This window comes from Poecilia reticulata, chromosome 7, assembly GCF_904066995.2.
Source record: "Poecilia reticulata chromosome 7, P_reticulata-male-v2, whole genome shotgun sequence".
Classification (NCBI taxonomy): Eukaryota; Metazoa; Chordata; class Actinopteri; order Cyprinodontiformes; family Poeciliidae; genus Poecilia; species Poecilia reticulata.
In genome coordinates, this window is record NC_088836.1 from 14310964 (window position 1) to 14887679 (window position 576716).

The window sequence follows — 576716 nt, forward strand, 5'->3', positions numbered from 1 at the left end:
AAATATCACGGAAAACCTTAGGATTATCGAGTGACAACACAGAAAGTGTGACCTTGCACCGGTGTCAGATGGTGAAGATGCTCAAAATAAAAAGTAAACATAATAACAGATTTGAGAAGCATGCAGCATTAATTGAACTGAGAACAGAAAACCGATTCACGACGCTCAAATTCACTGCTTAACTAACCTACTTCATCTTACGTAGAGTTGCTTCTTCAGATCAGCTTTTCTTGTAGAAGCCTGTAATATGCCTGGATCGTTAAAATGAAGCTACTTCTGCCAACTCTCATTTTTATTTATCGAGACATGAAACTTCTCAGGGGTCCTGAAGGGAGTTCGACTCTCCGAAGTTGGAATTTGTGGAATTTAATTTCAGAAAACGTTTCAGGGGATGCAGACTCTGGGCCTTGAGAGTAATATTTTCCTGCACACATGGAGATACATCACAAGTGGAAAAAGGGGGGAATTTAAGGATAAAATTGTTAAAAATTAGGCAAGAGTCTTTTTGGAAAAGCTTGAATTTTGGCATTTCACAGCCATCCATCTGGTGGTAGTACTAAAAAGCACTACAGAAAACTCATCCAAAGTGTGTTTTACTAATTGCCCACCAGACAGTGTTTTTGGACGAAGAAACCACAACAGCCCATCTTTTAATACATTCTGAGACTGAGGTTTTAAAACATTTTATTTTTTATTTTTGACTGTATCTGAACCTGTATGCACAGGTAAAACTATCTTCTGTTCCAGAGATTTACCCAAGAACTCCAGGTAAATTTTCTTCAAAAATCCTTTTAAAAGTGAAACAGTGGGACCAGCAGTCCTCCATCTCCTGAATTTTAGAGTTGGCAAGCAGGCAGCGTAACATTAAACCAGAGGGGAGGAGGAGGACTGCGAGAGAGGGAGGGAGGGTTATGCTGTCGTGTCGGCGCCCTTGGCCTCCCCCAGTGGATCTGGGGGGTCAGGCGGCTGTCTCTGATCCCACACAGCGGCTCTTCCACATGGGATTTATTTTCTTGCTGGATGGGCAGGCAGGCGGCCCAGGAGGATTCTCATTTTAGACCAGCGTCTGTAGCTGTCAACGCCAGCCGACAGAGGCGAGCGGACACCCGACCCCGAGTATCCTCCCTCAACACTCCCCTTTGGACTCCCTCCCCTCCTCCTTTTATTCCCTGTGCACGCACACACTGAGAATAAACATTTTTTACAGTTTCCCATCTTGTCTAAATGAAACTTTCACTTATTACAGCTCAGTTTAAAATAACTCGATTAAAAATTGAACATCATTGTTTACTCCGTTTTGTTTTTAAACCCCCGGTGCAGTTCAGGAGTCCTTATCTTTGGTTGTAAAGCTCCGTGGCGAACTTCAGGCTTCAACAAGCAATGAGCCAAGTCTATCGAGAGAAAAAAAAACAAAAAAAAATGCACAGCGTCTCCCCTTCCTCCCAAGCGCCGTTAATAATTTGTGCAGTAAAAGATAGCGTGCCTCTCTGAGTTTGTGGGAGTTATTGGCACAGTATTCCCCACCATATTTGTGCGAGGCAGTGATAGGAACATAAATTATTTCTTATCTCTTCCGCAATCCATTTTTCAAAGGGCTCTCTCTGTGTTTGAAGGGTAGCAGCGCCAGCAGCCAAAGCCCAGATAGTGGGCTACATTAGCCTCCAAGAGATCCGGCTTTCTGATTCCAAACAAAGCTATATGCACAGAACTCATTGATATGTGCAGGGCCATTTAGGTCCACAGTTTAATAAATAATTAGGCCTCTGGAAGGTAAAACCCCAAAATATGAGCAACAACTACAACAACAAATGCAAAAAAAAAATAGAAGAACATCAGGTTGGAGCAAAAGCAAATTAGGATTATTGTTGCTAAGCTTCGACTGTGCAGATCCTACAAAGGCTACAGACAGACAAAAGCTGTTCATCCAAACATGAACCGAAACAAATTCAGAAGTGGGTAGTGAAATAAGAGCATCGCACTGGTTTCAAAACAGAAATCTGAAAAGTGTGGTGCACATCTACACTAGTATTTTTGTGCAGTTTCTAGCACAAATATCTTAGTAACCTTGAAATTAGACAAGCCTAGAGCAGAAGTAATTTTTCAGCAAAATATAGGAACTTGTTTTAAGTAAATAACTCCTTAATATTGATGAAAAAGTGCTAGTTCCATTGGCAGATTATTTCACTTATAACATGGGAAAAATGTCTAGTTTTCATCTGAATTTATCTGCCAGTAGAACTAGTACTTTTCCATCAATATTAAAGAATTAATTATTTAAAACAAGCTCCTATACCTTGCTGAAAAGTTGCTAGTAAGTTAGTTTTTCTTACTTCAAGTGAACTGAGATATTTGCACTACAAACTACACAAAAAAAACACTTGGCAAGATTTTGTATTTTTGCAGTATAAAGACTTCAGTTTTCTGCCCATTCCTCTTTGTACAACAAAGAAATTTATTCACATTGGACGGAGAACATTCGGGAACATCGATGTTCAAATCTTACCACAATTATATTTATGTCTGGACTTTGACTGGGCCATTCCGTTTTATTGTTCTGCTGGAACAGAAACCTCCACCACAGCCTCAAGTCTTCTGCAGCTTCCATCAGATCTTCTTCCAGAATTTCCCTGTAATTAGTCTCATTTATCTTCCTATCAACTTTGTCCAGCTTCAATCAGTCAGTTTTTATTTTAGTTTTCAATATACAGAACGACAAAAATAGAACGAAATAAGCTAAACGAGGCTGAGGAAAATAAATTGTAGAGATATTCGATGGTGATGTTGGTTTTAAGGGTGTGCTTGTCTTTGCTAACGCATCCCACAGCATTATGGTGCCACCAACATGTTTAAACGTGGGGATAATATGATTAATTTTCCTCCACAAATGCAATCCAAGAAGCTACATTTTGGTCTCATCTGACCAGAGCACCTTCTTCCTTTCAACAATGGCTTTTTTTCTGGCCAGCCACTCAAACCTCAGTTTTGTTCACAAACAATAGTCGCTCCGTCGACACTTTCTCCCACCTGAGCTGTGGACATGTGCAGCTCCTCCATTGTTGCCATTGGCCTCTTGTCTACTTCTCTAATTAATGTTCAGCTAAGGAAGACAGTCACCTTTTTCTCTACCTTTGCAGTTGTTATGCTCCATCCATTTTCAGATAAGGGCTTCACGGTAAATATGGATTATGCTAAATGCTTTATTATGTCTCTTCACGTAAACCAGATGGGTCAAAAACAACTTTTAATCCATATTTTTTTAAAAAGAAACAAAGTTTTAGCTAAAACTTAAGAAACAACTCAATGTTGTGAGTTTTCTCAACACCAGATTTCCTGACTTAAAACATTTTATGAACCTCTTCCTAATCAGTCATTAAAGTTCGGAAGTAATCTCCACTTCTGGCTGATCCGTGGAGACAAAATGACAGATGATAAATATTACACTCTCCTCTGCAAAAGCATTAATGTCTTCTTGCAAAGAATAAACCCGAGTTGTTCCAGCTACTATTGATTTTTTTTTCTTCCCCTCCCTGTGTGATGTGAAACCAGCAATCAGCACTGCGGTTCGAAATAGCCCTGAAACTGGAGCCGAGACGTCAATGAGTCGCCAACACATTTCAATTAGCAAGCCGCCCGGGCCGATCTCTCCCTCGGGGCACAAAGCACACACGGGGTCGACAACACCTAGCCCAAGTCCACATATGGTCGTGTATTGGCTCAAATGAATCTGATAAGGCAGCGAGGGGAGGACTCAAACATGCCACAGCTGGCTTGTCGGTTGCCGTTTCTGGATGCAAAAATGCAGAAGATGAACTCATTTGTTGGCAGGTTAAATCAGCAAAATGAATGAGGGCCAAACAATGTGGCAAAAATTCTTGCGCTGCTGCATACAGCTGCATCCTAATTGTGCTAAGAAGTCAGACATGGATCCTGTCCGGATCCATGACACAGAAGTCCAAATTCTTCAATATTTATTATAGCTGACACATAAATACACCTCAGTGAAGTTTGTAGATATAAACTATTTATAAGTGCTTTTGATCATTTGAATAGCATCAAACCAGATGCACACATAGCATAGTGTAACCTTTACTGTTTGAAAACATAAATTATAGAAGAACACTTTGTCATTGGCTTGTATTTCCATCAGTAATTAGCATCACAACAGGGAAAAATCCCAGTGGCTTTCCAGTTTGTGAACAGAACGCTCTCGTCCTGGATGCGAGATCCAAAACCTCCTGACCTCCGAGGTCAATTCAAGGCAGCAGAAGACACGAGGACCGCAACCAACAAATTTTAGCTTTACAGATGCATCAGTGTGTGAAACTTACTTTGTTTCCCTTTAATACTGCTGCATTATCAGAAGGTAAATCTTAAATAATCAGAATATAATAATTGATGAAAAGACTCGAAGTACACAAACATATCAGGTGTTTACTCCTGTTCACAGGACCAACAGAAAGAAAGGGATTTTTACCCTACTGTAAAGCATGTCCATGTACTTTACTGTATATGATCAATCCTTGGTTTGGGCTCCTTTTGCATGAATTACTGCATCAGTGCAGCATGGCACGGACTTGATTAGCCTTTGGTTCTGTTGAGGTGTGATGACAACCAGCAGGTCATCTGCAATGCAGTGTCTGGGGTTTGTAGTCTTCCTCTTCACAGCAGGTCACAGATTTTCTACAGGGTTCAGGTCATAGTTTGCTAAGAGCAGTAACACCACTGAATCAGTTTTTTGGATGGATACCACGTCCTGTTGGAAAATAAAAACAGCGTCTCCATAGAGTTTTTCACCAGTAGAAAGCATGAAGTGTCCTAAATGTTCTGGCAGACACCTGCTCTGATGCTGGATTTGATAAACACACAGTGGACCATCAGTGAATTTCCCTGCATGTCTTTAATGGGGTTTGCTTCATCGTGGTCTCAAAGCTTCTTTTACCTCTGGTCTATGCCGTTTTTCCAACAAAACTTTCTCCTTCCACTCAACTTTCCATAAGTATGATGGACACAGTAGATAGCTTCTTTAGGAATTTCTTTTTGTCCTTTAACCTCCTTGTAGAGTGTCTCACTACTGTCTGCTGGACAACCGATAAGACAACAATCTTTGTCCTGATTGTTGGCCATGATATTACAATTCTGTATTTAAAGTTCTTTCTTATTGTGTAATGTTCAAATGTTCTGACGTATAAGCTCCCGGCCCCGGTCTTTCTGCATGGAGTTTGCATGTTCTCCCTGTGCATGCGTGGGTTTTCTCCGGGTACTCCAGTTTCCTCCCACAGTCCAAAGACATGACTGTCAGGTTAATTGGCCTCTCCAAATTGCCCCTAGGTGTGAGTGTGTGTGTGTGTGCATGGTTGTTTGTCCTGTGTGTCTATGTGTTGCCCTGCGACAGACTGACGACCTGTCCAGGGTGAACCCGCCTCTCGCCTGAAACGTTAGCTGGAGATGGGCACCAGCAACCCTCCCGACCCCACTGAGGGACAATGGTGAAAGAAAATGGATGGATGGATGGATGGATGGATGGATGGACGTATAAGCTATAATTATCAAAATTATCACCTACAAGCCCTTGAAATATGAAAATCTGAGTAATGATTATTTAGAAATGTTCACATTTGTATTGGATTACTAAAAGAAATTAGCTTTTAAGGTGTCCATTACCTTTACAGTGCAAAATATAATAAAAGTGCAACATGTTAATAGGAATGGGATATGTCCTATTAATGAACACACCTTTGCTGTTTAGATATAGTCACCAAATGGAAAACTTAAACTAAAATAGAATAAACAGTATACATACACTAATTTGTTCAAATCAGATTTTTAGTTGATTAAAATTGTTCTAAATATCTAAAATGAAACTATATCCTCCTATTTTCTCTTAGTAACACATCCTAACAAATCACTTAAAGTAAGGAAGAAGTATTATATCTAGCCAAGTAATAAAAAAGTTTAAATAACTCTCAGTCCAAAGTGTGAGACAAGATAACTGGATGTTTCTGTGTGTTTGTCAACCCCATGTCTCTTGCTTGCAGCCATGTTGTTTCATTCTCTGACAGTTCTCATCAACAGCAGCAGACTAGCGCTGGAAATGTGTGCAGGCGTGTGTGTGCAGGCGTGTGCGCGTGTGTGTGCTGTACATTCTCCACGAGAGGCCAGGGGGTTACGGTGGAACCACGGGGCCACTGCGACAACTCGCCGCCCTCCCCTTCGCAGCCCCCATGCCCTTCTAGCCTTTTGCTCTTCGCCTGGCTGGCAGCCCTGCATCAGACAGATGCACAGTCACAGGCTCTGCTGCAAACCCCCCTGCATCAGAGTCCATACACACACACACACACATAAGGCTTCTCCACCACCACCACCACCACCCCCCGCTCTGGGTCGATCGATACAACTCTTCGCCTTTCATCTGACCAGAGCTTTGGAGGAGCTGCGCTTCCTAAAGAAAACCCAATACACCACTCCCTCTCCGGGTAGCTTATTCTGTATGTGTGAAGCCTGCCTTCATGTTCATCCGTTTGTCAATGAGAACGTGTGGGGGCGAGCGGCAGAGAAGGAAAGGATTCATGTGCTGCAATACAGCTGCTAAAAACGGCAGATAAATATAAGCTGTTTGATTAGACTGGTGTTGCTAGGGAAGATATGCTCTGAATAAAACATGTAAACATATCTAAAGCGATGCTGCCAGGATCAGATAATTCTTCCGTCCAAGCATACATCTCCTTGTTTTGATAAAAAAAAAGTCAACTCACTAAACTTAATGTTCCAACCATGAATACCTTAAATCTCCAGTGAGTGAAATTTGTTTTATGCAGGAGCGCTCTCAAGCCAGTACGAGAAAAGTTCAGTCCTGGTGGAAGATCCTCATAAATACTTTAAAGCAAAGCGAGGCAATATTTGTTTCTCACAATCTGCCCTAAACTTATCCATCACCTTCTAGAGTTGCTAAAGTATTGTGAGTTTTAGCTGCTCGTTCAACAGATTCCCTCTGCCCTGCTTTGTGGACGAGGAAACATCACTTCCTGTGTGGAAGATGAGCCCAAGCATCCAGGTGTTAAAATATGCTGTTGAGGTCTTAGAGAGGTCAGGTAAGAAGCATCCCTTCCCAGAACAAAGTCATACCAGATGCAGACAGCTGTGGACATCTGGAACATCGCACCAGGTGGGTTTAACACTAGAAGTGTAGAATCGTACAGCACGAGTTGGGGATTACGGGACAAATTTAAACTGATGCAACTGGGAAGTTACTGGTGTAGGCTGACATTAAAGAGGAAGAGGATGCCACTTACTGATGTGCCACCTCCAGTGGGCTGTGGATATTTTGTTTCTGTCATTGCAAAATGAGCATTTTCTCATTTTATTGTACGTAGCAATACAGTGGTGGTTAATGTTTATACTGAAGAGCTGGTGATGTGCTCCAAGAAAGAGACAAAGGAACTTGGTTTCAGAGATCTAAATTGTAGTCACCGTTTGGTGATGGCTCAACTGTGTCTGCAGTTCATTTTCCACAACAGCGCAACAGAACTAAACAGAAGCCTTGAAAGATGTGGTCAGCTCATTGAGGCACATCGTCTTGCAACGGTACAATGAACGTTTCCACATGCCGTTAGTTAAAACCACGCTCCGTCTGTTGGTGAGGACTCGGTAAAAACTTTGTTGTACTTTTGTGTCTATGGTAACACATTTGAATTGATTTAAAATTAAAGGTTCATTAGCACCCATCTGCAGAATCTGATGATATGCTGAGGGTGTAATGAAGCCTCGTGAATCACCCGTGTTGCAGAAGATGCATATCTAAGCCATCCAGGTCACAGGCACTTTAGGACCAGAGTTAACATGAAAATGTTTCGGTCTGCAGCTGCGTGTTTAGGGTTGCTGTCCAACTGGAAGGCCAATCATCAGTCTCAACTCTTAACAGGTTTTATTTGTAGCATTGCATTTAGCATCATCTATTTCCCCCCATAAACTATGATCATTGTCCCTGTCCCAGCTGAGGAAAACGAGATTTTTCTCTGTGTCATTATTTGTTCATTACATGGGAAGCAAAATCAGAAAAAAAAAAACACCAACACAAAACACAGTTTATGTGGTTATGATCAAAGTTAGCATAGCGCGAAGAAATATAATTTTACATTTTTAGACATAGATTTAGCAAAGTATTTAGAAAAGCATTATATAATCTGAGTATTATATTTAAATCAATAACAATAGATACTGTGTTAAGACACGTAATCAGTATGTATCGATATTGATTACGTCACTGGGAATGTGGGAAGAGGAAAGATGGTCAGCTAAGCAAGGAAAGGTCGGACCACCAATTTAGCAGTGTTTTAGATGTTTAAAACAAAAAATGGTAAATAATTATTGCAACTGACCAATATTAAATTATAACATCATGATGCATTTTTCTTATCATCCAGCCCTACACACCAGGTACAAAAAGGCTAAAAACTGTCACGTTGCAAAATCAGTGATAGCATCATTTCAGCTCCATAAGACAAATCTACAACTATTCTGACTCCAGCTCAGAATGTGGCAGTGATTAATCGTCCCTCAATTTCCATTTATTACCACATCACTTACCTTTTCATGTATTTCAGCGACGTGTCCAGGTCAGCTTACAGAGGGGACTTGCTGAGGGTTAAAGTGTAAGAAAATAAGAACTTGTGCATTTGTCACTACCTGAACTTTCATTTCAGTTTTTACAAATTAATGCTACAGTTACAGATCTTTTTTTTTAATTCAGATACTTCTAAATGCAAACCACTCAGCCACCTTAGAAATGCCAATCAGTAAGTTGTGAGGACAGATGTTTTGTCTGTCCAAAATAGCTCTCCGTCTTCTGTTTTAATTGGCACGATGAGTCAAAGGCTCGACTCAAGAGGTACCATCGCTGGCTAGACTAAAGTGACACCCTTGCTTTACCGCCACCCCCAACGCACTCCACACAAACATCCAGCAGACCTTAAAGGTACGACGTGAACGGCTGAACAACAGTGGAACGAAGCAAGCCGTTGCCACATCCATGGAGCTGTGGCTGGCGCAGCGTAAACAAAGGTGAGCATTGCCACATGGAACTGGGACATTATCCCAGTGGAAATATCTGGCTCTGGATGACTCAGACGCACAATGGGACTGGAGAGACTATTTCCAGACTATCCAAAACAGGCTAATCCCAGACTGATGCTAACCAGATTTCAAGTGAAGAATAAGCATGTTTTGTCAGTTACAGCAATTCCCCTGTCAAGGCAGAGCGCTTCAACACCTGGCCTGTATTCTGGCCTGTAGCACATGTCAAGCAGGTTCAAAAATGTGAAACACATGTTCATCCTGCTGTTAACGTATTATCAGGTGATTAGATGGGGGTTTTTTTCTCATGCATTTCCTGCATGTTCAGTGCTGTGGCGAATTATTTGCCCCCTTAAAAGTCAAGAATTGATGTCCGATATTCTCCTTCAGGATTTTTGCAGCAAAGTAGTATCAGATCATCGCGACCACATTTGACTGTTTGCCCAATGTGGACTAACGCCAGGTGTAACGGGAAACACACCTCAGAAAGAGCTCCACTATTGTCTTATCAAATTACAGAATAAGGTACTGTACTTCTTCGCAAATGTGAAACAGGCCTTTGCCTTTCCATGGGTGATATTTTTGTCCAGTCTGTCTTTCTTAATGTTGAATCATTAACACTGGCCTTAAAGGTAAAGGAGGTAACTTCTATAAAGTGACAGTTTTGAGACAGATAATTTGAGCAGCATATACGCAAGCTTAACTGACAGCGCTAAGACACTCTTCCTTGTTCTGGTTAGTTGTTTTTCACCAGGAGCATTTCTGTAGTTGGTAGTAGGACCAGAGGGAGGAGGTTGAGGAGCTAAATTTTTTCACAGCTTTTCCATCTCATATATTGTTACAAAAGAGACTATTTTAACAAATATGTATAAAACATTTTTGTAAAAGTCACCTAATGCAGCTTTAACTGAGACATGTGAGGCCTACAGAGCCTTATGTGTTGTTTTAGTTTCTTTTGTGACCTCCTGGATGAGTCGTTGATTCACACTTGTAGTAATTTTGGTAAGAGAAACAATGTTCAATGTTGCACTAAATCTCCATTTGTGAAGAATCCCAAAGCCGTATAAATTACTTGTCCTTTACACACTGATAGATGTCAAGAACGCTGCTAAGGACCCCACCAGTTCTCCACAATCAGGCCTAAGAAAAGCAGGAGAGCGAGAAGAGAACGAAGCAGACGCTACGGTGAGGCAACTGACATAGCAGGTGGATGAACGGAGGCTCAACCAGTCAGACAAGAAGGTGATTAATGCGAGAGGGAAGAGAGGAAAGGAAAACAAGGCTATAAATCAGTCGCCAGGCCTCCATGCCAATTGTGATTGAAATGAATTTGTCTGACCCACAGCACAAGGAGTTGTGTTTTCTACTGACCAACAGAATCACTTTGTCCAAGAGAAACAAAACAAGGTTGGCAGAGAAAAGGATCACTACATACTCTGCAAATAAAGTTTGGCCAATACAAAATGGAAATATGTGATTCTACAAACAGATTTGTCCAATCAGTCCTATTAATAACTATTCATATTCTTGAAATGTAGAAACCATGCCAGTGGCGTAACCATTTGGGTAACACTTTATTTGACGGGGTGTGCATAAGACTGACACAGCACTGTCATAAACATGACATAACATTTGTTATTAATATGAAGGAGTCTTTATCAATGACTCTTGTCAAAAAGCGTCATTCAGTAAATAATGACAGTTTTAATGCAAAGGTGGCATTTTTAATGGACTTAAGGCAACTTTTAGAGCAACTTTGCATTAAAAAGTGTTATTTACCGAATGACACTTCATGACAACTATCATTCATAAAGATTCCTTCATGTTTATGACAGTGTCATGTCAGTCTTATGCACACCCCATCAAATAAAGTGTTACCACTATGGGTAATCATAAAATTTGATTTTTCACTTTTACTTGCAGATATTTCATTGTTTTTCAATCTAATTATAAGGTTTTACTGGTAAACTGTTTTGTAGTTAAATGGAAACTTTGTCCATTGTTTGAGCTGATGTAGTTTAATCTCATTTTACTGCTGGAGACAAAGTTTCAATCATTCATAAGTTTTAATTATGCATAGATCCTAAGGATCAAAATTATTCATACAGACTGTTATATACAGTATCTCAACCCACATACATGTTTGGTTAATGTCTAACAGCAAAACTATACACTTTCTAATGATCAAAAAGCTTTGCCACAATTCAGGGTCGCTATTTGTGTGTATATACTGTATATATAAAAAATATATATACACGCTGGTACACAATTTCATTTATATATTTTCTGTATAACAAGATCACTTGTGAAAATAACGTATTTGACTGAAAACAAAGGAAAAAGTAACTTTGGACAAGAAAATGTGTGTGAACTAGCTGAGCATTCAATGCTCTGGTCTCAAAGGGATTTTCTCTCTGTGTTTTGGTCCAATATTGTGGCCCCAAGAGGCTGCAGACAGCATCCCAAATTTGCTCCAGGAGGATAACATACAAAACACAGAGAAATACAGTATTTCATAACACACAATCATCAGCTTGTATTTAGATTAAACAAATATAGGCCATTTATTTTTTACTTCTGTACTGGATAATTAAAAGCAAGAATGAAGACGACATTAGCCGGATCTGGAGAGTGTTGATAAATGCATAGCCTACTGTAAGGGGTGATTATCAGAGGTGCTGAAGATTTTACATCCTCTGACGAAAACGACGCATCAATCACCTCCACATCTTATTGTTCTTTGAACCCTGTAGGTACAACAAACAATAGCAGCGTTGCCTTTCAATTGGGTGAGACAGTGTGCACTGCTCAGCACAGCCGGCCTTCGCTATAACTATCGGGGTTGTGTTTGCTAAATGAGCCAGAGCAACACTGCAGAGCTGATACGACCAGGGGCTTTTCTCTGCCTGCACACACTCTGCTCCCCCCGCCATCCTTCCCCTCCGTCAGAAATCTATATTTCATAAGTGAGCTGTGGAGCTCCAGTGCCCAATTATCAGCAGATAAGGCACAGGAAGCCCTGAAGCGCCGGCACGGCTATTTAGGCGGGGAGGGGGGAAGGAGCTGGAGAACGAAAAGCAGGCAGGCAGGGACCCAACCCCCCAGGGGCACTTCGCCCTCACTGCGTTATTTTTTCCCCCCTTTTCTTTCTCCTGCTGACAGCCTCCTCCTCCTCCTCCTTCTCCACCTCCTCCTCCTCCGCTCCCTTACCTTCGCGGCAGGGTTCAATTAATGCCGGCGGCGGCCAGCACCAGTAGCCTTGCTGAGCCTGGGAGCTGGAGCCTCTATCAGCACACAGCAACACGCAAGGCTGAGTCTAACTAGCAAACTGACGTCAAGGCAAGTTGGATTCAGAAATGCAGGCGCAGGCAGGCACACGTGCACACAAACTGAGGGGCTTTCAGTGTCTCAACAATAAGCGCGATTTGGTCAGTCATGCAAGGTCTCAAATAAAACTAAACGTTTTACTTTGAAGCCAGGAAAACGGGGGGAAAGCATGCCGTTACTGCGAGCTTTAACCCCGTCTCATCTGGCAGAGTTCCCACATATCCATGTGAAAATTCCACATTTTTTGGGAACGAAAATTTCCACAGTTCTTAATTTCTTTGTAGCCAGTTGTAATGGATGGATGGATGGATGGATGGATGGATGGATGGATGGATGGATGGATGGATGGATGGATGGATGGATGGATGGATGGATGGATGGATGGATGGATGGATGAATGGATGGATGGATGGATGGATGGATGAGTAGACTATAAAATTAAGATATTTTTTCCCCCTATTATTTATCCAGATCTGGAAAATTCCTAAATAAAATGCTAAGCTCTTCCAGATTGCGAGGAACTGTGGAATGCCGTCTTTAAATAACGTTCTCTTTGCAAAAGAAAATGTCATTATTCGGTTTAATATAAAACTGAACGTGAATGCGATTCAAAATCCCCACCAACTACACATTTTTTTCATGTTATTTTCAGCCGCCTCCTCGGACTGTCACTTTTAAGTGAGGACTGTTCGCACTCCTCAGTAACCCCAGTCCTTTTTTAGTCATGGGGCAAAACTCATTGTGCCTCTCACGTTTTCAGACCCCAACGAAAAACAAACTCTTAACTGCCAACGCCGAGCAAGGTCGGCCAGGGGTCAGGCACAGCTCACGGATACGAGACGGATATCGATTCACTGGGACAGGCCATTGCGCGCACGCACACACACACACACACACACATTCTTTATTATTTCCCCTCCTCTTTTTCTCTCCCTCACTCTACAGTCACAGGGCAGGCATCAGCCAATAGATCAGCCAGGGGCAGGAAACGGACAGGGTCAGAGGGGACATCACTTGTGTGCGTGCGCGCGCGTGTGTGTACATATGATGATAAGACTAACGGCCTGCTGAAAGCAGCTCTTACCCAGGGCTATGCAGGACCTGCGGGCTCTGACAATTCACCTCCAAGCGGCCATGAAAACAGCTCTGGCCAAACGCTAACGGAGTATTTATAAACTGATGGTCATAAACTTGCATCCAGACGCACAAGTGTTTGTGTTTATGAGATTGTCTGGTTTCAGAGTGCCGCACCTTGATATTTATCATTGAAAAACGATATCCCGGGACACTTGTCACCGCAGGACATTCAGTGTGTGGACTGCGTTGAGCAATCCACCAGTGGCAAACGACTGGGCTACGGCCAAAGTTGGGCTTCAGCGAGTCTGGGCAGACTGGAGGCTCAGCTGGACTGTGCAGCCTCAGCAGTGCACGCGTGATCATATATATTTATGTGCCGTGCATGCGAAAACAACTCTGTGTGTGTGTGTGTGCGTGTGCATGTGTGTGTATACACACTAAATGCACATTTGTACAGTATGTGAGAGAAAAATCGAGGATGGGGTGGAAGAGGGCATGCAATGCTCCCAGGCAGAAAAAAGAGGCCAACTCCATCGCCCAGTATGAGGAGAGACGCCAGTATACGAAGACAGGAAACCAAGCAGAGCTGCTTCAGTACTTGGTATGTTCAATTAACACAAAAACAACAAACCCAACACAATCAGGGAGATAAAAATCGTTACAAAGCCTTAAAAAAAAAATGCATTTATACCCTTCCAACCTTTTTCAAACTCTGCCACTTCAGGGATTTTATATGATAACACAAAGCAGAACATAATTGGAAAGTGGGAGGAAAAGGATTCTATGGTAGTCAAATGTATTTCAACAAACGAAAAAAGAATCTTTAAATAAACTATGGTGTGCATATTCAGCCTACTTAGATGTGATATCCCGAAATAAAATCCAGTTCAACTAATTGCTTTCCCCTAAGTCTTAAACAGAGTCAAACTGCTTTTAATTTAATCTCGGTATAAATCTAGCTGTTCCGTGAAGGCCTCAGATGTTTGTTGGAGAACATTAAAGAACAAACGGCTTCACGAGGACCAAGGAACACAGCAGACAGGTCGGGGAGAAGCTTGAAGAATTTAAGGATGAATTAGGTTATAAAATAAACCAAGCTTTGAACATTTCACTGTTAAGATGAAAATATTACATAGGAAGAGAATGTAAAACAGACTGCAAAGACGTGGAAATCCACCTAAAACAGCAGGTTTAATGAAAGAGTGAAAGGGAAAAAAAGGGATTACTAATGGAAAGCTGATTTTAGACACCTTTCACCTCCAATTGTCCGTTGTTTTTAGCATTTAAGTAAAAAGGCTATGTGTGGCAGAAAACTAACACCACACCCTGAACACACTGTCTCCATGGTGACGCATGTTGGAGGCAGCATCATGCTGGCAAAGGGAAGCTGGTCAGATTTAACATGGAGAAGGATAATGCTGAATGAAAGGCAGTCTTGGAAGAAGACCTTAGAAGAGTAATGGCTGAAAGTTTTAATGTCTATCAATCAATCAACTTGTTTTTGTAGCACATTTCACCTCCTGGAAACTAACAAAAGGTGTTTCTACAAATGATTTAAGAAGGGCTTGATCGCTATAATGCTAAAACAGATTTGTGTATCGATTATTAGAAGGGTTAAAATAATTGTTTTCATAAATTTTAATCAATTTAAAGTAGCTATTTTTGTCCAAAATTGACACTTATGTTTTATCATTTGAAACAAACTTCCCGGTTGAAAAAACCTGATTTTAATTGGAAATGTAACATAGGTATGAATAATTTTTGGCTCAGTTGCGCCAATTTCTCTGTGTAGGTTATCAAGGGTTTCCCTTTTCTGGCTGCGCAGTATTGTAGTTTGCTAGTAAAATATACGAAACCAAGCCAAAGAGAGAGAGAGAAAAAAAACAACGAAGAAAAAAAAAACAAATGCATAGCCAAGACAGAGAGACAGTCAGGGGAAGTGAACTTCCCCCGCTGACGCTCTTGTTCCACAATGAGAATCCCCCGGCCGGTAGCCTCAGACATCTGGTTCCAGTTAGCTCTCTGCGCTTTGACGCGTTTCCTGTGCTGCTGCTGCTGCTCCACGCAACCACGGGTGCGACACAGCCCTCCCAAGGCCATGACAGCTCTGCTCCGTCGAGAAGATATACTTTAACTCCTAACACACCCGAATACCCAGTTAATCATCCGCTGTTTGTATTCAAACAAACACAACAGGGCTGTGGCTGTACCTCGCCCTGTAACGCAGTCAGGTGCAGATGAAAGGCGTTTCACTGAAATTCAGTTCGTAAAACTGAAAGTGAGAGCTTCATTAAATAATCTGTGTTGCTCTGATGCCATCACACATCAATAAAAGCAGCGATAATCAGTAGATTGGCTGATTCTCATTGGCTTTTAAGTGTAATAGGCGGCAATTGTACTGCCATGAAAGGTAACAGCTGCACATAAAGCGGCGCTGTTCACATCTGTTACCCGAGCCACACGAGGCAGTCGCCTGTTAGTTACTGTGATAAGACAGTAAAGAGATTCTGACGCACTCAAGCAATCACACCCCTAAACTTCACACATTTTGTCATTTTATAAGTTGTCGTTTACTGAGATTTTTAGACGGGTTTGAATATCACTTTGGAATAAAAGTCAGAATTTGTGTTCAGACTTTGATGGTTGACCTGGTTAGAACTTCTCCGCTTTAGCCTTGGTTTAAAGGTAATGCGACAAAAAGTGAAAATTTTCAGGGATATAAATTCTTTAAGACTTTGAAAGTGTTGCATTTGGGAACTCTTGGTACGGCCTCTTTTGTCACCCATTCTTTGGAAGTCGGATGTTTCAGTGCAACCACCGATTTAGTCAAAACGCCTCTTGGTGAGGTGATTCCTTGTGTGGGGGAGTGGAAAAGGGTGACCCCAGAATGGAGAGACAGATATCAGAGATGCAAAAAAAAAAAAAAAAAAAGAAACAAGCGCCCACTCAGAAATGCTTCCCTGCAATATAACATAGTAAGCTTGTACGCGACATCGGGGATTACGAGTAGTGAAAGTGAGAACGAGGGGGAGAGAGGAAGAAACAAAAGTGCATTGAGGGGGAGGTAAAGAGACAGGAAGGAGCTTCTCAAAGGCTTTCCTGCGTTGGAGGGACTCCCTGCACCTGCACAAATTCTCTGTAAACAATTTCTCTGAAATCTTAGCAAGACTGGAAATTTGCCGACCTCACCTCTTTTTAAAAAAAACTAACAAAAAAAAAAAGTCAGGCTCATTTCTTTCTAAGTTTACCAAAGACATTATGCAGAGACACCGTAAATCAAGAGGCAACAGCTACATCCCAATTACATTTGAACATGTTTTCTTCAAAAGAAAAAGTAGCCCTTTAATTGAATTCAATTGGAGGTGAATGCGAGCAAAACGAGGCCAAATGAAAGTTTAAGGAGGCCGTATTGATCTGTGTGGAGGTTAGGGGTAGGTCACCCCTATCAGAGAATCAACAAACAGCCGCCAGCGCCCTCCTCAGCTAATCCAACCACCTTCTGACCTGCCCCACCGTTTCCATGGCGAATGACCCTGAACCGCACAGACCATACACTCAGCTCATTTCTGAGTGAAAGCAGCTCTACAAAGATGCTGGAACTACAAAAAATGCTTCACACACAGTTTTCATTGTTTTTTCCAATACAGTTTGGTGACTATTCAGAAATGTTACCTTAGCTGTTTTGTTTTACGAGATTTGTAGTAATTTTTCCCACTGTAATCAAACATTCATGTAGCTTTGATTGGTATAATATGTGAAACCTCATTTAGATGAGTGATACAAGTTGCAGATTTTTTTTTTCTATGCAGCTTAAGATGCAGAAATTGTTGCACTGCTTAAACTTTCTAGGACCAAAGACGTTAATTTGTGCTTTAACATACATTAATAACACTGAACTGTGCCAAGGATGAACTTAATTCACCAAAAAAAACAATTGCTGTGTCCTTTATGTCAAAAGATAGTTTAACTTCTAACAGATCAATTAGTGTCTTGCAAATAATGTCAAAAGAATTAGAGAAACGTCAGTCATTTTAAAACATGTTTAATTTCTGCTTCCAGTGCAGGAACAGGTCTATGTTACTTCATAGGAACAAGTTGAGGGTTAAAAGGTTAAAGTTGGGGTCATATAAACTGTCTTCCTTGACCTACGAATATTTGACCTATTTAACTCCAATACTCTCCTGGAACAATGATCTGGTTTAGTGGTTTTAACTCTTTTATAGTTTGTCAATTTTCCAAATCTCTCCTTTTGTCTTCTACCCAAACTGAAATAGTAAATTCAATTCCCCACATTTATCAGCTGGTGTTCCACATGGGTCTGTGCTGGGTCCAGTTTTCAGTATGAATGATAACAATCTACCTTTACATATGTCATTATATGTCAATGACACTGTTATTTTTGAGAAAACCACATAAGTTGCGAGCAGGTGTTTCAGTAAAGATTGCTAAAATGTTATTCTCTAAAATTAACTGCAGACTGATTATTTTTTTCAGTGGATGAATGACTTCCATTTGTCTCACCATATAAAGATTTAGTTTTGTGTTTAAATTCAAAAGTTAAATTCAACATTCACATAAATAAGGTCTGTTCCAATCCACATTACAAACCAAAGTATTTATGAATTAAATTAATTCATTTGACATGTTGGTCGAACACAAACCCTATTGTTAAACTTTAAATGGTATGTTTTAGATTTACACAGCTTGTTTTTATAGTTTCCATCACTGCAATAATTTAAGGAAATGAACCTTGTTTGATAATGTTTTTAAAAGTACAGAAATTATTCTTAGTTGCTGTATGGTGTGGCTTCTGCTCCTCTGCAGTGTCAGTCTTGATTCTTTCTTTACTTCTTATAAAATGTAAAGCTATGTGTTTTTGAGCGGTCTGCATTAGAGTCATCTGTTTTAACTTGATTAACCACGTGTCCATTATATTTATAATATTGTCTTAGACAACAAGCTGGAAGCCTATTAACATCACACATGTAACGTGGGTACATTTACATGCAACTTTTTTTTTTGCTTATTTATTAATGTAAGAAGTTCCTTTTTCAATCCTGAAACAGAGTTTGACAGCCATGCCCTTCAAATAACATTTTTTGGTCTGAGAAATCCCAGATTCTAGCCTTTCCTCACTGTTTCCAAATCACCCTCCCTTCATCCTTCTCTCCTGCTCACACCCCTCCCTCCCTCCAAGGCAGGCAGGCGGTGGTGGTAACCAAGCCTCTGGCAGTGTGTTCCTATCCTGCAGGAGCCCTCAGGTTCCAACCTGTCAATATCCCAGGCAGCATCTTGGCTCTGCTGTGGCTCAGTTAACCTCCTCGCCCACTGCAACCGCACGAAGGGCTCCTGTCCCTCCGCCAGTCCAAAGAAAAGCACGTCACCCCTAAGCCATCTTCTCCTCCAAAAAAAAAAAAAAAATTTGCTCCAAACCACACACAGTGCAAATTACATCTGCAAAGGGCAGCATTCTGGCAGGAGCAGCGAGCAATATGGCAGCTGACAGCAGCTTTCTGCTCGGATGTTTTGGATGACGGTCGCACTGGAAGCTTATGATGGTGAAGAGGGAAGAGATGAAGCCCTGAGGAGAGAAAGGCGCAGTAAGTAAATGACATAGGTTACTCCGTCTCATAATTATTAATTTCAGAGTGAGAAAGTGCTACTTAAATTACCAAAGCAAGGTATTAAAACGGATTTCAGGACAAGTTGAGGACAGACTCAAGATGGTGGTCTTGGAGAGCGTTTTTGATCGTTACGTGTATATAAATCCAGTCCCAAGTGTGGTAGCAAACATGTGGCAGCATGTCACTAATCCCATATGAAACACACACACACACATACACACACACACACTCTTTCTCCTCCGTGCCTGACTGCGAGGCACCGCGGCTGTCTGCCCGGATCTCAGGTTACGGCCCGACCAGACTTTGTGGAAGCTTCTCTCCCACACCCTCTCTCCCCCTCCGCAGGCTCCGGAGGACATATCGGGTTGCCGGTTCAGCGCCGGCCAGGCTTGGCGCTGGCGGCAGCTTGTGATCTTGGGTGCCGGTGTGTGTTTTTATCTCCCACTCTTTGTATCGGCACAGACTCCTAATGTCTCTGCAGGTGTGTAGGTGTGATTACCAATACAGTCCCTTGAACACATGAACCTCAGCTTCAAACCTCAAATTAATATACGGTGTTACAGGGAATTTTTAACCCAAACAATACCCTCAACCCTCACCTGCAAACATGTGGTGCTACTAAGGTGTGTGCACCAGTGAATATAAGTTTGCTTTTAGGTTTATTCGTCTAAACAAAGAATACTTTATCCATATCTGAGCAGCTCGCTGTAGCCCGCTTGTTAGAAGCAGCTGCAGGGAAGCAAGACCCACAGGTCAACATGCAGCATATCTTCTATAGGAGAGGACTTTGTGATGGTTCTACTGCTAGCTCGCTTGCTTCCTAGCCCGGCATGGAACGGCACTCATGAATTATGCATAGAGACATCTGCCACCTCTGAATTATAGATCTGTAGAGGGCCCAGCATATGGGAACAGCCCAGCAAGTGCTAATGGCTAACTCCCAGAGACAAAATATGGGTTAGAGACGCATGAATGATAGTTAGGTCATGAAACCTTCCAGTCATTTGGGTGTGAGGTGGAATGTAAATGTGATTATTAACGTGTCTGTTTTTGTTTGTGGCTGTGCTTGTTCATACTCAGGCTATAGAGCAGAGAGAGGTTGTACTTTTTGAGAAGAAACAGGCAATCTTAAGACTTTCACTTTGCTCCCAGCCGTGGGGCGGTATGAGATGCCTATGGACGAAATGTTGACAAAAAAAAAAAGTCTGGTATAATCTAAAACAGCAAACAGCTTTTATCTACGACATCAAGAATTACCCTGACTGATGCTCAGTGGTAGTTCTGGCATGAATGTCGCCCTGGGCAAGAACCGGTACAACACAATGACCCCACCCCAATCAATCATGCAAATAAGACAAAAACTCATTCAGGAAGAAACTGTGTGATAACAAAAGACGGCCTTCTGCTAGTGCCTAGTGCTCATGGTGGCATGTTAATCTGAAACCGCCACTGCTAATGCACTTAGCATGTCGCTTCAGTCAAAATACCAATGAGTTGATTCTGATACGCAGATTTAAGCATAAATATCGAATAAAGTCCTCCTCAGTTTTGTAGTTTTTAAGTGCTTATGGGTAAAAACTGTTTGTGCTTTATAGAGAGTATTACAAGAATAACAAGTTGATATCTTCTGGTTAACAGCTTAGCAGTCTCAAAACAGCTACCTGTTTATTTTATTCAATCAAAAGCACTAGTAGTAATGTTACAGAGCCAGCAATTAAAACCGTCTTATAATTGTGTTTTCTGTAACACTGTTCATCTTTCGCAGTCATTGACTTCTTTCGCTTACATGTGAAGTTTAATGGAAACAGAATCAGGACAACGTGAGACAGATGTGCAAAAAATTAGCTAATTAAAAACTGATCCAGTGTTTCTATGGGTTCCAACACAGGGTTTGCATGTGCAACGTTTACTTCCTAGTCACCGTTTTTAATAACTTCTGGATATCCAAACAACAGCCATGTGTTACAAAAAGAGGCTTTTAAAAATGTCCGCGTTGAAAAGTGCTTTTAAAAATCTATGTGAAGAGGGTTGAGAGGGGGATTTAACAAGACTGATTCACGAGGATCCTTTAGTTTCCGCTGCCTATTTTCATGATCAAAGACTCATTGAAACAGATACATTTTCCCTTTTTTGAGGGAATAGCATATTAGAATTCTTTCAACCAGCTGACTAGCAGTGTGCAGCAATAGATAAATCTCCATACAGACAGGAAAGCTTTGTCAAGCCGGTATGTCATAAAAAGATCTTCAAACCAGGAACAATGTGATGGAAATGCACATTTACAGCTTTCACACTCTTTGTAAACCGTAACACCAGGAAATGACATGTGTGTGTATACCACACATGACAGAGGTATGAACATCTATGACTAACGAAACTTTCAAGCATGGGCAAGCTACTAAACAATGTCAGTAGAGTGAAGCGTCGTGCTACGGTACATCAGCTTTTTAAAGCCTATTTCAGCCAAAGCGGTGGATAGAAATGAACAAAAACAGAAACCACGAATCTAACAAGTGATGACTGGTATCTCTGAGCCTTTTATGTAGGTTTCCTCCGACTGAAGAGCAGCCTGCCTGAATATTCTATAACCTGATTGCAGGCCCCGCTCTTTAAAGGAGCACAGCGAGGATGGCGGGGGGGCTGTATTTTCTTCCGGCCCAGTCAAGCAGGAGGCCTGGTCTATCCGGGACCACTTCGATCGCTGCTTTTTTTTTCTCTCTCTCTCTCTCTCTCTCTCTCTCTCTCTCTCTCTCTCTCTCTCTCCAGGATTATCCTCTTATCAGCACTGCAAAAGCCAGGCTGCGAAGCGCCAGTAATTAGCCTATCTTTAATTAACGAGCACTCTGCTTCAAAACCACCCACGGCCGGCGTAGGCTCCCACTTGGAAGGCAGTCGGCGCAGCGCAAGGATGAGCAGACTTAATCTTGTTTTTGTCTGGGTGAGGGAGAGTGAACGCGTAGAAAAGGGCAAAGTTCATCTTCAAGTAGTTGGGGAGCCGAGCTGAGCAGAACATCCCTCATGCATGCTCGCTTGCAAACAACAAGGGAATCCTGCCACCCACAACTGTTCCACTTCACTGTACGTATGTGTTCGGGCGTTCATTTGAGGCTGTACGCTGGTGTGTGTGGATGAATTGCTGCACATAAATCATACTGCCTCCTCACTCTCATTAACAAACCTAAATTTACAGGTTTACTTAAGCCTCCTTCAGATCTGCTGCGGAAACTCAGGTGGGAGGATATGAGGGACAGAAGTCACTTTAATGAGCCTTACTCAAGTTTACAAGACTCACAACTTTGCTTGTGAATACTTTTCAGAACTTGGAGTAAAAGAATGGAGTAAATGTTAATGCAAACCTCAGAACCTTTGGTCAGGTGAGTGTAATGGCTGTAGATCAAAGAGGACTGGGACAGGCCAGGGCGGTGGGAGTGACAAGAAAGATCTGGATGAAACCTGAACAGGGAAAGCGGACGATGCCTGAGATCGGCCTGGTCCGGGACTGTAGAGCAGGAGAGGCGACGGCGGCCCCAGCATGCATACATTAGTGGTGCTTAGGCTCACTAATTGCTTCTCACTTAGACAAATCTCCTGCAAATCACGGCTGCGCCGCCAGCACTGGCCGGGCCCCCCGGGAAGCAGAGACGGCAGGCAGGCGGACAGAGCGAGAGACAGGAGGAGGGGAGGAGGAGGAGGAGGAAAGGCAAGTGGAGCGTGTGTACCAGAGGCGCTTTGGAGCAGTATGGAGGAGGAAGGAGGGTAGGTGGAGGGGTGAGGTGGGGGCAGAGGGAGGGAGGGAGAGAGGATGCTCCCATGAGAATGGACAGAAACGAAAAGAGAGCGAGAGAGAAAAGCAGCACTTCAAGTGTGGCTCTCTTTCTGCTCATCCATAGTCCGGACCGAGAATGCCCCCCTCCCAACCTCTCACACCCCCTTCACTCACAAGCCCCACCGCTGCTCTGTTCCTCCATCCACCCCCCACCGTCTCTTCTACAAGCTCTCAGATCTCTGCTCTGCCCCCTCACCGGCCCCTCCTCGCTCTCTCCATCGCTCCACGGAAAAGTGAAGGAAAGATGAAACTCTACAAAAAGGGGTGGGGGGAAAAAAAAATCAATAACACAGATGGATAGCTGGATAACAGGGTCCGGCATGCTTCGGCAGTGAGGCAATCCAGAGGGTGCCCACACAACTTCCACACAGGCGCAGAGAGATGGGCAAAAACAAGACGCGGGAAGAAGGTGGTGATTAGCCTCAGGAAGTAAGCATCGCCCGCAACACACAAGCACGCACTTGTTCATGTCCTGCATGCGCTACAACATATGGGATGCACCCATACACGAAAAAATAATGCACAAGGCCAAACATGCAAAACTAAACAACCGCAACAAAAACACCTGGAACTTTCAACCGGGCCTTAATTTTTAACTGGGTGAGAGGCAGCAAAACAGTGAGATGTATGATGTAACTTGAGGTAGGAGAACACGCTCCACCTTAACAACAGAATAACTCTGATGATCAATATTATTTTCTGATATTAACCGGCTGAAGGCAACAATTTTAGGAGGTTTTTTTAGGAACTCCATCAGGATAACTGTGTACAACAGGGTGTGTTGGAGTGGATGAATATACATGTAAATATATTTTTACATCTGTGTGAATGTGTATGTGTGAAAGCCAAACCAGAGACTAAATTACTTTAGCTCTAAACACATCAGATGTAGACGCTTCTCTGTTGCTATGGTTGTCTTCATCGTCCTTGTTAAATAAATAAAATATCCTGCAAAACCACTCAACCTGGGGCTGAGAACATTCAATACCGTGAACAGGTTTGAACCCTTAACTCTCATGAAGAAGCCTGCGTCCTCATGAACACATTCACTTACATGCAAGAGTTTTGAAGGTGACAGTTAAGGGGTTAAACATGTTTATTAAAAATCTACTGCATTAATTTCACTGTGGCTGTAAATCACCTGCTTTATCCATTTGCTTGTTTGCCAGTTTCACAAAGTATGTCACAATACAATTTTGATTCAGTACACAAATATATGACAAATATGATGTCATATGCCTAGATAACACAATCATTTATATCTACATGAACTCACAAAAACAACTAAAAATACAATTTGATAATTTTCTTTCCAAGCTTTTACAGACATCAGGCATTGAAATAAAAATGTAAAAATAAATACAAATCTTAAGTTGGATTGGTAATTACAATTTGGATTGATGTAATTGGATTGTTAATCATTTAATTGAAATATTGATATAGATTATTGTTACACTCCCAAAATGTCACTCAGGATATCCTTAACACTTGCCAGCAAAAATAAGTAGTAACACCCAGAATTTATGGATTTTTTTGGTTCTCTGAATAAAGAAAAATATTAATGTTTAAAAGATTTAACCAAACCAATTAACTCCAGTCCAACAGATTTCTGAGCCATTAAAAAAAAACACATATTTGAAAAAGTAACATTACTGTTTCTTGTTTTAAACCATTTTGGCGATGTGGGTTGAGATTATCTAGCTCTGAACCACTTTGAGGTTCCAGCTTGGCTGATGCTGGAAGATAAATGATATACTATTATCTATGTTTTTCTTCTAATCATCTCTGAATCACAGTTCAACTCAAACAAAAAAGCAACACCACTGAGTTACAGTTAATGCACCACAAGATTAAGGTTAGCGGAGACATAAAAAAAAACACAAGAGAAACTGTGATAATGTGCACAGTGAGCTGGAAGCTAGAAGTCACTGTAGAGGTTTAAAACCACCTGAGTATAAATGGATGTGTCATGGCAGCATTGGATGACAGATTATGAAAAACAAGAAGATAAGTTTCAATGAATCCTATGAACTTTACATCATCCTACCACACACAAATAGCAAAATTGTTGCGCTGTGCTAACTTAAGCAGAACATCGCTGGTTAGGCTTTCTTGGAGGAATACGTTCATTAAGTAAACGTGGCAAATTAAATACCTTACGTAGGTTATTTGATTATTTCAAGTCTAAAGAGAAAAACATCTTATTCAAAATAGGCCTGAATGCAGTTTTTTGTTAATACCTTTATTTCATTCATTTTGTCACTATTTACAGATACAGAATAATAAAACAGGATCAAGAGCTGAGATCTATATTTAAGGCTCTCTTTGCACCCTGAGCTTTCTCATTGCCAACACCACCAACATGTCCAGGGACCAAACAAAAAATATTTAAATTCTGACATTTCAGAAGTTCTAGTTTCTCTAAAACACAGACAATCATGGGAATATCTCACTTTAAGCAGAAAACGTGATGTACTTCTCATATGCAAATATGTGTTGCTCACTAAAAAGACCTTAAAGCTCCAAGTTTGTGTGGTTTTCGTGTTGATTGTGACCAAATATAGTATAACATAATAATTTTATTCCTATAGGTGTAAAATTATTAATTCCCTTTGGATAGTTTCCAAATTATTTTCATGCCACCAAGAAGTTTGCTCTTATAAGAAATAAGGCAGGTAAAGCAATGAAAAGGTACCATCAGTTAAAGAATTATTATATATTTATACACATTATATTTTAAAATGACATTAAGAAAATTATTTAAACCCTTCTTCAACGGACGCATATTCATAGTGGTTCCAGAAATCAAACCTGTGAGCTTTCTACTTGTGTCTGCTGGTATTTGGATGATTTATCTTTGGTGCAAGGCCTCACAGCCATCACCCTCATCTTTATTTCCCTCCGCAGATTGCCAATTAGATTTGAGTCCAGACTCTAGCTGGTCCACTTCAAAACATTAATATTAACTCCAGCCAGAAGAGGCACTCTGGTCAATTTAAAAGCTTTCTTTAAACCTCAACTTGTAGAGGTGTATGAATAATTTTAGAATAATCTAACTGTCTGTAAAAGGAAACATCAAGCACAGTAAATTGTATGCATTGTTTATGGTTGTCAACACATTTTATATTATCCACCACGTCATCAGGCTTCAAAACTGTCCCACAGCATGCTTTCTCCACCTCTGTACGTAGGAGTTTATACAGCTGAGTTTTAAATATTTTCACCATAAATACACCGGCAGGGCATCATTATGGTTAAGTAACTATTTTTGTCTGTTTTTTCCTTGTTCGTGTAGTAAAACTTAAACTCATTTTTACCATCCATCTGTTAATCTCTCTGTAAATAGTAAAACTTTAATAGATGTAGCAGCAACAGTATCCTGGTAGGTTTCCATATTTCTCAGTTCTGAGTCTTAATGTCTGAGCTCATGATCCGAGTCTAATTCTGAACAAAGCAAACTTTATTCACTTATCAAAGACCGGTAATTGCATCCAAATGTTTTCACTGAAAATGTCGCAACCTGCAGTTGTTCATAAATTACAGTAAAGCAAGTCTGACTTTTTGAAATCTACGATGCTGTGAGATATTTCCAGTGTGTTTGTCGTTCCAAGGGGAGCCGTCACATAAACCGTTCTCATGTTGGCACGGAGATGTTAACAGCTGCAGTCAATCATGATTACTAACGGGAAGTGAAGCGGTCCTGGCAAGTAAAAAAAAAAAACACACATTTTGGAGCTCTTAGTTTTGCTAAATTAATAATCTATGTGGGCGTAAAGACACTTTGGAATCTGTCAGTATAATTTGTACTATGTAGATTTCTGTAAAACCCTCAATAAATTCAAACTTGTGCTGTGAATTTATGGACATTTTTTTTCTCTGCTAAAGATCAAACAATAAGCTCCAGAAAAACAACATTTAAAGAGCTGACAGGACGCGCAATTTTGCAATAATATTATTGTCTCTACTGAACAACTGTTTATAGTGTTGCATGCTGTACCTTATGAAAAGCCTCATTTGTGGGGGAAAAAAAAAAAAGCTCAAGGGCTGGCAGCAGCTTGTGGACTTTCTCAATTTTGGTATTAACATCCTGAAACAAAAACAGTATATTGTAAAAGAAAAAAAAAATCTGAGATAATTCAGCAATAAAAGTTAAAGTTAATACAAACAGACATTATGGAGGCATGTTTACATTAGAGGTGACCTGAAAATGTGAATATCCAAATTAGCAAGGCAGTTTAAGGTATCATGTTCATTCAGTCACTTTTTGGACTTTGAAGGTCTTGTTTTAGCTCAAGAGGGTCTTCAGGGTTCAATTACAGGCAAACACGTGAAGCACAGATTTTTGTGAAATACTTCACAGTGAGATTGGCAGTGCATGCAGAAGGTGTGGCCAATTACATACCACAAGAAAATTCAACAATGCAGACACTTATGTCTAATGTAAACTGCAGGAGATGTCAGCACGTAACATTAAGGTTTTTCAAAAAAGTTTTTAAAAAATTTGATTCAAATTGCTCGTAAGAAAAAACATCAATTTGCTTCAATAGTCAGAACTTTGCTGCATTTCTGAGGCAAAATGAACGGCCACATATGTTGACAAATAGATGTGGGCAACTGTTGATCGGTTTACCCAAGAAAGAAACAAAGGAGCCACTGAACTAGGCGTACTTTCTATGGGAAAGAAAATGGCAAACAATGCCTGAAAGGAGAGTAGTAGGAGAAAATAGCAGAGAATGAATATTATCAGGGTCTCCTCCAGCTCTGTACACACCAAAGCCACTCTAATGGTAACTAACCAGTTAATATTCACATAATAATACAAGTTCAAAGGTTAAATGTTTAATAGTTATGAAAGAAGCAGTTAGCACACCGAGTGAACGTTTACTTTGGTTATGTTGAGGTACTTTATGTCAGTATTCCTCCATGTAAAACCCTGATCTGAACTCTGTTGTCAACCTGTGGATTATAGAGATCTTCATATTCTTTCCTCCGACTGAAACCCGTACACACTGGTCACAATGCTTTTAGCAACAACGGTAAAGGTGAAAGGTCAAAGACTTTGTAATAATGATGATGACCCCAGTCTTCCATGCACATATTACATATACAAGCACACACTCACACACGTAAACAGGCACGTATTTCACCCCTCTTGCCTCCCACAGTCCAGTCTGTGTAGAAATCACTATAATTACCTCGTGGCCTTTTTAAGGTGATATTTTCTGTTTCAGTAAAAAGCCATAAGACTGCAAGACAGCCATTAACCTTAAGAGACTATAAAGATGTTATACACAATGTGGCAAATGCAAACTTGTTTCCTCAGATTAAACACAATGACTTGCAAAAAATTATCGTTGAAATTTCAGAAAATGACAGATTTTAAATGACGCATTAATTTTAAGCTTATGAAACTAATAACTTGCCAGTTTCCTCCCACCGTTCATAATGTAGTAAAATATTGACATTATTGACATATTTAATCGCACAAGTTTAACTAATTAACACAAGCATTAAACTAGTTAAATATTTACACTTATTCAAAGCTGAACCTCTCAAAAATTGTATGTCTTTTAAACGAATCAGCAGCACCCCCTGCTGGTACAACTGGTACCTCGACGTTCCACAATCACAACAGGCCGGAGAAACTCCTAAACCAGAGGAAAATAAATGCACTGGCTCCATCCTGTGGAGACAAACACATCTTGTATTTTGTGTTAATCACGTTTTACTTATTTTGATTGAAAGTAACCTCAAAACCAAATAATTTACACATCAGAAACAACACATAATGTAGGAGTGGCAGCTCAAAATTATCGAATTAGTGATTAATTACAGCAAAGGTACATATCCTACAAAACTTTAGTCTGACTGCTAATTAATTTGCTAACAAAGTCAGAGTAAAGTGTCTTTCATGTGCATTTGAGGACACAACTTATGAAAACAACTGAAAACATTTTATGGAGAGAAAAAACAAGCAGATTATGTTTTTTTGTAAGAAAAATAACGCAGAGAAATAATAGAGAAAAAATAGTGACAGTAACAAACACAACAGAAACATTGAGATGCAAGAGTGATGATCAAAAAAAGTTTATTTTGCATTAATTTGAAGACATTTATGTAAAAGAGAGTTTTGACTTGAAAACTGTTACAAGAAAATATTTTTTTATGTAGTCAAGATACCAGCTGTATCTGTTTTTAATCAAATAAGCTCCTAAGAGAAAGTGTGAACATTGCATGTTCATATGACTAATCCAGCATAGTTTCAGTTCTGTGAAGATAACCCGGTATGTGCTAAAACAATAAACTACAATAAATATATTCTTTCTAAAGGCCAGCAGATGGCGACCACTGTGGCTCCATAAAGAAGTGGGGCGGCACGTGACCAAATTCATCAAGCTCTTACCTGATTTACTGTCTCGGGATTTTCATATTAACTTTCAGTAATCCGTTTTCTGTGGAAAAATGTTGATTCATAGCATAATTTCCACATTTAGGATATAACTATATGCCAACACAGGAGAAAAAAGATTTATCCGAGATTGCAGCTCACAGGTGGATTTATTAGTTTCACAAAGAGGGATTATTTCACCGTTTTTATTTATGAGCTACAGTGTATATAACTGTAGCTCAGTATGAATCAGCTGTTACAAAGGCCCTCCACTATAAACATTATAATGCAAAGAACAGAGACATTGCTAGGCTGAAAGAGCAAATTACGGCATTTAAAGGAAACGGATATACCTGCCTAACAAGCATCATTTATTATCCTGAGTAGCAGACTGAACACCAAATTAGAGGGGCAGAAGTAAACAAAGGACTGCAATACAAACCGCCATTTCAAAATGTAATTGATGCTTTGCATCGGATACACATGTAAAGCATCGATTACTATCAAAAACCACTTAATGTCCCATTCAATCACTCATGGATATTCAAAACTGATTTGTTGAGTTTAACCAGCTGATTCCTCGTGCGTGTTCTGCTCTTTGAGCGTTTCATTTCTGCCTTTCTGCAGCAGAAGTTTTGACAGTGCTTTGTTTAAAGTCAGCCCCCTTGTGGTCAAACTAACATTATTCCAGTGAAGCAGCTTGCAGGGATATCCACAGTCAGTCCTCAAGGGCCGGCTTTCTTTTAGTTCTTTCCCTGGTTCAACATGCCTGGATCAAATTAAGGTTCATCAGCAGAAGTTTGACAGGGAGGTAGTTGGATCAGTTGAATCAGAATCATCTAAAACTAGCAGGACACTAGCAGACTGGAGCTGGACACCCAAGTAAAGACTACCTCTCTAGAATTGATGTTCTTCTTGTGACTTCTGGAAGAGTCTTCAATGAAGCCTTGGAGTTATTTTTGGTAAGCTGGCCACTCCTGGAAGGTTCACTGAGTGGCCATGTTTCTCCCTGTGTAGATATTGGCTTTCACTGTGTTTTTTTTTTTATCCCCAAGCATTACGATTAATCTGTTCTTGAATATTTTTTCATCTGCACATGATGTTTTGCTATTTAAGACCTCTTCATTTGGTCAGACAGGTTCTTTTTAAAAGTGCTCGACTCTATAGATCTGGTTGTGATCAAGCCTGGATGTGAATAGTTCAAATAATGTTAAAAATTGATTAATAAGTTAATTTAAGATTCAACAACAAAGACGACTACATTTTTAAAATGGATTTGCATAACTTTTTGTTCCCTTACGACCACCATTTGAAAGCTGCATTTTGTTTTTACTCAAGCTTTGGACTATTTATAAAAAACAAAAAGAGAAGGAACTTGCAAGAAACCAATATTATTTTCTCTCACTGCATATTTATTTTTTTAAAAGTCAGAATATTTACATCTCGTCCTGATCTTTAAGCCAGTACGCGACCTCCCAGAGTTTGATGTTACATATTACAGTCCAGTCGGTTTCTGGAGCTAACAGATTGTCACAGTTTTACTCTTTGAATATGTTAAATACCATTTCACATTTACTTTTAAAATTAAAATGGAAGTTAAGCTACTTATTTTTCACTTGAAGTTGTGGCTAATTCCAAGTGTAATAACTTGACTTCTCTAAGTTTTCTTTTACAGACGCTGCGCCTGGCCTCGTGTTTCGATGTGTTGCATCTCCTTCCTGGAAGAGGCTGTTGATTGATTAACTATATTCCATAATTTTATGGTTACTCTGTTCTTTTTACTTTGAAGACACAATAAAATAGAAATCAAAGGAGCCTGACTTGATGCAATTATCTGTCTGCAGTTATAACTTGCTTTCTCATGAGGACGGATTGATGCAAAGTCTATAACGATGCATTTGGCTACAGATCCTTATCTACATCACTTTTGACCGGTTGGCATTATAATAAGAGACAGTCCTGCTTTACATTTAGGTTCAGACGGGACGGTTTTTATTTTTTGTGTATTAATAGATAAATGGAAACAAATTGGACTTTGTGTACTTCCAAAGTTACTTGAGTTGAGATTTTGCATGAATTAGAAAACTAAAGTAAACCAAATTGAATTTTTGGTAGGTTTGTTGCTACTCTATATAATGTACTGAAATAATTTATGCAACTAGTATATTTCCATTCATGCAAATACCTGCAATGTATCAGTGCGCAAACTTGACACCTCTGAGACAACTGAGTAGGAATCAGGTTCATGAACAATGACTTTGAATATGGGCAGTTCCTGTGGATTGTTTATGAACAATTTTAAGTCCAAAGCACTTATGTTCTAAATTATATACGTTTTAATGTTTTGGTGTACCCCCCCTCCCCCCCTCCAACCCCATGTACTAAACGTATATAACAAACTTAAAACTTTGGAAACACAAAGGTTAACATTTCAAACATTTCAAAATGAGCTCCATGAATATTTAAAGCAAATATATCCTTAAAAACATCTGTGAGCATTTGCACATCTTTGTTAGTGACAGCTTCCTACACTTCAAAGAAATCTGGTTAAAACAGCAGCACTGTTGGATAATATCTGCAACTCAAAACATGAAGCTGTTGGTAAAATGGAGAGCTCCTGCAGTGAGCGACTGCTGCCAGCCTCCGAGAATCACAAAGGAGCATTATCACATGTCCTTCCTCCCAGCAGCTGTTGTACTTTAGAACCGTCACTACTCCCAAGAGCCTCAGTCTCAATTAGTGTTTACATCCCTGCTTATATTTAGCACATTTATTTAATTTATTGTAAATAGCTATTGCTGTTTTCTATTAAAATTATGGACTCTACTCATTTTAACATTTCTTTTTATCTTAGTAAGCTATTTTCTGTGCAGTCTCTTATTGTTACTAGATTTCCATTAACCCTTAACCTGCTTCTGTTACACCACAGTTTTTCCAATGTGGAACCACAAAGGATATTTCTATTCTCTCTTTTCTGTCAAAATTCTGAGAAAAAGTCCAGCCAGGCTTCACTTCTCTAAATGTATCGTCGTTGTTGCTTGTTTAAGTTACGTTTTAAACTCCCTTTATATTCTCCTAAAAACAAAAGGACGTTTACTAATAAGCATGTCCTTTCGGTTAAAAGTCGTTTTATTAGTTACTCACCGAAAAGAGACAAACTGCAAACAATTTCTAGATGTGCGGAAAGGAAGCAGCCATTGTAATTAACTCATCAGCAGGCGCAGGCCGGTAGGTGATAATGAGGCTTGTCCATAGACATAATATAAGAGTAGACCCCGCATTGGCTGCTCCGGCGCAGGAAATACGGCGGCCATCTTGGAGCGGTATACCCTCCTACTTTGCTCAATCAAAACAGCAGAAAATGTCTCAGCACTGAGGGATATTGTTGTTCGGATCTATGGATTATTGATGTGAGGGCTCCACAAACAACATTTCATAAGTAAGATGGACATATTATTGTGTATATATTGTGATTAGAATATTACTTTACTGTATTAATTTCCAAAGGCGAGATACCAGCTAATATTAGCTACAGTGCTTGGTGTAATACGGGTTCAGTCCCGCTATGAAGGCTAACTGAATCTAAATCTAAAAAAAATTATTATTCTCCAACATTGACTTAAATTATCTGACACAAGAGCCTATATTAGAAATGAAACAATATAACACATATTATAAAACTTATATTATGTGTTATAACATTCACCAGCAAAGTTTACACAGGTGGTAAATTTATATGTAATCCTTTCACTAGTAAGATACATCCTAAATCTTCCGTTTTTGTTTTGAAAGTTTTATAAAGACACGATGTTAGGAAGAAGAGGGAGATATGTATAAAGAGAGACGGATTCACTGCAGCACGGATGAATCTCATATCAGATTTTGGACTCAGTCTCAGCTGCTGAATCTCTGAAGCTAGAACTCGTCGGCTGAAAAAAATTAAATATATATATTTGCATACATACATGTATCCAATATATATTATTCAGTATTAATCATTATTTATTTGTGCCATTATTAATCCGTATTTGTGTTTGTATAGTTATATAAATATGTATTGATATTACTAAATGATTTATTAAATATTACAAAGTACACAGCTTATTACAAAGCTGTGTACTTTGTAATATGCTCATCATACATCAATATCAGAATATTCCATTCCTATTCTATTGTTATAGCCATAGCATATTTAAATATGCTGAACTATGTATTAAAAACATACTTAAATAATACAATTGTTTATAAATGTAGCTTTGATAGATGTTTGAATCTGGTTTCCAGTAACAAAAAAGCGCGTTATGATCGATTAAATGCGCTGATACGTCATTGTGCCTGCTAAACACATAAGCTGAGTGGGGTGGTGGACCGCTCCAAGATGGCCGCCCTAAATCGGGTCAGCGACAATAACAATAAGCGAGAGCGGTCCATGAGGCGTCTATCCTTATATTATGCTGGTGTCGCAGAGATGCTGTTTGAAAATATGAATTGTTGTTTACATATCATACTCTAAAAAAGCTTATTTTACAACAAAAAGGTTTATTCCAAAAAGGTTTATTCCGAGTATGCAAAATCTTTCATTTTGCATACTTACTTGAGTAAATCAAAGCTGTGGTCCAAATTTCAAAGGCCGCATCCTTCATCCAAACCGGAAGTGAGCGGCTGTAGATTTGGACGGTCTTACCCAGACTGATTAGATGTCGCTAAGTTTTTAGGTTTTCACATACCATAATAGATGAAATCATCATTTAAAAACTACTTTTTTATCCAAATTAGCTTTGTCTGTTATTAAAATGTGCTTGATTATGTAAAATCTTTAGGGATAAAAAAGAGGATATCTGCAAGAAGGGATAAAACTTTGACTGACTGCACCATCAATGTAGTGTCATAGTGGCGGTCTGGCGCCCCCTTTTGGTTCCATATTTAATAAACAAATTAAACATATTTAGCTGTAAATGATGAGAGGTAGAAGAAAACATGAGAAATCATACTTAAGATGACATGGAAAGGCAGAAAAAAACCTTTAAATTTGTCTCACCTCATGTGTCTTTGGATCATTTAAAACCATAATAATTTTTTTCTAAATATTGTAACAAAATAAAAGATATAGACCACATCAAGGAAACTCAAGATAAAATGAGTAGCAAATATTTAAATATGCCTGCGTAGAGCAAAGAATAGATGTTTTTTTGTAATGTTTTTACTTTTCTCATTTAACTTTAGACAAATTGAAGAACTTCAGTGTGATGCTTTGTGTCCTCTTTTGTCATTTTTCTATATCTAACTATATAAAATAATCCTCTATAGCATCAAAAATGAAACTACACCCTTTATGAATGTAATATTTAACTAACTGTGCCTCTAGTTTTCTCCACTGTTTTAATTAACCTACCAGAAGCCTATAAAGTCACAATATTCTTGTCTGGACTTACCTCAATTGTTTAAAGGCAGAAAAATATCTCTCAGTGGCATAATGAAATGTTTAATTAATATACTTCATTCTAGTTATTGTATGTTTTTCATGTCAAATTCATTGTATTAAAAATTGTTCACTAGGCCAACTTGTGGATCCTAGACGTCAAGAAGCAACTTGTAATTGCACCAGTTTCTGCAGGAATTGGATGGGATTGAGCCAAATTAAAACATATATACTCCGAGACCTGATCACTTCACCCTGATGCTGGGTTTTTTGCTGCACTTCTCTGTATTCAAAGCCATGAAAGTTGGGTTTGGTCAGCAGTTTCAAGGTTTCAGAACCAGAGTCATGACTGATCAGGAGGAGCAAAGTCTCAAAACGATCAAATTATGTCAGACACCCTGTTTGTAAATGCATGTTTTTTACAATACGAGATAAAACTGGTGATCATTAATGTGGAAATTTAGAACGATGGTTGTTGAGGCTGTTTGTGTTTAAGGGGCTAAGTAGAAATGTTTGTTTACTTCCGCTAGCAGAATACAAACTACAACTGTGCTGCTCTTCTTGTCTAGGTCTGCAGATTAAACCGTTGAGAGTTACTGGGTCATTTCAAGGTCCGTCTCTGTATTACCTCTGTACGTTAAGAACCACCACACAAACAGCATCTAGAAACGCTCCTCCAGCAGTCCTCACCAGGTTGAAGGCAGCACCTTAAGCCAATAGGTGCTTGAAAGTACTTGAGACTGATGTTGTGGTGGAACTGGGAATTGTCCAATCCTGACAATCAAGATGCTGTTACCGGGCAGAAGCAGTCTTTGAAAACACAATATGAGCATGAAGTGATCCATCTTGATGTCTGTGTAAAATGAACAACTTGGATTTACCAACCATGTTAGAAAAAAAAAAAAAACAGACTAATCTTGATAATCTCGCACAGTCTGTTCCTCCAAAGCTTTTATCTTTTATTTTCTCAAAACGAGATCAACAAGGATTTACGGGGATTAGTAACAATATTGCACTTTTTCCCAGTTATATTTTACCCACTCCTTGCTCCTGTTACTTCACTTCATCCCACCACCTGCCCACAGCACTCTCACTCTGTATGCGCGCACACTATCAGTGCAGCTTTCTTTATACAACGAATGATCTTGTTTTGAGGCGTTATTTTTCTGTGTTCCTGGTTTGTGCCTAGCTGCTCTTCATGAGGTTGCAATCCAGAAATTAGTGAAGCGAGCACAAAGCAGAGCTGGTTGGTCTGCTGATGTGTGTGTGTGCGTGTGTGTGCGTGGTGGTGGGGGGGGTAAGACAAACGGGGTGTGACGGGTCCGCTCAGCCAAGTCGGAACAGAGGGTCAAGCTTGTAGCAGTGCTCCAGACAAGGTCAGCCATGAAGAGACAGACAAGCAACGCTGGTGGAGATTACACACAATAAGCCGCCCAGGCTCGCGTTTCCCTCCCCGGCCTTCTCATATCTCTCGCCGTTTGCTCCACTGAGAGCCATTTTGTTTGTTCAAACCAAACCATGCCTCCCTCAGCTGAGCGAGGGTGTTTCTTTCCTTTAACGAGGCCAAAGAGTCCTGTGTTTGCAGGAGGCCGGCTCCGCAGTCTGCTTTCATTCAGAGACGTCGCAAGGAAGAAGCAGCTTCTAGACTTCGAGACGCTGTGCCGTAATACAACGTGCGCCGACAACAAACCTGCCACACTTTACTCCCACACAGTGTCTGAGCTGCTTCTGTCAGCGGTCGGCGGGAGAGTGCGACTCTGCGGAGTATTTGCAGACATACAGACTCTGCGCAAACACGACCTTATCAGTGTTTACACATATTGCCTGTTGAAGCTCATGTATGCACAGAGTAGCTGTGCAAACTGCAATAAAACTTACCTCAGCCTCAGTCTGTTTGGTCTGCAGCAGCTGGTTAATAATCCAGGAGGGGGAGAAAAGGGGGTGACAATTTGTTCAGTCTGCCAGATTTTAATGTGCATGTGCAAAATGTTTCAAACTGAAATAACAGCAGCAGGGAGACGATTTCTGCCTCACTTTTCTTGTACTTGCAAAATTTTATACGTTTTCAGTTGGTAGACAATCAGAGCAACGGCAAGAAGTGCATCACTGTGTGGGAAGACAATTAGATGTTTGCAAAGGATTTTAGCTGACTTCAGACATAAAACTTTGAAAAGTTTGGCTCGGATTTGTATCCAGTCCTCTTTATTCTGATACCCCTAAGTAAAACACCCTGATTCAGAAGCATTCTAATTAGTGCTTCGACTCATTTTGAGTGCAATTCAGAGAGTGTGGCATAAAATGAGCATGCAGCAACAAGATTTGGTCGTCAACCTAAGGCTTAGTAATTGAAGCATTAATTAGGGAAGGAACCAATAGGACTTTGGGAGAGCTGCAGAGAGTCACAGCTCAGGAGGGAAAATGTGTGAACAGGACAACCATTGGCTGTACATTTACATAAGAGTGCCAGGAACAGGAAGCCATGAGAAGCCTCATTTAGACATTGACATAAGCCATGAAAAAGACAAACCAAACATGAGGAAGAAGCTCAGATGAGACCCAAACTGAGGTTTTTGTCCCTCGTGCAAAACACGACATGTAGCAGAAAACCAACACTGCAAATTCCCTCGAATACATCGCCCCAACATGGGATACTTTTCTTTAACAGAGTTAGAAAAACTGTCCAGAGTCGATATACGGAGCTAAATAGATGGAAAATATAGCCTAGAGACTCAGGCGAAGGTTTGCCTTCCAGCAGAACAACGACATATTAGTCAGAGAACCTCAAATCAAAGTATACAGACCTGAATTCAACTGGGAATCTGTGACAAGACATGAAAATAAGTTTTCACAGACAACCTGGCTATTTTGTAAGGCAAAAGAAAATACAGTTTTTTGTTTCCAATCAAAAGACTTGATTGGAAACAAAAGTAGGCTAAACATTTCAGACTTTTATTTGCAAAACATGTTGAACAATGTCTTTTGTTTTCTTTACATTTCACAAATGCACTCATTTATAGTGAGCTCTAAAAAAATATGGATGTTTTTGGTTGTAATTTGATCAAACGTGACAAAATGTTCTGAATACAGTGGTTTGCAAATATTCATTTAAACTAGGCTTATGAGAGCCAGATAGATAGAAAAAACTCTAAATATGAGGAAATATTTAGAGTTGAGGAAATTATAGTTCTGGAGTGGAATACTTTTTTTTTTTTTTTTAATTGCAGGTAAACCTATATAACCTAAAGCAAACGCAGTCATTTTTGCGTGCTCCACTAGAGGGCTCTGCACACCACTTTCAGTCCAAATTTAAAGCACACTGAAGAGCAGATGTGTTTGGAGGATTATGGCGTAACCTGAAGAGGGCAGCCTTGTTAAGTGCCTTTAAATATACTGTTATATCTGCTGCTGCTTCATAATTTAACAACCAACACCAAGCACACTGACACATGGGGGAATAAAAAGTAAATACTGGCACAATGTTGTCAAAGAGCAAATACAGCTCATTTCTTTCTGCTCGGCGGATGAGGAAAAAACTCTCATAAGAGCACAGCAAACCCAGAGTCTGGAGTAAAAAAATAAATAAATGTTTAAAAAAAAAAGGGGGGGGAGGGGGTTATCTAATAAACGGAACGAGCACAAGCTGTAAAACAGTTTTAATGGCAGACTCCAGGGCCCTGTGGCTGCACCCAGTTCGGGCTCAGGCAGTCGCAGCTTGTGCCGCGGTGTTCGCTGCTCTTTGTTCTAACCAGAGCATATGCCACAAGCCCTCGCTGCTTTTCCTCAGCAGCTGCTAAACCCATTAAATCTGCAGCCAGCCACCGGAGTGGAGGGAGCAGGAGGGGCGAGGGGCGAGGGGAGGGGGGGGGCTCCACTCAGCCCCGCACGCACGGCGCTCCATCGTAACCCCTGGGGGGGGGGCTGCCACCGCGGAAACGGGTCCAACGTGGACGTGGATCACCAGGAGGAGAGCGCCGTGCGTCCCGTTTTGTGACGTGTGTTTGCAAGGATGTGATCGCGGAGCTGTTGATGCGAGGCGATATTGTCGAATTCACTTTAGGTCCTTATTATTGCTCGTCTAATGTAATTCGCTCCAAGTGGCGCTCGCCTGCGAAGTGAGGCGCTGCAGAGGAAACGCATTGTTGAGCCTCGCTGCTCCACAAGGCGAGTGTTTAAAGGAGCCTCGTTGAGCGGTGTGGTAATAATCCAACATCCATTCTGCATCATTACATGAACCAACACTCCGGCTGTTTGCTCTGCGGTGCAGATTTGTGCCTCCAGGCCTTGAAGCTCAATGATTCCCAGTGCTTCTATTTGCTGTTGCTGCAGGACATCACGGCGCTGCTCATTTCCAGGCTTCACATCACCTCATTAAACTGACCTGTCCCCCTGCACGCTATTAAAAACTGCTTTATGTGGACTTTACTTTCTCCCCCCTCCACCCCCCCTCAAAGAATGGAGAAGAAAATTAGTGCAGTTGAATATCTGTCTCATTTGGAGGCTCGGTGTTTGTTCTGAGGGTTCTTCAGCCGGTCCGGACCCACTCAGCTCCACACTGCAGGGATTAGGAACATCTTCTGATTAGCGGCCCACCATGGCGCCTAAAGCAGAAACTTACACACAAATTAGAAACTCTTTCCTGATCCCTTTGCATCTTTCACTTTTGCAGCTTGTTGCAGTGGGATTCTACGCGAAGGGCAAAGACGTTCGTCACGGAGCTCCAGCTCAGTCAACTGGACCAGGAGTGTCTGTGGGCAATCATTTCCAAATATTGCTGCAGATTCTCAATTAGATTTAGATCTGGACTTTGACTGGACCATTCTAACTCATCATTTAAACCTTTCCATTAGAGCTCTGGGTGTTATCTTTAGGGCTGCTGCTCTGCTGGCTTCCATAAAGGACAGATTTGTTTATTGCACTTAATATTAGTCGTCCTCTCCCCTGAGCTGCTTTTCTCTGCAGCTCCTCCAGAGTCATGTTGAGCTTTCTGTCATCTTCTCCGATCAATGCTTCCTTTATTTGCCCTTCCTCTTGGTTTAGACGGACAGCCGCGGCTTGTGTCACACTCCCTTCATTCTCAGCTGAAAGGTTGAGCCGTGCTTTGCAGTAGTGAGACGATCAAAGCTTGAGATTGTCACAATCTAAGATCCAAAAGTGCAGGTTTAAAAAGACGCTTAAGTTTTGATAAAGAAGGTGAAACCATAGCGGATGTTACCCATTTAAAACACGACTGGCAAAGCAAAAAAAAACTCAACCACAAAAAGAAGGGAACGTGGAGAAGACAAGGATAACAGCTTGAAAACAAGAGAAGATGCAGCAATGAGCGACTGAGACGTGGAGGAATGTGTGCAGAGTGATAACTGAAAAGAGAAAGAGGTGTGAATAATTACCTGAATGGGACCTGCTGAGAGAGAAACCAGGAGATTGAGTCTACTGGGGGAAGGTCTGAGCAAAAGCAAACACAGGAAGCAGAAAGATGTTCCTCAGAAACCCAACAGGACGAGCATGGAGCCTGGTGCCCGAAGGAAAACAGATTCACAAAATAAAGCAGGAAATGAAGTTTGATGGGAAACCATTAAGATTAGTCTAAGAAAAGTGTAAATATAAAATACAGTAGCAAGGATAAAATGAACACAACCACAATCCAAAGCAAGCTACTTGTGACCCTTTGACTGATTTGTCTCTACAGGACGGGTGGTTGATGCAGATCATGGAGACGTTTTATTTTGAAGATTTTACCAACAAACTGAACCGTTCTCACAGCAATACCACACTAAGTAGATGACTGTTATTCCAATCGTGTGCACAGATCTGCTTTAATGTAATCTGTTAAACTTTCCTGAACATGTCAAGAACAGAAAGATTCATCCAAACTCTGTTCTTATCAATGGGAATACCTACTACTTCTTTTTTGTTTTGTTTTTTTGTTTTTTAATCAAGCTGGAAAAGTAGACAGGAGTGCAAAAAAAAAACATTTTATACAGCCCTTTCCTACAAAACAGTCTGACTACTTTGTTTAAAATAGTTTGTTGTTAAGAGAAATAAAACAAATTAGGCGAAAAAACAAAACAAGTTAAAAGTTGTAATTTCAACCCTAACCCCTGATTTTTATTAATATCAAATTGCAAACAGTTATGTCAGTAACTGGTGAACGTGTGCCCACTATGAAAGCTCCTATAGAGAAGATTTAAAGTGTTTTCTTTTAGGAAAACGCGTGAACCGGATTATGATTAATATGGTTAAAAAAATAAATAAATAAATCCAGCTGCACTCTTTCGAGGTCTTTCCGAATCCCAAAGCTACTCTGTGTGATGTGGCCAGGTTTGGGGTTTTCATGCTCACACCACGTTGACACAGAACATAAAACAGCGAAAGCGCAGAAATATCCGTTTGCTTTAAGCCATTTTAGCCCACAGCCTTATTATCCTGTGAAATGGAGCAGAAAACGTGCGCTGCAGCTGAGGCTATAGGCAGACAGAAAGCAGGCCTCCGAGTAAAAAAAAAATAAAAAAAAAATATATATATATATATATATATATATATATATATATATATATATATGTATGTATGTGACGGCAGCGGCGCTTGAGACGCTCTATTACTGCTGAATCTTCCCGCAGAAGCTATTTCCATCCAAGATAAATTGTGCTCCTGAGCAGGGACAAATATTGTGCCTCACAGTCTTCTCCTTTTGATAACCAAGGTGAGGGCGGAGGGGGCATGCATTTAAACATCTTCTTTTCCCATCTTCTTGGTGGTGGTGGTGGTGGTGGTGGTGTAAAAAAGGAAAAAAAGAAAAGAAGGCTGGTCCTGCTCGCCCTGCTGGTGAGTTTTTATCTGCCAGCGGCCATATAGTCGCAGAGCACCTTCTTCCATGAAGTTGCATTGATGATTAATTTCACAGTGGATGGAAGGGGGGCCAGAAACAAAAGGTCGATCCATCTGAGTCAGGGCAAGTGGACAGCCCTGTGGCGCAGCAGGTGAACGCTCTGGCAGCGCCATCTATCACAGGAGCGGCCATTACAGCATCACAAGGTCAGGGCGCTGCGTGTCCGGCGGACCCCCGGCTGCAGCGGGGAGGGACCCGGTTTCTCAGGTCTTGCGGTGGCGCACAACCAGAATTTCTTTATGGTTTCTTGATGCGGAAAGTCAACACTGGGCTCTTCACCGGTGGCGTCATCACAGTCACAGAAGAGGAAGACGATGCTACGGTGGAGACTGAGAGAAACTATTGGTGAGCTGTGAGTTTACTTCTTTAGCAGCAGCAAAACAGGAAATGAAAATAAAAAATAAAAAGGGTTTAAGAAGCTGCAGGAATGAAAGGAGCGGTGGATCATTCCTGCTTGGTTCGAGGAGATGCTGACATCTGACCAGCTGATCGTCTCGTCTCCTTGATCTTATTAGAAAACGCAAACGTCGACTCGAGGAGAAAGTGGTCCACTCAGCAGTGCTGGATTAAAATACGTTTTAAATGGCTCCTTCAGATGGACAATGACTCCGAGTATTAACGACGCTGCGCTATTTCATCAGACTTTAACCCAGATGTAACCGCAGGGTTATGGTGTCACCGTGTTCCCCGTCTGTCTTCATGCCACTCTAATGGCAACCATTTACTTAAGGAGGGAAAATTGTTATTCAAAACCATAAGAAGAAAACGGAGCATAGTGCTGCGTGAAAACGCTGCATAAAAAGACACACACTCTCGTTTCCTGAATCCTTCTTGAGATTACAGACGGGGAACTCACGGCTCTTTGTCACTATAAACGGACGTCATGTTGTCTTCATGTCCACTTTAATAGGCTGAGGTTGTTGCTTTGAGACTCAGCAGAACTGTGAGGCATGCTGCTGTAAAAGCAGTAACAGCCTGTAAGCAATGGTTCCGTGCTGAAATATATTTTCAAGCTTTAAAAGGGCAAAAACAAAACCATAAAATGTTTAGCTGATTAGCTGTTTGCTGGATTCTTGTTGCACCCTGGGGGGGAGGAAGTGGGGGGTAAGATAATGACTCCTACTCCATCCAACCCCACTTCAAGTGAAATTTCTTCAACTGTTGATTTTTGTGATGCAAAAGTCAAATGTGAGCCACAATAAATCTTTTCAGAGTTTTTTTTTCCTTCTTAATTCTGTACTTCAAGCGTAAAATGAACCTTTAAAGGGGAAAATGTAAAACTAGACGATCCTACACTAAAACTCAAAGGACCTGTTGAGCTCATTTTTTTCAGTCCTGTGTCTTTGGTAGGAGTCCAGCCCTCATGTTGACTTGGTAATGTTTGCCCAATCTGCCTTGGAAAAGATCTCCAAATGTCTCAGTCAGCCAGGAAGTCTCTGTTGTTCAGAGCTACCAGGTTAGCCACCCTGTAGATTTTACACAACTTTTAAGCTTTGCTCTCTCTCAGCACACCTCCATCTTCTTCTGGTGAAAGCCCTCTGTCTTCTTTGTGGCTTCCACTGCCGTGTTTGGCTGTTTTTGGACACACTGTCCTTCTCGAAATGCATAACGTTGTTTTGGTGCTTTCCATAACACAAGGTTAAGAAAGCAGAAAATGATGATCAACAAAATCTGGGCTTTCTCAACAGGTCAGCATGGCACACTGAATCGAATTGCTCCCTTGGAAGGCCTCCCTACCATCACCCTAATCGTCAGATCCCTCCACAGGTTTCCTATCAAATTCAGCTCAGCACTATGGCTGAGACAGACTTTCCAGTCGAAAGAAAAACACGGCAAGACTAAAAGATGACTTTAAACTGGCGCATGAATCATTTTGAGTTGAACTGTGTACCTTTTTTTTTTTTTAATCAAGCCTTGCAGTGAGGAGTGCAGGATGACCTGGTGTTGTTGGAGAGGCGTCAACTTTTCAGAACAGATTTGGAGAGAAACTTTTCATCATTGCTTTTGGATTCCTCTGTTCTTTAATTTTTTTTTTTTTGCCTTTCTCTGAGCTTCTCCATCCGGTGTCAGGAAGCATAATGTCAACAGATTCCCCCATGAGCAAAGCAGAGGCCTTGTGTAACACACCGAGGAGCCGATCCAGTTAGTATCGTCTGACGGAACGGTACCGACTTGGCTCTCGTCCGCATGTAAACGTTACGACAGGGAAAAAAAAACACACACACAAAAAAATAAACCGTTTTATTCAAAGTTCCTGCTCGATTCCGCCCCGCTTTTCTCCGCACAATTCATAAAAAGGCGCACACACATCAAAACCCCGCACAGAGTCAAGCAGCTGCAGCTCTGCAACGCAGCGCGCTGAGTAATGAAGGAATTTGTTTGGAAAAAGCTCGGAGTAAAACAAATCTGTTTTTGAGTTGGACGGGGTTATGGAAGCCACATGACGGCATGTTAAAGGGGATAGGGTTAGCCACATGGCAGCGCGCAGACCGGTTCTGGGTTTCTCTGCCTATTAGGAAGAGGGGAAGTAAATCAGAACCCAGCCTGGAGTCTTATTTCCCCCCTAAGAAAATAAATTCATGACAGAGAGTGCTGCCAAAAGAACCAATTTTCCTCCACTGTCCCAATATTTTAAAATGACAGCAGAGGATGTTTGATTTTTTTTCCCCTTCTTCTTCTTCTTCTTCTTCTTCTTTGTATGCCCTTATTTTTCCAGATTTTCCACTGGCTGACTGATAAAATTGAGAGGCTGTGAGGAAGCTGAAATGTCAGGTCTCTTTGACTCTGACAGTGCCCAGACACGGCGGTGTAAGAGACATGTACGAGGACAGCGAGAGGGGGCAGCGCCCGGGCCTGACTGAGCAAAAGCGAAGTCTCTGCCAGCTCAGTGCTTTATGACAACACATTAAAGAGGAGCCAGGAAGTCTGGGGAGCGAGCTTTGCATTGTCTCTGCTCTGCCAGCAAGGACCCAAACCTCGCTCGCTTTATTGGACAAAGAGTTCCTGCGACTCCAGGCCGCTACTGCAAAATAAAACTCAGGACAAAGAGACAGAAATGAGGAAGGAGTGTGTGTGTGTGTGTGTGTGTGTGTGTGTGTGTGTGTGTGTGTGTGTGTGTGTGTGTGTGTGAGGGTTGTGGTAAGCGACAGCAGAGGTCTCCTGAGGTTGCTGGTGTGTGTGTGTGTGTGTGTGTGTGTGTGTGTGTGTGTGTGTGTTGAGATGGGTGAGGAATGCGCCCGCCGTGCCAGTGGCCGCACTGGGTTGATCCACTGGTGCAGAGAAGGGGGAAATCCAGATCAGCTATGACAGGAATGTGAGAGCAGATATCATTAGACGTGCAGGAGCCTCAAACTCACAGCAGGCAGCAACACAAACAGATAATATGACTCTCTCTCACACACGCACACACACACACACGTTTTAGATGGCTAGATCCTGAAACTGGGATGTGATGCGCATGCGGGCCAGGGGACACAGGAGGGATCCGCCGGTTCATCCGGTCGAAACAGATCCTCCTTTAAAATGTTCTGAAACTGGAAGACAAAACTTCCTTCGTGTTTTTCTCCATAGTTCTTGTGTGAGGCTCGCTGCAAAAGATCACAGTGTGCACGTTTAATCCAAGAGCAGCTGCTTGAAGTGTCACTCAGGTTGAACTTTTTTTTTTCTAAAATCCAGTGCAACCAAATGACCAAGAGTTATTCTTAGTCTACAAATGTAAGAGAATTAAGAACAATGTAGAAAGGCACAACAAAACTAATCAATATTTAATCTACAACAAAACTAATCAATATTTCGTCTACAACAAAACTAATCAATATTTCATCTAACCTGATATATAAAATGACATTATTTGAGCCTGCATTGTTGTTCTTCAGTTTAGACATTTAGGATCTAAGTTTTTGGGAAAAGAAAAAAAAAGGCAGAAATTTTCTTTGTCAGGGCAAGAAAGCAGTTCCCAAATTGTAATAAGTTCAAATGCCAGGGCTTTGGGCTTTTAGACTATCGTTTTAATACTTTCTCTACCAACTTATAGCACAAAATAATAAAAATAATGATTAAAAAAAATAAACAACATTAAACCGATTAAGAGGGAACCATAAAAATGACAACAAAAGATTCAGCAACCCATCTGCATGACAGAGCGTTAAACCTCTTCTGATAGAAAACCAAGCACAAGAAATCTCCAAGGAAGAAATACTTTTTTTTTTAAAGTAATGCACATCCAGCAGTTACATTTCACATCGAGCTTTTAGCACTGGTTCAAATAAATTATCTCCATTTCCTTCCATGTTTCCTCTCAGTGTTTTCCATGTGCTGAAGCCCAGGAAGGAAGCAACACGTTCGCGGAAGAGGAAGTGGTGATTAGAGCGGCATGAGAGAGAGGTCAGAGGTCAGTGGTCAGTAACCTGGAGCCCCTGATGGATGGATGTAGATGTAGTTGGGATTTCATTTTTTTTAAATGATGCCGTTTTGACAGATATAAATATTCAGGCTGCAGAAAGGTGGAGATGGAGCCCGTTTTAAATAAATCACACACGAACGAACGAATGCATATTTGGCTCATTTGCATTTTGGAGGCGTTTAATTACTTTAATCACATGCATCAAATTCTGACAGCTGCGCTCCATTTATCAAGTTTTTTTTTTTTTTTTTTTACATAAATACAGGTTTGCTTGGTTTGTAAAACGACTGAATGTTGGCCCAGATGTTGAACGAGCTAAGCGGGTTTCAGCCCAATAACGGACATACATATATGTATATATATATATATATATATATATATATATGTATACATACATACATACATATGTATCAGTGACATGCGGTGAAGTTCATAGCTCGTGAGGCACCGACTTAATTATAATCGGATTTACAAATCTAGACCTCCTGCATGTTGTTTACATAAGGAAATTTTGCGCATGCGTACAATGCTGGAGGGCAAAAAGACTATTCTTTAACATGTGATGCTTAGCCGCGCCGCAGAATAATTCCGTTATCTCAGTCAAACTTAGACATGTAGATATTATTCATTTCGTGCTGTGCTTAACAGCAAAGGGAGAAACCGTTAAAGTACAACTCAAAACCACGTCTTTCTCGCCATCTGTATCAGCGCAGCTACTGTATGGCTAACTCACTGTTACCGTCTCTTACTCTGCAGTTGTGGAGTCACAATGTCTGGGTTCATGAGCGCCCCCAGCGATGAGGCACGAGAACTGCCTGCCTCACCTCGAATCTTCTCTGCCGTTTCTGATCGCTCCTTAGCACACGAAAGACGTTACACACACAGTTGGTGACAGTAAAAACACAGTACATTAAATACATAAGCTAAATTATAGAAAATCAGTTCATACATTAAATGGTTTTAACCGTTTTATTGGCGACGTACAGACAGGAGGAGCATGCTCTCATAGAATGGCAACCGGTGCAGTTAGCGAGAGGTTGCGCAATCACAGGTGAGGCTCTGCCTCCCCTGACCGCACGTCACTGATATATATATAGCTATATATATATACATATATATATAGCTATATATATATGTATATATATATAGCTATATATGTATATATATATAGCTATATATATATACATATATATATAGCTATATATATATGTATATATATATAGCTATATATATATACATATATATATATAGCGGCTTTTATTTAGAGATAAACAAGAAAGCTGCCTTCCGACTGAAAGCACTAAAAGCTCAGGCTCGTCTCTGCAGCAGCAGCAGCAACAGCCAGGCCCGCTGGAGCGAAAGGAGAGACAGGAGGCTCTGTGGTCTGAGACCTGCTGCTGCTGCTGCACACATAACAGCACAAGACATATTGCTATTCAGACGGAGAGAGATGATTTTTTTTAAGGCCATGAATCCCTGTGTGCCTGCCGGAGGGGTACACACAGTATTATGAGGAGGATTTGAGCCGACACAAGTCACAGTCGCTCCATCGCTGGTGTGAAGGAGGACGAGGGGGAGGAGGGTATGAATTATTCAGGCAGCCGGATTTGAAGGGCTCTGACGTCTTTGTTGTTTTATTGTGGAGGTGAAACAAGCAGCCAGCAACAAGCCGCTCCCCCTCTCAAAGCGCCGTTACCTCACATCCACAGCTTCAAAAAAAAAAAAAAAAAAAAAAAAAAAAAAAAAAAAGCCACAAGGAAGCTCAATTTTACCCCAACCACCACCACAGGACAGGGGCATCATTTCAGAGGAGCAGCAGTGGAATAATGGCTCCCTCTCAAAATGACAACCATCGCTGCGGCGCAGCATCACAGATTGCAGGTCTATCACTCCCCACACGGTGAGGCGAAATGACAGCCGCGGCTCGCTGATAGCGGAGGCATCTCAAACCCGAGAGGAGGTGTTCCTCATGGCTTAGCCCGGCTTTCATGTTTTTAAAGCGCAGCAGAGCAAAAAATATTCAGCTCAGAGATTCACAAGCAACCTGCTGCTGGCTGCTGCCGCCGATCTCTCTCAAAAAGCCGTTTGTTGTGAAGCAGGAGAAAACCGAAGGCTGCAAGAAAACAAGCCGGAATGAAGAAGGGCTGGTCTTCCTGAGACGCAAGGAATTAAGAGCTTCTTTTTAAACTAATCAGACCTATTTAATCCAATAAAATTGGAAAAAGGGTTGAAGTGTTATTTGAGACGAACACGAGGGCGCATTCCAGAAGAAATCACACCAGTTGTTTTTAACAGTTTCTCGTGTTTCGACAAGCGGCTCCAGTGTGTTTTATTGGGATTTTATGGGACTAACCGACACACACACAGTTGAAAATGGGAGTAAAAAAAAAAAAAAGAAAAAAAAAGACAAACACATTTTTTCCCCCTCCCCACTCTCTCACCGTCAGAGGTTAAATCAGAACAAATCTCTCTTGTTTTAGAACTTGCAGAAACCTTGCAAAAACAAGCAGGTGGTGGTTTGGAGCAAATACCATTGACTGATTTATGTTTTGACTACATAAATCAGAGGAGAGAATCAATGCTCACAGATGCTCTCCGTCAAATCCCACCTAGATTGAGATGTTTTGCAAAGAAAAATGAGTAAAACAATATTTAAATGGGAGACTGATTGAAGCATACCAGAAATCACATAGTTGGAACTGTAGTCAAAGGTGGTTTTAGAGAAGCTGAATCCAAAACCATGCCACACTTTTCAGATTTTCACCTATGGAAATGTTGAAAGCCGCCACTTTTTATTGGTGCGCCACCTAAAGTCCAGAGAAATCAGCAAAAATAAATCCACGTCGGCGACTGAAGCAGAACGACGGCGTGGTCTGTGGTGTAACTCATTCGTTTATTTCAATTCCACAAATTTTTCAAAAAAATTACAAAATACTCAAATGGAGAGAGAACACAGGACTCACAATTTTTCTTATTATTTCTACTTTTTGTTTTACATTGTGTCATCCCATGGCGACTACTCGTATATACAATAAGCTTCAAGATACCAGTATATATATAAATCTTAGCAGTCAGAATTTACATTCTGCTATTGCCGCTTTGAAACAAGAAGCTAAACCATTGACAACACTTAACATCAAAGGCTTCGGCGACACAAAAAAGAGGGAATCAAAAGGCGAGGCGAGAGGATGACGACGATGTTGATGAAGATGAGGAGAGAGAGAGAGATGAGGAGGAGAAATGGGAAACGGTGAGATGGAGTGACAGGCAGTTGTCAGCGTTTCAAAGTCCTTTTGCGATAAGTTTGAATTTTGCCACTGTTTAGATAAAAATATAGTGCTCCATGGGAAAATGTGGTGCAGTTTCTTCAACTGGCTAGACTAAACAACAAAAAAAAAACACACATAAGAAAAAGCCACAGATGTTTTTTTGTTAACACGTCCATGACAAACAGTCTTAGTGCACGGGAAAATAGCAGAACGAATAAAAACTCGAGCTTGTGCACCGATACGACAGGTAACAGTCAGTGGCACACAAACGAGTCCCGAGCCGCAGGAAGCTGGGCGTGTCTTTAAAAAATAAAACAACCAACAACAACAACAACATAAAAACAAGGCATACAATGAGAATGTGAACAGAACGGTCCCTTCGCCTCCTGCTGGTCAGCAGAAAACCCAGGAGGCGGCACAAAGGGACTCCAGGCAGGTCCTGAACTTCTTAAGCTCATGTGTTGCTTCTTGACGTCTTTTGGCCTACTTCATGTTGTCAGGCAGATCCTATGTAAGTGGTTTCCTCATATAACATGTGCAGCGGGTCTTGCACTACTGTTTGAAGGTTGAAAACGTCCTCATAGGCTCCAAGATTGAGCAAAATTCAAATCCTGCTCGATTTGACACAAACAAATAAAAAAATCAAAAACAGAGAAAGCGCCTCTTATTTGGCCTAAAATTGGTCCATGTGCCGACTGAAATTAAAACCGTTCCACCACACACGGCGACGGTGCACCGCTCCCTCCTGCTGATGACTTGGACACAAATTAAAAAGGATGAGACCGTCTTAGCCGAGCTCCAGGACGCTCACTCAGTGCAAAGTTCTCCTTTTCCCGTCCGTCGCCTCTTCAAGTGTTTCAGATCAGTAACTCAACACGCCAACTCTGACAACCCCACTGCGCGTCACAGCCGATGGATGGATGGATGGATGTGTGGGCGGGTGGATGCGGAGGCGTGCGTAATGAGGGGGGGTAGGGGGAGGATCTTTGTTTACATACAACAAGCGTATGTGGGACTAAATCTAACACAGTGAGGTCACAACCGAACCGCAACTCTCAGAAACTGCTCGTATAATGCCATGGTGCTCCCCTCTGAAACAAGGGATAATGCTTCAAAACAAGTTATATTGGAGGCTGAAACGACTTGGAGTCCACACCTAGTAATAATAATAATAATTATTATAATTATATGTTTATATATACTATTTACAGACTGAAAAACGCCATGCTGTAGCTCTTCTTAAAATTATGAAAAACCTCCAACAATGTATTAAAATAAAGGTTGAATTTAAGATAGCACTTGTTATTTTTCCATAAATGGTCTGACAGGTCTTTATTTGTTTTTTGTTTTTTTTTCTCCGTTGTTTTTTTTTTTTTTTGATAAGCACAGTGTCTTGTTCTAGCACCTACAAAACATCAGGGAAGCTTGTCATGCAGGAGTCTTGAGGATGTTGTCACTACTGGTTATATACCAAAGAAAGTCAATGTCTTGGAAAAATAAAATAATAATAATAAAAAAAAAAGGAAATCAAAGGTCCTCGACGGGAACAGAAACTGAAGAAACTCAGACGATCCGCTCGGCCTGTTGCTGTTCTTCAAGACTGAAGGTGTTCAGAGGTTCGTGAGGAGCCTCCAAGACCGCTGCTTTTGTGACAACTTCCTGTGTCCTGCACTCGACGGTCGCCGCCTCCCTCCGGTTGGTTACAGCTGCTTGTCGCTCTCCTTCTTCAGTCGGCTGAAACACAGAGGGGAGTTTTAAAGACGCGAAACGCCGGGCTTTACGTTCCAGGCGTTTGGCGCTCATCTGACCTGTAGTAGTCCTCCTGACCAGGAAGCGGCCCGCCGTGCATGTGGTGGTGGCCGTGGAGCCACTGCTGCTCCATCGCCAGCCGCTGCAGTTCTGCCGACTGGGCGTGCATGGCCTGCAGCTGGTGGGCTGCGGACATCTGCGGCGGAAGACCCCCTGGTAGGTCCCGTGGGTACGGAGCACCTGGACGGACAATATGCGGTCAGGAGAGGAGCGCCGGAACACAGGGGTGATGGATTACGTTGACATGGAGGGGGAAGGTGTGGGGCGCTTACCGAAGACCGGGTGGCGCAGCATCTCGTGTTCATGCGGCGGCTGGCCCAGGAGAGGGTTGGGGATGGCGCCGGGCGGGTAGGGGAAGCGCGCCAGGTGAGGTCCAGCTGCCAGTGGGTCGACGGCCAGCGGGTGGGCCCCCGAGCCTGGAGGACAGACAAGACATTCACCACCACCTTCTGGGTGTCAGAGTCTTAGGGTCAAGGTACACTCATCACATTATAGTGCATCAGCAGCAGGTCATGCTCTGCTGCTGATGCACGGTTTCATACAGTGGCACTCCTCTCATGGAGCAAAGCAGCGGCTTGCAATCGTTTAGGTTAGCGCGGATATTTAATCATGTCGGCGATACGGACTTGAAGTTTTATCGTGGCATTTTCTGGTACTATTGTGATCACGATAAAAGTGACAATTATTTATCACTTCTTTTTCAGATGACTGTAGCTGTGACTGCATGACAGCAATCATATCCCTACAAACACAAATACTGCCCTCAAGAAAAATACGTAATCTGTAAGACACTTCACATAAAGAAGTGTGATTTCTGTCACCAACTGCATACAATTCATTTTCAAACTTATTTATATTTATTGATACTCTCGTTGAACAAACTGGAGAAAATAGTACAAACTAACAATCAAAACAATACCGACAGTTTTGGGGGTTTAATTGGGCTTCATTGTGACAATAAATCAAAATGCTAATCGTGATATGAAATTTATTACGGTACATGGTAAATGATACGATAAACGCCCGTCCAGTTTGGGGTAAATTGTTAAAGGTTGAACGGTGAAATTTCCCGGTTAGCCGCTGCTTACGGCGATGAGAGGAGTAAAACAAGAATTCACAAAACATCACAACTTCAATACAGAAAATATGACATATTAATTATCTGCTAATAAGGCCTGTAACTCCAGGCCTCCACTGTCCTGCAGCCTTTACAAGCATCCCTGCTCCAACACGCCTGAATCGAAAGGCTGAGATTGCAGCCGTTCATTTGGAGCAGAGAGGGACAGCGGCGGTGGAGGCCTGGAGTTGCAGATTCACGTCTTCAGAGCCTTGCAGAAGCATCGCCTTTCCTTAATCTTCTTCACATTTTGTCACAGACAACCACAAGCTCCAATAGATTTCATTTGGGGTTTTAGAGGATTGATTTTCAAACCTTTTCATGAATAAATAATAAACTCATAAAAATCACATTTTACTGCAAATACAGCAGCATGGGTGCACCTCTATCAGCTTTGCACAATCTACTCAAGTTCAGCTGAGCTGGATGTCTGTTAACGTCACTTTGCTGATCTTGCCACAGACTCTTAGTAAGATTTAGGCTTGGACTTTGACTAGGTTAATTCTTCTAATGCATAAAAAAAAGCAAAATTAACTATTCAGTTGCAACTCTGGCTATATAATAATAGTTTATCTTCCTTGAATGTAAATTTCAGCCAGAACAGCTGGTAAAACTATAATTACCAATTAGGACAAATAATGTACAATATACTATTCAGATTTTTAATTGTGAAATATTCTGTAAACTACATTTATTTTTCTTCTGCTTCACAGTTAAAAAGCCTAAAATAAACTGAAGCTTGTGGTTGTGATGTTACAAAAGATTTAAGGAGTGTATTATACTTTTGCAAGGCACTGTAAACTTATTACAGAATATAAATTGACCAAATAACACTGACAAGTTCAATGCATCTTACAAAACATCTAATATTTTATTTAATTACTTTAATAAATCTTTTAGATCAAACAGTTTTAACTTCATGGCAAATCAAAAAATCTTTGAGCTAAAACTACAGTATGCAACTTTTATAAAAAAAATATTTCATACATATTTGTTAAACTGTCGAGTACAGTATGAGATGCAATCTGTGGAAAAATTGAGTTCTTCTGCATTTTCCCTATAGTTCTACTGCCATCTACAGAAATACACTGCTCTGTCAGAAACAACCAATCAGAGCCTGGGGGAGGGTCTTAGTGCTGTCAATCATCCTTGTGTATGCGCTGCTGCTTGCTCGCTGCTATGCTACAGCTGGTCCACCACAACAGAGGCGAACTACTCAAGCTAGTTAGCATGACCATGACTGATAGCGGATATAAGGTTTTTCTGTAATGGTAAGTTGTTTCTTCACCATTAGCACATTGAGCAGCACGTACATGGTGTTGATTGACAGCGCTAAGATCCTCCTCCTGGCTCTGACTGGTAGTTTTGGACATAGAGGAGATCGATCTTTCCACAGATTATTTGTCTCATAGTAAAATGTCAAGACATGCTGACAGTTTTAACATATTTTTTATAAACGCCACATACTGTAGCTTTAAGCTACCTGAGCATGTTAAAACATCAAGTTACCTAAACTTTCCTGAACAAATGGTGTAACTATCACAGTAACATTGTTAAATATAAGCAGGGCTTTCGTTTACCTTGGTGGAGAGGGTCCTGCTGATGGAGGTGTAGGTGGGAGTGGATGTGCGAGTGCTGGTGGTGGTGCGGCGTGACGTTGAACATCTGCAGGCGGGCGATGGGGTCGTTGGCCACCGTGGCCATCCGCTCCGCATGGAGCCTCTCTGCTGCCAGCCGTTCTGGGTAGGTCATGTCCGGCCGCAGCTGGGGCCCCGGGAGGGCGAGCCGCTCACGCTCCAACGGGTTCAGGCCCGGGTGGAAGGAGGCGAACGGGTGAGGGCCGGCCATGGGGGGCAGGGTGAGCGCCCCATGCCGGGCGAAGTGCTCCATGGGGTTTGTGGAAGGGTGGAGCGAGTCCATCTCTGGGGGTTTGACTTCGAAGCCCGGTTTCATCCGTTCCCTCAGCTCGCGCTCGCGGATCTCCCTCTCCCGCATTTCCCGCTCCCGCAGCTCTCGTTCCCGCATGGCGGGGTCGGCGTTGTACAGGCTGGGCATGTGATAGGCCAGCAGCTGGTCGGCGGGGTTGAGCGAGACGAAGAACGGGTGGTTCCTGTTGGTGGGCGACATGACGTGGGGTCTGGCGTACTCGCTGAGGGTGCGCAGCGCGGGCGTGTCGGGGCCGATGTATGGAGGCACCGCTGCGATAGTGGTCGGGGGGCCGTCGTACGGGGGCCGCATGTGGGTGGGGCCGGCCATCTGGGGCTCCCCCATTCTGCTCTCGTGAGCAGAACTGGAAGCTTTCTGTGGGGAGAAACAAAACTTTTAGGTTAATGTTTTGTCGAACCTGACAAATGGGAGCTTTTTCTGTTCGTTTAGGAGAAGGCTCTTCTTCTATGGCTCCTTTGATTTGCAGTGTCCCTGAAGGCTCTAGTCTAGGTCTGCTACTTTTTAACCTTTACATTTTGCTTCTGGGTTTTTTTTTTATTTTTTTTTTTAGAAAACATAACATTCCCTTCCATTATTTTTGCAGCTGATATTCACATTTATCTGCCAACTAAGCAAAACAGTGTCAGTTGTCACACTATTCAAACTGCTTGACCGCCATTAAAATCTGTTTGAAAATTTGTTTCTTGAATTTAAAAGAAAATAGGACTGATGGTTTAGGTGGAAGTGCCACGAGGGTTATTATACATTTGGGAAATGTATAACCCTCAACAGTCTTAGCTGCTTTGCTTCATTCCTGCAGTCAGGAATTGTGTTTTATCTTTGATGCCGTTTTTAAACTAGATGGAGAGATAAATGTTGTTGTAAAGTCCAGTTTTTTCCAACTAGACGAATTGCCAAGGTGAAGTCATACCTCCCAGCAAAAGACCTTGAAAAAGTGATTATTGTCACGCTTTCTATGTTGGGCTGAACAAATCATGTCTGCATCGCCTACAAACCGTCCACAATGCAGCAGGTCGTCGTTTAACAGCTCTAAAAAACGAGAACGCACATCTCTGGTTCTGGCTTCTCTTCATTCACTTCCTGTTTATTTTAGGATTGATTTTAAGACTTCATTGATATTTTTAAAATGTAAAAAGCCCTTCATATCTTTAGTCGACCAACCAGTTTCTCTTACATGTTCATAGATCCTGGTTAAAATTCAGAGGTGATTTTGCAATTTGTACTCCTAAAATTCAGAAGGGTCAAAACTGTTGAGACTTTTCAACTCTGCTCAGCATCTATTTTTATTCTTTGGCGTTTGATTCAAACAGAGTTTGAGTTTCTTTTATAATAACATTTATGGATTATTTTGGGGTTTTGTTTTAACCTGACATTTTTCTATTTCTAGCTTCGTTTTATTGGGTTGTGCAGCACTTTGGTCAGCATCTGTTGTTTTTACATACTTTTTCAATAAATTGACATTGACAAATAAGATTAAAAACAAGGGAAAAACGAAGGAAGTACTCACCGCTGCACGCTCCACCTCCTTTTCCCGCTCCCGTTCTCTCTCTCGTTCTTTTTCCTTTTCCCTTTCCCGCTCTTTCTCTTCCCTCACTTTCTGCTCAGCTTCTCGCTTTGCTTTCTCCAGAGCTTCCTCTCTCTTCTTGGCCAGCTTAGACGAGGCCAGCGGAGTGAAGTAGAAATCTGTCCGAGCGCACGAGTTATAACCTCGGTCCAGGTACTTGTAGAACCTGTCAGAAACACAGGACATTTCCGGTTCGTCAATTCGGACCAATCAGAGGCGAGCTACATCTCAATTTTACACTCTGAATGCGACTCTAATGCCCTGTCGTGTATTACAACAGTCCATTATTCAACGAGGAAATAAACTCCCACTGCAGCCACTTTTGCTGCTACGCTGACTCTGAATTAAAATCCTCATTGCTATTCATTGGCAGCCTGAGAGTCACTTAAGCACAAGGCAACCACAGATAGTCATATTCAGAAGCCCGGGGTTTGCTCACGTCTCTCTGTAATTAATCTGCCTCAGCTCCGTCCTCTGTAATTCTAAACTATCTGCCACCTCCGGGCTAATTGCGGCCTTGGACCGACGTTCTGCTGACCACATCCAATCTGCTGCCTCAAAACGCGGAGCCAGCATTTTTGATTATGGAGCGAAGCAAACCTGTAACAACGCAGGTAAATATTAGCTTATGTCCGGGCTGCACCATATTGACTAAACACGCATCTGCTGTATTTTAACTGTAAAGATTAACCCACATTTCCTCACGCTGCTCTCTCATCATCGTGATGTCTCCAAAGCTCCGCATCGGTTCTAGGATTTGGGTCACTATAATCTGTCAGCTTTAGGAATCAAGGGCAGTTAAACTTCGTCTGACAAGTCAAATATATGGTGGACGAGCAAAGCATAAATGGGATTTAAAGTGACTGGCCTCTCCCAGCAGCCTCTGCAGTTCTGATATTGTAAGTTTTGATTGTGATTTGATTGTGGAGCTCCGGTTTGTAGGTTGTTTTCTTCCTCTGCAGCTCCAGGTCAATTAACCAGTTCATTTCATAGAGCCATGAATTCCCTAAACAAGTTTATTTTTCCTTCTACTAAAGTATTTTCAAGACTAATGAGAGGAAAGTAGTCATAAAAATCCCCAGTATAATTTCATATAAATGTGTAATTTTTTCTGATTGTTTTAGATCCTATTTTAATTTATTTTGATTCTGATCTCCATTAGAGCCGGTTGAGTTTCATTAGATCACTCTGAGAAACGTCCAGTTATACCAGTTAGCATGGCTGCTGGTGTCGAGGCATACGAGTGTTCATTAGTTTAGGTTTTTAAAACAGCTAAAGTATTCCAGCAGAGACCATAGATATATCTCTGCTCCCACATATATATTTTCCAAGCACATCGTGCCATTTTATAGCTCAATAGAGTAATTACATTACCATCAGTTGTTTTAAAAATGCTTTACATACCAAACATGACAAAAGAAATTTTGACTTGGTAATTTGACTCCTTGAAATTGAGCGCCTGTCTCTTTAAGATGCTCCAGCTCTTTCAGATACTCTGCCTTCAGCATTAAATTACAACAATGCTCCTCCAGGAGTTTGCTAATTGCTGCTGCCACTAGTCTGCAGGAGCTTGGCTGGAGCAGCAGCTTTAGATAAACAGGCAGCGCTTTGTGAGGTACCTCAATGTTTGGGGTACCTCAGCAGGGGTACCTGCTATGGGAGATTTAAAGATTTGGAATAAAGCCTTGCATGAATGAATCAAACAAACACTCCAGGTATGTTTATGGTGTGAGAATAATGTTATGAAAGGAAATAAAGCACAACCAAGATGATTTTACATAATACCTCCCTTTATCATACCGGCCTGAGGCTGATTTTTGGTATCAAACGAATCACTGCCAATACGAAACAACAATAACTGCAGAGGTATGAAATGAACACGACTCTCATCCCTCCAAACGTACCGTGCTGACTGGCTGGCGTGGCTGGGCGTATTGACAACAGTGGGCTCCGGGGAGGGGCTCCTCTGCGGGGGAGGCGGGCTCTCCGGCTCCTCCGACTCATCTGGCGGCTCCTCTTTGATGTGTATGGGCGGTACCACCTGGGCGGGCGGAGCGCAGCTGACCGAGGCAGGGAGTGGCATGGAGATGGAAGAGGACGGGGCGGAAGAGGAAGAGGGCGGCTGTAAGCCAGGCATAGAGTTCGATGAGGAAGGTGGTGGGCCGCTTGGAGGTAGAACTGTGCTGAAAGGATGTGAGGAGAACGGGGGCTGTTGTGGCGCCCCGCTGGGATGTGAGGCCGCTGCCGGAGGGGGCAGGGGCGGCGGCGGGGGAGGCTGGTGGCTGGCCGACGGCGGTAGACTTTGGGACTGGGTGAGAACTGGAGGTTGGGCTGGTGGAGGCTGGAGCTGTTGCCCCCCAGACATCAGCTGGAGGGGCGGGGGGTGTGCTGATGGAGGGTGGTGGTTGGATAAAGAGCTGAGGGGCTTCAGGGCAGGAGGAGGGGGCAGGTTTGAAGGCATCTGAGGGAATGGAGGGACAGAGCCGTGAGGGGGGTGTTTGTGAGACTGTGGGGTGGGCATTTGGGGGATGGGGGTTGTGGGAGGGGGCTTGATGTGAGGCATGGGCATGGGCGCAGGGGGCAGAGGTTGCTCTCTGGGAGGCTGGCCTCCGCTCTGAGAGGAAGGCTGAGGCTGAGGAGGAGGACTGTGGGACCTCTGCTGTGATTGGCCAGAGATGGGCAGGGGCGGGACCTGAGAGGCAGCCACAGGGAATCCCTGAGGGGTCATGGCGTGAGGATGCGGCAGGAGCGGAGGTCCTGGCTGTAGTGGATGTGGCATGGGGGGTATGGGGCCATGATGGGGGCTGGGTAACGACGGAGGCGGGCCAGGGGGCGGAGCCTGAGTCAGAGGCGAATGAGGAGACGGTAGCCTCTGGGGGTGAAGCGAAGCCCCGGCCTGGATGAGAGACATCGGGCTGGTCTGGGGCAGCGGCTGAGGAGGTAGAGAGGTGGAGGCGGCAGTGGGCGCCACCTGCGGAGGCAGAGAGGAGGCTGAGGTGGTGGGAGGAACAGGTGCTGAGGAGGCGACTGACGAGCCCGGTTGACACTGGATGACCGGCGGATGCTGGCTCTGCAGGAGCTGCTGCTGCTGGGCCGAGGAGTCCGAGTCGCTCTCATTGTCACGGGGACTGGGGATGCTGGGGGAGGAGCTGCGGTTGTCCTGGTCAATGTCTTTCGGATCGCTGCTGAGCTCCTCGTTGATGCTCCGCCCATCGGAGCTCTCGCCCTCCCCTTCTCCCTCCCCGTCACATTCAGAGGGCGAGTCCGGCCGGGTGAGCTCCTGTGAGACATAGAGGAGGATTGGATGAAGCTAATCATAAGAAGCTTCAAAAAGAAACAAATATTGAAGATCGAACAACTGAGTTTTTATGGCGGCAAAGCTGTGATGTGAAACTCAGAAGATTCGATTTTATTTTTAGAGATAAATCCACTCCTATGATAGATACACATTATCATTGTTTTATATTAAGTTTTAATTTTGTGTATTTTTCTTTCTTTGTATTTCTTACCATTTAATTCTTTTCATGATGAGCATGTGTATGATTTATGATGTTGACTAAATGTTTTGTAAAATAGGAATAAATTAGGACTAAATAAAAAAAAAGAAGAAGCCAATCACTACAGCACCAGACTCACCTGTGTCTTGGACTTTTTGGCACTGGCCCTTTCAGGTTCCTCTGTGTCCGAAGCTCCCTTCTCTCGTTGCCGTTTGGCGCTCTTAATAGGCGACGGCGCTTCCTCTTTAATCTTCTGCAAAGCAGTGGCACCATTAGAGGACACAGTGCAAGCAGTTGCAGAGCAAAAAGGCTTTTTTAATGCATCTATGTGATGTTTACCTTGCTTGTCTTCTTCATGGAGTCTGTCTTGCTGTCGGTGCTGTCAGTACTCGCTGCGCTCGGCGAAGTGCGGCCGCTAGAGCGCAGATCCTCGTTGGTAGGCGAGGCTCGGCCATCAGGACTGACTGTCTGCTTCTTACGACCACTGCGTAGCGTTGACATCTGTCATCAGTCGAGACAAAGGGTGTTAGGCATCCATGTACAACAACATCAAAAGTTGACTTCTTATATATTTTTATGTCCCAAACTCAAAATCACTCCAGACTCACACTAGCAGAGATAAACATTATAGTTCCCTACGAACATACAGATTTGTGTAAATTTCTACATAGAATGGACCTGTAAAAATCCAAGACTGTAAAGCTGAATTAATAAAATAATTGATGGATGCATGGATTGGTAGGAAAATGCCACCCTCAGACAGTGGAAAATGGAATAAAGTCTGAAAATACAAACAATTGCCCAAGCCTGCATTATTTTTTCTTATTTATCCATACTTAAACGTGACCTATTCCTTGAACATGTTAGGATATGCGCCATACAAAACATGTTCGTTACATTTTTCACTTCAAATTAAAATAAGCTGCTGGTAGCCGTTTACACTCACACGTGAAAATGGCTGCAAACAGATGCGCAGTTATACAACTGTACATCTTTGAAAAGCAGAAGTGGAGCCTCCTGCACAACCAACAAGAATGCAGCAAGTGGTTTCTGGATGGTAAGTCAACATCAAAACTGTTCTTTTCTAGCAGCCATTGGACAGAGAAAACAATGGTAAAAGTGGTTGCTAGGTGATGGGCGGGGCTCAGCTTGAGTTGCCAGCCAAGTGCCTGTCGTTTGTGACTCAACAACACAGAGGTTTCCATAACACCTAATTTTACAGACACCAAAAAGGCAACTTATTGTCAAAAACAGCTGGATTGCTTTTAAGCACTTTTTGCCATAAATGGGCAAAAAGTAAATTTAGCATAAGTCCCCTTTAAATTAATATCCATACATTTCCAGACTGCAGGGAACTCTGGATATAATAAAAAGCAATTTTCCTGTACTATTTATTTATTGTCAACAGGCCCTGTAGCCTAGCTACTCATTTCTCCAGGGGAAAAGTCATAGGATTTGTTTCGTGAAGGTGAGAATAGATGGATGGGTGTGGGGAGCGAGTGTTGGCGCACCGAGCCTCGGTTCCGTCGAGTCCTCATGCTATGCTTCCCGCCGAGGCCATCCTCTTCCTCTTTGACCGGTTTGAACATAAATGGTGGCGGGTCCACGGGCTTCTCGATGGGGGGCAGCTCCCCGTACTTCTTGAAGTGGATGCGGCAGTCGGTGCACAGCAAGATGTTCTCCCGGCCCCCGTGGTGCCAGTCCTTGGAGGCTGAGAAAAGCCATTTACAGTTGTGAAATAAGACACTCTTACTGGGGGTGGGGGGGGCGAAAGGAATAAACAACACACCGCAATAAACCGACAACTACAGAACACAAAGAAGCGCCTTGAGCAACGTCTGACTTTACATTTCCAGTGCTATACCCTGCACCTAAATTGTCAGTGATTTATTATTCTGTGTTAACAAGGTGAGGCGAGACGTATTAGCCACCCGTGTGATGGCAACCTTAGACTGTTCAGCTGGCAGCCCGGTTCTGGGAGCCAGCTGTGTGGAAAAAAAAAAAAAAAAAAAAAAGAGGGAAGGATAATGAGGTGGAGAGAGTGAACGAGCTGTGGGCTCATGTCTGATTTGATCAAATTAGTCCTGACATCCTCTGATGCCCATCTGTCACACGGCTCTGTGTTGGGGCGGGATCACACGGATCCCGGGACAGACCAGGAATAGCAAGCCGAGTCCAAATGATGAGCAGTGTGCCGAAGCGGTTTTGTGTGGTATGCTTACTGGTGGTGAAGCAGTGGCGGCAGGCGTAGCCCTTCAGCTCCTGTTCGCTGTCTTCACTGTCAAAGTCATCTTCGCTGGCGGAGCTCAGGTCCACTGGAAGAGAGACAAATGCACCACATTTTCGCACCGGATCATCCAGGACAGGCATTCGTCTCAATGTAATCTGCCACATTCAAAAGTATTCACACGCCTCGACGGCCACAATGCTTCAGTGTACGCAACTGTTAGTTTGTGAGATGCACAACCAACAAGTAGGGCATAATCGTGAAGTGAAAGGAAGAGGATGCTGTGGTGTGCGTTTGCATTTACCATGTAGATCCACCTCTAGCTGCCGTTTCAGCTGAAAGTCGTTTGGGGTATGTCTCTACAACCTCTGTGTGTTTACAGACTGGAATATTTTGCCGTTCTTCCTTGTAAGAGTTCCAGATTGCTTGGAGGCATCAGTCAATAGTAATGTTCATAGATGCTTTACAAAGATTCTCAATTGAATTTAGGTCTAAACTGACCACAACACAGGAATATGCTTAGATATAAAAACCACAACACGCCTGTTGGTGCTAAACAAACGTCTTCCCCACAGCTGGACTGTGAAACCATCAGAGTTGGGTATTAACTTGTTACATTTACTCAGTAACTTCTATTTGGGTAACTTGGTTTTTTTGGGGGGCGGGGGGATACTTTTAGGAATATATTTACTCTGCTTAATTATCTTTACTAATAGTTTCAACATATTCTTCCACCCAAGCTGTGAATCTCTGTACTTCCTCCAGAGTTTTAAAGTTGATTAAGTTGTAATTGTTTCGATTTAGAAGTTTTAAATACATTGTTCTATACCTATTTTTGATTATTCTATTTTATTTACTGTTGACCTAAACTTTTCATTTAAATCACCTGTTAAAAGTTCTTGTAGGTTTCGGCAGTTGTTTATTAGCCTTGGCTATAAACACTACAATGAAGGTGTAAGATCGTCTTGATGTACATTTCTTGTCCGTACCAAATAAGCAATAAAAAAAAATTAAATAAAGTGCCTCTTGACTGCTACTCTGATTATTTCTCCACCTCCTGACTTGTCAGTTTAGGAGGGCAGCAAATGTCTTGGCAGGTTTGCAGTCGTTTCATACTATTTTAATTTTTTTATTATGATAGAGCAACAATTTATACTGATAATAAATTACACAGGTTGGCTCTGTTTACTAATTAGGTGACTCATGCAGGCAATCAGCTGAAAATAATTTTATTTATGAGTTAGTAAAGGGTTAAGAGTAAAGTAAAAATCTGAACATAATTTTTGTGAAAAATAATTTTCTTCCTTCCGCTTTGGTCTACCCTTATCCACTTTGCCTGTCACATAAAATCCTAGACTGTGGCTCTGACCTGACAAACGAGCAAGATTTCAAAGGGGTGTGAATACTTTTGCGAGGGACAGTGAACTGGGGTGTGTGTATGTACGCACAGAACTCGCTTGAGGGCGGGCGTGAGGGGGTGTTGACAGGAGTCGAAGCAGTTCGTGTTTTGATGCGGCGGAAGACAGGCTGGCGGCGGTGTCTTCTGTGGGCTCGGCAGCTGGCTGCCTCCGGTGTCTTCTTCCAATAATAGTAGAAAGTAATCAACTCCCCCTGAAAAGAGAGCAGTTAATACCATCAAAAGAGTCGCTCAGGCATTGTGTGTTTTGGCTGCATAAAGGTGTCTGGATCAAAAAAAACGTTTTGAGTTGACTTGCTAAAGAATCTGCGTCAACTAAATCTGCGGTAAACACAGCGTTTGGGAGCGAAGGGCTGCGGCACAGGTCAGTCCATGTCGGGATTTGTAGGTGCCTGAGGCGTGTTTGTGCTGCAGCCCTGTCTGTCCCTGGATTAAGCAAGGAGGCTCGCTGAATGCAGGGATATTAGGATCAGTGCTTTGGTGGCTGCCTGGGTGGCAGGAGGTTGAATGGGAACAAAAGAACATGTCAGGCAGCGCTTTGGCGCTACAAATAGGGAGTGAAATGGCTCCTCGCCCCTTCGCTGGAAGAGTCAATTGAACTTTAATCAAACATTCGGTGGGGTGCACTTGCCAGCGAGCCAGGCGGATAAATCCCACGCACAAAAGGCCGCCAGGAAATCAATACCCGACTGAAACATTTACACATGCAATCATGGATCGGAAAGCACTTTGCTGCATATTAACATCTGCTTTGCAATATCGCAGTAACGCAGAACAAGCTTTGGAAAGTGCTGAGTGAAGTAGTTAAAGCAACCTTTCCTACCAGCCATAAACTAACTAGTGGAAATATCTGGATGACAAATTCATGAAGTCATGCTGTGTGATTGTTTAGTGAGCAGTAAGTCACCTGTAATCTTTAAAGCCCAGAGGGCGGCCATCTACAGGCGGCGGTCTGTTAAACTGCTGTTCGACAAAGCTCCCCGGGTTTAATGGCTATTGACTGTTTTCCTTCCCGCTTCAGCTGCAAAACTTGACATAAATTAGTCAGCCAGTTGCGCTCTGAAATGCATCAACAGCTTTTCAGCAATAGCGTCACGTCGTCTGTAAAAAATTTGCCAAAAACAAAGAGCTGGGAAAACCAGTTTGGTAAAAAATTTGTTTGTAAACGTATTTAACCGACACAAAGCCAGCTGTTCAGAAGCATTGTATGTTGGACTAAAAGGAAACAAAAGGGCTGCAGCTGCTTTAATTCCTTATCATCAAAGAAGTCTGCTTGAGGCGGGTAGTTGTTGGCTGTGAAAATACAAGCAAGCAGCTTTTTTTAATTTTTTTTATTTCAACAAGTCATTTAGGTTCAACATTAAGGAGCAAGCTTGGTTTTACTGAATTGCTGCTTTGATTGGTAGATGATGCTCAACTCAGTGGGATTTAGGCCAGTTAATGAGATCTCCCTTCATGTGGTTCTTAGGGGAAATTTATATCTACCAGAAACAGTAGGGACTCCCATTTTATCAGGCAAAGCAGCACTGGGAAGTATTTACTTAAGAGTGTTGGGGTCTAGAGGAACCTGCTCCAATTTCGGAGGAAATCACGGTGCTGCAAAACACATGCAAGAGTTTCCTTTACATCTCCACCAAACTCCAGACTGGTTCTCTATGCTGATGAGATATAAAGATGCTCTAGCAGATATTTAAACAGTGGCAGGACTGAGGCCGGTGCAATAAGCAATAAATCAATGATAAATTAAACAAGGTTGATCATTTCCATTTGGATGATTGGTGTTCTCATGTCTCTCTTCTTCTACCAAAGACTCGATGAGAAAAGGCTTCAGTGTAGTGCATTGGTCTCTACTAGCCCCTTTTTTTGAAAAGCAATTTTGTTTCCAGGGTCTTTAATATCAGTTTTATTTGTTTTTTTGTGGTATTTTGTTGATTTATTGTGGATATTTAAAATGTCTTCCAGTTCCAATGTGAAATTATTGATCTTTGAGAGTGTGTGTTTGCTTTATTAGGACACGACCACTACATTGCTTGAAAATGGTCTCAAAACAAAAATATCATCCTTTATCAAAAATAACTTCTGAGGCAATTTATCATTCAGCAAAATTTGTTATCTTGACAGGCTAAGAAGAACTATGACTTTAAAATCTACAAAAATGCCACTGGACAGATGCTTTGGATGGACGGACAACCACATGTTTTCATAAATAACTGGTTGAATGCATGGACACCTGATGAACAAACTGATGTACGCATTGCTGAATAATGGACAGATGGATGGACGGTTATGGACAAATGAATGGATAACAAATAAATGGATAGGCAGATGGATAGACAGACTGACGATGACAGATGGGTGGACAAATGGCTGGAGAAACAGATTAAACTTTCAGAATATCGGATAAGGAATAAGGTCTGGAAACACAAATATTTGTCCATCTTCGAGCTTCTGTCTCCGTAGTTGGATCAAATTCCACATTAGCTTATGTATGAAACCAGCTGAAGATGAAGGCCATCTTGAAAGGTTGGGCCAATTCTACTTGCAAAATTTGCCTGAATAAAAAAGAAACTACCTTGGATAAATAAAATGAACAGCCAACTCAAAACAACATTGACTTCCTGCTCTCACTCCATGAAAGCAGGGAAGCTAAAGATAATTCCCTGAAAGCCGTGCTGTTTGTGCATCCATTTCAGGCGGTTGCGGGGCGCGCGGGTCGTTTCCTGCGCGCCTCCCTCCTCAACCTGGCCTGGGCCAGCTGGAAAGGCAGGCCGCAGGTGCAAACTGAGGGAAAGCAGGCGTCCTGATGTGAAATCTAATTGAAATGTGCAGATCAAAAGTGTGGAGCGGTGCCGCGCGCTGGCTTTGCTCTGTGCTTAATGACTGTTCTCAGCGGTGCTCCGCTGCCTCCTCGCTGCGGGCTGACAACCACACGGCCTCAGCACCAGCTTGGCAGACACGGAGAAAGGTCACCCTGCCTCTCCATCACTTGCACTGTGTCAAGTACCATTACATTAGGGCGAGCCTAATGAAAACATTAACTCGGGCTTTTGAAAGAGAATTAACAGGTGCACTGATGAGCCGCTGCAGCCGGATGGAAATGAAAACCGAGCTACAAAGGCGGCGGATTAATAACGTCTTGATGAATTTAAGCAACCAAGAGCCGTTTCTGATGAGGAAGGACGGCTAAAGTGGAGTAAAAGCCAGAAAGATAATCCTCTCTGTGCGGTTCAAAAACAACCACTTCCAATGAGTCACTGTAAACAAAGGAGATTGATCGTGAGACATAACAGGTTCAACATGCAGCCAAGTTCTACAATATGCGAGATAAAAGCAGCTGAAGACGAACACGGCATTACTGCGGCTGAGTGAAGCTTTGCGCTGTAAATTAGTGTCAAAGGGAGACAGACAGATTACCTCTCAGGCTGCTTGCATGTCAAATTTAGGCCCTCTGAAGCCACATCAGTCGCGTCTCTCACTCCGACTGTGTGCTTTTCTCCGTCAAAGACACTTTGTCATGCTGCCGCAGGCCCCCAACAGCACTTTAACTTTCATTACCTTCTGTTTCTGTTCCCGTGATCGGACGTCTGGGCTGCCAGTTCGGCACTTAAAAGCGAAATTAGTACCAGAAAAGCTGAAAACTCCATGAACCACGTTCACGTGATTCTGGTTACCAAAATTACAAAGGTATTTGAGCGAAAACCTCGACAGGTCGTGGCTTTCGCTTAATAATTTTCTCAGACTCCGCCGAGTCGCTGTGCGACGGCACAGACCTTGCTGTTGCTGCACTGCAGAACATGAGATAGTGACAACATAAGCTCAGCATTATAAGGCCTTTTAGACTGCTTCCATCGGCAGGAGCTTTCTGGCTGCTGGATTATCCGACAAGCAAAGGGCTTACCCCTCTTATCACGACACTTGGAGCTTCCAGGGCAGTTATTGCCACTTAAAATAGGACGCTGCACACAAATACAAGAGTGTGAAATAGATTTAAAGTTGGAGACCATGTGCTGAAACATTTTATCAAAGTTCTGGGATGGCCAGGAAGCAGGTCTGGGCTTTTCAAATTATACAATTTCTCTGATATTAGCGAGGAAAATGTTTTCTTGAATTCAGAAATGGCCATCTATGACTTTTTCTGAAACATTTTTAACATGAACTACTTTCATTTAAAACTTTGAAACAATTATTTCAATTCTTACTAATGGACCTGATGGCTTAAAAGTGAAACTCTGCAGCTCACACGCCTCTCTTGTTGCACTCGGTCAGCTGCTATCCGTCAACTTGTCGACGCGGACATTTCCGGTCCCTCACAGACTTCCAAAAGAGTTTTAACACGTTTCCATGAGAGGTATAGGATGAAAGTTTGATTGCATGCAACAGAACAAAGATACACAAAACATCTGATATTTCAGTATTTATATTATAATACAACAGAGATTTTCTTTCAGGTTCTCCACATCGCTACCAGGAATCGATTTACGACTACTCGTATTATATTTCTCAACATATTCTTCAAATCAGGAATTTCCACATATAGATTTTTCTTTGCGGTCTATAACAAATTCAAGTCATTGGTCAGAAACAGAGCTGCAAACGGCTCTAAGTTTTCAAACAGCAACTCTCAATAATTGTTGTGTACAGGCATTATAAACGGCGCCGTTTTGTTCCATAAAACACAGATTTCAGCCTTGGGATTTGCAGTAAAACAAAAACCTGCCTTTGTGCCGCAGTCTCCACCAGTTGGACCGTATTTCACTGGTTTTATATTCCTGATGAGTTAACACATGTTGAATTCATGTGCTGCCATCTATGACAGCTGACATAATTAATGTAGACGCAGCGGCTCTGAAACGGCTTCAGCGATGCGCAGATGTACTGATATGCTAATTAGCCATGTGCTGCGGCTATAACCGATATACAACAGACCAGGAGCGGTCGTCAATGAACCACATGAACCAAAACTACCTTATACTTGATTAAAAATTAGGAGTTTTTTTTCTCTGAGTCAAATATCTGTCCTTATAAGGGTGCAAACACGGCAACATTTTATTAATAAAACATACAGATTAAGTTTGTTGCAAATATACAAAACTGCTTTTAACAACTAGCATTACAATACATTTCATGATGCAGAAACTGGGGTCAACAAGTTATAATGGATGATTCATCACCCTGACACGATTTAAATATAATTAACTATTGCAGTAATTTTGGCTGCAGGAGCTGGAGTCCGTGATCCTGTGCTGGTCTAGGTGGTCCAGTGTGCGCTGGCAGGGCGGAGGGCGAGGGCTAAACTCGTGTGTTTACACCCTCATCCGCTCTCAGGCCCAGGCCCGGACAGATGGTTTCTGTTTTTCCTGGCAGATTTGTGACAGAGCCACAAAAGGCCCCTGCTTTGACACGGAGCCAAACGGTTAAGGCTGTTGCTGGCAGGGGAAGGAGAAGTGTTCGGGGGAGGAGGCGACGAGGGGGAGGGCCGAGTCCGAAGCCGGGAAAAGACGAGGAGGAGGAACGAGCCAGTAGTGGATTACAATAGATGATCAAGGCCGAAAACCGAGCGGTTTTTACTTACTGAGGCTAATTCAGCAAGTAAAAATGCGTGATAAATATTTCAGGCGGTAGGAGGGAACGGAGAGCACTGGGATGTCATTTCTGGGTTCTGCTGGCTGATGGTGAGTTGTGTAAACATCCATTAGAGCAGCGTGAAGCGGAGCTCCTCCCGTTTCCTCCTCAGCCTTCACACGGAGGAGGGCAGATTGCTTCCTGATTCATTTCAGGCAGGTTAGGGGGAAGTATTTCCAAACTAAATCAAACCGCGGTTTATTATATATGCGCTTGACCCATGGACCTTGGATTCCTCAACAGCTACGGCAGCCGTACAGCGTTTGGTTTTGGGGGGCGCGCTGACTTCCATCACCTTCAAACTGACTGCTAATGTAGGAGGAACCGTGCTGCGTGCTTACAGAGTCGAGGAGGCAAGAATTTAACTCCGAGGCGATTACAGAAACATTTTAGTGGAGAGAAACCGATCAGCCTTTTCTTGGCTTACACCAATGTCTGGTTCTCTGGAAGTCTAACCTGCTGATTCTGGTTTTTGCTTGTTCTGAGGACAACGCACAAAAAAGAAGATGTGCAACAGATTTTCTGAGTTTTGAGTACAACAAAGAGTTCAGTTATCCCCTTTTATGCATCAAAGTATTATGCCCAAAAACCTTTGATTTCTATTAATCTTAAGGAAATACAGTTAAATAAGTAGGAAACATTAGTTTAGCTGCATTAATTAAAAAAAAAAAACAAAGAACAAAATCAGATTTGAAATTTTATCTGGCGATCATCAGATTCCATTAAGAGAAACTGAAAATGTGTATCTAACTACTATGTGAAAAATGTGCCAATGTGTCACAGGTGGAAACTAAAAAAACGGATCAACACTAATGACTTCACTACCACTGTTGGTCTATGAACACATGAACCAGCAGCATGTACTCTGATGCACTTTTCTTCATTAGATAAATACCAAATAATGGAGGATAATCTTGTGATTATTTAGTTTCCTGTAAAATTCAAAGCTGATTCAAAGCCAATTCTGGCTTCAGGCACATAGTGTCAGGACCAACTCGTTGCCATTTGGGGCTCTAGATTTTAAACAAACTCAAAGCAGAAAAACATCAACATCACAGACTTACTGGATTATTTTCACCTATATTTATCTAGATGAAATATGCATACAGACTCACCTCACTATTTGGCAGGAATCTGGTCTGTTTTTTTCTTTCTCAAAGTGTTTCCACATTAATTAAGCTATTTTTCAGCCATTTACAAGAGAAACCTTATTGTACAGAGGTCCCATAAATGTTCTCTTACAAATTGGATTGGGATTTTCCATTTTAATAATTTAACTTAGCACACAAACTAGTTAAAAAAAACATGTTATGAATCAATAAAAAAATTATAAACACCTTATAAAACGTGGTGGCTTTGGGTTAACTTTCACAAAATTGCTCAACTGCTCTTTAAATTGCCTTTATTTCTTGACAATAAAGAATTATTTTTAAAGAAAGGCTCAACATTTAGGGGCTAATTATGTGTAGAATCAGACAGAGACAGTGTTTAGTCATTAAAAAGTCTAAACAAATCAAAGCGATGAGGTCGAGCATGGAGGAGGATCTCTGCATGTGGAAACTGGTTAAACAGCCAGCGACGGCCCTGCTGCGCAGCGCCTTTCTGCAACGGGGCGACTGAATGAGCTCGGCTTTCACAGGTCAGGGATGCACAGGATGGATGCACAGGATGAAGAATCAGCACTCGTGTTTCTCCTGCTGTAAGCGCTTTTCCCAGTGAAAGAAGAGTGGAAGGCAGCAGCGCCTTTGCACTGGAAGCTGGCTCGGTCCGGCGTGTTCTGCTGATAAGCCAGTCTGCAAAACCCACACAACACGTAGCCTACCAAAGACTCAATTACACAGCCAGCGCCATCTATTAATCTGCCTACATTCAGCTGTGCCAAGCCGCCTGTTAAAAGAACATCAATATGTGCTGGTTGGGTTTTTCTCAGCTGAAAGCAACATTACTACCTAAACACACCAACCCACTGACCAAACACCGATCCTGTTCTCTCATCTGCTGTCAAACCCACCAGGCCACCGTAATTCTGCAGCAGCTTTAATTAATGTTTTAACCTAAATATTTATAATCACACCTATCCCCCCCGAGGTTGGGACCGCTGGGCTAAGGACAAGGCAATTTAATCAATTTGACGTTTGTACAGATTGTACCAGGGCAAACATCTGCTGTGAGGTTGTGTTGAGAGCGGCGCTCTCCTGTTGGCCGTCTTGCAGATGACAGCAGCTGGAGGGGACAGAGCGCCGCTTCTACACACAGAGACGAGAAGAAACGAGAGAGAGGCTCGGCACGTCACCTTCTGGTTGATCTGAGAGCTAAAAGATCAGGAGGAGGTAAAAAAATAAATAAAAATAATAAACATCACAAGCACAGGATAGGTCTGTGCTGAAAACCAAGACCGTAATGGCAACATTTCTGAATGCTAACAATCCACGCTGAAAGACGTAAAGATAAACTAGCGGAGGCTAATTCAATCACCTTCCTGTGCTGTAGAAACCAAAAGTGCTTTTTAGTTGCTTTTAATCTGATTGTGGCTTTACCAGTTGTCGGTTTGCACAGCTTTATGCTTTTTTTTTTTTTAACCTGGTAGGTGATAAAGCAAGAAACGCAATCCTTTTGTCGTAAAATTAACTGATTTAGCATAGTTTTACTCCCTTTAAAATAAAAATAATTATGTTAGGTTCATAATTTTGCATTTTTGTAAAACTAGAGAGAAAAAAAAACAATGGTAAGAGTAAGAAAACACAATGGTTTAAATAACTTTCAGATTTAATATTCAGCATCACTTTACTCGTTTGTGGTTTATATCAACTAAACACTAACAAGACATATCCAGCAAAAACTTTTAAGTTAGAGGACTTTTTATTTGTTTCTGCTGCCCATCTTTGTCTTGGAGGTATTTTGTTTAAGTAGCAAGCTAATGCTAACTTGCGTCTCGGTTTTGAAAGGTCTTGTTGATTCAATTTGTGGGGACGTCAACGTTCATCTCCTGCTGCCACTGGGTGACACCCCGAACGAATGGACTAATCCAAATGTTTGTGTTCAACTTCTGATTTTAGTTCATTGTAAAGCTTTGACCCCCTTCTCTTGGCTCTGATTTACCTTTGAGAACCAAAATATAGAAAATAATAGAATATATAAACAGGACTGAAAATATATTTTCCAAACATCCTGCTTGGTCATCTTCCACGGTGAGTCTTCTTTCCTCAGCAGCACCAACCCACACGCAGCAGGAATAATAATATAAAAGAACTAGTTGATAAAAATACAAACATACAGCTTTTGCCCTAAGCTTGTAAACATTTTATGCTACTTCACTGGGTTTATTAGATTATAGTTGCTCTCTGTTCTCTTGCTCATCAGGTTTACGGTCTATAAATAAACCTTATAATACACTTATGCGTGTATCAAGTTAATAAATTACTTGCGCTTTCATGCCGTTTAAAATCTCTCAGGACACAAAGAAAAACTGAGCACAGTTTCAAGCACGAGATGTTATTGCAATAGTATTTTTGATCAGCGAAGCGTATTTAACTTTCCAATTTCTGTGAGGTGAAAAGAAACGAGTGACTGAGCACTGAAAATTGTTTTATCTGTCACAAAACAGTAAGGTTAGAGATGCGTTTTTGTGTCCTAAATGTCTAAATAATTAATTTATATGTTTTTGTGTGTATGATTTATAGGATGTTGTTTTTTTTGTCCCTCTTTAATCTCTGGAAGTTTTGGCCTGTCCATTTCTGTGTTGAGCTGCACTGCAAACAAAGCTGAAGCTGATACAGCTCTGTTTAGCAAATACAGTCTGTTGACCCCCCTCTCTCCCTCCCTCCATCCCCAAACAACATTTTTCCTGAAAACCTCTCCAGTAACAAAAAATAAATAAATCAGCCGCAGAGTTGATCTCTAATCTGCCATTTTAGCATATCTGAGCTGTTCAAACAGTGGACTCGGCGAGCTCGTGCTCCATGACGTCCTCTCAGGAGTGAAGGAAATGGTGGCAGCAGACGGTCAGACGGCACACCCACTTCCCCCCGCTGGGCCTTGCTGTGACTTTATATAAGGCATTCCTCACTGCTAGTCAGGCCTGGTGTGTTTACACAGCGCTGGGCGCTTACCCCTGGCACTGGCTGTTCGAGCTGTGCTGCTTCAGGGGCAGAGCGGCTAATGCGAGCGAGGAGGAGAAGTGAGGGGCAGACACTCTGTACCGGACCTCTGTAGCCCTGGATATCCGCCCGAGGGCTTTAAGCTCTGCTCTACGCACCAGGATTTAGAGCGGGAGTAAGCAGGCATGTGAGACATACTGCTCTATTTATGAAACAAAATATGAGTAAAAACACGAGATCAGCCCCGACAGAAATCCATATCATCCTTCTGCAGTGACAGGCAGATATTAAACGCAGCGTTCCTTGAGGAATTGGCGCGCAATAATCGGAATCATGTAATGTTTTAAGTCCTCCATGTAGCAACCCCGGCATTTTTAGCATCTAAAACAAGCTGTATCCATTCTTCACATGTTACGACAGCCGTCCCCTTCAAATGTTTACAGGCCAGTTTATTTTTCGTGTGCATGAGGAAAATTAATCTCTCTCTGCTTTGTGGTGGCAGGCCTCCGATCCTGAGGTAAGGTCTATTACCTGCCAAGTAAACTCCCCCTCCAGGTTCGACTGCGTTAATACCTCCTTTATAGCTAATCAACAAGCCACATATTAAAAAATAAAACTCAAAATAACTGGAATGACATAAAGAATAAAAGGATTCAGCTTAAGTTTTTTATGTCAGAATAAAAAAGGAAAAATATCACCAATATATTTAATGTCAAATTGTTTAAAAATTACTGAGGAGCCTTTGTATAAAACAGAAACACAAGTTTTCAAAAATACTTTTAGAGTAATATCACATAAATTACTAGAGATTTTAAAAAGCTAAATAGATTTTGACCAGAAATTTAGTAACATTTAAGAGTCTATTGAGAAGAATATTCTTCCTGGTTTCATAAAATAACCCAAGTACAACAAGCTGATATCAGCTGGTCAGCTAGTCAGGCTATCTGCTCAGGTAGTAAGCCTGCAATCAGCTGCGTAACTGTAATTTTCTCTTGAAAGGAGCTACATCTGCTGGAGTTTCTCTGATGGGTGTATTTTTAAACAATAACATCTCCTGAAAAGATCTAGGATGCCTCTTTTAGCCAGCTAGCTCAAACTCGTCACTCCAGCATCTCTCATTCAGGCTTGAGGTAACAGAGCTGCTAATATTCTTCATCGCAAAATTGTTGTTGTTAAAATGAAAAAGCCATCATGACTGGAGCTTTCTTTGCAACACAGTGCTGTTCCTCCCCCACCTGTTGCTGCTCACTGCCAGTCAGCTGGCTGAAAGGAGGCTTATACACTTGCTACCAAAAAAATACAAATCTGATTGGTTGGAAATATTTTCGATATAAAGAAAAATTCCCATGAATGTGAAGCACAACTTCTTACTAGAAACTGGTCCATGCTTAAATCAGACGTCATCTTTTCAAAAGGCCTGAATAGGTCTTAAGAAATAAAAAGAAACCGTGACACAGAAGCACAGAGGAGTTCCTGAGTGTGTGAAAGTCGGTGTGTTTGACAGAGAGGTCTGCTGTACCCCCGCCCTGCAGCAGACGAGGAAATGAAGCAGATGAGAAGCATGACAAACAATTTGGGTTTTTTTGCTTTGATGTCTGTGTCAGCATTGTGCCGGCACACTTCCAGCGGGAGCAGCCGCACAAAACAACAAGGTCTGCAAGGTTCTCTGAATCGAGGCTTCTCTCAGAGAGAGTACTCCAGCAGCCAACTCAAAGATGTGAAGCTTTCTGTTGTAGGAAAATGCAGAATGCCGCTCTAAATTTCTCCTGTAGTAGAGTGGAAACTTAGCATTTTGTTGGCGGTGCGTTGCTTTGTAATCAATATTAAACTTCAGCAACGAGGACCAAAGTCAGGACAGTGTTTTATTTTTGTTTTGACTTCCAGTCAATAAAAGTTAGCAGTCGTTAATCATTATCTGGGCCGGGATTTGATCTTTTTCTGCACTGTGACAGAGGTCATGCACAGTTGTTCAGCGACGATTACCACAGTGACGTTTGCGTTCACCCAAACGCAGCGGAGGGAAATATTGCAACAGCAGCACCCCACGCTGCCAGTGCATGCAAATAACACAATTACAGGGTGTGAGAAAGATTAAATAACTGCCTCCACAAATCAAAAGCGCCGGCAGTGACATGGAAAACGCTCAGCTACAGGATAAAACAGCCGCCTCCACTGAGCCTCAAGTGTTCGGAAAGTTAAAAACAAATCTCATTTATTCATGTTTCTGGGTTTTGTTGCCCCCTTTTTTTTTTTTTTGCAACTTTGACACACAAGTATTCCATAAAACATTGAAAGTATTAGACAACTGATAGCTACTGTAAAGGTTGACACTAAACTGTTACAGTTACTGCACACATGCAAGACAATCGGGTTACGGTGTGCTGCAACTTTACAAGCAGCAATCATGTCTAGTCTTTGAAGCAGATTTTCAATTTTATGTTTCCTATTCCACGGAGTCTGTTAATGCAAGTCTTAGTAATTACAAAACAAGGCCTGTAGTTGGAAAGCAGCAGTGCTCAAAAGACGCACCTTGTTTTCTGTGCATCTGCATTTAAAACGAGCAAACTCTGGAAAAGTTCAAGCTGCACAAAAATCAAAATAGTAAAGATAAAAAAACATCTTACCGTTTCTTTGTTGGGTAGCAGCTCCTTTCGGATCCTGAAGAAGTTTTTGCCAAACTGTCTCAGCCCTTTAATGAAGCGCTTCTGCAATTTTTTTTTCAGAGGAAGAAAGAAAGAGAGAGAGAAAGAAAAAAGACAAGTTAGTATATGTGAAGTCAGCTAAACTGCGGCTGCAAGAAGTTACTGCTGAGTACCACAACAACAAGCAAGAAAAAAAAAAGGTTTTTCGTTTCTCTAGTCTGTGGTTGCAGAGGTTTGATGTGTGTTTGAGAAACCTCCGTAGCTCCGTTTAAACTCCGGAGCAAACACAGCCATGTCGGGGCAAAAACGAGAGAGGAAATGACTAGTAAGGCAGGGAGAGACTCTGAGATTAACCTAGTCGTTTCATGTGCTGTGAAAACACAGTTATCCAAACACTGCTGGATATAGAAACATTCACGATGTACGTGGCTGTTAATCTCAAAAGGGAAAGTTCAATGTCAAAACCTGAACTTGGGAGTTGACAAATCAAGAAAACGCCACTAATTTTAAAATCTTTAGAATCAACACAAATAATCTGGTAGGAGTCAGAAGAAATCAAGTACACCAACACAGCGGTTGCCACTTCATGACATTGGCTCTAATCTGAATATTTTTTAAAAAAAGCAAAGGTTAACAAGCCGCCTCACTTCACCGAGAGCAGAAACAAAACCAGAAATCCAAATTACCTAAAACGCATTCGTTCTCCTTTAAGAGCCACAGACTGCGAGCCATAAAAAGCGGCAGCCGAAAACATTCACATCCAGCGAAGCAGTCGACCAACAGATTTACTTTCTTGCTCCAGAGGCAAGCCCCGTTCTTCAGTGATCTCAGCCAACCATTTCCAACCAAGTAACTCCGGCAAAAAGCGGGGAAAAGTCCACAGGGAGCACCGCACGAACCTCCACGTCCAGCCGCAGTTAAAAGAGGGGGAAAACAAATAAATCAGGGGACAAATCCACAAGGTCTCCGACAGCACGGCGATTCTTTTTCTTAACAAGAAAGAAATAGCTTGTCACTCTGTGCTCCTCCACTACAAAGGGGAAGGCTTTACATGTGATCTTTCTGCAAGAGAGCCTCTGGTTTGCGGCAGGCTGGAAAACCTGAAGTGGACTCCTGTTGGGCGCAGCGCTCATTTCGGCTCGTTTCTGCCCCATCTAAATCAGCAGGCGCATGATCTTTTCCCACCAGAGAAAACACAGACAACTGTCTGCTAACAACAAATCAATAAAAGCTGCCTCTTTAACAGGAACCTACGCCGCTCCTTTAAATGGATTTACAGCTTAGGGTGAGCATACACGGAGGTAAAACGAGCTGCAAGCCTGAGAGGGGAGGAAAAGCAGGCAAGCCTGACAATTTGAGAGGAAAAAGCTCCTGGACATGATGGAAGGGAAAATGAGTGGGAAGTAAAACCAGACACGGAGCCTCTAATGAAGTTCACTTTCCAGCACAGTGAGTTATGTAACCGCAGATTGTTTACATATCCAGCTTTGGTGTGGAACAAAGGCCAAATTAACTGAAGTAAAAACAGCCAGCTGCAAAACACAACCGTTTCCCAGGGGGGTGAAAATACAGACATGCACAGGAGAAGAGCTCAGCATAACCAGGAGGGGCAAAACACTTGCATTTGAAGTCAGATATTAACACAAACAACATGCTCTCAGTTTTAGGGTGTAACTAAATTACTACTCAACAAAAACTACAGCAGTCTAAACAATCAAATGCTAAAAGGACTGATTAGAAACAACACGTGTTCTGCTGACATCTAAAACAAAAAAGGCCTGTCACATCAGTCTCTTGGGACATCAGATAATTTCCATGCATCAACCTAATGTTGATCAGCCAGTAGATGGAGCAATCTGTAACAAACCGTCTCCAGCCACTTAAGAGGTCAAGTGCAGATTACCATTTGGATCGTCACTAACTTCACTACTATCCAGAGGATCAATATTAAAGAACTCATAATATTAAGCCTAAAAAATGCAAACACTCGCTTTGTAAAAACATGTTGTGAGATTAAAATGCCACAGCATTTCTGACCACACTCTCTTGCAAATTTGTATCTACAATTAAAATAGAAAGTAGTTCTTACATTTCCCCTTACTGCTGATAGACAGAGCTATTGAATTTATAATGAAAAAAAAAAAAAAAAATCAGGCTGAGTGAAAACACTAAACACAAATTAAAAGGTTTTTAACACTTAAGTAATTTGTTTTGGGACTACATAAAAAATATTAATGAACCGATCGACTGCAAGTCTGTGAGGAATACCTCAACAAGCTAACTGTTAGCCACCAGCGATGCCAAAGTCAGCATCTGTTTCCCAAAGCTAATGAACTATTTCACTGTTTCCTAATAGGCCTAGACCGCACTTAATCATCTCTATGTGAAAATCAACTGTGACTGGCTAAGACCAGCGAGTGATGAATAAGTTAGCATTTGATTCATAGCTTATTATCCATTGTAAACTAAAGGGTTAAATTCACTGTTTTCAAGTGAGCACAGGAAACCTTTGATCCTATTAGGGCGTTTTAAAGTGAATTATGTCATAATGAGGCAGCGGTTAAGACTGATGTTGACCAGCTGCTGAGTTCCTCAGAGGATGGAGGATCTGAATTTGGACACAGCTGATGTCAACGCAAACACATAAACTATGACTGGCTAAGAGCTAGCCACTACTGATGCCAACATTAGCATCTGCTTACTAGCTTTCTATTGGTGATAAAATACAATGCCATTTCACATACCTTACACTAGATAGTAACTATCTGTATATCAAAATGTGAAATACTTACAGTGATCAAACACTGAGAGTATTGCTTATAGGGTTTCTGTTGCTGCTAACAATGCCAACACCGACATCTCCTTGAAAAATTCTTATTTATTTGGTTTAATTGCTTATGTGCAACTTAAAACCTAAACTGTGCATAAAATTACATACCAAGAATACTATACATTACTAAATGTTAGTCACTAACCACACTGAAGGTATCTATTTTGTCACTTCCTTCCAGTACTTAAATAAAGGGCTTCTGCTTTTATTTAGTCTACTTTGCAATTCATCATCTCTACTTCATAACCTAAAATACTTCACTGTTTAAGCCCTGAGAATACACTGACTGGTTTTAGTTAAAATATGAAATTTCACACCTAATTTATAGCCTTTCATCAATGATAAAATAAGGGATTACTTTACTATTTCTTTAAGGAGTCTAAATTGCAAATTATCATCTGTAGCTAAAAATCTAAACCAGTGATAGCGAGAGTGCCTCGACTACTGAACCACTAGTTACTAACCAGCACCTGGTTTATAGCTTCTGACAAACCCAAATAGAAAGAGCTGTTTGAGATATATTTTTAATAAGCCGAGACTGCATTTGATTATTTCTATGCCAACATTTAGTTTGGTTTGAAAAATAACGAACTGCATTTGTAGATACTACAAACAGAGGTTTTTTTTTTGTTGTTTTTTTTTACAAAAAAACAAACAAGTGGTTCTAATACGTTTCTGACATTTGAGCCTAAAAATCAGACAAGAATGAAAAATGCAATATTTGGACTAATTAAACTGTAACTACAGTGGCAGATTTACACCAAATTTACCAAATGAAAAAAACAACAACAGGGCAATAGTTCATTGTTTAATATATTAAGTCAAAGAGCTACTTCTGACTCCAAACTGCAGGTTATAAACACCTGATCTAGCCAACAAAGACTGTGACTTTATCTTAAAATGGCTGAAGCATAAAGTGGATCACAGTAAAACCATGACTGTAAAAAATTAATTGTTCCAAGGGGCCAAATAGTTACAATTTAAGAGACCATAAGACTTTGATTTAGCATCATTTCTGCAGTACAGGGAACAGGACCAGTTCTGCGGGGGCCCCTGGCCCCTGTCATCCCCGTCTAGAACCGCCAATGCTACAAATATTACAAAGCCTCGGAAAAACAGTTGTGGTATGTGGAACCTTAACTCGATTTGCAAAAACAAAAGGTGTGTGTTGTAAAATTTTTTAAAAGATATTGCTAAAATCTCACATCTTGTTACATTCTAGTTAATCCGATTTGGTGTTAAGCGAAACATTCAGGTCATGAGTCGAGACGACACACAAAACCTTAAAATATTGTTAGATCTTTTTTTTTTTTTTGTTGTTGCAAGGATTAATGCAAAATCCTTGCAAAATTTTGCAAACAAAATCCTTGTGTAGCCAACCTCACTGGCTACACAAGCCAGTGAAGCTTTTCTACTGAAAATCAATTAGACCTGCTCGTGTAGTCTGACCTAATCAGGTCATCTTAATTATGTCCCATAACTATACTTTTTACCCAGTCAAACCAATCATATCTTAATAGCTGGGCTTCGTGCATGCTTCCCCCCTCCCGCCTCCCTTCAGTTTTCTTTTTCTTGCTGGCTCCCTCCCTCCTCTCTACATGTCGGCTTCAGTTTAAGGCTCCATTTCAGCTGCCTAGGCTCACTGCTCTCCAGCCCAGCTAATAAATCATCCGCCAATCTGCTCCCTGAATCGTTCTGCCCCTGCTCCGACTGCTCCAGCCCTCGGTTGCTAGGGAACAAAGGCAGAGGAGGGGCTATGAGAGACGGAGAATCGAGGGTGGGAGGCGAGGGGGTTTTAGCTGGGTGGAAGTGCTACCAAATGGCCATCCGCTGAGCAGAAACAACAGGCTTCTCTCTCTGAGCGTGTTCCAGAGAGCTGGCGCTTTTTACCCTCCCCGAGTTTCCCCTCCGAGCCGAACAGTGCACCATTGTGAGGCTTGAGAGGAGACGTATGAAAGGAGGACGAGAAGCAGAAAAAAAAAAAAAAAAGGGAATATTTCAATGGCCCATTGTGTAAGCGTACGTCCTGCTCGAAGGCCGATTGTTCGGAGTTGTAAAACTGGTTAAGATAATGTAGACACAGGCACACAGATGGTATCGTGATGACAAACAGAGGGCAGGCTCACACATGGAACATAATTCTCACTAAATGTCATTCCCCGAAAACAGTGACGCAGGGCCGTCGGACGAAAAACAAAGCTACATTCACTCAATATGGAGTCATTATACTTGACTTGTTGTTAAAAGATGACCTTTACAGAGCCTGCTGTGCGCAAACTCAAAGGGCTGACACTCAGTAAAAGAGCCAAAAATAAAGAGAGAGAGAAAAAAAAAACCCAAACACTTTCTTCCATCAAGCGTCAAGCTTGTAGTAAGATTAGCCACGGTGTAAAAGGGAGGAAATCACAACACGTTTGGATAGGAATAACCACACTGACAGACACTTTACTACCCACATCCTCTTTGCATAGACACACAAAAAGATCTATGTTTAGATCTGTAAAAAGCCGTGCAGATGTTTAGGGAGGCATGGCCTTTTAGTGCGAATCTAAAAGAAAGATGGCTCTCTGTAGACCCGAGCTTCGTCCAGCAGGCCAAGTGTAAACGGTTTATATTTACCCCATAACAAATGTGGCAGCCCTCACAACACGACCTTTGGAAAGTGAAGTAACAACCTCTGCTTTTCTCTAGCATGAACTGACACAAAAGGTGACAGGAAATTCCAGTACACACCCATCCTGCCCGCTACATGGTTACAAAAAAAAAAAAAAACTTTGTTGGCCCTGTACTGTGAATGAGATACCATACACTGATCCAAACAGAGATGCTGGACAGGTTTTTTTTTTTTTTTTTTTTGCTGTGTTTTTGCGTCTCTGATTGTGAATGCTCGTTTTCTACCACTGGGGGCCTGCTGGTCCATCCTCTCTGTTGTCTTTTTTCCTTCTTTTTTTTTTAATACCCTCCCTCTTCCCTCCACCTCAGCACCTCAGTGCAGTCATCCATCAGCCACGGACACAGCCGGAGATAAGCCGCGGCACAGTGCAGCTGGCTGAGAAATAGACCTCCCGCCCTGCAGCAGTCATAGATCAACCCATGTCTCCGACGTGGCGGCACACAGCGAGACTGCGGCTGCTGCTGCTTGCTTCTGATTGTTTGTATGGCACCTCCTGTTGGCCGATGCAAGGTTAGCACCGCTTGGTAACAAGTGCTAGAGACGGCTGCCACAGGTGACGAGCCATCGTGTTGGTTTCCAGGAGCAAAAAGATCGGGATTGAAAATACTTTGTGTCTGGCAGACAGTGTTACTGTCAAGTTTTGATCACAAATTTCAGTGGGATTTAAGAACAATAGAGAGAGAGAGAGTGGGATGAATGTTTTGAAAAAGAATAATATAAAGACAAATCATTTGTATTCAGCTTCCCCGAATCAACTTACAGAACTCTGTTCAGCTATAGTTACAGCTACAAGTGTTTTGGGATGCGTTTTTACCAGTTTAGCACAAAACAGTTCTTATAAATAGCTTCTACACAAATATTCCCACAGCATGATGCTGTTACCACCATCATTAAAGTTTTTATAAATCACAAAATAAATATCAGCAGAACTGGATTTTCTGCTTTATGTGACGCTCGCACTCTAATATGGGCTGAGGCTAGCCATAAACTGGAACTGAAATGGATTTCATTACAGTTCTTTTCCTTTTAAAGACTAAAAACAAAATCAGAAGTTGTGCAGAGCGACATGGCAGCCAGCTGTGGTTTCACGCATAGCAAGCACAGATGAGCAGGCAGAACTTTGTTTGGAGGTAAAACATCGTTTCCTTTTTGCAACATCGCTGCAAGAATATAATGGCAACATATAACCAGAGACAACCTGTTTGCCTTTTATTTAATGTGCCCTCTGTTCCTGGGTTGGACTTGTTGGGTTCTGTAGATGAACCCAGACTATAATAAATAGGACAAGGTCTGAGGTGACGTCTTAAAAACAGACGATTGGCTTCATGTCTGACCGTCAGAAACAGCTTCCATCCAACCACAACAGATTACATTGTCTGCTCTTTTGCTGTGGCTAAATAAAACGGCACTCTGGCTTTAGCAGCCCACTGCAGAAACGTAACAGGGAGGGTTAGGCTACACACTTGATGTTTCTGATGAATTATTCATAGTTTTTATACGTTATCTATTTTATAATGCATGAGAGTTTTGTCTGGCGTAATCTACAAGTCGTCGCCGAACCCGCGGAAAGGCAACGTGACGGGTTTCCAGCTCGTCAAAAGGTGCTCCAGTAACATCAGAGCGACAAACTGCTGAGGGAACGACTGTCTCAAATGTTTCCTTCCCAAGTAGGAGACCAGTAAAGTGCTTTCCAGTGGTGTTTGTTTCTGCAGCGCGGTCTGAAAAGGCCTTTTAAATGAGCTATCTTTATGTGTTTGGTGAGATTAAATACATTAACAGTGCATTCAGAGATTAGACCAGGTTTAAACACTACACTTCCGGAGAGGGAAACTCGCAGACGTAGCTTAGGAGAAAGAAAAGACGTATGAGGGTGACAAGAGACCCTGCAGACAGGCTGATTCTGTCATTTCAGCGGCCCCGCTGTCACTTTTATTCACATCTGAAACCATCGGATGGGGTGAAAAAGCGCAGGTAGAAATAATTACGCCAGTCCTGGAGGAGAGACAGGAAGGGGGGATAGGAGCAGAGGAGAGGCAGAGCGAGGGTTGATAAATAAATGAAGAGCAGCAGGGCTTGGCTTCTGTCGGTGCGTCAAGGTTGGGGCTACATTTACACCTGTCCTTCAAGGCTCCGGCACTGAAAAGGCTTGAGTGGTGATCAGATCACTGCGAGCCTCAGTCCTCGACGGGTCGGTGTCGAGATGCTGCCTCCGCAGGAGCGCCAACAGCAGGCCGACTGCCTCCAGAAACAGACACAAACGCACCCGGGCCCTGAACGGGATCCAAAATACACTGGACACACTGACGACTCCTCGGCTGCCCTTATGTAACGGAGCAGACACACGAATACGTAAACAAGAATTAATGGACGAGTCTCGACATGCGTGATTCGACATGTATCCACACAGAAATGGAGCGTTATTATTCCAGTGCGTCTCTGTTTGATCTTTTAGTAGGGGGGGGGGGAAGTTCCCTGGCTTACTTCCACTGAATAATTAACAGAAAGTGGAAAAAAAGTTCAACGCATTTTAAATTGGATCAGGATTTTTTTTTTCTTACAGGCAGCTTTGTAAAGATTATTACAGTACCATGATTATTATAAGAATCTCTATTATAAGATGTGCAAAAAGAGGCAATGATGCCAAGCAGTACTCCAAGCAGATCCCCCTGGAAATGCAGGTTTCCACCGTCCTGCTGTCAACAAAATGCTAAACTTTCTGAGTTTAGCATTTTTTATAAAAGCTAACCTCAGAAAGTGCAATAGTTGTATCTGACTAAAACCTATGGTTTTGGTAAACATCTTAGTGGCAAATTGAAAACTCCATCCTAGGGGTGCACTGATTGCAGTTTTCTGGCCGATCACCGATCTTTAAAAAGCTTGACCTGCCAATTCCTTTTTTTTTTCTTTTTTTTTTTTTTTTTACAGCCGACACTCAGGTGTTAAGAGGTCACGATACACCTTCAATGTTCCAATCTTAATTAAAAAAACAAACATTGAATAATACCACAATACTACAAACTTATTTTAGCTGCACAAGCTAATGCTCTCAAATACAATTGAGAAATTTAAACTTGATCCGTCAGTCAAGTCCTATGTCACGGAAGAGCAAACAAGGACAGTGGCTGATCATCAGACCTTTGCAGCAGGTAAATAAAATCTGTGGATAAGATTGCATCGACCAATCACACAAAATTAAAGAAATCAGGGCCAACCAATCAGTCGGCTGATTGGTCTGCGCAACGCTGTTACATCCGTTTATGTATGTGACAGTAGGACAAATAAGACTTTTTACCATGCTGTTTTTTTCTTCTTCTCATGTTATAAATATAGACACATCTGCCTCATGTGAATGGCTTGTTCCCCTGTCTTTCCCATGTTGAATAGAGGCTAAGACCTCTTGCTCAGATCACCTTCATGCAGCTTTTAAAGCCCGGTGTCAGCAAGGAAAGAAATACAGGTAACCTCAAAAGTAACACGCAAAAGAAGAGCAGAGGTGATTTAATGTTGTCAAAGAGCTCCTGCTTAACTAAAATGTACCAGTCATGGGTGATTGAGACGTGCGTACTCATTAGCAGTATTTGTGAGCAGGCGAGGGAAAACAAAAATGCAACAAGAGAACATCTGAATTCAACAAAAACACACCAAAGTGGAAAATGAACAAACTGCCTGAAAGACGAATAAACTCAGAGACCAAGCCGTCTGAGATCTACAGTCAGATCAGGCAGCGGTGTTATCTTTAAAAAGCAGTGGGTATACAAACACGCAGCCCAGTGTGTCAAAACGCATGAAAGCCATAGCCGCAGTGCTCATTCGGTTTGACATGCTGTAATTCAGAGCTTTCATTTCCCTCCTTCCCACCCGTGAAGTGGTGTTTGATCAGCCATTTTCTGATTCCAGCCCTCCGGCAGCTGCGGTGAAACTCACTTCTAAATACAAATGGAGGCTAACATTACCAGCCCCCAATCTTTTCCCTTTCCAGACTTCCGTGCAAAAAGATTTATTTTGTGGGTGATAAACAGGACGCAGCTGCTCTTAAGCCGCGGAGGAGCTGGAAAACTAAAGAGTGTTTTTTGCTGAAGCCGCGTGAGGCCGGGCCAAGAGCTCCGTTACCTCTCAACAGCTCCCTCTAAAGACAAACACTGCACTGACCTGAAGATGCTATTAGTGGATAGATCAAGGAAACCGTGGCATTTGATGAATCTGCATAAAAAATAAAATAAAATAAAAAATACAAAAACAACTTCTCTTACCACTTCATCCTCAGACCAGCACTTCTCTATCAGTTTAGGTACCGGCTTCTTCACCAGACGCTGCAGAGCCTTGCCTGCATCGTAGCTGCTCTCATGAAGCTGAAAATAAACACCACAAAGAAAAAAAAGCATACAATTATATCAACAAGGCAACAAAATGCACAAAAATAAAGAAAAATGCTTTTATACTTTGTCACATTACAATTAATGTTTCAAATAGTGCATAATTGAAGTGGAAGCAAAAGGGTGCGTTGATGTCTTAACTAAATCTGGAAACGGTCAGCCTCTGAGTTTAAACTTTGTAGAACCAGACGGATATTGTTACCCTTTCTTCTTCACATAACAGGTCAGAATGGATGGAGTCTTTCTGCAAACATTTTAATGTTAGGTAGTCCCTCTCGACTGGTTTAGCGTCTAGACTTTGACTAGGCTATTTTAGCACAAAATATGCTGTTTTGCACGTAGAACAAAAAGTTCAATTCTGGTTTTATTTGATCAAAACATCCTTTGCATCTCCTACATGGCTTGAGGCAAAATGCAAACAGGACTTGAAGGTTGTCTTCCTATAGTGAGCTGTGAATCTCTGCAGCTCCCCCAGAGTTTCCATGAGCCTCACAGCTGTTTCTCTATGTGACCTGTGAGTTTAGATGTCTTGGTTTGCAGCAGGGCTTTATGACATGCTCAACGTTTGAGGAATGTTTTTATAGACTAACTTTCTTCCTGACCGGTCTACTGTGTTTTTTTTTATGTCCATTTTTCCACTAATATTCTCCAACAGCTGGATTCATACTGGGATTAAAATAAACAGAGGTGAGTATTAGGGTGAAGGAGAACAGATTACAAATGTGCGCAATACTTTTCAGAGTTTTATTTGTAAAAAAAAAAAAAGGAAAAAAAAGTGTGTATCGTGTTTCTTCCACTTCACAAGCATTCGCTACTTTGTTAGTCACGGAAACCTGGCTAATAGATGGTAATTGCAGGGCTCTAAAATGTGTCAAGGTTCCAGGAAACCTGCAGATGGATATTTGAGCTGTAACCAAATCACATGCGAACTTGATATGCAAGATAAGAAAAAAACAAAAAAAATATTCCACATCTAGGTGTGACTGGACTTGTCAGTACAAATCCTCCAGCATCAGAGGAAATGCCTGCCAAGACCTGAAAACCAGTCTGGGGATGAGGAGCAACAGTGAAAAGAGGCGATAGCTGTGGAGCTTTAAGCACTCTGTCACATTCAATTGGGTGAAACAGGCAGCGCCGGTGCTCTCCCTCTGAGAACAAACAAGCATTACTCATTGGAATTGCAAATGGAGCAGAAGGTCAAGAGACAATGACCTGTTCGCTATGCTAATTTTCTAGTTTATAGAGTCGGCATATAAATCCCCTGTTTATGATGATTCTAATCTCTTTGTTGTGCTTGATTCCTCTGCATTCATTGTCAACGTGACGGACAAATCTCTCATTATGTGCAATGTATTGTTAGGCTCTGAGGTTGGGTTCACAGACAGGAAAACGGGGAGAGTTTCCGCCGCCTCAGAGGTCTTGTCACTGCAGTGATACAACTAACTAAAACTGCAAAAACACTTTTAGCAACTATGGGATCTTTATTGTGCAACCATTTAGTTGCTGCTGCATGACGACTTACAGTGTTAAGTGCGTTTAAGGTAGTGTCATCTCGAGAGGCGGCTAGGCAGCCATCTTCTGTCGATCCTCCATCACACATCCCTGCAAAGGCAGCCATGCTTCTGCAGACAGACAAACAATACATAGTTTTAACATTAAAAAAGCAAAAAAATAATTATATATATATAAAAATACACAATTCTTTAACATGTCTGGCCTTCAACTTTGAATTTCACTCATCATAGTGAAAAACAAATAAGTATAGTGACCTTAATTGTGACCAATCCACACAGATCGAAAATGAACAACCAAATAAATGTACCGTCTGGGTTAAACTAGAAAACCATTTACTTTTTTCAGGTTTTTAAAATCATTCTGTTCAGCTTTTAAGTCAATAAAATTGTTACAAAAAAGCTTTTTACAAACAGGATGATTTGCTTTTTTCCCCCACAATGAAATGGAAACATAGAGCTAGAGGCGCACAATATATTGATACTAATCAATAGATATTAATCATTTTTCAACATATTGGCATTGGCCCGATGAATAAAACTAGGCCAGTATTAACAACCCATGTTTATTTTCATCTTGTTGCCGTTTGTTTCTGGAGGTTGGTCATGTGATGGTGATGCAGCAAAGTATTGTGGGGAATGTGTGGTTGTTCTTTTTCAAGGTGCTGAAATGGTAATATACCACTGGTAAATATTGATGTTAATATCGGATTGCGATATTTTCATATCGGTGTATCCTTACATAAAGAAATATATATGTGTGAGTTCATAACTGGCAATTATATAAGCTAGAGTTAAACAACAATATGTACAATATGTACAACACTGTAAACCAACATTATTAGTAGAGTACATTCCATGCATGATGATAGCACAAGGTGCCTCAAAATAGACCGGAAGTAATCAAAATAAACATGACATTACAGGTAGTGTTGGTTCATAATAATCTTCCTGCCTTCGATGACATTATCTGATATAGATGCTGAAGTTTAGGAAGAGTGAAGGTTAAATCATGAAGATGAGAAAGAAGTGTTATAAATGCCCGTTAGATGCAATTGTCAGAACTGAAATACCATTAGTGAATGCTTCCCTAGTATTATGATGACTTGCTGAACTGAATAAAAAAATTAAAGTAGTAAGTGACATCTTCACAACTTTGTCTTGAGGGTGGCAGACTGACTATACTGCAGTTCAACACCAGAAACACGTGAAGCTACATCGCCCCCATGATGACGTACTAATGAACTCCAACATCAATAAGTAGTTTTACAATGTCAATTATGAACTATGAGAAATCACAGATGTTGCACTTTCACGGATATTTAAGTCAGGCAGACATGTTGTAACATAAAATTATGCAAATGCTCTCAGATGTCAGCTTTGCAATGGCAGGATGACGTGGAATGACACTTTTAATCCTTCTTTAAAACCCCGCAGCGGATGTCTTTAGTGAGCTAAACGTAGAAGCTTAGATGCTCCAGACTTGTGCATTAGAGTGGATTTCTGCTTCTGCGGGCTCACCTTGCAGCTCTGAGGTACATAAGAAGGTCACAGTCGTTGACCCCTGGCATCCAGACCAGCTCCTCATTCTCGGTCACGGCCTGGCCACCAGGGGAGGGGAAAGGCTGCAGCTCTGGGAGCTTGGCCTAATTAGGTCCACAGAGAAGGAGAGACAGATGGTATCACACTACAAATAGCACACACAGGCTTGGAAAAGAAAAAAAAAAAGAAAAAGAAATATCAGTTTACAACCCGTTGTCCTCAACTTTTCACTTTGAGCCTGAGTGGTGGCAGTGGGGACGAGTTAGAGTCACAACGATTCACCATCACAACAGAGAAAGTCATTACCGAAAGACAACAAACAACTCTGAACTTCTGTTGTTTAAACAAAGATGCGAGTTTGCATAAATCCTCCAAATGAGGCAGTGGTGTTAAAAACTTGCTGATATTTCAAAGGGGATATTTAACACATTGTTTTTTTTGGACATGAAAACACCGGCTTCATCGAAGCACTTTACGCTTTTTGAAACTATGGAAACAAAACGAAATTAATTTTTAGTTCCTGTCTACAGCATTTTAATCAGGACAAAATTAATGAAGACGTAATTAATGAATGAGGCGTTTGGAAATTAATCTACAGAATAATCTTTTTTACAATGCTTCTGTAATTGAACTTATATTGACATGTATGTATAAAACTAAATTGCAACTACACAGCAACAGTTCCTAAAAATACTGTTTATCAACAAGCTCTAATATCCTTATTGGTAAACATCCGGCAACAAATGGTTTGAGTAAAAGAAACAGCCACTCTCATGTCAATCATGGCATCAATACAAAAATATTTAACATTGTCAAACTGTTTTTCCTTGAAAGACCAGAAACTAGTCTTCTTGTTGCTAAAATTGTATTTTTCTCATTGCGGTTATAATGATGTTACCAATGTTACTTATTTATTGTGATGATTTTGATCAACTTTAGCAAAAGTTCAGAATAGTGGCAATTTTCCCAATGATTGTTAGAATATTATAACCTTTTGCTGTTCTGAGTTTTATAGAATAACAAAAGCATATCATGCTGGTTAACTGACAGGTCCATTTACTCCTGGATGGAGAAACAGACATGCCCGTCTTAAAATAATATTAGCTTAACAACAGAAAAGGAAGAGACTGTTCGAGCTTTGGCACAAATACTTAAGCAAGGTAAAAGTGTGCCTGTCTGTTTTCAGGCAGCTGACTGGAAGTGAGCAGCAACAGGTGGGGGTCACACCGAAATGCTCTATAGGGCCAGAAAATCTCCACCAACAAATTAAAAGTACTTTAAATGATAGTACAGCACAATGGAGAGTTTGATATGTCCTGATACTCATAACTGGCCCAAGCGTGATTTCAATTTTTTACTGGGTGACGTTTACAAAGAGGTGAAATAAAGAAGGTCTTACAGCACTATGAGATACCTGTACATTTAATTAATAAAAATAAATTAGAAAAATTAATTTATTTTCAACCCATTACCTAAAAATTATACAATAATTATTATGGGACCATTACATTTATAAAATTAGGGTCTCATGGATAAATTGAGACTCCACTTTCCAGTGTTCAGTCCTTTACCTTCATTTCATAATCTAAAAAAATAAAGTTACCATGAAAGGTAGAAAGGAAGGAAGGACGAAGGGATTAAAGGATAAGGGAAGAAATAAGGAAGTGGGGAAGAAAACAGGAGAAAAGGAGGACAGAAGAAAGGATGCAAGGAAGAACTTAAAACAAAGAGAAGGGGATAAAGGACAGACCTTAGAAGGAAAGACAAAAGAAAGGACACAAACTGTAGACAGAAAGATAGAGAATAAAGTAAAATTAATTAATATTTTTGAGATCAAACTCCAAACTTTTTCCAGACTGAGAAGGAAACCCTGTGAGAATCTTTCTACTACAGAAGAGTTTTGCAGAGAGGACAGAGCTGTTTTGCTCTTAACTAGTAAATGTTGCCAGTTTGTTACACATCCTCCGAAAAGGTAAAAAAAAAACAACAAAAAAAAAACAACCAACACATTCAATTTGGATCTGAATTTTCCACATGAATGATAAGAGTGGTCTACTCTCAGCGTGATAACTGTGCAGTGAGCGGCAGCATCTCATCTCCATGCTGATGTGTGCTGTGCAACGACTTACCTGGTGACTCGGTCCCACTCGGATTTCCCCCTGTGTGCTGTTCAGTCGCCTGGGAAGACACAAGCGGAGGAGATTGAAACTAAATATTTATCCACTGACATTTATGTCACATGAAAAGTTTTGCTAATTAAATAAGGCTGGCACAACCCAACAAAAAACAAAAAAAACAAAACAGAGGTAGAAATTATAAATACCTAAAGCTAAAGGGGAGGATAAAAAGTAGTAATGTGAATTCATGACAAGGAGGAAGATTGCAGCAAAGAAGATAAAGATAAGTGTGTCCAAAGTGCAACAAGTACACAGTGTTTTATTCTGAGGAGCAAACACAGATTTCAGGAGAATATTCTCGACTCTGCTGCTCAGAGAAAATGTGCAGGCCTCGTATTATGGATGCAGCAATAAAAAAAAATAAAAAAAGCAGCAGGAGGAGGAGGGGAGGATGTGGAGTAGCTGGCTGTGGATGTGCAGAGCGAGGAGCCTCTGGAAGCGGCTGCTGGTACAAACGCTGGTAGCCATAGAAACTGCTGTTTAATAATAGTGTTCGGATTCTCCAGCTGCAGTGGATTAAAGAAAATGACAAGATGTTCCTTTTGAAAAGCCGTTCCCCCCCCCTGTTGCCAAGGCAACGGCTCTGATTTTCATACAAGCGAATGCGAGGCGGCCCAGAATCTGTCAGCGTGATTTGCACCCGGAGAAGCTTGCACTCCATCACCCGGACCTGGAGGAAACTCCAGAGGCCGAAACCCTCTGGTTCTCTTTACGATCCTCGCATCCACACAAAACCCTGTGGTACTCGGGGCTCGTTTCCCCCCCCCCTTCCCGACACGTCTCCTCCTACATGGTTTCTGTGTCAGGACCGGGTGATTAAAGGTGTAATGTGAGCTACGGCTGACAGGGCTGCTGGCACAGACGTAGATACAAGCGCAGCCACAAAAAAACACAAATACGTTCAGCTGCAGTGAGTGACCCTCGCCTTAACAGTGCATCGCTCCAGAGAATGTAGCAACGATCCGTTTTATTTTACAAGAAACATTAGCAGCAGTTATGAAAAACCAAATGTAATGCAATGAAATGAGAAGCATTAAAAAAAAAAAAAAAAAGGATGAACGCTGCAGATAAAACTACCAGAAGTGCACTAATTATTCGATACGAGATCGGTAACCTTGGTCGCCTCTCATCGCTGATCGATTGGTCAAAACAAATCATTTTATTTTCCTATGTATTAAATCCATTAAGTCAAAAAAACTCCCACCTTTTTTTCCTCTATAAAAACCAACCTACAGGAAGAACTTTAATTTTTAGTGAAACTTCGATAAAGGATAAGCATATATGCTTTGATGCACAAATTGGGCTAATCTGTTCACGTTTTGCAAGATTCAAAACAGTTGACCTTAGAAAAAGAACAAAAACATCTAAACTGGTCAGCATCAGAATCTGTTGATCACCACTTAAAGTAAACCAAAAAATATGCATCAGAATGAAAAGCCTGATTGGTGCATGTCTCTTTATTTTCAAACATTCAGAGCTGATGACGCAGAAAACCATCAGGGATGCACTAATCAGGTTTTTCTCTGGTTGACAGACGTTTTTTTTAATTTTCTGTGAATTAATGACCCTCCAAATTAGACTCAGAATATTTTTTTAAACTCTCACTAGTCTGAAAGACAAATGGTGTTATTGGGGTATTTTACACTTATTTCTTGTATAAGTGTTGCTTTTCTTGGACTATGCCACATATCGTGTTTCTCTGACATCTGACCAAATTATTTTGACTTCTGTCAATTTTTTAGGGGCTATGACACATAAAATAGAAAACTGCAACTTATTTTGTACAAATGATATATTTGAATCCATCAGAAAATAAAGAAATTACAAAATAACTCCTACTTATGCAACACAGCAAATGCTCCAGATCTTTAACTGGTTTAAAAAAAAAAACAAAAAAAAAAACAGCATTCATTAACAGCAAGCTTGATTAACTTATAAATTAAAATAGTGCCAGTTATTTATGTTTATGGATTGAATAAATCGAAATAAAATCAGTTTCCTAACAGTATTTAACCAGCTAGGGCCAAAAAAAAGGGATAAAATTGTCTGATTCCCATCTGAATGTTTTAAAACACAGTTTGTGAGGATAAATGTGAAACCCGTTTGCTTGGACTTGTATAAGAGAACAATAGCCTGCAACATAAGCATTAAATTATATCTGTTTGGGGTTTGCAGAGTAAAAATATAAACTAAGCATACTCTAGACTAATACGGCCTGTGTTCTTGACAACCAAAGTTGTGCAAATGCGTTTTTGACGATGTGCAGTTGGACAGGTCAACAGTACATTTGGCAGGAAGTTGTAAGGATGACAAATGAGGATCTACGGTCCAGGATAAAAACAGTATGTCTGAGGAAAATCGTGCTTTAATGCTGCAGACTGCAGCAGTAAGATCTGAGGAGTTTCCTTAAAGATGGAGATGCACCTAATTATTTATTTGATCAGCAGATCAGATACAAAACAAATCCTCTCATAATCCTTTTGATGTACTAAAAGGAACAATTTTCAGCCAATCATATAAAGGTATGGGACGTATGCTATGAAATTTAATGGGGATAATGGTTAAATTCATTTCATTTTATGCTGCGTTCAAAACAAATACCTCTATCCAGAATGCAGCACATTTTCGTCTTTTATGCATTATAATGCTCAGGGCAAAAAAACAAAAAAAAAAAACAAAAAAAAATCAGCAAAAGTAGAAACGTGATCGGTGCATCTCTAAACCGTAAAATAAGCAGTTTGATTAATGTAATACAGCTAGTGCTTTGTAAATGAATAAGACATATCAAATATATATTTATTGGGAAAGTTGTAATTAATTTTCTACACCAACTAATGATGTTTATATACGTGTCACCCCAATAATCCCCTAAAAGCCTGTTGCCGAGTGAGGTAAACAATGTTAAACCTGTCCCTTTATTCCTCACAAGTTCTGCTTAAAGTCAGCATTAGCACACAATCTTGTCAAGTAATTATAAGCTTATTTATAAAACCCAAACAACGTGACAGTCGGGGCAACCTAGCGTGTGTGTAATCAAGGAAAACCCCTCCCACTCCATCAATTTCAGCCAATCAGAGCGCCAGACTTGTGGCACACTGACATAATTGCAGTCCAGTTAAGACAGACCAACTTCAAGGTATTAGTATTAGTAAGCAGAGTCGGCTGAGTTTTGACTGCTCCTCAGCGGCGCTTTAACACGCCATGTCAGCCGGGTAGTAAACAGGAGCTGCAAAATGGAGCCCGTCTCATTCCGTTGCAATAACCCAGCTGGGAGCACATTTATCGGCTTGGTTGTCGAGGCAAGCCCCGCTGCAAACACACCGCGCATTCATCGGGACGATACAGGACATGGATTTAAGGCTCAGCGGTGCATTTTCTCCGCTACTGGCAGCGCAGACGGAATGCAAAGCTGCGGCGACACTCTTTTCTTCTCCCCGACACAAACACGGCCGCTCCGACGCAATGACAGCGATGCGGGCAGCTCGCAAACATCCCGGCTCAAATCAGTCAGCCCCGTGAAAATATGACGAGCCGACCCTGACGCTGCAGCTATTACCCCGGCGGAGCGAAGAAGAGGAGCGCAGACCTACCTCCGGGGGCTGAACAGGTCGTCCATTTCTGACATGGAGCCCCGAGGCTGGGTGGTGACACGGTGTGTGTGTGTGTGCGCGCCGCTCGCCGGATTGAACTCCCCCCCTTCTCACACCTATTCCTAGGCGCTCAAAATGGAGAAGCACGCATTCGCCTGCCTGCCACGGAGAGGTGCTCACTGAGCTTGTGCTGTGACCTCAGCCTGCACGCACAGCGTCAAGAGCTCCACTCGCTCCTCCGTGGGCTCTACTGAGCATGTGCCGCGACCTCACACACACACACGCACACACACACACACGGAGCCACATGCGGGAGGGATGTGGGATTCATCTCTGAGCCGTGATCATGCTGCAGACACCGCGCTCTGAATACCCAAGGAGGGGAGGGAGGAAGGATGAGGATGATGATGATGAGGGGGGTCTTTACAGTCACAGGCAACCCGGTGGCAATAACAAGGACTGCTGTCAGTGCATCATGAAAGATGCTCCCACCAGCACCAGCAGCAGACAGCTGCCAGCGGTTCTCCCATTGTGCACAAATACACCTCATCATCTAAAGTGAATTCCTTTACAGCCACATGACTTCTTCGCTGCTGTCTGAGTAGATACTGTACGGACACAACTATAAAGCCTCCAAATGCAGCACCTCAACACTGACTGTTCCAAAACACAGCTAAATTATAAAAATAAATAATTATACATGCTAACAACATTTTTTTGAGTTGCCCGGGCCAATAAAATAATGCTTACATTTAGAACATTTCCAGGATTAAAGAATGTCCAAAAGGGATTTTGAGAAACTCATGAGCTGAATTGGTCACAACAGAGACTTCACAAGTTTGCCAAACAGACAACTACATTCAGAACGCCCACATTCTCACTAAAACTAGATAAATGGTTAAAGTCCCTAAGCACTCATTTCCTATAGCTGAAAGAATAGACTTTAAAATACTTTTGCTACTTCATAAATCACCAAATGAACTATGATTTGCACCAAAACACATTAAAAAACTGTTTTTGTATCATTCCAGACCACTCAGGCATTCTGGTTCTAAGTCTGCTCTGCATTTCTAGAACCAGAACCAAACATGGAGAAGCAGCATCTGCAATAATTTGGAACAAACTTCCAAAAAACTGGAAAACAGCCAAAACTATCTTTAAATCTAGGATCAAAATCCACCTGTTAAGAGTTTCCTTCAATTAATAAATAAGTAGAACATCACTAATTGTAATCCGTCTTCCTACTCACTGTACCTTGCCACTGCAATATGTTTTTGTTTTTAAATCAAGTAAAGAACTTTGAACTGCCCTGTTGCTGAAATGGACTTTACCAATACTCTTGCCTTGCCTTCAAACTATACAAAGATTATGCACAAAGAGGTGATAAAAAAATATTGGATACCTCATTATTAAATAATTGCTTTCTTAAAAAGTGCTCACATATCCACGTCCACTGTATTTTATCTTTGAGAAAGAAAATTATTTAAATTGAGGTAAAGAACAAAAAGGCAAAAGTTTAGGACAATTACGCTTACACTTCGTTTCTACTTAACATAACGGCACAGACTATTTTGTCCGTTTTTGTGATAAAATTGTTCCATACAACCGACCCAACCCTGCACCATTCCTGGGCCTCCTCTGGTTGTAGGTCCATAGTACCGTGGCGTCTACTACTGGCGTCATGCAACATAATCCATTGATTGGGAGTCCGAAAAATGAGACCAATTAATGCAGTGGTGCCCAAAGTCGGTCCTGGACGGCCAGCATCCTGCACATTTTAGTTCACTCTCCCTGGTGGTGTTAACAACCTTTTCAGCATGAGAATGTTCCTCTTAGACCTTCTAACGAGCCATCATTGGATCCAGGTGCGTTAAACCAGGGAGAACTAAAACATGCAGGATGCCGGCCCTCCAGGACCAACTTTGGGCACCACTGAATTAATGCATTAGGCGTTTGGGTTAACTACACCTGCCAAGAGAAAATCCAACTGGAGACGCTCTCCTGAATAAGCCAGACCATAAGATGGCATACTATCCTAAAGTATGCTAAATCTTATGATGTCTGCAGCGACATGCTCCATACCACTTTGTGGACATGTAATAAACTTGTTAGTTCTTCTGGTCAAATACTTCGGGCGAAACACTTCTCATCTCTGACGTCAACCTCAGAGAAGTTTGCTTCATTCCTTAACTTTAGCTGTGAGATATATGAGCGGTTTCTTCCATATTCAGCCCTTTTCAAGCCACCCACAGCATCTCAAGCAGATCGAGATTTAGGGCTTTGATTCACCTCAGGACTTTTCGTGTCATAATTCTCAGCCGGTCTCTCGGTGGATTTACTAGAACGTTTTGGGTCATTGTCATGTGGAAGGGTCCAGTTCCAGTTTAAATTCCAATTTATTTACCGATGGTCTCAGATTTTCCTCATGCACCATCTGATACAAATCAGCTGCAAATTTAAAAGAGAGCAACACACGTAGAAAAAGCCTGGATTTTACCACTTGTGTCTGAAAAGGTTGGGCTGCTATTCAAACCACTCAGTAAATTTGATCTGCAGCTAGATGCCACATGTTTGGCAAAAGGACTGCACAATATATTAAGAATATTGTGCCATGGAAAAGTATCTGTTCCACTACCACTTACTTTTTATGATTCACTGAAATGTTTCAGATCAAACAAATTCTTAATGTCAGACAAAGACAATTACTGCGGGTGATTTTTTTTTGCCCACTCTTGAATTGTTGTCACACGGGAGGGTTTTCGAGCCCTGAATGCCATGCTACAGTACCTCAATTGTGTTTAAGTCCAGGCTTTGACTAGACCACTCAAAACCTTTTTGTTTTTCAAGGCTTTCAGAGATGGATTTGCTGGTGTGGTTTGGATTATCGTCCTGCTGCATAAACCAACTGCACCTGACCTTAAGGTTACAAACTGAGGGTCAATGATTCTCTTACAGATTTCTTTTTTTTAAAGCAGAATTCAGGGTTCAGTCAATTACAGTGGGACATTCAGGGCCCGAAGCAGCCCTAGATCTGTAGATTAATTTTCAAAAATGTTTATTTTACACCAAAGGTTTCTTGTTTTTTCCTCATCACACCACAGATTATTTTCCAAAAAGTCTTGGGAATCATTCACATTTTATTTTCCCCTATGTTTCTTTTTGGCAAATGTGAGATGGACCTTTTAATCCAATGTTTTGGTTTTTTTCCCCCATAAATCTCATGTGGAAGCAGATTTTTACCAGGTTGCTTTATGACATCCTGGATGAATTGCTAAAGAGCTTTCAGAGAGGCTTTGGGAGACTGAACTTGAATTCAACATTAAATGAGCTCCTTTTTCCAGTCTCACAGCAAGCAGCATTTTGGAAGTCGTTAGACTAATTTTTATATTTAAAAATATGACTACACTTTAAAAAGAGAAGAGAAAACAGAGGAAACACTTAAGACAATAAAATCCACAAAATTTATGTTTTCACCGCACGAAACCTGATGTAGGGAACGAATATGCAAAAAACAAAGATCCCAGCAATAAAAAAGACAATTCATCAGTATTTTATCTACTTTCATATTTTTTTCCCCTTTCCTTTTTTTTGTGTATTTTCTTGCTGTAATGTGACACAATGCGCTTTGAAAACAGAAGAAAAAGATTAGTGATTAAAACCTGGTGCATAATTTAACTAATCTAATCAATGCCAAAACAATTTAGAAGCCACAGGGGTTTCCCCAGATCATTTCCCATAATTACACTGCATGTGGATCAGTCTTTGTTTACTGATAAGATTATCAACGTAATGAGCAGAGGGTATCATTGGAGTATGTAACCACAGACGAATAAAGCGGAGGGACGTAAAATAAAAATGACTTCTAATGCCCTGAATGTATTGGAGGATTAGTAGCAGAACGTTGAAACAGTTTGTCCAACAGTTTGTGCAACCTGCTTTTTTTAATAAATACTGGAAACATGAGCCACTCTCCTTTCATTTTAGCTTAAGTCCATCAACTACAAGCATATAAGAAGTTATTTACATAAATGGAAAGTAAAGACGTAGTTTAGTAAAAGCCTCAATGTTTAAAAACATATTTAAAACTTCATTTATGACATTTTATTTTTATGTTAAACTAAATCTCATTGTTCTTGATTTACTTTCCCTTATCAATATTTTATAAAGAATTTCAAGTTTCTTTTTTATAAAAAACCATTTTAGCTTATAAATAGTATAAAATACCTCAATTGGCCAAGCAGAACCATTGGATGATTGTGTATGCAAAAACTATTTGTGGAAAAGTAAAAATAAACTCATTATGTTACATTTCTTTATTGTTTTGACATTTATTTTAAGAAGAAACATAAAACATTTAAGAAGGAAAACTTTCAGCTCATGTTGTCTTGATTTATTTGGGGTTTTTTTTAAAGCCAGAGTAAAATCTACCCAGTGCCTTATAAAAGTCCTTATACCTCTTAAACATTTTCCCACATTTTATCACAACATTACCACAAACTTTAGCGTGGAATTAAACCAACACAAAGCGGCGCATACATCGAAAGTGGAAAGAAAAGCATAAGTGGTATTTAGAATGTTTTACAAATAAAAAAAAAAAAAAGTTAAAAAAGCGCTCTGTGCACATCTGGAGTCTTAAAGTCTTGTTCATTCCTCTTTGCAAAAATAACCCAAACTCAGTCGGCACAGACACGCAGCGACTTTTCCAGTTCAGCCACACATTTTCAACTGGATTTAGGTCTGAGCTTTGAGTGGCTCATTCTAACAAGAACATGCTTTGATCCACGGTGTTCTGTTCCAGTTATGGATCTATTTTTATTGTAGCTGCCGAAGGGTGAAAGTCTGTCTCAGTCTGAAGTCTTTTGTGGCCTCTAAGAGGTTTTTCTTCCAGGACCGCCGTGTAATTTAGCTACATCAATCTTCACTAAAACTCAGCAGCTTTTTCGTCTCTGTCCCTTCTGAAGAAAAAGCATTCCGCATAGCATGATGCAGCCACCACCATACGTCATTGTGAAAACAAGTGTGTTCAGAAAAAGGTGCAGTGTCGGTTTACAGTCACATGTTTTTACAGGTTGGCCAAAGAAGTTCAGTTCTGAACCAGAACGATTGTCGTGTCCCCTACACTGCAAACAGGACTTAATATTATTATCTTCCACCAAAGGGTTTCTTCTTACCACTTTTCCAAATTGATCAGATTTGTCAAAATCCTCCAGAGTTACAATTTCATAACCTTAACATGCTACTTTTTGTCCATCTGTTAAGCAAATTCCCATTAAAGAGCTTGAAAAGTTAGCTTGGAGTTATAACATGACAGCATTTGAAATTGTTCAAGGGGCTTTTAAAGGTACTGGATGAGGAATCCATTCTAGCTCATCAGTCGGGGTAAACAGACGGCACCGGCAGCAGCTCACCTGGTCTCTGGGTTGTATCCCAGGATGTAGAAAAAGGAGTCGATCCGGGCTTTGAACTCCCGGGCAGCAAAAATGTCAGAGAAATGGGAAATGTTGCATTTCCCCCTGCAGGACAGAAGACAAAATTCTTAAGACACGAACAGTGACATGACAACAACAAGCCTGAGCAGAGGAATCTGGAATTAAAAGCTTTTGGGGTGTTTATTTATTTGAGGGAAAGAAAAAAAAAGAAAAAAAAAATCCAGGCAGCAGGTTTCTATTGTCATTCAGTGACTGCTGGCTTGTGATGAGGCATCAGGCTGCTCGCTGAAGCCGTAAACATCAGCTCAACATTTCTGCTTCAACCCACCGCCTGCTGCTGAGGTGTTGGAGACAGACGCCACAGAGATCTAGAGAGATTTTGAACCTGCCTGCATCCCCCCACCCCACAATGAGCAGGAGGAGCAGGAGGGGGGGGCTCTGACCACATCTTGATACCATTTCCCGTTTCCAGCACCCTGGTGTCTGACTCTATCAAAATAACAGACATCACACGCATGTGGGGCTCTGCTGCCACGCACAGAAACAGTATCTTCCTCTCCCCGAAAAGATTAAAGGGCGCTAAGACTTCGGAGAGCTGCGGCATTACAGCATCCCGCTGGAATTCCCTCCCGTTTATCTAAAGCCTGGAGAATAAGTCAAATCAAAGGGAGCTCTGTGTAGGAGAGGTTGCAGCTAATTTTCCCTGAAATCAGTGGTTTCTGGAAGACATGGCTTTACTGCTCACACATGGTTCTGGTTGGAGAGGAAAAGGGGTGGGGTGGGGGGGGAAGCGGGTAAAGGAAAGAAGGGGTGAAGAGACGGAGGCGGGGACAAAGAGTGTATTTAAAATAGTTTTTTTTACTGCGCCTGCACGCGTTGTTGCTGACGTTAAGGAGAGGCGGCCAATGCAGCGCCGCAGAGCAGCAGACAGGTGCGTCTCTGCGAGTTTGATGCTGAGGCACATTAAAAGGAGGAGTTATTGTGTCTATCTTCACACATCTTGTGAATTTAATAACCCTTTAAGTGGTAATTACATGGATTTTACCTGCTTAGTGTTGCAAACCAGCAGCATCATCATTTTACCGCTTGCAAAATAGAAATCTGGGTATTTATTACAGGACTGTGAACTGGAGAGGCCAAGGTTGTTCTCATCTTAAAATACAACTAATATAGTTCAGCTCTAATCAAGAAGTGGATTTTATTTTTGGATGCAAGTAGTTTTTCTCCCAAGATTATAATACATATGTGTGTGAAAATCTACCAAATTGTGTAACAATCACAGCATATCGACAAAATGAAGGAAAGCATCTGAACCTAATGGACACCAGAGGGCGCCATTAAAAAGTGCCTCAAATGTTTCTGTAAAACTGGCACAAGGCAAAACAAGGGAGCTAAATTTTCCAACATTTAAGATTATACATTTAGAGTATCCCACATCTGTTATTTAAAACGTCAGGCAGACGGCTGAGATTAAACACACCTCATACAGTTTAAACAAATCCAGAGAGCTGTGATTACAAAGCACTGCACTGTTTGTACCTGAGAGCAGCAGCATGATATGTGTCCACGTAGTCAGAGATGAAGAGCTCTCGACTCCTGACCACCGGGTCTGTGATGACCAGCTCGCGACCAGAATCTGCAGGAAGGGAGACATGAATGACATGAATCTTCTGTAAACCAGTCGCTTCACCACAAAGAAGCAACAAACACCGACTACTTCCATCTCTTTCGTCTCGTTCATGAGGTCATGAGCACAGGTTTCATGTAAGCAGCTCCACATTTCGCTGCCTCGATAGAGTCGACCTTCACGCTTGCTGAAGTGACCTTGGCGCAAGCCGACACAGATCTGTTCGAGAGCTGTGGCACGCTGGGGCCACCCCGCTCCAGCCTTGTGACTACATCTCTGAAAAATCCAGCGCTCCCGGCTGCAGGGACAGGCTGATAACAGCAGCGTGCTGTGCTGAGCTGAGGCAAAAGCAGAGATGCAGCTTTCAGAGTTTTTAATGGTCAATATTGATTTCAGGTTTTCTTTAAGGTCGGATTCTTAGTGGAGCTCCATTTTTTTTTTTAATTGCTGATTACATGGTCATATTATTGGTTCTTTGATAGTAACACTTTTTTATTCTGTTTTTATTAATGGTTATTATCTAGTTTATTGCATTTTTAAGCTACGCACATTTTTACTGCTTTACCTTGAATGACTGCTTCGCCAAGTTTTTAATTTTTTTTTCTGGCTTAATATTTTAATTTAGGATTTTCTGGTTCCTTGCATTCTGTTCCTTTGTTTTTAACTTCTACAAAACACATTGGCTTACATGTGAGGATAAAAACAGCTCTATGAATAAAATCTAACCAAACAATTAAATATATATATATATATATATATATATATACACACATATTCACCATTTTATCTGCTGATCTCAAGTCAGAGCCAATGACAGAGTTCCTATACATGTTTTCATTTAAAAATGTCCATTTCTTAGGCTAAAATGTTTAGATTTTTTTTAATAGTTTTTATTCTAGTGCAAACTATTCACTTTGAACTGCAGGGACACTAATCTTCCCTTAAGGTTTCAAGGCGAAACAGACAATGAAAACTGAACAATATATCACAAATAAATGTGAGTACGTGCAATATTCATACTTCTGGAGAATGCTTGGAATGCAGTATGTGTTGGCTAATATAATCGAAAGGTCAAGAGGTCACACCTTGAATGATGTTGCAATAGTCAGCCTGTTTAATGGGTTTCACAGCAGAAGATGCTCAGACCTGACACACAACAGTCCTCGGAGTGCTGAAGGCCGCAGAGAGGCCTGGGAGCACAGGTAGGTCAAAAACCACAACAACAACCAGTCAAGAGTTGTGTGAAGAAAATATCACAAACGTCATGTAAGTCAATGTTAAAGCCACTACATGTATTAAGAATTATTAGATACTGGTCCTTTAGAAAACTGTAGTTGAGAGAAAAAAAAGTAAAAAAAAAAAAAAAATTCTGACTGTATAGAAACTCTGTGATCAAGTGAAAAACTTTCCTTCGTTGATTGATTCATATTTGCACAGCAGCTTTAAATTTGTGATCAAGTCTGATCATATCTTAGATTGAAACATTGTTTGTATAATTTGCACAGTGAGGCAAACGGGGTGAGAACAGATGAGTTATTTTGTAATTTATTTTATTCTAAAGAAAGTTTAACAACAGACTTCAAATATAGTACAGTCTCATTATTGCAACGTGTTCTCATTTTGGGGCAGTGACAATAAAATGGGAATGGTTTACGGTTACAGCTAATGATGTTTAACTTAGCTGTGATATCTTTAAACACAGTTTAGCAATGTAAATGTGTTGTTAAGGTTTATCCACATATCCATGCTTCCTTCCAGTCCTCAGATTTGATACCGAGCAGCAAACTGTCCTTGACACGGCCCGTGTTCCTGTGGATGTGTATGTGTGAGAGCATGATGAGTCCTCTGGCGCTGACGGTGTCGAGAGTGCGTGTGCTCAAGGGCCACATGACACCGCGGGTTATTAACACTTGACAGTGCCGCTGTCTGGCCTGAGGGAGTGTTACCCGGGGAACAGCACGGATCCACGCCATCGGCTTGGCTGCCTGGGATAGTGTCATCTGGTTTCTGTTTGAGATGCAATTCACAGCCAGCTCTCATATCACCCAACAGACCGGGGGGAGCACAGACAAGCATGTGTGTGTGTGTGTGTGGCTGGCGATGCACGGAGATAAGGGTATCTATTTTTGTGCCTGGTGTGGATGTGTCGAAGAGCCCGCGACCCGCTCTCACCGTTCTCATTGTTGCGATCCTGCACCAGGTGCTGGTACACGGAGTCGGGCACCTCCGACTGGCGGTAGTACCATTTCACATTCATCAGCAGATGGTCCCGTTTACTCTGAAACACACAGAGAGAGAGAGAGAGAGTGAGCAGGAGACACAGAAAGCTTCCACAGCAAGATAAACAGACATCATTTTGTTTGATTACAACGTCACAGGCTGGCCTTTTTGGCAAGGGGCGACTCTGTGCAGATGCATTGTTCATGACTAACGCAGAGACGCCAAGAAGCCTGCAGAGACACAGAGTCAATTAAAAAGGGATTGCGGGGCATTTAGAGATTTAATTAGGTAAACAGTGGTGGAGGAAGGAAAAGGGCGAATCACAAATTTTTTTTCCTTTCACCTTATGATTAAAAAATAATTTTTTTACAATCTTTTGAGCTCATTCTTAGAGCATATGCTTTCTATAGTCTCCACTTCATTTTCTTATTGCTGCCACCAACTGGGCACTTCATTAAGTGCAAGTCAGAAAGTTACTGTAATCTATTATTTGGCCAGCAAGTGGCAGCACTAAGGCAATAAAGAGCCTTTTCAAGCCAAAGGGAATTAAAAAAAAAAAAAAAAGCAGAGACATGGTGAAGGAAAGAGAAGGGAGGGGGGGAAGAGTTTGCACAGAAATCATAAAATCCGAGGCCCATGCTGAGGTGAAGGATGAAAAGGGCAAAACACTGTTTTCATTTCATGAAATGAAACATTTATTGTGCCTTCATATTAAGCCTAAAAGAGCGTCATAGTTGCTTAAGAGAGCACCAGGAGAGGCTGCTCTCGACTGGGTGTAGGAATGCGACACAGTCCCGTTGGCCCGAGCCATCTTTATTACAGATTCGACTGCGGCGCATCGAGCAAATGCACCGAGACACCTGCACTACCTGCAGACAGAGGAGGAAAATATGCAGCGGGGTAAAAGGTTATGGTAATCAAAGCCAGACGCTTAACATCCACCCTCTCCACGTCCAAGTATGTGAGCGTGAGGTCAGAGCAAAGATATTTAAAGCCTACATTGTTATGCTCTGTCACCGAGGGAGGAGATGGAGAGTACATGCAGCCAAGCAAATCATCACCTCCCTGAAACCTCGAGCCCACCTCTGCTTTATCCGTACTCTCCTTTACTTTTCACTACAGCCTCCAACACATCTTCATTTTATTTCCTCCTGTTTTTTTTCTCCCACTCTCTGCAGTTCTTGAGCGGGGAGGGGAGCGAATAAGTGAGCCTGGACGTGTTAAACAGCAGCTGGCATGCAGTCAGTCAGCTGCATTTACTGCTCTGGATGATTACAGGAGCATGCACGCCACATTGTGCAGCCACACACAGACTCTTCTTGTGATTCAACAGAGACCCAAACTGATGGAGTGAGACAAGAAGCTCCCCCCACGTCCCCGCTGCACCCCCCTCCCCCCTCAAAGCACACAGGCACACTGTGTGAAGAAATCTGTGCAGTGACGTCATCTCCCAGCAGTCAGCCAGCCTCGTCTTATCCACACGGTTTTCGCCTTCTAGGACTAACAGCAGAACGAGTCGTTATCTGGAGCTTATGCATATTTAATGACTTAAAGAGACTGTAAATGCTACCTGAGCGACGTTCTCTGCTACGGAAATCAGAGCGCAAAGGCAGACTTCTTCTGTTTTTGCTTTTTTTTCTCCTTTTTTTTTGTCATCAAAGAACGCATTAAAAAAAAGTCAGACTAAAGACAACCCGGGGTGGAAAAATAAAAACAGCTTCCCAATGATGATTTCATTTATCAAGAATTGCGCTTCTCAGACTATCCAAACCAATCTGGTCCAAGCTGAAAATGTAATAGCCCATTAAACCTAATAACTAACAACAACAACTTCCATTAAGTGTTTGGACTAAACGGCAAGGAGTCTTTTTTTTGTTTTTGAGGAAATGTGGCGTGCTGTCCTTTGCAGAGTTGTTTTAGTTGAGCCAGAGGGCTCTGAGAATGAGTGGATGAATTAAGGTCCAGACTTTGAGACTAGGCAAGTAGTCCCAGTCTTTGTTATTCTAGCCCTGTACAACTACTTTAGATGCAATTTTAGTCTGGAGACTTTTATCTTGTCTAAGCATGAACTCTGACTTTCATTGAGGTCAGCGAGGCCTTTCGCACCCTCCTGGATGAGTCGTCTTTGTGATCTTGGAGTAATTTTGGTAGCAAGGTTCACCACCGTTACTCTCATTGTTGCTCACCAGAGTCTTGAAATATTAGAAATAGCTTCATAAGCTTTTATAGTTCTTCTGAGCGAAAGGGGATGTTTCTTTGGATCTGGACAGGATGTGTTGCTTTATGAACTGTTTTTTTTAACCCTACTTTGTTCTCAATAAGGTTCTATTTAAGGGATTTCTTCATTATGCATGTCAGTCAGTAATCAGGTCTGAGTGTAGGCAGTGAAGTTATGATTAATTACACTCAATCCATCATTTTACAAGGGAGGTAATTATATTTTCACATTGGGTCAGGTTGGCTAGGGGTTTTCCCCATAAAGAAAAAACGACGACGTTATCTTTGATGTTGAATTTGTTTGACATCTGAGTGTGACAAAAAAGAGCAAAAAACATGAGAACACCCTTTTTTGTGCCACTGTACGAGTAGAAACATGCAAGCACATTCACAGGGTTAATCTAAACTTACAAAAAGCAGATACCAAATGTTACTTCCACTATAATCAGCGTCTTTGTCACTGCAAGAGTAGCTGCCACTCACCACAGCAGATTGCTGCTATGAAGCAGCGTTAAGCCCTCTCAGGCAAAAAAAAAAAAAAAGAGGGAGGGAGGGAGGGGGTGAAAGCTGAGAGAAAGGCGGAGAGTGCGCAACATATGGAGCACGTAGTGGGAGTCGAGCACAGCGTTCAATTATCGCAATTCTATAAACATGCTGGTTGGAAAAAATGAGTAGATAATGCAAGGAGAAAATGAAGCGAGATGACAGACAGCTCGGGGCCCGGCGAACAGAACTACTAGTTGCATTGTCTGGGTTTTTGCTAAGCCTGCCACGGAAAATGACAGAGCGAGAACATACGAGAACCACAATGCTGAATTGATTAGAGACATTCCCCGCTGCCCCGTAGAGAGTTGAGGATGGCTGAGCCTCGCACAATGTCAGACATCTTTGTCTGTCCTGCCAGAGGCTAAACACAGCGCTGCCCTCCCTCCACACAGGCCATAAACCCTGGGAATGCTTCTGCACAAGGGCCAGAAACCTTCCTAGCTTGCCATCGAGAGGAAGAAATAAAACAAAAAGAGAGAATGTGGAAACAACTGGAGGTGATAAAAAAAGGGGGCAAAGTAAGGAGAGACAAAGTAGCTGGATTAGGATAGGAGTAGTATGACCATTTCATTTCCTTCAGATGTTAAATGAAAGCCGTCCTCCTACTGCTTTACTGAAACCCCCCAGGGTACAAAGCTACCCCTTTATTCACTGAGGTGATATAAATCTGACAGTCATGCTTTGGGGGATGAATACAATGGCAACCCCTCCCTCCAGTGGCTCAGACTGGCCTGTGGCGTTCTTCGGCTTACTCATCAGACAGGGATTACGGCACAGGAGAGCCATTCCTCAGAGGGTAAACATGATGAGGTTTAAATATATACTCGGTCTGTCAAAATTACTTCTATAGCAAAACAAACAAACAATGCATTCACCTCGGTGTTCCTAGCAGCCAAGACAAACCCGAGAAGTGTGTGAGCCAGTTAATTCTGCCTGTGACTGGCTAAAGGTGGCTGGCCCCTTAGGTCCATAATGGCTGTGCGGTGTTCTTTGTGAGGCCGCATGTGTGTGCAGTCAACTCTGGAGCCGGGGCCCCTGAATGCAGCCACAATACTACAAAGATAGGGAGTAAAAGGGGGTGTACAGAGGTCAGCCTTTATAAGTGCTGTCTCTAAATGTGAAAAGAACCAGCTAGGTCATTTGATGGGGGGAGAGCTACAGATGTATACACTTAAAAAGACGGACTGAGAGAAGCATGGATTCGGGTTTAAAGAACAAGTGAATGATGGTTATTTTTTTCATAGCAAAACACATTCCAGTTAGTTTTTTTTTATTTTTATAGAGCCAACAAAGCAGCTGGAGCTACAGATTTATGGGCCTAATTATTAGCACACAGATCAAAACTGTTGGTGAAAATAACTCTTTTATTTTAATGGAATATTCATTTAATCACATCCATTGAATTTCTGCACCTTACTTCATTCAAATAAAGCTGTATTTAGGTTTTTAAAAACTAGATTAAGACTGAATATGGCTGTGCAGATGGATGAATTGAGTGTGTAGACGATGGACCAATGGTTGCATTGATTATTTTATGGATGGATGCAAATCCTGCACAACAGATAATACAGTTTTAAAGTACAAGTACTATGCGATGCTAAATTTTCTGTACGTCTCTTAGAAAATGTAGACCCCTCCCTCAACTCTGAGATTCTGAAATAGCTTCAAACATTTCCAAATCCAGCAAGCTCCATGACAGCTTAAAGCTCAGACAAGAATTACAACAGAGCAAGTTTGCTTTAATAGGTTCAGCCTACCTGCTGAAAAACTGAGCTGAAAAGTGGCAGCTTGAATGAACAGCCTACATAGAAAATACTGATTCCTTTAAAAGTGGTTTCTATATCTGTGAGCTTCCTCTGACTTCATTTCTAAATACCAAATGATGCCGAAGACGGTTAACATTAAATATTCACTCTAAAGAGTGTTTCAACCTTTGTTTTCTGTAAACACTGAACTGATACTGAAAATTGCTAACCTTAAGTGTTCGTCAATCAGCAACAGCAACATCCATAAGACCAAAGTATGAATGTAGCATTCACAGATGTGTGATTTGGGCTATTCAACGGCGGCTGTGGTCGAAACGCTACTCTTTCTGTTTTATGATTGATTATTTTTAGGGATGCACCGAAACCCGATATTTATATTGCTGTTATGGCTGAAAACCAATATTTACCAATATTATCAAATATATTTAAAATATTTAACTGCCCTTTAGAAACAGCCACACAGCTGACATTTCCCCTACAATCACACACTACATCACTATCACATAACCAAACAAATACCACACGATCAACCTCCTCCCCTCTTGAAAAACACACACAGTTTGTTAAACATTGGTTGTTAAGGTCAGCTCAGTTTTATTCATCGGGCTGATACCATGTTAAAATATGACTTTCATGTTATAGCAATGACATTGGTATCAATGTCATTGCTATACATTGGTATCAATGTATAGCATTGGTATCAATGTCATTGCTATAACATGCATCCCTTTTTTTTTTTACATTCTGGTTTTAACATGCAGACAATGGAAAACAGTGCAATCCAGAGTTGGCCACATGTAAACCAGATGTAGCAACTAAAAAAGTTACCCAGTTCAGGTTCGATGTGGACAGTTACTACCCAAATTCTGGGATGGATCACATATCGAGGACCCCCTTATCTCATGACATTCTCTGGGTGAAGCGGAGGAACCAAAGGTTGCGTTGGGATTTGTTATCCTGGCTGCTGTCATAATGTTGTGCCAACTCTAAATACCTGCACGTTTCTCTCAAATTTGCTGAAACTGGCATTCACTTTACTGCCATCCTGTCAATTACAAGCCATAAGCTTAGACTCTGAAGCCAGATTCCTCCTTCTCTCAGCACCTTACTAATGGGGCTTTGCTTTAAACAAAACCAGATCCTCCTGCTTCCACACGACAGCCTCAGCAGTGCACCTTGTTAACAGGAAACCTCTGTTTATTTTCTGCGCTTTCCAAACACTCTCCTCTTCCTCTGCCAAGTCTTTTAGTGACCCACCGCCTCCACCGTCAGCGCACACACTTCCCGTAACATTGGTGACAACGGCAGCCGGGCTCTATGGCTTCCTTCAAGAAGTGGCAACCAGGAGTGAGGAAGCAGAGACAGATCTCAAACTTGCAGACAAAGGAGATGGCGCAGAGCGAGGCGAGGCGGGAGGAAAGAAGGGGGAGGAGGTCAAACAGACAAGAGCAGCAGCAGAGACTGGATGTTAGGAAGGAATGCCAAGCAGTTCGACTCTGCTAGGAGGCTGCAGAGCTAACAGCTTAGTTAGCTGATGCCTCAGGGGTAGGGGGAGCATTTGGTATGTTAGATCAGGGCTGGTGGCTGTGTGACACCGACACAGGGCTCAAAATGGCTGGGAGGGTGGCGTGGGGGAATGTTCACCTTGCCTGTCGCTAGAGAAGAGCAGGCACGACCGAAGAACAAAAGGCTGATTGAGGCATTTGGAGGCAGAGATGAGATCTGGGAGGACTAATCTGCTGCTCCGACATGATAAGATTAGAGAAGGGAGGGCAGGAAAAGCTGGCTGGGAAGATCACACATATACTTGTATAAACACGCACACAGTAAGATGATGGATCTGATTGGAAAGGTTTTCCACCCCTCCCTCATTTTCTCCTGCTCTCACCGAGTCAGAGCGATGTGCCAGCACACCAGTGCTCAATAAGCACTTCCATCTGGACGACAGAACACCAGCACGCGCTCCGAAAACCTGTGTATGTGTGGCAAAGTATACTAGCAGGATACAAAGGATCTGCTGCGGTCATACAATCTACATCATCTCAGTGACTGACAAGGGAGATCGTTTTTAAGGACAGATCACAAACTAACAGTGTGACGATGTCCTTAAAGATTTCTTCAGGTTTTGCTTTCTTGTCACTTTTAGTTGTTTCAAATCCAACTAATCCTAATGTTGAACGAATCTTTGCAATTTTTTTTTAATTCAGCTGCAGTGGAGGGTTCTCAGCATCTGTCGAATTAAAGTTTCTGGTTGTTTAGCCGTTTTAGAGGACCCATCTCTGGGCTTTTCATGTTCAATGACCCAAGTTTGCTTGAGCTTTAGGTTATAACTTAATGAGCAGAGATTTTCCGTCAGAACTGTTTGCTAGAGAGCAAAATTTATTAAGCCATCCAGGTCCTGAAGCAGAAAAGCAACCCCAGACCATCTCACCACCACCCTGTTTGACTCCAGGTTTAAATGGTTTCACTTTTGTCCCATCTAGGAACAGACTATTTTCTCAAAAGTCTTGGGGATCATCAGGACGATTTTTGGCCTTGCCTTGGAACTCTCTACAGACACTGTTTTTGTAGGAGGATCTTTCTTACTGTTGAAATACAAATACTGACCATAACTGAGGCTTGCAGTGCTTTAGATGTTGTTCTTGGTTCTTCTGTAACATCCTGCATCAGTCACCAACTCACTCTTGCTGTAATTTTGGAAGGCTAACCACTCCTGGGAAGGTTCACCACTGTTCTTTGGTTCTCATTGTGGTTTGCTGGAGTCCCAAAGCCTTAGAAATGGTTTCTAACCCTTTGCAAACTGGTAGTTGTCAGTGACTTTGTTCTCGTCTGTGCATGAATTTCTTCAGATCAAAACATGATGTGTTTTCTCCAAGTTTTTCTTAAGCCTACTTTTTGTCTGGCAGGTTCTTTTTAAGTAAATCTACAGTCGACAAAATAAAAATTCAAAATAAATCTGTAATTGGGGAAAACATTGTTTATATGGAGTGTGTATACACGCAAACCAAGGACATCAGAGAAAGTATCATTCATTTCCTGACCCTGCAGTGGAGTGGTGCTGCTTGGGTGTAAGCGGTAAACTAAACCATCGCAGTCTGTCAGAGCCAACGGCAGCACAGTCCGACTCCTATCCTTACTGGGTTTCAATCTACACTCTTTGCTACCTATTGCCTCCTGGGCCTCCTTCTTTGAGGCATGTATAATAACACTAAACAAATGCTGATTACAATGTTTGAGAGGGAGGACTGTGCACAAGCTGCTTCCCTGCCTGGCAGCAAGAACAAATGGAGAGAGTGTGGGAGGAGGAGGCAGAGAGGAGGTGAGGTGAGACCCAGCTGTGGTGGCGCTGCTGGCAGGACCTCTGCGCCGCGTCTACACAGGGGTCTCTCTCTCTCTACTTTTTTTTTTTTTTTTGGCTTGACCTGTTTGGATATTAAATCGGCAGCCTCTGCTTTGAACACACTGAGCCCATCTGTCAGCCCAGGTCCATATTGGATTGGATGAGTATTAGCTGAGTCAAAGTGGGCAGATTTACTCGTTTCTCTTTGTGTATGTTGGGTGAGTGCTTTTTAGGAGTGAGCGCCCATCCCTGACTTAAATCCGACCTCCCCCAGTCCTGGACCCCAGAAGACAAACATAAAATACTTTGACTGACTCACTAGCTGCTTTACTGTGCAAATTAATGACAGGCAGCAACACATCTGAGAACATTAACAGGTCCTGGTCTCATCCAGACAAAAGACAGATAGAGGAGAGGAGTAGAGGGGAAAAAGATGAGGGAGGTTGAGTCACATGAAATTCACAGATGATACTAATTAAGACTTCAGGGCTGAGGGCCGCTAATGGCGGATCATACAGGCAACAACAGGCCTCCTTTACACAGTGGAGGGTCACAAGCACAGCACATGACTACTCCATCTGAGGTCTAACACATTGCTCCACTCCATTTTAGGAACAAAGAGGGCTAATTGGAGCCGTATTTGTTTAATCTCCCCCATTATATAAATGCTTCCCAAAGGCAGAGGCAGCATGACAAATCCATCGAGCTGACCATGGTGCTCTCCTTTCCAGACACCGTGAACAGCAGTGAGAATTGAGAACACTAATGTTGACTACTCGCTTCATGAAAAAGCTACGCTGCGTCCAACTCAAATATTTGTCTTTGCCTCCAACACACTTCTGCCGCAGGGCAGTTTTTAGCCAAGAAACTCAAGAAGAGCTAAGTGGTGGTAAAGAGAGCAGCACTGTTTCAGGCAGAAGGAGAGGTCTTATGAAGAATATACTCTGGAGGACCCAGAAGGACATATAATACCTGAAGGACAATTATATGGCCATCGGGGACCTGACGAAACATTTGTGGTGATTTAGTCTAAATTTGAATGCAGTACTTAACAAAGGTTTGTGCTACAGCTACAAACTTTAATGTCTTTTTACTGGGATTTTATGTAATAGACCAACACCAAGCAGCATGTAATAGTCAAGTTTGTTTAACACGCAGGGCTAATTTTCACTGTATGAACCGCATCCAGTCTTTTGCAGTGCACATGTAGAGACTGAGAATTTTATCCATTCATTTTAGCAAAACAGGTCAGATTAGATGGAGAATAAATGTTCATAAGAATTTAAAAGTTTTTCACAGATTCTCAGTTAGATTGAGGTCTGGACTTTAACATTCTTTGATGCAAACCATGTCATTATATTCCTGGCAGTCCATTTAGGCTTGCTATCCTGTCGGAAATTGAACCTCACATTTTTTGCGACCAACAGGTTTTTCTGTAAAAATGATCTTCCGTTTAGCTTCATCTATCCTCCTATAATCTCTGATCAGCTTCCACACGTCCCTACTGAACATTCCCCACCATCTTGTTTCACAGTAGGCATGAAATGGTCTGCACTGTTAGCTGTCTCACACAAAGCATTTTGGCAAGAGGTCAATAAGTTCAATTGGATTATGTCAAACGTCAAGTACAATTTCTTATGCCTTTTGTTCAACAATGGCTTTCTTTCTGTAAGTCTTCTATAAAAGGTCAGATTTGTGGAGGGCATAACTACTATTACTTAGTAGTAACTTAGTCTCTCATTCAAGCCTCATATCATCTCAGCTTGTTCAGAGTTATAATAAACTATTAGCCTCTTCCTGGATTAATGATATTCCTACCCAGCATGTATTGGTAGATATGAACTTATGATAGAAGCTCGAATGATATCAAAGTCATGTTGGAGTTTCCATTGTCTTCACAATTAGTGTTAAATTCCCAAGAAAACAAGAAGTTTGTGGGTTTTAATGTGACAAAAAGTGTATAGCTTAAGGTTTTCTTACGCCATAGTGCCTTCGTCAGTGTAGATGTCCATGTGCATGACCTAAGACTTTTCTGGTCCGAGGATAATACTGACGAGTCAGAACTGCAGCCTAAAATGTGGTTTAATGCTAACATTAAAATATTGATGTACTTTGTGTTGCTCAGCTGTTTAACCACTTGGCGTTTTATGATCATAGAGTGAGAAGGTAATGAGAATTCCTTTGAACACTATCTGGTCCACTGCAGCAAAGCAAAGCTCACAGGGAAGGGTGTGCAGGAAGGATATCAGCTTGTGTGTGTGTGTGTGTGCGTGCGTGTGTGTATGTGTGAGTCTGTGTGGATTTACCATATTGGATGTCTGCCCAGGCAGATAATCCAAAACCCTCTTGTGTGTACGACCACCAGTGGCAGTCCCGAGAAAGCTGAAGCAAAGATAGAGCTGTGTGCTGATTGAGTGCTGTGAAGAATAGCTGGAAATGAGAAGGTTTGCTTAAGGCAATGCTAATCAATGTCTCACCTTAGTGTAATTGACACGGACACACACATACACACACACCTTTTTAACTGACAGGCTTAAGTGTAGGTTTTCAGAGCGATGTGTGTGAAGGGCGGAAAGGTTGAGTGTGCAAAGGAATGAGTCAGAAAAGGTTTTCGTGGTTTGAGAGAGATGATAAGACCTGGTGGCAAAGGAGTGTGTGTGCATGTTTATGTGAGCAGGAAAGCATCGGTATGCATTATCTTAGTGTAGGTGTGAGGCCATCAGAGGACTGTCTGCAGGGAGCAGGCTGGTTACTGGTAACATGTTATCTCAAGGTCTGAAATAGTACAGTTTCAAAACCTCTAAAACTTTCAGGAATGTCCCTGATAAGACCTGGTGTTAGAGCTGCACCGATCAAACAGAGATCAAAATCAGCAGATTTTCTGTTGATCTGCATGATTGACGGTTGATAGGGCTGGATGATGTCGCTGCAAAACATCAAAATATAGAAGGGTTTCACATTAGTTGATACCCACAATCATTGAGTATTTTCTCATTTTAAATATCTGAAATAACGGCATACAAGTGACCTGATATTTCATGCATTCTCCGATTTTCTCTCAGGTTGTACTTATTTTCTACTCTCACTCAACACCACATGGTGAAACTGAAACTGATGCATAAGTTACTCTACAGACTGTTGATAGGTAACCAAAGCGTGAGTTAGTTAGTTAATATGAAGCCAACAATTTTGCTTAGCAGCCAATGTCTTTCCTCTGCCTATATCCCCCAGAATGCTATGCAATTCTGGATCGGAGTATAGTGGCATTATTGAATATTCTGTCTGACATACTTATTATTGTTATTGCAATACATGTTGTTAGTGATTTATTGACCAGCATTAACAAATAATACTAACAAATTTGTTCTCTGTCATCCCAATTCTTTCAACGCATCAAAATCATCTTTGTCACTCAATAAACTCATCTAAAAATCACATCTGACCCGCTTTTTTGAGTTTGTTAAGGATACATACTTGACATAAAAATAGGGATCTTCTAATTCCTTCTTTTTCTAATAGATTCAAAACTACACCCATCAAGGAAGAAGCACCAATGTTTCTTTCTTTTGTGTTATTCACCTTTAAAAAAATTATTCAAAGTCAAAGTTGATAACCCAAACCTAAAAGAAAACTGGAAATCAGCCAGAAAAAGGGGCACACAGCTTTTTGGAATACATTTATGATCCCCCCCTAACAACACAGACGCCAAAGCTAATTTCCGCAAACATGCACGCAAATACAAACACGGACACCCAGGAGGAAGAGGAGTGGAGATAACCAGCTTCAAATAGAGAAAAATAAAAAGGAGGGTGGGTTGTGCAAAGCATGCAAACACAGATCTTAACGGCACGTGTGAAACTGGACAGACGACATTACACACCGCCTTGAAGAAAACGCGAGCTTGAACATTTGTGATTGTACTGTTTTTATCTGCTTCTATAGATATCCATCTCTCAGTCCGTCTCACCCTTCCTCTATCCGCGTCTGAAGGTGACCTCGCCTGTCTGTCAGTCTCTAGTGATGACACTGGCCGTATCAGTAATACATCATGTAAACTGTGTATCAGCCAGATGCTGCTTGAGCTGAGCAGTGGGTGGTCTGTCAAGCACGCTAGGGTTGTACAATATGCAAATAATCACATGCAAATTACCTGCCTCAGAGTGTGACAGTGTATCAGCAAAAGATGCCAATGAAACACGCTAGTCGATGCTCGTCTGAAGATTTAAAGAGGTTGCGGGGCCCTTTTAACCGAAACACAGTTAAAATGGCACTCAGAGAAGCTGCGGTATGAACTCTGGAGAAAAACTGGTCTGCGCACACACATGCACACACGCACACACACATGGACACAGAGGCCAGAAGCTTAGAGCAGCCTCCTGCTGTGCAGCAACAAGAGGTGTATTGTAGACGACACAGCTGCAATAACAAGGCTGGCTCAGTTCTGGAGTGAGATGGGCTGCGCGACCCTCAGACTACAGCACCGATGATTAAGGACGAGGTTAAGTGCGTGTCAGGAAACCACGTTTGTAAAATGTGTAAACTGATAATAAATTTTAAGTCACAGTGATAAAACATTTTACTTCCCTAAATGTGGAGCAAGTATAAAACCGGTGTAAATTCTCACTCTGCAAGGTCATGGTATTTCTAAGTGCGTCAATAAAAGAAAATGGACTCCCGTCCTCGTTTCTCGGAAATCTTTTATCCTGTCATCGAAAGGCCTCTCCAGTTCGGATTATGGACTGAGAGTTATTGACAGAACATGTTAACAATGCAGCTAATGGGTGATTAAAACCATAGAAATCTTTAAGATGAAAGCTAAAAAAAAAATTAAAAAAAAGAGAAAACGACAGGGGGGAGAAGAAGAGGTGTACTGTTTCTTTTCAAACAGGTGTAGCTGAGTTTCCATATGTACAAAAGATTCAATGTCATTTATTTTAAAAGAGGAAATAAATCAAAAGATACAGTTCCCTGAAAGTATTCATGCCCCTTGAACCTGTTCACGTTTTGTCATGTTACAACCACTATTTTATATGGTAGGCATACAAAGTAGTAAGTAAGTGGAAGGAAAATGCTTCCCGAATAATCTGTAAAAGTGCAGGCTTTTGATAGCTTTCAAAATGTCATCCCATCAGAGCTCTTTACACTGACACCCATGAATAAAATCCATGTTTTAGAAGTCGCCTAATCAGGGAACACAGTCACGGATTTGTTTAAACCACGGTTGGGTTTCATTTAAACATCTCATTGGGCACCGCTTCATCCTGCAGCCCCCTTTAGCCTGATACTCCAAAAGAAAATCTGGTGCAATTGTGGGAAAAGCTGCTTCTGCCAAGTATTAACTCAAACTATGAGTTGTTTTCCTTCCATGTTACACTCATGCACTTTGTTAGTTTATCACATAACATCCCAATAAAGCATATTAAGGTCTGTGGCTCCAACATGACAAAATGGTGAAAAGTCATTTGTTTACTATGAACAAATGTGTGAATATCTATAAGAATATGAAAATACTACAATAAAAAGCTTGGATAAAAATCACTTCAAAATAAGCTGATGTATTTAATCAGTGTAAAAACTGGTAGTAAAAGAGCAAGGGCGAACCAATGTCTAAATTATTAAAATTAGAGCAGGCGAAGCAACAGACGAATCCTTCTGTATTTACTGAGCAGACACGCTGTGAATACTACACAAGAAGCTGCAGATATTCTTTCTGTAGTGCATTAAAAATGCATCTGTTGAGCTCAATGCTTTTGTTGTATATTCAGCCAGATAAGGTTGTGTATTTTGTAAAAAAAAAAAAAAGTCTACATGTTGCATTGAACAGTGAACGCATGTTTTCAGTCGGGCCAATCTAAACGTAGCCCCATCGCTGCAGACTTCCCAAACTGTAAAACCATAAAAACACAAATGGTTAAGTAAACAATTCCTCACTAATTGTGAACAAGAGGGAAACAGTGGAGCAGTGATGAACAGTGTGTGTAAAACACGGTGGTTATCGTTCACACACACACACACACACACACACACACACACACACACACACACACACACACACACACACACACACACACACACAAGGCAGGGAGCACCCACAGAGACGAGAGAGCGAGACAAAGAGGTTGAACAGCACACAAACATCTCGACTCGGTGCAACCCGTGCACATCAAAGCCTTCTCCGCCCATTTATCTGTGCCTGCCTGTAAATCAAAAAGCGTTCTTTCAACATGCAAACACACACACACACGCACACACACACTTGCAAACTGACTGCATTTGCTTTGTGCAGTAGCAGCAGCAGCAGCAACATTGTCCAGGATGGGGTAGGTGAGGTAAAGATTTTCCTGCAGACAAAGACATTGAGTGTTTTCTTCAAAAAGCTCCACTAGGAGATGAGAAGTCAGTTTGTAATTAAGATCAGATGAAAAAAAAAAAAAAGCATCAGTATGTTCAGAGGAATGCACATACACACACTTATATAATCTGCGCATCCCAGTGTGACCATATGGTTTGGCGGGGACTTCCTACCCACCACAGAGGAAGTGTCCGTTTACAGCGCACAGCTCAGTTGTCCGCCATTACATCCTGTCTCCCAGCTCTAAACAGCCCTGCTCAGGCGCAGCCCAGCCTTGGCTTTGAAGTCAAATCAAGCAGAAGGGAGACACAGTTCGCTACGCCGTGCAATCAGCATGGGCAGGAGATCTGTTGAAGGGCACGCAACCTGGGGTTTGTGAATGAAGATGCTTCACGTTAAAACTGTTTTTTTTGTCGTTATTTTTTTGCGTTCTCTCTCTTTTCTGAATCTCACTGTTTGGTTGTCGCTGTGATTGACGTCCACCTGTCCTTGTGAGGAGGGCTGCGTGGGGCCCCCTTACAGCCGGCTCTCTGGAAGAGTGGACGAGCGTAATGGATTGCATGTGAAGAGCGATATGATCGGCTGATGATTGAATGATCCGGCAGACACAGACTAACAGTGTGTGGAACCCAACAGGGCGTGGTTATTGATGACTCTCTGGCACGGTGGGCATCATTGCCATGGCAGCCCATATATTATCATCGCAAAGCCACGCCCCCCCACCAACGTCTTGAACCAATGGGCAGGCATCGAAGTGGTTGAGGGAAAGAGGAGAATGCTGAATGTGCGACTTGATTGACACGGAGCCTCTTGTTTACCGGCGCCAGGGAGATTTGCATCTTTTTACAGCCGCCCCTCCTTCCTCTCCCCTCTCTTTCTCATTTCTTTCTCCTCTACTATCCTCCCCCCCACCTCCACAGAGCCTTGCTGCCACAGTCCTCGCTGTTTTTGGCGTCTCTGTGTGAAGTGGATATTACCCCACCCTGCTGGTGAGATATTGATCAGCCTTCTCCTCCACCTTCTTCTCCTTTCTCTCCACTCTTCACAGGCCACTGCATTGATTCTCCGTCTCTCCCCCCCCAGAGCCCGCCAGCTAGGAGTGATTACACAGGCTGCTCACATACAGTGCAGCAAACACAAGCATTAGAGTCTTTTGGAAGGGGATGCGGGGAAATGTAGCCGGGCTGTACTTTAAAAGGCTATAAAGTTCAGCGGCTGCAGCACCAGCCTTGTGAAAACACTGCTTCTTTTCATTCTTTAAAGAGGAAAAAAAAAAAGAAAGCGAGCTTAGCGTGACATATTACCACAATAAATACGGCTGTTACAGCATGTTAGCATAACACATAAGCCATCTGGCATCAAGCTGAATCTGCTATGGTGGTTTATCTTTTTTTTTTTTTCTTTTTCCCCCATGGCTCATGTTAAAGAGGGCTGTGGTAGAGGTTGACAGGTGGACTCCAGACACCTGGTGATTCTGTGCAGAGGCACACAGCGCTAATACAAGCTCCTTATAAGGAGCTGTGGTGAAGCACCCACCAGATAAAGAATATAAGCCCGCCCGCTTGAGTCAACATGGCTCATTTAAACAGCTAGGAATGAGTGTCAAAACTGTACAAATACTTTAAAAGAGCAAATATCAACCAGGTAAGGCTGCAGAGCCGGGAGGTTAAATATTAATTCAACTCCGTGCCACTAGGGGCGCACTAGTAATCAAATTTGTATCTCGATCTCAGCTCAGAATGACTACAAAACCAATGCAATGAAAAAAAAAGTGAAACCGAGTGTCAGTCATTGTGTGCTGTGTGCAATTCAAGAGCCACTTCAATAAATCTAATAATTTTGATGCTATGCATTCAGGCGCTCTATGCCTGGAATATGTGGTAACGTGTTGTTTGATACAGCCTCAAAAAAGTTTGAAAAGTTAACAGTTGGAAAAGTAAATAACCAAAGGGAAGCTTTTCCATAAAGTTTGATGTTTTTATTTTCCAGTAGTTTTTTTAAACTAATTTTCATTTGATCTGATTATTTGATACGAAACCAATTAATACATTTTTTTATTTATTTATCTCAAGGCATAATGTTATTGCAACATTTTTCATATGCAATATTTAATCAACTACTTAGTGGCCAGTGTGATAAACGCTGCATACAGTTTAGTTTGTTGAGGGGATCGAGTCACACTGGGACGACACCATTTACGGTTTAACACAACAAACACGATAGAAGACACAGACTGTGGGAGGAACAACGTTTTCTGAGCAGAGTAAACTAAGTTGGGTTTATTACCTTGTAATAAAACTGGAATCAGTCTAACTTCATTCCTAAGCATGAAAAATAACAGCAAAGATCTGGTTCATTCACATTGCTAGCTTCAAACAACAAAAATAGCCCAATTTACATGGTGTCTTTATGTAGAAGTAATTTCCAGCACTTATTAAAGAGATGTACCATTTCACTGTGACATATTCTAACTACCAATCCTCAAACTGAAATAAGACCCATGGTGTAAGATTACAGGTTTCCCTTGTAAATCTTGAAAACGCTCTGCATGTCCACAACCAAAGTATGGCTCGTCTAAACCATGCAAACATCAGGAGCTGTTGCCTCATCTGTTCAGACCGGGGTAATAATTAGGAGACCAGCCCTCTGCTGCTGTTTACCAAATGCCAGCTCCGCTAACAATAGCCCACAAAGTATGAAAGGTTTTGGAGGAGAAGTCTGTTAAGCGAACAAAGGCCAGTGTGGGCTGATTCAGTGAGTGCGGGCACTTATCTCATTGTAACCTCTCTCTGGCACCAGCAACAACCCAGCCGGGAGTCTAAAGCAACCGGGCCACAGGTCCCATATATTGTACACGCCCTCGCTGCCATTTGGCATTTAGATGGCATTTTCGCATGGCGACAAACTGTTTGCACCTAATTATGGTCAGTTGCTGCTGTGCAAAGGCGATCCTCGCATGAGCCAGGCTGTTAAGACATGTTCTCACGAGAATAACGGCCGCTGCCACTTTTATATGTATTACATGATCTGGATGGAAGATGATGGTCAGGATGGAGGGCCCACAGTGTGTAAAATGTTAATGGGTGCAAATAAAGGTGGGAGTAAGGGCAGTGTGGACTTTCTCTTTCGCATTTCTCTCCGTTTCGATTACCGGCAGCAGTCCTTTTATTTGGACTAAATGTCGTCAACAGGTCCAAAGCTAACAAAGTTGGTTTCTGTCCAGAAGAAGGGGTTCACTTATTTTTTAAAAGTCCTGATTACAGCAAGGGTAAGTAAGATACTCCCATAAAAGCCGAGAGAAATCAGCTGGTGACTGGAAGCAGACCGTTTTCAGCGTGATACTCTGGGAACCAGTCAGCCTTCTTTTAACTGAAACCTTCTTCCGTCCCCCTCCAGACCCTGTCACCAGCCGGCCGATAGAAAAGTGTAAATACAAGCCCCGCTTCGCTGTGCATGCTGACGAAAATGAAGTAAGCATTTTGAGCAAATGTTTGCACAACTCCTCTCTACAGGAAGGAGAGGACGAGAGGTCGCCCTCTCTCCACGAAGCGAACCCGAAAGACGAGGGTCTCGATCACCTTTCTCGCTCCTCCTCACTCTCCGCCTCTCGATGGAGAGAGTCTCTGCACTCGTACGCTGACTCCATTAGCCGCTCTGACAGGGTTGCACATTAAATCATCCCATTTCACCTGTCAAGGAGTGTGAAGAAAGAACCAGAAGTGTGAATGTTATTTTCTTTTTTGTGCGTAGCCCTCTGTCGCAACAGTAAAAATATTTTGTGATGCCCACATCAAGGAGGAGACATAAAAGCAGAGCGATATTAAGAGAGAGAGAATGATAGAGATCTCACAAGAACAATCGGAGAAGCCAGATCAAACAGAGTTTCTGAACTCTGTTCTTTTGTAAAGCTTAGATCTGCAGCTATAATTCAGTTAATATTGAAATAAAGCAAAGGCAAAATGATCAACAGGCTCCAAAAGGAATGTTTTATTCTAGGGAATGTAATGATTGTCTTTTTTGTAAAGATATTTATCTGAACATAATTTTTGGTGAATATTTCAAAAACTTAAATATCACATTTTTTTAAGTGCAAAAAATATGTTTATAAAAGTAGATCTACATTCTGCAGAGAATGTAGATGATCCATTCTCTGGAGAACATAGAGCCTTCCCTGACCTCTGACGTTCCCAAAAGGCTACAGACATTCCCAAATCCTCAAAACAACTAAGCAGAGAAACTGTCCTGTACTCCCTTCAGGCTTCCTGCTCCCTGCTACAAGTCTTGCTCTCTCTCACTCTCTAGCAGCATAAGGGAAATGCAATTTTTTTTATTTTTATCGTTACATCTTCTTATGACTTGATTTTTACACAACCTCAGATTTGTGCAAAGCCCAGTGGTTGGGGTACTCAGTCAGTCAATCATCCTGTGGCCCGCCGTGTTTTAGAGTCAAAAAATGTTTAAAGTTAACAGGAGACTTGAAAATATCACTTGATAATGATGTGTTATTGAAAGATTAATACCTGAAAACCAACTATAAAGCCTTAAAAATGCAAACATTTAAAAAAGAAATTAAATAAATAAGCAATGCATAGCCTGGTGGGGGCACAACTAAAATCTGGTGGCCCGCCAGGCTTATGAAACACTGGAGGAAACTGCACCCCGTCTGGCCTGAAAATAGTTGACACTCACTCAGTTACAACTTCCACACATCAGGAGTGTTCATGTCAGTCATCAGAAAAAATATCAGACACGAGTTTCCAACAACGTGGACATATAAGAACGAATTGAAATCTCAACAAGCTCAAATTTACAGTCAGATCAAAATGCACCGCGTCGCATTAATGCTCTGTAAAGTGAGGCCGTTGAGGTCGAGCATAATAATAAATAATGCTTTTTAATGTAGCTCTTGATGAATTACTTTTCCACAAAGCGCATCTGACACAACAAACTTGTTTTGCTGCTGCTTCAAAAAGAATTTAAAACCCACTCAGTTTGTTTTAGCAGCTAAATGGATCAAAACATTTAAAAAAAGGAAAATTTTTTTTGCTCCAAACAGAGTGAAATGCAGCAGCTTGTCTTTACAACTGCTCAGGGAGAGAAAGAAACCTTTACATCCTGCTAAAGACAGAAGAGATTTGAGCAGAGAGAGAGAAAGAGTCTTGAGGGAGGTCTGCATATTTTAAATCTTTTCATTAAAACAGTGGTTCAGCTAATTTAACTGAGCTTAATAATGCAGACTTTGCCCTCTTTTGCTCTGTATACAAGTGTTAACCGCCTGCTGGAACAAAGGCGGCTCTGTTCGCAAACACAACACAGTCGAACTGTTAAGTACATTCCTATAAAGAGAAGAACAAAGAGCATTTGAGCGTGGCGGGAGCAGAAATGAATACAGCTACTGAGGGGGATAGCGCAGCTCGGCCCTTTGATGGCAGGAAATGTCTTTACCATCACGGATGTGTTTATGCTGCTTTGTAGCACATTTTCAGGACTGAGGCAAAAAATAAAACAAACAGGCTTTGCTGGGGAATCTCAGTAGGAATCGTGCTTGGAAGAGATTAAGATTCGAAAGAGAAGAGAGAGTCAGTCGGAGGTGTGTTCTCGCAAAGAGCAGAACGCGATGGAGGAGAATTTAGAGGTTAGGGTGGTTCAGAGCGACAATGAAGGAATAATAAAGTGTGCAATCTCTTCTGTCTGGGAAGGAGGAAAAAAACCACCTATCCGCAGACTAAATAAAGAGTGTGCACAAGTGTGGTGAAGCGCCCCCCTCCAGCACTGGCAGCTGTGGTTCACTCAGTCGATCCGCTGGCAGTGACAGACAGGCAAAAACAATTTAGACTCGCCCATCAAAGCGCATGCTACGCCAACCACAGCGGGCGGAAACGTGACGCACCGCATGGAAAATACATAATCCTCATCCTGTGTGTCTGGGGGTGGGAAAAAAAACAAGTGTACATTTTGCTTTTCACAAAAACTGGAAAACATACATTCTGCTGTGATTTTCTACTTTCTTTTGAAGTAGCCAGGTATGATCAGACATTACAGAATAAATTAAAAGCGCTGAAGCTGTTTTGTGTGGAGTGTTAAAGAGCAACGGAGTTTTTTTGTTTTGTTTTGTTTTTACTTTTTAAATCAGTCGGAAACCACAAGCCACATTCGTAAAAGTATTTCTTTTATTCTCAGTCCAGGACATGACAATCTCTGAAAAGAACTGACTTAGTTTGTTGTTTTGCTCTTTTTTTTTAGGTATGTACACAATTCTGGAGTCAATAAAAAACACAAAACAAACAAAAAGAAACAAATAGATCTCTAAAATCAAGGGATTAGTCAATGTTGTGTTTGCACATAGATAACTTAGGCAGGAATGCATTTTAAGTCAACTTAAATATGTTTTATTGAGGTTTTATGATCAAAATTATTAGCTGAAAAGAAAACTATATGGTAATTTAAAATTTGAAGTGGATTTTTCAGTAAAGTATCAGTAAAGCTTGCTTTCTTTTATTTAGTTCAGAACTTAATTTCATTCCACTTCATAATTAAGCGCTGTACATTGCGTTCTGTTGGTTGTGCACAGCCCCACTTTACTGCGATGCCTCTAAATAAATTCCAGGGAAACTACTGGCCTTCAGAGAGAGTCTGTGTATGATTTAGTCTCAGTATAAATCCAGCTGTTCTGCGAAGGCCAGAGGTTTGTTAGACAGCATGAGGAAATAAACAGCATCGTGAAAACCAAGAAACTCTGCAGAAAGGTCAGGAACAAAGATGTGTGGAGAAGATTGAAGCGGGTTATAAAACAATATCTCAAGCTCTAAACTTCTCAAAACCCATTATCTGTAAATAATTTTTTTTAAAAAAGCACCGCAACAAACCCAATACAGACACAGCTACCAGCGTTTTCAGATCATCTTTGCAAAAGCGTTTTGAAAACAAAAAAAAAGGAAAGGAGAGAAGTTGACATCCAGCAGATGGTCGAATCGAGGCGAGCAGAAAGAGATTGGAAGTGGCTTCACAGTTTTTTTGCACAGTAGTGTGCATCCTGGCTGCCTTTGCTTTGAGAAACCGCATATGAGTGATCCTTGGACACACAGGGATCCTTCTTTTCGCGATCAAAGCGCGAGCACATGTGCGCCAGTTGTATTGCATTAGATCAACAAGCATCCAGAGATGGAGGATAGATGGGGTGAGCTGAGAGTCAAGCTGCAACACATGTACAAAATGTCAGCGGGTCTGTGTGAGATTGCAGAGGTGCTGCAGGGGAGCCGCGGCGGATAGCAGCCTGTGGGGATGTTGCTGTTGTTTTAAAGGCTGCGGGTTCAAGGTACAGAGCGTGGACATTCCTCAGACCTCACAGCAATCCTTGAAATTTCCTCTTCTCCCGTCTGCTCCTCTCTTTGACCGATGCCCTTCCTCCCTCTTTCCTTCCCTTTACCCTCCCTGCTGGCAAGAGTTAATTTGCACCATGTGTTCCTTAATGGAGAAAGAGAAGGGGGGGAAAAAATAGGACCCTAGTGGAAGCGTGTGAACTCGATACCACTGTAAATCTCCACTTCCACAGCGTTGCAGCCTCCGCCCCTCCTTCCCTCTCTCCTCTCCTGTTCTCTCTCATTCGTATTTTATTGGCATGTCACACATTGGACAAGCTGGAAATTACACCGAGCTGAGCTGAGAACCAGCGGCAAAGCACGCCAGATATCTACTTCACCAGAAAGAGAGAGAGAGAGAGAGAAGAAGAAAAGGGGTGGTGGGAGGAAAAGGTGTAGACGCAGAAAAAGGAGGAGGAAAAAATTAGGGGAACAGAAGAAAGCGGTAATGTGGAAGAAGACTGGGAGGAGGGTTAAAATTAGCCTTCCATTTCCAGAGCAGAGGGCAATCCAATTAAAGCTTCACCGGTCCACACAAATGTGTTTAGTGTCTGCTTACTCAGTGCTGGGTGACCAAGAAAGAGACAGGAGCAATGTTCAATGCAGCTACTGAGACACTGAAAACAAAAACGCTGAAAGAACAAAGTGAGGAGGGGAGAGGGGGAGAGAGAGAGAGAAAGAAAAAAAAGAGGATTTGTCTACAATTCAAGGCCCAATCTCAACTACAGCACCTTACAAATAGGTTTCATTGGGATTCTGGGAGATAAAACAATAACAAGCGGCTCATAAATGTGAAGTGAAAGGAAAAATGATTCATGGTTTTAAAACAGTTTTACCAATGTGTGGCTTTCATTTGTATTTAACATTTACTATGATACCTTCAAATGTAACCCAGTGAAACAACTTGATATTTATCCACAAAGGCTGTTTCAGGGAAAGGCTCCTTTTACTTCATGGATTTTTATAGTTTTAAGATTTTAATTCATAAAAAAACAAAGGTTTGAAAGCCAAGTATTCTTTACATCCTACAAATGTTATTTTTCGAGAAACATTTTTTTGGTTGTAATTTAGTGTTTTTTGTTTTTATCAGTTACGTTATTGCTTTTAATTTTAATATGAATTACTACCACAAGCATTGAGGGATCTTTACTAAAGAGAAAACTTGAGCGAAATAAAGCAAGTGTGAATCATATCATGTTTTTGTTGCTGAAAAGAAACAAAAATCTAGAAAAAGAAATTACCAACCCAAAAAAATAAAGATATATTCATGTTTTGGATCTACAGTGATTTTGCTTTTCTGCAGGAATCAGACTGCTTTGCTTGTGCCATTAAAACACTGTGTGTTTGGTTCAATGTTGAGCAAGTACAAATAAAAACTGAAATAATTTCTGCGATTTTAATAAAATACATAAAATCTTTTATCCATCCACAGTTTACGTTCCTGCAGGAAAACCGGCACAGCCGATTTAACAAGACGACATCAGTTTTACAAGATCAGCGCGTCTGTGATCTTTTCACTGCTTAGAGTAACACAAATGACGATTCTCAGTGCTGCGTCTCCCACTTCTAGACTGAATGTTTGCAAAAAATAAATAAAACCAAACCGCATTTCACAAAACGGAGCTGGGACGCATGATCAACGTCTGAGAGGTGGGCATAATTTACAACCTCAGAGGCGTCTTTGTTGTGGAGGATCAGGGAAAGAAAGAAAAGCGAGTTTTGTTTTGCGTTTCTGGTGATTTCAGACAATCCGGGATGCGGTTTAGTTCTGCTGAACATTTCTCTGGTCGTTTAAAGTAATGAACAAAAACAAAAAAAGAAAGAAAAAGAACACAATCAAGATGGAGGGAGTTGCACTCACAAGATAAGAGAAATTGAAATTCAGACACTCCTAGATGACTGAGCGGTTGATAGCTCATTGCATAAAGCCTGTAAGATAAAATGCAACGATGCATCACATTGCATTAAGAGTGCTTGGTGAATTTACTTTAGGAGTGAAACTTTGATGAAAATTCCCCCTCCACCCCCAGGAAAAAGTCTTGTTTTTTTTCTGCAGATTTGCTAGGCATCTTCTGCATAACACGAATGAGTCTTTGTGAAGCTTGCAACCGCTAATCAAATGAAAGTCCAAAAGAAGAAGCCTTTTGTGATGAATAATTTAGTAACCAACAAGGAGATGGTCATTGACTGAGCTTTTAAATAGCCTCTGACCACTGCCCCCTCCAGCAAGGCGAACCCCCCACCCACCCATTGTCTGCAGGCTGCACCCACTCCATATCTGGGAAAGTAATCATCACACCAACACCTAAAACTCTGTTCCAATTTCTCCTCTGGTAGTCTATCCGAGAGAAAGAGATGACTGAGCAGCTGGTTTCCATAGCAGCATTTAGGTAAAGCATAGGCTTCGGCCCAAGAAGATAAAAAGAGGCGGCAGGAAGCCGCAGTGAGTACTGAGTGTAGTGCTCAAGCCCACCAAGAGGGTTGGATGCAGCTCTATCCGGGTCTGAACTGGGCTAGCTTAACTTTGGCTGCTGTGTTAATTTATCGCCATGCACATGTGGACAATCAATCTCACCTGCCTCCTTAAAGACACCAAGTTCTGGCGCTGTCTGAGAGATGCATGCCTGTCTCAGTTTAAACTGAGCGACGATCCAAGCATGCAAACTGACACCAGAGTAGGACTAATACTTTACGGCGTTGAAGGCCCGCGGCCGCCTAAGAGCGTGTTTGCACAGAAACAGCAGCTGCTGCAGCCTGTGACCCCGCCACCTCGGCTAAATGACCTAATGTTATTACAAAGAATGGATTAAAGGCTTCACCTCGGTGAAAATTCAAGTGTGCAGAGACAGAGGAAGAGAGGATGGGAAAAAGGCAGGATTAGTAGAGTGCATTGCCTCATAGACGAGTAATAATCGAATGTAACATTGTAAGTGACGTCACCTTAAAATAAAAAAGAAGCCTTACCAGTAGACTCAAGTTAGTTAGTTGTCAAATGGAGTGCCTCAAGAAAGCATTCACACCCTTTGTGCTTTTTCACACGGTCACGCCTCAAATAATGGTTTATTTTAATGTGCCGTGTTCCTTTGTCTTCAAGTTTTTGCCAACACATGTCAGCTGGGTTTATACTGAGAATAAATCAGATGATTACATACAGGTGACTTCTAAAGTCAACTGCTTGAACTTAATATGACTTCGGGGGTATTGGAGTGAAGCTTACACTTAACGATTTTTTTTATAAAATGACATGATGTGCAAAATAATAGGGTGTTTTCACACAATAGTCTAGTAGACTAGGTTCAATTGGGGACCAAAATTGGAACAATTGTTAAATTTTCAGCTGGAGCTGCTCGCTTTCAACCTGCAATGCGTCAAACCGACCAAATCCTTTGAACAAACTGTTTACCTCCGTCCTTGTGGGGGGCGCCACACCAAGATCGGAACAACATAAAAACCGCTGAAGAAGAAACTAAAAGCAACTTCCTTCTTCAACAAAGAAGAAGGAAGTGGGGTTAGATTTTAGTGACTGCAGAACTTATCTTTGGAAAGCCTTACACTTTAGTCCACTTCCTGGTTTTGTAGCTTTGTTTTGTCCGCTTGTATTCACATATGCATTTGAACTGAGCCAGAGTTCACGTCAACCGAACCGAGACTAAACGGACTAAACAGGTATGGTGTGAATGCACCCTGAAATAACTATTAATAATTTCAGAAGGCTTTGTACACCTTAAATCTGTTTTTCAAGCTGTAAATAGATTTGCATCCATTTGGCAGCTAGGAGACAAAAACATGGCATCACTTTTCTGTCCTGAACTCAATTTGAATATAGGTGACAGTCAAAGGATGTTCAGGTTTTAGCAGCTGCTCTGCTTTGGTTCCCGTTGCTTTAAGGCTGCTACTCAGAGGTAAACATGACAGGAAGAATGCTTCAATCAAGCAGTTTGCAGCCAGCTTGCCTGGCCGGCCCCCGTCTACAGACAGCTAGATGCCCTTGTCAAAGGCGCTTCCTCACACAAAGCACAAAGACAAGCAGACACTTAAGACAGCAACTCTCACACACACACACCCACTGTAAATGCCCACATGTTAATGCTTGCAAAATGTACTAGCTTGCTCACAGCAGCTGAGTGGACTGTGAAATGGAGCGAACACAAATACACACAAACACACACACAGAGAGAGAGAAAATAGCCTCTAATGACTGTAGCGCCCCTCTCTCAGGAGATGGCAGCGGCTGCTGCTCTACTTGATAAATATTAACAAGAAGTGCGACTGATGGTGGTGCTCACTGATCCATAATTGCATTTCAAATGTTCAGCGGGGGCTTGGGTGGAGGGTGGTCACGAGGGGGAGAAATGGGAAGATAAAGAGGGGGAAACTCCAGCTCCTAGGCAGTGACAAGAGAGAAGCCAACAACTGTCTAGTCATCCAGCGCCCATCATCGCAGCGCCTCGGCACCAACCAGAGACTTTTTCTAGTCTGTACAGAAGCTGAGCGTTACAGTCCAGGATTGTCACATTCACTGACTTCCCGCAGCATGCATCATCACAGACCACTGACACCGCTACTGTGAATCACGGGAGAAATCAGAGCACAGAAAGATGGAAGGAAAGTAGTTTTTTTTCTTCTTTTTTTTTGACAGCAAATGTACATCAAGTGGAATGTTTTCATTGATCTGAATGTGTGATGGACAGAAGTTAATTAGCCTGTGGATTTCATTGTTAAGCTAATTCAGAGCACTTTGGATTTCATTAGGCCTGGAAGTCAAGGTCTGCAGAAAAACTAATAGCTGCTCATGTTAAAAAATGCATATTTATGCACATATATTTGCATCTCTATCAAACATTTTTAATTATGGGCTTTGAATAGGTGGCTTTTTTCCAAGGCGGTATGATGAGCTTTCGGCTCATAACAATAAGTGGTGAAAAGTAGGATAAACATCCAGTTGATGCACAAAACAAAACAAGTTGTCCCATGTCAACATACATAAACATTTACGATCACTGCAGACAGTGAATTTATGTCCTGATGAGGCAATGGCTAGTATGACATTCTCACCGATTGATAAATGTGAGTAAAAATATGATATGTGTTTATTGGGCAAAATTACTTCTCATAGAGTTGTATGACAAGCAGGAATTAGCTGGTAAACTACTGGGTATATCTGCCCTGGAAGTCAATGTGCATTCAGCTGCTAACACACACACTGCTTTTGCAGCTTATCAAGCATGGACGTACAAAGCAACCTTAGCTTAATAAGAGTGATGAGTGGACTGACGCCATGTCTGTCGGTCCTTTTTGCAAAGGGAAATATCTACAAAAGGCAAAATTTGTCTTTCTTCTAAGCAAGTCAAAACTGCAAAACGCCTTCTTTCAGCCCACTGACAGGAAGTGTGCAGCAACAGATGAAAAATGTTTAAAAGCACTGCTCTCTCAACTCTCTCAATAGAAGCATTACTCAAAGTCTTGATAAGTTTATTTGCAAAACAGTCAGCCAGCAGGTCAGGTCAAGAAAAAAATAATTTTATTTTGAAATACGTATATTATAGTAAATTTACAGGCAGTGGCGCAACTACACATTATTCAGGTGGATGCAAAAACCTAGATCAAAACTACTGTTTATACATTTAGCATCTTAAGTGCTTTACTCCTTGGACAAAAAAGTAAAAAGAAAAAAAGAAAATCATAAAAATAGCTAGTGGCCAGAAAAAGCATGCTTGTTGGGTTGCTAGTAAATAAAGTAACAAATCAAAACATCAGAAACAAAAGCTGGCGCACGTTAACATCAATTAAAAACACAGATTAGACATGTAGAGGATAGCCAAATCCACTTCCACAAAATCTTGTCTGTAAGATAAACGGCCAAACTATCAGCGTGAATAGTGATTTATAAGCACCACTTTTGTTTTGACACGTCTGATAAATTAGACTGACAGCAATAAATTAGCTAAAACCATAGATGAGTTAGTTTCCAGCTAGCGCAGAGCGCAAAAAAAAAAAAAAAGCAGAAAAAAGCAGTGCATTTCACACATTCGCTTAAACATATTTGATGGAGGAGAGAAAGCCCAAGCATATTTCTGATAATTATAGACATACCGCCTGATTAAACGGGAAAAGAATGTGTAAATACAACGTGACTGGGAAAGTCCTCTGTCTCCTTAAGCTGCTCAGACCTACAACATGCAAGATGGACTTGTGGCAAGATAATTGCATTGTGCGTGGCTCTAATTAAATGTCCAGAAGCAGGAAGATCCTTGGTTGGAGATTTGTGTGTGCGAGACTAACAGTGGGAGAGCAAACGTGTGTGCGTGTGTGTGTGTGTGTGTGTGTGTGTGTCTGAGATGGTGTACTAGTCTCCTCAATCCCCTCGTTCCCAGAGGGAGAAATGCTGCAATCACTCCATTAGTGAAAGAGGAAGGGGGAACAGAGAAGCTGGGATGAAACAGAGAGAGAAGGATGTGGAGAAGAAAAGGGGGGAGGGAGGACAGGACACAGCTGACTTGGCCAATAACAGCAAATGAGGTTAGAAACAAGCAGAGAGAGAGGTAGGAGGGTCAATGAGCGTCGAGGACATGGACACAATGACTCCAACGTGGGATGAGAGGAGGAGGAGGAGGTGGTGGGGGTGAGTGACAACAGATGAGGAGGAGGGGAGAGGGGATGAGTTGTAGAGACAGATGGATGAAAGAGAGAGAGAGATGGAGACAGAGGAGATGTTAAGGTAAGAGAAGGAAGATTGATCTGTGACGTCAGGATTGGAGGAAAGATGTGCTGATGGTGTCGCTGCCTCATTGTCTAAAGACTCGGCGCTCACGACAAGCGGTTTGCACGTTGCTGTGTGTGTGTGACCGTGTCGCATTGAACCAGATAGTCGAGCGACAATCTGAAGATTCACAACCGGTATGGAGATCTATCAGACAGTCGTGACACAAACGTTCACCTCAATAATGTTCCTCCATTAAGCAGAGAAGGTAAACTAATTACAAAATCACAACAGTAATCAAAACCAGGCATCGAGGACTGAAGGGCCCCAATTAACCTCAAGCACAACGAGAGAGAGAATGAAATCACCACAATGAGTCTGTGTGTCTAAGGAAGCAAAAACGTTACAAAAACTTTACAAATCAAGTGGGTATTATAAAAATGTCCTACTTCACAGTTTCTATATACAAATCATTCGTCTATTAAGTAAGAAAGTCCTGATTCAGACCTTGCTGTTGTTGTACCGTCTGTGATTTAGTCAGCCAATCCCCTCAGTGACTTGTTTGGGCACATTAGTCTGACAAATTTAAAAGCAAAAGCTTGTTTTTACATCCAGTTAGCAAAATTACATTTTAAACCATGCACCCAATTTTGTGGATCTAGTATAGGGGTTTCCTTTCAATCACTATGTTTTTCAGTCTTTACAATGTTTCAAAGAGAAAGGAGGACTGTGTTCGCTGCTGCATCTATCCATACGTGTGTCTGTGTGAATCCCAGCCAACTTTCAGAATAGAGAGCTGCTGAAACACCAGTCATCAAATGTTATGATGTTCAAAGCAAAACACTTCATTTATAAATCAGGAGTTGCTTTTTAGTAAGTTTAGTCAGCTCATGAATAGTTAACACTGTATGTTATGACCCGAATTATCAATGAGCCATATGAAAGCAAAGAGCAAACATGCTAACATTAGCATAGAATGTCTACAGGAATCGGATACTAAAACAATAATAAAGATACTCTCTAAAAATGCTTTCAACTGCCTATTTTAATAGTTCAAACACCAAATATGCCTTAATACATACTGATACTCATAGTAGAAAGCAACATAGTCTTTTTTTTATTTCTGTTCTCAGGGTGCAGCCAAACAGCACCAAGTGCAATAATGTGTTATATATATATATATATATATATATATATATATATATTATTATTATTATTTTTATTATTTTTTTTTTAAATGTGCTCTACAAAAAGATTGATACATGGTTTTTCCAAAAATAATTAGGAGTTATGTTTCACAAAAAAAAAAAATAAATTTAAAAAATGCACAACTAGGAAGTGTATACACACACGACAAGTATTTGTTCATGTTAATGAAATTTAGTCAATTTGGCAAATGCCTGTTGACTTGGATCGGTATCGCAGACAAAAACAAAACAAAAAGAAAACAATCCAAACAACTGATACTTGGTATGTTTATAATAATAAATGTTTGGCTCCTGTCATTAAAACTTAAATATAGGCCAAGATATAGTAGAAGGTTAAACATTTTGTTGAAATGACTATAATGGCTTCCCAGTGGTTATCTTTGTAGCCGGCCAGACATGTTAGGAGGAAGGCAGGAGGCTGAAATCTATATAACTGGATCAATAAGTCACAGAGGTTGCAGTGGTCACTGCAGCTGCCACTGTTGAGTAAACAAGCGGAGGAAAATGATTGTCCTCCAAGTCAAGAATGACCCCAATCATGATCTAAGAATTGATTCTGTTCCTCCCCTTATTTCTTCCTGTATTTTTTATATTTGCATCCGTTATTGCCGACAGTCCAAATTTCTGTACAGAAGATCAAATCTGTGCATCAAGACAAATCTGCGGATTTCTCACACAATATGTGAAGAGGAAAAGAGTCAGCCCATCCCCACACAACACAGTGATGGTTTATACAAAGCACTAATTGGATTCACAGGTCATTAGATGGAGAACACAAGTGACACTCTCTCAGCTTAAAGACTGGATCAGATAGGCGTGAAAATGGAGATGGCTGCGAGAGGGGTAATATCGATGGGGTTGTTTGGTACAGGACCAATAAAATGTTCTTTCCCTGTGCTGTGCCTCTGAAGCCCGGTTACACCATGAATGGCAGGGGGGTTAATCAATAATTTGTGAGGCAAGAAATAAACGGTGGGGGGAAGGACAAAGACGAAGAAAAAGAAAAAGAAGAAGGGGGAGACGAGGGAAAAGAGAAGAATGGTTTCTGCTGTTGCTCCTTTTTTAATGTATCATTACAAGGACGAGTGAGATGACACTGCTCATCTAAACAGTACAGTGGTCAAACATTTCCTTTATTCCATCAAGGCCCATATAAAACAAGCTGGGAGTTTTTCCACTGCATTAGCACAGAAACAGCAGCAGCAGGCCCTTTTTTGTGATTTGTCGCCGTGTGACAAAGTGAACTCACTTAAAAACACTGTAGTTGTTTAAAAAGCCAGCAGGGCTTGTTGTTTTAACATAGGAGGACAAGAGTGTAGTCTGCTCATACACATTCAAGCATGCAGATGGCTGGTCATTAATTACAGATGGACTGGGGGAGGGAGTCACAGAGAGACGGATACAGAGAGTTGAAGGGAGAGGTCAGCTAAAGCAGCCAGTTTTCTGTCTCTCTCTCCCTGGACAATTACCTCTAACTGCCCCCTTACCTCCCCGAACCCTGTTAATCAAGGGGCAGGTTTGTAGCTTTTCATGCTAAATTCTGCGTGCAAGAGAAAGGGGAGCGGTACTCAGCACTTTCCAGGTACAATCCGATTAAAGTCACACTGCTGTGGGGAGCTGGCTGCAAGTCCTACGGCTCACCTTAAAACCTCCTGTCCACACAACAACTGACCTTCATTTATTTAAAACACGCTCTATCCAGAAAGATCCTTTGCACTTTTTAACATTTTGGTCAAGATGCAAACAAAGATATTTCTGTATTTTATTGGTACTTCATGAGATGGGCATGCTTTGGCTGCTACGTTTTTAGCTCAATTTATTCTACCCATCGCACAGTTACTACAGAACTAATGCTATTCCCACAGCATGGTGCTGCTAACACCACCACGCTTTATGTTGAGGATGTTTCCTGTAGCGCTCAGACATGACACCACATTGCAGTGGGATGAAAATGCAAACAGCACTGATATTTCTGGCCTTAAAAATACAGTTTCATAGCCACAAAACATGACCACAGCAAAACCACAAAAGACAGAGAAAATTTTAAAAAACTAACAAAACTGCGTGTGTGGTTTCAGGTTCAGTCAAACATAGATTTTGTGCAATTTTCATCCGTCAAGAAGAAACAAGCAGTTGACATCAAGAAATCCTTTATTACAGATGGCGATAAAACACAGAGGGACAGGAAAGCTAACCGAGATCACGCTGCGCGCTACTTGAAAGAGTTTCTGCATGATCGGCATGTGGCCCTGAAATATTCATGATTCATGTGTGTCAGTGAAGCAAAGTATGTGAATCTCTCCAAAAATAATGCACCGTCTTTCATCTGCAACAACAAAGACCAATCTGTTGTGGTGAACTAACATGCAGCGTTCCTTTCAGAAGACGGAGAATGCAGTGCGAGACAACAAACTACAAGTGTGTGTGTGTGTTCACAAGTGTCCTATTGCTTAGAAAACAAGCCCCTCTTTGCTAAACTGACTGAGCTTGATGAATCAGCCATTCTTGCAGCAAATTAAAAACTAATTTCTTTCTTTATGCAGGGAAAGGGGTAATTTGGTCACATTAGGTTGTAGAAAAATCTATTTAAAACCGGTGAGGGTTTCCTCCATTAAATCAATTAAGTGCATCTACAAACATCTATATTTTCATTACGAGCATTATTACACACTGCATGCAGTGGACTGCGAATGTGGTAAATATTCAAAGCAGACTCCCAGAGGGCCTTCCTGCTTGTCCGGGCAACAAAACTCGACACGAAAAGTCATCTTTTTGAAATCAGCGCAGATGTAAGCCACGTGCACAAGCAACGCAAATCAATTTTACAGCATTAAACACCCAGCTTGATTGGTTTGTGCTGCATCTCAGGTTAGCAGGAGAAAAAGAAAAAAAATAGACATAAAAATCTACTCACCAGCTTGAAATCCTGAATGCTACAAATAAAGTATGGAGTATTGGGTCGCCGACTCTCGATGTACACACAATCTGCAAGTGAGAAATGGGAAGAAAAAGGGGTTTTAGAGATGATTTTCATACTTATCAGAGCTTTCATGATGTTAAGCAGTCAGACTTGGCAATGCATTATTTCTTGTGCCATTACCTCTGCTGAAAAGACATTTTTCTCCTCGAGTCAAATTCAATTGGAATGCGAGTAATAGGATTAAAGACTTTTGGAGCGCTACAAGGTTGCCTTTCCAAAGCAAACATTACGCTCAAGGGGAATTATGTTATTGTTCCACTCCGTTTATACACCAGTGAGCAACACTGACTTTAACCTCATCCCACCCAACCCCCACCACCTCCACCGAGTCATCGCCACATGGCCGTAACCATGGAGGCGACCTTGGAGGGGACCAAACCTGCAACTCGTTTTCTGACATTTGACAATTTTCCTCGCACTTTAAATCAACTTTTGACTACATTTTCTGGGATCATTTTCAAAGTGCCATCCACATTTACTGGCAATCCTAGCAAAGATGTGCCAAAGGTCTTAAAATCATCTTTTACTTCATGATGTAGTTATGTTAATAGTTACACAAATGCAGCTTTTTTAGTTTAACTCAAAGTATTCATCCCATTATAAAGTAAATGCTTAACAAAATCACCTCACCAGTGACAATTATTGGAGATCCTGTGATCAATATTTGCAGCAGCCGTGACAGGACAGCATCTAGTTTTCTTCCGCACCATTTGACAATGTTGAAGCAGACAAACACAAGGATCTTTGACTGTTTCTCAGAGCCCAAACTTCCTGTTTTGCATCGTTGTCCTGCTAAAAGGCCCACTGATGACATCTGAGGTTTTCTACCAGAGGCCACTAGACTTATATTTGATGTCTCCTGCTATTTTAAAAGAAGTTTATAACCCCAATAAGTTCTCCACGCCTTCAAAGTCCCACAACTCACATTACCAAAGACTATGACGTACTTTTCCTGATGTGCAACCTTTGTTTCACCCCAGATCCACATGGAGTGTTTCTGCCTCCAGATTTCAGTTTAATCCCATCATATTTAAAAAGTCCATCTTGCTACAGATCCCAACAAGAAAATATTGTTATTAAAGGAATTTTAATTGCATCAGTTTTGTTAAAAACTTATTTGACATCCTGTGATTTTTTTTTTTTTCTCCGCTCAAAAGATTTGAGTTCAATGCAGTTTTCAATGTCGGATCATGTTCCTGCAATAAAATATGAATTTCTTTTTCAATTTTTACAACACTGTTTTGTCTTTCAGATTCTCTTGCTCTCTTGATTCTCTCCCATGATCACACAAAATGTGACGCATAGTAACCACCAGAGACGTCCCACTCAAACGATCCCATAGCATAGCACGTTTAAATTAAGAGGATATGTAATCCCCAAACACACTACATATGTCTAACTAGCTTTGGATTAGAATTAGAGAAAAAAAAAAAAAAGAAGCAATCCGCCCTCTCTCTCTTATCTATTTTTAAAACGGTGGTTAGTGATGTCAGTCCTGTAGCACCGAGTGAGAGGAGCCGGCTGTGTTGTTGAATGAAATGTGACTGGTGGTATGGCCAGGTCGTGAACTCTTGTCTCCTTAACAATCACGCTGCTGAGGACGTAAACACATGGCCACTTCCGCTGAGAAGAAAATAAGAGGAAGAGGAAACAACTAACGGCCCCCTCCAGACACAACCGCGTGTTATTAAACTGCAAAAGGAAGATTTCCGACCGCTAATGTCACACGTATTGTACCGTGTGAAACCCAACCGTAAAGAAAAGACAAATCTCCCTGCTCCGTCTGATACAAAAACATAAAACACGGCTCTATATTGCTTTCTATTGATTTAAAAACAATCAAACAAACTCCTGGTTTTTGCTGCGACGGCTCACGTCTTTGTGAGCTCTCTGCCTCAAAGAAAGCCAACGGAGGCAAGATTTACACTGACAAACAAACTGCTGGCGCTCATCTCACCAAAAAACACACGCTGAGCGGGTTTGATGCTGAAGAATTAACAAAAGATCTGCAGCTACCTTTTTCTTCCCTCCTCCACTTCTCTCGGTGACTGACGCTGCCATCATCTGTTATTTATTTGTTTGTGTCAACACAGCTATCGATCCGGCTGTGGTTTATCTTACCGCTGGCAGAGGAGAGAGAGGCAGGGGGAGATATTAAATGGCCCTGACACCCAAGATACCGTTTTGTAGAGGTGCTGGTGTGTACAAGAGCATCCCTGACATCATTTGCTTTGTTTTTTTTTTCCCTAAGTGTGTCTGCATGTGTGTGAGACCCCAGGGTGGGCTTGTTATCTGCTGTGAGCTGAATGAGCTGTTCTAACGGATGGAGGGATGAGAAGGAGGAGGGGGGGAGCGGTTATCGCCCACGCTCGGTCTGAGTAACGCATTATATCTCTTTCTTACTACTAGCCTCTTCCTGTCCCCCTTTTACAGCATCCCTGGAAGTCATTTACAAGATAACATGAATGAAAACGTCCATCAGTCCTATTGTGTGATCTGTGAGCAACACAGGCAGCGTGAGAGACAGAGAGAAGTTGGCGAGGGAGCGGAGGGGGCTGGGAGGGGGTCGGAGAACAAAAGAGTCTAATCTGAAGGAGATGACATGTTTCGGAGAAGTCAAATCAGGGGAATTAGGGTTTAGTGTCCCCTCACCTTGGCGGCAAATTCATTTAGAGGAGCCAAATCTCCGTGTCTGCGCCCATGAGCACATCAACAGGCACAAAGGAGAGAGAGAGCGAGAATGAAAAAGATAGTGGGGGTGGCGGCGGCGGAGGGAGGAGGAGGGTGGGGGACAGGGATCTGCTTTAATCACTTACAGACAGCGTGGCAGTCCATTCTTCCAACGTCAAAAGCACATTTTGAATTAATTTCGGACAGTGAAAAGTACACTGCCCTTCGGGGCATTTCTCTGAAAGCGACTACAAGGCAAAACTCTATGAATTCCAAAAGTTAAAGCAAAGTTAGCACCTTAAAATTTGCCTTTAGAATGAAAAAAGGGGGAAGGAATTGGCGCCAGGGGAGACACTGTGTGGAGGAAACATGGTGGAAACGGGCCTCCTGGTTCCTCAACGGTCGTCGGAGATTGTTAAACATTCCTGCCATTTTGTGCTTTTGGAAGTGGGTCTCCTCGCTGAAGTGTAGAGGTGAAGAGGGGAGGGAGGAGAGAGGTTTAGCTGTGGAGTGGGTGTACGTGTGGGGGATGTTTTTTTTTGTTTTTTTTAAAGACTGAAGTGCATGCTGGGTGCGTAGATGTAGCCTTCACCATAGGAGGAGGGAGACCACAGCAGGACCTTAGCAAGATTAGTGCTCCCATTCCTTCAGCAACAATAAGTTCAGCTTCCACCGCACCAAACCAGAGACGGAGAAAAGGCTCCACGCTCACACTGACACGGCGCCGGAGCGTTTTAATGCTCAATTTACAGACTTTTACAGAACCAAATCTTTTCATCTTTATCATCATGGAGTCCTACAGCAGGGTGCATAATGAAAACAAAGGAAAAAAAGGTAAAAATGAAGTAAAAAAGGAAGGGAAAAAGTTAAAAGGGGAGAAGGAAGGAAAGTAGGGAAAAAAAAGGAAGGAAGGAACAAATGAAGGAATGAAGGAAGGGAAGAAAAAATGTAAAAAGAATGGAGGGAGGAGGGAGGGAGGAGGGAGGCAAAGAAGGAAAAAGGTAAGAGGAAGGAAATAAAGGAAAATGGACTTAAATTAGCAAAATGAGGAAATGGGAAAGGAAAAGGAAAAAGATGGAAGCTATCACACAAGGAAGGAAGAGAGCAGGAGTCGAGTAAAAAAGAAATGGGAGAAGGGCACAAGGAAGAAAGGAAACAAGAAAAGAAAGACAAGGTGACAATGTTAGAGATGAGTAATAAAGGAAGGATGCATAAAAAACACAAGAAAGTAAAATGAAGGAAGGGAAAAGAATAGGAACCATTTAAGAGGGAGAGAACTGAGGCACAAAAAGTGAGGGAGGACAAGGAAGGAACACGATGGAAGAAAGAAGGAAGGACAGGAGGAATGGAGGCAGGAGACAAGGTGGAAAGGAAAGAACAAAGGAACAGAGGTCACACTGTCACCGCTGACTCCAAAGAGCAACGCCATATTGAATATTATGACCTACACACACACACACACACACACACACACACACACACACACACACACACACACACACACACACACACACACACACACACTCCGACTCTTTGTTCGGGCTGCTGTTCTCTTACGGCTACCAAGCATGTCTAATCTAAAACACACCTCAGCGAAAAGAGTCGTGCATTACTTCGAAACAAATACGATGCCGTTTAATTTGCTGCTGCATTCCAGCAGCGGGGAGGGGAGGGGCGAGTTCCTGATAACATCAGCCAGGCTTTTACTTCGCTGAGCCAAAAACAATGAGCGAGTCGCACCGTGAACACAGACGTATACAGACAGTGTTTTGTAAACACGGCAGCGGAGGGCGGCGAGGGGGGAGACGAATATTTTAGGATGAGACACAGGCTTATTAAAATCAAAGGGAGTGTTTGTTTAAGTCATACTAGCAGGTGGTGAGAGTTGAGCATGAGGCAGGATGCACCTGCATTGTTAAAAGTGGAGCTGGGCTCACATGCATCAACATGCAGGCATGCAACAAAACTCCTCTAGTATAATGGTCCAATTGATCTGCACATTTACAATAATGTAAATGCAGATGGTGTAAGGGTTCGGAGGTAAACTAGTAACTGTCTTGTCAACAGGGTCAGATTGTAATTTGTAGATTTATTTTGAAAAGTATGTTCTTATTTTGTTGAATTTTCTGATGGTTCTCTCAGTGACTTTTACAATCTTCAGTCATTTTTACCCTGACATGTTCTATTAAATGTGTTTAGCAAAACCTACAGCAACATTTCTAAATCTTTATATATATATATATATATATATATATATATATATATTAACAGGATAGAAGGTTACAAAAGATAAGAAAATGTCTCTCTTGCAACATAACAAAATAACCTGAGTCATTCTGCAGTGGAAATTATTTGAAAATAACTAGTGTGGAAATACAAGTAAAACTATGTTTAGTTTTATAATATTTACCTTCAAAAACAACATTCAGTACTTCAAGATTTTTGAGCTATTTAAGCCCTGCCCACTTTTTCACAGTCTACACTCTCACAACAAACCAACCTTTGAAAAAAAAGTTTCAAACACAGGACCGTTTTCATTCACACAGAAACATGGAAAGGCCCAAAATAATGTTTTTACTGCCACAGACCTGAAAGTGCCACTAAATATGGAATATTGGATGACAAAAGTTGACCTTCTTGTCCGTATCGAGTTGGATTGTAAAACTAAAATTACAAGACGAACAAGTAATCCACTACTGTTATTATTACATATGATACGTTTGAGGTCACAGGTCAGGTTAGACTTTGTGCTAAAACATCAAAACTTTAACAAGAGAGTTGTTGTTGCTATCCACAAGTATAAATGGGAGGGGGAACATTTTCAAAAAATAAAACAGTTTCGGGTCAAAAAAGTGAGCGTTTCCATGTGGACGGGGGAATAACTTTTCTGTTTGATGGGGGAAAAAAAACGTTACAGTGTGGACAGGGCCTAGTAGCCACCGTAGCTGTAACTAATAATTCCACTGAAATACATTTCCTCTGTGTTGAATCAATACAAAATGTTGAGATGTTTAAGAGGCAGTTTGTGCATTTTGCTTAACCAAACACTGCAGATCAAAATTTACACATGGTGTCAAATTCCCTTCATTTCTACAGCTTGCAGTTTATCAGCAGCACAATGGATGTAATAATGAAAGTACAGAGGGTGTGACGACACGGAAGAGCTAACACAGACAAGGGAAGAATAATACAGGTGTTTGAACTGATCCAACACAAACTCCAGCAGCTTGCAGAGACACACCAGCTGATGTCCAAGCCTGTCTGTTTGCTGCTTCCTGCTGGCTTGCTCCCACTAGGCTGGTGTCACATGCAGACAAGGCCTGGAGGTGCAAGGACACGCGATTCCTCCACAGCTTTCCTTCCTGTTTTCCCCTCCGCCGACCCAACAAGTCCTACTTCTCGCTAAAAAAGCAAAGGGAAATACCTGGCAAGCGATACCATCAGCTCTCTACAATAGAGGCAGGTCTACAGCTGACTTAGCTCCTCGGGGGAAAACAGAGGCTCTTTGACAGTAACACCCCCCCCCCTCCGTCGACCCCGCTCCTCTCCTTCTCGCCTAGCCCACGCTTTCTCATTTAGCAGTCGGCAGGTGGTTGGATTTCACTAAAAAGCTCTTTTCCCAGAGTCTCTAGCGTAAAGGAAGAGAGAGCAGAGCAGAGCGAGGCTCTTTTAAAAATAGATCCGCTCCGTTAACGGCGGGCTGCGGATTCACACTGCCGTGTTTCAACAGGAAATGATTCCCAGGGCTTGTCCCTTATGTTTGCCTGACTAGAAGCAGCTACGTGATTGACGGCTAGCCTTTGCAGCTCAGAGGATATGTTTTGCTAATGTGCAGTGGCAGTTGTCCAACGCTGAATGAGTAACATTTTACTGGCTTTTTCACAGTCGACACTCTCACAACAAACCAACCTCTTCAAAGCATCGTGAGAAAGAAATTATCTTGGCATGTGAAATCGCAGAAGCTAATATTTTTGTTAAATAAAAAAAAAATAAAACAGCTCAATTGTAGCAATCAGAAAGTCTGAAAAGTTTCCACACTTTTCCTCCACTCTGTTTTTTTTATAAAATAGTCAATTCTACTCTTTTGAAATTATGTTAAAATGTGGATCTGGTTTAGTTGAATAAAATGCACAAATTGCCTAACAAAAATATTCATCATCTCTAAATCATTTTTGTACAAAATAATATTTTTTTTTAAAATTCCCAAATAATAAAATAAAAGCACACAAGCTCTTATTAAGCTCAGTTTTTGTTGCAACTACACTGGAGCTTTCTGAGGGACATTATATTTAATGAGACTTTACACAAAGGTCACATTGTTCAAAAAATTCCCTTTGAAATGATGCACTGCTGCTATCAAGTGCCATCACAATAGGTTCACACATCTAAATTTTATTTAGCCATAAGTTGTCATGTTTTCAGTTAACACGTCATGCGAGAATAAAAACAAATATCTGGAGAAAAAAAAACTAACTATACAGAACTCCTAACAGACCCTCCCTACCATAAAATCCGGCAGAGGTAGCATCATGCTTTGTTATGCTCTTCTTCAGCAGGAAAGAAGATGGGGTAGTCCTGAAATAAACCCAAAAGGTCCTGCTTCTGTTGAAACAATAATCTTACAATTACGAAAATTTGTAAGAAAAAAAACATTTGATTTTGTGTGTGAATTTCCACACTTGCGAAAATAAGGAGGGACTGTTTAATAAAATATATTGATGTAGGTCGACGTAATGTGGAAAAAGTCTTAAAAGACGACGTTTAATACAACATAATGTGGAAACTTGAAGTTCTGGTAATCGCCGAGAAAATGAAATGTTTATACGACTACAATCAGTGAGGCTGAAAGTTAAGGGAAACTGGGAAGCCTGGTTATTGAGCTTCGTGTGCGTTTGTGTGTTACATATCTTACTGCTCTGCAGCTTGCTTTAAATGCACAAAATCTGATCCTGCGAGAGCAGAGAAGACTGGAGCAAGAATCACTGGCTGTCCCCATCAACGATGAAACGCAGAAGGACTTTTAAGTCTGTAATTTGTTTCTGTATGCTGCAACAAACAAACCATTACCGTCTCGCATCTAAAATTACCTAAATCACGTCTCTCTGCAGCTGATTAGGCAACCGGGCTGTAGGACACATGCTGAGGTTCCATTTTGATGGATAGAAGGGAAATAAGGAGGACATGCAGCGGCTGGAGCCAATAGGTATTTAGGACACTGGTGTGTGGATGAGAAAGATCACATTTTAAACGCGGCTGCACTAGTATAACAGTTGCAGATGTCGTTTTGCATAAGTAGTAGCTATCAGAGTGCTTTGCATGCATGCGTACAGGCAACTTTTGTGTCCGTCTCCTATTGATCCCCTCTTGGCGATGTGCAAACTCTCCGAGGAGAGGATCTTCAATATGGAGTGGGGGTGGATAAGAAGAGAGAACTGGCTTGGAGGAGTCTATCCGGGTCTGGAGAAGTGGTGCGAGCTCAGCCACAGGGCTCACATCGATCTGGCATGTCTGCTCGCCCTGTGCAGGGCTGCTTGCCCCACACAAATGGCCTGGGACACAGTCCCCAGGCCGCCGTCGCAGACGCTCTCCTCTCTGCGTTTTAAGCAGCAGCAGCAGGGCTTTAGTTAGCTGCAGGCCCACCTACTGGCTGCTCACACTTCCCTTTGCACCAAGTCCCCATCCAATCGATGTGCACTAAGCTGCCTGAAACCATCTTCAAGGGATAGAAAGGCTAAGCAGAGAGATTGGAGAGTGGTTGGAGACTGGGAAGGTTCAATACTAGATTACCTGTTATTTTGTATGTGATGACACAGGGCCTGCATTGCTTCTGAAGCTCCAAGTGACAAAAAGCAATCAAAACCCACAACCGGAGCAGATTCTGTCCTGCTTTGGCAACCGCTCTCCATCACGGTTCCGTCGCTCTCCATACAATATGGGGGTGGCGCAAATCCCCCTCTGAGGGTGGTCAGTTTTACATATTGTATGTCACTAGACGGGTATAAAGGGATTTAACATTTAGTAAAGCATAATCCATCGCAGGCTTTGTGCCTGCCTAAGCTGCACGCATCAAATCTGATTGCAAGAAGGCTGCTACCAATGGCTAGCTGGGAGGGGGGATGAGAACACACACACACACACACACACACACACACACACACACACACACACACACACACACACACAGAGAGATAGACACACATACACACATGCACACACGCATGGTTTGTCACTCGAACAATGAGGATAGGAGACAGCAGGAAGTCTGCCGGGGAGGTGGAGGTTCTTCCATGATGACACCGGGAGGTAAATTACAAACGAGCACGTAGGTGCTGAGGCTGTAGTACCGAGTCGAGAGCCGTTCTTAATATAAACCAATCTAACAACCCTCATCGTCATGGTGGGGGTGGGCTATGACATTTCAGCCCCTCGAAACCTGTCAATCTAACTGGAGGAGAAGACAGGAAACATAAATATTCCCCCCCACACTGGCTACGCTGCGCACTCGGATGTGGAAATATAAATATTGGATAGAGCTAGCCCTCCGAGATGGTTGGTTATGTTTATGCACCTTTTGAATGTTTCATTGATGTGATTGGCTGTTTACATTATTCTTCCTCCCCCGATTTTTTATTTTTTTTACTTTGAGCTGCATGGCGAGTCAATGCAGCGCAGACTGACTGCACTTTTATTGGTTAACCCTTGGTGTCAGGGTACGAATGGGCGATAAAAGTGACAATTACATTTATAACCCGGCCTTTTAGCTGGAAGTCTACCACCACATTCAGTAGAGCTGCACAGTATTAATATTGTAAAACCCTGTAAGTGGGACATCGTTTGTTAATATTTCAGCTATGATATCAGTTATAATAAATAATTTTTTTCCAAGCTCTTCTCTTTCATTGCCAACAATCTGTGGTCTTAAGCATCCACCCAACAGGATGAACATATTATATTCACGAAAAGTGACAATTTCTGACATTATCACAAACAATAAGAGCAAGAAACGTTAACTATTAATACATCACACAATGACACTGCATATTTACGATGCATTACGAAGCCCCAGCATGACATTAGAGATTAAAAATAATGCTACGCTTTTGAAAAAGCAAACTATTTATTACTGGGCAGAATAACCAACACATCTTCACTCCATAACAACAAATACTGCTCTGAAAATGAGACTTCAGTGTTATCACTCAGGCTACTTCAGTTACAGTAAGCAGCCTAGAGATGTTGGGAAATCAGCGCACAATAACTCTGAACAAAGAATGATTAAAACCAGCGTCAACACCAAAAGTAACAATCTCAAACATAACGTCAATTTTCTGTGATTTCAAACAACAATTTGATCTAACACGCTACATCCAAATAGTTGTTCAAGTCATTAGCCATGCGGAGTGAAAAAAAATGATCAAAACAGCAAAAGAATCAATTAATGCAAACCTCCGATGTATTAAACAAGGTGGGTTAAAGGAAACCTTCAATGTTTCCTAATGAAACACTTGAGCGTCTCCTCCACTACCTAAGCTTTCACCAGCTCCTACATAAACGAAGAGACGTAACGACAACGATTTAGTTGTAAGTAAGGCGTGCAGCACTGAGCAGCAGGAGAGCAGAGAGCAACCAGCTTGGCCTCCATCTCAGACTGCTGACATGCTCACCTGCAACACAAACGCTTTATAAACACAACACGTGAAGAAGAAGCCACATTTACAGCTTGGGATGAGCTTGGCTCCGTTTCCATCTCCTTTACGTCCGACTCGACGAAGGCGTCATGCTGCAGCTCAAACATCTCTCCAGGAAGCTGGAGAAACCTCTGGCCCCAGAAATGATGGCAGACTTTCAGAGAGTCAGATGGTGTTAGGAAGAAATCGTTATCGCGGCTGTCGTCACAATCACATCATCTAGTGGAGCACCACTTTGCTTTATTGACTCGGCTCAAGACAAAGCTCAGAGTGGGTCACGGGATTGATTGCATGATGCATCGGCCTTTAGCCTGAGGGAGCGTTTCTGCTGTTGGAGAGTTGATTCTTTGAAGAATCCGCAAACCCTCCGCAGCTCATCGCAACAGAGATGACTGCTTCTTTAAGGGAAATCAATTAGGTTTCGTTTCCGCGCATCTCCTAAAGCTAGTTTCACATCAGGGTACAGGCACAGTTTTACAGGAAATTAAGTACTTTTCCAAACTGAACTTTTCAGACTTCTTAGTGTTTTTTTTCCACCCTCACTTTGAACATAAATACTAAGGTTTGTATAGAATACATGTTCACTTTAGGAAGGATGGAGTGGAAGGCATGAAATGAGAAGGAAAAAAAGAAAGACAGAAAGAAAGAATAAAAAAGAAAGATACTGAAGAGACCAGGAAGGACCTTAAAGAATGTGAGACAAAAATGAAAGGAAAGACAGATAGGTAGGACACAAGAAAGGACACATGTGAATAAGCAAAGAAGAGTAGGAAGCAAGGAGAGAAGAAAAAACGAAGACGAAATAAGGGAGAAAAAAACAAGTAGGATATCAGTTAGAGAAAAAGACAGGTTGCACACGTGGAAAGAGAAAAACAATGAACAGAAAGAGTAATATGAGGACAACAGGAAGAACGAAAAGAAAGAAGGGAAAAATGAAAATTTGTTTTGGAGAATCGTATAAAACACACCAAAAAAAATTAGAAAAAAAGACAATAAAGGAAGGAAAGAAATTAATGACTAAAAGTAGGAGTACACCTTTTAGAAAGGACAGAAGGAACAGGTATGTGAGGAAGTAGAGAAAAACGGAAGGACAACATTATAAAATCGTATTCATTGCATTAAAAGACGTGAAAAACATTGACATGAAATTCCAGACTACCTGACAGCGTATCAGTCCTGTCTTGTAAACAATAAAGTTGTGACTGTTAGAAAGCCAACTACCAGACGTAGATGGCAGAAGTTCGTGAACTGAACCCAGTGACGGTGAAACGAAACAGATCACAGGTCAACACCACTGAACCAACTCACCTCCAGGTCTGTAAACAACGTCGTCTTCCGTAATGAAGGACGTAATCTCTCCGTTCTCTGTGCGCTCGTAGCGCGACTTCTTCTTGGGCATCTTCTTCTTGCCCTTCTTGCCGGCCTCCTCGGCCGTGCCGCTGCCTCCACCGGTGCTGCCGTTGTCGTTGTCCTCGTCTTCGCTGTGCTCGCTTTCTGCATAGTTCTTGGCCCCGCCCTCCAGCGTGCAGCTGCGGCGCGGCCTGGAGCTCTCGCTCTCGCCCCGGTCTCCGTCCTGCCGGCGAGATTTCCCGGCCTCCCTTTTGTCCCGGTCCCTGTCTCTGTCTCTGTCCCGCTCTTTCTCCCGTTCCTTCTCTTTGTCGGCCGTCATGATCCGCCACGTGCCTTCCTCAGTCCTCTCACGGCTGGGCCTCCGTGAAAGGTAGACTGTGAGCCTGGGCTTCAGAATTCTGAATTTACCAGTCAAATCCAGGGAAAATTCGGCCACACCAACAACCCCAGTGTTTCAGGAAACCTGCGGATAAAACAACAACGATTAGCACAGGTTTGTTCCTGTACGACTGTTAGCTGGTACATGCACCATTTGCATCTTTGGTGATAAAAGACAACAACCTCCACCAGGAGCAAGGCCGGTTATTCTTAATGGACGTAAATTTTTGGGGAGGAAATTTCTTTAAAAACAATGTATGCGCCAGAGAAAAACAAGCAGTGTTAACAGTTTCAGTTTTAATAATTTCCTCTTGATAAAAGATATAGAAGTAGATTTATTTAAATGTGAAATGGAGTAGAAGGCAAGAACCTGAAGGAAAATCAAACCTTTTTGTAGCTACAAGGAGCTTAAAAAGAGTCGAAGAAAGATTTTGTGTTGAACTTTGTCACGTAATGACATATTACCACCACAAACTTCAATGTATTTTGTCGTAATTATACGTGATAGACCAAAACATTAATGAAGTCTAAAAAAACAAAAAAAAACATTTTTTAAACTTTTCACAAATTGGAATCTGAAAAGTGTGTCTTGTTTTTAGCTGCATCCATCTTCTCATCAACTGTAATCAACTTCCCTGTCTCTCCTGAAGATGGATATTCCCACCACGTCTTATCTCATGTTTGCATGAAAAAGGCTTTTAATCTTACCAGGTGACAGTTTGCCTGTAGACAGTCTCACATATTTGATTGAGTAAAATTTCCATTTAATATACTGATCAGTTCTTGATGCTGATTGTTCGCTAATGTTCTCTAAAAAAAAAAAAAAAAAAAACCTTTGTGTGCTTCCCTGAACAGCTGGATTTATACTGAGTTTAAATGACACAGGGAGATCTGGTTACCAAGTAACTGACCTCTAAAGAAGAAAAAAAAGCCAAATTGGCAAAGTAATTTTTCACTCAACATCACAATTATGCACTATTTTGTGTTGGTCTACCACAATAAAAACACACTGAAGTTTGTGGTTGTAACATATGATCAGAGGTGTAATGCTGTTTTTTTTTTATATTTTATTTCAGCAGTAAAAGTAGTAATCTACTTGGTTTATATGAAGCTCAATCCTCAATGACAAAGTTAACAGACTAGCGTCTTTGCAGGCCACTGGTGACATTTCTGCCCATCCATCCATGTGTGCTTATACTTCTAGACTGCTCCCCACCCCAACCCAATCCAGCGCTTAGCTGACAGTCACTGCTGTGATAATGTGAAGTGACAGCTCCGAAGGGGGGGGGCTCTTTCCCTCTACCCTCCCTCACCCAGCAATCCGCTGGGTGAGGGAGGGTAGAGGGAAAGAGCCAGAGTCAGTCATTTGCCATGCTTAGTTCGCTGCCACTTACAGCTATCTTCACCGAGCCGCCACTTTTTTCATAAAACCCTCCATAAACACTGGAGCACGGCAAAGCTGAAGCAGCGCACTGTCTGCGCCACACTGCTCCTACACACAGCACCCACAAAGGAGGCTACTCATTTACTGCCAATGTTCACCTCCACCTCCGCCCCCACGGCAACAATTTAACTAGAAATGGTTATTATAGCCCCTGGAGGGCTGAGGCAGGGCAGTCGGCACCGGTGTTACCATGGCCATGGTGGCAGAGAGGAAGAGGGGAGGCTGAGAGAGACAAAACCACCGCAGAGGGAAAATTAAAGAGCGTATCTTCAGGCCAGCGAGCGTTTATTTGAAGAGCCACAACGACAGAAAGGTGAGCAGTGGGGAAAAGGTGGAAGGTGAGGGAGGGGGAGGAGAAAAATGCTTTTGGCTCAAAGTAACACAGTGATACACACTGAAGCCTATTTGACAATGGCACTCCTTAGCAGCGGGCGCTGTCATCTCGTGAGCAGACACCAACTGACAGGGCAGCTGCTCTTGTCGTCGGTTTCAACACAAACACAGAGTCTGATTAAACCGCAGCCTCGTCACAGCCCCATTAATCACCTAATGATGAGTTACCAGGCGACCACTGGGCTGCTGGCACACACACACATTAGCGAACAGAGGGAAGATGAAAGGGCTCTGGAGCTTTCTGACGGGCATGTTCGTGCAAGGATGCGCAGCCAAAACCAACACATACAGATAGTGTGAAGAGACACTGTGTGTCCTCCTGCTGTGTGTGTAAAGGGTCCAAAATTAACTTTCTGACACAATAGCTAAGAGTTCAAGGGGAAAACACTTGATGGATAAGCATTTTATGGAGTTAAATATCAGCTTCATCAAAGAGTTTGAGTGACACATTTTGGCTCATCTAGAAGGTCGGAAATAAAATATATTAAAAAAAAATCTTTAGGTGTTGAAATGTGTTTCGTATTAAATCCACGTGATATGAGACATGAAAGCTGTCTGTAAACACATCACATGCTTAATTAGAGGAATCTGACCCCTGACTGCTCGTTACAGCTGAACCACTGATATTTAAATGGTTTACCTAAATGTAGGCATTAAGTCCAATCAGAGCATTCCCATTTATTCCTGGAAGCTGGGACTCGGGATCGGGAAGTGACGTCACCAAACCCAAGCATGCTCGAACTGGCAATTAGAAATCCAGTTAGATTTGGTAATTGTTGTGCTTAGTAACCAGAATGACCACTACAGGCCAATATAAATTGATTTCCCCCCACCCACCATAGCATTTAAATGCATGCAACAACAGCAGCTACATATTGACTGACAGAGGCAGTACTGCTGATTTATTGGAATACAATCCAACAAAAGAGGAAATAAATAATCTACTGCTTCTTATTTCATAGAGAAAAAGCAGTTTACCAGCAGATTTTGAGGTGAAAAACTAAGGTTATAGCAAAAGTAAATACTGATGAGAACATGTTTAGATACATCAAGAAAATGAAGAAACTGACCTTTACATAAAAAGGTTAAGACAGCAAAAAACACTAAGCGGCAGCAACTTGTAGGAGTGGCACTCTGTGCTGTTTATTATGTAGCTGTAATTATAGCATCTCCGTGCCTGTATGTTGGTAATATATTCTTAAAACTGTGCTAGGTGAAGAAATCTGCTGCAGTGAGACGACATCAAACAGGTTGAACATCTTATGCAGGATATGCAGACAATGTTTTGCTCAGCTGCTACATTCGCCGTTTTCAGTGTCAGTGAGCGTTTTAAAAACGGCAGAGTAAACACAGAGGTGTAAAAACAACATATGGAAACATTTCCACAGCTCCTTCTAGCTGCAGGAGAGCGAGCGAGAGCAAGTCTTTCAACAGAGAACGAAGGCCTTTGTAGTTCTTAAAGAGCAAAGCAATTAGCTAAAACGGGGTATTAGCAGTTCAAAGCTTTCCCAGGTACCAAAAATCCATCCACAACGCTCCCATTGGTGCCTTTCTACATACCGCTTTCCCCAGCAAAAGTAAATATCCACTTGCGTTTTACAGTTGTTTATTCCAAACGTTTGGCTCTATCGGCAAGTCTAGAAGGTGCTAGGAACACCAAGACCTTCACAACGGCACCATTTGATAGCTGGGCTCAAATCCCGAAGGCTGCTAGAATCTGTGTATACACTAAGCACCTCCTCACTCCTCTAATCAGTAACATAAGCCTCTTCCAATGAAACCAACAAGGACTCTAAACTGTTGCAAATGGAGGGCTGACCCCCTCTCCTTTGATGTCAGAGGCAGATGTAAGCCCCTGCACAGATCTTTACAACCTAGGTACGATTAGTTTGCATCTGGAGACGCTTTACACAGCTGCTTTGCTACAAATTCTTTAACTTTGACTATTTCACCAGGAATACACACACGCACACGCTTGTGTTTGTTAACCCTAGAAGGGTAAAAAGACAAAGGAAAATCTTAGACGCTCCGGTGAGGTAATTTTACGCAAGCAATGGAAGATGAACAAGCAGGAAAATGTAGAAGCAGTCAGTGATTCTGTACCAACTGGGAGAACAGGAATGAGAAAGTGAGATATATGTAGAGAGAGAAAGAACCATTTCTTCCTCCAGTACTCAAAAAAAACAAAAAAAAACAAAGTACTCAGTGGAAAGCGGCGCTGGCCGATGAATAATACTGTGAGGGGGCAGGTGAGGCCAGGAGCTATTACACATCAATCACTGGGCCAGGACCCTTTGAAAGATACCAGCTGTCTTAATGGAAAAGCAGAGGAGGGGGAAGTGGCTGAAGAGGGGTTGAGGAGGTCCCAGCTAACGACACCTAATCCACCATTTACATTACTGCAATGAAGTCGAGGGCTAACAGCCAGGGGGGCCTCAGCTGAAATACATTTTTCTTTTGCGAGCCTTTCACAATGAGACCTCTGGCCTGAAAAAAACCCCCACATAGCTTGTGGCTCGATTAACACATCATCCCCCCACCGGCGGCCGCACAGCAGGTTTGTGTTACTGAACGCAGCTTTTTCCTTCGCTCTCAAAAGAAGGTATGTTTTATTCATTCCAGTCACTCCCACATTTAACTAAATCCAAGATCTGTCGAAGAATAAACAATGAAATCATCGAGCAGAGTGATGATTCAGTAGGGTTAATGTTTTTATCGTGCTAAATCTAAGTAACCGATAACAAATATTGCTCAAGTTGCACATCCTTCTCCTTCAATCTTCCACTAAACACAACGATAATAGAAATTTAAGTAGGGGAAATATAATGAAGGCACAATATGACCAGCGCGCCGATTCACTCAGATTAGGGAGAGAGCCTGAGAAGTCATTCATGGCATATTCAATCGCAGAATTATGGAGTAGCAAAAATGTGATTGGCAAGGATTTAGGGCCGGCTTTGCTTGGGGATTGAATGAAATACTCGCATGAATACAGATTAGAGGAGAACAATGTTAGCATGAATATACACAGGGTTATTAACAATGAGGGCGCTTCAAATTGATCCGAATAAACCAGCCAGATTCTCGGTAGAGCGGGGATCCTGGCCATGGCGGTGTGGAGCTGCAGCGGGTTTTTGTCAGCTCCAATCCATTACTCAGAGTGATCTAATCTAAGCTGCCGTCCAAGCTCCCCAGAAACAACAGCACAATGAAAGGCTCAGCTGGAGGCTGGGGTAGGCCACTTCATAAGGGATTCTTTGTGGTCTCTGCACCCTTCCTGCTTTGTCTTACCTTCTGCAATCATGCCTCGCTTTGCTCTCCGAGGCCTGCTCTGTTTTAGTGCACACAAGACTTGTTTTTCAATTTACAGATGACAACCACCTTTTTTTGTTTCGTTGCTTTTTTCCCCCTTTCCGCTAAACTTGCTTTTGCAAAGACTATTTTTAGCCAACATCCGGGGTTACTTTTGCAGGTAAAAACCACGCTTGAGAGAGAAAACACAAAAAAGGGCAGCATGGGGGTTTCCAATGAAAACACTCAACCCTGACTTGAGACTGAAATGGTTTAAAGCAAATCAGTGCTGCACCAGATCAGATTTGAAAGCAAAGGACAGATATTATCGCACCAGAAAACATTACAAACTATATCCTATAGATCAGTGGTCCCCAACCCTCGGACCGTGGACCGGTACCGGTCCATGGACCAATTGGTACTGGGCCGCGAAGAAATAGTGAAATATTTCCGTATTATGTTTTATTTGAGTCTGGATGATCTTTTATTTTGAAAATCCTTTAACCTGATTCTCTCGGTTACTCGCACACCAACACTGAGGCCACAAGCAGCAAAATGAGTAAGAAACAGATCAGGTGTCTTTGGAAAGTTTCTTTGCAACGGGGAAAAGGCCCAGAGAAAAGACAGGAGAATGGATTTATCCCGGACCGGTAGGTGAGTCCCACATTACAAGCCCGCTCTGCATAACATGCGACGACCGACTGCTTATGAGGCAATGAAGCTTCAAGCTACTTCGCCACATAGAGACAAAGCAGGCTGTGGATATAAGCAACACTTCGGGTGTTATTGTCTCCCTTCACTCCCAGATGGGACCGTCTCGTTGCAGAGAAACAAGCTCAGTGCTCCCGTTAAGTCATTATTGTGAGTTAAAATGTTCACAAAAGTAAAATGTGGCACATCTGTATCTTATTTTGAAGGGATATATAAACATTACCATAGCGACCAGAGTCAGAGCGTTTGGGCTGCGGTCGAGAGGAGATGAGTAGAACTTGTTAGTCTTAAGTCTGGTTTAGATGGATCGGTTCGTGTGTCCAAGGCAGGAGCAACACGAACCGATTCCAGTCACGAACATCCCAATTCCAGAAGATAATCCAGTAAAACCCCCAACATAGCAGGAATTTAGAATAACCAAACACGGATGACGATGTAGAAGCAATAGTGATAGTTTGTGGAGTCATTTTAAGAGATAAAAGACGTAACAAAAAGAAAAGGCGGTGAATGAAAGACGACGGGAGCAGCTGCTCCATTTGCTGCACTATGATTTGGAGGTGACTGTTTTTTCATAGTTAACATTTTTAACTGAATAAACATAATAATGACCTTTAGATTTAGATTTAATAATAAATATTTCCACATATCATCTGCGATATCCACCGGACTCAGTTGCGCGATATGTCCGCTGTTTGGGATTCCCCTCTGTTCTTACGTCACCGCGCTTTCTGATTGGCTACCTGTCACATGAAAAACCCCACAAATAAAAACTCCAAGACAACTCAAATTGGGTATATTCAGGATTTAGCGGGAACACCAACAGCCCCCCACCCCCGCCTCAGGCCGCAGAAAAATTTTCCAAGTCTTGACCGGTCCGTGGTAATAAAAAGGTTGGGGACCACTGCTGTAGATCATAATAAAAACAGATGCTTTCTTTCAGCAGTACAATTTAATCCTGAGGGCAACAAGGATGAATGGATGTACAAATTGGTAGACAGACTGTGGAAAAGGTAGATGCATAGATGGATGTATGAATGGGTGAAAAATACATAGTTTAATTGAAGGTTCGATGGAAGGACGCATTAATGGATGAATGTGCAGGTGAATGAAAGGATAGCTATACCAACTGTATGGATGAAAGGAGGACCGTTGAATGTACCAAAGGTTGGAAGATGGATATTTGGACAGAATGACTAAGAACAGAACAGAACAATGAATGAATGAATGAATGAATGAATGAATGAATGAAAGGATGCAACTTTCAGAGAACAGGACAGTGAATAAATCTGGAAAAGTACCTTTTTTTTTTACATCAATGTCTTCTTTCTACATTCCTCCAGCACAGCAAACGACTTAAATCAAATTCCAGACTTTTCCAGACTGCGCAGAGATCCTGTAATCAAACATATTTCTCTCTCGCAGTCACACAGAAACACCCTGTATTGCTCCTCACAGTCTAAGCCTATACTCCATCTCCAGAAGAAGGCTAAATCCCCCTCCACTCCATTTGTGGGCTTCTCCACGAGAGCCTGAATTGACCCTGAGGCGGCCGCGCCGCAATCCAACACGTCCATTACCTTCAACGTTTGTGAGCTAGTGCTTCACTTGGCGGCCTAATGCCGGCTGCTTGGAGACACACGGCACCTACTGGTTTCTGCAGCCCGAGCAAAGCTGCTATTTCATCATCACATTTTGACATAACTCCGAGGAGGGGAAATGCCAGGGCTGTCCACCTTCAGCCTTTTTGCCTTTCTGCTAAATGAGGCACTTTTAAGAATGTAATGGCGAGTGAGCCGGTGAAGGACCTCTCCCAATGTGCCATTGATAACAGAGGCTGGAGAATGCGAGGTATGCGCTGGCAGACAGAGCTATCATGAACGTGGCTCATAATTGAGTTACCCTGTAGCTCTGTAAGAGGCTGTGTGAAAAAGAGAGGATTTCTAGTGTCTCACACATTCACCAAGGCTCTGACAATTCAATTTTTTTTGGTATATTATGCTGTTGAAACGGAAATTTAGCCTCCGGTGAAGCTGGGGTCAGGAGGAGTATAAATACCCACCGGGGAGACATCCAACTCTGATTTGTACCAGAGAAGATTTGTATCATGTTTGTGTCTCCAAACGTTTATCATTATGAAACAGAGCAGAGGGAAGGAGGGGGATGTGGGGGGCTTCCACGACATTTTCTCAATCAGATGCATGCCGGAAAAAAGATTTACTAGTATAAAAGTAGAGATAGAAAAAAATCAACAGTGATTTTTTGCCTACTGTTGAAAAGACTCTTGAGATTTTAATATCTGAGCACTCAATCATGTAGCACTTCCACTGATATTCTGCAATCAAATATCCCCACTCTTCCTCTGCAATCTGCCTATCAGCTTAACAAGCCTATCCATCAGTTCAACTTCAACTGGTAGTCTAAATGAGCGTGAGGGGAGGAAATGTATTCATACAGCTGCCCTACATCCTCCAGCTACACGAATCACTATGCCACACAGAGAGATGTGCCAACGCAAAGGAGGAAAAAACTAAAAAAAAAAAAAACACAAAACAAAAATAGATTAGAGTGACAGATAAGACAGCTCGGAGGTTTCAGAGTGACGGCGCGGGGCAGCAGGAGCCATGAAGGATGCCGTCAAGAACAGTGATGCGGGGAAAGCAAAAACAAAGCCACCGAGGTCAGCACACAAAACGATTTCTCCGCCTAAATTATTAAGCGACGTAACGGCAAATTCTGCTCAATCCTCGAGCAGATGGTCGGGGCGGTGGAGGACAATCCCCTCCTTTCAATGCCTTTTACTGATCAGGGGTAAAGAAGAAGTGGGGGGGGGGAACCTCCACCTCAATATGCCACAGGATGATATTACCGCTAATTAAGTAGGTATTTTGTTTCATATGCAAACACCTCTGCTCTAACCACCAACTGCCACGACACAACCATCTACACTGATTTCTAGAGGGAGACGAGTTAAACAAAGTGTTCCTTATTTCTCTGTAGTTTTCCACCGTGGCATAGTTTTAATGTGCAACCCAGTGCTTTCTATCAGGGTGATGCATGAACGTTGCAACTACAGGCTGCGAGTTAAAAATCTGCATTTTGAGTGTTTTTGTTAAAGGAAAAGGCCGTGAGCAGGGCGATGATGGGGTGAAGAGCAACCTTATCACCTCTAAAGCCTCGTACATATGTAGCCCGGTCTTTATAAAACTAAATCTCTCCAGTACGTAATTTAAGAAAATAATATCGTACGCAAGGAACAAATTAATATCCTGTTAGGAAGGTGATTTGTCTGGACAGATGTATAGACAAGTTGAACTACTCTTAAATAGCGTTTTATGATTTAAAGTTAATAAAACATGAGATGATGATTAGGAATCATGTCAAAGCAGGTAGGTGGATGAATTGATGCATTATTTGTCACAAACTGTATTACATAGGACACCAAATACAAGTTTCTCCAGTTTTCTCAAATCTCCATGCTGGTTTGAGTTTTCATAATCATCTTAGTATTAAACTGAGACTTCATATGGAAAGGCCAAAAAGCATAAAAACGTAATTGTTCTCCTAGATATCTGTCTATGTGTGGACTAGATCCAAGTCTGTTTCAAAGTTGGTAATTGTTGAAGAGAAAACACTCAACAGTACGCAAAACCTGCGAGAGGACTAATGGAGGGTATGATGTTAGGAATACAAAGTGATGATCTTGAATGCTGTACTGATTATATTGGTTAAGGCTACAACTCCTGCTTTTCCTTCATCGTGACAAACCTCCATTCTCATAAAACAGGTTGATCACAAACATCCACATCAGGCATGGAAATCATCTGGAATGCTTCAGTCTACCAAATATCGCATCCAAGCAGTCCTTTGCAACAGCAGCTATTTTTCTATACAATTGTCATGTGAATTTTGAGTAAACTTTTTAAAATGTCACATTAAAGAAAATGTGAATTAGGCATGTTTTCTATACACTGGCTTGGAGCAAATCTACCAGGATATGCAGAGCGTGATTTCGTCAGATGTTGAAGCCGTAATAAACAACATGTAAAGGTTGCAAACTAGGATGGACCAAACATCTCAGAAAAATGAAGAGCTTTTCCCTCCATGCTGGAGGCTTGAACTTTGAAACTATTCCAACTTTTGTTTTTCTAGCACAGCACAGACTCACTAGTGGATGGAAACGTTTGCTATGTCAGAACTTATTCGGCAAACGTGTACCCTTTTCTTTTCCATTAAGAGCATTTTTGTATTTTTCAGAAAAGCCAAAAACGAGCCCAAGCAAGCATAAAAACGTTTTTCGTAGAAATGAGGAAGTTATTTCACATTTTCAGTTTTTAATCAACCTTTTCTCATGCGACACTTCAAAATGCGGATAAGAAAAACATTGATGGAAACACGGTTTGTGATACAACACACATAATATTTCTGGACAATTATATTCATATCTCCGAGAAAAAAAAAATGCTGACATTGTCTAAAAAACCCACCGTCTAAGCTCTGTGCCTTTCTTTACAATTTCCTAGAGTAGAAGTTATGAGCCAATGAAGGCAGCGAACACTCACCAGGCTGTAGCCTTTACTTCAAGGTGCCTTACTTTAGTAAATGACGAAGTCAGAAAAACAAGCATTTAAAGTACAGTTGGATAGAAGCTGCTGCAATAAGGCTATGAAATAAGTAATACTTTTCTGTTCCTGCTGCACATTAATGTACCGGCAACCCTGGAAAATGACTGAAATGACTGTAGGAGAGACTAGAGGCGGTTTTACTAGCCAATACCAATTTCCAGTTTTCTTTAAGGTCTGACCACGCTGAAAAATGTGCTTTGTGTTCCTCATTAGAGGTAGAGGTTTTAAATTGTATGTAAAATTAGGAAATCACAAGATCCCTTCCATTTATGCAAAAAACATGTTCTTCACATTTAATTTGATTTCTATTAGAAAACATATAATTATGAACTTGCTGTTGAATGATGTGTAAATGATGAGCATTGTAGTCTTTGACGAACAGAGACAGGTGTGTAATTGACTTGCCAATCAGAGATCACACCCAGTTAAGGGAAAATTGACAAATTCTAAACTGTGGTTGATTTGTTGATTGATTGGTTGGCTGATCTCCATCTGTAGCATGTTTCTTCTGAGTAAAAGGTGTCTTTAAGTGAGAAATGTACAAAAATCTGCTAAATCTCATTCCTTTGCTGAAGCCTAAAAATTCATCTCTGTTCACATAAAGCTGAGAGTGTGCTGAACATTTTGATGCCTAACACATGGGTATCGTGATGAACACAAGTGCTTCAAATAATGAAAATACCCTTAGGGTTAAGCTTGCATGCTGCTAAAACTGCAATCAAATCCAGGGTGGCATTGTAAATATTACCACATTCTTGATGCGTTTGCTTTCAGTCATTCCTCCTTAACGATAAAAAAAATAATAAAGGGAGGAAAAGGGGGCAGACGTGATGAAAATGCTGCTAGGGCGAGCAGCATCTGAGAGCTCAGCTCATAAAAACAGAGTACCTGGGATTTAAGCCTCTTACAGCAGTCGAGGTTTTTAGGTTCTGCACACACACGGTTCGACCACAAACACGCACAATTAATTTCTTAAAGCGTGAAAGGGCCAGATCCGTATGGCTTAGCGCTTTGACTAGAAGTGAATGTTTAGATCCTCTTCCATGTTTAGACGTCGGCGACAAAGGGAACTATTTTCTGAAAATATTAACAGCAGGGGATTGCTGATAGAATAATGGGCTTTTGGGGAAGGAATTTAAGAACAGAGTATTGAGTATTATACAGTGTACTGTGGTGATCCGGAGATTAACTCTGTCTGTTCATGTGTGAAATGGAGACTTGATCCCCGACTGATAGCGTCCTATGGCTCCTGCAAGCACAAGCTGCATTATACTCACCTCCCCCCCAACCCCCCACCCCCACACCTTAAAACTGCAAAACACCACTTTAGAAGTTGCACCCTTAGCAATAAAACAACAAAAGGCATGTTAAAAACACAGCCCGACACCTACATAACTCACACTGCCTTCAGTTTGATTGTCTCCTTGATACAGGAGGTGAACAAAGCTGGCTGTGTATCTGAGCTGCTGAGTAAGCCTCAGATATTCTTGGAATGTTAATGTTAGGCTTTGACCATGGCAGTCTCACTGACTTCTCCTCTTGTTACAACTCCATTAATGACAAGGAGAGCGCTGCTCTGCTCTGCCTGTGCAGTGTGATTTTCTGATGGTGCTAGTAGAGTAACTGTTAAACTGCCACTGTGTTATGAAACGTAACAGTGACCTAATCCTGTGCTTACGTTGTGTTTAAGCATGTCATATGCTGCGTTCATGCACAGAGAATCAGCTTCAACTAAGTCTGCTATTGGTAGGGCCTGTCACTAAAAAAATATTTCTTTATTTGATTTATTTTTGGACTAATTAGTAATTGAATACAGTGTGTCGTCTCCTCTTTGTGGATTATTTTTCATAGAGTACATCTATAAAATTCAAAGGAAAAATGCAGCTTAGGAAGCTGAAATACCTATCTACAATGCTACTTGACATCCTATTGGCTGGTGCTTGGATCTGATTGGCTGTAGCACCAGGAGCGGAAATAAGAAAAATTGTAAAATTAAAATTCTGCAGTAGTGCCAGAACAGTTTCCACTGTGCTTATTAAAGCATACTAAAAAAAAATACTGCGGGTCCAATCTAAATGATCAATTTTATTTTTAGATTATTTTTTAAACCAGCCAATGAAACATGAAGAAAGCACCAAAATCCCTAATGGTCTATTAAAAAAAATAAGAAAGAAAAAGAAAAGAAAACCCTGAATATGCATGCTGCGCATCTCAAATATGATCAACCTGAAGTGAAAATGAACAAAAAAGGACTCATTACAGTGATGTGTGCAACACTGTTGCCATTTAAAAAACATAACATGAATATTCAATATGAATATCAACTGTATTTCCTAACTGTGAGTGACAATTATATTCATATCTCCGAGAAAAAAAAAATGCTGACATTGTCTAAAAAACCCACCGTCTAAGCTCTGTGCCTTTCTTTACAATTTCCTAGAGTAGAAGTTATGAGCCAATGAAGGCAGCGAACACTCACCAGGCTGTAGCCTTTACTTCAAGGTGCCTTACTTTAGTAAATGACGAAGTCAGAAAAACAAGCATTTAAAGTACAGTTGGATAGAAGCTGCTGCAATAAGGCTATGAAATAAGTAATACTTTTCTGTTCCTGCTGCACATTAATGTACCGGCAACCCTGGAAAATGACTGAAATGACTGTAGGAGAGACTAGAGGCGGTTTTACTAGCCAATACCAATTTCCAGTTTTCTTTAAGGTCTGACCACGCTGAAAAATGTGCTTTGTGTTCCTCATTAGAGGTAGAGGTTTTAAATTGTATGTAAAATTAGGAAATCACAAGATCCCTTCCATTTATGCAAAAAACATGTTCTTCACATTTAATTTGATTTCTATTAGAAAACATATAATTATGAACTTGCTGTTGAATGATGTGTAAATGATGAGCATTGTAGTCTTTGACGAACAGAGACAGGTGTGTAATTGACTTGCCAATCAGAGATCACACCCAGTTAAGGGAAAATTGACAAATTCTAAACTGTGGTTGATTTGTTGATTGATTGGTTGGCTGATCTCCATCTGTAGCATGTTTCTTCTGAGTAAAAGGTGTCTTTAAGTGAGAAATGTACAAAAATCTGCTAAATCTCATTCCTTTGCTGAAGCCTAAAAATTCATCTCTGTTCACATAAAGCTGAGAGTGTGCTGAACATTTTGATGCCTAACACATGGGTATCGTGATGAACACAAGTGCTTCAAATAATGAAAATACCCTTAGGGTTAAGCTTGCATGCTGCTAAAACTGCAATCAAATCCAGGGTGGCATTGTAAATATTACCACATTCTTGATGCGTTTGCTTTCAGTCATTCCTCCTTAACGATAAAAAAAATAATAAAGGAGGAAAAGGGGGCAGACGTGATGAAAATGCTGCTAGGGCGAGCAGCATCTGAGAGCTCAGCTCATAAAAACAGAGTACCTGGGATTTAAGCCTCTTACAGCAGTCGAGGTTTTTAGGTTCTGCACACACACGGTTTGACCACAAACACGCACAATTAATTTCTTAAAGCGTGAAAGGGCCAGACCCGTATGGCTTAGCGCTTTGACTAGAAGTGAATGTTTAGATCCTCTTCCATGTTTAGACGTCGGCGACAAAGGGAACTATTTTCTGAAAATATTAACAGCAGGGGATTGCTGATAGAATAATGGGCTTTTGGGAAGGAATTTAAGAACAGAGTATGAGTATTATACAGTGTACTGTGGTGATCCGGAGATTAACTCTGTCTGTTCATGTGTGAAATGGAGACTTGATCCCCGACTGATAGCGTCCTATGGCTCCTGCAAGCACAAGCTGCATTATACTCACCTCGCCCCCAACCCCCCATCCCCACACCTTAAAACTGCAAAACACCACTTTAGAAGTTGCACCCTTAGCAATAAAACAACAAAGGCATGTTAAAAACACAGCCCGACACCTACATAACTCACACTGCCTTCAGTTTGATTGTCTCCTTGATACAGGAGGTGAACAAAGCTGGCTGTGTATCTGAGCTGCTGAGTAAGCCTCAGATATTCTTGGATGTTAATGTTAGGCTTTGACCATGGCAGTCTCACTGATTCTCCTCTTGTTACAACTCCATTAATGACAAGGAGAGCGCTGCTCTGCTCTGCCTGTGCAGTGTGATTTGATGGTGCTAGTAGAGTAACTGTTAAACTGCCACTGTGTTATGAAACGTAACAGTGACCTAATCCTGTGCTTACGTTGTGTTTAAGCATGTCATATGCTGCGTTCATGCACAGAGAATCAGCTTCAAATAGTCTGCTATTGGTAGGGCCTGTCACTAAAAAATATTCTTTATTTGATTTATTTTTGACTAATTAGTAATTGAATACAGTGTGTCGTCTCCTCTTTGTGGATTATTTTTCATAGAGTACATCTATAAAATTCAAAGGAAAAATGAGCTTAGGAAGCTGAAATACCTATCTACAATGCTACTTGACATCCTATTGGCTGGTGCTTGGATCTGATTGCTGTAGCACCAGAGCGGAAATAAGAAAATTTTAAAATTAAAATTCTGCAGTAGTGCCAGAACAGTTTCCACTGTGCTTATTAAGCATACTAAAAAAAATACTGCGGGTCCAATCTAAATGATCAATTTTATTTTTAGATTATTTTTTAACCAGCCAATGAAACATGAAGAAAGCACCAAAATCCCTAATGGTCTATTTAAAAAATAAGAAAGAAAAGAAAGAAAACCCTGAATATGCATGCTGCGCATCTCAAATATGATCACCTGAAGTGAAAATGAACAAAAAAGGACTCATTACAGTGATGTGTGCAACACTGTTGCCATTTAAAAACATAACATGAATATTCAATATGAATATCAACTGTATTCCTAACTGTGAGTATAATGTCAGGTTCAAACACTAGACATTTCTTACACACTGCAAAAACAGAGACAAAGAGTCAGTAAATAGTTTTCACTCGCGAGGAGAGTGCTCAGAGAATGCTTCAGTTACAATCTCCGACCAACACTCTGAAGTTTCTCTGCTCACCTCGCTCTTTTATTGAATCAGAAAACGCCCTAGTTACAAGCAGCTTCAACAGCTAAACAGACTCTGTTGAAGCTTGACACAGCAAACTCTTATCCATATAAGATAACTTGAAACAGCACATTCTCCTCGAGGTCGTTGGGGTGTGTTCTTGTTCTGCCGCTTATCTTCTGCAACAAGAAGTGAACGAACAACAGACAGAACAACTTCTAAAAGAACCTCTAAAGTGGCATAACATTATAAGCTTCATATAAGTAAGATTAATCAAATAATAATTCTAACATTTCCCTCCTGTTTATGCCATTTTTAGCCAGAGCTAGTCCTTACTCAATAACTTCTTTCGATTTTCTATTGGTAATTCATTAAGTGGTTCAAAACAGGTACACTCAGAGGGAAAAAGACACATTTCGCACTTTACATCAATACATTGTATTTACAAGTTCAACATAGGAACATTTGAGTCAGGATACAGTCTGGAAGGTTGAGAGACATTTCATCTTCTTCATCACTGGACTCAGCATCTGTTACATCTTTATTGTCGTCAGGAGGAAGGAGAGAATACATTTGTTCCTGCATCGGAGTGATGCAGTGGTGATGAGCTTTTGAATTAAAGCTCTAATACAGGGAATACAACAACATCCACACAAGGTCAGTATTGCTGCAAACACAGCTATGGGAATTAAGACAGAGACTATTAGTTGTTGATATCGGCCAATACATTACCCAAACCGTCCCACATTTCTGTATCAGCTCCAGAGTGGTCTTTCATCTTGCTGTTCAGGGCCCTCAACCATCCAAGGCCTTGGTGAGGCTGCCATCCGCAGCGGTATTGTTGGGAATGAAGGTGCAGCACTGCTCCCCAAAAAGGGCGCAGACCCCACCCTTCTGCCAACAACATATCCACAGCATGCGATTTTGGAAAGCCATCAGGGAGGTAGCTGACAGTTGCTCGTGGACGGCTGAGAAACCTTGCTCTGTTTTGTTACCTAACCTCTGGACATAGTAGTGGATGTAGTTTATTCTATCAACATTTTTATTTATAGTACACCACGAGCAGATAGATGATTCAAAACCTGCATATATCTGATTTATCAACTTATATTCATCAGGTACACCACGTGGGACCCCAATACTATCTATGTATGTGGGATCATCGTCATCTTTCAGTGAGCGTTCTGACGTTGGTGCCACACTGATGGAAGCACATTACCTATTAATTCAAGTAATTGTGGTACTGTCATAGGATATATTGAAACAGGTAACAGCAGAGTTACTACAGTGCACAAACCAGTAGTATTTGACGGCAGTTTGTCAAACAACCTGTTATCTCCACACCACCACCAGATGTCACTGCGGGATAATGGGTGGAAGTGCCGAGTTACATTTACTATAGTTGAACAATTTCCTGCTGTGAGAGTTCCTAATTTAGGTCCGTTACCAGAACGTTGGATGCAAGTGAAGTTATTTCGGGCCACATTTCTAGAGAAGACAGGTCTGTTTTTTCCAAGAGGGGAAAGTGGATATACTTCATCCCATACACTGCAATTTCCTGTAGGATTTGTTGTATTCATAAGTGGAATCAAACATTCATTTGGGAGCGTAGCTGGAACCACTCTCAAAAGTGGTCGTGGACCCATACATACCACACAATCCCCTTGTGGAACTTTTGCAGCCTGTTCTATCATTAGAAGCCAGTTGTTGCTTCGGCTGGTAACTCCTGTGGTTATTCTAATTAGCTCATCTACATCATCACCCTCTGCATTAAATACAGTTATTTCAGAACTTGCGAGTTTGGTTGAGTGTGGGCCCGCAACCATTATGCCTGGGCGGTGTTACTTGACTCTGTAAAGTTCTGGCACAGGGAAAACATTTTATAGGGGTCGTTTCCGCTTTTCTCAATCCATAAGGAAAGTAGAAACAAGGAACATCATTTTCGAAAGGAATTGGATTGTTTGTGGTGTTTATGATTATTTTCAGCTCTTTATTGATTTTCCCCAGATGCATAACTTTAGCCCAGTACTGTGCTCGGTGTCTGTTCGTTGGATTTGGCCTCCAGCTGTCCCCCGTATAGGCAAAAACGTTGTTCCAGCTTACACTATAGTCTCGTGATGCCATATACCAATCATAACCTGCCCAGGCAGAGCCTGGGTAACCCCCTATCTCGATCTTATTTAGGTCTAGGGAAACCACAGTTGCCAATCTAGATGCATTAACACACAGGTATATTTCATCTACAACCACTTCACCTGACCCGCTGCATGGTTTGTCTATGTTCCTAACCTTAGAACCTTCTATAGATTTTACATATTCATCAAACTCTATATCAGCCGCGATGGAGTCGTCCCTCTTTTTCCTCGGCGTAACGTGTTCCTCTTTTATTTTTATTTCATACCAGAACAACAGGAGAGCTGCAATAATAATGACCGTAGCTCCTACACCAAAGATTACCTTATTTCTTTTAGTCATCATGTTTTATGTTTTGATTCCCTTCCTAAGAACCCCTCGGCAGAGTTGTGGACTATCTTCACCGGTTTGAGACAACTGTATACTAGAAATACAGTTCCCTTTGTACCACGGGCTTCCTCTGGGGTCTAACTGAAGGTAGGCAAAACTTTGTTTATAAAAGGTAAAAAAGGCTGATGATCAAAAAACTTAGCAATACTGTAGCAGTGAAGGTTATTACCAAGAGAGTTATTTTAGTCATCTTTTTGTATTACCAGTTTACAATGTGCTAAGTGGATCCATGTGTTTCTTTCTGCTATCTTAGCTGCAGTTCCTGTGGTCAACAGAACCTGATAGGGACCTTCCCACTTTGGAGAGTGCCAATGCTTCTTCTTTATGCTTTTAGTGAGAATCCAGTCTCCAGGTTTTACTAACGGAACGTCCTGTGAAGACACAGAAGGATCAGATTCGTCAGTCTTAGTTTCTTTCTTGTGTCTTTCCAACATTTTTCTCATATAGTCTGCTAGGTTAGGTTCATCTTCTGTTTCCCATTCATTTTTAAATAATGGAAGTCTGTATGGTCTCCCAAATAATGTTTCATAAGGTGTTAGTCCTGATGTACTAGTGATGTTTATATACATTTTAACTAGGTCCAAACACCGTGTCCAGGGTCTTCCTGTTTCTTCCATACACTTCTTTAATCTATTTTTTATAGTACCATTCATTCTTTCTACCAGTCCTGCACTTTGTGGGTGGTAGCTGCAGTGGTTTTTTAAGTTTATGTGGAAGGCAGTTCCTATGTTTTTTACCACTTGGTTCACAAAGTGTGTACCATTATCACTATAGATTTTTTCTGGTATTCCATACCTGGGTATTATGTCTTTACATAGGGCTTTTGCCACTGTTAAGGCGTCTGGTGTTTTAGTTGGGAACAGTTCTATCCATTTTGAAAATGAATCTATGATCACTAGACAGTACTTTTTCCCTTCACTTTGATTTAGTTCTATAAAGTCCATGTGTATACTCTGGAAAGGATAGTTAGGTGTTGGAAAACTCCCTCGCTTTGGACGTAGATTACCTTGAGCGTTGTGTTTAGCGCATATGAGGCAAGCTCTACAAAAATTTTTTGAATATAGATTAAAACCATAGGTTGTATAATGCTGATTTACTAGTCCTACCATCCCTCCTGTTGAGACATGTGTCTTCCCATGGCTCAATATTGCTGCCCATTTATATAGATTTTTTGGTAGGATTGGTTTTCCTTCTGGTCAGATGTATAAGTCATTTTTTACAGTTGCTCCACTTTTATCCAGGTTTTTTGTTCTAGTTTGCTTGCTTGTTTTGCATGTCTTTCAATATTTCATTATCGATCTGCTCTTCTGTGGACCACAGTATTTCTTTTTCTCCCATTGCTGCTTGCTTAGCTGTTTTATCTGCAAATGCATTTCCCAGTGAAACAGAATCAGTATTAGAGGTGTGTGCTGCACATTTGCATATTGCTAATGTTTTTGGGAGTTTTACTGCTTTTAAAAGTTCTTTTAGCAGGTCTGCATGTGTAGCAGGTTTTCCTGTAGAGGTAATCATTCCCCTATTTTGCCAATATTGTGCGAAGGTATGAGTTGTAGCAAACGCATACTGGCTGTCTGTATAAATTGTCACATCTTTTCCTTTCATTAGTTTGCAGGCTTCTGTTAATGCTATTAATTCAGCAGCCTGAGCCGAGAAATGTTGTGGTAACGCCGCAGCTTTTAGCACTTTGCTCGATGTTACCACAGCATATCCCGTTCTAGTTTTCCCAAATTGGTCTTTCTTAGAAGAACCATCCACATATACTGTGATTCCTTTTGTTAATGGGGTGTCTGTCAGATCCTCCCTACATTTTGCTGTAGTTGTTGCCAAGGCTTCACAATCATGTGGTTCTCCATCATCTAAGGTTGGCATAAGTGTTGCAGGGTTGAGAATTGTACACCGCTCTATTGTTAAATGTGGTTGAGACAACAGGATGGACATGCAAGACAAATGCCTTGCTGGTGACAGAAATGTCATGTTTGTTTGTAATAATAATGCAGATACTGCATGTGGCACTTTAAGTATTAGCTCATGAAAAAGGACCACTTCTGCACTTGCGGTCACTGCCATTGAGGCTGCAACTACAGCTCTAATGCATGGAGGCTGAGCACAGGTTACTGCGTCCATTTTAGCAGAATAAAAAGCTATGGGTTTCATCTTATCTCCGTGTTTTTGGGACAAAACCGAGGTCATAAATTTATCTCTGCTATCAACCATTTGGACAAACGGCTTCTTGTAATCTGGAAGAGCTAGTGTTCCACTTCCCACTAATTCTTGTTTTATTTTACAGAATGCTTCTTCACTTTCTGTGGTCCAACTCAGTTTATCTGTCATTTTCATTTCTGTAGTATAGATTAGTGCACTCAGAGGCGCAACTATCTCAGTATAATTTGGCACCCAACTTCTACAATAGTTTGTCAGCCCTAAGAATGACATCATTTGTTTTTTTGTCTGTGGCTTTGGAGCCTGTAGTATTGCTGCTTTTCTATCCTGTATTACTGTACGGCCCCAGATGCTAGTTGGTGGCCTAGATACTTTACTGCTGGTTGTACTAATTGGAGTTTATTTTGTTGACCTTATGTCCTTGTAGTAATAGATGTTTCAATAGTGCCAGAGAGTCTATCAAACAATCTTCTTTGGTTTTAGATGCTAGTAGAATGTCATCTACATACAACAGGATTTGGCTCCCCTTTGGAGGTTCAAAGGTGGAGAGGCTGGCTGACATTGCTTGTGAATAAATGGTTGGACTTTCACAATACCCTTGGGGTAGTCTTGTGTATGTGTATCTTTTTCCTTCAAAAGTGAACGCAAACCAAAACTGACTGTCTTTATGTACAGGTATAGAAAAGAACGCATTACTAATATCTACCACTGTGAAATATTTTGCTTCTGGGTTCAATGAGTTTAGCAAGGTGTGGGGATCTGGTACACATGGGGCCCTTTGTATTACAGCTTCATTTACAGCCTGTAGATCTTGTACCATCCTCCATCCCACTGAGGGAAGTGCCTTTTTCACAGGAAATATTGGAGTATTACATGGGGAATCTGGGGATTCAATTAAGACTCCAGCTTTCAGTAGGTCTTGTATTACTGGTCTAATACCCTCTTGTGCATCTGGTTTTAATGGGTATTGTCTCATTCTTGGCCTATATTCTGTTTTTGGTCTTATTATGACAGGGTTAGCACTTTTTATTAGTCCCACATCAGATGATCCTTTGGACCATAGTTGTTCAGGTATATTTTGCAGAAGAGTTTCTTCTTCTTCTGTTAACATCAAATGTCAGTCTTGTTCTGGATCTATGTGTGTTCCAGCTTGAACTGTCGTAGTCCAGAACAAGGCTTTCTTTGTTAAATCTGTGGACTGACTATACCAGGTGTTTACTCCCGTTTCCCTCCAGTCTCTTGCTTTTTCCCCCTTTTCAACCATTTTTCCTATTCCTGTCCAACTGTCATGTTTGCCTTTGCACACTGAAATGTGAGGACCCCAGACCATCTTAAATTTTTTCTGTAGACCCTCAGGTAGGGTCACTGCTGCTCCAGCGTTTGCTGAGCTGTCTGAATACATGTAGGTGATAGTGACTTTTGCAGGTGTTAGTTTCTTCAAACTAGCTTCATAAATAGGGTCAGGATCAGGAGAGTTTTTGTACCACATGGTTATATGTAGATCATCAGCTGTCATACAATCTTCTTTTCTCCTCACAGACTGTTGTCCCGCCTCTAACAGGTGGCTCCCTACTGAGGTTGGGGGTTTGTTAGGGACCTCCAAGGTGTAATAGAAATGAAGCTGTCCTTTCCCCTGTAACACCATCAGGTCTCCCCTATTTTCATGTCTCCTCATGACTTTTATTCCCTCCATGGTGGGAATTAGGGCTAAACCTAGGGCAACTAGACCATCCCTTCCCAGTAGGTTTACTGGACAATCTGGCAACACCAGCACTTTCATCTGACAACTCTCACCATTTGGGTCTACTAACCACAGTGGCTGTGACTCAGGTATGTGCTTTAACGCACCCTGTGCTGATCTAACCAACACCTTATTTGGTCCTACATGCATTCCTGGAACTGCTTCCTTTAAAGTAGTTCTACATGCTCCAGAGTCACACAAAAACTTCACCTTTTTTCCTTTTATTATCAAAGTCACCTCTGGTCTGTATCTCTCTTCGAAAAACAAGTCCTCTAAATTCAAAATTTCCTCTTCCCCTGTTTCAAAATCTTTTTCTTCTTCAACATCATCTAGTCATGCTGATTGTTGGTGTTGAGGTCTCCTACAGTCCCTTGCTAGATGGCCCTCTTTTCCACAATTCCAACAAGCTCGAGTTTCTGGGTGCGGATCAAATCCTCGCCCCCTACCCCGTCCTCTACCACGTCCTCTGCTTCTACCTCTGTCTCTTCCTCCCTGGTAGAAAACCTCTGTCTCCTCCCCTTGGAAAAAGGTAGAAACCGGTGTGGATTTCTGTTTTCCTTTGGTCACTTTTTCTGCATGTAAGGCATGGTTAATGTAGTCTCCGAGTGTACTACTACCCATCCCTATGAAGTGTTTCAAAATCCATCCATTTATTTCTGGTCTAGATCCTGCATGTAATGCATTTTTTAACTGCTGTCTATAAACACCCTGCTCATCATTGTCCTCCTGCAGTCCACTATGGGTTTTAAACACCTTTTCCATTCTCACTCTAAAATCATCAAATGATTCCTCAGGCTTCTGTTTGCATCTACCGATTTCTGTATAGTTAGCCTGTCTACGGTACCTAGCTCTGATCCTGGTGAGCAAATTTCCCACTTTAGTATTCAGGCTTTCACTCCCCTGTTCCTCTGTTACTGGAGGGTCGTGTTGTCTATTTAAAGGATCATAATTTCCCTTTACATGATGCCAGTCGGGCCCTATAACCTGCATCCAGACCTGTTGTGTTTCGGCACCGTTTAGATAGTAGGTTTTTCTAAGATTCTCCATGTCCTCCAGACATTGTTCTAAGTCTTCTCTAGGATGTGGAATGCCATCTACTGCTCTCCTTATATCATCCTTTGTCCATGTTCTATAGACTCTTATAGTTGGTGCAACATTTCCTTCACCTGCTCTCGGGTTTGGCATTTCAATCATAGGAAACAAATCCCCATCTGTTGCCTGAAAATTGGGCATCTGAGGCTGGCTGGGTGATAATAATCCTCCTAGTTTATGGGACCAATCCCCCACTGTTCCCCGTGACCTGGTTGCTATAGGTGTCATATTTGGATCATATGGAGGTGGGTTCTATCAGATAGATTACTGCCTTGTGGTGTCGGTAGGGGTGGAGCAGTTGCTCCTTGTAGTTCCGGGCGCTGCTGCTCTACCGCAGCTTCCTGCAGCACTTGCCTCGCTTCTCTCAGTAATGCTGCATACACTGTACTGTCATTGTCATCCTCTTTCTATGAAACATGACTGTACTCTTACTATTTCCCCCCCTCCTTTCTTACACTCTGTCTCCCCTGCCTTATTTTTCTGCTCCTCTGTTTCCCGTCCTCTCTTATCTTTGGCCTTCCTTTCTCCCTCTTCTCTTCTCTCAGCTATTTGGAGCCAGACTTTTGTTTGTTCATAACCCTCTTTTGCCATTTGTTTTTCTTTTCCATTACATTTTGTTCTAATTTTTTGCTGTAGTTCTTTTATGCTAGTAGTACTTAAACTGCCATTAAAATCGTACTGTTTTACCCAGTAACAAAGCGGGTTTACTGCATCCTCATTTATTTTTTCAACTCTTTTCCAGTCTTTACTGGACAGGTCTTCTAAGACCTTTTGTTTATATTTGCTTCCCCCGGTACCCATTTTGAACTAAATTTAGTCCAGTGTGGTCTCAACACCTGCTGTGTTCTAAACACTGGAAAATTTCAACAGGATGGTGATAAATAGATTGTGGTAAAACTCACTTCAACTCAGAGAGCGGAGTTTTCTTGTCTACAAACATCCACAAAATCTCACCATTTGTTCCCCGTTGTTTTGGTATAAAACTGTTTATCTAGTGATATTCAGTTTTCATTCACTCACACACACTTTCACACTTTTAAGTAGGACACTCCTGCCCTTCGCGGATTTTAACTACCTAGTAGAGGACTCCCGTTGTCCTTTTTGCAGGGGACGCCGCCGTCCCACACAGACTTTAACTTATAGTTAGAGGAGTCTGGCCTCCCGCGGACTTTAACTGCTTTTATTTTACCTGATAGTGCCTAGGATTCTCAGGGTTTTAATTTCTTACCAGAGGACGCCGCCGTCCCACACAGATTTTAACTTATAGTTAGAGGAGTCTGGCCTCCCGCGGACTTTAACTGGTTTTATTCCAATTTTTTACCGTTCCCCATACATACTGGTTTTAAACTGAAACTACTCACTGTGTCTCCAGTCTCTGAGGAAAACCGTCAACCGTCGGACTCCAGCTCGTGAGAAAAAGGACCAGTCCCGGAAAGGGTCTTAAATGCTGTGCACAGACTTCCTGGTTTTTTTACTCACTCGCTGGAATCGTCTGGTGTATCGGACTCCGGCTCGAAGGACCAATTAAATGTCAGGTTCAAACACTAGACATTTCTTACACACTGCAAAAAACAGAGACAAAGAGTCAGTAAATAGTTTTCACTCGCGAGGAGAGTGCTCAGAGAATGCTTCAGTTACAATCTCCGACCAACACTCTGAAGTTTCTCTGCTCACCTCGCTCTTTTATTGAATCAGAAAACGCCCTAGTTACAAGCAGCTTCAACAGCTAAACAGACTCTGTTGAAGCTTGACACAGCAAACTCTTATCCATATAAGATAACTTGAACAGCACATTCTCCTCGAGGTCGTTGGGGTGTGTTCTTGTTCTCTGCCGCTTATCTTCTGCAACAAGAAGTGAACGAACAACAGACAGAACAAACTTCTAAAAGAACCTCTAAAAGTGGCATAACATTATAAGCTTCATATAAGTAAGATTAATCAAATAATAATTCTAACAATAATCAGTTTGCCTGGTCTAAATGTCACTCACTGAGATAGTAGCATTATCTAAACAGTTAAATGTCTTCTTCACTTAATGTGGTTGGCTGCATTAAGGCTGACCACACATGGACAAAGCCAGGGCTCCTCAGATATTTTTATTACTCTATTTTTATGACATCATGGAGATGCGACTATAAAACCATATTCGGGTCAAGAAGCTTGGCTTCGGTTTTAAACCCTGGCGGTGTAAATGGACATAGAGCCCCCCAAAAAACTGTGAAATTGCTCTTTTTGCTTTTAGAAGGAGTGTCTCTGTTTTATTCATTATTGGCTGAAAATTGTGATCAGAGAGTTGGAGAAAAACTCTTGCTGTGACAAGGTAAATTTAAGAATAAGGGTGGTCATCTAAACATAAAATAGATTAGTAGATAAAGGAATGATGCTAAAGTAAATTCTGTACAACCAGAAGGTTCTCAGTTTGAATCCGGAAGCAGTGCTTCTGCGTGTGTGTGTGTTTTCTCCAAGTAGTCCAGTTACATTAATCCATCTCTCTATATTGTCGTTAGAAGTGAGTGCGTTTACACGGATGTTTGTCTTGTGTCTCATCCATCATGTCGTGTAAAACTACCAAACCAAGCAACGTTCTCAAACCTTCCATTAAACATCATCTAACGTAAAAAACGGTCAAACTTCAGACCTCTTAGTTCAGTAACGCACTCATTAGTCGGTACACACACATCTACCGGAAATGTTTAGATTATTGCCAAAACAATGGCGATAATAACCAACGGTGGGTTTTGTTTATATACACAACCCACTGCTGCAGCTGAGCAACTGTATTAGCAGTGCTGGTCAGACTGTGTTCCCCACCAATAAATGGCTGGAGTGTAATGTGCCTTGACCTTCTAGCTTTCTTTCAGCAGCTCTTTACGTATATTGCTGTCTCTCCTCGTAAATCACTTGGGCAAATGGCGTCCTTCACCCCGCTGCCTCCTGTCCCCTCCCTTAAAGGCTGAGGGGACATCTTTGCCTTGGCTGTACTCAATTGACAGCCGTGGCAGCTCCCTCACATGAAGGCAGGGAGAGGGGGGAACAAGGCTCACAGAGGGGGAAACGATACAATGAATAATTGTCTTTCATAACACGCCCCGCCCCTCCTTTATTAGCATCAAACAATAATTAACAGGGAACAAGGGGCGATGAAAAGTCTGCTTCCCGTTTTATGGAACAAGGGGGTCAATATGCCCCTCAACCCTTCTCCCGTCCTCACTATCAAGCAGAAGACACCTCATCACTCTAAAAACACACTCTTAGCTTATTTATGACGCTCGGCAGGAGAAAAAGGCGGCATTCGTGCTGCGCTCAGCAAAAACTGGCCAGGCCACTTTACGCAGCATTTCATTCCACTTCTTTCTATCTCCACGCCGCCAGCCGACATTTCAATAATGAAGACGAAACAAATATAAATAAATTGTTGTCGTCGGGAGTGGGAGCCAGTGAAAATGTTTTTGCTCAACAGAAAAATGTTTCAAAAATAGCCCCGGACTGACAGTAACAAAGCCATTTGTGATCAAATTAGCTTTGCACTAAGAGCTCCATTGATCTCGCAGCTCATCTGTGCGGATGAGTCCTAGAAAGGCAGCTGGTAATCCAATAGCAGGGATGGGGAAGTGCTTCAAGGACTCCGTTGTGTTTACCAACCTATTCCCCCACACAGACGGCCCGACAAGTCAGCGAATGGCACTCTCCGGACTGATTGGAAGCCTCGGGGCCTTGGGAGCGACGGTGAAATGAATAAGAGCCGCAGTGTGACTGAGACCAAGGTACTTGAAAGCCGAAAGTAATTGCTTTCACCGCAGCTATCATGTAATGAGTAAACAGGATGATTCAAGCAGAGTCTAAACGAGCGCTTAAATGTACTGAGCAGTAACACTGGCGCCCTAATGGAGGCTTCACTTCTTAATCCACATGTAAACTCTACCACAAAATAATGACTATCAATTTAAAGGATCTGGTCTCTCAATGCTGAGTGTTAGTGCTTCAAAACTGTGTCATCTTCCAATAAACTCTTCCTGCAGTTTAAAATTATCCTCACCAGATGACCGAGGAAGTGGTCGAGTAGTCGGGGGGGGTTTCCAGGCTGGACAGAAATCATTGAACACATGGGTGTCCCTCCCCCACATGTAGCTGCACAGCCAAAGTCAGCTACCTAAAATAAGGCTAGTTGTTTTGGTTGCATTAAAGACTGAATTTGGCAATCTGGAAATGCCGTTAGATCAAAAACATATTTTATTATAGGTATAATATTTCATTGGGCTGCCTTTAGATTTGATTATAGCACACCTTTTCTTCAGCTTTGTTTCAATAGGTTTCCACAATGTCACAAGATTTATTTCTATTCAGTGTTGCATTAATTTTCACCAAGACCTTGTATTGACCGCTGCTTTCCCAGAATATCCTGTGGCCCAAGGAAGAGGGTAAATCTGGACCAATCAGATCACATGACATTTTAACGTCACTCTAGAGTCTAATTTGTATGCTCTCTTTCAAACTAAAGTATTTTTTCTCCAGTGAGCTCCACTGATTAGTGGTTATCTATGGCTCCACAGCTGTTCAGTCCCAATCCTTGTTGGTATAGAAATGCTCTTACTTTCAATATTAAAACAGCCCTGAGCATTATGGTTGTTTTACTTCAATTTGATTTCAAAGTGATCGACAACTATGACTATTCAGGATTTCTATCCAACCACATTTAATCTCAACGTTGGTTTTTAACAATGCGATGGACAGTTCTTAACCTGATTTGAGTAGTTTCTGCAATATTTTTCAGATGTTTTCTCTGCTTGATACCAATTATTTGACCATTTGTAAACAAACCAACATCTTTTCCATGACCACGGTATGCAACTTCCTTCATGGCTGTTTAAATAATGAGAAGCTACTCACTGAATCACTGGGGATTAAATAATTTGTTGTCATCTGAAAGATTATCACCCAAGACATACCTATGCAATTTGGAGGCTTGTAGCTATCTGTTCAGTTAAATATAGATGGCAATTCAGTGCCAAAAAAACCCCCACTAAAAGTCATGGCATAGAAACTAAAGGAGCAAGACTTCTTGTCTTGGTAAGATCACACCATTTTAAATTACAGTTGGTACGCTACATGCTAGTAAGGGGAGGACAGTCTTTTTTCAAAGATTTGTGAATATAAAAGAGCTGGCTTCTTTGTTTCCCAAATGTAAATTCATCTGGCATCTTTCAATTATTATGATTATTATAATTACACGTCTTAAGCAGAACCAGAAACACTTGATTTTCTGGTAACAGCAATTAAATCGTGTGTTTACATTTTTGTGTACCTACCATAAAATTGTGTTTTTATTCGAAGTTATAATAAAATGAGATGTTCGTACCAACCTGCCTATGGCTACAGAACACAAAGTGTAATGTGGGGAGAATCATTGAGGGAACATCTGTCTTTACACTGCAATAGCTTCTCTGCAGCCAGGACAGACACTAACCTTAGCAATCAATTTTGCATGATGTGAGTGACATGCAACAAGCAGCCAGAGGGCAGAGATCCCATGACATGAAACAAAGCAAAAGGGCAACTCGTAGTGCCGTTTCCCTCCGCCTCGACGCCGATGCTGTTGTGCATTAAGTGTAATGCTGCAACTACAACAGTGTCGTTTCTCACACACGCATGCATGCATGGCTGTAATGCATCAAGGATTCATGAGTGAATGCTCAACAACGGACCGAGAGAGTGCATTTCTCTCTCCTTCGTGTCACTGCAGCAAGGAAAAGCAGTGAGGGCTCTTCAGCAGCCCCCAGACACACCACGAACACACACTCCTCTCATACCACACTAATAACCTTGGGCTGTCTACCAATGACTTTATGAAAGCGTATGGGCTCTAAATAGAAGCTCAATTTCTCACCAGCACTCTGTAACGGCTCTATTTCAGCCACCCTGTCATTAAATATTTATCTTAGCAGAGTGGCGGATATCAAGGTGATAACCATTAAAAAAAAAAGTTGTTTTTTTTAAAACCACCTTTTACAAACCATAGCTCTCTCCAGCACTGTTGTAACATAAACCTATTTTTTTAAAAGGATTATCTACAACTGTTCCTTTAATCAATGCGAAGCAAAACCGAAGAAATCCCCGAACAGTCCCAGAGGAACACCTTCCTCTGAAGCCCTATCAAGAGGAGGATCTCCTTCACCGACAGCAGACTGTCTGAGTGGGAGTGAGTGTGTTTGAGGATGAAAAGATGTGCTGCTATGATGTCTTCTCCAACAATCTCAGAACAAAGGCCTGAATTTTGAAGTGGAGTTATGATGGCACGGGGGCTCTTAAGGTCTTCTGTTGCTGTGTGTCCTATTGGTTTCAATCCTTTCTTGTAGGCCGGCTGCTTGTTATGCTCGTGAGATAAGTCACGGCTGTGGGTGGTTGGGTTTACTGCAGCAACCGGTGTGCAGCTCTGGTGCCAAAGCTGACAGTCTGTGGGAGGGATTGTGGGCGTTATGGACCACTAGGAGACAGATGTCCAGTTTTGCCCCAAAGCTGACTCAAGCACTAACCCCTCCCCACCAAGTATCTGGATGTTTGCAGACTGGACTGCTTTCTGTTGGGATGATCTTTTCTCAGACTTCAGCACACAAGCCAATCTTATCAGCAAATGACTGAGCAGCCTAGTTATTTATGACACAGTGAACGGGTGCTAGTCAAGTAGAGACGCAAGGACCAAATCACTCCGAGCTAATACCGACTTCCAGTTTTCGTCAGTTCTGCTGACCCCAATTTAATAAACAAGATCAAATATGCTGCAGGTCCTTTCATGGAGGTAGTAGTTTTGAATTCAGGAGAAAATGTAAGAACGGGGAATATTACATATTTGTTCAACTCAAAACACTGCATTCATTTACAAAGAGTTTTGGTGGATTCCTTGAGTTACGATGTTTTTCTAGTTTGTGAAAACAGACGAGGGAAAACTGGCCGATTTTAATCTCTGGCAGGATGAGATTACTAGCACTGACCCTCTATAGGGTAAAGTGGATAGCTTTCCAATACATTTGTGTTTCTCAAACTTTATGATACCAGCAGGAGTGCAACATAACATCCAGCTACAAAATGCAAAATATAGGGGTCCAGAGGACAAGATTATTTGAGAGTTTAGTGATAGAAAAGATTTAACATTTTTGGTTTTTCATGGTTTCAAAGTCAAAAGCAATATTAAAGAATATGAAACGCAACCTAGCAGACAACAATTAGCCTGCAATGGTATTGTCAGTTTTTAGAAATCATGTCTTGACCAAAATGCTGCCACACTTCACAGTGTTGTTAGTCAGTTTGAGGAGCAGCGTTTATTAGCACCGTCAGCAAAACAGGCCAACCTAAGAACTACTTACTTCAAAACAAGAGTTTTACTCCAACACCGATATACTCTGTCAAGTTTAAAAGGATGTACAGTGGACCCCTGTCGAGTTGTGGTGCAGTCTTCGTAAATTCAGCTATTCAAGAATTTTTATGTGGAATGTGGCTCCAAATGTGTCTATTCTCAGATTTCTTTTATACAGCACATCTAAGATATTCCAAATAAAATGCAGCTTGGAAAGCTGAAATTCCTAGCTGCAATGCAACTCAACAAACTATTGGCTGGCGTTTGCAAAGCACTAGCCAGCATTCATTTTCTTTGGCACTGATTGGCTGTACCATCAAGAGCAGAAATAAGAAACACAGTGTGTCAGCTTCTGCAGTAACGTGAAGATGGTTTCTAATGTGCATATTAAGGTATATTTGGTGTTTAAACCGTTAAAATAGGGGGGTCCCAAGTATTAGCTGATTGCTGATATTGGCAGTTGGTTTCGGTCCCTCACCCTCACCAACACTGGATGACTTCTGTACCTTAATATTCAGGATCAATAATTATTCTTTACACTCACTAGACCAGATAAAATTCCATGGCAACCACAACAAGATGGCGCTTCAAAAGGGAAAATCTATTTCGATGAAAAATATTGTTTAATCTTGGAATTACACGCAATGGGCAAGTGCATTCAAAACATTTTTACATAATTCAGAATATGAAGCTTTAATTTTTATGAATAAAAAAATAGCTCTGTTGCCAGAAGCCATCTAGTGACAATATTAGCCAGACTTTACGGGGCAAAAAAAAGACACCAGGCGTGACCACAGGATGAAATGCAAATCTGATTAAAGTATCAAATCAATTCCGCAATTACCCCTTAAGAGCAGATGACTGGCAGGGGAATGGTACGACTGTCTTCCATGAACACAATGAGATCTTCTGCTGCGCTCCAGTAAGCAGAATCAAGCCCTTTGAGCATCTGTTGTCTTTACTTCACCCCCTCTTTGTTTTAGCGTATGCTGTCACCGTTAATGATTTCCTCAAGATTTCCATTTGCCGCGTAGCATTTGCATGCGCGGAGCGCGCCATGGAGCAGGTACGCGAAACAACGCGCTTACATCAGAGGCGCAGTCAAAAGAGCAATTGGGCAGCGCTTAGAAATTTCGGTATCAGGATACCGCCTTACAGTTTCTGCTTGTTTACATATCTGGATTGTGCAGTCATCCCTTCCAGAGAGAATCACCGCCAGCAAAAACAATTACACCTCCTCCTCCCCTGCACCCTTCTCTTTTACAAGCACAAGCCTCTCGCTGACTGCTTCGCCTCAGCTTGACAATCAAGCCCATTAGATCTTTCTGAGAATTAATGCTGGTTAACTTAAAGCACTGACACAAATCAAGAATAGTCATTAGGCTGTCTTTTTAGCATAAAAAAACAGGAATGATTTGCCGGTTCAGAGAGATCATCTCCCTACATGGAGCCCGGGGCAGCTTTTGCTGTCTACCTCATTATTTTTCAGAAGAACAAGGGCGCTGATGAATCCTGTTGGATTAAATGAAAGGTTGTCTTATTATGACCTGCCTTACACACAGTAGCAGCAGCAGCAGCCGCCGACTCCTGTAAGCCCGCTCTCCTCGGCAGACAAAAGAAAATGAAGCAACTCGCCAGCACAATAAATATATAGATAAATCACACTCAGCTGAGCTGCGAAAATCAAAGTGAAATAACTGGAGTACATCACTCCCACACTTGCTGTACATTCTTGCTGTGAGAAAAGCTGTCAAGCTTTTTGTGGATACTAAACTGAGTAGACGAGTGCCGACCGTACAGCATAAGTGATAAAAATAAAAACTAAAAAAAAGGTATTCATTTCTGCTTGGAGAGAATTTTTCCAATGTTCGCCTCTGCATTGTTTCATTACAGAATAAGACGAGGTGGATGCTGTGGGTTTTTTTTTTTTTTGTTTTGTTTTTTTTCTCTCCCCCATTTAGGTTGCCAGGGCGACAAAACGCAGAATCACTAACACAACTAATCAAATGACAAGGTGACAACAAGTCAATATTGCCTCATTGTGGGGGGACAAGCAATGCCTGTTGATGGTTACAGCTAGTGCTCCGAGGCTTTGGCTCGGGAGCGTCATAATGTGCCAATCTTCGTGCAGCTGTTGAGACCGATTGAAGACGCTGCATTAAAGGGAGAGCCTCCGTCAGGCAGGGTCTCACTTACCAGCTCGACTGACTGTGTCTCGAAGAGCATGCGCCGCTTGTTGTGAAACAGCTGCGGGTCGTCAAAGACAAAAATGTAATTGCACCTTGATCTGTTGAGGTTTGAGGATAAACAACTCGCTCCGAGAGCAGCGAGAAGAGTGTATTAACAGAGAAACCTGAGTTATTAGGAGAAATAAGAGAAGCACCAAGTGCCATCCGCTCAAGAAATCCAGGCTGGATCCATTTTGAGCCAATTCCTTTGGGCTCACTTCTCATCTTTAAAGGAGTTCTTTTTTTTTTTCTTAAATAAGGAAACCTGACAATTAGCTTTGCTATTCAGTACATCTTGTAAAACAAAGACGAGGGGGTGGGGGGAGGAATACTTGAAACAAAATGGAGCACACATCATCTCTGCAAGCCTGGTTACACACAAGTGAGATCAATGGGCAAATTTATCAGCAAATATTACCATTCGCCGCCTGGCAAGTAATCATTAAGGAATGGCACTGATGAATTATTCATCGGCTAATGTATAATTCAGACTTAACAGCAGATTCTATGCATAAATAAAGCGGTGGTACATTTAAACACATTAAATGTTTACTTGATAAAATAGGATGTGAGCGCGCCGCGTGAATACTTCCCCCGGTGATGCCGTTTGATTGCCACTCTCCCGTGGATGCGGGGTTGAAAGGTTGACACCTGAATACAGGTTATGGAGACAGAATGTGTGATCTGAACCAAAACGGCCGTCTGGGTGGGGTTCGGAGAGGGAGGGGGGAAAGAAAAATATAGCCCACCCTGCATGGTTTTAAGTAAGTAAAGATCAGGATTGGTGAATAAAACTAAATATGACAGCCATGCAGTAATTTAATTTTCTGGCACATGGTGATTTATGTTCTGTCAGTATCTCCCTCAGATATCAGCAGTGTTTAACCCTCATATCGAGAACATGAGGCTAAAAGGAGAGTCAATGGGGAGGAGAAAAAGTAGAGAAGCACCAATTAGGATTTTATAGATACCTTTTCTTTTTTTTTAACCAAGAACATATTTACACATGCTAAAAAAATCAAAATCAAAAAATCAAACAGGTTTCAGGCTATACAACATCAATAGCAGTTTAACAGAAGGTCAGTAAATTACAAGATGACCCAAACCTTTATCTATTTTTATTAAACTTACAAAAATGTCTTTTATAGTTCATATGGCCGGCTGACGCATTGTTGATGTATCAACTTAGAATGGTGAATGTTCTTGGTTTTGATTCATGAATAGCCTTTGCTTCACAGTCCTCTCAATGTTGAACCACGTGTTCTTCTCCATCTAACTTTAGGTTTGTTTTTAGTCTTGCTGTCATTTTCCGCGATTCCCACACATTGTGAGTTTTGTTCTCGATTTTTTTCTAACCTTTACAATTCTGACAGCCCGTCTGCTTTGCTGTCTGAAGCTGTCAGACCTTTAATTTCATAAAGTATAAGGGGAAGATCCTACACCCTAATATGAAGCGAACCTGCTCTTATTGAGATTAAAATATCAAGATGCAGAACAGGTCGAAAGAAGACAAAAATAAGTCATGTTGCATTTAATTAACAAGAATAAACATCAGACTTTTCAGTATTTCAAATGTCAATCACTGCTTGGGTCAGATTAAGGGATTGACTGTTTCACAGGTACATTTCTATAAGTAAAAAAAAACATCCAGGGAACTGATGGTTCTTAGAGCAAGGCGGATCCACAGAGAACACTATTTATGACTGAATTAACAAGGACATTCACCCCCCACCCAACCCCCAACCCAACATGTGAGAAAACGGCCCTCTGATGGGCTCAGCTCCTTTAAACGTGTACAGACACAGATGATTGGAGAGGTGGTTTTCAATTACCCCAATTCCTAACTCTCTGCTTGCTCCTGAGGTTTATTTTAATTAAAGATATCGTCCCCCTCCTGCAAAACGGTCTGATTTTTCTATGAACACTGAAAGCTCCATTTCTGTAGTCACCCACCAGAGGGTACTGCCTCCTTAGCAGTTGCTACCATTGTTACCATGTCCATCTGTGGCTAAAGTGCTCTAAATGCCTCGATGGACTATTTGCAAGGACAATAGGTCACACAAAGTGCAGAGAGAGCTTGTTCCATTTAGAGATGAAACCCGTCTACAGTCTCAAAAAAAAAAAAAAAAAAAAAAAAAAGAACTGAAGAGATTTCAAAACCAGGGGTGAGTTTCTAGAAAGGGGGTGATGGATAGAAGTGGTGGAGACAATAGTATAGAGTCTCCTTAGTGATTCCCCACCTGGTTTTTTGACAAAACCAATCAATCTGGTTTTTGTTTATGATCTAAAAATAGATTTTTTAATGAGTCTATATGCTTTCAATCAGGTTGGATATTACGAAAAACAACAGCGTCGAGCCGTTGTAATTACGACGGACGACAACAGAGACATCCAGTCTATTACCCCAAATGGAAACGATAAAGACCCTGGCAGAGTTTCTCATTAGGGAGAAAATGAGAAGAGGCCTGGCGACGCTGCATCAAATGCAACTCAGCGTTCTGCGATTCCTCACACGTTAGATCATTCTGTTTAAAACAACAACAACAACAACCTCGAAGTGTTACTCTGCCACCCAGCCGCTGCCTTCATCCAGACAAGGGGGAGGGGAAGAGGGGGCCATGGTGCAATCCCAGTGAGGGCCATCATGCGAGCAGATTAAATAATGTTTTTTCAATGCCCTGTCAAACATCGAGCCAACCTCTGCGGAGCCAGACAGCCGTTGCACGGCGTCACAGTATGAAGCGTCTCTTCCCCTCCGCATGGTCAGAAACAGCCTCTTTGATCCTGATATCTCCTCTCTGATTCCTCAGAGGTGACACTCGTACGCGTATGTGAGCTGCATGTTTACTTGCGCTTCGTACCTTGTCGGCGGCGAGGCTCGTGTTTGTGAAGCAGGGGTGACTCACGCCGCTGCTATGTTTCTCTCACCCCCCCGCTCCCACCACCACCACATCGGTTTACATGAATCAACAACGCCGACTGCGGACTCGGACCCCACCGATCAAATTCCACACTGGATTTAATTTCCCACAAAACGCTGGAGCGAAGCTCTGCAAATAGAGATGATTGAAATGATACAGACAGGGGGGGGGGACGGATGTGTGCGTGTAAATTAAGATTTAGGCCGCCGTATTCTCCTCTGAAAGCCGCTGCACTGCGAAACGTTCGGCACTCTCGAGCCATACAAATCCCAAAACAACTCAAACTCCTGTGTACGACTCCATTAAGAGGGCTGACCACTTCCTCTTTCATTCAGTCCACAAGTAGTGAAACTAAATGGATATCCTAACCTCTGGGGGGGGCGGCAGCGGAGGAAGAGGATGCCATTTCTAAAATGAGTTCAGAAGGACAAGCTATGCAAGTTTTCCCATGTGGCAGGGCAGCCCGAGATTATGATTACATGTTATCCAGATGAACTGCAGCGGGAATGATTTCTGTCACACTGGTAAAAGTGTTTTAAGATAGCAGAGATTAAGTCTTAAAAAAAAAAAAAAGAAAGCTGACAATAACGGCAGAAAATACATGCATTAGATTTTATTTCACTATAGACTTATATATATATATATATATATTCCCGAATGCAGAAAACACACAACGTTGATGGGGAAACTAAAAAAAAAAAACATGTCATCATTGTGCTGCTTTCACACAGTCATTCAGCAAACACCATTCACAACTACATCTGGAAAGCAGCTAGCAGCATGTGTGTCAAATAAGATGCTATCCAAACTAACATGGCTAAATAAATGTAGTATAACGCTGTTGTTACTGTGATTAATCAGTGTTATTTCATATTACAGGCAGGTGGAATAATTATTGCTTTTCGGTTGTAAATAAGAGTGGTTAGATCATGCCCCGTTTACTTTTTGTGTCTTAAAAACCATTATGAGTAACCAGGGTCTTTTCAATCAAGCTCACCATCCAGTGAGAATCACGTTCTGGCAGATGCCTGCTCCAAACATTAAAACCAGCTGAAACCATCATACATTACACACAATTTCCATTTATTTTGGTTTTTCTCTCCTGGGCCCAACCAGTCCTATGATAGATGACCGATTAGCATCACTCATCACACCAACACAATTATAAACAAACACTAGCAAACCGATAACATTAATTGGAGTGATACAACTTTTCCTTGCACCAAATTATGAGTAGGACTTGAAATAACTTTCAAATTGTCAAATCTAAAAGACCTTATTATAGACGTCCCCATATTACATGGTGCTGAGTTCTGTGCCTGAAAAATTCATTTAGAGACCGCACCAGACAAATTCACATCTACATGAATTTTAACGCCGTGTGAGCGCTCGCACGTTTAAACTGTGCGAGAAGTAGATGATCTTTTATTAAAACCCTTTATAGCCTGTAATGTCACATTTATTATTGAATGGGTATCCCCCGGAAACCGAGGCATCGTCCAATCAGAAGCAAATAAAACAAACATATACTGCAGATGGGAGGGATTAGTTCCCCCTGTTAGTAAAGCAACATCTAAATTCATTAAACAGCAGGGATTTTTTTTAATCTGCCCCACTGTCCACACACCACGTGGATTTAGTGGGTGATGATCATTTTGATTTGTTATTTCTTACATTTTTAATGGTTTCTTTCTATTTCAATAAACATTTCAATATAATAAATTAGGTTGACACCATTTTTGTCAACCACAGATCTAGTAATTTCCTGTAATCCACCCATTGTCAAGACTCCAATACATAATTAATACCAGCAGGAGATGAATTTCGAGTTATTTTGGCTTGATCAAAAGTCACAATCTGTCATAGTTCATAACAATCTGAATACTGAAGCACAGAGAGGAGTAAAATGATACACAACGGTTCCAGTAAATGGGTACGAAACAGTTTTTTATGGTAACTCAAGAAGGCTGAGGTTGAAACGGTAAAGCCTGAGTACGCAGCAGTAGCACAGGTGCAAATTGATCTGGAGCCGTCACAGGCGCAGCGAGAAAAGCAAACGATGCCGTTTCCTACTTGGAAGCTCTGCTCAACAACACAGTGTGACGTGTTCTCATCCACATGACTCCGAAAAGGTGTGTAAACTACCAAGAAGAGGAAAGGCAGAGAATCCCAGCCTCTCATTGTCTTTATTGCACCATTCATCCCACTCAACCTGCATTACTCACATCTGAATCATCAAAAGCAGAGGTCACCTCTCGGCTAATAAAGGAGCATTAAAAAAATAGAGACGGAGAGAGAGACAATAAAGTGGGAATAGAGGAGATTAGCTCCTAGCAATTAGCAGAGCTATAGCCAAGCCTATTTAGTAGTGAGGCAAGAATTTAGGAAGCAGCCGTTTTATTTGAAAGAGTTAACCACTTCCTCTTGTCTTCATTTGAATCTCTGTCAGGTGGAAAGCCGTCTTTGTGCTCATGACTCCATCCACAACATGGATCTGTTTACAGTTATTTAGGTAAACAAGCCCACCTCCCTCTTCCCAGCGACCCGTAAACACCCCATAAGCTGTCTTTTAGACAAATAACTGTAGACTGCGCCTAAATCCTAAGCTCCTAAAACACACACCCAAACACATACATACATCCATATCCCTCCAGCCAACCGTCCCCCTCCTGCTCTGTTCAACAACAGACTAGGACCCCCACCATCACCAAGCACACACAAACAGAACCGAGAGCTGCATGTGCTTATGCCAGAGTTCATAGCCTCTGGGGTTGAGAAGGGGAGAGGAGTGAGGGGGGAGGGGGGGGTTCAAGTTAATTTGGCCCTTCAACAGTTTGGATCTTTTTGAAGCTGATCTCACACCCACACTTCCCTAGCCACATTAAAAAGAAAGAAACCGAGCTATTTTCCATCTTTACAGTGTTATGACACCAGAAAACTCAAATTGATAGTCCCATTCATTAAGAGGGGCCTCACCCTGGGTGGGGGAGGAACAGACAGCACTATTGCTGCTACCCTCCTTATTTTTCTTCCATTGCCGTTTTATTTACCTGAATGTGACTTGGGGACTTTCTTAAATCAACCACATATAGGCAGAAAAACAAACAAAAAACAAAAACAATTGATTCAATACGCGAGAACATGCATGCCCAATTAAATTTCAGAATCTGACCAAAAAGTTTTATTTCAAAGGGAATGAGAGACGAGTGACTTTTAGTTCACTCTAAAGAAATGTGGTTATATGACTCCAACAAATATTTACTAGCACAATCGCGCTATTATTTTCGATTTAATGGTTTCTTTATAGTTACAAAAGTAGAGTCGGAATGGATTATACAACTATGCACAGGTAAAAATGAGCAACGTTTAGAGTTGGACGTTTTGTGGCAATGTTTTGCTTGTTTGTTTTGAGGAGGGTGATTTGGAGTCATAACTTACAATCATGTCCAACATTATTCATACTCCTCACAGATTGAGGTTTAAAATGATTTTTATGAAACAAAATACTTTGATTCTGATTAGAAATTAGGCGGATTCACCCATCATCAAAAAAAATTGTTGAATTTAAAGTGTCAGTTTTGTTTTTATTAACATTCCAATAAAAAAAGTAATATTTACACCCTTCTCAATTAGAAAAAGGAAAACCTTTCAGCATCAATTAAACCCAGAGTTGTGCATGTTTCCACTGGTGTTTTAATTATTTAGCCTTAGCAATGAGCTCCAAGTCTTTGAGGTTGGAATGTCTCCTTGCCATCACCCTAATCTTTAGCTCCCATCACACATTCTCTTTGATTCAAGTCAGAACTCTCGCCGAGTCGCTCAAAAATGTTAACATTACAACCAGTCAGAAGAAACATTTTGGGTAAGTGAAAAAACCAAAAAAAAACATGACTAAACCTAAATCTGTCAGAGTGGGACTAATTCAATTTGTCTTTTTAACCTGCATGCTGCGGCCTCTAGTTTAATTTAACAGACGTTTAATACTTTGGTGAAACTGTTTTGACAACACTTTCTGCAAACATGCCTCCTTTAACACCCTTTAAAGTAATCCTCAGGGCAGAGAGGTCGCCATGCTTACCTCATTCTCCACACAGCACAACCTATCAGTTATTAAAACGCTATTACAGAGCAGCCAGGTCAGTGAGGGAGCTAAACAGTCTACAGCCAAGTTTTACAACAATGCGGCCAACTTTCAGCTCCCCAGAGCGCTCAAAACATTTGACTCCAGGTCACTCACGCTTCCTCCTCCGGGTATAAACAAATTTAGGAAACTTCTGACTGAAACTACAAGTGTTAACCCGGCTATCACCCACACATTGCTCCACCTTCCTCAAACAAAACTATCCTACAATCTTTTCTTTCTTTTTTTTTTTATTTTAACTCACCCGCCAGTCTGCTGATTCTTGGGAGTCCCAAAGACCGCTGCAAACAAGTTGGAAAAAAAACAACAACAAACAAACACGATCCTTGACCCGCGGAATATGGTAAAAATCCAAGAACCGGCGAGAGACAAGGGGAAGCTGGACACTTTGTGTGTTTTTAAATCCCGTGTTTAAAAAAAAAAAAAAAACGCAGCCCGCACGGGGGACAAGGGGGGCTCAGGCAGGCGAGTAGTACTACTTGCTTCAACAAAAGACGGTTTCACTTCACTGATAGACGGCTCACGTCCGAAATAACCGAGGAAACGGGCGCTGCAACGCTAGCTCGGCCGCCCTCGGAGCCGCTCCTGCCGCCTTCGGCCGCGCTGTTGTCGCCGTCGATGATAGCGTCCACATGAAAAGTAGCACGGCGCTTGTTCCGAGCGGTAGGAAACCAGCGAGTTCTCCGTTAACAGGCTCTGCTTCCTTTTTCCACACACACATACACGCACACTCACACCACACCACACACACACTGCTTCCCCCCCACCCCCCCGTCTGTTCTCCCTCTTTCCTACACACACACTCTCCCTATCGCTCCCTTCGTCTCTGTATGCCCTCCTCCTCCTCCTCCTCCTTCGCCACCACCACCTCCTCTTCAGCTGTTCAACAGACGCATCCACATGGCTGACCTAGTCTTTCTTTATCCACACACTAGTGAAGGAGAATTACACCGAATGCACTTTTGTTTTTTTCAACAAAAAAAAAGGAGAAAAAGCGGAAAAGAAGCAGAGTGAAACAAAAACGTGGAGTGGATTTAAAATAATCGTCGGGGACAAAAGGGGGTGGAGGTGGAGGTGGGGGGACGCCAATGGGGCTGTTGATTGATGGGGAAGAAGGGCAGTGTGCAACTGCATGAGGCAAAGTGGCCTGGCCGACCATCATCATCATCATCATCAGCGGATCAATGATATCGCTTATGGGAATGTGACTGAAACACAAGGGCGAGACAAAGAGAGCCGTGAAAGCCTTAATAGACTATAATATGACCCCCCCCCCCCCCTGCACGGAAATGACGCGTTTTAATGTATAAATAACTGCATATCAGAGCAGGTCGCTGGTTTAAATCTGAAAACATTATTATATGCACCTCTGGGGGAAAACACACTGAGAAGGAGGCGAGTGGATCAGGCTTGTGCATCTCATTTGCATTTTTGTACAATGAATTAATTAGTCACCCCACCCATTAAAAAGGCACGAACAAGCAGGGATGATGATGTGACTATAGTTCATTAGCCATATTTGGGAGGCTGATTTTAACAGCCTGCACTTCACGTCGGATTTTGATCACACTTATTTTCAAGTCTTTGTGCTGCTTTTGTTTTACTGCAGCCAGCCAGCCAGTGGCGGTTCTGGGTGAGAACCTTCTACCACGCCCTAAAAATAATAACCTGTTAGACCTTAGGTGTTATGGTTTACGATACAGGTAGCTAGACTAGTCTGCCACTTTCGATTCCATCTGTAGTGTCAACAGCAAGTCAAGGTATATTATCTTTCCCTGCAGGTATGACAATATTTACAGTGTGTGAAATAGAGGCGAGCACCCACTCTAAATTGATTGGATAAGCCACAAAAGGAAGTGACCGTTTTCTGTTTTTTTTGTTGCTGCTGCTGCTGAGTGTCTGTGCCGCCCCCCCAGGCCGTGGCACCCTGGGAAGTGAGCTACGTCGTCCAACATAAAGAGATAAAACTGTTCAAATGTCACATAATATTCAATTTATCTGTATTATTTTCTGAAAACTTGGATTACACACAACGACCAGTTATTTTGGGTCTGATCTCCATTTGGTACAGTTGAGTAATAAAATGTAAAGGACTATGGAAAATTATCAAACTAATAGTTTAGGGGGAGAGATATCAAGCAGTTATTAGTAAAGTAAGAAATGTTATAATCCTATATTTAACTCAGAGGTTGTCAAAGTGGCTATGAAGTAACACATGCTAAACATAAAATCTAAAGCTATCAAAAGCCAAATATAATAGGTTTAAGGGGGCAAAATTACCAGGATCGGCTCAACTTTCCTCTCGTCCATGATATTAATGATTTAAAAAAAACATGACTTTGGTAATTAAACAGATTTTAACTGTAGATCATTGTGTGAAAACTGTATTACAACCCATTTATTCTGCTTGGGTCAGACATCTGTATTGAAATGAAAGATTAGGACACCTGATCGCACCATTAACAACTCTAAGCAACCTTGTTATGGTAGATGTTATTTGTTGGAGTCATTCAACAATATTTTCCGACATTGTTTAATGATAAAATTGCTTTTAAGTCATCAGGTGTCAAACATCGTACCAAAGATCCCAAGCTCCGCTTAAAGAAGACCACTGAAAAAATACTAAATGGTGAAGGGGCAAAAAGATCAGAACGGCAGACTATCAACAACTCCAGATTGTTTCGTCTTTGTCTACAGAGATAATAGGAACACTCACCACACATGTAGAAGTGAGAGCGGCAAAACAAAGATGGCCTCTCTTAACTTATAAATTAAAAGGATAATTTTTATTAAACCAAGCTAGAAGCTTGACACATTTTCATCGTCTTAAGCGTGATATTGGATCGCTGTCAGAATCCAATTAACTAAAGCAAATAGTCTGGTGCTGTGGGCTCTTTTTTTGCACTAAGCCAAACAGGGGCAGCAGGAGAGATGGGCAGTGAGGATCAATAGAAATTGAGTTGAGGACGGGATGGAGGGAGGGGGGGAGGGGGGGCTTCATTGTGCTACAAACCACGTTGGTCGTCTTTGCTTTAGCAGCGCTGGGGGTGGTAAGGCTTCTGCTGTGTGCTGCTAAAACCTTCCTCCAGCTCTACGGGCAAATTGTCCAGAGAAGTCGTGCCCTCCCCCCCCCTCCCCTTCACACAGTAACCCAACACCACAGCAGCCGTTGCACCTCCCTTATCACAGTATGTATACATTTCACAAGGTCAACGTTTATGATATTTACTCCCACCCACACACAGTTTGGACACCGTTCCTCGGCTACACAACCATTCGAAGGCTTCGAGGCTGATAAGGAGGTGCAAATGCACATCTATCTCGATTTCTAATGCACGACTTGACAGTTTACCACCAAATGTTTAAAGAAGGAGAGTCAAACGCCAGCGTTTACAGGACAACGCGAGACACTCGCCAGGCTCAGGGCAGCAGCGAAGCGCGCCGAGTGCTGCGAATCCTCTCTGAGGGCTGTGCACAGCAAAGCTGGATTGGCTGGAGGGGGAGGCTTCCCTTCCCTGGCAGATGAGATCCCATTATCAGGCAGACGAGAACTCCACCTCCAGGATTTCACAGCTCCTCTGTTTATCACATGGCTCTGTCAAGTTGGGCACCATTAACCGATAATGAAAGAAGACAACCGGTGCAGTTACAAGCAAAGCACTCCACATTCTACAGGCCTAAGCATGTATCAGGGAAGCTGACTGTGTCTATTCAATTCTGCTCTGCATTCAAACAGGCCATCACAATACCTTTTTTTTCTCCCCTGAGCACCTTCTTCTACAGCTATTGTGCTTCAGATCCTGACAGAATAAAAATGCTACTAACCTGCTCTCTGTTCTGAATTCAAGGGAAATTAAATCCAACAGGGCTGTGAGCTCTTTGGAGAAAGAAAAATACTTTTCTCATCAGTTTAAAAGAACGCTTCCCTTTAAGAGGAAATAACCGCAAGGGTAGATGCATCATGAAAAGCGCAGGTAAATTAATCCACAGTTCTGTCAAAAGGCATTTGCCCATTTACATATGTATTTTACTATTTGTTTCAGCTCAGGTCATCAAATGCAATGTCAGAGAAAGTTAACCTGAATGTACACAAAACTGTAATTTTTTTAGACCTGACCCGTAGAATCGAGAAACCAGAACTTGTCTGACCAAATGTTTAAAAAAAAAAACTCACAAAGCAGCACACAATGCATCGATCTAAAGACATGATGAGAAACACAGTCATTGGGATCCATTAGTCTGGAAATAGTTACAAGTCCAGAGAACCTCATGGAGAGTCATTATCCACTCAGAGAAAACATGGACCCTCACAAAGAAGAGACAAAATAATTTTAAGAGTGAATTGGCGACTGCGGGCCTAAATGATCTCACATAAAGTTTACTATTGAGCAGTAAGACAAATAGATTTGGCAATAAGACAAATAGATTTGGCAAAAATGTCCTCTACGAAAGAGTTCAAAGGTCAAAACTACTGCTGAACATATAGGCTCTTCTTAAATTCACTGAAAAACATATTGATAACCAAGACTTTTGGGGGAAATAATTTGCAAATTGGCCGACAGTTAAACATAACGACGGCAGTGTGATGATCAGGGGCTGATTTGCTTCTTCAAGATGTGGATGAATTGCTGTAATTCAGTTGTTAGGCTTAGGGAGAAACTACTTGTCACATAGGTGCAAGTTGGTTAAATAGCTTTTTCCCCTTCATAAGTGAAATAATCATTTGGAAAACCACTTGTTGAATTTACTCAGTTGTCACTTATTACAATGAGAAATGTAATCAAGGCAAAAAAACAAACAACAAAACAAAACCCCAACTATCCCCATTCCTTGTCTGTCTAATCCTTCCACACCTCATGTGCCCTTGCAGACACGTAAACTCATTAAAAATGGATACTTGGTTGACACAAACAATTTGCTTTAGTCTGATTTCTCTACAGTGGAGGAAGAAGGAAAACCAAAAAAAAACCCTAACAGTAAAAGTGCTCAGCAATACAAATAAGTCAGCTAGTAGCTGAAACAACAGGGGAAAAAAATAAAAAAGTGACACGGATGACTGAGCCAAAGCTGAGAGGAGAGAGACTTGGCAAGCCTCTGAGGCCTCGGCCTCTTAAGCACTCGTATCTAGTAAGTTAATTTAATACATTCACCGGGGTGAGTGGACGAGTTAATGTGAAGAGGGGTTTGGGAGAGGAAAACAGACTTGTAAACCAAAAAGCAGGTTAGGTTTGTTGGTGGTGCTTGGTAGTAAGTGAGGGAGGTTGTAAGTCAGTAGCTCAAGTTTAACACATGACTAAATCTCTAAAGTGTAACACGCTCACCTCCCTGGTGCAGAAATATCATAAAAAGCGGGGAAAAATGACTGCGCTAGATTGGACTTCATGCAGGCATTATCTGAAGCAGCCTCTCTTCTTGTATTAGGAGTAGGAACAGTGGTTTTCCAGATGGGGGCTTTAAAGCAGCCACACGTACTATATCCATAAAGAACAAAGGCTCTGTGTGAGCGCTGTTAGAAGTTACTGTTCCTCATACGCCGTCCCTCCCCTTTCTCTTGCTGGCAGGCAAGACCGACTTCAAATCATTCGTTGCCCTTTTTAGCCTTCACAGAACCTTAAAGGGAGCACTTTACAAGTTAGGGGAAATCTGAGGGAAAAATAGGCCTCAACACGACTAATTAAAACAAGACAGTTTGCCTGGAGGGGGTCGGGAGAAAGGGGAAACTATAAAACAATCCTATTCAATTCCTCAGAAAGTTACTCAAGGAAATCACTCAAGGAAGTGTTTGCTTAATTTATTCTTGAAGGACTTTTCATAAATCTGCCGAAATGTTTTTCACGATTCACAAACACGAACCTTAATTTCATTGGGGTTTTATTTGATAAGATTCATGCAAAGAAGCACATAATAGTGGAGGGGAATGACAAAAACACATGCTTTCCACAGGCTTTTTTTTTTTTTTTTTTACAGATAAACATCTAAAGGATATGGTCTGCATGTGGGTTAAGCCCCCCATGAGTCTGTACGGATCACATTTTGCTGTAGTGGCAGCTGCGAGGGATACATATTCAAGGTTTCCCCCAGAAAAGTTGCTAAGCCCGGTGGTTGGGTGCTAGGGCAGTCATTTATCCAGCAGCCTGTTGTGCTTTTGAGTTAAAATTTTTTTTAAAGTTGACAGGAAATTTGAAAATATCACTTGATAATTATGCGTTATTGAAAAACTGGAAGATTAATACCTGAACCCCAACTGTAAGGTCTTAAGAAATACAAACATTTTAAAAAGACTTGAATAAATAAGCAACACTTAGCCTGGTGGGGGCACAAGAGACGCCTGGTGGCCTGCCAGGCTTAATATACACTGAGGGAAACCCTGAAATTTCTACCAGCTTTGTACATCTAGACAGTAAAATTTTTCAAACTTATTTTTTGCAAAATATTTGAAACTCAGTCAAATTGGAAGATGAAGTTCTTCAAAATCCCTGGTAACAAAATCATCCCCACAGCACTCAGTTCTGGCTGAGTAATTAAAGGTTTTATCAATTCATTTTTGCATTTAGTGGTGTACAAAAAAAACAAACAAACCCCAATGTTTGGAAATATTAGTCAAACTCTAAACATTCGGTCTTGGTTTTCGGAAATACCAGCCTCGAGTCCATGCCTGTCTTCTTGCCCCTCTTTCATGTAAACCCAGGTTTATGGACTGAATGACTAATGCATATACTTTAAACAGATTCTTCCTCCTGAGTTGTGTTTTTCTGTAGCTTCACCAAAAGTTAACATGGACCTCTTGCGGTGTCATAATCTGTCTATCAGATTAACAGGAGTTCACATTTTTCAGACTTTTATTTGTTAAGGAAAAAACAAACTAATTCCTCCCATTTAACTGCTGCGGGTTAAACATTGTGTTGGTTTACCAAATAAAATCAAGTCTCTGGTTGTAACATGAAAATGTGAAAAAGTTCAAAGGCTATAAATCCATTTGGAAGACACTGATATCACATAAGCACAAATGTAAAGAAAGCATAGCAATATCCTCTCATCAAAGACCCAACCTGTGAGAACAAAGACACGCTATCCAAACATATTCTGAACGAGCTGCTACCGAGCAAGCCTTTATTTGCCGTCATTAACACAGCAGCAAAAATGCAAGCGAAGCTGAGGAATAGTGTTTCACTTTAAAGCAATCAGTGCAAGGTCTACCATCACATAGCTATCTTGTTTACATAGCTATTCACAGTCACATTTGGCAGCTTCGCAACGCTGAAAACCAAGACACTTGTAGGCTACATATGTCTAATCTCTTTGCCAAGCTACACAAGCTACTCAGGAGAGTAAAACTCAAACGCAGCTGCCATTTTGTCATCTAGAGTTTTTTTTTTAAAGTAAACCTTACTCCAGATGGATGCAGCTGCCACCGTGAGATAAATTGATCGAAAACCATTTTCTTCCAAAGCACAACAAAGCCTTAACGGAATATAATGAGACTACGACACCTATACAGGGAACAAGATTTTCCTAAAGCCCTACAGTTTTAAAAAAGATCTGGCTTGCGAGATAGAAGCTGTAAAAAGCTTAAAAGAAATGAGCAGAATGAGTTGCAAACAAATGCACACATGGCTTACTTCAGATAGTGTTTCCCTAAAGCCCCCGATTTTCCACAGACACTCTCTCACATGGACTGTCTGTGTCTGATTCTCCGGGCCAAACAGGGCCTCATTCATCAGAATAAAAGAGCAGTTCAGCTTGCTGTAGCTGCATAGAGAGAACAGGCTCAGAGGAATGAGACTGTATGTACTTCCAGGAGGCCCAAACGAATAGAGACAGACAGGGCGCTGCGGTGCAAAGGAGGAAGTTTACATTTCGGGCAAGTCCTTTTTGTGAACAAAGACACGAGCAGGATAAACAAACAGTACATGTGTCTGAGTCCGGCGAAGGAAGAAAAAAAAAAAATCCTCTGCTTGTACAGAAGCACAGTGATTAAGCGTGGTCAGGCGTTATCTAAGCATATGAGGGCCTGAAAGCATGAGACAGAGTGGCAGTTGGGGTGTGTAAGTATTGTGTGGTTACTGTCTCCGGGCTAATGCACTCAGATAACCACTGACTGCTCCATTTCACACAAGGCACATAGTGGCCTCACCTCCACATGCTGCCACCCTGTGGACAGTGAGCGGGGGTGCAGCTTTGTTCAATTTGGGGTGACGGGGGGAGAAGAACTGAGGCTGAAAGACGCAACATTACCTCCACACACAACAATCCTTGATGTGTGTAGGTTCAGTGTTGTGTCCTTTTTCTGTTTTACCGCAGATTTTTATTCAGCAATCACTTCCTCTCTGCTTACGCTGCCAACAGAGTAGAAATATAGTTCACAGACGGTGAAAACGAACGAGTCATGAGTGGTTCAAGACAAATTTTTTACACATAGGAATATTTTCCACCTCACATTATTCACCCTTCTCCCTTTCTACGACTTTTATTCCAGCGGTCTCCAACTCCAATCGTCCAGCGCCGCTGTCCTGCAGCTTTTGGTTTCGAACGCACCTGAATCCAATGAATGGTTAATTACCAGGCCCTTTGTAGAACACTGCTGACATGCCAAGGAGGTAATTCAGGCTTTTGGTTCAGGTGTGTTAAAAAGCAGGGATGAATCCAAAAACTGCAGGACAGCGGCTCTAGAGGACTGGAGTTGGAGACCGCTGCTCTGCACGGTTCCAGGCTCTCCAGAGTGCTTCATTCACTACAGCTAAAGGCTGAATACAAAAACTGGCATGGGCTTATGGTAAATATTTTTACAGTAGATAGAAAAACCTGAAAAAAAAAAAACAGGAAGGAAAAAAGGAAGTAACTTAGTAAGGAAAGAGGGAGTTAAGTGAGGAAGGAAAGAAACAGGCCCAACTGGGGCATAAAAAAAAGAAGCAAAGGACAGAGAAAAGGAAATATTGAAGGGTGGAAGCAGGGAAGGAAGCAATGAATAAACAAAGAATGAAGTGAGGCCAGAAGTAATAAGGAAGGGTGAAAGGAAGAAACTAAAGACAGAAGAAAGGAACAAAGAAATGAACTGAGGAAGTAAATGTGTAATAAAAGAAGGACGGAACAAAGGGAGGATTAAAACAAGGACGAAAGGAAAAGTTGGAGGAAAAAAAAGAGGAAGCCAAGGAAGGGTATGAAGGAGTGAGGAAGAAAAGGTTAAAACAAGGATGAGGAAGCAGATTATCGCTATCAATAAAATAAAAGAAATCTGATTAAATGCGTGAAATTAGTCTTTTTTTTATTGACTTGGTGTCCTGAAGAATCCCATTACAAAGCAGGTAATGGATCAGTCTTTGTGTTTGTGTGGCTCTGTTAAAGTGGCGATTAGTCATAGCCAATCCAGTTACCTAAAAATGAACGGAAAGCTCTAAAAATCCTCACTTTGCACGTGATCACAATAAATACTACACACAACATAAGTAAGTAGCAGAAAGGAGGAATGAAGCAGGGAAAAGGAAGGCACACAGCTTTTAAACAATCAGCTAGGGAGTCAATTTCCAGAGTTTTCCAGACTGCATTTGAACCCTGATGAATAAGAGCGGAGTAATCCGAAAGGCAGACGTACGGGCTCACCGTGCGTCAGCACTGGATGCAGCGAGAAACCGAGAAAAAGGGATGTGGAGGCAGCAGACAGTCACAGTGCTGAGGCTGCATCAGACGATTAGACTTTTTTTTTTTTTTTTTTTGGGGGGGGGCGGGGGGGGTTCTGCAAGTCCGAATGGCTGAACTGCAAGTCTGTGTGCAGTCAGAGCAGACAGTTTGGAGATCAGTGCTGGGGTCAAGAGGAGCCACTTAGCTGTGCTTTGGCCTTCCAACCCCGACAGCGTTCAGAATCAACTATTACACTGAGGGAGTAGATGGGGGTTCGGGGGAAGCTTGGCAGGCGTATGGCAGCAGGAGGCAACTGCATTTTGTAATTCATGATGGCTTTACTTACAACTTCGCAGACTTCAAAGCAGGACTAATGGGATCAGTAGGAAGGTGGTAAGATCACTCTTTAGCCAGAATCTTCCTTAAATTAGTGAGCCGCACTGGCACTGATCCCAGTTAAACATCCACTAAAAAATAAAAAAATAAAAAAAAACCTGCCAGACTGAAGAGGCAACCTTATTTGAGCCACAACCGATCCAACTCCTGACCGCCTCATTAATTAGCACATTAGGTTATTATGAGATTAAATGGGATTTGCAAATAAGGCCACCCAGACACTTGGGCATGACTGAAAAGGAGAATCTTGAAATCAAAGGAATGAATTTTATTTTGGATTAGATAATGATGACATGGCAAATTGACGCCTACGCGCCTGCTAGCTCTCGTCTTTTATTGTCTAGACAGAAATAAACTAAGAGAAAAATCTACTCTGATCACGCAGACTTGCTACTCAAGAGTAACTGAGCGGCAGCTTTCTGTGAAGTCCTTGAAAATACGTCCATACCAAGCATCAGACGTGAAAGACGGCCTGTGTTTGCAGAGGGAGTGTTTTTTTTAATTGTTTTTTTTTTTTTTTTTTTTAAAGAGAAAGCAGCCCGGTGAAGTGAGTGGGTGAGAAACAGAAGAGTGCTGTTTATTTTACATATTGTGTGGGAAAAGCTGCATAGTAGCTGCCTCTCTAGAACATAAACAGTGTGGCATTTCCACACCCAAGCCTCCTTCGTTTGGAGGATTGGGTGCGACATTAGCTCCTGCTCATGAAACACGGACGGAGGGAGACGAACGGATGGGCTGAGGAAGGAAATGGAAAGAAAAGGAATGAATGTCTCTCTGTTCCTGCACACATCAGTAGCAGGAGGGCAGGGATGCGCGGAGGCCACGGCGAGCCAATTACCGAACTCATTAAGTAACCTGCTAGCCGGCTTTGAAACTCAGCCTCATCTGCATTGTCACTTGGTCCTCAAGCTGCTGCTGCAGAAATTTCAGATGTGTGCTTGTGTTATCAAAGCACTTTCTGGCCTCTAAAATACAAACCGGGAAGGGAAATAATCAAACGGGAAGTTAGCAAGTAATAAATAAAACTGTAGCAAAAAAAAGAGGCCGGTGTGGAAGAGTGTGCATTTCATTTGGATTTTGTGACTCACCAACACAAAGCGTATTGTGTGTTGAAGAGGAAGCAAAAATACGATAAGGCTTTCAAACAAAGAAGCTTTAGCAATATCTATCAAATTGGATGGAGAGCATCTCCAAAGTCTGAACTAGGTCAGACTTTAACTGGGCCACTCTCTTAAGCAAACTGAATGTGTGCCTTGTATTTAGCTTCTCTCATCTTTCCAGCAACTCCAACAGGCTTTCCTGAAGAAAAGCATCCCCAAAGCATGGTGCTGCCAACACCATGTTTCACTTTAGGAATGGTGTATTCAGTATGCCAGTGGAGGATTTTGAGTGTTAGGCAAAAACTTTGATTTTGGTCTCATCTGACTGGGTAAAGAGGACTTCTCATGGATTTATTCCACTGTCGACTGTTCCTTTGGTTTTTTACGCCACTATTCTATCAACACCAGATTTACGGATCGAACAGCTGCCTCCCTCTTCACATTAAGTCGGACGTATATCAAAAAGTTCTGTCTTAAACTCGTCTGATCTTCCTCCACATGTTCACCGTGTCCAGTACATGACTTGTGGCAGACTCCAAATGGGTGTGCTTATGACCTTTATTTATTTTTTCTTTTCACCACACAATGCACTGCTCTGTGTTCGTGGAGCCCCGGGGGGTCCAAAGTGCAGCTCGGGGGCCATTTGCGGCTTTTGGAAAGGTTTTCTGTGGTCCCTGGACGCAGTTTAGGAATGGTACAAATGGTACTCGAGCAAATGGAGCTGATCCAGATGGAAACTTTTTGTCTGAGATTTTCAATCACAAATTTACAGTTTTGTAAATGGAAAATGACAAATGGAAAAGACAGTGTTTTTCTTCTATTAACCACTTTTTTTTTTTTTTTTTACTTTTATTTTAACGACACAGTAAGTAGGGCAACAACCTAAAGTGACTTTTTACTAAAAACTGACAGACGCACCCAATCACTAAGGTAGGCTAAATAGATACCAAAGTGTTTTCCAAAAGTGTTTTATTTTGTTGCTAGGAGCAGATGAACAAAAACAGTATCTACATGAACATATTAGAAAATATTCAAAATATTAGGAAACTGTACAACTTTCTTTTATTAAGCCTAAGGTCTGAGAACATTTTTCTTTTCTTTTTTGTGTCATTTCAGTATTGCATGCCAATTTGGTGCTGAGCAGGTAAAAAAAAAGAAGAAAAAAAAGATTCACAACAAAAATGTTAAATGAATAAAACAAAAAGAATGATGGCCTCTGAGTGCTTTCAACTTGGCGATTTTGTCCCAGTCAAATCAATTTGGAGGCTATTGGTTCATTAAAAATGAAAATGATAGTTGAACAGTGACAAAATGTTCAAACGGTGCAAATACTTCTGCAAGGTATCATAATTAATAGATGCATAAACATAAAGAGGATCAGATAAAAATCTAAAAAACGTAAATTAGCATGTACACGAAAATGTGGAAATGCTAATTTTTCCATGACTGAAAAATTTTTGCATTCCAAAGGAGTGCTTGGGAATAAATATGCAGTGTTCAACAATAATATTGCAAGTGGCATGCTATCCTGTTATTGTGCAGCCCTGGTTGGAACAGAGCAAAAAGCCTCACATCAGTCAATGCCTCTGCATCAAGAGCCATTGTTCACCAATCCTGACTGCATTCAGGTCCTACCTCGCTGTCAGGCTGCATCCAAACGACTATCGACACAATGACAGTCTGTGAGAGAAATACTGGAGCAGAAAAAAAAAAAACCCAGACGCAACGGAAAGAAAAAAAAAAAAAAAAAAAAAAACCATGAACGATGTGCAAATGGAACAAACAAGGTGAGAACAGATTGACAGTAGAGGTGTATGGCTGGGTGAAGACGGCTGGCATATTCTGCAAAGACTGTAGCAGCGGAACGTCACTAAGATGCACGAAAAAAATACATATATCACAACACAGCCACATTCACAGTGTCACTTTCAATAAGGAAACTGCGAGCTGCTATTCAGAGCCTGGACTCTTCTACCTGTTCTCAATAAACCTCTGGATACACACAGATACAGGCACCTGCAATACACACTGTAACACACACACACACACTCACTTTCCCCCACCCCTGAACCTCCCCCATTATCCCATGAGCTCTCTCTTCTCTGCCTCGCTCTACAAGAGCTTGGAAATAAAAACATCACAGCTCTGCCTCGGAGCACTTGTTCAATAACATTGACATTTCACATTTCACATTCAGCATCCGCACACGGAGAGATTCCCTGCATTTACTCTCTTTAACTGGCAGAAACAAAGAGCATACGCTCACGCACGCACACACGCAACCGGTACGTGTTACTGTAAGCAATTTCAGACACGGCAGAGATGAGGATGTCAATGTTTGAGCAACTCGGTCCTGAATGTGAGCCCGTAATCACGCAACAATGCAATAATTGGATTGGAAAAGACTCGCAGCTTGATTTTAGCAAATATTTACAAGTCAGCTTCGTTTGATCATCATCATCTGAAGTCCCAGAAATGCGTTTTCAAACAGCAGCAGAGGTTCAGTCTCATCTGCATCACCACCATGCACCGGTATCTGCATGTAATGTTTTCCCACGTTATCGAAAAGACAGACAGTAACACTAGTAATACATATTTTATAAAACTCTCACCTGCCTATGCCAAATTTCTCATTTAAAAAAAAAATAAAATCTCTGTCCTACTTTCAAGATCAACTGATTTTGTTTGTTTGTTTACAGTCCAATAAAACATCAAACTCTGAAAAACAGCCTAAAGTTAGAGCCGTGTTTCCCTGCAAAACTGAAAATCTTCAAATACAGAAAAATCCTCCAGGTTATGAGACGACTGTATACCAATAAACCACAACTAAAGAGTCCTTTATTCCTGTAACAGACAGGTCACGCTTGAAAATATAATGTGCACCATTTCACTAAGTTTTTTTTTGTTTTGTTTTTCCACAGGACAGATAATAAATAACTGTTCGCCAAGTAATATTTGAGGGGAAAATCCCTGATGACTTTAGGCCTTTAGGTCACCCAATGACTGCAGGAGACAGGTACCAGTCCTGCAGAGGGAACGGGGATTGCTGAGTCTTTAAAAGCTCCAAAAGTCAAATTAAGCTCATACTATGATTTAAAGAAATGGTCTGGTCATCTACAACAATATATTCGTTCATTTTTTTTTTTTGCAAATCTTGCCTTTTTGCTGGCAGATACTTCTTACTTCTCTTCTCATTTTTTCTGGAGCGTGGAGAAGACAACGCAGTGGCTGGCTTTGGATTTGTAAGGTCAGCAGTTAGTAAGGCTCCTCTTCTGCTTTTTTTTTAACTGTTGTACATTGATGGAGTCTTTTGGCTTAGTTAACTCTTTGTATCCATCCAGCTGATCACGGACCAAGCAAACTGGTTAGCCATATTGGAGTAGACAGCCTTTCTAATAATTAACCAGCTAATGATTAAAAGTAAAAATAACTTGTCAGAACATTAGTGCTCCAGAGTCTGTGCAAGGAGCTAAAGATTAGGGTGATGACAATGAGGCCTCTCCGAGTTCGAGCAAAGGCTGAGTGGTAGTAAGTAAATATGGATTGTTGCAACACCAAAGAGGTTTCCATTCGTTGTTGACGAAGGTATAGAATGGCTTTCAAAATGCCATTTTAATTACAAATTAAACTATTAAAAGCTACCAAATGTTGCTGCTAGGTGCATCTTAAGCGTCAGTCTACACATTAATTCAAAACAAATACATCATTGCTATAGATAACACGTCTTTATCCCAGCATTGGTAGAAATAATTGTTGCCATCAAAATATTTGATCCCGTTTTAAATTCTTGTAATTTTTTTGTGTAAACAATGTGAAGCTGCTGCATTTTTTGCTCAAGGCCGTCATACCCCGAGGATCTTATGCCAACTTTCAAGCAGTCAACAAAGCGGGTTATACAACACCGTTGTCTAACATTTAAAGGAAATAAATAGAACAACCGCCCAGATACACCATTATCCAACTGGTGTCTTTAGATGTAACTGTGCTGCTCTTTCAAGAGTTTTTACATAACAGTGGCCGTCTGAGTGCAATGTGTAACCTGCTGTGGGCCACCTACTGTCAGGGCTGAATGGAGTCACCAGGTGCAGCCTAACCTGGGTGACTGAGCAGGGACATCTGTTTGACAGCATTAGCGCTATAAGAGCCCAGCCATAACCACAGATTAAATGGCAGCAAATCTGAGGATTAGGTCCATGCATGAATAGCCAACATCGATTTTCCGATCTCTTCAGCAATTCTTGGGATTTCCACAGTGATGGACAATGTGGCCAGAAAGGAAAACTCAGTAACAACACGCTATGCGTCATCTTTCTCCCAGTTATTTTGTTGGGGATTTTTTTAAACCAAACCATCTCTGCTATAATCTGCTCATGTCTCAGTCTGTTGGCTGTATCCAAACAACACGAGACACACAACATCATTGCTTTAGGTAATGCCCATCCAGCCTCTCCCACAAGTCACAACAAGAGCCACTAAAACAAACTCAAGAGGCCTAGAAACGTCCGCTCCGATCTTACGGTACGGGTGCTCATGTGAGAGGGAGATTACTGTTGTGCGCCGTAAGTTGAGGTTTATCCTTTGTGAACGGTTTGAGCAGATGTGGATGATGACACAGACAAACTGGCCTTTCCCTTCTTTAGCTGCCTCATCTCTGCCTAAACAGATGAATATGGCCTCCCGGCCCCTCCCGACTGTAGTTTACTCATTTCCCCACTGTGACCTTTTTTGGCACGGCAATCGTCCAAATCCTTTCGCTCCAACCCTAATTCACTTTGACCGCCGCAGCCCCTCGATGCTGGCCGACATCAAAGGGGAAGCGTTTTGCTGTTGTGACGTCAGCCCAACCCCTCAGTGTCTCTGGTTGGCTGCCACGTTTGGTGCTAATGCTGCTATTTGAAACGCAAGGTTAACAATGTGCAAGCCCTCTCCAGCCAGACATGGAAAGAGAGAAGAAAAAAAAAAATTGATCTAGTTGCAAGTGCGCTCGCATTAGAAGACGCAAGGCGTGTTTGAATACGACTCATGATTCATATGAGTTTTCCACAGGGAACATTGTTAGACTAAACATTGGATATAAAACTGTACACACCCCTGATAAAATAGGCTGTTATAAAGTCTTTACAACCTTTTTCCACTGTCACTTAATGTGATATATCCTGTACAAACAAAACTGAAGAAACTATTAGGGAGAAAAATGTAGAGAAATGACAAAAAGCTAGTGCACACCCTTAAACAGATGTTTTATAAGAACCAGCTTTTGATCCAATAGATGATTAAAAAAAAGTTGATCAGCATCACCCATCTTGATCTGACAATATACCGTTATTACTGTTAGGATACCACAGATTTTCTGCCTGATCTAGTTCGCTACAACAATATTACAAAACTTTAATCTTGGTGTAATAAAACCATTTTTTGTTGACTTGGACTTGTAATGCTGAAGTCTAACATTTCTCTTCATCTTTCCAGCAGACATTTGCTATAAATATTGGGTACAGTGAGTTTCTTTTTTTATCAAATTAAAGTAGGTCTCCTGTTTTGCAACTATATTTCTTTGTCCAAACGGTAAACGACAACAACTAGTATATGCCAGACTTTTCTTCTCCATGAGTGCTGCTACCAAAGACTTGGCCTCCCCAACCAATTTCTGTTTTGCCTTTGCACAAAGTTATGGTGAAACATCCAGTTTTTATATATTCTCCAATTATTGATGACTATTTTTACTGCGTCTTGGCAAACAAGTAATGCCAAATAATCTCTTTTGCATTCTTCTCTCAACTCACACAGTTGAAAAAGGAGACCATCTCATTGTTTAATAACTTCTCCTTAAACTATGGCTTCAGCTAAACGATGAAAAATAAGTAAACAATGTGAAAATCCAAGTTTATTTCTGGTTAATCAGATTTAATAGAACTTATGGCTTGGGTGAAATTTGATCAAAAGCTGAAATGTGAGAAGATGATTTTTTTTTTCTTTAACATTTATCCAGAAACAGATATGCATGTTTTTAGTTTAAATGTGTTTTAAAGTGTGTTTTACAGAACACACCACAATAAAAGGTGTGTGTGTTTTGAAATGATGTACCATTGTCTCGTTTTGACACATCACAGCTGGCATTTTAATAGGGGTGTGTAAACTTGCTAGCTCCGTCGTATTTTGTCAACAAAATACATCTAGAGGTACACTTTACTCCTCGCTTCAACCTGGCGTGTGTATTTACACACAAGCAGCCACTTTCCAAAATGGCTGCCCCGGTCATATTGAGCCCAACAAAAGCAACTGGCTAATGATTGCAGTGTCTTACGAGATAACTCCATTAACCTTTAAAAAGATGCGTGGTTAAGGGGAACAAATGAGGGGAAAAAATACAGGAGCGGGAGTTAGGTGAGAGCGAGAGAGACGAGGAAACTCGGCGTGACAGTAGAGCTGCTCCAATTAGGTAAGCACATTGAGCCGTCAGGCCGGCGCATTCATCAACATGCAGAACGCCAGTCAGCAGCACCAGAAGGCTCGCCTGCCTTTTCCTACTACACCACTGTTTGTGTGCGAGAGAGAAAGAGAAGTGGAGAATGACTGGGAGGCATTTGCAGAGCAGATTTGAGAAATTCTCCACAGCATTTGGCAGTGCAAATGTTTCTATGCATGGTTTGGGTGGGTTTTGCTGGCATTTACCCTCCTATGAGAAATTGACCGTGAGCCGCTGATGATATCATTATCATACATGCAGTGTAATTATCTGGAGCCACGGAGTGCCAAGATCAATGGATGGCAAAATCTGATTTCATTGATTAGTCTGCCGCTGTTAAGCTGCTAAAACATATTTTGCACACAGTCGATGTGTTGTTGGATGGGCTGTGAATGAATTGGTTCCCTGCCTGTTTACAGACTGCAGCAGGCAGACATGGGGTTAGGCAAGTCAACCGACTTGGCTGGGGCCGGCACGCTTCCCCAATTCCTCATGCTGTCAACCACAGCAACAAATGGTAAACAATTACACAGTCACATAAAAAAGAAAAAAAATTATTTGGGCTGAACATTTGACTATTCAGCATGACGGCAAATTAAATGCAACGATAATTTCTAGAAAGCTGGGTCTCGGTTTATGTGTTTCAGTCATGAACAGATTCTGTTCATGTTAAATATCATATGAACAAAACTGAAAACAAAAAAATTTTTTTAAAAAAGGTAGTTTTGCTCTTGAAAATTAAGGTAAATTTGGAATCTTAAAGCTTTGACCAACCTGGCTTTATTATAAAATATTAGATACAAAAGTTTCCTCTCCCATGGAAACTTGAGCAAAAATCTAGGTTTGTTTGGATAAAGTTATGGAGAACATGTCAGGAGACCAGAGCGCCTGCAGCTCTTTAGAGCATATAAAACCTTCTGCAGTTTCAGTCAGTTGGCGGAAAAAAACCCCACCAGCCTGCACTGGTATTTCTTTGCACAGATAACTTGAATACCTGATTTAAATAAAATTATGTCAGCTTCTTATTCTTGCGTTAGTGCATAATGAGCAGGCTGATTTTATATTGCATTTCTTTATAACTTGTTATAAATTGTTGCTGCTCTTCCTTGTAATGTGTCTATAGAAGAGAGGACATTTGTGGTTAATGGGAACTATATAAACTGAATTGGACAAAAATGATTACTGTGCAAAACATTCTTTCAAAAAAACATAATACATTTCACAAGAAATTATGTATTTTGTTTTAGTCACTTTCTCAAAAATAACAATTAAGGCAGCACAATACATTGTGACTATATCACATAGCAAAATGAATATTCAAAGAGCTATTGGAGTTCAATATTTATTGGCTAAACCATTCCAAGAGTCACAATTACAAATCCTGCATGCCAATTATGACGCTCAGCCTGGCGGATGAATTCATACAGCCGAAGATGACCACATCCATCACCGATTACTGTGTCCAGGGTGTCAAAAGGTCACGGAGACCTTTTAGCACGCAAGAAAGAGGAGTGAACAAAATGGAGATCTATCATGATTGATATCACATGATTTTATCATATTGAGCAACCTTAATGACAGTAAATGATTGTTAAATAAAACATAACCACAGCCGCACAATGAGTTTAATTGCCATTGTTGTAATTTCACAAAGTTTGATGCAGTTATTGGTAGGGCATATTTCAACTGCGAAGCTTTTTAACGCCAACGCTTAAGGCAACGTCTCCTCAAGACCGTTAATATTTTTTTCATTTGCTGAACATTTTTCAACTTTATGACTCACTGAATGAATCAAGAACACAATTAGTAAGACTGATTGATTTAGAAAACTCATTTAAAAAGAAAAAAAGAAAAAGAAACACGGTCCAAACATCAAGGCGACGCAACAGAATACAAAACAACACAAATAACAGAAGAAGAAATATGTACCCAACTTCCACTGCTGTTTCCATCTCTCGAGCATCAAAAAGTGCCATTTATATCAGAGCTTTTCGATCGCTTCATCGTCTAGAAACATTTAATCACCAGGTCCTTCTTCTAAACAGTGCTCTCGCTTGAATCATAAAACCGCTAGCATATTCCTGCTGCCGACTTGCCCTCCATCCTGACTGTAATTTGAGAGCCGGCTGATTTTGTTAGGATGCGGCTGATTGCACTGATGAGCAAAGAGGCACTGCAGAAAAGAAAAGTGGGACATGTACGATGAACAAATACTGATTAATAACATGACACCAGCAGCCATGTGAGAGTGATATAAGGTTGCCAAACAGAGTGCATCTGCGCTGAAGGACTCTTCTGTTGTCAAACAACAGTAAAAGAAGAAGATGCACCCGTCAGGCTTTTCCCGGTCGGTAAGGATTTCCATGTTTCACCGAGGTCTGACCTCCAGATTCAGATTTTTTTGTTTTTTTCCCCCCCAAGGATTATAACACATGGGAAAGAGAGAAAAAAATCGTTTCAGGTTCATTGATGAAGGTCATAGTTTGGCATCCATCAGTAAATAACAGAGCTACATTATTCCCATTTTTACATTGGAAACTAAATCTGTTGAAAGAAAACCATTAAAGCAGTCTGGTTGCTCTCTACCTGTAAGCTATTTTTCAAATCTAACAGAGAGGAAATCTGTTGTGTACAGCCCTCTGCAGGTATTTTTCTGTTAAATTTAGCTTTGTACTTGTTCGTGTGCTTTTCCTTATCGAGTCTATGTTAATGCATATTTAAAACTCACTATGATGCTAACAAATAATTCATCTTCAGATGCCTGAAGATTTTGGATCAAAACTACCCGAGGGCACAACTTCACCCAACACAAACCTCAGCTTTATGCAAAAAGAAGTCTGACTATGACGGTACCACCACCTTCTTTTTCTGCGAGTGCGGTGTTCGTTTGGTGAAACACCGAGGACTTTCTTCGCTAAACACGGCTCTAAAACTGCGGCCCAAAAGTAGCAGTTTGGTTTCACTAGGCCACAATAAATTCGCCCACTGAGTTTTAAGATCTTTTAAACAGGCCAAGATGCTTTCTTTGGGAGATTCTGTCTGGAAACTGCATTCCTCGGTCCAGACATAATGAAGAATTAAGACGATTGTGGTCATATTTTGAAAATCAGTCCTAATGAGACATTCCTGCAGCTTCTTCTGTGGGTTTTATTTTTGTACCCTCCTCCTGACGGTTACCTCTGTACAATTAAATTCTTTTGGAACTTTTCTGTAAATAAATAGCAAACATAGGGTAAATCCAGTAAAAACCAGCGCCTCGTTTTACACTTTGGAAACGATCATAAAACAATTGCTTGCTGGAGGCGCGGACTCTGTTGAAGTTTTAAATGACTGAATCGCTCAGGTTTGGTCATGATGTATATAATGCGGCAGCTACATTAAGAAACTTACTGGAAATCGTTTGCACTGAAAACAACCCCATGATATCTTTGCCAACTACAAAATGTCTTAAACATTTGTCGTATTCCGACTTTAATGGCTCAATATGTGGAAGCGTGATCAACACGGACTGGATGGCTTTGTTTACTTCCTCTGCTGCTGTCGCCAAATAATAACCATAAGCAGACTACAATTTAAAAATAGCACATTCGCAACTTCGCCTTCTGTTTGCCGATGGTTCTTATTGAAATTCAACTAGAGAAATTGAGTTCAATGGGAGGAATCCCAGGCAAATCCCCGTAGGCAGATGAGAATCAAGGGGAATTGCATAGGAAGGCAATGACCAAGTCAAGTGCATCCTATAAAGACAGCTGAAAAGTATCTACAGTTAAAATGTTCCTCAACAAAGTTTAACGAGAATGTGAGCATTTAAGCATCAAAGTTAATGCAACATTTTATTGCCTGTATTGAGTCATTAAAATCCAATTCAAATCCCAAATCTACCAACATAAGGACTCCAGATTAATTATCATATATGCATTTTGAATAGTGCAACAAAGTGAATGGTGCTGCTAAATGATGCATTTAATTTGCAGGAGGGGAGAAAGTTTCTCAGGATGTTATCTGCAAATTTCATGTCAGAGCTGATCAAAGTGATATGATCTGATTAAGGTTAGAATCACGAGAAATGGACAACAAATCAGCCATAAAAGATGTGCAAGGCCACAACAAGTAAACCACCTTTTGACAAATCAAATCTATCCACAGGGTCAACCCATTCGTGGGATTGACGACGCGACGCAACTTATTTCAGTACACAAAGTCTAATGCCGGTAAATAGCGCCGAGCGGACTCCAAATGCTTGACACTAAGCTTCCCGGCATACTAGCCGGCTCGAGTGGGCGAGAAATGAACCTTGTTATGTGTCCTGACACTGGGCCCTGCTCCCCGGCAAATAAAAACATGCCTCTCACTTACTGGCTGCCTGCGCTCACAGCCCCATACATCAGCATTATAAAGGAGCTCGGCAGCCTCAAGGTCAGCTCAATTTCCTCCTGCCGTTATGAAGTATCAGAATCACAGCAAGAGGGGGCACCCACACGCATGTAAAGAAATGATTTAGGGAGCGAGGGAGAGGGAGAGAAGGAGACGAAAGAGGGAGAGAAAAAAAAAGGAGGAGGGGATCTGGAGTGTGAAGGAGAGGTGGTGTGTAATACAATAGGGAACTGTGACAAATCACCAAGAGAGAACCAGCCTCTTCAACAGCAAGGATGTGTGAGTGTGGACATTTGTGAGAAAATGTAGAGCGCATTAAGCCTACTTGTTCATTCCACGCACTAAGAATATAGTAGCCTGCAGTAGAAGTAATAGGATTGAGCAGATTCTGTTTAACAACCTGATTCCACTTGTGTAATCGCTCAAGTGTAAGTCTGCGAAAGTACTCGGCAATTAGGCCCACTGAAATATTGTTAAAGAAAATGTGAATGCGATGTTTACCGCTGACTGTAATTAAATTCGGAGCTGTTACATGGGAGGAACAGCACCCTAATGCAAACCTAATGCCTTTTTTTTTTACCCTTTTGAGATCTGAGCCCATTCATCACATGCCCAAGCAATTTGATAAATTACACAGAAGCATGAAAGCTGATCATAAGCGTAGCAGAGTGGTGGTGCCTGCATGCGTGTGTGTGCGTTCGTGTGTGTGTGTGTGTTTGCCTCTGCCTGAGTAGGCAGTCATCCTTGGCTGCCTCACTGGCTGAGGTTTGACATCTTCAGCAAAGAGCCTGGGGAAATAACAGAAAATTCACTTAATGGCACCACCTCATCATACAGAGAGAGCAGACAGAGAGGGAGAGTTTCTTGAGGTGTTACAAAATGGCTGTGTGCTCTCAGCGGCGGCAGCGCCGTCTCCCCTTGGTGGGGGGTGCAGGTGTGTGGGTAAACACAGAGTGCATTGAGATCCATCACGGGCCCCGGTCGGCCAACAGCTGTAATTTGCACTCAACTCTGACCCGCTGCAAAAAGCCGGCCAGCCTGCATTGCCTCTGCAGAGCTTTTTGTGGTGACAGCACAATCTGTGTGTGCGTGCGTGACGATCGGTGCGTGCATAGTCAAACACACACAGGGCTTTAAAAATTAAAAATAAATAAAAAAATAAAAATCAGCCACAATGTGGAGTGCGTCTGTTGGTGCAGGTGTAAGCAAGCGTGTGTGTTTGTGTCTGCAGGGAGTGTTATAGAGCCAGAGGTATAATGGCCCCACTCCATCTTTGTGTGAGGTATTGCAGAACAATCCAGAGCAGAGCACAGCAGCTGCTGGGAGGAAGCCTGGATTGGGTAACGTCTCAGGGTAACACAGCAGGTATGCTATCAGCGCAGCCCCCAATCACCTCTGGGTTATTTTCAGAGCCTCTGACCCCAGCATGACTGGTTGGATGACACCTCCGTGCCAGCAACAGGGGGGAAAAATAAAAAATAAAAACACTTCCTCACACAGCCACGTTTCATTCCAGCAGCCCCAAACGGCCGTGTCATTCTGGAGCTCTTTCATTAGAAAGACCTCAATCAATAATCACACATGCTGTTTTTTTTTTTTTTTGCTAATTTACCCAACAGAGATAATTCTCTGAGTAATAAACTGCCATGTAAACACTGGATTCAATTACCTCAATCCAACTGGGCATAGTCACAGGAAACGTTACAAGGTGCGTTTCAAATCTCTTTCGGCAGCGCTTTGGATGTGGACTTTAATGAAATGATGACTCACAGCTGAAAGTGGCAGTAATGAAAGCACAAGAGAGATTAGATCATAGATTAAGTCTCAGTTTCCACGCAGCTGCGAGATGAAAAACACAAATCAAGGTTTTATCCCAAAATAACAAAGATAAACCTGAAGTTACACAACGAAATCCCTCGAGTGTGTCAAAATGATCCAACATATTATAATATGTTGGATCATCATCGTAATTCCAGCATTATTTATCAATATTAGGGGTTTGATGATTCATTTATTCATTTACATTTATATATAATATTCATTTATCATACAAGATGAGACTGTACAGCACATCAGAGCAAGGGAACGGTTTAGCAGTATTTTGGGAAAACTGAGGCCGTAATCAGAGCAGAACAATTCAGTCCAGGTTTAACTGCTTCACATGCCGCAGATTTTATGAAGTTCTCATGCTACTGTCGTACAAAAACAAAAAAGAAAGCATTCTTCTTAGTATTTTCACACACAAAAAAAAATTAAAGCTTCATTAATTTAAGAATTTCAAGCTCAGATCAGGATTGTCCAGAACATTTTTAAAATATTTTTGAACCAATGATCAAACACAGTTCAGACCAGCTTACTGTGGTATTCCTAAGGTTATTCAGATCATCTGGATCTTTTCCGCTTCTCTCTTCAATAGTCTTTTTTTTCTAACTACTCAAAATGCTGCCATTTAAACAATTTCAAAACTGCAGAAGCTTCTTCAATGCTTTTGTGGTTAAACAACAAGCTGGAAAAGGTATTTTCAATAGTTGATTCTGTCAACCCAACAGGAAAGCAACCAAAACAACTTCCTGTACATTTCAAAAATAATTGTCAAATTTGGTCCCCAATTGAATTGAATCTACCAGGATTATCAGGTGTGAAAACACTCAAAGATACATCTACCATATATTGGTTATCTGTATTGTATAACTATATAATTAAGCTAGAATGCACAAAATATATAATATTTTATCCTTGTGTTATAAAAGATTATAGATTGTACATAGATGAAAGCAATATTGAGTTAAAGCCAACCCTGCTTACAGTAATGTCATTAGATAATGACTTTTTTTTTTGCTCATCATTCAGGAAAAATACTGACAAATATTCCAGAGTATGTTTTGGATAAATCAGATTTCTTTTACTCCTCAATGTGTTTGCTCTGCAGAATAAAACTGATTATTTCCTGCATCAGTGAGCTGATGATTTCTGTTGATACTTTCACATGTAAAGAGACGTTAAGCGTTCACAGTTTATCGTCAAGCCATCACAAATCATCCTAGGTTCACATCACACGGTGCTCTCTTCCTAACTTTCTATTCTAGCTGTGGTGACTGTTAATAGACCAGCTGATAACAGGTGGGTAATCTGTACCAGTGCTGCAGGAGGAAGATGGATGCCTCCTGGAGCGTCCCTCTTATATAAAGCCATTTCCACTCCCCTGTTACAGCACGCCTTCCCACTATTTGGCTGCCCGCTGTTAGCTTGTCAGCCCCCCTCTCCATCTCTTCCCTCTACACCTGCGAATGACACTTAGACTGCTCTGTCACCCACCTCCCCTCGGCCCCGCCCTGCTAGCTCCCAGCGGCCCCTGGGGCGCGGGACAATTAAAACGGGGCAAGCTCTCAGTCGATCTGTCGAGTCTCGAGTCTCCGATGGGACCTTGCCCGTTTGGCTGCAGATGTGACTGAATTGGGTCTTGCGCGTCCTTCTTCCCTCCCAAAATAATAATGTGCGGTGTCTGTTGTACTTGAGATCAACATTTGCTGAAGTGCAAGGTGATGGCAGCACATCAACATCCCGAATGCTATGCAGCCCGGCTGGAGCGATATATTTGGTCTTACTGCATTCAGACATTGCCCAAGTGCACAAACGCACGCATCCACAAATCCACCGCTATATCCCAGTGTCAGCCAATTACAGGCTTGCCCTCACTGCCCTTGACTACTCTCCCCAGCCTCGCTCCACAATCCGTGTCAACCCCTCAGTAGTCTTTTTTTTGCCCTCCTTGCTCCCTTCTTTTCCTCCTCTTCTTTTGCTCTGAATATCTGTCTTTAGGGTGTGAAATATTAAGCAAACCTATCTAGCTACACCTTCAGGCACAGAATTGGAGTTGTCTCCTGAGTCAGGTAGGAGGCGATAAAAAAAAAGAAAGAGCAAGGGGGAGAAAACGCAGGAAGGGCTGGTGTAATATGCCTTCAACATTATTAAATAATTTCCTCCCTCTGCGGTCTCAGTGTGGTCCCAGGTTCTGTTATTCTTCAGTCAAGGTTCAGCAGGCTCAGCTCCTAGGGTTGAGTCTGGCTGCTCTCCTTACCCTGTGCCGCACTAAGCAGGTGTCAGGGGAGTTTCCCCTCAATTAGGCAGAGGTAAAGTAATGCCTCTCACTGTGGCAGCGCCATGAATACATTAGTCTAGCTGTCACCAAAAGCTGCGGCACGGAGATGTGTGGAGACGACAGACAGCTGTAGATTATGCAAACTACTGCAAGCACTGGAACATTTCAAAGTAATACTCCACTACCGTGGATATATGATAGCCTCAAGGAGGTTATTTAAAACCCTTTACCTCAAGTGGAAAAATACTAAAATAAACCAACTCCTCAATGTTTTTCTCAGTAAATATATCTCCAAAGGCACTACTGACAAGAAATTCACACCACATCTTGGTAATAACCTGGTAATCCACACATACTGACAAATCAGAACAAATAAGGCTGTAAGTTATGGGGAAATGACACAGGAAATGAAGTCTGAACACATAATAGAAGGTGACTAGTTCTGCTCCCTGTCATTGAACATAAATATCAGCTGGCTTAGCCCTAATCAATGTCCTATGACACCAGACTGTACCATTCGGAGTCACGCCCAGGTGTTGACTTCTGGTAGAAAATTAAAAAAAATAATCAGAAGAGTTGTCTGGGAGGAAGGGATGACTTACAAACAGCTATAGAAAGACCCGACATTAGAAGGCACTGCTGTTTCAAGGAAACTACAGGAAACTACAAGGAAGTACAGGATTTCTGTGTATGATAAGCCTGGCAGGCCACCAGGCTGTATTTGTGTATTTGTGCCCCCACCAGGCTTAGCATTGCTTTTTATATATATATATATATATATATATATATATATATATATATATCTGCATCTTTTAAGACTTTATCGTTGGTGTTCAGATATTAATCTTCCATAATTATCAAATTTCCTGTCAACTTTAAACATTTTTTAACTCAAAAACACGGCGGGCCGTTGGATGAATGACTGCCGAGCGCCCCAACCACCGGGCTTAGCAAGTTTTCTGGGGGAAACCTTGTAAGTAATGAGCTCAGCAGCAATAGCTTCAATGCACAAGACTCCATTGCTGAAGAAATAAACATATAAGCTTGTTCAATGTGTTGCTGTAGAACAGAGTAAAGTCTGTTCAGATTAAACCAAACTACAACACTAAAGCAACAAGAAAGGCCCAAATGTCCCAGTCAATCTCCAGACTTTAATCCATTTTTAAAATCTACAGAAACACCTGAAGATCAGAGTATAGATGCCCCACCAGTACATCTTCAGGATTTGTAGACTGTTTGCAAAGGACAGGACAAAAAAACCTAACAACATCTAAGTCAATGGTTGGGACTGCTTTGACCAAATAAGGGGATATCTTGAAACCCTCATTACAGAAAGAATGCTTTTCTACTTGGTGTCAAATAAATGTGAGTAAGCATGTTCAATCTTTCTCCGTCATTCCACTGTATTAAACATTCATTCATTTCTGGACTTGTATGTTTTAATCCATTTGCGCAGGTGGATTACTTAGGTTAAAGTTCTTCTCAGCAGTTCCTTTATTGACAAATTCACAAAGGAAAACCTGGAGATACTCGATACTTATTTCTGCCGAAGTAAGTATACACAAACCAAGACACAAATTTCAAGACTTAAGGGACTTAAGACTTTAAAAACGAATAGTTATTTAGAATATTTTGGGTCGCAAAAAACGGACACTGTGTGGATACCCAAGACTACAAGCTTTCCCTGAGTAGACAGCATGAAGAACAGCCCGTCCAATCACCTTTGGCTATTTACTAGCTTAAGTCTAGAAACAAAATTACAAGAATTTAATGGTCGTACTATACATCTTTGTTTTTAAATTTGATATAAACAGTAAAACACTGTGAACCTGTTACGTGATACGACGATAAGAATTTATACTGTGATACTGATCCATGTTTCTTCTACACTTTTTGCAAACTCATAAAACATTTTACTCTTGACAGGAAGCCATCTCCAAACCTGCCATATAAATGTTTTAAACAGAACCAATCAGCCCCTCTCTCTGTGAACCCTCTGCTAAATTACACAGCAGCAGACGTGCATCGAAAAGGGCTGACTGATGACTTCACGCTGTCCCCTTCTCGTCCTTATGAGACACGTCAATGTAAAGACACATGAATGCAGCAGCCCGTCCTCCATTTTCCCCTCCTCCTCCTCCCTTGTCAGAGACTGTGGATGAGGAGGTGGGGGGTGAGGGGGATGACGCAGTAAATACAGATGCAGTGTGAAACCATAATTCTGGGGCCCACTGTCTTTTATCTGCCATGACAGCCTCTGCTGCTGTCAAAATCAAACAGCCGGGTGTGAGAAGGCGAGGGGAAAAAAAAAAAAAAAAAGGCTAGTATTCCCTTTAATAAACTGCCAGGCAAAGCAGAGTAGAAAAGGAGGCACTCAGCTCTGTTCTCCACCGGCCAGGCTTGGCTAGGAAGCAGCAGCTGAGGGAAGTGTTGAAATAGAAATGAAGAGAGCGAGCGCTCCTTCAGGTTTTAGGAGGTATTATGCTGCTCACGCAGGCTCAGGCATCCAGCATCATTGCACTTACCAAGAACCGTCTGAGCCAATCGGTCAGCGGGGAGTGTTGGGTACTCGCGGTGATATGCACACTGAGATGAGGACTGGAGTAAGAGAGGGAGGACAGGGAGGGGGGTGGGATGGCGCCCACTCAGCACCTGCTCCCCAGCTCGGCTACAGCCCCTTTGAGCTGCCAGGGTCAATTAATTACGTCCCTCCCTTAATGCTCTCCATTAGGATAAACAGAAGTAAGTGAAGGGCAGTCTGACAATAAGCAGAGCTCTGTGCCATCACCCAGCACGACAAAAGATTAGCTCCTATTAATGTGCAAAAAAAAAAATCAGTAGTCAGTTAATGAAAAAGTTTTGATTTTTCTCACAAAACTTTGACCTTCTCGTCAAAATTACAGTTAAATGTGAGGATTTAACTACAATAACCCAAAAGGGTGGGCATTTATCGTATCATTTATCATCCATCGTGATAAGTTTCTTATCACAGTAACATTTGGATATACCTTCATCGTGACAAATTCCAGTTAATGTTGAAAAACTATAAAACTGTCTATATTGTCAAGATTATTTTTACTACTTTTATCCACTGTTTGTTCAATAAAGGTGTATCAGTAAATATTAATACATTTCAAATTATGATTAAATACAGTCATTGTGTGTATTTAATGACCAGGGTTTCCCCCAGTGTATTATAAGCCTGGCGGGTCACCAGGCTTTACTTGTGCCCCCACCAGGCAAAGCATTGCTTATTTATTCAAGTCTTTTTAAATTGTTTGCATTTTTTTAAAACTTTATAGTAGATGTTCAGGTATTAATTTTCAAATTTCCTGTCAACTTTAAACATTTTTTAACTTAAAAATACAACGGGCTGCTGGCGTAATGACTGCCCTGATGCCAAACCACAGGGCTTAGCAAGTTTTCTGGGGGAAACATGAAATCACACTTCTTTATGCGACTGCCATCCTACAGAAGCGTATTAAAAATAGTATGCTTTTCAAGAGCAGTATTTGTGCTTGTGGGGCTGTTAATCACAGCCATACGGTAAAGTAATAAATAGTTCTTAGTCACTTTTATCGCCATCACAATAGAATCACAAAGTATTGTGATAAAACTTTACATTCACGTCGCCCAAATCAATATATAACTGAATAATAAATCCTAACAATACAAGTTCTCTCCAAATGATCCTAGCAACTCCTTGTCTTTTAAAGCATTTGTGTTTATTGAAAAAGAGAGGATAAAGAGAGCTGTTTCTTAGGAAATAGGCAGCTTTTTGTTCCGACCTCACAGCTGTCACTAGCACAAGAGGGTCAGTCACTGGCAGCACACACAGGCATTTTCCTTATATGCACAAACACACCTTTGTGCAGCAGAGCAGGGACAAGAATGTAAGGGCTTTAAGGAGCCAAAACCCTCAGGAGGGTATTCTGCTGAACTGTTTTAGAAGGATGGACGAGTAAAAACCACAAAATACTTGGACCAATGTTGGTAAATCACGCCGCACGTAAACGGCATTAATGCGCTTCCTTATAATCCAATTACGAGCCATGTGTGTCCACATAAATCAGCCGTTTTCATTTGAGCTCGAGGTGTTCTTTATCACCGTTACCGCTGCAGTAATTGAGGCGGTGCTGTGGAGAGGCTGCGCAGTTTTACCTCCATCCGAGAGGTCAAGAGGAAAGCAATTGGTTGACAATGATTATGCCTTGGCTGATTAGGCTATGGTCTACTGCTGAATATTTAGCACTGATTAGGCTAAAGCCTGCACAGAGCCATGTGGCTCGCTAACAAAAGGGACAAGCCAGAGGGCAGGGAGAAAAGGCTACTAATCAGCAGAGGCTCGCTGAACTCGGCTATCTCACAATTAATGGCTGGCTCAATCGGACTTTTACATTAATAAGTTACAGATAGTGATACTCTATGGTAATGTTATCTAGAGAAAGTAGCTGTGAATCAACAGGATTACTTGTGACCAATACGGATCCAGGGTTTCCCCCAGAAAACTTGTGAAGCCCGGTGGTCGGGGTGTCGAGTCGGTTCACCGGTGGTCCACCGTGTTTTTGTATTAAAAGATGTTAAGTTGACAGGAAATGTAAAAGTATTACTTTGTAATTATATGTTACGGGAAAAGATCCCTAGTGAAATGCTATTTAAATCCACAACTAGTCTAAAAACAACAAATTTGCACTTCTGTTTAATCCAAATGAAGTCAGTGGCTCCATCAGGCCCCGAAGGGCTTCAGGGGCCCCATAAATGCTAATAATTTAAAGCAGACCACAGATACATAAATGTAACACTTGTTAATTGAGATTATCAATGCCGTTCAATTTTATTCGATTTTTTAGGCATCAATAAATTTAATTATTTTAAATTGTTTAACATTTTATATACAAGATTTTAAGGAGCTGGTAAGTTTACTTAGTAAAACTTCAAAGAACAATATTCATAGTTAGATTTTTTTGTTACCGTAGCAACAATCTGATGCTGTGAGTTTAATCTTTGAATTTACAAATACAAATCACTGTGATAATAACTTATTGCTTTTTAGGCTGGTCAATTAAACTACTCCCTTCTCCCATATTTCACTAAATATAACACAGAAGCTGTTAGAGGTGCTGATATTTTTTAGCAACAAAAGGGGCCCCTAAGTCAGATTCTGCTCCAGGCCTCATACAGCCTTGGAACGGCCCTGCATGATTAGGTAATCTGCTGCACTACGAAGAGATGCGCAACAAACGGGAGATTTAATTCAATGCTGCTAATGTGGCTTGTGTCTGTTGAGTTTTTAATAAGCGTCACAGAGACTATTCTGGTTGGTCGAGTTTATGGGACGAGTTTCTCAGATCTCCGTGCGGCCACGCGTATTAACTCTAAGTAGACAACGCATTTGATATGGTTTGATGCATTGTGTAACCGGAAAAATACTACTAAGAATAATAAAATAATAGAAAATCACGTGATGCGTGACTCCGAGAAGAGCGCAAAAGCTCCTCACCGGGCTGAACCTGCATGATGAGGTTAGCGCTGCTCGTTATCCACTAACGCTCCGGCCAACCGGGACCATAAACTTTACCGGGAAGACAGACACAGAGCAACATGCTAGGCAGCGCGTTGAGATGTAAACATCGCATATAATTGTTCGTTCACAAAGATAAATCATTCTCTCCGCTCCACAATGCGACCTCTGAATTCACTACAAGTTATTCCTGCGGTTCACATTGAGCTGCGCAACCAGAGCTAACGCGGCGGGTTTTAAACTCTTACACAGAGTTCTCCGAAGAATCATAATTCCTCACAGTAGGTTCATGTAAATGTCCATACAGGTCAGCCTGTGTCCAGTTTGAGTGAAAGGAGGCGCGCGCGATCCGCGCTGAAGTAAAGCAGCGGCAGCGCGCGATTCAAAGCGCAGAGGTGCCAGCTGTGTGATTGTTCCGCGCGCTGCTGGCTTTAAATGCATAAACTAGAAACCTATCTATTATGAACCTATCCTTTAGGAATAAATCTGCTCTGCTAGTGAAATGCTAAGAGATAAAGAGACGCTTGAAGCCCGGCTTTAAAAAAAAAGAAGAAAAAAAACGATTCGATTTTTTTTTTTCATCATTATTTTTTTATTTTCCTAGAAACGTAAACAGCAACGCTTAGCCTGGCGGCGGGGCTAGTAAAGCATGGCGGGCCGCCAGGCTTATAATACACTGGGGGAAACCCTGACGGGTCTATGACATTCAGTGCTTTGCTTAAGTATTCGTAATTTCTAACATGTTGTGGACTTACAGATACAAACGTTAATGCATGTTTTTGAGGATTTTAGGGCGTGGACTAACATAAAGTAGCACATAATTATAATGTAAAGGAAAAACAACATGATTATGTAAATATCTGAAAAACATCTGAAAAATCTGGGGTAAACTTTGCATCAGCCATTGTCAGTCAATATTTTCTAGAACCAACTACACATCTACTGACTGAAATGTTTGCCTATTCTTAGCTAAATAGGAATTTAAACCTTCACACCAGTTTCAAGTTTTTTTGAGCCTCAAACCCGTTTTCCTTTAGCATTACCCTCTTTTTACCTCTGCATGATGCTATCGACTTTCAGACACACATATTTCGCTTTCTAGTCTGAAAAAGTTCTCGTGGTCACGTCTTACCAAAGTTCTACTCTACGGCAGGTCTTGATGACACAATTTTTTGCGCGTGGTTGCATTCAATTAAATGTGACCGCAATCAGAACTGTGTGTTAACAATCCAAAGGTGGCTCGCAATCGCAGAAGAAGAAGGTTGACATCATATCAGATTTAGTAACCCAGATGGAAGTGGCACAGATCAGATTTTTTTGGGAGTAAACAAATCGTTATTGGGCCGTTCACTGCCGATAAAAAGCTGGATACGAGTCGCACTGTAGAGATAGAGCGATGTGTAAAACCTTACATCAACACCAAGAAATTAATTTTTTGTCACAGCTCATGCGTTTGCGTCGCAGGTGGTCTTTTCTCTTTTCTCTATGAGAAAAGACCACCTTTGTTAGTCTTTTTAGATTGTTTGAGTGGCCAGATATTAGTCAAAATGTCAACAGATTCTCCTGACAAAATGTGAAAAAGTTCAAGAGAAATGAACACTTTTGTGAAGCATCAACAAAATTGATGGAGAAAATAAGAGTATAAACATGCATTCAGGCAAAATTATAGAGGTAACCTCCGTGAGACGAACTGTGTCTGACTGTTAATCAGGAAAACCCAACAATTTCACCACATTAGTAACTGGCATACAAAATGGCTTCTAGAGCCCACTTATGGAGCACTTTTTCCTCCATCAGTTATTCAGATATTAAAACTGAAGTGCACTACTGATCAAAATTGAGAAGAGTGTTGATGAGGAAGACGCTTTGACAGCGAGGGGGATGTGGGAGAGACTAGACTAGTGAAAATAAGACTAGAACGGAGAAATGACAGCAAGGTAGAGAGATGAGGGGAGGGGAAAAAAACAAGCAGATGGTTGGAGAAATGGACTTATTTGCAGATTTAACAGTCTTGATCCTCATTGAAGAGGTGAAACTGATTAAGTTTATATCAAACGGCTGCTTGCAACAGAGTGCAAATCACAGTCAAGTCAGGTTTTTCTCTTTTTTTTTTTTAAACACCCTCTCTTCTCACTTGTCTCTCTTTTACTCGACATCGTTCGTGCTCCTTAAGCGTCAGCTTGTCAGAGTGACAGATGCAGAAACAACCACTGACCTAAATCACTCTTTTCCAGCACATTAACCTCTGTGTCCCTCCTCCTTTTAAAGGGGCGGTATTATATATTCTCCAGGCACATAGTGCCATTTTACAGCACTATCAAGTAACTACGTTACCTCCAGTTGTTAAAAAAGGCTGAATATATCAAACATGACTTAAAAGAAATTTGACTTGGCAATTTAATGCCTTGAAATTAGCTAGAGACTCCGTCGTCAGAAAGTCATCACAACAGTGCTGCTCTGTTATTCCAGGATTGAGAAAAAATTTGAGATTCAAGGATTTCTCAGACATGCTTGAAAGAATCAAAAGCAACACTCCAGGTATGTTTTTGATGAGGGAACAACATTATAAAATGATATAAAGCTCAAAAAAGTCAATTTAACATTAAAAAAAACCCTTTTTAAGTAAATCCCAAAACACCAACATAAGGAAACTCTTTGACAAAATCCTCAAGGAAAACTACACAATGAGAACAAGAACCACAAAATCCTGCCTTAGCTGTAAGCATCACACCCACATCTGAATGCTGGCAAGCTGAACCAGAAAACATCAACAATCTGTTCCAGAAGGTTTTTCTCTTCTTCACTCCAACATTGAAGCAGAAACAACTGTGCAAAGTGCAAGAGGGGGGGGACAAAAACGTTATTGAATGGCTGAGAGCAAACATGGAAAGGATCAATAATACTTTAATTACTCTAGCCCATGTTTATGAAATGCAATAATCATTCATTAAAGATGCAGACAGAGGCAAGCAGGCGGCCTGGTCGGGCGTCACTGCTGCGTGCGATTGTAGGAGGAGGGAGGGGGAGAGGAGGGCTGGCGTAAATGATTCATGGTTTGATATCTCTCCTGTATAATGGGCTCCTCCGGGAAGCTGCTGGGGCTTCACTGCAGCGACTGCCTGCCTGGCCCGGCTCAGCTCGGCTCGATTCAGCTCTGCCCAGGCTGCTTCTGCTACCGCTGTCTGCTCCTCAAGATTAAAAAAAAAAAAAAGCACTGCCTAAACCATGAAGAGCTGCTCGCTGAAAACAGAAAGCAGAAATATGAACACGCGCGCATAAAAGGAGTCGGCTTGATTCAATATTGTACGGCAAAGAATCTGAGCACAAACGGGGAGAGTGAAGGAATGAAAAAGCTTATTCTGGAGGGAAACATATTTGCTGCAAAAATACTGGGGATATATGTTGCATCTAGTGGGAATATGGTAACGTTTCTTGAAAGATGGAGACACCGTCGTGCTCTCCATCCCAACGCCGACACTTTTTTTCCCCAAAATGCAGTGACAAAATGCAGAGGCCTTACATCCTGAGAGAAGAGAGAAAAAAAGTCTCCTAAGACGCTCCAGCAGATCCAGGAAGACGAGCTGAAACAGATTTAATTCAAGGCTACGTTTAGCTGCAAAGATTGCACTTTGATTCATTTTAAACATCAAAATCAGCAATTAAAATAAAACAAGATTTTTTTTTTCAACCATCAACATATGATGTCTTGTAAGAGCAATACTTAAAGGTATATTTAAAATATGTTTACATAACTCATGCAAACCAACATTCTTTGGGCTGTTTATTTAGAAATATATATTATTTTAATGTGATTTTATATTTTTTTCCTCAAACATCTTTTCTGTTTGATTTTAATGTGAATCTGTCTGTTCAACAAGTGATAACACTAGTATTTTTGAGCTATTTTGTTTACACACGTTCTAATAACCCCTGATATTTATGCAATATGTACACAGCAGCCTATTTATGCAAATTTTAACTCTCAGCCTCCTACTTCAATTCATTTGACTTAAAATCAACTCAAAAATGCTTTATTGATCCTAAAAAGAAATTAAATGTTGTAACTTATATTAATCTTAGTGTCGACGCTGACTGTTGTAGGGAGGAAGGATCTCCTGTAGAGGTGTGTTACAGTTAATCTGAGGAAGCCTCTGACTAAACACACTCTGTTGTTGTATTGCACTCAAAGAGGATGATCAGGGTTGTCCATAATTTGCTTGATTTGAGAAAGAATCACCATTACCTCCAGTGGTTTCAGTGTTGCCCCCAGAGCAGGTTGTTCTTTATCAGGTTGCTGAACATTTTGAAGTATCTCGTTTTGATGTTGCTACCCCGACAGAAGATGGCAGGAAAGAAGATCTAAACTGGTCCTAAATCTAAAGATAATGTTTCAAAAACCAAAATACGGCATTTTAACAAAAAAAAAAAGTGTTCAAAAAATCATCAACTGTGCTTAAGCAGTATATAATAATTCAGCTCACTTTTAATCAGTAAACAAAATATTACAATATTACAACTGTGACAGGAAAGCTTCAAATCAGGTATCGACTTCAGTGCCATAATCCAGGATTTAAGCTCTTTCCACTCAAAGCATATAAAATTTTCTACATGTCAATTGCAAATGAGGAGCACTTGACAGGGTCAATTTAAGATGTTACACAACCAACAAACACAGAATTTCATTTATTCCTCTATCATGATAAAAGTATAAAAGTAAATTTATTGGCAAGCTAAATACAAAGGAAAAAACAAGCAAACAAATGCAAATCATGACCTTTGTTTTTTGAGGATTACATTTTTCATTTTGCTGTCAAAATATTGCATATCTGCCTTTTATTTCAACAGAACAAAACCAAATCCAGGCTGTCACAAATTTCTCTCAGATTAGATTTACATCGGACATGTGCCACTTTTACAGACCTAAACCTGCATATAGCAAAAGTGCCCAGATAATGATATTTACTCTAATTCTACACCACGATAGTTCACTCACCTCAGCACCCCAAATGCTTAAAACTGTAAGTAAAACTGATAGCCAAATTATTCAGAAGGTAGGTCATGCTAACAATCATCTGACCACCTCAACGTGAAAAAAAATGAATGCTAGAAGATGAATCACAGCAAAGGTAAGATACCCCATTTCACTAGAGCACGATCAATACAAACATGCAGTACCTAGAAGAGGAGTGCTTCCACAAAGTTCCCTTTATGTGCTCACGTTTGGAGCTACGCTAACATATGCTGCTCAATATGCAAACATAATATGACAAGATAGGAAAGATAGAGTAGAAAGTGTGACAGCTGCAGCCTTAATCACCTGGAGGGGCGGTATGGAGACACGATCGCCTGATGAATGTTCCAGCTTCAAATTGCTTGTTTGTTTTTTTCATCAGTAAAACCTACTGACTAGGTTTAGCCTCAGTTACAAACTACAGCATAATCTGCATTTCAACACTGAATGTGTGCTTCACAGTGCACATCTTATTGCATAATAAGATAGCAAAGGAACTCAGGTTCAGAGTGAAAAATCGAAATCGTTACAGAAAACTAGACCTATTGTCACAGACATTACAGTTTTAAAAATAGATTTTTTGGGGGGGGGGGGGAATCCTGAATATATCATCTCAGCCTCCGCCCTTCCCACCTCCTACTTTTGGACCTCCTCTTCACCGAGCCAAATCTGGTGGGGGGAAAAAAATAAAAAATAAAAAAATGAAGAGATTAAGGTTGTAACGTGTTGGGCTAATCATAACATAGACAGTTTAGTGCCATCTTGCATAATTAAATGCTTTGCACTAACCACCTAATGCATACTAATTTGGAACAATCCACTCCCCGAGTTGGCAGACCATGAAGCTCCCTGCAAAGGAGGAGCTCATCTCTTTCTCCCTCTTGTGTGCTCACGCGAGACACGCACGCACGCACGCACGCACGCACGCACGCACACACGCACGCACACACACACACGCGCGCAAACGCTGATTTGCAGGAGCAGCAAGGTGCTAAAGGTCAGGCCGTGCACTTGAAAGAAAAGGTCAAGCATTATTACAACATGACTAAATAAACAGGCTGTGCACATCGCACGGTCCAGCCGCTGTGGATGCAGGAAGCCTCCAACTACAAGCTGTACTACCTGCCTGCCTGGCCGGCTGGGATTCAGCTTCATCCCTCGTCTTTATCCACATATCCCTCAAGCTCAACGACAGCTGACATGAGGACTGTCATATCCTGGCTAGATTCTTATCCCCCTGCCGGCTTTATTGCCCTCTTCCTTGAGTCACACACACGCACGTAAACACACAAAGCGAGAGGAGCAAAAAAGAAAAAAAAAAAAAAGGGAGGCGTTGGTGCTGGAGCGTGCTTTAAAAAGCGCATTAATATTAATTGCAGCAGTAGCTGGAATGATAACACAGACAAGATGCCCCTGTGAGGGAGACGGGCGCAGTCAGCTCCTGCTTTTTGTTCACAGCCCTACTCATCTGTAGGACGGGCGCAGACAAGACGATCGCCTGACGAGTATTTCATCTTCAAATTGCTTGCATTGTATTAGAAGGGGGTCTACCCTCACCGGAGAAGGGGGGATTTGTGTTTGGAGATATAGCTGCGCTGTGTGCGCGCGCGTGTGTGTGTGTGTGCGGGGGGGCGTGCGTGCGCAGCGATAAAAACTAGCAAGATGAATTATTAGACTACCGATATCAACGGCAATTGAAATGTGCTTCAAATAACAGAGTGCTTAAGTGATTCTGCTTTTATCTCACATACAACTCCTGGCAGGGCTACCTTTTATGTCCTTGACGTTGAACTCTTGATTCACCGAACAGTGAGCTCAGTTTTAGATTTAAAAAAAATAAAGAAGAAGAAGAAGTAGTAAATCTACTGTTCTGGTACGGAGGAAAAACAGAAATTGAGTTGAAGGCTGGATGTCGAAGGCTATTTCCACCTCCTGGCTTATTTTCCTCCCCTCATGTAGAAACAGCAAGACGCTGCAGATATCAACAGATGACAGCTGCTGTGTGTCCTATAGCTCTACATTTTCCAGAAGCCTTTAGCACTTACGTTGTGTTGCAGAAGTATTCACGCCCTATAATATCCTATACTGGGATTTTATGCGACTAAAACAAAGTAGGGCTTAGCTGTGAATTGATAGGTAAAGAATCCATAGATAAAAGAAAAACTTAAGTCTTTTCTGAAGTACACCTACCAGTTTTACAATTACTGAGACTTGGCTGTTTTGCCCTTTCTTCTTCAAGAGCAGCTCAAGCTCAGTCAGGCCGAATAATGTCAATCAGTCTTTCATCCCATTCTCAGTTGTATTTTGGCCCGCACTTTGACTAAGCCGTTCTTAACACATCAATATAATGTGATCATACAACATTTCCTCGTAGTTCTGACTGCATGTTTAGGGCCGCTGCTGGAAGGAGAAAATCTAAAGTTTCACAACGTTGGATCTCCTGTCAGGTTTTCTCCCAGGATCATTGTTCGCTCTGTCCATCTATCAAATTGTTGATTGTTTTTGGATCGGTCAGTTTTTGGGGGCTGTGTAAAGGGTTATATTTCATCAGCATCAAATTAGCAGAGCTTTGAAATGACCGAGTCCGTTTCATGTCGGAGAACTCTGACGAAGCTTTTACAACTTTTCTCTCCTAATTTTCAGTTGTTCTGGTAAAACTGTTTTTATTCTGCTAATATTGTTACTATAATCTTGGAATCAAACAAAACATTTTGTATCCTGTCCCTAATACTTAGCCTAAGCCATTTTTTGGACATTTTTTCTGTCATTTGCCTTTTTTTTTTTTTAGAAAAGAAAAAGAAAATCGATTAAAATTGGAAATAGCATCTGGTACAAAAAAAAAAAACAAAAACATATCACATAAGCCATATCACTCAGCCCTACAAATAATTTAAATAACCATGAATAGTTTCTCTTTCCACTTGTACTGCTTTAGTTTTTCTTTCCACTTGTATTGCTTTGTATTGTATCTTTCACATAAAATCCTAAAAAAAAAATACAGGAAATTTTAAGGATTTAATGTGACGAAATGTGAAAAATGTCAAAGGGTATGCTTTCTTTTTCTTCTTTGTCAAACTGCGCTTGAGAATCAACACACATCCTTTATTACCGCCTCACAGCGGCAGCTTCATTGCCTGCACGGTTTCGTGCTCCTTTTCCGATTTCCCCCAAGACTCATCAATGCCCCATTACCAAGTCAAATCAGGTGGTGCTGCAGATATTTGCCGAGAACCAAGGCTGCAAGGCGCGACACAGACATTAGAGGATTCACTCAAGAAGCCTGGGAGGTTTTCCACCAGCAGCACTGCTGGATAACAAACAGGGCGAGGAGGTGAACAGACAGAGAGCGAGAAATATATATATATATATATATACATACACATATAAAAATAAAAATAAAAATCACTGCTTGCTAAATGTGTTTGAGTGGTTTATGGCTCAAAGGGCAGCGAGGGAAAAAGAGACGTGCAATTGCATCTCACTGACTCTCCTTTAAGCAGCCCACCAGATTGTAATCTCCTGGGCTCCCTAGAAGTCGCACATTATTGTTTCTCATTTCATGTGTCACAAACAATTAAAACCAGCCACCAGATTCCTCTGCCCCACGAGCTCCATTTGGAAAATAAGAAAAACAAAAGCATTCTGCATGCACATCCACATGTTCCAAAGCTGAATTTCTAGAAAATGCCACACGTATTTCCCACTTTCATCGTCTTTATCTCACGGCAACAGTAGCTACAAGGCGGACGAGCCCCGGGTAACGCGAGCGGCTACGTGATGAAGAGAAAGGCAAAAAGAGATAGGTTGGGAATGGGGGGAGGGGGGGAGGTGGGTGAAGAGAAAGTGTCCTTTTAGTTTCCAGAGCCTATGTTGCCATCAACATCTTCATAGCTGAAGCAACATGAGGAAGACAAATCAAACTCCTGGCAGCAGAAAGGGAAATAGGGAAACAAAGCAAGGCTGTAGTTTTTTTTTTCTTTTCTTCCCCATGTCACTGATTAGAGGAAACATAAGAGGAGGAGGTGAACACTGCAGGTTCTCCGAGGAAGGTTCTGCTAGGGACGGTAGTGAATCTCTCCCCCTGTGACAAAACTGTCGCACTCAGGAGTGAAATTTAACCTTGTATTGGTGCGCTTTTTTTTTTTAAAGCTTCCACTACAAACATGCGTGTCTGTGCGCACGATGCCACCTTCTTCATCTGGTGTTTTGCAGCGAGCTTTGTGCCGAGCACATCCATTTGCTTTATGCCAAGAATAAAGAGAGAGACAGGGAGTCTGACAGAGCTCTGCTCGCCCTCAATCATCCTCGAGAAATGCGCGCGAGCAAATAGAACATCCGCCACCTTGGTGAGAGATTTGCACAATAGAGCCTGCCGGAGCGTACTGCCTGACGCTCTCGTTAAAATTAACCGCGGCAAATCAAGATGGGAGCGCAGCTGACTGGACGCGTCCAGCGGGAATTTTCTGAGATGTGACAAGCACTTAATTTAGCTGTCATCGGTAGCACCGTGCTAATGTTGAGATGTTTAAAAAAAGGAGGCGTCGATCCCTGCCGAGGATATGTATACGTGGAACGAGGCTTTTAGCGCCGCCACGCCACATAGCTGTGGCTTTATTTGAGAACATGGTGAAATAAGGAGGAGCAGGAGGAGGATATGGCCTTTAAGAGAGAGCTGCTAGGCCCCGGCTCGGCTAAGTGACAATGAATCCTACGGTGAGTCGATTTGCTGCTTTTGAGAGCCTGGAAACTTGTCTGGTCGAGTGCTCACAGGGGAGACGCGGAGATGGAAGGATGGAGGGACAGAGCCTCACCTGTCGCTGTCCTCTATTTGTCTGAGCCTCCCTGGAGGCTTTTGAGCTGCTCGCTACAACAAAGGGGGACTGGTGGGGGGGTGTGGGCAGAGGGAAAGCGCTCTGTGGCAATCCACAGACGGCAGAGGAAAAAATGGACAAGTTTACAGGTAAACAAGGGGAAGAAACCGAGAGCAGAGGCAGGCTCTGTTTCAAACGACAGATTATAGCACAGATCTGAATAACATAAGAGCCTTGTTTTCGTTTTAGTACTCAAGTTTCTTTAAAGGCTTTTAATCCCACTGCAGTTGCTTGCTAGTTTCTTCCTTGTCTTAAGGAAGACGAGGAAGATTTAAACACCTCTGTGTACCTCTTTATTTAAAGTAGAGGTCTTTCTCCCTGTTAAAAGACAAAATATGTCCCTGAATGCTCTGTAATCAGGCTAATATTTTTAATAATTTAATAAGACAGAAAGTTACTGATGCATCTCTACCTTTATGCCAATTGCTTAATAATTATCTATTGTCTGCAGGTTGAATTCAACATTTCTTAGGTCCCCGTCCCCGCCAAAAAGATTTTTTTGTTTTTCTTAAACTAGAAATTTCTTAAACATTTTTGCCCCCTGATCACACAAAAACGGTCTTTTTGGAGGACACAAAGCAATTTCCAGAGTGAAAATGAATGTGAATAGCAAAAACACTGAATGCATTGGCCCAAGCTCTAATTGGACCTGTATCAAGGGATGCACAATATTATCGGCATGTTCCGGCAAAATAATTCACCGATATAAAAGCCGCTGTCTTTATATGACAAACCAGTAACAATGATGCCTGCAGCACAATGTCTGTGCTGCAGGCATCATAAGAAACTGTTAAGTATTGATGCACGACTGATGCGCTTTTCACTTGCTGCTTGTGAACACATTCAGTTTAGTTCTGTGAAGATTTGAAAATTTACACCGTTTTTGAGTGTTGTCATTGGCTTAGAGAGAGCTGATAAATTTAACATCGAACATAATGCAAGTTGAAAGTGTTACATCTTTTTCTGCCTCCTTTTTGGCATTTGCATTTGGTAGCATGCTAAATTGACAAAGATAATGCAGTATTTTAATGCCACCGTGGAGAAAAGCATATAGTTTCAGTAACTAGGTGTAGGAAAAAAATATTGGTACTGGTATCGGTTATCGGCCAAATGAGATTTAGTATATTGGCATTTTGGATATCGCCCAAAAGTCCAAAATCGTGCATCCCTACGTGTAACCCCAAAGGCATCATGCATAACAACAACAATAGCAGATTAAATGTTTGTGGTCATGATGCCAACACTGCTACCGAACCTCATTAAAGGTTACAGCTCCAAAGAAAACATTCTACTTGAGACTCCACAAATGTTTTTTGACATTCTTGTTATCTTGTTTTGTTTGCAGCTAATCTTGTGTGAAGACTTTATGCTAATGTCACATACTCCATGATTAGCGCCACTTCAGGACTGAGGGAGTAAAAACAGCGTTTTGGACCTTTCTCTGCATTTCTGTGTGGATACATACTAGGGATGAAAAATGTATCAACGTCAACGTCGGTACTGGCCGATAATATCAATATAAAGTTTTAGGAAAATATGAACTTGTGTGGACAGGGCCTTAAGTTATTTTTCCTTTGTATAGAGGGAAAATAAAAAAAATAAAAAATCATCAGCAACACATCAAAACTTTACAGTCGAGTTCAAAGACGGCGCCGCACAGGCAAACAGACATCAGATGTGAACAGCAAGATTTAACCTGACTTTCAAGTCCACAAAGGATGACACAATGTTGTTTGAGTATGGGCAGCAGATGACAGGAGTAATTTGCCACATCGCTGATTTGAAAAGGAGCCCTTGAAGATGACACAGAAAGACAACTGTATTGTCATCCTAAAGAGAATCTATGAAATCAATGGGACGAGATCAATGCAGTCTCTCCCTCTCTTTCACAGCACTTTACATAAAATATAATAACCATCACAGAGGCCACCGTCTAGCTCACCGATTTTCTGTGTGGGGTGTGCAGACGTCTACACAGCTCATTTTTGCCCCATCAGTTCAGAGGTCGCTTGCACAACTTCACACGCAAGGAAGGACGAAGGAGGAAGCAGAAAGTGAGAGGAGAAAAAAAAGAAAAAATCCCCAGGCAAGTCAGAGCCGAAACTAAAGGCAGCGGGAGAAAAAGAGGGTTTGGGAGAGACTAGCGCAGTGTCTTCATTAGAGTAGAGAAGCTAGCCAAGCACTGTGGTAAGAGCTCCTCATCCTCTCAGTTAATTAGGATTTCTGCTGCTTCATTTTAGGGCGAGGGACAGGATGTTGGAGGCTTGATTGCTTTTTATTTCTCAGCCTAACGGCTCGGCTGCTACCGCCGCTTTATTAACAGAAGATCTTGCAGATTTACAGCTTTGCAGCAAACATCAATTTCAATAATTACAAGAAAACTGTTGGCAAGTACACAATAAAAACACACGCTCCCTTTTTCTTCCCCTCCCTCGATTCGGTCGCCATTCAAAAAATATCCACACACACACCCTCGCCCCCTCATCTGCGCGATCTAATTTCCATAGATGTGCCCTTTTCAGGACCGAATATTATAAACACACACTGATTTGCCTCAGTCGCACTTTAGCACTTCAAATATTTTACAGCCGTTTCCCGGTCAGGAGGCGGGAGCAAGTGGTGAATGCCACATTTACATTCAACATCCAAACCTGAGCATTTCTGCCGTCACCAAACCAAACAGATGCGAGAAAAGAAGCTGGTTTTATGCAATACACATTATGTTAGAGGGGTTAGACAAACAGCCAGACAACAGGATCTGCATTTATTTTTTCCTCTTGATCAGATCTGCTCAGTCACAATCAGGCCCAATAATAAAAAAAAATAAAATAAATAACTGGCACTACTTTTCCCTATTTATTAAACGTATCAAAACAATAAACTCACAATAAATGCGTCAACCAAATGCATCTACTTTTGGTTTGAGAGAATCAAAGAGGTTAGGGACATCTGCCTATTTATAAACGATGTAAAATTAAATAATTTTAATAGTAAATTTTAAACACTTTTTCCCTCTCTTTCCATCTTTTATTTATTCTATCATTAATAATTATTAATTAACTAAAATAGTAGCTGGAAAATTGGGGGGGGGAAGTGACTTGTTTTGTTTGAGTCAAACCTATTCCCTCTATAAAAAAGTACATTTTTCTTTTATTTTCTACAGTACTTGCAAATAAAAAGGAAACAAAAAACAAAAAAAGAAAATGTGCACAGACCAGGATCAGTGCATCTCATACTTTTTGCAAAAACCCCACATCACCCAACGGGTAAATAATCCTCATCGCTAGAGGCAAGGCATTTGGGATTGCCCTTTATTGTAATGGTAATGTAAGGCTAATGCTGCATGTATGAGAACAAACCGATCCCACACAATAGGTGCAAGAAATCACACTTTAAAGACAACAGTTAACAGCTTCAGCGCGGAGAGCCACAGTTTTCATTTGAATAAAATCAATAATTGTGTTGCCTTGCAGTATATTGCCGTCCTGTCATCTCATCTTGCTTACTAATGTTTCTTTCATGAGCCAGCCCACTGCTGGTGACATTATAGCTACAGCGCTCGCACAAGTCCCAGATGGATCAGTGAAAATGGTTGGCGTAAAACACAATTAGTACGGTCCATATGGCTGCTAGTGGAGGAGGAGCAGGAGGGCTCCCTTGCGGTTGTGATTGAAGGCTGCTTCTCTGCTACCTTAAAGATCAAACTGCCGTCATAATAATTGGACCATTTGAATTCTGCCACTTGCTTCGGAAAAGAAAAGCAGCACCACTTCAACAGATTACCACGAAGCCGGAGGATTCTTGGTGAAATAAATTCGCCAACCTTGACTGATCGCTCAATCAATTGCTCTTTCATCAAGATTAATGGTTCATATTGGATAATGGAGGAAATTTTATGTGAGGGGAGCATTGCTTCCTGATTCCAGCATTCAGTCGTATCGATTGGTCCGCAGCCCTCGTTTTTTGACCAATGGAATGTGCTGATAAGAGAGCGATGCGTTCGACCTATGTAAACCGAGCTCAGAGTAAACGATTTACTGTGCTTTAGGCGCGTCTCGTTCACTGATAGCTCTGTATGCCCAGCCTGACAAGCATTTTCTTGCCTGAGAAACGCAGACACCTTTTAGTGAGTAGAAGCGAACAACAACAGCTTGAGGCAACAGATTTATTACAAATTGATCTATTAGATAGCACTGCTGTGCTTCACCGTTTTCTCTCTCCTCCTCCTCCTCTCTCTCTCTTTGTCTCTGACAACCTTTCCCTGATGGTAGCTGGAGTGCATCAGAGAGGAAGTGCTACAGTGGCAAATCTAAACCCAATCCTCAGAACTCATTTTCTCTGCGCCGACTCCTGGCACTGAGGTGCAAAAGACAAGACGTCCATCTTTAAACCCAGTCGATCCGACGCAACAACCTCGCGCCCAACCTGAAGTCTCGGCACTCGATAGGGTCGTCTAGCCTGCAAGGGCGATCAAGGACGCGCTTCACCGGAAGCACCTTATGAACAGCCGAGCAGGCGGACCCAGTATCACCAGGTCTTTTGCTTCTGGCTACGTAACCCCCCCCACTCCCGAGTCCTCGCCGTCTTTCCTGACACCTCCACCAAAATGTGAGACTCAAAACAGAGCCTGGTGTGTTCAGTCACAACATCAGTACGACGCCCGCACTTGTCACAGAGACGCCAAAGCTCGACCAGCCCCTTATCAAAGGATCTACATAATATTTAGCATCCAGAAAACACAAACACACAACGATGGTGAGCCTTAACAGACACTTTAATTAATGACTGAGTCACGCTGGTCAAAACAATAGACTGCTGCTATTGATAAACCACTCCATAAAATAATCAATTGAATCAATGGTATTGTTTAGACTCGTTAATGAAGGTTAACTTTCATCACCACGACAGAAGTCAAAGATTTTAACGCGGGCTGGAGGAGTTACACATCTTCTAGGCACATAGTGTCATTTTATAGCACAATCAAGGAATTATGTTACCTCCATTTGTTATGAAAATGCTTCTTTTTTTTTTTGTCAAAAGCAACTTAAAGAACTCTGACTTCACATTGTAGTCATTTGACGCCTTGAAATTGGCTTCTGTCCCATTAAGAAGCCCTACCATTTATGACACTCTACTGTTATCATCAACAATATGCTTCGCCATGCTGTCCACTGATGACATTTACAGCCATTAGTAGGAGCGCTGTTTGTATAAAAACCTCAGCAGATGCTCAGTTCCACCAGGTTTTTGCTAACTGCTGCTGCTAGTCTGGAGGAGCTTAGTGAGCTTCAGTCTGTAGAGAGTCACATAAAACTAACCTTCAAAGAACAGTTGTGTGCTCACATATTATGTTATCCATGAAATCAAAGCAGTTTTCATCCGTATGCTGTGGGAAAGATGTTGAATATTGTTTAATTTTAACAAGTCTTATAAATACATTCTGGTGCAACTGGGCCTTTAAGGACATTCATGATCTTGATACGGCCCAAAATAAAAATTAGTTCAACCCTGGTGGCTTAGATCAAAGCACATTCATGTGTTTAAATGGTCCAGTCAAAGTCTAGACCTAAATACTTGCAACTGTTGCAGCAAAATTGTGGTTCTTGTTAGCAAGTCAAAAATCTGAAGATTTTTGTGTGCAGCAGCAGCAGCAGGTCAGAAACTAGGATAAAAACAGGTACAAATAGGAACAAAATATCACATGTTCCTGCTGAAAGCTTAAGGTTAAACTAACAGCAGGAGGTTATGTAGTCCATTCATCCACATATATTTGCTGAAAAATAGTAACAATGAGTGCTGATAGAAAAGTACCCAGTCTATTGTGCTCCCTCCCTTTAATCACCTCCACCTTTTATCTGTGCTACGCAGGAAGAGAGAGCACAGAAAAGGGCTTTCGGCAGAATAAGTGTATATCTGTGTGTCCCCTGAAAAACTTCGACATGTTGAAATATTCCAGGGATAGTGTACATGTCTATATAAACATCTTGAGGCACGCAGCTGCAGGGTGTGTGTGCAGTGTAACACTGGTATGCATTGTTTGTGTTTCTGCACCATGCAGTGTCATTACATGAGGCAATCTCTTACCTAATCAGTACTGACACACACACACACACACACACACACACAGCGCAGTCCTCCTCCTCACAGCCCCCCCCCCCACCACAACTCTTCTCTCGTTCTCCTCGGGGGCCAGCCAGCTGATCTTACACCATTTCATTTTTCTCTCTTTTACTGAGATGGCGAAAGGCTGGCTGTTAGTTTTGACTTACAATTTCTGCTTTTTTGCCACGTCAGTGACAAAGAGCTATTAATAGGATCCCTTGCTCTGAGAAACGGGGTTATGACCTGAATCTTATACTGCCTTTTTAAACTTTCAGCATTTGAAAAAGAAAAAAAAAAAAAAAAAGACTGAATGTTTCACTCACTGCCTGAAATCTATCGATAATAAACTGTTTCCATTTTAGTTCAGCTGGGATTTGAATGCAAATATATTGAGCGACATGATTGTTTATTTCTTTCTTTAAATTCAGGATTTCACATTAAGCTTAAGCCTATTAATAGTTTTGACACACCAGTTCCAGCATTAATAGAGGCAGAGGGGTCATTCAGCAAGGAGTAAAGTGATGCTCAATAGTTTGCAGATTTCAGATTATGTTTCTTGATAATTCCAAATAAATTTATCGTAATCAGGTATTTTCTGGTCATTTCTGACATATTATGGTAGCCAATGATGTTTATCTGAGCAGAGCGACTGTCCAACCCTTAAATTAGAAAGTGTTTTTACATTTTACAGCGTTGTCGCCTATCAAGATATTGGGGGGGTTTTTCTCCAAATTATTGTAGCATTATTTTTTATTCTTACTTCCTTCTTCACAAAATGTAAACAAAAATGCAGTAGTGTCACACTTTAGCGGTTGTAGGATTTATTTTTTTGTCTTTGGTAAAAGACCACGAGCCATTTCTCCCTCTAGAGTTAGACTCTTGCGTTTGTTTTGGTTGTACTGACCCAGAATTCCCTGCGCCATAGTCCACTTCCTGCTTTAGGAGCGCTCTCCGGTCATTTATCCAGTCAAACCAGAGTTCGCTTTAATCAAACTGAGGCCTAGGTTTGATGGCAGACCAGAGTTAGATTACGCATTCACACATCCCCAAACGAGCCTGACCTTCTAGACAAATGAACTAGAGTTAAATTAAAGTGGACTAAACAGGGCTGGTGTGAATGCAGCATAAAGGGAGGGAGACACCAAAGTCTCTAAGCTGTCTGGGGCTGTCACCCTCTTCTTCACGTGTTAGTTTTGCTGTTGCGTCACACCTTGAACGTTAGCCAAGCCTCCACTTCCAGTTTCCACACTCTCCATTGTACAACCACTTGGGTACAGAGCAGAAAGGACATCAGAGTGTAGCCAGTTTCAACATCCTAAATCCAACTCAGAAAACATGCAGACAGCCGCGGCAACGGTAAAACGCGCTGTGCCTTATTAGTTACGATGCATGCATGCATGCCAAGCCAACCAGGAGGATCCAGGCGGCATTTGCGAGATGAAGACGAGGCCGACTCGCGCAGAAAACGGATTTGATCACATCTAGTACATCAAACACCACCGGCGGCATGTGGCAAGACAGTTCACAATTGTTAACACGAGCAGCACTTGCCGATACCATCTCCTTGGCACAATTGTTGGAGCTGCAGAGCTAGGCCCGAATCAAACAAAGATGAGAGAAGATGCGGCGTGCTTGGATCTCCTCTTATGAGAGGTGAAGGGAAGCTGTCACACAACACAAAACGCATCTAGTCTTTCCTTTCTCTGACATGCTGAGAGGCTGGGGATGGGGGGGAAGAAAGAAAGGGGAGAAAGAGGCAGGGGAGGGGGCTGCTCGCCTCATTTCTGCCAGTGTGCCCTGTGCGTGTCAGTCCAATATCTTAAAACAACACATGCACGGCTTTGCTACAGCCAATTACCCTGCTCTTGGCACGGGAACTGAAAAACATCTTCGGAGAACAATAAAGAGAGCTTGGCTTGTTGTGCGTGCTGTCAGTAAGTGCTGACAGATTGTTATTTTTAATGAATATACAGCACTTGAATTGCCCATCAAGAGGTCTTTGAGCGAACATTGCTCCTTTGTTAAGGGCATTAATTTTCTGTGTAACCGCCAGATATCTAGCAATGAAACAGATACTGAACACTACAAAGGAAAGTCTACTTGCCTCCCTTCCCATTTTTTTTTTTTTTGTCCGTTGCCTTGCATTTGCTACAAGTACGCCTAATCGTTCGAGCTTTATTTCTTAGCAGGCGCTTGACAACATCTGTTTCCCTGCTTACCTACATCTCTCAGCAACCAAACAGTGTTGAATAAAACAACAAATCAGCTCTAATCACCTCCTCTCTGAAACGACACAGTAGCCTCTTACAGTTCAAGCTTACCTCGACATCATGCGCCATAAAACAATGCCGCAAGCCTGGAATGGTACAGGACGAGGCAGTCGGAGACGACAGGAGGATTTTAAGGTGAAACCATTTCTCATAACAAAAGGTGAAAAAAACCCAGCAAGCTGCCATTTGTGTGGAACATGGTAATAATGAACACCAGACCGTGTGTGCATTGACACGTCATCCAACAAAGAGGTGTCGGAGCACAGGGGAAAAAGGATTTTCCTCATCATTGTCTGGCCTTTGCCACATATTACTCACAGCCAGCTGCCATTACTCAAACACATACTAGTCATTAAAAGGAAATAGCAGGTTTATTACACTTCACTTATCATGACTCCGCTGCTACAGCAACCCCACCGGATTACCCTCCCATAGGCAGGGTGTGTCGTCGGATGTGCGACTTTGCAGACCACTCAAAAAAAGCAACACGCATCACCTGACAGAACCACGAGCCCCACGGCAGAAAGCAAAACAAAAGGCCGCAAAAGTTCTGTTTTGAGCCATTCTAAATTATCCTCCACACAAACCCCAAGGAATTTCAGCTGAACAAGAACCACCCATTTAGGTGGTTTTCAGTCAGAGCGGTGGTGAAGCAGTAATCAACGCACAGCCGGTAATGGCAGATCTCTGTACCTCAACACAGCAAGTCTATATTTTAAACGGTGAGTAAAGAAAACCTATGTCACAGCCACTGAAGACTGCCAGAATGAATTACGAACCACCAGGCATCTGAAATATGATGATTATTGAGCTTAGCAATGAAAAATGGATCATTAAAGCCAAAAAGAGATAATAATGTGAAGCTAATCTCTTACTTTATGCAAATATTAACTGGTCGTTTTATACCGCTCGCATAGTCCGGTCATTATCAGCAAGTAGTAGAAAGAATATAATGGGATTGGTTGTTGATAACCACAAGGCATGTAAAAAGAATCGTTGTAAACAGAGGGATTAAAAACAGGGTTTCCCCCAGGGTATTATAAGCCTGGCGGGCCACCAGGCTTTACTTGTGCCCCCACCAGGCTAAGCATTGCTTATTTATTCAAGTCTTTTTAAAATGTCTGCATTTTTTAAGACTTTATAGTTGGTGCTCAGGTATTAATCTTCCAATTTTTCAATAACACATAATTATCAAGTGATATTTTTCAAATTTCCTGTCAACTTTAAACATTTTTAACTCAAAAAAAAAAATGTTGAATGAATGACTGCCCTAGCACCCCACCACCGGGCTTAGCAAGTTTCCTGGGGGAAACCTTGAAAAAGTTCTGGTTTCACAACTGCTTGTTTTTTTTTTTTTTCCATCATATCGATCCAACAAGAACAACACAATCTATCAAACCCCAGCCGTCATCATGGGAATCAACATGGGAATCAAAAGGGGCTGCTTGGATCAGCCAATACGTGATGGAATCATGTAATCAGCTGTAGATTAGATTCTGTGTGTTAGTAATACCGCTCTCTATGTCCACACTAGATGTGTATTTTTGACAGGTTAAAGCTCACAAAAAATGGTGAGAACGCTGTGATTAAGGAAAAAGAAATATCCTAATCGATACCGTCACTGTAAAACTCAGCAACAAAACCACAACTGGGTTTGTTCCAGATGTTGCACAGCTCTGGCTCTTCTAGCGGTTTAGAATTATTTTAATTTAATCTCAGGAAATTGGCCAGAGAAACCTGAATGTTCTCCGTCTGTGAGGAGCATCAAGTGCATCAGTCCCCCTGCTTCACCTGTTGTAGTGCACTTATAGTCAGCTGGCTGAAAAAAACGGTCCAACACTTTTCTTTCTCCTGATAACAAGAAAGACAAACTCTGGAACATGTCTGGTCACAAGAAACACGTAGTTATTGTTTGGAAACTAAGATATTGTTGTTGTTTTTTAAAACTACAGCTAATAAAATATATGTCTGTTTGACTGTTTGCTCTATACAAGCTGAGTCAAACTTAATAACCCGCTATTGCTAGCCTGTATAGCCTTTATAATTACTCTATAAAACTCACAGCACTTATTGTATTGTATTTCTGTGCAAAATACCTGAACTAGTACCTGAAAATTACTGCTAAATTTAAATGGGTGTTTAATATGCAATTCTGCTTCAATACTAGGCAACAAAATCAAAATAAACAGCTGTTGGAGATGGCATTATTATATCTAATTAATGTTACTTTATTTCTTCAATGGGAATAATTTTTGATTTTCTATTTTAAATCAAAAAATTATCTTGGTTTAACCTTGCACAGGCTGAGCTCAGGATACAAATGCTTGTATTCTTACTTTAACGTACCACCTTTGATAAGTTCATGCTGTTGGCACTTACTTTTTTTAGTCTGACTTTTTGCTAAAAAAATTTCTGTGCTACTAAACACACACCTTCGACGGAAGCATGAAAATTTTACTACCTCAATTAAAAGAGCATTGGAACAAGTGTAACACGCAAACGTCATGAAAAGTCAAGCTTTAAGCAGACCAAAGCAATATAAAGATAAGATTAAAAATAAAAACAAACATGACTTTTTGTCTGTTTGATGTGGCTTTTGCCAGTTTATCAAAGTTACTGGACACGATTCAGCTGGAGTCAGCACAACTACATCCCTTCAGATGATTATGTAACAACTGTGACAAACCGAGCGACCAAACAACACATTACAAACCACATGTGTGTCTGAAGTTTCATGTTCTGCACCGTGTCTCCTCTATCCAGGATGCCATTACCCACAGATCTGAGCAGTTGCCAGGGATTATTTAGATGCTTAGAGAAGTGCAGTGGCACAGCACAAAACCTTTCCTTTTTAAGCTACTCAGTAAGATGTAGCGGTGAGTTTGTTCTTAAGCCAAATGTTGTCAGGGTACCTATGAAGGATTTCCCTGCATCCAGCCTAATGGTTACAAGTGAGAAAAATGCAGATGCTGTCAACATTGAAATCTGTTTCTTTCGGCACACTGGAAGGAAAACAAATGTTTCTCTCTCCTTTGATCTGCTTGCATATTCATTAGCTGCAGTGAAATTCAGCTTATCGGGCAAAAAGGCTGGAAAAATACCAAAACACTGCCACAAGAAGCATAACACGCTTTATATTTTGCAATAAAAATGTGCAGATTTTGTCAGAAGAGTTCAACTGACATCTTTATTATCCAATGCAGTAAAAAAAAATGTTTGTTTACTATTATTAAACTTGCACTACATCACTTATCCTTTTATTATGCAACTCTTTGTTAGATAAAAATGCAAATCCTGCAAACATAACTACTGGACAGTGCATCTTTAGTTTTGCTGCTATTGTTTTTAACAGTTTAGAGTTAATTCTGCATCATTTGTTGTCAAATTTCAGCCACAGAGACATTTTGTAAGTTTCTCCTCTATGTTTCCACAACTCAGCAAAATTGTGCAGTCACCTCAGCTTTAGTATGGTCTAAAACCAGGCCATGTTGTCATCTCAAGTAACCACAAACTACTAGCAGCACAACAACAATTAAGGTAAACACACAAAGCCTGCAAGTTAGCTTCGCAGGCTAACGTTTCCTGGAGCTAATGACAATAGCTCCTTGGGCTCCGTCTACTTCATGGAATAAAGGCGCTACACTGGGTGAGTTTAAATTACGAAAACACCTCTAATGCTGCATATGAATAGCACTACAGTATTATATTAAAAAGCAATAGATAAAACAATGTAAAGTTGCGTGCTTTGCAAGTACTCCAAGCTAACCGGTGTAAACGAGCCGTTTGTTTCCAGGCATTAGACTGCACCTCGCTGGCATTCCCAATCAGTGCTAGTCACTAGCCGCCAACATTTGGTTCACGGTAACCAGAAAGAGTGAGGGGCAAACAGCAGCTACCAAACAAGGATGTGCGTTAACAGCACAGCGTTCCCAAACTACTTCCTCACGCTTGTCATTTTATTATTATTTACTGCCGTATATCAAAGGTGAAAAGAAGAAGCTGATTGCAGCTCACCGCACTTACCTTAAACAGCTTGCTCTACAACATCTGTGATTTGTTTGATGAGAGACTGCAACAACAAACAATAGCAGCAGCAGCAGGGGCAATTAGCCAACGTTAGTTAGCCAAGTGTCGCCACTACAACAGTAGTAGTACAACAGCTGCAGTGCCACCTGTGTGTCTTTTTCTTATATAGCTGGAACTAAGCGAGCGGCTTTTGGAATAATGCTGTCATAAATGATGGACTATGAGAATACAGAGGGAGTAATCGTTGCCGGGATGCTCAGACTGGTGTGTATGAGAGGTACTCAGCATGACAGCATCCTTCTTCATCTTGGGGTGAAAGCAGTTAGAGGAGGGGGGGAGTTATCAAAGTTCAACCGGTGAAATACCGCCGCCCACTGGTCAAAGCTGGAAACACCACGGGAGTCAACTGGGAGTCCTGGAGGCGTTAACGCTATCTTTTTCATCTAGAAGAAAACCAGCACTGTGACTCACAGTAGAATAGAATAGAATAGAATAGAATAGAATAGAATAGAATAGAATAGAATAGAATAGAATAGGGTCACGAGAATGCAGTATTTAGTATGGCAAAGGCACAAAAGTCAAGTAAAAGAGATTAGAGAATAAACTATTATTTTACATAGTGGCAACATAGAAAAAATACTTACAAAAGATGTCATATATATGTGGCATAAAAAACACCAGTGTTTAACTTTGTGTGATAAGTTCAAAAATATATGTATATATCTGTTTCTATTAATTATAGATTATATAGTTTTTCAATATTTCTTACCGTGTGCATTTTACTGTTTATTAAATAAATCCATAATCACACTGTGTTTTTGTTTTTTTATGTTTTTCGAAAGCAATGTTTTTTTATTATTATTATTTTTAAGCACTATTCCATGCAAAAATGTTCATAGTTTTTAGACACTTTTTACAATTATTTATTTTTTATTATTATTTAAAAATTTTTTATTGATTTTCTACTTATGAAGAGAACAAACACAAACGAAAATGGAAATATAAACCTATGTGGTTTGCACAGGGTAATTTACATTAGATTTCGTACATTGTACATATTGCAGCAACAGTACAGCATTGTATATATATATATTTAGGAGCATGACATAATCAAAACCCGATAATTAGAAAAGCAAATACAGTACATTCCAGAAGTTTATTTGCCTTTTTCTCAGCAGTCTGCTTTCTTGTGTTTGACATGACTGACCAGTTGTATCCAAATTTCAACCGCTGAAACCCAAACGCCATCACGCTCAGAACAAACTAAACGTATTAAGATTTTCAGGAACCACCACTGAGGGTCCAATCTATCATAAACTAAAAGATACTTGAACAGCAGAACCCACAGAGACACCTCTGTATCACCAACACTGACTCATAGTGGACTAGCCAAGAAAACAGCTATCACCTCAAAGTTTTTAAAGGTTTTATAGATATGTCCAGAGCGGACAAAATGAGCTGTACAAATTCTAGACATGGTAGAAGTAGCATCATGCTGAGGGCCTGTTCTACTGCCAGCAAGACTGGTGTGGTGCACAAACTGAGCAGTGTAGAATGAAGAGTCTCTCCGAACTTTTCAACTTCGTGTTGCAGCAACAACAAGATTGCAGAAACACGGACTTGCTTGAAACTTTTTTTTTACCGCGCCCACAAAATTGGAAAACTTCTTAAAAGTAGGGTTGGTGCTAGAAAATCAACTAACTAAAAAGAGCTTCGCCATTTCTGAGAAGTACTGAAACATTAAACGTGTCACTAGAAGCTTGTCGATAGGTTCAAAAAGGGGTTACAGCATGTATGTTTTAAGATAAGTTCACCCAAATGTGGGGTTGTATAGTGTAGATGCGCAGTTTTAACACAGTTTAGAGAAAATCTACTCTTATTTAACTAACTTCAGTCGCACATTTCTTTGCTGAAATTGTGAGACGTATTATCAGGCCTCGCAAAGAACAATTCAAATACAGAATTAAATGCTAAACCAAGCTAAGTCGTGTATGAGCAGAGGGTTGATAGCAGCTAGCAACATTTACTTGAGTAACTTTTTGTGCTTGTAGGAGTAGTTTCACTCCACTGTACTTTTTACTTCTATTTGAGTAACATTAATTATTGCTTCTGTTACTTCAGTACAGTTTCTGGATGCTTGTTTCCTGTTGCGTCCCCTGGCTGCTCTAGAGTTTACAAGGGACTAAGGTGGCATCTAAGGTGTCTAGTTTCTGATGCCTTTTGGCTCTTTTCAGTACCGGCTGCTATTTACCTTCAAGAACAGTTCATGCCAACATAAACAAAAAACACTAAAAGAAAATTTTATTACATTACCTAATTGCAAAGGGGGGAAAAACCCTTCAAAATAACCTAACAATCACATAAACAGGGGGAAACAGAAGGGCAGCTCTCGCCTACAGACACAGTCTGTCCAAAAAGTTACATTACTTCCAGAGTACAAAGGGCCTTTCAAGCCTGCACAATTGAGGTTTGGCTGCAGTCAGTATGCAGTAATGCTCTCCCTAGTAACTTCACTGAATGATGATCAAGCTTGTTTTACTTTATTCAGTGAAACAAGATAAAGTTGACTTTACATTAAACACCAATGAAACTTGACATTTAAGTTTCATTTAAACACAAATTTTCATTTCAACACCAATAGTTTAAATGAAATTTCTGGTTTGTCTTTAGTTTTTTAAAATTTTCCATCAGTTGCAGTTGATGTCAAGTACAGCAGACAGTACACAAAGACCCTGCAAGCACTTTGACATTTATACAATACTTGCTCTAGGTTTTATGTTTAAACAAATTTGGAATAAGTGCGTAATCTGCCTGAAAGTTATTTTGTAATTGTCATGTTTTAGTTTTAAATTACCTGAAGTCGCAGCGCAGTCTGATTACATAATTTCTAATATGTCAAATGTCTACTTTAGCATTATTTGGAAGTATTAGAGTAAATTCTTGGAGTACTTAAAAAAAAGACCGACTCTACCGATGAAGGCATGACGAGCCGTACTTTGTAAATTAATTTCTCAATTCAAATGTATGAACTTTTTATCACAAAACGTCAGTAAATGCCATCTCTAGACAATTTTAGAAAGCGAACCCGTCCGATTCACGTTTCATTTACGCTACAACTTCTACGTTCCGCAGTTTTCTGACGTTAGAAAGTCAGTGAATGGTGTCTGCATTTTAACACTTTGACCACAAGATGGCACCAAAAACTTAAACTTAAAGGGCGTTGAAGTTTTAAATCCTTTGTGAAATTCCTCATGCACTTTGGCTCATTGAATAAATTTAGCATTACAATTGGTTTAAATCCATAGTTTGCCTTTTATTACAATGCGTTAAAAAAAAACATTTATGGACTACCGTTTTGTCTTATTGCAAGAAGAAATAATCGATGGTTAAACGATGTTGACAGGTTCAGGAAGGCTTCAAACAATTTAAATTGGTGTGGCATAAACCCAGCGGGCACCACCCAGCAGACCGATGCCACTAGTAAATAGAGCCTCATTTATCTTTGCAGTGCTCAGTAGAAAGAGCTCACACTAAGCCTTCAGATTCCTGCACCCAGGGGACGGACAGAAATGGAGTCACAGGCCTGAGCTCAAGTTTCAACCCCTTACTGCTCACAAACTTGCAGCACCGAGGGGAAATGGTTTATACAGGAAAGCTTTAGTTTCTGGGTAAATGCTCCCCTTAGAGGATAATAGTTTAATCATGATGCAGAATGTTTGTGCACAGGAGGGCAGGAATAAGAACCAGACACTTTTGAAACTATATTATTTATTACACATTTCTGTAGGGGTTACAGCAACACAAGATCTTGTCAGAGGCGGAACACTGAACGTAGACAGCTGTTACCACTGCTTCAGGCAGATCCCTACTGGAGTTAACTTTGCTCAAATAATCAAGAGGACCACAATCACTACAACGCACAGGAAGCTTCAAGAAATCGCACAGAAACGGACACCAACAAGGACCAACACTACTCAGGAGCTAAAGCATATTTGTAGATGAGCTGAGCCACAGGGCTGGACTGGGACATAGCACCGCTTTTCCACGCCACAGTTTTGGACCTTGGATAATAGAGGCGTCTTTTCCATCTTCACTCCATACAGGGCAGGCAAACCTAGCGTGGCGAACATGTGTGGGGGATTATTTATGAGCAATGAACACGCAGTGGCCCGAGGAAGCTGACCCGGTTCAGATGGGGCGCCTGAAGTTCTTGCCAGCAAAACGGGCCTTGTCACCGAGCTCCTCCTCAATCCTGAGAGAAAGTTACGACCATTTCAGACTCAGAAATTGAGGAATTCATTTAGGATGTGTGGAAGTTTGTGGGAAAGCCTCACCTCAGGAGCTGGTTGTACTTGGCCAAACGCTCAGATCGGCAAGGAGCGCCAGTCTTGATCTGCCAGAAGTTTAGCAATACGTTACACAGGGTTCATACACGTCACACAGTAAATCTCAAGCATTTACGGCAAGTTTTCCACTTTAAGATAAAAATCTAATCTTAAAAATGACAGTTGGATATAGTTTATTACGGTTAGTTCCTTGTGATCATATTCTACATCCTACAGCAGGGACAAAGTAAACTACAATATAGCTAAATCAGACATCTCAATTTTATGTTTTGAGATGTCACCAACAAAATATATCCACAGTTTCAATAATGTTGTTTAAAGTATAAAATACAAGAACTTTTATTTCAGTTACAATGATCAGCAAGTCATTGAGCCATTAGGAATAAAAACTCATCACATTAAAACAATCCAAACAAATCATGTTGAGGTAAATTAACTTTCTGCTCAAAGCAAATGCTTAAAGTTACTTTATAGATTTTATTTTCCAAGTTTTCTGGTCTAAAACAAGAACACCTAGTCTGATTTAACTTCAGCCTGAAAAGTAAAAGCTCAGTAATAATGCAGCTTTGCTACATGTATGAAAACATCTGGTTTCAACAGTAAGTAACATTTTCCATACCTAAGTTTTTAATCAAACATTGCACTTCATCACAAACCCTGATTGGATCGACGTGAACAATGACGGTTTTGTTTACAATTGATTACCTGTCCAGTGCAGAGGCCCACTACAAGGTCAGCGATGAAGGTGTCCTCGGTCTCTCCAGAGCGGTGGCTCACCATCACCCCCCAGCCGTTGCTCTGGGCCATCTTGCAGCTAAAACAAAGGGTGAGCGTTTCAGTCTGCTCAAAGTGTAATTACTGCTTTGAATTTAGTCAGTAGGACCGCTGCGTTATGGACACTCACGCCTGCAGGGACTCTGTGACAGAGCCGATCTGGTTGACCTTGAGCAGCAGGCAGTTGCAGGCTTTGTCGGCGACGCCCTTGGCGATGCGTTTGGGGTTGGTGACGGTGAGGTCGTCTCCCACCACCTGGATGCTGGTGGTGGCTGTGAATTTGGTCCATGCCTCCCAGTCGTCCTGGTCAAAGGGGTCCTCGATGGAAACGACTGAGAGAGAACGGTGGATGTTTGATATTTTGAGGTAAAGTCGCTGCTGTGGCCATTTTTATTCCCCAATAAAAATAGTTAAAAACTCACCTGGGTAATCCTTGACGAAGCTCTTGTAGAGGTCAGCCAGCTGGTCAGGGGTGATGTAGCGGCTGGGGTCATCTGGAGACTTGAAGTCCAGGTCATACTTGCCCCCCTTGTAGAACTCGGAGGCAGCCACATCCATGCCGATGACGATCTTGTCGGTGTAGCCGGCCTTGGCGATGGCGTTCTTCAGCAGCTCCAGAGCTACAGACGAGCAAAACATTTCAGGAGTTTAACCTCGAATTGAGAGATTTGCCACAGAAGCTCACCGCTGATGTCAGAAACTAGCAACCCATAAGTCAAATTAAAGCTTTTATTTTGAAATATCCAAACTTAATGGATTGCAGCCAACAACTATTTTAGCAATCAATTTTGACAATCAAGTTGATTTAAAAAATGTAAACATTATACAAATCTTTCATTTAACCACTTAGGCTTATTCTATACATTATTAGAAGTGCACAAAAAAGCAATTACAAAATCCAACACAGCACTCCTTTAGTTATTTTATGCAACAAAATGAAACGTGAAATGCTGAGCTCTTTCTGCTTGATGCATCAGTACAGTACAAGGCTAATATGGCGATTCTTTTTAATTAACCAATTAAGTAAAAAGCAAATGGTGCTTAATAATGAATCTTTAAAAAAAAACTGCACCAAGTGAGTTTAAGGTAGAACATATTTACAGACACTTAAATCCAAAATGTATGTTTTTGAACAGTTCTGGCTTAATTGCAGCTCACCGTGTTTTATGGAGTCCATATCGTTCAATTAACTATAAAGTGATTAAATTAGTCGATCATTCAATTATCGATTCATCACGATTAATCAGATTAATCGTTTCAGCCCTTGTATCAATTCCTGTTCAGGGTTATGCAACCTGCTGCGTTTTTCACACCTTCTTTGTTTTCCAGGATGTTGGGGGCGAAGCCGCCCTCATCTCCCACGTTGGTGGCGTCCTTGCCGTATTTCTCCTTGATGACGTTCTTCAGGTTGTGGTAGACCTCAGCACCGATGCGCATGGCGTCCTTGAAGTTGCTGGCGCCGACCGGCAAGATCATGAACTCCTGCATGGCCAGCTTGTTGCCTGCATGGGAGCCGCCGTTGATGACGTTGAAAGCCTAAAGTGAGGCAGAAACGGGTCAGCTTTTGAGTGCAGCAACCTTTTGGATTGGACGATGTTCGGGGATGAATCCTCTCGGGATACTGACAGGCACTGGGAGGATGACGTCGGGGTTGCCAGCCAGGTCAGCAATGTGGCGGTAGAGGGGAACGCCCTTCTCCGCTGCACCAGCCTTGCACACAGCCAGGGAGACGCCCAGGATGGCATTGGCGCCAAACTTGGCTGAGGAGAGGAAGACGACCATTTCAATGTGATGTAGAAGTATCAAAAACATTTAAAACTCACGAGAGTTTAGTGACGAGATTTGCAAGCAGCGAGCGTCTTACACTTGTTTTCTGTGCCATCCATGTCCAACATCAGCTTGTCGATCTTCTCCTGCTCCACAACGCTCACATCCTGGATTCAGACACAACAGGACGAGTTCAACTGGAGCAATTAAAATTAAACTGCTTTGACTTGTTGGTTAGGAGCACACTCCAGTAGTTATGCCACCATCTGAGAACTTTACTGTACTAATGCACGTTATTTTTAGATACAAGAGGTGAAAGTCATTGGTAACAAAGGATCATTTTACACAGGAAAACTGTAAAGTTAGTCATCTAGTTAAAATATGTTCTGTTAAACTGGTTTTCAAACAAATTAGCCAAACAATGAATGGTCCTACCTTGCTGACCAGTGCAGGTGCAATAGTTTTATTGATATGTTCAACAGCTTTAGAGACACCTGCAAGGGACAAGCAGACCATGACTGACGGACAGAAGACCATGCAATGCAGGCCACACAGATGAACACAGAGCATCCGATTTATGTCAATGTATGAGTGAATTATTAAAATATTGTCCACTAATTTAGCAGTTTATTCCACCATTTATGTATTTTAAATCTGTGAACATCTGTTAGTGCCTGACGGACATTAGTCTCCAGAAGCAAACTCATTCTCCATGCTGCTGTGCAGTGCAAAGAGAGTCACCCTTATTTTCCACTTTATTTACCTGGTTACATAATGCAGGCGCCAAGAACTCATTTATATATTTAACAGCTCGTTTGACTCCTGACAGGAGGAACAGAAATGGGGAAATTGAAAAGAAAACATGATGAGGAAAGAGGGCAAGAGTTTATAGAAGTGTTGAAACGAGCTGAAAGGTTGCAAAAGGTTGGAAGTGACCAGAGTTTAGAGAGGGAGAGAACAAACAGAGATAAGTTACCTTTGCCCATGTAGCGTGTTTTGTCATTGTCGCGGAGCTCTAGAGCCTCATAGATACCTGTGGAAGCACCGCTGGGGACTGCAGCCCTGAAGAGACCTTAAACAAGACATTTGGTTTTACAAATGCTGCCTCATGGATAAAGAAAGCAGCATTTAAAGACAACTTCACCAAGACGGCCTGCTTCCTAAATTACAACTCTCTGGTGCACAATCTGAAACATTTGAACCCAGTGGTCTGCACCACGGTGAGTAAAAAGCACAGATATTTGTCCCCTCCAGTCAGAGGGGAATAAAACACGCAGAGAGGAAGTCGTGCTGCAGATGGCGGTGATGTAATAAGGGAATAAAATAAAAAAAATTCCACCAACTGAGCATGTGCAGAAAATCTGGCAGGATATCAAGTCCTGCCCACACAAGCTCAAACCCACTTCAGTCAAACGTGAATGAAAACCTGAAGAAGAAAAAAAAAGAAAAAAAGCACTATTCGTTTTACTCAGTGGAGCAGCAGAGATTGCAGTCGGAGGGGATTTAGTGCTTAGGCCAATGGGGCACAGTCGCTGTCGAGGCCCTAAGGTAATGCCTAACAAATCATCCGCAGCTAGAAATCGGCACGAAGCAGCAGGGGGCTGCAGGCTGCAACCAATCAGGCTGTAAATCAGGGGCTTTGCCTCTTCATCTGCCAAATCTGGGGCTAAATGCAGTAAAAGAGGCTGAATAAAACGCAGGCCGTTTACATACAGTCCTACAAGTTGGCAAAAAGATGGTGGAAATGTCCAGCAGGGCATGAAAAGGCACAATAATGATGGCCTGGATGGATGCAACAGATGCTCTCTGGGGTTTATCTGCTGTCAAAACAGAGCTGCTGGACTTAAAAGGTTGTCTTCATCAAAAGAAGTAAAAATAAACTAGCTTTACAGTTCACAGAACATGTCAGCCACCCTAAGCTGAGAGTAGCTCTGCAGGGTTCTCAGGCCAGTCCAACTCTTCCATGTCAGTGGTCATTCAGGTTGCTTCATTAACATTCTCAGAACATTTCAGGGGGTTGAGCAGCTTCCTTTGTTTTAACCCAAAGAACAGAAACGACCCCAATCCGATACAAAATAAATAAACGGTGGGCAGGCCATTAGTTGATTAAATGAACAAATCTAAACCTCAGCCAAATGAGTCACAGGTTGAATAATTTACAGCTAAACTGAGCAAAGCAATTTAATTCAAAGATTTTAAACGGATTACTTTTCTGGGCCAAAACAGATTTATCATTTTATTTGATGTTTGACTTCCCAGATCAACTTTAGAGGGTAAAAGAAAAAAACGTTACCCTAATTTATGGGGCAAAACCTATGCTATTGAATTTGAATTGTCATTAAACTAAAAAAAATAGCAAAGAACAGTTTGTTGATGCATTTATAGACATGTTTTCTTCATTCCAATAAAAGAGAAAACGTGAAACATAATTTTTGACAGATTGTCCCACCTCTAATCCCAAATAAATTCGGAGTCTTGGTAAAGATGCTGCATGGTGTTGTGATCCAGAGCCGTTACAGTAACAGTGCGCTGCAGAGGCCGTGTGAAGTTACAGGAGCTATTTTCAAACATTCGGTTTATCTGATCCACTCTGCAGCTGCAGCAGCATCACGTCAACAACCAGCTGAACTGTCCTCAGCTTATGTGATACTTTCTAGGAAGACATCTTCATTACAAGCCATCAAAGAATTTAAAACAAACTATTGTAAAGGTTTTCAGGCCAATACTGAATTTCAGTTTTCTTCTAAGCCTGGCTGGCAGCTAGTCGTTTTCCTTCAAACAAAAATCTGCAGCAGGTTCTTTGATGGAAGAAGTGGCTTTGAATTCAATGGAGTGAAGAATTACTAGATTATTCCCATTTATGCATCACAGAATAATGTCCCCAAACTTTATCAAATACCAACTTTGAGGGTCAACATGATGCGTTCATTCAAAGCGCTCAGATCAATACATTCCTACATATTCAAATACGTCTCTTTCGTGAAAATAGTTTGATAAGAAGGAACAAGAAGGAAAGTTTTTATTTCCTTCTTGTTGTATTCTAAACGTCTGAGATTAAAGCAGAACTGAAGTCAAATTCCTCGTTTTGTGGGGAAACAGAATAAATCTGGTACAGATTCTGAAATGCAGTCATTCAACATTTAGTTCTATTGGTCCGCTTCTATTTCAGAGTCTTGGACGCTTTAATCTTGTCAAACATGGATTGGATTATCCTGTGCCTGGTAAGAGATCATTAAAAGAATACCAGGGGTGATTTAAAGTGTTAGAGTCTGCATTTATATCTACACGCCCTAGAAATAAGACACTTCCAAAACATCTTTAAGATATTGGAATATGGAATAAAGAGCTGGATTAAAACTTTCCAGACATTTCCAGGGTTGGTAAATGGTAAAACCCCACATTTCTAACCATCAAGACTGAAATGTTAGGATGCAAATATCAGCAATATGTAGGGATTACAGATGAGCCTTGCAGTAAGACGGAGACAGGAATACCTTTCTTGGTGTACAGGTCAACTTCCACAGTGGGATTACCACGGGAGTCAAAAATCTCACGAGCGTGGATCTTGAGGATCGACATCGTTCTTTATCTGTTTGAGAGCAAAAGGAAGCAAAAACAACTCATTAATTTAATGCAGCTCTGCTGGAGAGCGGTCAGCCACACTGCAGTCTCACAGCAGAGTAAACAATGACTTGGCAAAAAGTAATCAGAGAACACACTCCGGATCAATGTCCTTATGTCTTGAGCTGTACACGCCACCAGACTGATGCAGTCTGACCAGGACAGACGTTATGTTGAAGTCAGAGAGGCGTGGCTTCCTGCAGCAGAATAATCTCTGCAGGTTCCTTCAGGTTATTTGACATGCTGGATTACACACAGAAAAGTGTTGCAAAATTCTTGCACAAGCGTCCTCTACTGATAATTATTATGCAACCGTTTTTAACTGCAGTATTTAAAGATAAACGTAGCAGACAATGGGGAGTGTGACCAGGCAGAAAGGAGTTGTTTGGCCTCTTTTTATTAAAATGATATGGACTGCAGAGCCGAGTGGTGACCTAATCTCTGGCCGTTGCAGTAGCAGAGGTCAGAGAGGGTTTTCAGTCGGGATGTCTGGCTGTGAAGCCCGGAGCGATTCATTGATTAGCACTCAGTTTATGCAAACCGTTCCAAATCCACTCTGCAGCCGGATCGGAACCAACAGAAAGCGCTGCCCATAAAAGCCTGACTGGAAATTTGCAAAGAGTACACACTCAAATACACAAATGGAAAAGGCTAAAGTGACCTGAGGCTAAACATCACCATCGATTCTTTTAATAACTTTTAGCAAGCTACCATAAAATTAACCAAATTTGACCATTATGATTACGGTCAAATCTGATTCTACTGTGGTCTGAATGTAGATCGAGTTTCATATCAATTATCCATTAGACTGCATATGAAGGGAACCTAGATTTGAGCATGCAAGCTGCATTTAGGTACTGAAAATAAAGATGCAGTCAATCAGGTAGAGATTGGAAAAAGATTTTTTTCTTATTTCTTAAATGCATCTTAACCAAGAACACTGATCAAATAGGCGATATATTTGCAATGTAGACACGTACTGGAATGAGTCTCTTCTGCTCTGACTGCTTGCGATGGTATGGTGTTGAACAGATAACTGTCTGCAGTGCTTTCAGGCAGAGGCTCAAGGTAGCTGATGGGCTGGACAAAAATAAAAGTCTCCAACAACAGAAGGAAAGTTGCTAGATTTAATACCAGTTTTTTTAAAAACACAAAAAAGGGGTAAAGATCTGAAAAGTCAAGTAAAGCAACAAATTGCTTCGGCTAAGAGTGTCTGTGTTCCCATTACAAATGTGAGCAAGACTGTTGATTTAACAGGGTTAGTTACACTCAAAAAAAGACTGTGGGATCATTTTACAATTTAGATTTTCTGTTTGATTCAAACTACCCCAATTAAGAAAGCTGAAGTCCATTTCACGAGGTTTATAATGAGGCCAAGTTAGGATTGGTTACAGTTAGCATAGGAAAACAAAACCTTTAATCAGCATCAGTCGGGAAAAACCTCATCAGGCCATCTGTTGGGAAGCAGTGCTTCACATTTAAATAACTACCACGTCCACTTTCCATAACCGACCCGTGATATTGAAGTCATCCACGCCTTTAAACACTTTCAAAAAAAACTTTACGGAATAAGCAGGAGAGCTACCTGAGCATAACAAAATGGCGTCCATTGATAAATAATTACAGACACCTGATACTTTCTGAAGAACTAAAGGGTTGAAATAGTTTGATGAAAATCACCAAATAAAGTTCATTACTGAACTGGATGAGTTAATAGTAATGTTAGAACCCTACAGATGTCCATTTGATGAAAACTGCGTGCCTTGAAGCAGACAATGGAGCCTGTACCGGCTTGCTGCACAGTAATTTTCCTTTTCCTGTAGCAGACACGCCTCCGCCCCTGCTGCATTCAACTAGTAGTCCCAACTAGTGTGGCACCACCGTGTTCTCCACACACCGCCGAACAACAGCCTCCAATAATGTTTTTAAACAAAATGGAGGGGCGCATTTGCTGCAAGGTGGACCTGCAACTTGACACCTCCTGTTCCCCTCCACACACTGCGGCTCTAAATGGAGCGAGACATCCATACAGCTGACGGCCTGGTTTAAAAATAGACGATGTGCTACAAGCTGCTGCATCCTGAAGATACCGAACCCTGAACAGAGGAGGAAGAAAGCTGTCCGAGCTGGGGAAATCATCAGCTGTTTAGGTGTCGGCTAACCCAAGGACAAGCGTTCGAGGATGCCATCGAGTACAAAAACCATAATGTAGATTTTGCGAAGAGAATAAAGTGATAATATTAATATATGGCATGCACTAGACATGTATAAGAGTTAATAAGTAATAAGAGCTTGGTCAAAGTAGAAAGAAAAAGCGGCATAACGCAGTTAAAGTTACCTTTCCGGCCTAACTGTGTGCAAGGACGGTGCTGTCTCTCTCTCGTGTGGGTAGGCAAAGAAGGCGCTCGTGACGCCGAGTGCCGGATGATAAGTGGACGGAATCAGGAATGACGCGACCTGATTGGCTAAGACTGAGTCACCACGCAGAGGCGCAGGAGTGAGGAAGCACGTTCGCCGTCAGGCGACTGCGGCAGGCCGTTATAACATATAATCAAACCGCACTTTAACTGATTGGTGAGTATTTCAAGGAAAACGCCGTCTTGGAACTGAGAAAAGTTATGAGACCATCACAAAAAATTGGCATGGAGTCATCGTATTACATAATATGACATTTATATTCAGTTACTTTTGTTTGTATTGTATCAGTACACGCTGCCTCGAGGCACTTAAACAAAAAAGACATACATTCAATCCAGTCAGAGAGATGCATTTAAAGTCAAATACATTCCAGTTCATTATATCAATCAAACAACTTAGTAAAGTGCAGTTTATTTTTGAAATTGGTGAAAAAGTTTTGTAAGGAAACCCAGAAAATTGCTTTGAGTTAAGCATTCCCTCCTCCTGGACGACTATGTAGCAACACTAGACATTCAATTGCATTGTATCATTGAGTTTGGAGCAATCCCTCATACTAAGCATGCAGATAGCAACCGCGAAGAGGAAAAACTCCCATTTAACAGGAAGAAAACTCCAGCAGAACCAGAACTTGGTTCAGCGTGTACGGCTATCTGCCATAGCCATCTGGGGGTTTGAGAAGACAGAACGTACAAAAAAATAAACAAAAAGCGCTGATCTAGGAGTACTTTCTATGTACTAAAGAAAGAGTCGGTTTTAAATGCTACAGGATTAAATAGAGCACATACAGTTAGTCGCAACAAAAACTCAGAAAACTGCCTTGACTGGGAGAGAGACAGAGTTTAACACTGAAAGACAGGGCCATGTACTGGCAGCAGTGGCTCAGCAATCTAATATGAAAAGTATGAGAATTAAACATGGACGAGAATACAAGTTCCCCCAAGTTAGTTTCTTTCCTTTTCATTCCGTCTTCCTTTCTTTTTTTTTTTTTACTACATCTGCTATCCGAAATCCAAAGACTCACAAAAATAGAACAGTATATTTGGAATAAGGATGGTTAACATGTGGAAAACGTGTTCGGCTGAAGTCAGTGTATTATATGATGCAATCGCTTGCCATACCATCCTACTTGACCGAGAAGAAGATGCGGATTTTCTTAATTGAAGCATCATGTATAAGAACAGCACAGACAAACACAGTACAGGTTGACTTTTAAATTAAACGAATGCTGAGAAATGTGTGGTTTTACTTGTTTTAATTCATATAAGTTCAATGATGGAGAATGCGGAAAGAAAGATGACGCAGAGGTGAGTACGTGCAGAGGAGCAGGCATGCAGAGGAGCAGGCAGGGATCTCTCGACTCAGTGTTTCGTTGTTGGTCACATGTTAGTTGTGGTCTCGTTTCCCGGCAGTGGCTCCCCGCTGCTCATTAAAAAACCCATGAAATGAATGGAAATGCGGAAATGAATCACTTCACCCAGCGTGAGACGTGCACTTCAAGTAACACGTTTTCTGTTGTTTTTTTTAAATATACTGACAACGGGTGAGTATAAAAATAAAGTACTTAACCTTCAGATTTAATTACAGTTTTAAAAATTTCAGCCAAGCTTTGATTTTTCTTTTTCACAAACTGCACTCAGAAAATGATATGAATTGGTCATAATGAGTAATTTGCGGGTTTCCCCCTCTACCAAGCTGCCGTCTAGTCTCTGTATGACACGGCAACTCTGCAGCTGCGCAGTCCACAGCGTGCAGCATCAATAGCAGGAACAACAGAGAGGGAATGACTGCTGCAATGACCTTGAGACTGCAATGTCAGATGCGCCCTCTGGTGCTCACAAAAGTCACACACACACCAAACTCATTTTACACACATAGTTAGATGTGAGTATTCCCTCAAGAGTTATTTGTAGATTAATTCAGAAATGTCTTGTCTAAATTAGAACATCTGGAGTTTGAAAAGGCCAGATTAATCACACACTTGGATTAAAATACATAATTTCAACCTGGAAAATAACGAAGTTGTCACAATAAGCATGGTATGATGATGAGCCGTGGAGGAAAGAGAGGGTAATCAGATAATATGACAGACGTGCTGAATAGAGAAACATGTGAGCAGCAGGTTGCTGACTGGAGACTTAAACTCTAGAGACCCCTGGTGGATCATCGAAGACATGACAGATAAAACCCAGGAGGTTCTCAAAATATTTTTTGTGCTGCTATATTCTTTGCTCTTGGCCCTGGTAGGTCAACTAAAAAATGTGCAACAGATATAAGAATTTGGACGTTGTGCAATATACATTTGGTTCTTTTCTATAATATGAGAGGTGGCTATAACTTAATCCACACACATGGAAAGGTGAGATGAAAGTTATTTCCACACAGTTCTAAATACCTTTTTTTTGTTTTACCCAGAACCTTCAGTTGTTGGTGAGAATGTTGAAAATGAAGAGGAATTTTTAGTTTTCAACAAGAAGCCCAATAACATTTCCAATTTTGCAACAAAAAAAAAAGTGGAAAATTCCAGTTTGGAAAGTTTTGAGCCCTAGTTAAAAATGTAATAACACACTGGAGAAGATTGTGTACAGGACAGGTCGTCACAATCTGATAGATTTGGACAAGCTCAGCAAAGGAGAGCAGACAAATATTACAACGTCAATATGAGGTACGTTAGTATATGTGAGGATTTGGTTTTTTCTTGTGTGTTACTTTAGGTCTCTCTGTGTTTCCTGTTGCTACCAGTTCTAAGCTCCTAGCCTACTGCTCACCTGTGCTGCCTGGATTATGTGCGCTATTCTTCATCCATCCATCCATCCATTTTCTTGCACCCTTGTCCCTCAGTGGGGTCGGGAGGGGTGCTGGTGCCCATCTCCAGCTCGCTATTCTTCATTAAACCATAATTTCCTCTACTACCTGGGTCCACTGCGTCTACCTCACCACTCTACAGCAGCAAAACATGACAGTAGACTTCTACCTCATCTAACAATAAAAATTAAAGTGTGCATTCTTGTGCAATCAGGTGTTTTTTGTACCTTTTCCTTCCTAACACATGTCTCTATTTTTAGTTGAGGTGCACAGAATAAATGTCAAATCGAATGTGGAAAAAGTTTTGAAATTATTAGTCACGGTGTTGTTTTTTTCAACAGAAAAAGCAGATACTTTTAAGAGACAGTATATGTTACTCTATATTCTTTGTTGGCTTTCCTCCATATTTAAAAAATACAAAGTTTTTGCTGCTGCTTGTGTGAATGTAAGTGCCATCAGTCACCACTAAGGGAGGCTGCAGCCCAGAAAGTCCCTTAGCTTGTGCAATAACATCTCTGCACTTGCGGCATTGCAGTAGCAAAGCATGCCTCTCACAGCTGGGCCTTCTCTACCCAAACAACCCAAAACCCCCAAAACACATGCCACTGCCCCAGCAACACCACCGCTCACACAGACACAGTCACAGACACACACAGAACATCTCAAGCCACTTTGTCACAGCAGACCTGCGGTAGACTTTCAGCACAACCACACAGCCCAGCTCGCTAATGTTCTTATGCTGATAATCACAAACAAACACACCCATATAGAGTTACTAAAGTACCTAGCGTGTGTACCTCAACACACACACTAGTTATTACTGCACAGCAGCACAAGCCAAACAACTTGAACCATAAAACCAACATGAAGAACAAACAAATGGGAACTTTCATAGTTAATAAAGATAACGTATGAACAACAACGCAACATGCTTTAAGGCAACAGCCTGAAAGATGAAGGTTTTTCACAAAACTCAAGCAAAATCAACCCTGTTATGGAAATACAAGTCTGTCATGCAGACGTAGCCGGTGAGCCTACCACAAACTGAAGCATAATTAGCTTATGGGTCTTGCATAATTCATCAATGCTTTCAAGATCAGTTGCAAAGTTAAGGCATCATCACCAGGAAACAAAACATGGCTGTTTAGCTCTTCCTGTAACAATAAACTACCAACCTGAGAAAGAATCTGGGAAAAACTTATGAACAACAAACAAAACTAGGTTAATCCAGGTGACACAGAAATGTAAACTTAATTCATTTGGAGAAAACTAGTTTAATGTGGTTTTCAATCTGTTTGAATGAACGCATCATGTTGAGTTGAAATGGACGCCTCTCTTTTCAAAATGCCAATCTAGAGCAGTCTTCACACGTCTAGAGGGAGTTTTCAAAAGAGATTTGGGTTTCATTGGCATTTAAATGTCAATTTGACTGCCAAACTAATAAATCCCAGAGGTTTGAACAGACTCATGATTCGTTTTAGTTAAAAGGATTAACCTACGAGTATTTTAATATAAAATGTTATCTCTAAAAAACATACAGATGGCAATACTATTAGTTTGACATCTGCAGACAAGTTTTTTTAAATGATCAAGGCAGTTCCTCTTAAAATATTATTTAAATAAAAACAAATTAGTAAGTGAGAAATCCAGATTGTCTAAAGTAATAAGTGATAAAGAGACAAGCGAACTAGAAGCTAAAATCTGGTTCTGCACTTTGTTGAACCATTTTCCGTCTGTCAATTGAACCGTTCTATTGATCTGCGTTTAAGTCTTCCCAGACCTCTGCTTGTACTGTCTCAAAGATTAAACTGGTATGCACATCTGGGCTGGACTATCCTGAAGAAAGGTCCCTCTGTTTTGCGTTCTCATGCTGGAACTGCTTTCACTGATGGCTGCAGCAGACCAAGTTTGGTCTGAAGCATGAAAACGCCTGTGCTCAGAGAGGTGAACTCTGGCTGGATCTCTGTGAAGACCGGTTCAAAGACTTTGTGCAGATATCCACAGTGTCAATGTGGCAGCATGTGACCCCTGAATGTGGCAGCATGTGACCCCTGAGTGGGGGACAGACGGATGTCTTCTGGTCCAAAGCTTTGGTCATTTATCTTGTCATTGAGGATGAAAGAAACATATCCATGAAGAATGAAATGGTTCACTTCTTCATGCCCTCATGGTCTCCATTGTTTTGCTAGATACCAAATAAGAAAGGTAGGATGTTTTCTTCTGGAAAGACTTGTCTATATTGCTAACTTACAGCTTAAAAAGTAGGAACAAGATGTTGCAGAAAGTTAGTTGTAGACTTGGTCAAATTCTTTAATTCTGACCAGTAGAAGTAGTTTGTTGTTGATTGTTATGCTTTTTGTGTTTGCTGCTCAAGGCTCCCCTCAGTAACTCCAGATGAGTTTTCTCATCATTTTTAGAGGAGGTTTTTATACCTTGGATGTAGACAGTGCTAACAGACTTTGCGTAGTCTTTCTAAATGTATACTAATTGGATTCATGGTTTTTATTAATGTTGATTGATATTAAGTTTGAGTGAGTTGAGAGAACATGAGACATGTCAACATATGTTACACAGCATTAATCTATGCTGCACATATCAATCATTTGGTCGTAGCATTGATCCTTCATAAAAAGTGCTTGCAAAAAAATCCCCCAGGGAGGTTTGCTGTAGTCAGCTGTGGCCACAGTTTCTGTGTCAGAAGGGAACTTGTGACATTTTGGTGTAAAATGGAAGTGGGAAAAGTGCTTAAGTGTGAAAAAGTGGTAAAGTGTAAACTTTGCTTATTCAGAGTCTTGTCTGGTCTTAGATGAAAAGATTAACAGGGCTGCGTTGGGTGCATGCAGCTGAGTTGTAGAGCAGAAACGAGCAGAACAGACAATTTCCCACAAAACCATAACAAAAAAAGCAACTCTTAAACTAATTACTTTCGTATTTCAAAGAAAAAGTAAACATCTTTCAGAGAGACAATCTTCTTCGCAGTTATGTCAGTTTATTGGTCTGTTAATAAATGAAACACAAAAGAGGATGTTTGGGTAAACGACGGTTGCAAGTTGCACACTTCTTGATCTTTCCACTTTTATAAAAACAACCTATCAAGATGTATCGGCCAAAATGTCTGGTGTTATGGCAGGTGTTGAAATCCTTAAAAGTTCCTGTGATTCAAGTATTGAGAAGTTTAAGCTTTTAAATAGAATGAATTGAAATAATGCATTGATGGGATTCTTTAGAGGAATGCTTCATGAAGCATCGGCTTCCTTGCGGCACTAACAACAAAAGACACGTTTTCCAGAGAAGAGGAGTTGAATTGCTGACAGACTGACTGCACTGGGCAACTTTCAGGTGTGGACATGTGCTGCTTTGAGAGCAGGGCGTTGCTGGGAAAGAGCAATGGATCTTCACGCTCAACGAACTTCTTTTAGAAATGGTAAACAAAGCTGAACTTCTCGACTCGTCAGCTCCTTTCCTCGATCCAGGTTGCTGGATCAACAATGTATTTTTGAGCAAACAACATGACTCTGGTCCTCCAACGACCATGTGATGTATTTGACACAGTGGTGAAGGGCGCCGAGAAACACAGCTTCCCTTCTTCGCTTGGGTGACTTTTGCTGTAATTTCTGGATGGAAAATTTGAATTGAAACAATTAAAAAAAGCTATTAAAAATGTGTTGGTGTTTATGTTCCCTGTAAACAGCTTTAATTGTACTTTATTCAGATTTTATGTGACCACACAACACAAGTAGTGCATGACTAAAGGGGGAAGAAGTATTTATGGCTTCCAAATTGTTTTACAAATGAAAATCACTCAGTTGTGAGTCATTTTGAGTTTGTCTCTACAAGCTTTGCTCATCTGGAGAGAAATATTTGGCTATTTTTCTTTGTAAATAGAACAGTAGAGTTCTATTTACAATGGGAAGGATTTTTAAGTCGTGTCTTGCAATGGACTGCATATTACTGCTGCGTATGTCTCTATAAAGGAAACTACAAGTGAATTTAACATGTTTTGTCATCATTGCATTTTATACTCATGGTTAAATCAAAGATTACGCTGGGTTTCTGTTAAGTCTGGATGCCATTTGTCTAAAGCCCAGGAAAGATGGCACAAACTACCGTAGATTAAATACGATGGATTTTAGCCGTTGCATTTAGAGCCATCCCAAGTAAAAAAAAGTATGCTTTAGTATACTAAATTTTAACATACTTTAGTATACTTTGATTGATGTACTTAAACGGTACTATTTTGGAACAACTTTTTTTGTGCTTAATATACTTTAGTAGTATTTAAATAGTATTAAATTACAACTTTTAGTATACTTTCGTATACTCAACATACTTTTTTGGAACAACTTAAAGTTGTATTTCGTATACTTTAAGTATACTTTCTTTTATGTAGTATTCAAGAGAAATATTCCAGAAATATTCCATATTCAGTGTACTAATTCTATCATAAAAGTATATTAAAAATATACTTTTAATATATTTTTAATATACTACAAATATATTAGTAATATATTTAAATTACACTTAATTTTTATTTTTCATTTACTGCTATTGCTAATAAAGTACTCAGGACTCGAAAAAAATTGGTTCTCCGTCAGTGGGGTATCTGTACAGGTGATGTCAGGTATCCTGATCGTGTTTGTGGAACTAAAATTCAGATTTCCAAAATCTGAAACGGAATGCCTTGCTTGGATTAAAGCTTGTGCACGACCGCATTTGCAGCTCAACAGTCGTATGGTCAATAAGAACAAAGGAGTGTCTGCTGGCGTAAATATTATTGCTTTGCTTTCTTTGTGTTTAGCGAATGAAAAAAATGAAGTCAATAATAAACACATCCATTATGAAAACCTTTTAGCCAAGTACAGCATAATGGCAGTACCGATACAACTTCTACATCCTGAAGCCTGTCTGTTACAGCCTTACGTTAGCTGAACAGATCAATATGCAATGTGTACCGTATCTGACATACACTAAAGATTTTATTTCACCTGAAAATGCTTTTTTCTAAACTGTAATCGTGTTAGCCACGCTAACTTTTACTAAACTGTAATCGTGTTAGCCACGCTAGCACCGAGTACCGTGTATAAGTCCTAGGCATATTCAAACCCTCAAAACCATGAATACCCGACTTACCCAGCTTTGCAAGAACAATAGGCATCAGTGATCTTGTCCACAGCTATATTTATGCTGAGGGTCTGAGGATCTGCTGTTTTTCTCATCGACCGGTAGCATTTTGCTGTGACGCACACAATGTTGGAGGCATCGCGTGGCTCAAACACCTTGATGTCGTCCAAAAAAGATGACATGAACTTGTTGTTTCCCTTGTCTATTGTCGTGGCTGATATTTTGTGAAAATCCGGCAGAAATGCTACACTAATCAACTCAGAAATACTCTGCAGAGAACGAAAAATGCCATGTTTAGACATTGGAGCCAAGCTGTTAATTTGAGACATGAAGTCAAGTGAGACTTTCGAGGGGCGTTTCTGGGCGGAGTTTGGTAAGGTCCATTAGTAGCTATATTGTCAAGGCCCTCAGTACTTTGAAGGCAATATTATGCGAGTAAAAATGGCGAATTTGAACAGCGTCTGTTATCTTTCCTGCGTAAGTTTTTTCTTCTCCTTGTGGCGTTTTTTAAATAAATGAAAGTGTGCAATACCGCCACCATCTGGTTTGTGAACTGGAGCTAATATCGTTGATCATAAGGTGGATTGGGTACTTTCTTTAAAATTACATCATGATTATCATTTTTTTTATTGTATGCAATTTTAATAAATAGTAAAAGATTATTAAGGCAGTTAAAAATTAATACTTTTTAGGTGCTTAAAAAGTATGCCTACATACTTCTGCGATTAGTTTTATTTTGTAATCAGGTTGCTGTGTGATGCAGACTTCTGCCCAGGTCCATCTTGAAAATGAGATCTGGATCTCAACGGGGTTCACCCGGTTAAATAAAGAACATTTTAAAAAGGCATACTTTATTAGCCTAAAATTCACTGAGATGTAATTTAAAACATACTGAAATTAATAATCTAAAGTAGTATTAAATGAATTTTTTAAAAATTCTAGTTTCAGCATATATGTTTAACACAAAATATATTTTAAATATACTTGAGAAAGTGTATATTTACACTTGGGAAAATATATATTTTGTTCACTTAAAGTATACTTTTATTTAATATATTAAAAGTGTATTTTGGTACAATTATGCTTAAGTGTGTTTAAAGTTCTAATTTCGAAATTGGTACAAGTATATTTTTAGTATACTTCAGATATACTTATAGGTAATACACTTAATACTTAGTATACTTAAAGTGTACTTTCACAAATTTCAGCATGTTTGAAATATACTAAAGTATACTTTTTTTTCACCTGGGATCGCATCAGGTTTTTACACTTCATTAAACTGATAAGTTGACTTTAGAACTGTTATCCTGAAAGAAAGAAATTCATACTGACAAATCTGCACCCTAAGCAGGAAAGAAAATATTTTTACGACATGGGTGTACCAAACGAGGACAAGGCCAGATGTGTTCAGTCGTTGTGGAAAATTACAGTGCAGTAGTCTAACAACTCTGATCTTGCAAAAACAACAAAAAAAGGTGAGATTAGAACAAGAACTGGTTGAAAATGAAACGATTGGATAGTTTTCAGGACAATTTCTTTAAAACCTACAGGACAGATCACTCACTGTAACTTCTATGTCTTGGTAAGGAGCTCATTCTCCATTCCAGGATATTTCTTTTTTTTTTTATTGCTTGAGATAAATAAAACCGTCTGACAAGAAAACTAAGCTTGTGTTTTGTGTGTGTGCATCTCTTCTTTGCTGAAACATGTTGGCTTTAAATGACCAGTTTGGTCCTGGCTTCTTACCGTGATCCCGATAACGTCCTCAAGATGTTAAAAACCATCATTGTGGTCATGGTGGGGATGAACCTGGTAATTTACTGGGGAAGATGACAGCCAGGGTTCTTGTTTAGTTAGACACTGAGGGGCATCATGTCTGTGGCTTCTTAATGATCTCACTCTTTGTGCATAGGACAGTCTTTCATGTCTCCTTTGCCCATAATGATCTGGTATACTGGTTCCCTTATTCCGGCTAACATAGTTTAGTTTTTAGTTGTTTTTAACTCAGTATTAAAGCAACTGCTGCTAATGAACTACAGATAGCACTTGAGAAAGGAATGTTTTTAATCCAATTTATCGATTGGATGATTTAACACATTTTTTTAAAGTCTTTGCATCTTGCTTACTGTTGATGAATTTGCACCACAGCTTTTGTCTAAGCTTTTGTACTGACATCAGGCAACTTTAAAGAAAAAATATAGCAAGATTCCTTCAACAATGGATTTGCTTCTTGCTTGTTTTGCATCTTTTTTTTTTTGTCTAAGAGCAATAATTTATGTGTTGGAGAGGGTTGCGGCTTTTCAAAAACAATTCATTTACAAGTATTCCACAAATCATCCAACAATGTTTGTTTTTTCTGGACCGTAAAAACATTTAAAACATTTAATAAATCAATCGAGTTCTTTGCAGAGACAGACTTTTTTGTTGTGAGACGATATTTACGGTGATGGGAAAGTGTGTCGATAACGGCGTGTAAACCCCATGAAGGAAGATGTAAAACCAACTGGAGCAACAATAACATGAAGTACTGTAATCATTATATTATTATATTTTTGTATATATATTCATATCTAATCCTTTTTTTTTTTTCATTTTTATGTTAAGGTTTGCAGCACTCCAGTCATGTTGGGGTCAACTTAAGTTTTTTCTGCCGTTCTGCAGTAGATTTGTTGTTTGGGCTCATCGTCCTGCTGCAGTACTCAGGTTGGATAAACCTTCAGCTGCAGCCTTATGACTCTACAATGCTTTGGTACCAAGAGGAGTTGATGGACTATTTACTAACTGCAAGGCTGGGAGGTCATGTGACTGCAAAACAAGCCTGTATCATCACCCTCCCATCATTGCTCTAGTGTTTTTGGTTGCAAACATGATGCGGTGCATTAAGACATGGCAACATCTTCGTCTTATCTGTCCAAAGAAGACTGTTGCAGAAGTCTTGAATTTTCTTTTTGTTTTGTTTTTTTTGAAAGGTTTGGTTGCTTTTGCAATACTGTCCAAGAAGACACACAGATAACAAAAACCGTATCCTGTTGTCTGATACATAGAGATTATTTTGACTGTTTCTGCCATTTTTGTAAAGGTTGCACGGTCTGACATTAAAGTGAAGATCGGTTGCTGCTTCAAATGTTTACCAGTTTGTAAATGGCCTTTTAAATCTTCGTAGACTTGCTCCAGCAAGAATTGCTCCTTGAAGGTCATGACTCGTCTCCTCCCTTCTTTTGACATCGTGTAAACTCACATTTGATCAGCGGTTGCTACTTTCTCGCTTTAAACTTTATAGAAGGAGCAGATAACGGTTTTTCCAAAACTCACCGAGAGTCATAGAAAAGTACTTTTCACCATGACAGCGCCTATAACCATAACGACAGAGTCAAGAAAAATGTAAAACATAATAAGGGTGAAGTAAAGAAGGCCCTCGCTCTTCCTCACTTCACTGAGGCAGACTCTGAGCTGACACAAAGCAAACTCAGGGTATGTTACCCTGCAGTGGATTAGGTTCCTTATTTATCTAGTCTGTGTGACAAAAGCTTTACTGCTCCTCCAGTTAATTGCACGCATTCATTCAAGTGCATCAGCTGTGCCAGGATGGCTTTAGGTAACAATCTTGCATGACAAAGCTCATGGAAAGAAGCTACAGCATCAAAGTAATAAGAGCCCAGCGAGGCTCTGCAGACAGAATGTTTTTTTTAATTATTATTTAAAATGTTGTGTTTGTGTCACCAGACTAAGCAAAGTATGTTTTTTTTCTCTAGTGATCTTCAAGAAGTATTAAGTTGTACCATCAGAAGTTCATATTTCAGGTTCCCACTATGTCATTCGGTAGATTTACTTGCTAATAAAACCCATCAAAGCAGCATGAAACAACAATAACACCCTGCAAAATGGGAGCTTAGTTTGGCTCACAGGTTTTGTCTGTGGCAATTTTGTGTTCAATGTACAAGTTTCCTTTGGAAAAACCCATTACCAGGGGACTGGTAGTGCTGAAACCAAATACAGTGGACCAAAGGCATCACTGCTAAAAAGTTCTCACACCCAGCTTCCAGCTTCATATTAGAATGTATTCATTTTTTAAATGTTTTTATCTTATGTTTTTGAATATCTACTCAATATTTTCTCTATTTTTTGTGTTCAAAGTGAACCAAGCGCAGCTTTAAATACAATTCCCAGGCTGGTATAAAGATATTAAATAAAACTCCACATCCAAAACTTCATACAATTCAAAAACAGGCAGCAACACCAGAGGGTGAATAAATTTAAACAGTGGTGGGAACAAAAGCTGTCCAACAGGTAGTGAACCTGCGTTTGTTGTTGTGAGCTGACAAGGACTTCCTGAAGCTCTAATGAGAGCGGTGATTATGGGAAAGGAGACAAGGCAGGTGGGTCTAACTGAGCTGTAAAAGTTGTGAAGAGAACGATAAAACTGAGGTCTCAACAGAAACTAACTAAGCAGACAGACAGCGATTGAAAAGGTGTTGGTGGGAGACTCAGAGTAAAGAATCAAGATATAAACTGGACTCTCCGAGACTAAAGAACCGTTGTTTGGATATTCTGAGTCAGACACCCTGGGCCTGAAAACAAAACATCATTTGGATACTCAAGTTGTCGTCCAGGCAGCCGGAGACTGGACAGGAGGAAGAGGTCACAACCTAAAGAGAGAAGGATACACTTTGAGGAGGTTTCATCTACATAACCTGACACTGTAAAGGAGTTTCCGGCCAGAGACGTGGAGCAATGGCCTCTCAACAAGAGAGGACTGTGGACCAAACTGAAAAGGAAATGTTGGCTGAAGAAAATGGAGTGATTCATATGAGATTAATTACGTGGCTTTATTTCACTTTTACTTCACCAGGAAAATTCCGTTGAGATTAAAAATCTCTTTTGCAAGAGAATCCTTACTTAGGTGGAGCAAACCAAGATACTGGGAACAATAAAATGGAGGAACGATAAGGAACGAAACAACCGAGTGTTATCTTTGAACATGCAGCAGTTGAAAAGCATTTGTCAAACACACGCTCACCTTTTGGTTAGTCTCCAAGTGAGGAAAAAAAAAAAGTGCCTGGGAATGAACGAAAAATATATTGTTGAGCAATCCTGTAAAATTGATGATTCATTTATCCCTGTTACAACATCCGAGGGCTGCCAGGGCAAACCGTGCATTCACACACTCTACACACTCACCGAGAAGAAAATCAGGTTAACAGCGGGTCGGACATGTTGCAACTGATGCGCAAGGTGATGCTCTGTATAATTTAGTGTTACTTACTTAATCAGATCACGTGATAATGGAATGGCTTTATCAACCCGGATCTGTCCTCTTTTTCTTTTTTTCTCAGAATGTTCTGAGATCTGCACCAACACAGTGACATTGACATGACTCCGCTTGTTCAGCTTCCTTTGAAGTCTGATACAAATGTCGCATACTTCTGCTAGTCTGAGCACCTTTTCATAGCTGTAAACAACTGGAGAGGATACAAAAGAGACTCTTCCAGTAGAGAAAGGGTAATAAATGTAAAGATATGTTCATCTAATATATGATTCTTTAAAAAAAAAGAAAAGAAAAGAAAAAAAAAACTAATGAGATCAAATTTGTCCTTTGCACAAATTGCAAATGTTCTGACTTAAACAGCCACTTCATTTTCTTTCCCACTAATAATTCAATCCAAGCCCGAACTAAATTAGGAACACATTTCAGAGTCGGACTATGTCAGATTGCTGCCTTCTCCAGTCACTTTGGCATTGCTGAGAAGCGCCCTGGGCGGTTTCAGCACAGCGCAACACCTCCCCTCACCACATGTGGGTTAAATGCAGAGAGCAGCCCTCTGCGGGGTGTCAGTGTTCTGCGTGACGGATCCGGGGCGCAGTGATGGAGATCCTCTCCGCGTTTATCTCCGCCGCTCTTGTGTGCCTGGTTAATGCCGGAGCCCATAGTGATATACACTGGACATATAAAGGTGGGCTTCCTTTCCGCTTTTTGAATATAATTATTAAAGTCTTGTTTCACGTGGTTGAAGCCGACTGTCCTGGTGCGTAAAACGTGCGTAAAGTAGCGCTGCGCGGATTAGACTTTAAGTAGGGCACAGAAACGGTGAAAAAAAAAAAAAACTTTTGTAGTTGATGTTTTTATTTTTATTTTTTGTAAATCAAGTCAGTTTATTACGATTTTTACGTGAATCCTGGATTCTTGCAATGCGCGTTACATCTGCCAAGAACATTTTGGAAAACGACCGCTGTGGCAGCTTGTTAGGACACATCCATCGGAACAAATTATACTGGTAGTTGGATAGAGCAGCTACTGTTAACATTTCTGTGGTGATATCCAATATCCGTACCGGCAACATCCAGTTGAACAAGTTCTGTGCGCTCTTTCTTTTTTTTATCCTTCTACAAACAGTCAAAACACAAACATAATGATCGACGCTAATATTTGAAGTCGTGGTATTGGCACTGGTGTGTACCTTTTTTTTTTTTTTTCTGAAAGTGGATAAATGTCTGCCTGTTTTCAACACAGAGGGAGCCTTGGATCAGATGCACTGGGCAACCAAATACCCAGCATGTGGAGGCAAGAAGCAGTCGCCGATTGACATCCAGCGGCGCAACGTCAGGTTCAACCAAAACATGCTGCAGCTGGAGCTGACCGGGTATGAAGCTCAGAAGGGAAATTTCCGCATGATCAACAACGGGCACACAGGTACGAGTGATAAAGAGCAGAAATGACATAAATGTTTAGGTTCATTATTGTCCCCGATAGTGAGCCATATGATCCATATCAACAGTCAACACTACTTCATCTTTTTTTATATATATATATATATATATATAGGCTATATATCTATCTATGTTTATATATATATATTTCTTTGTCACAGAAATATAGATTACAAATAGTTCCAACAGGAAAATAAACAAAACAATACAAAGTAGACACAGTAGAAAGTCTGCCTTCTCATTTGTTTTCATGCCATCTGGTTGTAAACGTCTGAAACTCAACAGCTGTACTGTAAAGTATTCATGATCGGTGATGAAATCTTTATGCTGGCTTCAGTTCAAATCGACCTGCCTCCCTCCATGAAGATCACCAAGGGTCTCCCGGGACAGTTCACAGCTGTCCAGATGCACCTGCACTGGGGCGGCCTGGACCTGGAGGAGAGCGGGGCGGAGCACACCATAGACGGCAGCCGCTACATGGCGGAGGTGGGTGGGCGTTGAAAGCAACAGTAAAACGGGGATTTTTTTCCTGTTTTTTTTTTTTTTAAGAAAAAAAAAATCCGTAAAGGATTGTTTTTTTCGGTTCAAACCTAATGTGTTCTTTGTTTTCTCCTTCCCCCGGCAGCTCCACGTCGTTCATTATAATTCTGACAAGTACAAGAGCTTCTCTGAGGCCAAAGATAAGTCGGACGGCTTGGCAGTGCTCGCCTTTGTCTATGATGTACGTGAGTCGCAAACACTTCTTCCTCTGCTTATCTGCTCGGTTCCGCACCTTATTCGCCTCAGAAAAAAAATAAAATAAAAATCTCGAGGAGAAAAATGAGCGTTTGTTCATTTGGAGGAAGTTTCAAAGACGTCTTTGTGCTAAAAAAAACCCCATATAAATAGTAATCCGGTGGTCTTTGAAGGTGATTGTTTTTTTCTATAGTGGCTTTATTGAGTATTTGGCTGAGGACCGACTCTTTGAAAGAGAGTTTTATCCAGCAGCCTGCGACAAGTCTGACCTCAGAGACACTTCCTCCCCCGTCCTTTGAGGTCGTTGCTGCGGCAACGCCTCAGCCGACATCCACTTTGACAGCAGCACAGAGCAGTCTGTCTGTCTCTGTTGGACAATTTGATTTAAGAGTAAAAGGGATGCTACTTTGAGGGGAAATTTAATTTGAATTTGGCGAAACATGCCTCCATGAGATGCTATATGCTACTTTTATGGACATTTAAGCTGTTACCACATTTGCATTTGATGGATTTTCCCCCCCTTTTCTTCAAAGAATCTGAGAGGGAAGTTAATTTCTTATCATGTTTCACACAGTAAAGACCTTGAATAACATGTTACAACAACATTCAATTTTCCTTCATGATTTGAATTTGATCAAATTTAAACCTCCTGGACCAGATAAACTAGATTAAGATTTAAGGTCAGGTAACATATTAACTGCTTTCAACCTCTACAGTCCTGGAACTGGTGTATATTTCAAACAGCAACAACAACAACAACAACAACAACAACAACAACAACAACAATAATAATAGTAACTGAAATAAAAACCAGTCCTTCACAAAATATTACTAGTCAGAATGAAAATGATCAACCTCATTTTTATTTAAAAGGCGATTAATTGATCAGTTGTTTATTGCAACAGGCTTGACACTCTCTTCAAATAATGTATCGAGTTCTCCATCTCTACACTTGAATCCTGGATCCGGAAGTGACATCAGAACCTCCAACTATCCGTTTTCCATGGCCTGGTTTGGAGCCCAATCTCTTTATAATTCAGAACATGACTTGAGCACGTTTGAACAGTTGTTTTGTTAACCTGTATAGAGCGTTAATGTGGGAAAACACGATCTATATTTGTGAGAGACATTTGTTTTGCTCTTATAGTCTCGCCAAGCGGGATTTTTAAGCACCCAGGCGTAAAGTTGTAACAGTGCGTGACTCTACGAAGCAAAACTACTTGAGTAACACGAAGGTTTTCCTTTGACACGAGTAAAGTAAGCCAAGACTTTCTGCTTCTTTTCTAGTATGGTCATTTTGAGAACACCTATTACAGCGACTTCATATCCAACCTGGAGAAAATCAAGTATGCAGGTGAGTTCTCCCTGCACGCGCAGACTCCTCTTCGTAGCTCGACCTCCTCAGAGCTCCTGTGACTGGACGTTGCGTCCCTATCAGGTCAGAGCATGAACATATCCAGCATCGACGTGCTCTCCATGCTCTCCGAGAACCTCAGCCACTTCTTCAGGTACGAGGGCTCCCTCACCACGCCCCCCTGCTTCGAGAGCATCATCTGGACCGTGTTCGACACGCCCATCACTCTGTCACACAACCAGGTATGACGCCAGGGGGGGGTGAGGGGGGGGAAACACATGGAGAGAGCAAGCCCCAACTAGAAGCGGTCCTACTGGTTTCATTTCTCTTGCCCTCTTTGCACTGCACCCAGATCAGGAAGCTGGAGAGCACTCTGATGGACGTAGACAACAAGACTCTGTGGAACGATTACCGCATCGCTCAGCCGCTCAACGACCGCGTTGTGGAGTCTTCCTTCATGCCACGCCTTGGGAAAGGAAGTGCGTGATGACGCGTCAATCGCGGATTCCTCAGAAACCGAGTGAATCTGCAGAGCTAGTTTTTCTTTCTTTCTCTCTCTCTCTCTTTCATTTTCAGTCATCTTTGGTCTTTTTGCCTCTGCAGCATTTTGTCAGCAAGACGAAATCGAATCTAAGCTCTTGAAGATCGAGGGCCTGATAACTTCTCTTGGAAAGAATATGTATTCAGGTGCTTGAAACTGTTGGATCTGAGCGCAGTAAATGTAAAATCTCCTCTTGACCTTTGTAACCGTTTTTATTTATTCCTCTCCAGGAATAGGAGGACGCCCGAGCTCAAGGCCTTCCAAATATGGTACAGTTTTTTGCACAATAAACACACAGCTAAATATCATAGTTCGGCCTTTAAAATCAAAGTCTGACATGCCAATATTTAAAAATAACACCCACACACACACACACACACACAAACACCCGCCATTTCTGCTTTATGTGTGGTTTGGTTGATGGCACCACACGACTCTTGAGGCTCAAGATTCAATCTGATTATCTGGGTAGAAAAAAAACAACATTTTGATGGATTGTGGAGATATTGGGTTGAACTGAGCTCAATGTTGACCAGGAACATCTGACGAGTGCCAGATCGGAAATGCTGATTTATTATATGCCTTAATAAGTATATTTAATAAGTATAAAAAAAAAGGTGGGGAGTTTCAGTTTGTCTCGTGATCAGCTAAAGCAGAAGTAATACGATGAAGTGGTTCTGCAAGAAAACATCGTTGTTGCTCGTGACTTAAAAACCATCTTAATCGATTGCATCAAAGAAGATATGTGTATTAGTTTTTAAAAACGTTAAGCTTAAAGCTTACTTTGATCGTTGAGGATCTTTAATATTGAGCTCTGGTCGTAACAGTCTGACATTGTCCTCTTTGCAAGCTGCTGTCGTGCGTTTTATTGCTGATGCGTTTTCCTTAAATACGTCATATGGCTCAAATGTGAGGAATTTTATTTAGACAAAAATAAAAGCATGTAAATGAAAAAAAAAATTAACCAAAGAGCTTTTATTTTCAGACAAGCTAAAGGTTTTTGAGAACAAAAACTAAGAAAAAAGCTCATTAAAATGACCACACAAAAAAAAAAAATTAAAAAATAGGTGGTCACATTTGCCGTATGTGATGTCGGTAGAGGCAGGTATTTTATCTTGAGTGCAACATTTCATAGCAAAACAAACAGAAAACCCGACTCTTTGCCTAAAGAGAATCCAAAGTACCTCACCAGTAGCTTTAAAACCACGCCACGCTTTAAAGATGTCTGTTGTTTGATTTCTTCTCCAGAGCAAGGGGAACTCTTCCCTCTGGTGCTCAACTTTGAAGACAGAAACTCCGTCAGCTACGCTCTGGCTCCCCTCGGCCGCATGGATCTGGACGCCTTCACCGTCTGCATGCACGTTCTCCTCCGGGCCCCGGGGGTCCACACCGTCCTCTCCTACTCCAGCGGCATCCACGACAACGAGCTGATGGTCTCCATCAGCGAGGACGCGAATGCGAGGGAGGTGGGCCTCTGGATCGGCGACGACTTTGTCAACATGCCGCACGGCTTCAGCACCCAGGACTGGACCAACTACTGCGTCACCTGGTCGTCCCACTCGGGCGGGGTGGACCTGTGGATCAACGGCAAGGTGGGGGAGCAGAGGCACCTGCAGAGCAGCCACAGAATCAACCTCGCCGGCGCGTTCGTGTTGGGCAAAGACCAGGACGGGGTCCTGGGGATCTCCGACTCGGACGCCTTCGTGGGCAAGATGACGGACGTGAACGTGTGGGACTACGTGCTGACCACCGCGGAGATCCGAGACCAGGTTTTGTGCGAGAGGAACAGCACCGTGGTGGGGAACGTGTTGAGCTGGGGGAGCAGCAGGTTCAAGATGTACGGCGGCGTGCAGCTGGACAACCAGTACAGGTGTTCCTGATGTGGCTGCACGTTTTCATTAACTTCCGAGTGAAATATTTCAAATTTGACGCCCTCCGTGTGAATTTGAGGGGAATTAACTGGCATTTGGAGGTCATTTAAACATCATACGCATGCATGAGCATTAAAACGTACTTTTGTTATAAAGAGAAATATTTGCAAACCATAAACAACTCGAATGTGAGGCTTCAATATAGCCTGGGGTTGTGGAAATCATCTGTGGAGGAATGCAGAGTGCATGTGGGGGGTTGTGTGCCCTCAATCCCCCTGGCAGTAAGCGTGAATGTGAGGAATAGTAAAAAGTGTATATCCTTGAAATATGGTTGTTGTAATCCCAATAATGCAATAAATTATTTTTACAAGCTGCAAAACTGAGGTGTATTCCCATTTGTTTCCCGTGGAAAGGTCCTAACTTTGAAATATACCACCGTACTCCTGAAAACCCTCCTCTGCTGGGCTTTAAAACGAGCTTACCACTCTGCAACCCCCCACTCCAACCCCAACCCCACACAACATCGCAGCTGATGTTCTGGTGTGAGCTTTTGAAATGTTTATGGTCATGAAGGATAAAATGCCCGTCAGGCTCTTGCAGATCAATATTTAAAATGTGTGTCACAGCTTCCTCCATGTATTCATGTCTTTGCTTCATAAATAAAGACCTACATGAAAGGTTTTGGTTTCTTTAATGACTCGTGCACGCATTCACACCTCTGCCAGTGGAGCGGCATCTGCTTGTCGTATTTTTAACCTGCAGAAGAATGTTCAAAGATAGCCTGCCAAAGACAAACAGCCCGAGTCTGAATCCTCGTAAAGACAAAGAACAATAATAATAATAATAATAATAATAATAATAATCAATTTAATTTATAGCGCACTTTTCATTAATAAAAATCTCAAAGTGCTACATGGTACAGCTAAAAACAGATACAATCAACAATCAAAAACAATAAAAAAAAACACAAAAAAAACAGAACAGAGCCTAAATAAAACCACTGAAGTCTTTCGCTGCATCACACAGCTAATTTTGCACTTTCTCTCAGTGCTTATAATTTATTTCTTTATAAGGCTGTAATCTTCTCTATTCCCTCCAGTATCACCTTGTTGTCTTTCAAATCTTCCTCCCAGGTTTCGGTCTCCGGGTTGTTCTTCTCGCCGAACATCTGGGAAACCTCCAGGAAGGTCTTGTTCTTGGTTTCGGGCATCACCATCAAGAGGTAGATCAGCGTCACAAAGCAGACGACGGAAAAAAGGAGGAAGCTGAAGGGGCCAAGGCCTCGCTGAAAGAGAGAAGGACAGGAAAATCAATCTGTTTGTCCTCAGGAGGAGAGGTTGTAAATATGTCAGGAAGACAAGTCAAGTCGAGGTGAAGTGAGATGAGCTGATTTTATGGAAATGCTCTTCCAGTTTTTTGGTTTCATCTACCTAAACACATTCCGCACTTGTTTTCTTTTCCATTTGTTGTGTTTTTCGTCATTCTGTAGGTTTCGCCAGCATGTTTATTAAAAGAGAACGGCTTGCGTCAAAGCTAATGGGCGCATGGTGTTTTCTTACTGGAAAGGCCCAGTAGTGGTTTACAAACCTGTCACACATCCAGAACCGCTGGATGTAAACCTTTTTTTTTTTCTTTTTTTTCCTTTTGGCAAATGAACATGAACAGACTTCTAGCTACAAACTTTGGCCATATCTTCTAAACGTTTAATGCAACACCGTCATGGCGGTTTCTGAGGAGTCTCAGATTCAGCATGGATCAACTCAAAAATCTTGAGCCGTAAAATATTTTTTGCAAAAAATCTTCATGGCCACCAGACTTTTACGTTTTGAGACTTTACAACCACAAACTTTATCTTAGTGAGATTTTACTGTTTGTGTGACAGACCAACACAAAGTTACACAAAAATATGAATTATGATGAAAAAGATAGTCTTTTGAGGTTATGTCTTTGGTGGAATTTTTTTTAACCTTTTCTCAACCCATCTTTCTATCAACTCTGACTTGTTTCCTTGTTCTTGTCACAGAAGCCTCAGCATGCTGCTGCCACTACCATGTAGCTTGGGGGGACGTGCAGTGTTAGTTTTTCACTTGATAAAACCTTTTGCCAAAAATGTCCAAATGATCTCATCTAATCAAAGCAACTTCTTCCACATGTTTGCTGTGTCCCCTTCATACCTCGAGGCCAACTGGAAACTTTCAGTGGATTTCTTATCCAGCTAAATGTGAGTGGATGGATCCAAAATATCTATAACAAGCTGGTATCAGTATTGGATGGATAAGATTGATACTTTAGATTCAGATTCCATCTTGAAATGTTATTCTATTTTTGTATTGTAGTCTCTCAAATCTACCATAAAGAAATATTTTTGCTCAAATTGTAATATTTTGCACTGTGTTTATTTAGGTAAAAAATGCAAGTAAATTGTGCTAATGCTATTAAAATATTTTGCAGATACTTATAAACTATGTCTGAATTCTGACCTAGGTTTGAACCAAATAATTCACACCTACAAAAACACCTAAAGATGAGACATTGGATGATGTATCAAACAAAAAAAGAGCACTGGCATCATTGGTATCAGAGGTACAAGCCCTGTATTTACTTGGCACCAGATAAATACTAAAATATGCAATATCACACACATCTAATAAAACCAGATCAACCCTATTAATTGAAGAGGTGGCTATTTAAGGAACCTGGTGATTAGTCGAGAAAATGTATGAAAACCATGCATCCTTTTTGCTTTACTTGCGCCACTTTGTGTTGGTCTATGACACAAAATCCCAATAAAACAAAACATGGAAAAGTTCAAGGAGTAAATACATTGGATTGTCTATTAAATAAAATTCCCTTTGTAGTAGAAATGTAAATATATATGTTAAGCGGAGGAAACTAAAGGTTTTTACTAGACATAAATGCTATAATGTTGACTTGCCTTATTGATTTCACTTTGAACAAACAAACAAACAAAAAAACTATTTGCGCATAATAAAAACATATTGAAATGATAAGCTTCAGCTGCTTTGGTGTTTCTTGTTTCACCAACCTCCATGAAGGGGAAAATGAGGCCCACGATAAAGTTGGAAAGCCAGTGAATGACGCCACCAAGCATGAAGGCTGCTGGCCGAGCCGACTGCATGAACATCTCAGTGGTCACCACGGCTGGAATGGGGCCTGCCGAACACACACACACACACACACACACACACACACACACACACACACACACACACACACACACACACACACACACACACACACACACACACACACACACACACACGGGGTTAACTACAACCAAAACACTGCAACACGCACCAGTCCTCTCGAGCCAAAAGAGTGGAGGCTGCCATGACAGAGAGCTGAATTTACAGAATCTGTGATTACATGTCTGGTCCAAGCAGCACTTCAGATAATGGAGCGGTCTGTTGTAAGCAGCATGTGAGTAAATAACCACAGGTGGGTCAGACTTACTGGGTCCGATGGCATGTCCCATGACGTAGATGATGACACAAATGATACTGATGTAAGGCATCCACGACAAGCTCGCCTATCAACAGACAGGCAATGTTTTCATTAGTCCCATCATTAGTTTGTAACAGAAATGACAAACAACCTTCTTACACTTTGGCAAGAGAGTATTTTGACCACGTCATCATTTTTAGGCATATTTTCTAACTCCAAACTTGAATGCTGATGGATTTAATCACTGTAGGTGATGTGTATCCGTGTAATGATGACGGACCTAAGGAGGTTAACACTACGTATCAAGATGCTTAAAATTATTAGTCGGATTCTTTTCTTTAGGTAAAATGGGATGTGACTGACTCTGAAAAGTAAAAAAAAAAAAAAAATTATGTCTTTTAAGAGAGATGCAGAACTCTTGAAGTTAAAAAAGATATTAGGGCTTGATCTCAAAGGGCTCTGCAGTTGGTGATTAACAAAAATAATCCTCAAAGATAAGTCTTGCCTAATAATAATTGCCCACACAGTGTTAAATGCCTTAAAGTCTAACAGGAAGCAAAGCAATAAATAAATAAGATATGAATTAGCTTTTTTTTTTCCACAGAAGCCTACTGCCTGTACGCTCATTCATCATCATTGTGCGGTGTCACTGCTATCAGTCTGAATGCAACGCTTTCAAGGGCGGACTGTGCTTTGGGCTACGTCTATCTATTACTGAGAAGTTCTTGCTGGCATTTTGGTTTTTAGTGTCTCGGATTTTCAGCGACCTCAGCAAACAGAGATGTGGGATCATCGTTTTATTCCCTGGACCAGGTGCAAACTGCAGGTGTAAACTATCAAAGCCCACAGAGAGGTTTTTGCTACTGGGGCCTCGTACTTCAGTTGCTTGCCTGATTAAAATGTCTAAATTAAATGAATTATCTGTAATATTTCTTTCTTTTATTTTTCTGCGGTAGCGAATCTTGTCAAGTGTTACTTAGCAGGTTGTTATAATTACCAAGAGTTCTCTGACATTTTGTTTTGTAAAAACGTCATGTTTTGTTGTTTTTCTTCACTTTTTGTGATCGCCTGTGCTTCTTCAGACTGTTTTGGGGCATTTCAACCTGCTTTATCCAGACAGTTGATATATCATATAATAACAGCAGGATGTTTTCATAACCTTAATTGAAATAGAGGCAGTGAAAACAGCCAAGCGGGGGGAGTGTGTGCATTAAATATACACATCGCTGCATTCTCTTATTGAACTACAGAAAGTAAAGGTTAAACTTTATTGCTTAAAACATTTTCACAGTCTTCCGAGTGTATTATACTTTTTTTTTATAATTATTATTTATGTGGGACCTTTACAAAGTTACAAAGTCTTATGTTTCCATCCCAAAAATAAAGGAGACAGAACGATCAGAAACACTTCTTTTCAATTGAAGAATCAAAACTTTGATTTAGGGGAAAAAATATTAATACCCAATTCTAACACAGTGTTCAACAATCCTATCAATCATAGTAAGCTAATAGAGCTGAAATAGTTTTGCTACACTTTTGTCAATTGATCAAAGTAACTATGGACTTGTAATAGTAATCGATTACTTTCTGTTTCATTGGTTGTATGAAGATGTTTTTACACATCCTCATTTCCCTAAAGCTGCTTTGTCACAGGGTGTGACTTTAACTGGTCGTTCCCCAGTCTGCTAGGCCAGATTCATTTCCTGAATGTCGTTGACATGTATCAGTCTGGAAATGGTTACAAGGTCACTACAGGCTTTTGCAACAAGACTGAGATCTATAAATAAAAACTTCTCTTGCCACAAAAATATTTTCAGGTTGCTATTTTGTTGTTGTTGTCCATAAATAAAAATGTCTGATACTTTAAAATGTTTAAGAGTGGACAAAAAACTAAGAAAAACCTTAAAAACAGAGGACGCTATTAAAAAAAAGGTCAATAGAGGGCACCAGAGTGACGTGTTGGATCCCAGTCATTCTGCAGCTTTCGCAGTTTACCTGGAAGTTGAGCGCCACAGTCAGCAGCACACAGGCCCCGCAGCAGATCCCGAATCCCAGAAGAAGAAGCAGCCGTCGGCCTGAGGACTCCACGATGAAGACCTGTGAGAACAAGCTTCCTGTTCAGAGCTGAAGCTTCCAGCTGCCACAATTAGACTGCAGATTCCAGCTCTTCTACTTTATTTTTATTTTTGTTACTTTTTCAGGATACTTACAGCAGTTATGGTCATGAAGACATTCACTGCACCTGTTCCCGCTGTAACGTACTGGACGTTCTGCTCGTTCACTCCGGCAGATCCATAAATACTATCTGCGTAGTAGTAGATCTGTGAAAGAAACGCATTGTTGAAAGAGCTGAGGAAAGGGCTGCTAACAAATGGCGGTGCTTTGTAGTATAAAATGTTTCAAGTAAAACAGATATCAGAGTTTTTAATGAATGACGCCTCACCGCGTTGACCCCGGACAGCTGCTGGCCCATGTTCAAAACGATGATGGTGAGCAGCTGCCAGCGGAGAGACTTATGGGTCAGCAGGGAGACCACCGACAGACGACCCTCTGCTTGCTCCGACTGGTCCTCGAGACGCATCTCTTCGATCTCTTCGTCCACATCCTCCCAGCCACGCAGAAGCTTCAACGCTGAGAGGGGCAAAACACAACCAAAACTCGACTGCGGTTTAGTTTTGATGCGGCCACGGAAAGCGGCTGGTTTTCTGTCCCGGGTTCTCACCTTTCCTGCTGTTCTCCTCGTCTCCCTTCTGGATGAGCATGTACCTGGGACTCTCCGGGAAGAACGGCAGGAAAATCAACTGGATCACAGCGGGAATGGCGGTCAAGCCGAGCATGATGGTCCAGCCTGGATCAGAGTACAGTCAGGGTTTCGTTTGACGGCTGAGTGCGAGGAACAAAATAACGGCAAGCATCCACTTGGATTTATGAGCACCTGTTTTGTTGCCGAGCAAGCTCCTGATGCCAAACACTTGTGCAACGAGGATGCCAACAGTGATGAAGAGCTGCGGGATGATTCCAAGGGCTCCTCGCAAGTTTTTGGGTGCGAGTTCGCCCAGATACATTGGCACCACGTTGGATGACAGACCTGCAAACATGGATGGGGTAAAATAAATATATGTACACCAGCCTGAACTGCAACGCTTTGCAAAAGTATTTCAATCTTTGTATCATTTTCCCATTTCACCATGTTACAACCAAGAACATCATGTTACAACCAAGAACATTTTTCCTGACTGATTTTGTAACATAATGTGCTCAAACAGAATCAAGATGTTTCATTCAAGGGGGAAATGTTTGTTATCTGACAGTTATTGAGTATTAATCTGTGCAATAACAGGTCAAAGGGCAAAGAAACAAACTCACGGGAAATCCTATCTGATTAAACGTGACTACAATTAAAAATTAATCTACATGGATTGATGCGCCACGTTTCATAATTACTTTTATGTGATAAAAGCATTGAAATGTGAGAATGAGAGGAGGTTTATTTTTTTGTTAAGTCTGTGACTTTAAAGTACAGTTTATGTGAACAAAAAGACTGAATATGGAAGTAGTTCTAGTTGAAGACGAACCGATGTTAAACAAATGTAGTGACGTGTTCTTTATCATCCTCAAGAGGTCATTATCAAACTCATACCAGATAATAAAGCGGTCAAGTTTTAAACTTAATAACTTTGTCAATTTTTTTCAAAGTAAGTGAATTTACTTCCAGGTATTGATCCTAAACTGATTGGCTACAGTAAAATATCATGATAAAAAACTTAAAGAAAGGGGGAGCGGCAGTGTGCAGGGGTAAAGTGCGAACCAAAAGACGTCAATGGAGGCAACCAAAAGAAAAAAATTTAAGGAAAGGAGAGGTGGCCAGATTTGATTGTTTTGCTAATTGGGGAATTTAAATGTTTACATTTTTAGGTCACCAAACTGCAAACATCTACGGTCAAAAACATTTATCTTCAAAGTGATAAATGATACAAATTTTGTTTCTTTCTATTTTATGCAAATTGGCAGAATGTAGCGTCAGTCAAAGAAACTGAGTATTTTTTTGAGTATTTTATCACAGTCTTTTCAGAAAGATTAACTCTGTGTAAAATGAACAGTGGGTTCTTTCGGCTCCCAAGCATCTACACAAAAGTTTAAAAAAAAGAAAAAAAAACCTCAAATTATTATATAATAATTGGAAAAGTCCTAATTATTTTAAACAAGATGTTTCTTTTAAAAACTAACTACTCAAATAGCACAAACTAAATCTTTAGCAGCGCACACGTTTGTCCCCCGTTTTGTTTGATTCGGTGTTACGCGAGTGCTGGCAGACCTTTCGGCTACATAGACCTTTAAACCGAAGCAGCCAAACATTTCTGCTGCACGAAACAGAGCAAAGGTAGCAATTTTGATTTCTGTGATGTTGGAGTTGATCTTTGACTGGCTTTAGAGACATTTACTAATACCGTAAAGATGATGGCGGCACAAACATTTGACACAATTCTTTTTTAAGAGTTGAAGGAATTGTGGGGGCTAGCTGCATCCAGGTGACAGACCATGAAAAACGATTGAGTTGAACGCTTTTGTTCAACAAACGTTTTCAAATGAAATGTCCAACCTGCACATATTCCCACTATGATCCTGGCCAAAATGATGAGCTCATACGACTTGGCCATCTCACTGGCTCCCATCATGATCGCCGGGACGATGGAGAAGATGTTGTTGAAGAGGAGGGTGCCCTTCCTGTTGCACGATTAAAACTAATTAAAGACACAACCTGCTCCTAGATGCAGAACTGCAGAGCTCGCTGCAAATGAGTTTTTACCTGCCGAGCTTGTTGACCAGAGGAGCCACCATCAGAGATCCAAAGAGGCCTCCGAGCGGGAACATGGACACAGTCACTGACCACAACAGAGTCAGGAGGTTCTCTGCCATCGGCTCATTGTAACGACTGATGTAGGTTTTGTTGTAAAAGTCTTGCATGAACTGCAGAGAACAGAACACGGCTGAAAGCGTCTCTGATCCGAACCTTAGCATGAATGATTGTTAAAACAAGAAAATAGTTACTGGTGCCGGAGAGTTGACGGCAGCAACGTTGTATCCATACTGGAAGGATGAGCCAAACGCGGCGACGAGACTGGCTAGTACCAAAACTTTTGTTAGTCTCTAATAGGGGAGAACATGAGGAAAAATCTTTCACCAACACAAATGTCATCCATAAAGATTATTTAGTCACAGGGACAGATTGGACAAAACAAACGCTGAAGTGTTACTCACCCCTTTCCGCTCCTCAGAGTTCTCCAGCTCCTGCTTCTCATCCATGGTGTACCAGCCGATACATTCTGAGGCACATTCTGCAAACATAGCTGCTTTTTGTTCTTGCTGCAGCGCTCACTCTGCCCTTTGGACATAAGATCAGAGAACGTGGAAAAGGTTTATGATACAACTTGTACTTATTACTCTCATGCTGCTGACTTTGCTATCAGGTCTAGGAAGTTAATTTTACCTTTATGTAATGAACAGGAGATATATTAAATGATAAGGTGAAATTAGCGCAGATATACATGCAGTGCCTTACAAGAGTGACCCTCTCACGTTACGTAGCATTACAACCAAAAACGTAAAGGTGTCTTTGTTTGACTTTGACTTTTAACGTGATTGAATAGTCCATAAATGTGAAGTGATAGGAAAAAAAATGCATGGGTTAGATATAGATCACTGTGAACACCTTTTTTTTTTTGTATAGATTTTCCACAGTCTCAGTTTGGACTTTGCGTGGGAATATGTATTTATCTAAACCCTTCTACTGAAGCTCTGGTTGCATGTTTGAGGTTGCTGGACAATCTGCATCCCAGTTTGAAGTCTTCTGCAGTGGCAGCAAGCTTCGTTTTTTTTTTTTTTACCATATCCATTGCTTAGCTGCACCAATATTTCCATCAATCCTGACCAGTGAGCCTGTCCCTGTTGAAGAAAAGTATCCCCACAGAGTGATGCTGCTTTTGTTTTTTTTTGGTTTTTTTCACCGTTGGATGGTGAGGTGAGTGTGAGGGTCAGTACTAGTTTTCTTCCACAAATAGGTTTTTTCATGTACTCTAGAGAGCTGAGTTTTGGTCTCATCTGACTAAAACGCCTGACTAAAACGTCTTTTGAGTTGCTAACAGAACAGCATGAGATATAAGGCATTGCGTTAGTGTCACAAAACAGCTGTGTGATATAATAGCTGTGTTTATCGATTTGCCTAAATTGATAAAAACAGTAAGGGTGATTACTGCCAATAAAATATAAATACTGATAAGGCGCCTTTACTGCTTTTAAAAAGAATTACAGCAGGACACTAAAGTGACAAGCAGCTGCCAAAACTGTCACTTTTCATCACTCTACAATTTATTGGATATATCTGCTTTTATGGCACACTGGGAAGCTACATGAAAGAAGAAACTTCTGCAGGATCAGTACTGCTGCATGTTTCTTCTTCTGCTTGCTCTATTTACAATATGTTATATGGTTCTTATCTCCGAAGTTAAGTCTATTTGCCTATAAAAGATCGCTTGTGTAGTTTGCTCATAAAGCTGGATGTCAGTTCCAGGGCATAAGATAAAGTGTTAACAAAATAAACACCTCTGAAGAAAAGAATAAAGGCATATAAGCTTAAGAATCATTTGCAAGATGAGTCTGGTGAGACTTTAAAAGGATAAACCAACATGGACGATTGTGTGTTAGGAATCTCATCAATAAATTAATAAATAGTTTCCTGATTAAATTTGGCAAGGTGTTTCACTGGAAGCCCCCCTTACAATGGATAGAAACATGAGGTTATACCCACATAACATTTTGAGCAGCACTATTTCAACAGTGGCACTGAAAGAGTGCAATTTTAACTATCATTTACAAACTGTCACTGTAAAAAGGTTTAAAAATATCACAGCAGCCCAAAGACAAGTTTTATTGTTGGTAATAGATTACTTCTTGCTTACATAACAAGGCTCACAAACGTTATGCGGCTATAAGAGACATGCAAACATGGTTCTGTTTGTGCTACTTCGTATTGGTCTATTAAATAAGATGCTAATAAAATCTGCTGAAGATTGTGTTTGTAACGAAAAAAAACCCTAGGTTTACTGAGGATTTAATAACTATGAGTCCCTGACATTTGTGTAAAACAAATCAATCTCTTATCTCTGGTAGAAGAGATGATAAACTGTCAAAGCATTGGCAGTGTAGCAAAGAATGAAAGAGGTGTTATTAAAATCACCAGATTTAGTCACAAATGCAGAGATGTTATGTCTGAGCATCAGCAATGTAGCCATAGAGAAATAAGTTCCAAAGCAAATATTTAATTCACCATCTAATTATTTAGTTTACAAATAAAATACTTACTTTCAAATTAAATATTTACTTATCAAGCTAAATATTTACTTTCCAATCTAAACCACTTAAATATCAAACTCAATATTTATTTTCCAAACCAAATGTGTAGCTGGAAAACTAAATATTTACTAACTAAATCAATAGTTAGGTTGCTAGCTAAATATGTAGCTCATTTTAGGCTAAATAATTAGCTAATATGTAAATTAGCTTGAAGACAAGCGGAAGTAGAATAGCAAGTAAACCCTGGGTTTTGGTGACCTTTATACATAAACTCCGCTGCTGCCGGCACTGAAACGTCCTCTAGTTTTTCTTTAACAATAAATTCTCATGTCCATCGTGTTAGTTGAAAACGTGGGACATGTCGTTTTAATGGCTGTACAGACGTTAACTTATGCCTTTACAGACACCGTTTTTGCATCAACATCCGCCACTTCGGTCAAGCCAGAACACTTCCGGTTCATGCTAATAGACCCTTTTCACAGCGACGTCACACAACTTCCGTTATGGCTCGAAGCTGTGTATCTTTACTTCCGGTGTGATTTTGTCTCTGGAAACCTGACTGAAAAATTCACGGATACTCATTATCTTAATGATATAATAAAATGTAAGGTTAATAATAACAGTTAGATAGCTGTTATTACTCATTGTCAATTCACCATTCTCTATGTGTAAAATAAACAGCCTCCGATCGGAGAGTAAACCAGCTAACAGCAGCTTTAGCCACAGTTGGGGAAATATATACACCGCTCTGTCAGTGTTGTAACTTTAAAAGGTTCACTTTCTGTATTAACTGTAATAAAACAGGATTTACATGTTAGCCTTCATTAGTCATTGTCAGTTTACCATTTTCCAACTGTATTTAAAGAAACCAGCCTCCGATCGAAGAGTAAACTAGCTAGCAGCAGCTTTAGCCAGTTAAGAAAAATATACACCGTTGTCAGGGCTGTAACGTTTAGAGATTCACTTTATTTATCAACTTTAATAAAACAGCATTTAAGTGTTAGATAACCGTTATTACTCATTGTCAATCCAACATTCTCTGACTGTGTATATAATAAACAGCCTCCGATCAGAGTAAACCAGCTAGCAGCAGCTTTAGCCAGTTAGGAAATGTAGAAACCACTGTCTGTCAGTGCCGTGTTGTTAAGTTTCACTAAAATCACTTATATCTTCCAACATTGTTGGTTAGAAAAGCATTTTAAATATTGATTTAAGCGGTATCTGCCAAATACTTTACATATTCTGATGTGATTCATAATTTCTCCTTTTGTTTTGTTGTCCATCTTTCTCAACAGTAGCCGACCTAACAACCCACCATATCTGAGATGATCCTGTTCCTCTGTCCATGGCAGGTTCAGTCAATCAGCTGTGGGACATCTGCTGCCTAGTCAAAGTATCATGGGCCTCTTGATTTAAAAGGAGACAAACCAGTACAGAGCCTCCCTGCTCCTGCAAGTCACACTTCTTGGATGAACACTCATCCTGTGTAGCTGTGTTAGAAAGAAAATCTTTGTGTATCTATTCTGTAATTAATATCTATATGTATATATTAATAAATGAATTGATGTTGTGTAGAGTTCTGTAAAAAAAAAAACTTTAACTTCTCTTGAGTAATCTACATATGTGCAACTTTTACATTTAAATTGCTTATTTTTGTAAATTTTACACATCTGGCAACGAATTATGTGGAGGAGAGGAAATGCTAAAATTAAAGCTGCCATTGTGGACCAAAGACATAAGGTTTGTGGCTGTTTCTTTAAAACATCTATTTAATAATTACATTAAACACTGTACATGTACATAATTACCACAGTTAATAATTTAAGTCATTGATAGAGAAAATGTAGTTACGAAAGACATATCAATTTTATTTCAACAGTATGTACTCAGGGTTTACAACTTAAGAAGACATCCATGTAGGGTCCTTGGCAGGTGCCAGTCTGCAGTGAACTGGTGCCAGTCTGCAGTGAACTGGTGGATGACGGAGATGATGCTATACTGTAGTGAGCAGTTTGAAGAAGTCCCACCATGTGATCCACAGGGTTTTCCCACCTGAGCACAAACTTCATGCACTTTGTTTCCACAGGCACCACAGCAGAATCAAGTGTGACCTGTTAAAAGGGATATAAAGTTATTATTCCTATGTTATTAATTTTCTACTGACAAGTCTACAGCCACAGGAAAACAAAGTATAAGAAACTTAACCTTATAATCATAACATTGGAGAAATGTGAAGTTAATGAGCTAATATAGATAGATAGCTCATCACATTTCTCCAATGAAACGTTAATATCTATATCTATCTAAAACAGCGTCTTCCTCCTCATGTCTTGATCGTAGCAAGAGTTTAACTTCTCAGGACGTGATGGAGCAGCGGGTTTTTGGCATAACTGTTAAGTTTTGGACTTGTGGCTTCAGGTAATGTCGCTACTTAGCGGGTGGTGAAACTAGCGTTAGTGAGGAGAGTTTAATACGATCACGCATTTTACATGACGGGTGGCAACCCCAGTCTATACTATAAACATCTGATTAAGATTAGAGCCTAAACACGTTCTACTTCCAAAACAGAAAGGCTACGTAATGTTAGCCAGCTAACAAATTACTATTGCTATCCTAGCATATCAACTAGCAGCTAGAAAAAAACCAAAACACGTACCTTCGTAGTCAAACTGGTGTCAATCAGTGAGAAATTTGTCCAGTTTAGATGATGTTGATGAAGAAAAATTGTTTGCAAATAGTGATATATCTTTAAATCGTATTTGTGGCAGCAGCTTTAGAGTCCAGAAACAGCATTATCTACACACACCGGAACTAAGGATACACAGCTTCTAGCCATAACGGAAGTTGTGTGACGTCATGTGAAAAGGGTCTATTCACTCTTAAGTTGCTTTACAGCGACTATCGAAGTCTAAGACTTCCAATTATTTATTAATTTATTGTTTTTATGAAAATGAATAAATACATTGTTTGTGTAAAACGTTGAGAGCAGCAGATATGAATCGGGCGGAATTGCATAGGAAGTCAATGGGCTAGCCAATAATCTGATATTGCCCATTATGATTGATGGGAAGAGATGGTTTGGACTTCCTCATTCGCTCAGCATCCACGACTCCTCCTTTTCAACTCCTATTATTTCAGCTTTTGCACTGTTGCCGTGGTTACGCATAATAACAAATGAGCAAATATTAGCAGAAATCAATCCAGCAGAACAGCATCCTAAGCCAGAAAGACGGTCCTAAAAAAACAATTTTCCCGCCAGAAACGCAGGAATGAAAGCTTAAAAAAAGGAAACAGAGCCGCTCCAACTTGCTGCCACATTGAGCGGCGTAATTCTTCACATGTTCATGGTTCATGCTCCCTTTAAAAGGTATATTGCTATCTTTCTGTTTTCCTTTGCTATAGAAATAAAATACACTTACTTGCATCAAGGAAGCTTTTCTGTTGTCCTTATTATATGTACCCGACCCTCCACCTGCTAAAACGGAGCTACCTGAAGCAGCTCTGAAAATCAGAATTCTTGTTTCCAAGGTGGCGGCTGTTGCTAAGTGACGTCTGCGTGGACGAACTATCTTGCTAAGATGATATGTGGATCAGTACCCAGCCGAACATGAAGCGACCGGTGGTGCTCTCCATTAGAGATAGATGGAGAGCAAACTAGAACCGCTGCTTCATCACATCGAGAGGAGCCAGTTTAGCTGGCTTGACCATCTGGGTAGGATGCCAGGAGAAGGCCCAGGACATCCAGTGGGTCTATTTCTTGACTGACCTGGGAATAACTTGGGATTTCTCCAGAGGATCTGGCCCAACTGTCTGGGGAGAGGAAAGTCTGTGTCTCCCTTAGGTTGCTGGGCTTCCATATGTTTTGGCCACATTTACAAATACACTTAGAAATGTGATGGATTCATTATGCATAAAACATGTGCTGTCAAATTATTCAGATATTTGAAAAACTAAAGTAATCTTCATTAGACCTTTAAGTTTAACCATAAACTTAAGCAGTAGCTGATCAAAAAATAAAGCAGTGAAACTCTTAACATCAGCACTGAGAAATATTCTGCAGTGAACATGGCTGCAGTGAACAGATGGTGGAGCTAATGTGCAGGGCAGCGTCACATGATCTACAGAAGAGACAGAGGATGTCACATGCTTACCACAAACTCGTTTTACTGGGACTTTAGCTGCTTGCTGCCTGAATGTCCAGATTCTGAAGTAATAATAAACCATAGCAGCCTTATTCTCTGTGTGCCCTCTCTCAAAGGTGTTTTCATGTACTTTGTGAATGCTGTTCTGCTGTCAGGTTGCTATTCAGTACTTGAAGTTATTCCTTATTTAGTGAGTTGGACGGTGAATTTGAGAATTGGCTCTTACCACAACAGAATCAGCTAAATGAACAGTTCGTGTTGAGTATAAAAATGACTCCCCCTGACGAGTGGTCACCACAGCTGAGAGGTACACTGAACATAATGAATTAACCGGGCAGGGAGCCAGCAGAGAGGAGAGAGAGCACAAACTTCTTCCTTAAGTGTTTTCATCAGCCCGAGGTGCTTCAATGTCAGCCAAATCACACAATGGATTAAATACTGGAGGAAATACAGAGAGAGCGGCCATCTGTGTGCTTTCTGCTGTCCGCAAGGACAAAAAAATAAAATAAAATAAAAAGGTCCGCTAACCGATATACAGCACATGCAAATAGTCATACTACTTTAATTTCTACTGAACATTAAAGTAGTTCAATAAACTGCTTTATCAAACTCACAAGACAAAAAATAAATGGTCAAATGGAAGACAATTTCCACAACTAAAAATTCAAAGTGTGTGACAGGCCTTTGGAGGACATTCTCTGGTCACATGAGACTAAAACTGAACTATCTGACCTACATGCAAACTAACCCTGATAATTTCCGCGAAACATCACCCTCGCAATGAAACATTGTGGACAGCAGACCAACCAATTAAAATGCAAGCATCTATCAGAATTTGCTTTCCTCCAGAAAGTAACCTAGTCTCACAGTTCTCCACAGCAAGCCAGGGAAACTTATGCCACAAATAGTAGCAAACCTGTTCAAGGGACAATAGACAGATAAGGTTTTGTTTTTTTTTAATTCTTGGGCAATCTGTGTCAAAAATGACAGATCTTAAACCAAATGTATCCCAAAATGTTCTCATTTTTGTTAATACATTTAAAACCACGTATCATTTTCTTGCCACTTTACAATTATGCTCAACTTTGTGTCGGTCTAACATGTGAAATCCTTATAAAATACACCAAAGTTTGCAACGGTGACATCTGTTGTGAGACAGTGTAGACCCCCACATCCGCACACAGTCTGTTTTCCCAGGCTTGCCGCCCACTCTGTTGTCATTATTCTTTATTCCCCGGCATGAGAGAATGAACTGTGCACTCTGTCCCATTACTTCAACTAAATGTTGAATTAAACCTGCTTATTTGAAGAAGACCAGTGTAAACAGTGGGGATCAGACTAATGTGTGGGAACCAGATGCTCCAAGAAGGTTGCACGCATTTTTTTTCAGTCGCTAAGTGTGTTCGTTTTGATGGTTTCAAGCTGATCAATCCATACATACAGAAAATAATTCTCATAGTGTGTTTCTTTATGAGCTTAACTTAGCTGCTGCTTTTTTTAAAATCTTGTTAAACTGCACTGCTCCATTCTGTGTGGGCAGAATACTTCCCTTAACATCTGTTTATGCTGTGTGTCCTTCCACACAGCTGCATGTCATATATAGGGTATGCTCCTGTGCTATTTTTTCCCTCAGATGATGGCGTCAGGAGGAGTTGTTCACAAGCTTTCAACTTAAAGATCCACTGCACTAATCATGTCAAAGAGCCAGATTCTCTAAAAATAGCCATTATGGTTATAGGTTAGGTCGACGCCACGGTCTGTACGCGTTTATTCAAGTTTACAGCCTCCCCTCTGGTTTGTTGACGTCTGGCCAACACAGGGATCTAGCAGCAGGGGTCAAGCGAGACGTTCATGGTCACGAGTGCAGCTCAGGTTGCAAGGAGGAAGGATGACATGTGATGATCGTTCATGCTTCTCCTGACCGCAGTGACCAGCAATGATGAAGGTGACACATCAAACTGCTCATTTCCAAACGCTGTAGTGAAATATGTCGCAACTACGCTATTACACAAGAGCTATGAGTTTTAAATAATAGAAAAGCAGCAAACTATAGCCTGCTATGAGGGTAAAACGGGGTTTTGCACTTATAGTGTTTTTGTTTCATTTAAACTGATGGAACAGGCACTGAAAACCCAGCATATTCTAACAAACGCTCATATAGAAAAATGTTGAGCTAAAAATTGTAGATCAATTTTCCACAGTATCTTGGTTTAAAACTCTAGATTAACATTCCTTAAATTCAGTCCTCAGACTGAATATTTTAGACGTGTCCGTTCCAGAACGCCTGATTCAAATGATTTCCTGACCTCCTCTGGGGCCATCAAGTGCTGCAGAAATATGTTAATGTTTTAGGTGTTAGGAAAACACCTAAAACATGCAGGGCAGAGGCCTCCGAGTGCTGCAGAAAGTTTGACTTTAGTGAGTACAAATGGTGACCGTTATAGCAACCACAACCACAGCATCAACTTCTGCTTCTACTAGTTTGCGTTCAAAATTATTTCTCCGTCCTTCACAATTACTTGTAAAATTGGTAAGAAAATCAAACAAAAAATGAAAAGTGGGAGGAAATCCTTTAAAATAATTTCACGTCTGATGCGACAGCACTAAAAATAAGGACCATAAAAACAAATTTGAATAAATAATTATTTAAAAATAACCTAGGTCAAATATTTAAGCTACTCTATTAGATTTTTTTTTTTTCCTGGTATTTCAAAGAGTTTATGTTGCCATACAAGATACCGAGAGTGTTTGAAAGAGAAGCTGGTTCACAGATATTCATATCAGTAGGAAAAAAGTGGTTTTGTTTTCAGATTCATGTAAAACCCACCTGGGCCATTTGTTTCTGAAAAGCTTAATCTTACCTAAGCACACAATTCCAGTTAAGTATCAGCAGTAGAAAAGTTTATTGTCCCAATAAGGCAACTGGATTTTCTATAGCCACAATCACAGACACAGCAAAAATATCACACAGACAGAAGACATGGGGCATAGCAGCAGATAACATAAGGAACAGTCTACTTACTCACACTAATTATTTTTGACATTATTTAACTATTATGAGTTAAAACCCTTCATGTTTTATATTCTGGCTTGCATAAAACCCACTGACTTTCACATATTCTTTAATCTTTCCGTATTAGTTTCTCCCATTTAAAATAAAAATGCTGAAATTAAAGATTAGATTATTGCAAACTATTTAAATATCTGCACCAGGGATGCCAATAAGCATGGAAGGGACCGGAAATTTAAAGCATCTCTTTGGGAAGAAACTTCAAAAATCACTCAATTTATAATGTAAAACAGAAGAAAACTTCACACTTCGACATTGAGTTTATCACTGAGATTTGATATGCTATGCAGCTATAATAAATAGTTAAGTATTTTGAGATTTTAATAATCTACAATATAAAAAAATATGCTGAGAAACAGTAGAAATTTATTACAATAGAAACACAGTAGGTCAAGCCTCAACTTAAATATTGTGCATAAATTTGATCCAAAAATAATTAATGCACTCACCAAACATATTTAGTGGCAGTCAATGAATGGGTGACCAGAGCTCATTAGTTTAAAACTATGAAAAAAAAAAAAATCAAAGACAAGATCTAGAAATAAAGTTCTTTTCCCGCTTTAACGAAGACTTTATGTTTTTCTACAAGGCAACTGCAAATTACAGTGTACAAAGCAGCAGCAGGAGTGTAGATGTTAAACTGGCCAGAGAACATATCCGATCGGTCTCGGGGAGGAAAAAAAAAAAGTAAAAGCGGAGGAGACCCTAAAATATTCCACAGCTTAATTCTGAACAAAAGTTAGAAAACGGCACATTTAAAACATCGTGAGTTCGACTTCAAAGTTTCTAAATCCTTACAATGAGTTAGTAAACTAGGACATGTTGCAACATCTGCTGACATCACGTTAGCATCAGATATATCTGTATTATATTCATCTCACCCGGGCTAACCCACTACACTGATCTTAGTTTCATTTCACATTCCAACATAGTTTTTCTGGCTGCAGAAACATTTAGCTGAACATAGACTAAGCACAAACCAGTATGGAAACACAGTACCGAACATCCTGCTGCAGGACTGGAGTAAGACATTTTAAAATAAGAGGAAACAACATTTCAAGTCAGGCAGCCACACTTGGGAGTAACGCGAAACCTTCTAATCAGCAACGTCAACAGGGTAAAGATGTTTTGGCAGATTATCTTCTTTTATGTGATTTGGAAGCCCAATCACTTGGACAAAATATGAAGCTTGCCCAACCGTTACTTCACAGTGGTAACTTTGTTACAGTAGATGATAAATAGAGGTGCTACAGTAACATGTCCTTCATTTGGCGTAACAGACTCAAAAAACATAGCAGAAGAACCAAAAGTGAAACATAATTTTAAGAAGTCATCAAGTGCTCAGGTAAGTATCAGTGTAATTCAGGCAGCACCCAGAGTGCAAGTATGTAACCTAGACGATGCATCTCCAGCATCTCCATCCCTTGCTTTCATAAGGCTTTCTGCTCAACCGCTTCCTTCACCTCAGTGGTTCAGCCCGGTTTCACCGGTGACAGAGCGAGGTATCATCTTTCCCCCTGCATTCCAATGGTACCGTCCTCTTCTTCTTCTTCTCCTCTCGAGTCCCGTCTCGCCTGGTGCCGCTGTGGGGTACCGTCCGGGTGCGGCGCCTCGGCTCGACAGTTGGAGCAGCAGCAACAGAGCGCAGTGCAGAGGCGAGAGCGGATGGGCTGAGTGAAGAACACAAACATGATGCAGTTGGCTGCTCCCTGAGACGTGTTACCGATACCCTAAAGGGACGCAGAAAATAAGCAGAAAGACACTTAGAGAACTGGAAAAATTATTTGTTCTATTTATTTATATTTTTACACACTTTTAAAAATCCTATGATGGCTAAATGTGGAAACATAGTCCCCAAAAGGGCAATATTGTGTATTTTCCAGTCAATCGAGTAACCATGTTACTTTCAGTTGTTATAAAAATGCTGATCAGATCCAACTTAAAAGAAATTCAACTTTCCAATTATACGCCACTTTCTGAAACTCCACCATTACACATCATCACAACAACCATTCTTCATTAAGCCTTTAACAACTGAGAACTAGCTGTAACAGTAAAATGTAACAAAATAGACCTTAAAAAGCCAAACAACTACAGTAACAGAGATGTTTTACATACGCTGAATTAATGTTGGGCTTTTAATAATGCATGTGGCTACACAATAATACTTGGTCTTTAATAAGGCGCAGAACCCATCAATCCGTAAAGAAGCCTAATAAAGTATGAGCCTGCTTTGTGCATTGCAGAAATGTGCAGTTATCTACATGATCGAGTCAAATGGGTATGATGCAACCACCACAGCACCACAAGCATCATGCATTCAGGCTCCCCATGCTAATAACACATTGGAGATGTCTGCAGAGTACTGCCTGTAAAAGAAGATTTTTCGTCACCAGACGTCTTTGCATGTTGTGTTATTCTGTGCAGCTTTGATGCTGAGGGTCTGTTTCACTGCCAGTACAAAACGTTATTGGAATAACGAAGGAGAACTTCATCCAAATTTTTCTTCTTCACCACAAATTAGCAACTCATTTGGACCCAACTAGGGGTTCCACCCAAACACGCATCAGAACTGGCCAACATTAGGTTTCAGCGACATTCTACCGTATTGGACATTTGTAAGAACGGTGGTCCGAGATGTAGCCAGAGTTATGCCAGAAGCTTGCTGATGGGCTACAAAAGGTGCAAAAAGTAAGGGACATCTGACCAAATATTAGAATATGTTTGAGCATGTATGTATATTGTTGAGTCTACGCTGATTAGAGAAAATCCACAATAAATTCAGACTCATGCACTAGATTTTCGCTTTTTTTTTTCTTAAACATTGCTAATTTCACCCTAGAAAATTAGCAGCCGTTATTATTCATCAACGGCTCAGATGAATAATAATATTCAAGTTATTGATAAGTCTTCCTTTTACTGCACATCTTCTGTTGCAAGGAGTTTCAAGCAGAAACCACTGGTTTGTAAAGAAAAACTGCAGGATGATGGTGCGATGAGTCATGGGTTTAATCGCATCCTGTCTCACATTCAGGTTTAACAGCACATCAGCTAATGATTTCACACACATGCTGATGTGCTGCTTGCCAAATACAACAGACGACACAAGAAAATGACTAAATATGAAAGGGTGTCATCTCCACTAAAAGCAGCTATTTTCAGACTTTAAACTCACGTGTAGCGTGACCAACACTGGGTTCTGTCTGACCGGAGAGTTAGCCAGCAGCAGGATGAAGCGCACCGTGCTCCAGATGCGCAGGACGATGAAGATGATGGGGATGAGAGTTAGCTTCACATCTGCCATGGAGGAGAAGGACTGCGACGGAGGCCTGGTGGCCAAGATGGGACGGTATTCCGACAGGGCCGCATGCTGCACCAAACAGAGGATGATTTACAGAAGAACAAGAAAAAATAAAAGAGAACGCAATGCATCATCAAGAACAATGGGTCGTTTTTCACGACACAGCAGCAGAAGTGAGGCGAATGTGATCCGTGATTCATCTGAATTTCATCAGATGAAAGAATTGCTGCTAATTTGAAAATTAAAATACCAATGAATAAAGAAATATGGGCATGTATTTAAAATGTAAAGGAAAGAGTACAGTGCCTCTAGGAACTATTCACCCCACTTGGATGTTCTTCTGATCAACAAAATTAGGCTTTTTAGACAAATAAAAAAAAAAACTAGACATGCACCATATATCTGCATTAGCATCAGTCATGGGTGATATTAGTCATATTAGCACGATGATTATTTCCTTATTGTTGCTTTCTGTGTTTCTGGAGGGGGGAGTGAAGGGATTGTTCCTGTGGATTTTTGTTCGGTCATATGACTAACAGTAGTGCAGTGCAGGATTGTGGGTGTTTAAATGAAGCATTGTTAACCTGGTGGTAAATTTTTCAGTGTCAAAAGGCTAGAGAAATACATAAAATGTACATATATATATATTGATATATATATTGCTGAGAGACATCAATTGTCTGCCATAAAAGATAGATAAATATCAATGCATCCCTAAAAATTGTGTAACGTCAAAATAAAAACCGCTTTCTACAAAACAACAACAATTACATTGAAATATTAAAATAAAACATGTGATGACTAAAAATCTGGGGTGTCCAAACTTTTTGTCACGTGGGCCAAAATTGTTGGGTCAAAAGTATTCATGAGTCGGATTATGAGGAATCGCAACAGAATGGCTGAAAAACTGCATCAGCATCAATTTGAGATATTCTAATTTCCACAAAGGTAGGGAACAGCAGAACAATTTGAGGTTTCTATAACAAATCCTTACACCAACTTCATGAAAAATCAGCCTGCCATACCAGAAAAATATCCCACATGATTACCTTTGACAGAACTGCTCCAATAACACTTAGTGACATGAATATTCATAAAGATTTTCTGACAGACTGTTATTTACAGTCTGACATTGGGAGGGACATGGCAGATGCTATAATAAAGCCAATAGTTCTGTCCATCATACAGATGAAGTTAGGTCACTTAACTCTGCGTTTAGACTGGCTTGGTGTTTTAACTAAAAGTCCAAATTTACTTTGTGATCAATGTTTCTCCTTTAATAAGGGTTCCTACACATCTTTTAATGCAATTTCATATTTTCCACAATCAAAAGTTCCAAAGTTCTTGGTTAATGGTTTGAATTGTTCAACTATAAATACAAATGTTCATAAGGAAATTTGCACAGCCTTTAAATTGGGAATCAGAAAAATACATACATTTTGTGACCCAATAAAAATGATGGTAGCTCAATTAATAGTTGATCTGTTACGATAACTGCTTAAAGACAGTAGATCCTACTGTATACAGTCAGGATGGACAAGAAAAACAAGTAACTCTTCCTCTTCAGGTTCATTTAAATAAAATAGTTGTCAGTTAAAACAGAAAAACATGATGGACCCCCTCACCGCCCTGTGGATATGCCTCTTGATCAAGATGTAGAGCACAGGAAGAGTGAGGTAGGCCAGGAACTCCCAGATCTTTCCAGTCAGCAGCATCCACAGGACCCGATCCGGAGCCTCGATCCTGACCCAGCACCAGCCCACAGACACCTCTGACGCATCGTAGCCGATCTTGTTGAGGCACACAGCGGTGACAGTGATGACCAGAGGGACGCCCCAGCTGGAAAAGAAAAGCAAAAGCAGAAATAGTTTGGAGAGTCAATGTTAGTTATCTCAAATGATGTTTTTTTTTTTTTTTTACTTAAACTAATGTTCGTGGTTGGTTTTATCTGTCCGTCCACCTACCTACCTACCTACCTACCTACCTACCTACCTACCTACCTACCTACCTACCTACCTACCTCAAAATGTTTTAGTTTATGCATGGTAGAACCACAAAACCATTGCCACTTTCTGAAAACAGCATTCACCATTTCCTATTTAAGCATATGCTGTTCTCTTAAAACAATCTAAAATATACTTTATTTGAATATTATTTTATTATGAAAATAGGGTAGAATGTTATAAATGCCACAATGCTTAAGACCTACTTGTGTTTGAATGCATTAAATGGGCTCTCTAATTCTAATTCCCTTTAGATTACATGCTGTTATTTTCCGTCATTTGTGTAAGGCCCCTTGGTCTGCAGCGATCCTTCTAAATCCAGTCCTGAATACAAATACATGCCACACGTTTCAGATTTCTATTTGTAAAAAAAAAAAAATAATAAAATAAAATAAATAAACTTACTTTCTAGCTAAAAACAAAACGGTACACTGAATTTTTTTTGTAAAGTGAAATGGTACAATATGCTGTAAGTGAAAACCTGTTATTAATTTGTTCACTGAAAAAGAAGAGGGAAATATAATACAGTTTGAAATGTATAATGGACTAGCCTGGACTAACTTTCAAAGAGTTCCCATAGAAACCGTACGCGCTGGAGTAGTTCCACTTTACGCTAGTAAAGTTTTAGTCATGTTGCCTTTCCTAATGTTAGCTAAAACCCTATATAACATTTGAAACTAAGCCATAAATCAAGCCAAAGTCGTACTTCAGTATTTGCCAGTTTAACCGCTTTCCCGCAAACTTCCCAACATGCCTCAGGCTGCGCTCGCTTTCTCTTAGAAGCTACTTTTACAGCTAGCTAGGCTGGTTTCACGGCGATATCCATACCTGACCAGGTGGAAGAACACTACCAGGCTGTCGGCGACCCTCTGGCTAGACCTGACGATGAAGACGTAGAGGTACACGGCGATGGACACGGTCCAGAAGAAACTGCTGGTGTTCGAGAAAGTGGATATGGCTCCCTGAGCGACGCACTCGGTCGAGTCGGTGCGGAAAACACTCCAGACTCCGACGGCGTAGGAGACGGCCGACAGCCAGTCGGTCACCGAGAGGAACACCAGCAGCCTCCGCGGGGTGGTCCTCAAGTCCGTCCAGATAATGTGTGTGAGGATGATGAGAGAGGAGCCCAGGAAGGACAGAGCGCAGGTACACAACACCACCACCCGCTCTGACAAATACAACTCTGTCTGACTCTCGTTGGCCATAGTTTACACCGAAAACTGGCTGCTATATCAGAGTTTGCCCGAACACTTCTGGGAGCAGTAGCAGCAGATTTGTGCTAGATGTTATCATGATTTCCCTCAAAGGCAGTGCAAGTTTAAAACTTCCAGTCCAAACGAGGCAAACAAAACTTTTCGCCCAGCATTTAAGCCCTCCCTCCCCGCACGCCTACTGTTTGCACCAACCGGAACCCAAAGCAGAAGTCAGTCAGCTGGTAAAGGGAAGAAACAAGTTTATTTTTGTCCGTAGATAATTTTTTTCTTAGCTAGTTACAGCTGTTGTATCACCGTGTGACACATGACATTAAGGCTAAAACATAGATATTTAGATTATCTAAAACGTGACCCACGGATCAAGAAAATGTTTAGGAAAATATTTTTACGTTCTTGTCTCAAAGTTTCACATTTTAGCAGAGGCGTCACCGAGGGGGGCTTACGGGGCAGTGGTCACCATATATTTATGCAAATAATTTTTCTGTCCATCCTTACATGCTGCATTTGAATGTCCTTCTCTCATTGGGTTACTCTCCCGGTGTTTACTTTTGTTTTTCAAGTTAATATTTAGTTCTGGTTGCATTTGTAGTTCGATTTCACTGAATCTCACCTCATTTTTGTTAACAAGTCAAAAACAACAACAACAAAAAAAACATACAACTTTAAAGAAAATCTTTTTTTTTAAATCTACCAGTGAATCAAAATAACATTGTAGTTTGGAAAACAGAAAAACACAAACGTTTTGAAACAAGCTTATTTTAGTTTTTGGACAAAACAAGTAATTTTTGCTTCTGTCTGATCTGTAAAATAAACTTGACGTAGTTACGTGAGACTGAATTGATGAGGGATTATTCAAGGTTTTTCCTGAGTAAGCGCAGACCCTTTTAAAATAGCAGTGAGCCTCTTGACATATTGTATTTTATAAGGTAATAGCAGCAGGTGTTTACGTCAGGTTCTGCTTGAGGTAAGCATTAGTGGATCATAAAAGTCAGAATCAATAGAGTGATTAGGAAGGCTGCTTCTGGCCACTACAAAGAGAGAAAAGGGCTGCATTAAAAAGTGCTTTGCAACGTAGAGGTGCTTCATCACACATTGTTTTTAAGTGAAGTTTATTTACTTGGTGACTGTTGATGGCTTTGTGTTTTCTTTTTTTCTTAAAAGCTTAGAGGACAGTGTCCCCCCTGCATTGGTCAGATTGTTCATGAACTGATACACTGATGAACATTTTAACCAATAAATATATTTCTGTGAGGGCATTTGATATGAATTTCACACTAAATGTGAACCTGTGATTCACACATTTGAAAAGTGATAACATATTGATTCATAAATCATGTTATATTTTACAAAGTGGAATACTATGCTTTTTGTTTCTACTGTGTCTTTTTCACAGAAGACTCATCTAATAATTGGTAAAAACAAAGAACTTTAATGCAAGAACTTTACAAACGTTGTTGCAAAATTTTTTGAAGAGATATTTATAGACTTGTGAATGTTCAAGTGAGCACTGGAAGTATTGGGCCACAAGATTTACAGCAGAGGAATCAAAATGAGAAAAATTACTGAGCAGCCACGGAGCACTCACGCAAAGTTTAAGAAAGACTTTTAATTAGCAAATACTGTTTTTCCTATGAAAACAAACAATAATCCACTCAACCATCTTGGTCTCTATTAACACTCATTGCACAAAACTCCACTGCTGAAGAAAAAGCAAATGCACGCTTGTTTAAAAGTTTAAAGGCAGTAAAATATAGCCATGTTAGATGAAACCAAGTTTAAGTCTTTAAATGTGAAACAATGTTTTATATCGGATGACTTTATCTAGGTGTAGGAAAGAATAATGGAGAAATTTACTGGAAGAGCCATGAAAACTACCACAAGATACAATGAATCCAATCATACATCCATGGAAACTGTCAGCTTGTGTCAAGGAAAGAAAATAAATCGTCTGAAAATCACCTGACTAGAATATAACTGAATGTAAAAGAGGCAGCAGAGCCTTCACAATCTATTGCTTGGATCATACCTGAGCGTTGCACACAGCTTGTTGGAATTACCCAGAAAGTATTGAATATATTTTGGTCGGGGTGTTCAGAACTTAGTACAGCGTCCTTCTATTTCACTACTTGGAAGTTTTATTTAGACTGATTTGTTTTAATTTCTTTGGATTTGTGGACGTTTTGGGTTGGTACTGCCATAATCTGCTGCAAATTTCTCATCCCATGAGAAATACTTTTAATGTGGAAAAACTTTGATGTCAGTACTTCTTTCCCCCAAGATAAGGAAGTCTTGTGTGTGTTTATGGTGTAAAGCACTTTGAACTGCCTTGTTGCTAAAATGTGCTACACAAACAAACTTGATTGATTGATTGATTGTTAACGATCTGGATTTATAGCTCTTTGACTTAGTAGAAAACATGTTTCTTTGTTGGACTTTAGTCTTTTTTTTTATCTAATAATGCAAACTGTATAAAGAATTGTGTTATTGATATATATAGAAAACAATGTACTTGGCAAATTTTACTAATTTTACGTTTCAGCTCTTTTATGTTATCTAATATACTTCCAGAGGTTTTACATTTTTTATTGCTGCACTTCAAATCAATTGAAAAATTATCAACAATTGACTGGCCTGGAATTCCTTATCGTTTTAGTTTCATTAACTACTTTAAAATTAACCCTTTCATTTTGTTGTAATTTATCTGCAGCAGAAGCATTCCACCAATAAATCAAAAAGTACAGAATATAAACTGAATTAAAGGTGCGCCGCTGATGGTCATCCTCGGCTCTATAGTAAGATTTTTCTCTTATCAAGCAGCTTGCAGGGCCGCTGTAATGAGACGACGACTCGTAACCTCTGTGATTAATGAGCGACGTCTGCTGCTCTTTGTGTCCAGCAGCTGTTAATTATTTCTTGGCCTCGAATTTGAGGGTTTCCATAGAGCTAAAATTTAGGAAGGCTTAAAGTCAGGAAAGCAGTGACCTTGTGTGCGAGCCGGCATTTACTGCTTCTGCATCGCTGCAGCTCAGGAAAAACTGCAGCCCCCGTCGGCCCCCCTGGGTTGCAGCAGTGCAGTGAAATAGCAGGCTCTTTTTTTTTTTTTTTTTTTTTGCAGACTGCAGCAAGCGCAACATCTGCATTAGAGTCAGCATCGCATTCCGAGCAGCAGTGACGTATTCTCCATTCACGTTCCTCTGATTCTTTGTGCAAAAAAAAAAAAACCCAAAGCAAAACATCAGAGGAACAAGATAGATTCAGCTGTAATTACTGAGTGAGTCTTTGAATTGATGTGCACCTGGTTCATTTGCACTCATTATGTCTGCTTTGTTATCCTGGCAGCATCCGCTTTTCAGGTGCGTTGGTGCTTTTACACGCAGCAAAGCACACACAGCACAACATTTTTATTTTCCTCCCAAAACAAATGAGGCCGAATGATAAATAAGTTATTATGAAACATTTATTACAACCTTTTTACAATTAAATATCTAACATGGAGAAATGTCTTGGCTAATAAGTTTGATATATTCAAAAATTAAATTAAGCTTGGTTACAAAGAAGGATGCACTGGAAAAAAGGAATCTAGCACTATTAAGACGTGCAGACATTTTTTTGACGCTAAAAACAAAAAAAAAAGACTGATGTAGGTTCAGTAAATCGGTGCAGACTTTAATCAACAAAAGCATGCAGAGAGGCTGCTTTCAGTCACAAGATGGCAGCAGAAGAACATGGAACTACAGCTTAGAGTTCAGCGGTTCGGATGCCTTCATCCCAATGTAAATGTTGGTAATAAAAAAAGCCATGCTCTCTCTCTTTCTCTCTCTGTCTGTCTTCAGATTATCCCATTTCCATTTCGAGTTTACAGCCCGGGTCCATTTCCACGTTATGAAAGCCTTTGTTCAGTCTCTGCACCTCGTGACGAGCATTGATCCCAGGGCATCTTATTGCGAAGAATTTCTGCGGCAGTATACTTGCTGATTGCTTCGTTCTCACTCCTCACAACAACCAGCTAAGACACTGCCAGAGAAACACCCACAGCAGCCACAGCCTACCGTCCGTCCACCCGTCTGTCCGCCTGCTTACTCTCAGCAGGAACTTGGCTGGTTTTAGCCGCACAGTTTGACCCCTTCAGTCTGGCACTGCTGACGTTTGCACCCCACTTTCCCGGCTTTTTGGTGTTGGGATGCTTCGCCAGTCACTGGAAGACCTACGGAATGGAAGATGTGGGGAAGGAAAGGATTGAGTATTATTTTGAATGGATGCATTTTCATATCGCATAAAAAATTCAAGTGGGTAGGAAGTCTTCGCTCCCTCCTCAGTAACCCAGAGCTTGTTTCTGAACAGATACTTCACATCCCTCCAGCCTTTTTTCTGCAGCATCACTTGAAGTTTGCATAACTTGGGCAAACACAAACACCCGCGAACTAAGAATAGATCTGTCATGACTCATGATTTTGCAACAAAACCTTGGTCTGGTTTATCTCTCACCTATTTGTGTTCACTTGAGTGAACCCGTTCTGCGTTGATGTACCTCAGGAACAACAACTAAACCCCCCCTCTTCCACTTCCTCCCCACTCCTTGGTATCAGTAGCGTTCGCTCGCTGCAGAGCTATTTTAGGCCGGCTGACCGCTGCTGTCTCCGTGTGGGATCTACTTCTCCGACAGGACAACGGGAATGCTGGAGACCGGCGTTGCAGCTGCTAGCGAATGGAAAAGAGCGACTTCTGATTTGGATTCTTCAGTAGGGTTACATTAATCAACCGTCCACTGCGTGTTTGTGAAATTTATGACACGTTTATGGTTGTGCAACTGGGAATTCCAGAGCTTGATTTGTGCCTGTAGGCGGTGGTTCTTGTCTGATGTAAAATAATGTAAGCGTTTTACTAAAGCGATCTGCAACATTCACTTTTTAAATTTGTTTTTATGAAGAATGAAGAAATCTTCTCCTGTCCGCAGAGAGGCACAGGGACTCCTCTTGACCTCCTCTAATGCCAAACAGCTGCGTCCGCGTCCCTTTGTGTCTTTGTCTGAAGGCCTGATGCCGCCTTCGCCGAGCACATGACGACAGGGATTCCTCCCTGCTCCGGCCTTGATGTAATCCCTAGTACATGGCTGAGGAATGCCAATGAAAATGCAGCGCTGCTGCTCTCTAAATGAATGAAAGGTTGCCTCTCTGCTTCAGTCTGCGGCGTCGGTACGGAGCCTCAGCTCATTAAGAAAAAGGGTTGTGAAGATACGTTTAGAAATGTTATTGTGAGCAACTGAAACTGTCATTTGAGATGATTGCAACAGGTAAATGCATCTCAGCTAATTGACACTGGTTCATTCACAATGTTTTTTTTTAAATAGAGAAGTGTAAAGAAGTGTGTTTGAAAGACAACTCCATCAGAGGTCTCGCTTTGTCCACAACACAACAAAATCTGTTTATTCATTCAGAACGTGTTCAAGGCTACAAAGGTGGAATTTAACGTTTGAGTTTTTAAAATTTTAATTAACTGGGTATGAAAATACCCTTTGACTACTAATTTAATAAGTAATTATTTCTTGATTAAATTAATTAGGTTATGTTACATAAATAGAAGAGGAGTGGATAATCTCAACAATTTAAAATGGATTCCTGATTAAGTCATAGGATTAAATTGTCGTGTTATTTAGTGCGTTTAAATTTAGTTCAAGATAAATTCACTATGTTTCAACACAAAGGACTATTTTGTATTTTATTGTATAGATCAATTATATAGAGTTAGGACAAAAATATTTTTATACTTCTTGCAGATTTGGATTTTAAAACTATTTCATTCAACCATGAAGTTTGTTTCTAGTAGGAAATGAAGTGCGCAACTTTCAAAAAATTATGAAGCGGTGTACATGTAGTATCAGTTTTCAAGAAAAGATTTTATTTAGATGTGAAATAAATGAAATGTCAAATAGCACTTATGCTATCGTCAATAATCAATGGAAAAATCTTTAATGCGTTCAAGCCCTTCCTCTAGTTGCTGACCAGATGACAATGTATCTTTGGCAATGAGGTCATATATAGTTGAGAGACGTCTTTGTCATCAAACTAACATTTCAGGGTGATGACAAAGATCCTTTATTATATTTTTATCAGGACTCTGGTTGTATTCCTCCAAAGCATTTATATTGCTAACAGGGAGAGGAAACATGCTGTTAAAGCTAAAAGCTTTCCTTAACCCTGTAAAAAGTAAAAATTTCTTTTATTAAAGAAAACATCTGACATCCTTTTTTGGATATATAGTAATTAGTTCTTTTCTTCGTTGTTTCATCAAAATATTGCATGATTAACTTATTGCTTAGGAAGTAAAAAGAAAAGTAAGTCATTTGAAAATAATTTAGCATTTTAAATTGAAAAAATAAAATAAATTCTGTCAAGGCTATGAATTGTGGACTTAACTGTGTATAGCTGTAAAAAGACATAACCATACATTTGATGGTTTATCTTGAGAAATATGACAAACATAACATTCATTAATATTTAGAATAATTGTGGGCAATGTACCTCTGGGATTTACTCCCATTTAATCCCATTGAGGATATATTTTATCCTCAAGTAGGATAAAACATATTCTTCTTCTGATGATTATGATTATTTATAACATTTAGAAATGGTTACATTGTTTTCATTTTGTCACCTTCTAAGGTTAGCAGCAGATACTTTGGGGGATCTCTTACCTTGTTTGAGAATATCTCTTTTAATTATGGTGTAAAATAAGTACATATTTAATTTTGTAGTACTTTAATTTGGACGGCCTCTAATAAAATATCATGTACTGAGTTATACTGTTAGTTTGACTCAGGATTTGGCCACAGCTGATGACACTTTAAGTTGGTTTAATTTACTAACGTTAAACCTGTTATTTCCATTTTTTGTGCTAGTGTCATAAAATGGAGTGATGTAGTTTTGCTTGTTTAAAATGGACACGGTATTGTTAATTGTAATTCCTTCTTATGATCACATGGCAAGGAAACGGTTCATCTCAATTATTCAAACATTTTTTTCTGCATAAATATTTTACACATCATGGGGATTTTAAACATGTCGTAAAAATAATCTAATTTTAAAAGTTTTTGTGACTAAAGTGATCAATCTGAGCGTTGGGTTCAGGTAACCTCAGCAGCCTCACTCAGGGCGTCAGCAGCGACACTCTTCAATAAGTCTGTAACTCTGTGACACATCCAACCTACACCCAGCATTTCCTTTCAAGAGCAAAAAGCACGTCTGCACCGACACGAACTAACACTCACAGCCTAACCCAAACCAAGGCTCACCTACACTGGATCCCACTGCTGTCAGGCCTCAGATTGTGTCGGCTAAAAACACGGATCCATCGTGGCAGCCGGTGGCGGCGTGCGTTTCGTTCCTCATCTCCAGCGCCGCTCTGCGCTCCTAGGTTGCACTAGTGTCAGCTCACAGCGCTCGGCAGTCATGCCTCTCTGGCTCGGTCCCTCTGCGCTCACATAATCATCTTATGGCTGACAAAGCTGTTAGTATTTATTGTATAGGGAGGTTTCTGAATGGTAGCGAAGCATTTAATTTAGAAATTAGAGGCTGGAGGCCTTTCAATTCAGCGTAATCAGAAGCAATAAATAATAATTGCTTCTGTGCTTTGAAAAGCGTTTTGTTTGTGAGTAAGCGAGTCATGGGGCAGTGTGACCTCATTAATATGGAAGGTTTTCCTGGTATTATGTTAATAAAGAAAATAATAAAATATTAGCTAATTGCTTTAACTCAAAACAAAAGTACACAAATATTGTGATGGCTGCTAAATTAGCTAACATATTGATTGATTATTTTTGTTATTTCGACTTTTATGCCTGGACTTTAACAACAAAACCCCCTAAACATGTTAGTAATTCTCTAGTGCTTATTAAGGAGAATATTATCTTTTAGTTTCCATTCTGCACTTTAATCAGGAATGCAAGTTTAATTTGTCAGGCTGTTTGGAAGACTCTTAGCTTTTAAAAATAGTTTTAAAACAGTTACCCTAAGATGAGTGATGCATTTCCAAGTACTGAAAATGAATTTTTTTGCGACCAGAAATATTAGCCAGGAGCTGACTTTGTTCTTCTTTTCATAAACTGGTGCAGAAGCCTGGGGGACATTGGAATAACTTTTTTTACGGCTCCCGATCCTTTATCAGAGCAAACATCTAGGACCCTTTTTCAGACCTACAGTAATTATTTATTTTCTACCTCATTTCCTGGAAATTTTGCTGATGAGTTTATTGCTTAGTAGGTTAAAGGAAAATGATTCGTTTTTAATATATTTGCCTTTTTCATTGACAAAATAAAATAAAATATGGCAGTCGAGTACTTTCAAGTTGCCAATTCTGTTCTGTGGAGCAGAAGATTTAGACTCCATGGCGCTGAACGGAAAAGTGTTAGGGGCCTTTTTGCAGCCAGCTGACCTTCAGTTTGCAGCAGCTGGGATAGAGGCATTGCTGTGTAACTCTCTGCTTCAACAGCCGGACACTCAGACATTTCCTCTAACTTCACAAAAAAAGCTACTTTTAGCTGCATGCTGGAAAATTTAAACCATTTGAAACCGAAGTTTAGAAACAATCTTGCCATGCTTTTGTTCTGGTAACCAGTGTGAATAAATCCTGTCTGCTTCCACAGAGAGGAGTGGGTTAATGGTCCAGTCGTCATGGTAGGCTTGTGTGAAACACACGGGTCATAGTGCGCCGGACGGTGAACAGTCACTGAGGGGTTTGTGTATTTTTCAGTTTTCAGACGTTTCAATGTGATTTCTCTGTTGAGTTTATCAATAACATGTGATGAGAGTGACAACGTGGAAAGCCCGTCCAGGTTTTATCAGCGTCTCTGTGTACACTGTAGTGTAATCTCGCAGAAGCGCTGACGACACTTCTCTTTGAGAGTGAGAACGCTCTGAGTGTATCGTCGCTCCTAAGTAGAAGCTGTAGGAAGTCGTCGTCCTCCTCTCGGCTTTGAAGAGGGGATGTTGCTAATTCCACATTTCTCTTGGTTCAGAATCCACACGGATGTTATCATGGCCCTTTGTAATTTGCCCGACTGTCCTGTGCATTCAGCAACCTCTTCCCTAGTTACCAAGACACTTTCACAGCACTGAAAGCTGTCATTTTAAAATTAACCGTTGATATTTAAATAACTCACAGCCTTGATTTAGCCTGTCTGAGGCCTTTGATTCAGCTCTTTTTGACTTCCCTATGCTATAAAATATGAAATGCTCCACAATTAACTGGCTCTGTATACAGCAAATGTGAACCATGTTATCGAAATAAGTTCTAGCATTAAAGTCAGAAGCGATTATTCACACTCACCAGGGAATAAGGCGGTGGCGGCGGCGCAGCTCCTCCATCCACCCAAATGTGCAGGGCGCTGCAGGGTCACTTCACACAAGGTTCCAGTTGACCACCAGCCTCTTCTCTTTCTCTGTGCCTCCTCTCTCTCTCTCTCTTTCTGTGTGTGCTTCACCCAGACAGCACAACAAGTCAAGGCATGTTCCAACACGCCACCAGCGGTCGAACCCGGTTCATGAGCCTAGACCACAGAAGGGGAGGAGCGGAGGATCAGAGAAGGGGGAAGCCCAGAAAGAACCCAGCGTGACTCAGCCTCCTCAGTTAGCTTAGCTTTCACTTTGAGACACTTCAGCAGATGATGGGGTTACTGCTCCAGCTGATGACGTGACACGGCTTTAATACGCTGGCCTGGCTTGTCTTATTATATTAATAGAAAGGGAAAAAACTCGTGTTTGCCTACCCTGTTTTTGGAACAGGGTAGCTCTTAAGTTGTTGTTGACAATGTGGATTTTTTACTGGTTTTAGAAAGTTGTAGTTTCAAAATGGCTCAAATTTCTCATGCTGTTTCTGTGGTTTTAAGGGATTTTAATGAGACGGCAAAGGAGTGTTTTACAGCAGAGTGACTCTACACTGCCCTTACCCCCCTGTGGCTGAGCACTGCTAGTGAGCTGGCTGAAAAAAAGGCTAAAATATGAATCCTCATTTAGTTATCTGTAAAACAGTTTCATGTCTGTTTCATCAAGCAGACACGTTTAGGCTTGTCACAATAATGTTGTTTTAAGACCTTTTTCAATTTATATATTGGTGATGGCATAATAATACATGTTCTCCCTTTCACAGACCAATAAATAAAAATTTTGTGAAGAACACCTAGCACTGGAACCGCAAGATATTTTAAATAAACACAACCAAAAACAACGAACAAAATAAATATAAAAAGTGCACACTACACCAAAACCATTAATAAATCCAGCCATGAAGTCTCTGTAAACAAAATTGCCCTTCAAAAATTATTAATCATCAGAATGGAAATTATCGAGCCCGTTTTAATTTGTCGTGGGACGAATTGATTAATTGCTTATTGCGCCAGACTTAGCCGTGACTGTCTCTAAACTCGGATCACAAAAAGAGTGTAATTTATTTTAAATATGCCCAGGGGTGTGAATAATATTCAGCTTACCTGTAGATAAGTTCATTATTAAGTCAACTTTAGATATTTTTATTGCACACAGAGATCTTAAATGTAACTTTCAGACACTCTGACTCCGAATACAAGCTTTTCGTTCTTGCTTGTTATAAAGAGCACAAGTGTAAAACAATGTAATGCTCTGCACAAAAAAGCTAATAAAACAACTTTTTTATTTTTCAGCATGAATCTAATTATCAAAATAGTGATAAGTATTATTGACGACATCAATAAAACTGCAATAATATTATTATAACTTTGGCAACTATAGGAGTCTTCTCTCTGTTAGGTCTTGTTGCACTTTGACAATTTTTTGCACCAAAAGTCACAATAAAACTGCGGTATTTTTACTGAGGGTTATCGTCCCATGAAAATGTCACACCGCCGCCAATATCCGATACTCGGCACCAAAATCTCACTCCTCGTTGGTTGAAGCTGAATAACATGAAGCGCATTACACATAAAACGCAAAATCTGACAGATCATCAGTTTACTTTCAGTTCTGTCTGCGGTGGTTCGGGTTTTATCTGCACCAGAAGCTGTAACTGGGCACTAGCACAGCATACTAATGAAAGCTGCTGATTCATCAGATCATATTATACAGTAGGTCACATCAATTACAGATGAAGCCCATCAGCATGAATTATAAAACCAAAAATCAGAGGGAATGCATCAGCAAAGATTTGGAATCCATGTGAAATATTAATGCTTCCTTAGCGACATTTGATGTGTGATCTGAACTTAAAAGCAATTCGTTAACGTAGCGACGAACGGATCAGGGAGGCGAGTTTGTTTGCATCGCGCTCTGCTTAGCCGCTCACACGGTGAACCACCCTAAATGTGCCAGGTCATCAGTATCCATGAGTGCTAATTACGTTGAGTAGCCGGGTTTTTTATCTGGAGGAGGGGGTGATGCCAGTTCATCACTGCTGTTAGTGGAAGTTGATCACTAGGCAGATTCTGGCTTCAGCAGCAGAAACCAGCTCAGCAAAACTCACCTGCTACAATATGGCCCGAGTTTGGCTACCTGAGCGTCTCCTAAGAGTGGCGTGCTGCACATCAGCGGCGTCGCCTTCCGCTGCGGCCCGTCAACAAGGCCGATGACCTCATCAATGAGAGAGCAAAGTCACTTGGATGCCACACTCGCAGAGCTGTGAGCTGTGCCTGGAGCTTCGTCTTTGTCCCGCTGCGGACGACCAGACAGGAACTCTGTGAAGAGAGCAGGAGAGGGGGAAATTGCCTGGATGTGGTGGTGTTAATTCACTGACAGCCATGATGCAGCACTGTATTTCCCGGGGTGTTTTTTTTTTTTTTAGTGTGTGAAAGTGCAAACTGACTTTTTTTAAATTTATGCAAGAATTTATCTTCCATTTACACAAGAGTGAAATATGGACGTCCACTGAGCGAGGCCACTCAGAGGAAATTATTTTCTGTTGTGCAAAAGTCAAATCCATGCATAAAACCTGAATTTATTGCCTGTCTTACCTGGGACTGCAGTGAGGCCTCACTTTTATTTCTGTCAGTCAGAGTTGTTGGTGAAGGGGTGGGATGGGGGGGGCGTGCAGAGGAACCCCTAGCCCAGCAAGTTCAAAGCTTGCTGCATTGATTACATCATCGGAACAGGAGTGCTGGAATGGGACAATGCACCATCGGGGGTGAGGAAGGAGGGAGGGGGGGAGCAGTTGAGGGTGGTGGTGGGGGGGGATTCATCTGTTTCTGTTCTGTCTCTAAACTCGGAAACAGTCGTGTCACGTGAGAAGAGGACTCTGACGAGTAAATGATAGAGTTGTGAGGTGGTGTGCATCTAAATATTCCTACATCTGTGTATGTGTGTGTGTGTGTGTGTGTGTGTGCGTGTGTGTGTGTGCGTGTGTGTGTGTGCGTGAGCGCGCTGCTGTGGGCCAGCACTGCAGGAGTACAGCTGCTGCAGGACACTGCAGGATCAGTGTTCTGCTGCCTCCTCACTGGCTCTTCCTCTCTTCTCTCTGTTCTCTGTCAGGCAATTTGCTCAAGGAGGATGGTGAAAGCATGTGCTGCATACTTTTCAGCAAGGGGGGGGTGTGAAGCAGAGGAGAGAGAGGAGGCCGGGGGGGGAATCACTGAGGTGCAAAGCATGCCAGTGAGGCGCTTTGTTGGCCAACTGTACCTACAAGCAAGATTACAGTAGGAGAAACTGGAGAGCAGGAGAAAAGGAGGCGGAGGGAAGGAGAGGAGAGGAGACGGGTTGGGAGGTGGGAGGCAGGGCAAGAACAGAGGTGCAAGAAACATCAGGTGAGTGCGGCAGTTTCCTGTGCCGGCAGTGCAGCATTCAGCCCAGTGAGCCAGCGTGCAGGAGAACTGCAGATGTTCCTGTTTAATGTGTCGCTCACAGTTCTTCTACAGAGAGCCGTCTCAACGCCACGTCGTCTTAGCACCGTTACCTAAAGTGAACTCACTGCTGACCCAAACCCGGCTGCTCTCAAAACTTGTATTTTACACCGACTCACATTTTGAACATGCACCACCTCTATAAACTTTTTTTTTTTAATCTTGTTTTTAAAAGCTCTTAAAGTTTGGTATAGAACGAGTAACATTGACTTTTGAATTGTGACAAACTGCTGCAGTGAAATTATGGACTATAAGAGTATTTGTGCATCCAGAAGCATCACTGTTTCTCTTCATCAGTGTGAAGTCTGTAAAAAGCATCCTCATATAGGACATCTGAGGAGTCATATTAGCACAACTTCAAGACTGCACCACAGCTTCCCTGTCCCACACAGGCCACTGTGGCCTCATTTTCATTTTCCCACTCACTACCTATAGACTCAGTCATTGTTGCAGATCTTCCTTACACACTTCAAGCATTTTAATCACAGTAAACTCACTGTGTTAAATGTAAACACAAAGCTAGCAGCAGGCAGAAGAAAAAAAAAATCAGCAAAGTCAGCAAAGATGGAAGTCTCTCCACTAGAGAAGAGGAACTCTTTGCATCCCGGTTAAGTTTTCAGTGCCCTTGTGAGAAATGGAGTCCTGTCGAGTGGCCGCTATCTGACACGCCGGCCGCTATTTCCAGCCTGTACTATGTGTTAAACATGGATGAGGGAGCAGTGGAGCCTGACTGCTAGCCAAGGGGTTCTGTCTGTCTGGCCGCTACCTGCAAGTGATGAGGCAGAAGCAGCCTGGAGCTTCTGCACTGCAGGCATGCACATCACAGGCACACCTCAACTCATCTAGTATAAATCCGAGGAATATGCCATTCTTTAGAAACAGGTCAGTAGCTAAAGCAGATGAGCATGCGAGATAAAGCGGACTAGAGGAGGATGGGATATTTACCTACAGAAGAGTAAGGCACCGCATCACAGCGAAGGAGGAGAGGACGAAAACTTCTCTTCACTCTGCGAGCCTCCTGGTCACTGGTGATGTGCTTTCATGGCGCGGCAAAGTTGACTGCAGCACTGCCTCCTGAACAGAATGACATTGTTTGCACTCTCTCTCCCGTTACTCCTCCTCCTTTCTCCGGTGCACGCTTGTTCCCCCCCTCCTCTTCTTTGCACGCTCACTGGCAGCACAAACTGCACAGCTCAGCAGTGTTCCCCCACTGCCGCAGCAGATCCTGCATGAGCTCTGCGTATCTGAGAGGGATGGGACTTTTAAAGGGGAACGCAACCTCCAGGGTCAGTCGGTGTTGCACATCCTCTCCTCCCCTCTCTCCACATTCCTCAGCATCCTTCCTTCTCATCCTCTATCCTCCCCCATGCCCCCCCCCCTTCTTCCCAGAAGAATCATCGGTGTAAAGGACTCCTCTGAACAGAGAGACCCCCCTCTGTGCAAACATAACTCACCATCCACTCATACTCATGTTAACACCAGTAGCTTTTCCTCATATACACATCCTGTTTCTTCTGTTTATTATCATTATTACTAATCATTTTCTAAAAGGTATGGAAATGTGTAATTTATTTAAAAATTAAAATATTCAATAAAGTAAAAAAAACAACAACTGAGTGGTATGAAAGTTTTCATGCCTTAGAAGTCTTAAATTTCCTTTTAAAAATTCTTGCGAGGATAGATGTTTCCCAACTCTTCACATGCGGTTTGCAATATTAGAAAATGTGACATTACCCATATTAATTTATTTTGCTCTTAAGGGGCGACGAAGTATATAAATGACATAAATTGATGTCACAATCGCAGACATGCAACCCTGCAAACTGTCTCCTAAAGTCCTGTTTCAAGTTTAATTGTTCTCTGAGGTACAGTACGAAATTCCCCTCAGTGGAGCAAAATGTCCTTAATCTGCAACTACCTACCTTTCATTACCCATGATGCAATGTTCTACTGGTGCCATTCTGCAGTGCGCTAGAAACAGAAAAATCTTGACCAACTGAATTTGTCTCGTATATATTACAGTGAGGGTGAGATCATCCATCATTTAGTCAGGCTTTAAGCGTCACTTTCTTTTTCCCCCCCGATGATGTTTTTCTATAAAAAAAAATTCTTTTTTTTTTTACAGGTTCAATTCCCAGCTTTCAAGTGATGATATTTGGACACCGTGCTGATAATGGTGTCTCCATTAGAAATCCTCTGTGTTTTACCCATTAGCGTCTTGGCTATTTTCCTGCAGCAGTGCAGTGCTCTCCTCTTCTCACTGCAGGAGTCTTTCTTTTTTTTTTTTTTCTCCATGGCTTCGTAGCGCCTTGGCCCTCAGGTAAATGCCGTGAGGCTCAATTTACTGGAAATAAAAAATAATGGCTTCATTTATCTCAAGTTAACCCTGATTCCATCTAGTCTAGGTTTATGCTCATCTCTTTCCAGCTCATTAGAGTTTGTATATTATGCGAAGGCTTTTCCCCCAATTAGCTTGCAGCTTCACTCTTGTGAGATGCAGCATTGGTGGTGCAGATTATTGAATCAGCATAAGTCCCGCAATGTATTGTTGGAGATTCAGCTGTGTGAGGCTTTTCATATCAATAAATGCTCATATGAGTATTATGAACAGTTATTGAGCTGTGATGTTATGAAAAATGTGACAATTTTGGATTATGATTATGTGCAAATTCATCATCTATCAATATGATCTTGTTTTTTTTTTAAAAACTATATTAGAAATATTAAAAATGTTAACTGCATGCTCCAGTAGAGTAGTGCTAGTAGCGTTAATATTATTATTTTGATAGTTATTATTATAGTTATTATTGTGGTTATAGTAGTCACAGTAATAGTAGGACCAGCAGTAGATTTAGAGTTTACTTTAAGTTAGTCATTCTTGAATATTGATAGAAAATGCCTTATTCCACAGGCAGATTATTTCACTTATAACAAGACATTTTTGCCATGTTATAAGTACTATTGTTTAATCAAATTATTTGAACTAGAAACTAGGAGCTAGTTCACATAACTCCTTGGAAACCTTGGTAAATGTCTGCATGGCAACCATTAAAGCTGAGAGCTGTTTCCTCCATGTCATGCAGTCAAGCTGATCAGCTGCTGCTGCTGCAGTCTTGCAGCTCCCATGCTCTCCTCTGCACTCTGTGACCCATCACATCCCTCCCATAGCCCAAACTGCGCTCGGTAATGACATCCCTTGTAATGAATAAGCCATGAGGAAGGGCCCTTTTACACATCCTATTAGATTACCTGGCTGTTCTTTACCTGGCTAATCTCACTTCAACACCTCTGGTTCTTTTTGACTTAATGTTACCCATTGTTAGCACACAAGAGGCTGCAATGACTTGGAATAAGTGATAAGGATCATAGATCATAGGGAACAGAGTCTTCTATGTGCATTTATACAGTCATATTCAATCTTGGAGCAGGTATTAAACACAATTTTTACTGAGCCCACATTTCTGTATTAAATGTTTTTTATTTTATTGTTCTGAAACAAATAATCGGGATTAACCTTTGCATTATTTGGTAAATTTGTAGACTTTAATGCAAAGTTGGCACTTTTAGTGGACTTTTATTGCAACTTTTAGAGCAATTTTGCATTAAAAATGTCATTATTTACCAAATGACACTTTACATCAGTTATAGACATTCATGAAGACGCCTTCATGATCATGACAGGTGTTATGTCATGTATATGAGAGTGTCATGTAAGTCTTATGCACACCCCTTCAAATAAAGTGTTACCTTTTGAACCTTTTAGTGTGTGAACAATATTGTATTAAAAGGCCTAAGTGGTCAAAGGAAAAATCTGCAGAACGTGCCAATTTTTTAATTTAATTAATCATCATAATAATTGATATAATAATCGATTACTAAAATAATCAATAGTTGCAACCATAGTGTCATGTCCTAGTATTACGCTGTGTTTAATTATTATACATCATCATGTTTACAGAAATAATGGCTTGAAAACATCAGTCTGGGTTTAATTAATCTAACTATTGCATGGTTTCCCCCAGTGTTTTATAAGCCTGGCGGGCCTCCAGGCTTTACTTGTGCCCCTACCAGACTTAGCATTGCTTATTTATTAAAATTTCTTTTAATATTTGCATTTTTTTAAAGACTTTATAGTTTGTGTTTAGATATTTATTTTCAAATCTTATAATAACATGTGATTATCAAGTGATATTTTCAAATTGTCGGTCAACTTTAAGCATTTTGTAACTCAAAAACACGACGGGTCGCTGGATGAATGGCTGCCGAGCGCCACAACCGCCGGGCTTGGCAAGTTTTCTGTGGGAAACTTTTTATTGGGTGGTGAGTTGAGTTACTGAAATGAATGAACTTTTCTGACATGAAAACATTTTTTGAGCACGGCCGTGTCCGATCCTCTTTCACATAATCTGAATAAACGCTTATAGACCTAACTAATGAGGAAGGCTCAAGCAGGGCGCAGCATAAAGGCACCTGGTGTTGTGGCATGAACTGTGACAGGATCCATTTGAGGAAGTAAAGGTTATCTGTCATGTCCGGACCTTCTTGACACATACAGATAATGGAGTTAAGCCCAACCATTGGCTGGTGAGTTAGTGTGCGTTCCTTTTTCCTCTCTCTCAGTGTTTCTCTCCTTTTTTTTTGTGATTCGCAGCTCATTGCTCAGCTCTATTGATCTGTCCGGAAAAGATAATAGACACATTGATCCACAAGCTCAGCAGCTTGCTTGGTTTACACATCAGTTCGGACTAATTCTCAATAGTCCTCAGTCAAGATGAAAATTGCTTTGACTGACAATTGACTACTTGGTCTTGAAAACCGTGGATTTAAAAGTTGTTTTGGGAAGATATTCAGTTTCTTCCTGACATTTTTTGTCAAAGTAAAGAAATAATTGTTCTGCAAATTTTTTTGGAAATCTTGTCAATGAAAATAAAATATGATGAGTAAAAACAAAGTCCCACAAAAGGTTACAATATTAGACAATACAATCGGTTAGAAATATTTAAGAAATATAAATACTGAATTGAAATACTTCAAAGTAATTTCTGAACAGTCACAAAAAGCATTAGAAGGTAAGACGATGTGAGATTAGCTCTTGTATGTCCTCTCAGCAATGAAACGAGCCCAGAGATTTTGATGAAGCTTTTTTATTTGCTAGAAAGCTGTACAAATCCTACTTAATATGAAAATCAGATCGCAGTTTGATTCCCGATGGTGAGAGCCATGACACATCCTTCTCTGTTTACTGTCTTAAAAACCACAAAATCTTACAAATAAAATGCCGAGAGGGCATTACAATATTCATTAACGTGAATACATTTTAAGTTAAAGAAGGAAAGAGCAAATTGTGAAATAAATTCAGAATTTCAGTAACTAATTAGGCTAATTATTTACTAATTAGAACTCGTCCCAAAGCTTTTCCAGACGCTGTTTTTACAGTTGCACCTAAAAACCTTCAACCCTCATTACTGCAGATTAGGTTTATTGCTAAAACGTTTATTTGCTCAGATAACCACAATTAACGATTTGAACAGGATACATTTAAATAGGTAAATATAACAGGGACTTCATGAGTTTTATACAAGTTAAACACTGAATCCTTCTTTTATTTACTTCTACAGTCTCAACAACTGCTACTTTGTGTATTTTGACAATAAGCCTAATTTTAATATAACTGTGTAACTGTGACTGTTTCCCAATTTGCCGTCTAAAACTCTGTCACACATTTTCAACACAATGCATCCAGAAAGTATTTGTAGCACTTCACTTTTTCCACATTTTGTTATGTTGCAGAATTATTCCAAACTTTATTAAATTGATGCATTTCCTTAAATTTCTACACATGAACACCCCATTTTTCGTGTGTAGAAATTTCAGGAAAGATATTAATTTCACACATTTAGGATTAACATAAGAAAATGTGGGGATAAAACTTTCATAAATGTGCTAATTGTTCACCTACACTTTTATTTATGTTATTTCAGTGACGGTGTGAGTTCAGATAACTCTTGTATTATTTTGTCATTTGTTATCTTACGCAGTTAGCACAATTTACCTCTAGTTGGACTGGATGATGGGATTCTTACTTTGCAGATGAAGATCTCTATTTCTCTGGACCAATACTTCTTTGCTGACCCATTTTTATAAAAAAAAAACAAAAAAACAAACAAACAGATTGCTCACAGATTGTGAAGTGGAGCCGTAACAACAAACCAAACCAGCTCTCTTTTGCTGCCAGAGGAAAGACTGCACACACACACAAACACACACTCAGATTTTTACCTGCATGGAGAATCCCAGATATTTTTTTTACATTTCTCGTTTTGATTTCTTCAGAGTGACATTAAGCGTCCTGCTGTGAAGACACAAACGATACGAAGTGTGGCGTATCTTTGGGGTCTCCTTCGGCGTGAGATGGATGACGGTGAAGGAGCGGTGATGGAGAACGTCTGACAGCTGGCAGCTCTGTTGTAGTGAGTGAGCAGATGCTCTGTCAGCCGGCCCGCTTCTACAGCAACGCCGAACACACGCATCAGTCATAACACATCTCTGTGGATGTGGATCGAGCCATCACAGAACTTCAGTTACATTTTTCAAGCACCCCTTCAGTCAATTTTTTAAGACTAAAACTATGATGCAGCCATAAAAGTTTTATGTTGTCTGTATTTACCCCCGCCAACTCTTTACATACTTGATATTAACTGGCATACATGTTTCTGCTGCAGTCCACCAGCGCCTAATTAAAAGAAACAAAGTAACTTTTAATAGAAAACCTTGGAGCCAGCTCTTTATTCTGTTATTTGTGTACTGCAAAGCTGCCAATCTGCTTATTTTAATCCTTTTTTTTACTGCTGCATTGTGTCCAGGTTGCTTCTTGGAGGAGTGCCGCATATCCTCGACAGCAGCTCCGTGTCATTTGCAGAAGTGCGCTGACTCCTGGCCTACATTCACCGCTGCCGTCATGCTACAGTCAGAAACGAGTCGAGCACGCAGGGGCAAAGACAGATAATGCAACGTCTCCTCCAGAGGTGCTTTTTCAACGTCTGTGTCTTTCTGTGAAGGTATTCAGCTGCTGCAGTGTCTCTACAGGGGGAGTCCTGACTCATGCACTGCTTCCGATTAAAAAAATAAAACACGCTCTACCTCTGAAAGGGCTGAAAGCAGCTGTACACGGGTAGAGCTGATTTACAAAGAGAGAGTAAAAATGATGAAAACTTTGCTTTTTTGGAGCCTTTCATCAAATTTGATAACTGTGTACAGTGCTAAAAGACAGAGCTCCTCTTACAAATTTCTGTTTTTGATTTTTAGTCACTAATTTTAAAACCAGTCAGGAATATTTTGAGCATTTACAAAATGCGTTTTTCAAACACCACCACACAAAAGTGTGTATTCTATTATATCTGCTGTAAAACTAATATGCATTTTATTAAAGAAAAAAAAAAGCACTTCAAACATGTTAATGTTGCTGATCCAGGATCTGGAAGATTTGCTCTCTACCAGAAAATCCTGAGGGAAAATGTCCAGCCACCAGTTTGTGATGTTGAGCTCAGGCACACTGGGGTTGAGCAGCATAACAATCATTCGAATCTGTCCAGCAAGACCACCTCTGTCTGAACTGGCTGTTCAGACTCAGAAACCCTCCTGTGTGGCTGAATTAGAGCAGTTCTGCAAAGAAATGTTGGCCAAAATTTCTAAAAAGTGATTAAAAAAACTCACGACTTCTTACTACCAAAGTTTGATGGCATTTGCCAAGAGTCAGGGAGGAAACTACTTTCTCACATGAGGTCATTTGGACAGCTTTTTTTCTCTCCCTCTAAATAAATTAAATTATTATTTGGAATCTGCCTTTTGTTTTCACTTTGCTTATTTCTGTTTCACATTAAAATTGTTTAATGATCTGAAACTTTTAAAGGAGCAAACTGTTTGAGTCAAACTAAAAAAAAGTGTGGTTTTTGATTTGTAAGTCATGGTGCAGTTGGTAGCACTGTTGTTACCTTGCAGCAAAAAGGTCCTGGGTTTGAATCCTGGGTTTTGGGTTTTTCTGCGTGGAGTTTGCAGGTTCTCCCTGAGCATTTACGGCTTCTCTCCAGGTACTCTGACTTTCTCTCACAGTCCAAAAACATGATCAGGTTTACTGGTTTCTCAAACTTGTCCTTTGGCATGTGCATGTTTGGCATGTGCACGGCTAATGCAACTCCTAAAAAAGGATGATGTATACATTGCCTTGTGTTTTATAAAAATTGTCTGTAGTTAAAACGGAAATAACTAGGATCGCTTAGTCCATAGGCTCAAATAGGAATACTTCACACGAGGATTGCAAACTTACACCCACAGAGACGCACTAGAAAGGATTTCTGGCCAGAGAACACTGTACATACCGTGAGGTTTAAATAAACATCTCATCATGTGAGCTGTTTTGTACTGAGGAGACTGTGTGGCCCATGCTGTGTTTTAAAAATTCAGTAGAACAGAGGGAGGAATACAATTTTTTTTTTCTCATATTAAGTCTTTTTTTTTTTCTTTATTAATTTTCCCGTAAGAAAAATATGTAATTTTACAAGACTAAATGTCAAGTGAAATAATAATGCATTGAGAACATTATATTATTTAGCCAAGCATTAAAAAAATAATCATAAACAGGCTCTTCATAACTAAATTAGTCAAGACAATGCAGCATTTGATACAGCAAATACATAATACCCAACAGAGAGGTACCAGGAAATTGGCTGGTCAACGGAAATGACTGATTTTCAGCTTAGGTTTTAATTTTTTTATTTTTTGCTTAGTGACGGCCAGTGGGTCAGAACCTCTTTTTTTTTTTTTTCTTTTTTTTTTAATCGGTGAATGCGCCACATCTAAGTGCTACAAGGTCATGCTAACACCACCCTTTTGCATGGATGTGGTTAGCTACGCACATCAAAACTGGGTTTGGAAAACATTTAATAAGCTTTCTAAAAAGCCTCCACAAAAGCCCTGACCTCAGCACCAGCCGGAGCCCTAAGCCTTTTAAGGGCTGCAAAAAGCATCTGGTTTCGTTCAAACTTGTGAGGACAAAACCAAATATTAGCAGGAGTCGAAGTATATATGTTTGAGATTGTGTGGATAATTAGTGTGGGCAGCAGGAACTTGTGCACCAAACTGCTTCAAACACGTGCTGAATGTGTATTATCAGTCTACCCGGGACCGAGAAAGAATGACTCAAAAAAAATTCTGGAAATTTCCAAAGTAGCATTCCCCCATGGTGCGTGTGTTTAACCCTGCAGGTTTGAGGATGACCAATGGACTGGTCGACATCAACCAGCAGAAACGGTTCATTTTACCGCTGTGACATTATTCAAAGCATTAGGCTAGATTCGAATTAAAAGCCTTACCTTGTCACTGTAAAGACTGTTAAATGTGAGACAGTTCTGATCCGTTAGCGTGTGTGTACAGAAAGACTGCTTTGCACATGGCCCAGTGAGGCACCTCGTCCACCTGGGAGCCATCCCGGTTGGATGAGGTGTGCTTGTTCCACTGCTGATTGCCTCGCCGTGTTACAGCAGCAATGCACCATTCAAGTATGCGGGCAACTTGACAAATGAGCAGCGATCTGAGCAGTGGGGGGATGCTTGTACTGCACCACATCCTGTCCCGTCCACATCCCCCTGCCCTGCAGTGCTTCACCTCCCTTAACAGATGCGCTTTTTACTCCGAACCGGCAAAAATACCAATAAAAGTCACATAGGAGGAATACGTGTTCGCTGCACGCCTGCTGGCACATGTAGAGAGAGGGAAGGAAGCTGCAGTGCAATTTCATTTTTATGTATTTATTTTTGTAAAATATTACTTGTTTTTGCACGTTTCAGATTCATTGTATTGTGGAATTAATTATGTTGTTAAATATTCAAATTATATTCATGTTTAGGTATTTTAAATCATGGTGAAATAATAATAATAATAATAATAATAATAATAAAGTCTGGCTTTCAGTAGTATGGACATCCCTGTAAAAAAAAAACACACACTTTAGAATAATTAGTTTTTTCATCTTTAACATGATATTTATTCTGTACAATATAAATGAAAAAACAACAACAACAAAACAAATCTGTTTGTAGGAACGATATATTAAAAAAAACAAAAAACATTTTGAATTAATTTCAGCATTCAGTGTTCACACCTGCCATCAACTATGGTGAATATGATCAACCTGAAATAAAATCCAACTGTCCCAGTAGAATTTTCCTCATATTTGTTCTCGTTTATCCTTTAGCTAGAGCTTTAGTTTGCAGCTCAAAATGATAACTTTGTACAAAGGTACAGTTGAAACCAGATGTTGTACTCTATAAAGTAACACACCCTTTTCCCCTTTAGTCAGGCAGATTTTTATCTGCAAAATGAGAAAATGTATTTTTGACTTCCTGATATCTTGTGACGCTGATTCAAAATGTCGTCATATTGTTCTTTCCACTTTTTGCCATTTACTTTGAGATGTACTCCGTCCTGCAGCAAAACAGCCCCACAACATAACACTGCCACCACCGTAATTCACAGTAATGGTGGTTTCTTTGGCTTGCAAGCTTCTGCCTTTTTTCCTGCAAATGTGAGTGCGTCTGTAAATTGTGTCTTTTTAGTGCAAGTTGCTTTTGGAATACTGGACTTTTTTCTCTCTGGGTGGCCTTTTAGCCAATGTCAATAAAGGATTTGTTCTCTCACCATGTTTTGCTTCTGTTCTGGGGTCGACTCACAAATTTTCACAAAACTCATTCATGTCTGGGACACAAAACCTGTCTTCTTGAAAGACACGATGGCTGGATATTCCCACTGTGTTTCTACTTTAGTATCATCATCTGAGCTCTCCCTTTTTTTGTTGATTTGAAAGATAGTAATCTTGATGTCTGTTAATTTGAAGAAGGTAACATTTTTCAAAATTTCTGTCTCTTCAGGCATGTTTTGCACAGGAACAGTACTCATATCCAACAACAACTTATGCTCTGGGATTACTGTCTTCACTGAGGTCAGTGGCCAACGTGTGTGAAATTGCGAGCAGCCTGAAATACAAGTAAGTTTCGACTGACTGCAAAGCTGCTTTGTGCAGAATATTTGTCACTTTGAAGGGGACAAAAGTTTTAAAATGATGATTTGTCTCAATTTCAAAGTCTAAAAACCTGCTATTTTAACAGTAGTGTTTACACTTTTAGTGAGCCTTTGTATGTTTTCATCTAGGACTATTTGAGCTGGAACATAGGAAATATTTTGTTGTCTTATGACAATTTTTTACACTAACAGTCATCACTGCTTTTTTTTTAAAATGCATTATACGTTTAGATTATTATTTGTCTTATTGGTTTATTAAAATGTATTAAGTTTTGCATGTTCCGTATTGTAGCAGCTGTTCTAAATCTGAAATTAAGTGTGTTGAAGTTAAGTTTCTCAAACAGTTGTAATCGTTCACCTTTATTTCTCTACATGCTGCTGACTAGAACAATATAAATAAGATGCAGTATAAAATAACTATACTAAATGTTCTTTTATTTTTTTAAAGTACATCGCATTAAAATCCTTCCAGACAAAACAGAAATGAAAGATTTTCTCATTCCTGCCCACTGTGCTAAGAAAAGACAACGATTATTGTTATTGCTGTGTAAGGATTTCTCCTTTGACCTGAAGTCTGGAGGTCTTATATTGCAAGCGATACTTTGAAACACAAGATCTCTTCTCACCTATAAGCATCAATCTATTTGAGTTCTCCAACAGAGTTGAAGGGTTGCAGAAAACCAAGGAAAGGCACTTGAAGATATTCACAAAAAGGAGCATCGGTCGGCGATTTTTGCATCAGCTGTCAAGCTGAAAGTCAGAACCACGAAGCGCTTAGCAGCTGAACTAGTTCATCAGCTCCACCGCCACGTTGGCTGCAACTGCATCCACCCACCGGCCTTCTTCAGAAACTGCAGTTGGGAGCAAGCGAGCGGCAGTGTCTGACGCAGCATGCGATCATTCACCTTGACTGCGTGCCGCCACTCGAACTTGCCTCCGTTGCAGCTGTCAATGCATACCTCCACTCGCCCCCCACCCCCTGCCACCACCTCCACCCTGGGCCTCCATCCTCTCTGGAGGCAGCACACTCTGCCAGCCGTGGAGTGGGATGTACTATCGATCCTGCTGAAGTGATGGTTTCTAAAAGGGAGCCAGTAAGCATGTCTGCTTGCCCCTCCTCCACCGTGGAGCGGCCCTGAGATATCACCCAGCTCAGCACATTGCACCATCTCCGCATGGGAAAATGGGATTTTTACCGGGAGATGAGCTGAGTGGAAGGTAATTCAAGTCGTCGAGCTATGTTCCTCATGGAGGATGTAAAATGAGCCAAGTTACCTTCAGAAGCCTCACACGTTGGACAAATAAGGTCACATTCAAATGTCTCTCCTACTCCGGTCCACGTCACAGAGAATTCACACGACGCGTGAAAAACTAAGAACGAGGATTGAGTAATTAGTCCGTGACTGGAGAAACTCATCAGTTTTTGATCAGGATGAGTGTGTGTGTGCCAACTCTGTGTTGGGAGGAATAAATATCCTGAATGTGTTCACACTCTGATGGCCTTCAGACAGAAGGAGGTGTATGCCTCAGAGCAGCCGCTAGATGGCAACAGAGTACTCAGTTTTCACAAAACTCACCTGAATTCTGCTGCATTTACTTTGACTCACAAATGCCTCCGGATTTGAAACCTAGCAGTCATTTACAAATCTGTTCTTGAGTCATTTACCTGAGTCACTGTTGAAGCTGATGATTATAATCATCCTTGAAATGTTGGAAATGATTGGACTGGCTGTCCAGATCATGAAGGTTATGTGAAGAGTGGATCATTCTGTTCACTGATAGGTAATTGGGTTTCACAAGCTGTCGGAGATTGAGTTATTAAGATTTTGCTTAAAAAGCAAACCAACAAATCTCCTTTTCATGTATGAAACAAAATGGTAGGTAACCATTTGCATCACGTCTTTTAGTCTTCATTGCATTCTCAATGGGGCAAAAAGCTGCCGAAAGGAAGCAGAGAGGTGCTGCAACATTGAAACGACATGGAAGGATATTTTCATCTAAAAAGAAATCTGGACTTCAGTTAAGTTTTTATAGAAAATATCTGTTTGTTTCTGGAGTTTTAAGTGTACTGATCTTATTGAAAATGAGGCCATCGCTGAAATCCATCTGACTGCTCTGGGAGGAAGAAACTGAGGAAGTCAACGGGAGGCATGGAGATGACTGCAGGTTTCAGCGCCTCCCGTAGAGCTGTGGGGATAGACGGGGGGGGGGGCCTCAGGGCTCAGAGGATGGCAAGTTGATTCCTGAATAGAAAATTTGGAAGATGCGGTGTGGAATATTGTGGCAGTATTTTGAGTTAGCGTGCTCTTTAGTTTCTTGATGGGGGAAGGTCTGCATTCTTTTTTTGGAGGAAAAAGTATGACTTTGGATTTCTGTGAAGAAATAAAAAGTCAAGTTTGTAATATGTATACATTTTCATAACAACTGAATGAGCCTGGAAAATGCATAAATCGGTCCCAAACGTAAATTTTGCAGTATTATGTGAGCTGTACATCTTGTTATAATGTTATTTCCTCAAAAATCTGCCTGCAGTGATGCTGTTTGAGAAATCCTTTAACCTCCCATAGCAGCCATTCAGCGGTGCAAAACGCTTGGTGGGACAAAGTGCCATCTTCAAGGATGAAGCTCGTAATTGGAGCTGTAGCATTCCAGTTTCTGCCTCAGCTCCTTAAGACTAGTCAGCTGGTGGATTCTGCTGAGCTCATTATACGAGCTACTTTCCAGCAAAATGCTGGTAGAAAAAATTTTGTTAAAGAGTTAATAGAGGAGTGATGTTGTGATTATTTCCTGAATATGGAGTGTCAGAAAGAGTAGAAGTTTCTTGAAGAGAAGCTCTTCAAGAGAATGGCCCTCTCATGTAAATGAGAGGCCCAATTTCAAAGCGTAAAATTACAAAGTCAAATCATAGTCATGATTTTAAGTCATATTTGATATATGCAGCATTTTTATAACAACTGAAGGTAACTTCATTGTTGCTTGATTGTGCTATAAAATGGCATTATGTAGCTGGAAAACTCATTATACTGTACCTTTAATGAAAAGAAATGCCACTCACAATATGGCGGAGATTAGACGCTTCCGCCCGACCTCCGGAGCTCCACTGGATTGAGTGTCTGCAGGCAGAACCTCTCGTCTTACTGCAGATCGTCACGGGGAGGTCCTAATCTGCTGGTACAGCTGGGAGCATTTTACCACGTGATTCGAGCGATGTCAGAGCAGTCATCACCATTTCACCTAATTCATGTCGGGGACTCAAATGGTAAAAGGTGAAACAGCAAGGAAAACTGCTATGAAGTAGACGGAGAAACCCGACCCCGTTTTCCTGCTACTAATCGCCGCCTCTCAACTTAAACAAGGTCGGTTTTCTCTGTTCATTTAAGCGTCTGTTTTGCTTTCGGTGTTCCTCTGTTCACATCCTAAATACATATTTGGTGTCGGGGGAAACAACGGCTGGCCGTTAAGGACTCCCGGTCCCCTAACGTTCAGTGTAGCCCCGTTAAATATCCGTGTTTCGTCTTTGTAGCCTTTTGGTGCCATTAGCCGTGTTATGTTGCTATTTATGCTAATCATACCAGGTTTGTCTCGCTGTCTTTTCAGTTTATTTAATAAAGAACGCGACTCGATGTAAGGTAAACTGTCAAAGTAACACGGCTTTAAACTAATGGTTTCCAATGTTCTGGTTTACTCGCTTGGAAACCCATCGAACAACGAGTGCTTGTGTGGCGATTAGCCTGCGTTAACAACGGCTAACATGGCAAGCTCAGCGGTTAGTAGGCCCACCGATGGTCATTTTATCTCATATTTGAACGAATATGCTTCATCAAAACAAGCCGGAACATTTAAAATCAGATTTAACACTTCAAGGACTTGCTTTAGTCCTTTTCAGCTGGTAGTACTGACGAAGAGTAACTAGCTTTTTTTTGTGAAGAGGTGAGTGTCTTAACCTGTTTTAAACGGGAAGTGTCGTTATTTACAGAGTTGAAGTTAAGGAAGGTAAAAGTAGCTAACCGGGAACCTTATGAACAGCTTTCAGAATATTAGCTTGTTAAACACACAATGTTCAGGTAGACACTAATAGTTCATAGCTGTATTTCATGTTTGGTAGAACCGTAAAACACCGTTTTTCTGGGTAACTCTCAACCTACAAGTAACGCATGTAATTTTCTCTTTAAACACCTCTAAAAGAAACGGGGGGGGAAGCTACCTCATTCTGTTGAACCTGCATTGTCTTATCAGTATAATCAGTGCAGTCTTTGATGTAAGCTGTCCTGAGGGCTTGGTATAAACATCCCTAAACTTGGACAATAGGGAACACGAAGGAAGTCAGTATGTGCCACAATGGGGTGACCTTGGAAATTAAAGTATCTTTCCAAAACGAATTGGGATAGGGGTATGTTGCACTTTTCCTAAAAATCTTTTGTTTTGTTTTTTTCCTTTAGCCTTATCAAGATAAAACATTGTGTGTCCTGAAAACTAAATAGCGTGGAAGAGTTTTGTTCTTCTCACTGTTGAAAGGATAATGACTTTGGTAAACTTTTACCCAAATGTGCCAACCAACAATCTGCCTAATTTAAACTGGGCACAGTTTAAATTGAGCCTTACATGCAAAACAAGTGTTTCCTTGGCTCAGCAAATTCAATGAGACCTTCCTCTTGCATTGTAATCAACTCTAACCCAAACCAGGGGCCCAGGAGCCCCAGTCAGCCCAGGCTTTTAGCCTGCAAAACAAAGCGAGCCACAAGCCAGCTTTTACTACTGGCAGTGTTTTATATTTGTAATAATTTGCAACGCAAGAAGTGGAGAGACATTTTATGTGCTCTGTTTAGGTATTTTGGTCGGTGAGAGGAATAATGGTAAAGTCCTTGCCCCAAAGGTTGTGAAAATTAACATGTTTCATTCTTTGTGAGTGCTGGACAGCCAATGAAAAGAAGATGGTTTACATTCAAATGCAGGCCACCCGTTGCCTGCTTTTTCTTCCCTCCTGTTTTCCAATCAGTGAGGAGACATGACCCATTTAAATGGTTGTTTACTTGCATTAGAAGAAGAGCCAAGGCGGTGCTCAATGAACTCTTGTCTACAATTTAATTAGAGTGGCCTTCCCAGCAGCATAATTTTCCACATTACAAAACGCTCTGTACCGTGGCACTGCTGTATAGTCGGGCACAGATTGACCTGCACCTGCATAAAAAATCTCCTTTGAATACGCTTGTATGGGTAATTTGTTGTAAAGCAAAATACAGTTGGTACTGCAAAGTGAGATTTCGATCCAAAGGCGTCCACGTATGTTGCGTTGTCTATAATCTTTTCGTAAAAAGTACGCATGATGTGTGTTGACACCTCAGTCATAAACTGGTGTCCTGTCACATCTGAGCTGCCCTTGGTATTTGGTGGGAAAATGAAAAGCCATATATTTGCCAGAGAGAGTGTTTTTGTACTTTATCTAGATGTGTTTACGAAGCCACTTTTTATTATTGGAGAATGTTTCACTTTCATTTCAGCAGAATATTGCTGCTTTATAAGGAAATGTACCCCAACATTTCTACTATTAATCTTTCTCAGTTTGGCATATATTTCATGTATTGGTCTTTTCTGTTGTTGCATTCATATCCTCAAAGTCCTCGGATTATGTTTAGTGTTGTGTCAGGGCTATTTTATTATTTAGTAAAACTAACTTCATTATTGTTGCCTTTTCTAATTTATCAAGATAATAAGAACACTGTGAGCTGAGACAACTAATCAAATTAGGTTTAGATGTTTCTCACCCATATCTGTGTAGCCCAATTTTATCTTTATTTACATAGAACAATTTAAAAATCGCAAGCCTCCATAGACGATATTAATCCTCATAGACATGTTTTGTTGTAAATTCACAAAAAAAAAAAATTATTCCTTCTTTTTAAAGTTCTATAAAAGCTGTAGAGTTTAACAGTAGAACTCATAAATCTGGCTGTGAATCAAGTTCCAGCAATATATATTTTGTGATGTTCACATTTTTAAAATACTAATAATCATATATTTTTTATTTTTATTTGTTTTTGTTGTAAGATCTGGTCTCGTCTCTTGGAATCGAAGAAGAATGCTTCAACTCTGTCTGTTGTGGCATATGATTCAAATTGCCTTGCCAGCTCAAATTCTTTAAAAAACACACAAAGAAGTTGGCGTGTTGGAGCTTGTTGTGTACAATACATAGCTCCAGTTTCTTCTTTCTAAAGACCGTGTTCACATCAGCTGGAAAACTCAATTAATGTTTAAAGTTTAAACGGCCTCCTTTTTTTGGGTAATAATTCAGTCTATTATAGTTAATCTCTTGTCTAACAGACGTTAGACTGTTGAATAACAGAAACTTGTTGATCTTGTTCCTCTGGGTTGGCTTCATGTTGTGGTGAGCTGATAAAAGGGGAAAAAAACGATGTCAAAGATATTAAACGAAACCGAGAAAGTTATTCATAAATGCATTATGCCGACAGCTCTCTAACGGCTGTACGACAGCAGACACAGGTTTTCTGGTTGTGTCTCAGGATTTCTTGGGACACTGTTGTCCTAACATGTTTTTCCCTCTCTCCAAGAATCACATGAGAACAAAGACACTTTTGAGGCTACTTTGCAGCCCTGCAGCTTCTCGGGTTTTTGCCCGCGTTTAACCAGATTCAGTTGAAACATACTGTTTCTTAGTAGATGTAAACATTAGATATAAACCTTTGTTTTTGGAATTACATGATGGATGCAAAACGAAATCTGCTCGGGACTGGAGTCGGATGATTTTAGTTTGATCTGCCCTTTGTAGCCAGTAAACACCCAGTAAATACTGGGTTTCGATGGCAACACTCTGCAGTGTAGAAGTTGTTAATGACAGAAGACACCGTTAACTATTTTGAGTATTCATGATGTGTTTACTGTTTAATGATAATTTGACTGAGACAACTAAACATAAGACATTGCGGCGCTTCATAAAGCAGCAGCAGACAGAAACTTTAACTCATTAAACAGCACTGCAGTAAAACAGTTCATGGCTTTCTTCCACACCTTTATTAATTTACTCACCCACTGCATCATACATGTGACTGGATATTCCACTTAGAGATTTTATGCATTGTATGAAATATCTTTCAAAGAAACGGCCTCAGCTGAAATGACCAGTACCAAAAATGAAATTCACCGATTGCATCCACTGATCAATATAACCCCGGCTTTCTAAGTAAATATCCTTAATATTTATAGTATTCTAGCTAGTGAGTTTTATACCTTTAAGATAAGCTGACTGTAGTGATGACGCATAGCTGTTTTCCCCTTTTTTTTTCATATGAAGTAACTATTTAATCATATTTATATGTATGATTAAATATCTAAGGTCTCAATGAATCAACAGTGGTGAAAATAAAAGTAAAAATTAAGTAAATTTTGGGGTGTTTTTCAAACATTACTAATCAGAATTTATTATTGTCACTATAAATCTTGTCACATTTTCCTGTTCACACTTGGCTTGTTCAAGGTGTGAATGGAGCTTGTTTGAATCTTTGTCTTGTGAAATTTGCTGGAATTGGAGTAACTTGATGTTCCTAAGAAACATCAGTTACTGCAAAGTGAATACATTCAGACTGGTGTTTGTAAGTAATACTAACCATGCTAATTGAGAAAATAATATGCTAAGGACAAATCAAATCTTAATTCCATAATTTCTACTATTTTAAAATAATAGTAAACCCCTTGTACAAATGACCACTCACATGAAGAGGGTTAGAAAAACATTTGAATGTTTGTAGTTTTTAAAACACTCCAGTTTGGAAATTGACCACAAAATGTTGATTGGTTCACCACTCTACTCTTAATGTTCACATTTAAAGTCTACACACCAGAAAAACAGACTTCCTGACTTGTTTTCTGTGCTTTCATCTCTCAACTGTCCAGACTGGTCTTTAACGTCTCGTCTTGGTGGTCCACATCAGACGCATCCCAGGTTGCAGGAGCACGACGGAGGAGAGGCTCTGAGACTGACCACTCCCCCCATTAGTCTTTGAGGCGGGGGGAGGAGAAAGAGGCGGGGATCGAGGAGCTGCTATACCCACCTGGAGCATGGGGCAGAAAGTCCCAGGTGGCATTAAAACTATTGACATGCGGGATCCGGCGTTCAGTCCCCTAACATTGGAGTTGCAGGCCCTGAGTCGCACCAAGCCATCTCGTCTAGACCTTCTGCTGGACATGCCGCCCGCCAGCCTGGACACTCAGATCCAGCATTCGTGGAACAACGACGACCGCTCCCTCAACGTTTTTGTGAAGGACGACAACAAGCTGGTGTTCCATAGGCACCCTGTGGCGCAGAGCACGGACGCCATCCGCGGGCGTGTTGGCTACACGAGGGGACTTCATGTATGGGAGATCAACTGGGCCATGCGTCAGAGGGGAACACACGCGGTGGTTGGCGTTGGGACGAGCGACGCCCCTCTGCATTCTGTGGGCTACACGGCTTTGGTGGGGAGCAACTCTGAATCCTGGGGCTGGGACCTGTGCAGAAGTAAGCTCTACAACGATGGCAAGAACCTTCCAGGAAAAACCTACCCGGCCTTCCTGGAGCCAGACGACACCTTCATTATACCAGACTCGCTCCTGGTGGTCTTGGACATGGACGAGGGCACTCTGGGTTACATAGTGGATGGACATTATCTCGGAGTGGCTTTTAGAGGACTCAAAGGCAAGAAGCTGTACCCAATAGTGAGCGCCGTGTGGGGACACTGTGAAATACGAATGCGGTACATAAATGGACTTGATCGTAAGTATGAATTGTAAATGCTTCAACATATTATGTTGCCATGAGCAACTGTGTGGCTGTATATGGAGATTTTATAACCAGAGGATTTATTGATGCTGTAAACTAAGGTCAAACAGTCCATGCCTTGTCCTCGCATCAAAACAGGCTTCCTTTAAAGCATAGCAGGACTTTTATTTGTAACCCTTTTTATGCACAGGTTATAGCTCAAAATTATCTGCAATGTACTTTGCAGTTTGATCAGATGAATTATTTATGTGATGCTTTCAGCGACTTGCTGTTTCATCATGTCAGGGATTTGTGTGTCCTTATGAAGAAGGATTTTTCACTGTAAAGATTGGTCTTCAAGGGAACTGCCCTACTTTGTCACAAACTGTACTTTTTCTCCAGTAGTTGGTTGGAAAACCTCCTGACTAGATGTTTTGAAACATCAAGAGGTTCCTGGTTGTTCAGGATCAAAAACTGATGCTGCTCAGTATCACAGAGACTAAAGCAGGGGTGCCCAAAATTGGTCCTCGAGGTCCGGCATCCTGCATGTTAGTTATCTCCCTGGTGGTAGTAATCTTTTCAGCATGTCAATGTTCTCCTTAGGTCTCTAATGAGCCATCATTTGATCCAGTTGCGTTAAACCAGGGAGAAAACTAAAACATGCAGGATGCCGCCCCTCGAGGACCGACTTTGGACCCCCTGGACTAAAGCAAACACACTACAACTGGATTATTCCTATTTTGCCCAGCTTTTTGGTCTTGAAACATTGGTGCACATCAGACCGTGTATTACCCATCTGTCCCAAGTGCTTTGTGCTCATTAGATTTTTATGTTTGACTCAGATCCCTTGACCTAGTTTTGGGCACCACAGATGATCTTTTATTCACAAAAAGCAATCTACAGTTTGAAGTGACAATCTCTCTTTTAGCTGAAGAGCAGAGCTGATTCCACGCCTTAAGATGGAAGCCATTTTCAGACTTTGCAATGCTCCCTATTCAGAGGTAGACATGTAGCTGACGTTTTACAAGTGTGGCTCCAACACGGGCCTGCTTGAACTCTGATAAAAACCCACACCCTTTTAGCTGCAGTTAGTTTCTTCCTCCTCCTCATCAGAACAATAGTTGCCAAGTCTTTTATCTGACAGCTTGACTGATGCGTTCTACAGAAAGGTTGCAGCTGGAAAATCTACCTACTTCCTGGATAGATTTGGCAACTGGTGCCAAACATGGGGCACAATTTGCCTGTGTGGGCCCAACTCCTGTAGTGGGTACACACTGCATCCTTCCAATACGTTGTGTATTTTGCCTCCTTGATGTTCATCTGACTGCATAAGTTGAAGATTTTGCCATTAAAAAAAACAAAACAAAAAAAAACTATAGATTACCAATGAACAAAAGAGATTCTCATTTCTAACCACTGACTGCCATTTAAGCTTAGAGTTCCTCCTTGGAATTTTGTACATTTGTTACTCCCATCAATTTATAAGATAATTGTACTTCAAATAGTCTTGATTTTATTTGCAAGCAGGCATGGGGCAGGACAGCAAGTACTACAATATGATCTCATTTTATTTATAATTAAAACAATTATTCCCACATAAACATACCAGTGTTCACAACTGGGGAGCAACTGATGGTGTGCAGTTATTGTAAAACTAAAAGTATTATACCAGGCTTTTATTTTATTTTTTGTTAATCTATTTTTAATCCATTTACCTGAGAATAAACGCATGTAATCAAAATTTCAACCATTTTGGACATGAGATCAGAATGTGTTGGGGACCTTGTGTTTATTTTAGTTGGATGTTGAATCTACATGCCGCTAATTCCAACTAAACAACCCAACTTTAACCAGAACGATGGCCAACAGCCCTTTAGTTTCCACGTCATTATCTTCCCTGTCCTGGTTCAGCTGCTTCAAACCTGAACTATTTTGATCAGCTAAATTTAACTTGCTCATAAGGAATGAAACAATGTCTTTTTTTCAGCCAGCTGACAGTTTTTTTTTGTGTGTGTTTATTTGAAACCTTGATGTAGTGCTTACAAAGCCAACTAGGTTTGCAGTTTAATTCATGCTGTAACTATTCTCATTGATTCTTATGTAGGTCACAGAAGGTATCAGTTGCTGACCAATTAAACGACACAGTCCCTGCAAGCCGATCCTGTACCTCACCCTTCTTCCTCTTTTGTCTTCCCCTAGCTGAACCTCTTTCGCTGATGGATCTATGTAGGCGTTCGGTGAGGGTGGCTTTAGGAAGAGACCGGCTGAGTGAAATCCACAGACTTCCCCTGCCAGCCTCTCTCAAGAACTACCTGCTCTACCAATGACGAAGTTGACTGACGAAACACATTCTGCACTCCCTCGTTTCTTTCTCTGGGATCGTCCTTGGGTTCAACCCGTTTGGCAGCATTACTGAAGCCTCCAGGACTGATATAGGCACCTGCGTGAATCAGCAAGTACGCTTCTCTGTCAGTTGCAAAACTCCTCTGGAGTTTCTTATCCTGTTTTTATGACTCTTTTCAATTGTAATCTTTAACTTTGTAAAATCAGGAATCACTGAGTACTATGCACACACTGATCCAACTGATGCCCTGACAGTCACCGCGCTGGTGAACCACTTCTAGCTTGTAGGGTAATGTGGCATCTGCTGTGACCTCCAAGCTTGAGTTATGCATTCCTGTCTTTGTAGCCTTGGAAATCTGAATGAACTTGTGCTGAGACGACACTGAGGTGAACACTGAGCCAAAAAGCACAGCAAGCTCAGCAGTGCACTGCTGTTATCTGACCACAAGATGGCAGTACACTCGCATCAGTCTCAAATTAAGCATTATACAATTCTGGGTTTTAGAGCTGGTTTTTAAATACATTTGCTGTTCACATGACACAGGAAAGAGCTGATGACCATTTTATAGAGTTACTGGTGCTCTGAGTCCGTTTATGAGCAGCACAGGCCACTCACTGCGTCCAGGTCTCTGTAACATGGACGTATCCGCTCAACTGCTGCTGCAATGCAGGAATATCATCAGCAGTCTTCTACAGAAAGATAATGTCACTGTGATTCTTTGTAGCATGCACCTGCAGGAAACTCTTTTCAACAAACAATTTTTTTTTATCATTTTGTCACTCCTTTTTATTAGTGCAGTAGTTCTTGACCATGTGCTGTTGAGGCTCAAGAGCATTTTTTTTAAACTCATAATCTCCATATTTGAGCACTGATTTGCACATATTAAAACAAAGAAAGGAGGAAAAAAGAACATTTAAATGTTTGCTGACTCTTGGGCCCCACTGGCAGAAAACCATGAACCATTATGTCTTGTTTATCTATGAAGTGTAAAGCTGGGGGTCAGTGGTTTTTGGATGCTGGCTTTGTAGGTGCCTGACTTGATAAACTTTGGTTTTTAAAGCACCATATTAACAGAAAGCGACAATCTACACAGTGCTGCACAAAATGTAATGGAAGTAGGTCAGATTGCCAACAGTTTGTCAAATGCCATATCATAAACTTGTATGTTTTTAAATGTGTATAAGTGGTACACCCTACTTTTCCTTGCTTGCTTCCACTTGATTTGTATTACTTGGTGTAAATTTGTTTGTAAGTATCTATTAAAGATTATTTCACATTATCTGTGGTGTTCATTCTCTTATTGGATCAGACTAGTCATTCTGCCTGCTCAGGCTGTTCTGTCGAATACAGCAAATCCTATCTAAAAGTGATTTCTGGTATTTGGCGACAGGTGACAGTGGTGCAGTTAGCAGCACTCTTCTTCTGGCCCATGTTTGTCCCACAGCCCAAAAACATGGCTGTTGGGTGAATTGGTCTCTCCAAATTGTTCTTTAGGTGTGTGTGTCTGTGTGTGTGTGCGCACATGGTGGCCTGTCTCTCCATGTTTTTCTGCAATAGATTTGCAACCTGCCCAGGGCGAACCCCGCCTCTCGCCCAGGGACCACTGGAGAGATGGGTACCTGACCCATCGCCACTGTGACCCTGCAAGGATAAATAGGTAAATACAATGGGTGAGTTATGGGATTCTCCTATTTGTGATTTCACCATGTAGATTTAAAAACTAAAAATGCTGTCAAATATTCTGCACTGATTTCAAAGGCCTCCGGTTTTGTTAAGCTATTATGACTATCTTTTTGTTTTTTCTTTCCCATGGGTAAAAGTTATTGGGCAGGTTTCTTACTAGTAATAAGATGCCTATCAACTTCTACATTTGCTTATGCTGTAGGCTGGCTTTTTGTTTTTTCCTATACTTTGTTCAAGTTGTGCTGGGCTTTGTCTAGTGGAATATCAAAGTGGAAGAGCTGCGGTGTGATATCGATGGAGACTATAAACTGGGTTATTTGTGTGTTCTGTTTTGCATCCATTGTGCTGTGTAAAAAGAATCGACCCTCGTTAAGTTCTGGTTGTCATCCGAGTTAAATTGTGTTCTTGTGAACAAGCTGTCCTGCATAATCAGGCTCCCCCCACACAAGGTGCGTTTTCAATCTTTCCGCTCCATTAGCCTGCGTCAACGTCATGCTGGTGGGTACTTTAGTTTCAGTTTTCTTTTTTTTTCTCTCACCACTCAACAGAGACGGTAAGTGGAATGACTAAATATAAATGTACCACATATGTTTCTGCTTAGCAGTTTTGACTCTAAAGTGTTTTAATCCTGGATCAGAACTGCAATGAATCTGAAAGTTGAAAACATCCCTGTGAAGATCTTTAGAAAATAAGGCCAAGCGCAGCACTTATGATACACATTTCTGAAGTCCTATACATCTGCCCTCTGGTGGCGGATTTGGATATTACAAGTTCCTGGCTTTTACAAGTTAAGACTTTTAAAATGGTTGCAGGAAATGTAGTTATTATGGCACACAAAGGCCTTGTGAGACTGTTGTATTGAGTTCAATGTAAAAAAAAAAAAAGTTCATTATTTTGTAAACCCATAAGAACAATAAAATTATGTTGTATTAAAAAGCCTACTGTGAAAATGTATGAATTGTTTCAGTGGTTTTCTAGATTTAGTCAGTACTATGTTGAAAGAATAGTTTATAAATAAAGATGGATGTTTTTGTTTCCCGTGTATTAAAAGTAAATAGAAAACCCCACCATCAAAACAATTTAATTGATCATTTATTTTGTCCATCCATATTACCAAGTATATTTCAAGTAATTGTTAAAATGCATTGAAAATTATTTGTGAAATTTTTTTCTAACGTGTGCCTCTTAAATAAAACATGTTTTACGTATATTTTTTAGTTGCTTCTTTTGTTAAAAGCGTCAAATTAACAATTCAGTTTTAGAAAAGAAAAATGTTCCGACTTGTATTCCTCACCTGGCTTTTAACAAATAACTTGATTGATCTTGGATGTCTTGCATAAGTAGATATTTAAACCAGATGGTTTTCTGAAATCGAACAAGGTAAACTAAGGACGTAAATTCAGATCACCAAAAAAAATCATTTTGTTAAATCGTTTGTTACTACAAGTTGCCAGTTTTACGATCCACAGTCTTGCTGTTCGTGATGTCTCCATGCAGCGGCAGGTTTCAAATGCACTCTTCGAAGGAAGCTGTGGGAAGAGAAAGAGTCTCCATCTCTCCGACATCTGCTGCAAAGTGAAACATTCAATTTGGTTGGATGTGCATGTAAAAATGGCACATCACCTCTCGAGCACCAGTAAGTGAAATAAATTTTTCCTCCGTAATTAGAATCACCAAACAATTCAGAGACTGTTGAGAAAATGAATCACTAGACGCCAAGCAATCTGTCTGCAAATAGCGCAGAGCTGTGTGAGTGTCGGTGAGATGTGACGCCTCGGTTGATGGCAAAAGGGAGATCTGCTGGGCACCAAAGCACGTCACTGGCCTGGAGACATACCCGTTATGTAACTACATGTGATTCACTATCTCTGCGGTGTGGTTTATGGGACTACTTTGTTTGCAAGTTCAAACACGCAGAAAACAGCAGATTATCAAAAATGGGACTAGTTTAAACCTGTAAAATTTTGATATTTATTGGTATGAGCAAATTATTATTCGTTTTTTTAAATTTAGTATATTTTTGGATTTTTGACTCATTTGATTTATTTCTTTTGTATTTATAATGTAAAGCACTTTGAACTGGGTTTCTCTGTTGGATCGGTGACCCGTGCAACCTGATCCCAGATAAGCGGAAGACGATGGATCAAGAAATGTGTGCCGATTTTGGAATAAAAGATGTATGATTCAATAAAAGAGATTTGGGACATCGATTAAGTCGAATACATGGGTCAATGTGTATCATTGGAGGCCCGGAGCAGTCAGCTGTTCCCGGTTTCTGTTCCATTATTGTGTGACAGTTTTACACAGGGATTTTAATCCGTGCATTTGTTCATCTTTTTACATAAGGCTTGGGATTAGGAATGGCAGCTGGCAACAAAAAAAAAAAATTAAAAGCAGGCAGATTTCATAAAGCTTGAATGTAACTGAAATGATCAACAGCAAAAGTTGTGACGTTAAACTAAATTAAAGTTTGGATTTAACAGTGTAACGCAAAGTAAAAGCAGATGTGCGTTGGACGTCTGGTCACTTGGTGTCAGTATTTCCAAAACCTGAAAACCTTCAACATTCTCTCAGCTCACAGACAAAATGGATGATTGGCATTTTATGACTGCATCTGATTTCAAACATAGCAAATACGTGTCCCGGCTTCTGCTTTTGTAGACAGAAACTGGTCAGGCTGCTCAATGTAAACATGTGAAACGAACAGGAGGAAGAAGTCGCCTCCTCTGCTCATCTCTGTCGAATCAGAACACGGTATGAACACACACCCCTAACACGTTTATTCTGCAGACGTGCTTCTTAAATGTGGCACATCAGAGACGTAAATACCAAAATAGAGCAGCTGTATCTAATGTCAGAGGTGCAACGATTTACACAAGTTTAAATTAGATCTGATGGCATGACTGCAGGAAAGTACACCCGATGTACTTTCCGCTGCACTGCTACTCCTAATAAAAGAAGATGCAAACAGAACCCAGCACTACTTTACTAAGTAACATTAACCATGTTTTTTGTGTCAACACCCTGTTATCGGCTGCCAACAGAAACACTGACATTTTAAACGGCTCAACATGCAAGTGCGTCTTGTTTGACGAGATGTTTTGGAACAATAACAAGGATATTGCTGTGACAAACACTGAAGGTTTTATCAAGGGGACTTCATATCTTTCCTATCAGCAAATATCCCTATCCATATTTTAGTGCATACACTGTAGACGAAAATGGACTACAATGTAAGATTTTACACACATGCAACATTTCATGGTCTGTGTTCATATGCTGACCTTCTGGAGAGGTTGTTTTGCCTTTTCTTCTTATCTCCCGACTAATTCCAGGCAAACAGGTTAATGGAAGATTTCTAGAAGCTATTATGTCAGCAGGAAGTAAGGGTACGAGATAAGTTCAGCATGTCCTGCATGTTGTTGTTCTCGTAGCTTATTTTATATCTCTGGGTATTGCATATAAATTTACATTAGAGCACTGTTTTTGCGGCACATCTTTCCATGTATTTATGAGAACATCTCAGAGTTAGGTTCAGTGCAGAAGCTTAAGGATCGCATAATAATCACAAATATTCATTCCTCAAGCATCTACTGATATGATGAATTTAGTTTCCAATTGCGCTTTCGAAATATTTTGGTTTGATTGATTTGTTTTCAAGATGTTGAATTTGAATGATGGTTTATTTTTTCATATCTGATCCAAATAGGTCCTATTGTATAGGAAAATAGCCATTTAAAGAACAGGTAAATTTGGACTAGAACAAGCTTCATTTGAAATCCTTGTTTTATTTTTCTTTGTCAAATTAGTCTTTAAAATACCAGAATTCGCACATAAATTTATATTTCTGACTGTCTTAGTAGCCTTTTCTACAAGCTTAAGTAATTTCTTGGGAGGTTAATTTTTAGTTCTACTTAAGTAAAAATGTGTTGAACTACTGTTCTTACTGGAGTGTAACTTTTGAATACTACTCTAACCAACCTCTGTGTGTGTGACTGCTTTCTTGTTCACTCTTTTACAAAACTATCATCATAAAGCATACTGACACCTCACTGTATTAGAGATGGCTATAATGGAAAATTTTATAACGTGCTCCTCACCCCTTTTGTGCTTTAGATTGTGTCTGATGATGAGATCATGTCTGCATGATCTTATCATGAGATTGATCAAGCTGCTCTCCTATAGATTTCTACAGTGCCATAACAGCAGGGGATGCCCTTGATCCTGGAGACTGTCTAGTGTTACTTCTCAACCAGACTTGTCAAAGTAACTTTTTCCATGACAATGGCCGACATGGCCATGGTGGTCGTCCTTTTCATTTGTGAAAGATGGCTGGGCCGGCAGTATCCCAGGGTCCGACACTGTGCTTAAAAACATGCACTGTGATGGTGTTTTACAAACATTGTAGTTGTGAAACTCAAAGGGCCGTATGAAGTGTGGCGCTTTAATATTGTCACATCTTTATTCATGTATACAATACTCAAATATTTTTAAATTCTGCAGCTACAGTGTATTTTTTTTGGGGGGGGGGGCAACATGGAGCCATCTCACATCATCATCTTCTTCCTTTTTTTTTTTTTTTTTTTTAGGAAAAGGCACCAAAAATGGCTCTAGACCAGGGGCCCTTATCTTTCTAAATCCGGCCCTGAAAGTGGCAACACTAATTATAAGTACAATGCTTGTACTGACCCTGCTTTATTTTGTTCTAAAGCAGCTCAAGGTCAGCAGTTCAAAGTATTGCCCGGTTGTTTTCTTTTTTTGGAAGTTGTGTTGGTGTTGGTGTTCGTGGTCGTGCAACACTTTTGAAAAAAGCCAAGGAGACACGGAGAGGAGCACATGTGACCACGTCAGAGCCGACACCCCCGTCCGTCCCTCTTACGTAAATGGGACGGAACTGGGCAGCACGGCTGTCCGCTGACAGATCCAAAAAAGCCGGCGACGGGGTTGGACATGCATATATAAATTACCTGCTGAGCACCGGTGACTTAAACTCTGTCCCCGTCTTTCTTTCTGCGGCTCAACGCGGTTTCTACTAGGACCCCAGTGACAACATGGTGGCTATTTGAACAAACGGGAAAGATGCCACAGAAGGACACTCTGCTGCATCTCTTCGCCGGGGGGTAAGTCAATTCAAGGTTATGTAGACTTAAAATGTGTGAACGTTATTTTAAATATTATACTTGTTTGGATCCGACATGTTTTTTTTAATGGTTTGTACTTTCCTATGATGGCGTTAAATCCAGCTAGCTCCTGTTAGCACCGCGCAACCTCTCGTGTGCCGTCAACGTCTTTCTTTATTTTATCCTTTAATTCAGTGACCGACTGATTATTTAGTATTGTAAATATTTTAAAGGGCGATTAAGTTATATGGGAAAGCTGTGAACTTTAGTTTTAAGACTTTATTAAGGTTGTGGTGGACAATGACCGGCCGGCGTAAACCTTCTCCATGCGGAAGTTTGCTAATCTTCTGCCGCTAAGGTTGCCTGAGATGCGCCAGCTAGTTTCTCGTCGAACGACATTCTTATTTCAACAATTTACTGTCAGTTTAGAGATTAAACATCAGCTTAACGGGTTTCATAATGACGTGGTTTGGTTGACTGTTTTACCCTCGTTGTCAATGTGGCTGTTTTTACCGCGGTCGCATTTGTAGCTAGCGTTTAGCATCAACATGTCCTTCACTGCATTATGTAAGAGGCAGCAACCGCTCCTGTGACATGACGGTGACGACAATCCCAACACGCAATGTTTGCGTTTCAAAACTGCACATTACCTCGCAATAAGCAGCTTGGATTGCATAATAAAAGCCATAGTTGAAGGAGGAATTATTTTTAATCCTGTCTTGCTAATGGTGTCATTTAACGTTTAAGTTTTAGCTCCGCATATGAAATTTACAGTAAAATCAGGCTTGTTGGTGTCATAGGTAGCTACAATAATAAGTCTGAATCTATTGTCAAAAGGTTGAAGCTTTTACTAAATCTGAAAAGAGATGACAAGTTAATATATTGGTTATTAAGAGAATTGGAAGGTAAACTGCACTTGACGTACAGTGGTGGTTTGTCACTAATTGTGCCTGGTTTGAAAATGAGATGCAACAAAGGGCATGACCGAATTACAAAAATTTAAACAGAATAAAAAAAACATTTAGTCTAGTTTAGACATCAATTTCTTCTGTCAATGTATTTCATGTTTTTTTTTTTAAGTTATAACTTCAAAACCCTGGAATTGTCTTGTCATGCTGTTATTGTGGTTTAAAGGTTTTCTATGTGATGCTAGACCTCTGTTTCTCTAAGAGCAGAGTCATTCTGCACTCCTATGCTACCCAGAGAAGGAGGAGGAGAAGAAAATGACTAAAAAGCAAGAGCACAGGGATTTGTCACCAGGATATTACTGCATTCTTGTGACTGAGAGAGAAAATTATCCGCTCCAGGAAATGACACATTTTGAATGCTCATAATCGTGAACTTGGTTCTACACTCTGAGCGAAAACAAAATTGTTTCGTGGTCATAAAAATCGTAGCTGCTTGATGTCCAAAGAGACGGCTAGCATACACATGCTGGTGGGTAAAGGTGATGAAATTTGTACCATATATACTTTTTTGTATATAAAAAAGTTTTAAACTTGAAGGTTTAAAAAAAAAACCAAAAAAAACCTGGCCATACTCTTATTAGCAAAGAAAAACATGTTTTTAATTTTTGAAACGGTCTGTTTTGAAAATTTGAGTAGTCTAGGTGTTGGAACCGTCCATCGCTCTCATTAAGGTAATGCTCCATTTTAAAACTATCACAAGTGTACCATAGGGTTGTTGGCCAGAGGACAATACCCAAACTGGTTAACTATCTAAAACCAGCACGTTATACCAGTACCCTACAAGGAACAGGACAGCGAAGCAGTGTAAGATTACGTGGACTTAAAAGGTTTGCTTGACATCTACCACTGCTTCTTTTTAAGCTCATGTGAAACTAGTAATGAATGAATGGTATAGATAACATTATTATTAATATTTTTATTATAGTACTGGGCTTTGTCTGGATCTGAAGGACACAAAATGATTAATTAGACTGTGCTTTCAAACTGTTTCATTTTCACCTTGAAGGAGCTGGTTTGAAATCCTTTGGTTTCTTCCGGTGTTGTTGCCCTGGCTCGACTTGTCAGCTGCATGCACAGCAACAATTCAACATACCTGCTAGTGTTTGGTTTAGTCAGGATTGCAAGAAGGTGAGGAAAATGTGCACAGTTTCTGGTAGTTAAAGACTGAAGGTCAGGCCGTTAATGTAGAACTTCTTGTTGAACCCGTGTTGTTTCATGAAGACCAAAATGTCGGAAAAGCTCTAATATTCTGCACAGTAAGCAATTCTTGGTTCTAAATGTATTATTATTTTTGCTAAAGTAAGTTTGAAAAGTATAAGCAGTAGGAAAATTTTTTTTTTTAAATTTTACGTGAACACTATAGGAAATCTCTGTGCTTGGTACTAGCAAACTGTATCTCTAATACCAGCCTACGCCTTGTGAAAAATGCAATAAGTGTTAATTTCTCCTTGACGGATTAATAACGGCGTAACTGGATTCCAGGTAATCGGTGACGAGATAATTGGGTCAGTCGTTACTTTTGCCAAGATATTTGATTTTGTCCTTCAGATGTGACACAGCAGGGAGGCTTAGTGTAATCAGCTCTGGTCTGCTAAGCTTGCTTGGTGAGGTTATGCTGTTAAAGACGTTCTGCTTTATTAACCAGTTGAATAACTTTGAAAGAGTTGCTCTGAAAACACCTCCCCTCAGGAAGAAGCTCCTTTTTTTTATGTGCAATTAGGATGTCTGAGTTGAAGAACCGTGTCGACCAGATGTGTTGGGTCCGCTCGAACAATTTCCACTGCAGAGTGAGGAAACTGCTTTACACCATAATTGTTCACTGGTCTCTTGGCCTGTAGCTCTTCAGCTGCGCGTTGATGGAAAAACACTCCTCGGTGAAAGCTAATAAGTTGCATCCAATGGCAACAGATGATTCTGTGGCTGCGTTCTTGGGGTTTTTATATTCACGTCTCAAAGCTTGCCGAGTTCCTAATGCTCCCGATTCGTCTCGTAGATGCAGCGGCACGGTGGGAGCCATCGTCACCTGCCCGCTGGAGGTGTTGAAGACACGGTTGCAGTCATCCGGCCTCACCCTGCGGCCCGTGTTCCAGGTCCAGCTGGGAACCCTCAGCGGCGCCGGGGTCATCCGACCCGGGACGGTTACACCGGGGCTGCTGCAGGTCCTCCGGTAAGACGTTTGTTTATGTTGTCAGCCAAACGGTGACGCAACGCTGCGCACCCTGCGATCTGTCTCTGGAGATGTTTTACTGTTCCAACTGCAAACGGTGGGACGACTTGTTCCTTCCCAGCAGCTGGTGAAACCTGATGTTTATCTGCACAACATTTAGATCGACGACTGGAAATAATGTGTAATAATAAAAAAATATATATTCCAATTATCTCAAAAGTAAAAAGCTTTGTTACGTTTCTTTTTAAATTCCTGGAAGCACTTCCAGAGTCCTGCCACTTTTATAATCTTTAAATCAAAACGCCTTTTAATCTAATCTTACATAAAGCGAGGATTAAGTACACTGTGTCCTGCTCATGTTTAGAGGTTTTAACCCGCTGTTTGTTCAAGTGCAAACTCCCTCTTTTCTTCTTGCCTCGTGATTCGACTAAAACCGATTTCTGTGATGTCTGTGGAAGTGGTCCATCTTCATGTCTGCAGCGATTGGTTGAGAAGAAATGGACTTTGCCCCAGCTGTTTGAGAGAGAGAACGAAGGAGGGGTATTAGTCAGGCGCGGTGCTGGGTCAGTGTTGTATTACGCTTGGATGACTAGGTTTGCAAACTCAACTGGTCTAAACTGGCGCCGGCTGCTTTTGTAGGCTGTAAATATTGGAGATAGTCCTCCAGGACTGCCAAACAAATAAATCGTCAAGCTGACATTTATTTCATTTGATTTTGTTTTTACTGTCTAAATGATAACGATTAATTACATGTAGACTCCCTCAGCCACTGATCAGTGGAACCGTTCGCTTTGCTCTTCTTTAATTTTTTTAAAGTTCTGTATCTAATGATGCAACATTGTTGTTTTATAGAAAAAAAGCTGCATTTTAATGTAAAAGGAGATTAAAGAAAATGAATTTAATTTGACCCAACACTAAAAGCCTGACTGGACATCGCTTTGATCTAAAAGATGAGTCATGATGTTTCAGTGTCTTTGTTCAAAATGTTTTTTTTTAATATGTACATAATTATGCAGATTTCTAGAACAAATCGAATTGAATGTGTTTTTTCATGCGGCCACTGATGGAGAGCTATAAATAGCTTGTTGAAGAAATGTTATCGTCTACTTTTATTTTTCTTTAAGCTTGTGTGTTTTAAGATGCAGCAACATTTGTTTCCTAAGAGTGGGGCAGAAGCGGCGCACAATAAAAAAGGATAATAACAAACAGATTTCATGGGCCTCCGATAATGAAACCTTGACACTGAACATTGCTTCGACTTAAAAAGTGGTCAGTTTGTCATTGTTTGAGAAGAGGCGTCAGGTGTCGGTGACAGAACGGAGTGGAGTTCACGAGCCCTGCATGATTAACGGAGTGTGCATTACAGAAACACTCCCCTCGTCTCAGTTCCAGTCAGGGCAGAGCGAGCTGTCACATGGCGAGGATGGGTCACTTCCCTCAAAGGGTTAAAACGTCTCTGAGGACGCGCCTGGTGTGACTCGCCAGACACCAACCAGGGCACGAAGTTCAGAGCAGAATCCACTGAACTGAGCTGATGCAACTGTAAGGGGGATTGCAGCAGAGTCCTTGAATCCATTCCCCTGATTTAAAAAAACAAAAAAAAAACTAAGAAAAGTGACATGAACTAAAGTTGGTTTATTTCATGTCGGTGTATTAAATGTTTCTGCTTTGTGTCCATTACAGATCGATTCTTGAAAAAGAGGGACCGAGTTCTCTCTTCCGAGGACTCGGGCCGAATCTCGTGGGTGTTGCCCCTTCAAGGTACAGCAGACTCACTGTGCACACTTCTCAGTTCCCAAGGCTTTGCTTTGCATCTTTGCTCCAAGTGTATTTCAAACATGGCGGACTATTGGTGCAGATGAAAATCACATAAACGGCTCGATGGATTCAAAAACAATAAACAAAGCACATTCAAAATAAAGCGTTTTAACTTTGACTCTCCAGAGGTTTAAACTGAATCTATGGGGCAAACAATAAAACGCAAAACTGTTTATTTATCTTTTTTTTTTTTTTTAAACAGCTAAAAAAAAACCGGACTTGTTACATAAACAGGAAGCTGTTGTTATGGCAGCGGCTTCCGAGTCTCATACAGTTTGCGTGTGATGCAGCTGTCAACATGAGACGGCTGTTTTTCATAAACCTCGGGGCACGTTTGTGTGTGTGTGGGTGTGTGTGACAGAATAACAAACAAAATACCGGGAATAGGTGGCGATTAATCTACAGGGGAAAGTTTGGACAGGAGAACATACTGTGACGTCTCAACTTCACCTTTATTGTATGTTTAGTGTCAACAAAGTTGTGCACTTTGCACCATTTCCCTTCAGCTGATAACCTTGCCGTACCAAATACTTTCTGATTCACCTTGCATTAAATGTTGATCGGACTTTAACACCAAAAGGGAGTTATGTGTTACTTATAAGCTTCGTCTGTGGTTGAATAGTAGCCACAGTAGTATTATGTGCTGCTGTTAGACCGGCGAGCTTTGACAGATTTCAATGCAGAGCGTCCCAGTGGGCATCTCTGGCTTGGCCGGTGCTTATTCAGCGTGTTCTGGTGCAGCGACAGTCTGTTCCAGAAGCAGAACAGAGAGAGCTGGCGCTAGGAAAGAGATTCCTCTAGGCACGCCATCAAAACTTCACACAGTCCTGTTCCGCTTTCATATATAGCTTCGCTTTCACATTTGCACCGAGTTGACGAAAACACTTTTATTGTAAAACTGTGAGCTAATCTGCAGCTGCTTCTGATTAGAGTCCTTATCAGCGTCTCTCTTTCTCTCTCTTTCAGAGCCATTTACTTTGCTGCATATTCAAAATCAAAGGAGATGTTCAACGGGCTGCTTGTCCCCAACAGTGGACTGGTGCACATGTCCTCAGCTGGTACTGCAGGTTAGCAGCCCAGGCGTCTCTAATCGATAAACGGAAGAGAAATGTTGTGCAATTTGGTGCCATATAAACTATTTATTAAACCTGATAACATGAACTATTAATTAACTTCATTGTCTCCAACATTATTATGACATGCTTGAATGGTTCAGTCCTATACTTTAAGATTAAAATGTAAATGTTAATTTTTTTTCAGCTTTTGTTACCAATTCTCTGATGAACCCCATCTGGATGGTCAAGACAAGGATGCAGCTGGAGAAAAAGTATGTTCTTCTCCCTGTTGGTATTTTCTATAGTTGTTTATGTTCTTAGGCGAATAGTGTTGTTGTGTGAAACGCCTATGTTAGGGGGTTGGCAGGTGCTAAAGTATAATTGACCTTCAAGTGAAGCCGTTTGGGGGGGCCTGAGTTCACGGCCCCACTGCTCTGCAGTGCATGAGGCCGAGCATGTGACCTGCCTTTATAAATACGCACCACTGATGCACTGTCCTTCATCCAGTTGGCCATATTTACGTTGCCAAGTTTGGAGCAGTAGTAAGGTCACAGAAAACAAGTCTGCTCTCTCTGCCCCTAAAAAGACGGGTTCTTTCCTGCTGCACAAGCAGGGGAATTTGGAAGGATAAATAACTGTGAACAGAAGAAGAAGCTGAGTTAGACTGGTTAATAATTGATCAAAATAAGGAAAACATTGAATTGATCTTTCTTCCTTATGTAGGATAAAGGTGACAAATCACTTAAAGAGTGAATTGTATCCATGTCTTCTCCTGTCCAGGGCTTTTTGCTTGCAGTCTGGTGTTTTAAACCAAATTCTCAGGTTCCACTGAAATTTTGTGAGCATTCTGAAAATGAACAAAAAAAAATTAAACACGCCAAACGAGCAGAAACGGCATTGATTTTCAAAAACCAGTCAAAGGTTTCATATCAAGAGTAGAAGCACTGTGAACAGATTGTTTCAGTAGATGATTTTAAGTTGGTCTTTGAGGAGAGATTTTGGGTGTAAATATTGGATGGTTTCATTTTTTGTATTGAATTTAAGTTGGGGAAAAAAAATATCTTGATAGGTTGAGATGCAGCGATGAGGTTTTTCCAGGCTGATGCCAAAATCCTTTGTATCAAACAGTCAGTTCCAGTTTGACCGTTTGGGATTTTATCTTTTTTTTATTCTAAGAGCTACGACACATAACAGAGGAAAACATATGCCAACTTTTTGTGAAAAAGAGTATATGACTTCTTAATCTGTTTTTCATCAAACTAAAAAAAAAATGGCGTGTCCATGCTATTGGTTATCTGCTTATAGACAAATTATTGTTGAGTTTGTTTTGTTTTCAATAAAAGCACCGGAACTATCTATTCTTTATATTTGACCTGCCAGTTGCTACAGCCAATGGTGCATCTCTAGTTTTAAGATAGACTTGTGATTAAGGTTGTTTGCAGATAGATTTCTTTTGAGGGACTTTTGTTTTCTTTATTGAGTGGGTTAATGACGATGAGAAAGATGAATCTTTTAATTCAGACCTTTATTATGTTGCATATTCCAAATGACCCACTAAATAGAAATGGTCTGGATCTTTGTACCAATCAAAGCTCTTTACACTAGAGCCACAACTGATGGGCAATGCATTTATTAACCACTTTGTGGATTGGCAACACATGCCTTGCCCTTGTGACAGAGGAGGAAGCTGGAGTCTAACCCACAACTTTCAATATTGCAGACCATTATACCTTTCCCAGTAAGCCATAATCAGCCCTATTAAACAATAAAAGCAAGACGATGTGGCCTTTTATTCCCTCAGCTGTTTAAGAACGTTTGAGAGCTGACCTACTTACAGCAACCACAAATTGCTCGTTTTCCTTAAACGTCTGTCTTGAATTGGTTGTCATTGCCTGTGGCATCTTCTACCTCATGGAAAATAAGACCATTAAAAACCACACGTGACCTCTTGTCACTAACGATCCGTATCGGTTTGACTTTCAGAGCCAGAGGAGAGAAGAAGATGAACGCGCTACAGTGCGCTCGCTACGTTTACAGGACGGAGGGAGTGCGGGGTTTCTACCGCGGCCTGACTGCGTCCTACGCCGGAATCTCCGAAACCATGATCTGCTTCCTCATCTACGAGACGCTGAAGAAGCACCTCGCCAAGAGCCAGTTCGCCTCGCCGAACGGAGACAACGAGAAAAGAGCATCAGACTTCCTGCGGCTGATGATGGCGGCAGCTTTTTCGAAGGGCTGCGCTTCCTGCATAGCTTACCCACATGGTAAATTTGCTGCATATAAAACTCAGAGTCCTGACGCATTTCTGCTTGTCTAACAGTTTATTCATTGTGTCCACACAGAGGTCATCAGGACCAGGCTCAGAGAAGAGGGCAGCAAGTACAAATACTTCTTCCAGACGGGGAGGTTGATAGCTGTGGAAGAAGGCTACGCAGCTTTTTACAGAGGACTCGTTCCGCAGCTAATCAGACAAATCCCCAACACAGCCATCGTCCTGTCCACCTACGAACTCATTGTCCACCTGCTGGGAGATTCCAAGTGACGTCGTGTTTGAAAGCTGGGACTTTCCTTGCACACAATGGATTCCAGAGTAATCCCAAGAGACTGAAGAAAACGTAGCATATACATGCATACATACTTGACTTTCAAAGCGATCCTGCACAGACCACTGCGAAGAAACGGTAGCAGCTTGTACTGACATCCAAAGAGTTCGACACGTTATTTAATTCAGAGCTTGTTAGTTTGTCAACACAAAAGCCTCGGTACTGAAACTGCTTACCCGTGGAAGGTCATGTTTGTAGATGACTAGATTTAAGTTAACTAAATTATTTTTGTTTTGTAATTTTGAAGATATTTGTTTATCACTGTATCATAACGAATGATGTGGGGAGGTTGACGCGATTAGCTAACAATATCATTCAGGAGAAGTTGTAATACTAGAGCTGTTCTTTTAGTCTTCGTAACACGGGCTACTTAGATTTCTGTTTTACAATCTGTTTGAAGTTGTTTGATCTGCAAAGAGATTTATCGTATTTTTCCATAAATGCACAACTCTACAGAGGCACATGTTTCCTTCGTGAAGACGTTGATATTTTGCCAAAAAAAAAAAAAAAAAAATCAAATTGGAGGTTCAATCAAAAATGATCACTTTACATTTATATATTTACGTTAAGATACCATTTTATTTTTTCAAGACCTGTCTCCACATAAACCATTAAAAACACACTAAGACAGCTACATGGTTTTAAGATTTATAAAAATGTCAAAACATTTTTTGCTCTCATTCTTGAATGACTATCATAGTTTTCTCGAACCTCTAAACCATCGACATTTTACCCCCTGAAATATATTTGCACCTACCTCTCGATAAATTGGAACAATACATTTAATCCATAATTTAAAGTGAAACCTCAGATTGATTAAAAACACACGTGCTCAGTTTATTTTAATAGCTTTTGGTTTACCTCCCCAATTGAACTCTGTCAAGGTCAACTAACTGCAGTTACAGCCAAAATAAACGAATTTAGATTTGACTCCCTGAAGTCAGCCAAGGCTGTTTTAGAGAGAACATATGGCTTCCTTGTTACACAAGGTTTTATTGTTGGCTCTATTGTTTATGTTTTGCCTCGTCTACATCAGCAAGTTGATGGGAAACGGGGGGGAACAGGACTTCCTGGAGGAGTTTTTTCTTCTCTTTTTTTTTTATTTTAGTCATGCCATGTGAAAGCCCCATGATGACTCAGACATGAATCAGCAGAACACGTCCTCTTCCTTCTGTTTTCGGTTGATTTAGCTACAGCGTCCGTCTCCTCCAGCCGGTTGGAACCGACTCGTGAGCAAGTGGGAGGACTGAGCTGGGAGCTGTCATGAGGAGCTGAGTGAAACTGCCTGTTCCCACCAGAAAATGTTCACACAGTATGACTCTGATGGGTCAGCCTAAGAAAAAAAAAAGGGAGTTTTCACATTTTTACTAATGTCTCTTACTAGGACAGTCACTTAACATTTTTATCTTATTTTATTAGGTGACAGAGGTTAGAAAAACATTTGAATAAATTAATCTACTGCAAAACTTGATTGCATACTGAGGAAGTGAGGCACCTGAAAGTTGTAGGAGTTTGTTCTATTGAGTGACTGAAAATGTAGTAAAATCAGATCAAATGAATATACAGAGGGGGAAATTATCCCACATTAAAAATTAGTTTTTGGTGTTACCCTTCTAAAAATAAATAGCTTTTTCTTAATTCTTTTATCTTTAAAATTGATCAGTTTCAAGAACTTCTAATCCATGACTTGTGTTTCTCTGGGGTGTAAATATGGTGTGACAACAACTTATTGGTGGAAATATGCCTAATAAAAATGGGCTGATTACCATGATGCCATCATGGATAAGAGAGGGATAAATAATTTTTGACAAAACATGAAAACGGTGTTCTGTACCCACGTCTACATGGAACACAAAATGTCCACACTAGTCTGTGCTAAATGTATGTAAAAGTGAACAAAAACACTTAAGTATGTTGATGTGCAGCAGCACTGATCAAAAACAAGGACTCCATTCATGTAAGAGTTTAACTTTTTACATAACAGAGTAGTGAGACAAGTATGCTTATAATAACACATCTCTAGTGGTGTGTGCCATGAGGCGATCATCAGTCCTGTATGTGCTCATTACTCACAGCGGGGCGTTGCAGTTCACGGATAACAGGTTTGAGCAAAACCGAACGGATGTCGAGGTACAAACATAAATTAGGAGAAAGCAGGTTCATGTCTGCGGCAGCCGTGAGAAGAACACACCCTGTTTTATTTGGCTGCTTGATGAGAGCAAATTGTTCCGTTTTTTTTCCCCCATCGATCAAAACTGTCTGTTTTGATTGTTTTTCCAAGAGATGTCCAAAAGTGTTCATACACTTTTCAACATTTAGTCGCGTCATAAGCAGAAGTTTTAGTGCATTTGAATGGGATTTCAGGTGCTAGACCAGCACAAAGTGGTGGATGATTGTGAAATGAAGAAAATAGAATTCCCTAAATTAAAAAAAAAATAAAACATGAAAGGTTCAGCATGCAGCTGCAAATCTTTTGAGGCATGTCTCCACTTTAGTACACTTGGAGGCTAATTTAGCTAAATCAAATGGGAAGGAGACTGTATGATGATCAGTATTCAGGTCTTGACACATTTTCTTAATGCGATCTAAGTCCAGACTTTGACTGGTTCAATCTAATACATGAACAAACTTTGATGCAAACCATTCCTCTGTAGCTGTGTGCTCAGAGGTGAACCTCCCCTCCAGTCTCAAATCTTTCTTTAGTCGGTCCTAATTTTAGCTTTCCTGCAGGGGTTAAAGATGACTTTATCCATTTTATTGACCATATCTTTTAATTTGTGTTAAATTTGCATTTTAATGATTTGTTCTTTTTATGTGCTCCTTAATGCTATAGTCTTATTTTGTAACGGGATTGTAATATGATTGCATGCTTTTGAGACGCAAAAGCATCTCAAAAGCTCAAATAATACCTGATTTATAACATGACAGCGATTTAAAGAGGAATAGCAAAAGCAACCAAGGTGGATTAGCAGTGGTTTCCAACAACTGATGATGTCACCAAGAATATGTTACTGTGAAATATGTTCTCCACTTCCTGGTTGTTGAAATGTAAACATAACAGTCATTTATTACAGTCATGAGACAGCAGCAGTGTCTTCAGTCAGAGGCTTCTTTGCAGTCGTTGTAAGATTGACTGCTACCAGAGATCCTTCCTCACAGCAATGACAATGACTGTTAAAGATACTCGAATGAAATGAGTTACATTTATAATCAATATTTAAATTTTTTTTTTTATTTACTTGAATTGCAAGTCACTATCTTCTTGCAGACTTTGTACACACTATTATGTAACTCTAAGTGCTTTGGACAAGTATCTGATTTAGTCTTAAGATCCAATAACATTATGTTTCCATATTCAAATTGCTCATATCTTGAACGATTGAGTGTTATTACATATTATAAGAATGTTATTTTAATCACTTAGAATTTGAAGCCACGCCTCTTTGCGTGCCGAGCCTCCGGAAGCGGGAGCTAGCAAACTGCGGCTTCTGAGAGCAGGGAGACATTGTGATGTACTTGGCTTGTGCTGACCTCTGTCTGCCGCAGGGAAAAGGGCTCCCTTCGGCTCGGAGCTAACTCAGCTGCAGAAGCGTGAAAGCCACCAGGGTTCACTAGAAAACTCCTCCAACTCCCCTTTAGCGCAGTGTTTAAATGTGAATAAAATGTGTTAATTAGCCGGACAATGCCTCCAAGCTTGCTCGCGCTTCGTGTGTATCCGTTGGTTAGCCGTTAGCGCCTCATCCCGCTGTGTCCTTTGTTGCTCCGGTTAGCGGATGTTTTCCAGCAACTGTCAGCGGCTCCGTCACTAGGACAACACCCGGACGTCTGATGGGAGGCTGAGGGAACAATGTTGAGATTCCTCCGTGTCATTTTAACAGGTACAGCATCAGCGATTAGCCAAGATTGTTGGCTAGTTAGCACAGTGTCGCTTTTTTTCTACGTGATTATGCAACGTGATTACCAGCGAACATTTGAGCTTTGTTAAACAAACCGAGAGGGAAGCTTACGTGCGTGTTTTCTTTTTAAAAATTATTTAATAAATATTTTATTGGTAGATGTTGACAACCACTAAGTTAGTTAGTACTTGATCAATTCGAGTTTTTGGGAAATCACTGTAGCTGAAATAAAGTATGTCTTGGTTTTTATTTATGTTATTATTACTTTTGGTATTTTACTGCCAATTTTATTATTGACATTATTTTTAAATCAAACTGAATTTAATTTCTTGCTTCATCATTTATGTGTGATGTTGTGAAGCACTTGGTCCAGCTGAGGGTTGAGGTTGTTGTAGATCTGCTATTATATAAAAAAGCTTCCTCTTGACTTCACTTTAACATATGAGGACATCATAAGCGGGTATTGGCAGTGTAAGGTTTATCATTCCAGTTGGTAAACAAGCTATCTATTTAAAGAAAGTCAGAAGATTGACTTATCCAAACTCCCCAAAGAGCTAAATTAGTCATTTGCTTTGCATCAATCCTTCATACCGAGTATACATATAGCAACAGTGGAAAGGAACATCAAAAGTTAACCATGTTAATGTAAATAGATGTTTTCTATGGCTTTGAATCTGTAACTCTGATTACTTTCTCTTCCGTCATAGGCCTGTTAGGTTTTCTATTCGATGGAGTAGGAGCTTTTGGTGTCGGGGCGTATGGTGAGTCTGGGATTACTGCTATGAATCTGCATTCATTTTAACTCATGTCTCTTAAGTGAATTTTCTCCGATCCGCAGGTGGGGTGAGAGTAGTGAACGGGGATCACCACTGTTCCGGTAGAGTCGAAGTAAACCTTCACGATAAGTGGGGGACTATTTGCGACCATGACTGGGATATGCAGGCAGCTACTGTGGTGTGCTCGGAGCTGGGTTGCGGCATCGCTGAATCTGCTTCACGTGGCGCCGAATTTGGCCCGGGCGGTGGAGAGATTGCTTTGCGCTCCGTCCATTGCAAAGGGCACGAGTCCAGCTTGATCCACTGTGATGCCTTCATTAACAGGAACTACATTTGCAGCCATCAGAATGATGCTGGTGTGAAATGCTCAGGTCAGACCATGATCTGTTGTCGACATAGTGTTGATTAGGTGTGGGAGCAGTTTAATGGGGTGTAAGCACATTAGAAGACATGGCTGGGAATTAAAAAAATACAGGTCAAAGTAACAACGTTCTGTTCAAAAATGCTAAGGACATCTGCAGTTGAAACCAGATGTTTGCACATGCTTTGTGAAAAGACTTGTAACCTTGTTTCCCTCACTATCTGATTTTAAATCAGACTAAAGTTTCCCGGTTTTAGGTTAGTTAGGATTACCAAAGTTATTTCTGTTTGCTTAACATCAGAAAAAAGAGAGGGCGAGTTTATTTTACTTTCTTCAAATTCAGAAGTATACACACACTTTTGTTACTTGGTAGACTTAACTAAATAAGTTTGGCCTTTTAGAGTTGCAAACATGCAGAAGCTTCTCACAACAGTGCTCTGGAATATTGGCCCCTTCCTCTGAACAGAGCTGGTGTAACAGAGTCTGGTTTGTAGGCTGCCTTTCTCACACACACTTTTTATCTTTGCCAACACATTTCTTGAGAATGAGATAAAGGCTTTGGGATGGCCATGGCAAGAAAAACAACAAAAAAAACAATATTAGTCTGTTCCCTTTTGCCACTTTCTAACTAATTTTTGTGTAGCTTTAACAGGGTTTTCCCCAGAAAACTTGCTAAGCCCAGTGGTTGAGGCGGTAAGCAGTAATTCATCCATGTTTTTGAGTTAAGTTTTTTAAAGTTGGCAGGAAATTTGAAAATATCACTTGATAATTATGTGTTATTGGAAGACAAATACTTGAACACCAACTGTAAAGTCCCTAAAAAATGCAAACATAAAAAAAAGTAATTAAATAAACAATGCTTAGCCTGGTGGGGGCACAAGTAAAGCCTGGTGGCCCGTCAGGCTTACAGTACAGTGGTGGAAACTCTGGCTTTAGGGTCAGTGTTAAGTTAAAAAAAACATTAGACTTCTTGGCTTTTGTCTTGAGATGTTGCTTTATTATTCCCTAATTATGTGCTTGCCTGTGAAATATTGAGAGGCTTAGTTTCATCTCATTTAATGTCAGACAGTGAGGATTCAAATGGTTATGCATCTTTTTACGCAACGTAGGCAAACATCGTGTTTTAATTTGTAATCAATGAACTACGTTGTTGCTTTTCCTCACAGGTACTCTAATGGAGCCCAGGCTTTCAGTGCTGTCACCTCACTTTGTGTTTTCTGCTGGGGAGTCTGTTCACTTCTACTGCAACATTCAACCACGTGACCGGGGCAGCAACGTCCACCTGTACAAGCACGGAGTCGAGACGCCGCTGGTCACACAGAGCGCGGACCCGACCCAGATCGGAGTCAGCCTGGTTCTGTCTGATGTAGAATCGTTTCAGCAAGGCAGCTACAGCTGCCAGTACAACATAAGGGGTGGTTTCCCTCCCCACCGGATCACATCTCCAACCAGCCATCCTGTTAATATTACTGTGGGTGAGTATTAATCTCTGTCGTGCTTTTTATACAAATATTTTAATCCTCATTCTTGTTGTTTTTTTTCTGTGATGCACTGCCTTGAAAGTTTTTCCAGTTTATGTTACAACTCCAAATTTCATTGCATTTTTAAGATTTCATGTTTTTGGACAAAGTCAGATTTATAACAAACAAGGAAACAATTTACGTTTTCAGACTTTAAAAAAGTACAAATCTGACAAGAAGCTTATATTTATAATGAAACGCATTTACGCTAACGTACTTAAATAAAATCCAGTGCAATAATTTTTGCTTCTGAAATGAGGAAATGAGGTCGGACTTTGTTGAATTTAGTGTCAATATAAATACTGATGTTTCATTAAAGGCAACATCATCTTGTGTTTTATTAACTTAGTGTTCTAAGCTATTTAAAAGTAGTTCAAATTGTATATCTGTCCACACAAATGAACCTTCTGGCACCATGTTGGTTTTGACGCGATCTGATTGGTCCTCATAGATTTCAGTTTTGTGCAACGCTGCCTACTATGTGTTTATCATGTTTGCATTTTCTTAACACAATATGGCGAAGATATTTATTTTTTTAAAGACTGTGTACAAGACCATAGCATGCTAAGCCATTAGCTTTTGTTTTCGCTCAGTTGAGATGAATACTTTTACAGAATATTGTTTGGTATTTTGTTGTGGAGTTTAACGCACTGTTTGCGTGAGAAACAATTTACCGATTTGTAATGCCAACTACTCATATACTCAAACACGTTTGTACCTTATCTGTAATTCATTTTCCTTATTTTACTGCCAGTTGACCTTTTGACTCCCCATCACTGGTACAACACGTCTGCTGAGGCCCCGACTGGCTCCGTCATCAAAGGCGAGGGTTTTAACATCACCTGCTCCACCCCGCGCCAGTACCCCGGCGCCTCCTTCCAGCTGCGCCTGGTCCGCTCCAACGGCACGGTGCGCCAGTCGCTCCCGGCCGTCTCCAAGTCTGTCACTTTCACCTTCCCCAACGCCCAGAGCTCCAACGAGGGATACTATTACTGCCTGTATCGGGTCCAGCTGGGCGGACGCACGTTTGTCTCCAGAGAAAGCCAGCCACTACCTATAGCCATTAAAGGTAAGGCACAAAGATGGGGAATCTTGAGTTTTCTGAGTGAAACTTGGGGAATGACTCCGCCCACTTTCAGATCCTGACCCGCTACTGAGCCCCATGGTGATCAGCTGGCTGGTGTCCGGGGTGACATTTGTCATAGCCGTCATCATTATTTTTACTGTGGCGAAGGTAATGTGCAATAAGGAGAAGAAGCCCTCTGAATTAGAGCGGGAGACCAGAACCTGTGAGTCAGCTTCACCGTCAGAAGACTAAAAATATCTATAAGTCCTCGTGTGATTTAGAGTGAAAGATGTTCTTCTCTTCACAGGTGTGGACAACACATATGTTGCCTTATCAGTCCACAAGCTATGATGGAGTCCTCAGATGACAGGTGCTTGTGTGCAAAATTTAGCGTGTTTTAGAAATGTTTGGAAATTTATAAATGTCTGGATTTTACCTCATTATTTTTAAAATAAATTAAAATAAATACACCTTATACCTGGAAATTTGAACCTAAGACATGTTAACCACACTACTTGACTGAAAAGTGCTTACCGTATTTTCCGCACAATAAGGCACACCTTCAATGAATGGCCTATTTTAAAACTTTTTTCATACATAACGCATTATAAGGCACATAGAATAGACGTTAGGGTCCGGGATTTGTGCCATGCTCTCCAAATGTGGATGTGTAATAATAAAGAAGAGGTCCCCGAGTACTTTATATAGTAGGCTGTCCCAGTCATTGTTTCACTCACGGTGTTGGTGTTGCGATATTGTGCCCAACTGCTTTCTGGATAACGCAGTCTCCGTCTCTTTGAAGGTTTTTAGGTGCGACTTATAGTGTGGAAAATACGGTAATTGTTTCATTTTAAGTAGAGATGTGCCGATCAGGTTTTTTCCTTCCGATTCCGATCACCCATGAGAGCCGATCACCGATACCGATCACGTAATTATTATTTTTTTTATCATAAGCACTACCGGTTACATTGTATGGAAAAAGGAACCATGAATAATCCTTATTAAAACCTTGTTTTTAATAACTTTTTCCAAGAAGAAAACTAAACAAAACAGGCATTGTGCAAATTGTACTGCTATCGGTAATACTATCTTTAACAGACTGAAAACATATGAAGGCTCTGAAGAGGATAAATAAAGCAAAGAGTCAAAATAAAACCTCTCAACATTGCCAAAAAATTCAAGTATAAAACTTACCATTCAAAGGCAAATACAGGATCCATTACAATAAACAATCCTGAGTTACTGAATGAAAACTTCCTGATAGCATGGCGGCTAGCTGATTACTGCTAGTTCTGAGTGGCTGTTTCTGACTGAGCGGAGTAATTATGCAGAACAGGGAGGAGATCGATTCTTTTTTCAGAGATTATTTGTCTCATGTTAGGACAGTGAAAGTTTTAATACATATGTAAAATTTATTTTTTAAGTTGGATGCTGCAGCTTTAAGCAGAGATTCGGTGTGAGAGTCCAGGTGGAGCAGAAGCGGCGCTCCAATTGAAATATTACTACCTGTAGCGCGTAGCAGCGGTTCAACAGCGAGAACAGAACATTGCAGCTCGAAGACTTAAATAATTTTGCGGGTTTTTTGTTTAGCTTTCTGACCGTCATGCTAATCCGGGTGAGTGTTGGTAGCTGTGGGCTGCTTTACCTGCTATCTGATTGTCACTCCATATGTCTTTTTTACTGCAGTGAGCCTTGATGTAGTCAAACTCCGTCAAGTATGGCATTTTTTTTTATGCCATATTAGATTCGTCGTGTAGATGCATTTTGACCTTCTTCACCCCACGTGCTTCAATTTTCCGCTGCAACACGCAAACTTCCCCATTCACTCAGTGCGTTATAGTTCCACATCGCTTAGGATTTGTTGCTGCGCGTTTGCGCAGTGTGAAGGAAAGAGGAGACCAGCTGCACAGGCAGGCTGCGAAATGAGATGCAGGTGATCGGTTTGTGTGATCGACAACAAGAGACCGTGATTGGCGATCACTGATCAGACACTTTTTCACGGAAATCGGCCGATTATGATCGGTGGCCGATCGATCGGCGCACCTCTAATTTTAACCAAAGCCTTTTAACATACTGTAGTTTTAAGTTAACTAGATACAGTAGTTAATGATAGCTATCAGGCTGCTCTGTGCTGGATAATCCCAAGAGTTGGGGTGGGTGTGAATGTAGCGGCTAGTCCTTCAGTATGACCTTTGGCACGTGTGCCCATTTTAAATCATCTGTCGTTCTGTTCCTGTGGTGTGAGCAGGAGCTCCATGTTTCTGATTATTTGACTACAGTTCAGCTTAACACAGGTGATTTCCTGTTCCTAATAATCATGAGTTACAAAGACTACCTGTGAATCTAGTTGTAATTTCCTGGTATTTCTATTAAAGGGAGGAAAACATAGATAAATATATTTATAAACTGTCATAATATGGTCTTTCATTTGATTTTAATATGGATTCTGCTTAATGAGGACCAAAAACTATTGAAATATTCTTTGATTTAATGTAGTTAAACTAGTTTAGCTCTTATTGTGTTTCTTACGGCACATAAAATTTAGGGGGAAAAAAAAGGTTATTCGTGCGTCGGAAAGACACAGACCTAAATTCAACTAAACCTAAAGTAATTTGTAAAGAATAATTTTCAAAACGTCTGTAGATGTGAAAGACGAGTAGACGCATAACAAAATAATTACAGCAATAGTTTCAGTAAAAGGTGACTCTAGAAATGATTAATTTTACAAATAGCTGACAAAATGTGAGAATGTTGAACAAATACATTTTCAGAGCACTTGGTATTTTATTTTATTTTTTTGCTTCATAGATTAAATGTATACATTTCTGTCCTTATTTTATCAGGTTTAACTTTGGACATCCAGATGGCTCAAGTCTTCTTCAAGCACATATGAACTGCAGAAGACTGGGGAGACGGCAGCAACTGGATGCTTGCTGCTCGCCACCTGCTGGTGACTGCTGGAACCAGTTTACAGCCCACACTTCTGTTCAGCACTTCCATTGGGACGCAGTTTGAGACTGCACTGGCTTCTTTACTCTTACTGGAAAACAATAAGATTAATGTTCAGCACCATGTTATTGTAACGTGCAGGCCGGCAGCCATGTTGGAGCAGCAGTGGCATGTGTGTTTCTGCGCTCCTGTTTAAGCCAGGTGTAAAGTATGATTAGAGCGTCACCGTCTCAGACGTACACTAAACCTTAAATCTGTGAAATGAGCGAATATGTTTCTGTGTTCTATACAGAGTTCAGCAGCTTTTTGTTCCAGACAACACTAATAACAGACTGCTTAATGATTAGATACCTGCCCTCAGAACAATGATCCTTAAAGGATTATACTATGTAATGTTCTTAAAGACTAACACTACTATGCATCTTCATCAAATGTATTTTTTTTTTGCACTTGTTTTTGTAAATAGTAGCTGTAGGTAGTAAAAATGCTACAGTTTTGTGTGCAAATTGTTAGACAATCTAAACATGTTGCTGATGGTACGTTTCTTTAGAGCAAACTACAATATAGAAAGCTTTTTTTTAGACACCTTGCGGTATGCGGTTAATTTGTTTTTGTATACGTTATTTATCTCGACACTTTTGTTCCTGAATAAACGACTTGAAACTCTAAAATGCTTACATCTGCAAGCTCTTTATTATATTATGAAAACCAATTACAAAACAAATTACAAACTCTGGATAGATGGATGATGTGGTACAAAAGTGCTGCACATTTGAGCAAAGCATAAACTTGTAGCACTACAGCTTGTATTGAGCAATTTTACATTTTTACTTTGGAAAAATCTTCATGTACTTATTGAATGCAATTTACAGTTTTATCAGAATTGATAGTAATGCACAGGCACTTGAATTTAAGTCTGTCCAAAATGTGCATAAATGGCTGTGAGCAAAATGGAAGCATCAGTACTTGTTTGACAAACATTATTCAATTCAGCCACACTGAAAAATGAGTTAAATCAAAATTATGTACAATAAACAAGTGTGTCATCGTCAATAATATTTGCTCTGCAGCGTTTAAATATGCACACATTAAACCGGGAACTTCAGGTGTAAGTTTCTGATTTTTATTACAAAACCAATATTTAAAAAAAAAAAAAGAAAAAGGGAGAGCTGAAATGACAATTTAGATCGTATAACTACACTTTAAAAACCCAATATTTACCCTACTTTCCCCGAATCCATAAGATTGGTAAAAATATTTCTTTACTTTGCTCTCTACCTTTAGACCAAAATGATCAACAAAATAGCAGCAGGAGCTTTGAAGGATCATACAACCCAGCAATTATAGGATCAACAGAGAGCCGCCGCCTGTATTCGACAAAAATTGTTTGTTCTGCAGTTTGACTCAAAGAGGTGTTGTAGTGAAACTTGGTGAACAAGAATGTATTTTACCCTTACCTGTACAGTCATGCAAAAAAAAACAAGACATTCCTTTTAAATCCAAAGTTTAACGGGGGTCTAGCTCACATTTCCCCCCCACCCCCACTTTGGTGTCAGTTTTCGCTTAAGAATAATAAAACGGTGCCGCTTGTGGTCTACATGCAGTTTTCTACTCTTCAGTTTAAATTTAAGTTGTTTTAGAAGACGTTAAAAGGGAGGACCAGAAGGTGCAAGCTTTTTTCTTTTTTTGTTAGCCACAGCCGCAGCAGGTAGGTGCAAACAAATTTCAGCATAAAAAAAAAAAAAAGCACAAATATTGCATCAACCACAAAGACAGCAAAGTCTAAAATCCCCAAAAGACATCCATCAACTGTAGATGTAAAATAAAGTATCTCATCCCTCGACATCAAATCAATTTCACTAAAATCACACTATTCCTTTGATGGCCTCGTTTGTCTCCATGTTGGAGAAGACCAAGTAAAGGAAGGCTGCCAGAGCCAGGAAGAAGACGAACTGGAGCCACAGGGGGATCAGGCGGGACGACTTCTGCGCCTTTGGTTTCTCTGGTTCCGACTTCATGGGCGTCGGTTTGGCGTACGAGTTGCTGCTGTAGGTGGACGGAGTGTCGTACATGTAGGGCCTGAAACAACAAGTCAGGCTGTGGCTGAGGATCGGTCATGCGTTGAATTAAATCTCCAGAGCTACCGTGAATATACCTGATAAAGAGCTGGTTATACTAATTCAGATTACAATTTAGTTTCTGTGCACTGATGTTCCTCACTGATCAGTTAAATTAAGTTAGGTAATTCATAAATGTGAAATCTGGGTTGGAGTTACAAAAACACAAACTTTGGCAATGAATACAATTTATAAATGGTTTGCACTTGCATCTTTTTTTTCTTCTCTTTTTTGTATAAATGTAAGAAAATTTGTTTCCACAATCTCTTGAAACATGTCAGCAGATCATTCAGCTTGCAGGAGAGCGAGACTTTGCAGAGTTGCTGCCATGCTGGGTTTCTATGAAATGTTGAAAATTTATGAAATTCACTCCAATCAATTTTCAGGTCTAGATAAGTATTGTGATCCATTGCCTTTCATTTTCATAATTAAAAGTCTCTTAATGCTTAATAAAGGCTGTAGTTTTAATTTAGTCAATACAACATTGACGTTTATATAATTTTTTTCATTTTAAATGCTTTTTTTTTTCTTCTCACATACTGACTAGATTAAAAAATAAAATGCCAAATTACTACTACTTCAGAAATTTGTTTTGAAAACAAATAGTCATTTTGGAGAGTTTTTACCAAAAGCATAAAGACACATTTCACAAACAATGTTTAAAAAAAAAAAAAAGAAAATCAGCTTTTAGTCCAAGAGATAAAGACTCTGAAATGAAGCTGATTTATCTGCAACATTAAAAAATAAATAAAACTTGCTTAAAGAAGTGCATCCAAATGGCACAAAGTATAAAATGACTGGACATTTTTTCTGATATTTTTTTAAATAATTTCAGAATAACTGATAAGGTGTTGAAAGAATGCAAATGAGGTTTGCAGAAGAACAAATGGCTACGTTACAGCAGCTGAGGTTAGGGTAGGATATTTCACAGATGTACTCACTCATCAACCAAATCCCTTCCTTTGTATTCAGGCCTTGAACTTGAGTAGCTCGAGTAGGAAGTGCTGCAGACAGTCATATAAAAGTAGAAGATTTAAAGGGTTTTTGAAAAAAATAAAATAAAAAAATCCAATTTCAGGAACCGCTGATTCTGACTTACTCATGTCCATATTCCCCCTCAGCCCAGTCTCGTCTGGATCTCATGTAAGTCCCCCTGTAGCAACAAGACAGACTGGTTTGTAATTGCTATCTCGATTTAGTGGCATAAATACAGTTCAAGAAATAAAACAGAGAAACTGACCCGTCTCCAGAGGTCTCATTTCTGCTCTGAAAGAAGATGGAAACAAACTGTAAGCACTGAAGTTATACCCAAGTGTGGGTGTGAGGGCAGCAAATCTACGCTATAAGCAGCTACAAATGTTAAGCTACATGCAGAGCTGTTGTTCAGGGTGCTTGGCTCAAATTTTCAAAAATAATTGCATCGCCGACTTTTACTTGAAACGAATGTTAGTTTTGACTCTAGAGAGTGAACCAAAGTGTACATCCAGAGACCTGGAAGTGCACTTTGCACCTTGTAAGTAAGCGGTTCCACAAACACCTGAGCAGAGGGCGGGGAGAGATACTTACTGGTGTCCTGTAAACATAAGTGACTTCCTCCTCTGCAAGAAAACACAAATATCACATTGAATATAAGGTTTTACCACAAAAACACGGTTCAGAAGTATCAGACACTTCGCTGTCCTGAATTTTCTAATGGAAAATCATGTAGTGATGCTTAATATATGCTGCAGTTTTTACACTGATTGGTAGGTAGACATAAATACAGCACTTTTGTTTTTGCACCCATTGTGCAGGAGCCCAAAGACTTCTTCCACGTACACAAAAGGCCTCGCTCTCTCAACTGTGGTTCACCAATCTGTCTTAATCTGAGTTAGTGACCACTTCTCCCTTGCTGACACAATCTGTCACACTCGCATATCAAGACGAGGATTAGACAGTGTGATTACTACACGGGAGTGCCTTAGGCTGGCCACAATAAAAGGCCACTCTAACCTGCAGTTTTACTGCATTGGGGCTTTCAAAGGCCATTCAGTATCTGGCGTGACTTAAATTTGACTCAGCCATCAATCAGGTTGATGATTGTGGCCTGTGGAATGTTGGTGCCCTCCTCTTCAATGTAAAGTTCTTGGATATTTGCACGACCTGGAACATATTGTTGCATACGCCGATCCAGAGCATGGTGACAAGTCTGCTGAGTCTGCTGGTTGTAGAAGAACTGGGATGTTTTCAGCAACATGAGGTTGTGGATGCATGGTACGACAACTGGATCTTGATATTATATCTCTATGCATTCAAAACGACATCTCAATAAAATGCACCCGTGTTCGTTGTGCATAACACACACCAACCCATAACCCCACCATCACCATGGGCCACTCCATCAGCTCAGCTCAAAACATCTCTTCCATTGATTATAATAGGCATGTATCAGATTCCAACAGCTCTCTGTATGGCCAGCCAAAGATTTAAAGAGGAGATGCAAAAGCAAATGGGGTGGATTAGCAGTTGTTGCCAACAACCCAAGTGTTATTTAGGACATGCTGCTATGAAATATCAGTACATTTTATTTCCCTTTCGGGGTAAATACAGAAATTTTAACTGAACTGAATTTATTGAGAGAGACCGATATTTACTGTGTGCATTTGGATACATTGAGCAGGGCTAAAAAGTACCAAGGAAAACATGTGATAAGAGAATTCAACTTTTACTACGTCAACCTTATAAATCCAGCGTATGTATAAAACTATATGAGTCTATAAAGGACTGATTACCCTCCTCTCTGTAATAGGTTTTATCAGATGATGGTTTAGCTTTCTTCCCCTTGGCCATGGCTTCCTTCAGCTTCTTCACATACAGACTCTTGGTAGTTCCTGAGCACGAACAGACATCACACACAAACCAACATTAGGAATGATGAAAAGCCTGAAAATCACACCAAACACTTCACGGGTAGAAACTTCACACAGACAGACGGAGGGACGGACGGACGGACAGGGGGCCCGCCGAGGTCCACTGACGGTGATTCACTCACCAACCACAGGTCCATGTTTGATCCCGTACTCGTCCAGCAGATCGCTGATTTCCTGCGGAGACTTGTTATCCAGCGAAGCCATTTCAATCTATTTTATACGGTTTCTGTCTTTGGTTTAAATTGGATATTTTTTTCGAATTTATTGGCGGTTAAGAGTAGTTTAGTTTCTTTTGGCGTCAAAAGAAAACCAAGTCGACTCCTCCTACACATGGGAGCTCGATTTCTCTGCCGGCGAGCCGCGGTGAAGCCGTGTGCGTTCAGAGCCATAACCCCGCCCGTTCAGAGTTGATCTCAGACACAAAACAAACGCTCTCCCACACAAATTGCGCACAACTTCCGTTTCGCCTGGATTTTTCTTTGTTGGAATTGTTTTCAGTGTCTTACGGAAGCAGCGCCACCAGCAGGCAAGTATGTGTATTAACCCTTTATACGGTAAAACCAGAGAGGCGGTTTGACTGAATATTTTTAAGAGGTAATACTGTAAGGCCATAAATACAGTATTATATGTAAAATTATGATTGTAGCAATAACACTACTCGACAGACTTTTCTGTAAAAGCGGTCAATCTAACTTTGGCTATAGTTGATCACCTATGACATATAGTATTTTTTTAAAATTATTACATTTTAAATAAACCCTCACAATTTTATGCTACACAGAAAGAAAACCTTTTCATTCAGTGTTTGGTTTAGTTAGATTATTCTCACACAAGAATGCAGTACAGTGCCAGAAGCAATAGGTGTGGCTACATTGTCTTCAGGTAGAGAGCTTTGATTAGTGAGCTTTTCTTTGCCCGTTTGCTCAGTGTGTGACTGGCAACCACAGAGATGCTTGTGTTATGTAAGATTAACTTCCTTTTTATTATTTAACAAGAGAAATGTGTATTTTTGCCAGTCTTCCTGACATGCCAAAGAGTAATTCAGTCTTTTAAATGAGGTCTGTTGGCACAAGCATATATAAAAACGTTTCAGGACACCGCCCCTCAACCAGAACCCTGGTTTGCTTTTGAATCATATTTGCATTTGGTTTAAAATGTTCAGCTCAGTAAATGAGATACATAAATTCGGTTAACGTTTCAGCATTTTAATTCACAAAATCGTTACCACACAATTCATTAAAAAACTTTTTTTTTTGTTTTATTTTACATTTATATATTTTCAAAGTAAAGATCTCCATTGTAAACAAAAAAATAGTATGAAAGGTAGAAATGCATATGTGTACAGAGCTTTTTTTTTCTTCATCCTTTATAACCAAAATGAGCTACAACTCTAAAAGAAGAGAAACTGTCTGAGCCAGTCGGGTTGGTCTGTGGTCAGGCTGAACATCATCAGCCCCGTCGCCGTCAGCACTCCCAGCGTCAAGATCATCTTCAGTGTGCTGAAAGACTGAGAGAGCAGAGAACAGTCACTTAGAAAATAAGCTTAAAAGGAAACACTCTGGGTAAAGACCTTGAGTAAAAACACACCCTGCGTGTTGCTGTGCAGGTTTGTGTGTCAGCGACGTCTGCCGGGCTCTGATGCTGCTGAATGATTGGGGGATCAAACACAGGTTTTATGTCCAGGTCTTCTTCAGGCTCCTGCGGTTCCTAGGTACAGACAAATCAGTCCAGTTATATATTTATCATCTAATGTGGCCTTTGTCACATTACAACCAGAAAGTAAATATGTGGGGCTGAGTAGTAAAGCTGAAAAGCGAAAGAATGACAGAATTGTAAGGACACGTTTTGAATCTGCTAGCATACTGCTGATTAATGCAGCACTGTAGATTAAACATGACTAGATGTATGAGGTCTGTTTATATACTGTGGATTTTATAGAATAGAATAGGATAGAAAAATGTTTTGCTTTGGGTTGTTCTGCTAAAGATGAATGCATCTCAATGAATATATTATAGGAGACTGTAGATAGCATTACTGCACAATGGTAAATTAATTGTACAGATTTTGAAAGAGTAGAAATTATGACATCAAGCATTAATTGGATATGTAAATTTGTACATGGGAGATTTTTGAGTGAGACAGTTGGGGGAACTGGATATAAAAGTTTTGTTTTTTTATGTTTGACAATTATGGGGTCTTTTTTGTTTGTTTTCTTCTTATTTGCTTTTTTTGTGCTGACATTTTACATGTTTGAAATAAATATAGATTTAATTCCATTTCATATTAAATCCCACTTAAATCTAAGTTTGTGGTTGTAAAAGGTAATATGAAGCAGTTCAAGGTCAATGAAGGATTTTGCAAGACGATGTTTGCTAGGTGCTTCTGTGGTGTGCTGTGTAAGTTAATTAAGATCTTCTTACATCAGATTGTTCTGAACAGCTCGAGTCTTCTTCCTCATCTTCAAATTGTTCCCCAGAGTTCAGGTCCTCTTCCTTGTCATCAGAATGTTCTGCAGGATTCAGATCTTCCTCCTTATCTTCAGATTGTTCTGCAAGATTCAGATCTTCCTCCTTATCTTCAGATTGTTCTACAGGATTCAGATCTTCCTCATCTTCATATTGTTCTGCAGGATTCAGATCTTCCTCTTTGTCATCAGATTGTTCTGCAGAGCTCCGGTCTTCTTCCCCGTCTGAGGAGCTGCTGACCGAGTCTCTGTCACTGCTGAGAAGCAAAAATCAAGCATAAACCGTTTTTGTTTCATCTGCCACGCTTTGCTTTACAGTTCACTTTAGCACTGACTGAATTTTACCCACCTGTCAGTTTCATAATAATTCACTTGAGATAAGGGGTCTGCACAAAACTGGACTTTTATCTGCCTCTCTGAAAAACACGAACATTTGGAAACCGATCAGCTGTTTATCACACGAGGAAAGATTGATTCTGCGTTCTGGACACTGACCTTCTCGCCCGTTCTCGTAATCGCTGTTGTCGTAAAATTTTTTGAAAGCTTCGATTCTCTGCTTCATCTGTTCAAAGTTTCTCCTCTCTTCGTACTCGTCTTCTTCCTCCTCCTCCTCCTCCTCCTCCTGCTGTCCGTCATCGGTGAAGTCATTGGGTTCAGTTTCGAAGAAGAAGCTGTCATCGATGGATCCCTGGACGAACGGACTTGCTGGTGTCGAGTCTTTCTTCTGCACCACAGAGTAGCTGTTGACATCTTGAACCGGACACTGATTTCTGCCTGAATTAGGTGATTCTGTCCCATCTGTGTCCTCTTGACCCATGAAGAATTCATACAGAAAGGTTTTGGTTTCTAACGCACCTATCCCTGAGCTGAGGAACTCAGCCGGATCGTATCCGTCACGCCCAAAGCTGCGGTCATCAGAGCCACTGGCACCAAGAGATTTAATGTCCTCCAGGTTTGTGTCGTCTTCAAGGAGTCGGGTTCTGGACTTATCTGAAAATACATAACTGGATCTTCTCGGCGGCTCTTCGTCATCACTGGAGCTGTAGGAGTCGCTCTCACTTGTCTTCTCTTCATCGTCAAAGCTGGTCCCTCTCAACAAATGCTCCACTTTCCTTTCAGCTTCATCTCCAGCTGCTTCATCCAGGCTCATCATCATCTTCTCAACATTTATTTCTATGTCTCTGCTGAACAGGAACTCTTCCTCCTTCCCAGAACCCGCCTCCTCAGACCCGTGGCTCCACTCGCTTTCGGTCACGGCTCTCTCCGGGCCTTCTTCCTCTCTCAGACAAGGCGAGGCGCTCACTGCAGAATTTCTGCCGTATTCACCAGAGGAAAAGTCTGAGGGGTAATCTGCAAAGCTCTCACCTGCCTCCTGGTGCTCCTCGCCAGTGAAGTCTGACATTTTCTCTTCGGAAACCTCACCATCCACTTCAGAGATGAGATCCTGCAGATTCTGGAGAGACATGCAGGAGAACTCCAAACCAGAATCTGCTGTATCGACAGTGCCGGGTTTTTCCTTCTCTTCAGTTTTCACGCCTTCATAGTCGGATTCGGAGGAGTCCTGTTTGACGTCTTGTTCCTCCTCGCTCTCGGGGCTTTCTGCAATGTTCTCGTCTCTACATGCGTCCTCCTCTTCATCACTGTGCGCATCTTCTTGCAGGACTTGAAGCTCATCAGCATCTTCCGGGATCTCAGAGTCTTCATCCTCCAGGATCCCATCCACTGTTTTATAAATCGACTTCAGCGTATCGTCGTCTTCCTCTGGGCTTTCAGCCTCCTCCTCTTCATCTCTTCCAGAACAGAAATTGCTCTGTCCTTCTTCTCCGCTGGAGCTTGGGCATTCATCGTCCTCTGGGCTTTCACTGCTAAAACGGACCCCGTTAAGCCCCTCTTCGTCATTTTCCTCATCAGTCTGCTCTTCGAAAGCGTTCTCATCCGAGTACAGTGCGTCTGCAGTGGGGCCCTCCAGCAAAGCTGCACCTTCTGCAGATGCTTCCTGAAGCCGAGCCTCGTCGTTCTCTGTCGTTGGGTTTCTGTCCTGTTCTTCCTCGCTCTTCTCATCAAAGCATAAACTCTCAAAGTCCAAATCTCCCGTGGAGAACGAGGGAACTGAACCCTCTGCAATCAGGGAAAAAAAAACACATCTGAGTGAAATCCTACAACATGAAAATAATAATATTGCTACAAAAATATGTTTTGTTTTGTTGTTGTTTTTTTTTTTTTACCTGAAAATGCATCAGTGAGAAGATCAGCAAAGCCCTCCATCTTAACAAACACAAATCAATGTTAAAGCAGGATTCATATAAAGACTAATTGAAATCTGTTACAACAGTCAGACTGGCTCTAAAAAAACCCCAAAACAAAACAAAAAAACAAAGACAGCTCAAAGTAACTCCTCTACTTTGGCTGCAAGTGACTTCCTGTCGAACAGATCGAGCATAAATTCACACTCAGCCGCTGAAATATGTTGCTGAAAAGCAACTAAAATGAACTCACCATAAAAGATGAAGACGGAAGAAAATCTTTTTTTTTTTGAATTTTTTTTTTTTTTTGCCTTCTCTGAAAAGTAAAATCTTAAGACCCGAGCTGTTTGTGTTCGTCTCTTGCTGCTCTAGCGCACCTTCATGAGCCCATGAAATGATGTCAGCTTTGATGTGGGTTTGGTTTCAGAAGCACAACACAAACTCCAGCAGACGAAAACGCTTCACGCAGAAACGCTGTTCGCTGGCGCCACTGTGACGAGGAGCGACACTAAAAGCACCAGAACCGTCTCTCTTGATTGCTTTATTTTTATTTTATTAAAAACATTTTTTTTTTAAACTAAATTTCAAGTTAAAAATAAGTGTCGTTAGAGGCGATGTGCTGCGACCTACAGCTCGTTCCTCAGGAGGTAGCGGTGAGTCGGCCTCAGATCAACTTCAACGGGAAAATGGTCGCTCACCTCAAGAGCCTGAAGGGACAAAGTGACACAAATATTATCACACCCACATGCAGAGATGAACTAAAATCAGGTGTTTCTCGTGTTTACCTCTTGCTCTGTAAGATGGAAATTTTCCTTAAAGTTAAACGCTTGAGCTGAACCAGGAACTACGCCAGAAATAATCTCCCGGCCGTGAACAATGATCCTGAGTAGGGGGGGAAAGTGCAACATTGACTGTCAGAAAAAGAAACATGGAAACATGCACACCTCTCCCTCTGACCAAGACTGTTGCAGAAGGCCTTAATTAATTTAATGGGACTAATTTATTGTTTTATTCTACAGATGATAAATGAATATTAGCACAGCTGCTTCAAGCCAGAAATACATTAGCTTGTGATTTTAAACCATTTGTCCCAAAAATTCTAAAAAAATACTTTTTTTTTTTTTTTTTTTGCTTTCATTGTGTAATGTGCCACGTAATGTGTTTTTTTTGTAATCAGTGTCTAATCACATGACGCCGAGTCTGACTACACTGGTAATGTTTTTATCCAGTGTAGCGTTTTGTTTCCCATCTAATGTTCTCTAAAGTTCTTGCACAATTTGCTTTGTTTTGCCGTCAGTGGGAACAATCCCTGATGTTACCACCTGGTTCTGGTCGCAAAAGAGAGGAACCACCAGACATCCAGGTCCGGTACCAGATGAAAACAGCTGGAGTGCTGACCAAGGTGACAGGTTGAACACATATTCTGCCCTGATTCTCACTTCCCGGTAAAATTAATTGCTGACTGACTTTTTCTCTTTTCCAAATGTTCTGTGGTGTGGGAGTCGAACATCAAAAAAAGGGAATAATGGTGATGATGATATTATTTCTGCTTGTATGGATATGTCTATTTAGAATGCACAACCGATTAAAATGTCCAATTTGTGAACAATTTTACATTCTACTTTTGAGTGAGAAAAAAAACCCTACAAATATAAAACACCCCCGACTCTCTATGCAACAATACATAAGGTAAAAATTTAATTTAGCACTTACATTTGACGCAGATATTTAGAAGGCCAGAAATAAGAACATTGAAAAAAATGAAATTATTAAAATAAATGTGAGAAACTAATAAAGATTCATACAAATCAGTCCCTCAAGTGATTTTGATACTGATTTTGATCAAACCACATCTTTCCTTACTCTTTTCTTTTCCCATCAGCATTTGTGAATTTAATTTGCTACATTAAATCTAAACTTGAGGATCAATGTGAGTGAGGCTGATGAAAAGAGTTATTTAAATTTAGAGCATTAAAACACATGTCTCCTAAAATATAACAAGCTACCACATATTGCACCCAAGCAAATGCTGCTGAGACCGCTGTTATGATTGGATACATTTATAGCCCATACCTTAAGCTGAGAAAGAGAGAGATTGACCTTTTGGAAAGGTCAGATCTTTGATGTCATAGTTTGGTTTTATCTTTTTATAGTTGTGAAATGTCCAATTAGAGATCACCGCTGAAGAGGAAGCCACTCTTCAGACTGATTACTGATGAAACTGAAATGATGAGATTCTTCATGCATCCCCGCAGTAGAGCAGCCATCTCTAGTGACAGAACCGTTAAAGATGTGTGTGACTCAGCCTGACCTGTCGTAGGCGCACCGAGTCTTCTCTCTGACCGTCGTGTCCTGCTCGTCTCCAATTAGCCAGTGAAATCCGGGGTCGTTCCTGAGGCGCACAGCCTTCCACCCTTTAGCGGTGACGTAGCTGCAGCCTGCGTTCAGGTCCCCCAGGATGATCACATTCTGGAAAAGAGGAAGCATAGAGAAGGGAAACCAGCTTGGATCAAGGCGTTTTGGCTAAAAACAGAACCGAGTCAGATAAGAGGTTTCACCTACCTCGGTTTTCCACTTCTTGTGAATCTGTTTGACGACACCGTACAGCTCATCGATCTCCTGCATGGCTGTCTTTGGACACGTGTGTTGCCCAACAAGGACAAAATCCTTCACCACTAGAAAAGAAACGCGTTTAGTAAATGATTTACTTCAGATCTGCTGAAGTAAATCAGAAGATCTGAGCATGTTTATGTTCAGAAGGCCCCACATATTTGAAGCTGCAAGTCATTTCATTTTGAATTTTGCTTAAATTAATGTGCCTTTTTATCTGAACGCCATTTTAGATGACTAACTCAAGTCATCTCTGATGATTACAAGGAAACATCTGTGCTTAGCAGAAGTCAAACCTTCTGAAAGCTGTTTCTATCATTCCAGAAGATGTTTGCATGGCTTGAACAAATTGTTTTTGTCCTGTTCTGGTTCATAAAAAGTCAGAATTCATGTAAACTCTGCGATAAACCATCTTATGACCGGGTTGTGGATACATCAGATATATTTGTACAGCTGCTTTTTGTCATATTACTAGGCTTCATTTCATCAGACAAACCTTAATGTCAAATACTGTATAACCTGAGCAAACACAAGGCACTGTTAATAATGATTAGAGTTAAGCTGATTTGGGTTTTTGCAGCAGGTTATTGATCCTAATCACACCAGCAGGTTCAGCTCTGATTGGCTCCAAAACAAACAAAATCGAAATGAAGGTTTTAGAGCGATTTGGTCAACGTCTGGTAAATCCAATTGAGAGAACTGGACAGGTTGTTCATGCTCAGATATAGAAAATTTTCAATATGAAGCCTTGGTGATTAATATTAGTAAATATTGCAATAGTAATAAGGTCATTCTCGCTGTGACCTATAGCATTGTTTTTGCATCAACTGTGGTCATTTTCTGCTGTTTTACATAAAGCCAGGTTGTTCTGGAAAGCTTTTTGTCCTTTAATGAATGAAATCAACATGAGAAAACTGCTTTTGTGTTAACCCAGGTTATCCTTCTCTGACAATAACACATTTTAATGATCTGAAACGTCGACATCAGCCTTTTATGGAGCTTTTCTGGACTCTCAAAAGATGCTTTACAATGAAGCCAGTCATTCCCACTGACATGCTGAACGTGTTTTAAATTTGACAAAAAAGCAAAAACAGAAGAAACCCGGGAGGGGGCAAAAAACGTTTTCTTGACAGTTTTTTTTTTGAATAGGTTCTTATTTTGCTGTGTTTCTTACACGTGGTGGGGGAGTGAACGCGGATGACAAAAGGCTCTCTGGAGAAAACGTCGGTCCCATTGGTTCCCCCTCCCTCCAGTTTAGGATGCTGGAAGCGCTCCTTGACCTTTAGCATATTATTCCTGCAGATGATCACAGAAGAGAGACCTGTGAGCACATTTCTGATCCAAAGCCAATCCTAAGAATCAGATCCGGTTCACTTCTAATTAGCTGAATTACTTGTAAATGTAGACGTATTGCTCTTTGTAGCTCTTCCTGCCCAGCCGTTCACTTTCCACATACAAATAGGAGTTGGATTTGTCGAATCTGATGACGACAACATCAAGATATGATAAATATACTGACATTCTCACTTCAGACATCTAATCTTCCAGTTTACCTGTTAAGATCCTTGACCAGAGCTTGTATTGCTTCCCCTTTAGAGTCCCGGACCTCCTGAATGAGGCTCAAGTCGCACCGAGAGAGGATCTTGAGGACAAAAAGAACACAGGTAGATCTGTTAGACACCTGGTTTTCCTCATGTAGTTTGTTTCAAACTCCCAGCAGAGTACCTTCAGTAGAACTCCCATCACCCTCTTGTTGTTTGCCTTGGATTCACCAAAACTCTGAACATTGAAGGCGCAGATTTTCAGAGAAGACGCGACGCTGAACGCGCACAACCCGATGACGAGCAGCAGCAGCGGCGGCCCGGCGGCCCTCATCGTTCAGACGTGAGTCGTTCTGTGAGTCAACGTGGAGTTAACGAAGTTGCAGAGCTTCACGGCGACTCTGCTCACCTTCAGAGGGGAGGATCACCAGCAGACTGACTTCAAGGACCCATCGCCTCACTGGTGTGTTTGGGGAACATGCAGGTAAATGTGGTGGTGAGAGACGGGGCGGGGGCTGTGTGCTGTGGATGCGCTGCGTCAGTGGATTTTGAGAATGGAGCTTCGTCTGGAACAGTTAAAACAACCGGAACACAATAAACAATGGGAGAGGAGCTTTGTGTCTAAAGTTTGAGTGTTATCAGACATTAGATGACGCTGGAGGCTACACCTCTTAGCTTCAGGAACGATTACATGGAAAGAGCTGCAGCATAATGCAACCACAGCTGGGAATGAAGATACATTTTGTGTTTTAGAATGAGTTTACTGCTGCCTAAACAGAGGAAAGTAAACAAAAATCACAAATAGACCAGAAGAGTAATTAAAAAAATCTACATAGACACAACAGTGAAGAATAATTGATGCTTCTGTTAAATAAACTGAGTTTATTTCTTGTTTTTAGTGAGCGAACTGAAGGATGATAACCCAATTTAAGCAATTATTTAGAACCACTCAGAAATACTTGCCCACTTACCTATTTCAAGCCTTAGAAAGCGCAAAACATAAACCAAAAACGGTGTCATTTAAAGAGAGAAGTGTGTGTGGTTTTGTTCATCTGTTCTGTGTGCCAGTTCCAGTAAAAACCAGTTCACCGTCTCTCTTATCTCACTGACACAACAGCATCTTCCTGAATGGAGCTTTTGGACATTCTGGCATGATGTCAAAATGCTAATGTGGTGGTTTCCAAAGTCACAATCTTTACCTGATCGTAAGAAATCTGAATGCATTTGAAAACATTTGCAAATAACATTTTTAATGTAGAATATTAATTTAGATAACGGCGGTGGTATCACTGTGGTGTTGTGTTTTTCTTTTGGTCTTTTCCTGTGATTAAATAATATTCAAAAGGTCTTACCTTTTTTACATTTAGAACATCGTTATCACCAAAAAGGTGTTGCCATAAATGTTGTGTTTCTCTCGTTAGATGACAGGAGGGCACTGAGTTGAAGAGAAGGTTACATTTTAGAAAATAAAATGTGGCTGTAGCGATATGAACAACTCTAGGAATCAAACTCAAACTACTCTGGCTGGATAGATGTTTGCATCTATCTAATTAGACCATCCATCCATCCATCCATGCATCCATCCATCCATCCATCCATCCATCCATCCATCCATCCATCCATCCATCCATCCATCCATCCATCCATCCATCCATCCATCCATCCATCCATCCATCCATCCATCCATCCATCCATCCATCCATCCATCCATCCATCCATCCATCCATCCATCCATCCATCCATCCATCCATCCATCCATCCATTTTCTTTACACCCTTGTCCCTTAGTGGGGTCGGGAGGGTTGCTGGTGCCTCTCCAGCTAACGTTCCGGGCGAGACCCTATTAACTAATATGTCAAAAAAACAAACAAAAAAACTGGCTTTCATTTAAATCTCAAGTTTTTTGCAACCTTTGTCGGTTTTGTGTGAGGGTTTGTTTGCTGTTCTTGTAAACTGCAAACGGGATTTCTAAAAGCTTTCAATAATGTCGTTCTCCGTTGTGGCTAATATTTGTCTAAGAGATTTTCTCTCATGAGCAGCGGATGTCTGCAGCTCCTCCAGAGTTACGGTGTTCCTCTTGGCTTCTTCCTCCTTGGCTGTCATGTTACTTTAGATGGGCGGCGGCCATGTCTTGTCCTCAGATGATAGACTGGAAGAAGCTCGATGAGACGCTCAAAGCTGTTGACTCACTGCTTGTTTAAAGCAGAAAACTTTCTCTCTGTGTTCTTGGTTTTCAAGATTTTTGTTCTCTGGGCATTTCAGTAAGAAACCCTTTTAAACACACAGAAATCCAGTTAATTTAGGGGCGTCGGACTAAAAGCTGCTGAATATGTCAGACTTTTTACATTTTAATTTATTAGAAACTTTGAAAATCCTGTATCCTTTTTGCTCAATTCCACAATTAAATTTGTGGTTTTTCACATAAAATCTCAATAAAGTACGTGGAAGTTTGCGTTTGCAACGGGACAAAACGTAAGAACACTCCATGGGGAAGGAAAACATTTGCAAGGTGCTGCATATGTTGAATTTAATAATGTAAAACGTTAAGATTTCTGCTCTTAAGGCAAATTCAGATTGAAACAATCTGCAGTGAGGCCGTTTATTTCACCTTTATAAGAAGTTTTGATTTGCCTGAATGATTGATTGTTTCTTGTATATTTTTTCCTTCCGGCGTCTGGATGTGATTGGTCAGATACTCAGAACCACTTCCTCGACTCCAGCAGCAGCAATCAGAGATTTTAATCATTAGAATGAGTTTGCCTGATGAAACCCTGTGACTGAAACATTACTCAGCAAAAATGACAGGCTTAGAATTGAGGGGAGAGTTTTGTTTAATTCCAGGAAAAGCAAACAGTTAAAAATAATCTTGAAACGATCCAAACACAACACCGGCAGAATTAGATTTAATAAGAGATTCAACCAATAAGTCTGTTTCTGAAAGGAAATGTAAAAGGAAAAAAAAAAGCATCAATAAAAGAAACAAAACTTGAATCTACATTTTATTAAAACATATTGATAATTACTTATTTTCTCTTGAATGCTAAATGAAAAAAAAATCTAAAGTAAAAATATTTATTACAGCAGCCATGTTTTTACTGGTATTTGATGATTTATGGTGATGAACTCCAGGGTTTTGAGGTCGGAAAGCCTACTTGTCATCACCCTAATTCTCAAGTCAGGACTTTGGCTGGTCTGCTACAAAATGCTAACGTTACCGACAGTCAGAAGAAACATGTCAGGAAATTAAAAGATCACTTTAAACCCATTTTTTCCCATTTTAAGCTGTATATCCTGAAGGTGACATGCAGAAGTGATGATGTATTTCTACTTCATCTACTGCAGACCGTTTACAGCTGTGTGGTTCCTCTTTCCTTTCAATGCCCTTTCAAACAAATATTCAAATGAATAACCACAAAAACCAAAAACAAACCAACAAGAACTGATTTGATTGTTTTAGTTTTACTTTAATAGATCCAGGAGGTTTTCAGGTTTGAGAAAAAGGAAGGCAACAGGGACAGCCTTACTTCACATTGTGAATGACAAAGATATTTAAATGAATGAATTTATTTTTAATTAAGGATGTAATTCTGGCTATGCAGTCCCTTTACAGTACAAAAGATGATCCCTGTTCTTGCACAAATCTGACGTTTAGACTCACAGTTTCTGAAAATGCCTCGTTGTGAGCTGTAAACAACTTAAAATCACTTTCAACATTTTATCGTTCTGCACAAACGTACAGTACACCCGCTGCATTTCCGACACATTGCAACAAACTCCGAGTTCCAAGTCTGAAAACTAACACACGAACCACGAGCATTCATACTAAAAAGTTTTAAAACTAAAAACAAAATCTACAACGGTAGGAAACGACAACAACTTTAAAACGCCGTATTGTCATATTGGCCTAAAACAGCCGGAGTTTTGAGGAGAGGCCATTTCCATGAGATAGTCTTCTATTCTTGTCTCTATGTCTGCGCACAGGACCTCTACTTGCTCCCTGAAAGGGGGATGCCATGACCACAACATGGCAACCCCTGCCACAGCGAGGAGCAGGAGGAAGAAGAGACAAATCCTCCACCAAGAGTTGCGCAGCATCTGAACAGAGAGAGGGGAAAAGCATCACATAAAAACATTAAGATCAGTTTCTGCTCTGAGGGAACAATGACTTCCTGCTTCTCCTGTGAGAAAAAAAAAATGCAAAGAGCTTTGTGAAGAAACACACACACACATATACACACACAGAGGACTGACCGGTCTCCTGCGGCGGTGGCTGAGCTGCCGGAGCTCGTCTCTGCACTGCGACAGTCGAGCCTGGCTGGACTGACACTCCTGCTCCATGGCATGCAGCTCCGTCTGCAGCTCCTCACACTGCACACACACACATGCCATATGCAGACTAAATTTAGCCACAGCCCACCAGAACCACATTTACACTTCAGAATTATATCTAAAGGAAAATCTGCTAAATGTGCTTTAACTCTGTTTGTAAAATGTTTTACCAAAATGGAACGTGGGAAATTTTTGTTGCTTAAAGATGCGCTGGGTGTACATTTACACTTAAACTTACTTTTTTTCCCTGCTATACAGATGGAAAATGATTTCTCTAAAATGTGGGCAGAGAGTGGCTCCATTACAGAATGTCCACAAGCAGCAGAACAGGAGATCCTGTTGTGATTTTTGTGTTATTTCTTCTTTTCTGATAAAATTCATACTCCAGGATAAGCCGCAAAGTAACTAGTTTCTCGTGGAACATAAACAAATCACCTGCACTGCTATTCTGGCAGAAAGAAATCACCAAAAGATGGAGCTATAGTTTAGGTCAAGATGTTTAGCTCAATTTGTATGAAATCTTTGTATGAACTCTTTCTGCCTTTCTTTTTTTTTTGTCAAATGGCAAAAATACAAAACCTTCTGATAAAATCTTGACATGTTGCTTAAACTACACAAAATTTTTATTTTATATAGAGATGAAGCTGAAGACAGTAGCTTGGGATGAATTTCTTAAAAGGAGAAAGCTGCGTGCAAATGCTGAAGAGCCTCAGCTTGAAAATGTTCAAATTTTTTAAGGGGGTAAATAAAAGGTTGTTAATAAAAGGGTCGCTAAAAGGCAAAGTTATCAAAGCAATAAAAACCCGATATCTCAGCACAGAAACTAATTTCCAAAGAAATTTCTTTTCATTTTCCTTCGTCACCATTGGACATTTCTTAACATTGTTGAGTTGCTGAGTCCAATAAAATATAGTTTCACCACATCTAAGTTTAAGAAACGTGTATGTTTTTCTGCCCAGTGACCAATCAAATCAACCTGGGAGGGATCAAGACCTTTCATCCAGTTCTAGTTTACCGTAACGATCTGATGATGTTGTGCTCTGCATGGAGAATTATTCATCCATGTCGATAAATGTAAATTAAAATTGACACAAAGTTTCTTTTAAAAACCCCTGAAATTGTTTTTGCAAAGTGCTTGGCTGTAGTATTTCTTGTCTGTTGCTTTGGAAACAACCACCAGCACATGAACTGTGTGAATGTATTTCAGCTTTGCTGTGAACTCGTCCAAAGGTTACCTCCTTCTCTTTGAGCTGCAGTTTCTCCTGAGTGAGTCGGAGCTCCTCTTCCACCTGCGAGTCCCTCCTGACGGTCAGCTTTGGTTCCACGTCGCCCGACTCGAGACGCTCCTGGACGAAGAAGCTCTGGCCCTCGTCGCCCCCGTCTTTGGGACAGAGAGGATTTCTAAGCATCTGCGGGTTGTCGAAAGTGCAGGGATAATTTCTCCGAGCAAACACCACTGAAGCGTTTTTACCTTGAAGGTTCTGGATTTCGTCTCGTAAAGCCTGGTTGTCCTCCTCCAGGAGGCAGATGTTGTACTGAAGCTCCTGCTTTTCCTGCCTCAGCGATGTCACCTCCCCCCTCAGCTCGGCCTCTCTGGCTCTGGACAGCTGCACGGCACACACAGTCAGGATTGTATTTATATACATATATATATATATATATATATTTTTTTTTTGCATTCAAATCTCTAACTCTCCTTGTGCACCATACCTGGACTTCAGTGTGCAGCTGCTGCAGCTGGTCATTGCTGAGGTGATGATTCTCCCTGAGCTGTCCAGAGCTCAGCATCAGCTCTTTGTAAAGGCTCTGCCACCTCAGTGCCTCTGCTTGCGCCGTAACGAGAGCTTCCTGTGCACAAAACGCAACATCCTGAACAAATCCGCTCCAGAGCTGATGGACCAATAAGTCCAGCGCAATGTGAAAGTTGGAGGGTGGGGAAAAGCAAACTTTGATGTGAGTTTCACCTGCAGCGTCTCGGCCTGGCAGAGAGCATCAGCTTTGTCTTGCGTGGCTTTCTGCAGAGCAGCCAAGGCCTTCTCCTCATACGTCCCCCTCTGCTTCTCCATCTGCAGCATCAGCTTCTTCACTCCATCTTTAGGAAACTTCTGCAACAACACAACACTAAATTGTCACACCTCATAAAATATGGAAAAAAAAAATCTGAGCGGTGTAGAACAAGAAAATTAAATTTTTTGCAGAAATCATGAAGAGACAACCAGCTCTGACTTTGTTTTTTTGTTGTTGTTTTTTTTTAAAAAGCCTGTTTGGTTTCTGCTTCAGTTTCCATCTGCTGCTGCTGCTTACCTGCCGGCAGACTTGCAGCTGCGCCTCCAGAACCTTGATCTTGCTTCTCAGCAGATCCTCACTGCAGCGAGACTGTGTGGGTTAGAGAGGAAACGAGAGACTGTCACGCTTTAAACCTGCAGATGTAAAATTAATGGTTCGTGCAGCAACAGCTGTGACAGCAAGCAAGTTGATTCATGGGCTCATCTAACAGGTGCACACACACACACACACACACAGCAAAATATGTGTGTGCGCTTGCACTGAAAGACACAAAAATGATAACATACCTTTGCTAGAGACTAATTTAAAATGTCAATAACTTTTAACTTAGCTCACTTAACTTGTTCAACTAATTTTTAAGAAAACGGTTTAGTATTTCCCTCTCATGCATTGCAACCAGAGGAGCCAGATGAAAGCTCAAGAGGACACATTGCACCTATAACGGTGACAGAGAGCTACACCCTTCCTGTGTAACAGTGACAGCTCGCGCTCGTCCTATAGATGAAAAACGGAAGCAGGAAGTTTGAAACCACAAGCTGCACAGGCCTTCCGTAGCCGCCAAACGCTGCTGCTGCTCGGTGACACATTTCAGCGTGAAAGACGAAAAAGACCGAAAACAAAACGGCCGTGTGAGAAAGAATAACCAGATCTGAAGCTCCAGAAACAGAAGAAGCATCTTACCGTCCACAGCACATCTGATGAGTTGACGAGGTTTGTGGAGATCTCTGTAAGGACTGCCAGCTTCTTCTTCACCGTCTCCTCTCTCCACAGGGCTTCCTGATTAGAGAGCAAACAGAAATGCACACTGAGCACATTCATATAACCTGTTGGTCTACATAGATCTGCTTTAAACGAAGAAAGCAAAAAAACGGCTGAGGATGTGGTTTTGTTTACCTGCAAGTAGTCTGATAATCTCTGAACTTCCTGTTGTGACAGAGAGGAGACATATTTAAAACAATTCAAACTACTTAATGAAAAAATAAACTTTACTTCACATCTGAGAGGAGATTCTAGGTAAAGTCGGCCTTAACCCCCAAATCATCCCAAATTTTAAAATCATGTGCTAAACAGGCTCCATCTATTCACTGCGGGTGACAGAGCATAATCTAACATAACAGATGTAATCAAATGTGCACCAATCATGTTTACATATGAAAAAAAAAAACACGGAAGTACCTGACAAATAAACACTTAATTTGTCCAAACATGTCCAAGCACGGCTAAATATGCCCAAACATCATCAAATTCAAACAAACATAAGGAAAACATGACCAAACGTTCACCAAACATGTAAACAGTCGCGTTTTGAAACTTACTGATTCTTTGACCGTGACGAACCCGGACCTGCGAAGGTAAATATCTCATTACTGAAGACCCAGAATGCTCCTGCGTTTAATATATTATTAAAAGATTATATTTCATGGAAAATGCGAATCGAGCTCACTCTGTTTGCACACTGATCTCTTTTCGTATCTTTTTTTCAGTTTGTGCAGATGATTTCTGGTGAATCGTTGCGGTCTTATTCGCTGTTTTGGTGCTTGTGTTCTGAGCTGTAAGAAAGAGGAAAACCAGATATTATTGGTGGAACAGATCAGATGCAGCCTGCTGGAAAACTGAAGGAAAAATGCTCCCGTTTGTTTTACTATTTTTCCTGTGTTGGCTGGTTTCTGTGGCGGAGGTAGACGTCTGTTTCCATGCCTGACCTTTCTCCTCTTTCGTTGCTGGTGTTGAATCTGACCACAGCAAAACCTGAGTGAAAAGAATGGATGAGAGAAGAGCATAAGTATTCAGATTTAACCTGGAAGAGCACAAGAGACTGAAACAACCTGAAGAAGAAACATTTACCCATTTGTTGGTGCTTGGACAATCACTTCCCCTCTCTGGCGTTAGAATCATCTCTTGATGCCCATCTGAAGAAGAAAACCTTTGCGTTTTTGTGAGCGTTTTCTCAGATTTGCTCCGTGATCTATAGAGTCTGTACAGATGTGACTCTGAAAGCGAGTACAGGTCCGTGGAACAGATGATGCACTTTGAGCTCTGTGGCTCCGGACTCAGCGATCTCCGGTTCAAGAACTCCCACTGCCTCTTCTGCTTCAGCTGCGTCTTGATCTGTCTCGTGTCGAGCTCTCTGGTGGGACTTCGGCACAAAGTCACGTTGTTGCGTCCTCGCAAATGCTCGCGTCTCTCCGCTCGATAATCAACTTTCCTGTCAAACTCTCTCTCTTGGAAGTGTCGTGTTGCCCCGAAGTCCAGGTGTTCCATGGCAGCTCCTCGGACTCTCACGCCGCCCCGATGCTACAGTGGAATTACATCATGATACAGGGCATACAGAAAATAAACATTTAGCAGGTGGAGACTAGTGAAGTCAAAGTTATAAGTTCTAAGCTTTATAATCTGAAGATTTATACGCTTTTTGTTGCTGGCATTGTTTAAAGTGAAAGCCATCATACACTCTAAACAACTTAGACCTGTTTTCTCTGTGAAGCATGCAGATTGACCCGAGTTTAGAGGCATCTTTCTCTCTAAAGAAAAATGCTACTCAGAAAGCTTCTTTAAAATCTATTTGCACAGTTGTCAACAAGAGACTCCTGCAGGCCCTGCCAAGAGTTGATTACAGCCGTGCAGGTGCAAGATAATTTAAAGAAGAAGAAGAAGAAAAAAAAACACAGAATGAACATAAAAGCGTGAAGATGAGGCTCACCTTTTAGGCCAGGCCATTCATTGAAGAAACTTCTTCTAGCGAGGCCGAGAAGTCGTCCATTTTCTCCCTCTCCTCTCCGACAGCGCCCGGGTTTTTGTCTGCGTTTCACATGTAGCTGTTTCTGTTGAGCATAATTTTACAGGAAGTGAAGAGAACCACAGCGTCATATGTTCCTCTATCTCAGCAGCCACTCGCACCACGCTGATGCCACACACGGGTGGGCCCCAAGATTACAGACAGACCCAGACAGGCCAGAACCCCCCCGCCCCCCTCCGCCACTCGTTCTAATGCAGGCCAGCCAACTGGGATAAAACACACCATTTGGACAGACAGCAGTGTTGTCTGAGCCGACGTGTTTTTTTTTTTTTTATAGCTGAAGCTTTAGTCAAGTATGCTGAGAACTGGTGATGACATAGTCAACTTATTGCCCCATTTGTGGCAACTACAGGCTGACAATCTGACATTCACAACTTTAACGTTAACTTTAGGACAAAGTTTCATACACAGATTTTCCTCTACAGATGTCTGTATTATGTAGCATTGTATAAAATGTAGTAATACATGGATACTACTTTAATATATAGTATGCTAATACATAAAACATCATGATATAAATCTAAAATATTAATATGACATTTAGCATAACAAAAACCCCCCAAAACAATTCAACTTGCATGCAGGTACTAATTTATATATTTTTATTCATTATTTGTATGTTTATTTATTATTCCTAGTTTGTGATGTTAGACCTAAGACTCCCACAGGGATTTCCGACTTTTTATTTCCAACTCCAGAATCATCATGAACACAATTTTGTTTACTTTTCAGTCATTCAAACCAATGCCACTGCACATTTTGCCATTTTTATCTGGCTTATTATTTCCTTGAAAGTTTAATTTTTTTGGTTATACCTCTTACCTATCACCTCCATTTAAAAAAAAAAAATCTTATACTGGCACTTTGTCCTGCTTTTGTTGCATGTAAACAGTGAGTGTTTTTTTTTATATTTTTACCCTGTGTGGGTCAAAAAATTATAACAAAGTTAAATTTGTCAACCAAACTCTTGATATTTTTAAAAAAACAGAATTAAATTTTTATGACTGGAGTGTATATTTCTTGTATTTTATTGAGCAATGTTAATTTTGCAGTACTGATTTTTGATTGTGACTTGTTTATGTGGATTAAATTTACACTGAAGTGAATAAATGCATAAAACTGCCGTAAATTAACAGATCCAGGCCTAGAGTTACAGATAGAAATCAGTGACTGAAAATGTTCAACATGTTTTTTCTTCTGAAATTAATGTGGGTGCTCCTGACAGATAACAAAAAATAAACACAACTTATTAAAACATAAGTAACTAATTATTGATAATTATTTTCAAATGGTGAGATTATGATAAGATTGTTTTTTATACTGAAAATAAAACGTTTGTTATAGGGTTTCATCATAATACACATAAATGCGTCCATAATTTATGTGGCGTTAAACAACTCTTACCTGACTTCGTGTTTCATGTGTATTTATTCTTCTAGAATAATGTTTTGTTTTAAAACTTCGTGTCAATGGAGCCTATTTTGTCTGACGTTCACACACCTTGCTCCCACCGCTGTGGTTTAATACTGAGTAGATTTCTTTATTTTTGCATCGGAACTTTGGAGCAAATTTGTAAATTTTCTTCTCAAAAAAAAAAAGTCTTGAAAGTGTGTCTTTGAGAATACCGCCATCTGGTGGTTTCTGAGTTTGGTGCCTTTAGAAAAAATAAACAAGGCTGTCTCTGTAGTCTCGCGTTGTTTCCCGAGTCTCTGTCATCCTTGTGGCTTTGCAGAAGGGCACGGAGAGGCCGAAACCCGGTGAAGTACAAATTGGGACTTCACTCTTCAAACATGTTGTCCAGACTCGTTTTTCTCTCAGGTTTGTGATGAGCAACTTTTGTCATGTCACGTCCATGAATTGTTATCTGTTTTGGATACTCTCCAGTTAGAGAAATTACATTTTGAATGACTGTATGTGAAGGGTAAACTGTAGGCCGCGCACTGAATGAGATAGGCCGATGCTAACATGCTAATGTTGAAGATAATATTTGTGCATTTGAAGTTATTGCTGATAATTCATTGAATGCTTTATTGTTTTAATTTCTCTAAAATGTAAATGTAGACGGCATACTTATTTTAAAAATCCACATTAATTTCCTTATAGTGTAATAATCTGAAGCTACATTAGCTAACGGTAACTGCACGTCTGCTAATGTCATGTTATTAACTTCTCTAGTTTAAGCATTCCAGACTTTAAAACTTCTTTTAAAGCTTATTTCTATTTGTTCACAACCTTTTCATATGAAGTTCATCAGATATTTTTCTTGCACTGTTGTATGTTGTGCAAAAAAACCTACAAGTGGCTTCTCTTCGTGTGATCTTGCCATTTAATGACATTTTACACCGGCATTGTCTCTGTTTGGGTAAAACCATTGTTGGCATTTGTTCTGATTTTGCTCTAAATCGCCTTTTCCCTCTGTTTGCAGCAAACTCTCTGAAAAGCAGCGGCCTCATTGGAGCTGGGTTTGTATCTTTTAATACTTACCTTTTATGTGTTGCCTCAACAATTATCCTAGAAACAGTTTGAGATTTGGATTTGAATGTATATGGTGATTAAAAAAATACTAGTTATTACAATCAAACAGACTTCATTCTAACTATGAATTTTTCAAAGTAAGTCTGAAGAAATTTCACCTCGTGTTTCCTGGAGCGTTCTTGACTAAATGAATTCATTTGATGGTGTGTTACTATGTATCTTGTGGTCAAGTTGCTCTCACAAATGAGCTTCGGTTTGATCTCAGTATCTGAATCTTGGAGTTCTGTCAACAACACCTTTTCTTCCAGTTTCTAATTTGTGCTCTCTTGTCTCACTTTTGTTTTATTGGTTATTATAAAATGACTTTTTAGTGGGAATTTTGATGTGCAACAACCTAATGTCGCATCTCCACTGTTGGATGCTGAAACTGCCGTTAAATTGTTGATAATTGTCGGCCATACAAAATAAAATACAGACGTTTTTGGATCTTATAACCTGATGATCTGTTACAAGCAGGTTATACAGTAGCTGCAAGAAGTATGAAGCAGGCAATATCTGTTAAAGTTACTGATCTTTTTTGTCTTTTTCAGTCTGGTTCAGGCGTCTCGCTCCCTCCAAACATCCTCCCAGAGATTGGCCCCCTTACCTCCTTTGCCAGAGCACGGAGGCAAAGTCCGCCATGGCCTCATCCCAGAGGAGCTTTTCGAGTTCCTGTATCCAAAAACTGGAGTCACAGGTGAGTGATGTTGCTGCGCCATCTAAACTTTCCTAAAGTCACTTCATCGCCTTTTCTTGTAAAATCCTACAGTGAAGAAGAAAAAGTAATTTCTAAACTGTTTCACAAAAACTGCAGCTTGGATGTTCTTCTAGATCAGGGGTCACCAACTCCAGTCCTCAAGGGCTACCATCCTGCAACTTTTAGATTCACCTCTGCTCCAAAATGTGGAGACTCCTGCAGGCTCACCAGCATTCATCCCTCTCTGCAATAGGCTGGAAATGAGCAGTTTATTTGGTCCAGGTGTGTTTGAGCAGAGACGCTTCTAAAAGTTGCAGGACGGTAGCCCTCGAGGACTGGAGTTGGTGACCCCTGTTCTAGATGTTCTTCTAAGTTATGTTAAACATATTTTTGTCTTTCTCCAGGACCATACATGCTAGGCACTGGGCTTATCGTCTACTTGCTTTCCAAAGAACTCTACGTCATCAACCATGAGACCATATACGCCATCTGCGTTGGCTCAATCATCATCTATGGTGTCAAGAAATATGGTGCAACTGTTGCAGCTTTTATTGACAGTATAAATGAGGTACCTACATATTTGACTTTTTGCAAATAAGTAATTCCGTATGTGTTTGTAATATTGATGCAAACTGATGTCGGGTTGTATTTACAGTAATGTAATAAGTTACAGTCGAGAGGGTTTGGTGCCCTTGTTGTTTCAGAGAGTTTATGCTCCATCCAACCTGGTCTATATATATTTTTTTCTCCATTTAATATGTCTGGTTGTTCAGTAAAGCTAGAGACTTGACACAACAATCTCTACAGTTTTGGAAAAGATTCAGAGAAAACCAGAACAGATTGGTCAATATGTCTTTACATTTTTTCTTTACATCATAGAGGAGGATTGAAATAGTTGACTTGGACACTTCTCCTTTGGACATGTCTGATTTAAGAGCTCAAAATAAACAATTTAAATCAAGGCTGAAAAATGGTGCAATGTTGGTGTGCATGATGTCAGCATTGCAAAGAATTGTTTTAAGGTTGATTAAGTCATTCTTTGCTTGTCAGATATCCAGTCAGCCTGTAGGGTTTCGTTTCACTGCATTTAGTTTCCACATTTGACTCAGACGGTGGAGCAGAACGGATTAAAACCAGACGTTTTTGGAAGAATAAAGAAGGCGATCTTATCCACCGATATTATCAACCTTTGCATAGGTCTAAAAATCAACCACTGTGCTTTTCTTTTCTCTTGTGAGAGAAGTTTGACTGGCAAACCAGCCGACCAGGTCATGTCTGCACATTTACAGTTAACAATAGTCACGCCATTGTTGCCAGTTCAGCAGCTTTCTAGATATATTGAGCAACATTTCAGACAAAAAATGGTACCGGCCAAAATCGGAATTGGTAAGCTAGGCTATTTTAAAAGATCAGTAATCAGAAAACTGCTATCGGTTCACAATGTTCTTAATGTTCTTCTCAGTCAAGCTTGAAAATCATTTCTCTGATCTTTCTTCTCAGGAAAAAGTGGCCAAGGCCCAGGCGGCGAAGGACGCCCACATATCCTTCCTGACTGAGGCGATTGAGAATGAGAAGAAGGAACAGTGGAGAGTTGAGGGACGGGGGATGCTGTTCGACGCCAAGCGGGTAAGCACCTGTGGTTTCCATTGGAAATGTGAGCAAAAGGTTGTCCCTCTTCCACTAAAGTTGAAAAAACACAGTTTCCAAATTGTGGCATTTCCATTAAATAATGTGAATATGTTTGTTTACTCAATAAGTCGTTAAAAAAAAACATACCACGTCATCTTCCTCCTAAAAGAAGACCACTTCCTGTCTTCTTTGCTTTTTTTTTTCCAGCAGTAGTAACGTCTGGCTGGTGATCACATGACTTACGTGATTCAGGAAAAATGCTTTCATTGCAGTTTTGTGAAATGTACATATTTTGATATGGCTGAAAAACCACCAAGCGCAAAAAACTTTTTATCAAAAACGTTTTTTCTTTTTTTGTCAAATTGCTGTTTTCATTCAGCAGATTTGTTTTTGTAAATCTAATTTGCCAAGTTTTATGGTTAATGGAAGAGCAGCTACTGTCACACTTGTATTTTATGGGAATTAATTACAAATTAAATACGTAAATATTGTTAAATAATTAATACATCAATAAATGTCTCCATGAAACAAACAAAACAAAAAAAATCTCAAATAAAAGCAACTTTTTAATAGGGTGTTTATTTTGTCACTCTGTTATTTATTCAAGATTTATATATTTCATTGTTTTAAATAAAGGTGCTTTATTTAAATGAGGAGGCCCAATTTTCGTTGTGGGGCTCGTCTGCGTGAGATGTTAGAGCTTGAACTGATGTAACAGGCCAATGAAAGAGATGGGCTAACTTTTTGTCAGGAGAACTCATCTCCGTTTAGTCAAATGTTCTTCTTAACTCGCTCAAATCAACCCAGTCGGAGCGATGGCGACCTCAGGAGTTGTGTACTTTTTAAAATAAAAAGCACATGAACAGCAGACATCCTCTGCTTACAAGGGAAACCGAGGCCTGCAGCGCAGGGGAAACAAATTCTCCCAGGGAGAAAAGCAAATAATCCTGCAGCTCTCCAGTGTCCTCCATACTGCCAACTAAACAAAATGTAAAGTAGCTGAAAAAATAAATGTCACAGAATAAAACACCATTATGAAATGCATTAAGTAATCCTGAAATAAGTATATAAAAAAAATAAAGTCTGGACATAACTAAAACCTTGAGACAAAATAAGCTCCCCATTAGAAGTATCTATTTTTTTGGAATAGTTATTATGATTATGATCTTATTTCATTGGGACATGTACTATTAATTGATAATGGTGTTTATTTAATTTTGAATAAAATGTTTCCTCATAGTATTTAATGTGAGCTGTAGGAATTAAAAGGAGATTTTACTGACCTCTTCTGGTTACAAATAAGTACTGCAGCAACATTTTTAATGTGCCTGACCAAAGAAATTAATGGAGCTCTGAATTAAAGCATGTGTATGTGTATTAAATGAACAATTCATAAGCTGCATCTAGATGGTGAGGTAATTTCTTACATATAGATGTTATCCAGAATTATGTCCAAGTTCTGACCCAACATATTGGCCTTTCGTTGCTCTTCTGCTTCAGAACAACGTGGCCATGCTGTTGGAGACCAACTACAGGGAGAGGCAACACATGGTGACCAACGAGGTAAAGAGGCGCCTGGACTATCAGATTGCCCTTCAGCACCTGAACCGCCGCCTGCAGCAGGAACATATGATCAACTGGGTGGAGAAGAACGTCATCGGCAGCATCACTCCTCAGCAGGTCAGTCCTTCCCTTTTTTTTAAATGGAAAAGCCGAAGCTTAATGAGATCTTGGAGCTTTGCGGTTGTGCAGAGAGGCCCCACTTATGGCCGGAAAATTATTTAGAGCAATAAAGATAAGTGCCTCTTTATGGCTGAGCTGTTCTTGTGTCATTTATTTAAAGTATTGACTTTGTTACAAGATAATGGGATTAAAACATAATCAGCTGCATTCTTTTTTTAAAATTTGTTTTGAGTAAATATTTACATGATTTTTTGAAATGCTACAAATTGTTCATGTCGATTTTATTTGGTTATTTGTTATCAAAAACACATTTTACACTATTTATGTAGCTGCCTCAATAGGAAATCAGAGAGTAAGGCACAAATGTTTTTCTGATCATTTAAGCAATGATTAATTTGTGTGAGATATTTAAGAATGACCAGATTGACAAGTTTTGCAGAGGTCTGTCTTTAAACGATGGCGAGGGAAAAACACCATCATTGACAGGATGATCAATTAGACGATGTTTCATTGTCGTTTTTAAAGGATTTTGAACTTTAGGTGAGATATTTTTATTTCAAAATGTTAAAGTTTCCCACATTTTATTCCTCATTTTATCAACTAATTGATAAAAATGTGATTTCACAACAGTAAAGTGGGTTATCATATTCAGATTATGTTCTATTAATCTTAAACTTTCTGCATAACAACTAAAATCTTTTGATAAAATCACTTGATTCTTTGTTTTAGTTATTTACCAGGAAGTCAACCCAGGATATTTACATTGTTGACCCCAAAGTATTTCATAAAAATACAGAGATATGAAATTTAATATCTGAAAACAGTGAAAAGATTGAGTTTTCTTTAGTTTTTATAATCTAAGGGTTAACCAAATACAAACTTTTCCTCACTTAATCTGCATTTAGTCCAGGAAACTTTTGTTTTGAGAATAGACAACCAGCTTCAGCATTTTGTTACGGTTTGTTGAACATGCAGATCATTAAACGCAACAAGGTAAATGTTCTTCTCAAGTGTCCTGAATGTTGTACAAACTGCTGAATAAGAAATCATGAAGTCTGGAAAATAACTTAAAAAAGGAAGATTTTTAGGAACCTGGTTGTTTATAAAACCCTGGTATATCTCAAGGTCTGCATGTTAAAGTTTATTACAGGACAATGAGGAAAAGACTGCAGCAGTGTGTTTGTTTGGGAAGGTTGCCTGGGGAAAGTTTTTTTTATATTTCGAATCCTCATCTTTTATTTTCTTCCTTTTCCAGGAGAAGGAGAGCATTGCCAAGTGCATTGCAGATCTCAAGGTGCTGGCTAAGGCCACCCAGGCCAAAGCCGCGGCGTAATCCTCCCTGATGAAGACTAATCAGACCTTCGGCTCAAAGCTTCTAGACGAGGCGTTATGTTTATTTTACAAAGTGAACTATTTCTCTTCAACAGTTGTCTATGTCAACATTATGGGTGTGTACAGTATTTACACGTCAACAGACGGTAAAATAAATGGTTCTCTTATTCAACCTAAACTGTGTGCTCGGTTTTTGTTCTGTCCAATATTGTGATCAAACATTTATTTGTTTGCTATATTACCTATTCAGACATAATGGAACCTTCTGGAGCTGCTTTGTTGCATAAATGCAGAACAATCCTCGAGACCTTAGATAAGTCTGAAGAAGGCTCTATAAAGCTGCACCTGCCCTTTGGAGTCATAATGAGTCACAGCGTTTCTGTCCTTCAGGTGGCAAATCAGGCCGCCTCTCTCGATCCGTCGCTTCTGTCAGAACGTTGCACTTTGACCCTTGAGCTTATGGGCGGAAGTCCAGGATGTTTTCTAGGCGATGGTCTTGAGTACCAGATGTTTTCTGCCATCAGACTCGTCGGAGGGAAGTTAATTTTGACCGGGGCGATGACTCCGGTGCGGAGCTGATACTCGGGGAGGTGAGTCCTGAACGATCTGCCGTGCTTTATGCGAGCAGAGGTTGGACAAATAAACCTTTATTGGTGACACCTTTGGTTCCTCTTTTTAAGAGTGAAAATGTGTTTACTTTTACAGAAAGTGGCTTTCTGTTAGTAGTGAAACTTACTTTGTGTCTTGCATTAAATCCAGGAGGAATGTGTTAAATTTGGGGCTAAAATACAGAGCTGAAGTTCAGGTTTTTTGGTCAAACATATTCGGCTAAAAAGCTTTAAATTAACATCTTGAAGCGTAAATCAGTAGTGAACACAACGACCAAAATCACAAAGCTGATGCACCGCTGTCGTTCTTTCAGCCATGAGAAAAAGTCTAGAGAACAGTTTGATTATTACTCAGTTTTTTGTTAATTTTAACCCTGAATTTATCACAGGTTCTGTAAATGATTAACTCAGCATTGCCCTGTTGGTGCCAACAATCTCTGAATTTCATTTTCATGCCTTTTAGGTTTCCAAGGACAGTTTTGGATAATAATCAGTGCTCGGTTGTAGAAAGCAAATACTTTTGAGTTCTTTGCTGAAGAGGCTCACATTGGCGATTAAAATTCCCTGAAGGTCTTTATTGAAACTAAAGGAGCATTATTAAATTTGTAAGAAATGCTAATCTGCTCTGATCAGATCAGAAACTGAAAACAAATGCTGAAGTTAACTGGGTAAGCCAACTATAAAGGTCCTTTGTTTTAAATCATTGTTTAGTGTGAATTTATAGAAATGGCTTTGAAATAAAGCCTTTTGAAACTTAAACAATTTACAAAGATATCCATAGCTCTGTAAAAACGGTCAAACTAGTTGCAACAAAGGATAAAATGGCTCCGAAGAATCGCCTCAAACGGGTCAAAAGGCTACAAGAAGATATGCATAGACAATAGTGCAAAATGAGTTGTGTTTGTATGACCAGCTTCTTTCTTTACAGTTGAATGACATAAAAACATTTATATTGAACTTTTTCAACTAGTGAAAGTCATTAATTAGTCTTTTAAATTTGTTGCCAGAGTCCACAGCTTTCATTTTCAGGTCAGCTAAAAGAATAACCCAAAGCTCAGATTGAGGTTTTCCAACAGCATTTGAGTACGAGATGTAAACGAAAGAAAAGCCAGACATTCAGAAAGAGACTAAATTAATCTGCAAAGCTTAAAAACTGTCTTAAAACTCAGCTTAGGGCTTAAACATTTGGTTGTACCGTGTAAAAAGCCATTTGCAGCTAAGTGAAATTTAGGTTGACTGTGGATGTTGAGCTTTATAAAACTGCAACATCAGTGTAAAAATATAAAAATATGATGCGACTGCCAATAATGCTGACACAGAGGATATCTATAAGGGACCCTAATACTGAACCCTGAGGGTCATTTGCTGAATGAAGTGGATTTGAGATGAAACTATCCATCTGTCCACATAGGAAAACAGGTGATCAGTTAGAAGATGGTTATGTGAAGCCGGACAAGTCCTGATTTGTTTGTTGTTGCCTTGACAGACGTCCTTTTTTTACGCTGGTTGGAGTAAATTTCAGATCATCCCCTCCGCCCTGAAGTGTGACCCTCAGCAGATCCACAATGCTTGGAAACGGCCGACCTTTCTCCTACTCGAGGTATGTTTAACAAGCAGCCATGTTTGAATTCACTAACTGTGATTTTAAAAGCTCTCCAACTCTTAAAAAGTCTCACCCTCGCTGATAACACAGTCAACTCACATTTATTCATGCTTTCTTTCCCAGAAGCCAGACTTCCCCAGTCAATATTAATTCAGGCTTGATGAAATTTGGGAGTTTTTCAGATGTTAAACGGCCCTTGAGCTTTATAAACAAACCAGTGTTGGGTTGTTCTAACTTGCAGTCTGTCTCACAGAAATTTATTGTCCTCATTATTTCCAGCTGAGTCAATGAAAAACACCAGAGATGCCGTAGTGTTAGCTGTATTTTAGCGTCACCAATGTTAACTTATGAAGAAAAACTGCTTGAAAAACTTTCGCTAAATCTTGTGTGCGTGTTTGCTGGACTTTTAAAGAATTTTCTAAAGATATGGCTCTGAGACATTGCTCACTGGGTGTGCTTAGTGTATTTGTCCTGGAAACATGTCTCTCCTTAACCTTTGTACTCTCTTCAGCCTGCACAGTGGCACAATTAACACGTACAATAATTGGGCAAAAATTGAGTATAAGAAAAAAGTCAAAACAAATTGATGAAACCTTTGGTAAAACAACTTTGTAGAAGAAAAGGTCTGGCTCCTTGGAAGTAAAATATAAAGAGACTATCAATGCCTCTTTATATGTTTTGAAACTGAGCATATAAAATTTTTTTAATTGGCACAAGCTGTCCAGTTGCCTCAAAAACACCATGTCATCTTTCTGTGTCTTCTTCTTCTTCTCGTTCAGGGGTTTCTCTCAGGAGGACTTCCCTCAGAGACGAGCGTTTCACCAAGATGAGCCCAAAGAATCCCTGCTGCAGAGAAACAGCATGTCCAGACCCAGTGGAAAATCCATCTACAGTATGTCCAGACATCAAATCACACCTCCTTAATTAGGTATAATTATGTTTTCTGAGGAAAAAAGTATGTTTTGTTTGTTTTCATTAGTGCAGAGAAAAGAGTATGCAGAGACGCTCCACAAAAACCCAGACAGCTTTCAAGTCAGAGTGGAGGTAGGAAATCTGCTCTTGAGTGGCGATACACTTATTATTTTGAATTTAGTCTCAACTTCTCTTCACAAACCCGCTCCTCCCACAGCATCTGTTAATCTGTGAGCTGGACGGCCAGGAGCTGAAGACAGAGGATGACTGTGTGACCAAACTCAAGGAGCTGGACGGCAAAAGTCGTCTGTGGCCCCAAGAGATGATCTTAGAGATAAAGGGAGCCTACGTCGTGCTCTGTGACATTGAGACCAAGGTTGGTGATGATTGTCTAAATAATGACCTGAATAGTTTGGCAAACAGAAATGAAATAATTAGGTGAACGCATTCGAGGTAAAAAGATGTAACATGAGGAATATACAGGAAATCCACAGTTATTAGCTTTGAAAATAGGCCGGTCACAATAACAAATTTTGCAGGATGATAAATTGTCCCAGAACGATAAACGATAATGTTGTTTTGAGACAATTTCCAAGTAATAAAACAATAATAATGGGATAATAATGGCAAAAACACACTCTGAAAGATAAATAAACTTTAAATTGTAATGAACATTTAAACACTGAAACTGGAAGACATTATAAATATCCAAAATAAATACAGAAAACAACAAATAAAATGATTTATGAAGTCTATGTAAACAAAATGATCTTTCAAAAAAAAAAAGGGATAGTTGAGACCAAAGCACCACACTGAAGATTTTTTATCATTCAGTTTTTGGTAAAAAGAAAAGAGAAAAACGATAAATCAAGCAAATGAAAATGATTGAGTTTCTTTCAACTTATCATGCGATTAATTGATTTATTGTTCATTGTGACAGGCCTATTTGAAAATCAGTTCAGATCTTCTGTATATTGATGGTGAGCACTGACACGGGCTGGGTTCTGTTCAGATAATCTGGTGCTGCTAATCCAAAACATCTGATTAACTTATAAACACCAAGTTTGACCAATCTCTTTAAAAGCAGAACTTTTGTGAGTTTCTGGGAAAATAAACCAGCAACGACTTTAGAAAACCAACTGTTGCCTCCCATCTGCATGCGGTCATGAGGCTATTTTCAAACTATCTGAAGTTCATGATATGCAATTAAACAAAAGGAAATGTTTTCAGTGTAACAATCTGATTCCTGTTTTGGGGTCTTCTGGAGTTCATCTATAGACAACCTGAGCAAAAAGCCTCTTGGTCTTGTTCACTGGCGCCTGTAATCTATCCAATATGCCTAAATCTGCTTCAATAAGCAGAATATGATGGCTTTATGAGTTTAGAAATATTGTTTGTTGATTAACTTGTAGCGACTCCTTCTGACCTTACAGGTGGAGATGGATTCAATACCTCTGAGGAGCATCGTGAAAACGCGCGCAGTGCTCGAAAGCTGCACCTACAACTCTCTGCTGGTGGTAACCGTGCAGGAAGGCCGCAGGCACGGCCCTCAGGTCTTCCTGTTCCAGTGTGAGGAGACGGGGGTGAGCTTTACCTCTCACGAGAACCCAGGATGCTCCAGAAGAAGGAAATATGTGAAACTGCTACTTGTACATGCTGTAGGGAGTGTGATTAATGGCAGGTCTCGTTATTTTATCAGGCAGAGATCATTAAGGCTGATCTGGACAAGGCAGTACAGAGAGGAGGCAGCGATATGGAGCCACGCAGAATGACGCCTGACATCAGGTACGCGACTGAGCAAACGTCACATTTATGAGAAGCTGGAGAGATTTGACATTTAGAAAATAATGCTGGGAATACCTTCAGTCGGCAGAGTGCAACCAGTTTCCGGCGGGAAAGGTTCAGTCCTGTGCAGCAGGAGGAGAACCTGCCGCCTGCAGACTACGTGGCACCGCAGTGGGACAATAGACAGCCAGGTACGCTCAAAGCAAGCTGGGTGCACATGTAGCCAACAGCTTCAATGTATTTAATCAGGATTTTATTCAGCAGAACAACATACAGTATATGTGAGCAGGAATCCATTGACAGATGTTATTTTTATCAGGATAAACGCAGCTGTTCTGTGAAGGCTGTGTTGGAGAACGTTAGCAAACAAAAAGCATCATGACGAAACACAGCAGTGAAGATTGAAGCATGTTTAAATATAAAACAACATCAGGGATCATTCTTTAGAAAAACAACCAAGACGCTCATGGTATGAGCTGCAGAGGTCCACTGCTCGGGGTGGAGAAGCAGCCGACAGGTTAGCTTTACCCACGTACTCCACGGGTTGGGACTTTATGGATGAAGACGGCCATGGATCTCGGTCAGATACAATCTAGTTCAACTTTTGGGCCAACAGGAAACTGCTTTATGAGGCATAAACACAGCAAATTACCCGGAAATCACCGTCTCCATGGTGAAACACGGTGGCGGCTGCTTGATGCTGTTGTGATGCTTTTCCTCAGCAGGTCAGGGCAGCTGGTTGGAGACGATGGGAAGATGGAGCCGTAAAAGACTTCTAAAGGTCTTATAGCCTTTTTAGAGGCTGTAAAAGATTTTAGACAGTTTCACTAGATGTAAACATGCAGCCAGAGATGCAATGAAATGGGTTTGATTAATTCCTCCGATTAAGTCCAGAGTTGAGCTAATTGAAGAATCTATGACAAAACTTGGGGGGAAAAAAATGTCCATTCAGTCTTGAGCTATTTTACAAAGATGGTAAAGACAAACCCGCAAAAAACCGCCCCGCTGTGACCAGCTTCTGTGAGTTAAAATGTCCTGTGAAAAGTATTTCGGCAACAAACCTGAGTAGCCATCAACATCCTCTGTCATTTTTATCTCTTATCCATTTAGATTACAGACCTGACTCACGTTCCTATACCCCACAAGAAGAGATGTCGAATTATTCCGATTTTCAAGATTCAGACATGGCTATACAGCGAGCGGAGATGGAGAGAAACACGGTGAGTGCTATAGCAACTCTCCTTGACTCTCTCTCTCTTTGCTCCCAATGAAGCTTCGAGCTTCTGCAGCCTCCGTTCATGTTTTCATTCCTTTCCTCAGGACATTTTTAACCACATTTTAACTGATGTGGAGATCTTCGGGGACAAAGTAGCAGAAGTTATGAATGCAGCTCCGGAGAAAGAAAGCAAGGGCAAGATGATGAAGCTTTCAAAGAAGAAAAAATCCAAATCAAACGGTAATAATCGTCAGAGATAACGTGCATATCACAACACGCTTGATGGTTACGTTTGTGATGTGATTGCTTTCGCGCAGCGCCATCCAACCTGCCACACTGGAATGAATATGCCTCATTTCTTCAGAAAATTAAATATGGCTTCAATCTGCTGGTACGTACCGGTTTGGCTGCAAAGTAACCTGTTACTGCAGTGAAAAAATAACTAAACTTTTCTCGACATCACAGGGCCAGCTGAATGGAGCCCTGAGCAACCCCACCGCTGATCAATATGTGCACATCTTCTTCTCTTTCCTGGGGAATGTAAGCTCCTCCCGCTCCAGGTATTTCCCCCTATCTGGTCTCAGTTGTGACAGTGCATGCATTTTTTGTTTTTCCCGCAGACCGTTTCTCTGTATCCCCAAGATATACCTCCATCAGTCACCTCCCCCCTGCTGACAGAGGAGGCTGTGAGGCTCCTCAGTCAAGTTTTGGATCCCCAGGAGAAACAGCTCTGGATGAATCTGGGAGAATGCTGGAGCATTCCCAGGTTGGTCAGACTTTACAGGCACCTGGTTCTCTTTGTATTCCATAAAGCTTGTAAAAATTCCTCAGACACAACTCACTCACGTAATTTCTTGACCCGCCAAGCCCAAACTGGGCGTAGGCATCTAGCGGCATATAAGTAAATACGGGTCAAAGTTTAAGTTTAATTTTCAAATAAGAGGAAAAATGGCAGAAAGGTGTGTTTTATTATGAAGCATAGCTGGAAAAACAGACTCAGTGCAACAATATCAGAGTTTTGGCTGATGCAACTCAAGTCAATCTCTACTGACAACCTTTGGATTTTATGTGATGAATCAGCACAAAGTAGCAGATTATAACGGGAAAGAAAAAAGGCTCTTCCTGGACTACCTTGAATCTGCTCTGACTAGCTTGCCTCTCCCTGCTGAATAAAAGCCTCCCCACAGCGTGATGCCTCCTAATAATCACATTTGTTTGATCTGAAATCAATATGTGTAACAAAAAAACAAAAGCATAAAGCGTTTTCTCTGTGCTGCGGCGTTTTGTATGTGTCCCAGAAGTCTTTAATTTTGGAACAAACTCATCCACTGCACCCTTGAAATACAAACTACCAAACACAATCAACTCGTAAAGATAATTATTAAGCTTCTACCTGTTGCTTTGTCTCATCTGTCTGTCCGCCCGTCTATTTATCTCTGTTGTTTCTGTTCAGCCGGTAGGAAGCCGGCTTTCTACCAGCTGAAAGTAGGTCGACATGGATTTGAACAAATCCATGCGTTGATTTGTTCAAAGCATCCGTTCAGTACATAGTATTGTTCAGTCACCTGGTGACATCATAATGTAGAGCTGCGTATCATCCGCATAGTTATGGCGACTAATCTTATTGTTAAAACCTGAGCTAGTGGGATCATGCAGACATTAAACAGGAGGGGTCCCAGGATTGAACCTTGGGGTACCCCACATGTGATGTCTGTGCACTCTGATGAGAAGTTACACAAAGAAGTCCCTGTTCTTAAGAATCGAACCAGTCAAGAACTGTTCCAGAGTCCTGCCCAGCTCTCCAGTCGCTTCAGCAATATGTCATGGCCATCAGTGTCAAATGCTGCTCTGAGGTCCAACAGAACCAGCACTGTGGTTCTTCTATAGTCTGTGTCGGTATCAGTTTCTTAACCCTTCTTTCTGCTCCCAGGTCTTCCTGGCCGGGCAATGTCAGTCCTTACATACCGGAGTTTTACGACGGCTGGCAGCCTCCTGCACCCCTTCATTCCCCTCCTGATCCTCAGCAGAACAATCCACTGAACAGAAACACCAGCCAGCGCTTCCCGCCCGGACCGATGAACAATGACCGGAACTACTCGCCCAGAGCCACGATTCAGCGCTCTGAGGTGGTTAACACTTACCTGGTTGTCAAGTGAATGAATGTCAGAAATCATGGGGTTCTCAGCAGCTGCAGCAACAGATTAAGTTGTGTGTGTGTGTGTGTTTTTTTTTAAATATTGTTTACCTGTTAACACAACACTGTAAAGGTCTGGATGTGTTTTCAAATGACAGGAAAGAGTGAAACTTTTAACCAGTTGACGGGAGTTGAAATCACTACATGTAGAAAAAACTGTGCCAGAGCAATTATTTCTATGATTTTCCACTATTACTATTCGACAAAGCAACACTAGAACCTGCTTGGTTTGAAGAAACAAGCTAAATGTCCACAGTTCTTATCATGATGTACCTTGTGTCTTTTACAGCCCAGGTCCAACGGTCCAATGAGATCACTGCCATCTCAGTAGTGAGTTTTATCAGCAGTGCCTGCAGGGTCGCACGCAACTAACATTTCCTTGTTCCTCACTCTGTTCTTCTCAGCTGTTATGAAAAACGTTAACAAAATGTTTTGGTTGTCGCGGTTTCAGCCCGACCGAGCCTCCGCTCTACATGCGCGTCATATACAACTTCTCAGCAAGGAACATGCAGGAGCTGACCGTCACGCAGGGAGAGGTGGTTCAGGTAAGAGGTCCAACACAATCGCTTAAAGGTATACATTTAGATTTATAGTACACATTACTGGTTTATTATACCTAGCATGGCTATTTGTGTTTGTCTCAGTATCTACTGCCCCTAGAAACCCTTGATTACCGTAGAGGAGCTGCAGAGATCCTCAGCATAGGTGGGAGATTCAGTCCACATTGCAGTCTGGCCTTTACAATAGGTCAGCAAGAAGAAATTCATTGATTCGAGCCAAATAAGTCTTTTTTCTGGTTTGCCATAACCATGTAGTGAACACAGACTTAGTTGGGACGATGGTGGTGATGATGGTAGGAGTTTATCTTGCAATCAGTGGGTTGACGGTTTGATTCCAGCTCTGTCTGCCTCTATTGTGTCCTTGGGCTTGTCAGATTGTAGCTTGCCACCATCAGTGTGTGAATCACTGAATGTAGTGTGAAATGTTTTGGGGTTCAGGCCATTTGCATGTAAATGTAAACCCATTTACATGTTTTTTGTATTTATCCAGCTTTTTTTTTGTTGCAGTGAATCAAACCTGTAGAGGTATCAAGGTATCTGTAAATTTCACGATCTGCTCCCCTTCTTGACAGGTGGTCCAGAAATCCAGGCCATGGTGGCTTGTTCGAAACTCCCGTAACGAGGAGGGCAACGTTCCTCCAAACATTTTGGAGCAAGTTGAGAACAACGAATCCTCGGAACAGCAGCGGGTGAGCCGAGGGGGACGGTGGCGCTGCATAGAAACAAAACTAACCGATTTAACACTCTCTTCTTCACTCTGCTTCACAGTGGGACTCACGGAGCCAGGTTACTCTCGACTACAACTCCACTTCTGCAGAAGTGAAAGCATGGCTCGAGAGCAAAAATTTCTCTAGAATGTAAGGACCAGTCTCTAGCTTTTGGATTTTTATTCAGTAAAAAATTAATGATTTACGAAGAATAAACAGGGAATTCTTGGTTACCAACTTCTCTTGGCCAGCACTGTGTCCAGCCTTGGTGTCCTGACTGGAAAACTGCTTCTGGGAATGACCAAAGAGGAAATCAGGACGGTGTGCCCGGAAGAAGCTGGAAAAGTCTTCTTCCAGCTTCAAGCTGTTAAGTCACAACTTGCAGTAAGTCGTGTTCACTCTTCTAAGATTGTGTAAGTCATAACAAATTTTTGTTAAGCTGCTGATGCTAATTTTAATTCATTCTGATAACTGGGAAAATGGGTAACCATGTAGTTTAATTTCAGCAGTGACAGACAGGTAAAATTAATCGGTCTCTTCTGCTTGGTCAGTTTGAGGCATCAAGACTAAACCTGTACACCCATAAGTCCCAGGCATGCAGGACACCAAAACAACTTTCAGTCAGATTATTCTCCTGGGATATAATCATGTTTTACCTTGGAATCAAAATAATCTGGCTAGCAGCACTGTGGGGTTTGTTAAAACACCATACTACCTGCAACTGCTGTATACTATATATTACTCTCAAATAATTATATTAGTCTCAAAAAGGAAAGGTCAGGAGTGTAAAAGGAAAACTGTATGGTGTCTAGTAGAGAAAAAGTCTAGCCATTATAATGAGTGACCTGTATGCAACAATACAATCTCAGATCACATCTCTGCATGGAGAAAATATCTGTAATGCTTTTTTTTTTTTCCTGCAGCTCTCCAGTGAGCCGTCACAAATGTACAACCACCGCTACTGACGACAACTGTGACGCTTAAACTGGACGCAACGGTTCTGGATCCCTCTGAATCTAGAGATCCGTTCTCACTCTTAGGATCTGCTGAACTTCATCCAACCCGCCTTGTTTATTTCATAAAGTTTGGCCTGTTTTTGTATAGCATATAAAAAAAACAGTCACTTGAAGTATTCTATTAGTTTTCACTTGTTAATAACTAACCTTTGTCTTAGGCTAATCAGCACTATTGCCCCTAATCTAATCATCCATGAACATGTATAAATATGTCTAAAATTGTGTAATAACTTCTACTTCAGTAAATTATCGTGTGTTTTTTTTATCAATGATTCTCATATAATTTATTGTAGAAAGTTTAATAAATAAAATCAGATTCAAGTGAGATTTAGTTAGTTTATTCTGTCAACAAAACATGTTACAAAACTAACAAGTGCTTTGATTGAAATTAAAAGTATTCACCATCATATCCTTTTGTCGAAAGGACATGAAGCCTTCATGATATGAAAAAAGATTACAAATTTACTGCTGAATTTACGTTTCTCCGGTAAATTGCACTTGAGGAAAGCACTTTGTATTTCTAAGGCAGAGGTGAGTTTCGTCTTCACTCCTTCTTGTGTCCCCATTTGGCCATCTTGTTGTTGACGGGAGTCTTAATGAACCTGCTGGACTTCATGTAGGCAGCAATCTTCTCCAGCGCCTGCAACGACAGGAGAGGAGATAAGCGGACGGAAAATGGAATGAGCTCCTCTGGCTCTGATTACTGAAGTAATCCGTAATCTCAGGCTTATGCAATTACTCCATAAATTTACTTACTGACATCACAAAGACACATCACAAAGAATGGCAGCATCTGCCAGCATCAGAGTTTTCTCACCTCAAAGCGGTCCAAGAAATCTTTGAGGTTTTTGAAGTCATCCAAGCATGAAGAATGAAACATCCTGTGCTGATCCAGCAGCTCATACATGACAAAGTCCACAAAGGTGATCTAATGGGAATGGAAATTATTACCAAACAGTTTTTAAAGTATACAATATACCCAGGCATTTAGTCATATTCAGGAAGTGAATTCATAAAGAATATGTGCCAGTTCATTTATCAAACTCTGAGCTCTTCTTCATTTCCACCAGAAACTTAAAACATGAATAATGGGAAGTTCGGAGCTCATTCGATCTGAAGAACCACCAAGTTTGTGGTTCTGGGTAAGTGCAAGATCAGCAAATGTGTAAATTAAGTTATGAATGAATTACTGCCACATAATTCAAGCAGGAATGGATCCTGTTCCAATTGTCAGGATTTCTACATTTTTCCCCAAGTAAATTTTTTTAAGTCCATGTTGAGACATAAAACACAAAAATTCATAAATAAATTTGAGGCAGACATTGGATTTCAGTATGGAACCTGTAAAAACCAGACAATGTAAGGAAGGAAGACATACAAGTACATCTGAAAATTTGTAATATTGTGAAAAAGTTCAGTAGTTTATTAATCTTCATAGGAAGAGTTTCAATTTCTGAAAGATATTCGATATTCTTTTTTTATAGATGAGGTAACTAGGAAGAAAGGATAAAGGAAAACAATGAGGAAAGGAAAGAAAAAATGGAAGTCAGGGATATAAAGTGGCTAGGAAGTAAGGAAAGAAAGGACATAAGAAAAGAGTGAACGGCAAGGTGAGAGGGAGGGCAAAAAAGAAGGAAGCAAGCAAGGAAGAACAGACAACTTTAGAACGACATGAGAAAAAAAAGCTTGGGTTGGTAAAAATTAGAGAATGGAGTACATGGGGAAAGAAAGAAAATAAGGAACTAAGGAAGGAAGAAATGACAAGGAAGAAGAGATGAAAGATGCAATTAAGGAGGGAGGAAGAAGGCAAGGACACCAAGAAGGAAGAACATCTAGACAGTGGGATAGGGGACAAAGTCTGGAAATACAAACGTATTTTTCCAAATTTATTCAGACCTGAAAAAAACAAAAGAATAATCACAAAGTATGTTTTCTATATTGCATATGAACCCTTTACTGTGGCCTTCAACACATTTTGCTGAAGGTTTTGATATTTTTGGAGCCAAAACAAAATCTGAGAAAAAAAAGTGTGCTAAAAATAACAATTACATATGTTTTTCACTTTTAAATCTGAAATATTATAATCTGTATTAAGCCTACACCGCCCCCTGCTGGTGTAATTGTGTAACAGCTGAAAAGAAGCTCAAGGGAATCAAACTGATTCCTCACACAGTTTAAAATTTGACAGCTACATTTTTTCACTGCATATTTTAAATCCGCTTACATCAATAATTTGGTCTTTAAAGAACATACTTAAACATAACTAATCAGCAGAAAGGTGGCCAGAGCAGCAACCAGCAAATTAGATGAATTACTATTGGATCAAACAATATGCTATAAAGCTTAACTTTTAGCTTTCAATAAAAACTCAGACTGAGACAACTTACCTTGTCACCAGCGAACCACTTCCTGTCACCCAGGAAGTCGGAGAACTGCTTCAGAGTACCTTGCAGCGAGCTGAGGTATCCTGGCTTTAGCTTTTCCTGATTTTACGGAGAGAAGGCCGGCTTTAGTGGGCGTCCAGATTTAATGCGAAAACATTTAAAGAATATCTACTTACGAAGTCGGTGTAGCACAGCCTCACAAAGCCGTTTCTAAAGTCCATGGCCTGGTTCTCCAGCAAGTCCACTCTGACCTTTTCATCCTCCGTCTCTCCACCTGTCATCACCCCAAAGTCCACAGAAAGAACATTTGGCATCACAAAACTATTAAAGAAAAAAAAACTTGATTTTGTATTATGAATGAAGGACCCCAATACATACACAGGTTGTGTTTGCGAGCGATGTATCTCATTATGGCGTTGCTCTGCGTTATCTTCCTGTCTCCATCTAACAAGTAGGGCAGCTACGGAGAGGGTCAACCATCATCATAATCAACAAAACACTTGAACCTGCTCTACAGTGAAAACAAAGCTGAATAATTCTTACGTTGGGGAAGTCAATTCCAAGTTTCTCCTTCTCACCAAACCAGCAGCTTCTGTCATAGTCCGGAGCTAAAAGAGAGAAATGAGTGCTTTATTCAAATCTTCTGGTAATGTAGTGACTTTTCTTTATCTGTTAGCTGAAATAGCGCATCACCTTCACCACAGGTGTAAAACTTTTCATCATATGCAGTACCGGTGTACTCCAGGAGGAGGCGGACGGGCTGGGCGAGCTGCACGGATTCAGAAAATGGGGAGAAATTATTTCATTGTCAGGGTTGACTTCGACACGGACAAACTTCAGAATACGCACAATTGAATTATCCAGTTTTATATATATAAAAAAACAAACAAAAAAAACATTCACAGCATTATTTAAGTATTAATAAGACAGATTTGTCTAGGCTTTGTTTAGATTTCAACTTCTCAGAGGATGATTATCTGATTTATCACTTAACCGAGTCTAGTGTCTAATTAGGTTTTAAATCACATTAAGACAACAGCTTGTGAAAAACACACTTGACCACTCTCTATGTGCTGTAATGTAATTATCTCGCCACTCATCATCTTCAAGAAAACCTTCTCAAGTTAAAGTCTCCATTTGTCTCCGTTGGGACACTTAAAACAGTTCTCTACGAAAACCCAACATCAGCACATTTGCAAACAAATATACATTTACCAAGGATGAACATTATTGTTGCATTATTCTGCAGTCATCAAGAGGAAAAGAGTACACATTTCTTTCATTTAGGCTTTTGTGCTTTTAAAAGACTTTTTAAGGCTATAAGCTAATTGAGAAGATGTCATTATGCTCTGATCTAGTTGTAAAGGTTAAAGTCACCTGGCTACACAAATTATTTTTGCTTTGACGAAGATTTGGTTGTTTTCTAGCTTGTAAAAATATGTAATGCTAATTGTAATATGCAGCAAACAAAAATACTTTATTTTACAAAATAGTTGATGCAATGTCAAATGAAAGCCACAATCTAAAAATTACAAATCACCAAAAACAGTTCGATACCACATGTACTGAAATACATTTCCTTTAATTACATTATGTTTGTTTTGTATTTTACAAAATCCAACTGAAAGTTACCATTTGCTGTCATCAGTAGTCTTTAACAAAACTGGTGATTTTAAAAAGGCCATGTTCTGAAAAATTAAAAATTAACCATTGCATATAAATTGGTTTGTTATATCAGTATGACTGTTGACCACCAAAACATGCGGCGGTCAATAATTAACAAAAGAGGCTGCAAAGTAGAAACAATGCATCATAGGCTAAATGATGAATGGCCATATGAAAAGTGCAAGTCACATGAATCAGCAGTTTTATATTTTTTATACTATTCCTTATTAGGAGCTAATATTCTCTCCAGGAAGCATTATTTTGTAAGTAAAATGCCAAAGTACAAGCTTACAATCATATCCATATCTGACATAAATGAACAAACACTTCAGGAGTCTCATTTATAAAACATTGCATAGGCACTAAACCAATGGTGTATTCACACCATACACATTTAATATGCTATAAACAGACCAGAGTTCATATCCCCCGTTGGTCCAGACTTTTTGTGCAGGTGTAAATAAACGGATGTGAATCCTGGTGCAAAACAAAAAAACCATAGACCCATTTTTTGAGGTGGTCTCGGTCTGCCTCCATACGAACTCTTGTACAGTTTTGCCTTTGAGCTGATTGGTTAGAATCAGATACCGTCTACATTCGCTTGCAAAATACAGCTTTATAAAAGGAACAATGAGCCCCAGGTTAAAAAAAAAAGTGAACTTAAAGGCTTAAAACTGGGAGCAGCAAACCTGTAAAACAGGCTGTTTCAATTTTGATTGATTCTCTTGCTACGGTACACAAGTCAAGTATCCTCTTCAATTTTTTATAACATACAACCAAACATAATTGTTACATGACTTGTATGTGACTGTAATTACATTTTATTTAATAATATGTAACTACAGTCTATCCTAGCAGCAGGCTGGCTGTACTCATTCATTCATTAGCTGGTTATCAGCTCTCTAAAAGGTGCTCATTTGGTGTTTTCATAAATCCACAATTTGTTCAATTGGAATGAAAAGGTAGTTTTAAAACCACAATAAATTAGCCTCTATGCAAATAAAGTGATAGCTGTTTTGAATAGTGGCTCACTGAGGTAGACTTATTCATCTAATCAGTAAAAAGGTAGCTAAAGTAAATCTTACATGCTACACTTTATACATGTAGAACTTTTCAACATAAAAAAAAAAAAAAAAAAAAAATCTCACAAAAACTTCACAAGTCAAAGTTGTCTAAAAAAAAAAAATCTAAAGAAATTAAGAAAATGCAGTTTTGAAAAGAGTCCACCAATCACAAGTCGAAGGGAAGAGAGTTTCAGACTTTGGGGCCACTGAACAGAATGCTTTGTCTCCCCTTGTTATCATCTTAATATGGGGAACCATCAGCAGGCCCTGTTCAGGGACCTTCCAAAGACACAGGGCTGCAGAATCCCTGTGACGTAGTTCGGTGCTTGTCCACAAGACGATCTCTCCAAGACGATAAAATATTCCTAAATTACACACTTAACCGGAAACCAGCATAGTTGTATAAAGACTGTGTGGGTTATCTAACCCATATCAGACAGCACAAATGAGTTTTACTTCCCCGTATACTTATGCATTTGAGCAAAATATCACTACAGTAAATGTTCTACTTGAGTTTTAGTATTTGTGTGTACTCTTTCCACCAGTTTTAAAAACCATTGACCCAGACCCAACCTTCAGGTGTTGATAAGAGTACCAGCATGTTGAAGTCAAGCTTAACCATACAGTGACTTAGATTATCTGCCTGATCTTGGACCAAGTTGAGGCATTTTAGTGCTCCTGATTCAGCTGTTTCAAGTTACCCATAAACGCCACTTGCCTAACCTTGTAGTATGACGGAGTATTAGGGCCAGACAAAAGAGTAGTTTTCTTTTTAAGAATGAAAGTAGTAATGGTAGGAGAAGTAGTAATTTTGAGCGGTAAGACTACGGAAGAGTAGTCTTACCACTGCGCTAAAATAAGAGCGTCTTGAGAAATTATACTTTGGTATCAATTTTACAAATATTGAAATACTTATTCTTTTATCACATTAACATCAAATTGTTATCAGTAGCAGGACTTTTGCTACTGATAAAAAAATGCAAACGACTGTCTTTCAAAGAAATACACAGATTAAAGAGCTGGGTCAGATCACACTCGGAGCTTTTTGTTTTCTCGACTTTCTTCTGGCAACATTGTGTCTTTATTCTGTTTTTATTCTCATAGTGTTAAGGACTTCAGTCATAATATAATGATTTTATTCTCGTATTTAAATAAAGTCTCGCCCACAGTCAGACCATCACCCAGATTACAAAATGTGAGCAATCTAGTTAATCCAGCTAATTAATTCAAACCATAAAACCGTTACTAGCCTCGCTGATAAGGGCTGCACGCGCACAGTCGGCAACATTTTAGCGGCTAGCTAGCACCTCAAATAACCCCCTTAACTTCGACGACCAGATATAATAGGAGCAGTAGTAAAAGACTGTAGCGGTAGAGAGTGAAAAGAAAGCAGGCTGGCTCTGGTGGGTGTCGCCGTCTGACATTAACAACAACCTGAAAAGCTGCAAACTGTTCAGTCAAGCGACGACGACCAAACCGATTCAACTTACCCCGCGAATGTCCCAGTAAGCTAGAACCATGGCCATTTTGATTCAATGTTAGGTGCCTTTTGTGTTTTAGGAGGAAGCAGCAGGAGCAAACAAAGACCAAATGTGTGTGCGGAGAGACACCGAGGAGCTGAGGTCTTTCACGGGCTGAGAGGAGGAGGAGATGAATAGGTGGGTGGGGTAACAGTAAAAACACCACGGTATTGCTCTGAACCTGTTCTGCAGGTTGCATTAACGTTCAGCCTACACCATGTTTGCATAAAAGCACAGAAATACTTCGTAAATCCTCCCAGTAAAATTAATGTATATGACCGACAGCGAGGATAATGAGCTAAAGTCAAAGCAAAGTCGTAAGTAAGGACTTTCTATGACAGCCTGATTGAAAGTAAATTGCTGTAAAATGATCCAGGGATTACTATGAAAACAATAAGTCGTGTAGTAACAAGTATACATTTTGGTCATGGGAGGGTTGAGTTGAAAAAGAAAAAAAAGTAAGCATCAACCAAGCCCATCACACGCACGCGCGCACGCACGCGCACACGCACACACACAAGAGCTTAAAATCATAGACATTCATATGGCAAGGTTGAAGTTCTGGAAACAGCTATGTTTCTGCAAATTCAATAGTAAGACAATGACATGCAAAAATGAACCTTTTTTGCATTTGATTTGAAATGTAAAAGCGCCACTTTGAAACATTTCTGTAACTTTTGTCTGATGTTGCAATAGGTACACCTTGCATTGTGTTTGAACTTCATAGATAGGCTACTTTAGTTCTTCATGGCCCTGATTCAAAATGGTGTCAGAATTTTCTTCCTTGGAGAAATGGTCCATATTGACATGATGGCATCACACAGTTTCTGCAGATTTTAGGGCTGCACCTGTCGAACAAGCTCCTCTTCTACTGTATTCCAAAGATGACCTATTGGACATGTGTCAATCTCAAGACCTGTGGGCCAATCCAGGCTTACCGTAGCTTTTTCTTGTGGTCCCCTAGATTCCAAATTACACCAATAAGTCTCCAGTTTTTCACAAATTTGCAAAATTTACATAAAATAAACAGATCTAATTTTTTTCTGAATTTACTGCTTTTTTGTCTCAACATTGGGCAAAAACATTGGTTTTAAGTGACTGCTGCCTCAGCCTTACTTGATGTCAAGTTATAGTCTGTGATCGATGAGGTGATTAATAACAGTCACATTTAGCATAATACATTTGTGAATATATCATAAAAATTTCTTACAAATATTTCTAGTTTAACACAACAAAATCTTTGATTTTAATAGCAAAAAACCTACATAAAAAACAATCACAAAATCCTGGATGGACTGACCAGTGTGAAAAAATGTTCAATATTATTTAATTTTAAGAAACACTTAATGAATGCTGAAACCAACAGCTATTTTTTTATATTTTAACAGTGTAATGGGTTTTATCAATATATTCTGGCACAACCGGCCCTTAAGAACATTCAGATTTTTTGATTTGGCCCAAAATGAAAATGGGTTTGACACCCCCGACCTATTGGATGGAGTTCAGTTGACTATTGAGGCCCTGAGTTTATTGTCATGTTCAAGAAACCAGTTTGAGATTATTTGAGCTTTGTGACCTGGTGCATTATCGTGTTGGAAGTAGCCATGAGAAGATGTTCGTCATGGTCCTAAAGGAACAAAATGACACGCAGGTAGGCAGAGGCATTTCAATAATGGTCAGTTCTCACTGAAGTCCCTTAAGCTTGCCAAGAAAATATTCCCCCACCCCTCTACCAGCAGCAGCCATTGATACAATGGAGGATGGATTTATCGTCTCATGTTTATGCCAAATTTTGAGTCTACATCTGCATGTTGGAGTGAAAATCAAGAGCCGTTGAACCAGGTAACATTTTTCTAAACTGTTGTCGAATTTTGCTACGTGGTTTGTAGACTCAGTGTTTTGTTCTGAAGTGACACGAGTGGCTTTCTATGTAGTTTTCCGTTGCTGAAGTCTTCAATGTTTGAAGTATTTTGTGTTGAGAGATGCCTTTTTGCATATCTTGGTGGTTATTTTAACTGCTGATCCTTTTCTATCATCTTCAACCAATCTGATCAATCTCCTGACCTCTGATGTCAAAAAGGTTGAATAGTTTCTTCGTTTTCATTATGTTTTCATTATGTTTTCTGTAAATCCAAGAGTAAACCCTACTTGGACTTTCTGCTGGAAAGTCCAAGTCCAAGTAGATCAACTTTGTTTCTGAAATACTTGAACACGTCAAGATGTCTAAATGTTTGAGTTTCTGACATGTGGTTGGCGACTTTTGTTAACAGGCAAAATTAACATTTGTACCAAATAAAGTGGCCAGGGAGTGTACAGTCAGGTTCTTAGATCTAAATGTGATGTCTGCAATTTCAGCTACTTCTATTGCTTCTGTGACTTCTAGGTTGCCATTTCTCTTGACTAAAATCCTAAAATCCTGTTTAAACAAATGAAAATTGATAATATTAGCTTAAAGTAAAGACCTCAACTGTCGTGTTATGTTGGCTAAGCTAAAACATGATTGTCATTGTGAAAAGTACATACACTATGGTGTGGATTTGTTCCATTACTTTTATTGTATCAACAAAAGAGATTGCTCCACAATTACAACAGCATTGAGATGCCGTGACAAGTCAGCACGATCTGTAAGTTTTGATGATTTATACGTGAGCCTTTACATTGTTAAGATTAAGGGAACAGACAAGAGGGATGATTGTGTGGGTAACTGAACTGCACCTGCATGCTCATTGTTATAGAGAGCAATGAGCCATCATAAATCGAAAATGATTCATCAAACCTGTAAAACGAAGTGATTTGTGTATGCAAAGTTCTATTCTATATATAATGAACTGTTTTATTAAAACTTTGCTTAGATTATGACACGCAGATGTTTCACATCTAAGTAACGTTTTGTATGTTTTTTGCTTGTCAAAAGATAACATAGCTACACTCCTGTAGAGGTTCACATATGCTATGTATTTTCTTTTTTAACTTTCAGAAAAACTATTATATATTTGGTCAACATTTCTTTCTGAACTCCCTGCTTACTTTGACCTACATTAGTGTGTGCTGAACTGAATACACTCAAACAACAAAGTCTTTGTTTTGCATATTTGGATCATTCATTTGCACACTCCCACAAAACCCCTCGTGATTGTGGAGTGCTGGCTGAAAAAGAGAGAAGCCCTTATTTCTTTCTTTCGTTCTCTTTTTTTATGTGAATCATGGGTTTAATTTTTTTTATATTCTCCCTTTTTATTTGTATCTATAAGTAGCTTTTAGATAGCAAAAAACACAGCTTCCTGAAAATACAAAAGACCTTCAGTACTGACAAAGAACACAGTTCTTCGTGGGCAAAGCAGAAAGATTATGACAATAAAACTAAAGGCAAAGTAGGACACTAATTGGGGCTTAACAAGTTGTTAGCTTTCAGTTCCTAAAGCCTTAATTTGCTTTTCAATTTGGTCTAGCTGAGCTTTGCAAGAATGTAGAAGCCAAAATAATAGATCTACGTGTACTTTTTTTTCTTCAGTTTTACTCAAAAAGGCATGTAATGGAGATGCACTATTCAGTCATCCTGCAATTAAAATCAAAATTTTCCATTGAGCAACTTTTACTGGCGATGAGCAAATCAAATACTGACAAATCTTATCTATCCAAGTAATTGTAAAATCTAATCGCTAGTCATGCCAATGTTATCAACTGTGCTAGCAACTGACATCAAGAGTTGCTTTAACTGAGAATAAGTTTATAACATCACCACTAATTAATTTTGGACCATTAATTCAGCCACTCTGGAGGGCTTTTTGATTAAAAACACAATGTATAATGTTATACCACAGCGTCTCAGTATATTAATAGAATTTAAGTCCGTACTGTGGCTTGGACACTCCAAAACAACATTTACTTGCGTCATTCATAGGTGACGATGCTGCTGTGCTTTGGATTAATGTCTCGTTGTAGAACCGAAGTCTGCTGCAGTATTTTCTGGTGGAGACCAAAATTCACGATTTCATCAATCATTGCAAGTATCAAGGTCTTGAGAAGGCAAAGTAGCTCTAAACCTGCACACAATCCGCACCATGTCTGACACCATGTTAGCTTTAGGTCAGATGTAACATGACCCACATCTTCCAAAAGGGTCAACTTTTAGATCACTGTCTGAAAGGATGATCTGAAAGAGGCCTTTGTTAACAATCAGTGTGATTAACTGTTTGCTTTTCAGTTTATCACACTGATTATTAACAAAGGCCTCTTTGAGATCATCTTTTCAGACAGTGAACTAAAAGTTGGACCTTAGAATGTACTTATACTTTTAAGAATGCTTATTAAAAGAAGTTCACTTTAAATAATCTTTCTTTTTTTTTTAAATTGGGGAACAGCAACTTTCTCTAAGGAATCTGTTAGACCTCCATTTTCCAGGACCACAATTGAGGTGGCGGTGTTGAGGATGGGACATACAGTTTGATATTTTTTACACCACTAGGTGGCCCAACATCCAAAAGAATAAACCTTAAACCTCATGAAACCAGAATTTTCTACAGGCCACGTGGATTGATTTCAAATCTTTTCATGAGTGTAGGATTGTCTAAACCTCCCACCGCCCTTTGAAGCTAATATTAAGTACTGTGTCTTTTTTAACTATGAAAACCAGTTTTAAAGTCTAAACAAGTCATATTTTTGTACCTCTGTATTATATTGCAAAAGATCTTCAGCTGAATTTGCAGTATCTCTCTCTATTCATTTAGTCTCTACTCAGTGGTGTTAAGTAAAAATGTAACATCTAGCCGGAATCCTAAACAGAAAGAAGCGAAGCCAGAGCAAAGTTCAGAGTAGATACATTTATTTTAATCCGTCCAAAAAGTTGCACATGTAAAAAGAGTTTTAAGCAAACCATAGTTTTCCTAACATTGTAGCATTAATATGAAAGTAATGAAACTTGATATGTTGGTCCATCTGTTGATGACGACTTTTCCTGAGTTGCTAATTAATTGTTGAATCAAATTCTACTTCTTAACTCTCAAACTTTTTATCATGTCTTCCAGGAGTACAGCTGTTGTTCTTCACTTTTACTTCACTTTCTTGAATGACCACTGGGCCATGCGGTTGTTGATGGGCTCCTTGATGTATTTATCTGACTTTAAGTAGGCAGAAACCCTGTCCAGAGCCTAAGACAAAATACAAAAGAAACAAACATCACTTTACAGTAAATCCTGGCTTGATCAATTATATTTCATCATATCAGCTGGAAAGATTGGAGAGGAAAAAAACATTGGCAGGAACATATTTAAGGTAAATAATGGAGGCGTCACAGAACAAAACTGGGGGCAATTACCACAGTGGTGGACAGATCATTGTAAATGTTAGACAGCAGAGTGTTTTCTTACTTCAAAACGGTCCAAGAAAGCTTTGAGGTTCTTGAAATTATCCAAGCAGGGAGGATGGAACATCCTCTGCATATCCAGCATCTCGTACATGATGAAGTCCGCATAGGTGAGCTAGTTTAAAAGAAAAGACATAACATACTTAAAATGATAATTAGCAGTCAAAGGTAAAGTCGACAGATTATGTAAATAAATCTAAAATAATCATTTTGATGCAGCTTTAGAGTGTACATTTATTTATTTATTTATTTATTTATTTATTTATTTAAGAACCCTGAGAGAATAATAAAAACTAATAAAAGCCTCAATAAAAATCCGATCCAAGCTGTTTTATAGCTGACTATTAACTCTTTTATGTTTATAAGATAAGTTACCTTGTCACCAGCAAACCACTTCCTCTGTCCCAGGAAGTCAGAGAACAGCTTCAGTGCTTCTGGCAGCGCCTTCAAGTAGTCTGGCTTTAGACCTTCCTGATTTCAGAATATATATATTAGCATTAGAGGACATTGAGACTTATTAAGTAAGACTGAATGTTGCACAGTTGAACAGTTATATACGTACAAGGTCAACGTAGCACATCCTCACAAAGCTGGCTCTCAAGTCTAAGCACTGCTGCTCCAGCATGTCTATTCTGATCTTCTGCTCCTCCGTGTCTCCACCTGTGTGGGGATGAAAGTTTTCAGTATTTCTGCAACTTCAAAATGTATATATTTTGTGGCTGAATGAATGAACTCTCCCAAACAAAATTCCTATTTATGACAACTAATACTCACACAGGTTGTTCTTTCGTGCGAGGTACCTCAGGATGGCCATACTCTGTGTGACCTTGTTGTTTCCATCAATGAGGTAGGGCAGCTATTGTGAAATGTAAATATTGTCCTCATTAAAAAACAAGAAACAGAAATAAATCCCAGAATAAAAGTAAAAAAACAAAACAAGTCTCCCTTACGTTGGGGAAGTCGAGTTCAAGCTTGAATTTTTCATTAAACCAGCCACTTTTGTCAAAACCCGGGGCTGTCAGAGAAAAATGGGGGTTAAATTACCAAAGTAATTAAGTTTTAAATAGTGATATATCAATAGGCTGAAATAAATGTTAATTACCATCACCAACGACATAAAACTTTTCCTCGTACTTGGCCTTGGTGTACTCCAGCATGAGCCGTATGTGTCCGGCAAACTGCAGAGAAGAGAGTTTAAGGTTACACCAACTTAGAGATTTTCACAGGAGAGCAATCAGAGGATATGCCGACACAGTTAACTACATAACCAAAGACACACAAACCAAGATGAAGCTTAATCTCTTCTTTGAAATATTTTTTAGTTGAGGTAACTAAGACCTTCTGACTCCTTGGTTATGCTTAACCATTACTCTTCAAAATAAAAGTTATTTTTAGCAACGTGAACATGTGAACCATATAGTCTTTCTGAAATTATTTAAAGCTACTGCAAAGAACAATGAGCTTGTATCTCACTGTGACATATCTGCAGCTTTGTTACAGATAAGCATTTATGGCAGTTATGCAATAAACCTTTCTTGCATAGATGTCATATCAGAGAACCAAAAGGCTTCTGATTGGTCTGTTTGCAGAAAACACCGCAGGCTTCACAGGCTTGTCTTTTCTGTGACAATTATTGATATACAAAAAGGACAGTGATGAGTTTTGCAAAGTATAAAAAAGCAAATAATTTCTATTGATCTGCTTATGCTATCGTCATAATCACTGTGTTGGTCCCACTTCTTATTTCTATGTAAAATAAGAAAAATGCTGCGTAGTCTTTATTAGAAGACATAGTTTGGTACCATTTGATTTGTACCAATCTATTACTATTAGTTTTTTTTTAAACTGTAAGATATATGTTGTCACTGCAGACTGTAAAATAAAAAATAGTACCTCTATGACCTTTTCTAAGGTGATATGCAGATTAAAAGACTGTTGAATTTTTAATCCTGTGGAGCAACAAGTTTGCTTTAGAGTTAAATTGCACTTTCAAAAGTCGTTCTGAATTGTGTGGCCTTGAAGAAACGCCTCTCAGTTAACGTGTCCATAAAAGCGTAGTAAAAACAGTCTGTGGCATCTTCTGGTGAAGTAAAGTGACAGCAGCTGTTTCAAATGCCTGCAGCGACTGACCGTTAGGAATGAATTCGCTCTGATTGCTGCTCTGCAATATGCACAATATGTCAGAGAGCTGCAAAAACGTCAACCGATACTTTCAAAGCAGAAGTATTTACTTACCCCTCGGACATCCCAGTAAGCCAGTATCATGGTCATCTTGATTCCCTGTTTTTTTTGGAGCGAGTGTGGCTCAGAGGAAAAGTGGCTGCTGGTGGTGCTGCTGCAGAAGGATTGCTTGGCAGTGAAAAGGAGAAGAGAAACAAAGTCTTTTATATCCTGTGATCCAACTGGAGGAAGAGGTGGGAGGGGTGGGAGCCGATGGGCAACTGTGTATGTACACAGTGCGAGTGGCTAAGTTCAGAAAAGTGCTGACTCATGATTGACCTTGTTTAACTGGCTGCAAAAAAAGCAACTTCTCTGTAAATGATCTCTTCTTGTATTTTTTCAGCTCAAAATGACATTCAGGCATTTGCTAGTCGGTTTGGGGTTCTGGTCTGAAACATGCGTGGATGGGAAAACTAAATCAACATAATACAACATGAAGTGGAGAAGCAGTGAAAGGGGAGGCATTCAGAGTGGTTAGAGTGAAGTTAGGGCTGTGGGTGCACAGGGACTCCTTCACAAATCCTCAGTCTGTTTGAGAAAGACATATTTTCATCCCTTTTAAATTTTTCCAAACTTTATTATGCATTAATCTGGACTGTTGAGTGAAAGACAGAAAATCAAGGTCACACTGGATTGTAGCCCACACCAGAATTGATAACATGTATGGCTTTGATAAGACAAGCAAGCTCATGTTTACTCAGCAAATTTTTTTTTTTGCTTATAAAAGAGATAGAATCATTTTATGGCTGTGCTACGTGACTCCGCATATCTTTCAAAATTGTGCTGAGTCACAGTTTGCAGGCTTAATCTTATCCTAAGACGAATCAATCCAAAGAACATGATAGAACAATGTAAAGCAAATAATTATTAATTTCAGTTTCTAAATGATAAAAGGCTTTGATTTATACAGTTCAACTGTGGTCTGTAATGTTAAACACTTTTTTAATGTTGCATTCAGAAGAATTACATTTTTGGAAAAAAAATGTATCAAAATATGAAGGGTTCTTACCAGTAGAGCAACACGTCTATTTCTTTTTCAGTTTTAAGCCACTGCTTAAGATAAAATCTGCCATCCTAAAAAGCATCTCGTAAGACATTTTTCTTGCGCATTGCCCATTTCTATTTTTCTTGTTTATTTTTCTCTTATTTGCAATGTTTTTGATCAAAACTCTACAATGCTGCCATTGCAGCATGTTTTAATACCAGATAAGAACATTGCATTGATTTCAGGAAAATTTAACAACAGGTAAACAAATTGATATTTGTGAGAGAACTTCTGCAGGCCGGAGAGAAAATAACATTTCTTCAGCGATCATTTCAAACCAAGTCGGTTTGGGCAGTCCATTTAGTGAAGAGGTTTCTCAACGTCGCTTCCTGCAGAACTACTAGAAACTGAATATGATTCCACAAAAAGTACCCTCGATCATACTTATTCACACTCTGATTTAAACACTTTACCATAAGGACCTTGACAGTGCAAAATGCTTTCAAGTGACATAACTTTTAACTACATAATCTTTATGTCCACACTCTAGGGCTCTCAAGATTATTTAAGTGCAATGTTTACGACATGCTGCTTATTCAAGTGAAGATGTGTTAAAAATGATCTCTGACTTCTCTGAGCTCTGAGTGCTGAGTCAGTGCAAAGAGGAGAAGACAAGAGGGATCATAATGATGGACTGACCAGCTGACAGAGAAAGATGTATGACCTGGGTTACAATTTGATTTTATTAACATGGTTTTATTTGTCTTTCATAAGATCATTTTATTGATCTTTTGTCCCTTAACTACCATTGGAGGTTAAATAAAACTTAAAATAAATACAACTTTAGCAGAACAAAGCAAGTAAAACTTCTCTTCTAGATTTTCAGCTTTATTTATTTGGGCATATGATTCGGATCTTTTATTTAAACACTAAATCACTGACAAAGACATCCAATCTCTTTGAGCTATCAACAAGTAATACCAGGGAGAAGCTTACCTTGCCCTATTTTTGCACTGCTTGCTCAATATAAGATACATTGCAAACTGAATACTCATGTTTGACAGCATAAATTATATTTATTCTTTACAGACACAATAATATTCCACAAATGACACATGTACAATTCTCAAAAAAAGGATACATTTAGATTTGAAATAGCCCTAATGACACCAGGATACATAAGGCAGGAGTTTTAAAATGATTTTGCACTTTATCAATTCTCAGTTTATAAATAACCTTTTTTTATATATCTGGCACTTCTCTATATGTGCAAGGAGTGTAAACTGAGGAAATAGATTATACCATGTACAGCCTGACATGTATTCAGATATGTCTTTGTAAAGAGCACATGGTGGTGATCAAAGGTCAAACCATCAGCAGATAGAGTCGTAAAGCTAGTATAATATTTACTACAGAAGTGTAGTATCACAAATATTGACTTGTCCTCATTCTACCTTTATGAATCACTAATAAGAAATATAACAAAATGTTGCAGGTAACTAAAGACGGAGATGTTCTCTTTGGTACAACACGATTGAAACTCAATCATCTAACATGTTTCTGTGTTTGAGCATCAGTTCTCTAATTTTATTTATTTTGGTTTTCATTTTTTGTTTACGTAACAGCTCAGCTGGTAATTCTCGTACAGAAAGGCAAAATCTTAATAAGGTAAAAGACTTAGTGATGTGGTTGTAATTTAATCCTGCTGGCCTCTTCTGCACATATAAAACAGATTTTGTCCTTTTTTTAAGTTTGGACATCTTTACGTTTGCAGGTAATTTGTAAAAAAAAAATAAAAATCTAATGGTGTTATTGTGTGAATTGTTTATTGTATTTGACAGCAGCTACTTTCAACAGAAGTTACTGAGAATGACATGCAAGGCCAACACAGTTAAAATTATTTGTTCATTTGACATCTGTTCAAGTTTAAGTTAAAGAGAATTTTAATAAAATCAAGGAAGATGATGTGTGTGAGGGCTTCTCTGATTTGTTAGCTATGTTGCCACAGTTGATCATGGGCAAGAGTTAAAGCATAGCCTCTTAATTATAACCTGTCTATATAAAATGTACAGAACAAAATCTCAGACGCAAAGCCACTAAGTAAGAAACCTAAAATGCAATAACGATGCCATCCAAAGAGAGATGCTTCCATGCTGGAGCCTATTCCAACTCCACAATGGGGTAAGCGATGAAGGCAAACAACCATGCAGACACAGCTTAAGGTGGTTTAGTCACCAATAAGTCTTACATGCACGTTTAGGACAAGAGTATTCAGAGAGCACAGAGACCACATGCAAACTACATAGAAAACAAGATTTTGTTTCGCCAATCTTTTACCTAAGTTCCCTTTAAATGGATTTCTGTTTTTCAAGACAGATCCAACTTTGTTTGACAGAATATCCACCCACAGCTTTTTTAATGTAGAGAAAAATTATGTGGTCACTTTGCAGAGGGACCAAAACCCACCTACCAAAAATTAAGGTTTCAAAATGGTAATCTATGAACTGTCTAATGATGTTAAAACATTAAGTCCATCTTTATGTTCTAATTGGCATTCTGAAGTTTAACATTGGTCCACACATTGTTATTGTAAGTGCAGGAATTTTATGTATATTCCCGCATTAAGTCTTAGGAATACACTGCTTAGCTTTTTTTTTGAGTTTCTCATGTTACAGCCTCAAACATGAAATCTGAAAATTGTGACTTGCTATTGTATTTAACCCCTTTTACTCGCATACCGTGAAATAAAATCCTTCTGAGCCCAACTAGTTTCTGACGTCTTGGGCACTGTTTGATTAGTAAACAGTGTTTACCAGTGCGTAATATTTTGTATATAAATATATATTTTTTTCAATTGACAGATACTGTCAGGTTTGCAGACTCTGCAGATGGCTCTACTATCGCTTTTTCTGCTGTCTGTAAGATTTCAGAGATGGTAAATCTATTCGCTTCTTTAACTTATGTTATTATAGGTTTAATGTAGCTGGAGCAGTGGCTGCAAGACCCAACAACTAATGAAGGACTAACATAGATAAAAAAAAGAAAAAAAAGAACATTTTCAAACCTCCTAAATAGCCAAAAAAAAAAAAGTAACCAAGTAACCTGATCCTAAATGCAGCTCTGTATGTTGTTTAAATTATTTCTCTTTTCACAGTCAATCTTGGATCCTGTTTATTATTCATGATATTTTTGAAAATGTGCAAGACTTGGTACAGCAGTTACAGACACTGGACATACAGTAAATGGTGACATAATATGGTAACAGTCTATGATACTCTTAGAAGGACGTAGTCAAGAGACATTTTGGAAAAAAAAGCATCAGGAACAAAACAAACAACTCCGGGAAACTAAAGGAAGAAAACTGAAGATACACAGGTTTTAATTTATGATGTTAGCAGCTCGTAATCATCCCATATGGAAGGTTCTTCTTTTCTTTCACAAGTGATGTGTTTCTATGCAAACGTGTACAACATCCAGATGTGGAAACGTGGCCTGTGTGCTGAGCCGTCTGTGCTGCACGTTCACTTCTCCGCCTGCACCACTCCCATGCTCAATGCCCCCTCCTCCTCTATGGTCTCCAGCTCATCTGTGCGGATGGCCTGCGTGATCAAATTCAGCTCCTCACACATGGTCTCGTAGCGGTACGCCACGCGGATGTCGGGGACGTTGGTGCGCCTGATGTCGTTGCTCTCCTGGCCTTCTGTGATGTAGTCTGGGCCGAGCCAGTAACTCTTCATCTGTCGGGGACAGAGGGAGATCAAACTGTCTGCATACTGATAGTCTGTTTCATTGCCGTGAGGCAGGTTAATATGTAGCGTGCTGTAAAGATGAATACTACCTTGTGAGAGAATCCGCTCATTAAGACGCTGTTCCTGGCTAACTCACACATGTCACATGAGCTCAGTTTCCACACCTGAGCAGCGATGCTGTACTCCTCCATCAGTGGCTCCTGCACAAAATAAACACATGCTCTGAAATCAGTACCAATATAATTTAGAGGCAGTTTCCACCAACAGCATTTAAATTTAACCAAAGTTTCCAGCTAAATCTATGTACCATATTAAAATGTAAAAAAATAAAAATAAATTCCACAAATAAAACTCTGTAAATGCAGAGAGCATTTGTATTTATCCAACCTTTACCCTGGTGAAAATAAATAAAATTCACTGCAGCAAACTAAGTACATGGTCACCTTTCAGAGGTCACTTCATAAGAAGATGAGTTTGTAGCAGCACATTTACCAGGGAACTAGCCAAGAGGCCCATGGTAGCTCTGGAGGAGCTGCAGCACTCCATAGCTCAGGTGGGAGACTTCATAATTAGCTGTGCGCTCCAAAAAGATTCATTTAATGGACGAGTAGCAAGAAAAAAAGCATCCAACCACTGCTAAATAGATACTATCCTGCAATTTTTAGATGCACTCCTGCTCTGACACACATGAATCCAATAAATAACTGGTTACGAGGCTTCTGCAGAACCCGCTGACGCGGTGTGGCAGTAATTTTACCATTTAACTCAGGTGTGTTGGAGCAGGGATGCATCTAGAAGTTGCTGGACTTTAGCTCTGGAGGGCTTGAGTTGGACACCACTGACCGAGATCAAAGCAGGTGCAGTCAAAGTCCAGATGTAAATAAAAGTGTGAATCTGCAGTAGATACACCTAAAAACTAGCAGCTGAAATGAGCATGAATGGTGGTTCCACAAAGTATTACCATGTGGAACTGAATGCAAGGTCACAAAGTGTGAAGCAGGAACCCTTTTTCCAAAAACTGTGAATGTGAAGAGCACTGCACATATCACAAAAAACTGATTGCATACTTTCTTATTTATACATTTTAAGCTTTAGATATTTACACTCTGTGTGAACTGAAAGTAAAAGAAAGAATAAAAACGGCTACATGTATTTGTTTTTAGATCAACTAAATCAGTGTATTAAGCAGTTCAAAGGATTTTTTAGTGTTTAATAATTTTTAATTGTAGTACGTTGAAGAACTTTATTGTATGTAATCGTTAACTTCTTTTGTCTCGTGGCTCTCATAAATTTATACGCAGATCCAACACTTGTCAAGTAGGCAGTACAAGCACACCTACTCCTTTTAAGATAATTTTATTTCAAAGTTTTTAATGTTCTCGCTGCTGAAGGTTCTGCTTAAGCTCAAGACTTCATTTGTGAGTTGGTAAGCATTGTCTGACCTTGGTAAAGTGAAACTGCAGAGGATCGTCTGTGGACAGAGAGACCATGAGTCCTCGAGACAGGTACTCTGGCAGAGGGTTGCGGTGGTAGCTGAGGAACAGGCTGTTATTGCTGAGAGGAGACATGGCGATGCCAATCTGAGCCAAATAATACAGGTACTGCAGCACCGGAGCCTGGAAGAGAAACGGGGGCATCGTGTTGCGACATGCCCCAAGAGAATTTTCACAAAGTACAATAAAGAACGTTTTGTGGTTTGGGGCGTCCCACCTTTCTGAGCAGCAGCCCATGGGAGATGTTCTCCGACAGCATGAACCCAGACACCAGGTGATGGATCGGCCCGGCTTCCCCACAGTGAGGCCGCAGAACAAGAGTGTGAAAGCCGCGCTGCCTGGGATAAAAACACAGTGTAGAAAATACTGGGAACCCGGCGAGGAACAAAACAACAAATAAACACCCACAGATCTTCTCCAGTGACACGCAATCAAAGAGATGAGAGAGGAAAGCAAAGGATCTAAAGAGTTTATTTTCTGAACAGTAGCCTTCAGTAACATATACTATTAGCTGCACTAAGGTGTAGTCTAACTTACCTGCGCAGGTGATTCAACACTGTCATGTTTGCATACATATAGTAGAGGTAGTAGGAATATGGTGGGTTGTCCTCCTCCGTCCAGTTGGCTGGCAGCGGACTGTCCAGGTTGAAGATATGTTGCTCTGGTTTGGATTCATCGTCCACACTGTCAAAGCCAACAACCTGCAGGACAAACAAAGTGCAGATCTGTTAAAAAAAGAAAACTCTCTGAGGAGGATGTGAGGGTGACGATCAGATTCGGTGGGTCAGCGAAGTGGCCGTACATGCTGAAGGAAGAGGTGCAGCTCTGGGTGGCTGCCAGGATTGATTGTGACCTCAAACAAAGGCCTGAAGATATTCTCAAGCATTTCCTGGAAGTTGGACAGCTGTCTCTTTGTATGGTAGACATCACTGTGAGAGGGGAACATCAAAAAAATAAATAAAATAAAAAATCACGTATAAATCATTGTTATTGATATTCACAAAAACTTCTGGCTGTTTGGAAACCTAAAAGAGAAATTTATTTTATGACAGATTAAGTAGTCTATTCATTTATTTAGATGAAGCAATTTAAATGTAAATATTTAACTGTAATTCAATGCAATAAATAAATTATTATGATAGTTTAAATAACACAGCAATAAATACATTGATTAAAGTTGCAACATTAGAAATAAAAATGTATCAAAATATACACAGCAAATGTACTAAATTGATAAATTATTAATAATAGAAAACCTGAATTTATTTCACATTAAAGTCGTTTTTGTATATTTAAATACAGGTATTTCAAGATTAATTGTATAATGGTTTATATATATATTTTAGATCTGCAAGGATATTTATTTATAAAATGTATTTATTTTTTGGCACAAGTATTTATTGGACACTATCTTTTTATTCCCTCCGTAGTTTTTAGTAAAAATTAGATTTACGCCAGTGGAGAAACTCACAACAGTCGTGGCACCTGTACGAGCCACCGCACGTTGTTGGAGTAGACCTGGTGTCTGACGGCCCACTTGGCCAGCTTGTCCCACTCGTTTCTGGAGCGGCCGTAGATAGACAGCCGGAGCTCCACGTTCTGGTACTTGCTCTCCTCCAGGTCCGCCATCACTTCCTGAGAAGCAGTGAGGGAAAATAGCCACCAGAGGGCGACAGCGCTTTAAAAAAGACACAGTCAGGATTTCATAGGAAGTGGCTAAAGAGGTTGCATATGCTTTGTAACGAGCACCTTTATAATGTGACCGAAGTACTTCCCTTCGATGTAGTTGTCGGTTTTGATGAAGATCTCTCTCAGGATGGATTCACCAATGGGATTATATTTAGCGTTGAATTTGTCAAACCGATGGAAGGTGTTGCGGTCCTGCAGACGGAAAACAGTTGAAACGTTTCTTTGCACCTCGTAGTTCTTGTTTATCCATTTTTAACGCTGTGTTGCTTACGGCATGCATGTCCAGAGTGTCCACACTAAGGTCAAAGGCGGTCAGGTTCATGCTCTCGAACACCTCCATGAGAGTCTGACCTTTGCCTTTCTCCACATGCACAATCTCTTTTGGATATTTCTTCATGGCTCTTTTGATGAAACGAAGAAGATGCTTCTGGTTCATACAAGACGAAGCGTGAATGTGAGTGTCTACCTGCAAAACAAACAAACAAACAAACAAATGGGGGGAAAAAAAATCTTTACTTTTTCTGGGTTACCCACAAATGATTATGATGGAACGAGGCACAAGAAGGTGTGATTTTTACCTTACGGATATTGTAAAAGTCTCTGTGGGGAACCTTTTTCTGTGCTGCAAGCTCCTTCATCTCATTCAGCAGGATGTGCATCTGGAATTTGGAGCTGAGATACTGAAGCCGACGATAGCAAAACGACTTTCTGTTGGGAAGGGAGACATTTCACCACACTATTTGGTTTTAAACTGATTTCAAACAATCTGTGCCTTGCAGAAGTAATCATAACCCTGTGACCTTTTCCCTCCAGACGATAATTATGAGCTGCTTTATGTTGGCTTATCCTATTAAATCCCAATAAAAGTTTGAGGCCTAGGGAAACTTTTGCAAGGCTGTGTTTTCTACAAAGTAGTGTTCAGTATTAGGAACTAGAGCTTACACGGGTCCATTAATAATGAGGGCCATCATGACGTTCATATCAGCGATGTACTCCTGCAGGTCTGGGTATGGCAGGTCCAGCTCTGTGCTCCTGTTTGCGACATCACAGTCAAACAAGTCTGGCTGCTGCCACTGGAACACGTGAACAGAGTCTAAAAACAGAAAACTCCTCTAACCGAGGATGAAGCACCAAGAGATTTGTCCCCAATATCTTACTTTTCCATAACGTCCCTGCTGGTGTACACGTGCATGACGCCGTTCACCATCTTACAGCTGTAACCCACATCGGGGGCCATGCTGGCGGGGTCCCGGTTCTCGTACGGGTGCGTGTCAGAAGCAGGTGGGTGCACCGTGGTATCTGTGAGGGGGCAGAAATTCATGCTCGGTCTGAGCTCAGCGGCCCACACACTGTGGCAGCATGTTCAGGGGGGTGTAACAGATTGTAGAGCTTTAAATCTGTGGGGGGTGCCAGGGTGTACTCCACTGAGAGAGTACTACTGCTGTCGCTTAGCATTTTACGGTCTGATCCAGAAACCCTGGCATCACATATTCACATTCTTTAACGTTAAGTAAATAAAATATGAAAAAGAAGAAAGACAAAAAAATTATTTGCAGTAGCCTGCTTAAGTCTCACTCCAGAAAGGTGGTAATTTCTTTAACTGGTCAGCTGGTGGAGTCAAAAATAGCAGAGTTGAACTAAGGGGCACATTTGTTGTTTGAAGCGTGCTAAATGAGTTGCTAGGCAGACATGCAAATGACGCTCGTGGTGATGTCTTTAACCAAAAGGACAAAATCTTCGGCAGCAAGTGAGACTGTTCAGAGCTCACCAGTAGCATCTTCTGTTGGATGAAACCAGTCCCTCTGCTGTGGACATTAGAGATTTTGTCCAGGTGTAAAAATCTATACTGCAGTGAACTTCACCTGCTGGCCCCCCATGTCTTAATAACACCATTACATCTTGTTAGCAGCTGCTAAATGTATGAATCTTTACCAAAATACATAAGAAGAAACTAAACAATAAAACCACAAATATTAGAAACCCCTTGTTGTAACACTAAAGGGTCCAGGCATGGATAAAACATGGCTCTCTGCTCCGGGTGGGAACAGCCAATGGGGCGGCACAAGCAATGCCTGCAGTGGCCTGACAATTTTTCAATTTCCTGTTTGTCCACTTAAGAAGTTGGGAGGGGCTCTCCGCTGTTTGGTGAACAGCAACCAAACAACTGGTTGCACATCTGTTTCTGTATACTGAATGTGTTTTGGACATTTATTTGAGTCTAGAACTACTAGGACAACAGCAGAGGTTTGAAGCTGGAAATAAAAAGCTGGAAACTTCCAGATGATTCCCTCCAAACTTTTCCGCATATTTGTTTTTAGGAGAGCAGTAACTTCTCACAGTTATTATCTGAGTTAACATCTCTGTTCCATAGCTTTGGCTCATTGCTGTATGTGCCGACCTGCGGTGATGCTGGTCTCGGTGGTCTCTGCCAGCTCCTCTTCCTCCTCGTAGATGTCCAAGTAGAGCGGTCTCTCGCTCAGCTCCTGCAGGTAGCGAGCCGTGGTCCTGTAGAAGCTCTGCAGCGACAGACCCATGTACTTTTGTCTGATGAACAGAGCCTTCACCACACATTTGGCAGCGTCCAGCAGATCTGTGAAGGGAACCTTCAGGGAAAAGCAACAGATTTAAAAAAGGTGCAAAGATAGAGTATGTCTTCACGGTGGAGGAGGTGTTACATTAAAAGTGGAGAAACACAGAAAGTTTTATCTGACTTCTCCAACTCACCCCACATTTCTCCTCTCCGGAAATAGTGACCCTCTGATACTCCCTCTCTGGGACCACGTCTCTCTCCAGCTGATTAGGAACCTGGCTTTGCTCCTTCATGAATCTGATGACAGGTCCATAAGTCCAGTAAAATGTGACAACAATAATCATTTCATAAACTCTTTCCTGACTCACTCCAGGTCTGTGGCACTGTCTGTCTTCATAAACTCCTGTTTGGCTCGGAGGAGGATATCTGGTTCGAACCTGAGCACAGAGGCGCTACACTCACTTTGGGATCTCTGATTTACAAACAAAACCACCCGAATCGCTACATTAATTGCACATTTCTGTACTTTCTGCCACTTACTTGACATCCTGACTTATCTGCCGCTCAAGGCGATGGCGTTTCTCCTCCAGCTGTTCGATGGGGCTGTCCTCTGGAAACTCATAGGGGGCGCTCCGCATCTCACTCTCCGCCAGGCTGCGGGAGAACAGCTCCTTCACACAGAAGCAGAAACGGCAAGTTAAGCTGACATATTAGCTTAAAAGACATATGTTCACATCGGGGGAGCTCAGTGGGAGAGTTTGTACCTCAGCTATCTCCTTGTATTTCCCGTCCATGGAGGTGCGGAGGTCGATGGATTGTTTCAGGGCCACTGGGATCCCAGGCAAGGAATGCTGGGAAGTGAGAAGTCGGCGAGGGCCACGAAGTTCAACTGCAGAGGAAGAGAGAGGCAAAGTGGTGTTTTAGAAACTAGTGCGACACTTGCAAATAATTTTTTGTGAAGATGTTGGCTGAAGCTGGTAAAAGAGCATCATTATCAACAGTGAAACAAATTCTGTATGAAGTTGGGCTGCGAGGCCACTCAGCGATGAAGAAGCCATCGTTCTACAAAAGCAACACAAAGGACTGTTTGCACATGCACCTACTTTGATTAGGTGCATGTGCAAACATGCACCTAATCATGTTAGGTGCATGATTGGGTGCATGTTTGCTTCTAATCATGTTCCGTCTTGTCAAGATAAAATGTAATTGTTTGGACATAATGACCATTGGTAAAATCAAAGGAAAAACCTGCAAATCTGAGGACAACGTCCCAACTAGGAATTTAGGTGGCGGCAACAAACGGTTGTAAGTTGTTTGACACGAGTCGTTTAAATCGCAGTTCTATGAAATACTGAGGAAATATTCTAAAATTAAATAACAGGAAAATGAAAAATGCACCCCTCATTATTCTTGCATTTAGGAAATATAATTCGTTTTGGTATTCAAGCCAACTTCAATCAGAAAAAATTGAGTCTGATTTAACGGCGAGAAAAGGGAATGTGTGTGTGTGTGGTTTTTTTTTATAGTTCATGTTCAAACAAACAAATATAAAACCATTTTGCCTTATGTAGACAGTCTAAGCTAAAGACTGTTATTATTTTTTTAAGTATTTTTTGCTATGCACTGATGCCTGAGTTTGTTGTTCCATATGTAACAATTTACTTCTAGCTGCCTTCTCGACTGCTTCATCATGCATGTTTTATTTTTTCACATTCCCCGATTCTGGACATGTGAGCAAATTTATCTACAGTGAGCCAAAGGTGAATGTGATAGTATTTGTTTTGCAGCTAAGTTCATGTTAGTTTACACTGGTCATTGGTCAAAGATTTGACCTCTTTACAGTCTCATGTGCCAGATTCTGGACCAGATTGTTCTGTTCTTGGACTCAGGCTGTCATTATTCCTTAATAATTTTCACTTAAACGTTTGGCAACCAAAAAGACTGCGAGGGCTTCCTCTGCTGGTCAGATCTCTTTGAACAATTAGTGACACCGAAGCTTTTTGTAATCCTATATAAAACCTGGAGCCTAAAAAACAGAAGAAGAAGAGGAAGGAAGATTATTGCTGAAGAAGCTCAGATCTAATTTACACTTCACTCAGTGAGCAGTGACTAAATCAAGTCCGCTCGGTGGGTTCCCACAGTGCAGTGGAGCTCAGCGCCTATTTGTGCCTTCGTACACAATAAGCCATTTAGGTGAAGAGCCATCAGAGCAGAGGCACACAGGCCATTATCGCTCTGCAGGACCCAGTCCAACAGAGCGACTTGGCTGTCATGGACAGATGAGGAGGCTCTCAGAACGTGAGAATCCCCGTGACAAGGACGGAAGTGAGTGAATGCATCTAATAAGCAGAAAGAAAGTATTTTATGATTAAGACATAAACAAAGAGAGAAGGGTTTCTGTAGTTTTTAGACAGATATCCATCTTTAACTCGACACTACCTGTCACTGAAATATTCATCATCATGTTGAATATTTCATTGCATGCATGGCAGAGTATCAGTGGGGCTGATGTCCCTCGGTATTTATACACCATGTTCAGAAAGAGGTCAGAGTGGATGCACTGCATGTTACAGTCTGACCTCTTGGACAGCAGCTCAGACACAACACACACACAACCCGACAAGAAAACTTTCTATTGTGGCAGGAGCATCTGCCACAATCTCCAAGCTCTTTTAAACTATTTTTTTTTCTTTTTTTTCTTTTTATTTTTGAACACCTCTTGTCTTTATTTAAGTCTGGACCCTTACAGAGTTGCAGAAAAAAAGTAGTTGTTAAAAACTAATTGGCCAGCCCTCAACCCACCACACATTTGATCGCACTCAGCCTCACACCGTCCAATCAACACATCCCACTCAACACAGAGAACAAGTTTACTGGGACCACATGGCTGCAATGTCAAAACATAGACTGAATCTGAAGCTCTGAGGAACAATGAGAGGAACACACACGTCTGCTGCACAGAAAAATCCAACTCAGAGTCGATGTTCGCAGGAAAACTGTACGCTGAGTAAGCAAGAGACATTTACCATAACTGTTTCTTTGAGCAATTTTAATGAGAAATATTCTGGATAATTGTTGGAAAAAAATAAATAAATAAAAAAAAATATATATATATATATATAAATATATATATAAATATATATATATATATATATATATATACCCCAGAGCACCCTGATGAAAAGTGGGCTACTGGAACAAGACGGAAATGGGCGAGAGATGAAAACATGGATCTGTTGGAATGCTACTACTCAAGTAATCCTAGTCAGAGGGGCTACATGCAAAGACTGTGGGAGGAATGGTTAGCTCGACATCCCCAGTCAACACTAACTGCCAAACAACTAGTAGCTCAGTGTTCCAACATCCGCAAACGGCAACTGCTGTCACAACTGGAGATTGACGAGGTACGACACAAGTGCTACGGGAAGGAGCCAGGATGCCAGGTCAGAAGGGAGTCAACTACAACTCCCCGCCCAGAGACTGGGTATGTAGCCCCAGTAATGAACGAACCATCTGAGCTGAATGAGGCAGCAACTGACCTGAGAGAGAGAATCATGGCCCGAATGAACACCAGACGACCCCGACGCCAATTACAACGGCTGAGTGAAGTACCATCAGAAAGTCTCATTGAAGATGTGAATTCGGCATTGAGAACGATCCCTACCAACACCATAACAGAAACCAATGAGCTGATATACAACTCAGCATCAGTGATCCTTGAGATGCTTGGTTATAAGAGCAACCATGAGACCCAATACCCACCATGGAAAAGACGGTTAGAGGCTAAGATCAAGATAACAAGGAGGGAAGTGAGTCAACTGTCAGAGCTCCAAAGGGGTGCAATGAAAAGATCAGTACCCAAGAAGTACAGCCAGATGCCCATACCTGAAGCACTCGAAACTGCCAAACAAAGGCTCCAAGCCTTGGCCAGCCGCCTAAAGAGATACACGAGAGAGAATGAAGCCAGGAGGATTAACCGGCTCTTCGCCACCCAACCAGCTAAAGTGTACTCTCAATGGCAGGGTAATAACAATAGAGCAGACCCACCCAGGCTGGAGACTGAACAATACTGGAAAGGCATATGGGAAAGGGAGGCGTCCCACAACAGCAATGCACAGTGGCTAACCTCTCTACGAGAGGACCACAGCAACCTCCCTGAACAAGCCCCGGTAACCATCACTGTGGCAGATGTCCAAGACAGAGTCTCGGGTATGAAAAACTGGACAGCACCAGGACCTGACATGATCCATGCCTACTGGCTTAAGAAACTCACTGCCCTCCATGAGCGACTGGCAGCTCAACTGAACCAGCTGCTACAAAATGGGACTCACCCTGAATGGTTAACTGAAGGGCGCACAATCCTGATACAGAAGGAACCCTCGAAGGGTTCAGTCCCATCCAACTATCGGCCAATAACCTGTCTCTCTACAACATGGAAGCTCATGTCAGGCATCATAGCGGCTAAGATAAGCGGGCACATGGATACATACATGAGCAAGGCACAGAAGGGCATAGGCATAAATAGCAGAGGAGCCAAACACCAACTCCTTGTAGACCACACAGTTGCCCGAGACTGCAAAACCCGACACACCAACCTGTGTACCGCTTGGATTGATTACAAGAAAGCCTATGACTCAATGCCACACACTTGGATCATTGAATGCTTAGAGATGTACAACATCAATAGGACTCTAAGAGCCTTCATTGCAAACTCGATGGGGCTGTGGAAAACCACCCTTGAAGCCAACTGCAAACCACTTGCACAAGTGTCCATCAAATGTGGCATATACCAAGGAGATGCTCTGTCCCCACTGCTGTTCTGCATAGGCCTGAACCCTCTCAGCCAAATCATCAACAAGACTGGCTACGGATACCGACTCAAGAATGGGGCTACAATCAGTCACCTCCTCTACATGGATGACATCAAGCTGTACGCCAAGAGCGAGCGAGACATCGACTCACTGATCCACACCACCAGGATCTACAGCACTGACATTGGGATGTCATTCGGACTAGAGAAGTGTGGTCGGATGGTTACAAAGAGAGGAAAGGTCGCCCACACAGAAGGGGTCTCACTCCCAGAAGGAACAATAGCAGACATAGAGCACAGCTACAAGTACCTGGGAATACCACAAGCAAATGGCAACCTCGATGAGGTCACAAGGAAAAGAGCCACAGCCAAATACCTTCAACGAATAAGGCAAGTCCTGAGAAGCCAGCTCAATGGCAAGAACAAGATCCGTGCAATAAACAGCTATGCCTTACCAGTAATCAGATACCCTGCCGGAATAATTAGCTGGCCAATGGAAGAGATGAAGGCCACGGATGTTAAGACTAGGAAGCTACTAACCATGCATGGAGGGTTCCACCCCAAATCCAGCACCCTGAGACTGTACACGAGCCGTAAGGAAGGAGGCAGAGGACTAGTGAGTGTGAGAGCCACTGTCCAGGATGAAACATCCAAGATCCATAAATACATCAAGGACAAAGCCTCAACAGACGATGTGCTCAGCGAATGTCTCAGGCAATGGGGAACAGAAGACACGGTGCTGGAAGTACCATCATGGGAGGACAAGCCCCTACATGGGATGTACCACCGACAAATAACTGAAGTGGCTGATGTCAGGAAAACCTACCAATGGCTGGAGAAAGCTGGACTCAAGGACAGCACAGAGGCTCTCATCCTGGCCGCCCAGGAACAGGCCCTAAACACCAGAGCAATAGAGGCTCAGATCTACCACACCAGACAAGACCCAAGGTGTAGGTTGTGCAAGGAGGCCCCTGAGACAGTCCAGCACATAATAGCAGGGTGCAAGATGCTGGCAGGGAAAGCGTACATGGAACGACATAACCAAGTGGCGGGCATAGTGTACAGGAACATCTGTGCAGAATATGGACTGGAAGCCCCAAGATCAAAGTGGGGAACACCCCCAAAAGTGGTGGAGAATGACCGAGCTAAGATCCTGTGGGACTTCCAGATCCAGACAGACAAGATGGTAATGGCGAACCAACCGGACATTGTGGTGGTGGATAAAGAACAGAGGAAAGCCGTTGTGGTGGATGTAGCAATACCAAGTGATTACAACATCAGGAAAAAGGAGCATGAGAAATTGGAGAAATACCAGGGCCTCAGGGAGGAACTGGAAAAGACCTGGAAGGTGAAGACCACAGTGGTGCCTGTGGTCATCGGGGCCCTCGGGGCAGTCACCCCCAAACTGGAGCAGTGGCTCAAACAGATCCCAGGAACAACATCAGACATCTCAGTCCAGAAATGTGCAGTTCTAGGCACAGCCAAGATACTGCGCAGAACCCTCAAGCTCCCAGGCCTCTGGTAGAGGACCCGAGCTCAGAGGATGAAACAGACCACCCGCGGAGGGTGAGAAGGGAATTTTTTTTTTTTTTATATATATATATATATATATATATATATATATATATTTTTTTTTTTGAAAGTCGTTTTGATTTGCTGCCCTGTGAGGTTTGCGGCGTCGCCACAGTTCACCCCATTTCTTGCTTTATTGACTGAGAGATTGGCATGACTCGCAGTATTTACAGTGCAGATAAGATGGAAAAGGAATCACATTCTGTATTTGATGTGGACGTGCACCATAGGTAACCTTCTCACTCAATGACACAACGAGCTTAGATGGCAGGAAGATTTTCTGAGCTTGACTATCTTTCTGACAGTTTCATTCAAAACCTTCAGCTCTAGACTCAAAAACAGTCACTGGGTTGTTTTTTTTTCTCAGAGAGGTGACAACTGCACGTCACAACAGCAACAACAAATCCAGCTGCAATTCCCAAAAATATTTTTTGGTGTAAAAACAACCCGGAGGATCGCCAAAATAACACCCGTACCCACAGTGAGAGATGGTGGTGGCAGAATCACTTTTGTCTGATGAAAGGTTTTTTTTTTGTTTTGTCTGGAGGAAATGAATCAGTTTATGTCAAACACATTCAGGTTTCTGCTAGAGACAAATGTACTTTTTTTTTAACACATTGAGTCCAAACATACATCGAAATCAACAAAAGAATAATTTCACCAGAAGTAAAGCAAAGTTTCAGAACAGCTGAATCCAGAACTAAATTCAACAGAAAATGGTTAGGAGACTTGAAGAGACAAAAGTATCAAAGAATCGACGTCTAAATCTAAACACCAATGACTTAACCAAAAGTCAGATTTTCATACCAAGTTCCTTTGCCTGATGTCACACATCCTATGTTCAAAGTCCAAAAGATTTGCACTGAATGGTTACATTTAAGATACAAAACAAAGCTGACTGGATTAAAAAAAAAACAGAACAAAAGCATGAATAAGGCTTGATAGGCTGCAGTCTATAAGCCACAGATTGACGCTGCTCTGTTCATGAGATCAGGGACGTCTGTGCAGTGCAGCAGCAACCAAGGATATTATTTCTGCTGTCAGTTCAATGGATATTAAGCCGCTCTAATGACACCGGACACTGGTGTGGAGGGCAGGATGCGACAACCACACTGGGATACAGTAAGGCCAAGCCCAGCCACTGCTTCCAGACCTGAAGCTAAGCCCCTAATGGCTGCTATATTTGGATCAGTGGCGTTTATGGTTATATAATGACTCATCCCCTCACGGTCGGGGAGCAAACCGCTCTGAAATTAAATCCATCAGTGTTTTTCTTGGAAGTATTTTGCCTGCACGGATGTTAAATTGACCGGAGATCTCCTGCAAAATTTGTCAAACTGGTTTATAATTGTCTACACGATCTAAGAGATGCTGAAAAAAAAAAAAAAGTCAACACTCACTGCTTGATATCTACCGAGTCAAAATGAGGTTAAATAGGGTTCACACAACAGAGAGAAAGGCTGGAGATGTGCACTCACTGGGGGCTCTTTAGTAGAAACGTTTGCTCAATAACTTGTTAAAATGAACTGCGAATCTGCCAGTCACTTGTTAGGGACTCAGAGCATTTATCCACACAAAGTAAAGCAAGTAAACAGAGGGTCAGAAAGGGGAAGAAAGGGGATTTAAATTATTTTAACACAGTATGGCTGTTTGTGTCAAACAGAGATGATCTGCTGGAATCTCCAAACAAAACATTCCTTTCAGATTTTCCAGATTTATAGAGAATAGATTTAAAAACCCCAGAAACTATCCAAAGAAAAGCATATGTGTGAATAAAAAGGCCTTGTTGATATCAGGGGTCAGTAACTCTAACAACTTGTTGCAACCAGAGTAACGTGGTTATAACCAGTTCTGGTCCTGGCCTGTGAGTCTAGATTTCTGCTGCTGCAATCAGACTGCAGGACCAGAATGTGGCAAAAACATCAAACCCGTCTTGCTTTGTATCAACACTTCAGACTGGTAACCGTATAAAAATGTGGGGATGCTTTCACGGCACATTTTGGACCCCAGGCTGCACCGTGGTACAGCTGGTCGCACCGGTTGTGACTGAGGTCTTTCTAGAGTTTGCATATTCTCCAGTGCGTGCATGGGTTCTCTCATGTTTTTAGACCTCTTCCCACGGTCTAAAAACATGACTGTTTGTATAATTGCTCTCTCTAAATTGTGAGTGTGTGTGTGGTTGTCAGTCCTGTCTGTCTCTGTGCTGTCATGTGATGGACTGTGCAGGGTTTACCCCTACTGTCGCCCAGAGACAAATCCCAGCTCCCCCGCACTCCGGCAAGGACAAGCAGCGGGTTTTTAGACGATGGATGGACTTTAGGTCCGTTATTGTATGCAAGAGACAGACAGAGTCATATGATTCCGCGTAGCTTCGAGTTCGGTATGTTTTATTCCTTTTCCATGTCTGTAAATGTTTGCCTTCCAACTCTGGGCCCTTTTTCAGAATAAATGTTCAGCATGAATAAAATTCAACATCCTCCCTTAATCTCTCTGGTTTTACCATCAAACAGGCCGCTATACCAGCCACCATCGTCTACCTGCGCCTGTGGAGGGCTGTGACTCATCGCCTCGGTGGAAAATATTCTTCTCAGTAAAACTTACATATTCTCACAGAGGCAAGATTGCTTTGGGATGCCGGAGACTAACAATGCCGTAGAAGAGTTTTATTTGGAAAGCTCCAAGCAGAAATCGGATTTATTTCTGATGCTTAGCGAATGTAAAAAAAAAAAAAAATAAAATAAATACAAGGCTTTCTGGTAAAACTGTCAAACGAAATGCAAAAACCAAGAGTTTTCAAATCATACATATTACACATGTTTCTACAAAAATATGCTTCAAGCTAACTGTCTCTGGTACTGACTGCTGTCTACAACCAAGTAAATCCAACAGGATTTAATGACCATCTGATAGACCATCATATTTTGATAACTAAGCAGCATTTTCCAGATTTATAGAAAAACTTGCTTCCTTGTGGTTCAACATCCATCTGAGGACCCAGAAACTTGCTTCTGTCTGCAGAGACAGTTTTTATCTCCATGCCCACAGGCCAAAGGTGATATAAAAACAGCCTCTTCTCTTTTTTCTGCTTTTCATCAGCCTGCCCTGTGGAAACTAAGAAAACATTAACAGCCCAGATACGGTCCAGCATTACAGCCCCGCCAAGATCCCACAGCTTCGGCGAGTTGCAGGCATTATTGATCCGGACTTCTTCTTTCTGCACACTTGCACCATTTTATCCAGTCTGGAAACGCACCAGGAAGCAAGTTTGTGGGGCGATCAATCAGCACGCTGTCTCCTCGGCACTCTAAAGACAGCACTGCTTGGGGCTGTAGCACAAAGCCGTCAGAGGACAGCCAGGAGAGAGGTGATTGGGAAAGAGGGAGAGGAATAGAGGAGGGGAGCATTTTGCAATGAGGGATGAGGGTAGTGGAGCATACCTGTCTCCTCAGAGCCAGTTTTAACCAGAGGCTAGCAGAGCCTAGGGAGGACAGACAGACAGAGGGAAGGAGGGAAACAGTCGCTGTCCTGGCTGGGAGATGGAGCATGCCAAACAGCAAATGGCCCAGGATGGTGACTGCTGTCCTTTCAGCATGGGCTCAACATGATGCGAGGCAAAGGAGGGATGGAGAGAAACAAATGAGAAACACTCTAAGTCAAAAAAACACAACTGCAAACACACTCGTGCCTGTACATCAATGCACTCACAGAGTCAAAACCATCAGTCATCTCTGCTGCCATCCATAATCGGTCCCTGTCATACATACACAGAGCAGGTCCGGCAGATCCATGAACTCGCCCTCACAGCCCCCCTCTGCTCTGCCTGCCTCCTGGTCCAGGCCAGCTGTCGCTGCACTAGCCGCCTCTGGAGCCGATCTTCCTCATTTAAAAGCCTCTGACATCTATCTGGACTGTACCACAGGAGGATGAGGAGGCAGGGGGGGGGGGAGACTAAGGAACATCAGCGGAAAGCACCGTCTCTCCTGGGCTGAACTGGTCCAGCAGTCCCCCCTCCCCCCTGTTCTCCGCACAGTCGCCTGAGCTGTGTTTCGCTGAAGGGACCATGTGTTCGGGATGTTTGTGTCATGTGTGTGTCTGAACAAAACGGAGCTGTCTCAGCTGTAAGGTTTGACATTTCATTGTCCTTTTTGGTGTTGTTGTTTTGATAGTGGAAGTCTGAGGGGGAAAAGATGTGTTCAACATGTGACCAGAACTGGATCTCCTCTCACAAATCAACTTAAAGAGCCGCTTCGTTGTTCCCGTTCAGGCTGAAGTGTTGTTTTCTGGAATGACCTTCTCTTTCTACTACCATGGCATATTAGGGACATACTAAAAAATAAATAAAATAAAATTTAAATAATAATAGCATTATTATTATTTTTATATTATGAAAATAAAGTCCAAATAATACAAGGATAAAGTTGTAATAATTATATGAGAATAAGGTAATATTCTCATACGACTTTATGAGGATATGACTCATAAAGTGACATATTCTTGCAATATATGTGTCTTATATTACAAGAATATGTCATAATATTATGACTTTATTCTTGTATTTTTATGACTTTGTTCCCGTAAACCGTTCTGCACTGAACTTTACACTTTCTGGTTGAAACTATTGACCAAACTCCATTCAGAAAGACCCCAGGCTGGGATCTGAACCCAGGCTGGGATCTGAACCCAGGACTTTCATGCTGCAAGGCAACAATGCTACCAACTAATAGATGAGACTATTATTATTTCATTGATTGTTTATGTCATGATTCCTGATTTTTGATTGATTTCAGGCCATTTGACATCACTGCTTCAGCGGCTTTTGTGTTTTATCTGTCCTGCTTGTCAGCTCAGTAAGACATGAGCCGCTGTTCTGCTGAAACTCAACTCAACTTTTACCTTCAATTTCTGGATATCCTCTTACAGCAACCTGGAGATCTCCTAAGTAACTCCATGCAATCCCACATGACTGGAATTACAAACAGAAAGAAAAAAATTATCTGTTCTGTAAAGCCCTCCTGATGGGAAGCGTGACACTTTTACCAAAAAAATGAACCGCCCCGGCCAGAGCACCAGAAAATCCATGTTGTCCCTTCTTATGCCTGTTAATCTTAGATGCTACTCAAATACAAATTAGTTTTGAAGAACTTTAATTGGTTTTCAGTGAGCAGTGAGACATGGATTTATTTAGAGCCGGCGCTCTCTAATGGTCATGTGAGGCTTTACAGCCAAATAACTGCATTTATAAAGATTCATTGTGATGGATGAACATCTGAATGACGTTCAGCATCTTCAAGAGACAAAATGAAACCTGGTTTTAAACAGATGTCTGTCTGCATTTTTCTGATGGTTTCGATCTTAGAAAGGTGTTGTAATTAACAAGATAATGACCTGCTTTAAATAAACTATTCAAACTAAATCATGTGAAGACACTTCCATCATATCCGCACATGAAAATGAAAGTAGTTCACAGTGCATTATGGGTGTTTTTAATAAATCTGGCATCTTATCAAATAGATGAAAGTTATTTTTTAAGGCAGCTCTTAAAAAAAATCATCTGAGAAATTTGTCAAGCTGTGTTGACTAAACAATTTTTTTTAAGAAATCACAAAGTGCAGAAATTTCTTTTATCTTTTAATCTATTTTGTAATCTTTAAGCTTCCCATTCATCTTAGTTAAATTCTAGGTAATTTAGTGTTTTTGGGTCTAACTTAGCATCATTATGCAAATGATAAGCAGAATTTAGAGTTAATGCTTGATCATGAAAACATTTTCAGCCATTAAAAAATGTGACCTAATGTCTGTACCTTCCAAACTGGACCTCTCTGAGTGCGAGCAGCAGCAGCTGCTGTCAAGGTTTCTGTCGACTTATCGACTGCATCAAAACACCATCAGGCTCCAGGACAACAGAGAGGCGACCCCACCCTCCCAGACCCCCATCCCGCGCCAGATGTTGCTCCATCCGAGCAGCGGGAAGGACACAAAAAAGGCGGAGTGTCTGAGCTCAGGTTATCTGATGAAGGTGTGTTGGTGTTTTGGTCAATCATTAAAAGAAATATGTTATTACCTCAGATTAGGTTCTTGTGGCGTTACAGTGTTTGCCTGCGAGCCGCGCTGTGACATCCGTGTGGGATTGTAACAATGGCAACAAGTCACACAGGCAAAAGAGGTATGAACAGCATCTGGGTGAAGCCCAGCATGATCAAAGGTCATTCATTGCTTCCTGAATGACCTTTATGAATCAGTGAGCTGATTAATAAAGGACTTACTTTGGAAACGTTTCATCTTTTTTCATAGGCCATGAGTTGCTTTAACAAATGTGATGAACGTCTTCCCGCGTCTTTCTATTAATCTGAGAAGCAGATTAATAGAGGTGATTGGGACGTGATGGAGAAGCAGATTTTGCAAACATGCTATCATCTAAATGTCATGTGTCATGAATGTTCCAGTTAAAGGAAAGACTAAAGTTCAACTAAAAATCTGTCGCAGGACCTGAATATTACTGCTCACAGATTATATTCACCCAGTCTGACTGACTTTAATCTGTTTGTCAAAGAAGGACAGATTCAATTTTCTCATTTCTTGATTTTTGAAGCTGTAACTTTTCTGCAAACCGTCGACTGGATCTGAAAACAAACAGACGCCATATTTTACGTGTAAAAATGTTTTAGAAATACATTCCACTTTGCATTGGTATATCACATGAAATCACAGTAAAATAATCTGCAGATTTTGGTAGTACTGTGACAATATGAGGGGTGTGAAAACTGTTCAAAGAATCTTTAATTGTCATGTAGTGTGTGTTTAGAGCTGGGAACAAAGAAGCTTTGGAGAACCGTGGTGAAATTTGAATAATGAAATCAGAAAACTTGCAGCAGAAGCATGAGGAGAGTGAGACGTGAAGCACGGATAGAGGAACAGAGAATAATTAATGCAAAGACGCTGAACAAAGACTCAGAAACTAAAACCAGGGGGAAAAGGTTAACACTAAGAGAAATTAATCTAAAAGAAAGAAAAAAAAGAAGAAATCACACGGCAACACCTACTAACAATAATGAATACAGAGAGATGAACAGAATATGGAAGAAATAAAGATCAAAAACACGAATGAAACCCAAAGACACGCCGTAATGTATGATAGTTTTTATTTTTTTATTCTTTTTCCACCCTGCTGTTAATGCATTTTCCATTAAACCTCTCAATTAATGTCAGACAGCTGTTATGACTCAAGCAGACAGCTACTGCTGCATTCATTTACAACCATTTGCACACATTTCGGCGCCTCAACAAGTCCAAATTGTATCAGCGCAGTCAGTGTGGGGGCGAGCTGGAGAGTGGGTGTCTCTAATCCCAGAACTACCTTCCTCACACCCAGAGAAGAGATTCATCCAAAGCTGCTCTTTGCTGAGCTTCGCCCTGCAATGATGCGATAAATACAGACACTGTGCTCAAACATGCTGCACAAAATACACTCCAACTCTGAGCTGCTCTGATCCTGCAGCATACTTTCACATTTGCTCCCTTTCAGCCGAGCACGTTTACTCGTTAAAGGGGGATAATCTACTTTTGCTGCATGCAGGTGTCGTTTAGATGTTGAAAGACGTCATGCTCTGATCTCTATTTAGAATTCAACTGAAAGTGGCTGAAGCAGAAACAAATCCATTAAGCGCTGATTAATTATTTGACAAGACTGTAGAGTTAACCATCTGATCTTACGCCATCAAATCAGCCTGATTTCGCTGCATTCGCACTTACAATACTGTACTATCTGCCCCCCAACTACACAAGCGCCCTTGCAAAAAAAGCACAAAACAAAAGAGATGAGTCACCTAAATGTCATATTTGCTTACTCAGTTGCTTTAACAAAATCAAATGTGAATGTTGCTTTTTCCATGTGCCTCTGCAGACTGAAAGTCTCTAACGTTGAAGAGGTAAAAGAAATGCGACTTGAAACAAAAAAACAGCGTCTGTTCAATTATTCCACCCAGCATGAGAGCATTTATTTATAATAATGCTTTTGTTTACGATCTACTAAAGTGGATAATTTCTGAAAACATCCTGATCTGGGAGCTGATGATTCGCTCAGCTTCCCTGCTGCTGGAGTAGATGTCAAATTATTGAACACGCTGACCGTAAACTAAAGTCTGAGCATGCCCCTGTTGGTTCCCAGTGGAGATATGAACAGGAAGACATTACTGAGACAACTTTAAATTTAAACAATGCAGGATTTTGAAGAAATATGACTATAACGATTGTCCAATGCAAGACGGAGGACATGGACTTGAAATTTTTATCATGATACCCCGCTGTGGCTCCAAAAACACAAACACTATGAAATAAGATACTCTGCTATAACAATAACATGGTGAAGTGCAATTATACCACTAAGCAGGACATAATAGCTGCTTTTATTCCTGTTGCCAGAGATTGTATTCTTTGATTCTCTCATAAAACTAACAACAGGAACGTAGAGGTTTTGAAAAGTGTACAGAGAGACTTTGATTCACCATTTTCAAAGCTTTTCAACGTACAAGGATAACAGTCTTACATAATCCAAATGGAAAACAAAGAGCTTTATTGAAGGAAGAATGTAAATATGCTATAACCTTGTTGGATAAGTGTGCCACACACTCTGCTGAAGCACCTTTTGACTCATTTTCAGCTTTTCTTCAGTTCAGATAAAAAACAAAAAAACAGCATCATTGCAATTATTCCACCCAGTTAATTTGAACACAGTTCCAGTTCAAATTAACTTGAACTGGAAGAAGTAAGATGAGCTCTGCACTGACCAGAATATAGCTACGATTTCTGCCAATTAGTGGTTTTGTTTGACTTGACAAATATCTACTGGATTTTCCACATGTCTGCACAGAGGGTTGTGGTGTCAACATAAAAAGTCTTTCTTCCAAAGAAAACATCTAAAATTGGCTAAAAGCTCCAAATATCCATAGCAGAACATGCTGTGGTCTGATGAAACATTCTGTCCAGGTATTTAAGTAACAAAAAAAAAAAAAAGTTGACATCACCAAGTGAATACAAAATGAGAGGGTCCGTGGCAGCATCATGGTCGTTTCTGTCCAAAAACTGTTGGTTTGTTTTTGGTGTCTGATGTAAAACTGAAGATGAAGTAAGTCTAAATATGCATCCAAATCAACAAAAGACTGATTTTATGGAAGATAAATGAATGTTTTGAAATGGTGCAGAGCTAAATTAGACAATACATATGTGGGGTCGTCTGAATAGGACTGTAAACAATGGATCTCAACATATTTAGTGACATTTCACAAAATCTAAATCTGTCCTAACTCTGAAAACTGAACGCTGAAATTGATTGAAATGATGTTTTATGAAAATGCGTTTCAGCACCTTTTAACTTTTTTCCATAGAAAAATGTATTTATTTCTTAGATGAGTTGTTGTACAGGATATATGGTTTTGTGGAAAAATGATTTATCATGCTTTAATTTTTTTTTGTATTAGAGTGACGTGGCATTTTGGAACAGTACTGTGCACTTCTACTGAGAGCTACTGCAGGTTAAACAGCAAAAGTAATATCCAAACCATGACAACATTTTTTCCTAGATTACTCCAACCAGTCTTTCCATTTTACGATCTCCTGCATTAAAAAAACCCTCTGAAGCCTGCACCGATGCAGAAATTATTTTCTGCGCTTTCCCTGATGAAAAGGAAACCCTAACGCCTGAATGTGGGGCTAAAAGAGACAAATACGATCTGCACAGAGGGACGCTTTCATCTCGTTTCAGAGAGCGACCCCTCAGCCTCACATCACTCTGGAACGAACGAACAAGTTTTGCATTTCAGAGAAAGTGTGGCTGGAGCGGCATATGACGCCTCGTCTTTGTGGTTTGGATAAAAGGCCGTGCATGCATCAGAGTGGAGGCTAATCCCCTCTTTCAGCCGAGGACAAAGTCCTGAGGTACCAACATACATATTCTCTCTCTGCAGTTAACCAGCTTAGCAAAAACCATAGTCATCAAGTTTCCTCTCTCTCAAGGAAAAAAAAAAAAGGACAGGAAGAGTCTATTTGCAAAATGCCTTAAAAACAATATCCCTATTGCAAAGTCAAAATTCAGTCTAAAACGTGACGGCTAACAACATAGTGGTGTTCACCTGAGAAAAACAAGTTACGCAACGGCTAAATTGTTTCACACTGGTGTGGCTCATTTGTGGTGCAGCTCTGTGAAACCATGACAGATGAAGTCAGAAAAGATAATAATAATAAAAAAGAAATATAATAGAAAGACTGTAAACATGCTTTCAGCAAAGGAGTAAAACGCCTGAAATCTTCCCCAGAAAACAGCCTCTGTTGCATCTTCCTGCAATCAACAGGTTTGCATTTCAACTACTGCCAACCTCTTCCAACTCAGGGGAAAGTAATGCGCACTGAGTGTTTTTATTTACACTGTCATACTTTTTATGTCACTCGTCCTGGAGAAGCTGTCAGAGCAGAAACATGATGTTTAATGTGCGACTCCTCTCACCTCCTCCACTCACCTGTGCTGGCTGTGTACTGCAGGCTGCCCCGCTTCTTAAAAGGGGAAAGAGGCTTGCTTTTGACCCCGGAGCCACCGGCTGCGGTCCCGGAGGGCACGTTGGAGGACATGATCCCGGGTCGTGTCTCTCGGCTTGGCTCGAATGAAAGGAGGAAGAGGAGGAGAATCGAGTGAGTCAGGCTGAGCTGTGGAGGACGGAGAGATGCTGGGCGAGTGAGGAGAGGAGGCGAAGAGAGGAGGAGGACAGACAGGAAAGAGAGAGAGAGAGAGACAGAGAGAGAGAGAGAGAGAGAGAGAGATGTAGCACAGATGCTTTCAGCTTGAGGGAGACTCACTGCAGTCGGTGTGTGAGCGGGGGTTTCCAGACTCACTGGTCCATCAGCATCCCTCTGCAGAGAAACAAACTCCGCCCCCCTCGCAAAAAGACCCCGGTGCCTGAGCTGCAGCGTTGGTCGGTGGGGTGGGGGGGTGATGTAGGGTCTCGCACCCCCCCCTCCCCCCCCGGTCATGCGCAAAAAACACACACACACACTTATACAGCCACGCACACAACAACCAACCACTACAACACACACACACCGTTCTGCTGTTGCCATGACGACCACAAATCTGCGCGTACTCTGTAGTGCAGAGTGTTGGCTAGAAAACTTTCTATTAATAAATTATAAAAGGGGCTGCATAAAATTTGATAAGTAAGTGTGAACACGGCGAGGCGACAATATCAACAAGCACAGCGAGTCAGTGAGACATGGAAGAAGATCTGCAGAGGTGATGCAGGTAGATCCACGCTCCACAGCATCAGTCCCAACAAGAACAGGTGCTTCGCGCTCATGGTTCAGCACTGACAAAATATGGACTGAACAGAAAGTTCTCAATAAAACCAAGTCACTGTTCAAAAATGGTTTGTGTCTGAAAATGTTTCATCAAGCTCTGGGCGTTGTTGCTGTTTTGTTTCTGCCAGTTTCTTTTTCTCTCACATCTGACTGACTCTGTTCTCACATATCGTATCAAAATGTGACTGAAGTCGCTGCAAAGCTTTTGTTACTGATGTGATTTCAAAGATGCAGCAATAATTAGCTGGTTATTAACAGGCACTGGTTAGTACTGATCATTGGAAACTCAAAACTTCTTCACGTTTGGCTGTTTTGTTTTTTAATTACAAATTTTATTTCCAAGTTTTTTTGCTTGTCACAATAATTGTCCACATCTTCCCCTATTTGTATAATTCTTTCCCAATTATCTCTTTCTTATCCCCCGGTCTGTAACTCAACAGGCTGTAAATACAACTGTGTTAAAGCTGAAATGTCCGATCTTCTTCATTTTGTAGAGTAAATGTTCCTTTGCGACTGGAAGGCAACCAGAACCACCCTACTGCTTTACAAAGCAGCAGAATTTTACAGCTAGAAATGCAAACGGCACTAATAATCTTCTATGAAACAATGGGTGTGTTCACACTGCAGCATCAAGTGACCCAATTCCGATTTTTTTGACGTAATGCGACCTGTATCCGATCTTTTCATGGCAGTGTGAACAGCACAGGTCAGATTCTTTTTCGAATACGACCCATATCCGATACGTATCCGATTCAAATGCGACCTAACGTTCAGGTCGCATTTATCCGAACTGAACGTCACTAATTCTCAACAAATCTCACTCTTGTACGCGCAAGCGGGAAGAAAAACAACATCTATGACGGACTATATGAGGATTAAGTTGTTAATATGCTGCTCCGGCCGGACAACAACTTCAAATATGTAAGCTAAGCTCCACCATTAGCCTCCATGTTTACTTCCGCAAACACTGAGCACGTCCTCTTTTTATGGCGGTTGGCAGCAGAACACTGACACTATTGCGCCCTCTACTGCGCATGCGGGACACTTTCAGGTCGTTTGCCCGTTCACACTGCAGAACGCATACAGGTCGCAATTACTGGCAGTGTGAACGCCCCGGCAAAAAAATCGGAATTGCCAAAAAAAATTGGAATTGGGTCACTTCAGGCTGCAGTGTGAACGCACCCAATGAGACCTGCAGGAACCAGTTTCTGTGAGAGATTCTACAGAAAGTTACAAAAATGTATTGTTTTACAAATGGCATTTTTATAGACTTCACTTTTTACCTGCAATAATTGTGTAGACTAGCCTAATAATTTTAGTCCCCAGGGCCTGTCAGATTAATTATAACAATTTCTTTAATCCCCTGGAAACTTTTTATGTTTGATAAAAAGTTAGATTTTAAAAAAAATTTGCTGTCTTAAACAATCAATTTCTTATTTTAGCATTAGTGTTTAGAGTTCTGTTTGTAAACTAGGCATGTTGCTGTTTTCTTCTAAGATTAATGAATTTATCATCATCAGATCATGCTGTTTGCATTATGTATTCACTGCTCGCTGCCATTCATTTTCATCTTTTGTTACTTTTGCTAAAAAGCATCAAACATGCACTTTTTCTTTTACCTAATTCAGTTTTGTCTTATTTTTCTCAACTTAATTTTTTTATGAACATTTTCATAACTCCCTTGTTAATCATTAATTTTAATTCCTAGACCTCCATTTCAACATAAATAATGTATTTATGATATAAGAAGACAATGCATGTTCAAGCATGCATTTTTCAGGGCACCTGAAATAACAAAAATACTTTAATAAAAGTTAAAAGATAAACATGCAGCGCCTTGATAAGCATTTAAACATGAGCAGGTTTCGACTGAAGCCCTCCTGTGGTTTGGTGAGACCAGCTCACTGCCAGCCAAAGGATTTAATGGGGTCAACCATGAATGAATGCACTCAGCAGGAGGGTCTCTGTGTGTGCGGTTTCTTATTACTTATTCATGCCACTGAAATGCTATAAAAACATGTAGAAAGAGTGGGAAACATGCGCCCTCCTGTGGCATGAAGAGAAACTGCGACATCTTGTGTAACCCATTTCCACGCTGTAGTCGCCACATGACCTTTACAATCAAAACAAAGTAAATCATGTCGTTTTGAAGCTTCATTTGCTGATTTTCATGTAACAACACTGACACCAGCTTGCAAACAGAAGAATGTATCATTAGAGGATTAGGAAAAACAATAGTTGGAGAAATGACAAATTCCCAGACCGTTTGTGTGTCATGGTCTCAGATTTTCACAGCAACAAAGAAGAATATTGGCCTCTTCCCTCACAGATCGACTCATGCTCTGTCAAAGAGAGCTTCCTATAAATCCATCTGCAGATCTTCGGCTGGATTAGAGTCAGGGTCTCTGACCATGCTCTGGAGGTGATCAACCCGCCTCAATTCGTCTGTCTTTCCTTAAAGTGTTTTGGTAGTTTTGTCATGATTGTTTTTCCTATAATTTATTGCCATCTCCCTCAGCCTCCTCTAATGAGGTCGTCAACACATTTATGTCTTTATCATGCAGGGGTAATTTGCTTTAGGTGGTTTTGGGTCACCAGTCTAAAACTCAACTCCCATTTGAATACCGTATTTTCCGAACTATAAGGCGCACCTTCAATGAATGGCCTATTTTAAAACTTTTTTCATATATAAGGCGCATAGAATAGACACTTCAGTTTGGGTTGCCGATTTGTTCCGTACTCTATTATTACACATCCACATTTGTAAAGAAATGGTCCCAAGTACTTTATATAGTAGGCTGTCCCACTCGTTGTTTCACTCACGGTGTTGGTGTTGTGATATTGTGCCCAACTTCTTTCTGGGTAGCACAGACCAACTGACACGCTGCCGCCGCAGTTTCCATCTCTCTTCCCCCGCCCCCTGGCTTTAAATGTATTATCAAACTTTATTAACAAACCAGTTTTATGACAACTATCCCAGCATGCACCGCACACTTCTTCTACGGGGGAAAATGAACTCGGCAGCTGCTAACCTAGTTGCTAGACCTGTTGTGGCTCAATATTAGGCGCACCGGGTTATAAGGCGCACTAGGAAATTGAAGGTTTTTAGGTGCGCCTTATAGTGCGGAAAATACGGTACTCTGCAAGTCTTGATGGACTCTTTCCAGTTTAATCAGTTCATTTGTCCTTTGCTGAAGAATCTATGGATTGCATATCTCTAAGTTTCTCTGAAATCTGTTGAGGGGATTTGACTGATTCACCCTGGTTCTTATTTTTCTTTTCTCTTCTTTTAATTTCTCATTTGAAGTGCCGCTCATATGACATTTTGAGAACATATTGATGATTAATACAGCCTGACTTTTTTCCTTCTTCAGAATTGTAGTCAAGACGATCTACCCAAGAAGACCAAGTCAAGACCAGCACCTCGCGCTACGTGACACAAAAAATTTAGTTTTACCTATCAAAATTGCTTCTCAAATTGATCTTAAAGATCCACATTCCCATAAACACAGATATTAAATACTTAGAGCTGAAATAAATTTAATCGGTAAAGATCCATCCAGAAGAATCGGATCGTTCCTGAATGTCATATCAATGCAGACTTTGGTACCAGCGTTGTCCCATATATGCGACACCTCAGTCAACACCTCCACACAATAATTCAGCGCATGAGTGACAACTTTTTCTCATCGCAGATGCAACATCAGTCAGTACAGCTAGCTTTGCTAGCATCACGTCCACGGAGCTTACCTTTCTTTAAGCTTTCCTTCCAAGTGACCAAGGGCGTAGGAACAAGTTTATCATTGGGGGGGACACATATCGGAAACTTGAAAGATCCGTAAATAGCTTGAGCAAAAATGTCAAACAATGGTGTCATCAATGTGTTACTCTAATCTAACTATTTACAATCCAATAATCAGATTAAAATTACGTATCCAAATTAAGTATTTGTGATTATTTTTAGAAAACACATATTGTTGCTTTCTTCTTTTTCCTTGGGGAGATAAGTTTCATATGTAACACCAGAGACACAAACGTAAACGATGGAGGGAAAAGAGATGCACATTTTCGATCTGATGGATGAATTTTTCATTGAGTGATCAAATTACTCTTTCAAAGTAACTATGCCATCCATGGCAATAAACTAACTACACTATAAATCATATGTGTGTAGACATGTCACAATAACAAATTTTGATTTTTGATAAACAATATTATTGTTGTTTTTAGACCATTTTTAAGTAATAAATGTTAATGGGAAAATTATAATGCAAGAACACAATCTGAAAGATCAGTAAACTTAAAATTATAATGAACATTTAACACTGCAACTGGAAGGCATCTCAAATATCCAAAATAAATAAACAAAATGACAAAAATAAAATGACTTTTGAAGTCTTTGTAAATAAAAATTTTCCTTCTAAAAAAGGTTTAGCTGAGACCAAAGCACCAACCTGAAAGCTTTTATCATACAGTTTTTTTGTAGAAAGAAAGAGAAATAAAAAGAGAAGTGATAAATCATGCCAATGGAAATTATTGAATTTGTTTTAATTTATCATGAGCACGTAGGTCGGTTCATTGTGCGCGTTGAAGCGGACACGCAGCGGCACGAGCTGACGCCGCCGCATGCGCAGCGTGTCGCAGCGCCTCGTGCATCTCTGGATCTTTGCAACTCGGTGCGGATCACGCGCGCCGCTCTCCCAGGCGGCTCCAATGTAAACCTTAACTATAAACCTTGGGGCTGGTACAGTTTATAATCAGTTAACTCACACACTGTGATTAACATTAGAGTTGCTACCTGTAACTATCCTGGCTCCCTGGCTGGGCTGGCAGTTTTGGCGGGTCTGAATCGCTGCCAACAAAAAACTCCGCTTCATCTCCAAGACGACGAACAAAATGTGTCCAGTTTTTGGCTTTTCCTTGCTCTCTGTAAAATAAGTGGTATTTCAAAAGAGCGGGAGAAAACATATTTTTTTATCAATAAGAATTTTTGTTGCTACGCTGTTAATCTGTTGCTATAAGAGATGATCGCGTTTTCTGGTAACCAAGCTCCACAAAGTTCCATAAAGTAAACATCTGAGAGAGAGCAGAAGAAATCCTATGTTTTTTGAACAATAACAATTTTTTGTCGCTAATCTGTTGCTTAGAGATCAGTGTGTTTACTGGTAACCAAGAGCCACGAAGTGAACTTCAGATATTTACTTTAGCGTAATTTGCCAACGGTAAATGTCTTGTATCTAATCAGGTAAGCGTTATTTCGAAAGAGCTTTTGTTTTATAAACTACTTGTTATTAATTTGGTTTTAAGAGATAAGCGGGTTTTTTCTGGTAACGAACTGCCACGAAGTATAAATCGAGATTTTTACTCTTGTGTTGAATGTGTGTTTAATATAGCCTATTTGCCATTAATGACAAAAAAAATTACTTTTCTGCAAAATTGACCAACTGCACAATTCTTGTTAGTGTAAAATAAGTGTTATTTCAAAAGAGCGGGAGAAACATATTTTTTTATCAATAAGACTTTTTTGTTGCTACGCTGTTAATCTGTTGCTTAGAGATGATCGCGTTTTCTGGTAACCAAGTTCCACAAAGTTCCATAAAGTAAACATCTGAGAGAGCAGAAGAAATCCTATGTTTTTTGAACAATAACAATTTTTTGTCGCTAATCTGTTGCTTAGAGATCAGTGTGTTTACTGGTAACCAAGAGCCACGAAGTGAACTTCAGATATTTACTTTAGCGTAATTTGCCAACGGTAAATGTCTTGTATCTAATCAGGTAAGCGTTATTTCGAAAGAGCTTTTGTTTTATAAACTACTTGTTATTAATTTGGTTTTAAGAGATAAGCGGGTTTTTTCTGGTAACGAACTGCCACGAAGTATAAATCGAGATTTTTACTCTTGTGTTGAATGTGTGTTTAATATAGCCTATTTGCCATTAATGACAAAAAAAATTACTTTTCTGCAAAATTGACCAACTGCACAATTCTTGTTAGTGTAAAATAAGTGTTATTTCAAAAGAGCGGGAGAAACATATTTTTTTATCAATAAGACTTTTTTGTTGCTACGCTGTTAATCTGTTGCTTAGAGATGATCGCGTTTTCTGGTAACCAAGTTCCACAAAGTTCCATAAAGTAAACATCTGAGAGAGAGCAGAAGAAATCCTGTTTTTTGAACAATAACAATTTTTTTGTGCTAATCTGTTGCTAAGAGATGAGTGTGTTTACTGGTAACCAAGTGCCACGAAGTGAACAAAAAGCAGAGCACAAACATTTCTATTGTAACTATTACCCACATTAAAAGTAGGCTTTTTCCTAAAATAAGCTTTTTAGCTATTTTGTTTATTTATTAACCATGTTTAGCACACTGAATAGAGGAAGTCAATGTAAGACAACATGCTAGTTATAGCCCACATGCCACTGGCTGCATTTAGGCTAATATTACCATTATTCGATCTTGATATTGCCTAATGTTTTGTGATACCAAGTATAGGCTACAGAACAAAGACAGAAATATTTACAAAAAAAGATGTTTAAGCAGAATCATTGCAAAGGCAGAAATGAGAAAAAAAACACCATTTATCTTAAACTCCTAGAACTGGCTTTAATTCTTGAGTTAAAGGAATTCTATTAAAAAACAGAAACACCTGCTTTACAAGCAGACTTAAAATGTTCCTTTCTGTGAGCATCCAATGTATCATCTGATATTGTTCGGACAGGTTCAGATCTGATATCACTTGCCTTGTTAAATTTCCTGTTCCTACGTTCTCTGACGAGGCCCAGAAATTTGATAACGAGTCAGATTTCTAAGTTTTAAAATGTTATCAGAAAGGTAGAAAGTTTGCAAATTATTTTCCTTACACTTTACAGTTATCCAGATGAAGTAATCATCTTTGTTGTAAAATATCTTGGAATTTGTGGCTGCAGCATTGCAAATGCTAGAAATAGTTATGGGATGTAAGCATTCTGCACATCATGGTGCTTGTTAGAGAGCCCTAAATATTGTATGTTTATGTTATTTCCCTCAGTTACTCAACATATACTGTTACAGAAACTCACAGTTTCAGTGTTGGGGTCACATTGTATTTGGGAAACATTTGATAGTTGTGCACATAAGAAAAAATTAATGTAGTTTACTGCCAGGTGAAACGCTAGTTAAAATCAAACCTACTTGGAGATACTCAGACAATGTGTATATATATTTATTCATATTTATATAAATTCCCTTCTCACCCTTCCGCAGGTGGACTCTTTCATCCTCTGAGATCGGGTCCTTTACCAGAGGCCTGGGAGCTTGAGGGTTCTGCTCAGTATCTTGGCTGTACCTAGAACCGGACATTTCCGGTCTGAGATGTCTGATGCTGTTCCTGGGATCTGTTTTAGCCACTGCTCCAGTTTGGGGATGACTGCCCCGAGGGCCCCGATGACCACAGGCTAGACTACCACAGGTCCCTGCGCTCCTCGGCCCTGTAGACGCAGGGTGAATCCTAGCAACCTGCGGCCTCTTTGCCGGGAGCACCGGATGCCACCTGATGGTGTAGACCCGCCGATTTCTGCCAGGATCAGTTTGGTAAATGCCAGGTCGCTGACAAATAAAACTTTCGTCATTAGAGTTTCTTTTCCTCTTATTGATTGGATGTTTTATTAACAGAATCATGGACAAGTGGTTTGGTGACTCCAGCATTTTTAATGAACTTGTACCACGGAACTGAGGCTATTTTAATGCTCCAAGGATGTCAGGGTCCGGTGGAGGTATAGTGACTGTTTTTAAAAGCAGTTTTACTTGTAAACAGTTGCCTCTGGCCTCGTTTAGTAGCTTTGAGATCAGCCTATTTGAACTCGGCAGCTCTCTCACTGTGCTGTGTGCGGCGGTCTATCGGCCACCGAAGTACAACAAAAACTTTATAAATGACTTTTCTGATTTCCTGGCTGATATTATGCCAAGGTATGACCGAGTTCTCATTGTTGGTGATTTTAATATTCTTGTCTGTCGTCCTACTTCACCTATGGCTCAGTCATTTCTTAATGTTACCAATTCTTTTAATTTTGTGCAGTCTGACTGGTGCTACCCATGAGCATGGTCACAGTCTTGATCTGGTTTTATCTTATGGTCTACCAGTTTGTAATTTAGTGATTGGTGACTCATTATTTTCAGACCATGTGCCTGTTTTATTTGAGATATTGCTGTCCTGTGCTAAAGCTAAAGCATGCACTGCAGCTCGGTTCTATCGTGTTCTTAACCCTTCTACTGCTGGTCAGTTTTCTTCTGTTTTTAATCAATTTATTGGTGTATAAAGTGCTTCATAAATAAAGTTGGTATGGTATGGTATGGTACTGTGGTCTTCACCTTCCAGGCCCTTTCCAGTTCCTCTCTGAGGCCCTGGTATTTCTGCAGTTTCTCGTACTCCTTTTTCCTGATGTTGTAGTCACTTGGTACTGCTACATCCACCACAACGGCTTTCCTCTGTTTATCCACCACCAAAATGTCCGGTTGGTTCGTCATTACCATTTTGTCTGTCTGGATCTGGAAGTCCCACAGGATCTTAGCTCGGTTATTCTCCACCACCTTTGGGGGTGTTCCCCACTTTGATCTTCCAGTCCATATTCTGCAGATGTTCCTGTACACTATGCCTGCCACTTGGTTATGTCATTCCATGTACGCTTTCCCTGCTAGCATCTTGCACCCTGCTGTTATGTGCTGGACTGTCTCAGGGGCCTCCTTGTACAACCCACACCTTGGGTCTTGTCTGGTGTGGTAGATCTGAGCCTCTATTGCTCTGGTGTTTAGGGCCTGTTCCTGTGCAGCCGGGATGAGTGCCTTTGTGCTGTCCTTGAGACCAGCTTTTTCCAGCCATTGGTAGGATTTCCTGATATCAGCCACTTCAGTTATTTGTCGGTGGTACATCCCATGTAGGGGCTTGTCCTCCCATCATGGTACCTCCAGCACCTCATCCTCTGTTCCCCATTGTCTGAGACATTTATTGAGCCCATTGCCTGTTGAGACCTTGTCCTTGGTGTATTTATGGATCTTGGATGTTTCATCCTGGACAGTGGCTCTCATACTCACTAGTCCTGTGCCTCTTTCCTTGTGGCTAGTCTCGGGGTGCTGGATTTGGGGTGGGACCCTCCATGCATGGTTAGTAGGTTCTGAGTCTTAACATCCGTGGTGTTCATCTCCTCCTTTGGGCAGCTAATTATTTATTTATGTATTTATTTTTATTTCTAACAGACAGAAAAGACAATCAAGAAAGAAAAAAATTAAATAAAATAGAATGAAACAGACTAGAGAAATAAGAGGTAAAACAAATTATGCCCAAGTGACAAGCAAATTTTATATTTTCTGTTTGAAAAGAGGCAGGTAGAAAATGTAATATCTTATAATGTCCTGCCCCTTTCATACTTATCAATTTATAATCAATTAACTGTCAAAACATCAAAATGAGACAACTTGTTTCCATTTTACATGACATTTAAAGATGTCCCATTATTTAAAAAGTATTTATATCATCAATAGTATTTACAGACTTTAAAACAGTCATCTTATAGAACATTTTGCAATAAGCTCCTTTTTAATCAGTTTTTTAAGCTGGTTTATATTTCTACTTTTTTGAACTCATCATTTAATCCATTCTATACATCTACATCTACTACTATACATATTAGCCGACCCCCCTGAAACCCCCGATACGTCTTACAATCGGGGGTGTCTTACTATCGGGGAAACACGGTAGCTATTCCTGCAGGGTCTCTGATTACTGGTAAGGCGTAGCTGTTTATTGCACTGATCTTGTTCTTGCTATTGAGCTGGCTTCTCAGGACTTGCCTTAATCGTTGGAGGTATTTGGCTGTGACTCCTTTTCTTGTGACCTCATTCAGGTTGCCATTTGCTTGTGGTATTCTCAGGTACTTGTAACTGTCCTCAATGTCTGCTATTGTTCCTTCTGGGAGTGAGACCCCTTCTGTGTGGACGACCTTCCCTCCATCCGACCACACTTCTCTAGTCCGAATAACATCCCAATGTCAGTGCTGTAGATCCTGATGGTGTGTATTAGTGAGTCGATGTCTCGATCGCTCTTGGCGTACAGCTAATGTCATCCATGTAGAGGAGGGTTAGGGTAACATTATTGGTGGCCCCATTCTTGAGTCGGTATCCGTAGCCAGTCTTGTTGGTGATTTGGCTGAGGGGGTTCAGATGCAGAACAGCAGTGGACACTTGTGCAAGTGGTTTGCAGTTTGCATTATATATAAATAAAAAATAAAAAATAAAATAAAAAAACAACTGTAACTGCAAACCAATTATGCAAGTGGTTTGCAGAATATATTTAAAAAATACAATAAAATAAATAAATAAAAAACTGCCCTGAGACAGACTGGCGACCTGTTCAGGGTGTATCCCGCCTCTCGCCAGGAACGTTAGCTGGAGATAGGCACCAGCAACCCTCCCAACCCCACAAAGGGACAAGGATGTAAAGAAAATGGATGGATGGATGGAATAAATAAAAAACTGCCCTGCGACAGACTGGCGACCTGTCCAGGGTGTATCCCGCCTCTCGCCCAGAACGTTAGCTGGAGATAGGCACCAGCAACCCTTCCCAACCCCACTAAGGGACGAGGGTGTAAGAAAATGGATGGATAGATAAAAAACTGCAACTGCAAACCAATTGTGCAGTTTGCAGTATATATATATAAAAAAAAAAAAAAAAAGAAAAAACTGCAACTGCAAACCACTTGCACAAGTGTTAATCAAATGGGGCAGAAATCAAAAACTCTGGAAAGAATCATAATTCTTTCCAGGAAACTCTCTGCCCCCACTGCTGTTCTGCATAGGTCTGAATCCCCTCAGCCAAATCATCAACGCGAGCCATCCCGTCCTTCCAAACAGACTCCAGGATGGTGGCTCATGGGATCCTCCCGGTCAGAGCCGTCATGCACTCCCGCGACATCTGCCCCCGACCTGAAGTCGGTTAGGCACCTTCTGTGGGAGTGAAGCGCTGCTGTGGACCTGTGGGCAAAGGCCGACTCCTTGCAATTCCCATACTTGCCAGTAAGGGAGGTCCTCGACACGCAGCTAGTGCTGCACGAGGTGAGCCATCGGAAAACATAAAAAAGGGCCTCATGGAGATGTGGCTCACCCTAGCCACCATATGGACCTCCAGAAACCTGCTGGTAAGCAGGCGCAGGCAGATGCCCACCCACGTTTCTGTGATCCGAATGGTGGCAAAAAAAAGAAGAACATACAGAGCTACAGGTGGCGCGCCTGTAGCTCAAGGACACAGGCACAAAGAAGAATCGCCTGCGCCTCTTTGGACGAAGGAGCCGGCGCTCCACGGACAGAGGTCCCAGCAGCGGCGGCCTGGCTCTCCGGGTGAGGCAGGTGGGAAGGAGCAATGAGGGAGGAAAGCCCCTCTGAGCACCATCGCTGTTTGGAAGAACGGGTTGGCTCCAAATTTCAACCAGACTGGCCACGGATACCGACTCAAGAATGCAGCCACCAAAAGTCTCCTCCTCTACATGGATGGCATCAAGCTGTACGCCAAGAGCGAGCGAGACATCGACTCACTGATCCGCACCACCAGGACCTACAGCACTGACATTGGGATGTCATTCGGACTAGAGAAGTGTGGCGGATGATTACAAAGAGAGGGAAGGTCATCCACACAGAAGGGGTCTCACTCCCAGAAGGAACAATAGCAGACATTGAGGACAGTTACAAGTACCTGGGAATACCACAAGCAAATGGCAACCTGAATGAGGTCACAAGGAAAGGAGCCACAGCCAAATATGAGGGGGTACCCAAAAGTTTCCAGAATGACGCTGCTGCACGCACAGTTTTCGTAGTACACGATTCTGCCTCTAGGTTAGCGGTTCTCAACGTGGGCGGTACCGCCCCCCAGGGGGCGTTCAGGGGATGGCAGGGGGCGCTGGCGGACAATTTTACAAAAGGCGGGCGCTGGGATGCCTTTGGGGGGCGTTTAGTCGAAGGTAAACTTTACACCTTAAATGCACAACAATGCCAGTTTAGACTTTGAGCAACTTGGTAAAACTGTATTGTGTAACATTAAATCATGCTTGGCTGCAACTGTATCGATGGCAGCTCTTCTTCTATTCAGTGTTTGTAGCTTCATGGCGCAGCTCCGCTCCGCATCAGTTCAGCGTTACACCGGCTGATTACGCTGCTGTGCTTCACTTTGTCTGGTATTTATGTAGGCTATAGCCTACAAAAACATATGTATACATATGTTTTTGCAGTTCTGTGATCATGTCAAAGCAGCAATTTATATTAAATTTATATTTATATTATATTAATGTTTTATTTCCATTTGAAAGCTGCCCACTTCCATAGAAGGACAACAGAAAATCGCTCTTACAAACATGTAATTACTAAAATCACGATACCATCACTTTGTATCCCTCTGAAAAATGAACCCATTTGAATAAATAAATCCCTCCGTGGGTGATACCACGATAGAGAGCGTTCATTTTATAGCGTTAACACGGTGCTGCAAGTGGTCCGACATGAAACGGGTTTGAGGGAACAACGGTACCACAGCACTTTTATATTTCAATAATCAGAATGCCGAAATTGTTTCCGTTGTTTTAAAAGGTTTATGTCATTCTGCCTTTTCCCCATCGATATGTTTCCCGACCGCCCTGCACCTTAGGGAGTTAAAAAAACAAAAAAACAAAACGACGAGCACATTGCGCAAAATTCTGAAACATGAGAAGCGGGCAAAACGGAGCGACGAACTAGATGTGAATTATGGCATAAAAACAGAGAATCCGACGCTGAACAGTGAAAAATCAACACATAATGTGAAACACATGACGATTAGGCGGCGCAGCAGGTGATGAGATTACTGATGGTCAATAAATGATAATGATTTAGCAACAGGAAAGAAACTAAAGTGGACATAGCAATAAACCAAGAGAGGATAAAACTAATCAAAGGAAACTAAATGAAATGAATGAAGAACAAAATGCAAGAATAAACTAAGAAACTAAAGTAAATACAGAGGAATAAACTGGTATGGCAAGACATTTCGAGCAATAATTAATACAGAGGACTGTATGGCAAGAATAAACAGACACTATTTCCAGATAAAAGGTAAAGTAATATTGTTGAAGTGCCATGGGTAGGAGCGCAACTACACATTATTCAGGTGGATGCGAAAACATAAATCGGCACCCCCCCACGAAGGAGCGTACAAACATACGCTCCCCCCCAACCCCCCTCCTCCAGACGCCGATACATTTAGTGCAAAACTAGCTACATTTACCCCGTTATGTGCGCGAGGTGAAGGAGCGTAAGGCGCGCTGAAGTGTACGGGAAAACATAATCGGTGCGCCGATTCAATACATCTACAATAATGATAGTAACATTGATAATAAAATAATTGTCAGTGCAAAGTAGCCTACCAATTTTTTGGTGGGGGGCGGTGAGGGACCTGGATAAAGGCTAGTGGGGCGCTGGCCCGAAAAAGGTTGAGAAACACTGATCTAGGTATTTGTTCAACCACGCCTTCTCAATCAGTGTGCCAAGCGGCGTTGATGTGGAAGGTTTCATCTACCCGCAGTGAATTTTCTTGTAAGAGCTGTTTTTTCCAGCCGTCGTTTTTCTTCATGGAGAAGTTCGAGTGGCTGAAGTTTTGCTTCCTGCTCAGGAAAAAAGCATCGGAAACCGTTCAAATGTTGAAGAGCGCCTACAAGGATGACACTATGTGTCAAGCTCAAGTTTACTCATGATTCACTCGCTTTAAAAATGGCGAATTGTCAATTGATGATCAACCGCTTTTTTCCGGAGCAGGAAGCAAAAAAAGCCGGAAAAAAGCGGTTGATCATCAATTGACATTTCACCAGTTTTAAAGCGGGTGAAGCGCTGTTCATAGAACTTCTCCATGAAGAAAAACGACGGCTGGACAAAACAGCTCTTCCAAGAAAATTCACTGCGGGTAGATGAAACCTTCCACATCAACGCTGCTTGGCACACTGATTGAGAAGGCGTGGTTGAACAAATAACTAGCGGCAGAATCGTGTACTACAAAAACTGCGCGTGCAGCAGCGTCATTCTGGAAACTTTTGGGCACCCCCTCGTTCCTCCGACGAATAAGGCAAGTCCTGAGAAGCCAGCTTAATGGCAAAAACAAGATCGGTGCGATAAACAGCTACTCACCAGAGTAATCAGAGACCCTGCAGGAATAATCAGCTGGTCAAAGGAGGAGATGAAGACCACCGATGTTAAGACACTCGGAAACTACTGACCATGCATGGAGGGCTCCACCCCAAATCTAGCATTCTGACTAAACACGAGTCATAGGGAAGGTAAATAAGGCAGGTGATTCCTTGAGTTTTCTAAATTGAGGGAACCAAACCTTTTTGGAATCCTAAAGACCTTTATTGGAAATAACAAACTGTTCCATAAACAGGAGCCATAATACTGGATGGATAATAAATGACTAAAACTATATGATCACGTAAAAGATTAAAATAAGATTCATAAATATATATGTATAGAAAACAACAAGGAAAATGACAAAACAAACCCTAATTGATTTCTATTTGCTTTTTCTCTTTCTCTGTCTGAGCCTCGCGCGGTGCATCTGACCTCAACTCTTCCCATCTGTCCTCCCATGGACCAGATGATGTCCCTCCTACAAAACCAGCCGATGAAAATGATCGAGAAGATCTGGAGGACCAAGAAGACAGAAAAGACCTCCATCACCTCCAGGGGACAACTGTCAGTCTCCTTTTGGGCATTTGGACTGAAAACTGTGTGAGACTGAGCTTTAACAACCTCCGCTGGTCTGCTGTCCAGTATCAGCGTAGAGGAAGAAAAGCTAAACATGCTTCAGAGCTGTGAGAGAAGACGACTCTGAACTGTTGACGCTTGTTTCATCTGTGGACAACATGGACATTTCCTGAGGGACGATCTGGACAACCCAAAGATCCAACACCAGAACCAGTTGGACTGACAGGAAGCCAGAGGAGAGAGACGGGGGAGGATTTGGCTGCAGCAACGCCGAGACCGAGTGGGGGAGAGGGGCGAGAAGGAAGGAACAACATGAATCCACATCAACCACTGTGAAGGACGACCTGTCTGTAACATCCATCTAGATCATGACTTTAAATCTGAAACAACAGAGCAACAGAGTGAGCAGCAAAACTTCACTCTACCAAGTATCAAGTACTTCAACTTTTGACACCAAAGAGGACAATGTCCAGAGCAACAGCGAGTTTAGATGTTTCTGAAAGGCTCTCCACTCAAAGAACTATTGCTGGTCCACTGTCGAGTGACCGAAGCAGAGAGTGAAGATTTATACTTTTATGACAGGAGGTAACAAATCCTCCTGAGCAGGTGATCAGTGTTCCTGCTTCTACGCTTTACCTACTTTCCAGATGGAAAATCTGCGCTTTCTTGTTGGGTTTTGAACGGACACTTATCTATACCTTCACTGCACTAATGTCATTTTTTTGTTTTGTTGGGTTTCCTAGAAAACACATGAAATTGGGTAGCTTAATTATGATCATTCTTAGTTGTTTGACTCTTAAGGATGTTTAAGAGTTTAGAAATTCATTCTTCTAGACATAAGAGAAGTCAATTTAAAATGAACTTTAATGTGTGTAAAAGACTCATGTGTTGTCTCTGCCTGGCAGAGCTTTCCATCCAGAATTGCTTCATGATTGATTGTCCTGCAAGCTCTCTGTATTGTGCATAATTCATAAATAAACCTGATTGAGTGATTTTACCTGAACAGTGCTTGGTAAGTTTTTTCCACAACAATGGACAAAAACATTAAAGGCTCTCAAGTAAAAGGCGTGGCTGTTTTAGCTAATGTTGAACCCATGAGCCAATGCTAACATTAGCATATTAGCCTGCAAAGACTTTTATGCGTCATCTTTTCAAAGAAAAAATAACCTGTAACCATATATGTGAGTAGTAAAGGCATACATGGCACATGAAAATATACTGAAGATGAATAACTCACCTTTAAAGAAGCTCCGTTTCTTCCAATGGAAGCTTCCCGCACTTTACTGCGCATCGTTGAGCTGAAGCATTCACTCCAGTGACAAAAATAGCCAAATCCAGTTTACTCAAAATAACGTAGTCTTGTACTTTTCTCAGGCCAAACATGTACATTGCTCACATTACTTGAGTTGAATAAACAATTTAGTGAGACTTGAGTAAAGCATATAAACCTAATTTAAGTAAGAATAGGTATTGCCTTTTAGAGTGTTCTAGGCAAGGGCGTAGGAACGAGTCTGTCATTGGGGGCGACGCATATCGGAAACCTGACAGATCAGTAAATATTTTGAGCAGAAATGTCAAACAATTATGCCATCATCACATCAGTAATGCGTTACTCTAATCTGACCCTTGTTTCAGTAACAAGTATTCTAACGTTACTATTTACAATCCAATAATCAGGATTCCAGGATGAACACTCACTTTAGCATTTGCCTCACAACTAGCAAGCTACATACTCTGGTAGCACAGACAGGCTACCAGATTCTGATATATCTTATTGGTGAAAAGACATTTGATTATTGGTCAAAATGCACTGATATAAATTAACTTGCAGTTGAACTGGTTCTACTTCTTTCTAAAACCAAAGTAAAAAACAAATAATAAAATAGGACTAGGCAGTTTTAAACTCAATACAGCAGTTTGACCAACAAAAATAAAATCTAAAAAACAAATTGTGTTCTTCTTGAACAACTCTCTACATCAGTGCAACAGTTTGATCTACAAAATAAATAAAAATGATACTTTTCCCGTCTGACACCTTAGGTCCTCACTGTTAACTCAGTCTCACTTTCTAGCCCTGCATTCAGTAACTTACCAAACATGAGCCATAAAAAACACTGTAGCAAAAAGCCTAAATGTTTTTATTCTCCTGTCATTTTTAGCCGCAAACATTTAATTAAAACTATCTACAGATATGTGTTTCTGTCTCTGCCTCCCTCTGACTCTCTGCAACCTGGTGTTCCTGCATGGATTCATGGATTTACAACAGACACTACAGTAATTTACAGGATCAGAATGTGAACTAAATATAAAAAGTATGTTTTCATCATACAGAATGAGAATATAAACATCTTCATTTTCAGATGTATACATTATTATACATCTCAACTCTATTTAGTTTGTAGCAAAAATTTTCACTAATTTATTTTTAAACCTCTCCTCAAGCACTTTTCTTATTGTCTCATGTAATTAATATAATTTTTATATAATTAATATAATTAATTAATATAATTAATTAATATAATTTTTATATCTTCACACTCTGAAACTCCACCTGGCTCTCCTATGCCTGATCTGCTCCTCTCATAATAAAATAATTTAGCTTATTTAAGCGCTCTGCTAATGCGCTGTAAAAGCATGCAAGTGGAAGATTTTAAAATTCTTCACAACTGCGGTGAAATTATTGGGGGGAGGGGGGGGACGAATGTGACTCTCTTCAATATTGTGGGGGACATGTCCCCCCGCTTCCTACGCCTATGCAAGTGACGCTAAAAGTTGGATGAAGTCCCCACCGTCTGTGAAAGTGAAGCGCTGCTGATTTTACATGTCGCCATATCTTATGGTTTATGCAGCGCTATTATATAACTGACGATTAGACAGACATCTTCTCCAGCTCAGAGGAAATCACTGCACATGTCGGGAGCTTCACGTGCGAGTAAAGTTGGAGGCGATGGGTGACAACGGACACGTAAGTCACGTAATTGCTTGGATTTTACGGCGCCACCTTAAGACACTGAACTTCACATTTTAACGGAAAAAAAGCTCAATGCGACTTGGATGTAACGAGTAAAGCGACGCTTTTGTAGAAATGTAGTGAAGTAAAAAATACAGATACTTACTGTAAAATGTAGTGGAGTAAAAGTATAAAGTATCCATTATTAAATCTACTTAAGTAAAGTACAGATACACGAAAATTGTACTTAAGTACAATAACAAAGTACATGTACTTCGATACTTCCCACCACTGCATTTTTTCTATAATGATGTAAAAGGACACTTTTATATTTGAACATCATACATCTGAGCCCACAACTATTCATACCCTTGGCAGACTTGGATTTATTATTCTTATCCAACCAAAGTATTTAAGATAGAAAATATGATGAAAAAAGATAAGATATGGGCAACAATTTTGGAAAATATTACATTTTCTTTTATCAAAACATGGCATGTTGAGAGTGATTGATACCCTTATGAATAATCAACACTAAGCATTTACTTGCATTACAGCAATCAACAAATGTTCTCTAATTGTTGACTTTCTCATGTCTCCCCTCATATTTTTGACAGTTTTGCTCTAAGTCTTAGAGATCTCATGGATTGTTAGGCCTCCTTACCATCACCCTAATCTTTAGCTTCCTCCACAGGTCAGTAAAATAACCCAAGGTAAACTTGAAGAGCTTAAAATGCAAATTTATACAAAGTAGAGCATTTTAAACTGTATGTCAGGACTAATCCGAAAACAGATTGCATGTAAATATCCAAACAACATGCTGATGTCGTCTCATCTATTGGTAATCAATACATTAGAAGCTGAGTAAGAGAATATATTGAAAGACTCTTTTCTTTATTTGAGCTTTTGACTTTTGCTCCAGAGCTGACCCACCTCCTAATCCCGATTAGGCCACAGAAACACTGTGGTCTAATAGGACACACTTCCTCTTGCTCAGCAGCAATGACACATTTATCCATGCAGGGATGACCAGAGACTGAGTGACCGAACCACAGGGTTGATCAGGATCAGCCTAAAATGAAATTAAATCATACAATTTAGTGTATTTAGAAGTGATATAAATTTAAAATAATTATTTTTGTTCTGCTGCTGCTGCTCAGCAACATTTTGAACTCATGATGTAAACCAGACAAATTATTATCAAGCAAAAATTTGTCAGCAAAGACTTTTTTTTTTTACATTTTATTTTATTTTCTAATAGCAATATTAGAAATCACACAGGTTTTCCAGGAGAGTGTTGCTGCTTGTTAAATGAATAAATTAAACTGTCAATATGACCTTTTTTCTTCCAGCTTCAATCCGTTAAAATGAGTCAAATATTAGACCCAGAAACACATTTTCCCTCCAGTATCTGATTTAATGCCAATAATCAATGTTCCAACAAATAAAGAATTGATTAAACTCAAATCTCTTTTCAAATACGAGGCTTTTAATTAATGAATGTGCATGTCATAAACATACAGTTAAAACTTACCCAAAAATGTGCATTTAAGCAGTTAATCAATGTCAAACTGTGAAATTGATCATCTAATGCAACAAATTACCATTATTAGTCAAGACATGAACTGAGGTTGTTTTATACATTCAATAGTGCAGCATGGCAAAGGTCCGACCCGCATGTATCATTAGAGGGACTCATTTGTTTTGTCCTCACTTGGGAGGCTCTTAGACTAAAACCACGTGAGCTTATCAGCCTGCGGTAATGGAGCCTTCTCAGGATTTCACACACATCTATTTCTACCAAAGGCAAAATCACACTTCAACACGCATCTTTCAGGGAGGAAAACTGAATTTCACTGGATCACAGAGGTCTTCGATCCAGTTTCGTCATCCGCCGAACAGGATGGTTTGTTTAAAGGAGGCTCCTCATGTCCAACCGCTTTGAAATTCCCATTATTAGCAGGAGAATGAGCCTTTCTCATTCATTATGCAGAGAAATCATTAGCAAGCTTTCACCCTGACCAGCTCATCCGTACTAAAGTGGGGCAAAGCTACTTTTTTTCCTCCCCTTCTTTGCGTCAGGATGTAATGTGGTTCGTTCCTGTCACTCAGGTGGATCTAAGGCTGTAATCTCGTCAACAGATCAGAGCCGCGGTGGCTGCGCGCCGGGTGCGGCCTACTCCGACCACGGCCTAATGGGATTGGCTACCACCACTCGATATGTTACAGCGATTAGCCTGCTTGAAAGCGTTCGGGGATTTAGGTTGCATGCAATTAGTGGAACATTAGCAGCAGAATGAAGTGTGCAGCCTCGAGTAATTCAGGAGACAGCTGGGTAATTTGTCGACTGCCCACCAGCATAGAGTCAAGACGGTGCTGCTAGTTCTGCACACAGTCTGTGTCTTATATGGAAAAAAAAGTGTTTTTATGAGTTCAAAGTTGCTCCACTGTTGATTTTTTTATTTGCTTCTCACCATTTTCAACATTCATTTGGAGACGTTCTGGTTTAGTTGCTCCAGTGGCCGGTCCGCGGTTTATCCTGCTTCATTGTGACGTCGCTTAACTCTCAGGCTGCCTGCCAGGATGAAAGGGCGATCCAAGTTTTATTCAACCGGCTCCCACTGCAGAAACTTGCATATGTGCAAACAGCTTGCGAAACACTAAAGGGGTTTCAGGATCCCGATTGGCTCCGTCCGAAGATTCTCTATCAGACTCAGGACGGGACTTTGACTGGGCCACGGACACACCATTAGTATCACTTCCAGCTCGAAGAAACATGCTGACATATGGGGAAAAAAAATCTACACCTAAATTTATCTGGAGTAATAATAATAATAATAATAATAATAATAATAATAATAATAATAATAATAATAATAATAATAATAATAATAATAATAATAATAATAAATCATTCAAAAAATAAATAAATCAGATGTTCTGATCAGCCTCAGTATGATGAATGTTTTTACAAAATGCATTTTAATCTTACTATTTTTCACTTACATTTGAGTGTTTTTATTTTGAAGTAATGCTAGTCTTATTTCAGGATAATCAGGTAATTATCTTTTTCTTACCCATTGAATAAATATTTTGAATTAAATGTTTTTTTTTGTGTGAAATTATGCTGCTGAAATAATATATATTTAGATGTGAAATCTTTTTCCACGTTCTTTTTAGTTGTGTCAATAAATATAAAGTCAGTATCATTTTTAAACCTTATTCTATTTGTTTTTTCATTTGCATCCTACCCTGTATGAAGCTTGTTTGCAAACAGAGCTGGAGAGGGTATTTGTCGGCTGATTCAGTCACACACTTAAAGCAAAGTTTACAGAAACAATCTGCCTTTGATGGATTTAGTAATCTCAAGTACAGTTTCTCAGTATTCGGCTTCTGACAAGCGCTGACCCAAAGGTGCCGAAGACAACGCCCACTGCTCTCTCTGCCTCCAAACCACACAAGGCGGCTCACGGGATACGCTGCTTCGATCTTGCAGGATAATCTGACCGGGCTTAACCCCCACGACTCCTCCTCAAAACAATTGCGCAAATACGAATTTTATTTGGGCGCATTTAAACGCGTGAGACAAGATCCCATTGGAGCTGATGCAGATTGTGCAATGTGCTGCAGGTCGTGCCGTCGTGGAGACCCCTCTGTACGGCACGGTGCAGCCACGGTGGCCGTATTTAGCAGCCACCTCACCACCTGGGATTTAAACCTCTTAGCCGTAAGAAGTTTATAAGACCTTAATGCCGGCCTCCTGCCTCATCCATGTGACGGATGGTGAAGTCAAGAATACATCAAGCATGAAATTCAAGTTGGGATGAGAGGAGCAACACTTGTAAACTCAAGATGAAATCTAAATGGAGGATGTTTCTGAAATGCAAACAATAGACGTCCTGCATCCTTCTCTCTAAAACAAGGACAAATAGTTTCCTTCCATGGCTACGCTTCATATTGTACAGCAATAATAGTCATAGGAGGTTCTGAACACGCGTTATATGTTCAACACCGAGTCACATCAGATCAATGAAAAACAAGCAAATATTGACATCACTGTCTTTCACTCCACCCTGACACGTCCGGGATCATTTTCTCCTTCTTTTACATCAATCCCCACCGCCCTCAATAGACTAAATGGATTGAACGGCCAATCAGGAAGAGGCCCCTCCTAATTCCAGGTTTAAGAACAGGGAATTAAGAAGTGAATCTCTACCGGTGAAAGCTGGTGACTTCATTTGAGCCTTTACAACACTCCATCTAATCAAGATACATTTCAGGAAAGCTCAGCCCCTCCTTTCCAATCTTCTTCCGTTCTAAAATCACCTTTCAGCACAATTAGTGCTGTGATTGGATTCTCTGCAGGTGCTCACATAGACCCGTCAAAATTTCCTTCCTCGAGGACCTTGAGAGTGCGGAGGAAGAAATCATGGGTGCAGGAGCAAGCGCTGAGGACAAAAAGTCCAAGGAATTGGAAAAACAGCTCCAGGAAGATGCCGATAAGGAGGCTAAAACGGTCAAACTGCTGCTGCTTGGTGAGTCGTGGTATATGAGTGGACCTTTTTAGTTGAAGTTGTTCTTTTTGTCTCCAGCTACAGGTGATGCTAAGCTCTTCAACTGATGGGCTTTGGGTTCAGAAGACTCCGAGTACAGACGAAACTTTAAAAATTAGGGATAACTTCAGAGAAGATGCATGAAAGAAATCAGAATACTTACACTTTGAGGTTTGAGGACCAAAGTTCAAACTAACCATAGCAGGACATTTGACTAGCAAAGGTTGGAATATGAAGGTTTCACTTTGAAACTCTACTCGCTTGTTTCATTTTTAATGTCTCGCATTTTGGATTTCAACCATTGGATTTTGGTTTAAGCTTCTCTCCGGATCTTTTTGCAACAACCGAGTGCACTGACTGCAGAGATGAAGCTTCAACCCGCTCCCACAGTTCAGGATTACACCTCAGTTAAAGGAAATCCACAGACAGAGGAAGTGGAAATCATAAGGCTGTAGAGAATCTAATCCACAACCTCAGAGAAAGTAGTTATTAAACACATAGACAGCAGATAAAAACTGATTGTGAAATATTTGGACAGATTTTCACACTGAAGTTCGATATTGAAGTATAACTATATAATCAGTGCCCACAGTTTGACTATATTTCTAACTGTTTCCTTAGAAATTTGGTGATTTTATTCAAATAACAGCCTCTGCTCCCGGTTGACCAGCGGCTGCTGACTTTCTGGTTCTAACGAAAGGACGCAGCTTCTTAAAAGATCACTGACTTTAGTCTAAATGAATCACAGCCCTGCAGTGATACGACAATCCGATTAGCTAACAGGTTTAGAGCAGATCCACTTGCTGAGGTCTTTGTTGATTCTCAACTCGCACATGATGTGTAACAAAAATGTTTTAATGGCGTTTACATCTGACTGTCACGGTTCTGATTCTAGATCTTAAACTCATCTACATTTTATCCGTATAAAATATAGATGAGTTCTCCTCTACATTTAGAGGAGATTTTTTAGATATGATATAGAATTGCATGATAATAACCATCGGAAAGAAACTGTAGTTTGGTCCATTTTTTAAAGCTTATTGGCAGTAACTTTCTGTTGTCCGTCACTGACAACGACAGCTACAACACAGGAAAATATTCAGAGCCCCCTGGTGGTAGGAGAGAAGTACTACAGATTTCAGGCCATGACTAAACAGGTTTGCAGATGATTTAAATATTGAGAATCATCTGTACAAATGTAAACACTGATTATATTTTAAAGAAGAAATTAGGACAAAAACATAAAAGACACATTAAAAGTAGTTAAACTTGCTTTTAAACTAGTGAATTATAAAGAGAACACATTAGATTTCTGAGCTTAAGAAGAGTTACATTGATTGTTAATTTCACTAATTTCTTTGCTCATTTAATGCACATTGTTGATGAAATTGGCTAAAAAAACGTGTTTTTAAAAAATCTATTCCTATATGACAAACATATAGAAGTGTAAACCTGAAATCAAAGCATCTCTAAGTAAAACACTCACAGAAGACATGACGATGGTGCTAGCTAGCAATTATTTATTTATTTATTTATTTATTTATTTATTTATTTATTTGAATGACAAAACGTTTCCCACCCTCCACTCACTAATGACCACTACAGCCAACCTGGGATCTCCTTTAAAAACGTCTGATGAACCCTTTAAAAGCTCAGCAGTAAGTCTACGGCTTAGTGCAGCTGAGCGAGGCGGTCAGCCCTGACTGCTCTGTGACGCCATAAACTCCTTCAGCTCAGCGGCAGCTTTCATGGAAGTGCAGAGCCTGATCTGCTTTTCTTCAGCCAGCACATCCAATTCTGCCACTGAAATTATGTGATTAACCCACGTTAGGCTTGTACGCTCATTGTTCAGATGCAAAACGTGTGACTAAAGATTGTTCACTATGCATTGGGGTTTTGTCAACGCGCCATGTATTGGGAAGGTGGGATTTTACCAGAGGATGCAAAATCTTCAGGAACCACGAAAGAATGCCGGAGAAATAAATAACTCTGCATTAAAATTTTACAACGTGATGAAAATATTGACTTTTTTTGGTGTGATTTTGGTCTTTAGAGAGCTTTACAATCACCCAATCTTTACTGATCACTCCGAGCTAAGTTCGAGCCAACTCTTCAGCAATATACAGGAGCTTGTTTTTAGCTAAATAATTCATTAACATTGATGATAAAGCACTTGTTCCATTAGCAGACTATTTCACTTGCAAAATGGGAAAAAATGTCTTGCTGAGAAGTGAATTGTAAGTTAGTTTTGTCTGTTATATTTGCACTGGAAACTGAACCAAAATTACTTTGTAATATTTTGTGTTTTTGCATTGTGCATCGTTTGGATCTTAAATACTCACATTTGAAAGATGACAGAGAAATGCTTTACAGAGAAGTCCAGATATCTTCGCTGACATTTTCCCTCTTTTTCAGGCGCTGGTGAATCAGGAAAAAGCACCATCGTAAAACAAATGAAGTAAGTATTAAAATTCATTCCTGGAAAATTTCTCAGTTTAAAAAAACTGAGAAATTTGTGGCACTGTGGGCATTAGATCGACCAAATATGAGCAGTAGAAGCTCTGAAGCTTGCCATTCAACCTTTGATTATTTTTTTTAAACAACTTTTATTTACCAATGTTATTTTTATGTAGTTTTAAATAGACTTTCCTCCACCTGATGCAGAATCAGTGATGAAAACTTGTTTTTCTGCTCGCACAAAGGATTCTCCATCAAGGCGGTTACACAAAAGAGGAGCAGATGGAGTTCAGGACCATCATCTTCGGCAACATCCTGCAGTCTGCTCTGGCTATCATCAGAGGCATGGAGATGCTGAGCATCGATTTTGGCTCACCTTCCGGGCAGGTGTGCTGTGGACGTTTTCTGATGCTCTCTAATTTCAAAGCAGAATTTAAATAAAAAAATTAATAAATAAATAACCTTGTTTTCCATGATCTGTGCTTATTGTGCATGAAACTCGTAGGAGGATGGGCAGAAGCTGCAGAACTTGTCAGACTCCATTGAGGAAGGGACAATGCCTCCTGAGCTGTCTGATGTCATCAAGAAGCTGTGGAAAGACTCTGGAGTGCAGGCCGCATTCGAGAGAGCTGCCGAGTACCAACTGAACGACTCTGCTGGATAGTGAGTGGCTTCCTCAGCATTATAACAACTTACAAAGGCCAACCATTGTGTAGATACAAAGGGCATACATGTGAATCTTGACTGCTTTGCTGTTCGTCCTGACATCTTCAGCTACCTCAGCGAAATGGACCGAATCTGTCTGCCGGACTACATGCCCACCGAGCAGGACGTACTGCGATCTCGAGTCAAAACAACTGGTATTATTGAAGAGCAGTTCGGCTGCAAAGAGTTGCACTTCAGGTGAGCTTCAACATTTACATATTGATGGAAAACGAGTTGACTCCACGGAAACATGTTGGCCCAAAGTTAACTTCCTGACCTGGTTTGATGCGGGACAACCTTAAGTAAAAAATTAAACTCTAGTTTGAGTGTGTTGCCTAATTTGAACAGATTTCAAAATCCATGTGGTCCCGATAGCCATGTTAGCTCAGAATTAAAAAAATAACTTCTAAATAAAAGTTCCCAGGTTAGCCACTTAGAGAGCTTGTTTTTACTTTTTACACTTTACAGGATGTTTGATGTGGGAGGTCAGAGGTCAGAGAGAAAGAAGTGGATCCACTGTTTTGAGGGTGTGACCTGCATCATCTTCTGTGGAGCCCTCAGTGCTTACGACATGGTGCTTGTAGAAGACGATGAAGTGGTGAGTCAGAATGGCTGCAATGTTGTTTTAAAAAAAAAAAACTTAAAATAAGCCAAATCATGTCATGACTGCTTTTGTGTCTCTGGTCTCTCCAGAACCGCATGCACGAGTCCCTCCATCTATTCAACAGCATCTGCAACCACAGATTCTTCGCTCTGACCTCCATCGTGCTTTTCCTCAACAAGAAGGATCTCTTCGAGGAGAAGATCAAGAAAGTCCATCTGAGTATCTGCTTCCCTGACTACGACGGTACGTTCAACAGACGCCAACTTATTGCGAGAGTTTCACAGGTTGATAACTTTTGAGGGAAAATTGCCCCGGTCTCATTTCTACTTTATGAATATAAAATATGTATAGCATTTAAGGGGATGCATTATCTAGAACTCAGTTAAAATTATGTTGTGACTTTTTTAAATGAGGATATTATGTATTGTTTTATCTGGGGATTCAATGAAGCTGTAATATATCCAGTTATGAAAGCTCTGTCAATAAAGTGAAATACTTTCTTGTACAGCTTTTACAATCAGTGGCTAGAAGTTTTTCTTGTTTGTAGCATTCAGCCAGCTAAAATTCCTAAAACACATCGTTTTGCACCAAAAGTAGTTGCATTGCCTCCCAAAGAGGGCGAGGCAATTTATGAGAAAAAAATAGCAACACTGAATTTATCTATGCTCCACAACACCGGAGAGAAACTGCAGGAATTTAAAGCATAGAAACTATAATGGGAAATTATAGATTATAGAAGTCTGTGATTATTTTGTCATTTTAATTTAGTTTAGTGGCTGACCACCTCAGCTCCAACAAACTCAATAACTGCAAGTGTGACTCAAATACCGCAACAATGACCCATTAATAACATTATGTAGTCTCTATCTATGCTGCCAGCACTGATACAGATTCACTCACCTCAGCATGCTGACTGTTTAAAACTGAAATTACAACAGACAACACACAGCTGTTACCTACATCCTATGTTTATCTTGAGTGCACCCATGGACAGGTGCAAAATCATCCATCGTCTATAGTCTCTTTTCCTTGCAGCTTCGTGGGGGGCTGGTGCCTATCTCTCCAGCAGTCACTGGGCGAGAGGCGGGGTACACCCTGGACAGGTCGCCAATGGATAGTTCTTTATAAATTAAGACAAAGAATAATAATAATAATAACAATGAGATGTTCATGTCAAGTTAAAGGTAGTGCACCCTGTCCTGATGCAGCAGGACACTGGGAATTCCACGCCTCTAATCCCAACACAAATGCAGCACTGAAACTGGGTGTGGATCACAGGTGACATATATATCACACGATTTTCTTTTTTTCTCGCCATCAACCCTCATTTCAGTCAATCTCTACTTAAGTTTGGTTGGCTAAAATATAAAGTCGAAGATCAAAAAATTAATAAGTAATATAGTTAATTATATTATCTTTCACTTCTAACGATTCATGAGATCTGATTGGGTGTCGTTTCTGTCTCTCACTCATTTTTACATTAATTGTTGACAATGATCTTATAGTTGAGGCCTTTCTGTTCAAATTTGTCATTTAGTTTTTTTCTAGCTTTTTGTCTGGAAAATAATATGCTGATATAAGAACAAAAAAAGAGTATGAAGACAGGGCAGCGCTGGTTTGTCTCCATTAACCGATGCACGTATCTGTCCAAAAACGTCTTTCAGGCCCCAACACATATGATGATGCCAGTGCCTACATCAAGACACAATTCGAGGATTTGAACATGAAGAAGGGTCAGAAAGAAATCTACTCCCACATGACCTGTGCCACAGACACGAAGAACGTCGAGATCGTGTTCAATGCCGTGACGGACATCATCATCAAAGAAAACCTTAAAGACTGCGGTCTGTTCTAAGCAGCTCCAGAGTGACAGGAGAGAGGTACGAGATCTTTTAGAAACTGTCTTCACATACAGTAATGGGTCCCACATGAGGCAGAGCCCTGCAAATTTAATTAAGTTGGTATTCTCTGGCCATCGTGTCGCTCACCAACAACTGGCCGTAACATGAGAAAACAGAAACTCAAGCAAGAAAGTCTGGACCCCTGTGGACTGCTGAGGATGACAAATACAAATAAAAAGACTGACGTAATCCCCATGACGACTTGTGCTAAAGTCTTTACAACCTCCCAACAATTTACTTTTACGTTTTCTTGAGCAGCTCTTAACAACTTTTTCTCGTGTTCTCTCATTGCAGAACATCTTTTTCAGCCCGAGCCCCGCACACATTGGCATTAGGAAAGACGTGTACTGTCGGGGCACAGGGCGTCCTCAGACTGTTGTGTTTTATGTCATCATCTCCACGTCACGTTGTGGCTGAACGCTCCTAGAGAATATCATCATCTCCTTCCTGCAACTCTCTGCACGTCCGGCTGGGTAAAAACAGATACGAAGTCACCATGTGAACGATTTCTACACAGCTAAAAGATTAAAGGTACGACGATGAAATAGCTGCTTCTCTGATTATCATTGAGTTTTTAAAACGTATAAATTGTAAATTATAATTGATCTGAAAGCCAAGCTCTGTGAAATTAATTAAAGCCATATGGGAAAAGTAAAAAAAAAAAAAAAAAAAACTCTGAATAGACAATTTTCTTTGTTTTGTTTCTGAGTGCAATAGTCTCTGTGATCTTGATATTTAAGCTGAAAAGTTGCTGAGCAGATGTCTCTGATGTTCCCAATGCTTGCAGTTTGTCCAGATTACAAACCCAATTGTGCATGTATCTAACCTAAATAGAGTTAATGTACTGAATTCACTTAACATTTTATTGTGATGAATAAATCTGACAACGACAAACACGGTAGATGAACTTTGTACATAAGAATAGACGAGTTATGTTTTGAATGATGAATTATCTAGAAACATGCGAGAGGAAAACACTGGAGGATGGATGCTTTATGAGAAAAGGGAATGGGAATCTGTTCTTTCTTATGAAATGTAGAGGCATGAAATAAAGATGCATTAACTTCACGTGTGTGTCTGCGTCTTTACATCAGTTGAATCTTTATCCGCTGAACAAAGTGGTTCAGCAGATGAAGGCCCATCGCGACAGCTTGTTGATGACAGAGCTGCTGTCTTAGAAATATCCTGTTTTGATGTAAGTGGAAATGGCAGCCAAGTGAAAATCATTACTGATAAACAATCTAAATCAAAGTTTTCCTTTAATTGTAACAGAGTGCAGTTCAAAAGAAGAACTAATTTAGCGTTTTTCTGAAAATAAAGTCAGCGTTTTAACACCCAGCGCACGGACAAGGCATCGACATTCCCATTAGTACAATGATGAAGAGTTTTTGAAGACTTCAGCTTGGTAACGTTGGTACGAAGCCCTCTAGGGAACATGGGGAAACATTTTTTCTTTTGCGTTCCCTCGCAATATGCTTGCTGTAGTATTTGCTGGTCTATTTTGTCACAAATGTCAATTTAACATTTCAAATATATACCCATTTAAAGGAGCCTCATTGAAAATGTGTTTATTACTAACTCTTTGATTGAAAATCGATTTATTCACTGCATGTTTATGTCTGTTTGTGTCAGGTTGAGATGAAACTGCACATGAAAACGACCCTTTAAACCATTCAGAACCAGCACAAAAAATACACAATCAAAACTGTCAGATCACTTATTTCCACGCGATAATAACTCAGAAATAGTCCAAATATATTTTCTTTGTTTTCTACTTATGAAAAGTTTCTGTTTATATCATAGGTTTGTGGTGCATTTCTCTCATAAAGAAAAAAATATAAAACTTCAGATATTCCACAACGAGATACGCATGGAAATAATAACAGAAAGTACGATGGACACCGTAAGAAAGGCTGACAGTATTCAGTAATGATCAGTACATTTTTGTGAGGGAACAGAAACCAAAAAAAAAAATCCCATGTCACCTTTGGGGCTCCGTACATTGGAAATATCTGTTTAAAAAGCTGATTTTATTGATTTTATTTAAAAAAAAAACTCATTTTATACCACAGTGAAGCATCTGAATTAAACTCAAACTCAAACCAATGTACATGTCATCAACTTTCCACCATCATGCTTCTTGGTTGATTTGAGCCACTTGTGCTGATCTGCTGAGTTGTTTCTCTCAAATCATGGCACTTTTTATTATGTCCATGAATCTCTAACGATTGGAGAAGTTGCAGGCTTGATTAAGATGCATCTTTGCTATTTTAGAGACTTTCTGCTTTCCCAGCAGACATGCTTGTCTGTTTTTCGAACATGGCCAAAGATGGAGCTTGCTAAATCGTCCATTCCTGTGGGAACATTTTAAATTGGCTGCTACTTTACCTTCGTTATCCAGCGGAAGCAGCAAGGGTGCATTTAGTTCTTCAGATAACTGCGCTGACATTTAGGGAAATTTTCTTTTTACTGTGACTACACAGCTGTGGCAAATGGCTAAAGGGTAGAACTATGTCCTTTTGAAATGATACGCACTTTCATGTTTTCATGTTTCATGTAAAAAAAAAAAAAACGGACGCTGACCTTTACTGATTCAATAATATTAGCAACATTTATGGTCCAAATAAAAATGAAATAAGAATAAACAAGCAGAGTAAAATGAAAATGTCCCTTCATATTGATTTCATCGGTGATTTGTTTCAAACATATTGTTCACTATATTCTGTTCTAGTTTAAGTCAAAATAACTAAGTGGACTATAGGGGGGGAAACGACCTTATTGGACTCTAGTTATCTACCTTCAAACTCAAACAATTACATCACTTATCATATCTATAAACGGCTCACATCAAAATCTTTCCAAAATCAAAAGTCATGAAATTCACATATCCAAAGGTATAAATCTATAAACTGCATCTAATAACTAAAACAGAACTTAACAAAACCAAAAAGTCGTCAAAAGCAAAACACATACATTTAAAGACGAGACACAACAGAACTGTGAACCTAACTTTCATAAACCACTGCGAAACGTAGCGACGGGTATTCTTTGAAATGATCCATTTTAGTCCTTGTGCAGATAATATACTGAACGTAAAAGCAACAGAGCCTTCACATGTCTGAATAATCAAAATACATTAAATACAGCTGGACTCGCAGTAATCATCTTTACTGAGAGAAGAGTTGCCCTTTAGATTCCACCTGGCCATGAATGTAGTCTTTAGTTAAAAACTGCTCCAATTCGTCAAGACGAACCTCAAACGTCCAGATTCTCTCAAATCACCTGCAAAAAAACAAACATAATTACTGACACATCACTGCTCAGACACAGAATGAGTCACTAACAGCTCAAATTATTCAGACCTTTGCCACATTTAGAGTTAAACTTATTGTCATATAACCAAAAACAAATGTTTGTGATAGAAAATGAGATGTGTCAATAAAACAACATAATGACCTCGACCTTTTAACCTCAATAATTTATTTGAAATCCTTATTGGGATACAGCAACTAAACCATATTTATAGTTTCACTTGTAGATTATTTATTTTTGGTGATGAGCTTCGACTCTTAATCTCCTAATCTAAATCTCCCTTTACAGACTGTTTGTAAGAAAATGACTAAACCGTGATAGTATCAAGGTCCACTAGTGGAAGTGTGTATTAAATATGATCTGAAATGAGCTGCTGTGATGTAATGAACCAGCACTTTCAGTAAGTTTCCACCAATCCTGTACCAAACTAGACACTACATCAGCAGGTTCACTCAGCAAAATAATTCCAGTTCTACACTAAACAAAATTTATCTGCCATTAAAAGTATCGGCACAAAATGTAGCAATGACAAATTATACAAAACTAATGCATTTTAAATAAGTGTAATCACACACAGCTCTTATAAAATGTTTGGATGTTGCACAATGTTTAAACTATCATGCTGCTGTTTAAATGTGACCAGTTAATGAAAAAACCACAAAGCAGACAATGGTCTAAATGTGTTTGGATAAAAGGTATTAAAACAGTCATGTTTTAAAATCAATTTACCAAACAACATCATATTTTCAGGTTGTTCATAGAAAATAAATATGTTAACACTATGGATATTTTTACAAGTTGCTTTGTCTGTCATATTTCAGGCTGTTTCTCATTGACATGCAGGAGTTTTAAGCAATAGGACATGCAAATGTTGGCAAACATAACCCCTGTGTGCAGCCTGGTGTGTGTGTCTCTGCACTGACAGCCTCAGATGATGAACGAAGGAGGAGTCTGTCTTCTCCCTATCGCAGCTGCACTTTATGGAAAGTTCAGTCAACAGCGTACCTGAGGGAGCCGCATGAACAGCATGGACTGTTTTTTATTAAGCGCAACCCGAACCAAACTTTGGTCCCGCCACTCAGCAATCGCTGGGAGATGTCTGATAGTCAAGCTGCATCTGGTGATATTCTAAGAAAAATAAAATTTTCCTACTGCTGCCTGACCAGATAGACAGATACCACACATGGACAATGGAAAAGGAAATAACACCTTGAAATCCAAATATTTCCCTGACCTAGATCAGTGTAGGGTCGAACAAGAAGCGAGCTGACAACCGAACGAACAGACGTTGTCAATATGTGATTAGGAGCACAGCTGAAAGTCAGGACTCTGACCTGGAAGGTGGCAGGAGCTTCAGTAGAGTCCGATCTCTCTCAGGTTGATTTTGATGATGACGTCAGTGACCGCATCAAACACAAACTGCACATTCTTGGTGTCTGTGGCACAAGTGAAGTGGGTGTAGATCTCCTTTGTGTCTTTCCGTTTATTTAGGTCTTCAAACTGGCACTGGATGTAAGCAGCTGCCTCTTCGTAGGAGTTCTCGCCTATAGCAAAAAATATATATATATATATTTATATACATTAGAGATGTGCCGATCAGGTTTTTTCCTGCCGATTCCGATCACGTAATTATTTTTTTTTAATCATAAGCACTACCGGTTACATTATATGGAAAAAGGAACCATGAATTCACCTTAATTTAGACAAAAACTTGTTTTTAATAACTTTTTCCAAGAAAAAAACATTACAGGCATTGTGCAAATTGTACTGCTATCAGTAATACTATCTTTGACAGACTGATAACATATGAAGGCTCTGAAGAGGCTAAATAATGCAAAAAGTCAAAATAAAACCTCTCAACATTGCCAAAAAATTTAAGTATGAAACTTAACATTCAAAGGCAAATACAGGTTCCATTACAATAAACAATCCTGAGTTACTGAATGAAAACTTCCTGATAGCATGGCGGCTAACTGATTACTGCTAGTTCTGAGTCGAAGTCGCAAACTTCCCCATTCACTCAGTTCGTTATAGTTCCACATCGCTTAGTTGCGCAGTGTGAAGGAAAGAGGAGACCGGCTGCACAGGCAGGCTGCGAAATGAGATGCAGGTGATCGGTTTGTGTGATCGGCAACAAAAAACCGTGATCGGCGATCACAAATCAGACACTTTTTCACGGAAATCAGCTGATTATGATCAGTGGCCGATCGATCGGCACACCTCTAACATATATATATATATATATATATATATATATATATATATATATATATATATATATATATATATATATATATATGTGTGTGTGTGTGTGTGTGTGTGTGTGTGTACCACTGCATATTGCTGCCCAAACTGTCACAGACATTAGATGTTATTTCTCCTGATCTAATAAAGTTTTTTCCCTTATCTTGAGGGTATTTTTTGTAATACTGAGGTAATCTTAGAAGTTGAATGAATTTAAAAATTCATTTTCAGATACACTAAATAAAGGAGCAATAGCAGAAAATCCAAGTGTATAAAGAAGAAATCTTCAGCAGAGCCAGTAGATTTGCCTCACCAGTGTACTCGGGGTAGCAGATAGTCAGCGGACTCTTGGAGATCTTCTCTTCGAACAAGTCCTTCTTGTTGAGGAAGAGGATGATGGAGGTGAGCGTGAACCACTTGTTGTTGCAGATGGAGTCGAACAGCTTCATGCTCTCATGCATCCGGTTCTGTGGAAGACATCTGCAGTGAATTCACCCCAAATAGCCCTTCCTTACGCATGACTGTGTTATAGACTGAACTCTGATTCTTTTTACAGCCCTTTAAAACCTTGCGAGCACAGAACTAGTCAGTGCCAGCGGGTATGAAAGCCCTCATATAAGACGGAGGGAACCTCATGGCTGTTCCTGGTTAGCTGGAGCAAAGGCTTCCTGCGGCTCATAATGAAATGCCACATGTTACACTGTGACAAAACAAACCTGTAAAATCATATTACACAAAGGAGGCCTTGCCAATAAACACAACTTAAAAAAAAAACATACAGCAAGTTGTTGTCATTCATTATTAAATTTAGCTCATTGACTCATCTAAAGAAAGCAGGACAGCCCACAATAAATCTGGTTTTACAATGTGTCATAACCACATCAACCATATGTTGTAAGCATATTAAGATGGCCTTCAGTAACACAAGGAAACACAACGGATGTCTACACTGACCCTCACAATTATTAGCACGGCTGGTAAAGACATTTTAATTGCTAAACATGTAATTTCTATAGAGACTTCAAGAGATGCCTATTTTGTTGTCTCTCTTCATCATCTTTCACAACAAGTGGCGACAAAATAAACTGGACTATTAATCCAGAGCTGGTCGTCAAATTCAGGTGTTTACTTTGTTGTTATTGTCGCTGCCGTGAAAAGGAACGTTTTGTCTTGTAGCATTTTTCTAACTTATGAAGATCAGCACACATCAGCCATGGTTTATGACATGGACTCTTGTCTTTTCAGTTTTGAAGAGCGGCTTGCAGAAACAGTGTAATGGATTTCACTAATCAACAATTCAGTAACACTTTATTTGAAGGGGTGTGCATAAGACTGACATGACACTGTCATAAACATGACATAACATCTGTTATGAACATAAATAAGTCTTTATGAATGTTTATAACTGTTGTCATGAAGTGTAATTTGGTAAATAATGACACTTTTAATGCAAAGTTGTGCTAAAAGTTGCATTAAAAGTCCATTGAAAGTGTCAGTTTTGCATTAAAAGTGTCATTATTTACCGAATGACGCATCATGACAACAGTCATAAACATTCATGAAGACTCCTTCACGTTCATAGCAGGTGTAATATTATATTTATGGCAGTATTATGTCAGTGTTATGCACACCCCTTCAAATAAAGTGTTACCCACCATTTGAAGACACAAAAAGAAAAGCATTAATTACAAATTGCTGCAGTTAGATTTTTCACATGAATTTTTAGGGGTGTCAATAATTGTGGCTCATCTGATTTTGCAAAAAAAAAAAAAATAATAGAAGCATTTTCATCAGAGAAAATATGTGCTCGAATTAAAGGTTATTTAAAAATAACAGTAAATCAGTTTGAAATTACAGTTTTTGCGGAAAGGAATAATTTATTTTAAATCATTTTATACATTTTGACCTCGGTGTGGAGTTGGTGCTATTTATGCTTCTGAACACTTCTAAACACTAAACACTTTGAATTGCCTTGTTGCTGAAAATGTGCTATATGAATAAAATTACCTTACTTTAATCATTTTAAATGTCAACATTAATGATTAGGAAACAATTATTAAAATGTTCTGTAGGGGAGCGTTGACCAAACATAAACAGCGAACTCCTGGATTCGTTAACGTATTCTAAGCTAATCAACTACAACAATCAAACACAAAGACAGCGTTGGCTGAAACAAGGATGTTTATGTCTCCTCTGTTATTTTGCCAACTTATAAATTGACACCGTAGCAGGTTAGTAAAATAAAATCATCTCATTTCAGAGTCACCTGGTTCATTTCTTGTTTCGTGTTTTGGTGCTGATCTCAACACACAGTTCAGGGATTTTCTGCAGCAACAAAGAATAAAACTAAAACCCCACAGAGGGACAAATGTGACTTTAAAAAACAGGGAAAACCTCCAAACAGCAACAACGCTTACTGTGAAGTCAAGTTATGTGCAAAAAATAAAAAAAAATAAAAAACGCAGCAGGACTTGGTTTGTCTTCAGGGTGAATTTGATCCAGCTAAACCATAAATTACATCAAAAAGGCAAAACTAATTGAAAACCAGTGACTTAAATGTTGATGTGAGTTTGACTGATTCCCAGTCCTGGCCGGCTTGTTTACGATGCAGCCACAGTTTAATTTTCCACGCCGGCACACCTTTTTAACTTACGACCACAGAGCATTGATCGCGTGGCTGTAAATCACAAATTCACGGCCACTCTGACAACCGCGCATCCATCACCTACCATTTCCTCATCCTCCGCCAAGACAAGGTTGTAGTCACTGAGCGCCACGCAGAAAATGATGGCGGTAACTCCTTCGAAACAGTGGATCCACTTCTTTCTCTCCGAGCGCTGACCGCCAACGTCAAACATCCTGCAGACACACGCAAGCAGAGACTTAGTGCATTAACAGATGAGTTTACTCAGATCACTTCCACTGTCATTTTAATATCAGGTTTACAAGGTTGCATAATCCGGGGCTCAGGCAAACAGAGCGTATACGCAGACGCCATGCAGGCAACCTGGCTTTGTAATCTCCTGTTCGTGTGTGCGCTGCGTCCGGCTCCACCTGAGGCGCTTTGCGGGCAAACCAAATCTATCCCAGGTTGACACAGAAACGAGATGAAAGAACACCCTGTCCTGTGACACCAATCCAGTGATTGCACACTTTGAGGTTCTGAGCACCGGCGTTATTACAGTTAATGCTTTACCAATATTTCAGAGTACAGAAGCTGGAGGGAAAAATAAAATAATGTAAAGAGGAGGGAAGCAATGTAATTACAAAGGTGGCTCATGTGGCATTAGAGCAAAATTCATCAGCATTTGTAAGATAAGCCACGATTTGCATGTCAAATCAAGGCAACATCAGCCAAATGGGGAGAATAAGACAGAATAGTTTTTAAAAGAAAATAATAATAAGTGCCTGACAAAGGTTTTAAAACCTTTTCTTTGTCATGCTGGAACTGCAAACTTATCATATTTCATTGGGATTTCATGAGGTAAACCAACACAAAGTGTTTCTTCCATTATATTGGACAAAAAAAAATAATGCATAGTTTAAAAAAATCTTGCATAAATAAAATTTCAGGGATTTTTTTTTCGATCCACCATCCTAAAAGTGCAAAACATAAAGGACCAAGAAGAACATTAATGAAAGAAGCAGCCAAGAGGTCCAGGGTAACTCTGGAGGAGCTGCAGAGATCCACAGCTCAGGTGTAATGAATTGTAAACACGACCAATATTCGCCATGCAGTCCACAAATCTGGGCTTTATGGAAAGTCATTTTTTTAACAAAGCAATAAGAAATCACATTGATGGTCTATCCATGCAGGGGAAACAAATATGTGGAATAAACGGATCTGGTCAGATGAGACCAAATTCAAACTGTTCTGGTCAACATGCAAACCTCCTTCAGGCAGAAAACTAACTCTACTCATCGCCCTGGAGACTGAACACAGCACATGGTGGAAACATGGTGGTGGCAGTTCCATGCTGTGGAGGCGCTTTTCTTCTGCAGGCACCTGCAGGATGGTCAGAGCTGATGGGAAAACGGGTGAAGCTAAAAATCTGACTTATAACAAAGGTTCACCTGTCAGGAGGAAAAATATCCTAAATAATGACCAGAACTACAAGGCAAAGTATATAAGAATGGCCTAGTCAAAGTCCAGAGCTAAATTAAACCGACAATCTTTGGTAACTTAGGCAAAGACCAAAGGACAAGTACATGCCACATTTCTCAGCGTTGCATCATTCCACTCCTCTCTCTGTGCGACTTTGAGCAAAATTCAACATGAAAAAAAAAACTAAAAAAACTTGTGATTCTGTAACAGAAATGTGAAAATCTTCTAGGGGTGTGACTAGTCCTTACGCTTTTATGTCCTGTAAGTACGCAATTTCCACAAAACAATCAAAATGCATTTGACAAGTGAACTGAACAACGAACACATCCACCATCGAAAACAGAGGCCAGACTCAGTTGTGTTTACGTGTAAGATTTTTTTTTTATAGCAACATAAACTCCCTGAAGGCTGAGCTGGACCGTGATTCATCGATACTAACTTGAAGTAGAGATCTTTGAAGGTGAAGTGAGTTTCCACGATCCCTGTGGTCTTCACCCGGGTGCGCAACACATCCTGCTGAGTCGGGATGTAGTTCGGTTTGCAGATCCTGTCCAGCGCGTTCAAGTAGCTGAGGGACAAAAAAGGACACGACGTAGCAGCAAATATTTATGTTTGTGGAAAATCCAAACTGTTGTTGTTGTTTTTTTTCCCCCACCGATTAAATGTTTGTTTGTACCTCCTTTCGACATCGTGCAAATTAATTTTGTTCTCAAGAGGCTTTCAAAACGTACAAATGTCATGCTCGACAGGGAAACATCTCTCAATACACTTAGAGCAAAACATCTCAGGACGCCACGGAGCAATACTAAATATGGGCTCATATTTTCATGGATGATAAACGCTGGCTTCTTGTGGGCTGAGTAAAAACAGACTAACTCCACTGGTTCGTCGTGTCGCAGGGTTTGCTCACAGCGCGCAGAGTCATGACAACTCGGGTGTTTGCACAACAAAGAGCACGTCCTTCACACGGGGTGAGATTTTCGCTCAGGATGGGTGTGACATAAAGTAAAACAGACCGGAGAAAACAGAGAACTGCATGAGCCGCATCTGTGTTTGATTAGTAATATAAGGCAGAGGCTATATTAGGCTCTCTGTTTGCTTTTTCAAGTAAAACACTCTGTTTCACTCAGTGGTTGACTGTAGTAACATGTTTCATTACTAGAGCGGTAAAATACAGCGACTCGCACAAGTCTTCACACCCGTTTTGTCATATTACAGCCATGAATTTTAGAGTATTTTACAATAATTTAATATGATAAACATTTTGTCATATTACAGCCACAAATTTTAGAGTATTTTACAATAATTTAATATGATAAACCAACACGCAGTAGTACATGATATCACCTATTTTTCTATAAATGTCTAATCTTTTTTTAACAAATGAAAATATTGAGTGGAGTGTTTTTTTTTGCATAGTTCTACCTCTTTGAGGTTGTATGAGGAGTGTCTGTTTCCGTTATTTCCAAGTCTTACCACCACTTGGATTTCTTTCTGGACTTTGACTGGGCCATTCTACTGCAAGAAAATGTTCTGATCAATCCGTTTCCTTCTGGCCGTATGCGTAGGGTTGATGTGTCGAGTTCATTTTCAACCAGTGTTTTGCGTGTTGGCCAAAACGTTTGCATTCGGTGCCATCAGATCTCTCAGCAGTGACTTTATTGCTGCACCTGACAGGCTGATAGTTGTCTTGACCACAGATTCTGACACCTGAACTGACAAGCTCTGAGCGCTGTCGCTGCCCGTTCTGTCCGTTTGAGTGGAGATCAGTATTTTGGTAGCTTTAAAGTTGTGCCATGTCTTTTCAAAGTTCAGATTGAGCAGTGAGCACAAAGTATTACTTTATACCTAAATTCCTCTTTCTCCCTCTTCACCCCTCACCTGTCTGATTTGCTCCTCGATGGCCTGCACAGAATAGCTGACTGATGATTGGACTTTATTAAGGGTTATCTGTTATTACTGTACCAACCGTCTAGACCCCTCAGATCTTCTGGTTCTGGTCTGCTCTGCATCCCCAGAACCAGAACCAGACGAGGAGAAGCAGCATTCAGTTTCTATGCACCACAGATTTGGAACAAACTTCCAGAAAACTGTAAAACAGCTGAAACACTGGGTGCCTTTAAATCTCAACTTAAACCCCACCTGTTTAGAGTTGCTTATGGCTAAATTAGGGTTAGAGTGCGGGTTTTGATGTCTTCCATGTTTTTATGTCTTTAATGTTTTTAATTTTTTCTTCTTTCTTTTCGACGTTTTAATGATGTAATGTTTTTTGTTTTTATTTATTTATTTATTTTTTTTTAAATCTCTCTCTTTCTCACTGATTATTTCTGTTTTTATTTTAATTATGTAAAGCACTTTGAAATGCCTTGCTGCTGAAATGTGCTATACAAATAAAATTTGATTGATTGATTGATTGATTGATCAGAGTAAAAGGGGTCAAAGAAAAAGTTGTATTCACAACCACGTATCATTTTACTCCATGTCACAATAATTCACTACTTTGTGTTGGTCTGTCAAATAAAATTAACCAAAGTTTGAGAGAAGGCTGCACCGATTGTAGTTTTCTGGCTGGTTTAAAAAGCCTGACCTGCCGATTCCTGATATTTTTGTCTGAAATGTTGGTAAATATAGCAAGAAAGTTTTAGAGTTGTTAGCGAACCTGGCGGCTCTGTCAGCTGTCTCTCACCGCAAAGCAACAGACGCCAGCGGCTGATTCTCAGACCTTTGCTGACGTAGATAAGATCTACGGATAAGATCGGCTTCACATTAAAGTATCCGCCTATCATGATCTTTCAAAATTGGTGCCGATTTATCAGCACACCCCTAGTCAGAGATGTCAGGAAGTGTAATTTTTTATAAGCAACTGAGATTTGTTCGGCTCCCATCTGGAGCTACGGATTAACGCGCAGCGCTCCGTGTGGCGTCCTCACTATGCAGCCGAGTCGTTGAGCTGATACTCTCGAGATCGGTCGAAGCAGGCCCGGACGCCACTGTCGCGCCACAGCTTGCGGATGACGGCGGTCAGCTCCGGAGACATCACTCCTTCCTCCGCCGTGCTCGCGAGGGTGAACAGCTGACGCGCGTCGTCCTGTAAGACACGACCAACAGCTGCTGACGCTGCAAAATCACTCCTGTGTTGACTCGAGCCACAGGTGAGGAGGAGGCTGTCAGCTTACCGCCCGGGCAGCATCGCCAAAATCGATCTTCAGCAGCCCCATCGCCCTGATGATGGCCATGATGGACTGGATGGTGTTGCTGTACACCACCACTTTGTACTGCTTGCACTCTTCTTCCGAGTAGCCGTCCTCGTGGATGATTCTGAAGCGTGAATGAAACCAGAACAGACTCTCATGTTCCATATGGATATCTAACAGTGCAAACAGCAGGATTAACAGTCTCATATCTGATTACACGTTTGGCAGATCTCACGCCTCGCTGTCATTAGGGCTGAACTTTGAGCTTCAGTGAGCAAACGGCGTGCTTAACGTGGGAACCGGCCGACTCTATTCAGGTCCTGCCAGGCAACAACCAGCCTCTGGGGCCTTTGTTTAACGGGTTTTGCAACAACACACACAAAAAGGGGGCTTCCTCCTCGCTGCCTGAGTGGCACAAAGTAAAGTTTCCACCATGCTGCTACAATTTTTCCAAACAGATGAGCTCAACAACGTGGCAGCTAAAAGAGCGAGAGAGCGAGCCTGTCTTTCATCAGCGGGAAATAAAAATAACAGAAAGGATCCCTGCAGGAAGTGTAAAAAGCTGTGGACACCAGCATCCTGACTGTTATGAAAGTTTGAACTTACTTCATCTGCTTGACAATAGTGCTCTTTCCAGATTCCCCGGCACCTGGAAAAATAGGGGAAAGAGGTCAAGTGAAGCATTAATACCTGGCATCGGTACAGAGTAACACCTGGGGGTTCAGGTGGCTCTAAAATGTGAAAATAATCTGATGTAATTTAATCAGTCATTCTGCATTTTGTAAGTGTAGAGAGTGAATTTGTCATCCGTTCATTCATTAGAAAATATTTTAAAAAATGTCTGGAATAGAACGATGTTTTCTGGATGCAAATTGTCTCTATTCAGCAGAAAGCAGGGCCACCAAACAACATACAAGACATATTGTTAAAGTAACCCATATAGATGCACATGTAGCAGTTTCTTTATTATTTCTGACTGTCTTTTTCCTCTTCTTGAAGTTTTAGATCAGACGATGATGTCATTTACTTAATCTACATCATGACAGCTAGTGTAGTAACTCCAGTCTTATGCCAATACACTCTTTTGTCTTCCAGCCTTTGTTCTCTTTTGGTTTTCTTTTCAAATTCACTCAAAGATGAATTTGTATTTTGCTTTATGTGCACATAAAAGGACAAAAGTAAAGACAAAAACTTTTGCAAAACTGAGACAACAAACACAAGGAAATCTGTCTCCACAGAAACAAGTTATATAGAAAAATAGATGCACTGAGACTTTTGTACAGTTCTGCAGCTGGTAAGAGTAAAAAAAAAAAAAAGAAAAAAAAAACTGAGGAAATCATCAGACACTGACATGAGATTAACTTCAACTTTGACAATACAATATCATGGATCTGTGGCGGATGATTAACTGATGCCTGAGAGGTCAAACCTTCCCAAAGCCTCCATTACGGTGAGTGATATTCTAATACTGCAGAGCAGGGAAAGGATTTCACTCCAACAATTAATTTGTGCAACAATCGGCCAAACAGGAAGCAGCCGCCATGTCTCCGTGTTTTTTTTCCACATATCGCGCTGTGCTGGGCTTCAGGGAGCGGAGCGACCGACCAAAAAACACAACCGACTCAAAGAGCGTGTCAGCAGCTTGAGCCAAACACCAACCTGTTGGCGGACCCAAACCCAGCTGTGCACATTGATGGAAACGGTTTACAGGAAGGCCTCATGCTAGTTCGGCTCTTGTTATTATTATTATTGTAATTTTTCTGTTACAGTTGTGACTGACGATGTTGCTGGAACCATGAAACTCTGCTGCTGGAAGAAACATGTGGAAGGTGGAACGCCGTTTAACTTCAGCTGATTATTTTTAGTCAAATCATAAAAATGCAGAACTTCTTGCTGTTTTTTTTTTACATTTTCTTAAATACAAAAGGAAATCTTAAAATAGTTGCTTCAGGAACTCGGCACTGCATCTATTAATATTTATGGGAATGTTCTTATTCAGCTTCATGCCACAAAAATGACTGGATCCAACAGCTGCTCACAACGGCTTCCCACCAACAAACTAAAACCAGAATAAAAACAGCTGGATTTATCCAGAAGGAAGAAAGTCCAGTAAAGTCCAAGTGCGACCCAGGGATCACCTTCTTCCTCCAGATTGAGTCTGAGATTACAAAGTGGTACCAATCTGACCCATCAGTACATGTGGTAAACAAAGAAGGAGACTTCAATTTGTTTTTAATTAAGGCAAAAAAAAAGACTGAATTTGTAGAATTTCCTCACAGTGGTAAATGTTTTCTTCTTTTTAATTTCAAAAAAAAAAAATCCCCGAATACATCCAGCTTGATTTGTTCAAAAACAGATGTGGATGGGAATGAATGTGCTTTAAATCATTTTGTTAAACAAGCGCTGGTGAAGAAATAGTGACCCAACTTGCAAATACAGGACAAATAATACAATTCTAGGTAAAGAAAATGGATTCACCCAGGTGAAACCCAGAGGAGCAAAGCATCACAGGATGATCAAAAACCAATAAAACCCAGCTGAGCTGAGCAGCAACGTTTACATTGACTGACAAATCATTACATTCTGGATTTAACTCTTTAAAACAATCCAACAGGGAAAACAGATAATCGAGGTACTGATATGGGACATTTTATCCTGCAATTTCATTCTTGCAGCAACCACTGAGTTATGCAATGCCATCATCACCGTGCAACTGGCTCTACACAAAACAACATCAACTGTTCAAAACATCTTCCCAAAAACTGGACATTTCCTCAGCTCTGATGCAAAAACATGCGCCAGAAGTCAAAACCTCTGCTCTCAAGGACTGAGGTTTGCACTTGATTCAGCAGCGAAAACTCCAAACTGTGTGTTGAAAACTACAGCCTTGGGCAAATCGAGCTCGCTTTGCTTTCACTTCTGAAAGGGGGAAGCATGAGTAAGCTGCACTAGTTCTCATTGGGTTAAAGAGCAGTGGAAGCATGTGTACATGCGAAACACTGCGGGTCAAACTCAGACAGCTTAAGACAAACTATTTCTATAAACACATCATCTTCCTTGTTCATCACGGCAGCAGCAGCAGCCCCACGTTTGCTTTGCTTTGTAAATCATCAGGAAACTGCATCACAAGTTTTCCAGGCGGTGGAATTAAACAGATATGTTTGCTGGTGTTTTCCTAAAGGGAGCAGCTTGTGTCAAAAACACAAAACAATTGGCTTAGCATTGTTCTGTATGGAAAAGGTGTCAGAACACATTCTTGTTGCCTTCAGCAGCTGGATGCTGTCAAGGGGGATCAGAGATGAATATTCCTGTTGCTGTTCAACAGGAATTAAATCCTGGAGTTGTTTGGTGGAGCTGAGGGCAGCAGAAGAGATTTAAGCCGCTCACAGGAGAAGACAAATTGCGCTGATTCACGTCCTCGGTCCTCACAGCCACCAGCTCCCTCATTCACTGCATTTCTTGGCTGGTTATCAACGCTGGACGTCTGCCAGTTCACAAACCAGCTCATGCACAGGCTTTCGCGTCGACGCAAACCCACACAGAAGCAAGACTCCAAACCGAGCCTCTTTTAACAGGAATCTAAACTTTGGGCTTTTCTCATGATTCGCTGTTTGTGGTCAAATAGGAGAACGCTTTCGTTGGAAGGGAGTAGGGGCTCTTAAAACTCTGTGGTTTCAATAACGGGCAGCAGCCACATTTTTTTCCCCTTGTTTTCCCTCTCTAGTCCTCCTGTACCAGCACAGAGGCAGAGTGATTGGTTGGAAACGTCTCTGTGGTTAGTATTTCAGAATAAATGTTTCCAAACAACCAGCCTTTTTAGGTGGGACTGGAACAATGCCTTCAATGTAAACATATTCACATCCCTTAAATGTTTCACCGCTTGTCCCGTCGCAACCACAAACTTCAGTTTTTTTATTTGTGATTTTAAAAGAAAGGCCGACATGAAGTCCACGTCGTGGATGAAGTTTCACATGTTTTTTTCAGCAAAACTTTTAAAGTGTAGCCTAAACCCACACTGCAGAAAGAGACAACCACATTTCCTTACTGATGTGCTTCCTAAAATCAAATGAAATTAAGCTTTTCCTTTTCTAGGTAATTGAGAAATGTCAAAAATATTCATGTTTGAGAAATGCTACAATAACAAGAAACATATTCTTTGTTACTGTTTTGAAATGTATAACTTTACATAAACTAAACAATCTGGAAAAGCCCAGATGAAATGACGGATGCCTTTCGCTTTGTACCCTTCTGGTTGGTTAATTCACAACATTTGAGTTAATTGGAGCCAAATCGGACATCATGGGAATATAAAAACAACCTGTGAAGATGTCAGGAAGAGAAAGGTGGAGTCCTACAAGTCTGGTTCATACCTGAGTGTAATTTCCATTTAGCCTAAGGTTCCAAGATTATCTGTTTAAACAATTATGTTCATATGGGAGTATCCAGACATGGTACTGTTTAGGAAGAGGATAGGTTCTGAATCCCAGAGGTGAATGTGAGACGGGTCAAAATATGAAAATTAACCCCTACGCAAAAGAAAAAGACCCTGTTTAGTTTCTGACTGAAGATGGTAAGAGATTATCCACAGTAATAAAAAGTCCAGTGTGAACATGGAGAGAAAAGGAAGGAAGAAGGAGGAAGAAGTCAGGACTCCACAAACAAAAAAAAAAAACAACTTAAAAAGACAGATTGCAATTTAAAAATCCACCTAAAGAAAATATCCTAACTTTTGGAGAGTTTGGTGCAATGAACCTGAAATGTAAGTGTTTCTCCATTATGACAGTCGTTAAATAAAAAAAGGTGGAAGCTTGTAAGCCAGAGAACATCATCAAAAGTTGTGAAGTATGGAGGAAGCATAATATTGTTTAGTGGGCATTTTGCTGCATGAGAAACTGGTGCACTTCAGAAAACAAGTGACAAGAAGAAGAAAGAACATCAGTAAATATTGTAAATATTCTCCGCACATCAACCAGGAAGTTAAAGCTTGGGCACAAAGGCAGAACCCTTCCACCGGCAAAGAGGCATGGCTGCTTTGCACCTGTTCTGTCTGCAGGAATGGACCAAAAAAGTTTTGGGAGGAACACACAAGATGTTTGAAACTGTTTAAAACTTTATCCCAACAACTATTAAGTGTAGAAAAAGGCTTTCACTGCTACAGCTTCATAGCTAATGCAGACTTCTTTAATGCTGCTTAAAGTATCAGTGACAGGTGATGTTCCATGGAGGAATGACATGACGACAGATGCCGGTTACTATAGCTACAATTTGACGCAACAAATTTAAACCTAGTCTTGGAGCTTTCTTTGTTCACAGGTAGCCTGCGACTCAGCAAGTCATAACCAATGATCAGTGGTTGTTTTTTTTTGTTAATTAAATGGTAACACTTTATTTGAAAGGGTGTGCATAAGACTGACGTTACACTGTCATGAACATGAAGGAGTTTTCATGAATGCTTACGACTGCTGTCATCCGTCAAATAATGACACTCTTACAGCAAAGTTGACTCTTTTAATTGACTTTAATGTAAGTGTTAATGCAACTCTGCATTCAAAGTCAAATTCAAGGCCTCATGCGACCTCTGACCGGCCCTGCATGACGAGCTGGAGCCACTGCACTGCGCATCTCTCTGCTGGATATGAGAATCAGATTTTATTTATGTGGCAATAGTAGGAACAAAGCTTTTCCATTTCGTGACTGCTGAGTTTTTATTAAGCGCCGCAGATGCTATTTGTTTTTGGTGGCTGGGCTTTATGGGGCAAGTTTTTCGGCTCTTTACTCTTCACTGCCAGCCATCTGGCCCTGCTGCCCTCGTCCTCTAAGAAGATCCGTCTGACCGGAGCGGAGATGATGTACAAAAGGTTAAATAAATTAATACAAAGCTGATGTGGTATAGTTTGAGGCAACATGGCATCACAAAACAATTGCTGCTGCGTGTGTGTTCAGGTCAAGTGTGACAGGTTCCCCACGGGATAAAACACCGACCCGCTAACTCACCGGGGAAATCCTCGGTAGTCCCGCATGCCAATCCGTCCCTGAATACCAACTCTGCACAGGCAGAGGTTGAAACATGACAAAATGTGAAACCATTCAAGGAGTATGGATACTTTTTGTTGTCATGTAACACCTGGAACAGGGTCTTTGACTTACAAGAGTGGAGATACAGTCTATAAGGGGAACAGTTGACTCAGAATTGTGGGCTGAAACTCAGAAATGACAGGAAGTGCTTTACGGGAAAAAAATGATTCATGCTATCAGAGATGGGATCTAGAACAAAAATAGTTGAGGGAGAACAAGTAAGAAAACCCATTATAGCAACACTGGATATGGAGCAAATACTGCCAGTGGTTGCCGTTGGCGATAACAACTGATGTAAAGTGGGATTTCTGCGGAAGGGTAAACTGGTATATTCTCCTCTGGTCTCGACAAAACAAATCAGATTCCCCGCTCAGAATCGATTAACCCGCTGATTCAGCTTCTCTGTGATTATCACCGACAGGTTCGTCCGTTCCTCAGACAAACCACGTCTGGCTCATTAGATTATCACTAATAAACACATTTCAGTGCTCAGAAATACGACTGCAGAGCGGAGATGTTTCTATGCAATTTAAGATGCATTCTGCTGCAGCTGCTCAGGACGTCCTGCAGCATGACCCAACATGTCACATCTGTCCTCAGAATCCTCCATCTAATTATATATCTGTTACTCTTCGTGACCCTGAGAAGATGTTCGAGTCCAGCACTACTTAGGTTATCTGAAAAAATGTTGCGCAGACAATGAAAATACTGACAGAGTCCAATATGATGGGACACTCTAATTGTCATCTTTTATAGTTGCCAATTTTTCTGGAAGTCCATCACAGTTTTTTGTTGTTGTTGTTTTTTTTTTTTTTAGTTTGGCTGCAATGGGTTTGGGCGGCTTAAAGGTTTGTAACAAGCTGGAAATGCTGAGCGCAGCTGGGAGTGTAATCCTCCTGGCATCCCTGTGTGGTCGTCGCCCACAGCGACAGGTTCGCTGGGGCAGCAGCAACATATGAGCAGAAAGTTAAGTGAATAAAAAAAAAGTGATGTCAGCTGGATGAAAATTTTGAACCAATTTTAGTGATCAAACTGTTTCTGCCAATTAGACCTGATTTAACCTAAAATCAAGACCAAGCCTGACTCGTTTTCTTCCTCTACTTTGTTTTGACCTAAACTAAAAAAAGAGAACATTTGGTCCAACTTAAATAAATTGCGCTAATTGGTCACGTGTGATCAAATTAAGTTAATCTAAGTTAATTTATCAAGCTTTTTAAGTTATCAAGTTAGACAAATATATAGACAGTATAGACAAACTTAATTCAATTACTTGTGACACTTTTTTTTTTTGAGTTAGAGCTTCGCTTTTTTTCAAAATAAAATAAAATCCTCGTAAAATACATTCCATGTGACAAATTTTAAAAAAATTAAACTTTTCAGAGGCACTATAACAGGACTGTACACGTAGCTTATGCAACTGGAATATCTTCTTATTTAGAGTAAGGTCAACTTAATACAGCTTTGTTGTGCATATATAGATGACGTTGTACATGCAGACACACACAGAGATTCACCAGGAGGATCTTGTGCCCCAGTTAGACGAGGCGCACCACGTCCTCCGGCTCATGTCTGGGTTCACATGGAGCTGGTTTAGGATTTAAAGCAGTGGATTGAACATAGTGGAAGAGAACGAGTGCAGCTCTTAATCAAGTTCATACCACTAATCTACATTCACTAAGACATGCTTACGTATTCAGATGCAACGTTACAATATACAGCATAGAGAGAGCAGCAGAACGATGCTGACGACTTTCTTCCTAAAAGTCAAGATTTTGGACAACATTATGAAAAGATCTGAAGTTTAATTTGGCCAAAATGGGCTACTGTACTAGCAAACTGGTGAATTTTAATACACATGGAAAAAGAAAAATCCAGCATGATTTTCTTGAAGTTTTCTCATGACATGAAAGATGATTTCATGCTATTTATTGCAACAGGTATCTCTGTATTTTTTTATGTAAAAAATACTGAAGTTAATCAAGAAGTTAATTTATTTCAGCGTCTTAAATATGAAAAGCAGGTGTTGATTTCTGTTAATTTACAGATATCTCAGCAAGGATGAAAACTGGAAGTGAAACGGAGCTAAAAACTTCACAATGCTTTTCAAGCCTGCTGCTATCCCTCTTGCACCAATTTTTTCCCCTTCCACTAAATTTTCCATTTAAATGCTGAATACAGAATTATGTCAACAGCGTCTTTCTATAGTAGTGACATTTTTTTGACCTACCTTCCTTGTGTAGTGTGTCAGTGACTGTCTGTTAGACAGCACGTATTAAAAAAATCCATCTTGTTTTGGTCTAATGTAATGATCTATTTTCTGCAAAAACTGTTTTTTTTTTCATTAACTGTGCGCCAGAATAATCAAATTTAATTCAAATAAGCACAACTCTATTCTATAAAAGTTTCACTTTTCCAACTAAATCACCAAATAAACGAGCCTTCAGATGATGTCCTTGTCTAATTAGATGCAGCTATGAATGCCAGCTTAAATGCAGATTCATAAACATTTCCTGTTCTTTGCAACATTCTCCGGATTGATGAGCCAGCAGTTGTTTCTGATGACCTGAAGTGAAACAGAGCTGCAGCTGTTGCCAACATCTTCAGTAACAAATGACTGCACTTGTCCTCTTATATAAGCATGCTATTCTTATTCTTTTCAACAACTCAACACTGAGAGAAAGCCGCTCGGCCAGTTTGACCAACATCTGGTTTCTTTCTGACAGTTTTCTCAGGAAGCGAAGACTCCCAGCTCCCTAACTGGGAGAGAAAGGGGAGGAGTGATGGAGTTCCCAGACTGCAAACTAATAAGTGGCGGTGAAGGAATGGAAAATGTAAAAAAGTAACCTTACAGACTCTGCATAAAGGCATTGAAGCAGTAAAAAAAAAAAAAAAAGAAGACGAAAAAGCATCAGGTATGGTTTCATACCGAGTAGAAGCAGCTTCACCTCTCTGGATGATTTCTCTCTGTCCTCTCGTATGTTTTTATCAATCATTTTACTCCTCTCCACCGCGGCTTTATCCTCGGCGCTGATCGTGCAGCCCATCTTCTGTTTCTTCTTCCTCCCCCTCCCCAAAAAACAACTTTTTCTGCTCCGGATATTGGCTTCGGACGCCGCCCTGGTCTGCTGCTCCTGGCTCGGTGTGAGCTGAACTTCCCCGGCCGGGAGGAGAAGCGCAGAGAGACGGAAAGGCGTTGGCACCGAGAGCCGCGTCCAGTTCAGCCCTCACTGTGATGCTGCTGAACTCACCAAGCTGCAGCCCTGACACTCCTGTCCGGACCGAGCGAGGGAGAAAAATAAAAAATTAAAAATAGAAATAAATAAATAAATAAAAAAATAATAATAATCTCCAAAAATGTGTCTGTAGATCTGGAGTAAAAGTTATAGTCAAACAAAACCGACTGAATAAGTTATTTAAAGAAACTTCTTCAAATAGGAATCAGATTAAAATGGAAAAATATATATTAACATATCCACAACAGCAGCGAGTTGATCCAGTTGTTCCAGCTGCAAACTGAGAACAAGAGCAAAAACAAAACAAAACAAAACAAAAAATGCAGCCGCTAGCTTTCTGGGAAATGTAGTCGCTTCCACAAGCAGACGGGAAAGAAAATGGTCCAATGAACCAAGTTTTACTGAAGCTAAACACGATGATGGGAAGCGTGTTTCTCTATGTTGTTGCTTTTCATTTAAAAGTTGAAGTTTTTGTTGATGCAATAGCGCCCTCAAGTGTCTCAGAACTAAACTGCAACTTGTGATGCACAACACAGCATTCTAATGATAGACATATTTGCCTATATTTATTGAATACAAGAAATATTAATTATTTTTATTGGCCTACTTACTGGCTGAAAGAAAATGACCATTCTTGCCAACGCAACTCAAGTCCTTTTTGTCTTTTATTAGACTTCTAAATTACAAATAGCCCTAAAACGTTATTAGTGCACATAATACTTGTAGTAAAAGCTTCTTTTTAAAAAAAATTTTGTGTGTTTTCTATCATTGGAAAGTTTAAAATCCACACAAAACAGTGCCACCTTTTACATTAGGAAGAACGAAAACAATGAGTCAAGACACTAATTTTCATTTCAAGCTTAAGATGTTGCATTATTTTGGGGGTAATTTCAAATTAGGTGGTCTGTGAGTGTTTGTTAAATCTGGCAAGCAGACCTTGGCCTGAAAAAGTTTGAGAAACAGTGCTGTGGATGCTAAAAGCTGGTAGAGAGGTACCACTAAAGCCTTGAAACCGCAATTGAATGGTGCAAAATATTCTGCAAAATGTTTACTGAGAAACATTTTGCAGAATGTTAACACTTAAAAAAAATGTATTTGTAAAACAAACAAAACATGCATCAGCAGTCTTCCTCAACTCAATGAATCCCAACCTTGTGTTTGTACATAGGATCCCAGTAACATATTTTAAAGCTTGCGGTAAATAACTTAAAAATATTCAGGAAATTTGGACATTTTTCCAAAGCATGGTGTATATTATTTACCTTCCTTAACCAAGAAACATTACTTTGAAGGATAATTATATATATATTTTAGTGAAGGAACTTGAAGAGTGCTGTGTTTGAGTCTTTGAATGCAGAAGTATTTGATCACAATAAACCACATTTCTCTTTCTTGATCATCTGACGCCTCCTGCTCCTGCTGCCAAGCTAACCCTTCGCCGCTGCTATCCCTGCACATCACCAAGGCAACAGCTGATTTCCAAGTCAGGATTTGAGAGTAGGTGAGAACTTCTTGTAATTGAGTTAATCTCTGGCCCATCACTGCAGTCAGACTCCGCACCGAGTCTTGTTGATGTTGTCGTGAGTCTGCGAGTGTCATCTCTGTTTCAAGGTGTATGTTTACACCCAAATTCTCCCGTTGTGACCCCGGTGACCTTCAGAAGTGACAGGTTGGTGGCACTTTTATTGAGTGTGGTAGCCGGGAACAAAGGTCGTGCTGTCTGAAGTGTTGCTGCGCTCTGCAGGAGGCGCCCTGCACCACTCGACATGAAGGCTGTGGCTGTGACCGATGGGGAGCAGCACAGGAGAGGGTATGAAAAATAAACGGATCAGGAAATAGACAAGGAGCTCTGAGGGAATATGGACCAGCAGCCACTCAGTAAACACCTGAAAACAGTGAAGAAACTATAGGATATAATATAAATGTTGCTTATTGTCCCGATTCAGGTGTATCAACAACAAGTTACGGAAAGAAATTACAAAAAGAGACCAAGGGAAAGCTTACAATATAGGAAAAATAATACTATATAATTATTAAAAATAAGAAATTCAGATTTCAACAATCTTAAACTGATTGTGGATGTTTAAAAAATTTACTATATGGTAGAAAGCAGCAAGAAATTGAGAATAAATTAAGAACTAATAATAATATTTATGATAATTATGATAGGTAAATCATAAAAACATAAGGATAGCTAATCTTGACATTTCTATGAGGAAGTTGCACTTGAAAGCTTTCGGCTGATCCAAAGTGCTGCAGCAAGCGCAACGTTTAATGAAGCTGGACAAAAAAACCTTTGTGTTTAAGACACTTATAATGAACCTCCACCTTTTTGTGATTTAGTATTTGTGGATTCACCTGATTGCTATTTTTTTCTGTGGAACATAACTCTGAATTATTTGTGGAAAATGGGCTCATTCGGGAATTAATTTAGCAAATTTAAAATATCCTAACTGACTTGAAATTGTATCGGTTACGAAATAAGTCTCGACGTTGACATCCAGAGTTGATTCTAAAAGACACATTTTGTTTTGATTTTTTTTTTGTGTGATGATTATGAAAAATACTGGAGATGACAGTTTCATATACGTAAAAACGAAAACGTGACCCACAAAGATTTAGTGACTGAAAACTTGGAGCAAACGGAGAAAATTGTCAGATTGTTGCCTGCTTTCCCTTCATGACTGAAAAACTTGACTTTCAGACCCTGCTCAGCTAATGTCTGAGTTTCTTTTGTCTTTCACATATCCAGTTTTGACATTTTAATCAAAGTTTTTTAAAAAAATATCATTTTCAATATGAGAACTTAACAAAAAATAAGCAAAAAATAATAAAAAGGTGCAGAAGTCTGCAGGGAAACTATCAAAAAGCCTCAGAAATAATGTACTAGAAATAAAATACTTGAAGTCATGTTTATAGAAATAATGTTGGTAAAAGTTTGACCCCGCATCCGACCTTTTTCTAAATGTCTCTTTGAATTTATCGTTTTAATAACCTAACTGAACTCCTGGAAGTTATGGATCTAAACATAACAACAAGCGCAACACATGAGTTAAAATAATTTCTGCTGTCTTTAATGAGTTCTGCAGATGGAGAATACACACAAGGAATAACAGTCTTTTCAGTTCAGGTACAAAAAAGAGATGCACAAAGGAAAATGAACACATCCATCTCTTTGGTGTGATACGGAGGACAAACTGCAGTTAAAAAGTAAATAAACTGTCCACCTTCCACCAGCTCAGCAAGCTGCTGCTTCTTCTTTGGAAGAGACAGATGTTTGGCAGGAAGAGAGTTGAAAGCATTTTATCAGACTGGTCAGGGCAGTTTTGCTGATGTTGTTAAACGCTGGTGTTGAAAATCAAGGCATTTATATGATCTTGTAAAGAAAAGACAACAGTTTAATAAGTGCTGATAATAAATTAACACACACAAAGTGAGGAACGCAGAAGACGGTGCCGCTGAGTCGTCTTTTGTAATGTTCAATGTTGCTCTGTGGCTGTGACTCAGCAAATTTAATTCTTTTCTTTTTTTCAAAAAATGAACATTTTAAAACAGAACAAAAACATGTCTGCAACAAAGTCAAACAGCAAGGAAATTAAGAGTGTTATATGTTCCCCCTGACAAAAAGACATTTATTTATTTATTTTTTTGGTTTGGCTGTTTGCCTTGTGTTCAGAGTCTTGTGATCGCGCCAACTCTCCCGTACGAGACGAGTCCAAAATAGACGAAAACAGCACAAAAGGTGCCTTTTCTTTAGAGATTAGCAAATCTGTCGTCTTCTTTTGTCGTTTGTTCAAATCACTACAAGTGTGACTTGAACAAACCGTCTGGCTTTCCGCCTGGGAACAGGGAAAGTGCCTCCAGTGTCTTCCATTTGTTGCTAAACGAGGCCAAAGGCAAAGCTTTCCATGTGTGCCAGCGTTGTCACACCTCTGTGCTGTGTGTGTAGCCACAATAAGCCTGGTTGCTTATTGCACAAACACGGGAGTGCTCACACCGCTCTGGTGTTTACCTGTAAACAGCGCAGACATCACTGGGTGTAATGAGCGCCACGTTTCGTTCCTGCAGCTTTTCTAACATGGCAAGGGCTGCTGTTTTCCGACGGAGCCCAAAACCCCTTCTGCACCGCGCGCCGCTGCTGATAAACAAACTAAACCATCCACAATGTTTGTCTTTGAGTGGAAGGGGCTGAAATCACGAGTCTCCCATTTTGGTGAGGAGGTGATAATCACAAGACTAAGAACAGATAAACATGATAATAACATTCTGGAAAATGGCTAAAAATACACTGTCAGCCTGTTTATTATAAATACCAGCCGCAGCAAAAGCTGCGAAACAATCCTGTTCAACACAATAAAAGTTACGTTGCTTCAACGCATCGTTTTTCTTTAAAGCCTTTGGAATATTGTAGCCTTTATTTCCTTGGTGGTTTGAAGTGAAAACAGAAAATAAGCGCATGGTGAAAACAGATGATTCAATGCAATAACATAAAATCTTTAGTAAAAGTAGAAAATGTCTTTCTTCAAGCCGGCAGTTTGTGAAGCACTTTTTTCTGTACGTTTTAGTGGTTATTTTTCTTAATTAGTTTAAATCCACGACTTTTGACTTTTGACTTTTGAATTGCGGTTCTTGGGCTGCATTTAGCGATACCTTTTCTTTTTTTACTATAATTTGCAAAGTAAGAACTCCATTTACTCCATTTACACCCAAAGTCAAAAATTTGGTCTAAGTATGACTGAACCACGTTAGAAATCAAATTAAAAACCAGTTGGATTTGCTAACTAATGTGCTTAGTTGGCCTACTTAGCTAACTACAGTTAGCAACACAAGCTAATGACAATGTTTTTTCTCTACATTTTGTGCAACAAGTTCTTGAAAAGGGGTTATTCAGCACTGTTTCTTTTACTGCGTGTATCGCAATAAATTCAGATCAGAAACTTCCTGTTTTCTCTCTTACAATTATGATTCATAAGAACCTCTTTGTTGACTTTTTCTTCAAACTGAAAAAATTAAATGTCTTTGTAAAAACGGAGCTTTTAAGCCTCTTCCTTCAGTGAAGCTGATGGATTTCTATTTCCACATCCAGTGTGTTGATGGTATGGCGATACTTTAAAAACAGTATTACTTACCAAGGTGATACTTATAAAAAACAACAACTTGAAAACCACCAGTTTAGAAGATTTATCAATATTTATGTCTGAATCAATTGGGATTAATTGGAAAAGAGGTTTTTGTTTGTTCTGAAATCAAAACATTTAAATAAAAAAATAAAAAACAATATGCAAATCCACCTTTTTTGACATGAAAAACAGTGCTTCACTTTGTGCATTAGCCCAAGATCACTTTGTTTTTATGAAAAGTGCTGATAGATGTTGAACATGCAATAAATAAATACATTTGTGGAGAATATTAAAGAAGTCATTCAGCACTTAAAACTACTCTATCCCTGATTTACGCTCTTGCATTGTCTCAGAGCCTCTTCATGTTTATATAAAGTTCGTCACGTCACTTGAACTGTAACCAAAACATCAAGTGTTATGTGACGCGAAGCAAAAACAGCATGACACCATATGACTCCCAAAAACATGTAACGGGGCAGCCAGCGATGCGCAAAACTGGAATTCTTCAAGGGTTCGTCTGGTTCTGACCCAAAGCCCGACTCTAGAACACATTTTGCAGTGTGCTTGATCTGTCACTTGGAAAAAAAAATGTTGCAGCATGAATAAGAAACACTATGAATAAAACTGAACATGTTCATTGGGTTATTAGATGGTGGAAGAAACAGTACATGAGGCAGTTATATCTCTGGCACAGTTTTGCAGCAGTTCTCTGACACACAAAGCTCATTGTTCAGCTGTTGCTGCTGTATGAACTCTGCAGTTTCCTCAAGAATCTGCCCTGGGATGGGGAAGTCAGCTGGCGTGTTCTGCTCAACAGCTGATTCTTGAGGACCTTCAGTTCCTGCCTCCTCCGGGCTCGCTCTGCTGTGAGAGTTGCAGGGCTCCAGATTGCATCCAGTGCCCTGGAGGAACTGTAAAAAGTTCTCCTCAATGGAGGCTTCGCGGCTCGGCAGCTGCTCCCCCTCGACCGGCCCGGCCCGCTTGAAGATGCAAGCCAGGTGGCGGCCCAGCTCCTCTCGGATCTGACGGTTCAGGCAGCCGTAGAAAAAGGGGTTGGAGGTGAAGCAGAAATAGCCAATCCATGTGACCACGCCCTCCAGTTGGGTCAGCGAGGCCGGCGCGGTGGAAATGACAGCCGAGTAGAGGTGGAAGGAGAAATATGGCAGCCAGCAGCAGAAGAACTGACCGCCGACTGCCACCAAAACTGCTGCGGCCTTCCCTCCGTTGAAGGTCCTTTGAGGAGTTGTACGCGCTCCGGTGCCGCCAAGGCTTGCCGCCATGGTGGAGTGGCTGCTGACAGAGTCAGAGCGTTGCCTCGACGTGTCCACCCAGGTGGGGTTGGGACCACGGTGCATGGATGCCACTCGGGCCACCTTAAACATATTGCAGTAGACCACCAAAATGATCAGCATGGGGCACAGAAAATAGATTACAGTAAAGAAAACCATGAAAACTAGACGTGTGGACCTGCCTCCTGTCCAGTGGAGGGAGCAGTGTCTCTGACTGGGAACGAGGACTTCAGGAGTCCCCACAGTCGGGGAACCCTGAAACAGATATCCTAGCAGGGGCAGCATGGACATGACGAGAGCTTTAATCCAGATCCCAACTAGCACCGCTACCACCACCCCAACCGTCATCTTCACCTCGTGACGCATGGGGTAGACGATGTAGTAGTACCGCTCCACGTTGATGGCACAGATGGTGAGGATGGCGGCACTCACTAGACACACACTCAAGCAGAGGTAGCTTCGACACAGGGCCTCGTCCTCCAGGATCCGGTCTGACAGCATCCCCAGCGGCATCACCAGCACCGCCGCCAGCAGGTCCACCAGACAGAGGTGGAACACAAAGGCAAACTTCCTCAGCTGCGGCGTTTTAGTGATGACGATCATCACAGCCAAGTTCCCCACCACTGCCAGGATGTCCATGACGAGCATAGCGCACAGCCCCAAGGTCTGATTCAGATCTATCCCATTATCGGTACTTCCAATTTGTCTGGTTATGTTGGAGACATTTGGCCAAAAAGAGTTTAGGAATGTGGAGGCGGCGGACGCGTTGTTCCAGGAGGGTCGTGGTCTGATGGTATGCTCCATGAGAAGATGGAATGAAGAGGAGGGAGTTTGCTGAATTTCACGGGTCCATCACCCATCCTCCTCTGTCAAAGGGGGAATCTGAGAAGTTCAGCCTTTGATGTTGGTCATAGTAACTAGAGGGGGATTTGAGTTTGGAGGTTGGCAGACGATGATTTGAGTCTTCACCTTGACGTAGATGGTCTTGGAAATGAAGGAGTCCTCTCTTGACTATTCCTCTCATCAAAGACCTGAAAGAAAAAGAGTCACAAAGTCATTTACTTCTTCACATGGACTTTAGAGACTTGAAATGAATCTGTCTTTTGGGGAGTGTGATTCAATGAATGATGCCAGACACTAAAACTTGTTGTGTATCATGTTTGTACGATGTGCAATATTATGCACAAATCCTTCTAGCATCAAACTCCAACCTGTCCATTCTTATTTAACATTCATTGCAGAAGTGCAAAAACATTGATAAGATGTTGTAGAGTTAATCATTTTGAAGCTTTAAGTTGTGCAAAATCGTTTTTTTTCTCCTCTAAATGCATTGCCCTGTGTTGGCCCAAACCTTTTCTGTCTCTTGAAAGTTATTCATCTCGATGCCGGCTGCACTTATTTACAGCCGAGGCCATAATTTATTGGATATTTTGACATCTGCAACCTCAGATGTGTGTTTTCAGGGCAGCAAACCCCCAGGGAGAAGCTAAAAGCAAAGGGTTGAACCATATGTCCGCATTAAGAGAGCGGAGAAGAAATTACGGACGTGCAAATAAACTGCAAAGCTCAGCATTGCGGAGCTCCCTGCTGTCTTAAGTGATGTGAGGAGGAGATCGATGAGCGCTTTTCATATCGCAAAAATCCTGACATGTCTTCCTGCCATTAGGAAAATTCCAGAAAACTTCACAGACAATTCTCTTATGAAATCAAACAGGCCTCATGCGTATGGTGGTGGGTCACCCTCAGCAGCCTGTGTCAGTGTTTGCCAGTCGAGTAGGCAGTGTTTACTGTCACAACCTCACCTGGACGCAACCCCACACAGTGTTAAAGCTCAGGAATGAGCATTGACGCTTTGGTACATTTCCATATGCTGCTCACCTGCAGGTGCAAGTTTTCCACTTCATAGGTGTCACAGGCCTCGTCCCCTGCAGGGCTACTCATCTTTTCCTACCCACATATACACACAACAGGCACGGCCATCACCTGACAGGTGAGGGCGTAAGACAGTGGGTGGTCTTTTCTTAACAGGTCAAGGGGATCAAGTCACTTATTTAAACTTCCTGTGATGGAGCGGAGACTGTGGATTGTTACCTTAAAGTGGGCGGGAGCTGAGGTACACCGAGGTCTTGGAAAGTTGCACGTTGAAAACCACTTAAATGTTTCATCTTATCATTGCTGTAGCTTAAAGAGATGTTAGCAAAAATCCCAAAGTGAATGCAGTTTTATTGGATTGTACGGACCATATTGTGACACATGGCTGACTCTCCACCACCTGGTGCTTTAACTAGCTGAAAAAAAGGCCTCTGTGCTTTTTTTCCTAGGTGACAACAAAGACAAATTGGGTTGTTCTGGTAAATTACCAAATGAAAAAAAGAAAGTCCTGGGGTGGAAACTAAAGGAGCTCCACTACAAAACCCAACTACAAAAGTGACTGCAGTCTGACTACCACAGCAGAAAGCTTAACTAGTTAACCCTCTAATATAAGCTTTCTGTAGTCCCAGTGTTACTCCATGAAAAGGAGAATGGCGGAGTTTTATTAGTTTTATTTATTTTGTTAATCATTTTAAATCTTGAGCATTTTACTAAAGACCATGAAAATCTAAGACTGCTCCATTCATGCTACATAAAAGCCAAACATTATCATCACTTTGTTGTGCAGAGAAGCAGTCTAGTTTATAAAAAGGTCTCATTGAGCTAAGTGTCATCTGAAAAGCACAGGGATCTTTGAAAGATCCATTTTATGAGACACAAACCACACAAACAGAACTATTTATTGTGGGAAGGGAACATTTAGCGCACTTTAGCACAGTTAATGCAATCAAATCAACAACAGCAGTGCAATCTAAGTTCAAACTTGGACTCACACGCTGGAAAAAAAATTCATACAAAGCTACAATCCAAGGCTGTGCTGAGTCCCTCAGACTGCTGACTTGGAAACATATGACCCTATCATATGCGCATGACACTGTTTGCTGCAAGCAGAAAAAAGTAGGCTGTTGTTCAACCGAGCCTCTCGCTTCACGTCTCTCTGACTTTCCTGCAGCGATGCACGAGCAGCAGTAGTGACACGGTGTGGAAAACGAGGTGTTTGCGTCTGTAGTTTGTTGTTTTACATGAAGAAGCAGAGATGTGGTGGAACATCATCCTGCCTCATGAGTCATTCGTTCTACCTTCAACCCACCTTCTCGCTTCGCTGAGGGGGGCAGATGTGGCTGGAGATATGTGTGTGTGTGTGTGTGCATGTATGCGTGTGTGCGTGTGTGTGTGTGTGTGTGTGTGTGATGAATAGTCAGTGACATACCTGAGTCTGCAGAGGGCTGCTTCCTCCTGTGAAGGTTCCCAGTGTGCTGAGGCACTGCTGACCTGTTTCGCTTTCTCACCCACACACACAGCAAACACTGATACACACCACGTCACAGGGAGGGAGGGAAGGAGCGAAGAGGAAGAGGAGGGGGAGGATGAGAGTCCTGAGTCTCCTCCTCACCTGGGCCGTTTCAATTTGCCATGCCTCAGACCGGTCGCATGCTTTTATGTCATTCAGTCACACACACACACCCTCACACACCTCCAGCCTCTCAGTTTTATCTTTGCCTCTCTCTGAACATCAAGGTGGTCCAGAGGCAAGAACAGGAGCAGGAATTAATGATGCCCAAATGGGTGGACATGCTCCCCCACCTCACACACTTTCACACACACACACACAGACTCTTGGTGTCGTCCAGAGCGACTGCAGAGCTGTGCAGGCAGCGGTGGGCAGGCAGGTTCCCCCGTTCTCCACTGGGTCTTAGTGCCTCTTCACACAGAAAGACATTTCCCTGCTTTTCACTCCTTCTGGTCACCATACCACAGATCAGTCCAGATCACCGTTACCCTGAGGAACCGTGTTTATTTTTAAGTTTTTTTTACATTCGTCACCAATTGATATGAGGAGATATCTTAATTTCCAAGAGTTTCTGCAATTTTCCAGTGATGGTTGTATATATCCGGGTGGCAAAGCCACAGAAAAAAACCTGGTCCCCTGTTAAACCTCCAGTCATATTCAGTAAATCAGAATATTTATGAAAAGCTCATTTATCTCAGTAACTCAATTTACTAAATACGATACGTGATACAGATTAATTACACAAAGATTTATATTTTCAAGCCCGATTTTCAGTTACCCATGAGGATAATTTTCCTCTTCCAGGTAATGAAATTACCGTATTAGAAATTATAATGTTACTCCAGAATAATAAATAAACATTTTAATACCGAGACGTGGGGTTGATACAATGAAATGAAAATGTGGCAGAATCCATCCATTTTCTTACACCCTTGTCCTTCAGTGGGGTCGGGAGGGTTGCTGGTGCCTATCTCCAGCTAGCGTACCGGGCGAGAGGCGGGTTCACCATGGACAGGTCGTCAGTCTGTCGCAGGGCAACACAGAGACACACAGGACACACAACCATGCACACACACACTCACACCTAGGGGCAATTTGGAGAGGCCAATTAACCTGACAGTCATGCTTTTGGACTGTGGGAGGAAACTGGAGTACCCGGAGAAAACCCACCATGCACAGGGAGAACAATCAAACTCCATGCAGAAAGACCGGGGCCGGGAATCGAACCCAGAACCTTCTTGCTGCAAAGCAACAGCTCTACCAACTACTCCACTGTGCAGCCCTGGCAGAATCCTGGACTTGTTTTTTTTTTGTTGTTGTTGCTCTTAACATCTTAATCAGTTTTTCAAATTGTGTTTAGCAAATGTTTGTTTCTGCCTCCATTGATTTTATGTAGATTATTCTTGTCTAGTTGTTTTTTATTTATTTACGGTCAGTTCTCACTTCGCTTAGACATTTTTTATATTTAGTTTAAATTCTCTTTGTTAAATTATTTGTTTCCCTCCTAATTTATGTTTTTTGAGTCATTCAATACACACCAGGAAAATACTACTTTGAATGACTAAAAAAATAAAAACATACAAAATGAAGATAATAGAAGTCAGAGAACAGCCTGATCTGACTGAGATGTTGTGGCGTGACCTCACACAGGCAGTTCATGCTTAATGGCCATCTAGTGTGGCTCAATAAAAGAAACTGTGCAAAGAAGATCTTGACAAAATTATTCAGCGGTGACGTGAAGGAATCAGTTATTCCAAATGCTGACTTTTACTTTTTCACATTTGGATTTTTTTTTCTTAATAAATTAAAAATGAAAATTAAAGCTATGTTTTATAAAGTGGCACTATGTCTCTGGAAAATATATAATGCCATCTCTTTAAAATAAATTTCAATTTTACTTTGGTAGCATAACCTCACACTGAGGGTTTTAAAGAAAAGCAGAATTACCAGTGTGTTAATCAGACTTTTTACTCTGGATGACTTTGTCTGACCTTATTGATGCTTAGCACCATTTAAATTGTATAAATATGCAGAATCAGAAAATCTCTAAGAAGTATGTAGTGTACATCTGTCATGACGACCATAAATAAAGGATTTATGATGGTCTGTTTTCAGCACTTTTTTGCGTAGATTTATTATGCAAAATGGTTGTGTCTGTCATCTCCTTTCATCAATTTATGTTACTGTATTTTGCTGTAAGGCTGTGAAATGAGGATTAAGATGGATGGGATTTTCTGTCACGCCTTCTCTTCACGCTGCATGCTTCCTGATGGATTGATTCCTCTCTTGACACGGAGCTCCATAAACCCAGATGAGTTCACGAGTCATCACTTTTTTTTCTCTAATAAATCAATTGGTCATTTAAAAGCATATTAATTTATTGATCCAATTACCACCTTGTTTGTCTCCTGAAGGTTACGTGGTAAGGGCCTGCTAAAAAACTAGCCTGGGATTTCGATAGAAAGAAAAACAGAATAAGGTTTTGTATGCTCACTGAGTTTAGCTTCTCAATGTTAGAAGAAAATTAAGTGCTTAAGTCGATTTTAACAAATGACAAGTTTGTTGTATGTTAATCTGAGGTATTTTCAAGCTGGGAAGTGAGCACAGCGGCCTCTTTGTGTGAGTTGATGTGTGCGTGCGCATCCTGTGACCGCGCTCGTGTCCGAGGTGTTGAATCATGACGGAAATAGCAGATCCTTGGTCATGCCAGCAGCACCAATCACAAGGGAGGGAAACACAATGGTCTCCATAGCAACACCAACTTTAGCTTCCCTGTGTGCCCCTTGCTCCCCACCGCAGCAGGGACCTCGGGGCAAACGGCCTCACTACCCAGCATGCATCAGCAGCCACTTGAAGAGGCGTTCATTGTGTCTTCTGACTGTGTTGTGTCTGTGTTTGTCCCGCTCCCTGTGCTTAACTAAACACAGGTGGGCTGATTAAAGTTCAATTACTGCTACTGATCTCATGTGACTGCACCGCCACCGGCTCAGATGCTACCAGTAGGGGGAGCTCTCACATTTAACAAGTCATATCTGGAAAGCCATGCAAATGTTTTATCATCGCCGCAGCACAGAAGCAAAGATTTGATTCTTTCTTGTAGAGCAGACATTTCATTGGCTATCACCTGTCTCAATGCATGCTTAGCCATGTCACCGTCATTCAAGTTTTACAGATGTTATTATTTCTATTCGGCCTTTCATGATGCTGGAAAATAAGGTGAATTCCTGGATTTTGAGATGCAAAAGGAGAAATAAGAAAGATGTGGTTCCTTTAGTCTCTATCTGAGTGTATTTAGGCCAGCTTATGACTTGGCTTACGTCACACACTAAATTGTTCTGCAAAGTCCATTTGCATCAGTTTAAACAAAGCTGGGTGACTTTAGAAAGGTTTCATTTTCTCCCTTGAGTGAAAACCAAGCCTGAATGTTCATTTATTTTAAAACTAAACCAGTGGGAATGACAAATTATTTGAAATGGTATTTATTTAAAGACCTTTCTCTGAGTATATTTGCATTCTTTCTTCATGTTGAATCCTAAGAACCAGAAATCCCATCCTAGTAAATGAGGGAGGTTGCACACATGAAAATGTTACATTTTCAGAACAACTCTATGCATCATGCTGTTTTTCCACGTTATCACATTTCAACCACATACTTCAAAGTATGTCATTGTGATTTCATGTGACAGACCAACACAAATAGCTCACATTCAAAAGGTAGACAGAAAACAATACACAACTTTTAAATTGTTAAATCCAAATCTGAAAAGGCTTCAGGAAGAACATTTTTGAATTAGGTGCAGGCATTAATTATTTTTTTTTCCAAAAAAAAAAAAATATATATATATATATTTTTTTTTTTCAATTTTTATTTATTTGTAAAAAATGTTTTACAAATAAACATTTCTCCTATCAACTCTGACCTGATTTGCTGTTCCTCCTCTGGAAAGAGTCAAGATTTGTAAACTGATTTTCCCACCTGAGCTGGGATTACTGCAGCACCTCCAGAGTTGCTTCTCTGACTAAAGCTTTCCTTGGTACGTCTTTACCATGCTCTTATCATCTGTGGGATGTTCCAACACAGGGTTATTGTTTATGAACCCAGCCCTGCATTAAGATTTCCCACAGCTTTATGCCTGACCTTTCTGCTCTGACCCTCGGTTCCCATGACGTTGTTTGTTCGCTGATGTTCTCTCGCTGTATTTACACTGAGATGAGATCGACCCTATTTACAAGTAATGTGATATATGCAGGCTTCTGGTTACACTGGACTCTTTTCAAGAAAATCATTGTAAAGGAGGCTGACTGTTAATGTGTTCCACGCTTTACTTGAAAAATATTTAGAAAAAAATCCACCTTGTGTATAAAATCCCAACGTGGTGAAAAGTTCAAATTAAACTATGAACACAGCAGCAGGGATCGAATGTTTTTAGGTTGTCCTTTACGTCTCACCATTTGTTTCAATTTTAGAATCGGCAGAAAACCCCACCCCAACGTATTGCCATCAGTCTTTAAAGCATTCTTCAAAAATTGCTTCATTTGTTTGGTGGAATAGTAGCAGATACAGCAGGGGAAAAAGCAGAGAAAGTTGTTTGATGAATTTCCTAAACAGATAGTCCGGATACAACGCGAAAGCTTGCTGGGAGCTCTTGGACAACCTGTTCTGCGTAAACAGCCAGGAAATATGCTGTCCAGCAACAGTAGCGGGCTTGTGCTGCTTCATTTCCCAGAGTCAGGCGCTGTTGTCCAAATAGACACAATTAGCACTCTCTGCTGAGTCCAGGTTGGCGCTGACATCCTGCGCGCTCTGAGTCACTGATGAGTACCAATGTCCAACACCGCCGTCTGCCCAGGGAGGCGGAATAACACAGCGGGAAAAAAGTTTACTGTAAAAAACCACAAAGATTATATTTAATTTTTAATTGACGCTTTATTGTTGCAGTAGTTTGAGATTTGCCATGTTTCTTTATTTTATTAATTAAACAATTGAGGACACTATATTTAGTAATCACTTCTTCAACTCCTGTGCCGAATGTCTGTGACTCTCTGACGATCACAGTCAGTGATGTGCCACAACATCACTGATTCATCTGTTAATTTATAATAATAAAAAAAAAACATGAATTACATACAAAACAAAAGTTTTCATCTTAAGAAGTAAAGTATCTTTAGATGTGATGATGTCCTTGAAGAGAACAATTTCATTATTGATGGCATTTTTGTGGGGGAGCAGAGAGAGGAGTGGTTTTTGATTGAGTCATAAGAGGCCTTCAGGTGATTTTTGCTTAACTCTAAACACAACATTCCTGAGTTTAAAGGAATCATTGCTTGGAATTGCACAGAGAAAGATACAGCACAAAACATTAAATGGTGAAAAAACATTTACAATCCTCTTATCTCTAATATCTCATCTTCAACATTTTTGACACAAAACATTTTCAGTGAAGTAATCCAGCAGAAAAGGAGTAAGACTTTTTTTTTTTTTTTGCAACTTCCAAATCAAAAATGCAGGGAGGGAGAAAAAAATGTAAAAAAAAAAATCCCGTAAGCGGTTTTATGTTTCTTGGAGAAGATAATCCGTAATCCCATGGCACTGGAGGTCTGAAGATCAGAGAATAGTGCAACTATCGGTGACACTGTTCTGGCCGAATCAGCTGATTTGCACTAGTTTCAAAACTAATGTCACAGTTTCAATCAGACAGTAAAGAAAATTGGTCAAAATCAGTAGATTTAGTTCATATGACCAATAACTAAATTGGCTGATGAGGTAGTTTTTTAGAAACCTGTCTGAGCCGACAGATTGCAGACAGGCAAGCAGCCTGATGAAGATAGTGGCTGCATTATCTGATGAAGATAATGCAGCCACTATCTTCATCAGAAACAAGATTGCCACCAGCACATCACATCTTTTCAGTCACTGCAACTTCTAGGTGCACTCTTTCCCGTCCATGTTCACAATGCGATGTCTGAATTCAAATTGTCAGTGAATCAAAAGCTGAAAATACTTCAACATCATGATCGAGTCCAGACTTTGCAGATTTGACCTGCACGTGTTGGAGAGGGCTCTGCTTGGAACATTGGTAGTTTACTGATTCAAAAAGTCTATAAGAAATAAATAAATCTACTGAATGGAGCTTTATTTTGCTGATTTAAAAAAAATGAAAACTCCAGGGTAGTTTATTGGTTTTGGTCACTTGTGGAAAGACAGTGTCTTATATAATATTTTTTAACTGTCTTGTACCTCTACATTTTTTTTTGTTTTTTTGTTTTCTTTTAATTTTTTTGTTTCTTTTCCCCAATAGGAATTCAGACATTTGACATCTAAGTAGATGTGACAGTACATGCTTAGGTTAAAAAGTCTTTGCTAAATATTTTGACTGCAGTGTGACTTACCTTAGCTCATATTTATATTTAAACAAAATGGGTAAATCTGTAAATTATTTTTATTTTCCTTTAAAGGCACTCTAATCTGCTACAGACCTATCCTTAGCAATCTTGTTTTATGCAACATTTTTGAAAAAATTTTTTGTTGCTAATTAGTTGTTTGAGCTTGTACACCGTAATCAACGACTTCCAGTCAGGTTACATTAGCACAGAAAAACCTCTCTTCATTCTCTCGCAGCCTGGCTTTGTTTCTATATTTATCGCATTAAAGGTCAGAGCTGCATTTAAAACAGTCAATGAAAATATAAAAAAATACTTTTGAAGACATATTTGAACATAGGTATTTGAACAGTGGTTGAGATCATGTATATTACTTCATCTTGTCTATATTGTAGAGTTTCAATCATTTAAAAAGTAAAACATCAAATAAATTACTCCTGTATAGCCCCCCCCCTACCCCAAGTGTCCTGTTTTGGCATTTTGGGAACACCATAAGCAGAAGATGGATGCCTCCTTGTATAACTTTGCTACCTGGAGTTGCAAAGTTGAAGCCTTTTGAAATCTACAACAGAGGTGATGCATCAGTGAACCACAATAACTGTAGCCTCTGGCCAAAGTGGCACATGAAGGGATGCGGTGCACCAATCCAGCTCCACTGCTGCATCTTCAAGAGCATGCTAATCCCAGAACCTGGAAACGGCCAGATATCTGTACATGACCCGATTGCTAAACCGCCTGGCATTGATTCGTTTTTGTATCCCCAAGTTTGTTCGTCAAAGTTTCGCCTCGTTTGCTCGAGACTCCAGTTTCCATGTCACATCACGCAAGATCTGTACTGGTTTAATTAATGTCTCCTGGTTACATTTGGCTTCTCCACAATCATAATTCACAATTAGATTGCAGTAAACAAGGCTTGAGTGAATAACATTTTTTTTTTTGTTGCTAAACACAAATCTTCATTTCAATTTGTCTGTAGTAACACGATTCCCCTGCTTGTCGTTTTTATTTTAGACAAAAACAAAATAAATGACTGTTGAAAGTGACGTGAAGCAAACTGTTAAATACAGTTAGTTCAGAAGCGACTAATCCGCTACGCAGTTATTGATGAAATAAAGAGTCGTGTGTTGAGTGTAAATACCACACTCCCACTCTTCACAATTCATTCTCTCTGCCTTGACAGCTGGTGAAAAAACTATTACTAACTGTGCAAATCGACAATAGGTGATAGAAATGATCATGGAAATCCATATTCATGAGAACATCCCAAATACCAGAGGTCCGCAAAAGACAAGACAGTGACTTGACACATTTCAGTAGAGTTTGGCAGAGTTTGTCTCCGAGGATCTATTAATGGGCCGGGACTCGATGTGCTGCTCCTGAAAACCATCTCTCACGACTGACTGCAGTCAGAAACAGCGCAGTTTAGTTTGGTCCCTCATTTTATTTTTTTTCCCCCCTTTCTCTGCAGCCTTGCCACGTGTATTCAGTCCCCCCCCCATCTGAGCCAACCAGAGCTGTGTCCTGCAGGCTGGATGTGCAGAGGAGCAGGAGGAGGAGAAGCAGAAGGAGGGGGGAGATGAGATTGTGAGATCCAAGCAGATGCTGCATGGTTAATAATGCAGGCCAGCTGTCAGCATTTAGATAGGGTGACAAAGTGAAAATCAGCCGAGCAGCTTTCAATCTGGGCACACACAGGCCTGGTGATACAACAGAAGCACAGGAAGATTTCACTGCAGGAGCCTATAGGCGGATTTATGCGTTTTAACTTAAAACACGGTCAGGGATCAGTCTTAGTTTTCACCCACAAGCTGGTGCAAAAATAAAGCAGGAATTCCAACATGCATTGCCTTTTTGGATCACAAAACTGGCTTAATCATCCATCCATCATAAAGTGAAAGTGAATGCTAATATTCATTTGACTGTCATCTGAGGACATTCAGCATTTCCTCACAGTGCTAGGCAACAAAATGCATTATAAATGAGCAAACAATATTCAGCTCACCTGTTTTCTATTCATGTCTGCACTATGGTAAATCTGAAAGAAAAACAACACCTTTCATACATCATGACAAAAACCTATCACCACATTGAAGATATTGTTTTTTAGACAATTAAATGTTACTACGCCTGCTGTCTTCTTGGTTTTTATTGCTTTTTGTCGGTGTGATTTATTCCATTGTTCTTTTTCTCACATAAAGTTTAGTTTGATTTAGTCGTGTAGTTAAAGCAACACTACAGGAACTTTAACAATTTCATAACTAATGTTTTTAATTTATCCGTTATGTCCCTCTGTGACTCTGTCTCTGCTCTATTGAATATTTGGAGAGTAAAATAAGGGGATTAACTCAAAGCCTTTCAAATGAGATTCCAGCTCTGTAAGAGATTAGAAAACAATAATGCTGTAATGCAGCATTAATGGTGGGGAAGAAAAATATTGTGTGTTTAAGTTCATCAGGGGTCAGTCATTTTCACTGAAGAAAAGCACAAATGTGAATAAAAATCTCCCAGTGGTAACTCAAATATCTTTGTTTTGATTCAAGCGACAGATGGAAAAGAGTTACTTTTAGGAGTTACTTTTGGTTTTATTAACCTGGTGTCACATTCACGCAGTGCAACTCCTCACACAAGCCTCCTGTCGTCGGTCCTTCATGCTGTGCTGTCGCTGTGCAAACAGTAGGAGAAAGGAGTAAGCTAAACTTGCAGCTGCTTTAGGCCTCCAAACCAGCAGGGGGTCCTCAAGAGTGCTGGAATCGTCAATTAAAATGGTTAAAAATGATTTAACAATTTTGAACTCTTCAAAAAAATGTTGTCACCATCCTCCAGTGACTCGGGTACAGCAGTTTCATTGATTTATACGTCATAAGATGTTAACAGTGGGATACAAGCAGCACATATTTCAGTGCATTCAGTTAATATTAGCGTCTTTCCCAGTGGCACATTGACACGTGGGGCAAGGAACCAAACCTGCAGGTTTCTGAGAGCGACCACTCAACCCAAAGAGCCACAATCGCCCCAAACACGGTCAGATTCAAACATGAATACTGACATGGAGTCACAGCGTAAAGGTACTTAAATCAAAATCTGTTTGGGGCTCATACATCTCAGATCAACTACTTTTTAGGATTAATAACAGCAGCAAAAAGAGACACAGTCTCATAAAAAAACCCTGAAATTCAATGCAAGCTTGTTCAATTATAGACCAATAGACCGCTGGTTAAAAACAGTTGTGTTTAATTAACACAGCAATGCTCCCTCTTGTGATGGTTTGGTTTTGCTGTCTGGGATGACTGGACTCTGGGAAGTCAGTGACACAGAACAAATATAACACTGAATATCTTGGTGGAGATTGGAGGGGCTTCCAGACAGTGAGGTTGGATAAAATAAAACTTAAACAACAGAATTGTGAATGTCTAGATTATTCTGCAGCTTTCATGAGACAAAGTGAACAAAAATATCAAAATGGTGGAACTTACAGAGGTGGTGTTTGTTAATGGGTCAAAACCCTAAAATATTAATTTGGTTGTTTACACAGTGGAAGTATGTAATTTGAAACTATCACTGATACGTTTAAAAACGATGACTGGAATGTAATACTGTGAGTATTTTTTCAATCTAAAATGCTTATTATTTTCTCTCCTCAGAGAGAGAATAATAAAAAGGTGCCAAAACATACTACTATCCAAGAAGATTTGAGGATAAAGACAAAAAAAAAAAAAAAACTAGCTTAAAACTGCCAGGTTTTCACATGACTATGTTTTCTCCTCACTATTAGTAAACGCCCAATGAGTTTTACTCATTACAAATCATTTTTGTCAAAATGCTGCTGTACACATTATTGTTGAGGCTTGCTGCATCAGTAGTACTGCTGAAATTTCACTTCTGATATTTCTGGACTTTTTTGCTCCCTCATCATTCATTCCCGATGGCTCCAGCAGCCATTATGTAATAACGCCACAGCCAAGTCGTAGCTTAAATCGGGGTCAGGGTTGCTGCTGCTTCTGCGGCTGCTGCAAAAACAGCTTTTGGGTTCGCTTCCCTGCGGTGCCTACGGCCCACATGCTGACAAGACAGAGGCAAGTGAGTGGAGTGATTAAAACAGGGGAAAGCCTAAAACCTGTTTTTGAAATCCTCTTACGAAGTCGTCACAGTGCTGTTATGCATGAAGCCTTTCGCCTTATGCGATGAGTGCTGTTGTTTTTTTTTTTTTCGTCTTTTTTTTGGCTGGCTTTGTGAAGGTCAGAGTTCAGAGGAAACAGGGAGACCTCAGGAGACCTCTGACCTCTTGTCAGAAATCACAAAGGAGTGACTGACTGACTGCTTTAAGCATGATGTTTAATTTTAGAAGTATCTGAGGGTCCATTGTTTGAAGAAGTGTTCACCGAGTTGCTCTGACACACACGCACACACATGCACACACACACACACACACACACACACACACACACACACACACACGCGCACACACACACCCACACACACACACACACGCACACGCACGCACACACACACACACACACACACACACACACACGCACACACGCACACACACACACACGCACCCCCCCCCACACACACACACGCTTGTAAAAATAGAGATTTGCCTCGGCCTCCTTCACCTCTGATGACAAGGAATATCCTCATGTGTCCCTCTTTATCTACAGCCGGGATCTGGTTGAAGAATGTCATGCAGTAAACACCCCCAATCTAATGATGCAACTGGACACTTGTCCTTTAAAGCCAAAGGACATTTTGTTCAACTCTCCCACTTCTCTACTTTCAGACCAGCTGCTCTCCCTCACTGTTTCTTTAAGGACCAACAAATCACAGTCTTCCATTCCACCAGTCGTCTATGATTATATTCATGTTGTAGTGGATATTTTATTTTATATGAAGGGCAGGTAAGTTAATTTGTTCAGGCTGTTCAACTCTGTAGAAGTACCGTCCTTTAAAAGAAAAACTATTAAGTAAGCTCATTATAAAGTAATGTTTCCATATTTAGCAAAGCGAGGTTTCTGGGCGGGGGAAAGCCATTTCTATTCCTTCAGAAAAACTTTCCTGCTTCCTTTCAGTTTTAATTATTTCAAGAACTGATCTCCAGCTTTGTGATCTCCTTCTGGACTATTTATTATTCTGCAAAAAAGAAAAAGAAAGAGAGAAATTCAGGATTGTTTGCCCTCATTGCGCTCTAATACGCAGACTCAATTTTCTGTCTGCCCTGGAGCTCAATCATTGCCGTTTGACTGGAGAGCTGCAGAGACAGCCTCTTCACCGAGGCTTGATGTGCTTCTAGTGGCCACAGACGCAGCCGCTGCAGAGCGAAACGTGAAGGGCGGAAGGAAAAAAAAGCCAAGTACTCAGCAAACAGGCCTCGGGTCAGTACTTCAGCTGGTCCTCTCCGGCTTGATGGACTTTTAACAAACATAACAGACATTTTCTCGTTCAGGATGAGTTTCTAAAGCACAACAGCAAAGCAGAAGAAAAACATACAAGGTTTTCAAAACTTTTTACAAACAAAAATCTGAACAGTCTTTTGTGCTTTCATATTTATGCCAGTTTTCTTTGATACCACCAAATAAAATCCACTGAAAGAAACTGCCTCCCCTAGTTAGCCGATATAATCCACCTTGTGGTTAATTTAAGCTCAGTGACCACCTGAACCTACAGAGTAGTAGCAAAAGAGCCTTTGGTAACTCTGGAGGAGCTGCAGACATCCACTGCTCAGATGGGAAAATCTGTAGCACAGATTTGGCCCTCCGTGGAAAAAGTGACGAGAAGAAATCCTGTTTAAAGTTTTCCACAAGCTCCACAGGGAACTCAGCACAGATGTGGAAGAATAGCGCCCCTTCTGGGCTTTTTGGGAATCACTTCTGTGATACTAACTTGGTACTTTTCAGATTCAGTTGAAGAAGCATCTCATTTAAAATGTTCTTCACTGGAGTTGTCTGATATGATGTGTGTACACTCAAAGAAAAAAAAAAAGCACAGTCAGCTGCATGTAAATAATTATGTTAGTGCAATAATTTCTGTCAACATGAGGTCAGTTTTTTTATTTCATTTGGTTTGATCTGAACTCATATCTCATATCTCATAATTGGCCCAACTGGAGAACAGAAGCCAAGCCAATCGAAATAGGGTGTGATATAAAATCTTAATAATTAATAAAATCTTAATCTTAATAATAATAATAATAATAATAATAATAATAATAATAATAATATATATTTTAATATAATTAATTTACCTAACTTGAGAATTATACTGTTAACTTAGAGGGATAAAATTAGGCAAAAGTTTGGATGAAACAGACAAAAACAACATAAAAACCTCAAAATGTTGGTAGAAATTGAAATTTAATGACCTTCAGAAATTTTTTATAAATATTAACCTGAACAAAGCTGGATTAAAGAGAAGTCACTTTTTGGCAGCAGAATATAAACAAATGGGATAAACCAAGTTAAATCACATCCTATTTTAGCAACTACAATTTCTAAGTGGCAGAATGTATTTCACTTTTTTTTCCCCAACACAAGAAGCAAAATGATGAAGCTCTGAGTCAGAGACTATTTAAAGACACATCCCTGCCTTCCCCTGGGACCTTCGTCCTATTGGCCAAGAACAGGGGCAAGCCTGATGCAGGAAAGACTGGAGGTTATTCTGTTTTCCCGTTTACTTCATTAGCTAGGAATTATCTCTCTCCACTGAGGCCAGCCGACATGCATCAACAGTTTTATCATCACCCTCAGGATGGAATTAACAGGTATTAAAAACACGGCCTGGGAAGAGTCTCATCCTGCCGTATCTGCCTGCCTGAGTATAAACAAAACAAGACTATGGCTTTACTGTGCGGATAAGCGCAGATTTAATATTATTGTATTTGTAATGAGTCACGTCAGTTTTAGCTGACAGAATGATAATTACGATAGCGTAGCTGCAGTGGTGATCGCTTTAATTAGAGAGGGAAAACAACGAGTGGCCTGCTTCCTGATTATATCCATTGTCGGTGACACCTGCAGCCTTTCTTGTGGTTTAGAGTCGGGGTCTCTGCCATCAGAGGCTAAAATTTGTCTGGTTGCTAAGCAGTGGGAGGACAAGACTTGCGAAGATTACAGACAGCTTCTTTCTTTTCTTGAAAGCATACGCCGTCCGTCGTGGCGTTTTTCCTGAGATACGATTGTCGGGGTGACCTCTCGTCATCCTCGCACGTGTCATCAAACACAACACTGAACGTGTGGCCATGGAAACCAGGAGCAGCTCAGACAGCTAAACAAAGATTACTGTGTTTTATTATCACTGAGACAATTACCACATCTACTTGTCCCTGATTTTTTTCAAAGCAGTAAAAAAAAAAAAAGAAAAAGTGGTTATATAAAATGAAAGAGTGACATTTGAGCGAGACATGCACTTCTTTGCAAAAAATACTCATACAGCTTGAACTTTTTAACATTTTGTCACAATACAACCACAAACAGAAAAGTCCTTTACTTTATTGAGAGTTTATGTGGAAAAACCAACAGCAATTATTTGAAAATTGGGATAAAAATCTACTCCCTCCCCCGGTCCCCACAAAAAAAAAAAAGCTGGTGTTCAGATTAAATTAAATATTGAAGATTGTTATAAATATGTTCCTGTCAGGGGATATGATCATTAGTCACAGTAATGATGTGTAGATGAGCATGAGAGGAGAATATCAATAACGTGTACCGTACGCGTCAAGGACAGATCACAGAGGTTCACTGTTGCCTTAAGGGAACATATAAACGTGTCCACAATCGCACATAGTTGCTTCATTGTTAGCAAGTCTTAACAATATGACTCCATTGGCAAAAATGAATTGCTCAACCAAAAATTAATGTTCATTCACCCTCAGTTTCAAAATAGTGTTAGAAAAGTATTTCAAGTAGCTTTGTTTTCAGTTTTTTTTTTCCCACATTGCTTTTTCCCACATAAAGCTTTATTTAAACATCTTAGCAATGTGACAGGGCAAAAAAGGAGTTTGTGTCTGTGGGCAACATGGCAACCATAGTGGATTAAGTTACATCTCTTATTGCATATCAGTCTGATACAATCTGTTTGGCTCCCTCCACATGAGCTTATAGACAGGATGTGGGGGTTGTTTACTATCATATCACCATACAAGCCGTCCATAATTTGTATTGGGTTGTGAGGCATAAAAGTGCACACTTATCATTTTTGAAGTCTGAGGTTACAAATTTTCAAATTGCAGTCCATATTATATGTGAGGATAATTAGGTTAATGTAACATAATAAAAGTTGCTAAAGTGTTTCTTTCCAGACTCACCTACAGTGTTGCCATCATATTACAACACAGGTCTTGTTTTTTTTTGCATTCAAATGTATGCGTTAAACTCAAGACATTAAACTGTGTTTTAAGCAAGGACATCTAGTGATGGCAGTTCTCTGATAATATCTGGGCTCAAGATGTGTTTATTTCCTGAAGTCGAACATGCGGACATGAAGAAACTGGATGGTAGCAGGTAGCTGAAGGAACTGGAAAAGACAAGGCCACCCGGGTTTGCCACAGAGCCAAGCCAGTCGACTAAAGGCCGCGAGCAGTTGCCAGGCAACACTGTCCCTATCGCTGCAGGAAGTGAAGTCGAACAGAACATTAATCACTTTCAGCTCCATCTCACCAGCGTCACAGCACTAGAGACACACGTACACACACACGCACACGCACACACACACGCACACACGCACACACACACACACACACATACACACACACACCCCCACACACACAGACACACACACACACACACACACACGGTCAAACAGAGGTTTCACTCTGGGTTCAGACTCTCTGCTTTCTTTACAGGGTTTTCATTTCACGTGTTTACATGTGTGGAAGTAAGAGAGTAAATGCATAAAACTGTGCACACAGTCTAAACCCTGCCTGATTTTTTTTCTTTCTTTCTGGAAACAAGTCAAACTCGTTTCAGCAGACTCGTCTTTCACACCTATATTGTTTATCAAGCCCAGAACATTATTAAAGCAACAGGTAGAACATAAAGACAATCAGAACTTCAAACATGTATGTTTCATAAGCTGGAGTAAGGTGAAGGAAAAAGACTTGGATGATGTTTACATTCTCAGTAAAGTCAGAAAAACAGAACACACCACAGCAGGTGTAAAGTCCTTCCACTGGTCAGAGAACAGACATTAAAATACTTCTGTTACTTTATAAACCACTGAATTGCTTAACACCAAAATACATCAGTGCTGCTGTTGTATCAACCTTCCAGGCCGCTCAGGTCTTTTGGTTCTGGTCTACTCCGCAACACAAGAACCAGAACCAAACATGGAAAAGCAGCATTCAGTTTTTATGCTCCTCTAATCTGGAACAAACTTCCAGAAACCTGCAAAACATCCGAAACACTAAACTTCTTTAAATTATGGCTGAAAACTCGCCTGCCCAGAGTTACCTTTGATTGATAATAACTGGAAGATTAATTCTAATCTTCATTCAATATTAGATAACAATTAGATCTTAATAATGGTCAGGGTGCTGTGGTGGTGCAGGGGCAAAGTACAACCCATGTATTGAGGCCTTTGTCCTCATGTCGGTGGTCGCAGGTTTGATTCCCGGTCTGGCGACATTTGCTGCATGTCTTCCCCCTTCTTTCATAACCCTCTTTCCTGTCAAACTACTTTCTAATAAAGGCCACTAGAGCAAACGAAACCTTAAAAAAAAAGATCTTAATTATGGTAATATTTGTTGATTGTTTTCTGTTTCCAGTATTGGTTACTGTGTCATGCTTTTACTATGTAAAGCACTTTGACAAGACGTTTTGCTGAAATGTGTTATACAAATAAACTCAGCTTTATATGTAAGAGAAGGAGAAAACATTTGAAGAAAAAGTGCCAACCAATACATTTTATTCTCTGATTTAATCTAACGGCGTGCAAAAGCAAAGGAAGCATAAAGATTAGATTAGGAAAAAAGAAGGAATCTAAGACGCATCTGTGTATTGAGGATGTCCTGTTCAAGATTATTTAGTTCCATGTAACAACTCAAGACATTTAATGGCTATTGGTTACATCAAGTCCCAATCTGATACCACAAATCTCTACCATCAGTTTTTCTTAACAGCAAACGGTATCATACAGTTTCTGCATTTCAGTCTTAACACGCTGCTCCAACGCAGGATTTATCAGCGAAGAATCTTCACTATAATGTTGTGGCAATACTTCACTTAAAAACAACATAGCTTTATCATTTATTTCTGAACAGTTTGCCAGAGCTGTAAGCTAACATTAGACGGCTTCCTCTTGGTTTTGGTAAGACTTGTCAGTAATTCGCTCGTATCTTTTCAACATTCGGCAAATATCTAGTTTGTTCTTAAAGTAAAGAGCTAAAATCAGTTCCTGACATGTTAACGTAACATTGGGTGAAGGGTTAACTTAATTTTTTACTGTTTTGGATCATTTTTTTTCACAAAACAGGTGGAAATTACTCAAAAGAGTAGCAAAGATTCAAGGATACGCCCAAAATACTTACAATCAAATAAAAATATTCCCCCTGATCCATATATTCTGATGTATATAGTGTTTTGCATTATTTGATCATATCGCATACTGCAGTCAGATCATTATTCATTTCTTTAAAATGATCTCCTGTCCTTTTTTTTTTGTCACGTCCGTCCCATTGTTTGAGATAATACAGCCCTGAGTGGGAGGCCGCAGCAGCTTTCTGGCAGCACACCTGCCGCCGCAGCTTTGCCAGAGATATGAATTACAGCAGCAGGTCTGTGAATCGAGGAAACTTCCCAAAAGAAAAAAAAAGTATTTCCTAAAGCAGTTTGTGGGTGGATTCACTTGAATAAAAGAACTGACAAGGTGTTTCCCCTGCACAGTTGGCACAGACTTCATCAAAAACATAAACAATGTGAGCGCAGAGTGTAATAATAGCCAGAGCCGAGTAACAGACTGGAGGCCGTCTGCAATCCCGAGGCTGTCAGCCACAAAAGAGAGCCCTGATGGCAGGATTAACAATGTTCCCTTTAAGTATTCCAGGATTTGTTTTACACTTGGATGTCCCTTCTGCTTCGGGCCCTTCGAAGACTACGATATAAATACGACCAAGCTGCCTGCGTGCAGAGTTAAGACACCTGGCAATACCTTAATCACAGCTGAATCACGCAGATTACTCACTGCAGACCAAAATAATTATTTAATTTACATAGTCTGCTGTAGTGTCTGAGAACCTACGTATATGGAGACAAAATAAAAATAGTAGCACTACTCAGAACACTTAGTCGCTGTCGAGACATTCAGCCGTCAGATGGCTATAGGAATGATATGTGGGGAGGAGGAGGGGAGAATGTGACAGTTTTGTTTCACATTCTGCCACATGTGAGTGAAATCTGTGTCTTACTTTATGAGAGAGGAAAATCTGTACAGCAGACATGAAGGGGGAGTGAAAAGTGACCAGATTCAACACTGCTAACCAAGATGTTTCTGGAAAAATCAATCAAACTCACCTTAAGTTCAGTTTGTCACCAGAAAAACGCGTCACAGTTTCGCTACTGCCTTCCCTATTTAACTGAGATAAATGTAACCTTTACAAAAACAGACATTGTTCTGCTTGAACATTTTCATTATTTTTTATCTCGCAGCCACAAAATGTATTTCATTTAGATTTGATGTCAAACGATAGCACTAAGTGGTTCACAACTGTTCAGTGGGTAATACAAAGCTCATAATATGTTTAACAAGTGAAAATCTGAACAGTGTATTGTCGTATTCAGAACCCTTGAAGTAAATACTTTATTGAATTACGTCTGTTGCTGCAGTTGCAGTCAGAGATCTTTTGAGCTGCTATCTTCGTGCGTACATTTTCCCCAAATCTTCATTGCAAAATATTTCAGCTTTGGTCACGCTGGACAGAGAGTGTCTGAGAAGGCCTGATCTTCACATGAATATCCTTTTACCAAAATATTTTATTGTATGTTTGGGGGGTCATTGTCCAGCTGAAACACAACAATCCAGTCTTTTTCACAAACCCTCCAGCTCCACTCATCTTCGTAATAACTCAGACCAACTTCATTGTAACCCACATCATAATGCTGCCTGCATTATGTTTCATGGGGCTTGTTTAGGATGATTATGTGAAGTGTTAGTTTTCCACCACAGATTTAATTTTGCATGAAGGCTATAAGGTTACATTTGGGTCTCATCTGACTGGAGCTTCTCCATCCACATGTTTGCTTTGTCCCCTGCATCTTTTTGCACGTCTTTTTATATATATTGACACAGGTAGACTCTATTTAGGGATACCAGAGGGGCGTGAATAAAAACCTCACAGTAGATAAGTGAATTATTATCCTTCCACTTCACGATTATGGACTACTTGTACTGAATTATTATTTAAAATCCCAGTAAACACATTCAAGTCTGATTATTGTTATATGCCTATATAAAGCCTATTTTGAGAGGATTTTTAAAGTGCTTCCTTCTGAATCGACAGTCAATTGAGAATTGCTTTGCTTGGGGGAAAAAATAGAACTATAATCACCCCTATCATTTGCTCTGCAATATCCGGCTACTTGTGGACTTTTCCATTTCCTCTCCAGAGCTTTTAGCGCGTCTTTGGCGCGGTCACTTTCGGTAAACAGCGCCTTGTGGATTTGAGCGCATTATACCGATCAGCGCGTCCACCACTGCAGTAGCAGCAGCTCTTCGCGAAAAAGAGCCGCATGCGGGCCTGCGTGGAGCCGCAGAAAGCCTGTCATACGTAGACTGCTCATTTTTAATGATCCCAGCGGCTCCCTGCTGCTGCTGCTGATGATGATGATGATGATGACGATCAGACCGGACTTAAACCGAACCTGCACCAAAATGCGCCAGAGTCCGGAGCGAAACGTGCTTATGATTTAAAAAAAAACAAGCCGACTACAATCTGATAATTAAATGAAGGTGATTAGTTCACGTAAGCCTGATTTCTGCGTTTTACGTAAGCTTTTTTTTTTTTTTTTTTTTTTTTTGCGTAATTTTGCGCCGGGTGCTAGTTGCCTCGTGGAGCGGGATTATTTTGCCAAAGACATCTGAGCAGAGGTTCTCCCTCCTCCCTGCATCAGCCGTCCCCAGCAGCAGACGCGGAAGCTCGCTCAGACAGCTCCTCGCCTGCGGAAACGCCGTAAACAAACGCAGGGAGCTGCTTTCGCGAAATCAGCGACGCCTTCTGCTGCTGCACCCCCGACGACTCAAGGCAAGTGTCCTCTCCTCTCCATCTTTATTTCTTTGTACTTGTTATTTTGTCAACATGATGGTGCAGTGCAACGGCTTGCACGGCTCTTACATAAAATGAGCGGAGGGCAGTTTGGGAACATGACACGACGTGGTGCTGATATTTGCATGATTTTGCCTGTGTGCGTTTATTTTTTTATTTTTATTTTTTTTACTGTGTGCGGTAAGGTGCAGCTGTGTCAGGGAGATCAAGAAATGGCGAGGTAGAGATGGAAAGATGGGCAGAGCACAGGGAATCAGTTTCTGCCTCCGGGAGTGTGAATACACATGGGTTAGCGTGAGTACCGTGTTGTGTGTCTGTTTGTTTTTAAGACAGGCACGTAAAGCTGCATAGGAAAGTTGTGCTGATGGAGAGGTGAAAGCTGAAAGGGAAAATGACACGAACCTCTACACTGGGGGTTTATTTTTTATCAGGAGTCCGCTAAACACATCCTTTACCGAAATTAAATATAGATTTTTATTTATTTTTTTATTTTTTACAAAAATAGTTTGAATTAATGCATTTCCATTTTTTTTTTTTATAATTTTTTTTCTTAGTTCTTTTCATATAGAGGATGGTTAAAGCTGAAGTGTCCGCCAGAGCCGGCACAAGATTGTACAGGGCCTTACGCAGATTTTAATGACTGGGGCTTCTACTTCTTAGCCACTTTTAAGGTGGGTCCTCTTTGTACTCAATGGTCGTGTTTCCAGTTATCAGTAAAAAAAAAAGAAAGAAAGAAAGGAGGGACCTTAAAGTTCATCCAGTGTGGAGGGTTTTCCCCAGAAACTTTCTAAGCCAGATCCACCAGCAGCCTAATGATTTTATGTAAAAAAAAATATGTTAAAAGTTGTGAGGAAACATGAAAATATGACGAGGTAATTATGTGTCATTGGAAGACGTTGTTGACAATACAGAAACTAGAGTCTTAAAAAGGCAAAACACACACAAAATACAATTTGAGTAAATGTAATTTATTAAGTAATCAACTCATGGATCTGAAAAAAGCTATGTAATGCTGGTCACATTTGAAACAAAAAAATTAAAAGAAATAGTACCTAAAATGGACAATGATAAATAAGCATTTTTATATTGTTAACTAAATGTTGTAGGGTACACAATTTAGGTTTTTATAGCATTAAGTTTTTGTGTGTTTTCTACATTCTACCTTTTTGTTTAAAGGTCGTACCTTTCTATTTTGAGGTGCTGTTGCAGAATAGTTTAGCTTGTCCCAAAACTGATGGGATCCTTCTGTATGAATAGTCTGCAGCCCATAAAGAAGTGGATGATGTTGCAGGGGTTAACTATTTATTTACACTTTTAATGATCAGTATTTTATTAAACAGCTGGCTCACTGTAAAAAAAATATATATATACATATATATAAATCAAGCAACATGTTGAGAAATAAATATAATAGCGTCCTGTTTTGCTAATAGCAGTTCACTCCAAATCAAACAGCAAGTCTCAACCTTTTACGACTTGCAACTAGAACGCTCTCGGCTCGGCTGTGATGTCATTCCAACCTTTGACTTCCAGCGCTAATCGAATGCAGCTTCTGCATGGATTCGGTTGAGGAAGGAGGAGGCCAAGTTTACCTGACAGTTATTGGCAAAATTTGCAATATATATGTCAAGATGGATTTCACAGCAGTTCCAGTGTGAATGAAACGTGACTCTAGCTCAGACACAAGCAGCAGAAAAAATCTGTTGGTAATAAATTGGGAGTCTTCACTTAGTGCAGTGCGGTTATCAAACTTCTGTACCTTGTTAAAGTGTTCACCCCTTCAACCCTGTTCATACCTTTACTCTTTAAAAACACACACTTTAATGTGTTTTACTGGGATTTTGTGATGTACTAGGACAGACTTATTGTGATAAACAATAATATTGTTGAGATTTATGTCCTACGTGAGAGTTGAAGTGTTCTCAGGGCCTCCTGAAGATTTTGCGGTCTTAGTTTGTTATACCTCTGGCTGACAGTTTTATCCTCCATTTAAAAAAAGAAGTAAAATTCAGAGATTTTGTATTATATTCATATGATTAGAGTATTTTCCAGAAACTGCATATTTCATGTTTTGTTTTAAAAATCTATCTAAATAACATGTTTGTCTTATTTTTCAGCTTTTATTCACCAATGTGCTTGGGACTCCTACACCCTAGAGCGTTTTCCTGAAAATGGGATCATAATAAACCTCTGGAGGATTGAGAACAACTGCTAGCATGTTGCGATCTTCCTCCAGAGCAGGTGAAACTTTACCCCTCTGTAAGTTTCAGAGTAAGTTGCAGAGATGGGGCCTGGTTCTCACCCTCTGCGCCGCCGTCCTCTGGCTTCCTGAGGCAGCGGGGTCGACGCTGAACTGCCATACGACGTGCATCTGCGCCTCGAACATCGTCAGCTGCTCCAAGATGGACCTGAGTGCCGTCCCCACCGGTCTGCCTCTCTACACCACTGTACTGGATCTCAGCTACAACGCCATAGCTCTGCTCAGATCTGAATGGACTACAGTCAAGCTTCCGAATCTCCATAACCTCTTGCTCAGCCACAACGATCTCCATTTCCTTTCCTCTGAAGCTTTTATAAATGTGAAGCAACTGCGCTACTTGGACCTGTCCTCCAACAAACTGCAGCAGCTGGATGAGTTTGTTTTCGAGCCTTTGGTCCACTTGGAGGTCCTCTTGCTCTACAATAACCAAATTTCACAGATTGATAGGTCAGCCTTTGTCACCATGGTCAACCTTCAGAAGCTGTATCTCAGCCAGAACCAAATCTCTCGCTTCCCAGCGGAGCTGATCAAAGAAAGGTATCGCCTGGAAAAGCTGAGCCTCCTGGACGTTTCATCCAACAGGATCAAAAAGGTACCCATAGATGACCTTAATACGCTGCCTGCCTGGATTAAAAATGGCCTCTACTTCCACAACAACCCTCTGCAGTGTACCTGTAATCTCTACACACTCCTGGCCCACTGGTACATTCGTAAACTGAACTGTGTTGTGGACTTCAGTGACGAGTTCACGTGCGTCCTGCCTAACACGCAGAAAACCCAGATTTTCGATCTTAGTGGCGAAAGCATGAACTGCAGCACGTTCAAGGAGGAGGGCGAAGAGGCTTTCCTGGAGCAAACGCTGATCCTCAGCTGTGACACCAAACACCGTGACATGATGAAGACTTGGGCGTTGCCAGGGAATGTTTTGGTGACTTCGGGAGACAACCAGACTGCAAAGGTCCTGCCAAACGGGAATCTGCAGATAAGTCCGGTGAGGTACGATGACTCCGGGACCTACACATGCTTCGCTGTGAGCGAGAGTTTCAATGAGACTATCTACGTTGTGCTGAAGGTTCACAACTTCACCATGCATGGGGCTGGGGAGACTTTGAACACAGCTTACACTACCTTGGTGGGCTGCCTGGCCAGTGTGGTGTTGGTGCTCATGTACCTCTACTTGACGCCGTGCCGCTGTTTCTGCTGTCCCAGCAAGGGGAAGACCCGCGGCGAGGACAGCATCCACTCCTCGATGCTCAGCGTCACTCCCACCCACGAGGACCCGGCGATGAAGGCAGAGCTGAACAGGCACGTTGCGTTCATCGACTCCAAGGACTTGCAGGGCCAGAACGGCAAGGTGAATCCCAACGGGGACGAGGACAATGACGACCTGGATGGAGAGGCCGGCTCTCTCATGAAGGGGAAGAGGAAGAAATCGGTAGCAGAGTCCATTAGCTCCGTCTTCTCAGACACTCCCATGGTGGTTTGAGTCGACATTGACGCTAATGGGCACATTAAGAGCCATGATTTATTGAATTTAAACTCCTACTGTGACCTTGTGCGGGAAAAGGCTAGAGGGACGGATAGCAAACTTATTATTGCATCTGAAAGGGAGCTCAAAGCGAATTGTCATGTTGTCAAAGAGGACAATAAGCCAGACTTTTCCAGCGTTTCAACCTGTAGCAATTACTATTCATACTGTGAAAGGAAAGGATGCATACAAGCGGACCGTGGCGCCTTTTAGAGAAGAAATGTGGTTGTTAGCAGCACTCAGGAAGCGATGTACTACAACCGATTGAGAATTGTGAACAATTGCAGATTTCAAAAACAACATTTTGGTGTAAATCAAAACTGTGGTTTCCTCATAATTATATTTCTAATGAAGAATTTGGATAGGCTGCATCATATCAAACAAAGACAGACACTGACGTGACCAGGCTCTGAGTAGAAGTGACATTCACCTTGAGTTATATATATATATATATATATATATATATATATATATATATATATATATATATATAACGACACAGCATGCCATAAAACCTATTACATTAAATTATATGAGATCCTAAAGCTTGAGATACGTAATCATAGATTTCTCAGAACTAGGTTTTTACCCTATTTTTAATCCGACCCTTAACGGATACAGATTGATCCTACTTTATAGTCTAAGTCATGAAGCCATATTTGGCAGCTATTTACCACTTACACATGATAAGTGAAAATTTCCTAATTGCATGGTAGACAATTTTTGAGCAACCCTATGCTGAAATACTTGTGCATTCAGCGTCTCCCATATTGTTTCTTCACATCTGCAGTGAAAACCAGACAATATTTTGATCGCCTCTCACAGGTAATCGCACGCAGTCGCCTGCAGAAGCACACAAGGTGCAGAAAGGTATTTTGTTCTGACAGATTATTAACATGTTGTCTCAATTCTGTAAACACATAGGTACCAAACTCCTTACAAGGACGCAGACTGCTCTGGTTGTCGTCCGCTGAGGTGCCACATGCTGTTAAATTTTCTTCTTGGCAAAGTAACAGCGTTGGTCGTGCTAATCCAGAGCTTAAAGCTCAGATGCTTAGCTTATGCTGCATTATGTTATTTTATTCTTAAGAAAAGAGGTGCACCTTACAGGAAAGCTGAAAGTCTATCCTTTTTTTTATTGTTTGAGTAGACAAGCCTGTGTTCAGATGTGATAAATGAGATGTAGTTTGAAAAATGAGGTAGGGTTCAATCAATAGTTCCCAGTGTCACACCTGAAATGTAGCCTTTTCTCCTTTTCTTGCTAGAATGTGATGTTTGTTGTGTCAGCAGTAAAGCATTGGGGTCTGAGTAACCTTAATGGTTTCCGTCTTAAAAATAAGCTTATGAATAATGGAGTTGCAGCTGTACATTACCGGCAGGAAAAGCTAGAGTTAGCCCCAGCTGCCACAAAAACAAAATTAACAGGATTTTTTGAAACGGATGGTGCGAGATTGCCAAAGTGTTGTTCTGCTAGAAGGTTATAAGCTGTTAATAACTAAGCATCTTAAAGTCAGAATAAATCCAGACTAGTTGGTACCGCAGGCAAAGCTAACAGCAAGTCCAGAAGCGGTAAACATGTCTACCATTTTAAAATAACTTCAAAGTCAAGATGGTCTGAGCCGTTTATGGAAACGTTTTTTTTTGTTTTTTTTTTTAGATTTAAGCCGTATTTAGTTTTGCATTTTGGCGTTCTTTAAAGGAGCATCCACCTGCAGGTTCTGTTTTAGGCTCCTACGTTCTCAGACGTACGGCTTTGTCCTATTAAAGTTAATAAATCTTTGATGTCTAGACCTGACCCTAATCTTGACATCTAATCTTGACCCCTTCCTGTAACCTTAAACAGATGCTGACTTGGTTCTACATGGAAAAGTACATAAATGTATGTTTCATTAGGTTCTTTTTTCAAACTAAAAAATAGTTATTCAATGCCTCATAGGTCTATTCCGATGTAGATATTTACTTACTTCTCTGTAAATGACAGGACAATGCAAGTATGAGGATGTTTTAAAAGTTTATTAGATGGGCTTGAATAAACCGCTATGACATCTTTAAAAGTTGTTTTAAGACTGTGGAAGTTTGTTTTGGTCCTGGCTCCTCTGTGTCATGCTGTTAGGATTTACTGTCCGGTACCAACTAATCTGGATTTATACACAATTAAAACGATAAGAGTCTTACCTGCAGCAGGTTGTTTTTTGGTCAGACTAGATGCTGAGTATAAATGGTCGGGCAGTGTAAAAATCAAGAAAAATCATTACTATTTTTTTTATACCAAAACTGTTTTTCTTGACTGGAAACTTTCTACATGTTACGTTCTCCTCAATTTGTTTTGCAAAACAGGTCAAACAAGTTGTTGGATTTTTAAAATACTTCTTATTAAGGCCTATGAGATTGTCAGGATTGGAGTTTCTGTTAAATCTGCTTTGATCAACTCCCCTTTTGGACTAGCCATTAGCTGGATTCATGCTAATGCCCCGCCCATACGAACCTGGATACTTTGCAAATTAGAGATTTTTTTTTTTTTTTACAGCATTTTTCTGGTAACAGAGATTTTAAAAGTTGTTTTCCAAAATGATTTATACGTTTTGTTTAGGGTTGATTCACATTCATATCACTCTGTCCTGACCCTTCAGGTGAGGAAGCTAATGATGAAGAGGGATGAGGAAACCATGTTGTTATGGGAAACTCTTGAGCTCAGCATTGCTTTTGCTCCTACTTTTAAATTCAGAGGTAGTTAAAGTCAACACCTGCTGCCAGAGCATCAATATTGCTCTATCTGAGAATAAAATGCAGCAGACTGTGTTTTTCTCCTTCAAATTTGTCCTACAAAGAGTTATCTCCTGGAGGCACAACAACTGCTTAAACCTCTTCAAATATTCTGAAATACCCCTTTAAACACCCTTAGACTGAACTGGGTTCATGTCGAAGCACAACAAGGCCAGTCGGGCGTAAATGCTAATTTGATCTTTTGATTGGAAGAAGTTAGAGTCTGCCTTTCTCTCCTTGAACCAGCGGGTGTCGTGAGTCACCGCCACACAAAAAGAGGCATTTTCTTTGCCTTCATGTATACTGACAGCCTTCAGTTCAGCCCAGATGTGTTTGCTTTGTTTGCGTCTTTCCCGGTCATTATAAAGCTGCCCTTTCTTAGGCTGGAAAGCAATCACTCAGCAATGAATGCGATGCCCTTTAAGACGTCTGCAATTTGCCTGGAGCTTTCATCAAGCGTTTTCGCTCCCAACTGAGTCATATGGTCGGGAAGTGCAACACAATACCAAATTTCCTTTATGCCTCCGAGTTGCTATTCAAAACAAACAAACAAAAAAAATCTAAAACAATGATAAATACATAAAATCGCATCTTCGAAACTTAAAAACAACAAAAAAAATCAATTTACACATTTCTGGTGCAATGTTTTCTTACGCAAAATTGGTGGAATATTCACAGTTGCCGCATGCACAGCAGCATCTCCTGAGTGGGTGAGAAAAGGAAGTCACACTTGTCAGAGAGGTGGTGTGTGCGAATCATATCACTCTGTCACACGCTGAAACACCAGGTGGAGAAACAGACAGCAGCAGAAAATACCAAGCCACACTTAAAAAAAGCTGCATACATAACCCTCACAGACGGGTAGCGTTTGTCCTAGAGAGAGATCCATTTTAAGGGTTTTACTTGTTTTTTTTTTGTCCTTTTGCAGCTGAAATGTGTGCTTTTTAGCCAACATGGTGCTGTCACTTAAGACGGCGCGAGAAGCTGAGATCACAAACAGATATTGTGGCTTTTGAGTAGCTCGGCACATTAATCAACCGTCATCAAGAAGGGGATAAATTTCCACTAGATCCACTCCGACGTTCGACCTCCACAGTTCGTATTGTAGATCTCTATAGCGTTTTGTTAAGTGCTTTTTGCAAAGGTCCTGACATAAAGGGAAAATCTCGGCTGTTTTTCTCCAAAGCAAATCTGCCTTTGTGTATAAACAATATAAATATCTATATATATATATACATGTATGCGTTAAGACTCACATTCTGCGTTTAGTATTGATTAGCTGTGTACTGTTCTGATGTACTGACTGTATTCTTGTATATTCCAATACTGTTCATTTTGCATTTTGTCTGCCTTTGTGATAATGTTAGCTGTTCCAACATCCAAGTCTTATTATAAATGTTTATTTTTAAGCAGGGTAGGAATCAGTTATTTTTTATTGAAATGGCTGGGCAAACAGAAAACATGGTATCAAAACCTGCATGTAGAGAGTGCCAGGTTTCTTTCTTTTGTTTAAAAAAAAAAAATAACTTAAGGGATATAAATCCTAATCGGCAGTGACTAGACTGTATGTAGCCTCAATCAGTATTGGATTTTTTTTGTTCCTAAAGCCATAAGAAATTAAAAACACAGTGCTTTACTAGATTGTTATGCCATACGATGTAGGGAGCTGCTGGCAGGTGAGCGAGGGAAATGGGAAACGGAGGGATCTACTGAATTTCTGAAAAACAAGTGGGTATGAAAAGCTCACTAAATAGTAGGTAAATAGATTTCCTCAGGACTGTGTAACGACTCTAACTTGCTCACATTTACAGTATCTTTAAAGCAAAACAATCAAACCTATTATTGATGCACCTTGCAGGCTCTTTGCCCGTAATTTTAGATAAATCCAGCCAGATTAAAAAGGGAAGAGAATGCGTTCTTACTACCCTGCTGCACATAATCATCTTTCATCCATAGCTATAAAGTAGCAATCAGCCATGGTTAGGTGAGGCAGAAGGCTTGTTGCTTTTACCTGAGGCCATATTATACGAAGGGAGCTTTAAGCAGCACTGAAAGCACTGTGTTTATTGACCGCAACTTTAAAAATGATAAGGTTGGTCACTGCCATAAAAACTCAGAGGCCTCGTAGCTGAAGGATAATGGCTTTGCATGGTGTGTTTAAAAGCTTCTCTGGCTGCAGGATAGCTGCAAACTATAGGCATTAAAGGAGAGTAATACACAATAATTTGACATAATAAAAGATACAGTTTTACACCTTGTGGCGTCTTCATTTGTCTATAAATCATAAGGCAATTAAACTGTGATGCTAACTTTATTACAAAGTTGTGATCTGCTTTGTCTAATACACAGTGGGTCCAAACTGTGGATTAGGTGCTGCTACACTCATAGCACCATATATAAACATTTTATTAAAATTTATTTGTTGTTCATACATTTAATATACAGTTAATTGGCTTTGGTAGACCGACGTATAAATGCTTTTACATAGATCATAGCTCAGTCAAGGCGCTCTAAATTACTGATCACAAGCTGTGTTTTACTGCCCTCTGGTGGTAAAACATATATCGTACAAAAGCAGTGACAGCAAAATTTCTAAGCTCGATTGTTAAGGTCAAAATTTGGATATTTAAACAAGGTAGTTTTACCATAAATCAGCCAAGAGGTGCTCTGAATTTCCGACAGTCATCAAACCAAATAGAAAACTCACGAAGAGTCGATATCTGCTCTCAGAGAGCAACAGAAGATGACAAGAAAAAGTCGTTTCAAAGTTAGCATTAAATTATGAATTTCTTTTAAGTTATGTTTGATATATACAGCATTTTCATGACAATTGAAGGTAGTATAGTTACTTTATTGGGCTATAAAACGGCACTATATTCCTGGAAAATACATAACATCTTCTCTTTACGCAACAGAAAACCTGCCTCATCATTTGCAATAATTTATTTTTGTGACAGAACCTGAGGTTGTTTGGCATCATTTGACTTAATCCGAGGTTCGTTACTCACATCTAAATATACATATTGAAAGCACTATGAAGTTCTTAAGCAATCACTAAACGTTTTAAGAAGATAAAGCAAAGAAAAATTTTCCAAATAAGCAAAATTCAACTAAACTGTGAGGAAACAACGGCAGACATGGGGATAAAACGTGGATATAGTTTTTTTGTTTTTTGTTTTTTTTTTTAGAAATTTTCAAAACGGACAACCATTTTCTTGGCAAATTAATTTTTTCTCATTACAAAGAGCAGGTAGAAAAGCAAGACAGATACAGACATGAAGTGAATTAGGAATAACTTAAACACATCAACTGTTAAAGCAATTAATTGTATTCAACAATAGTACAACCAAGCACAAACACTGCAAATACATTTGCTTGGACATTTTCCAAAAAGAAAAGGAGAAAGTATATCTTATGTAACGAGAAAATTTTTTTAAATTTAAAATTGTAACAGTAAAATGTTAACGGATTCAACGGAAGCACCGCATTCAGCGCCATATTCAGATGTTAGTCTAAACTAGAAGTATTACCATTTCTGTAACAGCAATTATTATGACTGCAAAATGAAGAGAAAAAAAAAACAACCTTTTTGACCTTTACATAATAATCTCACAGTGGCATTTATATAATTTAAACGAGGGCTTCATTTTAACTAAACATATTCAAGTACTTGAACTGAAACTGGAAGTCTGATTAATATTCTCATCAGCCCTGAGTTTTGTACAATATACAATTGCAGAAAATTTGCATTGAACAAAGATACTGTACAGCATCCTGTGAAAAAGGTGTGCAGCTGTTAAAGCAGGTTTTGCATTTTGTACCTGTTATATCTACAAACTCAAAAGTCTGCATGCTTTAGTATTACACGGGTCAGTCTGTATTAATATTTCGCCAACAACAAATTTTAGTACCTTTTGAGATGAATTGACAAAAATAAATTCCTGATTAAGCAAAAAAAAACACAACACAAAATTAGAATCTTTTCTGCAAAAAGTGCAGTCAGTTGCACATATCAGAACGTTTCTGAAACGTGGGAGCCGTGCAGTTATGGTGGCGTCGCTCCGCCTTCAAGGTTGGCAGGCTGGTTCGTCTTGTGGAAAGGGGTTTCTTTGTATATAAACCAACAATTTCCTCCCCACAGGATGAGGTTAAGGAATCCAAATATCTGCAGAAGAGTTGGGACAGAAATTGAAAATTAGCCAAAAAGGAAGCATGGTTTTCCTTCTCTCTCCCTTTTATAAATAATTTGTAATTACTCCAGAGAGGAAATACTTTGCAGAACTACTTTTTTCTTTTAATTACCGCTACAAGTCTTTGAGAGAATTAATGTGTCTAACATCTTTGACAGTTTGGTCCATCCATCTTTGCAAAGCAGCTCAAGTTTAATCAGACTGATCTTCCTTCCCGTTGTGGCTCTGGCTTCATGTTTAGTGAACCTCCACTAAAGTCTCTAAAGATTTATTTTCCAAAATCGCCTCGTATGTTGAACTAAGCGTCTTCCTATTAACTCTGAGCAACTTCTTAGAACCTGCATAATAACAAAAAAATGAAGCTGTGATGCTGCCTCCACCATGTTTGACCGTGAACTACCAGAAATCTGTTTAACTCTGACCTAAACTGATGGGAACATGTTCATCCACACGTTTGCCTTTTGCTTTACATGACATGCGGGAAGCTGCAAGCAGGACGTCTGGCTTTTTTTCAGGAACATCTTTACCAGCCTCCCATTGATGGGGCAGATTGGTTGAGTGCATAACTAATATTGCTCCTGTCAACAGATTGTCTCACCAGAGTGGTGACTCTCTGCAGTTCCTACTTGCTTTGGTTACCTTGAATCTCTTGGCTGCTTTTCTGACAAATGTTTACTTTGCCCGGTGTGTCAGTGCAGGATGGAAGTTTTGTGAAGCCGTTTCATTTTTTCAGAAAGAAAATCCCGACCCTCTGTGACACTCAGACCTTCACATATTGCTTTATAAGCGAATCTTGATGATTTCTGAAGGAAACTGGTTGCACTGAACTTTACTTATCGGTAGCAGAGTCTAAAAAATAAAAATAAAAAAGCCCAAAAATGCACATAACACTTTTCAGACCTTTTTAAATTTTTGATTGAAAACCATGTTTTTTGAGGGTTTTTTTTTTTTACTTTGTTTGAGCAAATCATGGTACAGTTTTGTCTATACACAAACCCGTTTCTTATGCAAAGAAATGCCGAGTTATGTTATAACTCACCACAGAAGAATTTAATTTGCCCATAGAGGGCAAAGCTCCTGGGGTGCATGTGTTGTTCTTGCAAACTTTAACACCACTGAAAATAGTTTCAAAACTAGTGGCTGTTTTGACGTCAGTCAAGCCTCTAGCCCAGGCGGAGGACGATACGAGCCACAGGAAAGCCAAGGATGCAGTCACCAGCAGATCCTAGAGAAGCAGCAAACAAGGAAGTACAAAAACAGGTTTAATCTTGTGTTTAGTTTCAGGGCCCTACATAACCAAGCAGGTTTAATAAGACAGAATGTTTTTTTTTTTCATTTACCCGATTTGACTGAACCAACCATAACACTACAGATCTGAGTAGCTGTTTATTCCTCACTGGATGCGTTTCATGTAGTTCAAAAGAAAATAAGAGGAAAACGGCTGAACACACGGGGGGAAGGAGGGGGGGAGCCCCTGGATTCACACATGGCCCAATTTGACTGAATCTAAAAAAATATTATTGCAAGCTTTTGTTTTGTATTAAACTCTGTAGATCTGACAGCATCAGCCGTTTTAAATCCTCTGCACTGAATTATCTACAAAGATAAAAAGAATCATATATCGTCATGTTTGGTAAAGTGGATGTTCTCGTCATAAATTAGGAAATGAAAAAACAAAATAAAAGGTAACTCCATTTTTATGTAAAATTTTAAAAATATATTGAAGTAAAATAAAATATACTTTTGTTTTCCTTTTTATGTAAAAAAAAAAAAATGGAAGTGATCCGTTTTGTTTTCTAGTCATGTTTTAAAATAAAAAACAGCACATTTTCATATTCCTAGACAGGAATAGATTTGCATAATGTTAGTTTATTTTTTCTTAAGTTTATATATTTATACTTTACTTTGTATGCCTGGACTGCTTGAAAACTGAAGTCATATTCATTCTTTCACTCAATGCTGGCCAACAAAGCTGATTCTTAGGAACCTAATTTTTTCCAGACGTGGACTGCAGGGGGCGCAGTTTATTCCACACAACCCAAGCTTTTGTCAGATGCTTTCTTTGTCAAAACAAAACGAATACAGATGAACAAGAATATACACCAAAAAAATGCACTTAAAAGGACAAATATGAACAAAAACTTATTTGCTGATCCCCAGCATTTGTCAACAGTGACATCCTGGGATATAAGAGAATATAAGAAACCGTCTTTGTTGGTGATGATGCTTTCATTGCTTTAAAACATGAAAAGATTTTGTTTTTGTTTCAAACAAGACAAAAACTGAATTAAATCTTGTTTTTACTCACTTGTACATCTGCTTCTTTTTTCCCATCCAGACTCTACAATCCAGTTGAGAGTGTGTGTTTTTTAAGTTGTGTGTGTGTGTTTTTTTTTTTTTCATGGCTATATACATTTACAAACTTTCCTAGAAGTAAAACAAAATGGAAACAAGCACATCTTTAAAATGCTGAACAACAGTCCGGAGAAGCTTCTCTAAGCTGATGTTTTCAGTAAGCAACAGATTCCTTCTGCTGTGGCCGAGATTCCTCACAGTCACCCGCCTCACTAGCTTATGACAACACAGCAACATTGCTCCTCCAGTGTTGCCCGTGGTGCTTCCTGACGGAAACGTTTGCACAACACCGATGTCCTTCATTTGCTTGCAAACCACACCCTTCACAGTCCTTCACTCGCACAGCTCTGCTACACTTTCTCCGAGCTCGAGTAAGATTCGGGACGAGGGCGTAGATGCAAGTATTCCACGACATTTCTTGCTTGAGGTTCCTTTCGATCCAGATTTAGCTAATCTGTTTAAACAAAGCAAGAAAAGAATACAAGAAATCCATGCAAACGTACCGTGATGGGACCCCGAGGGGATTCTCTGTACAAGTGCTGATAGCCCAGGTAGAGGATCAACGAGGCGGTGCAGTAGAGAAAAGCCAAAACCCCGATGCAGACGTAGAACTGTGCAGAGGACGAGTGATCTCCGGTCAGGAAGTAGCTTGTGAATGTCGTTCCGTTGGTTTCACAATTGGGAACAGTATATTGATGGTCCGTCAACCTTTGCACACAAATAAGCTTTTTTTTTTTTTCTTCTAAGAAACCACAGTTTTAAAATAAGTTTGCATTGTGACATGGCTAATATCTTCAGTAATTCTGTTGCAGTGGTTTAAAACCCTTTCGAAAAAGACGCAAGAGAAAGCCCTGGAGCGACTCTCTCAATCTCTGCAGAATGGAGTCCTACCCCTTCCCCACACACTGCTAATCAAACTGAGATGTTGGAAAATATTTCTAGTCACAAAAAAATATATATGTCATAATGTGGAAATAAAGTCCTCGCATGTCTTGGAAGCATCTCTTGATTTGGCCCCATTCTGAGCCGTGGAACACCTTCTTATTCTATTTTTTTATTATAAAAAGTTTGACTGACTGCCTGAAAAATATCCAGGTGTCTGCTAAGAAGTCAGATGTGTAAAGATTTTTTCATCATATCTTCTAACGCTACAGCAAAATAAAGGCAGATGTGTAGTAGTGTTGAAGGGTTGAGGTGAGGTTCAGTGAGTTCACGGTCAGATTCTTCACCTGTATTGGACAAATTTTCAAACCCATGGGATTACAAACCTTATGCTAATGGATATCAAATATCTACACTTCCATATTCAATCACTGATAAATTTGTTACTTGATCAGGGGGATAAATAGTCAAAAACAGTGAAGAGCTCAACAGCTGTGTATTGGGAATAGTCTAGTTTCAGTCTAGAGGTTTATTTTCCACTAAAACAGTGTTGTGTCTATTTGTTTGAGTTGTTTTAAAGAGGCAGTATTATGTGTTTTCCAGCCACATAGTATCATTTTATAGCACAATCGAGTAACTATGTGACCTTCAGTCGTTCTGTATATGTCAAATATGACTTAAAAGAAATTAACCTTCGTAATTTAACATCTTGAAATTGGGCCTCTATCTTTTTGAAAAAGTCCTGCTCCAACCTTCAGGAAATCACCACAACATTGTTTCTCTTTTAACCCTTTACCAAATGTTTTGGCAGCATTTCACTGAGAAGTAGCTCATATAATGAGCTCAGCAGACACAGAGATCCACTAGGTGTTTGCTAAATGCTGCTGGCTAGTCTGAGGGAGCTGAATGTGGGAGTCGCAGCGGAGGGCTGCGCTGTGAGACAGAAATATGGAAACTGCAGCTCCGAGGAGGAGAAACATTTTGCCCAGCTGAACGGTTGCCATGGCAGATTACAGGATTTCTCAAACGTGCATAATATAATCAAAGCAACACTCCAAATATGTTTCTTATGAGGAAATAACATCAGAACATGGTGTAAAGCTATAAAAACCATTGATTTTACATAACACTAACCCTTTAAATCACTAAAAGCAGCTAAAGTGGGGTAAATGTGAGTAGCGCTTAAGTTTTAAGGATTTGTTCCATTTTCTACAAACTCTTGGCAATACGACATCTGAGAGGTAAAGAATAGTTTGTTAGTTTTTTAATACAGACTGTGCCTTTAAGGCAGCAGGTCTATTCATCGTTTCCTGTTCTATTAAAAAAGCTGTATCTTTCTTTGCTTAAGATTTTAGTTTAGCTTTTTTAGCTTGAGGTCATCCTAGCAGGAGAAACTCAGACCAGTCCCCCTGTTTGGGTGAGCTAGGATTACTTGGCCATACCTGAACGGGTAGTTGAATAACGCATCTACTTTCTCAAGTTTGCCTCCTTTGCACTGGATGTTGAAGCTGATGGATCCGCTGTAACCTCCAGTCGTAGCGAAGGCGAATATGGAAAAAACCTGTAACCACAGAGGGGGGAAACAGTTGGGAGAAAAGAAATGAGGAAGGGGCTGATGAAATTAAAAGTGCTGATCTAACGCTTATACACATGAGCACATACTTCCTCGTATTTGACCTGAAAAATGTTGACAGGAAGTCTAGATAAGATGGTTTACAATGCAGGGCTCACACTTTAAAAAAAATAAATAAATAAATAAATAAATAAAGTGAAAGGGTAAAAATCGTGAGGCAGTGGATAGGTGAAAGCTGCAAATGTTTATATTAGATTCTGCAATTATTTCTCAACATGTTTCAAAACGACTGCCCACTTGCAAACGGAGCTGCAGAGGTTTGGGCACGATTCAGTCTGACATAAACCATGAAAGTGTAACGCATTCCACGTTGAGGCTCAAATAATAACTCCTCTGGGCGTGGGGAGGGTCACAAGACCAACTGCCTAATCAATTTGTGAGGTATTTCTGGCGAGCAGAGATGAGCTACCCACGTAAAAACACACACCCAGAACCGCACAGGCCATATGGTGAAGAAATCCTGTAAAACTCACCCATTCTAGCACACGGATGAACGCTAGAGGCTCCTTCAGGGGTCCAAAGTCGAGAGTGAATCCTGATGAGAGCACTTTCTAATAAACGTAAATACAGAGTGTGTTAGAAAACATGAAGGAATCTGCTACCGAAGTGGGCTTATCGAGAAAAAAAAAAAAAACAGGAGATTTGCTGGTTGAAAAACAAAACTATTATCCTGGTCTCCTCTGAGTGTTGTGGCCCCTGAAGTTACCTGAGCTACGGAATCCATGTTCGCTCCGAGGGAAAAACGGACTAATAAAACTTATCCGCTTCTTTTTATTCTTGCGGCTCCGTGCAGGTTCCTTGTGTCGCGTCAAACTTTTCAGTGAATCGCAGTGGCTGTGACGTTACCGTTACGTTAAGGCGATAAGAAAAGGGGACGGTAGGGGGCGCTGCTGGGAAAGCCAAGAAATAAGGGGATTTTTTTTTTTTTTTTTTTTTACACGTCATGTGCACTTAATCCAAAACATACAGACTAGGGTTTCATTAGTTTTATTGAGAAGAATTTCTGAATTAAATCGGATTTAGCAAAAAATGTATTTTTCTCTAATGCAAAATCAGAGTATAGATGAATGATTACATTAGTGGTAGTGGCTACAAGAGGGAACAAGTTTTTTACACAACTGGTCAAAAGTTTAGGGACGCCTCAATTAATGCCTCTCTCTCTCTCTCTCTCTCTCTCTCTCTCTCTCTCTCTCTCTCTCTCTCTCTCTCTCTCTCTCTCTCTCTCTCTCTCTCTTTCTCTCTCTCTCTCTCTCTCTCTCTCTCTCTCTCTCTCTCTCTCTCTCTCTCTCTCTCTCTCTCTCTCTTCCATTGTTACTTGGCTTTTTTTTCCACATCTGGAAAGACAAGCAAAACTTTTTACTTCACTAAAGTATTCCAAACTCTGCAGAATCTAAGATTCTTAACCACAAGTCAGATTTGACTTTCTGCATCTGGCCGTCCCACTAAAGTGGGGGGAAGAAAAAAAAACCTCCGCCTGGTTAGACTGGTAATCAAAGCACCATGAATGACCTTCAGAGTTTCTTTGTGGGGATGGGAGAAACGTAACAAAAGAATAACTGTCTCTCTCCGCAGCAGTCTGAAGCCATTCCTCTCGGCTAGGCACATGACATCCTGTTGTAAATGTGCCAAAAAGCACCTGAATGACTCACTGACCTCAATGCATCCACTGATGAGAAGTTGTGTTTAGCCTGTAGCCAGATAAAAAAAAAAGAAAATATTTGCACAAATGCATGAAACAGTCATGGTCGAAATGCGGTTTCTGCATCGTCTGTTGCTAATTTCACCTCAGATCTTTTTTACTGTTGCAATAAACTGTGTAAATTCTTCTTAACAATGTGCATACTTATATTTAATATAAACTACTAAACTTAGCACACAGCACCTTTTTTCATCTTTACTAACATGATCTGGTTTAAAATTACTGTAAGTGGGGCTAATTGAAGCATCTCTTCCAGAAAGGGCAGGAGCTTCTTAAAGACACAGAGACCAATTCCAAGGTGTCACATTACAAAGTCAAATTTCTTTTAAGTCATGTTTGATGCATAAAGCATTTTATAACAACCAAAGGTAACATGATGAACTGACTATTTCAAATTTTCATTCATCAGTCCATAATACCTGGACTGATGTATTATTCATTTTAGGTTCATTTTATATAACCTGATTGTTCTATAAAATGGAAAATACATTATGCCGCCCCTTTATAAGTGAGTAATATACATCCATTTGATCAAGCACACATCTCTCATTAAAAAGATGTAATATTTTAATCTTAAATGTTGTGTTTTCATTTGCTGAAAAACATACAACATTGAAAACAAGTAATTAAATTTTCAGAAAAAATAATCTATATTATAGTTCACTGGTATGAACCTGCATACCTGACCTGGTCACTGAGGCTATTTCTAGAGATTTCATGAGCAGTAACTGCAAAACAAATAGGTTGGGTGTGATGGGCAGTTTGTTGTTCCACAAGATTTCACTAAAAATAAAATCTACTACTGGTTTTACTGGTTTTGTTACTTTGATAGAGGCTGTTATATATGTAAAGTCAAACATTTATACATGCTCAGAACTGGGCTGAGGAATGAGCAAACTGAGCCATTGCTGGCACCGAGACCATCAAGAGACCCAACCCTCCTGTCTGACTATTGGGAGTGATGGTTTCAGGAGGGGGCTGCACAGTGGTGCAGTTGGTAGAGCTGTTGCCTTGCAGCAAGAAGGTTCTGGGTTCAATTCCCGGCCTGTGGTCTTTCTGCATGGAGTTTGCATGTTCTCCCTGTGCATGCGTGGGTTTTTCTCCGGGTACTCCGGTTTCCTCCCACAGTCCAAAAACATGACTGTCAGGTTAATTGGCCTCTCCAAGTTGACCCTAGGTGTGAGTGTGTGTGCATGGTTGTTTGTCTCTGTGTTGCCCTGCGACAGACTGGCAACCTGTTCAGGGTGTACACCCCCCTCGCCCAGAACATCAGCTGGAGATGGGCACCAGCAACCCTCCCAACCCCACTGAGGGACAAGGGTGAAAGAAAATGGATGGATGGTTTCAGGAGGCTTATTTAAAAGATTTTAAATTGTTTAAAAATCTATATTTTAAAATGCATATAGAAAAGATCGTCATAGCCAATAAGTTGCAATTATCCTTAATTGATTTAGATCTAACCAATTAATCAAGCTGTATTAAAACACTGTTAGTATTGACTGTAGGGTGGTGTGTTTAACCCATTGTCTCCCAGATCAGAGTCTTCTTCAGGCCTCATTCACCACTGGGCCAGGCCATGTGCACAAACTACTATGTTAAAATATGCAGAGACAGAATCAGGTTGTCCAAACAGCTACACATAGATAGTTAATTAAGTAAAATGAGATAATTTACATTACAGCCAACAGACTTAACTTACTGAATGGACATAACCACAACAATAACCACATGTCTCCTTCAAGGAATACTGTATATTCTTATCTTTCTTGTAGTTTCTGCCTCTGGGGTCAAGCTATATTTCACTTTCTGTGGAGGAATGCAGCCATACAAACAAGCTGTGTGGTTATGAGAGCAAATTCAGGACTTTGGTAACACGCAACTAAGATAATAAAGAATATAGTTAATGATTTAAAGTAAATATTAAAAATAGTCCCTAAAGTTGTTCTTAAATGACTAAAACCTGATTGACAGATTTTATTTTGGGCCACGATAAGATGCAGCATTTTTTTGTTGCTGGTTCACAGACTTGCTGAACAGGTCGAGCCACTCCGTGAGCAAAAAATGGGGAAACGCAAACACTTACCGCTCTGCTCCTCCCATCTCTCACTCCTTGTCAGAACTGTGTGTGAAGGCATTGACCGAGACTCGTGAAGAGGAGCCGGAGGGCAGGAAATGGAAGGAAAACCAGCGCAGGAACGTGTGAACCTGTTGTGTATTACTCCAAAAAAGGATATTATATTTATATGTTTATCATTTGCAACACGTAACAAGTCATCCTCGTTAGAGGAACAAATTTACCATGATTCAGGAAACACTTTTTATAGTTCTCTTAATCTGGAACTTTTCATAATACATTGTTATGTGAGCTTGCCTGAAAAAAAAACACCCCACACAGGAATGTGAAATACTTTTTGCATAAATGTATGAACTCTGTACGTACGAACTCTTACATGTTATAATGCTTTGCTGTTAAATGCTAAATTTAAAAAATATGGAAAATTGAAGGCCAACATTTCAATATTTTGTACTTCTACTGTAGTATGATTCAATAATAAAAAAAATGGACAGAAGTGATCTCCTTCTTTGGTTATTATTTCTGAAAAAGAGTAAGCTAAATAAAAATAAATAAATAAAATAGACAATCACCCCTCCAAAAGGGTAATATGGTTTTAAAAATCTTGCCTTATTTGATGACAACTCTCACATACTTATATAACAGAAATGAGCTTGGAAATGTTAAACCTTTTCGAGTCATTTTCACCTTTTCATCTACATCATGATGAAGCTTAAAATAGGAATAAACGATAAGTAGTAAATAAATGATTGACATGATGAACTCATTCTAATTATTGCACCAACAGCCTACATATGTATAACATTTATTCATTTTTATTTTTTCTTCTAATTACCACCACCTGTGATAAGGTGACATAAATTAATTTATAGGCTGCAGTTTTGCTGTTGTCGTTTTGTTTTTCCAATGCTCTTTTTGTGCTCAGACAGAAAGTTCAACACTAGATAGAGCTGCTGGTAGTAGCTATCGCTCAACCTACCTTGACTGCCTTTTGACAGCTAATTGTGCAGCTAACCTTTTTTTTTTTTAGCATTTAACCAATCAGAAAAGCCAAGGGGTTGACCATGCCTCTCAATAAGCCAATCACAAACGAGCACAGCAGTAGATTATGCAGACCATTTGTCTTGCTGTACAGTGTGTCATGTTGGCTGTGGAGCGGCAGCGCGAATAATTGGTGTCACACCAACCGGTTTATTGTGCGCAAAAAATTTTTTAGATAATTTTCTGTTTTTGTAGTTATTGTTATTTTTTTTCCCCTTTGCAGACAAACAAGGACGATCTTTGTTTTCAAAGCAGGTGCAGTCGCTGTCAGGACGACTACTGTTTGGTTGATGTCATCCGCGGCGGAGCTGCAGCGACCTTCAATTCTTCAACAAGACCAGGATAAACAAAGAAGGATTTAGTGCTTTTTGTTTTTGTTTTCTATTTTTTTTTTGGTGGGGGGGGGGTCGCCTTTCGCTTTTGCCAGTTTCATCAGCTGGCAGGATGGGACTCCTGCTGCATTGTCTCCTGCTGCTCGCCGTCTGCGCTCTCCCAGTCGGTGGCTTGGATTTCCAGCCGGGATCCAAAGCTCTCGGACAGCCGGTGTTCGTGAGGCGCTCCGTGGGGGAGAGAGCCGCGCAAATCGCGAAGAGGTCCCTGCCGTCGTGGCTGGGCGCATCGCACCACCACAGGATAAAGCGAAGGAGCGTCGACCAGGGCGATTCGTGCAAAAAGCACGAAGGGTATCAGAGCAAGTTAAAAGACAACACCCACAGTGTAAGTTACCATCTGAGGTCCTGTTTCAAGTCGCAGTCCGACAATTAAACTGCGCCTAGGGAGGGAGGATAGTGCGCAGGTGCTTACCAGGTGCACGAATAGGCCTAATGTGCTGTTCCTGGTGGATAAATGGAGCTTTTTTATTTAATATTTTTAATTGCTAGATGTCACACGAGTATAACTCATAGAGAGAAAGAGAGAGAAGGCCAGAAGCATAAGAGAATTAGGGCCTCTAAACTATCAGGAGCGCCCCAAAAAAGACTTAAATTGCTTCATAGAGATCAAAAGTTAGTGTTTGTTCATCAGCAATGGCCTGTGTATGTTTTGGTGGTAATATAAAATTACAGGCAAAAACATATCAAATTGCAAATGCAAATCAAAACTAAAGTGCACTTTTTCACTTCCTCATGCTGAATTTCAGACTGTAAGTAGAGAGGCTCTTGTTTATTGCCTCTGTGCAGTTGTATTTCCTGTAAGAATTTGGCACAGTGTAATAAAATCAAGTTGAACAACAGTCAGGCCTGCTTATGCATCCCAAAAGGTTGCACTAGTATCTGCGACACACATTTGTTTTCCTTCTGGACCACAACAGCATCCATTTGTTTTCTCTGCTGCCCCGAAAGCCAAACTGCCTGAACGCTGACAGGAAATTTGAAACCAGTTGAAATCCTTGTGACTGACGATGTGTTGGTTATTTTGTAATTAAAAGCTGTGCCTGCGCTGGGGTAGTTGAAGTACTTCAGAAGCAGGGAGTGTTGTTAGGTAGCAGAGACAGAAACAAACAAGCAAAAAAAATAAAAAATTAACCAGGAAGACCAGCTCATAAATCTATTCTTCAAAAACAAAACCAGAGACTAAATAAGAACCATGTGCTGCTTATTTGCCTGGCTCACCGGTGCCATGTGATCACCTTTTGCATGGCGTACTTTGTATACTTGGCTCCAGTAATCTCGAGGCCGAGAGAGTTCCTCGAGGCTCAGCCTTGTCTTTCCGCAGAGGTTACCATGCAGGTCCCTCCGGCACCGGCCTGCTTTCGGCATGAGCAGCTCTCAGCTCACTGTGTGATGAGTAATGGGCCCACTAATTGTTGTTTAAGAAATGAATCTTGAAGAGGCAGCAGGTCTATGTTTGACAGTGAATGCAAAATTATACTTGACAAAGGGAACTTGTCTGCCTTATGAAAACTTTGTCGGCTGCTAACCTGTGAAAATTAATAAACATTTATATATATATATATAAAATACCCTAACGTATTTTAAAATGGGCGTGTTGTTACCAGTTTCAAAGTAGTGGTCTGTTATCAGTGTACTGTTTACACTGTTCATAGTCAGTCAGCTGGGTTAAACAATGCTATCACACTTTCCTGTTCACGAACAAGGAAAAACAAACAAAAAAGACTGCTTGGAAATATCACTTGGTGAAAAACACGAAGAGACATGATGTGGATAAAAAACAAAAACCTTAAAATTTACCACCCATTACCTTTAAGTATGGCTGTTTGAAAAGCTCTGGCTGGCAGCATATCTGTGAAGCAGGTCGGCTACTGGATCCGGTAGCCCAAATATTTATACCATCTTCTCACATTTATGAGGAACAAAATAGCTAAACGGTATTAGCATCTGTACTATAATTACTTGGAAACTTGTGGTCGGTCTATGAAAATCAAAATTACGGTAAGTATTATAGATCCATTGTTCTCAAAATGTGCTGTAAGCAGAATCGGAGGTACTTGCACTGTGTTCAATTATACTCATGTTAAATGATAACACATATAGTGTGTTGTAATTGATGAGGGCTAACCAGGAACAAGTGTTGGTGGCTAAAGGTGCTGTGTGTTTCATTTAGCTCTGGCGTCTGAACTTGGATCTGGAAATGACTTAGTCACATTAAGCACATGCACACGATTGCGTCAATATGTGTTGGTTACTGTCATTTTGTCCCATTTTTGCCAGCTACTGTATGTGATAAGGATGTTTACATTCATCCAATTAAGCTACTCTTCAACAATTGTTTGTTCTCTTTTTTCCCAGTACACACTGAACGACCTGAGTGGCTCCGTGTCACTGGCCTGGGTTGGAGATGGCACAGGGGTGAGTGTTGTACGCATCAGGACATGATCGAGTCAAATATGTTTGGTTCAGTCTGCAGGCAAATATGTAAATGTATTTTTTGTCACGCGAGAGTTGTATGACATTACTTGTGTTTCCTTGAACCTTCGTTCTTCGCAGGTCATACTGGCTCTGACCACATTTCAGGTGCCTTTCTTCTTGTTAAGATTCGGCCAGTCCAAACTCTACCGTAGGTTGGTGTCTCGTAAACTCGCCTGTTAGGAAGTTGGCCTCCTGCGTGTCAGATTGCATCTCATTGTTGTTTCAACTTCTTCTCTTCCAGCGAGAACTACGGGAAGTCGTTTGAGGACGTGACCAACTTGATCAACGACACCTTCATTTCAGCAGAGTTTGGCATAGCAATCGGCCCTGAGAATTCAGGCAAAGTAAGCCACATGCTCTTCCCTGCCACCATCTCATCTGGTTGTTTTTGACTTGTGCAGACAGAACCACTGAACAGCAACATTTGAACTCTTGACTTTTAGGTGATCCTTACAGCTGAAATCTCTGGAGGAGATGGGTATCGGATTTTTGTCTCCAGTGACTTTGGGAAGACTTTTACTCCCCTGAACTTGCCTTTCAGTCCCATGATGCAGATCTCATACAACCCTGAGAACTCCGATGTGCTGGCCGTCCTCAGCATGAGTGTAAGAAGTGCATGCAGAAGACTTTTAAGGAAAGAAACAAAGTTGGTTGGACAGTAGTAATGCTGAAAGCCCAATTTGTTGGAGCATTTATGATTCGACTGAAAGGGACGTGAATTAGTATCAGCTCAAAAATACTTCTATTAATCCCAAATGGAAACAAAAAGCACTGTTTTTCTAACTGTCCAAATTTCCTTTAAGAGTAACAATAATTTAGGTTCTTGTTAGATGGTTAGCTAATGACTGGTTAGTTCTAGCAGAGAGGCTGATGGATGGGCTTCTAACACTACTCAAAAACTAAATGTTTCATAGCAGTGCTAAATAAACTAAATATCATTAGTGCTCATTGTTTTATTAGTTAGATTTTTTTTTCAATGTTTTTGCTAAATTACACTCAACTTTTCTTGAATATGCGTTTTTTAAAAAGTAGTTTTCTGCTAACAGACCAAGTACTGGTAAGGCCTTCTGATCTCAAACTTCTGCTTAATATTCTTCTAATGCAGAAGTGATGATGATTAAACAGTTCAGAAAGTTGCAAAACCTGCTCTGAAACTGAAGATTGTTTTAGAATTTTTAGGAAATCTTTTTTTTTTTTTAAACTTACTCCTTTTTTCATTTCCTGTTAGCTTGACTCACTGGTGAAAACTCCTTTTTCTCCAAACTTATAGTTTCAAAATGTCATCTCTTATATATAGCTTGAAATCTAAGTTTGACTTTAAAAAGTATTTTATAAAAAAAATACACTTAAAAGAGATTATTATTTTTATTTATGTTTTTTTTTTTTATTATTATTATTATTATTCTGAAAAGGTTTGGGGACACCTTTTAGTTTGTAATTTGCTACTGTCTAACTTGCCCATCTCTAAACTGAAACAATGTTTTTTGGTCAGACATATTAGTCCTTTTTTTTCTTTTTTTTTGCAATTTTATACTTTCATCTAGGAAAAAAAGGCCAATGTGAAACACATTTGAGAATATGTTGAAGAAGGGAGTGACTCGACTTGGAATGACCCAATTAATTTATGAGACTTAAACACCACTTTGTTTGCTTAGTGTTTATTTATTAACACGCTCTGTAGGTTTATGAGTTGGTCTTTCAACTTATGTTTGAACCTCGCAAAAGTTATTTTTTATTTTTTTACTTTGTATGAGTAAATAATTATTTCCTTTCTCAGAATGAACTTTGGCTTTCGGAAGATTTTGGACGCAACTGGAAGAAGATCCCCGACACGGTGTGCCTTTTTAAATGGTGAGAGATGGCTGATGCTGAACTCGTTTTATATCCACTGTAGTTTTATGTGTAGAAGCTTTTATAATCTGCGGTGCTGTTGTTTCACTTTAGACTGTAAAAAAGCTACAGCATAGGAAGACAGTTTAGTTCCTCCTCTCTCTGCTGTGGGTTGAGGTGAATAAAACAAATGTTTTCAAACCATTGATTAAATGTGGTTGACACATACTGACTGTGCTGAAGTTATTCTCATGCGTTAAATCAGACAGATTCAACTCTAATCTGAAATGAACTAAATGGTTTGCATCAGCCGCCAAACATGCAGTAAAACTAGATTGCTCGGCTGGTGCCAAGCCCTGCTGGAGTCCAGGGTTGTTTTGAAACGCATTTCCTTTTGCTTATCGCTCTGCAACATTTTGTAGCATTTTAGTTTCAGTTTTAAGGCTGTAACGAGTCGCCTGATGTGTGGAAAGTAGGGTTCGCAGGAGCTGTTTTTCTGAAGCAGAAGCTTTTCTTTCTTGATCAGAAATGACAAGTCTGAGCTGGGAGCAAGAAAATTCCAGCAAGATGATCCATTTTGCAAATAAATATAGACAAAAATGTCAGTCTTTTTATATACAAAGTTGGAACATTTTGCTCAGTCCAAAAATTGTTTTATTTTGCATATTTATAATTATTAATCAATCGCTTAAGACTTTCAACTGGGTGTTTTATTTATAACAGCGGAGAAATAAGTGAAACAAAGTAACTTTTTCCCCACTCTGACATTTTAACTTGTAATAAGTAACATTAGGAACAAAGCTGTCTGTAACTTATTTTTCCTCACATCGCCTCTTAGCATCTCTCCTTTTGCCTCCATTTCCATGTAGGGGAAGAAAAAATACTGTCTTCTTCACAAGCAGCCAAAATGGATCCTGCAGTAAGTGATTCCTCCCCAAGCAAAGCTGAAACATGCTGGGCTCCAGCATTTCACTCCTATCTCCAGTTTTTCTTTTCATACTTTGATGTGGCTGAGCTACGTGTAGTTAAAAGTATCTTAGGTGTGTAGAGGAAAGGATAAATGATTAAAACAATGACATCCAACGATATTATAAAATGTATCGAGATGGTAAAAGTCGATGTCAGATGAGGCGAAGAGTTGGTCAAAAATGCTACATGCTCTGACTGTTTCACCTTTCCATGTTTCTGATGATGTTAATGACCTGCCTGCATGATTCAGTTGAAAGGGGAATGCTGCAGCTAAGGAGAACCACAGACTTGGGTAAAACCATCAAGACTGTTGCCAGCAAGATCTTCTCTTTTGGCCTGGGTGGACGCTTCCTCTTTGCTTCAGTGATGACGGGAAAGGTCAGTCTAAAAGAGAATTTATTCAAGGCTGTGCGATTAAAACACCAGACGAGACCTTTAGTTGTTCAGGTTGGTAAGAAAATTCATTCTTCAGGTACAGTATTTCCACATCTAGATGGAAACGAGAAGTTATTGACGTAAAATACCAACATTGCGCACGAGGAAGTGCGACACTTCTCACATAAACTTGATAGAGAAATGTACATTACAAAGTACCTTTTTAAAAATATCTTTCGATATTTGATGTGTTTCAGATATTTATCAGAAGCTATGTGGGTAGGACACATTCCCTAGAAACTGAGAAAAGGAAAAAAAACTTTAAAACTTTAGAAAAAGTCTTATTGATTCCCTCCTCCCCCAAACTCTTCCTTTTTGTTTTCATTCTTCAACAAAAAATGTCAGTAAGTTTTCATTCAGAAAAATGGAGTTGATGTTTTTTTTTTTCCCGAACGTAACAACAACACTGATGCTGTCAGCGTTTATGTGATCCAAACTAGAGTTTCTACGTTTTAAATAAATGCTCTTTAAATGAGCTTCTCTCTGACCTGAACTCCTTTTGCTTCTCCGTCCATGCAGGGCACTATGAGGGTGATCCACGTGTCCGTGGACCAGGGTGAGAACTGGAACATAGCTCAGCTCCCTCCGGTCGGCCACGAGCAGTTCTACTCCATCCTGGCAGCAAATGACGATATGGTCTTCATGCACGTTGACGAGCCTGGAGGTCAGAGCAAGCAGTAACTCAGATGTTTGATAAAACAGAATTGGTATGCAGCTGTTGCAGACATGGGTATGTTTGATAATGGCGCAAGGGAATTATTTTTGTAAGATGTTTACATATTAGAAGAAAAAAAAAAAACGGCATTCAAATTAGTTACCTCAGTTATCCGGTTTTGCACATGCAAAGCTTTGCTTGTGGTATTGATTGTTAAATTTGATAACATGCTCAGATCAGCTTTAACTTGCACCAGCAGACCATGTAGTGGTTTCTTGTCATTTTTGACACTTTCAGGACTTGCATTAACAAACTACGTTTTCATCCGATCCCTATAATACCCTTTGGACTGATGCCATTTACATTTTCCTGCATGTCTGATTTTGGTGCCTACATACTCCAGTTGTAACACAACCCTATCGTGTTTATTTTTAGATCCTCATCAGGTCCCGTGTGATCTTATTTTACAGACACTGGTTTTGGTACAATTTATGTCTCGGACGATCGAGGCACGGTCTACTCCAAGTCACTGGAGCGCCACCTTTATACGACGACAGGGGGTGACACCGACTTCACCAACGTCACTTCCCTGAGAGGAGTCTTCATCACCAGTGTGCTGGCAGAAGGTACTTTGTGTTTCTGAGTATGCGGTTGCTGGAATAACTCACACCCGTCTTACACGCATTCACATTTTCTCACAAAACAAATTTCGAAGGATAACTGTAAAGTGGAAGAACAAAAATGGGAACAAATACTTTGTAGAAGCACCGTTCGGTGTAGACGGAACTGCAGGCATTTTGGGTTATGTCTCCACCATATTTGCACATTTCGAGGTAGACACATTGCACATCCTTTCTTGCGAAATGGTTCATATTGGATTGTTTTAACTCAAGCTAATGCTCCAATCAACTCTGACAACCCATGTAGTCCTGCATACTTGTAGCTTTTAGCTTTGGTATGTCACATCAATTGCCACTCAAGTTTGTAGCTATAATATCACAAAATGCTGGAAGGTTTAAAAGACGGGACGTGAATACTTCAGCAAAACACTGTAGCAGCCTTCAGATTCTTCTTAGAAACAGACTCGCACACAATGCTGCTCCACTACACACCCTCAGAAGTGTGTGAAGTAAATATTTAATTAGACCGTCCCTGTTAGACTCATTTCTCATCCCTGCTTTCGCAGTTCGCACTGTATTGATTAGTCTGTTTATGTGTTGAATTTATTGAATCAAGCTTTTTTTTTGTTTGTTTTTTTGCCAACATTATTCCTGGCTTTTGCCCTCGGCTACCTGTAAATGTGTTCTCCTTGTTTTTTTATTTTTTATTTCCAGATAAGTCTGTGCAGTCTGTAGTGTCCTTTGATCAGGGAGGAGAGTGGCTTCCTCTGCGGAAACCTGCCAACACCAAGTGTGACGCTACAGCCAAGGACCCAGACAAGGTATAATTAGACAAAGCGTTGCCGTGTTTATGTTCTCTGTGTTTTTGCACATCTGCAGGTTAAGGTGTGATTCTAACCTTTGCAGCAACCGCGTGTCACTTTGGATTGTGTTTCTCTTGAATCTACAGTGCAGTCTCCACATCCATGCGGCTTACAGCATTGCTATGAAGCTGGAAGTCCCCATGCCGCCCCTGACGGAGCCAAACGCCGTGGGTCTAATCATGGCTCACGGTAATCACATTGACCCTGCAGGACAGAAATTTTTGAAAAAACTCAATCGCTTTTGGCGCTCTGAGCATTTTTGACGCATTTTTTTTCAGGCAGCGTCGGGGACGCCATCTCGGTGATCAAGTCTGATGTTTATGTGTCCGATGACGGAGGCTACACCTGGATAAAGGCTCTTAATGGGCCCCATCACTACGCCATGCTGGACTCAGGAGGGCTGCTGGTGGCTGTGGAGGACAATGGCAAACCCATCAACAAAATCAAGTGAGTCGTTTAGTTAGCTTTTGTGATTGGATGGATAAAATATTTGGCATCTCACTTGTTCACCAACAAATCCCTCTCTGCAGGTTTGAAGCCTGTACTGAACAAGCCTGTAATTACAGGATTTACTACTAATTCACATGACTCGTATAATATCAATGCTTTGTGCGAGCGAGCTCCACCCTGCCCTTTCCTCGACTTTCTTACTTTTATTAAAAAATTTTAGCGCTCTTTAACCTTTTTTAAATTTGTCAGATTTTCCACCGACGAGGGACAGTGCTGGAGTATTTACGAATTCACCAACGAGCCAATCACATTCACGGGGCTGGCGTCTGAGCCGGGAGCTCGCTCCATGAACGTCAGCATCTGGGGCTACAAAGATTCCCTCATCACCCAGAACTGGGTCTCCTTCACCATCGACTTCAGGGAACTCCTCACCAGAGACTGCAAGTCATGCAATTAAAGAGATTATTCCCAATTCCTAACCGCACGTTTTCAAGGATTTTAACCTGACTTATGATTTTTGTAGGCATCGATGACGACTACGTGCAATGGTTGGCTCACTCTGATGACATCAGTGACCCGACGGACGGCTGCATGCTGGGTTACAAAGAGACGTTCTTGCGGCTCAGAAAGGACTCCGTTTGCTGGAACGGACGTGATTACACCGTGAACACACAGCCAATTCCATGTGCATGCACCCTGGACGACTTCTTGTGGTAAGATACAGAGAGGGCGTTTCTTGTCTTGTTCAAGCCTGAAAAGTGGTTTTGCATTTGCAAAACGGCCATTCCACAGTTTGTCACCTTCCAGCGGCTGATGCATTTTAATAAGGTTTTTATGCAAGAGACAACAACAAGATAGTTTCTAACACGTGTGAAGTAGAAGAAAGCCATGCATGGTTTTCAAAATCATTTGCAAATAAAACTTGGAAGGGGCGTCATGCATTGTCATTCAGTCTGCAGCATGATCCCCTGAAGGAAATCCACTTTAACAGTGACTGTCCACCTAAACTGGAAACCAGGGAAGGAGTGCGTAAATCAGAAAAAGGCATCCAAGAGAGGGAGAATCTGTTGACGGGATAACCGAGTCATGTACTCTGGTAATTTAAGGAGGAGTGGCAAGGAAAATTGTTGCAATAGCACCAAATCCTGATTTCAATCCAAGCACCGTGTGTGTCTAAAAACTACCACTGCATCACCCTGAACGCATCGTCCCCACAGTGACAGTCAGTCAGTGGGGGAAGCATCAGGTTTTGGGAAAACTTTTCCTTAGTAAAGATTCTGGTTATAGCAAAATATGAATTATTGTCACACATTTCAGATTTTTATTTTATTTTTTTTATCCAAACAAAAACATAAAAAGAAAACCAGGAGTATTTTTTTTACTATAAAGTTGTTATATGAAAAATAATTAAAGTGAATACCTTACTAATAAGAGTATTGATCCTGGTATTGTGTGACTCCTTGCAGTGACTTTGGATACTCGCGTAAAGAGAACAGCTCTGAGTGTGTGGAGCAGCCGGACCTGCAGGGCAAAGTGCTGGAGTTCTGCCTGCATGGCAAAGAGGAGCAACTACAGACCAACGGGTAAGGTTTCAGATTCTGTCAAATTCGAGTTTAATTACATCGTCGCTAAGCTTCACTTCCTACGTGATGTATTAGCATCACATGTGTTTGCTCTGTACTTTAGTCATTAATGTTCCAGAACTTGATTTAGCTGCTTTCTAAGTGAGTAATCTTTGTTGGTTTCTGGAAAATTTGTTGACCAGAGTATTGGTGGGAGTTTTAGGTGTTGTTGGTTTTAGCTGAAGCCATACTGGGTACAAGGAGGAAGTTTGTGTTTTGAGTCAGTGCATGAAGTGACAAGGGAAAATAAGGAACTAAGTGCAATGCAGAAAGAGGTGAGAGGAAACTGATGAGGGTCACAGTGAAGCTTGTTGTAAGAGTGAATACTGCTCAAAACTAAACATTTGGCGAGTTTTACTGACATACTAGTATGTCTCTAATTGCTATATAGCTTAATAATTATTATTACACATTGTACTTGCAAGGAACAGCCGATAATTAAGACATGTGTACTGTGTTCCCTTATATTGTTTTTGAAGTCGGTTAAAAATATTAGTTGTTCTTTTCTATTGTGCAAATCCCTGAACATCAACACTTTCATGCTGGACAACTCTAAAATAATCTGTGTTTCGGTCCTCAGGTACAGGAAAATCCCTGGAGATAAATGTGAAGGAGGACAGATGCCTGAGCGCAAAGAGATTGACCTCAGTAAGAGATGCGTCAGTGATCTCGTATCTCCAGAGTTTCAGGTTGGTACCTCTGCGAAAACAAACCGCAATCCTTTGTTTATCTGTGGTCTGGTTTTGATTTTGCATTTCCCACATTTCTGTCCGTCTTATGTTTTCTGCAGACAGACGGCCACTCCTCCAAGTCTGTGGCCATAGTGTTGGCAGTTGTCGTTGTCATGCTGATGAGCATCGCAGCAGGAGTGGTCTTTGTCAGGAAGTACGTCTGCGGCGGCAGGTTGGTGTTTACCGACTCATTTACCCCATAAACCACAAACCCTATGCATCCTCTCCTCACTCTTTAAGTCCTAACGTTTTGAATGGTTTTTGGTTTCCTGACAGTGTTTTAAATGCGATCTGCAGGTTTTTGGTGCACAGGTACTCTGTGCTGCAGCAACACGTTGAGGACAACGCTGCAGACGGGATAGACGAGCCGCTGGACACCAACCACACCCCCAACGGCAAAATAGAGTTTCACGATGACTCTGATGAGGTATGTCGGAAAAAACTGTTTTTCCTTAACATAACGTAAAATATCACACTCACACACACACACACACACAGTCTTCTGGTTTTTTACACTAAATGGAAGCTGGTTTCTTTCTGTATGGATTTATAAATAGTGAGCAATAAAAGTAAATTAAAGAGTTCATGAAGGTTTTATTTGCAATAAGCAGAGAAGTGCATCCTTTTTGCAGGTGACGAATATGTGGACATTTTAGCTATGGTGAATGTGTGATTTTTATTATTTTTTTTTTTTTTTTTACCGTGCATCACTTCCTGAGCTGTTGGCAATGTCACTGGACTATTGCAAGAGCCTTGTTTATTTGTTCCAACTGCATCTAATACAAAATACAGAGTCTTATATTGTCACTGGTTTTGAAACAAATTTCTCCAGTTCTAATATTTCTCGTTAACAGTAAAAAGCAGATTAACTTTTAAAATCCTGTTACAAAGTGTTAAAAGTGTCCGCTCCTCAGTGTGCGGAGGAATTTGTAGTGGGAGTTAAACATTAGGGTGATGGCAAGGAGGTCTTCCAACCGGAAAGCCTTGGAGCTTATCACTAAAGATAAATCATCAACATACCAGTGGAAACATTCAGAAAACTGGTCAGCAGTTTTGGTTTCACTGCTTTGATGCCAATTAAAGTTATGCTTGAAATCAAGTCATTTTACTTTGTTCCATTTTTTATTTTTTTTGAATTTATAAAAATGTATTGTTGAACCATAGTTTTTGGTTTAACTACGTTGGTGCGCACATTATATATGTGTTTTTGTCAGTTTTATTACCACATCTTGCATAAGAAAAAAACTCTTTTTTTACACTTATTGCTGGAAATCACATCAGATCTGTGCATGTAAAGTAAATAATTTAAATAAAACCTGGTGGCCTTTCCCAGAAAACTTAAAATCAATCGTTATGAATCATGATCCAAAACACCTTTGCGAATGATCACAGGAAAAAATATAAAAATGTAGTTAATTTTAAGGCTACCAAAATTTACTGTAGCTACCAATCAGCATTGAGGATTCAGGATATTTGCAATTACTCAACAGTGAGCATTGATTATAACTCTTTACTAACCCACTATCTCATAAGTTAACACATGACATTGTAATGATTTCTATAACAATTGAAAAAGTGCAATGTTTGTTTCTTATTTAAGTAAAATTAGGATTATTGTTCAAAATCAGATCATTACTTGTTTTAGTCAAACTACTGGCTGGAAAATTGCTCTGTTTCCATGCAAACATTTAAACTGTCATTACTTTTAACAAGAGCGCTCCATCCAACGATCCCTCAGTCGTATTTGTTTGGCTGGAACACTGAGGTCAGTGTTCCAGCGTCTGTGGAGCCGCTGATTTGTTCTGGCCAGCTTCGTTCTGAGCAGAGGTAAGACTCAGCTTGGGTTAATACATGTAGTAACCCGACGCGGACATTACCTCACCCAGACCCGACACTGGAGCGCTGCAATACGACACCAACCTTTACAAAGGCGACACAGAAACTAGTTATCTTCACACCATGAAGGGATCTTGGAGGTTAGACGCATGTGCGTCACTTGTGAAACAGAGTTTGGGTGTGTTTTTGTGTACAGTGTCTTATTTACCCACAGTGTTGGTTCTGGCTTTAGTGCTGTGCTGTCTTGTTTGTGCAGGATCTGCTTGAATAGCAGGCGCCACCTCTTGACCAAGCGAGCAACAGGTTGTCCCGCAGCCAGCCGCTGTTCCTGTCACTCTCCTCTCCAGCTACTTCTTCCTTTCACCCTCTGATGTAAACTTCGGCCTAGGTGACAGAGACTCTGCTGTCATTGGCTAAGTCAAATGAATGTATGAAGGCTTCCTGAGAGCTAATGCCGCAGTTGGGGAAGAACCATGAAGGAAGTCGTGTTTAAGGTGTCGGTTTACTGAGTAAGTTTTAACCTTTCAGTTATTTATTTCACTCAATGAAGAAACGGCTGAGTTGCTGAGAAAAATTGACTAGCGCTCTAGGAATGAAGGAAAAGCGAGTTGTATAAAGTCTCCTCTGTTTTACGGGCCCTGCCTCTTCCATCTCCTGGAAGTGCTCCTGGAAATCCTATTTTCTTTTTTTTCACTTTTGAAAATTTGTCTTTGTTTTCATCACAACCTTGTACATAAATACGTTTTTCTTTAACGGTTTCGGTCAGATATCAGTTTGGTGATTGACTAAAGGGCCACAACTGGCCTCTAGCTAATATGAATTCTCACAGATGAGTTGAGTCTTAATCCCTTCTTTTGTCAAAGTATTTCCCCAAATTCTTTCCATGTTAATAGAAATTTCACCCGTTGGTGAAATCTTCCACATTTCTCTGTGTTCTTGGAGTACAAGTATGTAGATCTTTGCATTGCGGTGAAGTAATAAGAAGAGATGCACCGATCAGTTTTCCTGGCCAATACTGATTCTTATTTTCCAATTTTGACTGATCCCTATCCCCCCACCCCCAGTTTAATGACTACATTACATAAGTTAGTAGATTTACTGTAGTTTTATTTAAGAGGTGGAAATATTTAATCCAACAAAAAATAAAGAAATTATATTATCCACATTTAAGCATATTTTACTTTTATTTCTCATTTTTAGTAAAGACATTACATTGAATGCTCTTGACTGATATATTCATTGGCCGTAAATTATGGGAATTTTTAGATTTGACGCATTTAATAGGGAAAGTAGGAAATCATGTTTTTTCAGCATCTGCTTTACGAATCACCAATCGGAGCGTCGGCCCGATTCTGGTCCCTTGCCGATTGATCGGTGCATCTCTCATAATAAGGCATCTCTATGAGGTTTGATAGCAATAACCTGTGAAGATTTTGTATATTTAAGACATCGTCCATGCATGACAGAACATCTCTTAGAGCTGTTAGTTGTCTTGTTCGTCCGAGCAAAAGAAGCATCAACGTCCAGGATGTGATTGAAGCTCAGACTGCAGTTCTAACTACTGAAAGCACAAAAAGCCCCCTTGTATGTTCGGCATTTGTCGATCATTTTTTTCCTAAACGAGACCTGTTGTAACGGTAGTGATCGCTGTAATCCTATATACCTGTGTTTGTAATAATCTGAGCAGTTTTTATACTAACTTCTACAAAATACGACATATCTTTTGCATTAACTAGAAAACCAAATGCATAAAAAACTAATTGGTGATGAAAACATAACAGCAATGCAAAGAAGGTAATTAATAGTGTAAATGTTGTAAAGCATAATTACTGCTGTAGCCTGGTAGGGGTTGGATGAGCTGCAATACAAATGTTAATGTTTGTTTCTGGTTGTGTCTTTTACACTGTTTTATCTGTAACCGTGTCAACCACGTTTCTGATTTGTCTTAAAAACATTTTCGCACAGTCTTGTTTTAAATACTTTATAGGTTTACATTATTTATGACCAGCTGGTGTAGAGTGCAGTAAATTGGATGTGGTTAAACAAGTGCCTGGTGTGATAATCTGACATGTGGCCGGCGTCCACCATCTTATTAGTTTTAACGGTTAATGTCGGTGACGAATCCAAGCTGCATTTATTACCCCGACAAAGACTCCGGGAGCAGTAAATATATCTATTTTATACAGGTTAGTGCTAAACTGCATGTAAAAAATGTGAATGATACTTAAATCTAAAAAGGTTTTTAAGCAAAAAACTATTTTTGGGGGCCGATATTAAAATTGGTTCTGGCTGAGACGGTTTGACAAGAAATTAAGTTCAAAAGAGAAAAGGGTTACTATGTAGCTGCATTACACTGGAAAATGAGACCTATTTAATGAAGCTTTACTGCATTGTCTTGAAGAAAACACGTTTTCCTGGCATTTTCGAACTGATGTATCGATTTTAAAGAGTCTTTCTGATTGGTTGTGTAAATATTCAAGTTTGAACATTTGTAACTGCTGTGTCTCTTTTCTGTATATTGGAGGCTATTTTCTTTGGGTTTGGCAATAAAGTCATGTTCCTCTTTTTTGTGTTTACTTGTCATTTCATGTGAATACAAACTTTTAAAAATAGTTTATTAATGGTTTAAAATCCTGTATACTGGAATTAAATGTTTCTAAAGTCTTAAATGCACTTTAAGTTCTTTAAAGTTTTCTTTTTGTGTCACTGTCGACAGTTGATGGCATAGACTCCATATTGACATTATGCTCATTTAAAAACCTTATTGGAGCAGAAATGCACACAGAAGTCAGCTACTAGTCAATGCATTGTATCTGCATTGACTAGTAGCAAGGGTTGCATTTTTGGTTTTGGACATTGAAACCCTCTATTGCACTTTGACAAATAGCTTGTATGTAAAAACTAAATCTGTATTTGACATTACAATCACAACTTTCACTGTAATTTGAGATTTTATGTAATCGGCCACAATGAAAAGTGTATTTTAAAACGGAAGAAATAGAATTTGAAATCTGAAGGATGGCATGCATTTATACTCGACACCATTTATTATGATACTCCAAAATGAACTCCTACGCCACTGATTGCTTTCAGCAAGCATGCAGAAATCAAGTTGCACTTTAGCAACTGGATATTTCTGCAGGTAGCCAAATTTAACACAACACCTGCAGGATGTGGTTATGCTGCCTCAGACTGAAGTTGCTGCTGTGACTTCTTCCTGCGATAAATTATATTGATATGAGTGTAGCACAATACAAGGAGCTCTGAATGAGTGTGTCTGAATAATGTATTTCAAAGTGTCTTATAAAACCCTGATGAGGTTGAGACATGCAAATGCTTAAACATACTCATTAATCTCTGATCCTGACTCTGTAATAGTTTGTTAGATTTATTTGGCCTCAGTCCAAATGAAGCTAAAAAATTAGATTTGAGTGGGGAAATTTAAGAATGACATTTAATAGTTTTGGAGCAAAACCCCGCCATCTGGTGCTACTGGATGGGGAAATTAAAGTAGAGATAACAGCCTGTTTTCCCTCAGGCTGAATAGTTTAACATTTTCTCTCATGTCAAAAATACCCTTTCGCATATTCTGTAACATGAAAAAAATATATATTTAAAAAAAAAAAATGGCTTCAATGTAAAATTCTAATTCCATAGATTTTGATCATTTCTAAGAAAATGATTTAATTAATTTCAGTGTACACATCATATTCATTCAGCATTTCAACTCAGGTTCTATACAAAAAGTTTCCCTCTGCATCAAAGAAATCGCTCCCCACCTGCACCACAGGCGCGGGTTTATCCATGTCCAGAATCTCCTCAAGTTCCTCCTCTGTCAGAACCTGCCCGTCCCAGCTCTCCTCCCACTCCTCATTCTCCTCTGTTTCCTCTGTACCAAAACCATCCCCGCCTACCGTTGACTCCATCACTCTACTCTCTTTGTAAGTCCCAGCTGGCAGCTTTGGAGGCTGAACAGGAACAAGAGATGCTGAACCTTTACTTTGAATCACCTCAGCCGGAGCAGTCGCCGAAATCAGAGCACCTTCTGCCTGCCCAGGTATGAGTGTGGCTGGTGTTTGACTTTGAGGAAGCTTCAGTTTGTTCTCCTGCCTCCTGCTATCAGAAGGTAACGCCTGCTGGCTGAGTCTAACCATCACTTTAGCATCCTGTTTGACTTTTCTGTTGGGAGAGGGGGTAAACTTGCTCTTCAGGACCCTGAGGATGACTTCTTGGGGGACATAGAAGCCCTCAGCCAGGCGCTCTATCGTCCACTCCTCTGGATGCTCTTGCTTCAAATATCTGAAATAAGTGTATGAAAAGTGTCAGCAATCTAAAGAGTCCTATTTACTTTTGCTCCTACTAAACAAAAGTTATTTAGAGCCAAAAACCAACATTACTTTTTGTATAGGAGTAAAATCAACATTCACCATACACAGGTTTTGGTCTAATAATAAAAATTCACCACAATTTGGCCTCCAGTTTTAGGTTTTTGGTGAAAAAAATGTAGCACACACAAAGAGACCGTCACCTTATTTGCTCAATAGCATCCCACGTTAGTTTCCTCTGGGGGGCTCCTGGTGGAGTCATGTTCCTTCTTATCATATTAAACTTCACTGATCGCTGTCTCTTTTTCTCCTTGCTGAAAAGAAACATGAGATAAGCTGCTTACAATGATCAGCCAGCGGTATGTTTGCATTTAGAATATGTTTTGTAGTTGTAATAATGTATAATGGTTCTTACTCCAGCACAGCCTGGAGCTTATCCTCCAGCCCCTCCAGCTCAGGCTCTACGTCATCGTTGAATCTGGACATTTGTGATCTGGTCCTGTCTCCGCTCACATGGTTCTGTCCCACCCAGGTTTTGCTGTTGCCTCTGCTGGAGAATCTGACGCCGTTTAAACAAGCGGGGGAAACCAAAGAGCGAGCAGGAAACCTAAGGAGGAGGCGACAGACCTGAAGAGGTCGGGCCATGCTCATAGACGGACGGGCTTCATTAGAGTGCAATACTAGCAAAAAGATTTGATTTTGTCAGTCGGCAAAAACTAAGACGGCATGAACGGAGAATATTTTTGTATTAATACAAAGCGTGCGTTTATCTTATCTTAGAATAAACACGAGACCTTGACTAAAGCTCAATGCCTGGTTCTGACTTCACATGCGATCTTCACAGTGTGAGTACTTCCGCAAACACAGCTCAGTGTCATTAACTAATGCAGTGCTGCCACCTAGCGGGACGGAGGACAGTTGGCGTAGCGCCAACAGAAACCCGAAAGAAAGAAATTTTAGCAAGGTCCAAATGTCCCAAATTTTAACGAGCTTACAATTACATAGATGATACATGATGACACTGAATTAAATAAATATAAATATGCTTATACTTGCCTAAATATTAAACAACTTTTTGAATAAATTATTAAATAGATGTAAATCACTACAAAATAATGAATTAAAAGTCAAAATAGCTAAAAATCACTTTAAAATTGTTTAAGTACTTATTCTAATCTTCACCATTGCATAATGTGAACTGTTGGTGTGATTCTGTAAGTAGATCATGACCAGAGCTTGGTACTTAGTTCAATTTATCTGAGTTGTTTATAATTTATACATTAGTGAAGGAACTTTTTAATAATAATAATAATAATAATAATAATAATAATAATAATAATAATAATAATGCATTTGAGAGATAAAACTTTGTATTTTTAATAATTTGATAATTTACTTTTTCATTTTATCTAATGTCACATTTCAAAATGTATCTAAAAAATTAATTATTTAATGTATTGTAACACCTTTAGTCCTTAGTTGTGTGTGTGTGTGTGTGTGTGTGTGTGTGTGTGTGTGTGTGTGTGTGTGTGTGTGTGTGTGTGTGTGTGTGTGTGTGTGTGTGTGTTTGTTCCATTGTATCCTACATGTGAATGGAGAATTCACAGCAAATTAACAAACAGTGAACACAACTGTTCCAAAATACACTAAATACTGAGTGTGTTTTAGAAATAATATTTATACCAGGTATCACTATATCACTACTACAAATTAATAATGCACATTGGTTGCAGCATCATTTTAATTTAATGGCACCTAATGATTGGCAAATGTAGCACCATCCAGTGGTAGGTAGGGGTACTGCACCTAGATACGTCCCCTGTAGTCATGTGTCACGCAGCTGCGCACCTCCTCCCAGCTGCCGTTGTTTCATTTGCGCCATTTTGTCCGCTCACTTTGTTGATTGGGTTTTAGCGAGCTGTACTGGAGCCAATCAGAGGGAAACCGGACAGTGAAGATACGGTAAGGGAGCCACGATTGAAGGCATTGGTAGTTGTCAGCACGGATTGGTTTGTCATGGACCAACCAAATTACTAACCCTGCTTAATGCAAGAAAAAAATTAAATTTGAGAGTAATTTTGACCGCTGTGTCCGAGGACTTGTTTAGCCACAAAGACCTTCGTCTTCTCGTTCGGTGTTAGGCTACTGGGGGGAAAAAACATGAGCTCCCTGCTGCACTAATGTTAGCCTTTGTGCTAAAATGAGTGTTAAACAACGCGGCGTTTGCTAATAAAGCCGTAAACTCATCAGCGGATGAGTATGCCAGCTAATGTGTAGTTACAGTTTGAAACAAGCAAAACGCCCGACTTTCCCCTTGAAGATAGCGAGCATCCATTTTGTGCTTTCTAGAATTTACCATCATGCTCACAGCTAGCTCTCATAGCCTTATTAGCCCCATATTATTACATCAGTGAATAAAACACGGATAAATGTTGCCCTTCTTGTTCTTCTATGTTGTTCCAGATACAAAAAATTTGTTTTATAATACATTGCTGAATTTATTTAAGATATGTAGGCGTTGCGTGTTTAAAATTGAAGCAACAAAAACACGGCAAAAATAAAAGAAAATAAAGAAAGACGTATTTTACGAGATAATAATCAGCAAAGACAGTCATGTTTGTTTGGTACAATATCTGCTGGCAATATGTATTTTTTTAAAAATATGCGAATGTATTAATAACTGTGTAACTGTACATGCCTTTGTCTCAGGAGGATTGATCATATTAAAGCATGGAGCAGTACACCACTGCCACCACTACGACAGGGGAGCAGATTGTTGTGCAGACTGCTAATGGACAGATCCAGCAGCAGGTGAGACCACACTTTGAGCAGTTTATTTAACATTGCTTTATTTCTTTTAATCACATTTTATTTTCTAAAGCAGCCAGATTAAAGGAGCCCTCAAGGAAGTCACATTTATTTTTCTGATATTTATCAACAAGCCCAAGGTTACTTCAACCAGTGTGACATTTTAATGTTTTCGCTTTTGTTTTCTGGCAGGAAATAATGAAAGCACATAACAAAGTGCAGGAAAACATCCCATTTTTCAAAGGTTATGTGATTGAGTTAGTTGATTTATGATGGTCTAAATTTGTTTTTTGGTTGTTTTTTTAAACTCTTCTTTCTTGTTTGCCCTGCATCTTGCTTTCCTCAGCCATTTTGTTTTTTGTTATTCACCATTGTCAATTTTTCAAAAAACTTACCTGAATATAATCATTTCAAATGAATACAAAATATATAATTTTCAGCATATGGCTAAAATATATCTTTTAATATTTTTACTTTGTAAAAATACACTTCTGTAAGGTTTGCACAATATCAGGAATTATTTTTGATCCTGTTGCTCAAAATGGTGATGACATAACTTAATTAATTAATCCACATTTTCTGACTCTTTTCTGCTTTTACCGTCTCTCAATGTCTTCACCTCTCTCTCAACAAGCTGCAGTTTTAATGTAGCAAATAAATTGATTATTTTATTACACACAGTAATATTGCAATTACTACTGCAATTTGACATATTATGCAGTTCTAATTTTAGTATTTAATGCCGTGTTTACACATATTCATGGTTCTTTCAGTACTAGTTGTTGTCCGTTATCTTGATACAACGATCAAATTGTTCTGATCTGGATTCTGGGTTAGTTTGATTCGTCTGTTAATTCGTCAGTCCATTTTATTTTTATTCCTGTGTGTCACTGGTTTGTTTCTTGTCACTTCCATTTTGGACCACTGCGTTTATTAACCGATGCCTATTGGCTGTTGAATATTTCTGGATATTTTATATTATACAATCCCCAGAACCAGTGACTAGTTCTATTTTGGTTGGAAAATGACAACATGACAAATTACGACCAATGATCCAAGCAGGAGTGACACCCTGCTTTATAAACAATTCGTCGGTCACAGAACCACATTTCCTTACCGGGTACAACCATTGGTTGTTTGGGAACAAAATGTTCCCAGGCTTTGGGAACATAATGTTCCCAAAGCCTTGTGAAGTGATGTAAGGTCAGTTTTAAATGTTACATGGAAGGCTGTTCCTTGTTGTAAAACTGACCAAAACTTTGTCATGGTTTTCATTTATATTTAGTTGATTATTACAAAATATTTTCTTTTATGTCTAAGGCTTGCTGTAATGTGGAACTTCTGTGTTTTATCCCATTAACCTAATCTTTACAGATTTTTTAAAATCACTTTAACTGTTTTTGATGACTAGCTTTTTAAAACAGTGTTGATAGCTTTGTTTTTCTATAGATTCTATAGACCTTTATCTTTATCAAGTGACCTAATCAAGTGACTTATGTCCTGAAGTGATCAGTTTGATTCTGATATGAGTCGCTGCTGGTACCTGATTTCTACAGGATCCTCTCAGAGCTGGTGGATACAATGTGGATGATTTTTTTGAAAACATTGTACCAAAAACTATCCAGTCTGCAGAAAAATACTCAGGCGGCTTGAGAGCTTTTTCTCAAAACAGTAATTAAAATATAAAGCCGCAAGGCTCGAGATAATGCAGACAAAACGTCTTGTTGTCCTTGATTGTCCTTTAATTATTTCCATCCAGAAGACAAAGATGACTGAAGTATCAATCGGCGAAGGTATGAGTAATTTTGGGCTTTACCGTACTTGTCTGAGAGTGTAACGTCCTGCCTTGCCTGCAGACACAAGGCACAGTGACGGCTGTGCAGCTGCAAGCAGAGGCGCCGGGCCAGCAGGTGCAGACACTCCAGGTAGTGGTGTCACAGCCGCCCTGTCACTGCGGTAACGCTTCGATAAGTGACCAGTTTGCATGCCGTACCCAGGGCTGTTCTCATGACCTGTCTGTCGCGTTTTGAACCATCGTCTTTCTTGTCCCGCCTCCAGCATTTCCTGCAACTACCTGTACTGCATGTTCCTCAGCACATTGTGTTGTGTTTGCCAGCCTGCAGTGTGTGTGCGACTTTCCTCCAATGGCTGTGAAAGGAAAGAAAAAAAAAACAGAAAACGGGTCATTGTGTTTTGTCTAAGTTGTGTTTTCTCTGCTTTAAAAAAAAAAAAAAAAAACAAGTTCAAAATGTTCTTGTTTTTTTCGATGTACTGTTGGAAGCACGAGTAATGTGAACTTTATGGAGTTCAGCATTGAAAAGGATGCATCCACTGCCACTGCTGCCAGCTGCATCTCATTCATAGCTGTAATGATGATGTCGTCTCTGTAATGTTTCTTTTTTTTTTTTTTTGCATTATAACTGATGAATTCTCTCAGGCTTTTTCCTTTGAGACTTATTTTACTTCCACAAGATGCATTTTATACAAGTTAAGAGTTTATAAGTTCATCCTTATCAGTCGCACACATATTCTCTTACACTTTCTCCCCAAGTTTGGCATAGCTGAGCTGTATTTTACTTGCATGCAGCCCTTCATGTCCCATGTGGGCGCTGACGGGTCACACCGCGTCGGGGCCACTTTAATAGCTTTGTATTCCTCTCTGCAGGTGCAGGGGCAGCCCCTAATGGTACAGGTGAGCGGTGGACAGCTCATCACATCATCAGGCCAGCCCATCATGGTGCAAGCCATGTCAGGGAGTCAAGGGCAGACCATAATGCAGGTTCCTGTGTCTGGAGCTCAAGGTCTGCAGCAGGTAAAAGACGAGTGTCCGTGAAGATCCGTGATTAGATTTAACAGTCGTAGACTGTAACGTCGCATGTTGCCCACATTTATAGCGATCATAACATTTTTGTCTCGGTTTTATTATGGCATTGATGATCAATTACAATGCATTTAATTGTCTCCTTAGATCCAGCTGGTGCAGCCTGGTCAGATACAGCTGCAAGGTGGTCAGACTCTGCAGCTCCAGGGCCAGCAGGGTCAGCCCCAACAAATCATCATCCAGCAGCCCCAGACGGCCATCACTGCTGGACAGAACCAGGTCATTCATTTTGACAGTCTTCAGCATCATTGACCTTCTGTTGTACCACAGAAGACAGAAGCTAGCAGCCTCTGCTTTCTGGTTTTGCTCCTGCAGAAACGGAAAGTGGCAACGACAGTTGGATTTTTTTAAATCCAGCTGTTAACATTTCAAACTTTTCACTCACTCTGGCGTCTCAGTAAATGGATTTTACTCTATAGAAACATCATGACAGAACATTTTAGCTGTTCTGGTCGTGTAAACCGTTAAAATCTTTATGTATCACTGGTCCCCTGCCCTGGAGCATTCACAAATATGACTTATCCTTTAAAAACACATTTCAGTTACTAAACTGCTAGATAATTCCCTCCAGAGGGTAAAAATGAGTACATGGAGTCTATATTTTCTAATATCTCTTCTTTATGCTGTAAATCAGAGCCAGCAGATCAGCGTACAGGGTCAACAGGTGGCACAGACAGCTGACGGGCAGACCATCGTCTACCAGCCCGTCAATGCAGATGGCTCTGTTCTACAGCAGGGTACATTTCTTTCTTCTCTTTTGTTGTTGTTGTTGTAGTGTGTAAACTTCATAAGCATATTTATTTATTTTTAGCTGCGAGTCTGAACAATGTCGGTGCTAATTATTTCTCTCCAGGAATGATCACAATCCCCGCTGCCAGCTTGGCAGGTGCTCAGATAGTGCAAGCAACAGGGGGCGCCAACACCAACACTACCAACAGCGGCCAAGGCACTGTGACCGTCACCCTGCCTGTCTCCGGCAACATGGTCAATGCAGGTGGAATGGTCATGGTAAGACCCTGTGCAGAGGTACTCAGCATCTTTATTTATTTTTTCCTGTCTTTTTACATCTACACTGACACATGGGTGCAGAGTTTGGGGAAAACAAGAACCAACAGTAGCCAATTTCTGGTTTTGTCACAGAGGTCGTTTTGATCATTTCAGTGTTGTCTGAATATGTTAAGTTATGCTCTCATGAGTCATCACACCTGCTATGTGTTTCCTCTAGCATTTCCATAATTAATGTTCATAAGACTAATAGATTTTAATCAATTTTAATTTGTCATGGTCCACCTTTTGGGGCTTTTGTTGATTTGCAAAATTATTTGACTGACTCTGTGTGAAAGCGGCAATCGGGTCTGAGTCGTCCCTCTGTTAAAACTAAGTACTTAAACTGAGAACGTCCGTTTAGTTGCAAAAGGTGTGGATGTGAAGTGTTGTATGGTAACATACCGTGACTGATTTATGCATCTGCATACTTTTAAGTCTTAAACATGGTAAATGTCTCTGAGTACTTTGTTCATGTTTCTTTTCCTGCGTTTATCAGATGGTGCCGGGTGGAGGCGGCGTTCCCACAATGCAGCGTATCCCCCTCCCGGGAGCCGAAATGCTGGAGGAAGAGCCTTTGTACGTCAACGCCAAACAATACCATCGTATTCTGAAGCGAAGGCAAGCCCGGGCCAAACTGGAGGCCGAGGGCAAGATCCCCAAGGAGAGGAGGGTAAGCAGTGCTTGTTTCCCTTAGAGAAAAACTACAATAAACTGCCTTTACTGATGGTCGTCAGTAAGGCTCTTGAATAAGCTGTCTATCTAGTAACTTGTACTTGTGTGAAAATGGCTCAAATATTAAATCTGCAGTGGAAAAAAGTGGAACTGTTTTTGAACTGGACTAATTTATTTTGGCTACTGTTTCCACCTTGGTTGGTTTTTCACATCCCCAGCCAGGACGGTTGGAAGTTGTTGCAGTATGACAAAACGAGTAAAAAATACCACAGTTTCACAGTGTAGTAGCAATGTTTAGGTAGTGTTACGTCTGTTTAAGTGCATCAGAGGGAAAGTGTAATGTTGCCATAGGACTGTGTGTGTACTTGTTCATATTGTCTGTTTAGGATCTTTTTTGGTATAATCACTTGTCTTCTGAAGTCCAACATGCCTTATAGGGATCTGATCTTAATACATTGGACCCGTATTTATAAGCATAGGGCTCAGAGGCATGGAGCCAATTAACTTGAGAGAATGCCATTTATTCTTAATATAAATATAAACTTTGCAGCATGTGTGGGTTTTTCTCTTTTTCCTTCAAAACAAATAAACACAAACTATAAAACTTTATTATGAACATGATGAGAATCTTGCTGTTTTTACATCATGGAAAAAAGTAAAGAAAACTTCTGGTGCTGGGGTATGACCTTCTGCTATCTAGTAGTAATACATAAGGGAATAAATCAATTAATTAAAATTTTTCGTACATTTTTAAAATTAATTTCCTTGTCTCCTGCAGAAATATCTACACGAGTCTCGTCACCGTCATGCTATGCAGCGTAAGCGTGGAGACGGAGGGCGGTTCTTTTCCCCTAAAGAAAAGGAGGAGGCGGCGGCTTTAGGCCTATCGCAAGTAAGAAGTTATGATGGGGGCGGAAAAGACAAGCCCCAAAGTTGCAACCTGTCTGTCATACTTTTTTAAGCTTTCATAATGGATGAGTAATTTCATATTTGAGATGCACGCATGTTCCAAGGCATGTGTGAAAACTCTGGGAAATCGTGGAATTCTATTTTGTACTTTTCCAAGTCTGGATAAGGATGGAGAGACAAAAACTGAGCATGGAAAAATGCAATTACTACAATTAATTTCTTATTTTATCATTGAAGAGATAAGCTTCAGAATTTTTACTGAGAGCTTCTTACGTTGACCTTTAGTCACATTCCAACTGATTGTCTGTTTTAAGATGGAAACAGAACCCGTGATTAAACCGTGCTTTTCGAAAACAGAATTGTAAAAGGGTCATTTCGTTGACATTTTTATTTATGTTTTTTTTTTTTTGGCTTCCCTGTGAAGTACAAGGTTTAAAAGTAAACCTGATGTTTTTAAAGATTTTGAAATTGTTTCTTGTTTAGCAAAGCGCTAACATTTGGGTGAATTTTACAGATAAAACGAGACAAATCTGATGTTGTTATTTACTGTATTAAATGCATGTGTTCTGGTTTTGTCGACATGTTAGATTTTAAAATAGTGCTTATCTAATTACAAGGGGAAGTGGTGCTTTACCACATTGCCAAATCCAACATCAGCATAGGTTTGCAGTTGAGTTCTTCCTCAAATGCACAGTTCCAAAAAAGACTATGTACAATTGTGTCTAGACCTACAACTGATTATCTACATATTGGAATTATCTCTGTACTTGTATGACATTTTCTTGAATATGTTCATCTAAACATCCGTGCCACACACATACGTACAAAAAAAAAAAGAATTTGTCAGCAAAAGTATGAAATGAAGACATTTAAAGTTGGCAGGAAGCCTTGTTAAAACTTCTCGTAATAAACGGTTGCTCTTTTCGCAGCAGGAAATCGCCCCGGCAGCATCTGATGAGACAGTGACTCAGATGATCAGAGTGTCATAGCGTTTTCCCTGACATCATGACCTGCCTGTGACTCTTCAACCCAGCTGACCATCCGACACACTCTTCTGTAGTCCTCAACACACCCAGCAGCGCTTTCACTGTGGCGTTTTCTTTTCTCTCTCAACTTTTTTGACTGGTCTTCCAGGGAGCTGGCTGTGCCACAGCTGAGCCAGGAGACTTCTCTGGTCTTCTTCATTAAAATGGAGGATGTTATCATGTTGGCTGAGCCCAGTTTTGTTTTGTTTTTCTGTTTTAAGATATTTTTTCGTCAACTCATCACACAGAGGGGGGGGGGGAAGACAGTCACAAAGCCATACACTCAGACTCTGGTCTGTTGACAATTTGTTGATCTGTCTCCAGTTGGCACTTTTTTTTTTTTCTTTAATGGTACCTTTTTTTTTTGTTTTCTGACGCATTTGTTACTTTATGTTACCCTGCTGTTTTGTATCATTGATTCCTCCTTTACATAAAAATGTAATTATTTAAATCCGTGTACTTTTTGGACTTGCCTGATGGCTGCATAGTACATGGTGCTCCAGAAATGTGATAGTAATGTGAAGACATTGTATAAAAGGACTATTGTTCTGTGGATGCATTTTATACAATTTATAGTTGGACTTTGTGTTTTGCTGGGGGGAAAAAAAGCAATTCTTTGTAATACACACTTCATTCATGTATAGTTGAGAACTTTTCATCTGTAAGTCCACCTAGGTGTTTTTTTTTCTTTGTAGATAGAGATTTTTATCCATCAGCATCTGTCAATGTCAATATTTTTTTTATAAATTGTGAAAAGGACATTGTCTTCATAAAAACATGCCAATTAAAATTTTATTAAGAAATGAGATACTTTGTTTCATTACTTAAGAACTAATTAGGAAAGCCCATGGAGTCTTAACTGGGGCAGACGTTTATTTTTTTTCTTTTTTTTTTAGCTGAACCAAATACAGTGCCTTGTAAAATTATTCAAAATTCTGAACCCTTGTAACATTACAACCACAAACTTTAATGTGTTTTATTGGAATATTGTGTGATGGCGCACAATGGCATGTACATATAAAGTAAAATTAAATAGACATATTTTCAGTCTTTATTAAAAACTGAACGCATTGCCTGCAATTTATAATCAATGTTTAAATCTGCTTCAGATATTTCACTTGTGAATCTGTACATCAGTCTCTAGCTTTTGCCATCTCTCGTAGTTTTTCTTCGGTTTGTGCTGTATTTAGCTCAGTTTATATTCAATCTCCTGTGACCAGCTTCCCTGTCCAGCATTCACACAGCATGATGCTGCCACTACTGTGCCCCGGGATTTGGGGTGATAATTGGAAGTGGCAGTTAGTTGCACTGGATTTTATAAATGATTATAAAAACAAAAAGGGTACTTAATTCTTTCAGAAATTTTATTAAGAAAAATAAAGGAAAGTTGTACTTTTTTTTCCACTTTACAAATTTATTCAAATTTTTGACAGACAGTCCATTCATGTCAAGAAAATACACTGTAACTTGCAGCAGTAACTTGCAAATAAATGTGAGATGGAAAATAATATGATTTATAATAGTAGGACTTTATTTGCACCTGGTTGTGTAATGAATTTACATCGTTCCCTTCTTTCCAAGACATGTGACCCCAAAGCCTTTTGGCCTCAATACATTATTTTTTCTAGAGGTACAGTGGCTTCTGCAGAAAGTTTTTCAAAGGGATGTACGATGGGGGGGAACTTATAATTCTGGAGTGACACACTATGAGCCAGGTTTTCTTTAGTTTGATTAGGATGCTGTCATATAGGTTGGAGGGAGACCCCTACTGTTGCTTAATTTGGAGCTTCACCTAAGGTCTTAAGGCACAAAACAATGCTCTTTAAGGCTTTATAAAAATATTTTTTATTAAAAATGTCAATCTTCAATATCTAAGCAAATCAAAACAAAAATTTAACGTGTTACTCCTAGATTGCCCATTTTTATTTTAAATACACCATTACCCTTCGGACCATTAAAAAAAAAACAATTATTCATTTTTTTTTACTTTTTGGTTTTCATTCAATATATGCAAACTGATACGTAACAGTACATAATATCTCGAGTATTTTCTATGTACTCGAGTATTCTCTCTCCGACGACCCTGCCCAATTCATTATATTAATGTTTAAAACCGGTTGAAATTATTTAAAAATGTGGGGTTTTTTTTCAATCTATCCCTATTCAGGACCCTCTAAGCTTAATAAGCGCAGCAAATCAGAAGCGGTGGATTGTCTAAATGGATCTCAGAGTCAACCAATCATAGCAAAGAAGGCGGGACTTGTTCTCAGCCTCCTTGGCAACGGTCAAACAGGCTTCACGGACTAAGGTTTGCTTTATGCAAACTGACGACGAGTTATGCAAGTAGGAAGTAAATACCATGAAAACTCTTTACGAATACAATTTCCCCTCTTTCTGTTCTGAATCCTGTCCTCCGGTTGGAGCGCTGTGTTTACCATCACCGCCTGAACACAGCCTACTTCCTCAGGTGACAGGCTGAGCCTACCGCCCCCTCCCATCAGAGATGCTTCTGTCTGAGGTTGACAGCACAACGCAGGACCAGCAACTGCCTCCGCAGCGCGTCTAGGGAATTAAAGAAGCCAGAAAACTTGACCTAAGCGCCTACTTCTTACTTATATAGATTACAGGATCTGTTCGGTCATTTTAAAACCACACACCAAAGAGCAAAGAAGGCGACGGACGGGGCTAACGTTAGTTTAAACTCCACAGACAACCGGCTTCTCTTTTTTTTCCCCCCCCCTCTCATCTCCTCCTTCTTTTAGCATCACTTAGATGCGATGACAGACTCGGCAGTGGATAGCAAAACGGAGGTCAAGCAGGCGACCAAATATGTCAAAGAGACCGAAAACGTCGCGGAAAAATACTCCGCATTGACCGTCAGCAAGAACAGCAGCGATGTGAACATGAACGTTGGAGAGATGCCCTCCGCGGCGTTCACCGCAGTCCCGACTCTGAAGTCGGTGAAGAAGGTAAGAAACGTGATGCCCGCCATCACTTGCTGCCATTGGGCAAAGAACAGCCGGTCACATGTGAGGAGGACACGTTCACGTTGGTGCGGAGAACTGTGCTGCAGTCAAGTAGGCTACTGCTGGACAGTATGGGGGAAGAAACCGTAGCGAATGCGCTGCAAAGCCACATTCTTTAATATTTAGTACAGTTAGTATTAAAAAGCAGGGTAGTCGGAATTCAGTCGGGTTAGTAGTTACAGTGGGACATATGTATTTGTTCCCATTTCACCTGGTTTGACAGAAGTCTTTATAGAAGAATTACAACTTCTATTGTAATACTGATGTGACATGTCATTTTAAACGGTATTACCGTCAAGCGTTAGGTATTCTTATACCGTTTCTATACAGTGTAAATGTAAATATTCTTTGTTTAGGAAACCAAACCTTAAAGCTTACATGTAAGGCCTTAGTAAGCTCGCTTCCACACTAAGTATGTGGTGGTTAATGCCCTGGATTTTCTGTGAGAAAACATTCAACCCCGCATAACCTGTGGTTATGTAGCTTTTCTTAGAGGTGCAGGAATGTGGATGTTGAAATTGTAAAAAGATGAGTATCAATCAATCGAGCAAGAATCAGAATCAGCCAACTTTCCCTTGAACGGCTCTGCTCAGTGACTGGCAGGTCAGATATTATAAAAGAAAATAAACTCTGTTTATTAAGTGATTCAAGGCTTACAGCCACCTCTATTTTCACTCTAACCAAGAGCATGTACTTTGATGCATTTCTTTGAATTTAATAAAAATTCAATAGAGGTTAGGAACACAGGCTTATTACAGGGTATTCTTGTTGCATGCTTTTTTAAATTTTCGATTGGATTAAAAGCTACTTCTTCTACAAGCCACTTTTAAAAATAAGGTTTAAGTCCTTCAAACAATCTGAGTTGTTTCAAAATTAAAATATATTAGAATATATACTTGAAAGAAAACTGATTTTGATTTTTCTTTATGTTCCTATGCAGTATTAATAAAATATATATACTATATTAAATCCTTGATTTCAGTCCTTGGTAAAGTGAAAAAAATACATGATCAGATCCTGGAAAGGCCTTTTTTCCATTTTCTCTTCATTAAATGTATCCAAAGTAATGTACCCCACGACTTCTGTTCAATGATGTACTTTGATGCATTTCTTTTACGTTTAATTTGAAATATATTACTGTGCTTTGATGCATCAATGAAGATAATCTTATTTCTTTATTTTTAGCTCAAAATCACCCTTTCTACAAAAGAAACTAATGTACATATTTTTCCTTTGATGTCTGATTGCTCTTAGAAATAAAATGTCAAATTTAAGTCAAATTGGGACTTGGCAAAGAAAACTGGATATCAAGTTGGCCAGGAAAGAGTGGAATAGTGCATCCAGCTCTGTTAACCAGTCCAATCAATCCAACTGTTTAACTCTGTCACTGTTGACTCGGTCAGCTGTGACTTATTGCTCAGGCTTCTCATGTGGGTGGGCATCGTCAGTTTTTGGAGCAGCTTGATAAGAGTGTATTTACTGCACACTGTGCACCTGAGGGAAAAGACTTTGAATGTCTTGGCTGCTTTACAACGGCACAAAACAAAAAAGACTTTCTCTAGTCGGATGTTCATATTACACGTCCACTGCTGGTTCCCAGCACTGGATAAATCTGAGTGTTTATCCACTGCTGGTTGCAGGTCGAGGACCGTGTTTCTGAGAACCGGCTCACATTTAGAGGAGAAGATGTTTGTTTTTCTTGCCTCCAGAAATAGCCATTCTTTTTTGTATTTTTTCCCCTGAATATATAACATCCTGAAATAAATATACAACACTTGGTAAAATGGTTTTACAGTAGTTGTTGGAAGGCTGAGATTCTCACAGCAGGATAAGCTTTCACTCTGTTGTTGTTTTATGTTTATTTTTGCCATCCTTAATACCTCTACGTCCTTGTTTTATTTCTTGTGACTCAGCAATATCTTCCAAATGGGACATAAATTACATGAAAGTTCTTTATTAGTTTTAATAATAAAACTAATACAGTTTTATTAGCCTTCAAATGTTAGATTGCATATTATTTGCATAAAATTAGTCATAGATTTGAATCCACACTGGTGACGATTCCGTTTCCTATATTAAAAAAAAGTCTCATTGCAGATTTCGCCTCACAATCTGCTTTGCTTTTGCAACAAACACAGGAAAAGCTTTAAATGAGTCCAACTTACTATGTAGAAACACATAAACGTGTAAGAACGATATGTAATTTCTGCAGATTAAAAGAAGGTTGTTTCCACATATTTCCAATGTCATGGAAACATAGATATTATACTCACTTTATTTTTGCTAAATAATCAACTTGAACGTTAAATCTTTGTCTTTGTCCTACACCTACTGTGTGTCTGTGTTTGCGATTTAGCTTTTGTAAAGACAGCTTGTCTCATACCAAGTTGCATACTCATAATATGAATCAAATTACATAAAAAATTACAAAAAGATAGCAAAGATATCTGCGTTCCCAGCAGCGGGGCTCAGAGACTTTAAAATATTAGTTTAGACCTCCTTACTGTCTGACAGGCAACATTGTGTGGACTGTGAGCTGCCTCCGGGGGGCCTGTTTCCAAACATATTGAATTATAGGAATGTGCATCAGCTTTATGAAAACAACGCTTTGTTATGAATAAAACTGAGCGTCCAGTGTCTGACTCAGACACCTGTTTGCAAAATGAGTCAAAACGACTTCTGCAAATCATTGTAAGAAGACAAACTTTGAAACTGTTTTGGTTTACTCCGCATTGACTTTGACGGTCTGAAAAATGTGTGGTGAATAAATACAATCAATTCTACAAATTTGACTGAGTGAGTGTGATGGTGGGTGAGTCAAAGAACAGCAAACCTCTGCCTCCTCCTTTTTTTTTTTCAATACAAAACAGTTATGCAATACGCACCCCTGCCCCCACCCGCCACCCCCTGTAACGGGACTTACTCACATCGAATTTGTTCCTGCATCATCATTTTGTATCTGATCCCTGTGGAGGTGTGGACTGCTGCGTGCTCACTTTGAAGTTTGGTTATATCATGTTTACAGTGCCTTGCAAACTTATTCGCAGTATTGATCTTCTCCACATTTTGGCATAGTTAAACCACAAACCCTAAAAGGGATTTGTTAGGGTTTTAGGTGACAGACCAACACAAAGAAGGGAGGAATTATGAAGTGCAAGGCAAAGCACATGTGGTTTTTCAAAGATATTAATAAAAATGTGTTCTGTATTTGGAAGACTTAAAAAGAGCATGTGTCAGTTTTCCTTCCTCTGCACTTTGTCTTGGTCTACCATGAACAAGCTCCACAAAATACATTGACCTTTGTGGTTAATTATGTGTCAAAGTGTGGAAAAGTTCAACTGGGTGTTAATATGATATAACAGACACAGCGCCTCCTATGTGAACATAAAATCCTATTATAGCAGGAATGTACACTGCTCAAAAAAATAAAGGGAACACTTTAACATTTAATTGAACACTGAAGTGTTCCCTTTATTTTTTTGAGCAGTATATTATAGTAATATTCACTTGTATATATTTGATGTACATATTGAAGGGAATTTAAACATCACTAAATGTCTAAAAACATTTGGATTGGAAAATATTGGTTAGGTTAGAAATTCAAATTCAAATATCAGCTCAGAGCCTAAAACATTCTGGGACTCTAAAATGGTCAAGTAAATATAAAAATCTTTTTCAACTCTAAACCTTGGTTAAGAATACATCAACTATTTTATGTTGATGGAGCATCTCTGGGGTTTGGGACTAACCTTTTTCTACAGTTTATAGCTGAACAAATAGAAGTAAACAGTTTGCTTTCTTCTCCTTTTGACTATAGTCATATTAAGTTCCTCAGCTTTTGATAGATTCGATTAATGTCCTGTATTATTGTGAGATTATCTAATGTCTCCCCCAAATAGTTCTCAATAGTTTATGTTTTGCATTTTGAATCTTTTTCCACAGTGCAAGACGGAGAGGTCTGGGTAAGGCAGAACGGATTATGCTCTGAAATGATGAGGAATCAAAGTTAATGCTGTAATGAGATAAGGTGGACAAGGGGGAGGACTGCAAAACGAAGGTTCAACGTGAAAGCTTTCAGATCCTCTAAAGACTGTCCCACATTCATCATTTTCAGTCCAGTAAACCCTTCATGCAAGTGATTACACATTTGCCACAGGAGTGTATCACCCTCTCCTGGGGTGATATTCACACTCCATACCGAGTGTGAGTATCACGCAGTGGAAACTAGATGACGTGAAGATACCAAACAAAATAAACTTAGACCCTCTGTCTCAG

At 40.5% G+C, this 576716-nt stretch overlaps 25 protein-coding genes and 5 long non-coding RNA genes across 58 annotated transcripts in view; 12 read left to right on the forward strand and 18 right to left on the reverse strand.

The window, feature by feature from the left end:
- Positions 1–17499: 17499 nt before the first annotated feature.
- On the reverse strand, positions 17500–19672 carry LOC145552226 (uncharacterized). The gene is made up of 2 exons (XR_014088189.1): positions 19146–19672; positions 17500–19054 (listed from the first exon to the last, which is right to left on the reverse strand). It is a non-coding gene; the product is annotated as an uncharacterized LOC145552226 (long non-coding RNA).
- A 29220-nt stretch (positions 19673–48892) lies between these two features.
- rerea (arginine-glutamic acid dipeptide (RE) repeats a) lies at positions 48893–241530 on the reverse strand. Of its 5 annotated transcripts, none has more exons than XM_008413332.3 (22): positions 241213–241530; positions 147333–147837; positions 135601–135671; positions 103152–103257; positions 100892–100988; positions 99332–99436; positions 90286–90334; positions 88136–88260; positions 86626–86725; positions 84981–85079; positions 75209–75289; positions 62897–63059; positions 61444–61536; positions 60733–60932; positions 59561–59722; positions 59361–59474; positions 57629–59004; positions 55668–55890; positions 53794–54514; positions 51369–51512; positions 51096–51276; positions 48893–51021 (listed from the first exon to the last, which is right to left on the reverse strand). In XM_008413332.3, exons 2-22 carry the CDS (start codon positions 147691–147693, stop codon positions 50988–50990), a joined length of 4605 nt encoding a protein of 1534 aa, XP_008411554.1. In that variant the 5' UTR covers positions 147694–147837; positions 241213–241530; the 3' UTR covers positions 48893–50987. The 5 variants fall into 5 exon arrangements, with proteins under 5 accessions (XP_008411554.1, XP_008411552.1, XP_081465074.1 ...); XM_008413330.3 differs by having other exon boundaries at positions 51369–51542; XM_081608948.1 differs by lacking the exon at positions 241213–241530 and adding an exon at positions 187609–188125 and having other exon boundaries at positions 51369–51542.
- LOC145552227 (uncharacterized) lies at positions 171449–172676 on the reverse strand. Its single transcript, XR_014088190.1, has 2 exons — positions 172401–172676; positions 171449–172288 (listed from the first exon to the last, which is right to left on the reverse strand). It is a non-coding gene; the product is annotated as an uncharacterized LOC145552227 (long non-coding RNA).
- A 3436-nt stretch (positions 241531–244966) lies between the features above and the next one.
- On the reverse strand, positions 244967–254217 carry eno1a (enolase 1a, (alpha)). Of its 2 annotated transcripts, none has more exons than XM_008413328.3 (12): positions 254062–254217; positions 251597–251691; positions 249079–249174; positions 248538–248596; positions 248200–248269; positions 247962–248095; positions 247649–247871; positions 246758–246955; positions 246466–246667; positions 246267–246375; positions 245550–245608; positions 244967–245467 (listed from the first exon to the last, which is right to left on the reverse strand). In XM_008413328.3, the coding sequence occupies exons 2-12, from the start codon at positions 251679–251681 to the stop codon at positions 245404–245406; spliced, it is 1299 nt and encodes a 432-aa protein (XP_008411550.1). In that variant the 5' UTR covers positions 251682–251691; positions 254062–254217; the 3' UTR covers positions 244967–245403. The 2 variants fall into 2 exon arrangements, with proteins under 2 accessions (XP_008411550.1, XP_008411551.1); XM_008413329.2 differs by lacking the exon at positions 248538–248596 and adding an exon at positions 248866–248924.
- Positions 254218–267872: 13655 nt separating this feature from the next.
- On the forward strand, positions 267873–273947 carry ca6 (carbonic anhydrase VI). Its single transcript, XM_008413327.2, has 10 exons — positions 267873–268015; positions 268573–268752; positions 269107–269255; positions 269395–269490; positions 270792–270858; positions 270943–271100; positions 271211–271337; positions 271462–271545; positions 271630–271668; positions 272648–273947. Exons 1-10 carry the CDS (start codon positions 267928–267930, stop codon positions 273277–273279), a joined length of 1620 nt encoding a protein of 539 aa, XP_008411549.2. The 5' UTR covers positions 267873–267927; the 3' UTR covers positions 273280–273947.
- Positions 273945–287626, reverse strand: slc2a5 (solute carrier family 2 member 5). 2 transcript variants are annotated; one of them, XM_081608951.1, is made up of 14 exons: positions 287505–287626; positions 281995–282118; positions 281785–281883; positions 281543–281703; positions 281336–281460; positions 279671–279823; positions 279458–279583; positions 279179–279366; positions 278946–279056; positions 278731–278832; positions 276745–276820; positions 276317–276444; positions 274376–274555; positions 273945–274051 (listed from the first exon to the last, which is right to left on the reverse strand). In XM_081608951.1, exons 2-14 carry the CDS (start codon positions 282079–282081, stop codon positions 274022–274024), a joined length of 1566 nt encoding a protein of 521 aa, XP_081465077.1. In that variant the 5' UTR covers positions 282082–282118; positions 287505–287626; the 3' UTR covers positions 273945–274021. The 2 variants fall into 2 exon arrangements, with proteins under 2 accessions (XP_081465077.1, XP_008411548.2); XM_008413326.3 differs by lacking the exon at positions 273945–274051 and having other exon boundaries at positions 274276–274555; positions 287505–287625.
- A 3480-nt stretch (positions 287627–291106) lies between these two features.
- Positions 291107–298003, reverse strand: gpr157 (G protein-coupled receptor 157). The gene is made up of 4 exons (XM_008413323.3): positions 297430–298003; positions 296224–296437; positions 294473–294667; positions 291107–293027 (listed from the first exon to the last, which is right to left on the reverse strand). Exons 1-4 carry the CDS (start codon positions 297804–297806, stop codon positions 292803–292805), a joined length of 1011 nt encoding a protein of 336 aa, XP_008411545.1. The 5' UTR covers positions 297807–298003; the 3' UTR covers positions 291107–292802.
- Positions 297610–334113, forward strand: spsb1 (splA/ryanodine receptor domain and SOCS box containing 1). Of its 5 annotated transcripts, XM_017305917.2 has the most exons (6): positions 297610–297747; positions 317002–317138; positions 317532–317693; positions 321591–321706; positions 329647–330505; positions 332690–334113. In XM_017305917.2, exons 5-6 carry the CDS (start codon positions 329812–329814, stop codon positions 332815–332817), a joined length of 822 nt encoding a protein of 273 aa, XP_017161406.1. In that variant the 5' UTR covers positions 297610–297747; positions 317002–317138; positions 317532–317693; positions 321591–321706; positions 329647–329811; the 3' UTR covers positions 332818–334113. The 5 variants fall into 5 exon arrangements, with proteins under 5 accessions (XP_017161406.1, XP_081465078.1, XP_008411547.1 ...); XM_081608952.1 differs by lacking the exon at positions 317002–317138 and having other exon boundaries at positions 297626–297747; XM_008413325.3 differs by lacking the exons at positions 297610–297747; positions 317002–317138; positions 317532–317693; positions 321591–321706 and adding an exon at positions 324814–325097.
- LOC103467193 (uncharacterized) lies at positions 301255–309431 on the reverse strand. Its single transcript, XR_014088191.1, has 3 exons — positions 309300–309431; positions 307137–307356; positions 301255–302019 (listed from the first exon to the last, which is right to left on the reverse strand). It is a non-coding gene; the product is annotated as an uncharacterized LOC103467193 (long non-coding RNA).
- Positions 334114–339348: 5235 nt separating the features above from the next.
- slc25a33 (solute carrier family 25 member 33) lies at positions 339349–348701 on the forward strand. Its single transcript, XM_008413322.3, has 7 exons — positions 339349–339637; positions 342599–342772; positions 344456–344533; positions 345557–345657; positions 345851–345917; positions 347629–347909; positions 347988–348701. The coding sequence occupies exons 1-7, from the start codon at positions 339597–339599 to the stop codon at positions 348185–348187; spliced, it is 942 nt and encodes a 313-aa protein (XP_008411544.1). The 5' UTR covers positions 339349–339596; the 3' UTR covers positions 348188–348701.
- A 3004-nt stretch (positions 348702–351705) lies between these two features.
- LOC103467188 (uncharacterized) lies at positions 351706–359487 on the forward strand. Its single transcript, XM_008413320.3, has 8 exons — positions 351706–352126; positions 352852–352905; positions 352983–353291; positions 354448–354756; positions 355556–355870; positions 355941–356090; positions 356175–356237; positions 358711–359487. Exons 1-7 carry the CDS (start codon positions 352096–352098, stop codon positions 356216–356218), a joined length of 1212 nt encoding a protein of 403 aa, XP_008411542.1. The 5' UTR covers positions 351706–352095; the 3' UTR covers positions 356219–356237; positions 358711–359487.
- Positions 359488–359490: 3 nt separating this feature from the next.
- On the reverse strand, positions 359491–364194 carry LOC103467189 (uncharacterized). Its single transcript, XM_008413321.3, has 7 exons — positions 363965–364194; positions 363705–363803; positions 362500–362531; positions 362174–362199; positions 362033–362086; positions 361875–361937; positions 359491–360895 (listed from the first exon to the last, which is right to left on the reverse strand). Exons 1-7 carry the CDS (start codon positions 364044–364046, stop codon positions 360682–360684), a joined length of 570 nt encoding a protein of 189 aa, XP_008411543.1. The 5' UTR covers positions 364047–364194; the 3' UTR covers positions 359491–360681.
- An 837-nt stretch (positions 364195–365031) lies between these two features.
- Positions 365032–373034, reverse strand: dnase1l1l (deoxyribonuclease I-like 1-like). Of its 4 annotated transcripts, XM_008413319.3 has the most exons (10): positions 372885–373034; positions 372713–372801; positions 372553–372639; positions 372334–372455; positions 371112–371224; positions 370861–371018; positions 369335–369431; positions 369180–369256; positions 368532–368571; positions 367901–368424 (listed from the first exon to the last, which is right to left on the reverse strand). In XM_008413319.3, exons 1-10 carry the CDS (start codon positions 373032–373034, stop codon positions 368047–368049), a joined length of 1311 nt encoding a protein of 436 aa, XP_008411541.2. In that variant the 3' UTR covers positions 367901–368046. The 4 variants fall into 4 exon arrangements, with proteins under 4 accessions (XP_008411540.2, XP_081465075.1, XP_008411539.2 ...); XM_008413318.3 differs by lacking the exons at positions 369335–369431; positions 370861–371018; positions 371112–371224; ... (2 more) ...; positions 372713–372801; positions 372885–373034 and adding exons at positions 365032–365349; positions 365430–365549; positions 366263–366563; positions 366656–366722 and having other exon boundaries at positions 366802–368424; positions 369180–369250; XM_081608949.1 differs by lacking the exons at positions 369180–369256; positions 369335–369431; positions 370861–371018; ... (3 more) ...; positions 372713–372801; positions 372885–373034 and adding exons at positions 365032–365349; positions 365430–365549; positions 366263–366560; positions 366656–366722; positions 368803–369177 and having other exon boundaries at positions 366802–368424.
- Positions 373035–376142: 3108 nt separating this feature from the next.
- On the reverse strand, positions 376143–383668 carry traf3ip3 (TRAF3 interacting protein 3). Its single transcript, XM_008413310.3, has 15 exons — positions 383516–383668; positions 382016–382136; positions 381160–381609; positions 380958–381063; positions 380759–380864; positions 380631–380658; positions 380209–380238; positions 379996–380091; positions 379333–379404; positions 378993–379133; positions 378739–378876; positions 378500–378635; positions 378264–378409; positions 376951–377067; positions 376143–376794 (listed from the first exon to the last, which is right to left on the reverse strand). Exons 3-15 carry the CDS (start codon positions 381574–381576, stop codon positions 376594–376596), a joined length of 1734 nt encoding a protein of 577 aa, XP_008411532.1. The 5' UTR covers positions 381577–381609; positions 382016–382136; positions 383516–383668; the 3' UTR covers positions 376143–376593.
- Positions 383669–383774: 106 nt separating this feature from the next.
- atp5pb (ATP synthase peripheral stalk-membrane subunit b) lies at positions 383775–390144 on the forward strand. Its single transcript, XM_008413312.3, has 7 exons — positions 383775–383929; positions 384537–384573; positions 385177–385322; positions 385727–385890; positions 386823–386948; positions 388452–388631; positions 389890–390144. The coding sequence occupies exons 1-7, from the start codon at positions 383902–383904 to the stop codon at positions 389965–389967; spliced, it is 759 nt and encodes a 252-aa protein (XP_008411534.1). The 5' UTR covers positions 383775–383901; the 3' UTR covers positions 389968–390144.
- A 100-nt stretch (positions 390145–390244) lies between these two features.
- On the forward strand, positions 390245–400894 carry eps8l3b (EPS8 signaling adaptor L3b). 2 transcript variants are annotated; one of them, XM_008413313.3, is made up of 20 exons: positions 390245–390556; positions 392061–392174; positions 392957–393069; positions 393157–393221; positions 393307–393465; positions 394523–394672; positions 394789–394874; positions 394956–395065; positions 395985–396094; positions 396195–396330; positions 396408–396481; positions 396556–396630; positions 396711–396856; positions 398021–398216; positions 398574–398614; positions 398736–398829; positions 399417–399533; positions 399613–399701; positions 399803–399935; positions 400475–400894. In XM_008413313.3, the coding sequence occupies exons 2-20, from the start codon at positions 392140–392142 to the stop codon at positions 400514–400516; spliced, it is 1971 nt and encodes a 656-aa protein (XP_008411535.1). In that variant the 5' UTR covers positions 390245–390556; positions 392061–392139; the 3' UTR covers positions 400517–400894. The 2 variants fall into 2 exon arrangements, with proteins under 2 accessions (XP_008411535.1, XP_008411536.1); XM_008413314.3 differs by having other exon boundaries at positions 392097–392174.
- On the reverse strand, positions 400890–407335 carry LOC103467185 (glutathione S-transferase Mu 3-like). The gene is made up of 8 exons (XM_008413316.3): positions 407171–407335; positions 403645–403720; positions 403495–403559; positions 403330–403411; positions 403128–403225; positions 402955–403050; positions 401385–401495; positions 400890–401207 (listed from the first exon to the last, which is right to left on the reverse strand). Exons 1-8 carry the CDS (start codon positions 407204–407206, stop codon positions 401112–401114), a joined length of 660 nt encoding a protein of 219 aa, XP_008411538.2. The 5' UTR covers positions 407207–407335; the 3' UTR covers positions 400890–401111.
- A 4670-nt stretch (positions 407336–412005) lies between these two features.
- LOC103467181 (glutathione S-transferase Mu 1-like) lies at positions 412006–414944 on the reverse strand. The gene is made up of 8 exons (XM_008413309.3): positions 414798–414944; positions 413665–413740; positions 413513–413577; positions 413337–413418; positions 413125–413222; positions 412938–413033; positions 412567–412677; positions 412006–412347 (listed from the first exon to the last, which is right to left on the reverse strand). Exons 1-8 carry the CDS (start codon positions 414831–414833, stop codon positions 412249–412251), a joined length of 663 nt encoding a protein of 220 aa, XP_008411531.2. The 5' UTR covers positions 414834–414944; the 3' UTR covers positions 412006–412248.
- A 3977-nt stretch (positions 414945–418921) lies between these two features.
- ampd2b (adenosine monophosphate deaminase 2b) lies at positions 418922–442557 on the reverse strand. Of its 6 annotated transcripts, none has more exons than XM_081608953.1 (19): positions 442453–442557; positions 442119–442302; positions 425993–426117; positions 425769–425899; positions 425597–425665; positions 425423–425525; positions 425097–425301; positions 423856–423997; positions 423641–423730; positions 423277–423406; positions 422970–423164; positions 422759–422890; positions 422481–422644; positions 421812–421938; positions 421547–421710; positions 421227–421347; positions 420959–421132; positions 419606–419716; positions 418922–419504 (listed from the first exon to the last, which is right to left on the reverse strand). In XM_081608953.1, exons 2-19 carry the CDS (start codon positions 442225–442227, stop codon positions 419289–419291), a joined length of 2508 nt encoding a protein of 835 aa, XP_081465079.1. In that variant the 5' UTR covers positions 442228–442302; positions 442453–442557; the 3' UTR covers positions 418922–419288. The 6 variants fall into 6 exon arrangements, with proteins under 6 accessions (XP_081465079.1, XP_008411526.2, XP_008411525.2 ...); XM_008413304.3 differs by lacking the exons at positions 442119–442302; positions 442453–442557 and adding exons at positions 435048–435205; positions 435375–435508; XM_008413303.3 differs by lacking the exons at positions 442119–442302; positions 442453–442557 and adding exons at positions 435048–435205; positions 435316–435508.
- Positions 442558–447036: 4479 nt separating this feature from the next.
- Positions 447037–450557, forward strand: LOC145552228 (uncharacterized). Its single transcript, XR_014088192.1, has 2 exons — positions 447037–448725; positions 450189–450557. It is a non-coding gene; the product is annotated as an uncharacterized LOC145552228 (long non-coding RNA).
- A 14302-nt stretch (positions 450558–464859) lies between these two features.
- On the forward strand, positions 464860–471929 carry gnat2 (guanine nucleotide binding protein (G protein), alpha transducing activity polypeptide 2). The gene is made up of 9 exons (XM_008413299.3): positions 464860–465176; positions 467610–467652; positions 467897–468038; positions 468157–468314; positions 468426–468554; positions 468825–468954; positions 469050–469203; positions 470625–470840; positions 471156–471929. The coding sequence occupies exons 1-8, from the start codon at positions 465071–465073 to the stop codon at positions 470813–470815; spliced, it is 1053 nt and encodes a 350-aa protein (XP_008411521.1). The 5' UTR covers positions 464860–465070; the 3' UTR covers positions 470816–470840; positions 471156–471929.
- A 174-nt stretch (positions 471930–472103) lies between these two features.
- Positions 472104–493324, reverse strand: gnai3 (guanine nucleotide binding protein (G protein), alpha inhibiting activity polypeptide 3). 2 transcript variants are annotated; one of them, XM_008413297.3, is made up of 9 exons: positions 492718–493324; positions 484323–484365; positions 483699–483840; positions 483453–483610; positions 480962–481090; positions 479147–479276; positions 476731–476884; positions 475508–475717; positions 472104–474143 (listed from the first exon to the last, which is right to left on the reverse strand). In XM_008413297.3, exons 1-8 carry the CDS (start codon positions 492833–492835, stop codon positions 475527–475529), a joined length of 1065 nt encoding a protein of 354 aa, XP_008411519.1. In that variant the 5' UTR covers positions 492836–493324; the 3' UTR covers positions 472104–474143; positions 475508–475526. The 2 variants fall into 2 exon arrangements, with proteins under 2 accessions (XP_008411519.1, XP_008411520.1); XM_008413298.3 differs by having other exon boundaries at positions 492737–492847.
- A 2752-nt stretch (positions 493325–496076) lies between these two features.
- gpr61 (G protein-coupled receptor 61) lies at positions 496077–503192 on the reverse strand. Its single transcript, XM_008413295.3, has 2 exons — positions 502735–503192; positions 496077–500464 (listed from the first exon to the last, which is right to left on the reverse strand). Exon 2 carries the CDS (start codon positions 500235–500237, stop codon positions 498822–498824), a length of 1416 nt encoding a protein of 471 aa, XP_008411517.1. The 5' UTR covers positions 500238–500464; positions 502735–503192; the 3' UTR covers positions 496077–498821.
- An 18486-nt stretch (positions 503193–521678) lies between these two features.
- Positions 521679–531247, forward strand: amigo1 (adhesion molecule with Ig-like domain 1). 3 transcript variants are annotated; one of them, XM_081608957.1, is made up of 3 exons: positions 521679–522424; positions 522631–522739; positions 524563–531247. In XM_081608957.1, the coding sequence occupies exon 3, from the start codon at positions 524662–524664 to the stop codon at positions 526189–526191; it is 1530 nt and encodes a 509-aa protein (XP_081465083.1). In that variant the 5' UTR covers positions 521679–522424; positions 522631–522739; positions 524563–524661; the 3' UTR covers positions 526192–531247. The 3 variants fall into 3 exon arrangements, with proteins under 3 accessions (XP_081465083.1, XP_081465082.1, XP_017159053.2); XM_081608956.1 differs by lacking the exon at positions 522631–522739 and having other exon boundaries at positions 521680–522424; XM_017303564.2 differs by lacking the exons at positions 521679–522424; positions 522631–522739 and adding an exon at positions 522749–523116.
- A 1056-nt stretch (positions 531248–532303) lies between these two features.
- sypl2b (synaptophysin-like 2b) lies at positions 532304–538926 on the reverse strand. The gene is made up of 6 exons (XM_008413294.3): positions 538763–538926; positions 538530–538607; positions 537866–537984; positions 536045–536249; positions 534226–534411; positions 532304–533161 (listed from the first exon to the last, which is right to left on the reverse strand). Exons 1-6 carry the CDS (start codon positions 538778–538780, stop codon positions 533042–533044), a joined length of 726 nt encoding a protein of 241 aa, XP_008411516.1. The 5' UTR covers positions 538781–538926; the 3' UTR covers positions 532304–533041.
- A 4022-nt stretch (positions 538927–542948) lies between these two features.
- On the forward strand, positions 542949–558314 carry sort1b (sortilin 1b). The gene is made up of 20 exons (XM_008413292.3): positions 542949–543587; positions 545618–545677; positions 545816–545889; positions 545979–546081; positions 546181–546342; positions 547515–547588; positions 548437–548486; positions 548787–548914; positions 549491–549635; positions 550097–550252; positions 550961–551067; positions 551196–551298; positions 551388–551556; positions 551809–551999; positions 552083–552272; positions 553026–553142; positions 553762–553870; positions 553972–554084; positions 554210–554339; positions 556005–558314. The coding sequence occupies exons 1-20, from the start codon at positions 543315–543317 to the stop codon at positions 556017–556019; spliced, it is 2469 nt and encodes an 822-aa protein (XP_008411514.2). The 5' UTR covers positions 542949–543314; the 3' UTR covers positions 556020–558314.
- On the reverse strand, positions 548916–549567 carry LOC145552230 (uncharacterized). Its single transcript, XR_014088193.1, has 2 exons — positions 549460–549567; positions 548916–549211 (listed from the first exon to the last, which is right to left on the reverse strand). It is a non-coding gene; the product is annotated as an uncharacterized LOC145552230 (long non-coding RNA).
- On the reverse strand, positions 556424–560930 carry ngrn (neugrin, neurite outgrowth associated). Its single transcript, XM_008413293.3, has 3 exons — positions 560489–560930; positions 560277–560387; positions 556424–560047 (listed from the first exon to the last, which is right to left on the reverse strand). The coding sequence occupies exons 1-3, from the start codon at positions 560722–560724 to the stop codon at positions 559477–559479; spliced, it is 918 nt and encodes a 305-aa protein (XP_008411515.1). The 5' UTR covers positions 560725–560930; the 3' UTR covers positions 556424–559476.
- A 957-nt stretch (positions 560931–561887) lies between these two features.
- nfyal (nuclear transcription factor Y, alpha, like) lies at positions 561888–570221 on the forward strand. Of its 7 annotated transcripts, none has more exons than XM_017305961.2 (10): positions 561888–562035; positions 562783–562884; positions 564738–564809; positions 565547–565693; positions 565850–565981; positions 566397–566499; positions 566616–566788; positions 567306–567479; positions 568260–568373; positions 569320–570221. In XM_017305961.2, the coding sequence occupies exons 2-10, from the start codon at positions 562804–562806 to the stop codon at positions 569377–569379; spliced, it is 1056 nt and encodes a 351-aa protein (XP_017161450.1). In that variant the 5' UTR covers positions 561888–562035; positions 562783–562803; the 3' UTR covers positions 569380–570221. The 7 variants fall into 7 exon arrangements, with proteins under 7 accessions (XP_017161450.1, XP_008411511.1, XP_017161451.1 ...); XM_008413289.3 differs by having other exon boundaries at positions 569323–570221; XM_017305962.2 differs by having other exon boundaries at positions 564738–564806.
- Positions 570222–571823: 1602 nt separating this feature from the next.
- The window catches only part of ahcyl1 (adenosylhomocysteinase-like 1), a 20738-nt gene continuing 15845 nt past the window's right edge, over positions 571824–576716 (forward strand). The window contains exon 1 of the mRNA XM_008413285.3: positions 571824–572384. Coding sequence (XP_008411507.1) covers positions 572193–572384 — 192 coding nt within the window. The 5' untranslated portion in view covers positions 571824–572192. The remainder of the gene's footprint in view (positions 572385–576716) is intronic.

Excerpts from the sequence above, each read along its gene's own strand:
- rerea (XM_008413330.3), bottom strand. The coding sequence starts at position 147,693 with ATGACGGCCGACAAAGAGAAGGAACGGGAGAAAGAGCGGGACAGAGAC. Across the intron at positions 88,261-90,285 it reads GAGTGGGACCGAGTCACCAG|GCCAAGCTCCCAGAGCTGCA; the intron begins GTAAGTCGTTGC and ends GGACCTAATTAG. Across the intron at positions 51,022-51,095 it reads GGTCAGGAGGACTACTACAG|CCGACTGAAGAAGGAGAGCG; the intron begins GTCAGATGAGCG and ends TCTGTGTTTCAG.
- eno1a (XM_008413328.3), bottom strand. The coding sequence starts at position 251,681 with ATGTCGATCCTCAAGATCCACGCTCGTGAGATTTTTGACTCCCGTGGT. Across the intron at positions 248,597-249,078 it reads AACACGCTACATGGGCAAAG|GTGTCTCTAAAGCTGTTGAA; the intron begins GTAACTTATCTC and ends TGTCCCTTGCAG. Across the intron at positions 246,668-246,757 it reads CTTCGTCAAGGATTACCCAG|TCGTTTCCATCGAGGACCCC; the intron begins GTGAGTTTTTAA and ends GTTCTCTCTCAG.
- ca6 (XM_008413327.2), top strand. The coding sequence starts at position 267,928 with ATGGAGATCCTCTCCGCGTTTATCTCCGCCGCTCTTGTGTGCCTGGTT. Across the intron at positions 271,338-271,461 it reads GCCACGCCTTGGGAAAGGAA|CATTTTGTCAGCAAGACGAA; the intron begins GTGCGTGATGAC and ends TTGCCTCTGCAG. Across the intron at positions 271,546-271,629 it reads TGGAAAGAATATGTATTCAG|GAATAGGAGGACGCCCGAGC; the intron begins GTGCTTGAAACT and ends ATTCCTCTCCAG.
- slc2a5 (XM_008413326.3), bottom strand. The coding sequence starts at position 282,081 with ATGTTTGCAGAATGTGCCTCAGAATGTATCGGCTGGTACACCATGGAT. Across the intron at positions 281,884-281,994 it reads ACTCTGAGGAGCGGAAAGGG|AGACTAACAAAAGTTTTGGT; the intron begins GTGAGTAACACT and ends CTCCCCTATTAG. Across the intron at positions 278,833-278,945 it reads TCTTCATGACCATAACTGCT|GTCTTCATCGTGGAGTCCTC; the intron begins GTAAGTATCCTG and ends TTGTTCTCACAG.
- gpr157 (XM_008413323.3), bottom strand. The coding sequence starts at position 297,806 with ATGGCCAACGAGAGTCAGACAGAGTTGTATTTGTCAGAGCGGGTGGTG. Across the intron at positions 294,668-296,223 it reads AGAGGCATATCCACAGGGCG|CATGCGGCCCTGTCGGAATA; the intron begins GTGAGGGGGTCC and ends TGTTTGGTGCAG. Across the intron at positions 293,028-294,472 it reads CAGTGTTGGTCACGCTACAC|GGTATCGGTAACACGTCTCA; the intron begins GTGAGTTTAAAG and ends GCGTCCCTTTAG.
- spsb1 (XM_017305917.2), top strand. The coding sequence starts at position 329,812 with ATGGGGCAGAAAGTCCCAGGTGGCATTAAAACTATTGACATGCGGGAT. Across the intron at positions 330,506-332,689 it reads GTACATAAATGGACTTGATC|CTGAACCTCTTTCGCTGATG; the intron begins GTAAGTATGAAT and ends GTCTTCCCCTAG.
- slc25a33 (XM_008413322.3), top strand. The coding sequence starts at position 339,597 with ATGCCACAGAAGGACACTCTGCTGCATCTCTTCGCCGGGGG. Across the intron at positions 339,638-342,598 it reads CTGCATCTCTTCGCCGGGGG|ATGCAGCGGCACGGTGGGAG; the intron begins GTAAGTCAATTC and ends TTCGTCTCGTAG. Across the intron at positions 344,534-345,556 it reads GTGGGTGTTGCCCCTTCAAG|AGCCATTTACTTTGCTGCAT; the intron begins GTACAGCAGACT and ends TCTCTCTTTCAG.
- LOC103467188 (XM_008413320.3), top strand. The coding sequence starts at position 352,096 with ATGTTGAGATTCCTCCGTGTCATTTTAACAG. Across the intron at positions 352,906-352,982 it reads TTTTGGTGTCGGGGCGTATG|GTGGGGTGAGAGTAGTGAAC; the intron begins GTGAGTCTGGGA and ends TCCGATCCGCAG. Across the intron at positions 356,091-356,174 it reads AGAGCGGGAGACCAGAACCT|GTGTGGACAACACATATGTT; the intron begins GTGAGTCAGCTT and ends TTCTCTTCACAG.
- LOC103467189 (XM_008413321.3), bottom strand. The coding sequence starts at position 364,046 with ATGGCTTCGCTGGATAACAAGTCTCCGCAGGAAATCAGCGATCTGCTG. Across the intron at positions 363,804-363,964 it reads CAAACATGGACCTGTGGTTG|GAACTACCAAGAGTCTGTAT; the intron begins GTGAGTGAATCA and ends GTTCGTGCTCAG. Across the intron at positions 361,938-362,032 it reads GAGGGGGAATATGGACATGA|CACTTCCTACTCGAGCTACT; the intron begins GTAAGTCAGAAT and ends GACTGTCTGCAG.
- dnase1l1l (XM_008413317.3), bottom strand. Across the intron at positions 365,550-366,262 it reads GCTGTTCAGAACAATCTGAT|GAACCGCAGGAGCCTGAAGA; the intron begins GTAAGAAGATCT and ends GTCTGTACCTAG. Across the intron at positions 365,350-365,429 it reads CCTGCACAGCAACACGCAGG|TCTTTCAGCACACTGAAGAT; the intron begins GTGTGTTTTTAC and ends CTGCTCTCTCAG.
- traf3ip3 (XM_008413310.3), bottom strand. The coding sequence starts at position 381,576 with ATGGAACACCTGGACTTCGGGGCAACACGACACTTCCAAGAGAGAGAG. Across the intron at positions 380,659-380,758 it reads GAGATCAGTGTGCAAACAGA|GTCCGGGTTCGTCACGGTCA; the intron begins GTGAGCTCGATT and ends TTACCTTCGCAG. Across the intron at positions 376,795-376,950 it reads GCCACCGCCGCAGGAGACCG|ATGCTGCGCAACTCTTGGTG; the intron begins GTCAGTCCTCTG and ends CTCTCTGTTCAG.
- atp5pb (XM_008413312.3), top strand. The coding sequence starts at position 383,902 with ATGTTGTCCAGACTCGTTTTTCTCTCAG. Across the intron at positions 386,949-388,451 it reads TGCTGTTCGACGCCAAGCGG|AACAACGTGGCCATGCTGTT; the intron begins GTAAGCACCTGT and ends CTTCTGCTTCAG. Across the intron at positions 388,632-389,889 it reads GCAGCATCACTCCTCAGCAG|GAGAAGGAGAGCATTGCCAA; the intron begins GTCAGTCCTTCC and ends TTCCTTTTCCAG.
- eps8l3b (XM_008413313.3), top strand. The coding sequence starts at position 392,140 with ATGCTTGGAAACGGCCGACCTTTCTCCTACTCGAG. Across the intron at positions 396,095-396,194 it reads CGGAGATGGAGAGAAACACG|GACATTTTTAACCACATTTT; the intron begins GTGAGTGCTATA and ends TCCTTTCCTCAG. Across the intron at positions 398,217-398,573 it reads CCACGATTCAGCGCTCTGAG|CCCAGGTCCAACGGTCCAAT; the intron begins GTGGTTAACACT and ends TGTCTTTTACAG.
- LOC103467185 (XM_008413316.3), bottom strand. The coding sequence starts at position 407,206 with ATGGCCATGGTTCTAGCTTACTGGGACATTCGCGGG. Across the intron at positions 403,412-403,494 it reads TTGGAATTGACTTCCCCAAC|CTGCCCTACTTGTTAGATGG; the intron begins GTAAGAATTATT and ends CCCTCTCCGTAG. Across the intron at positions 403,226-403,329 it reads CGCTCGCAAACACAACCTGT|GTGGAGAGACGGAGGATGAA; the intron begins GTATGTATTGGG and ends GGGTGATGACAG.
- LOC103467181 (XM_008413309.3), bottom strand. The coding sequence starts at position 414,833 with ATGACCATGATACTGGCTTACTGGGATGTCCGAGGG. Across the intron at positions 413,034-413,124 it reads GGATGTGCTACGTTGACCTT|GAAGGTCTAAAGCCAGACTA; the intron begins GTACGTATATAA and ends TTCTGAAATCAG. Across the intron at positions 412,678-412,937 it reads AGTGGTTTGCTGGTGACAAG|CTCACCTATGCGGACTTCAT; the intron begins GTAACTTATCTT and ends CTTTTAAACTAG.
- ampd2b (XM_081608953.1), bottom strand. The coding sequence starts at position 442,227 with ATGTCCTCCAACGTGCCCTCCGGGACCGCAGCCGGTGGCTCCGGGGTC. Across the intron at positions 423,731-423,855 it reads AGCAGGGACGTTATGGAAAA|GAGCACAGAGCTGGACCTGC; the intron begins GTAAGATATTGG and ends TGTCGCAAACAG. Across the intron at positions 421,711-421,811 it reads TGCACCTCTTCCTTCAGCAT|GTTGTTGGCTTTGACAGTGT; the intron begins GTACGGCCACTT and ends TTTGTCCTGCAG.
- gnat2 (XM_008413299.3), top strand. The coding sequence starts at position 465,071 with ATGGGTGCAGGAGCAAGCGCTGAGGACAAAAAGTCCAAGGAATTGGAA. Across the intron at positions 465,177-467,609 it reads GGTCAAACTGCTGCTGCTTG|GCGCTGGTGAATCAGGAAAA; the intron begins GTGAGTCGTGGT and ends CCTCTTTTTCAG. Across the intron at positions 468,955-469,049 it reads TTGTAGAAGACGATGAAGTG|AACCGCATGCACGAGTCCCT; the intron begins GTGAGTCAGAAT and ends TGGTCTCTCCAG.
- gnai3 (XM_008413297.3), bottom strand. The coding sequence starts at position 492,835 with ATGGGCTGCACGATCAGCGCCGAGGATAAAGCCGCGGTGGAGAGGAGT. Across the intron at positions 484,366-492,717 it reads GGTGAAGCTGCTTCTACTCG|GTGCCGGGGAATCTGGAAAG; the intron begins GTATGAAACCAT and ends CTATTTTTCCAG. Across the intron at positions 476,885-479,146 it reads TGGCGGAGGATGAGGAAATG|AACCGGATGCATGAGAGCAT; the intron begins GTAGGTGATGGA and ends TGTCTTCCACAG.
- gpr61 (XM_008413295.3), bottom strand. The coding sequence starts at position 500,237 with ATGGAGCATACCATCAGACCACGACCCTCCTGGAACAACGCGTCCGCC.
- amigo1 (XM_081608957.1), top strand. The coding sequence starts at position 524,662 with ATGTTGCGATCTTCCTCCAGAGCAGGTGAAACTTTACCCCTCTGTAAG.
- sypl2b (XM_008413294.3), bottom strand. Across the intron at positions 537,985-538,529 it reads TCATCCGTGTGCTAGAATGG|GTTTTTTCCATATTCGCCTT; the intron begins GTGAGTTTTACA and ends CTGTGGTTACAG. Across the intron at positions 533,162-534,225 it reads GCAAATTAAATTCTTCTGTG|ATATTTGGATTCCTTAACCT; the intron begins GTGAGTTATAAC and ends ACTCTTCTGCAG.
- sort1b (XM_008413292.3), top strand. The coding sequence starts at position 543,315 with ATGGGACTCCTGCTGCATTGTCTCCTGCTGCTCGCCGTCTGCGCTCTC. Across the intron at positions 545,890-545,978 it reads CAGTCCAAACTCTACCGTAG|CGAGAACTACGGGAAGTCGT; the intron begins GTTGGTGTCTCG and ends CTTCTCTTCCAG. Across the intron at positions 547,589-548,436 it reads ACGGTGTGCCTTTTTAAATG|GGGAAGAAAAAATACTGTCT; the intron begins GTGAGAGATGGC and ends ATTTCCATGTAG.
- ngrn (XM_008413293.3), bottom strand. The coding sequence starts at position 560,724 with ATGAGCATGGCCCGACCTCTTCAGGTCTGTCGCCTCCTCCTTAGGTTT. Across the intron at positions 560,388-560,488 it reads AAGCTCCAGGCTGTGCTGGA|CAAGGAGAAAAAGAGACAGC; the intron begins GTAAGAACCATT and ends GTTTCTTTTCAG. Across the intron at positions 560,048-560,276 it reads GATGCTATTGAGCAAATAAG|ATATTTGAAGCAAGAGCATC; the intron begins GTGACGGTCTCT and ends CACTTATTTCAG.
- nfyal (XM_017305961.2), top strand. The coding sequence starts at position 562,804 with ATGGAGCAGTACACCACTGCCACCACTACGACAGGGGAGCAGATTGTT. Across the intron at positions 566,789-567,305 it reads TGGTAAGACCCTGTGCAGAG|ATGGTGCCGGGTGGAGGCGG; the intron begins GTACTCAGCATC and ends TGCGTTTATCAG. Across the intron at positions 568,374-569,319 it reads CGGCTTTAGGCCTATCGCAA|CAGGAAATCGCCCCGGCAGC; the intron begins GTAAGAAGTTAT and ends CTCTTTTCGCAG.